Source organism: Oryctolagus cuniculus, chromosome 12 (genome assembly GCF_051225735.1).
Source record: "Oryctolagus cuniculus isolate XC-2025 breed Fujian yellow rabbit chromosome 12, ASM5122573v1, whole genome shotgun sequence".
Lineage (NCBI taxonomy): Eukaryota > Metazoa > Chordata > Mammalia > Lagomorpha > Leporidae > Oryctolagus > Oryctolagus cuniculus.
In genome coordinates, this window is record NC_142878.1 from 96,959,598 (window position 1) to 97,374,861 (window position 415,264).

The window sequence follows — 415,264 nt, forward strand, 5'->3', positions numbered from 1 at the left end:
ATGAAGCCAGGAGCCAGGAACTCCATCCAGGTCTCCCACATGTGTGTCTAAGCACTTGGGCCCTCTTCTGCTTTCCTAGCAGAGAGCTGGAGAGGAAGAGGAGCAGCTGGGACTTGAATTGGCACTGCATTCTGGGAAGACAGTGTCACCAACGGTGGCTTAACCCGCTGCGCCACAGCACCACTGCACATCTCCACAGTTGGCGCAGTGACTGAGAGCGTGAGCTCTGGAGCCAGGCTGTCTGGACCCGATTCCTTTTTTTAGCTGTGTCACCTTCAGCAAGTCCCTTCACAGCTCTGTGCCTCGATCTCTTCATCTGTAAAATAGGGGTGGTCATAGTAAAAATACTTGGCTTATACAGATGACCTGAAGACTGAGTAATTAATACATGCAAACCACTAAGAATGGTGCCTTGCAGTGTTAACTGTTGCTGTCATCACCACCACCACCAATATCGCCATCAACATCATTTTCATCATCATCACCATTGCCAACACAACCACCATCATCATCTCCGTTACCAGCATCATCTTCATTATCATCACCCTCACCTCATCACCTCCCCCACCACCGTCATTATCACCAACATCACCCTCATCACCTCCCCCACCACCGTCATTATCACCATCACCCTCATCACCACCCCCACCACCATCATTATCACCAACATCATCATCATCATCACCACTGTCAGCATCATTACTGCTGCCACAGAGAAGTCTGAAAATTTCTCTGGGCCTCCAGGATAGAACACAGAATAACAGTCGCCCTGACTTTGTGCAGGAAGCCACAAGCTAGAGGCCAGGGCCCCAGCTCAGGAGAGGATGGGAAAGGAAGGCGCAGGGTGACCTGTGAAAGATACTCTCCCCCAGAGCCTGTATCTGAAGCCAACTCTGCAGGCTGAAAGGTGACCTAGGCAGGAAGGGCTGTTTCCTCTGTTGCACCTGTCACGCCTTCAAGGAATTTGGAAATAATTGAGCTGCCAACCAGTTGAGCCGGGGCTGTTTTGACACACTCAAGGAATGACAGAGAGACCAGGACAAATGCCAGCGATGAAAGGACAGAGCCTCTTCCAGACAGGGAGGTGTCGGGAGCGGGACTGCAGAAGTGTCCGGGCTGGCCCCGGCTTCCTTTAATATTGTTTTAAAAGAGCTGCAGAAGGTGGGGGTGGGGGGAGCACAGCAAGCCCTGGGTTTCCAGATGAAAAGGACAAGAAAAGGGAAATTGATGACATGAAAACAGGAAGATCTTAAGACCCTGTGCAGGTGAGCTGGAAGGAGGGAGATGCATCGAAGGTGAGCAGGTTCAAGGTGACACACTTTACAAAATGAGAGCTTTTAGAGAGCGCCCCTGAGCACACCACCGGCTTCACACATCACCAAGAAGAACAGTAAAAACAAAATTAGACATTAACCTCCTTAGTGTCTTTTCCCCCAAACTCCCTGTGTTTGGGGGCTGCTCTGAGCCCCAGCTCAGTGAGGCGCAGTAGCGTCAAGCCTGGGAACAGATGAACCGGGGGGAGGATGGTTCCAGGGGGAGCCTGTCTCAGCTGAGTGGGCCATCTGGCTTGTTCAAGTGCTGATGGCCTTGTTACCTTTCAGAGGATGACCTACAGAGAGGATAAAAGCCATAATGCTGCTATCCATTCCCAAGAGGCCCTATCAACTCAAGTGGTAGATGACTGTGTTTTTCTCTCCAGAAAGCTTGTGTGCCATCAGGGTCCCCCATGGCCAGTGGCAATATTTGTGAGCCACGAATGCTTGGGGTGAGCTGGTTATAAGGCCACTTCCTATTTCTTATGCCCCACAGTTCAGCGTCCACGATCGATGTCCCTGTGTGAGCTCATTGCCTGGATGGCCTGAAAGGACTCTCTGGCCAGATGGCTCTCCCAAATGAGCTCATTCTGTCTTTTCCACTCCTCCATTTTCTTCCATGAGGCTGAGTTTAAGAGCCAAGCTGATTTGGCTTTTAAACAGTATTATGTGTCATCTAAATACATACATTTCACTGGGGGAAACGTGCTAAATATGATATTCCCGTGAGTCACCCAACAGCTGTGCTGGCCCTGCAGTGCAAACCTGCATCCCCGTCGTCACAGCGCTGGCAGAAGCGTAGAGCAAGGTCACGTTTCAGGATGGGTGAACCCAAGAGGAACAGGGGGAGGCCACCTCCTGGCCTTCCAAGGGGACCTTCAGGATTGCGAAGAAAGAACATCAGCCAAAAAGAGCAGCACCCACAGAAAATTTGGCCAAGGTCCAAGGAGCTCATGATGGATTTGGAATTAATAGAGAGAGGGGAAGACAAGCAAGGTGGAGCTATTCCGTCTCTCTTTGCTTTGATTCCCTACTCTGAGTGTGAAAGCAAACCCGACACCCTTCCCAGCCACCACCGTCGCCAAGTGCTAGGGATCTTGGGTTCACACACAAGTGAGCTAATATTTGCAAAGCCACGCGGTAAAATCAAGAGTGCCATGGGAAGCGCTCCGTTGTCATTATTATCACATAAATGACCGCTTAGGACGGTGGCTGTCTCTCTCCCTGATGTGACGGTGTCGGGGGGGACTGGGAAGAAGGAGGAAAGGGCCTGGGAAGAAAGAAGGTCGCATTGCAGATTTTTGACTTTCAAATGTCAGAGGGTCTTAGAGGAATGCCTTTGCTATAGCCTGCCGTATTCAATGAATTCAAAATTCAGGAGGCAGAAAGATAAAAAAGAGTCCATTTCATTTTACTTTCCCCGGATGACAATTTAGCTCTGCATTTCCATAACCTAATTAATGGGAGGCCACCCATGTCACTGTGGAGGAAGGCGCACTGTACATTACCATATTTCCCTGCTGAGCCCTACTGAGAGGAGAATTTGGGAAGGAATCCTTAAATCACGCTAATAGATTGCCTATTTTCTGGAATCACATCTTGAGACCACCCCCAAGGGACAGCCAACAATCAAAAGGTGTAAGGATAATATTCTCCATTGTTTAGAGGGTTTTTGTGGGAGATTATCCTAACAGAGCTGTCACCTTTAAATCTTAATCCTTTTTTTTTTTTTTTACATGAGTTTCACATTTTCAGAAGTCCAAGAATGCCTCTGGCCAAGGTGGCCTAAGGACATTTCCAAAGGAACAGGCAATCAAGAGAATGAGTCTCAGAGCAAAGGATGCCCTTTGTGGTGCAACTGTCCCCATAGCCCCAGCTTTGATGTTTGCCCTCCTTGCCAGGCGTGCACACACCTCTGAAGCAGGCAGCCGTGGGTCCTGTGCCAAGGATCCCAAGTGGAACGTGCTGTCTTCTAATAAAAATCCGAAATTAAATCCTCATGTCCTTTGATAACATCTTTCAAAAGCAAAATTGCCTGCTCAATTATCCAGACAGCACTTTTTGACTATACAGAGAAAAATGGCACGCAACAGAGTTAATACACTTAATATTAGATTTTCAGAGGCATGTACCATACAATATTTGTGTTAGTGGAATTAATTCAATTGAGTTGTGCTTACCAAGAAATTATTTAATTATTATATTGCTGGTTGAACAGGTGACATAATAAAATAACATTCTCTTCTTTTTTTAAAAAAAAAGTCATATTCATTGCCGGGTGATAGGAAGAAATCAAGAGAGCAGTGGAAACCATTACTGAGAAGGCTTGAACAACCACAATTTACTACAAAGAGATAAAAACCAAACACCTCAGCCATATTATGGCCATAATTGTCTGCAGTTTACCCATCTTGTAAAATAAACGGATCATGAAATGTGAGAGCACGTTTCAAAACATACATAGAAGGTGTTAGAGTGATTACGCGTGGGCTTGCCTGGCTTCCCTGTAAATTGTTTGTCTTTCAGTGGGAAGTGGAAAGGTATTAATTAGCAGTGATTTTGACAAGATGGGAGTCCGCGGGCTTTGGCTGGGAGAGAACTCGTCCAAGGGGCCTGCATGCTTTCAGGGGGATTGGATCTCTTGCGTCTCAGCTTTTAATGGCATTTTGTTGTGTGCTAATCCCTCCTACGGCCACACATTCGCAGATCTGAGATCTGATGCATGTGTGCGTGGCTCCAGTTGCAACACGGAGCTTTCCTCTCCCAGCTCCAGGTGGCAAAGACAAAAGCTGGGCTGTGGAGCTGGCCCCAGGGAGCTGCAGACCGAGGCTCAGGGCAGCGGCCACCGTGCCAGCTGTCTTTTACCGCGTTCGAGGCGCTGGCGCTGAGACAAAATCCGGCTCCACGCTCTCTTCCCTTCCTTCCCGGCTCTCCTCGCTGAGCGCTTGCCACCAGCAGGTCCTGCAGCCACGGGAATTTATCGCTTTCCACTGTTCCCCTTGGCTGCATCCCCAAGCCCAGCGACTCCCCCTCTCTGGAAGACTCCATAACTCAGCCGGCATCTAATCAGCGTCTTGCTGCCTTCCCATCCTTCCCTGCGCCGGAGCCGTGATTCTTTCTCCTTCCCCAGTGGAAGGCGGCTCACAGCACAGGCGATCCTGGAGTGAACCCCACCGCATCTCAGCAGAGGCTGAGATGAGCTCCATGACACCCCCACACAGACAGCGAGCCAGCTTCGCCCCAGCCGCAGACCTGGCCGGCGTCTCTCGCTCAATGTGTGAGCCCGTGGGTCCCACTCACAGACACAACCGTTGTGCTCTTTCCTGAGACATTTCGGGGGTTCTGGAGGATTTGTGATGTCCTCTTGTCCAGGCACAAAGAGGGCCATAGGGAAGAGCTTCCTTGGCCAAGCCGGGAACAGGCTGGCAGTGTGTGGGCAAAGGGGTCTGGCGCCAAAGGCCGACAGTCATTCTTGGTCATCTGTCTTGCCCACCACTGATGGAGTCCCTGGCACTGGGGAACGCCCCCACCACTGCGGCTACAGCAGCAGGACAACGTGGAAATGAAAGATGGGTCTTTTGAAGTGGAATTCACCGGGCTCCGTGCTGTGTGTGTGTGTGTGTGTGTGTGTTCTTCACACCAGCTCACTTTTTTTTTTCTTTTGGCAGTATGGATCAGCATTCATCAGTCCCTTCATTTTGCAAAGGGAGTGCAAGAAACTGTGAGCTTTTGGCCAGAAGATGACCGGTCGCCTGTCATGCACCACTCACGGGACAGGTAGTTGGGGCATAGCCACCATCCCTCTGCACACAAGAAACAGATCACATGTCCAGAAATAAAGTTTTTAAAAATGTATTTATTTTTATTCCTTTGAAAGGCAAAGCATAGGGGGTAGGAAGGAGAAAGAGGGAGAGAGAGAGAGGGATTCCATCTGCTAATTTACTCCCTGGAGATGAACCAGGCCAAAGCCAGGAGCCAGGAACTCTATCTGCGTCTCCCAAGTGGGTGGCAGGGCCAGAGTACTCGAGCCGTCACCCACTGCTTTCCCAGGTGCCCAGGAAGCTGACCTGAAGTGGAAGTGGAACTCAATCCCAGGCGCTCCAGCATGTGTAGGGACATCCCAAGTGCAGCTTAACCCACTGCACCACAATGCCCACCCCGTTGGGATATTTTCAAACGTCTGCATCCTCCAGTGCAGCTCAGAGACCTCACCAAGCTGTGGCTGTCGTCTTCACCGCGTGCAATCATGTATCTCACAATTTGGTGATAACAGTAGTAAAGCACCGTTATAGGAGCCATGGAGGATTTTAGGGCAATGAAGCCACTTTGTGTGATCCAGCAATGGTGGCTCCCTTGTGTTAAAACACGTGTGCAGAACACACCACACCAGCAGGGGATCCTAACTCACAGCATGGACTTGGGTCATGATCACGTGTCAATAGAAGTCCATCGGTTGTCACAAATGCCCCTTTCTGATGGGGCGAGAGTGTTGACAACGTGGACTGTGGGCGGCCAGGGGATACCTGGGAAATCTCGGTATCTTCTGCACCCGTTCGCTGTGAACGGAAAACTGTTCTTCATTCAAAAGCAGTCTGTTAAAACAAACAAGCAAGCAAACATTGGGTCATCCCACCAAAAAGCCTTTATGGAATGAGACCAACTTAAAAATACTTTTTAATTAGCTGTGTCATACAATTGAAGGGTATCTTTGTTCTTTTTCAGGGGGAGAAAGACAGCGGCAGCGAACGAGGGACAGAAACAAAGGGCACCTGCTACAGGCGAACCTGGGACACGTGTCTAAAAATAACACCTGCAGCTTCCTCTTTGGCTTTAATTATTTTAACACCCCTGGTGAGCTGTCTGCGAGCGCGGATGGGAGCATCTCCAGAGCCTCTCCGGCAGCCCCTGACGCTTGGTTTGTTACTTTATTTAAAGCTGACACCCAGCGAGGGAGGGAAGCAAGAAGCTGAGGTCCAGGAGGGACATGGGGAACAACGGCACATCCACCTACGGCTGTCGGCAGGACGCCAGCTCCCCAGACAGCACGGCTACAGAGGAGTCTGAAAAGCGCCCCACGCTCAGACCTCCCGCCCTGCCTTCTCTGCAGGACCCAGCTCTTCTGAGCGTGAAGGCGGAGCTCGTGTCTTTTCTGCGGCACCAGGAACACAGACTCCATCGGTGGCGACAGCAGTCGCAATAGCGGGTATCTCTGCTGGGCCTCTCCCGGAGAGGAAGTTTCTGGGATGCTGGATTCCGTACCCTGCGGTGGATGTAGTCGCTTTCCGAATGGTCACCGAGCTGCACCCTTGAGATCCGGTGACTCCCTCTATGTGAGCTACACCTCACGAAGTTGTGCCTTCCCACGATCTTTAGCTCACAGGCTATGAAAGATGTCAGGTGGAGTGGGTGTTTGGCACCATGGTGAAGATGCCACTTGGGATGCCTCCTCCTATATCAAGGTGCCTGTGTTCAAGTCCCCAGTCTCTTTCCCACCCAGCTTCCTGCTTACGCGCACCCTGGGAGGCAGCAGATCAAGGATGTGGGTCCCTGTCAACCCCGTTGGAGACCTGGATGGAGTTCTGGGCTCCTGGCTTTGACTGGGCCAGCCCCAGCTGTTGTGGGCATTTAAAGACTGGAGCAGTGGTTGGAAGATCTCTCTGCCTTTTTTTTAAAGATTTTTTTAATTTGAAAATCAAAGTTAGAGAGAGAGAGAGATCTTCCATTCACTGGTTCACACCCCAGAAAGTCACAACATCCAGGGCTGGGCCGTGCTGAAGCCAGGAGCTTCTTCCAGGTCTCCCACGTGGGTGGCAAGAGCCCAAACAGTTGGGCTATTTCCGCTGCTTTTCCCAGGCTGTTAGCAGGCAGCTGGATCAGAAGTGGAGCAGCCGGGACTCAAACCAGCACCCACAGCTGGGATGCCTGCATCGCAAGTGGTGGCTTTGCCCACTATGCTACAATGATGGCCCCCTCTCTGCTTTTTAAATGGAAATAAATAGCTGTGGAAGACGAAAGATGCTAAGCACACAGAAGTGTGTGGAGAACAAGGAGTTGCGAAGCGTATACGCACAGTGTCACCTTACCACGGCTCAGTACTTTTCCATTTCCTCCAAATCTCCTTCTTTCCTTTGTGAAGAAACCTCTGTGGGTCTCTCTGATCCCATCTTACCTGCCTTCCTGGAGGTGACACCATCCTGCTCTTAGTGTTTCTGGTCTCCCCAACATATACAGTTTATGTAGCCATAAGAGATCCGTTCTATTGTTCTACAGGATTTTACACAAATGAGATGGCTTAGTTCAAGCCATTCTGCAACTTGCTTTTTCAGGCAAGAGATTTTGTTCGGAGGATGCTGCGTGTGGATTTATGTGGCTCCATTCCTCTCATGTTAACCACCACGCAGCACTCCATTGAGCAGATGGAAACACTGCCATCTATTCAGCCTTCTCCTAAACACAGACCTTTAAGTGGAAACACAAAGGATTCTTTTTTTTTTTTTTTTTTTTTTTTTTTTTTTTTTTTTTTGCAGGCAGAGTGGACAGTGAGAGAGAGAGAGACAGAGAGAAAGGTCTTCCTTTGCCCTTGGTTCACCCTCCAATGGCCGCCGCGGTTGGCGCGCTGCGGCCGTTGCACCGCGCTGATCCGATGGCAGGAGCCAGGAGCCAGGTGCTTTTCCTGGTCTCCCATGGGGTGCAGGGCCCAAGCACCTGGGCCATCCTCCACTGCACTCCCTGGCCACAGCAGAGGGCTGGCCTGGAAGAGGGGCAACCGGGACAGAATCCGGAGCCCCTACCGGGACTAGAACCCGGTGTGCCGGCACCGCTAGGCGGAGGATTAGCCTAGTGAGCCGCGGCGCCGGCCGACACAAAGGATTCTTGCTGCATCCTGAACACCCTCTCCCTTCCTTATCCAGAGTGGCATGTGCACTTACAAGGCTACCATTTCTACTTTTCTCGCTCCGGGTGTGGCCATGTCTATACTCTGACCGTTACTGCATAAGCAGGAGCTTCCTACACAAGAAGATTCCCTTAAAAGGGGACAGACGAGACTGTGCCCTCTGCTTCTCCTCCGTTCCCCTCTTCTTGTCGCTTGGAAGGCGGATTCGAGAGCTGAAGCTCCAGAACCATGTGAAACCAGGCGGTGATACCGAGGATGCGCGCTGCCTGCTCAGCGTGGCCGAGCCTGAAGGAGACAACTTGTGATCCAGTGAGACTCTGAATCTGCTCTTCACCTCGGTTCCCGACTCGCAGCCTGAACACCCTTGCAATTGCCTGAGGGACGAAGTCCAGAGGAACACCTTTCACCATCAGCAGCAAGCCCCTTGCAACCATAGCTCAGTTTACACTGAGTAGCTCTCCACTGACCCCAGAGAGCTTGATGAGTAGGAGGGTCCAAACTGGCAGCCTCCTCTGCCATCGGCCTCCAAGGAGGGGAGAGGAGCAGGAACAGAAGTCCATCATGTGGTCCGTGATGTAATCTTTCACCCCTGCCTGTGCAGCAGGACCTCCTTAGAAACCCTAAGGGAGGCCGGCGCCGCGGCTCACTAGGCTAATCCTCCGCCTTGCGGCGCTGGCACACCGGGTTCTAGTCCCAGTCGGGGCGCCGGATTCTGTCCCGGTTGCCCCTCTTCCAGGCCAGCTCTCTGCTGTGGCCAGGGAGTGCAGTGGAGGATGGCCCAAATGCTTGGGCCCTGCACCCCATGGGAGACCAGGAGAAGCACCTGGCTCCTGCCTTTGGATCAGCACAGCGTGCCAGCCGCAGCAGCCATTGGAGGGTGAACCAACGACAAAGGAAGACCTTTCTCTCTGTCTCTCTCACACTGTCCACTCTGCCTATCAAAAAAAAAAAAAAAAGAAAGAAAGAAAAGAAAGAAACCCTAAGGGAAAGGGTTCCGACAGCCTCTGAGATGACGGATACACTGAGATGCTGGGAACCCATGGGGCAGCAGGAGAGGACCAGCTGCTCGGCGCCCACCCCACTCCTTGCCCTCCACCTCGGGGGCTGTGCTCCCTCCAGTACCTGTCAGACTCAAGCTGAGCACTGGGCCATGCAGCGGGGGTCTGGAGAGATGGAGAACTGGCCGGTGTGAGGGAAAGCGCCATGATGTGGGGAAAGCGCTGGAAGCACAGCTGGGAGGAGGGGCCGGAGCTCCTGCTCATACCCAGCTTCACGGGACCCTGCCGGGCGTCCAGCCGGGCGTCCAGCTTCACCGACCCTGCAGGGCGTCCAGCTTCACCGACCCTGCCAGGCGCCCGGCAGCTCGGGACCCTGATAGGCGTCCAGCTTCACCGGACACTGCAGGGCGTGGGAGGTTTGACCATGCCTGCCTCTCTCCTCTCCTGCTGCTCTTTCTCGGGCTTCTGCATTTTGGGTCTGAGAGGACAGGCGGGACACAGCGTCTGGTTGCTTTGATCTGCCTTTGCCTCATTCCTCATGGGCTTGGGCAGTCTTTCTTTTTCATTTAAAAAAAAATCTATCTATTTGAAAGGCAGAATTAGAGGCAGAGACAGAGACAGAGATCTTCCACCTGCTGGTTCACGCCCCTAATGACTGCAGCAGCCAAGGCTGGGCCAAGCTGAAGCCAGGAGCCCAGAACTCCATATGGTCTCCCACATGGGTAGCAGGGGCCCGAGCGCTTGCGCCCTCTCCCACTGTCTTCCCAGGCCTGTCAGCAGGGAGCTGGATGGGAAGCAGAGCAGCCAGGAAGACATCAGCGCTCCCATATGGTCTGCTGGCATCACCAGCCCCGGCTTAGTCTGCGGCACTACCATGCTGGCCCCAGCTTGGACACTTTTTCCATGTATTCATTTGCTGAACAGATTGCCCTATCCACAAATTATCTGTTCATTTTTGGCTATTTTCCTATTGGGTTCTTTTCATGTTTCTTCTAATCAATTTTACTAAGGCATGTTTTCACTTTGTCTTTTGTTGTACAGAGGTTTTTGTTGTTCTAGCCAAATTTATCCATTTTTTCCTTTGAATTTTTAAAAAGTTTCAAGTATCTATGTTTATTTATTCCTTTCTGTTCCTATGATTCTTCATTTGTACCTTTTCTAGCCCCTTTAAAAGTCCATCTCCTAGGGGCCAGCGTTGTGGTGCGGTGGGTTAAGCTGCAGCCTGCAATGCCAGCATCCCATATGGGCACCAGCTTGAATCCCAGCTGCTCCACTTCCAATCCAACTCCCTGCTAATGTGCCTGAAAAAGCAGCAGCTAACGGACCAAGTGCTTGGGCCCTTTCCACCTACACGGGAGACCTGCATGAAGTTCCACACTCCTGACTGCGGCCTGGCCTGGCTCCAGCTATTAGCAAGCGTCTGAGGAAGTGAACAGCAGATGGGCAATCTCTCTATGTATGTCTTCCTTTCTCCCTGCCTTTCAAATAAATAAATACATCTTTTTAAAAGTCCATCTCATTTGCTTTGTTTACTCATTTACTGTGATGAAAAAGATATTTAAAAATGTTTTCTCCTTGGTTTTCAATTTAACCATTTTTGTTGATTTTAGGTTGTTTTCACTGTTAAAACACAAAGGTCATTTTTTTTTGACAGGCAGAGTGGACAGTGAGAGAGAGAGAGACAGAGAGAAAGGTCTCCCTTTTGCCGTTGGTTCACCCTCCAATGGCCGCTGCGGCCGGCACACCGCACTGATCCGAAGGCAGGAGCCAGGCGCTTCTACTGGTCTCCCATGCGGGTGCAGAGCCCAAGCACTTGGGCCATCCTCCACTGCACTCCCGGGCCACAGCAGAGAGCTGGCCTGGAAGAGGGGCAACCGGGACAGAATCCAGCGCCCCGACTGGGACTAGAACCCGGTGTGCCAGCGCCACAAGGCGGAGGATTAGCCTATTGAGCCGCGGCGCCGGCCCACAAAGGTCATTTTTTTTATAAATATTTTTATTTATTTATTTGAAAGGCAGAGTTACAGACAAAGAGAAGGAGAGACAGAGAAAAAGGTCTTCTCTTTGCTTGTTCACTCCCCAAATGGCCACAATGGCCAGAGCTGGGCTGATCCAAAGCCGGGAACCAGGGTCTCCCATGTAGGTGTAGGGGCCCAAGCACTTGGGCCATCCTCCACTACTCTCCCAATCCATAAGTGGAGAGCTAGATTGGAAGAGAAGCAGCTGGGACACAAACCAGCGCTCACATGGGATGCTGGCACTGCAGGCAGAGGCTTAGCCAACAATGCCATAGCACCAGCACCCCCCCAAAAGTCATTTTTTCAAATATAATTTTAAAATTCCAGTGCCATAGTTCATTGCACTTGTCCACGTATTTTGTGGTTTTTATGCTGTCCCTTGTTCTCATCTTTTACACCTTTGTTCTTTGTTGACTCTATCATGAGCATCCATCAGTAGTATACCCCCATGGGTGGCACATATAATAATGTCTCTATTTTGTCTTTACAACTGCTGGACAGTTTAGCTGGATATAGAACCCCAGAAAGACTGTACAGAAAGCTCTCTGCACTGTACATGTCACATTTTATAATCACAGATGGTTTGATGACTGTGTGTCTCCCACCGGAATGACTTTTGCTTGTGTGTTCCCTGTGTAGCCACCCTAGAACAATGCCAGGCACTGGTAGGCCTTGAATAAACAGATACTGAATGAGTGAGTGTGTGAACGAGTGAATCCTTCACAAGGCTCTGTGTCCTCGAGGGCCAGGTGGGCATCTTCCCGCACGGGGCTGAGCTGCAGGGTCCTGCCCAGTGCCCAGGAGGAACCAAACTTCAGAGCAGGAACACAAAAATGCAGCCGATGTCCAAAACAAAACAGGGAGTGCTATTCTGAGACATGAGTGCCTTTTGAAGAAGCCAACTTCGATTCTCTAGCTTCACATTTTCTCCCCTGGCGCTGGCTGCGATGGAGCTGGGAGATTGTACGGAAGCAGAGCCTCCTGTTGAAGCGATCCACATTCTGCACAAACTTTCGAAGACCCGCTCACGGGGCCGATTTCGGTCGAGTCGTCATCCTTAAGTGGCGTGTGATAGGTCATTGCTGGAGGCGCCTTTAAGGGAGAGGGTGTCACAGCGTTCAGGGGCAGGCTGCAGCAGAGGCAGAGCCACGGAGGAAATACTCAGCAGTCACGGCTGTGGGCGCAGGCAGGGGCAGCCAGCTGGTGCCCCCGCGAGAGGAAGTGCATTAAGGTTGTGCAGGAAGGCCCATTGTACAGAAAGAGTTAGCCCCCGGAGAGCACTAATGTGCTTCGATTTGGTCATTTATAAAATGGCAGGAACTATTAGGACTTGGGAAAGATGACTGGTCTTTACCGGTTGGAGGACACAGGGGTCACCCATATGTTGACAAAGTGAAAGGGACGTTCAGAAAGGCCTCGGTCCACTTGGCCACCCTAAAGCAGCCCATCATGTCTGGGTGGGCTGCTGTGTGTCCTCAGCCCCCATCTGTGTCAAAACAGCAATGCTATTCTGTCCCCTTCCAAGAGCCCCTGGTAGCCTGTGAGGGAAATTCTCAGACACCATTTGTCAGCAGGTGGAGCGGCTGTCATCACGCCCAATGCCACAAAGTTCGCTGACAGTGAAGTTGGAGAGGGACCACACCCTGGAGGGAAATGGGTTTTAATGCAGTCGAAGCAGGAGTGGGCATGTGACCTAGCAGCCAAGAAACCCACATCCATGTTGGAGACACAGGGATCCGTGCCCCGCTCCAGCTCCTTATCCCAGCTTCCTGTTTAAGGCACAGCCATGGGGGGAGGCAATGCTGTTGGCTCAAGTAACTGAGTCCCTGCCACCCACGTAGGAAGCCTGGATCGAGCTCCTGGCTTCTGGCTTCAACCTGGACAAGCCCCAGAGGTTGTGGCGCATTTGGGGAGCGAACCAGCAGAGCGAAAGCTCTGCGTGTCTGTCTCTGTCTCTGTCTCTGTCTCTGTCTCTGTCTCTGCCTCTTAAAAGAAAGCAATTGCCAGATTCCAAAGCAAATGCACGCGAAGGAGTTTAAAACCTTGGTTTCCTTGGCTCCTGCAAAACAGGACTTTTCCCAGATTGCATCTCCTTCAGCCATGACATCCGCTTGGGAACGTGGAAGGATCAACAAAGAGAAACCTGCCTTCCAAATATTGGCTCAGGAGCTGGCAGAACGCAGTTGCTGGAGGAAAAGAACAAATTCGGAATCAGAAAAGTAAATTATTTTCTGAGGCATCAAAGCGGGCTTTCCAAACAAAAGCAAGTGCTGTTTCTTTGTTCGGAGGAAATAAAGCCATTACGGAGCACACTTTAATGTCAATACAGGACAGAGACGCCTTTGCTGCCTGGCGTGTGCCTGGGCCTCTGGTCTGCGGCCACTCTTCAGACACGCCCAGCTGCTGTGTCCTCAGGAAAGGGACTTGCCAAGTGGCTCCGTGCATCTTTCCAGTAAAGATGATCAACAACAATAATAATAAGGTAATAAACTGGCCTTCCAGCTTGGCAAAACTTGAAACCATATGTTCTGAGAGTTGCTTCATTCACTGCTAATTAAGTTTTTTTTTTTGCCCCCACGAAATGAGACTTTTTGGGACCAACCAGCTTTAGGCATGTGAGCATCTCGACGGGGCCTGCTCTACGCTTTTGAGGATCTGATCTTGGCCAGCTTTGAAGTTCAGCGCCCTGTTTGGGATCTGAAGCTTGTTAATAAAATAAAACAGGAGTGCACACTTGGAGTCCTCCCACAGCCAGCAGGGAGGGTGACGGATGACTCCCTAACTCCAATAAAAAGAAAAAACAGGACGGCGTCCAAGTGACACTGACACTACTGAGCCACACATATGTCTTCCTGCCCTGGCCACCCAAGGGCCTCGTCGTGGGGACATCAGGGTCTGCTCCCCAAGGCCCAGCCCAGATGGCCGTCAAGCACGTCTGCAGCAAAAGTCAGCAAGCATTTGGAGCCACGCACAGCTTGCTTGTCTCGCGTTCGTGCAGCCTCGCGAAGCGCAGATGCTCTCCCTTCAATCTTGTTGATGCTCTGCCGTGGTCACACTCAGTGTCATTGGGCTGCAGAAAACCCCTCCAGGAACAACCCTGCGAGAGAAACAGCGCGTGCGGGCGCCGACTGACTCGGGGTAGCTCCCAGCCTCTCTGCGTAGCTAAGCACAGTTAATTTATCTGAACGAAATGGGTTATGAGAGTGGCGGTGAACATATAAATACCTCTTTTTTTTTTTTTTTTTTTTTTTTTTGGATGCTAACTCTATCGAATCTAATCATCTGGCTCTTCAAGGTTGAGTTTATGGCTGTGCGTAATGTGCTTCGATATTCACTTCCCAGGCGGGATGTGCAGAGCGTCCCAGAGCAGCGCGTCTTACAGTCTAAAAGTTCAGCATGGGTTCCAGCCCGGGATCCGCCGTTCCTAGCTGTGGGACTCTGGGCAATTCACCACATGGATAAAAAGGAGAGAATCCAAGTACGCACATGATAAGCTATGGTGAAGATCGGTGCAGGGCACACAGAGTAAATACGCAGGCATCCACTCTGAAACATGAAGGATAAACAAAGAGATGGCCGGTGCCGCGGCTCACTAGGCTAATCCTCCACCTGCGGCGCAAGCACACCAGGTTCTAGTCCCAGTCGGGGCACCGGATTCTGTCCCGGTTGCCCCTCTTCCAGGCCAGCTCTCTGCTGTGGCCAGGGAGTGCAGTGGAGGATGGCCCAAGTGCTTGGGCCCTGCACCCCATGGGAGACCAGGAGAAGCACCTGGCTCCTGCCATCGGATCAGCGCGGTGCGCCGGCCGCAGCATGCCAGCCACGGCAGCCATTGGAGGGTGAACCAGCGGCAAAGGAAGACCTTTCTCTCTGTCTCTCTCTCTCACTGTCCACTCTGCCTGTCAAAAAAAAAAAAAAAGAGGGAGAGAGAGAGAGAGGCCTGCCTTCCAAACACTGGCTCATTTTATGCCCTTGTGGCAGAGCCTCCTACCCAAACAGGCCGTGCCTTACCCACACGGCTCACACCCTTGTGGTGCTGGGGTGCAAAGCCAGGCTCTGGAGAAAGGCCCAGCCCCAGAGGAAGGGCACGTGGAGATGGGCTTGGCAGGAAAAGGAAGTTCCCGACTCCGAAAGCGTCACTGTAGGGCCGGGGACTGGTTAGGTCTCTTCCCATGTGTGATTTTCAGCGAGTTTCATTTTTTCTAAAGCTCAGGGGAAGTGGAATTAGAAGATGTCTATTTGGGTGCGAAAGCATTTTGAAGTCCATGCTGAGTTTGTTTCAAAACACTCATTTTCCATGAACCTTTTGAAGACCCCTTGCATGCAAGGATCTCATTTTTTTTTTTTTTTTTTGGGTGCCAAAATAAAGTTACCTTTTAACTCTCCTGTCCTTGAACTTTTAAAGTGCCCCTGATGTGGTACCCATAACAAAACTATAGGACAGGTAAAATTATGATCTTTACTTCATTTGAGAGTATCCTGAAAGTCTGTGCATAAAGAATTGAAAGGTAGGTTTATTCTGCTCCTAAAATCTCTGGAATCCATGCATTTATCAAAGAGGCTTAGGGAGACTAATTTTTCCAAAATTCAAGCGATCTACCTGCCTACAGGACAGACCCGAGAGATTGTCCACGATGTGATCTTCCGTCTGCCCAGCGGCCTCCTGCCGCCTGTCCCCTGCCTGTACCTCAATGTAGCCCAGATGAAGCCGGGGCATCCAGCCTCCAACAGCCAACAGTACAAGCAGCCAAGACCCAAGCCCTGAACTCCAGCGAGCGTCGGGGCTGACAACTGTGTGAAGGCCTTCCCCGGGGCCGGACTGTTCCAAAAACCTGCCTTGCATGCCTCGCTCCTCGAGCCCCCCCTCCTGGGAGCTGTTCATCTCACTCCCTCCCGTCCCCTCCTTACCTGGTCTGCCCCACCCTGGGGTCCCCGGCCGCTCCCTGCAGCCCACCTCCCCTCCTTGCACGAATGCAGAGACGCGGCAGCCCTGGCCTCTGCCCTCACCTCTTGGACCGGAGTGAACCTGGTGTGGCAGAGGTCAGCAGAGAGGGCCGTCGGAAGGCTGTAGATGTGGAGGTAAGCAGGTTTTACATCACCCCCATTGCACTACAGCAAAGCTGGAACGGTTGCAAGTGTCTTGCACGGGTGACGGGGTTCCCTCCGGGTGACGGGGTTCCTGCACAGGTGACACGGCTCCTGCAGAGGCTACCTCGAGCCCCCCCTCCACGCCTTTCTCTTGCTGCCCTCTGTCCGCCTTACCCCGCCTCACTCCTCCCCCTGCCTAAGCCCTCCCCAGGCACTGCGAGCCAGCCCCCCCTGATTGTAAGACCCCTTCTCCTGGTGCGGGTCAGGTGTCCCTTCTGGGGGCGCGCAGGCTCCCAGGCTAGTGCCCTACCTGCTGTCCTGACCGTGTGGAACTGCTGTGATGATTTCTGGCTCCACCCCCACCATACTGCAAGTCTCTCAGGGCTCATGCACACTCTGCCGCCAACTGCTTCTCTGGGCTTGTTTCACAGTGGCTTACACAAATCCGAATTTCTTCTTCTCAGTAACAAACACTCGAGAGGCGACCGGCACCGGCACGGACGCAGCACGCCTCAGAGGAGGCGGGGCCCCGCTCCATGTCCTGGTCTTTCTCTCAGTCCCAGACAGAGGGCTCCTGGACACTTGGCCAAGCCTCTGCACTCAGGGAGGCAGGCGCGGGGGCAGGTGGTGGACGCAGCTGTGAGCGGACTTCCCAGGAGCACAGGCCTTGCCCATTACCAGCCTGCCCTAGGGGGCGCTGGCCGCTCCCCGGTCTAATGCATGCCCCAAGATGTGCATGTAACAGCGCGGTGACTCGGTTTTGCTTTTCTTCCTTTTTTATTACTGGGGTGAACTCATACAACATAAAACTCCCCATTTTCAAGTGCTGTTTGGTGGCATTTAGTCCTTTTGCAAAGCCAGCCCCACCTCTGTCCAGTTGCCAAGCATTCTCATCTCCCCAGAGGGAGACCCCTCACCCTGCAGCAGCTGCTCCTCGGTGCCCCAGCAACCACCAGTCTGGCCCTGTCTCTGTGCTCCTGCCTGTCCCAGACCTCTCTCATGCCGGAGTGCGGCCTGGTGTGCGCCTGCTTCATGTGCCGAGAGTGTTCCCAGGGTTTCCTCCTTGTAATGTGCTTCACTTCTTCTCATGGGTGAGTAATATTCCATTCCGCTTCTCCATTCAGCACTTGGTAGGCTTTCAGGGACTGTTTGTATTGTGATTTGAACCCAGGCACCCTGGCTTCCGGTCCCCCCGGCAGAACACACAGGAGGTGCAGGGAGGGGAGCCCTTCGCTGGAGGATGCTCGTGGCCACATAATCCTTGCCCGTGTACGGTGAGCCCACGAAGGCTGCCTCGAAGGAGCGGAGCTCCCGCCTGCGGTGATCCAAGTGAACCCGGGCCTGTCTGGCCACAGGTCTGCCTTGGCCAGAGCCCAGCCAGACGCATTCCTCAGCAAGGTGTCATTTTATGTCTTTCTTATTGGTAATCATGCAGGATTCATGACCAGTGGACTCTTTCTTCTTGCCAGAGGCTGATAAATTGGCCAGACGCAAGAACCATTCTTCAATAATTAAAGCGTTTATGACTCGCAGGAGGAAGCAGATTTGGGCACACCCCCTGGGGGCCTCGACAAGGCTTCCCCCAGCTGATGTCCTCATCTTCCATCAGCTGGGTGACTGCCTACCCTCTTCTTGGCCTCCAGGGACCTCGGCTCGCCATCCAAATGGCTACTCTCAGCTGAGGTTGGGCACTTTCAGAAATCCCCTGGGAGACTGAGTAGCAGCCAAAGGGCCCAGCGAAACAACAGTGGCCCCCAGTGGGCTCAGCACCCAGGAGGCACCCTCTGGGCCCCTTTCAGTTTCCCACTCCTGAGGGGGCTCCTGGGCTGCCCCAGAGCAGGTAGGAAACCCTGCTGCACTGCCACCTGTCTCCCGGAGAGACCATGTGCCTAGGAAAGGGCTGGGGTAGAAGTGCCCAGCCATTGGCTCACGGCAGGTGGAGGGAGGAGCTGAGCGATGTCACTCAAAGGCCCAGGGTGGGACAAGCAGAGCCCAGGCCTGCTGCCCCTCCCGGGAACACGGAGTGAACTTGGAACTCTCAGAGCAGCAGGCATAAAGGCTCTGGCTTCTGAGTCTAAAAGACCTGGCTTTGGTCCAGGCTCTGCCACTGGCTGGTTGGGCGACCCCAGGTGAGTCGCCTGACCTCTCCGAGCCCCAGTTCCATCATGCATGAGCTCAGGTGACTTCCACCTGCCAAGGGCTACGAGGGTAATCCGTGTGCAGCACAGTGCCGGGCCCCCGCTGAGAGCTCACTGCAACGCAGCGAGGCTGTTGATGGAACCTGGGCCTCGTCCATCCCATTTGCTCCTGGGGACCCAGGCGGAGCTGCCAGGACCCCTGCAGGCCCACCTGCCCCCTTACACCACCAGTCCAGCACTTTGCATTCAAGGTCTTAGCGACACTGACCGGGGCCAGGACGTTTTTCCTAGAGGGCCCTCTTCGCCAGGACAGGCTGAGGATTATAAAGCGTGCTCCGAGTTTCAAGGTCAAACCTAGTACTTCCTATGAAAGTAAAAGATAGCAGTACATTAGGTTGTCAAGTTAATACAGTGTGATGGAGCAACTCCAGGCTGCAGATCCTGGAAGACTGTAAAAGTCTAATAGATTTAGGGAAACGGTACCTCGGGGAGCAGATTAGACAGCGCTCATCAATGGATCAAAACTGCCTTGGAGGCTCCTTGCTCAGGCAAGAGCAGAGCCTTGCTAAATGACTGCCTCCCTCCACGACCTGCAGACAAACCTCACTTCACACGGGATGCTCACGGACGGGGCGCTGATTCGGAGGGGAGTCTGCACCTCACTTGGCCCCGAATGAGAGAGGATAGCCCTGAAAAGCCAGATTCCGTTTTCTTTTGTAGATGTGACATAAACCGTCCTAATTCCCTTAGCTCCATCTGCTGATTTTGGATAAATTCAGACACATTTAGCTTTGTTTCCCTCTTGGTGAAATGCTTTTAATTATGTCAAGGCATGTTCTTGATGCATTTATGCTTTAATCCAGTATAAAATTGGCAGAGGGTAAGGTCTGTGCATATGCTCCCACGAAGCCATCGTTTCAATGAGCTTTTATCCCAGGAAGAAATACCATTCGACAACAGACACGTTAACCAGAAAAGCGTAGCTGGACCACACAGACTTTTGAAGAGTTACCAGGTGCAGTCATCAATTTGCTTCCCTCGTTGCGGACACCCCAGCAGTCACGCAGGCTCCATCTCTCTCCAAGCAGCCGCCAAGAAGCGATGGCTCTGCTGAACCGAGGTCTGATGAGAGATGGCACTGTTGACAGGTGTCCCCCGCCACCCCACCCCCCACGTTTCATGCATCTTTCCGTTAGCTGGGATTTAATCTTTTCTATGGGGAGGACTGTTCAAATTGAGTAATTTAAATACCCTCCGTGACTGGGCCATGCATCATTCCAGCCCTGGGGGACCCGACTGCCGGCAGCAGCATCCATTACACAAGTCCTGACTCCCCAGGCTCAGGGACCAGATGCTATGGATGGGAAGGAAGCCTCATCATGGGGCTGGGTGTGTCTGTCTGCACCACCCAGGAGCTGACACGCTCTGTGTCACAAGGCAGAACACACCCTTGTGTTGGAAGTGTCTTCCTCAGGTGGTGATGCCAAGAGGTGGTGGGACCTTTCAGAGGTGGGAAGGTTGTTACCACCCTCCTTCTCTCTCTCTGACTTCCTGTCTCTCCCAGGGATTTCTCTGTCTCACAGGTACTCCCCTATCATGCCATCCACTGAGGTGTGATGCAGCCAAGGGCACCCTCACTGGAGACTGAATTGACGAGCCACCTGATCTTGGACTTCCAGCCCCCAAAACTGAGAGCTAAGCAACCTCTCTTCTTTAGAAAGCACCCAGCCTTGGGTATTTTGTTATAGCAATGGCAAATGGACTAATACAGTGAAGAGGATTATTTCTGGAAAATCAGGCATTCCAGTCATTGCCGCCTAACAGAGTACCCTCAAACTTAACAACCTTATACAGCAACTTTTACTCTGTGTTGTGGGGGCTGGTGTTTAGGCAGGGCTCAGCTGAGTGATTCCTCTGCCGGCATGGTCATACAGTGTTTCTCAGCTCACAGATGAACGGAGCTGGGGGGTCTAAGAAGTCTTCTCCAGAAGTCTGGGGCTTTGGTGGGTGCAGCTGGAAGGTGAGGACTAGTGACCAGAGCGTCTACATGTGGCGCCTAAAACGTGTTCACAAACAACTTGGATTCTGTCGTGGTGGCTCAGAGCTGCCAGAGAGAGTGCTCTGTGAAACCTAGGCAGACGCTGCAAGGCTTCTGACCCCGCTTCACAAGAGATGCACAGCATTCCCCCCATGAGTTATTAGCCAAAGCAGTCATAGACCAGCCCAGGTTAGCAGGCAAAATGGCATAGACCCTCATCCCTTGGTAACAGAACTAGCAAAGACTGTGCAGTTTTTAACCCACCATAGCAATCAAGAACATCGCAAGATGGTTGTTGTCACCATGGAGGGCTGAACGTTAATATTTGAGGCACGTTGTTAAACTGTAGTATAGAGAAAGGTTAGCAGATGCACCCATGACACTCAACCAAGAGCAAGCTGAGATGGTTCCTAGACTTTCTGCAAAATAAGCTTGAAGCATCCTTGTTCCACATACTTCATTTTTAAGAATAACTAAATCTTGTTCATTTTGCTTCCTAAATAATGGGTAGGTTTCCATTTGCTTCTGTCACCAACAATTCTATTATCACCACCACCTCCACCATCACCACCACCATCACCACCACCTCCACCATCACCATCACCTCCACCTCCACCTCCACCATCACCTCCACCATCACCATCACCATCACCTCCACCATCACCTCCACCATCACCTCCAACTCCACCACACCATCACCTCCACCATCACATCACCACCACCACCACCTCCACCATCACCATCACCTCCACCATCACTACCACCTCCACCATCACCATCACCTCCACCTCCACCATCACCACCACCTCCACCATCACCACCACCTCCACCATCACCATCACCTCCACCATCACCACCACCTCCACCATCACCATCACCTCCACCATCACCATCACCTCCACCTCCACCATCACCATCACCATCACCATCACCTCCACTGTCACCATCACCACCACCATCACCACCACCTCCACCATCACCATCACATCACCTCCACCATCACATCACCTCCACCATCACCATCACCTCCACCATCACCATCACCTCCACCTCCACCATCACCATCACCTCCACCTCCATCATCACCATCATCTCCACCATCACCATCACCTCCACCATCACCATCACCTCCACCTCCAACATCACCACCACCTCCACCATCACCATCACCATCACCATCACCTCCACCATCACCATCACCTCCACCTCCACCATCACCACCACCTCCACCATCACTTCCACCTCCACCATCACCATCACCACCACCTCCACCATCACCATCACCATCACCTCCACCATCACCACCACCTCCACCATCACCATCACCATCACCTCCACCATCACATCACCATCACCTCCACCATCAGCATCACCATCACCTCCACCATCACCTCCACCTCCACCATCACCATCACCTCCACCATCACATCACCATCACCTCCACCTCCACCATCACCATCACCATCACCTCCACCATCACCTCCACCTCCACCATCACCATCACCTCCACCATCACATCACCATCACCTCCACCTCCACCTCCACCATCACCATCACCATCACCTCCACTGTCACCATCACCACCACCATCACCACCACCTCCACCGTCACCACCAACTCAACCATCACATCACCTCCACCATCACATCACCATCACCATCACCTCCACCTCCACCATCACCATCACCATCACCTCCACTGTCACCATCACCACCACCATCACCACCACCTCCACCATCACCTCCACCATCACCATCACCTCCACCATCACCACCACCTCCACCATCACATCACCATCACCATCACCACCACCACCACCATCACATCACCATCACCATCACCACCACCTCCACCATCACCATCACCATCACCTCCACCTCCATCATCACCATCACCTCTACCATCACCACCACCTCCACCATCACCACCACCTCCACCATCACCATCACCATCACCTCCACCATCACCATCACCTCCACCTCCACCATCACCACCACCTCCACCATCACATCACCATCACCATCACCACCACCACCATCACATCACCATCAACATCACCACCACCTCCACCATCACATCACCATCACCTCCACCATCACATGACCATCACCATCACGTCACCATCACCTCCACCATCATATCACCATCACATCACCATCACCATCACATCACCATCACCTCCACCATCACATCACCATCACCACCACCTCCACCATCACATCACCATCACCATCACCATCACCACCACCTCCATCATCACCATCACCATCACCTCCACCATCACCTCCACCTCCACCATCACCATCACCTCCACCATCACATCACCATCACCATCACCTCCACCATCACATCACCATGACCATCACCATCACCTCCACTGTCACCATCACCACCACCACCACCACCATCACCTCCACCATCACCATCATCACCACCTCCACCATCACCATCACCTCCACCATCACATGACCATCACCATCACCATCACATCACCATCACCATCACCGCCACCTCCATCATCACCATCACCATCACCTCCACGATCACATCACCATCACATCACCATCACCTCCACCATCATATCACCATCACATCACCATCACCTCCACCATCACATCACCATCACCACCATCACCTCCACCTCCACCATCACCATCACCTCCACCATCACATCACCATCACCATCACCTCCACCTCCACCATCACCATCACCTCCACCATCACCATCACCTCCACCATCACACCACCTCCACCATCACCATCACCTCCACCATCACCACCACCTCCACCATCACCTCCACCTCCACCATCACCTCCACCTCCACCATTACCATCACCTCCACCATCACCATCACATCACCATCATCTCCACCATCATATCACCATCACATCACCATCACCTCCACCATCACATCACCATCACCACCACCTCCATCATCACATCACCATCACCTCCACCATCACATCACCATCACCACCACCTCCACCATCACATCACCATCACCTCCACCATCACATCACCATCACCATCACCACCACCTCCATCATCACCATCACCATCACCTCCACGATCACATCACCATCATCTCCACCATCATATCACCATCACATCACCATCACCTCCACCATCACATCACCATCACCACCACCTCCACTATCACATCACCATCACCACCACCACCACCATCACCTCCACCATCACCATCACCACCACCTCCATCATCACCATCACCATCACCTCCACCATCACATCACCATCACCATCACCTCCATCATCACCATCACCTCCACCATCACATCACCATCACCATCACCACCACCTCCACCATCACCATCACCATCACCACCACCTCCATCATCACCATCACCATCACCTCCACCTCCACCATCACCATCACCATCACCTCCACCATCACATCACCATCACCATCACCTCCACCTCCACCATCACCATCACCTCCACCATCACACCACCTCCACCATCACATCACCATTACCACCACCACCTCCACCATCACCATCACCACCACCACCACCTCCACCACCACCATCAGCACATTAGTCCAAGCTACCTCCATTCACCCAAAGTAGCCTCCTGATGGTTCTAGCTGCACCTGCGCTGACCCCTTCCAGTCCAGTTGCTCCACTTCAGGTGGAATCATCACTCCAAAGGCCAACCAGTCCAACCACTTAGAACCGTTCGATGGCTTCCCCATGCTCTTAAAATGAAAGCCAAGCCCATTGTAATGGCACGGGGGGCCCAACCTTCCTTTCTGGCCCATTTCAGGTTCTCATTTCTTTCCTTTAATCCATCCCAATCCTTTCGGGTTTTTCTTCTTGTCACATTTCCTTGACCCCCAGGCTGAGCCCCCGCCCCACCAGAAGGACTTTTCTTCTCTCTCGGACTAGAAAACTCTTTTCTCCACTCATGTCATGAAGCTGAACAAAGCACCCTCATTTATTTTGTTGTTCATGTGTGCATGTTCAGCTTTGCTGTGTGACTATTTGGTCGCTAGGAATTCTCCACTCCACACAGTGAGCTCCGCGGCTCAGGGAAGTTGCCAACAGTGGCCCCAGAGCCTGGGGAATAGGAAATAGTCGCCCTGAGGAGTTACTCATTTAGCATTTCTTGAATGGAGGAAGGAATAATCATTAGGTCCACCATGAAGAGTTTTGATTACGAAGTAGTGACCCTACACTTCATTTCAGCCTATGTCTCAATCCCAGTCTGATCTCAGGCTTGTTTCCTGAAAACTTCATTGGCAGTTTGGTGGTATGTTAATACTCGGCTGGTTTAACAATGGAACATGTTATTTAAAATCATGATGCACTAGGAAAAACAACTCATGAGAAAAGACTGTTTGTATCAGCTGAGAAACTGATGAATGTTTCCATGATTCTTTTGTACTTGTTGATTACAAAGATTAAGGAACAACTCATTCATAGAGTTTTTCTGTCCTCAGAAATCTGATAAACAAATAAAGTAATACAAGTGAAAATGAAGTTAGCTTTACTCCCTGTACTGATGCCATCATTTCTCTGCCTTCCTGGGAGAGAGATACCACCATAAATTTGCTGTAAATTCATTAAATTCTTGGTTTTATATTTTTCTACATGTATGTACAATCATAAATAATGTATGGAATTATTTTATGTATTTTAAAATTTTTGCACAAATAGCATCATATTTTTCATATTATTCTAAAACTTGCTTTATAAGAGCTATTCATTTTGATAAATAAGGATCTAGACTATTTTAAATTTTTATTTATTTATTCATTTAAGAGGCAGAGAAAAACAGCTCCTATCCACTGGCTCCTCCCAAATGTCTGCAATGGCAGCGGCTGAGCTAGGCCAAATCTGGAAGCCAGGAACTCAATCCAGGCCTCCCACATGGGTGCTAGGATTGGCCAAGCTGGGCCATGGTGGCCATTTGGGGAGTGAACCAGTGGATGGAAGACCGCCCCCGCCCTCGTAATTCTGCCTCTCAAATAAATAAATAAATCTAAGAAAGAAAGAAAGAAAGAAAGAAAGAAAGAAAGAAAGAAGAGGAGAGGAGAGGAGAGGAGAGGAGAGGAGAGGAGAGGAGAGGAGAGGAGAGGAGAGGAGCCGGTGCTGTGGCATAGCTGGTAAAGCCGCTCTCTGCAGTGCTAGCATCCCATATGGGCACTGGTTCAAGACCCAGCGGCTCCACTTCTGATCCAGCTCTCTGATATGGCCTGGGAAAGCAGTAGAAGATGGCCCAAGTGTTTGGGCCCCTGCATTGGCATGGGAGACCTGGAAGAAGCTCCTGGCTTCAGATCAGCACAGCTCCAGCCATTGTAGCCATCTGGGTAGTGAACCAGCAGATGGAAGACCTCTCTCTCTCTCCTCTCTCTGTGTAACTCTGACTTTCAAATAAATAAATAAATAAATCTTTAAAAAAAAAAAAGGAAAAGAAGAAGGAAAAGAAACAGACAGAACATTTACCAAGGAAGAAAATACCCTGGACCACCCAATGCATTGAAAAGAACTGAAATCAGGCATCATTGGTTCTCTGATCACAATGGAATCAAACTGGAAATCAATAACAGAAAGTCATAGAAAAATCTATAAGCACTTAAAAATTAAGCAATACATTTGTAAATGATCCGTGGGTCAAAGAGGAAGATTTAAAAATACACTGAACCAATAAAACTTACAATACATCAAAATGTATTGAGCACACCTAAAGCAGGTCTGAGAGGGAAATTTATAGCATTAAAGACTTACTTCAGCAAAGAAAGTCTCATGTGAGTAATCTCAGTTCCTACCCCAAGAACCTGAAAAAAGAAGAACAAAGGGAACTCAAAGCAATGGAAGGAAGGAAATAGTAAAGACAAAGGCAGAGATAAATAAAATTGAATAATGAAATACAAGAGAAAACGATCAATGAGACGAAAAGCTGCTTCTTTGAAAAGATCAATAAAATTGACAAACCTGTAGCCAGCACGAAAGGAAAAGTCAGAAGACATAAATCCTTAACATCAGGGATGAACTAGAAGGTACCACTACAGACCCTGTAGAACTCCAAAGGATAATAGAAATACCGCAAGCAGCTCCACACCCTAAATTTGGCCATACCTTGAAAAGAATAAACTACAGCATGAGATAAATAATTAGGGCAACCTTAAAACTGCTAATATTATTGATTTTTTCATTTAAGAACTCTCAGAAACAAAACTAGGGGCCCCAGACAGTTTCACCAGAGTCACACAAACTTTGAAAGAGTTGACATCAATTGTACCAAATTTTCTGTAAAAACAGAAGAGGAAGGAAAGCTTCTCAAAATGTTTTATGAATCCAGTATTACCATGTCACCAAAATCAGACACAATAGTGCAGAAAGAAAGCTACAGATCAGTGTCTCTCATGAATAAAGATACAAAGCCCTTCACAAAATAGAATTCAGCAGTGTAAGAAAAAGAAGTGTGTGCCATGATTAAATGGTTTATTCCAGGTAGGGATGCAAGACTAGTACACTATCCAAAAACCCACCATTACAATTCACTGTGTTAACAGACTAAAAAGACAAATCACATGATCACGTCAACAGAAACAGCCTGTGACCAAAGCAACACCAGTTCATGCTAAAACCTCCAACCAGAGGGCAGCATCCTCAACCCGATCAAGATCGTCTACAGAAACCTTACAGTTAACATTTTAGTTAGCAAACGAAGATTGAATGCATCCCCTAAGACCGGGAACAAAGCAAGAATGCTTGCTCTCACCACTGCTACTCAGCATACTGGTGCATGTTCTAAGGAAAAAGAAAAAAATGTAGATAAAGAAGATAGAAAAGACATACTTGTCTATGTAGAAAACGCCAAGGAATTTACAAAAACCAATGCTCTGAACTAATTAGAACAGATAACAGTTTAGCAAGATCTTGAGATAAGAAATTAACATGCAGAGCACTCTGACATTAGAATTACAGTATTACTTAAAACTTCCCCCCAAAAAATATGTTCTTGGGTTTATAGGCCGCAAAAACGTAAAACACTGATGAAAGAAAATGAAAGAAGATACAAATAAAGAGACATACCATGTTCATGGATTTGAAGACCTACATAGTAAATATGTTAATTCTCCTCAAACTGATATACTCATATAGGCTTAAACACAATTAAACTCATCAAAATCCTGGCAAATTTTCAAATAAATAGATTGGATTGTTTTAAAGTTAATTTGAGGTTGAAAGGAATGAGTTCACCTAAAAACAATTTTTTTAAAAAGAGAAATAAATTTGGGGAAATCACTTTATCCAATCTTAAGATTTTATAGTGGGGCTGCCACTGTGGCAGAGTGGGTAAAGCCACCATCTGCAGCTCCAGTATCCCATATGGGCACCAGTTTGAGTTCCAGCTGCCCAACTTCTGATCCATATCCTTGCTAATGCACCTTGGAAAGCAACAGAAGATGTCCCAAGTCCTTGGGCCCCTGCACCCGTGTGGGAGACGTGGAAAAAGCTCCTGGCTTTGGATCAGCTCTGCTCTGGCCCTTGCAGATCTCTCTGTTTCTCCATCTCTCTCTCTCTCTCTCTCTCTCTCTCTATCTCTCTAATTCTGCCTTTCAAATAAATAAATACATCTTTTAAAAACCTCTATAGTTACAGTAATCAAGATGTGTGGAACAGTGGCTGGTGTTGTGACACAGTGGGTTAAGCTGCTGCTTTCAACATTGGCATCCCATATCAGAGTGCCAGTTCAAGTCCTGGCTGCTCTGCTTCTGATTCAGCTCCCTGCTAGTGCACCTGGGAAAGAAGCAGAGGATGGGCCCTGCCACCCACATGGGAGACCCAGATGGAGCTCCTGGCTCCTGACTTCAGCCTGTCCTAGCCTTGACTATTGCAGCCATTTGGGGAGTGAACCAGTGCATGGAAGACTTCTCTCTCTCTCTCCCTCTCCCTCTCTCTCTCTCTCCCTCTCCCTCTCCCTCTCCCTCTCCCTCTCCCTCTCCCTGTCACTCTGCCTTTCAAATAAATTTTTTTTAAGATATGTGGTTTGGCAGAAGGATCGACCAATAGGAGACAAGAGAGAAGGCAGGTTGATCCACATATCATTTGTCCCAGTAGTTGGGTCATTTTTGTTTGACCTCTTTCTAGAGACCATGTACACTTCATATAACTAAAGATAGTTTGGTTTAGGCCTGGTGTTTCATGGTTTGTGTTTAGTTTACTCCTAGTTCTATAGGAGTCATCAGTGTGACGCGGTGAACAAACTCTTGCTGACCAGAAGACTACTCAACAATACACAGAAGTGAGATACTGACATACGCCGTGCTGCTGTGTGCCGCAGAAAGAGTGACCCTCACATGTCCGGTGTGTGAAAGATTGCTGCAGGGTCATTTTTTTTTAAAGATTTATTTATTTGAAAGACGAGAGTTACAGAAAGAGAGAGAGGTATTCTATCCGCTGGCTCACTCCCCAAATGATTACAAGAGCCAGAGCTGAGCTGATCCGAAGCCAGGAGCCAGGAGCTTCTTCTAGGTCTCCCACATGGGTGCAGGGGCCCAAGGACTTTAGCCATCTTCTGCTGCTTTCCCAGGCCACAGCAGAGAGCTGGATTGGAAGAGGAGCAGCCGGGACTGGAACCGGCGCCCATATGGGATGCCTGCACTGCAGGCTGGAGCTTTAACCCACTGTGCCACAGCACCAGCCCCTGGAGGGTTCATTCTGTATAATTCCGTTCTTATGAAATTACAGAACAAGCAGAAAGAATCAGTACAGTTGTTCCCTCTAAAAGGTTACAGAGGCAAGCATCTGGCAGGAGCATAAGAGAAGTTTGGGAAGTTAGAGTATTTTTCTAAATTTTGATAGGCGTTTGAAGTGTGCATTTGTCAAAGCTTAGGCAATGTACACTTAAGATTTATGTGCTTCATTGCATATGAACTTTATCTCCAAATTAGAAAAAGCAGAACTCTTGACAATGCTACGCTTGTTGGGGTAATGGCAAGTGTGTGTGTGTGTGTATGACATTATGCTTCCAACTTCCTTTGCAGGGCTTCAGTGGTAGGCATGGATAAATGGATACATAATAAAACAAGTATAACAAAATGTAAACAGAATCTAGCATGTAGATGGATGTCCACTATATAATTCTCTTTTTGTAATTTATTTGTTTGTTTGAAAGGTAGAGTGGATGAGAGAGAGAGAGAGAGAGAGAGAAGGAGAGAGAATATCTTCAATTTGTTGGTTTACTCCCCATATACCTGTAAACAGCCAGGACTGGGCCAGGCTGAAGCCAGGAGCCCAGAACTTCATCTGGGTTCCCCGCAGATTTGGCCCAAGTACTTGATCCATCACCTGCTTCCTCCAAGGGTGCCCACATCAGGAAGCTGGACCAGAGGCAGAGCAGGGGCCAGCGCTCAGGCACTCAGATATGGGATGCAGCTGTCCCTGGCAGTGGCTTAACCACTGCCCCACAACACCCACCCCTCCAGTTCTTCAAACGAATGCATCCTTGAAGATTTGCTGAATAAAATGTTGAAAAATACACATAATGCAGCACAGCCCTGGGAGAGCCTCAGGGAGGCTGTAGGGTAGGAGCCGTATCCTGTGGGGGACGGCTGCTGGGAGAAAGGTGGCATGCTTCCGCCCCAGGGAGGAAACAGCGTGAATGGAAGTTAGAAGTCAACCCAGTTCCACTCAGTGGAGACTTTCCAGCCACGAGAACTATCCACACGTGAGAAGATTCCACACGCGTGAGTACTATCCACACAGTAAGATTTCCCACGCCTGAGCAGAAGTTGACCCACAACTTACCAGAGACAGCGTAGAGACAGTTCCTACAGAGAATGGATGGATGGCTGGGCTCGAGTGGTTCCTCCTGCTTCTGGTTCCTGTGTGTTACGGTATTGAGATGCGATCATTTGGAACAGCCGTTGGCAGACTACAGCTGGCAGGCAAAATGCAGCCTGCTGCCCGGTTTTGTAAATAAAGTTTTATAGGAACTCTGCCACGCTCGCTCTTTCCGGACTGCGCATGGTTGCTTTCACGCTGCACGATGGAGCTCGGCAGTTGCAAATCCTAGCCTGTTTGTCAAGTACTGGGGGATTTGGTCTTCACATCGCATCCAGCCCGCCTCCACCAAGTCGGCCAGCTTCTCTGATTTGGTAGCACGCTCCAGTCTCAGAACTCAGCTCCGTGCCGGGAACACAGCCGGTGCTCAGGAAGCACGGGACTGGCTGAGCCGGAGGGAGAACGGATGCCCGGCAAGCCAGCATCCTGCAGCCAGGACTTTGAAACTGCCTGCAGGCTCGCTGGGCAGGGTTGGAGCCGGCTGTCCCTGCTGCCGGCCTGGCACAGGCAGACCCTCCTCCGGCATGGGCTGGACTGAGCCGAGTGGGCACACACGCTCGGCGTTGGACTTGTCAGACACCAAGCGTCCTTTGCTCCGGCTGCGTCTTGCCAAGGGCGAGGGGCGGCTGCTGTCTTGTCTTCAGACAAGCATCCTTGTTCTTGCGGTTTGAACACCCTGGGCCGGCCCAGAGCCGGAAGAGCAGCAAGGAGGACAAACTTCTCCATCCGCCGAGCCTTCCTCTCTCTGTCAGAAGCCAGCACACGCTGCTCTTGAACTTCACAAACCCAAAACACTCCAGTCCCATCTAACAGTCACCCAAGGTCCCAGATGGCTTAAATTTGTCTCAGTCGAGAGATCATTCACACATGGAAATCTACATCCAGGTTTCTGCCAGAACTGGGTAGCATGGATCTGCCCGAGTCTCCTTCTGCCTCTTTATTTGTAGAGGACCAATACTTGGGTCACCACCTCCAGGAAGTCTTCCTTGAATTCATTTGTGAAACTTCCATCCTTCCAAATCTGTGATGAAGTTGTAGGGGACTTCTGAGCAGCAGCCAGAAAGTTCCGAGCCATCCTCCACGCCTGCTGAGACTCTAACGTGAAATAAGAAGGAAGACAGAGCTTCCCAAAGACGAAAAATCTAACCTCTGGGCTAGCGCCGTGGCAAAAGAGGTTAAGCCTCCACCTGTGGCACCAGCAGTCCATATGGATGCCGGTGTGAGACCAGGCTGCTCCATTTCTGATCCAGGTCTCTGCTGTGACCTGGGAAAGCAGTGGAAGATGGCCCAAGTCCTTGGGCTCCAGTACCCACGTGGGAGACCCAGAAGCAGCTCCTGGCTCCTGGCTTCAGATTGGCCCAGCTCCGGCCATTGTGACCATCTGGGGAGTGAACCAGCGGATGGAAGATCTTTCTGTCTCTCTCCCCCTCTTGTCTGTAACTCTGCCTCTCCAACAAATACATAAATCTTTTTTAAAAAAACCAAATCTCAAAAAAAAAAAAAATCTCAGCTCCTTAAAAAAGCAAAAAACAAAGCGGAACCCTCAGGGCCTCTCTTGGAGAAGGGGCAGAGCTGTGCCCCACCCCCACAGGCAGGTACTTCTAGTGTCCCGCCCCGGCCGGTCTTCCTGCAGGTGCCCTGGGCCCTGCCTTCTCCCCTGAGACACAGTGTTGAGCGCGCAGGCCCTGCCGACCGCTCACTCCTGACTTCGTATCTTGTGGATGTCTTGCCCCAGGGGTACTCAAGCTTCATGAGACCAAAGGCTGCTCTCTTGGTCAAACGGCCGGCTCCAGGCTCGTGCCTCTGACACAGGAAGCATTCAGGGATGAGATTAAGTGAAGGTTAGCAGAGGAATGCGGTTATTATTAGCAAAATGAAACCACAGACTGGAGAGGCAGGAGTTATAGGCCCCGATAGAGAGAGCTGCACACGAGCTCTGGGGATTCCTTCCCAGTGAGCTCAAGAGAGAGAAGGAGCCGGCGCCGCGGCTCACTAGGCTAATACTCCACCTTGCGGCGCCAGCACACCGGGTTCTAGTCCCGGTCGGGGTGCCGGATTCTGTCCCGGTTGCCCCTCTTCCAGCCCAGCTCTCTGCTGTGGCCCGGGAGTGCAGTGGAGGATGGCCCAAGTCCTTGGGCCCTGCACCCCATGGGAGACCAGGAGAAGCACCTGGCTCCTGCCATCGGATCAGCGCGGTGCGCCGGCCGTGGCGGCCATTGGAGGGTGAACCAACAGCAAAAGGAAGACCTTTCTCTCTGTCTCTCTCTCTCTCACTGTCCATTCTGCCTGTCAAAAAAAAAATAAATAAATAAAGTAAAAAAAAAATAAATAAAAAGAGAGAGAGAGAAGGAGTAGAAGATTCGCAGGAGGCGGGGCTCGAATGCTTCCCAGTTTTTACCTTTTGGGTGTCAGGTGCATGCTGGGAGTAGGAGTGTCAGCCATGGAGATGTTATTATAATTAGCTATGGGTCACCTCAGGGACATGGTCAGCAGCCATGTTGGACATTTTCAGCCAGTGCTGGTATGGGTGGTGGTTTTGTAGAAATAATGGTTTGGGGTTACCTTAGTCACTGCCAAAAACAGGGAAGGGTTTGCGTGGAGTTGGCGGGGTCATGGGGAGGGCTGGTGACCTCAGCTGTCTCCTTGCTGGCTACCTCGTTGCCTGTCATTATGATGCCCGGAGCCTTCTGTAAACACTCGAGACAACAGTAATCTTGGGCGGCTGATGAAATGCACACCACGTGCCAGGCACCAGGCCAGAGGCCTTCTGGACAGTGCTTTTATTCTCACCACAACTAAGTGTGGTTGGTATCCTTGTGCCCAGCGAACAGACGAAAAACTGAGGCTCCAAGAGATGGGTTCATTTGTCAGCCAGTTCTGGGGCAGGACCCAGGCAGATCTACCTGGGAGTCTTCACATTCTTCTTAACTGAACATAGCAGGCCTCAGGGGAACAGAAACACATGCACACACGTATACACGAATGTGCCTGAGTACATACACGCATGCACATAGCTATGTGGACAGACACAAACACACACTTACTCAAGATGAGCTTTCAAACTAAAACCCCAAAGCATTGCTCGCAGGAGGTGACCACAAGACTCTTCCCGGCCAAGGAAAGGCAGAGACCAGAGCAATCGAGGACTTGCCGGGCAGCTGGTACAACGGTGCCTCCCGAACTCCCACAGGCCCCAGTCACCCGTTACACCCAGAGTCCGACTCAGGATGCCTGGGCAAGCCCTGCGGCCTGAGTCTCTCCCCAGCCCAGGCGACACCGTTGCTACCAGCCTGTGCTGCACACTTTGCACAGTCAGTCATGCGTCCTGCAACGCAGGTGAGATCGGCCAACGTGTTAGTGAAATAAACAATTGCCGGGAAAATGACAGTGGCTTCTGCAAGTGGTAATGATCAGCACGGAAGCCGGTCAGCTTAGAAACTTAATTTTCATCCAAAATGATGCATTTCTGAGGGGCACTGGTCTTGGAGTCACCTTGCTCCCAGGGGTCATGGTCACCTCCAGCCCTGTGCACCCTGGCCCTCGGCAAGGCTGGAGGGGAGTCTTGTCCGCTCTATGGAAAAGGGGCTCTGTGTTCACAGTTCCCTCCATGGCTATCACACCTGTGGCTCAGGTACAATACTGCAGTGGTAACCGACCCTGCGACAGCGTTTGAAGATGAGCAGGATTGCTTGTCCCTGCCACCATCGTCTCAGCTTGCACAGCCCCAGGCCTAAATTCCCACAGAACGTGACATTCCACTGCGGGATTATGCGCAGTGGCTGTCTTGCTATGAGCAGCAAGTCGACACAGCTGCAGGTGGGGAGACCCTGACCTGAGGTGCAGGCGCCCCGCAGGCCCCCACAAAGGCAGCTTCCCCTCCAGCCAGCGCCCGTTCCCTGAACAACACATTTGCTCCCCAAAAATCACACAGTGGCTCGGCACAAATAAAGAGGGAAAGATACATGTGCATAAAGGTGTCTGGATTCCCGGAGCTGCCGCGTAACAGCCAGCAACCGCAAGACCTCAGGAGAATGCTGTCCCCTGATCATGACCGCGATGTGGGGCAATCCACACAGAGGGCTTTTGTTGTGTGTTTTCTCTCCATGCGTGAATTTTTCTGTGTCCCAGACAGGCCACGAGAGAATGACAGTGCTAAGGCTGAGCGTCTGGGAGGAACGCAGGAGAAACACGGGCCGCTGTGCCTCGGTGCAGACCCGCAGCGGCCGTAATCGGCTGCAAGTTTGATTTGGAGCTGCCAAGAATCGTTCCCCCCGAAAGCTGTCTCTTTTGTGAGATGCTGCTACACAGGGTCTTACGGCATTGCCAGCGGCTTTGCGGACAACCCTGTTAGAAGCCCTGCACCAAGATCCAGTTATCGGGCTGTTGTTATGGGAACGGTACAATTACGGGCAAACTGAAGCGGTGGTGGGGGACCTAAAAGGAAGAGGATTGGGGGTGGGCAAAATCGCTATTTTTGTCCACACACATTCTGGCTGATCACCCACGCTGAAAGTGAACACCAATCACAACAGGTAGCAGTTACCCTGCCTGGCTCTGGAGTCGAAGCCAGGGGAAGGATTGCCGTGAAGAGGGGAAATATCACAGCCTCTTCTTTTTTGTGATTTTTCGAAAACACTATAATTGTGCATAGGAGCAGGAAGTTCATCGATGTTCAGAGATTCTGTGTTGCCTCTTCACTTTTGTTGCCCGAGTTAAAACACACCCGAAATATGTAATTTTGCAATTTAAGTTTTTTGATTGAAACACCTAAAGTATTGGTAAGTAAGCTTCCAAAGGGTTGTTATTATGATCCAGGCTTAATACAGTTATCAAGCAAACGCCTGGTGAGGAGTTAATTAAGATAACTGGAATGCCACGGCATCTGTGCGCTGTGGAGCTGCACTTGCCCTTCCGAGCTCTGGGCAGGCAGGAGGCCACTTCCCGTAACAGCGTCCTGAGTCCACACTCGCTCTCCTCCTTCCGCCCCGGAACCGCGGAGGAAAGGGTAAAAGTATTTCTGAAGACTTCACTGCCTTTGGGAAGCATGTCGAGGCCTGGGGCGTGAAATCCTGCATGACAGGGGTCACGGAGCCCCCCGCCCCACGCCATGCGTTCCAGCACTGAGCGTGGCCTGGGGAGGGCTTTCCCCGTCACGAGAAGAGACCGAAACACGGCAACAGCGGCCCAGGGCAATCTGCTGAGTGGCAGCACGGAACGGGGGCATCCGTGGAGCTGAGCTGGTGTCAGATCACATCCCACCATGGCCCTGTGGGCCCCCAGTACGAGGCACGGCCACTCTGTGACTCGGTGGGCTCCATGGAGGCGGCTGCAGGACTGCTGGTCAGACGGCGGTGACTCCAGAGAGAGGGAACACACACACACACACACACACACACATACACACATATGCATACACACACATGTATCACACACATACACATACATATACACTCTCACGTATACACACTGCACACACAAACATACACACATACACATACTCACATATATACATCCACACACTCTCACATATACACACTGCACACACAAACATATACACACATCCACACACTCACATACATACACACATACACACTCTCACATATACACACTGCACACACAAACATATACACACATCCACACACATACACATATTATACACACATACACATACTATACACATAAACATGTACAGACACATCCACACACATACACATGTATCACACACATACACACACATATACATCCACACACTCTCACATATATACACTGCTCACACAAACATATACACACATACACACTCTCACATATACACACTGCACACACAAACATATACACACATCCACACACATACACATATTATACACATAAACATGTACAGACACATCCACACACATACACATGCACACATATACACATACATCCACACACTCTCACATATACACACTGCTCACACATATACACACATCCACACACTCACACACATATGCATCCACACACTCTCACATATACACACTGCACACACAAACATACACACATCCACATAGTCACACACATATACATCCACACACTCTCACATATACACACTGCACACACAAACATATACACACATCCACACACTCACATACATATACATCCACACACTCTCACATATACACACTGCTCACACAAACATATACACACATCCACACACTCACATACATATACATCCACACACTCTCACATATATACACTGCACACACAAACATATACACACATCCACACACTCACATACATATACATCCACACACTCTCACATATACACACTGCACACACAAACATATACACACATCCACACTCTCACATATACACACTGCACACATAAACATATACACACATACACATACTATACACATAAACATATACAGACACATCCACACACATACACATGTATCACACACATACACACACATATACATCCACACACTCTCACATATACACACTGCACACACAAACATATACACACATCCACACACTCACATACATACACACATACACATACTATACACATAAACATATACAGACATCCACACACATACACATGCACACATATACATACACACACATACACACACCATGCACATAAACATATCCACACACATACCACATACCCACATATTCCCCACATGCGCATACACACACCTACACACATAAACATAGACACATACCACACACACATGCATACACATGCACAAACATCACACACACACACACACACACACACACACCCCTTCTATTCAAGATGAGTTTCCAGACTGGAATTCCAAAGCACATGCTGCAGAAGATGGTAGCAAACTTCCCTGCATTGGAAATGCAAATGTGCCCGCACTCTGAGGGGGACCTGACCTGAGCATAATCCTAATCCTCGGAGATCAAGGCGCAAACGCTGGTACCCAGAGCAAGACAAAATCACGGACAAACCCTTGGCAGATAAGGATGAAGAAAAAAGCTTTTAAAAATGAAAAACCCAACCAATAAGAAAGAGGAAAAAAGAATTTTTTTAAAAAAATTGAAAAACCCTTGGAATAGACAGCTCCGCTTACAGGAATACAGCTGCCCATGGCAACCAGAGGCCAACAGGAAAGAGCAGGGCAGCTGCTCCCGCGGTAGCCTCCAGAAGGAACCAGCTCCACAGAGGTCTTGATCTCACACTTCTAGCCTCCAGAGCACACAGGGATTCAGTCTCTGTTGTCCCAAGTCACCTAGTTTCTGGTCATTGGTCACGGCAGTCCTGGCAAACTGAGACAGATGCAAACTGAGGTGACATGGATGTTGGGATTATCTGACAAAGACTTTTTGAAACATTTATTTATCTGGGGGCCAGCACTATGGCGCAGCAGGTTAATGCCTTGGCCTGAAGCACCAGCATCCCATATGGGCGCTGGATTGAGTCCCGGCTGCTCCTCTTCCAATCCAGCTCTCTGCTGTGGCCTGGGAAAGCAGTAGAAGATGGCCCAAGTCCTTGGGCCCTGCACCCGTGTGGGAGACCCCGAAGAAGCTCCTGGCTCCTGCCTTTGGATCGGAACAGTTCCTGCCATTGCAGCCATCTGGGGAGTGAACCAATGGACAGAAGACTTCTCTCTCTGTCTCTACCTCTCTCTGTAACTCTGCCTTTCAAATAAATAAAATAAATCTTTAAAAAAAAGATTTATTTATCTGTTTGTAAGGTAGAGTTACATAGAGAGGGAGAGACAAAGAGAGAGGGAGAGTTCTCCCAAATGCTGGTTCACTCACCAAATAGCCACAAAAGCTATGGCAGGGCCAGGCTGAAGCCAAGAGCCTAGAATTCCATTCCGGTCTCCCGCGTGGGTGGCACTCCTGAAGGACTTGGGCCAGCATCTGCTGCTTTCCCAGGCACATTAGCAGGGAGCTGGATTGGAAGTAGAAATGCCCAGTGCTCATATGGGATGCCAGCGTCACAGCCTATGGCTTGGCCTGCTGCACCACAATGCCAACCCCTAACTGACAAAGATTTTAAAAAACTCCATTACAGGATGCTTCAACATGCAATTCTGAACACTCTTTTTTTTTTTTTTTTTTTTGACAGGCAGAGTGGACAGAGAGAGAGACAGAGAGAAAGGTCTTCCTTTGCCCTTGGTTCACCCTCCAATGGCCGCCGCAGCCGGGCGGCCGGCACACTGCACTGATCCAATGGCAGGAGCCAGGTGCTTCTCCTAGTCTCCCATGGGGTGCAGGGCCCAAGCACTTGGGCCATCCTTCACTGCACTCCCGGGCCACAGCAGAGAGCTGGCCTGGAAGAGGAGCAACCGGGACAGAATCCGGTGCCCCGACTGGGACTAGAACCCGCTGTGCCGGCACCGCAAGGCGGAGGATTAGCCTAGTGAGCTGCGGCGCCAGCCTCTGAACACTCTTGAAATGAATGAAAATATAGAAAGTTTCAGGACAAAGACAGAAGATATTTTTTAAAAAGGAAAATTTAAAAAACTTTTTGCCTAACCTTGAGCTGTCTGCAGAGTTTATGGTCCACTCGGTCTCCTATGGCAACTGCCCCCTCTGTCGCGAGCTCCACCTCCTCCCAACTTTGCAACAATCCATCTAAATGGCATCTCCTCTTACAAAGTCCAGACTGGGCTTTTTGCTGGGCAGGGAAGCCTTGTGCAGGAGTTCCCAAGAGTTGTCGCCCTCCAAAAGGTTTGGTTTTTTTCCCTGGTGACCTCCTGGATTCACAAGAAGCAGAGCCCCCCGCCCCGATCTGGCTCGGGGAAGGGGACTCCGCAGTCAGCACACGCTCTAGGGGCTATGAACACGGACGCCCTCCCCGGGGCAGCTCCGCTTTCCCTGGAGGGCCCTCCGTCCCCCACGTCCTACCTAAGTTTTGCTGCTCCAGGACTTCAGCTTGAACGTGGCCCGATAGGCCCACATCCGACGGCCTTGCAGCCTCACAGCCAAACAGAGCTGGCCACCTCCCCCCGCGAGACGGAATTTCGAACTGGCTCCTTGCATTGCCCTAGGTGCAGATGGCCAGTCCCCTTCTGGACAGGCTGTCCACGGCCACCTCTCACCTCTGGCCCCATCTGCTGGCCCGGGGAAAGGCCAGGTGGTGGGACCCACGGCTGCTTCGAGTCCGTGTCTCTTCCAAGGGGCGCTGCTGAGACAAGCCGTGATGATGCTCACTAGGGTTCTCCAGGACAGCTCCAGGGAGCCCGGGGTGCAACTGAACGGGGGCTGTTTGGAAGTCGGCGCAAACCCACCCCCTACAACCGAGTGTGTCCTCTGCTCACTGCTGGAGGTGGCATCTCCCGCTGGGGTCACCAGGCCCTCGCACACAGGCGGAGGTGCCCCGCCAGGAGCCCCCTTCCCGCCCCAGGATCCGAAACTGCAGCACAACCCCCAACAAGAGCAAGTTCTGTGTCTACTGCCTGGCTCCGGCTAGCGTAATTATTTGTTTTGTGTAAAGGGAAAGCCTTTATTTATTTATTTATTTATTTATTCATTCATTCATTCATTTTGCTGGTGCGGCAGCAGACAGAGCCCCGTTTTTTCTTTCCTGAGTTGAGGCGGCTGCGCTGACTCCCTCGGACGGCGTTGCCTGTGTTGAATAATTTAAGGGCAGCGGCCACAACAAAATAATGAGGAGGTGCGCATGTGCGTGCAGTGGCCGCGGCTAAGCCGGATCAGGGATTCCCAATCAGGGCTCAGGAGCGACGCGAGATGGCGAGTGTAGCATTGACTGCCGATAAGGACGTCACCGCTAATTAAAGTGTCCTGCTTTCCTGGTGCCCGCGATTTATCATGCGTCGGGGGCTGGAGGGAGGCGCTTGTTCGCTGGTCAGTTCCTGCTCTGAGAAGGAGTTCTCCTTGATAGCTACTGAGGCCTCCAATAAATAAAATATAGGGACACAGATGAATTACTACTTAATGAATGCAGTGTTCGGGCGCTTTCTGGAGTGCAGAAATGCCTGCCAATGCCTGCCCTTCTGCTTGGCGTGCTCGGGATCCTTGGTCTTGTTTTCCTTAGTTGGAGCCGACATACAAAGAAAGGAGCTACTTCACACATACCTGCACGCGAAGCCCCCACGTCCACCTGTGGCCTCTCCTGAAGACGGCCACCCCGGCTGTGTGTTGGGGGCAGCGGTACCGGCTGCCATGGATGGGCCCCCTGGTGCCACCCCCCTCCCCACCTTCTGCTGAGTCCCAGAAGGTTCGAGTCCCAGCTGCTCCACTTCTAATTCAGTTCCCCACTAATGCACCTGGGAAGGCAGTGGGAGATGGCCCCTGCACCCAAGAGGGAGACCTGGATAAAACTCCTGGCTCCAGGCTTCAGTCTGGTGCAGCTACAACCGTTGCAGCCATTTGGGGAGTGAACAGCAGATGGAAAATCTCTCTCCTCTCTCTCTTTCTCTCTCTCTAACTGCCTTTCAAATAAATAAATCGAAAGAAAGAAAGAAAGAAAGAAAGAAAGAAAGAAAGAAAGAAAGAGCTGCAGCTGTTGATTTGATGCTAAGAGCAGTCACACAGGAACTTCGGGACTAGCCAGAGATTTCAGAAGGAAAACTTGGGAGGCACAAGGCCCTGCCAGGGAGTGGCTCTGAGAGCTGTGGTCCTGTGCCCTGTGCTGGTGCAGAATTCCAGAGAAACAGCTTAGGGAGCTGGCACCCTGCCCGCCTTGCTCACAGTCTTAGCTGGGTCTCTTGGTTTCATCTGCACATCCCAGGGAGCTGGCCCCAGAGGGAGCAGTGTTGGAGTAGGGGTGGCACTTTTGACCATGAAGAAAGCTGGAAGGTTGGGTAGAGGGCTCACTTACCAGAGTAGAGCTACACACACCCTCATCCCCTCCCCACCTTGTCCCCAGTCACTCCTCCCAGAACTCGGACTCCTACCACCTTACCACTCCAGGTCAGCAAATACCTACCGAGCCCGTGCCATTAGCAAGTCATCACAGTGGGCAGCAGAGCACCCAACCCACGGAGGGGAGCCCTCCATGAACCGACTTGGAGCGACGAGCCTGCACCATGCAGAGGTCGAAGACAGAGGCTGCGTTAGAGCCATGGCTGGGAAGGGGCCTGCCTTCTTCAGGGCAGAGACCTGAATGGTGCGTGGCGGCAGCCACATGAAGACCAGGGGGCCAGCACTCCAGCTAGGGGTTGTGGTGAGTTTGAGGATCACCTGACCCTGACCCTGGCACATTGGTCAGTGTGGCTGGCCCCTTTGAGCCGCACCCACCTCACCTGGGAGCTCACTGACTCAGAGCACGTGTCCCAGGCTTGCGGCTCAGGCAGCTCTGGGCAGGGAGCAAAGGAGGCAGGGAGCAAGGCTGAGGAGGGAGACGGGTCCCCCCACCAAGAGCGGTTGTACTGCCATGTGTGCCAACAGGTAAGACGAGATTAAAACACAGGGTGCGACTGGAACGCCACTCCTTGCGCTGAATCTGATACGACGCACCAGAAGAATACGTCTTTACTTCTCCGTGTAGTTTATCATTTAACAACAGCACACTTTCAAATTTAGTCTACTCTGTTAGCATCTTCTTTATCCCTATCTCAGATCGATCTTGGACAATCAATGAAATGAGAAAGCAAGCCCTGATTTGTAGGGTTGTTTGCTGATGCCTGTGGTGTGAATTCTCCCACCATCTCCAAGGTCAAACTGTCACTGTGCCATCACCACTCAGACGTGGGAAGAGGCGTGCAGAAGCTCATCCCCGAACTGAGTGTCCGCCCCTCAGTGTCACTGGTGCTGAGCAGAGAGAACATGCAAATGCTTAGGAACTGATGAATGTCAGATATTCTGCATCTTTGTTACAACAGAGTTTACTTCATTATGAAATTGTTTTTCAAGATTTATTTATTGACAGAGGCGGGTGGAAGAGACATCCTCCCTCTGCAGATTCAGAACCCAAATGGCCACAATGGGCAGTGCTGGGCCAGGCCAAAGTCAGGAGCTCGGAACTCCATGAGGTCTCCCATGTGGACTCAAGGACTTGGGCCATCTTCCACTGCTTTCCCAGGCACTTTAGCAAGGAGCTGGATCAGAAGTGGAGCAGCCGGGACTCGAACCGGCACCCCCACAAGAAGCCGGCATTCCAGACAGCATCGTAACCTGGGGCGCCACAATGCTGACCCATAGTTATAACACTTTATAAGCTAATTGTTATTTTGTTTTAAAATTCACTTTGACAGGCACAGAGACAGAGAGAGACAGAGATCTCTCACCTGCTGGTTCACTCCCCAGATGCTCACAACAGCCAGAGTTGAGCCAGGCTGAAGTCCGAGGAACTCAGGCTGGGTCTTCCACATGATTGGCAGGGACCCAAGTACTGGGGGCATCGCTTGGTGCCTCCCAGGCTGTACATGAGCAGGAAGCAGGAGTCAGGTGTGGAGCAGGACTCAAACCCCGGCAGTGCGACATGGGACAAAAGCATCCCAAGTGGCGTCGTACCCGGTGTGCCAAATAACCCCTCTCAGTGTGGACCGTCAGCTGGTAAGCCCCTGGGACTCACGGGGGTGCAAGGCTTCCCCGGTCTGACTCCAGACTCGCTTGCCTGCCTGGAATGGGGACCAGTGTCCCACAAGACTCCTCTCATCCTGATGGAAACACGGGAGTCACTCCAGTCCATGGCCCTGTCTGGCCATCTGTGGGGCCATCCCTGCCAGCTCTGGGTTCCCTCTGCAGCTTGTGCCTCCCCTCCGTGGCTGGTGTGGCCCCCCTTCTGTGACCGCTTCCCTAGAAGTGGGCTGCAGACACTGCCCTTGTCCAGCTACAGCCCTTGCTACATTCAATTACCCCGGTTTATGGGGCTCTTTAAAGCTGCTTTATTGCTCTCTCCTTTCCATGACCCTAGTCTCTGACTTTCCTTAGTTTGCTCCAGGGTTATTGCTCATCAAGGGATAGGTCACCACAGGCTCAAAGGCAACAGTGAAACCAGCGAGGGAAGGCCGCCTCCTGGCCGCCAGCTCTGCTCCCACCAGCATTAAAGTGATGGATGAAGATGGAGGGGTCCCTCCGCTCACTCCGTTCTCCTCACATTGTAACTTGCCAGACCCTAGACGGAGACGTCATCAGCATTATCCACTTGCCAAACGTTCTCCAGGCCACATTCCTAGACACAGACATCGCAGTTCCCAAGCAGTTCTGTGGCATAGGTGGAATAGGTGCTACTAGAGCTACATCACAGATGAAGAAACTGAGGGGTAGAAGGGTCACACCTGAACCTCCGGCTCCGGACAGGATGGAGCAGGACCTATCTTCCTAGGTCCTCCCTCTTACAGCCAAAAAAAAAAAAAATTCTCTGGACATGATAGTGAAGAAGCCACAAGGGTTTCCCTCTCCCCTTCCACAGGGTCAGCAGGTCCCACTCTCCAACATCCGGACCGCAGGGGACGGCTCCCGCTGTCTCCCACACCTGTGTCTGCAGAGCCTGGCAGGGCAGCTCAGACGCACCAAGGTGGTGCAAGCCAATGGGCCCCGCTCCTGCCTTCGCCGAGAAGGACTCAGAGAGCCAACAAGGGGCTGACCGCCCCCCCCAGCTGCAGTGGACCCAGTGGAGTTGGTGCCTCCCCCCCCCCCGTTGCCAGGGTGGTGTCATTGCTGGGGCCCAGTGGGAAGCTGGACACTTGACGCCTTCCCAGGGAGATGCCTGCTGTAGAAGACAAGTGGGACAGGGGCCTCCAGGCAGAATGGAAAGTCACCTGCCACGTCCAGGGCGGGAAACAACAGCCCCAGAGAGGGAGAGGGAGAGAGGGAGAAGTAGAGGGAGAGAGGGAGGGGGAGAGAGAGAGAGAGAGAGACAGGGAGGGGGGAGAAAGAGAGGGAGAGGGAGGGAGAGAGAGACGGAGGGAGAGAGAGAGAGAAAAACAGGGAGAGGGAGGGAGGGGGGAGAAAGAGAGGGAGAAGGAGGGAGAGAGAGATGGAGGGAGAGGGAGAGGGAGGGAGAGAGAGAGAGGGAGAGAGAGAGAGAGAGGGAGAGGCAGTTGGAATTATCAGGATTTAGAAGCAATCACCATGCACGTACTTAATAAGCCATCATGGATACTTGTGAAACAAATGAAAAATAAAAACTCCAATAACAAAAGAAGTTTCCTTAAAAAGTCAGATGGAAATCAAAGAACTGAAGATTACAATCGCCGGGAAAAGGAATGGGCTTGACGGCACTGTACGGGAAACAGAAGACTAAATCACGGAGTTGAGCTCAGAGCGGTAGAAGTCGGTCAGCATGAACAACAGAGAGGAGATAGCCTGGAAAACAGGCTCAGGGATCTGTGAGACAGTAAGAGAGCTGACAGTCTCATTCTCTGAACCCCAAGAGGAGCAGAAACAGCAGGACAGGGAAGTTAAATATGGCTGAAGACGTCCAATGGAGACAGACAGAAACCTACGGATTTCAGAAGCTGAGTGATTCCCCAAACACCTAAAAAAACTTCTGAGAATGAAAGACAAGGGCAAATATTGAAAGAGCCACAGAGAAATAGCACATGAAGGACTTGGGGCCATCAGGTTGATCGATAACAGAGTTCTCATCTGAACAGAAGTGGTGCAACATTTTTCAAGTATTGAAAGCAAAGAACCAGCTCCAGTGAACTCTGTATCTTAGACAAGAGGCCCCAGAAATGAAAGGGAAAGAAAAATGCCTTCAACCACGAGAAGTTACTGTGGCAACTGTTCCCTTAAATACAAAGGAAATTAACCAAACAGAAACCCTTTGAAGAATACAACTTCTTTCTTTACTGTGGTTGTGTGTATGTTTGTTTGTTTCAAGAAATCCCAGAACTTCCAAAAGGAAAAGACAAAATCCACAATGTGTAAAAATGAGGATAAATAAAATAGACTGCACCTCTCATGTGCATCTTGAATCGTATTTGGTGATGGGAGCAAAAACTGGGACAGCATCTGAGGATGTGCTTGGCATGTACAGAGAATCCACGGAAGACACCTGTGTTTTCTAAATGGAAGACTAGGAACTAAATGGAAGTAAGCATCCACCTATACTCAAGGTAGCACGTATGAGAGTTGTGTTACAATCCCTGCAGCAACCAATAATTTCCACAACCTGTCCCAGAATATAGGTGAAATAGCTCACTTATTTTTTTGAAGCTAATGTTATGCTGATTCCAAAAAGAAACACAGGGGAAAAAAGATATGGATCAATAACTCTCATGAATTTAGGTGCAAAATCTTCCACAACAGTATTAGCAAATTGAATCTAGTACCATATAAAAAGAATGAATACAATGTCCAAATGAGATTTATTCCAGGGATGAAAGGCTGGTTCAATATTCAAAAGTCAGTGTAATTCACTGTACTAATAGGCTTAGGAAAGATAATCATGATCTTATCCATATCTTCAGAAATAAAAATTTGGTAGAATCCAACACCATTCATGATTCTCTCAGGGAAGCAAAAAGAGAGGAGAATGTCCTCAACTGGACAAAGGCAGCTCCTGCTAGCATCATACTCAGTGGTGGGACACCAGTACTGCCTCTGACCCTGGAACGAGGAGCATCTTCTCACCCCGCTCTTACTCAGCGTGGCACCAACACTTCAAGTCAACACGATAAGGCAAGAAAATCAAGGAGAGTGGCTAGGTGTGGGGAGCAATCCGGACTAGACTAAGTTACTCGAATTAGGACTTATTCTATGCATCTGCTCTCCCACAATATGGCGCTGGGAGAGAAGTAAACAGCTTCCGCACAGCTGCCTCCAGTTCAACCAATTAACTGTAGGACTTGCTCCTGATTGGAGAGCAGCGTACTCGGCGTGTGGGCAGCCGAGTTGGGATTGGCGGAGGAGGACTATAAAGGAGGAGAGAGACGGCATGCACCAGGAACATCTATGGAGAACATCTAAGGGAACCCGTGCAGCCCCCGAGAAAGCCGGCCGGCGGTGTGCCGCTCCCCTGCGGAAGTGGGGAATGTGGCCAGGGGGAACTGCCCTTCCACGGAGGTGGAAGGGATAGTAGCCAACCCGGGAAGAACCAGCAGCAAACCCGGGGAGGGCCGAGCAGACGAAAGAACAGCGCAGGGTCCTGTGTTGCTCCTCCACGAAGAGGGGGAGCGACAGCTAGGGCCATGGCTCACTAGGCTAATCCTCCACTTGTGGCACTGGCACCCCGGGGTTCTAGTCCCGGTTGGGGTGCTGGTTCTGTCCCGGTTGCTCCTCTTCCAGTCCAGCTCTCTGCTGTGGCCCGGGAAGGCAGTGGAGGATGGCTCAAGTGCTTGGGCCCCTGCACCTGCGTGGGAGACTGGGAGGAAGTGCCCAGCTCCTGGTTTCATATCGGATCGGTGCAGCACCGGCCATAGCAACCATTAGGGGAGTGAACCAATGGAAGGAAGACCTTTCTCTCTGTCTCTCTCTCACTCTCTATAACTATACCTGTCAAATAAAAAAGAAAGAAAGAAAGAAAGAAAAGCAAGAAGGGAAGAAATGAAACTTTCCGTATTTTCAGAGGATGTGACAGTTCACGCAGAAAATCCCAGGGTGTCTACAGAAAAACTCCCAGAGTGAACACACAAGTTCAATAAGATCAGGGGCTACAAGAGCAACACTCTGAGATCAACTGTAGATTTTTTTTAAAGATTTATTTATTTATTTGGAAGGTAGAGTTACAGAGAGACAGAGAGAGAGAGAGAGAGAGAGAGAGAGAGAGAGAGAGAGATAGGTCTTCCATCTGCTGATTCACTCCCCAAATGGCCATGTGGCTGATCTGAAGCCAGGCACCAGGAGCTTCCTCCAGGTCTCCCACAAGGTGCAGGGGCCCAAAGACTTGGGCCATCTTCTACTGCTTTCCCAGGCCATAGCAGAGAGCTGGATCGGAAGTGGAGCAGCCAGGACTCTGCCGGCACTGCAAGTGGTGGCTTAGCCTACTACACCATGGCCTCTGCCCCTTAACTGTGTATTAAATATGAACATGTGAGGGGCCGGCACTGTGTGTCAGTCTGCAGCACTGATGTTCCCTATCACAGCACCAGTTCAAGCCTCCGCTACCGTGCCTCTGATCCAGTTCCCTGCTAATGCGCCTGGGACAGCCATGGAGGACAGCCCTGAGTGTGGGCCCCTGCCACCCAAGTGGCAGACCCACATGGACTTCCTGGCTCCTGGCTTCAGCCCGAGGCGGCCCTGGCCATTGCATTTGGAGAAGGACCCAGTAAATGGACGACCTCCTTCTGCCTCTCATTCTCTTGCTCTCTTGCTACCACTCTGACTTTGAAATAAATTTTTAAAAATCCTAAAAATAAATAAATAAAAATGAACTCATGGGAAGTACAACTAAAACCACATTTACGGTGCCGGTACCGCGGCTCACTAGGCTAATCCTCTGCCTAGCGGCGCCGGCACACCGGGTTCTAGTCCCGGCCGGGGCGCCGGATTCTGTCCCGGTTGCCCCTCTTCCAGGCCAGCTCTCTGCTGTGGCCAGGGAGTGCAGTGGAGGATGGCCCAAGTGCTTGGGCCCTGCACCCATGGGAAACCAGGAAAAGCACCTGGCTCCTGGCTCCTGCCATCCGATCAGCGCGGTGCGCCGGCCGCAGTGCGCCGGCCGCGGCGGCCATTGGAGGGTGAACCAAGGGCAAAGGAAGACCTTTCTCTCTGTCTCTCTCTATCTCACTGTCCACTTTGCCTGTCAAAAAAAAAAAACATTTACAATTACTTCAAAGAACATGAAATACTTACGCATACATCTCACCAAACGTGTAGGATCTGTATTTTGAAAATCACAACATGTTGCCAGAACAAATAGAATAAGTCTTAAAGAACCAGAGATGCACCATGTTCACAAAGTAGCAGCTTAAACACAAAGATGTTTATTCTCCCCAACTTACCATGGGTTTAACGTAATTACTGAAAAAAATCTCAGCAAGAGTTTTCACAGAGACGAGCTTAGTCTACAGTCTTCACAGAAAAGCGCAGGATCTAGAATAGCTTGGATATTCTTGAAGAAGACGATTAAACTGGGAGCGATGACTCAATATTTAAGCTTACTGTCTAGCTGCACTAATCGACACAGTCTGGTCTCAGCAGAGACACAGAGGTAAGGATCAGTAGAACAGAGCAGAGGACCTGGAGGGGAGCCACGCAGACGCCCCCACGGATTCTGGAAACAGGAAAAGCAGCTCCATGGAGGTCGGAAGGCTTCTTCCACTAATGGTGCTGGAGCAACTGACAGTCATGAGCAGAAGTGTGACCTCTGTCCAAGCCTCACACTTGAAACATACACAGATCATGGACTTGAGGTGTGAAAATGCAATGATGCAATTTTTAGAAAAAAAAAGTATAGGAGAAAATCTTTGGCACCTGAGCTACATGAGGAGAAAATGGTTAACTAGACCTCATCAAAGTAAAAAAAAAATTGCCCTGTAAAAGACCATGTTAAGAGGATTTAACAGGAAGAAACTATTAGTGGCCACATAATTCACACACAATTGCAAAATCGTATAGATCCAAATTACACATTGATACAGGCATGCAAATGAATATATGTGAAGCTGGTCAGATTTGAATAATGATGGACTATACCCATGTGAATTTTCTAGTTATGATATTATAACTTAGCTTTTTTAAAAAAATTTGTTTACTTGAGAGGCAGAAAGACAGAAAGAAAGATCTTCCATCTGCCAGTTCACTCTCCAAATGGCTGCAATGGCCAGAGCTGGAGTCAGGAGCCAGGAGCTTCTTCTGAGTCTCCCACATGGGTGCAGGGGCCCAAGCACTTGGGGCATCTCCCACTGCTTTCCCAAACCACAGCAGAGAGCTGGATTGGAAATGGAGCAGCCGGGACTTGAACCGGTGCCCATAGAGGGTGCCAGTGCCGCCGGTGGATGCTCAGCCTACTGTGCCACAGTGCTGGCCCCTGTAACTTGGTTTTGCAAGTCATTAACATCGTGGAAACTTAGTGAAGGGCATACGGGATCTTGCATTGTTTCTCAGTCACCCCCGTGTAATATATAGAGCAGGACTCCAAGTTACATCACCCAGAAGTCCCTGCTCAGTGGGAGGTAGGACTGGGACAGGTGAGGGTGGAAAGCAGGACTGGAAGCTCATCGCCTCGCGTCTTTCATGGGGAGCAAGGGTCTGGTTCATGGGTGAGAAAAATGATGCAAGGAAAAAAGGAGGTCACCAGGACCGGTGCTGATGCTGGGCCGTGCAAACACACATCAGGGCGAGAGGTGCCAGGTGGTGGCCCAAGCACGAGTGCTGTGGCTCCCCACTGCTGCAGAGAGGACGCGGCTCTGAGCTGTGCCGAGTGTGGGTCTGACCTGTGACTCACTCCCAGTGCAAAGAACAGAGAAGAAGCTGGGGTGGTGGCGCTAACATCACTTTCAGATTGGGTTTTCAAAGACTGACTTCCACCTCGATGGTTCCTTCTTGTTCTGACAGAGCCAGCTGCCATGCTGTGTAACGCCCTGCAGGGCAATTATCTGGCACACAGCCGGGGCCACCTCTGGCTGAATCCTGCCAGCAGCCGCTGATTGCGCCTGGAAGTGGGCCCTGCCCAGCTGAACTTGTTTCTGACCAGGGCTCCAGCTGACCCATGATTGCAGCGAGTGAGGGCCCCTGAGCCCTAGCGCTGGCTGAGCTGTGCCTGGATTCCTGGTCCGCAGAGGCAGGCAGATAATGGATGCCTGTTTTTATGCTGCTTAACTTTGGGATAACTTGTAATGCAGCAAGAGATAATGAATGCAGAGGGGGCGTCTCTCATTATCCCACAGGGTAGCCTGTCCTTGCTCGTGTGAGGCCGGCAGAGGTCCCAGCCGGTGGAAACCTGCCGATCCTCAGAGCTGGTGTGGCGGCACTTCCACCGCTTTCTATGGGCCAGCACCGGCCACTGATTCAGGGAGTGCAGAAACGGGTTTGGCCTGTTGCTCGAAGTCGTGCTGCAAAGAAGCATGGATACAATCCTACAAACATGACCAGGGCCATGTTTCCCGAGACGCCCTGGGTTCAACCACCCCCGAGCTGCCAGGAGCGGCCCAGGGGAGTAGCCCGGGGCCACCCAGGCTCAGACCCGATGCAGAGCCACAGTAGACATGGTGGGTAGGAGTTGTCTGCACGTATCTCCCCCAGGCAGCTGCAAAGACCGCTCCCCAAACCCTCCAGTTCCTTCCGGGCAAGGGTGAATTTCACCCCCTGCATGGCTCTCTGGGGGAACAGGACAAAAACCTCCAGCCTGGCCTGCGGCTGAGGTCCTTGTGGTCTGGCCCCCGCTGGCCTCTCCAGCCTCCTCCCAAAACCTTCCCACTGTACCTCCACCATCCTGGGCCCCCTGCAAAGCTTTGGGTCCCTGCCTGTGTTCCCTGTCGCACCCAAATCCTCTCATTTGTCCCAGGCACACCTGCCTGGTTTCCAAGACAGGAAAATGCCCGACCAGAATGATCAGGGAACCTGCATCCCCCAGAGGCAAACTTCTCCTTGCAGGTGCTTTTTCTAAAGAGGGTGGCCCAGGAGACCACCCTTCAAATGCAAACACATCAAGCCAGAGCCCACTACCAACCACCTCCCTCAGGAGGCTCCCATCCTCTGGGCCCTCTGTCCACCTGCCCTGTCCACCCAGGGCCACATGCTGGAGGACCGGGGGCTGCTGGGATTCTTCAAACCAGCCAATCCAAAGGATGCTTAGCTTCTCGTTCCTTCCCATGGGGACCACAGTGGTGGCTCTAGCCCTCAGCTCCCCCTCTCCCCTGCCTCCCAACAGACCTTGTGCTTCCCTGGGTGGCCCTGTGAGGGGAAGAAGCCCCCCTCCCCTTGGGAGCTCTGAGTAGCAGGCAACAGCAATCATCTTATGTGCTGGCCTCTGTGTCCCTCTGAGTTGCTATTGATTTCTATTAACACCTGCCATTTAAAACCGTCTTCCTCACGTGGGTGCAACAGTTTGAGTCACCCCAACACTCTGCGGGGAGCACAAGCCCCGAGCTGCTCAGCAGCGCCCCCCCGACTCCAGCCCCTGCCCTCAGCCGGCCCATTCACCTCGCCAGGGCAGCCCAGGCCCCCCCCCCACAGGCTTGCTGTGTTCCAGGGCAGGGACTGCATGCTTCTGGCTGAGACCTGGCCTACAACAGGCACAGCTCACGCAGAAAAGCCGAGTACCAGGAAAAAGACAAGGGGTCATAAAGGTCATAGCAGATGTGCATTATAAAACAAAAACTTCGTGTGGATTTTAAAGTTGCTGCGTCGAATAAACTTATCTTTTAAGTCCTTTTTTTACATAAAATATTTGAAGTTCCCTTGTGTGAACACACTTACTGCAGAAAAAGGATTTCTCTGGATGACGTCTGCAAGTGCAAAAAGAATAGGGGACAACCCAGAGGGAACCGGCCCTGGCCCTGGGGGGCAGGGGTGACTTCCTCCCCTCCCCAAGACAGCCCAGGCTCCCTCAAACACCTGCCACAGTGGGGAAGGCCCTGCCCAGACCTGGGCCACTGTGAGCCCAGGGGATGCAGGCAGGCTGGGTGGCCAGCAGGTGATGCTGTCCAGCCCTCTGCTGGGCAGGGTGGGGGTAGCAGCAAGGGGCTTCCACAGCAGTCCTCCCCTCCAGGCCCAGAGCCGCTCAGGGTCAGCCAGGGGCAGCAGGTTAAGTACCTTTCCTGTTCAGGACTGAACACAATTCCACACTCTGGATGGAACAGTTTATCTGTGCACCTGCCGACGCACACCTTCTGGCTGTTGGGAACCGTGCTGCCATGGACCCAGGCCTCCAAACATCTCTCAGAGTCCAAGTTCAGAGGCAGGGTTGCTGGATGGCACAGCAACGCTGCTTTTAATGTTTTGAGGATTTGCTGTACTGCTTTCCACAGTGCCTGCACCGCGTTCCAGCCCTCACCTATACTTCTTTTAATATAAGAAGAAGATAAACAGCTTATTGTCAAAGCCAGGTGCATAGGGTTTCTTCTCCTTGCTCCCTGAAACACTGTAATCAATGGAGAGCTGAACAGACACTTTCAGAGATAATGGATGATTGGCCAATAAACACCTGAAAATGTGCTCACCCCAGGGAGTTAGGTCGGGAGATACAAGTCACAATGAGGCTGATAAAACTTGTGCCTCTTAGCTTGGGAGAGAATACACAGGCTGAGGATGTGCCTGGAGGCGAGGTCATGGGTCTGCCCTGCTGGAACCCTCTCGCTGTGAACGGGCAACTTGACAGCACCCAAAAATATTTAAAGGCACCCGCCCTTAACCTCGGGGGCCTAGTCAGCCTGTTCTGTAGAAACGCCAGCACATAGACACAAAGGTGTAAATAGAAAGGAGAGAAAAGTCAATTTGGAGCAATAGCAACAGCCAAAAACTGGAACCCGTCCAAACTGATTCCAAGAAGGGCTTGGCCATATAAACCACGACATCATCACGCCATGGAAACTACACAGCTCTACAAAGAGTGGGCTTCGTAGCTTTGTGTGGAAACAGAAAAAGGCCCAGGACAACAAATAAAAGTTGAGGGGACAGAAGCAAGCACCAGATACAGATGGTGTAATCGCACTCACATAAAGCCCTACTCTAGAACGCCACACGCACACACACACACACACACACATACACACATGTGCGCGCACGCGAGATTCACTGAACCCAGACCAGAAGGTGCAGGCCCAAGGCTCAGTGGCCCTGGCCTCCGTGCAGAGAGCGTGAGGGGCTGAGGATAACTTTGCATTCCTTGCTACAGTGAGTTACTGTATGGGAACACCCTTTAAAAATACAAGCCACTGGTTGTGGGGAGCAACTCGGACTAGACTAAGTTACTGGAATTAAGACTTATTCTATGCATCTGCTCTCCCACAATATGGCGCTGGGAGAGGAGGAAACAGCTTCTACGCAGCTGCCTCTTGCCAGCTTGAGTGATGACCTCCAGGAGCTGATCCTGCTCCTGATTGGAGGAGAGCAGCGTACTCGGCGTGTGGGCAGCCGAGTTGGGATTGGCAGAAGAGGACTATAAAGGAGGAGAGAGACAACATGCACCAGGAACATCTATCTGAAGGAACACCTGTGCAGCCCCCGAGAGAGCCGGCCGGTGGTGTGCCGCTCCCCTGTGGAAGTGGGGAAAGTGGCCAGGGGGAACCGCCCTTCCACGGAGGTGGAAGGGACGGCAGCCAACCCGGGAAGAACCAGCAGCAAACCCGGGGAGGGCCGAGCAGACAAAAGAACAGCGCAGGGTCCTGTGTCGTTCCTCCATGAAGAGGGGGAGTGACATAATGGTGCCGTGACTCAGATGTGAAGCCTAGGCAGGGTTTAGTGTCGTTCCTCCACGAAGAGGGGGAGCGACATAATGGTGCCATGACTCGGATAGGAAACCTAGGAGGGAAGAAACGGGAAGAAGTGGGAAAATACCGGAGAGAGAGACTAGCAAAGAGCCTACGGAAAAGCCGGACGGAAAAGGTGCCGGAAGAAGCTATCAAAAGCCTAGGCATAGACTCAAATACAGACTACGGGGGGAAGCTGGGAGAAATCTCTAAGGTCGAAAGCGAAAGTGAAAGCTAGAACAAACAGACTCGGATGCGGACTGTGGGGAGAAGCCAGGAGAAATGAGGGAGGAATATTGTTGGAAGAAAACTTAGGGAAACATACCGGGTAGAGAAAAATATGTTAGGGAGGATGAAGCCGCGGGGGCAGGCTGAGGCGGAGACGGAAGCCAGCTTGGGATTCGTCAAGTCAGCCCGGGGAGCAAAAGGCGAAAATCTGGAACCAGAGGCAGAGACATGGGCTGCCAGGTTGGAATCCGTCAGATTAGCCCGGGGAGCAAAGGACGGGAAGCCAAGCCGAAGGGCGCAGACGTGAGCTGGGTTGAATTCGCCAGGTTAGCCCGGGGAACTTGGACTGAATACCGGTGGCGGAAACGTGAGCTGTGCTGTGTGACTCATGGAAGCCGCCACGCAGAGAGAGCGCGTGGGGCACAAGTAGATAGGGAACCCGGGGCTAGTGCGAGGCTGTGGTGCGGACGCAAAGGGCGCAGAGACCGCGGAGCGCGCGGAGCCGAGAAGCAGCCTCGGGGCGGGCGCTGGGAAGCCGCGGAGATAAGAGAAATAGAAGTTTAGAAGTAAAATGAGAGAAATAGGAATGCTGGTAGATAGAAGTAAAATAGGAGAAATAGGAATGCCCGGAGATAGAGAAACAGAAAAATAAGGCCTCCCCACAATATGGCAATGAGAGAGCTTGGATTCGGTCTGCCTGATTAGTAAAACGATAAGCACCTGTGGGCGGCTGCAGGTCACCGAAGACAGGCACGTTATCAACACCAATAAGTCTCCCCACAAGACGGCAATGAGAGGGATTGGATTTGGTTTGCCTGATTGATAGGGCTTGTAAGCACCTGCAGGCAGTTCTAGCAAGCAGAGCAGAGTGTGTGCCACGGGGCACCGAAGACAGGCGCATATCAACGCCAAAAATAAAAAGAAAGGGGGATCTGTGGGGAGCAACTCGGACTAGACTAAGTTACTGGAATTAAGACTTATTCTATGCATCTGCTCTCCCACAATATGGCGCTGGGAGAGGAGGAAACAGCTTCTACGCAGCTGCCTCTTGCCAACTTGAGTGATGACCTCCAGGAGCTGATCCTGCTCCTGATTGGAGGAGAGCAGCGTACTCGGCGTGTGGGCAGCCGAGTTGGGATTGGCAGAAGAGGACTATAAAGGAGGAGAGAGACAACATGCACCAGGAACATCTATCTGAAGGAACACCTGTGTAGCCCCCGAGAGAGCCGGCCGGTGGTGTGCCGCTCCCCTGTGGAAGTGGGGAAAGTGGCCAGGGGGAACCGCCCTTCCACAGAGGTGGAAGGGATGGCAGCCAACCCGGGAAGAACCAGCAGCAAACCCGGGGAGGGCCGAGCAGACAAAAGAACAGCGCAGGGTCCTGTGTCGTTCCTCCATGAAGACGGGAAGCGACATAATGGTGCCGTGACTCAGATGTGAAGCCTAGGCAGGGTTTAGTGTCGTTCCTCCATGAAGAGGGGGAGCGACATAATGGTGCCGTGACTCGGATATGAAGCCTAGGCAGGGTTTAGTTTCGTTCCTCCACGAAGAGGGGGAGCGACAACTGGTTATGTTCAAAGTCGACAAACAAAAGGGATGTGTTGGGGAGAGAAAGGGTTCCTTGTGTGAGGGGTGGTCCAGCCCGCCCCACCCCAGGCACCGCCCACTCACAGCCTTTCCCTGCCAGTGGTGAACCTGCAGCAGCTCTGACAGCGGCTGCCTGAGCAAGGCCAGCGCTTCCAGGGCTCAGGTGACATCCAGGGCCTCCCAAAAGCAGAGAGGACTGCATGGGGGTGGGGGGAGACACAGGCCTGGGCTGCTGCACACCCCAAGCCTTGTAGGGTGCAGGGATCGCTGCGTGCCTCCTCTCAACTCTCAGCCGTGGAGCTCTGACCTCAGCCTGGAGAGCCCAGAAGCTTCCAGACAAAGCCTGGGCCAGGTCCGAGCCGCATTCCTGCTCTGCTGCTGCTCGGCTAGGAGGCGGCCTTGCTGCCACGCGGTCCAATCCTGGAAGTCCTTGACGCCCCACCTACGTCTCCCTGCATCTCACCGGCACCTCCCACCATGGGTTGGGGGGCATAGGCTCACAGGAGGGCTGATAACTGGGGGACCAGTTACCAGCAGGCTTCGAGCACCCGTCAGGGTCCTACCCAGGGCTCCGCAGGCACGAGACAAATGGGACCGGGTCATTTCACGTGTCTCACTTTGCCCCAATCTCATTTCTCACTGTCACTGCAACTGTGAGGCGCTAGGAGCATCCTGGCCATCTGGGCTTGGCTCCTTCCTCTGTGTAGCGCCTGGGGCAGGGACCACAGCCTGGGGTTGAGGGGCAGCAAGGCCGCAGGAAAGGGGTATTGTGACATGAGGCACCAGGACAGGCTTCTGGAAGGAGGAAGCCATGGCGACAGCTGTCCCAGTCACTCTTGCCATGCGGTTAAACACATCCCAGACTCTGCAGATCTGTGGGCCAGGAATCAGGACAAAGCACAGCGGGGTGGCCTTGTCTCTCTCCACAATGTCTGGGACCTCACTCACCGTAGCCTTGATGGACAGGTGAGATGCCAGGGCTAGGGGCCGGGGAGGGGGGGCTGGACTGTCTGCTGGAACACCCACCATGGCCCCTGCACATGTGCACATGTGCACACACATACACACATCTCATGCTGGCACCCTCAAAGCTGATGTACTCCAGGCTCACAGAGGAGGCCCAGGGTCAGTGCGAGGGTCTCCCCATACTCACAGGGTGCCAGTTATCCACTCAGCCACAGTCTGGAAACATTAAGTGGAGACTTCCAGATGTACACAACTCACAAGTTTTAAGTTGTGCGCCCCTCGGAGCAGGTAAAGAAATCTTAAGCCATCCCACTCCTGGAACCAAGATGCCCTCCCTGTGTGTGCCGCCTGCCCACTTGGTCACCTGGCAGCCACCTAGGCTTCCAGATCGACTCTCCCAGCGTCACAGGGCTTGTGTTCAAGTCACTTCTATTTTACTTACTATTGGCCCCAAGGCACAAAACTAGGGAGGCTGGCAATTTGTTCTCATCCTTCTTAAATGAGATATTGGCAATTGTATGACAGCGTCGGGTTATAACTGCTCCATCTCATTATTAGTCCTTGTTGTCCATCTCCTGTGGAATCTCATTCACGAATGAACTCCCATCGTGAGTCTGTACGCATAGGGAAAATGCACGGTGTTTGGAGGTTCCGCAGTGTGGGGAGCAACTTGGACTAGACTAAGTTACTGGAATTAAGACTTATTCTATGCATCTGCTCTCCCACAATATGGCGCTGGGAGAGGAGTAAAAACAACTTTTACACAGCTGCCTCCAGTTCAACCAGTAACCTGCAGGAGCTGATCCCACTCCTGATTGGAGGAGGGCAGCGTACTCGGCGTGTGGGTAGCAGAGTTGGGATTGGTGGAAGAGGACTATAAAGGAGGAGAGAGACAACATGCACCAGAACACATGAGGAACATCTGAGCAGCCCCCGAGAGAGCCGGCCAGTGGTGTGCCGCTCCCCCACGGAAGTGGGGAAAGTGGCAGGTGGAAACACCCTTCCACGGAGGTGGAAGGGACGGTAGCCAACCCGGGAAGGACCAGAAGCAAACCCAGGGAGGGCCGAGCAGACAAAAGAACAGCGCAGGGTCCTGTGTTGTTCCTCCATGAAGAGGGGGAGCGACATAATGGTGCCGTGACTCGGATAGGAAACCTAGGCAGGGTTTAGTGTCGTTCCTCCGCGAAGAGGGGGAGCGACACCGCAGCATCTTCTCTGGGTCAGGGGAGGAATGTGGAGGAAACCCAGCCCAGCGGAAAAAGAGGTGGGCTCAGAGGAGAAATCCAGGCTTCAGTGGAGACACGGCTTCTCCTAAGAAGACAGTGCAGGCACCAAAGAAGTCACTCCCGGAAGACCTGGAGACGTCACTCAAGAAGACCCTGGATGTGGCTTCTACAAGATCTGCAGCTGGCACTCTCTCTAGGAAACCCAGAAGAGCGGCCCCCAGAGGCCTGAGGTGCCTCCCGTTCAAACAAGAGGATTCCTCCGCAGGCTCCAGAGAAATCCCTGTGCTCAGCATTGAATTGCGCCCCGCTAACTTCTCGTGATGGAGAGAGGGCCATGTTGAAAAGTGCTCACTGCTACAGATGTAGCTGCAATCCAGTTACCTGGGCGTCCATGGTGCCCGCACTGGAAAATGTAGAACACAGAAGCTATTTATACAGATAGGGTGCATTTCAGCAAGGAACGTGCAACTGGCATTTAGAATTAATTTAGCACCTTGTCTGCTCCGAGGACATATGCTATGTGTCTGGAATTCTGACACTGGCAACATCATGGGTACGAGTTCCACGTGGCCAGGAAGGACCGAAGTTACCCTTGGCACAGACACAGGTGCGCTATGGGTGTCAGCAACAGTCACACCTCCCAGGGTGTGCAGACACTAGAGTCTTCAGACCTAAGTGGCCATATGGCACCTGTCTTGCTTTTTAGCACTGAATGTAAAAGGTGGTGTGCAAGCTGGAGGCAGGGCACGACCGGCACCGCCTCTGCCATCTCCACTTGGCTCTACGTGGAGGGTTCCCAGCGAGGGACAGGCCACCACGTGTCCCCTGGGCTTGCATCTGAAAGTCCCAGAGCCTGCAGGGGGTGTTGGAATCACACCCTGGAGCAGGCACCCACCTGTGCGGTAACTGGCAACGCCCAGCAGTGTGCACCTTAGAAGCCCTTAATGAGTAACTGGTTTCACTTGGCGACACAGACCTACAAAATCCCAGTCTTGCAGACTCAGAGACCGACTGCTGGGGATGGAAGCAAGGGGGCAAATCATCCCAACAACTGCAGGGGTGCAGGCCAGGTCCTGGAAAAGCAGGAACTGCCCCCAACCTGCTTCTGACTCTCTGTGCCCACGGTGTCACACGCCCACGTGTGTCCCGAGCACTCTCACTGCAGTCTGTTATGCAGAAGAAAACGCCACACCCCACCCCAGTCTCCAGGGCACGGCTTGCCGGTGGGGTGAGGGGCCAGAGACAAACAGCCAGCTCAGCCCTCTGGGCCACTGATTAGGACTGATTAGGGGGAGGGGAGTGCAGGTGAGCCTGAAAATTCTGGGAGGCTCACACAGTACACAGGGCTCCAGGGACGGAACCAAGAGTGCAGGGACCCAGCAGGTGGTGGGGCTACTGGGAGAGCAGCTGGCAGCCGAGGCAGGAGTGACAGGACAATGAGTTAGACAGCAGCCAGGGTCAGGACAGCGCTGCAGGGATGGTGCCAGGTGCTGGGACGAGCAGGCTCAGGACCTGGCTTTGGCCTTCAGTGAGATGAGGACCCCTGGGGTCACAGCAGCTGGTGCTCTGCTCTGCATTGAGTCAGGGTAAAGGTCAAACGTCCAGCTCCTCGAGTTCTCGCTCTGGTCTCTGACACTACGGGTCCACTTAGGGCCCCACGGGAAAATCCCAAAAGCATGGTCGGGAGCAAGAGCCCCGTGGACAGCCGCAGGCACGGCGTTGCCTCTGTCTTCCCCGTGTCTCAGACACAGGCAGGCTCAGCAGCCCTCCCTCCCTGGTGTCCATGAATGGATGGAAATGCAAAGCTTGCAAGGGCAAGATGCTTCAGGCCCAAGGTGGAGCCGGCACCGCCCACACCCTGTGTCAGCAGCACAGACCCTAGGTCCCCTGACTGCATCTGAGCCTGGTGGGGCTGTGGTTGTCATGGTAAAGAGGGTGGTGTCTCCAGCTGGACAGCTGGGGTTGGCCCTCTCCGAGGGGCACCCCCTGGAGCAGCCCCTAAGCCCACCGCTCCCGGCAGCCGGCAAACTGCAGGAAACTGGTCATTTAACACTCACCAAATTCATCTTCACATTGTGCAAACCAGTTCATGAACCAAGACCCCAAGACCAATATTAGCAACTCTAGAACACAGGATTCTAAAACTTTAAATTTAAAAATTTTATTCACACAAAACAAAAACTCCAGACAGCACTGAGGTGGGGCACAGTGGAAGGTAAGCCCCTGCCTCGGCCGACCCAAAGGACCAGACACTGCCAGCAACGCTTGTGCAACCTTCCAGGAGCCAGGTCCCTGCCTGCTCTGTGCAAGGACTCTGTGTGCTTTTTATACACACGTGCATGGAAAGTTCGCTCCCTCTCTTCCCAGATTCTGCTCTCCGGAATGCACCTGCTCACTGACACATCCTCACAATTAACAGTCGCGGGACTTTCTAGGTCAGATGGACACGCACAGAGCGGTCACAGATCCGAGCCGCCCGGCCGTCAAGGTCCCAGCTGTGGTCAAACATGTGAGTGTCTGCCTTCTTAGTTCAGCTCCCACGCGCTGCACCAGTGTCTTTTCACGTCTACCCGTGCGTGCGCCCTCTGCAGCGGCCACCAAGTGCTGACCTGCCACCCGGAGCCCTGAGCACAAGGCGGCTTCGATGGCCTACGGGAGCACCCTGTGCTCATGCGCTTCACCCAGAGAGCTGTCAGGTGCCGCTGGCCCTGAGCCCAGCATGAATCAAAGGCCTGAGAGAAACACAGAAAACAAGGTTGTGCGTGGGTCAGCTACTGGAAGGTTGTGACCCCCCACACAGAGGAATCCACCCTGGATTGCCCTTGGAGCAATGGTTCTGGAGTTGCCAACTCAGTGCTGGGTGGTGACTTTCTAGAATGCAACCACCATGATTAACAAGGGTCAACTGAATTTAATTCTTCCGAAGTGGCTATCATACCCCATTTGGTACATGGATGTGTTTTGTTTTTTGCTTAGCAAGCTGTCTTGGATACTGCCCCACATTGGCCCAAAAAGAATGTCCTTGTTCTTTTTCCTGACTGTGTAATACTCCATGGCATGAGCATACGATCACTATCTAAGCGCCCTGCCACTGATTTGGGGCATTTTCCATCTCTGGTCAGTATCTGCAATGCTGAGTACCTGTGCAGGTCCGTCTGTAGGACACGCTCTAGCAGCAGCGGGGTGACGTCGGACAGGTCTCCCCAGGCCCCCTCCCCAAGAGCTGGTGTCTACATACATCCGACACCCCCAGGCTGTGGGAGTCCTGACTCCCCAGTCCCCCTCCCCAAGACCTCGTGTCTACACGCTCTCTGACCCCGAGGCTGTGGGAGTCCTGACTCCCCAGGGCCCCTCCCCAAGAGCTCGTGTCTACACACACACCCTGACCCCCAGGCTGTGGGAGTCCTGACTCCCCAGGCCCCCTCCCCAAAACCTCGTGTCTACACTCTCTCCGACCCCGAGGCTGTGGGAGTCCTGACTCCCCGTGGGAGGTGGTTTCAGCCTCTTGGGCTGCTGCAGCTGTGTCCAACAACCACAAGCTGATTCTCTCACCATTGCGGAGGCCGGCAGCCCAAGCGCAAGGCATGAACAGGCCCAGTTCCTTCCAGGACTGTCAGGGAGAAGCTGTCCCAGGTCTCTGTCCCAGCTCCCAGCAGCTGCCCACAGGGTTCCTCCCCGTCTCCACTTCCTCCATCACTCGGTGTGTGTCCGATCGCCCTCTTCTCCTATGGATGCCACTCCAGGGCCCACCCTAACCCAGGGTCACCTGCTGACCTCTGATTTCCACATAATGTCTCCTTCCCAGGTACCGAGGGCTAGGGCTGCCTTGGCGTTTGTGGGAACCAGTGCAGCCACAGCAGAGGCAATCTCGGGTGCTTTCCTCTTTGCTGCTCTGAGGTACCCCAGGCTCTGTTGCTGGCAGGTAGAGTCTGGCTAACAGTGGAAATCCCAGGGAGCTGGCTGCTCCCGGCAGACCCTTCAGCTGCTCGTTACCTACTGCCCATACCACAGTGCCATGCGGGCCCCACCTGGAGGCCTCTGACCCTCGCCCATTGATGTGGGTCGGGGGTCAAGGAGGCAGGAGGGGCGGAGGATGGGGGGAGGGGCATTGCCCCACGTGTGCCTGAGCAGGTGCCGCTGGAACAGACTTTGCCACTGCCCGTGACAGGTGTGGTGGGGTGGGGGTGGGGGGCTCTGTCACCAGCGCTGAGCAGGTGAAAATCGCAGGAAGTCGGTGTCCTGCCTGACGTTCAGGAGTCAACGGATTGCTCTGTTTGTCTTTGCCTTGGAGACAAGGTGTCCCGGCCTGCCAGCGCGCAGGTCTCTGCATCTCACACGTCTGTGCGTGTGCCATGGCCTCAGGTACATTTCCCTGCAGTGCGGGGCAGGGGCTCTCCCGTCTGGGAAAAGCCCTGAAGAGCCTGCCCTCTGCCTCTCGCGGACATTCCTCTGCTGGAAGTCGGCCCGCAGGGCGCTCACCTGCGGGCGGCCGCACCTGCGCAGCTGCTTCTCCACAGCCTTGTAGAAGTTGGCAAGGGGCACACAGAACTCCGTCTCCCACTGCTGGAGGCACAGGACCCCGCCTCTTTCCCAGACCAGATTCCCAGCTGTGCCACAATTCCCTGGGCACCCAGAGCCTCAGCCAGCACTGGGCCCCGGCCGTGTTGTTAGCAAGATGGACGGCCCGGAGCCCCTGTGTCCCCTGACAGTCTCTCCAGCGCCCTCTCTGTGTCAATGAGGGCGAAGAATTCCTCTGTGGGATCAGCCACCATCACTTTGCCCAGCCTTCCCAGCCAGAGAAAGGAAGGGGACACGGGCAGGTTCCGCCCTGCCCTGCTCACCACTGCAGCAGCCTGAGGCTAGGTCTAGAGAAAGGCCCCAAGCAGGAAGCAGGAGTGGACTAGATGAAATGCTTGAAGGACTAGAGAAGTTTGCCTGGGGAAGTTCCCCATCTGCCCCATCCAGTTACCCTGTCTCCTGGTGAGGAGCTAAAACCTCAGGCCCTGTGTAAGTGACATGCACAGATCCAACTTTCTGTGGTAGGGGGAGTAGCCCCCAGGAAACACCAGCGTGGCTGCAGTGAGCAGAAACGGGGGTGCACAATGCTTGGCTGATGACTGCCTCCCTCCAGTCCATGTCCCGCTGGGCAGCAAGAGGTGAGCAGATTGGAGCCACGGGAGAACCTTCCAGACGATGCTGAGTGAGCGGGGACGCCTCCCTGGTAAAGATCCCAGAGCAGGATTTGCTGCTCGGGGTCCGGGTTAATCCAAAGCACCGAACGCAATCAGGACTCACGATCAACACCTGATGGATGTGCTGGGGCGGCATTTTGTTTTCCAGGAGTTCTCCATTAGGATTTCGGAGTGGTGGGGTAGGGAGGGTAAGGTGGTCAGAGACAGAACAGTGCTTCCCAGAAGGACTCCCAGGGACGTGGGGGAGGGGTGAAGGAGAGAGAGAGAGAGAGACCTCCAGGCTTCCTAGAGAGGTCCAGCCCCGGTCTCAGGGAAAGGAAGAATGATGGCCAGGTACCCAGGGAGTCTGGGGAAGGAGGCTGGGATTGTTGGGATTGGGGACCAGAGAGCAGGAGATTCCTTGTCAGATCGAAAAGGAAAATGATGGATTTTGTTGGTTTTGTTTTGAATGTATTTATGCATTAGAGAGAGCACCCTCCCTTCCCAAGTGCCCACAACACCCTGGCCGGGCCCGGGCAGAGCCAGGAACTGGGAGTTTGACCCAGGTCTCCCACGTGGGTGGCAGGGGGCTGGTTACTTGAGCCACCGCCACTGCCTCCAGGGTGCACACTGGCAGGAAGCTGGAGTCCGGAGCCGGGGCTGGGAGTGGACGTTAGGCACACTGATTGGGGACCAGGCCATCTTGACTACCAGGCCAAATGCCGCTCCCTATTGATTTTTTCATTGCCTTTTTCTTTTTAAGAAGGGTTGTTAATTGCTTTCAATTTCATCTCCCGTAATAAATCCAGAGGAAAAAAAATCGAACATTAAAATTATTTTTCGTTAGTGTTATTTACTGGATTGCTTCTGAAAGTGCGATGTGCACTGAGCAGAGGCAGGTGGGGAATGGGGTGCTACCTGGCGTGCATTTGGGGGGATGCACAGGGTTCTGCTGTGCTCTGCTTGAGGCTGGGCAGACTTGGGAGGTCAGGGGCTGCAGGCTCCTCTGATCTGAGCCATTGTGGTTTGATAGCATTTGTTAACATATTAATGGCAGGGAAAGGCTTTCTGGCAGAAAAATACCTCATCTTTCCTCCCTGAAACAAAGAGACGGGGCTGGGTGAGGCAGACACAAAGGGGCCAGGTGCTCCCCTCCCCACCCCAAGAAGATCCACAGCCCCAGCTCTGTCTTGGGGCGCAGGCTCTTGGGGGCTGACACTCTCGGTGTCTGTGGAGGCCCCAAAGGCACACAAGGAACAAGGACACACAGCCTGGCTCAAGGCAGAGGGACGGCTTGGAAAGCCCCATCAGGGTGAGAGAACATTCGGGATCAGATGAGAGGGGCTGGGGTAGTGGTGCAGTGCATCAACCTACTGCTTGAGACACGAGCATCCCACGTGGACGCCGGTTCAGGTCCTGGTTGCTCTGCTTCTGATCCAGCTCCCTGCTAATGCTCCTGGGGAAGCAGCAGATCATGACCCTCGTCAGGGCATTGGGGAACTCACAGCCACGCAGCACGGCCCCTGCCACCCACGTGGGAGACCTAAATGGAGTTCCTGGCTCCTGGCTTTGGCTGGGCCCAACCTGGTGGTTTCTGGTATTTCAGAAATGAACTGCTGTGGCTCAGGCTGGTGCTGTGGCTCACTAGGCTAATCCTCTGCCTTCGGTGCCGGCACACTGGGTTCTAGTCCCAGTTGGGGCACCAGTTCTGTCCCGGTTGCTCCTCTTCCAGTCCAGCTCTCTGCTGTGGCCCTGGAGGGCAGTGGAGGATGGCCTGGGTGATTGGGCCCTGCACCCGCGTGGGAGACCAGGAGGAAGCACCTGACTCCTGGCTTCAGATCGGCGCAGCGCACTGGCCACCATAGCGGCCATTTGGGGGGTGAACCAACGGAAGGAAGACCTTTCTCTTTGTCTCTCTCTCTCTCACTGTCTAACTCTGCCTGTCAAAAAAAAAATAAACTGGCAGGTAGAAAGTCTATCTTCCTCTCTCACTATAACTCTGCCTTTCAAATAAATAAGTTTTTAAAAATATTTACTTGCAGAGTTATAGAAAGAGAGCGAGAAAGATCTTCCATCCACTGGTTCACTCCCCAGATGGCTGCAGTGGCCAGTGCTGGGCCAAGCTGAACACCATTCAGGTCTCCCACATGGGTGCAGGGCCCAAGCACTTGGACCATCCCCCGCTGCTTTCCCAGGCATTAGCAGGGAGCTGGATTGGAAGTGGAGCAGCTGAGACTCAAACTGGAGCCCATTTGGGATGCCGGATGCAGTGGTTTAACCTGCTGTGCCACAATGCCCCAATTAATTAAGATCAGGTGAGAAGGGCTGAAGGGGAAACTACATGGGAAGGGGTGAACAGGCTGCCAGGAAACCACCAGGGGAGGTGCAGCCCCTTGGGGCTGCCCCCCACTCCAAGCTCAAAGGGCAAGGCGGGATTTGATTGGGAGCCGCGTGGAGGCTGCCACCGAGAGATGACCTGCACAGGGAGGAGGATCCTGCTGATCCCACCCGAAGAAGCTGGAGAGACCAGTGCCCGGCATCACCTGCTTGAGCTGCCCTGGGCCCTCCTGGGTGTCTCTGCTGGATGCACCCAAGAGGAAGCCAGAGACAGGGTGTCCAGTTTGTCCATGCAGGTTGGCCTCTGGAGCTGAGTGCACAGGAGACTGGGTGGGGCATGGACCTGGGTATTAGCAGCTCCTAAGGCCCCCCAGGGCAGCTGTCCAGGGCTGGGACTCCCAGAGTCTGATGCCCAGGCCTTAGTGGAGACCCTGCCCTCAACTCAACATAGCCGTTCTCCATGGCTTTGCTTGGTTCCAAAGGAAGAGAGACCCTGACTGACCGAGTTGCAGGTTTAGAATCGAATTACCAAGTACAAAGGACACTGCAGCCCAGTCTAGGGAGCGGGCTCCTTCCTGCCAAGGGGAGGCGGTGGGGTCGGGACCTGAGAATGATGCTCAGTCCTTCCTTCCCTCCTTCCTTCCTTCCTTCCTTCCTTCCTTCCTCCCTCCTTCCCCTCCTTCCTCCCTCCCCCCTTCCTTCCTTCCCTCCTCCCTCCCTCCCCTCCTTCCTTCCTTCCTCCCTTCCTCCCCTCCTTCCTTCCTTCCTTCCTTCCTCCCTTCCTCCCTCCCCCCTTCCTTCCTTCCCTCCTTCCTTCCTTCCTCCCCTCCTTCCTTCCTTCCTTCCTTCCTTCCTCCCTTCCTCCCTCCCCCCTTCCTTCCTTCCTTCCTTTCTCCCTTCCTCCCTCCCCCCTTCCTTCCTTCCCTCCTTCCTTCCTTCCTCCCTCCTCCCCCTCCTTCCTTCCTTCCTTCCTTCTTTTCTCCCTTCCTCCCTCCCCCCTTCCTTCCTTCCCTCCTTCCTTCCTTCCTCCCTCCTCCCCCTCCTTCCTTCCTCCCTCCCTCCCTTCCTCCCTCCTTCCCCCTTCCTTCCTTCCTTCCTTCCTTCCTTCCTCCCTCCCTTCCTCCCTCCTTCCCCCTTCCTTCCTTCCTTCCTTCCTCCCTCCTTCCCCTCCTTCCTCCTTCCCCCCTTCCTTCCTTCCTCCCTTCCTCCCTCCCCCTTCCTGCCCTCTTTCCTTCCTTCCTCCCTCCTTCCCCTCCTTCCTTCCTTCCCTCCTCCCTCCCCCCTTCCTTCCTCCCTTCCTCCCTCCCTCCCTCTTCCTTCCTTCCTTCCTTCCTTCCTTCCTTCCTTCCTTCCTTCCTTCCTTCCTTCCTTCACCCTGTCTCCATCTGAGCTTCCCCAGGAGCTGCCCCCTGAGACCAGCATGCAGGTAGAGGGCAGGTGCCCAGAAGGTGGTCCCAGGAAGCACAGGGAAAGGGTGGGGACGTGAGATGGGGAGGGAGCAGCAGAGGATGCGCCCACACAGCGGCCATCCTGTGGGCATCGGGGGTCGATCCTGCTGGGTCTGTGTGGAGCCGTTCCCTCTGCACGAGGGGTTTCTATAAACGCGTGATGTGCTGTGTTGTATTACGTTCAGTGCATTGTGATAACTCTGCCTCTCTCTGCCTGTGTCAGTCACTGGCTGAGGCTGCAGATGGCGCAAGGCCATTGATTGCCAGCTACTCTGGCTCCAGGGGCCAGGGGGTAGGGGCAGTGCAGGACAAGTGGGTTCTGAGGATGCTTTGAGGCTCTGTTTCGATCGGGGGTCGTGAAGCCACACAGAGGAGAGGCTCTCACACTCACAGATCCCTAGAAACAGGGGTAGAGTTGCCACACAGTGCCTCACAGGCCACAGGACGAAGCACTGGGGGGGCAGCAGCAGTGAGAGAGAGATGCGGGCTGTGTCCGTGGGAACGGGCAGGGGAGGCATAGGTGCAGGCGTAGGGCTGGCTGAGCCATCGCAGGGGCTCTGGGACCAGGGCTCTCCCTCCTTCTCTGGGACTGGCCCTGTCAAGAGTAAGGTGTGTGGCCGGTGGCCACAGGGTGAGGACCCAGTGGAGGAGGTGGGTGGTGGGCTTTGGCCGGGAAGGTGGCCTGGGACAGGCAGCTGAGAGACAAGTCATTCACAGTCCCTGCGGATGGACCTGCCCTGGGAGCAGCTGTCCTTTTGGGGTCAGCAAGACCCCAGACGCCAAAGCATCAGAACCCAGCAGTGGAAGCCCTGCCTGGTGCAAAGAGCAAGGCCAGAGAGAGAAAGGAGCTGTGGGAGAGGGGCGGGGCTCCTGACAGCACGTGCTTCACAGCAGGCCAGCCAGTGCCCAGGGACCTGTGAGCAGACCCCTGAGCCTGACGCACGGACTGCTCCAGTGAGTGCTGGGGCCCCCACCCTTGTCACCACGGAATGTGGACCAGGCACTTCAGCTCGGGGCAGTGGGCCGGAGCTGCCTGGGCATGCAGCCTGAGTCCATGCAAGGGGGGATGGGCGCGGGCTCTGGGCCCGGGTCCAGCGGGTGCCAGGAATGGGCACGGTGGGCTCTGCTCCTGGAGCCAGACCTCCAGGCAGTTGGGCACACTCCACGGCTCCCCGTGCCAGAACTGGCCAGGGAGATGTCGCCGCTGGCTTTTTAGGACAGGATGTTCTCTGTCCAACCAACGCCACACACTCTCCGGCCGGGGGAAAAACCTGTGGCTCTGCGTGGGAGGTGCGGTGGGCAGGTCCTCTGCTGGGGGCTCTCACTGCCAGCTTCCAAGGGCAGGTGCTTGTGGGGGCTCCCAGCGTCCAAACTGACCAAACAAGCAAGCCCCATCCTCTCTGAAACCACCAAAGATCCCTTCTAGGAAACTCAGAACATTCACCTGGCTGCAGATCCATCAGTTGCCCACAAGGAAGATCACAGCTGTGCACCGAAAGGAAAACGGGGAGAAGTCAGAGATGTGAGAAAAGCCAGCCAACTTTGAGAGTATTCCAGGGAATATTCTAGAGGACTCTCTTCAGGCCCTGCCACTTGATTCCCAGGACACCTGCTCCATCACCCCAGGGCAGCCCGGCTCCCCCCGCCCTCCCTCTTGGGGGGGCAGGCCAGGGTCTCACTCCCCAGCACGTGGCAGAGGCTCCGTCAGGCGCAGCCCCCTGTGATTCAGTTGCAGCAGAGACGCACAAAGCCCAGGACGGTTGCAAATGTCTTTCTTCATTATGATTTTTTCTTCCTAGAGCTTGCTAATTAAATCATTGAAATTTTATCTTCACTTAACCATGGATAAGAAGCATTTGAAACATTTAATTACTATGCTGCAAGACATTCAGAGCAGCCAGGAATCTCGGCAAGTCGGCTCCATCAGGAAGGGGAACAGATGGGGAGGGCAGGAGACGGTGAAAGGGAGAGGGCAAAGCAGAGGGCGCGCGTGGTTTATCTACAGAGGAACCTGCACCTATCGCTCTCCTGCCTGGTCCCACCCTGTGCCTCTGCTGAGCGTTGGGTGGCAGCCATGGAAAGAGTTCTTGAGAGAGGGAGTTTTCAGGGCTGCTTGGCTCATCACTCGGAATTGCATTTCAAATTCTGCCTACATTGAAACGCAGGGTCTCTGAGTTCCCTGGCCTTCTCCCACTCCTGCCCAGCAAAATAAAATATCGTGAAATAAAATTGAAGTAGGTCAACTCCAAGGTGAAGCTCGTATTCAGCAGGTTGGGAACAGGGCCCCAGGGCCCTGTTAGTGTCAGAGCCTGTCCCCGATGCCCAGAGCTGGCTAAGCGCTTTCTTTGATCACACGTAATCTGCCCAGAACCTCGAGTGGGCCATGTCTCCTCAGCCCCCAGGGGCCTGCAGCTGTGCTTGTGCCCAGGGCAGTGCACACGGGGGCTTACGGCAGCACGCCTGTACTTCCTGCAGGTTTGGGAGCCGGGCCCTGGCTCTCTGCGGTCTTTGGTAGCACCCCTCTGCCCTCACATGGCCTTCTCCTCGGCGTGTTCCCCGCGTCCCAGTCCCGCTTCCATGAGGATGCCACCACGCTGGGTAGGAGCCACACAGGTGGCCTTACTTCTATAAACCCGGTCTCCAAATAAGGCCACAGTCACAGGCACTGGGGTCCGGGTGACTGACTCACCTATAACACAGACGCTGGGAGACAGTAGCCCAGGGTCACAGGCTGGGAAGAGTGGGAGGGGGGTTCCAGCCCAGGTCTGGGGTCTGCACCAGGCTCCTGACTGCTGTGCTGGCCCTTGGGTAGGGCCTAGACCTTGACTCCCAGGTGCTTCTGCCACCTCCCAGGGGTGTCCCTGTCCTGGAAGCAGCTGAGACCGGCCCAGAGTCCCCGGGGCTTCCTGGATTCCCGGGAGCTGCTCTCTCTCACTGCCGTTCTTAGGACTCTGGGCTCGTTCCAACAGGAATAAACAGTCGTGAGCAAGGCTTTCAGGGGCTCCTCCTGGAAAACCACCCCCTCCCCATGGGGCCCTGGCCCCGAGGCCGGCAGCGGAGCAGCCCACATCCAGGGTGGGGTAAAGCGATGCCTCTGCTGACTGTGGCCCAGGGATGCTGAACTCAGAGGGGCTTCCTCAGTCCCCACTCCGCGTCCTGAGTGCCGGGCACCCTGCGGCCTGGGCTGACTGGAAAGGACACCTCCTTGGAGCTGCGTGGCCAGTCCCTGCCCCGCAGCGCCTTCTCCGTCCCATATTTCCCCACGCTGCACCCCATCCCACTTTGGCTAGGTTCCAGGATGCCAGTCAGAGAGAGCGGGCTGGGGCAGGGCAGAGCAGGGGGACCTACCCTCACCCCTGTCCATTCAGGGCCGGCAGGCGGCGTCCTGGGCCGGCTCCATGGCCAACCCTATGATAAAGACAGGAGTCGGGGCTGCTGCACTGAGCCGCACCAGGCCCCAGGCGCCCCAGGCACACTGGCTGGCTTTCCTGCAGGAGATTAGCAAGCGGAAGGATTTCCCATTAAACACAGTAATTATGAAAATCCTTTGTGGCAACACGCAGGAAACAGCATGCAAAACATTGAAGGAAACTTCTGGAACTGAACCACTATTATACTGTCGAGTTGCAGATACGGTGGGAAAAAAAACCCAAGCGGGTGCCAGTGCTAGCTACACACACCCGTGCGGGCTGTACTTAAAGCGCCAGCTATTAACTTGATCCGTTTGTTATGAGATAATGAGATGCGCAGGCCTTTAATTTCCACTAACCACCTCGGGAGTTCAACCCTTCATTTTGGAACAGGCTGCGGGCTGCAAGGTGCTCTCTGATTGGATGCTTACCTGGCAGGTGAGGGAAGCCAGATTTCTGATGCTGGGGCAACAGTCTCGTCTCAGGGCCTGGCCCCTCAGCCATTGTAATCACCTGTCCCCTACCGGCTGGGGAGGCAGGGCTGGCAAGAAACACAGGCCCACAGGACCCCCAAAACAGGGACACCATGGCCCTTGGCCATGGCAGGTAAGTGTGTACCTTGTGCCTCCAAGCACCAGGCCACCTGTGCATGCCGGGAACGTTCTAGACAGATTCTGGGGCTGGCCAGAGGGAGGGCAGCCTGTGTTTCTTCCTTGTTAGGAAGGAACACTCTAGGGATGGATCTTTGAGAGTCCAGAGCACTCCTGGGGCCTTCAGATGCCCCAGGTAATTGGCTGGAGTGACCTGGAACCTGCTCAGGGCTCCCGATGGCTCCTGCATGGCCCCCAGCACCCCACACTCTCCTCCTTGGTGACTGTCACCCAAACCTGTGGTTCTTGTAGCCTCAGGGGGGGTCTGCGTGGACCAGCAGCTGTGGCGGGGCTGGGAGCCCTCAGCGTCAGACCCATAGATGATGTCTTTTCTCCACCATGTGGGGCCCCCTGGCTATGGCCAGCATCATGGCTGATGCCCGGGCTCACCACTTGGGGTGTGGTCCGAGCACAGCAGCATCGGCGGCCCCTGGAGCTCTGTAGAAACCCACCCCCAAAGAGCCGGAATGTGCATGTCCTGGGGAACCTGGGACACCTCGCAGTGCCTGGACCGAGGACAGCAGGAGAGGAGAGGGCCCAGCAGGGTGACTCCGTCTGAAGAAGCAGTCAGAGAGGAAGAACCCAGCACCTGGAAAATACAAATCGCTGCTTCCAGCACCAGGTGCACGAGGGCTGTGGCCACAGCTTGGGAGGGGTGGCCTCCACAGGACAGGCCAGGGGCAGGAGACACAAGGCCACCCATGCTCCCCTGTTCCTGCACCTGCCCCACCTCCACCTGTGCCCAGCTTGAGTTACTGCCCTCTGCTGGGCTCCGGGGGAAATACAACTGGTGAGGGGTGCAGAGGCTGGGGTGAGGTGGTGGCGTGGAATCAGACCCCGATGCTTCAAGAACAACAGCAAAGACAACAGTAACAATAGCCCACATTTTCTGCAGACGATTCCATAGTAACCCCACCCCACCCCACAGCAAGCAGCACCCCCAGGTTTGCTCTGCATTCTCCCTCCCACTGAAGGCACCTGGAGTCACCGACGGCCGGACTCTGCCCCCTCCACCCAGAGCCCTGCGGGCAGGGTCTGACTTTGTCTGGTGAGTGCCTATAGCCCTGAGGGGTCCATAGGGAGGTGAGGGGGACAGGAAGGGACAGGGACAGCAGGACGGGGTGGCTGTTTGTGATGCGCATTTATAGCTGTTTCCAAAACCGGGCTCCCAGGAGAGAGGACCCAGGGCCGCCCATGTGAACCTCGCGGCTCGTGATGGGTCAGCCACAGAGAGAGTCCCCTGTTCCAGGACTGGCGTTCGAGACCCCAGCCGGCCCTCAGCCTTAAAGAAGAGGACAGCCATCAGGGAAAGCGAGGCACAGCTGTGCAACAACACCTCGGCGCGAATTTTACCATCTCGGCCATCTGCGAGTGTCCAGCTCGGGGGCCTTAAGCGCACAGAGGTTGTGAGCTCTGCCCCTTCCCCAGCCCCTGGGGACCTGAGAAGAAAAGTGGGGTCCCCACACAGGCTTATTTTTCTGGAAATTGACCTCAAACAACTTAAAAGTTTAAAAAAAAAACTCTAAAAGCAACAGGAAAGCTCCAGAGGGTGGGAGGTGAGCCGCTCCCTGTTGGCACCTGACTGGGGAGCGTGAGGGCGGCCCGCCTCCCCCTCGACCGTTCTCCCTGTGGTTCCATCGCCACAGTGTGTGGGTCACAGCCCCACTGGTGTGGGAGTCGAGGGCAGCAGGCAGCCAGGCGAGGCCCTCCTGATGACATTTACCACCCACCCCCACGGGGGCAGCCACGGCCAGGCCCTGCCCCTCCAGTTTCCTGGCTTCGTCCAGCAAGGACACAAATGTCCAGAAAGGCCCTGGCCTAGAGTCCCCTCAACCCCGTCCATCCAGAACTTGCAACTTCCCTCCCCTACAGGGGCTCCCCTGGGATTCATCTGTTACCACTCAGGCTGAGGATCCCCAAGCAGAATACTTGGGACCAGCAGTATTTCGGAGTTTGGGTGGTTTTTTTCCAGATTTTGGAATATTTGCATCTACTTGATGAGATACGGTGGGAACGGGACCCCGTATGCACATGTGTGTGTCACCTTCCACAAACAGCCTGCAGGAGATGTTTGACAATATTTTTAGTGCACCTGCCTTGTGACTGTGTCTGATCCTAGCGCTCAAAAGCGTTTGGATTTTGGAGCATTCCAGATTTCGGGTTTTCAGATTAGGGAAGCTCAACTTGTCGCCGTGGCTGTCGGCCAGGGCCTTGCCTCTAGGGCTCTGGCACAAACATTTCCGGCCCCAGGTATGCGACCACACCTCTCACTGGGCACTCTGTGGAGTTTCGGCAATTTCTCCCTAACAACGTGGGTGGATATGAGTGACATCCGGTGCTCCCTTCCTTTTAAAAAATGAAACATGTCAGGGTTGGCATTGTGGTGCAGTGGGTGAAGCCACCGTCTGCAGCACCAGCATCCCATACAGGCGCCAGTTTGAGTCCCAGCTGTTCCACTTCAGATCCAGTTCCCTGCTGATGTGCCTGGGAAAGCAGTGGAAGATGGTCCAGGTAATTAGGCCCCTGCATCCACGTGGGAGACCTGGATGAAGCTCCTAGATCCTGGTTTCAGCCTAGCCTAGCCCTGGCCATTTTGGCTATTTGAGGGGTGAACCAGTGGATGGAGGATCTGTTTCTGCTTCTTTCTCTCTCCCTTTCAAATAATTAAATAAATATTTAAAAATGAAACATTTCCAGCACAGGATACAGATGGCCTGGGTTGGCTCCCACAGACCTGGTAACTTCCATTTAACACCCCCCACCCCAACTCCTGACGTCCTGACCTGGGAAGAAGTCCTGTGCTTGGAGCTGTGGGGACACTTCTCAGCCCTGACCCCAGCCTAGGGCAGAGAAGCATTAGCAACCCCTGCAGCTCAGGGACGTGCGAAAGTTTCAGGCCAGGGATCTCTCCAGTCCACGCCGGCTCTCCAGCCCAGTGCTCTGGGTCCCCACGGTACCCACCGTCCCCACCATGGGTAAGCGAGGTCAACACACAAGGTCCCCCAGCTCCTGGGTGCTAGGACGTTTGCCAAGGGCTGCACTCGGGCTGTTTCCTGCAAGCCGGGGGGCAGCCCCTGGGTAAATGGGAGAGGGCTTGGGGTGCTGCCCCCACCAGAGCAACGTGGAAGCAGAGGTATATTCAGGCTGGTGTGTTGGGGCCAGACCTGGCCTCGCTGCTCCCGGATCGGGGGTTCAGGCTGCTTCCGGGCACAGGAAACACACCGCTTGGGTCACGTTTCCAGGGAGGAATCTTGGCTCCTCTGTGGTGAGGCGGTTTTCCCTTTCAGCTCCAGGTCCCTGGCTTTCTGCCTGTCCTCCGTCTTTACCACTCCCACCCCCACCCCGCCCCTTGCCTGCTCTCGCTGCTGAAAGGTGGTTCCTGAGCCCCACTCCAGGATCCCAGGCTCAGGATCAGATCCCTACCGACCTGCTTTCTCTCTCAGTCCTAACGGATCAACATCACAGGACCCTCCGGGAATTGAGAACCCAAGGATAATCGCAGCAAACCATCGATCTCTGCTCCAAGCACCCAACTAGCAGAACCGTTCTTATCAACCCATTTTACAGATGGGTACGCTCAGATCTCTCTGAAGCCAGTAGCCCTCTTCCATCTGCTGTACTGTGCTGTCTCCCGGGGGGGTCCAAAGAGGCAGCTGCTTCACTGGGAAACATTCAAAACTTCTACAAAGCAGAGAAGGCACCCACCCCTAGGTGACACTGCTCCAGCACCAACAATTTTCTGTTCCCAGCTGATCCCATTTGGTCCATTTGTCCACTCACTCTGGGTGAGCCCTCAGTTCTTTTGAAGCCAATTTCAGGCAACCTGTTATTGAATCTGTTACTATCCCGGTGTGCGTCCCAGGAACTCAAAACACAACTGAAGATGCTCTCAACCACTCCTTACTGCCACCGAGCACCTGGCAGGAGTTCAAAGTTCCCTAATTGTCTCACAGAGATTTTTTCTCTCGTCATTTTAAAATGCGAGTTGGGAAATAAATAAGATCCACATGTGGCAGCCGGCCAGCCTGTGGGACCCTCTTCCCCTTGTCCTGTATGTGATGAAGGAAGAGGGTACCCTGTTGAGGCTGCCACCGTCGGGGGCTGGCAGGGGATGTGCGTGGGTCATCTGGTGTTGTGGTATAGCCGGTAAAGCCACCACTGCAACACCGGCATCCCATGTGGACACCAGTTCCTGTCCAGGCTGCTCCACTTCTGATCCAGCTCTCTGCTATGGCCTGGGAGAGCAATAGAAGATGGCCCAAGTCCTTAGGCCCCTGTACCCATGTGGGAGACCCGGAAGAAGCTCCTGGCTCCTGGCATCGGATCAGCCCAGCTCCAACCACTGCGGCTATTTGGGGAGTGAACCAGTGAATGGACACCTTTCTCTCTGTCTCTCCCCTTCTCTGTAACTCTGCCTCCCAAATAAATTAATTAATTTAAAAAAATAAAGAACCCAGCCAGGCAGTGGGAGGAGACGCCCGGTCCAGAGTGGACACTCCGACTATTTCCCATGGTGGAGATGCACCTTGTTGGGCTTGGTTAACACAGGCACTGACTCAGTGTTAAAATGCACACAACATGTGCACACATGTGCACACCCACACGCGCACAGCTGCTGTTACTAGGATTCCGTACTTCTGGGCTCCTGTTCCCATTCACTGAAAACACAGATGCTCTGGTATCTCGCAGTTGGCCCACGCACCTGGTCTGATGAAGTAGCAGTCTGCTTTCCCAGGAGGCAGCTGCCTCGGTCTCCACCCACGAGTCCCCTTTGCCCTCGTGTCTCGGGACCTCCAGGCTGAGCCGAGCCGGGAGGCCTTGGACTAGCACGTGGAGGCCTAGCCTAGAAGGGGTTTCTCGTGCGTTTGCAAAGCCTGCAGATATCCCCCAAATTCAGTGTCTACTCAGGACAGGACACTGGAGGCGAATTATTTATTCCCCCAAGAAACCTAAAGAAGGAGGGAGAAAAAAAGAAAAGAGCAAGGACTCAGTACTTTCCGTGCTGCAACTTTTCAGGTTTCTGCCGATCTCACTGAAGATATTTTATTCTTATTCGGGTTTTGTATGACAAATTTCATTTGTGTTCTGCCACTGGAGGACAACGGCATTGATTTACTTAAAATATTTATACCGAATTCTATCATTAAGACAGACACGTGCGTAGCAGGAATGAATCAGAACAATGTGCCCACTGAGTTTGTATTTTTGACTGGAAAGTCGAGAAGGCTGTGTGTCTGCAAACATCAAATGACTCGTTTTTCACTAATTATTGGCACCTGCAGCTGAACTGCTCCCTGTAAAACTCAGCATTTCCATTAATTTCTGCTCTAGTGTGCTAACAACGCACCTCCTGCTTGAGACAGCAGTGAGGCCAGGGCTTTCCGAGTCTTCTGAAACTTCTAGCGCAGAAATCCGGAAATGGCAACGTTTGAGCTCACGCCTGAGCTGGCAGGCGGGGACCCTAACCCAAGGGCAAGGTCCCTCGGAACCCAGTCTGTTCAGTCTTGTCAGACAGGGAAGCCTTTGGGGTGGGATCACCTTTCTGCCCTGCCACTCACATGCTGTGTGACCTGGGATTCGTCACCTAACGCCTCTGGGCTTGCGACAGAGAAGAGCCATCGGGCCCATCTCCCGGCGACGTCGTGCAGCCCACGTCCGTGGCGCATACAAGATGCCTGATCCGCAGTGCTCTGGAGGTGACGGCTCAGGATGAGCCCCTAAAACCCCACCCTGCTGATCTGGCTCCCAGCTGCTGTTCCGCCTGCACTCCCTGCTGTGCCCCACGACTGCCGGCATCCGCCTTCAGCCAGCCCGTGACGTGGTCTTTCTCCTATCCTGGCCTCTGTCCTTCCTAAGCCCAACCATCTGGAATGAAAGCCCCAAAAACGAACAAGGTGACAGCAAGTGATGGGCACAGCCGCCCTGTGTTCGGCGTGCACCTGTGTGGGCAACAGTGCACGGTCTCTGCCCCAGGTGCCCGGAGAAATGCCTGCTCATGCGCTGAGCCCTTCAGCCTCCAGGGCTCCCATGAAACACACACCATGACTTCCCCTTCGGGCGAGAAGATCGAGACTCTCAGAGAAAAACATCCGGAAAAGATACAATCAGACAAGTCCCAAAAGAGGAAATCAAGAGTTGTGGTCAAGCTTACAACAATTGCACAGCCCCACACACAGGCAAGCAAATGCAAATTGAATTCCTCAGGGGTACAACTTTTCATCTATTAGATTAGCAAGTGATTAAAAGGGCAGTAATTGCTGGCGAGAACATGCGAAACCAGCCACTTGCATACCTTCTTCCCGAGGGCGAGTCGCTGTGACCTTAACACAAATTAACCGAACATGGCAAATACATGGCCTTGGAGCACGCACCTGCCTTGGGGCAATCTATCCAACACCAGTAAAATCAGTGATGCACGCAAGACGTGGACAAGGATGTTCAGTGTCGTGTTGTTTGGCTTAGGGAAGATAAATGTTTCTTACAGCCTCCTTAGAACTGGGAGAAAGGCCGGTGCCGCGGCTCACTAGGCTAATCCTCCGCCTGTGGCGCCCGGCACACCGAGTTCTAGACCTAGTTGGGGCACCAGGTTCTGTCCTGGTTGCTCCTCTTCTAGTCCAGCTCTCTGCTGTGGCCCGGGAGTGCAGTGGAGGATGGCCCAGGTCCTTGGGCCCTGCACCTGCATGGGAGAGCAGGAGGAAGCACCTGTCTCCTGGCTTTGGATTGGCGCAGCGCCGGCCAGAGTGGCCATTTTGGGGGGTGAACCAACGGAAGGAAGATCTTAAAAAAAAAAAAAAACTGGGAGAAAAAAGAAAACAGAAACAACTCCAGGGTGTTACAGTGTCCTCTGCAATGGAGGGGAATGGAAACAGTCTCATCATGAAGTAGCTGGACATGTTTCCACACACCCAGCTCCCAGAAGGCTACATAACTATTTAAAAGAGTGAATTAACATTCTATAGCTGAGAGAAAACCCAACAGGATCCTCTCCTTTGAGTGCCCCACTGAGCATTGTGGGAGACTGCACTCCATTCATCCATTCATTTCTTTAAGAGTCAAAGGCAAGACCGCACTAGTTCCCTGCCCAAATGCCCCTTGGCTGCAGCTGGGCCAAGACCAAAGCCAGGAACTGGGATCTCAAGCCAGGTGGCCAACCTGTGTGGCAGGGCCCCAGTCACGTGAGCAGTGGCCACGGCCTCGCAAAGTCTGCTTTGGTGGGAAACCGGACTTGGAAGCAGAGAATGGAGCCCAGCCAGGCCGTTGGACGTGAGAGGCAGGCGTCCGACCACTGAGCCACATGCCCGCCCTTGCATTATTTGAAGTGGGAAAACACCATATTGCATCTGTAGCCTGTGCAAAAATCCTAAACAGCTTCCAACAATGGCTAAAACTCTCTCCAACACTCTAGTAACAATCAGATATGTTTGCATAGCATTGAGCACTTAAAACACCAATAGCCTAATTATTTAACACCTAAAGGACCTGCTAGAGAGTGTGTGTACACACTCAGCAGTAACGGCTTCCTTCTCTCCGGCAATTAACGAACCCCGTGCTACAAGCACACAGGGACGTAATAAGCTGAAGATACTGAATGAATGCAAATACGACTTAGCAAATAAAATGAACGGGGAGCGTTTTAATAAAGTCGGTTTACTGAGTCTGGCTGGGAGGCCCCACGGGCCCTCCTGGGGACCTTGTCACTGTGGCTGCCATCTGTGCTGCAGGCAGACGTGTTGGCCCACCTGCCGCTCAGACCCTGAGCCTCTGCGAGAGCTTCCCGGGGCAGACCTCATCTAAGGCCCAACGGATATGGGTCCCTGGCTTCCTGGTCTTGTGGGCAGAGTCCAAGCTTCCTGGCAGTCCTGTTAGGCTCTCCTTTTCTGAGGCTCTGCTCATCTTAACGGCCTCCAGTCCCAGAGCGGGTCACGGTCTCCCAGCCTCTGTGCCTCCACCTGTGCCACACTCTCCCCTGTGCATGCCCCTCTCAGCAGCCCTCCTCTGAGGACCCCTCCTGTCTCTCTGACCTGTGGCCTGGGTGACCTTGCCTGCCGTAGACTCCCAGGGCTCCTGATGTGGCAGCAAAGCCCCACCATCTTATCCCAGCTCCCAGCACAGTGTTCCTCGGAGGGGCTGTTCTGCCCCAGAGCTCCCCCTGGGACTGGAAGGAGCTTTGGTGGAGACCACGTCACGGCTCAATTTCACCCTCTGTCCACTTGGTTTCCTCCCTCCATTCCACTGTGGTGTCCCAGGGCTCCTAGGAGACATCCTGTGTGCAGGCTAGCTCAGGGATCCCAACCCGGGACAGAGCCTTGCTCAGGAGGGAATGGGCAGGCGAGGGGCAGCAAGTATGGGCTGGGAAAGGGGCGAGGGAATCAGTTCCAGGGAGCTAGTCCTTGTCCACACCCGAGCCCCTGGTGCACAGTCTCCTCTGTCCCCTCAGAAGGCCAGGAGCTGTCCTCTGCAGCCACAGACGAGGCCACGCCATGTGTCTGCCTTCCCCATGCTCACGACTGTACGACTCCTGCAGCCATGATTCTCCATCGCCCCCCACCAAGGGCAGGTGCGCTACGCCACGTCCCGTGTCTACATTCTGCTGGCCTTAAGGGTGCTGGGGGGCCTGTCCTCCCCAGGGGTGACTGATTCTTGCCCTTGGAGCACTCCTTCCAAATAAATCCAAGCCCATCAATCCAGGGCCCACACCCCCACCACCTCCCCAGTGGAGCTCACACTCCAGCCACCATTCAACTGTCCTAATCACCCTGAGCCAGCCAGGTACCAGACAGCTAGGGGCAGAACCACTGAGATGGCTCAAACAGCTGACCTAAGCCTGACCACCCCAACATGCCCCTTCCTCCCACAGCAGCTGCAACAAAGGCTCTCGCTCTCGCTCTCTCTGCCTCCCCACCCACCCAGCACTTCCTGTGTGGCCCTGTGTGCCTGTCTCCCATCTCTAAGGGCCCACGAGCATGAAGCTCTTGTTTCCTACCAGCCATCTCCACGTCTATGCATCTCGCCATCTCCGCTGAAGACCAGTCTCAGGCTCGGTCACAACACGGGGCTGGCCTGCCCAGGGCAGAGTTGGGCCCTGGGTGGGCAGTAGACGCGTGTCTTCCTCCCCGAGCTCAGGACTTAGGAAGGAGGGAGTAGGAGGCTGCAAGTGGGGACCGTGAAGGCGGAGGAGGCACAGCCACCCCAGGGGGCATCTCCGTGTTGAGGGCAGAGCAGGTGCACACACAGGAGGAGGCAGGGAGCCCCGCCGCCTGCTGGGGACCAGCGAGGTGGGTGCAAAGGGCCATTACGGGGAGCTCTGGCGGCAGAGATCCTGATGCGAGCAGCAGGGAGGCCTGGGCTCTGCCTGCCTGGCAAAGGGGGCCGCTAACGAGGGCTAAGCGAGCCCGGGGCGAGTTTCGGATGAACCTGCTCTGTGGCTGCAGGTAGCAATCGATTCCTTGCTCAGTTTTTGTGGAATAAGTCGATGAACAGAAGCAGCGCGCAGCCGGTGCAGCCAGGGATCAGGTGACAGACAAGGTGTGCAGACCTTTGGCAGGCAGTGTGGAGTGTGCTGACTGACAGGTGGGAGGCCCACCAGGAAGCCCCTGGCTCTCACTGGGAAGTTGGGGTGGGGGCTTTTAACTGAGCAGGACCACAAAGGCGGCGTTGGGCAGGAGGATCAGCTTCAGGTAGAAAGGCAACCAGTGTCCGGTCCAGGGGAGCTTCACGGTCCAGTCTGCCCATCCACCTGGGGTGGCCAGGTCAGCCGGCTGCCTCCCTGCTGCTCCACTTCCTCCTCCCCTCCAGCCTCCCCACAATGTGGGTTTTATTTTGTTTTTTTTTTTTGTTTGTTTTTTTTTTTTTTTGTTTTGTTTTTTTTTTTGACAGGCAGAGTGGACAGTGAGAGAGAGAGACAGAGAGAGAAAGGTCTTCCTTTTGCCGTTGGTTCACCCTCCAATGGCCGCCGCTGCAGCCGGCGCACCGCGCTGATCCGATGGCAGGAGCCAGGATCCAGGTGCTTTTCCTGGTCTCCCATGGGGTGCAGGGCCCAAGCACCTGGGCCATCCTCCACTGCACTCCCTGGCCATAGCAGAGAGCTGGCCTGGAAGAGGGGCAACCGGGACAGAATCCGGCGCCCCGACCGGGACTAGAACCCGGTGTGCCGGCGCCGCAAGGTGGAGGATTAGCCTATTGAGCCACGGCGCCGGCCCCACAATGTGGGTTTTATAAAGACTAATTTTATTTATCTGAAAGGCAGAGTGAGAGAGAGAAGTCAAAGGAGATTTTCTATCTGCTGGTTCACTCCCCAAGTGGTTGCAATGGTCAGGGATGGTCCAAACCAAAGCCTGGAGCCCAGGACTGCATCTGGGTCTCCCACATGGGTGGTAGGGACCCAAGCACTTGGGCCACCACCCACTGCTTTCCCAGGTGCACTGGTGGGAATTCTATGGGGCACGGAGCAGCAAGGGCTCTAAGTGGGGCAGCGGTATGGCTGCCAGCATCGCTTACCTGGCCGCAGCACAGGCAGGACCCCAGAACGAGTTTTCAGCCCCAGGTGTCAGTTACCCGCACGCAGCGTTAAGGAAACCCAGGCAGTAATTCTATCTGATCTAGAATCCACCCAGGAGAAACCTGCTTCTCCCTTTTCTCAGAGCATGTGACCTTCCCAGGCTATAGAGGTGATCCAGGAAGCCAGGAAGCCACAGACCAGGCAAGGCTGACGCCCCGGCAACTCAGAGTGTGGAACCTGGACCAGCCACCCGGTGTCACCTGGGAGCTTCAGTGCAGACTTCAGCTCAGCCCAGGCCTGTGGCTGCAGAAGCTGCCGTGTGCTGAGGCGCACGGGAAAACCATGTGCACACCAAAGTTTGAGAGGCTGGCAACCAGGAAACAGCTTCTCCCAGGCACCGGGAGGGGCAGGGCAGGTGTGGGAAAGGCAGCTGGGCTGGAGGCCAGAAGCCGTCCTGCCCGTGTTGGCAAACGGCATCTGTGAAGACCTCGTTTCCAACAGGGTCACCCACTAAAGATGGATGGCAAGAAGGCTGGGATTCCCCTCTCCTGGAGTGTTCAGGCTTTGGGGCCAAGATCCAAAGGGGGAAGTGGATACAGGATAAGCAGGCAGCTAGATTAGGATCTCCAAGCCAGAGGCACCTGCAAGCTACCAGCCCCGCCCCATGAGTAATTCCATTCTCCCACTTGTCAATCAAAACACCCCCTTTCCCCGGATACCAGGACCTGAGGGGAAGAACCCCATAGAGCTGTGGGTATGGAGCTCCACGTGGCATTTATGGAGTTACCAGAAAATTCCCAGGTGGCTTCACACATGTGAGGGCACTGGCCCCTGCTTCATAGAAGAGGCAAAAGCTAGGGAAAGCCTCTCTCTCTCTCTCTCTCTCTCTCTCTCTCTCTCTCTCTCTCTTTCTTTCTCTTGCCACAGACCAGGACTGGAGGAGGTGCTGGGTGCTCTCTGCTTCCCTTCCCCTCCCCTTTCTCCTTTTGGGTCCACTGCCCACTCATGACAGGTATCTACGTATGGGGCAGCTCACGCTCACATGTATGTGTGCATGCGTGTGTGTGAACTCATCTCATTTATGTCAGCACTAAGAACGCTCATCTCTGTGCCTGGCAGGAGCCTGGGATAGAAACACACACATCGCATTCGCCCACAGCAGAACCTCGGAGTCGGCACCCTAGACGCCATGCACGGGGCCCCTACCTTGCAACTTCCACCCACTCCGTTTAGAGCTAAGCTAGGAACTTGGAGATCCATGGCAGGGATGCTGTCAAGAGCCGGTGAGATCTCAGGGACGCTGCAAACACTGGATGCTGGGGGAGTGCTGAGTGGAGGGGACCGATCAGTGCTCCTCGGATTCTAAATCTGGCCAGGGGGAGGTGGGGAGGGGAGACCAAGCTATTTTTAACTCCAGGCCAAGAAGTGATTTTTTTTTAAACCCACACTAATATTATGAGCTCAGCCTGTTGCAACAATGAATTCTGTTTCCATAATTGTCCTGAGCACAGCTCCGCTGGCGGAGGGAACAGGAGCCGCGGTGATTCTAATCTGGATCCGTCTGGTTTCTGAGTCTCTGAGAGGGTGTGGGGAGCTACCGGAGCCCTGGGAGAACCTCGAGGGAACCCGGGATGAGGTGGCGGCCCCTCCTGGGGTCAGGCCATGTGACTCATAATTCATATTTAATGCTGGCTTTGGACATCAGCCACCAGGCCCTCCATCAGCACGCACTATCTGAGGCCGGGAGCAGAGAAGCAGGTTTGTTGATTGATTCGCCTTTTGCCCCTTGTCCCCTTCTGGACTCCTACGCGTGCAAAAATCAAAATCGCCCACACTTTCCCTCTCAGGAGAGCCTGTTGGTGAGAGATGCGCCGTGGAAGGGGATGGTTGGGCCTCCTCCGGCCGCCAGGCCCACAAGGAGAGAGCCACGTGTGCTCAGCAAGGACACAGAGAGGGGCAGACAGGTGCACGGCGGCCCCAGCATCCCTGGATACTGCCGCGCTGCCCAGCAGAAAACCCGGATCATCAGCAGGGGTGGGATGCCTTCTCTCTCCTACACCGACTACTGCTCAGCTCTTCTTCCTGGCTGCACCAGGCCAGTGAGCGGGGGTCATCTCCACGTCCTCACTCCTCGGCTCTCCCCATCGGGGTTACTAAAATGCAGCCAAGGGAACAGGTGCAAACCTGCAAGTGGAGACCCCTCCCAGCTCAGAGAGTGCCCCCGCCCCAGGCCCGGGGCATTCCCACACAGCAGGGGGACACGGGGACAAGTGTCTGGAGAACAAGCTGTGGGCAGGGAGGACCCAGGGCCACATGTTTGCTCTAAGACTTGCTTTGGACCTCAGTTTGCTCCAGCATCCAAGCTGAACAGCAATCTCCTTCCTGCAGGTCCCAGGGGAGAAAGAGAAGCAACACCCGCAGGGGCTCACAGTGCTCAGCCCAGGCTGCTGCTGGGCGTGGTAAGCAGGGTGTTGAGATGCAGAATATCTGGGCTCTGGATTCAGCCTGGGGTTCCTTCCCAGCTTGGCTGCGTGCTTGCCGTGTGCCTCGGTTTCTCTCCTCTCCCTCCAGCAGGGACACCCTCCGTACCAGTGGCTGTGAAGACAGCACCACCGTGCGAGGGAAGGACTGAAACAGAGCACGGCACACAGTAAGTGCTCAACAAATCACGGCCAATCACTGAGCACCGGGCACCATCTGTGCAGGAGCCTGGGCCTGGATGCTCGCCACCTTGCCAGCATTCCACAGCACCGCACCTGTGGTGCCCGGTTCTCCTGATGGCTCCCTTTGGCAGCTGGGCAGGGGCTGGGTGCCCAGCTCTCCTTGCCCTGGGGTCCTAGCTCTATGCCCAGAGGGAGGTCGGGCCTCAGGTGGAAGGAAGAAAGGGGGTGAAAGACAGAAAGGGAGAGGCAGGGTGCCCCACGCATGGGCCCAGGAGGAAAGCAAGCTGACCTGGCCGCGTGCTGGGGGTGCCTGCAGGAGGCAACAGCAGTTCTCGCCCCGAGCCGCCCCTGCCAGCGTCTGGGTGATGATCCATCACTCATTTCTGACATGCTTTATTTTTCAAAGCATTTTTGTAAGAAGCATGCCGCCATCTCATTTCAAACATAAGTTCAGCCTCACACTGTTGATCACTTCTGAGTTAGGACCCTAGGACCAAACGGGCAGAAATGGGCAGCGGGCAGTGGGAGTCGCCCCAAATATTTCACCCGCAGACTGCCAGACCTTTCTGGAAAAGGCTTCCAGATAAGGCTCCCCTTGTCATAAATCCAGATATCTGTTCGTGCCCATATGCATTTTGATGCCGGAATTATATGCTCCCTGCGTGCTGATGTTGGAATATTTATTGACAGTTAAAATTTCATGTTCCCTGGATTGATGTTTGTGCAGAGGACAAATGACTGGCGTCTTGCAGGTAGCATGAACAGGTGTCGAGTGAAGATTATTTAACACTGAATTCCACTTCTGTCTTGAGATTCTCCAGGAAACGAGGAACCGGATTTCCAGGGACGATCCAGGTGGGAAATGGAAATAAATGATAAACATATAAATAAGTCAGTTATGCTTCCCATTGGTGGGAGCATACTTTTTCTTTTATGATCTTGTTACAGTTCCAAATTTATGAATTCTAAAAAATTTAGAGACTATTTGAAATATTTAAATACATTTTAAAGACTCAGCATAGGCAACGGGGCTGAAACCTGACAGCTTCCATAGCGTCTTTTGAAAGCCACACTCTGCTCCAGCAGGGCCTTGGCAGTTGGCGCCCCAGCTCCATCAGCAGGAGTCATGGGCCATGGAAGAGGCTGTAGCCAGGCCTGCGGATGGACAGGCACATACGACTGGGCTGTCCCTGGGGACCAGGGCCTGCAGGAAGTGCTGCACCATCCACAGGGACTTTCAAGACAGACATAAAACCGATGCAAAGTCCATCTGTCTTGCTTCTCACCAGTTTTTGGTGCTGAGTGAGTTTGGGGAGGTCCCAGTTATATGTCAGCTCCCACGTTCAGGGTCTCAGCAGCACATGTTTATGTTAAGAAGAAGTTCCGAGGCCGGCATTATGGCACAACGTGTTAAGCCACAGCCTGCAATGCTGATATCTCTGGTTCAAGTCCCGGCTGCTCCACTTCTGATCCAGCTCCCTGCTAACAGCCTGGGAAAGCAGTGGAAGACAGCTCCCAACCTTGGGTCCTTGCACCTACTTGGGAGACTTGGATGGAGCTCCAGGCTCCTGGCTTCCGCATGGCCCAGCCCTGGCTGTTGCAGCCATTCGGGGAATGGATGAGCAGATGGAAGAAATCTCCGTCTGTCTCTGTTACTCTGCCATTGATTGAAAGAAGTCCAGCTGGGGGTGGGTGCTGTGGCGTAGTGGTTAAAGCCACCACCTGCAGTGCTGGCATCCCATATGGGCACTGGTTCGAGTCCCAGCTGCTCCACTTCTGATCCAGCTCTCTGCTATGGCCTGGGAAAGCAGTAGAAGATGGCCCCAGTTGTCGGGCCCCTGCACCCAAGTGGAAGACCTGGAAGGAGCTCCTGGCTCCTGGCTTTGGATCAGCGCAGCTCCGGCCATTGTAGCCAACTGGGGAGTGAACCAGTGGATGGAAGACTCTCTCTTTCTGCCTCTCCTTCTCTCTCTCTGTATAACTCTTTCAAATAATAAGTCTTAAAAAAAAAAAAAACTTAAAGGAAAACTAAGTGTGTCTTTAAAAAACAAAGAAGTCCAGCTGTTGGGGCTCCTTTTGGGGCAGAGTCCCGGTGTCACTCCGCTGTGCGTGAGGATAACTGTGTTTAACCACAGAGTCCAAACAAACACAGCCATGGGAAAGACACAGGAACAGAACCTGAGTTCTTGGATCTGGTCACTCATTGCGAGCGTCAGAGTTGCCATTTAACTCTGAAAATGGTGCACTGGAAAGAGAGCTGAAAGGTGCCCCATTTTCATTTGAGAAATGCACGTTTTAGTGAGCATAAGAGATACTGTACCAGATTCCAACAATTCCAGAGGGCTTCCAGAAGTTCATGGAAAATGGGTTTAAAAGAAGTTGACTGTGATGTAAAACAAAAGTGCAATCCGCACTGTTATTTCATAAAATGAATTTCCTGTGAACTCTTGGAAGACCCCTCATATGCACAGATTTCAGATTTCAAATTTTTTGTAAACACCTTCCACTTCCATTTTCCATGAACTTTTAAAGCACCTTCGTACCTGGGGTGACTGTTGTAGAAAACGGCCTTGTCTCACAGAGGAGGGGGAACTTGGAAGGGATGGGCACCAGGCGACCTCGGGGCCAGCACACACCTGACCCACTGCCCACCGTGTGCATGCACAGAAACACTCGGCCTGGTCAGAGCCCCAGGCCACAGAAGGCCTGCCACAGACATCAGTGAACACTGGATTCCACTAGCAACTATTACCCGCAAATGCCATCAGTACCACGAGAGACCAGTGTAGGAGCTCACCGTGTAAGTGTCACACATTAGTTCAAACTCAGAGGTTGAAAGCTACAATGAACATCTATTATTGCCCGGTTTCTCGGGGCCAGGAATCCGTGGGTGGCTTAGCTGGGTGGTTGCTGCCCAGGTCACCCATGCGTTGCAGGTACACCTGGGCTGCAGTCTCCACCTCCACACTCACTCGTGGGGTGGGGTCTGCTTGAGCTTCTCCCGAGCAGGTGATCCAAGAGAGCAAGCTGGGAGGATGCCATAACACTTTCCACCGTCTCCTTCCAGAAGTCACACGTGGTCACTTCCCCCGTGTCCTATCTACCGGAGATGAACGGAAGTGACCCCCAGACAGTAGGGGCTCCATTTTAGAGGCAGACGAGCCCCCATCTTGAAGCACCCCCACCGTGAGACCTGGTCTAAAAATAAAACCAAGACAGTAGCAGCCCAACTGCATGCTGCCTGCAGAACACAGAAATCCCCTAGATGAGCTTCAAACAGAGAGGCTGCCCCTGGGCCAGTGTCAGGATTGTCACTGACCCTAGCTCCACTGGCGCCCTAGGGCAGCTTGAGCCCAGCTCCCAGGAGCAGCCCCTCCCCTCCTCGTGGTTTTTCCTTTATAGACCCTGTTGCTGGAGCTGGTGCTGTGGTGTAGCGGGTAAAGCCACCCTTGCAGTGCCAGCATCCCAAAGGGCGCCGGTTCAAGTCGTGGCTGCTCCTCTTGCTATCCAGCTCTCTGCTATGACCTGGGAAAGCAGTAGAGGGCAGCCCAAGTCCTTGGGCCCCTGCACTCGTGTGGTAGACCCAGAAGAAGCTCCTGGCTCCTGGCTTCAGATCAATGCAGCTCTGGCCATTGAGGCCAACTGGGGAGTGAACCTTCGGAAGGAAGACCTCTCTCTCCCTCTCTCTGCCTCTCCTTTCCCTGTGTAACTCTGACTTTCAGATAAATAAATAAATCTTTTTAAAAAGAAAAAAAAAACCCTGTTGCTTTGAGCCTCAGGGTCAAAGGGCATGAGCCCACTCTCCACCGTGGGCTAAAATAAAGGACTCGCTCCAAATTCTCAGTGTGCGGCGTTTGTGCCGCGCGCCGGGTACAACAGAATCACAGGCTGAGTCTGGCCCCCACCCACAGGCAGGCAGGACATGTGCTCGCTAGAGGCGGCAAAGTCGGCAGAGGCAGGGAAGCCTCTCAGAATCCACAGTAGCTCTGCAGTGTGAAGTGGGGAAAGGAGGGAAGACCCTTCGGGGCACCGGAAGCCAGAAGCAGACTCTGAGGAGGCTGCGGGGCGGGGCGGGGACAGCAAGGAGGAAGGAAAAGGGCCGGGGGCATCTCCCGGGGTCCAGTCTGCAGGGGTGCCGGCTTCCCTGGGGCGTGGCTGGGGAGGTTCCCCGGCTTGTGGCGTGTAGGGGTCAGGGGTGTTGCTTGGGATCCCGTGCACCTGACGACAGGTGGTGGGCGGATCCTTGGCCTATCACAGGCAAACCAGGAGAAGGGCAGGCTGGGAGTGCAGGCCCGGGAAGACAGGTCTTCCCCGCACTTGGAGGCCATGCTATAGCTCCGTGGTGTGGGGACCCCAGCAGGTCAGTTGGCATTTCCGTCTCCTTGGATAATTAGAAGCATTTTTGATTAACACTCACTAAAGGAGCATGTTCACTGGGCACAGGGTGATGGTTCCGTGATGCAGACGATGCGATCAGGGACGAGCAGGTCTCCTTCCTTGCTGTCGCTTGGCTTGGAAACTTCAGGTTCCTCCTCTCCTCCATTGTCCATAAAATAAATAATGGGTCCTCGCACACCAACAGTCACCCCACTGGAAGCCAGGCCTGCTATCTGACCACCTCTGTAGCCCTCTCCCACCCTTGCCAGCTCAGACCCGGACAGACAGATACTGCGTGGTCTCTCTTCTGTGTGGAAGCTGAAAAAGCGGATCTGAACGAACTGAGTTTTAACACCCCTGGCTCCACCAGGGATCCGTGCAGCCATGTCAAGTGGGTTTGGAGATGCCCTTTTGGCCACAGGGTTAGTCTTACGGGAAGAAAACTGAGGGGATTAGCTGAGCGATGAGAAGAGATAAAACACAAGGTAGCATTGCCTCCCCTCTCCCACTGAAGTCTTGCCCACTCCTGTGGTTTGGTTAGATAGATAAGAAAGGCACCTGTTTTGCTTAAACAAGTTAGGGTTGGATTGGGTTTCTGCCATTTGCAACCAGAAGTTCTGATAAATACACAGGGCAGTGTGGGATGAGTTTCTTGCTTTTTTGGAACAACTTTTAGTCTTCTTTAACAATGTTTCAACATTTATTTGAGTGAGAGAGAGAGAGGTCTCCCAGCCAGTGGATCATTTTTCCCAACAACGCCCACACAGCCAGGTTTGGCTGGAGCTACAGCTGAACTGGTTCCAGGTCTCCCGCATGGGTGCATGAACCCAACCAGCGGAGCCTTCGCTGCTGCCTCCCAGGGCCTGCACGAAGCCGGAGACTGGACCCAGGCACTGGGACGTGCGATGCAGGTGTCTAAACCCTTCGGCTAAATGCCAGTCCCTAGAACCCGTTCCACAAGGACACTGCCTCCTGCTCAGAAGACAGACAGGATGTAATTTGTATTCAAATGGAGTGACCTCCTGCTCTTGTCTTCTTTTCGGAAAAGAGAAACTTCCATCCCTCTTGGTACAGACGAGAGGCAGGATGGCAGCCCGAGGCAAGTCGTTGTCCTATTCCCCCAATTGCTAAGCGAGACGTCGCTTGCAGTGTAAATGCTTCTACAACCTTTGACACGGCTGCTTCAGCTCTTTCCTCCTGGGTGCAACGCGGAGCAGAAGGGGCTGGGCAGGGAACTCTAATTGGAAAGCAGATCACCCACCCACACGTGATCAAAATGCAGAGTGTGCCAGTCCCTCCTGTTTACAGCCAGGAAGAGCAGCTGAGGGAGCTCCTGGGTCAACCACAGGTACCTGGTCAGACCGGGAGAGCACGACCCCAGGTTCCTTTCTCAGAACCCAGATTATCAAAGACCTGGTGCCCTGGGACAGAGAGCAGGATCCTAGACAAGGTGGCGCGGAGCGTGAGCGTGGAGGTGACTGCCACCAAAACCCACAGAGGCAGCGCCATCACCCATCCTCAGAGAGGAGCTCTTCCCACCCGCACGGGACCCCTTTCCAAAGAGTCCCCAAGTCCAGAGCTACTTGTCCCTTGGCCCCATCAATCAGTGCTGAAGGTGGCGACGACTCTTGTATCTGCAACACTGCTGATGATTCGCTCCAATGCAGAGAGGTTTAAAACAAGAATTGTTTATCACCGCATGGTTTGCCCGGGTCGGGACTCCAGGAGCTGCTTAGCTGGGTGTTCTGGCTGGGAGCTGCAAGGGTCTGGGCTCAGCTGTTGCAGGCATTGTGGTCCGAAGGCCGAGGACTCCCTTCCAGACAGCTGACCTCGCTGGCCTCTGCGGAGCTGCCTGGGCGCCCGGGGACAGAGCCAGGCGGGAGCTGTGACGGGCACAGTGATCCAGCCCGGAATCTACACCTTCACTTCTGCTCATCAGAGGCAGCCACCATGTGCAGAGGGGGTCGGATCAGGCTCCGCTGTCAGAGAACAGAGGATCAAATTATTCATGGCCAAATTTGAAAACCGAATCTCTTGAAATCAGAAATCTGGGAGCACTGGCTCTGAGTCAGCACAATCCTGCATTGGGCGGGGATTCTAGGGATCCCAGCTCCCTCATACATCTGGCACCTGCTGTGAGCGCTTTCCTAGCAATGTCCAGTTCTCAGAGGAGACAGGTGGCGATGCCAACTGGGGAGTCCGCCTAATAGCTCAACAGATGTGCACAGGGCCATGGACTGAAGCCAGCATCCATTGATGAAAAGGGTCCTCCACACACTAGGAAGGCAAGGTACATCAGAAAAACCTACCACTGGCCTCCAGCTTGATGGGGAAAGACTGCGGCCGGCATCCATTCTCACCACTCCTCTCTGGCAACACCGTGCAGGTGCAGTGAAGCCACAGAAATGAGTAAGTAAATGGACAGCCCAGTCAGAAAGGGAGTAAAACCTGCTGTTCACAGACAGCATCGTCCTCTGGTAGGAAATCCACAAACATTCTTCCCCAGACAGGTAGAGTTAGACAATGAGAAGGAGAGACAGAGAGAAAGGTCTTCCTTCCGTTGGTTCACCCTCCAAATGGCCGCTACAGCCGAAGCTACGCTGATCCGAAGCCAGGAGCCAGGTGTTTCTTCCAGGTCTCCCACACGGGCGCAGGCGCCCAAGCACTTGGGCCATCCTCCACTGCCTTCCCAGGCCATGGCAGAGAGCTGGACTGGAAGAGGAGCAGCCAGGACTAGAACCCGGCGCCCATATGGGATGCCGGCGCCGCAGGCGGAGGATTAACCTAGTGAGCCGCAGCACCGGCCCTCTTTAGCAGGTTTTTCAGCTGAGTTTTTCTGGACTAGTGATGCACAATGGGAGAATAAATTTTTTTAAAAGTTTGCTCACAACATCATTGGGAAGAAGAAAACAAACCTGGAATGAATCTAACACTAGGAAGGCACAATTTGCACACTGGGAACTAAAACATCATTGAGAGAAATAAACAAAGTGAATAAAGGGGGGATATTTCATATTATTGGACTGGAAGATTCCATGTTAGTAAGGTGTCAATGTCCTTAGATTGATCTATAGATTCGGTATAATCTCTGTTAAAATCTCAGTAGGATTTTTTGCAGAAAGCGACAAGCCAGTCCTAAAATATATAAGGAAATGCAAAAAATACAAAATCATTTGGAAGAAGAAAAGCAAAGGTGGAAAACTTACGCTACTCAACTTTAAAACTTACTGTAAAGCTACAGTAACAAGACCGTGTAAACCTGGCATAAGGACAGGCATATTGATAATGATATTGATAACAGAATGGAGAGTTCAGGGGCATGGGCCGCCATTGCTGCCCTCCCCCCCCAAGGAGCACCAGCAGAAAGCTGGATCGGAAGCGGAGATGCCAGGACTGCTGCAGGCGTCCCCTGCGTCACAGCGCCCGCCCCCTCCTTGCGTCTAAGTCACCTCCTCCACCTCTTCTCTTCCTCTGCAGCCTTCTCTCCCCTTCTCATTCTCACCACCCAACGCGAGGCCTCCAGGAACCGTGGGTACAAGGATGCCAGCCCTGCACCACCTGCCGCTTCCCGACTGTGTGGACTTGTTGAATAAGTGACTTCGTTCTCCGGCCCCCGACAAGATGGGAGGAGCCAGGGGAGCCACTGACTGCAGCTGGACACGATGGGGCCCAGAGTTCCTGGTTTTCCAGAGAAAACCCCGGGGTGTCTGCAGGCGCCTGCTCTCACAGCGTGCCCAGGGCTGTGGCAAAGAACGCTGCCCAACAGGAGACAAGGGGCCGGCTGCTGCTCCACTTCTGATCCAGCTCCCTGCCAGTGTGCCTGGGAGAGCAGCAGCAGATGGTCCAAGAGCCTGGAGATCTGGGTGGAGTTCTTGGCGCTGCAGCCATTTGGGGAGTGAACCAGCAGATTGACGATCTCTCTGTTTCTCTCCACCTTGAAAAGAAATAAAATAACGGGGCTGGCACTGTGGCATCGCGAGTAAAGCCTCTGCCCGCGATGCTGGCATCCCACATGGGTGCAGCGGCCGAGAGGATTCACTGCACCTCAAGTCCCCTTGGCCCCCAGACCTCAACGATGCCCCCTCCACCTTCTCCTTCACAAGAAACCGCGCAGGCAGTTACTGCTGGCAGCAAAGCCAGCTCTGCTCAGCCCAGCTGCGGGATAGGCTGGGGACAAGGAGGGCTGGTACCCACCCCCGCCCTCTGCCTGGGTGATGCTGGCGGCATGGCCAGGGACAGACGCTGGGAGGGGGCACTGGAGAGCCCCGGGGTCTGAGAGGACACTGAAGCAGGGGAGCAGACCTGGGGCAGATTCTGAACCCTCCCCTAGCTCTGTGCTTTAAACCCGGGCAGCACACTCTGTTAAAGCCCCCAGGAATCATGGTTTTGTCTCTGAATGGGTGCGCTGAGGTTGGGACACTAACATCACTGGGGATTCTCCATCTTCTCGTTCCTCGCTGGTCTGACAGGTGACACGTGCCTGTCGTGTCGCTTCATGTCGATTTAATGATCACCGAGCACGCTGACATGCTGGTCTGCATCCCTTAGTCATGCTCCTGCTGGGTTGGATCCTGGTTCTGAGGCCGGCACGCAGGCGCTCTCCGTGCACCAAACACGGCCACCCTCACTCCCACATATGGCTGCTTCTCACCAGGCCTCCAACACTCAGCATTTGGACCTCCCGAACCCCAGGGTGTTGGCTTCTGCCTCTCACTGGCTCGGCTCGTTCAGGCCTCCTGGAGACCAGGGAACAGACTCCTGCTCACACACTGTCCTGGGGTCTGCACTATGTTCAGATGCCTGCCCCCAAAATAACCACATCTGAATAAAACTGAAAAGCAGAAGCCCCAGGTGCGGTCGCACACCATGGTCCAAGCGGCCTGATGGGCGGTGTGTTTACACCCACTTGACACAGGGGACTTGACACAGGCAGTTCGTGGTGGGGTCGGGATGGACTCTGCCTGGCTCCAGGCCCACGGAGCCACCCTGGAGAGCACCCTGCCTCCTCCCAGAGGAGACCAGGACCAGGGCGTGGTGCAAAGTTCTGTCCTGGGGGCCGGCACTGCGGGGCAGCTGGTTAAGCCGCCAGAGATGCCTGCAGCCCACTGAGGGCACCATCTCGCATCCCAGCTGTTCTGCTTCCAACCCAGCTCTCTGCGAACGCAGCTGGGAAAGCAGCCGAAGATGGTCCTAGCACTTGAGCCCCTGCACCCACATGGAGAACAGATGGAGTTCCAGGCTCCCCGCTTCACCCAAGCCCAGAACTGGCTGTTGTGGCCATTTGGGGGAGTGGAACCAGCAGGTGGAAAATCTCTTATCTCAAGAGTCGGTGAACTCAAAAGGCTTCCATAGCCTTGGAAACTCATGACCGGAGCATAGGGAGATTACTGATGCCATAAACAGGAGTGTCAATTTGTAAAGTCAACAACAGGAATCACTGTGCACTTACTCCTCATGTAGGATCTCTGTCCTTAATGTGCTGTAAATTGTGATTTAATGCTACAATGAGTACTCAAACAGTATTTTTCACTTTGTGTTTCTGTGTGGGTGCAAACTGTTGAAATCTTTACTTAATATATGCTAAACTGATCTTCTGTATATAAAGAGAATTGAAAATGAATCTTGATATGAATGGAAGGGGAGAGAGAGTGGGAAAGGGGAGGGTTGCGGGTGGGAGGGAAGTCATGGAGGGGGGAAGCCATTGTAATCCATAAGCTGTACTTTGGAAATTTATATTCATTAAATAAAAAAAAAAGAAAATCTCTTATCTCTCTCCCTCTTTCCCTCTCCCTCTTTCTGTCTCTAACTCTGCCTTTTAAATAAAAACAAAAATGAATCTTTAGGGGCTGGCGCCGAGGCTCACTTGGTTAATCCTCTGCCTGTGGTGCCGGAGTCCCATATAGGTGCCGGGTTCTAGTTCCGGTTGCTCCTCTTCCAGTCCAGCTCTCTGCTGTGGCCCAGGAGGGCAGTGGAGGATGGCCCAGGTGTTTGGGCTCTGTACCTGCATGGGAGGCCAGGAAGAAGCACCTGGATCCTGGCTTCGGATTGGCGCAGTGCTGGCCGTAGCAGCCATTTGGGGAGTGAACCAACAGAAGGAGGACCTTTCTCTCTGTCTCTCTCTCTCTCACTGTCTGACTCTGCTTGTCAAAAAAAAAAAAAATCTTAAAAAAAAAAAAGGCATGGTCCTGGCAGGTGTTGCCCTGACATCAACGGGGTCTGCGAGGTTGGGGCTAGAGCGCGGGAGACCCCCCGCCGCACCAGCACACAGAGTCTGAAGGCTGCTCATTCCCAGGTCTGGGAGGGGCAGGAAGGAAGTGCTGAATTAATGCAGAAACCACACGGTGGGCGAGGGGCCCTGGGGCAGGGATTTTGCACAGCTCCCACCCCAGAGAGGAGCAGGGCCCATGGGAGGACCTTTTGGGGCAGCCGTGCCTTGGGGAGAAGCGGGCCACTGCTGGGCAGCAGGCTTGGGGCACCTCCCTGAGCCCTGGCGCTGGGCCACACACACCCATTACACAGATTTGATGGCCACCATGAGGAACTCAGAGCCCTTGAACAAATCACAGCCCCGAAGCTTACCCTCCCAACAACCATCACCTCATCAAAGCAACCAAGCCAGGAGAGCCTGGGGATGGCGCGGGGCTCCTGGAAATCCTGTTCTGTCTCATGTCTCCGCGGCAGAGCAGCGTGTTTAAGGCGCAGCCTCAAAGGCTGTCTCTCTCTTTTTGTTTTCTGGTCCTGCTCAGGTATTTCTATCGACCCACACACATTCGAGAGAGGCTGCACACGGGAGCCACAGAGGGGAGAGGGGCTTGTGTCAGGGTCGATTTATCCTTCAGGGGGTCCTTCACTGCTCACAGTCCCCGTAAGACAGGTTCACCCCCAGCCCTGGCTGCTCTGTGTGTGGGGAGGTGGGCAGTGCAGCTCCAGGTCCCGGGTCCTGGTCTGTTCCGACCTCGGGGACAGCAGCACACAGAGATGGCCATAAGGTGTTGCATCTCAGTTTCGCATTCTCACGATGCAGCTGCCGACACTGAAAATACTGTTAATACCGTGGCTTCCTAAGAAACATGACCTCTGAGGGCTTCAGGCAGTGATGTCCCAAACCCACATCTTCACAGCCTTGGCCTCCAAAGACTGGACACTGCCCGCTACTACCTTCATCCCTGGTTGTATCTAAACACACACATGCACACACATACACACACACACACAGACACATGTGTCGCGGGTCTGGTTCTGTCAAACAGCTATGCCCTGAGTCTTTGGCGTTTGCCTGGGAATTTTTGGGAAATGCTGCCCGGGTGAGTGGACAAAGACGGGTGCATGCCGCCTCCCAGCACAGACTCACCCTGGACCCAGCCTCTGTGTCCCACCCTCCCCAAGACAGGGAGCCCAGTGTCCGACATTCCTCTGTCCCCCACGGCGCATCAGTCATAGCCACCCCAACGGTGGCACCAATGGACGGAAGAGTTCGGTTCCGGCACCCTTTTTAAACATCCCGTGAAGAATGAGTGGACCAAAGCCACCATGCCGGATCCAGGGAACCAAATGCACTGAGGCCTTAAAAAGCGCCGACATGGGGGAACCTGCAGGCACCACGTACAGTGAGATGGGCCCCAAAGCACAGACGCGAGTGATTCGCTTCTGTGAGGTCCCTGGAGGGGAACCAGGCTGCCAGGAGCCGGGGGAGGGGCAGTTCCAGGACGGAATGCCCTGAGCATGTTCCTGATGCCCAGAACTGGAGGCCCCACAAGCAGTTACAATGGTACATTCCACAGCACCCGTATTTAAACACAATGTTTCTCTTTTAACCAGACTCACAAAGGACCACGCCCACACTCAGCCTGCATGCCTAGCTGAACCTGCCCCAATGAAACAGACACAGGTGCAGGTCTTGGGCCCAACCGGCTGCTGCGGCCCATGTGGAGCCATCACCTGGGAGCCTGGTAGGGGCGGGGAGAGGCCGGGTTACAGGAAGGGCTCAGGAGTGGAGAATGCACAGGGCTGCCTGCACCAGCACCGGTCTGCCCAGAGGGCACTCAGGAACTCTTCTGATCCGTGCCGGGTGGGCTCTGTTCTTCTGGTAGGCTGCGGACCTCACACCTTCAGAACTTCCCAACTACAAATGAGGCTGTGCCCGGGAGGTGCCGGGCTCAGCTCTGCCCAAGACCACCTGGCCAGGTGGCCGCCTGCAGGCTACTGAGCCCAGCTGTGGGAAGGCAACCGTCCTCAGCACCCCAGGGGGCAGTGCACCTGTCGGGGTGCGGGACAGCAGGGACCACAGCACAGCTCCCGGGGGCGGTGGCTTCAGGCCTGAGGCTGGCGGCGGGGTGGGGGGCATCCTCACCCCTGCGGACCCGCCTTCTCAGCCGCCTCTGCGTCAGGCCCCAAGTGTGGTCTGCGAACTTCCGGGCTCTTCTGGTGTCAGAGAAGGGTCTCTTCCTCCCTGCTGGCAGGTGACCCCCCATTCATCCTCTTTTAGCGACTTCAGAGACAGGGAGGCAGGGCGACAGGTGTCGGAAGGGATGGCGGGGAGCGGAGTGGGGGCTGGGGGAGAGGGGAGGTGGAAGAGGACCGGCCCGGGGTTCAGTCCTGGCGCCCGCGCCCGCGAGCCCCCAGAGCGCCTGCAGCAGCGCGCCCACGTGTCCGCCCCCTCCCCAGCCCAGCCCCGCCGCTCCTACCTGGGGCGCTCCTGCTCCGCCGACTGCGCGGGACGTCTCCTCCACGCACGCCGCCGGCTTCCTCTTGGCGAGCAGGGGGTCCCGGGTTCCACAGCGGCCCGGATGGTCTGAGGGCCGCCGCCCCGCCCAGTGGCTGCAGGACCGGGAGCGGGCTGCGCGCGGCCTGGGCAAGAGTCCGGAGGCTAGAGGAGGCAAAAAGAGAAAAAAAGCAGAGAAAGTGTGTCTTAGGCTGGGAGGGGCGGGGGAGGGAAATGCAAACCCGGCAGGAAGTGAGCGAAAAAAAAAAAAAAACGCAAAAGGTTCAAACCAGAGGTGAGGCTGAGGGGGCGGGAGCCAGGTCACCCTGCACCTGCTGAGAACCACGGTGGTGGTGGGGGATGAGCAGGCGTCCCTGGACTGGAGGGTGGCCTCTTTCCTGGTTCTCCAGAGGGCCAGGCGCCTTCGGGGGAGGGGGCTCCCCAGGAAAAGAGTGGGCAGGCCCAGGTCTGCCCAGCCCCTTCCCTCCCTCTGCCCTTGTTCTGGAAACTTCCCCAGCTTGCCCAGTGTCAGGGCATCCCTTGCGGACCCTCCCTGCACCCCATACACCTGCCCCAGCTTTCTTGTAAGAGAAATTGTGATTTCTGGATGTCATCCTTTTCATAATTTTTTAAGACGACTAACTTGTTTTGAAAGTTTCAAAGACAGAAGGGGAGAGGGAGGGAGGGAGGAAGAGAGAGAGAGATCTTGTAACCACTGGCTCACACCCCAGATGTTCGCAATGGCCAGTGGGCCAGGAGCTTCATCTTGGTCTCACGTGAGTGGCAGGAGCACAACCTCTTGGGCCAGCTTGCACTGCCTTCCCAGGAGCATTAGCAGGGAGTGGGATGGGAACTACAGTAGCTGGGACTCGAACCCGCACCCATGTGGAATGCTGATGCTCCAGCAGCTTAACCAGCTGTGCCACAGGCCCCAGCCTTTTAATAATTTACCCCAAATGGCCTCCTTGTGGTTTGCTCTTTGCCGATCACTGTGTGGGTGGGGCAGCCCCCAGGTAGCTGAATGGTGGTGGCAACACCTGGCCGCGCCAGGTGTGTCCAAGAATCTTGGGTTCTGGTGCTCGGCTCCTGGCCCCCTTGCCTGGCCCCTACACCCCTCTTTCTGCTCTGCCTGGGTTTGCACCCTTTGACTAGAGGTTGGGTTTTTGAGATGGATCGGTGGGGTTGCATGGCAGTACAGCCCCTTGGGTGCGTTCCCCCAGACCTTGTTAAAAGCAGTGAACATTCAGAAATGCTAGGATTGCCGAGTGAGCACTGATACACCCCACCAACCGCGCGAGTGACGTTTGCCGGGCTTGCTTTCTCACACACTTGTCCGTCAGCCTGCATTGTTTTGTTCTCCTGCTTCATTTCCTAGCACATTGCCGACGTTGGTACACATCTCCCTTCATCCCTCCGTCACCCGTATCCTCAACTACAGAGGATTTTGGGGGCTGCACAGCCGACTGAGCCTCGGCCTATGAGGCCAGCGTCACATATCAGAGTCCTGGTTTGAGTCCCGCAGCTCCACTTCTGATCCAGCTCCTTGCTAATGGCCTGGGAAAGCAGCAGAAGATGGCCCAAGTGCTTGGGCCCCTGCACCCACGTGGGAGACCTGGAAGAAGCTCCTGGCTCTCCTGTCTGGCCCAGCTCTGGCCATTGTGGCCATTTGGGGAGTGAGCCAGCAGATGGAAGATTTCTATCCTCTCTCTCTCTCTCTCTTTCTCTCTGTAACTCTGCCTTTCAGATAAATAATTCTTGAACAGAAACAGGAGGATTTCCGAGGCGACTGGATCATGGGGTGGTTGACGGTTGTGCGCACCGCATAGCTCGGACCCTCGTACAGGCATGCGACTGCGGGAGCCGAGAGGGCGGCCGCTGGGCATGTTCGAACGGCCAGTGCTTGAGAGGCCTCACTGTGCAGGGCCGGCTTCTCCCTCACGCCAAGCCAGAGAAATATTTCTAAGGAAACCTGGTCAGAACAGGGGCCATGGCCCACGGGGACCTCTCTCCGTGGGACTGACCTTGGGTGCAGGGCTGGCCCGCGAGGGCCCCGCCCTGAGTGAGCTTCCAGTCTGCAGAGCCTCACCCCCTGCCCTCAACATGTTTAATCTATTACGATGGACACTTTTGCAAAGTATAATAAAAATTAACTACTGGAAAATGGACCCTAAAGACACGGGGATGCACGCCAGCCGATCCCGCCTGGCTACCACAGCAATGTCCGAAGTGCCGGGAGAGCTGCCACGGGCTTGGTCGCAACGGCTGTCCTTAACGCATCTAGGACCGGTGCCAGGGGGACACAGGGCCCACGGACCAGGCCCTGTGGAGCTGGGGCCTGGAGGAGCGGCAGCGGCGAGGGGAACCTGGACCTGCCCAGACATGGGATGGGAGCCAGAAGGTTCCCTGCCAGGGTGGGAAGGGACCAGATAATGCTGGGAAGGGGATGGAGTGAAACGAGCCAGAGAGCCCTCTGCGGGTGTGCCCCAAGTCGAGTGGTGACCACATCCACACGAGAAGGCCCCGGCCTGGATGAAGGAACGGTGTGTGGCGGTCAGACACGATTGCTGGAGGAGGCCTGAGTGTGCGGCCTGGCCTGGGCAGCCAAGACAACCCGAAGAGAGATGAGAAGCGAGGAGAAGGGCTGAGAGGTACGTGACCCACTCTGCCAGGCCAGGCCGGCGTCCAGCAGGAGAGGCACCGCGTGGGCCCCAGCCCAGCAGATTGGTCAGTTGGGGTACACGGATGGCTCCGGAGCTGCAGGCAGAGGAGTGAGTGGCAGGCGTGCACCTGTGACTGCGGCAATTTATAAAGGACAGAGACGTGTTGTCTGCAGTTCAGGAGGCTGAGAGCCGGACAAGGGGCCCGTGCCTGGCGGGGGTCTTCTTGTGGAGTTATCATCCCACGCAGCAGGTGGGGACACGGGGAGGGGAGAGACAGGGGAGGGGCTGAGCCCCTTCTCTCATCAATGCCCTTCTGTGGGACGTGAACCAGTGACAGCAGCGCCCCCTGGGGACTGAGTTCCCAACACCTTCAGGACTGGACCATGTCTTGCATCTAAATGTACCCCCGTAAACCTCAGGAGAGAAAGCAAAGGACGGGTGATGGGGAAAACGGTCCCAGCTCTCGCCAGCCCCGCAGGCGAGGCTACTGTGACCGCACAGCTCACGCCCGGCCAGCTGGTCCCTCGAGTGCGGAAGCTAAACAGGTACATTCCCAGCCACGAGGCAGCTCCGGAGAGCCCCTCCCAGGCACCCCTAAAGAGCACGTTCCAGGGGTACGCCGCCGCCTGTGACGGCAGCACCCCACGTCACAGCAGCACTCTGAGTCCCGGCTGCTCCACTTCCAGTCCAGCCCCCTGCTGTGGCCTGGGAAAGCAGTGGAGGACGGCCCACGTGCCTGGGCCCCTGCACCCGCGTGGGAGATGGAGATGGAGTTCCTGCTCCTGGCTTCAGTGTGGCCCAGCCTGGGCTGCTGTGGCCAATTAGGGAGTGAACCAACAGATGCAATCTCTCTTTCTGTCGCTCTGCCTCTCAAATAAATAAAAGGTCAATCTTTTTATTTTTTTTTTTAAGAAAGCAAATAAAATAAACCCAGGAAAGAGGCCGGCACAGCACCTCAGGAAGACTGAAATAAACCCAGGAGGAGGAGCACAAGGGCCACGATAAAATAGCCACACAGAAGGCCTCTGCAAAAGCCAGACCCCACCCACACTCTCTCCGAGGACCCTCGCTGGCACATGAAGGCCCAAGCCACGGGAAGAACTGGAAGGACCAGTCATGGATCTGCGTGGGGCTGAGTTGTCACCTGGATCCAAGAAGCAGGGAGTGGCGGGGACAATGGGCGTGTCTCCTCATCAAGGCCCTCTGTCCACACCCATGACTCTGTAAGAAAGCAATCATTTCTGTAAGAAGCATGTGGATATGTGCACGCATACGTGTGCGTGTGTCACGGAGCCATAAAACCTGGACAGGGAGCCGGTCATTTCATTCCCTGCTCTCCCCATGCTCCGCTTCTCATTCTCTGGATGTGAGCGCGGTCACAGGTCGCTCTCAGCCAAATGTGTGTTTATGGAAAGCCTCTATTTTATCTGGAATTGATCTGTTGCTCCTCTGGGTCCTCCTCCGTGCAACCCAGTAATTTACGTTTTTGCAGGCAGGGCTCTGTCTTTGCCACAGCTGCCTCTCCCTCTGCCTTCCCACGGGGTTGGCATCTGAGGGCACAGGAGAAGCAGAGCCCACAGGGCTGGGCTGGGGGCTGAGAGGAAGACCAGGGTTCTGTGGCTCTGTCTGTGCCGCGACTCCCACCCTGTACTGGTGTTCACGGCTGCCAGGCAGCTCCTGCGGGACCCACAGTCTGCTGTCTAGGCATGGCTGAGTCTCCGCTGTGTTCTTATCCAGCCCCGAGGCCCACCTGCAGCCCTTGCCGAGGGCCTGGAGTGCCACAGTAGCTGTCACCCAGGTCCAGAGCAGGTGGGAAAGCCCTGCCACCCCTCTCTGCAGGGAGCCATGTCGTGCTCAGATTTCCCACGGCCAGCCAGACAGGCACAGCCGGCCCTTGACTGGCCCCTCTCCATCTGCATCGAACACGTGTGGACCACATCTCCTCGGGGGCAGCTGGGAACAAGAGCTGCACCCATGATGCATGCACGCAGCGTGTTCCTTTCCTTGGCCCCACCCCTTGGGAGTGGGGGTGTGAGCTGCCCACAAGAGGGATGAGGTATGTGGGGACATCTTCCCTGAGCGGAGATCATCGGAGGATTGGGGTGCACCTCCTGAATGCTCAGGTCCCCTTGCAGCACCCCGTTTTCCCACCATCGCCCCCTGCATTGTCTCAGCTGGTCTGGTGATGGTCCCAGCCTTTCAATCCTCTCTCCTGGACAAAAAAAAAAAAAAAATGTATCTACTCGACGGGACTTCAAAACGTTTGCGGAAAGTGGAATTAAAAGGTAAGTTTATTTTCATGCCAACAAAATTGAAATCTGTGCATACAAGGGGTCTCCAAAAAGCTGGTGAAGCTGTGTATCCCGAGAATTTCAAACACCCTCACCTGGACACCCTCACATGTCTGTGTATGACACACGGACATGACATACAGCCGCTCGGGCAGGTCCCAAGCCCAGCCTCGGCCACGGTGCTGTTTGGAGCCATTTACCTGTGTGTGCAGAGCAAGTTGCAATGAGTGTGGGAGCCCAGGAGCGCCCTTGCCAGGGCCTCCCTCCCGCCCACCAGCTCCAGACAGCAATGTCACACGGCGCCAAGAAAATCTTTCCTTATCAGGGCGTCAGCCACTCGTCTGGGGCAGAAGGAGGCATTCCACAAACTATTGATCTGGGAATGAATAGACTGCTTCCTTCCTGGATGCTGCACCTCACTGCCCTGGTGCCTGCCACAGCCCCTCCCCCCCAATAGCATCACGGCTGAACAGAGCATCCTACACCTTTCATTGTGTTCTGCATTCTTTTCAATGCCATTGTTGCTCCCTGACCTTGCAAGCAAGTGCATGCCTCTTCATTTCACACACCTTCGCGCCCACTCCCCTCACAGAGAAGATTCCAGAAAGGCACGATGTCTGTGTCACCCTACACTGACTTGCCTGGAGCCACACAGCTTCAATGACCCTTGACTTTGATGTGTTTTAAAATTCTTGCAGAGGGGCGGGCACTGTGGCGTAGTGGGTAAAGCTGCCACTTGCAGTGCCAGCATCCTACATGGGCACCGGTTTGAGTCCCAGCTGTTCCACTTCTGATCCAGCTCTCTGCTATGACCTGGGAAAGCAGTAGAGGATGGCCCAAGTCCTTGGGCCACTGCACCCGTGTGGGAGACCCGGCTCATGGCTCCTGGCTCCTGGCTTTGGATCATCCCAGCTCTGGTTGTTGTGGCCATCTGGGAAGTGAACCATCTCTCTCTCTCTCTCTCTGCCTTTCAAATTAATAAATAAATCTTTTGAAAAATTCTTGCAAAAGGCACAGCTTAAGCCAGGGAGAGGGAGGAGAAGAGTCATATCTGCATGCACGCAGCATCCATCTGACAGCTTCTGATTGCCTGGGCTGTGAGATACAGTGACAGGCACCTCCTGTGGAACCAGCACCCAGCTTTCTTTCTGCATGAAACACAGCCCCCCTAACAGCAGCCTGTTGGTCTCAGCCCCGGCCATCTCATGCCACGGAGGTGTCCAGAGCCGCCATCCTTCGCACGAGGCAGATGTAGGAAATGCAGCATCACCCAGCTCCCTGCAGACTGCTGAGCTCCGGCCGTTCTCCGCTTCCAAGGAAGTGGACAGAGGACAGTTCCCGGAACCTGACACCTCGTCTCTTCTCAGTGACAGACCCATGGCTGCCACGTCACCCTGTGGTGTCTGGGCCCATGGCTCCTGATATGCAGGGACTGACCACTGTAATGACCAGGACTGGGCACGAGTGGCCGACACAAAACGGACACTGTGTTTGTCTCTGGGGACTGCGTTAGCAGCACCTAACAGAATAGCCTTAAATGCCCTGGGCTACCCGAGACCTCCAGGTGCTGCGGGTTGTGCCAGTCTGTTCCCCTCTGTGTGGATCAGACAGGCAGCCCAGGACTTGCTGTTGGTCCACTTGCTTAAAGACAGAAGCCATCAGCCCTGTTTGTGGTCACCATGCCTGCTGGCTGCTCTTAGAGAAAGCAACTGGACGCACCCGAGCCGTGGGAATGCCCCTGCTTGGCATTGTGAGGGTGAGCCCCCCTCCCCGGCACAGTCAGAGACCCCTGTCCCCAGCACTGCCAACAGCAGAGGCCCACAGAGAGAAACCAAACCAAATCCAAACCCCAACAGCCAGCTGGCCAGACACACTCTCACACACACACATTCACATATACACACTCACACACATACTCATATGCACATTCACATACTCACATACACAATCACACATAGTCACACACACACACTCACCCTCACACAGTCTCATCTCACTTATATACACATTCACAAACACAGCCACACATAAACATACACATTCACATACTCTCACACACAATCACACATACACACATTCACACACACACTCCACTCACAGTAACACACAATCACACATACAGTCTCACACACACATTCACATATACACACTCACACATGTAATCTACTCATATGCACATTCACATACTCACATACACAATCACACACACTCAGTCTCACACACACAGTCACACACAATCACACTTCACTGAAACAGTCACACACACAGTCTCACAACACTCACACACACAATCTGACACATACATACGCAGTCACACAGTCTCACAACACATAGACACACACACATTCACACATACACATGTTCACAGTCACACACTCCATTCACACACTCACACACAGTCTCATACAGTGATACACAGTCTCACAACACTCACACTGACAGTCACACAATCACACACTTCACTGAAACAGTGTCATACACTTACACAAACTCACACACAGTCTCACAACAACCACACAGTCTCACAAAGTCCACACTTACACAGCCACACACACAGTCTCACAACACTCACACAGTCTCATAACACACATAGCCACACACACACACACTCACAGCCTCACAACACTCACACACAGACACACACACACACTCACAGCTTCACAACACTCACAGTCACACACACACTCATAGAGTCTTACAACACACAGCCACACGTGCGCACACACACACTCAGTCTCACAACACTCACACATACTCACACTCACACAGCCTCGCACCACTCACACTTACACAGCCACACGCACTCACACACACAGCATTGCTCTCCCTGCGGCTTTTGTCTCGGTGGATGCCAAGGCTGCAGGACCACCAGAAAGGGCACCACGGGACTGGAAACCATGAACGGCGTCAGCGCCGCATCCCTGAGGGTGGGGGCCGCCCGGTCCTTGCCCGTGGCTCTGGTTCAGCCCTTCCTCCTCCTGGCGGCCCCTGCCCCTGGAGCCCCTGACTGGTGTTTGCAAATGGAGCCCACATCCCCCAGCCCCACGAAACCCCGCCCATCCTTCAGCTTTGCCAGGCTCCGAGCTCCCCAAGGTCTCCTGGATCCCAGCCCCCTGGGGTCCTTCATTTCCTTTTCTTTCCTGACCTCCCTCAGAGAGGCTGGGAATAGAGTCCTATGTGTGTGGGGGGGCAGACACAGAGCTGGCAGCTCTCTGGATTAACTCCCACGTGGAACACAGTGCTCACTCAAGTTCGCTCCATAGAAACTGCAGCTCTGGCTCATATCTGCACTCCACAAGCCCAGCAGCAACCCCAGCAGGTGCCCGGAGCCCCGACCGGGCCAGGACCCTTCAGGGACGAGTCGCCGGCCACTGGCTTTGCCTGCGATGGCTGGTGCCTGCTGGTGACAGAAATGGATCGACTTCTAGCTGCTTTATCATTTCAGTTAAATTTTACAGCTGCTTTTAGATTCTCTACACTCTACCCCTTTATCCCTGCACTCACTGTCCATCCTTGGGGCACCTCTGCCCCCTAAAATGGATGCAAATCTCTCTCTCTGCCGTGCATGGGTCCCACACCTGCCTGCCTCCCTGAAGGCCTGCTGAGCCACACTGGGACAGTCTGGGGACCCTTTGCACAGCTCTCAGCTGGCCCTGGAGCCTGTGCCTGGAGGACAGCAGTCCTGGCTGCAGCTAAAGCTGGGAATCCCCGCCCCAACCTGGGGGCAGCAAATGCCTGTGAGGCTGGTGTGGCCCGGGGCTCTTGGTTCTGCTGGTCACACCTGCTATGTGCCTTTCAGCTTCTCTTCTGTGACGTGGGCACAGCGGTGCCGGCCCCACCTGCCCCCCTCTTCTTCTCCACCTCTCCCTGCACACCTCAGGACGGAATGGGAGGGACGTCCTGTTTGTGTCACTCCCGCCCTCCCTTGGGCTCCCATTCTTGAGCTTGTCAATCACAGACGTGGCTGGTGAGGTGGGCAGGGGGGACAAGGGTCTGGGACCATTTCTAGGGGAGATAGAGATGGAGACTTATTTCCAGTAAGGAAGCACTGGCTCCTGAAGAAGCCGTCAAGGGTAGGGGACCCACCCACGGCCCCTGGGGCTCACCCCTCTGAGAGGGAAGGGCCCACCTCACCACCACCTTCCTGGAAGATTTCTTGGAGCTGTTGGAGGATAAATGCTGCAATTTCTCACCTTCCAGCAGGGGGCGCTCTGCTGTGTGTCTAGGAGGTTCCCAGCAAGCCAGGGGCTCTGGTAGCCTCCCTTCTCCCGCCCCATACCCTCCCACTTCTCGCAGGAGTTTGGGGACCCCCATAAATGACCTACCCACAAATCTTTCAGAGTCTGCATCTGGCTCCCCCCATCCCCAAAGCAGCCAGATAATTTAAAAACTGCGGGAAATGGAATGAAAAGATCAGTTTATTTGGCTGCAAAAAATTTTAAAGTTCATGCATACCAGGGGTCTTCAAAAGTTTCTAGAAAAATGCACATGATGGGAATGGTGCTGTGGTATCCCATGTGGGCACTGGTTTGATTCCTGGCTGCTCCACTCCCAACCCAGCTCTCTGCTAATGTGCCTGGGGAAGCAGCAGAAGATGGCCCAAGTGTCGGGCCCCTGTGCCCGCATGGGAGACCTGGCTAAGCTCCTGTCTCCTGGCACTGGCTGTTGAAGCCATTTGGGGACTGAACCAGCAATGGGAGATCTCCCTGTCTCTTCCTCTGCCTTTCAAGTGGATAAAATAAATCTTAATAAAATGCATATTAGCAGCAAAAGATACTTGGATTTTAAATTCTTTTTGCACCAAAATTAACTTATCTTTTCATTCTGCATTCCATGAACCTTGAAGCACCTCAGTAAAAGACAAGGGAGAGATCTGCCAGGGGCTGTCTTTGCGGTCAGTGGAGGCCGCGGTCAGTGGAGGCCATGACCATCTTCCTTTTCCAAGGGTCTCACAATTCTCAACCAAGGACAGCGTGCCAAAGTGGCTACAGAGTCGCACGTATTTAAAATAAAGAGATGTTGCTGAAATAACTTTTCACATGCAACGCAATATAATAGTGCTGACTTGGAGAATTTATTTAAAAATTATTTGAAAGGTAGAGAGAGAGGATGGAGGGAGGGGGACGGGAGGAGGAGGGGGAGAGGAGGGAGAGCTGGCATCCACTGATTCTCTCCCCTAATGCCTCAGCCCAGCACCAGGGGGCGCTCTTTCCTCCTTCCTGCCCACCCCGTCTGGGTGACTTTGTCCACCGCCAGGTCTGACCCCTCTTCCTCACCTGGCTGTGCATTTGAATCCAGTCTCAATTCAGTCTCTTCCAGGAAGCCTTCCGAACCCCACCCACCCAAGGGCGTGGTTGCACAGTCGCACACCTGCTGTTGACCGAGGCCCCTGGGTGAGCATCTCCCAGGAGGTGCTCCCAGGAAACGCTGGTGGGGGGAGCGAAGGGGAGGCAGCCCTGACACGGGGCACTGCTGAGTGAATGAGTGATGAGATTCATGCTCGGAGGGCCGGCTTCGGAATGAGCTCCTTTGGCTCTCCCCCCACTACAGACTCGTGCCGTGAATCGCTTCTCCCAGCATGGACTTGCTCCACCCCCCACCCCCACCCCCGTGGGATTTTACTGATGAGCAAGCAAGGAAGGGGCTTCAAAACATTCGTGGAAAATGGGATTAAAAGATAAGTTTATCTTGGCGCAGAAACATTCGAAATCCATGCCTAGTTTTTCATGGTCGGCATCGCACAGTTTGTGAAGACCCCGCGCAGGCTGGCATTTCCAACGCTTTCGGAGCGCGGAACTAAACTCGCCTGTGATTCCTGTCTGCACAAGCGTTTCGAAGCCCCCGCCCGCTGTGTAGCGGCTCCTTGGGTGCCTGCAAGTGTTCCCAGGGTGCTCCTAAGAGGCCAAGGCTCCTCCCCAGGGAGGCCGAGTCCCCAGGCCAGGAAACGGACGCTAACCAGGGCCTCTGGCAGTCTGAACTGCCCCCGCTGTCCCACTGCACGCCCCAGGTCCAGCACCACAAGGCACCCAGCTGTGGAGGAGTGGGCGCAGGGTCACCCGGTCACCCACCTGCAATCCGCCAGCCGAGTCCAGGGCCGGCTTCTCCCCTTCCGGCTCCTTCCTGGAGGCCTGCTGCATGGCCTCCTCGTTCCAGCAGGAACTGGCGCCCACCTGGAAGGCGAGCATGTGTAGAAGAGGGAGCTGCAGCCTCAGAAATTGTTGCTCACGAGGGCCAGGTGCTGCAGCACAGCCCCAGCTACTCCACACTTGTTTCCCGCTAAGGCACCTGGGAAAGCAGCAGGTGGTGGCCCAAGCACTTGCGGCCCCTGCCACTCATGCGGGGGACCTGGATGGAGTTCCTGGCTCCTGGCTCTTGGTTTTGGCCAGGCCCAGCCCTGGCTGTTGTGGGCATTTGGGGAGTGAACCTGCAGATGGAAAATCTCTCCTTCTCTCCCTCTCTTTCCCACTCTGCCTTTTAAGTAAATAAACAAATCTTTGAAAAAAAAATGAAACACTCATGGATGTCTTTGAGCTGCCACTGTCCTGGCCACACCCCAGCAGCTCCCCAGGCCCTCAGGTGTCAGCTCCCTGTCCCTGGCAAGCAAGGACACCTTCCTTTTAGAAGCTGGAAAACTGGCCCAGGGACTGAGAGGGGACACTGCATTCCACACCGTGTGTTTGTAACCGGGGGTGGGGAGGAGGCTCCTAGACCCTTAAACTTCCCAGGCCGTGGTGTGGTCTTCCAAATTCACAGCATCCCCCTCAAACCATGCCCAATCTGGCCAGCCGCTCCAGAGAGACCCACATGTGATTAGAGCATTGAGACTTAAAAAAATATATATTTATTTGACAGAGAGAGTTCTGGAGAGAGAGGGAGAGAGAGAGAGAGAGATCTCCCATCCACTGGTTCACTTCCTAAATGGCCCAGGCCAAGCCAGAGCCAGGAGCCAGGATTCAAAAACCGGGTCTCCCACGTGGGTAGCAGGGACACAAGCACTTGGGCCATCTCCCGCTGCTTTCTCAGGCACGTTAGCAGGGAGCTGGATCAAAAGTGGAGCAGCCAGGGCTTGAAGGAGCGCTCATATGGGCTGCCGCCATCACAGGTAGTGGCTTAGCCTGCTGCGCCATGACACTGCTCCCCAGTGCCAAGACTGGGTCAGGTGACAGCAGCCTAACTTTTGGGTGGGCAAGTGGGTGGGCTGCAGCCCAAGTTCATTCCTGTGGCCTGCATGGCAACAGCACCGCTCAGAGCTCAGCAGGGCCTGGCTGGTAGGCAGTGGGGGGTCCTCCCTGCACCCCCCACCCCCCCATATCACCCCTTGTGCTGTCTCTTCTGTGGGCTGGACCTGATTTGCATCGTGCACAACAAACCACGGCAGAGAGCAGGGCCTTCCCTGAGCTCCGGGAGCTGTCCGTGGCGGCTGACCCCGAGGAGCAGTGGGAACCCCAGATTTATAGCCAGTTGGTTGGGAGCCCCGGAGCCTGGGGCTGGTGTCAGCCAGCAGTGGGGCCAGCCCAGTGGGGGACTTCAATCCCCCCAGGGGCAGCTGGTGTCAGATCTGCCTCGCACCCTGTTCCCGCCTTGTCCCGTGGCTGCAATGGAAGGAGGGAGGTGAGCCTGTGCTCCCTGCTCGGAGAGGTCACCTGTTAGGGGCAGCCATTCTTTCTGAGGGCCCCGGCCACCCCCCTTTCCTCCCCACATGGCTTGGAGTTCAGAGCTCTCTGCCCCGTGTTTCATTTTCTGCTTCCAAAAGCAGGCCACCAGCAAAGCAGAAGCCCCCGCCCCCACAGTCCTTTAGGATTTTCCATCTTGAGAGGAGGCCGGCAGAGGGGATCAGACGACAGACTCGGTCTGCACCTTCAAGGTCTGCGTAAACACATCCACCGGAGCAGACACACGCATGGCTCCCGAGACCCCCTCAGAATCCCGTGAGCGGCCACAGAACGCGAGGGATGACTCGGCGTGTTAGCTGTGGGGTTACGGGGCTCAAGCTGGATTTGTTTTGTTGGCTGGTTTGTTCTGGTTTGTTTTCAGAAATCAACCAGGGAAAACAGAAAAGATGCTAGGAACAGGTTAAAGGGAGGGCAAGCAGGCAGTGGGTGAGCGGGGGCTGTTGCTGTGCCAGGATGGCCAAGGCACGGGCCACACTGCTTCCCCTGGCCAGCCTGGCCCCTCCTTCTCATCTCCCAGGGAAAACCCACTCCGTGGTAAAGACGAGAGAGATGCGTGTTGTGTGTTCTGAGAGTCTGTAGCCTGGAACGTCAGGTCCTTTGAGAACATTCGCCTGGGGAAGCGCTGGGTAGCTTGGTTGCACCCGGCCCGCCCTGAGCTCCTCTCTCCAGCTACGCCCAGCTGCCCAGCCTGTGGATCAAGGCTGACGCCACCCCCTCCCGACCACCTCAGGGTCCTGGTTTGTGAAACTGGGTTAGAGGGGGCTAAACAGGATCCTTACTTGGAAGTAGGGTCTCTGCAGATAGAACCATTTAAGGATCTTGAAATGAAATCATGCTGGCCTTGGCGGGGGTGGCAAACCCAATGCCAAGGGTGCACAGAGACAGCCAGGAAGGAAAAATGGGGGTGCAGGCAGAGGCTCGCAAGCCGAGGGTCACTCAGTGTATTTGATTGGTTTGAAAGGCAGAGTTGCAGAGGGAGAGAGAGAGAGGAGAGAGAGAGAGAGAGAGAGAGAGAGAGAGTGAGTGAGCCAGGCCAGGAGCAGGGAGCTGGATGGCAAGTGGAGCATCCCGGTCTCCAACCTGCTGCTCCCGCATGGCTCGCTTCTGCACGTGCCAGCTCGCCAGGGGCTTGGCTCTGCAGCTGCCACCCTCTGAGAGCTCGCTCTGGCTGCTGGCTCCTGCGTGGCATGGCTCACACACGAGGCAGGAAGGGGAGCACCCTCAGGAACCTCCTTCACTGGTGGCTGTGGGGGTCTGTGTCTCTTGCTAGCTCCCTCGCCAGGGCTGGGCTCCCTGGTGGTGCACCTCGGCAAGTTAGGCAGTGGCGAGGGTCAGAGTCAGGGTTAGAGAAAGGGACCATAACCGTTGACTTCTTACTTCTTGGTGTTGCTTGGTTGCGGCCGCTCCTCTCCAGGCTCTGCCCCTGCCTTCCCATGGCCTCCATTCTGTGGCCAAAGCTGCCTCCCTCTCTGGAGGGTGTGTGTGATGGCAGGAGCCCCTTAACGACAACGTCAATGCCCCCTTTGCCCTAGAGGGGCATGGGGACAGGTGTCAGAGCTCAGGACGTGGTTGTCTCCCAGGGCACGGCAAGGTCTGACCCTCCAGGCTGCCTCTTCTCTACTTCCATCCCCCGCAGCCTTCGATCCATCTCCCTGTGACCCCTGGCGGCAGCTCTAAGGGTGGGGTCCTCCCCCTGGCATTCTCACTTCATGGGGAGTGAGCTTCGATCTTCCGTGAAATCATTTATTAGCTTGTTGTACTCTCGTCTCACTAACGATTGTACTTGCCAGAGACTGCGTGGTGTGCGGTCGTTCTGTGGGGCGTCATCCTGTCACCCAGTGTGGCCGGGGCGGTGGGCTTTCGTACGATGATGACCCAAGGGAAAGAGACCAGAAGTTTGCTGGGGACTCTCACGGATGCTGGGAGCACCCCTCAGCTTCTGTTTCAGGGTCTCCCAATTGGCTGTGTCTGGCAGGAGAGAAGTGAGGGGCAGGTCACAGCCCAGGGGGGACCCCGGCATTGTGGGGCACAGGTGCGCTCTTCTGGTCCTCCATCCACTGGCTCACTCCCCAAATGGCTTCAATGGCCAGAGCTGAGCCAGTCTGAAGCCAGGAGCCTGGAGCTTTTTCCAGGTCTCCCATGTGGGTACACGGACCCAAACAGTGGAGCCATCTTCTACTGCTTTCCCAGGCCATGGCTGGGTCAGAAGGGGAGCATCTGGGACACGGACCTTCGCCCATATGGGATGCCAGTACCACAGGCAGAGGCTTAGCCAACTGCACCACAGCGCTGGCCCCTCAAGCATCTGTTGGGTACCTGCATTGTTGGAGCAGGAGGGAGAATCCTGGAGGGCTTTCCTGAGGAAGTGATACTTCAGTAGGGACGGAGTTGGCAAGACAATAGGGGAGGGAGCCAGAGAGCATCTCCCAGCAGAAGGAAGGGTCCAGGAACCCCCTGCGGCTGAAGAGAAAGACCTGGGCAGGTTGAGGGCCAGGGCCTGAGTGAGCTGACCTGTCCGAGCCGGGAGCTGGGCAGGGCTGCTCTGGTGCCTGCTGGGGCATTTGCACCTGCTCAGATCCCAGTGGGAAACCACCAGGGCCCTGGGGGGATGACGTGGCCAAGTAGACATGTTAGGCAGTCACTCAGTCTGTCCGCTATGTGCAGAAAGGTCCCTAAAGGGGTGGGGTGGGGACAGGGAGGCCGGGCAGAGCTGGGCAGATGGGGGCAGGTGTGACGCGGGGCGGTTGGCTGGTGGCACGGTGGCTGCTACCGCACTGGGACCCCAAGCTCACACTCTGGGGTCTCGCTCTCTGAGCCTCAGACTGGACGCTTTTAGGGGCTGGGGTCACCAAGGAGGCAATTTTGGGTGAAACAAGGTTGAGCCCCAATGCCCCTGAATTGGGGGGATATCAGAGGAGATGAGTGCGGAGACACATGGAGGAGCGGTCTTTGGAGGGACCACCAGGTGACTGGTCCCCTGGGCTCAGGCTTCCAGCCTCCAGTACTGGGACATGGGATTCTGTGGCCTGGTGCCTCCCCTGGCTCTGTTGGGCTGTGTCATTGAGACCAAGTGCATGGACGCGCACCCTGTGGGCTCAGACCGGGCAGCCCATGGACCATGGTCTCTCCTCCTGCTATCCCAGGGCTTTGCCTCCTCTCCGATGCTCATGGCCAGCTTTGAGCTCCAAGGGCTATGTCTGCTGTGGACTCTCTCACTGGGGTGTCCGACCCCTGGATGCCCACTGGCCTTCTGTCCCCTGCTGCCTGTGCACTCCTCAGAAGCCCCCTTTTGCTGCGCCATGTGCCTACCCACTTACAGCAGTCCCCCAACCAAATGAGCGCACCTCCTGCATTATGGAGACCAAATTAGCATTTAGCAGAGAAAGAGGCTTCTTCTCCTTCTTTTTTTTTTTTTTTTTTTTTGCAAATCATACAACTCTAAATTACCTTCAATTTCCTAAATGGAATCTGGCACGAGCTCTACTCTGGTACGGAGTAGACTGTAATAAGATTATATTCTGTTTTGGGGAAAACATTCAAATGACCCAGATAATTAATTTTGCATAACAGCCGACATACAGCAAGACCCAGAGCCTTTATTCAAAGCCTGCAACCTGCAGGAGCCCCTGGGGCTGCTCGCACTTCTTGAAAAGACGGTTGTGGGACCAGGCAGTGCAGAGGCTGGGAGTTGGAAATGCTGCTTCCTCTGCCCCACCCCATGCCCATGCACATCTCTCTGCAGCTGGCATGTACCCACCGGAGGAGCTAAGACGCCCTCAGGCCTGAAAAGTGTCCTGTGATCCTCCGAGATCCAGCCCCAAGTGTTCAGAATGCACGGTTAACTGTGGCATGCTGTGTGTATCAGTGTGTGCACCTGTGTGTGTCCCTGTGTGTGTGCATGCACGTGGGCAGGACAGAACAGGGTCCAATGCCCCCTGGGTTCCTCGAATCCTCACTGGCAGGTGGCTTTGTTGGTCTGGCATCTGGCTCATCTGAACATCTGGGCAGGGTTTGATGCCGCAGCAAATTTCTGTTCTGACTCATTGTTAAAATCACCTTAGAAACAGCGGCGCTTGGCCCACTGCCCACCCCCACGTCTTGGTCTCTTGCTTGCATCTGATTCTGAGACATCTAGGGATGTGCAGGAGTGTGGGAATAGAGAACCCGCATCTGCCTTTGAGGTCTGCCTCTAACTGCCTGCCGGGTCTCAAATCAAGTTCTGGTACTCACAGCAGTCGCCGTGTGGGCATGGCAGAGCCTAACCGCTCACAATAGCCAGTAAGTGGGAACAGCCCAGTGCCCACGGATGGCGGATGGGATGAAAAACTGGGGACGTCCACATGGCAGAGCACTACTCAGCCACAAGGAGGAAGGAGGCACTGCCACCCGCGCAACATAGATCTCCCTCCCTCCCTCCCTCCCGCTCTCCCTCTCCCTCTCTCTCTCTCTCTCCTCTCTGCCCTTCAAGTACAAAATAAATAAACTTGAAAAAGAGATGCTTATTTTGAAGTGCATGCACTACTTTTCATAGTACTCATGTCTGTGAGTTTTTGAATTTTGAATCATATGCATAGATTGGAAAATTTTGAGCCAAAATAGACTAATATGATTCTGTTCTTCCCTGAAAATTTTGTAGTACGCTTGTATAGACATGTGCATATACAGATGCCTGTGTGTGTGCAGGTGTGTGTGCAGGTGTGTGCATGTGTGCAGATGTGTGCGTGCAGGTGTGTGTGCAGGTGTGTGTGCAGGTGTGTGCATGTGTATGTGCAGGTGTGTGTGCAGATGTGTGTGCAGGTGTGTGTGCAGATGTGTGTGTGCAGGTGAGTGTGCAGGTGTGTGTGCAGGTGTGCGTGTGCAGGTGAGTACATGTGTGTGTGCATGTGTGTGTGCAGGTGTGTGTGCAGATGTGTGTGCAGGTGTATGTGCAGATGTGTGTGTGCAGGTGAGTGTGCAGGTGTGTGTGCAGGTGTGCGTGTGCAGGTGAGTACATGTGTGTGTGCATGTGTGTGTGCATGTGTGTGTGCAGGTGTGTGTGCAGGTGTGTGTGCAGGTGTGTGCAGATGCATGTGTGTGCAGATGTGTGTGTGCGCAGGTGTGTGTGTATGGGCAGGTGAGTGCAGGTGTGTGTGCAGGTGTGTGTATGTGCAGATGAGTGCAGGTGTGTGTGCAGATGTGTGTGCAAGTGTGTGCACAGGTGTGTGCATGTGTGTGCACAGGCGTGTGTGTGTGTGCAGGTGTGTGTGTGAGAGAGATTGGGATTTAAGAAGTCAGTACACAAGAGTGTGGGGACTGGCGAGCCCAGAGTCTGCAGTGCAGGCCCCAAGCTTGAGAGCTAGAGAAGTGTTCACCCCACAGCAACAGCTCACACGGCCTCAGCCCTCCCTCCTCTGTGGCCGGAGCTGCTGTGTGGGACACAGACTGCGGTAGCACTGGGGGCTGGGGGAGTGGGGGGCCTGGGTGGGAGGTCAGCTCCCTGGCCTTGTGTGAGGACTGCCCGGAGCCCCGAGCCACCCTCCAGTGTTGCTGCCGGGCTCTGGCTGAAGCCAAGCTTGCAGCTGCCCCTGCTTGCTCCCCACTCACCTACAGCTTATCTCAGAACGCCCAGGCCTCGCCTCTGGACCTGAGTCTGAAGGGCCCCGGCTAAAATACCCCGGTGACCAGAAGGACAGCGGTGTCACCTGTGCTCATTCAAAGAGGGCCGTTAGTTCCTTGTCATTCCTGGGCTCTGGAGAGCTGAGCCAAACAGCCCAGGAGCTGACAGCCCCTGGGGGCTCGGGACAAGATCTGCAGGGCTGTGCTGAGAGTGCTGGCCCCTGGTGGACACGGAAAAAGGTGACTCGGTGTCAGTTTGATAGGCGCATCTTGCATCTCCCTGTCGCCCTTTCAGCATCGTGTTCCTGCAAACAGAGAGAGAGCAGCGGCCCTGGAATGGCAGCTGGGGTGCAGTGGGGGCCAGGATGGCCTGGTGCTGGCTCCTGCCCACTCAGCTCGGCGCCCCTCTCCCTGGGGACCTCAGCACCGGTTCCAGCATCACAGGACCCGACCAGCTCCTCCCGTGATTGCAGGCCCACGTGTCCCTGAGCACCCCACGTGGCACGCTGGCTGACTTCCTAGGTGCACATCGGGGTGCGTTGTGTTTGGTGAGAAACATGGAAACCTGATGAAAGGTGCGCTCATTAGCACAGAGCAAGCTGCTGCCTGCGGTGGTACAGCGAAGCTGCTCACTCTGACTGAGACGGAGCTGTGGGGGGCCTCGGATTCCCTCCCTCCCTCCCTCTCTCCCTCTGTGTCTTTGGGTCTGCGTGTCTGGCGTTGGGGGGCAAGAAGGGGTAGTTCCAGTCTGAGACTCATGTGTTATGTGTGCACATGCATGTTGTGCGGACGTGTACAGATGTCCCTGGGGCCGGGGTTACATGTGAAGAAGGAACCCCAGGCGTGTGCACCGGCAAGCCTGGAGCCCTGGTTTGCCATCCTGGAGCAGACGACGCGGTGCCTTGTGCTGACTTATTACCACGGTAACCCTGCAAGCGACGCCCTGGTAGCTGCTGAACTGCGTCCTCAGAATGCCACTGCGTCTGTGGACGAGGCCTCTCCATGAGTGATTGAGGGTAAAGGAGGCCCCCCTGCCCCAGTGTGACTTCCTGGGATAAGGTCGGGAGGCAGACGGCACAGAAGGACGGCCCTGTGAGGACACGGGGAGCAGCAAGCCCAGGAGAGGCCGGCCGCAGGAGAACCCAGCCCCACCGTCACTGGCATCCTGGACCTCCAGCCTTACGCAGTGGCTGCCGTGAACACACAGCCGACCACTCATCACTCAGGGGTCGGCAGGAGGTTGGGCTTGTTGTCATGGCGACCGCGGAGCTGCAGCACAGAGCTCTGGATGCAGGGACTTCTCGAGGTTAGGCACCTAGGCACTTCCGCTGCGTGCTATTGGCCAGAGCAGATCATGTGACCAGTCTGACCTTAAGGGATGACCACGTGACCAGCCGGGGTTCAAGGTGCGGGAAGCTGACTCTGTGCCCTGGCAGGAAACGCCAGGGTCACGGGAGAAGGGCGTGGAGTTGGACGAGGGGCGGAAAGGGTTCACCGTCAGAATCCAGAATACGGCGCGTTTTAGTTTTCAGTGTGAAAACAGACTCCAAGCCTGACTCACTTGGAAGTCGACTGATTCACCACAGGCCCTCCCGATTCCAGGGCCGTCCTGGCATATCTCAGGGATCCCTGGCAGGCTGCCCACCCCTGGCTGGGAGAGGGGAGGGAGGAGGGATCTAGGAGGGAGACACCAAGAAATAGAGGCAGGAGCCCTGCCAAGCAGCCGTCAATCAGAGGCCAGGAGAAGCCTCCCTGGAACAAAGTGCAAAGGAAAATGTGGACTGGAAGAAGAATCCTGGTGTGGGACTGGCAAGGTCATGGCTGGCAAACCCCACCTTAGGCCACAGAAAATGCCTCGCTTGCTGGAGTCAGGCTCGCCCACCTCAGGCCCTCAGCCCAGCCTACACGGGCATCGCTGTCCTTGTTTGCCAGGGCCTCCCGGACTCATCCTGCACCTGACTGTGTGTGCCTCTGTGGGCTCCCTTGTCTGCTGGGTGGCAGACCGCGCAAGGGCAGGCAGCGTGCCCATTTGTTTTCCCAGCGTGGGGCCAGCCTGCAGTCAGGATCTGCTGGTGGACGTCCCCCGGCCCCAGCCTGAGCACAGAGCCCTCCCCGGCAAGCCGTTCCCTTTGGGCAGCCTTGGAGAGAGGCAGAGATTTATTTACAAGGAAATAAAAAGGTTTGCATTTCTAATGGACTGAGACCCATTAAGGTGACGCCATCCTCAGCCCGCCTGCCAGGGATGCCAGAGGCAGATGGTAAAACGGTGACCCTCTTGGGAGGCTCAAACAGACGCGCCAGCCACCCAAGCCCTGTGGTGGCTCCAGGGGACTCCCTCCCTCCCTCCCTCTCTCCCTCTGGAGGGCCCTAAACCCAACAGTAGGGCTGGTTTATGGCTGCGTTTGAGCCCAGCTCTGTCCAGCAAGATGCTCCTCCACAGCCCTGAAGGGTGCCAGCACATGCCTGGAGCAGTCGTAATTTAGTTGCAATTGGTGCTTGCTGGTGGAACTGCGAGTGAAAACGCACAAGATTCATACTGATTTGGAAGCTCGTTGCAATAGGGGCAAAATTAACTTTGGTAAATAAGACCCGCCTGCAAAAAGATGGAGTTGCTGGAGACCGCTCTGCTGGTCAGAGCCCGGCCAAAGGTGGCAGCACCCATGCTGCCCCAGCAGCTAATTACCGACTTCCTATGCAAATCAGGCAGTGTATTGATCGCCACTCACCAGCGGGGTGAACGTTTGTTGACATCTGGGACAATCACAGACACAGGGAGCGGGCAGTCTCCATAGCTGGAGACGAGGCCACCTCGGGGGTGGGAGGACCTGGGGGCCATGGGCTCCGGGTGTTACGGGGGAGCTGAATTCGACAGACCAAGGTACCCTGGAGAGAGCCAGGAATTGGGCAGGGAGCACACACGGGGCATTGATCCAGAGATGGGGAGGCACCTGCTGGGGAGGAGAAGGAAGCAGGGGGTGGGCCACTCTGGCTAACAGCCCCCTCCTAGGGACCCCTGGGGGTGACGTTGGCTGGGTTCTGAAGTCACCCAGTGGTAGGTGGGGGCAGGACATGCGGTCTCTGGGAGGCTGGTAGGTACCAAGTGCCATCCCCAGTCTCCAGATGAGCAAACCAAGGCTCGGTTTAGGGGAACCTGTCAGAGAGATGGTTACGGGCAGGCCTGAGGATCCAAAATCCAGGTTCTGGTGACAAAGACAACTTCCAGCTTCAGCCTGATCCTCAGCCCCAACACGCACCTGCTGAACGCAAAAGCAGAGAGCAATGTAGAAAAGCGCGCATGAGTCCACAACGCTGCACATTCGGGAAGGGATGAGGGGATCAGTCAGATTGGCTGCTGGCATCCTAGAGGGAAAGGAAGGAGGGAGGGAAGGAGGGAACCAACCCAAACAGTATCCTGGTGAAGAACTGGTTTTCCGCTTTGCAGCTGCCAAGCTGTCTGGAGCCCCTGCTCCGGAGCTCCAGGTTCCCACGAATGCTAAGTCGCACCCCTCTGCTTTTCAGATACCAAGAGGATCCAGGGGCGGCCGACATGGGCCCAGGGGTGCTGTGCTCCCCCCCTGCAGCGCCGCGAAGGGCGGTCCTGGCTGCCCACTCCTCCGCAGTGGCTGGGAGTCAAGGTCAGACGTGGAGAGCGCCCTCGGAGGCGAGCCTTCCACCTCCACAAACAGAAGAATTACCAGGCTCTTCCCCCTCGTGCCTTCTGCTGTCGGCGGGGCAGAGGAAGATAATATTTACTATTTTGTCCTCACAGAGCACGGGCCGAGGTGCCAGCCATATATTTAAGCAGAAGGGACTTAGTATTTTTGAGATGGGGTGTTGGGCCAGAAAACACCGCACGGTGTCATCGTGTTAATTTATCTAAGTGTGTCAGTGGGACCTTCTCCTGGGGAACTCAATGTCACACCTGCAAAACGCCCAGGCAGGAAACAAGGCCAAGGAAGACTGCGGGATTAGTTATGATGTATTTACATAAGGGCAGCAAAGCTGGGCAGGGCTGGCCGGAGAGAGCTGTGCCGTGAGGCGGCAGGGGAGTGGTCTTTCCAGCCAGGAGGAGTTGAGAGTGGTCTTTCTTAGGCGCCGAGCTGACATGTATCATTTCTGGGAAGCTCACGTCCACTCCCTCCCATTAGCTGTGGCTGTCTCACTCTCCTAGAAAAATCGCAGCTTCCTAGATGGCCTGGGATGGGTGATGCCCGCCCGGCAGCCAGGGAGCGAGACACGTGGGCTTCCTCTTCGTCCCTTGCGGAAGAGTGGCTCCTTCTGCCATGGAGGCTGCCTCCTCCTGCCCCGGCAGAGCCATCCTGGAACAGGTGTAGGCCTGCAGCCACCGCGCCCCACCAGCAGCTCGGGAGCCCTGCACCTGCCTTTGCTGGCAGCGACTGATGAGCCTGCTGGCTGGTCACGCGCTGCCGATGTGTCAAGACAGAGTAAGGCTTCCCATGTACTTCCCGGTGCGGGGCTGGGGACAGCCGGCCACAGGAGGCTGGCCACGGAGCTCCCGCCTGTCAGGCGCTGGTGGCTCCACCTGCCATGGAGGGCTCGGTTGCAGGGCAGCGTCCAGGGCTCCGGAGCTGAGGCCAGTAGCGGGTGAGCACCAGAAAAGAAGGGGAGTCGGCAGCTGCCCCAGCAGGGGCGAGGCCAGCCGTGGGCCTGAGTCACCTGCGCCTGGAGGTGTGGCCTAGGACAAAGGCTGGCGTGGGAGTCACCCGGCCACAGGAGCAGCAGGCAGAGGGGGCAGGCATGAGGCACTGAGGCCCATGGGACCACCTGCCCTCTCCTTCTCACAGGATAGGGCCCATGTCGGTGGCTAGTGCCCACAGGAGCCTTCCAAGAGGCCCACGGACCATGCAGGATTCAAGGCATGGCCAGTGCCTCGGCCTCTCCCTGCGTGCAAATGGGCTCGCTTTGTGCCAGCACCATGCAGACGGGCGTGTCCACAGCAAGGGCGGGGACCCAAGGAAGCAGGGACCCAGGGTCAGCCGAAAGGAGGGAAGCTGGATCGAACCTCCTGGGCAGCCTGGCCGAGATCACGGACCACTCCGATGGAGCCGCAGCAATGGACTCCTGGGGGCGCTGGCCATTTGGTACTCTAAGGCTACAGCAGCTGTCCAGACCCCTGTGTTCCCCACCCCACCAGAAGGCCCTACACACCAGGAGGCTGTGCCTGCAGGAGGAGGCCCCACCCCACGGGGAGGCCCCACCTCTGGGAGGAGGCTCTACCCCACCAGGAAGCCTTTTCCTGAGTTCTGTGATGCCCCCCACACCTAGGCCTGCAGAAGTGAGGGCCTCCCCCCCACCCCTGCATGCTGGGAGCGCAGCTGCAGGAAGCCCTTGGCTTCCAGGCCCTCAGGGACTGGCTCTGCAGGGGCGGGTGGCCCAAGCCCCACCCCTTCCCCAGAAAGCCAGCATCAGGTGCATGGCCCATGGGGATAGGAAGGCCCAGACGCTCTCCCACTGAGGGCTGGTCTTAGGGTCCCCCAGAGTTCTCCACAAGGCTGGCCCAGGCCGTCACCCCCACCCCCCACCCCCGCCGGCCCATGCCCTTCCACAGGGGAGCATCCTAACAGCACCACCAGCACATCCCCCACAGTCGCCTTCCCCCTGACCTCCGGGGGAGAGGGGGCCAGAGAGGGTGCGGAGTTGGTGGATTCTGTAAGGTGGGCCAGGGGCCGGTGACCTGCACTGGGGCTCGGGAGGAATGAAGAGACCTGATGGGGTTAAGTCGAGCCCCACACCCCCCAGAATGCTGACATCACCACACCAGTGACTTTGCAAGTGACCTGATCCAGAAACAGGGTCTTTGCCGGTGACCCCCAGGGTGGGCCTAATCTAGCAGCGGCAAAACACGCCCTCAGGGAGGGGGCAGGCAGGGGTGCGGAGAGGCCTGGAGCAGATTCTAGGTTCTGCCTTGCAGCCCCCAGACACCCACGAGACCTCCCATCTCTGCTGCTGCTGTCGCCGGGTCAGCTGAGCTGACTCATGACTTGGTGAGCTGCGTGCATGGCGACATGACTCAGCTCCAAGTTCACCAGGAAGCCCAGACTGAAAACACTGGCGGGTAGGAAAAACAGAAACCAAAAACCCAAACACGATGCTTTACAAAACTCCGTGGCTGCTGAAGCAGAGGGCAGAGCACCCCACCTCGGCCTGCCTGCCAGCCGAGGCCCCGTGGGGTTCCCCTGACAGCCTGATCGCCCAGAAGCACTGGGAGGCTGCGCAGGCCCTCGGAGTCTGGCCACTGTCCTGTGCCTGGCCTGCAGCGTGCACCTGCTCCCCAGCACCTGCCACGGGCCCGATTCCCAGTGGGCAGGCCCTTGGCCCCCAGAAGCCCCAGGAATGGCTTGTAGAGGCCATGGGCTGCACTTGTAGATCGATTGTTTCAGTCACACTCACCGTCTGTGCGAACCACGGAGATTCTCACAACTGAAACACGGAAGCTTTCCCAAGCAGAGTGCCTGCACAGGCACTTAGGTAGCAGGGAGTCTGTGGCGGAATCGGGTATGCTGTGTGAAGCACCATTCAACACACAGTTTCTTGGGGCTGATGTTGTGGCGCAGCAGGTACAGCTGCTGCGTGTAACACCCGCATCCCTTATGGGCGCTGGTTCAAGTCCCGGCTGCTCCACTTCCAACCTAGCTCCCTGCTATGGCCTAGGAAAAGCAGTGGAAGACGGCCCAAATGTTTGGGCCCCTGCCACTCACATGGGAGACCTGGATGAAGCTCTTGGCTCCTGGTTTTGGCCTGACCCAATGCTGCTATCTTGGGAGTGAACCAGTGGATGGAAGATCTCTCTCTATCTGTAATTCTGACTTTCAAATAAATAAATAATCTTTAATTTGAAAAAAAGGGTAGAATTTGGAATGTCACCAGAGCATGCCAAAGATAAAAGCCAGAAAGAAAAAAAAAACACAAAAACCTCACAACAAAACACGACCAACCCTTATCTTTGGAACAGAATGAAGTTGAAAAAAAAAAAAAAAGAGATTAAAATAATCAGTAAGGTGAGATTCAATCCTTACAATGTGATAAATATTAATATGAAAAGGACTTTATCTTGGGAAATTTATTCCACAGTGCAATGTTAATTTTATGAAAATCAATTCATTTAGCACTCACGCATTTTCCACTTCTCTCCTTGGCTTTGGGTGATGATTTAAGTCATGGGGGCCGGAGGAACATTCCCGCTTCCACAGCTGCCACCTTGTTCGGGGCCTAGAGCAGGATGCCTACATCACAGTCGCCACTTTCCTACAGACAGCGAGAGGAGGCAGCTAAGGGTGGCCGAGCCCCAGGTGGGGATGTCCTTCCTGTCAGAGCCGGGTTGGATGCACACCGGCTCCCTCAGGAATGCCACACCCTAAGGAGCGGTCCCTCAAGCACCAGGGGTGGGGTGGGGGTAGGACACTGTCACCATCCATTCTTGGCAGGCCCCAGGAGGCGGATTTGGGAATATCCCCATTCCACAGCCCAGGAGACTGAGGCACAAGTAGCAACATCACCCATGTGCACAGTGCTAGGAGCAGCTGGCTGGGGTTGGAAAGCCAAGTCCACTTAGACCCCTGGGCTGGCTGCATGTGGATCAAGGCACCAGGGTTGGAACTGGCAGGTTTGGGGGTGGACACTGAGAAGGGACCCCCGTGGGGCCCCCAGGTGGAGACGTCCTCCCCTAAGTGGATCATTTGCATAAGCTCTGTGGCCAGACATGCATTCAGAGATGGCAACATTAATGGCCACTCAACACCTGTTCTGACACGCGGGAGGTGAGGGACAAGACAAGTGCTCTTCAAGATCTGGTGACAGCTACCTGTGCTAAAGGAATGACAACCAGAGTGGGGCTCCAGGTGCTGAGGAGCCCACGGCAGGGACAGAGCCCACAGCTCCTGAGCCCCAGTCTGCGGGAGGAGGGAGCTGGATTCGTTCCCCAGACCCTGAAACAGGTTTGTGATTGTTCACCCTAGTTGGGGAGGCCTCGGTTTCCTTTTTGTTTAATGTTGGAAGGGGCTGTGGCCAGCACCCACAGCAGGACCTCGTCGGGTTCAAAACGCGGCTGGCGGCTGCTTCCATGCTCCCTCCAAAGAGTCGTGGAGCGTGCGTCTCCGCCAGAGCTGGAAGAGAGAATGCTACCATGAGAAGAAGACAAAGGGGGGTCAGCCCATCCCCGGAACCCCCAGAGCCTTAGACCGGGACAACCTGGCCCAGGGAGGGGGAATGGGAAGGTACCACCTCAGGCCAGGTAAGCTGGCCGGCAGGACCCGGGACCCAGGGCGCACCCATCCTGGAGCTTTTCCCAAAGCCATCAGCGCCCTTGGCTGAAAGGCCCAGAGACAGAGCTGGCCATCGAGGGAGCCCAGGTTCTCAAGGCCGGCTCAGTGCCCAGCAGGGGAAGGGATGCCGCACAGGCAGGGCTGGGGCCAGCAGAGGCGGGGAAGACACCCGGGGGTCCCTTCCAGGTACAGAGCTGGGGGAATATAACCCGGGGCCCAGAGGGTGGAGGGACAAGCCCACAGGCCAGGCCTGGGGGCTGTAACGCAGGACAAGCAGAGCTGGACCCCAGGGAGAGCGCGCCGGCTGTCAGCACCAGGCAGAGACCAGTCGGGAGTCCTGACCCGCCAAACAAGGTCTGCAGAGTCAGGACCACAGTGGACAAGGCCCTCGCATGTCTGGCACCAGGAACGCATGCAGCTGTCCCCCAGGGTCCCCCCTTCCTCACTGGACAGGCCCACGGCACGCGCCGGAAGGTTCTGTATTCACAGCTCGGTTTCTTTCAGAGAAAGCGGGCAGAGGCATCAACTTGAATCAGCTGAGGAAGGGGCGCACAGGGCAGAGTCCAGCGAGGCCCCAGATGCAGTTTTGCGTCGTCCCCGTGGGGGTGGACAGCGAGGAGGACCCGCGCGTGGGAGCTCTTCCACCAGGGAAGCCGGCGAGGCCCCGGTCCCAGTCCCTCCTGGGCTCCAGCACCAGGAGTGTTGCTGTCCCTGTGGCCGACCTCAGCCCTGGCCCCGCTGGAGAACACGCATGCGCGAGCAGATACCCCTCAGCCCCCACGTGCCCAGCTGTCACCTTTTAGAGTTCCTGGTGTGGAACAAGCAGCTGAGGCCACCCATGGTCAGACTCCCCTTTGTCATGGTGAGGGTCTTCCTCACAGAGGGGCACAGGCAGGTGACTCCAGCTTCCACATGGGGTGCAGCGAGGGGACTGGGTCCAGGATGGCTTCTCTGGGGATGGGAGGTGGGGTGCTGACTCCAGGACACAGGCCAAGGTGCGCATCCTCCACATGTCAGGTGAGGACAGGTGTGCAGGAGCTGAGGGCCGGAGGGGCTTCCCCTGGACCAGGCAGAGTGGGGAAGTCCCAGGGAGGGCTGGACGGTGAGCAGGTGAGCCACGTCCCACCTGCAGAGCGTTGGGGGTTTGGATTCCTCACCCCCGGGCCCAGCGAGTTCGCATCTGGTGGTGGTGGTGGTAGCGGTGGGGAGGCCGAGTGGACCCAGAAATCTGCATTTAACCTCGGGGCCGGTCTCAGGGACATTGGCTGGAGCGATCGAGGCTGCCTCCTGCCTCAACTTGCTCAGCTGGGCAGTGGGGTCTTAAGCCGTGGCTCAAGGGGCCTGCGGGGGGACTCAGATGCTGTTCTGGGGCCATGAAGAAGCGCTGGTGTGGGACGGAAGTGGCGGCTGCAGAGTGACACTTGGCAGTGGTTAACCATGGTCCTGTGGATTTCAGCTTGGTGATAACAATTCACCAGACACCCAGGAAATGGAGCAGCTAGGACCTGAACCATTGCCCATGTGGGATGCTGGCGCTGCGGGCTGGGCTTTAACCCACTGAGACACGGCGCCGGCCCCTGTGGCTGTCTTTCAGGGTAAGGGGACTGGCAGGGCCTCCCTCCTAGCTCCGCACATGCTCCCCAAAAGGCTGCAAGTGAACCCGACCAGCAGGACCTGGCCTCTGCCCACCACATCCTGACACAGGCTCAGGGTCCCCGTGCAGTGATGGATCTGAAAGGCCTGGAGGTTCCCGCCGAGCGTGACTGCAGCCGAGGGCCAGGGCCCCAGGTCACGTGAGATTTTTCATGGGAAGCCGAGGGTAGACACCCTTGTTGCGACACTTGAGCAGCGGCAACTGTGCTCGCTTGGGGCTTTGCATTCAGCAGGGGCCAAAAATATAAAATAAACCAGGGCGGAGGTCCTTATTGGGTCTCCTGGTGTCTCGCTGGGATTAAACAGTCAAAGACGCAGCCTGGTCCAGGCAGGGGGCTGCCTCCGCTTGGGGCAGGGGCACCGGACACCGTGAGGGCCAGCAGATGTGCGGCCCCTGGCACTGCAAAGTCCTCCAGCACTCCCACCCCTCGCCCGGAAGATGGTCGTTCAGTGTGCTGAGAATGGGGGAAAAGCAGGGATTTTCGCCCAGTGCAGCATTGGGCAGCAGGGAGGGGAGTCACTGAGCTCACAGGGACACGACTCGGGGTGCGGCAGGCATCCATCGCACCCCAGTGGGGACAGGCTCAGCCTCCCTGACCACACCACACCTGGGTTTATGCCAAGGGCACGTCCTTAGGCTGGCCTGGGCTGGGCAGATGTCTGTCCCCAGATGGGGAGACGGAGGCCAGTGATCCAGGGGCACATTGGGTGCTGGGATCTCTGTCCTTAACTGGCCTCAGAGTGAAGAGTTAAAATTGTCTATGTGCGGGTGTAAAAAGTTATTCTTAAGCTTACAGGTTTAAACCTTCCTGGTGCAGCTGTAAAAATAAGAGTAAAGTAGCACCTTGACAGTAGGGACTCCATTTTGGAGCACTTGAGACTGCATTCTGGGAAAGCAACCCCCCCCCCACACACACACTGTGAGACTCTGGTCTGAAACTATGATCTCAAATAGTCGGACAATAGCAGTGCACTACATCACCCTTGACAACGCACAAAAAACCCCTATCATGATTGCTCAAGCTTAAAAATAAAAAGGTTACACCTGGGTTACCTGAGCTAATAATGAAAATGTAATTTGTCTATGTTTTAAGATCATAATTGCTGATTGTAAGATATTAGCAACCGCTTAGCAACTGTGTATTCTCTCCCCCTCCCAATTTTTGCGGTTTTTGCCTTTATAAACCCTAACCTTTGGTTATTTGGGGCTGCTCTGCTCATGTATGATCAGACAGCCCCAGCATGCTGGATAATCAATAAAGCTTCCCCTTGCTGTTTGCATAAGAGACATGTCTCTTGGTGACGTTTTTCGGGCGGTCGACTCTAACAAGAGCACCTGGAGGAAGAGGTCCAGGAGAGTGACCCCCAAGAGGGTGGCCGCCGGCAGGTGGGGGACTCTGGAAAGTGGCTGTCCCTCCACTCGGCCTGCAGCTGTTTCTTCTCCTTCAGAACCCCATGGTGGGGCCGGCGCTGTGGCACAGTGGGTTAAAGCCCCGGTCTGCGGTGTCGGCATCCCATATGGGCACCAGTTCAAGTCCCAGCTGCTCCACTTCCGATCCAGCTCTCTGCTATGGCCTGGGAGAGCAGTGGAAGATGGCCCAAGTGCTTGGGCCCCTGCACCCATGTGGGAGACCCAGAAGAAGCTCCTGGCTCCTGGCTTCAGATCGGCACAGCTCTGGCCATTGCAGCCATCTGAGGAGTGAACCAGCGGATGGAAGACCTTGAGAGACTCTCTCTCTGTCAGTCTTCTGTAACTCTGCCTTTCAAATAAATAAATAAATCTTCAAACAAATAAACAAACAAACCACCATGGTTTGGTTTTCCAGCCAGAAACAGAGCGAGTGTGCTTAGAAGGCCCTGGCCTGGCTCCGTAAGCGCTGACTGCCCAGTTCAGCCAATGTCTGCAGAGTGACCAACCACGTGTGAGCCCCAGGGCCAGGGTGGATGACAGAGGCAACAGCTTCTGCCCCGAGGCCCTCCAGGGTCCTCTAAGAGCCAGGGGACCCAAGTCCACAGCCAGTGCCAAGCCACGCCTGGCCTTTCTTGGGGATCAGAGTGGGTGGAAAGCACCCACAGATGCCCAGCAGGACGGGCTTCTCCTGAGACACTGGGCCGGGCCCTGCAGGGGAGGCAGAGGCGGGGCCAGCTGAGGGGAGGCCAGGGTGGGCGGGTGATCCCAGGGGCACCTTGCGAGCTGAGGGCCAGCAGCCAGAGGAGCCGTGCAGAGTGAGCCTCTCCCGTGGCTATTTGCTAGGGGACTTGGGCCTGGTGAGGAGGGTACTGTCCCTCTGGCAGCCAACGGGGACCACAGAATGCCCTCAGTGCCCATGTGCATGAGGAAGTACAGGAAAAGGGACTCCGTGGGGAGACTCCTGCCACGGAGAGGGGAGGGTTCCGTGCCTGAAGGAAGGCATTTGGGGAGCTCTGGGGACAAGGGCGGGAGGAGAGGGCACAGGGAGCCGACACACAGCGTGCTCCAGGAGAACGGAGCCGGGATCGGGCGCTCTTGCCTCTCCCTGCTATAAATACTCACGCCCTGGCTGACCCCCAGGCGCCCAGGCGAACCCGAGGCCGGTCGTGGTCATGGTCACGCCGGCTCCTGCAGGCCGGAGCATGGAGTCGCAGGCCAGCGCTTCAGGGGCAAAGGCAAGGAGGCTGCAGGGGGTATGAGAGCCGCTAGACTGGGGCTGCCAGGGACGGAGCCGTCACCGTGGCAGGCGGAAGACCTGAACGGTCAAGGCCAGAGCCCCTCAGGCCGGGCGAAGCCCCTTTCTCCCCAAGGGGGCAGTCACCCAGTCCGCTCAATGAGCCAGACACCGGGGGCTGCCAACAACAGGTGACGCCCTGGCCTTCCTGCTGCGTAGGCTGGGGACCGTGGTGACCTGTGTCACTGTGAGAACTCCAGGGTTCCTTGAATATGCTTTTCCGTGAGTAATAAGAGCACGGCAGAAGTGGAGCCATCTGTCATGTGGACGCCGGCACAGGAGAGAGCTGGCCTGGGGGGTGGGGCTCAGGGCCACCAGGACACCTGTGCAAATGAAAATTGATTTTCTTGTGAATTCTTTGCCTGGTGAAATAAATTAAATCTGCATTTACTTCTATTTGTTTAAAAACCTCTTTGTTAAAATGAGTACAGCAGTCTAAACACGTAATCTAATAGAGGAGGATAAATCACGCCCAGGGGCGCTGGCAGAGCAGATCTGTGAGGAAGCACACAGCAGGAGCTGGGGAGCCACTTAAGGACCTGGATTAATTCTGGTTGTGATGGGAAAACTGGAATGCCACGGCTCCCTTTGGGCCTCCTCCAGCTCCTCTTATTTTTTCCAAATCAGTTTTATTATCTTTTAGTGTGGGAAAGATAATCGATCGAATCTCCATCTTTTAAAAGTTGACGCCTCTTGGGGTCTCCTTTCCTCCCGGGAAAGGACACGGGAGCAGCAGGAAGTGCAAGTGGGGGTCCAGGGCGTGGCTGGCAGGTGTAGTTCATGGGAATCTCAGGACTGCAAAGCAGATGGGTTTGTTAGTGGCCACGCCTACTTTTATTTTATTTACTTGAAAGAGTGGCAGATGGATGGGAGCCAGCAAGTGAGAGAGAAAGAGAGAGGGAGAGGGAGAGAGAGAGAGAGAGAGGGAGAGAGGGGGAGAGAGAGAGAGGGAGAGAGAGAGAGAGGGAGAGAGGGGGAGAGAGAGAGAGGGAGAGGGAGAGAGAGAGAGGGAGAGGGAGAGAGGGGAGCGAGAGAGAGGGAGAAAGGGAGAGGGAGGGAGAGGGAGAGAGGGAGAGAGAGAGGGAGAAAGGGGGAGAGAGAGGGAGAGAGGGGAGGGGGAGAGGGGAGAGGGAGGGGGGAGATGGAGGGAGGGGGGGAGAGAGATGGAGAGAGAGAGGGAAAGAGAGAGGGAGAGAGGGGGAGAGAGAGAGGGAGAGAGGGGGAGAGAGAGAGGGAGAGGGAGAGAGGAAGAGGGGGGAGAGGGAGAGAGAGAGGAAGAGGGAGAGAAGAAGAGAGGGGGAGAGAGAGAGGGAGAGAGGGAGAGAGAGAGGGAGACAGGGGGAGAGAGAGAGGGAGAGAGAGAGAGGGAGAGAGAGAGGGAGACAGGGGGAGAGAGAGAGGGAGAGGGGGAGAGAGAGAGGGAGAGAGGGGGAGAGAGAGAGGGAGAGGGAGAGAGGGACAGAGGGGGAGAGAGAGGGAGAGAGGGGGAGAGAGACAGGGAGAGAGGGGGAGAGAGAGAGGGAGAGGGAGAGAGGGACAGAGGGGGAGAGAGAGGGAGAGAGGGGGAGATTGAGGGAGAGAGGGGGAGAGAGACAGGGAGAGAGGGAGAGAGGGGAGAGGGAGGGAGATAGGGGGAGAGAGGGGGGGAGAGAGATGGAGAGAGAGAGAGGGAAAGAGAGAGGGAGAGAGGGAGAGGGAGAGAGAGGGAGAGAGGGAGAGGGAGAGAGGGGGAGAGAGAGAGAGGGAGAGGGAGAGAGAGGGAGAGAGGGAGAGGGAGAGAGGGGGAGAGAGAGGGAGAGGGGGAGAGAGAAGGAGAGGGGGAGAGAGAGGGCTCCATGTTGGAGCCGAGATACTTTGCACCGTCTCTCCAGAAGCGACCTGCATCTAGGCACCATCAGCCCGCTCCGTGCTCGGGAATAAAAACGCTCAGGCCACGGCAGGCGGCAGATGTGGAAACAATTTCTCCAAACAGAGCTCCCGGGCCCCAGCAGCCACGGGCACCCACAGGGTGAACGAGGTTGACCTCGGTCATCTTTAGCCCCTGGTTTATGAGGCAGGGTGCACAGAGGTGGCGGGGGGGGGGGGTGGAGGTGGGGGGGGTGGAGCCCAGTCTGCAGGGCTGTCCTTTCCGGCTGCAAGGAGACAGCTCTCTGGCTCCCTGGAGTGGGGCCTCCTGGGGACACTGGAGGGCAGCCAAGGAGGCTGTGGGACAGGCCGAGGGGCGCGGCTCCCTCAGGCCACCACAGCCACCTGTGCATCCTGGACAATCCCTGCACCATCAAAGGAAACCCTGGAGGGCGGGGGTGGCATTGTGGTGCAGCCAGTGAAGCCGCTGCCTTCCACGCCCACATCCCCTGCGGGCGCTGGTTCCAGCCCCAGCTGCTCCTCTTCCAAACCAGCTCCCTGCTGTGGCCTGGGAAAGCAGCAGAACATGGCCCAAGTGCTTGGGCCCCTGCACCCACGTGGGAGACCCAGATGGAGCTCCTGGCTCCCAGCTCCCGCCTGGCTCGGCCTGGGCTGTGGCTACTGGGGGGTGAACCAGTGGATGAAAGATCTCTTTCTCTATAAATCTTTCAAATCAATAAAGTAAATGTTGAATGTTACTGTTAACCCTGGGCGTGCGCCTGCTCCCGCCCTGCAGCTCTGCCCCACGGGCCTCGCCCTGCTGGGCATCCCAGCCCATTGAGCATCCGTGGTCATTTCCCGATCCGGCCTCATCTCCCGCTTTGGGCCTCACGCCTTCGCAGGGCTCCGTCAGGATCAGATCCGCTTCCCGCTGATGGCTGCGCCCCGCGTCTTCCGTGCACCGCAGTGGGGTGCAATCAGGCGCGGTGAGAACCGCCTGCAGCCTCTCCTGCAGGGGGCGCCCTCCTCAGCGGCCCCTCCGCCATCCACGCCCGCAACCGGTGCTCCTGCGCAGGCCGGCCTTTCTCCACACCTCCCTCAGCGGGGAGCTGGGGCCTTCCTCCTCCTCATGCTGTACCCTCCGCTACAACTCCTCACAGGGGAGCTGGCTTCTCCTACCTCCTCCTCACGTTCTTCCCTTGGGTTTTACCCAGATGCGCAGCGCGGGGTACTGCCGGGCGTGCCCCTAGGGACAGCAGGAAACGCTGGCGGCCACGCCGGGGTCCTGTGGGTCCTCGCGGGCCAGCTCCTGGTGTCCCAGAGCAGATTCTAACTCAGGTGCCTGGAAGCCCCCGCCCCAGCTCCCGTGGGGTGCGGTGTGGTCAGCAGTGGCCAAGGCTGCACAGGTCCCATCAGGCTGAGCGGTTTAGCCTTAGGGCTGGCTGTGAGGTCATCCCCAAGGTGAGCCTGGCTGAAGACCAGGAGACTCGTGGGGGGAGTCACGGGGGTTCAGGTTCAGGACCGGGTATGCAGGTGTTAGCTGGGCAGTGGCGGTTATCGCCATCCCAAAGAAATAGAGCTGAGCAGCTGTCCTAGGAGACTTTGTCCTGAAAACGGGCATGTGTGCAGCCTTTGTCCTCATCACCGTCCTTGGCACCAGCGCTGGCCAGGTGCTGGCTCCGCATCACAGGCGCCTGTAGTCCCTGAAAGCCCATCCCTGGGGATCTGCCCCAAGTGCTAGGGACCTCCCCAAGTGCTAGGGACCTGCCCCAAATGTGGCCTCTCCCTCGCTCCCTGCTGAACAGAAGCCTGAGGTCTTGTTAACCATGGCACAGGATTAGATGTTTAACACTTAAAAAACCAACTCTATTTTTTTCCTAAATGTGGAAAACTGTTGGAATCCAAATAAGCTGTCCTATGAAATAAGATTGATGGATAACACACGTGCATCGCCAGCCTCCTGTGCAGCTAGGTCATGTGACACATTCGAGCCAATGCGATGAGAGGAATGCCAGGGACTTCTGGGAAAAGTTTGCCTCCATGATGCAGGCTCCATCCCTTGCTCCTTGATTGTGCTGGCCTCTTCTTCCTGCCTGGAGCATGGGCCAGGGGCTGTGGAAGAGTAAATCTCTCATACCACCTACTAAGCAGGATGGAGCCTGGAGCAGGAGGCTTGGGCGTGGAGGATATCATGGGAGAATTTGCCAGCCCTGGGCTGTGGACCCTGGACACTGCGCTGTGTCAGGAGTGAGAGAAGCGCCCTACGGCTGAAGTCACTGAAGTGGATCCAGGTGAATCTAGTGCTCCGCAGATGGCCAGACGATAGGACCCTTCCAGAGATGGGAGACATCCGGGCCAGGGAAGTGGCGCACTTTACCCCAGGGTGGAAACCAAACAGGCTCCCAACCCGTGCCCTGCCTAAAAGGGAGGGGAATTCCGACACCTGCCACAACACGGACAAAGGCCGGTCAGGGCAGGACCCACGGCACAGGCTTCTCCTTCTGTGGGGTCCCCAGAGGAGTTGCATCCACAGAGACAGAGAGGAGCGGTGGGTGGCAGGGGCTGGGCAGGGCAGCGGGCGGGGAGAGAGTGTTCACTGGTTTCGGTGGGATGATGGACAGTGGTGATGGTCCCACAGTGCCCGAGTTGCTCACTGCTCCTGCGCTGGGCGCCTAAGGCTGGTGCTGCAGGCTCAGCACGGGTTGTGTAGCTTTTACTTGAGTGTGGGAAATTTTACCAAACCTTGAAGCATAAAGCCCAGCGCCTCTGGTTCTCCAGCTTGCGAAGGGTTTGGAGTTCTGGTTGCTCTCAGCCCCGTGCTCTGGGCTCCAGAGGGTGTTGCTGGGTTGGGTGTTGCTGAAGGGCTCCTGCCACCAGGGCTGGCAGCCTGTGCCACAGTAAGGACTGGGGACAAATGGGCTTCTGCTCACCCGAGCACCCGAGACCAAACTTGAGCTCCTGGTGTATGGGACATCGGGGCTGCAGGTGCGACCCAGACCCTCCCAACTGGTGCTGAGTGGCAACCCTGAGGCAAGAGCAGTGGGCGTGTCAGACCGTCTCCAGAGTGTACCCATTAGCATTCAATACTCCCCTAGAATATTCCAGTGTCCCCAAGGTTGTGATTGCTGGAGACACTCCCCCTGCCCCCAATGAAAATGTCACTGCTCCATGGCCGAGTGCAGTTCCTGGCAGCTCCTGTCTCCTCGGCCCCGGTGTCTGGTCAAGGGCTTGCGCATGGTTTGTCCTCTCCTTCCATTCATCTTCTCTGTTGACATCCCAGGGCACGGGATACAAGCTCCAGGGAGGTGGGGTTCCCGACAGAACCTTCTTTCCGATATTTCAGGCAGTTCTCTCTGGTTTGAGGATCTGCAGGGAAAGAGGCCAGGCAGGAGGTATGACAAATGCCGATACCCAGGCTGCCCCCCCCACCAACACAATGACCCCCTCCAGGGGCGGAACCCAGGAATCAGTATTTTTTACCAATATCAAATTAATTTTCAAACAATCCAATCTATTTATTTGAAAATTTTCCAGGATTTTGATGAGTTTAATTATGTTTAAGCCTATATGAGTATATCAGTTTGAGGAGAATTAACATATTTACTATGTAAGTCTTCAAATCCATGAACATGGTATGTCTCTTTATTCGTATCTTCTTTCATTTTCTTTCATCAGTGTTTTACGTTTTTGCAGCCTATAAACCCAAGGACATATTTTTTGGGGGGGGGGAGTTTCAAGTAATACTGTAATTCTAATGTCAGAGTGCTCTGCATATTAATTTCTTATCTCAAGATCTTGCTAAACTGTTATTTGTTCTAATTAGTTCAGAGCATTGGTTTTTGTAAATTCCTTGGCATTTTCTACATAGACAAATATGTCTTCTATATCTTCTTTATCTACATTTTTTTTCTTTTTCCTTAGAACATGCACCAGTATGCTGAGTAGCAGTGGTGAGAGCAAGCATTCTTGCTTTGTTCCCGGTCTTAGGGGATGCATTCAATCTTCGTTTGCTAACTAAAATGTTAGCTGTAAGGTTTCTGTAGACGATCTTGATCGGGTTGAGGATGTTGCCCTCTGGTTGAAGGTTTTAGCATGAACTGGTGTTGCTTTGGTCACAGGCTGTTTCTGTTGAAGTGATCATGTGATTTGTCTTTTTAGTCTGTTAATACAGTGAATTGTAATGGTAGATTTTTGGGTAGTGTACTAGTCTTGCATCCCTACCTGGAATAAACCATTTAATCATGGCACGCACTTCTTTTTCTTACACTGCTGAATTCTATTTTGTGATATTTTGTGAAGGGCCTTGCATCTTTATTCATGAGAGATACTGATCTGTAGCTTTCTTTTTGCACTATTGTGTCTGATTTTGGTGACATGGTAATACTGGATTCATAAAACATTTTGAGAAGCTTTCCTTCCTCTTCTGTTTTTACAGAAAATTTGGAACAATTGATGTCAACTCTTTCAAAGTTTGTATGACTCTGGTGAAACTGTCTGGGGCTCATAGTTTCATTTCTGAGAGTTCTTAAATGAAAAAATCAATAATATTAACGATTTTAAGGTTGCTCTAATTATTTGTCTCATGCTATATGAGTAGTAGCTTATTCTTTTCAAGGTATGGCCAAATTTAGAGTGTAGAGCTGCTTGCGGTATTTCTATTATCCTTTTGAGTTCTGCAGGGTCTGTAGTGGTACCTTTTATTTCATCCCTGATATTAAGGATTTATGGCTTCTGACTTTTCCTTTCATGCTGGCTACAGGTTTGTCAATTTTATTGATCTTTTCAAAGAAGCAGCTTTTTGTCTCATTGGTTGTTTTCTCTTGTATTTCATTATTCAATTTTATTTATCTCTGCCTTTGTCTTTACTATTTCCTTCCTTCCATTGCTTTGTGTTCCCTTTGTTCTTCTTTTTTCAGGTTCTTGGGGTGGGAACTGAGATTACTCACATGAGGCTTTCTTTCCTGAAGTAAGTCTTTAATGCTATAAATTTCCCTCTCAGACCTGCTTTAGGTGTGTTCAATAGATGTTGATGTATTGTATTGTAAGTTTTATTAGTTCAGTGTATTTTTAAATCTTCCTCTTTGACCCATGGATTATTTACAAATGTATTGCTTAATTTTCAAGTGCTCATAGATTTTTCTATGACTTTCTGTTATTGATTTCCAGTTTGATTCCATTGTGGTCAGAGAACCAACAACGCATGATTTCAGTTCTTTTCAGTGCATTGGGTGAGCCAGGGTATTTTCTTCCTTGGTAAATGTTCTGTCTGTTTCTTTTCCTTCTTTTCTTCTTTTTAAGATTTATTTATTTATTAATTTGAAAGAGTTACACAGAGAGAGGAGATAGAGAGAGGTCTTCCATCCTCTGGTTCACTATCCAGATGGCCACAATGGCTGGAGCTGTGCTGATCTGAAGCCAGGAGCTTCTTCCAGGTCTCCCATGCCAATGCAGGGGCCCAAACACTTGGGTCATCTTCTACTGATTTCCCAGGCCACAGCAGAGAGCTGGGTCAGAAATGGAGCCGCTGGGTCTTGAACCGGTGCCCATATGGGATGCCGGCACTGCAGACAGCGGCTTTACCAGCTCTGCCACAGTGCTGGCCTCTTCTCTCCTCTCTCCTCTCCTCTCCTCTCCTCTCCTCTCCTCTCCTCTCCTCTCCTCTCCTTTCTTTCTTTCTTTCTAAGATTTATTTATTTATTTGAGAGGCAAAATTATGAGGGTGGGGGCAGTCTTCCATCCACTGGTTCACTCCCCAAATGGCCACCACGGCCCCAGCTTGGCTAATCCTAGCATCCATGCGGGAAGCCTGGATTGAGTTCCTGGCTTCCAGATTTGGCCTAGCTCAGGTGCTGCCATTGCAGACATTTGGGAGGAGCCAGTGGATAGAAGCTCACTGTTTTTCTCTGCCTCTTAAATGAATAAATAAATAAAAATTTAAAATAGTCTAGATCCTTGTTTATCAAAATGAACAGCTCTTATAAAGCAAGTTTTAGAATAATATGAAAAATATGATGCTATTTGTGCAAAATTTTTAAAATACATAAAACAATGCCATACATTATTTATGATTGTACATACATGTAGAAAAATATAAAACCAAGAATTTAATGAATTTACAGCAAATCTATGGTGGTATCTCTCTCCCAGGAAGGCAGAGAAATGATGGCATCAGTACAGGGAGTAAAGCTAACTTCATTTTCACTTGTATTACTTTATTTGTTTATCAGATTTCTGAGGACAGAAAAACTCCATGAATGAGTTGGTCCTTAATCTTTGTAATCAACAAGTACAAAAGAATCATGAAAACATTCGATCAGTTTCTCAGCTGATACAAACATTCTTTTCTCATGAGTTGTTTTTCCTAGTGCATCATGATTTTAAATAAAATGTTCCATTGTTAAACTAGCTGAGTATTAACATAACCAAACTGCCAATGAAGTTTTCAGGAAACAAGCATGAGATCAACACTGTGATTGATTCATAGACTGAAATGAAGTTTAGGGTCACTACTTCTTAATCAAAACTCTTCACGGTGGACCTAATGATTATTTCTTCCTCCATTCAAGAAATGCTAAATGAGTAACTCCTCAGGGCGACTATTTCCTATTCCCCAGGCTCTGGGGCCACTGTTGGCAACTTCCCTGAGCCACGGAGCTCTGGGGCCACTGTTGGCAACTTCCCTGAGCCATGGAGCTCACTGTGTGGAGTGGAGAATTCCTAGCAACCAAATAGTCACACAGCAAAGCTGAACATGCACACATGAACAACAAAATAAATGGGGGTGTTTTGTTCAGCTTCATGACATGAGTGGAGAAAAGAGTTGTCTAGTCCCAGAGAGAAGCAAAGTCCTTCTGGTGGGGCGGGGGGTCAGCCTGGGGGTCAAGGAAATGTGACAAGAAGAAAAACCCGAAAGCATTGGGATGGATTAAAGGAAAGAAATGAGAACCTGAAATGGGCCAGAAAGGAAGGTTGGGCCCCACGTGCCATTACAATGGGCTTGGCTTTCATTTTAAGAGCATGGGGAAGCCATCAAACGGTTCTAAGTGGTTGGACTGGTCAGCCTCTGGAGTGATGATTCCACCTGAAGTGGAGCAACTGGACTGGAAGGGGTCAGCGCAGGTACAGCTAGAACAATCAGGAAGCTACTTTAGGTGAATGGAGGTAGCTTGGACTAATGTGGTGATGGTGATGGTGGAGGTGATGGTGATGGTGGAGGTGGTGGTGATGGTGATGGTGATGGTGGAGGTGATGGTGATGTTGGAGGTGGTGGTGATGGTGATGGTGGAGGTGGTAGTGATGGAGATGGTGATGGTGGAGGTGATGGTGATGGTAGAGGTGATGGTGATGGTGATGGGGGAGGTGGTAGTGATGGTGATGGTGGAGGTGGTGGTGATGGTGATGGTGGAGGTGATGGTGATGTTGGAGGAGGAGGTGATGGTGATGTTGGAGGTGGTGGTGATGGTGATGGGGGAGGTGGTAGTGATGGTGATGGTGGTGGTGATGGTGATGGTGGAGGTGATGGTGATGGTGATGGTAGAGGTGGTGGTGATGGTGATGGTGGAGGTGGTGGTGATGGTGGAGGTGATGGTGATGGTGATGGTGGAGGTGGTGGTGATGGTGATGGTGGAGGTGATGGTGATGGTGGAGGTGGTGGTGATGGTGGTGGTGATGGTGATGGTGGAGGTGATGGTGATGGTGGAGGTGCTGGTGGAGGTGGTGGTGATGGTGATGGTGGAGGTGGTGGTAATGGTGGAGGTGGTGGTGATGGTGATGGTGATGGTGGAGGTGATGGTGATGGTGGAGGTGGTGGTGATGGTGGAGGTGCTGGTGGAGGTGGTGGTGATGGTGATGGTGGAGGTGGTGGTAATGGTGGAGGTGGTGGTGATGGTGATGGTGGAGGTGGTGCTGATAATAGAATTGTTGGTGATAGAAGCAAATGGAAACCTACCCATTATTTAGGAAGCAAAATGAACAATATTTAGTTATTCTTAAAAATGAAGTATGTGCGGCCGGCACTGCGGCTCAATAGGCTAATCCTCCACCTGCGGCGCCAGCACACTGGGTTCTAGTCCTGGTTGGGGCACCAGATTCTGTCCCAGTTGCCCTTCTTCCAGGCCAGCTCTCTGCTGTGGCCAGGGAGTGCAGTGGAGCTTGGCCCAAGTGCTTGGACCCTGCACCCACATGGCAGACCAGGAGAAACACCTGGCTCCTGCCTTCGGATCAGCGCAGTGCGCTGGCCGCAGCGCCGGCCGCAGTGGCCATTGGAGGGTGAACCAACGGCAAAGGAAGACCTTTCTCTCTGTCTCTCTCTCTCTCCCTGTCCACTCCGCCTGTAAAAAAAAAAATGAAGTATGTGGAACAAGGATACTTCAAGCTTATTTTGCAGAAAGTCTAGGAACCATCTCAGCTTGCTCTTGGTTGAGTGTCATGGGTGCATCTGCTAACCTTTTTCTATACTACAGTTTAACAACATGCCTCAAATGTTAGCGTTCAGCCCTCCATGGTGACAACAACCATTTTGCGATGTTCTTGATTGCTATGGTGGGTTAAAAACTGCACACTCTTTGCTAGTTCTGTTACCAAGGGATGAGGGTCTATGTCATTTTGCCTGTTAACCTGGGCTGGTCTATGACTGCTTTGGCAAATAACTCATGGGGGGAATGCTGTGCATCTCTTGTGAAGCTGGGTCAGAAGCCTTGCAGCGTCTGCCTAGGTTTCATTGAGCACTCTCTCTGGCAGCTCTGAGCCACCATGACGGAATCCAAGTTGTTTGTGAACACATGTTTTAGGCGTCACATGTAGACTCTCTGGTCACTAGTCCTCACCTTCCAGCTGCACCCACCAAAGCCCCAGACTTTTGGAGAAGACTTCTTAGACCCCCCAGCTCCGTTCATCCGTGAGCTGAGAAACACTGTATGACCATGCTGGCTGAGCCCTGCCTCAACACCAGTCCCCACAACACAGAGTAAAAGTTGCTGTATAAGGTTGTTAAGTTTGAGGGTACTCTGTTAGGCGGTAATGACTGGAATGCCTGATTTTCCAGAAATAATGCTCTTCACTGTATTAGTCCATTTGCCATTGCTATAACAAAATACCCAAGGCTGGGTGCTTTCTAAAGAGAGGTTGCTTAGCTCTCAGTTTTGGGGGCTGGAAGTCCAAGATCAGGTGGCTCAACAATTCAGTCTCCAGTGAGGGTGCCCTTGGCTGCATCACACCGCAGTGGATGGCATGATTAGGGGAGTACCTGTGAGACAGAGAAATCCCTGGGAGAGACAGGAAGTCAGAGAGAGAGAAGGAAGGTGGTAACAACCTTCCCACCTCTGAAAGGTCCCACCACCTCTTGGCATCCCCACCTGAGGTAAGCAAGGGTGTGTTCTGCCTTGTGACACAGAACGTGTCAGCTCCTTGGTGGTGCAGACAGACACACCCAGCCCCATGATGAGACTTCCTTTCCATCCATAGCATCTGGTCCCTGAGCCTGGGGAGTCAGGACTTGTGCAATGGATGCTGCTGCCAGCAGTTGGGTCCCCCAGGGCTGGAATGATGCATGGCCCAGTCACAGAGGGTATTTAAATTACTCAATTTGAACAGTCCTCCCCATGGAAAAGATTAAATCCCAGCTAACGGAAAGATGCATGAAACGCGGGGGGTGGGGGTGGCAGGGGACACCTGTCAACAGTGCCATCTCTCATCAGACCTCGGTTCAGCAGAACCATCACTTCTTGGCGGCTGCTTGGAGAGAGATGGAGCCTGCGTGACTGCTGGGGTGTCTGCAACGAGGGAAGCAAATTGATGACTGCACCTGGTAACTCTTAAAAAGTCTGTGTGGTCCAGTTACGCTTTTCTGGTTAACCTGTCTGTTGTCGAATGGCATTTCTTCCTGGGATAAAAGCTCATTGAGGCCGGCGCCGTGGCTCACTAGGCTAATCCTCTGCCTTGTGGTGCTGGCACAGTGGGTTCTAGTCCCGGTCGGGGCGCCAGATTCTGTCCCGGTTGCCCCTCTTCCAGGGCAGCTCTCTGCTGTTGCCAGGGAGTGAGGTGGAGGATGGCCCAAGTGCTTGGGCCCTGCACCCTATGGGAGACCAGGGTAAGCACCTGGCTCCTTCCATCGGATCAGCGCGGTGCGCCGGCCACAGCGCGCCGGCCGTGGCGGCCATTGGAGGGTGAGCCAACAGCAAAGGAAGACCTTTCTCTCCTTTCTCTCTGTCTCTCCTTCACTGTCCACTCTGCCTGTCAAAAAAAAAAAAAAAAAAAAAGCTCATTGAAATGATGCCTTCGTGGGAGCATATGCACAAACCTTACACTCTGCCAATTTTATACCTGATTAAAGCATAAATGCATCAAGAACATGCCTTAACATAATTAAAAGCATTTCACCAAGAGGGAAACAAAGCTAAATGTGTCTGAATTTATCCAAAATCAGCAGATGGAGCTAAGGGAATTAGGACGGTTTATGTCACATCTACAAAAGAAAACGGAATTTGGCTTGTCAGGGCTATCTTCTCTCATTCGGGGCCAAGTGAGGTGCAGACTCCCCTCCGGATCAGTGCCCCATCCGTGAGCATCCCCGTGTGAAGTGAGGTTTGTCTGCAGGTCGTGGAGGGAAGGCAGTCATTTAGCAAGGCTCTGCTCTTGCCTGAGCAAGGAGCCTCCAAGGCAGTTTTGATCCATTGATGAGCGCTGTCCAATCTGCTCCCCAAGGTACCGTTTCCCTAAATCTATTAGACTTTTACAGTCTTGTAGGATCTTCAGCCTGGAGTTGCTCCATCACACTGTATTAACTTGACAACCTAATGTACTGATGTACTGCTATCTTTTACTTTCATAGGAAGTACTAGGTTTGACCTTGAAACTCGGAGCATGCTTTGTAATCCTCAGCCTGTCCTGGTGAAGAGGGCCCTCTAGGAAAAACATCCTGGCCCGGTCGGAGTCGCTAAGACCTTGAATGCAAAATGCTAGACTGGTGGTGTAAGGGGGTAGGTGGGCCTGCAGGGGTCCTGGCAGCTCTGCCTGGGTCCCCAGGAGCAAATGGGATGGACGAGTCCCAGGTTCCATCAACAGCTTCGCTGCCATTGCAGTGACCTCTCAGTGGGGCCCCGGCACTGTGCTGCACACGGATTACCCTCGTAGTCCCTGGCAGGTGGAAGTCACCTGAGCTCATGCATGATGAAACTGGGGCTCGGAGAGGTCAGGCGACTCACCCGGGGTCGCCCAACCAGCAAATGGCAGAGCCTGGACCAAAGCCAGGTCTTTTAGACTCAGAAGCCAGAGCCTTTATGCATGCTGCTCTGAGAGTTCCAAGTTCACTCTGTGTTCCCGAGAGGGGCAGCAGGCCTGGGCTCTGCTTGTCCCACCCTGGGCCTTTGAGTGACATCGCTCAGCTCCTCCCTCCACCTGCCGTGAGCCAATGGCTGGGCACTTCCCCCCCAGCCCTTTCCTAGGCACATGGTCCCTCCGGGAGGCAGGTGACAGTGCAGCAGGGTTTCCTTCCTGCTCTGGGACAGTCCAGGAGCCCCCTCAGGAGCGGGAAACTGAAAGGGGCCCAGAGGGTCCCTCCGGGATGCTGAGCCCACTGGGGGCCATTGTTGTTTCGCTGGGCCCTTTGGTTGCTACTCAGTCTCCCAGGGGATTTTTGAAAGTGCCCAACCTCAGCTGAGAGTAGCCATTTGGATGGCGAGCCGAGGTCCCTGGAGGCCAAGAAGAGGGTAGGCAGTCACCCAGCTGATGGAAGATGAGGACATCAGCTGGGGGAAGCCTTGTCAAGGTCCCCAGGGGGTGTGCCCAAATCTGCTTCCTCCTGTGAATCATAAATGCTTTAATTATTGAAGAACGGTTCTTGCGTCTGGCCAATTTATCAGCCTCTGGCAAGAAGAAAGAGTCCACCGGCCATGAATCCTGCATGATTACCAATAAGAAAGACATAAAATGACACCTTGCTGAGGAATGCGCCTGGCTGGGCTCTGGACAAGGCAGACCTGTGGCCGGACAGGCCCGGGTTCACTCGGATCACCGCAGGCAGGAGCTCCACTCCTTAGAGGCAGCCTTCGTGGGCTCACCATACACAGGCAAGGATTATGTGGCCACGAGCATCCTCCAGTGAAGGGCTCCCCTCCCTGCACCTCCTGTGTGTTCTGCCGGGGGGACTTGAAGCCAGGGTACCTGGGTTCAAATCACAACACAAACAGTCCCTGAAAGCCTACCAAGTGCTGAATGGAGAAGCAGAATGGAATATTACTCACCCATGAGAAGGAGCGAAGCACATTACAAGGAGGAAACCCTGGAAACACTCTCGGCACATGAAGCAGGCGCACACCAGGCCGCACTGCGGGTGACCCCTGGCACGAGAAAGGTCTGGGACAGGCAGGAGTACAGAGGCAGGGCCAGACTGGTGGTTGCTGGGGCACCGAGGAGCAGCTACTGCAGGGTGAGGGTCACCCTCTGGGGAGATGAGAATGTTTGGCAGCTGGACAGAGGTGGGGCTGGCTCAACATTTGCAAAAGGACTAAATGCCACCAAATGGCCACTTTAAAATGGGGAGTTTTATGTTGTATGAGTTCACCCCAGTAATAAAAAAGGAAGAAAAGCAAAACCGAGTCACCGCGCTCTGTTACATGCATATCTTGGGGCATGCATTAGACCGGGGAACGGCCAGCGCCCCCTAGGGCAGGCTGGTAATGGGCAAGGTCTGTGCTCCTGGGAAGTCCGCACACAGCTGGGTCCACCACCTGCCCCTGCGCCTTCCTCCCTGAATGCAGAGGCTTGGCCAAGGGTCCAGGAGCCCTCTGTCCGGGACTGAGAGAAAGAGCAGGACATGGAGCAGGGCCCCGCCTCCCCTGAGGCGTGCTGCGTCCGTGCCAGTGCCGGTCGCCTCTCGAGTGTTTGTTACTGAGAAGAAGAAATTCGGATTTGTGTAAGCCACTCTGAAACAAGCCCAGAGAAGCAATTGGCGGCAGAGTGTGCATGAGCCCTGAGAGACTTGTAGTATGGTGGGGATGGAGCCAGAAATCATCACAGCAGTTCCACACGGTCAGGACAGCAGGTAGGGCACTAGCCGGGGAGCCTGCACGTCCTGAGAAGGGACACCTGACCCGCACCAGGAGAAAGGGCCTTACAATCAGGGGAGGCTGGCTCGGAGTGCCTGAGGAGGGCTTAGGCAGGGGGAGGAGTGAGGTGGGGTAAGGCAGACAGAGGGCAGCAAGAGAAAGGCGTGGAGTGGGGGCTTGAAGTAGCCTCTGCAGGAGCTGTGTCACCTGTGCAGGAACCCCATCACCGGGAGGAACCCTGTCACCCGTGCAAGACACCTGCAACCATTTCAGCTTTGCTGTAGTGCAATGGGGGTGATGTAAAACCTGCTCACCTCCACATCTGCAGCCTTCTGACGGCCCTCTCTGCTGACCTCTGCCACACCAAGTTGCACTCTGGTCCAAGAGGTGAGGGCAGAGGCCAGGGCTGCCGCGTCTCTGCATTCGTGCAAGCAGAGGAGGTGGGCTGCAGGGAGAGGCAGGGGACCACAGGGTGGGGCAGACCAGGTAAGGAGGGGATGGGAGGGAGTGAGATGAACAGCTCCCAGGAGGGTGGGCTCGAGGAGCAAGGCGTGCAAGGCAGGTTTTTGGAACAGTCCTGCCCCGGGGAAGGCCTTCACACAGTTGTCAGCCCCAACGCTCGCTGGAGTTCAGGGCTTGGGTCTTGGCTGCTTGTAGCTGGATGCCCCTGGCTTCGTCTGGGCTACAGTGAGGCACAGGCAAGGGACAGGCGGCAGGAGGCCATTGGGCAGATGGAAGATCACATAGTGGACAATCTCTCGGGTCTGGGACTTTATCCTGTAGGCAATTAGACCTCTTGAATTTTGGAAAAATTAGTCTCCCTAAGCCTCTTTGATAAATGCATGGATTCCAGAGATTTTAGGAGCAGAATAAACCGACCTTTCAATTCTTTTTGCACAGACTTTCAGGATACTCTCAAATGAAGTAGAGATCATAATTTTACCTGTCCTATAGTTTTGTTATGGGTACCACATCAGGGGCACTTTAAAAAGTTCAAGGACAGGAGAGTTAAAAGGTAACTTTATTTTGGCACCAAAAGAAAAAAAGATACTGAGATCCTTGCAATCAAGGGGTCTTCAAAAAGTTCATGGAAAATGAGTGTTTTGAAACAAACTCAGCATGGACTTCAAAATGCTTTTGAACCCAAATAGACATCTTCTAATTCCACTTCCCCTGAGCTTTAGAAAAAATGAAACTCACTGAGAATCGCACGTGGGAAGAGACCTAACCGAGTCCCCGGCCCTTCGGTGACGCTTGCAGAGTCAGGAACTTCCTTTTCCTGCCAAGCCCATCTCCACGTGCCCTGTTCCTCTGGGGCTGGGTCTTTCTCCAGAGCCTGGGCTTTGCACCACAGCACCACAAAGGTTGAGCCGTGTGGGTAAGGCACAGCCTGTTTGGGTAGGAGGCTCTGCCACAAGGGCCTAAAATGAGCCAGTGTATGGAAGGCAAGCTTCTCTTTGTGTTTTTTTTTTCCTTTTTTTGTTGTTTGTTTGTTTTTGACAGGTAGAGTGGACAGTGAGAGAGAGGGAGACAGAGAGAAAGAAAGGTCTTCCTTTTCCGTTGGTTCACCCCCCAAATGGCCACTGCGGCTGGCGCACCGCGCTGATCCGATGGCAGGAGCCAGGTACTTATCCTGGTCTCCCATGGAGTACAGGGCCCAAGCACTTGGGCCATCCTTCACTGCCTTCCCGGGCCACAGCAGAGAGCTGGCCTGGAAGAGGAGCAACCGGGACAGAATCCGGTGCCCCAACCGGGACTAGAACCCGGTATGCCGGCGCCGCAGGTGGAGGATTAGCCAAGTTAGCCGCAGCGCTGGCCATCTCTTTGTTTATCCTTGCATGTTTTGAGCAGATGCCTGCGTATTTACTCTGTGTGCCCTGCACCGATCTTCACCATAGCCTATCATGTGCGTACTTGGATTCTCTCCTTTTTACCCATGTGGTGAATTGCCCAAAGTCCCACAGCTAGGAATGGTGGATCCCAGGCTGGAATCCATGCTGAACTTTTAGACTGTAAGACGTGCTGCTCTGGGACGCTCTGCACATCCCTCCTGGGAAGTGAATATTGAAGCACATTATGCACAGCCCTAAACTCAACCTTGAAGAGCCAGATGATTAGATTCGATAGAGTTAGCAACCAAAAAAAAAAAAAGAGGTATTTGTATGTTCACCGCCACTCTCATAACCCATTTCGTTCAGATAAATTAACTGTGCTTAGCTACGCAGAGAGGCTGGGAGCTACCCCGAGTCAGTCGGTGCCCACACGCACTGTTTCTCTCGCAGGGTCGTTCCTGGAGGGGTTTTCTGCAGCCAAATGACACTGAGTGTGACCGCGGCAGAGCATCAACAAGATTAAAGGGAGAGCATCTGCGCTTCGCGAGGCTGCACGAACTCGAGACAGACAAGCTGTGCGTGGCTCCAAATGCTCGCTGACCTTTGCTGCGGACGTGCTTGACAGCCATCTGGGCTGGGCCTTGGGTAGCAGACCCTGATGTCCCCACGACGAGACCTTTGGGTGGCCAGGGCAGGAAGACATATGTGTGGCTCAGTAGTGTCAATGTCACTTGGACGCCGTCTGTTTTTTCTTTTTATTGGAGTTAGGGAGTCATCCGTCACCCTCCCTGCTGGCTGTGGGAGGACTCCAAGTGTGCACTCCTGTTTTATTTTATTAACGAGCTTCAGATCCCAAATAGGGCGCTGAACTTCAAAGCTGGCCAAGATCAGATCCTCAAAAGCGTAGAGCAGGCCCCATCGAGATGCTCACATGCCTAATGCTGTTTGGTCCCAAAAAGTCTCATTTTGTGGGGGCAAAAAAAACTTAATTAGCAGTGAACGAAGCAACTCTCAGAACATATGGTTTCAAGTTTTGCCAAGCTGGAAGGCCAGTTTATTACCTTATTATTGTTATTGTTGATCATCTTTACTGGAAAGGTGCACAAAGCCACTTGGCAAGTCCCTTTCCTGAGGACACAGCAGCTGGGAGTGTCTGAAGAGTGGCCGCAGACCAGAGGCCCAGGCGCACGCCAGGCAGCAAAGGAGTCTCTGTCCTGTATTGACTTTGAAGTGTGCTCCATAATGGCTTTATTTCCTCCGAACAAAGAAACAGCACTTGCTTTTGTTTGGAAAGCCCGTTTTGATGCCTCAAAAAATAATTTACTTTTCTGATTCCGAATTTGTTCTTTTCCTCCAGCAACTGCGTTCTGCCAGCTCCTGAGCCAATATTTGGAAGGCAGTTTTCTCTTTGTTGAGCCTTCCATCTTCCCAAGCGGATGTCATGGCTGAAGGAGATGCAATCTGGGAAAAGTCCTGTTTTGCAGGAGCCAAGGAAAACAAGGTTTTAAACTCTTTTGAGTGCATTTGCTTTGGAATTGGCAATTGCTTTCTTTTGAGAGGCAGAGAGACAGAGAAAGAGACAGACACGCAGAGCTTTCACTCTGCTGGTTCACTCCCCAAATGCACCACAACCTCTGGGGCCTGTCCAGGTTGAAGCCAGGAGCCAGGAGCTTGATCCAGGCTTCCTACATGGGTGGCAAGGACTCAGTTACTTGAGTCAACAGCATTGCCTCCCCTGATGGCTGTGCATTAAACAGGAAGCTGGGATAAGGAGCTGGAGCAGGGCACTGATCCCTGGGTCTCCAACATGGATGTGGGTTTCTTCGCTGCTAGGTCAAATACCCATTCCTGCTTCGACTGCATTAAAACCCATTTCCCTCCAGGGTGTGGTGCCTCCCCAACTTCACTGTCAGTGAACTTTGTGGTATTGGGCGTGACGACAGCCGACAGCTGCTCCACCTGCTGACAAAGGGTGTCTGAGAATTTCCCTCACAGGCGACCAAGGGCTTTTAGAAGGGGACGGAATAGCATCGCGGTTTTTACACAGATGGGGGCTGGGAACACACAGCAGCCCACCCAGACGTGATGGGCTGCTTTAGGGTGGACAAGTGGACTGAGGCCTTTCTGCACGTCCCTTTCACTTTGTCAACATATGGGTGACCCCTGTGTCCTCCAACTGGTAAAGACCAGTCATCTTTTCCGAGTCCTAATAGTTCCTGTCATTTTTAAATGACCAAATCAAAGCACATTAGTGCTCTCCGGGGGCTAACTCTTTCAATGCCTCCTGTACAATAGGCCTTCCTGCACAACCTTAATGCACTTCCTCTTGCGGGGGCACCAGCTGGCTGTCCCTGCCTGCACCCACAGCCGTGACTGCTGAGTATTTCCTCCGTGGCTCTGCCTCTGCTGCAACCTGTCCCTGAACGCCGTGACACACTCTCCTTTAAAGGCGCCTCCAGCAATGACCTATCACACGCCACTTAAGGATGACGTCTCGGCCGAAATCTGTCCTGTGAGCAGGTCTTCGAAAGTTTGTGCAGAATGTGGATCACTTCAACAGGAGGCTCTGCTTCCATAAAATCTCCCAGCTCTATCACAGCCAGCACCAGGGGAGAAAATGTGAAGCTAGAGAATCAAAGTTGGCTTCTTCAAAAGGCACTCATGTCTCAGAATAGCGCTCCCTGTTTTGTTTTGGACATCGGCTGCATTCGTGTGTTCCTGCACTGAAGTATGGTTCCTCCTGGGCACTGGGCAGCTCAGCCCCATGCAGGAAGATGCCCACCTGGCCCTTGAGGACACAGAACCTTGTGAAGGATTCACTCATGCACACACTCATTCATTCAGTATCTGTTTCTACAGGGCCCTCCATGTGCCTGGCATTGTTCTAGGGTGGCTACACAGGGAACACACAAGCAAAATCATTCCGGTGAGAGATACACATTCATCAAACCATCACAGAATCTGTGGTTATAAAATGTGACATGTACAGTGCAGAGAGCTTTCTGTACAGTCTTTCCTGGGGTTCTATATCCAGCTAAACTGTCCAGCAGTTGTAAAGACAAAATAGAGACATTTTCAGATGTGCCACCCATGGGGGTTTACTTCTGATGGATGCTCACGATAGGAAGAAAGTCAACAAAGAACAAAGGTGTAAAAGATGAGAACAAGGGACAGCATAAAAACCACAAAATATGTGGACAAGCACAATGAACTATGGCAGTGGAATTTTAAAATTATATTTGAAAAAATGACTTTTAGGGGGGCTGATGCTATGACATTGTTGACTAAGCCTCTGCCTGCAGTGCCAGCATCCCATGTGGGTGCTGGTTTGTGTCCCAGCTATTCCTCTTCCAATCCAGCTCTCCGGTTTTGGACTGGAAGAGTACTGGAGGATGGCTCAAGTGCTTGGGCTCATACTCCCACATGGGAGACCCAGAGGGAACTCCTGGTTCCTGGCTTTGGATCAGCCCAGCTCTGGCCATTGCAGCCATTTGGGGAGTGAATCAGCAGATGGAAGACCTTTTTCTCTGTCTCTCCTTCTCTTTGTCTGTAACTCTGCCTTTCAAATAAATAAATAAAAATATTTATAAAAAATGACCTTTGTGTTTTAACAGTGAAAACAACCTAAAATCAACAAAAATGGTTAAATTGAAAACCAAGGAGAAAACATTTTTAAACATCTTTTTCATCACAGTAAATGAGTAAACAAAGCAAATGAGATGGGCTTTTAAAAAAGATTTATTTATTTATTTGAAAGGCAGGGAGAAAGGAAGACATACATAGAGAGATTGCCCATCTGCTGGTTCACTTCCCCAGATGCTCGCTAATAGCTGGAACCAGGCCAGGCTGAAGCCAGGAGCATGGAACTACATGCAGGTCTCCCGTGTGGGTGGCAAGGGCCCAAGTACTTGGTCCGTTAGCTGCTGCTTTTTCAGGCCCATTAGCAGGGAGTTGGATTGGAAGTGGAGCAGCTGGGATTCAAGCTAGTGCTCTTATGGGATGCTGGCATTGCAGGCTACAGCTTAACCCACTGCACCACAATGCTGGTCCCTAGGAGATGGACTTTTAAAAGGGGCTAGAAAACGGTACAAATAAAGAATCATAGGAACAGAAAGGAATAAACAAACATAGATACTTGAGACTTTTTAAAAATTCAAAGGAAAAAATGGATAAATTTGGCTAGAACAAAAACCTCTGTACAACAAAAGACAAAGTGAAAACATGCCTTAGTAAAATTGATAAGAAGAAACAAGAAAAGAACCCAATAGGAAAATAGCCAAAAATGAACAGATAATTCATGGATAGGGCAATCTGTTCAGCAAATGAATACATGGAAAAAGTGCCCGAGCTGGGCCAGCGTGGCAGTGCAGCAGACTAAGCCGGGGCTGGTGATGCCAGCAGACCATATGGGAACGTTGATGTCTTCCTGACTGCTCTGCTTCCCATCCAGCTCCCTGCTGATGAGCCTGGGAAGACAGTGGGAGAGGGCCCAAGCGCTCGGGCCCCTGCTACCTACGTGGGAGACCCAGATGGAGTTCTGGGCTCCTGGCTTCATCTTGGCCCAGCCTTGGCTGCTACAGTCATTAGGGGAGTGAACCAGCAGGTGGAAGATCTCTGTCTCTGTCTCTGCCTCTAATTCTGCCTTTCAAATAAATATATATATATTTTTTAATGAAAAAGACAGACTGCCCAAGCCCATGAGGAATGAGGCAAAGACAGATCAAAGCAACCAGATTCTGTGTCCTCCTGTCCTCTCAGACCCAAAATGCAGAAGGCCGAGAAAGAGCAGCAGGAGACGGGAGAGGCAGGCGCGGTCAAACCTCCCATGCGGCAACTTCAGTGCAGGTTCTGAAAGACGCCCTGCAGGGTCCATGAAGCTGGACGCCTATCAGGGTCCCGTGAAGCCGGGCGCCTGGCAGGGTCAGTGAAGCTGGACGTCTGGCAGGGTCCCGTGAAGCTGGCTATGAGCAGGAGCTCCGGTCTCTCCCCCTAGCTGTGCTTCCAGCGCTTTCCCCACAGCATGGCGCTTTCCCTCACACCGGCCAGTTCTCCATCTCTCCAGATCCCCACTGCGTGGCCCAGTGCTCAGCTTGATTCTGACAGGTACTGGAGGGAGCACAGCCCCCGAGGTGGAGGGCGAGGAGTGGGGTGGGTGCCGAGCAGCTGGTCCTCTCCTGCTGCCCCCCAGGTTCCCAGCATCTCGGTGTATCCATCATCTCAGAGGCTGTCGGAACCCTTTCCCTTAGGGTTTCTAAGGAGGTCCTGCTGCCAGGCAGTATGACACATTACATCATGGGTGATGGACTTCTGTTCCAGCTCCTCTCCCCTCCTTGGAGGCCGATGGCAGAGGAGGCTGCCAGTTCCGACCCTCCTCATCCTCAAGCTCTCTGGGGTCGGTGGAGAGCTACTCAGTGTAAACTGAGCTATGGTTGCCAGGGGCTTGCTGCTGATCGCGAAAGGTGTTCCTCTCGACCTCATCCTCAGGCAATTGCAAGGGTGTTCAGGCTGTGAGTCAGGAACTGAGATGAAGAGCAGATACAGAATCTCACTGGATCCCAAATTGTCTTCTTTAGGCTCGGCCACGCTGAGCAGGCAGTGCGCATCCTCGGTATCACCGCATGGTTTCACGTGGTTCTGGAGCTTCAGCTCTCAAATCCGCCTTCCAAGTGACAAGAAGAGGGAAACGGAGGACAAGCAGAGGGGCACAGTCTCGTCTTTCCCCTTTTAAGGGAATCTTCTTGAGGTACCTTTCTCTGAAGGGAGGAGAGAACTTCCACTTTGACTATGACCTTGTCTAAATAAGATAAGAGTCGGTGAACTCAAAAGGCTTCCATAGCCTTGAAAACTCATGACTGGAGCATAGGGAGATTACTGATGCCATAAACAGGAGTGTCAATTTGTAAAGTCAACAACAGGAGTCACTGTGCACTTACTCCTCATGTAGGATCTCTGTCCTTAATGTGCTATACATTGAGATTTAATGCTATAACGAGTACTCAAACAGTATTTTTCACTTTGTGTTTCTATATGGGTGCAAACTGTGGAAATCTTTACTTAATATATGCTAAACTGATCTTCTGTATATAAAGAGAATTGAAAATGAATCTTGATGTGAATGGAAGGGGAGAGAGAGCGGGAAAGGGGAGGGTTGTGGGTGGGAGGGAAGTCATTGGGGTGGGGAAGCCAATGTAATGCATAAGCTGTACTTTGGAAATCTTTATTCATTAAATAAAAGTTAAAAAAAAAAGGAATCTTCTTGTGTAGGAAGCTCCTGCTTGTGCAGTAACGGTCAGAGTATAGACATGGCCACCCCTGAGAGCGAGAAAAGTAGAAATGGTAGCCTTGTAAGTGCACATGCTGCTCTGAATAAGGATGGGAGAGGGTGTTCAGGATGCAGCAAGAATCCTTTGTGTCTCCACTTAAAGGTTTGTGTTTAGGAGAAGGCTAAATAAATGGCAGTGTTTCCATCTGCTCAATGGAGTGCTGTGTGGTGGTTAAAATGAGAGGAATGGAGCCACATAAATCCACACGCAGCACCCTCAAAACAAAGTCTCTTGCCTGAAAAAGCAAGTTGCAGAATGGCTTCAACTAAGCCATCTCATTTGTGTAAAATCCTGTAGAACAATACAACATATCTTTTATGGCTACATAAACTATATATGTTGGGGAGAATAGAAACACTAAGAGCAGGATGGTGTCACCTCCAGGAAGGCAGGGGAAGGTGGGATCAGACAGACCCACAGAGGTTTCTTCACAGAGAAAAGAATGAGATTTGGAGGAAATGGAAAAGTGCTGAGACATGGTAAGGTGACACTGTGCATATGGTATGCAATTCCTTGTTCTCTACACACTTCTGTGTGCTTAGCATCTTTCTTCTCCAACAGCTATTTATTTCCATTTAAAAAGCAGAGAGGGGGCCATCATTGTAGCATAGTGGGCAAAGCCACCACCTGCAATGCAGGCATCCCAGCCGTGGGTGCTGGTTTGGGTCCCGGCTGCTCTACTTCCAGCTGCCTGGGAAAAGCAGCAGAAATAGCCCAACTGTTTGGGCTCTTGCCACCCACGTGGGAGACCTGGAAGAAGCTCCTGGCTTCAGCATGGCCCAGCCCTGGATGTTGTGGCTTTCTGGGGTGTGAACCAGTGAATGGAAGATCTCTCTCTCTCTCTCTCTCTCTCTCTCTCTCTCTCTCTCTGTAACTTTGATTTTCAAATAAAAAAAAATCTTAAAAAAAAGGCAGAGAGATCTTCCAACCACTGCTTCAGTCTTCAAATGCCCACAACAGGATGGCCTGTGCTGTGAGTCGCCTTCCACTGGGGAAGGAGAAAGAATCACGGCTCCGGCGCAGGGAAGGATGGGAAGGCAGCACGATGCTGATTAGATGCCGGCTGAGTTATGGAGTCTTCCAGAAGAGGGGGAGTCGCTGGGCTTGGGGATGCAGCCAAGGGGAACGGTGGAAAGCGATAAATTCCCGTGGCTGCAGGACCTGCTGGTGGCAAATGCTCGGCGAGGAGAGCCGGGAAGGAAGGGAAGAGAGCATGGAGTCGGATTTTGTCTCAGCGCCAGTGCCTGGAATGCGGTAAAAGACAGCTGGCACGGTGGCCGCTGTCCCAGTCCTCGGTCTGCAGCTCCCTGGGCCAGCTCTGCAGCCCAGCTTCTGTCTGCCACCTGGAGTTAGGAGAGGAAAGCTCCGTGTTACAACTGGAGCCACGCACACATGGATCAGATCTCAGATCTGCGAATGTGTGGCCGTAGGAGGGATTAGCAGACAACAAAATGCCATTAAAAGCTGAGACGCAAGAGATCCACTCCCCCTGAAAACATGCAGGCCCCTTCGACGAGTTCTCTCCCAGCCAAAGCCCGCGGACTCCCATCTTGTCAAAATCACTGCTAATTAATAGCTTTCCACTTCCCACTGAAAGACAAACAACTTACAGGGAAGTCAGGCAAGCCCACGCATAATCACTCTAACACCTTCCATGTATGTTTTGAAACGTGCTCTCACATTTCATGATCCTTTTATTTTACAAGATGGGTAAACTGCAGACAATTATGGCCATAATATGGCTGAGGTGTTTGGCTTTTATCTCTTTGTAGTAAATTGTGGTTGTTCAAGCCTTCTCAGTAATGGTTTCCACTGCTCTCTTGATTTCTTCCTATCACCCGGCAATAAATATGACTTTTTTTAAAAAAGAGAATGTTATTTTATTATGTCACCTGTTCAACCTGCAATATAATAATTAAATAATTTCTTGGTAAGCACAACTCAATTGAATTCCACTAACACAAATATTATATGGGGTGGGAGCCAAGACGGCGGAATAGTGAGGGCGCGCACCGATAGTCCGGGAAAATTTAGTTTAATAAAAGGGGAGTTACGGTAGCCTCAGAAAAATGAACCAGGAAAATATTGCAGAGGAAACCCTTCTGGATTGAGTGGTCATGAATCGGAGGACCTACTGGGAGAACAAGGTTGCCCACCACGTGGAAGCCGAGCCGCGGAACCGAGCCGCGGAAGCCGAGCCGTGGGACCGAGCTGCGCAAGCCGAGCCACGGGACCGAGCCACTGGAACGCGAGGTGAGCCGAACCTCAATAGCCCGAGACACCGGCAGGCAAGCGGAGAGAGGAGACTAGAGGGAACGACCCCCGGGGTGGGGGGGACTTCACCAGGCTAACTGGAAGAGAGAGAGAGGAAAAAAAAAAAGGTGACTGGTAAGGACACGGGTTTCTCTCTCTCCGCTCACCTCTCAAGGGCGAGCAAGACAAAGAGCAGGCGCCATCTTGGACATACGTCATAAGCAGAGCGACCTCAGGTCTGCACTGGCCCTGAGCCTAGCAGAAAAACCTGACTCTGGGCAGGGCAAATTAACAGGAGATTAGGACCTAGTAAATTTGTGGTGCTACTGAACTGAGACTGTGAAAAAAGAGACGGTGGGGGAGAGAACTCATGGAATTCACGTGAGCACTCTCCAGAGACGCTACAATTCCGTAACTTTGGCAACCCAGTGGGAGACTGAAGGAGAATTTGAGCCCACTCTGAGGGCCGAACAGATTCCCTGTGTGGTCCTTGGGAAAGAGCTTCTGATCTCTGGCTCCTGTGGGTATATCATTTGCCTGCTAACTACCTCCAACTTCGTTCAGCTGTGCAGAATAACTTCCCTTTTGAATCAAAAAAAAAAAGAAAGAGAGAGAGAGAGATCTATCACACCTAACCTGGGAGTGTCACCTTTGGCACACCAAACAGAGCTCTCAGGCCACACCCATCTCAAGCCCTAAGGCTCCATCAAAAACAGACAGTCCACTTAATCTAGAGTCATAGTATAACAAGAAAAAGCACCACAGTGAAGAAACCAAATATCTCCAATATGCCAAATAACAAACGCAAAAACCAAGGTAATAAAAACAAGGAAGTCACCATGAAGCCCTCAAATGAAAAAGACACCCCAATTCAAGATTATGAGGATGATGATATAGAAGAAATGCAAGAAGCAGATCTCAAAAATTTGATAAGAACATCAAGAAGTTCTCAAAAACAAATTCTTGAACTACAGAAATCCTTAATGGGCAAGATAGAAAATCTCTCTCGTGAAAATGAAATATTAAGGAGGAATCAAAATGAAACGAAACAACTAGTACAACAGGAAACTGTGATAGTGACTGAAGTGAAGAATTCAATAGATCAAATGAAAAACACAATAGAGAGCCTTACAAACAGAATGGGTGAAGCAGAAGAGAGAATATCGGACTTAGGAGACAGAGAACAGGAAAGGATACAGTCAGACCAAAGAAAAGAAGAGGAAATTAGGAATCTAAAAGATATTGTCGGGAATCTTCAGGATACTATTAAAAAACCCAACATTCGGGTTCTAGGAGTTCCTGAAGGCATGGAGAGGGAGAAAGGATTAGAAGGCCTTTTTAGTGAGATATTAGCAGAAAATGTCCCAGGTTTGGAGAAGGACAGAGAAATCCTAGTACAGGAAGCCCACAGAACCCCTAATAAACACGACCAAAAGAGATCCTCACCACGACACGTTGTAATTAAACTCTCCACAGTGAAACATAAAGAAAAGATCCTAAAATGTGCAAGAGAGAAATGTCAGATTACTCTCAGAGGATCTCCAATCAGACTCACAGCTGACTTCTCATCAGAAACTCTACAAGCTAGGAGGGAATGGCAAGATATAGCCCAAGTACTAAGAGAGAACAACTGCCAGCCCAGAATATTATATCCTGCAAAGCTATCATTTGTGAATGAAGGTGAAATAAAGACTTTTCATAGCAAACAGAAATTGAAAGAATTTGTTGCCACTCGTCCAGCCCTGCAAAAGATGCTTAAAGATGTGTTACACACAGTGTCGCTCCCCCTCTTCGTGGAGGAGCAACACAGGACCCTGCGCTGTTCTTTCTGTCTGCTCGGCCCTCCCCGGGTTTGCTGCTGGTTCTTCCCGGGTTGGCTACTATCCCTTCCACCTCCGTGGAAGGGCAGTTCCCCCTGGCCGCATTCCCCACTTCCGCAGGGGAGCGGCACACCGCCGGCCGGCTCTCTCGGGGGCTGCACGGGTTCCCTTAGATGTTCCCCATAGATGTTCCTGGTGCATGCCGTCTCTCTCCTCCTTTATAGTCCTCCTCCGCCAATCCCAACTCGGCTGCCCATACGCCGAGCACGCTGCTCTCCAATCAGGAGCAAGTCCTACAGTTAATTGGTTGAACTGGAGGCAGCTGTGCGGAAGCTGTTTACTTCTCTCCCAGCGCCATGTTGTGGGAGAGCAGATGCATAGAATAAGTCTTAATTTCAGTAACTTAGTCCAGTCCGAGCTGCTCCCCACAGATCCCCCTTTCTTTTTATTTTTTTGGCGTTGATACGCGCCTGTCTTCGGTGTCCCGCAGCACACACTCTGCTCTACTTGCTAGAGTTGCCACAGGCTCTTACAAGTCCTATCAATCAGGAAAACCGAATCCGGGTCCTCTCTTCGCCATGTTGTGAGGAGGTTTTTAGGCGCTGATGCGTGCCTGTGTTCGGTGCCCTGCAGCGCATGCTCTGCTCTGCCTGCAGGGGACTTACAAGACCTATCAGGCAAACCGAATCCAAGCCTTCTCATTGCTTTATTGTGGGGGAGACTTATTAGTGTTGGTTTGTGCCTATCTTCGGTGACCTGCAGCTCATGCTTTGGTCGAGCTGTTTGCTGGCGCTTACCGCCTTAATCAGGCAGACCGAATCCAAGCCTCCTAATTGTTGCATTGTGGGGAAGCTTTACTGATGTTAATTCGTGCCTGTCTTCGGTGACCTGCAGCTAGCCGCCCAGGTGCTCATCGCCTCACTAATCGGGCAGACCGAATCCAAGCCTTCTAATTGGCATGTTGAGGGGAGGCCTTATTTTTCTCTATTTCTCTATCTCCGGGCATTCCTACCTCTCCCATTTCACTTCTATCTTCCAGCATTCCCATTTCTCTTTTACTTCACTTCCAAACTTCTGTTTCTCTTATCCCCGCAGCTTTCCGGCACCTCGCCCCGCCGGCGGGTTCCCGGCTCTGCGCCGCTTCAGCCCGCGCGCCTCTCTCATCTGCGCAGCTTCCCGGCTTTGCGCGGCTCGGCTTCGCGCGCTCCGCGGTCTCCACGCTTAACCCTTTCGCGTCTGAACCACAGCCTCGCGCCAGCGTTCCCTATCTATTCACGCCCCGTGCTCTCTCTGCACGCGGCGGCTTCCGCGAGTAACACAGCGTAGCTCACGTGTCCGCCACTAGCATTCAATCTAAGTTCCCTGGGCTAGCCTGGCGAATTCAACCCAGCGTACGTCTCCGCCCCACGGTTTGGCTTCCCGTCCTTTGCTCCCCGGGCTAATCAGACGGATCCCAATCTGGCTTGCGTCTCAGCTTCTGGTTTCAACTTTTCGCCCCCTATTCCCGGGCTAACTTGAGAACCCCAAAGTGGCTTTCGTGTCCGCCTTGGCCTGCCCCCCACGGCTTCAATTTCCCTAACATTTTTCTCTACCCGGTATGTTTCCCCAAGCTTTCCTCCAACGATATTCCTCCCTCATTTCTCCTGGCCTCTCCCCACAGTCCGCATCCGAGTCTGTTTGTTCTAGCTTTCACTTTCGCTTTCGACCTTAGAGATTTCTCCCAGCTTCCCCCCGTAGTCCGTATCCGAGTCTATGCCTAGGCTTTCAATAGCTTCTTCCGGCACCCTTTTCGTCCGGCTTTTCCCTAGGCTGTTTGCTAGTCTCTCTCTCCGGTAATTTTCCCAGTTCTTCCCGTTTCTTCCCTCCTAAGTTTGATATCCGTCCTAGGTTTCCTATCCGAGCTAGGTTTCCTATCCGAGTCATTTCTTCCCTCCTAAGTTTCCTATCCGTCCTAGGTTTCCTATCCGAGTCACGGCACCATTATGTCGCTCCCCCTCTTCGTGGAGGAACGACACTAAACCCTGCCTAGGCTTCATATCCGAGTCACGGCACCATTATGTCGCTCCCCCTCTTCGTGGAGGAGCAACACAGAGTCCTGCCTAGGCTTCATATCCGAGTCACGGCACCATTATGTCGCTCCCCCTCTTCGTGGAGGAGCAACACAGGACCCTGCGCTGTTCTTTCTGTCTGCTCGGCCCTCCCCGGGTTTGCTGCTGGTTCTTCCCGGGTTGGCTACTATCCCTTCCACCTCCGTGGAAGGGCAGTTCCCCCTGGCCGCATTCCCCACTTCCGCAGGGGAGCGGCACACCGCCGGCCGGCTCTCTCGGGGGCTGCACGGGTTCCCTTAGATGTTCCCCATAGATGTTCCTGGTGCATGCCGTCTCTCTCCTCCTTTATAGTCCTCCTCCGCCAATCCCAACTCGGCTGCCCATATGCCGAGCACGCTGCTCTCCAATCAGGAGCAAGTCCTACAGTTAATTGGTTGAACTGGAGGCAGCTGTGCGGAAGCTGTTTACTTCTCTCCCAGCGCCATGTTGTGGGAGAGCAGATGCATAGAATAAGTCTTAATTTCAGTAACTTAGTCCAGTCCGAGCTGCTCCCCACACACAGAAACAAAGAAACACGGTCATCAATATGAAAGAAGGTAAAGGAAGGAAACCAAGGAAGGAAAGCTCACAGCAAAAGATCACAGGGAATTCAAAACATATATTAGAACTTATCTTTGGCAAATGGCAGGGCAAAGTTACCACTTATCATTAGTCACATTGAACGTGAATGGCCTGAACTGTCCAGTTAAAAGACACCGATTGGCTGATTGGGTTAAGGAACAAAACCCATCTATTTGCTGCTTACAAGAAACTCATCTTTCCAACAAAGATGCATACAGACTGAAAGTGAAAGGCTGGAAAAAGATATACCATGCCAACAGAAATGAAAAAAGAGCAGGCGTAGCCATCTTAATATTGGACAACATAAACTTTACCACAAAAACTGTTAAGAGTGACAAAGAGGGACACTACATAATGATTAAGGGATCAATTCAACAGGAAGATATAACAATTATCAATGTATATGCACCTAACTACAGGGCACCGGTTTATCTAAAAGATTTGTTAACGGACTTAAAGGGAGACTTAGACCCCAATACAATAGTACTGGGGGACTTCAATACTCCACTCTCAGAAATAGACAGATCAACAGGACAGAAGATCAACAAGGATACAGTAGATTTAAATGACACTATAGCCCAAATGGATCTAACAGTTATATACAGAACTTTCAATCCTACAGCTAAAGATTTTACATTCTTCTCAGCAGTACATGGAACCTTCTCTAGGATTGACCACATACTAGGCCATAAAGCAAGTCTCAGCAAATTCAAAAGAATTAGAATCATACCATGCAGCTTCTCAGACCATAAAGGAATGAAGTTGGAAATTAGCAATTCAGGAATCCCTAGAGCATATGCAAACACATGGAGATTGAACAACATGCTCCTGAATGAACAATGGGTCATAGAAGAAATCAAAAGAGAAATCAAAAACTTTCTGGAAGTAAATGAGGATAACAGCACAACATACCAAAACTTATGGGACACAGCAAAAGCAGTGTTAAGAGGAAAGTTTATATCAATAGGTGCCTACATCAAGAAATTGGAAAGGCACCAAATAGATGAGCTTTCAATTCACCTCAAGGATCTAGAAAACCTACAGCAAGCCAGACCCAAATCTAGTAGGAGAAGAGAAATAATTAAAATCAGAGAAGAAATCAACAGGATTGAATCCAAAAAACATTACAAAAAATCAGCCAAACGAGGAGCTGGTTTTTTGAAAAAATAAACAAAATTGACACCCCATTGGCCCAACTAACTAAAAAAAGAAGAGAAAAGACCCAAATCAATAAAATCAGAGATGAAAAAGGAAACATAACAACAGACACCACAGAAATAAAAAGAATCATCAGAAATTACTACAAGGACTTGTATGCCAGCAAACAGGGAAACCTATCAGAAATGGATAGATTCCTGGACACATGCAACCTACCTAAATTGAACCAGGAAGACATCGAAAACCTAAACAGACCCATAACTGAGACAGAAATTGAAACAGTAATAAAGGCCCTCCCAACAAAGAAAAGCCCAGGACCAGATGGATTCACTGCTGAATTCTACCAGACATTTAAAGAAGAACTAACTCCAATTCTTCTCAAACTATTCAGAACAATCGAAGAAGAGGGAATCCTCCCAAATTCTTTCTCTGAAGCCAGCATCACCTTAATTGCTAAGCCGGAAAAAGATGCAGCACTGAAAGAGAATTACAGACCAATATCCCTGATGAACATAGATGCAAAAATCCTCAATAAAATTCTCGCCAATAGAATGCAACAACACATCAGAAAGATCATCCACCCAGACCAAGTGGGATTTATCCCTGGTATGCAGGGATGGTTTAATGTGCGCAAGACAATCAATGTGATACACCACATTAACAGACTGCAGAAGAAAAACCATATGATTATCTCAATAGATGCCGAGAAAGCATTTATAAAATACAACACCCGTTCATGATGAAAACTCTAAGCAAACTGGGTTTGGAAGGAACATTCCTCAATACAATCAAAGCAATCTATGAAAAACCCACAGCCAACATCCTATTGAATGGGGAAAAGTTGGAAGCATTTCCACTGAGATCTGGAACCAGACAGGGATGTCCACTCTCACCACTACTATTCAATATAGTTCTGGAGGTTCTAGCCAGAGCTATTAGGCAAGAAAAAGAAATTAAAGGGATACAAATTGGGAAGGAAGAACTCAAACTATCCCTCTTTGCAGATGACATGATTCTTTATTTAGGGGACCCAAAGAACTCTACTAAGAGACTATTGGAACTCATAGAAGATTTTGGCAAAGTAGCAGGGTATAAAATCAATGCACAAAAATCAACAGCCTTTGTATACACAGACAATGCCATGGCTGAGGAAGAACTTCTAAGATCAATCCCATTCACAATAGCTACAAAAACAATCAAATACCTTGGAATAAACTTAACCAAGGACGTTAAAGATCTCTACGATGAAAATTACAAAACCTTAAAGAAAGAAATAGAAGAGGATACCAAGAAATGGAAAAATCTTCCATGCTCATGGATTGGAAGAATCAATATCATCAAAATGTCCATTCTCCCAAAAGCAATTTATAAATTCAATGCAATACCAATCAAGATACTGAAGACCTTCTTCTCAGATCTGGAAAAATTGGTGCTGAAATTCATATGGAGGCACAAGAGACCTCGAATAGCTAAAGCAATCTTGTACAACAAAAACAAAGCCGGAGGCATCACAATACCAGATTTCAGGACATACTACAGGGCAGTTGTAATCAAAACAGCATGGTACTGGTACAGAAACAGATGGATAGACCAATGGAACAGAATTGAAACACCAGAAATCAACCCAAACATCTACAGCCAACTTATATTTGATCAAGGATCTAAAACCAATTCCTGGAGCAAGGACAGTCTACTCAATAAATGGTGCTGGGAAAACTGGATTTCCACGTGCAGAAGCATGAAGCAAGACCCCTACCTTATGCCTTACACAAAAATCCACTCAACATGGATTAAAGACCTAAATCTACGACCTGACACCATCAAGTTACTAGAGAACATTGGAGAAACCCTTCAAGATATTGGCACAGGCAAAGAGTTTCTGGAAAAGACCCGGGAGGCACAGGCAGTCAAAGCCAAAATTAACTATTGGGATTGCATCAAATTGAGAAGTTTCTGTACTGCAAAAGAAACAGTCAGGAGAGTGAAGAGACAACCGACAGAATGGGAAAAAATATTTGCAAACTATGCAACAGATAAAGGGTTAATAACCAGAATCTACAAAGAGATCAAGAAACTCCACAAAAACAAAACCAACAACCCAATTAAGAGATGGGTCAAGGACCTCAATAGACATTTTTCAAAAGAGGAAATCCAAATGGCCAACAGGCACATGAAAAAATGTTCAAGGTCATTAGTAATCAGGGAAATGCAAATCAAAACCACAATGAGGTTTCACCTCACCCCGGTTAGAATGGCTCACATTCAGAAATCTACCAACAACAGATGCTGGCGAGGATGTGGGAAAAAGGGACACTAACCCACTGTTGGTGGGAATGCAAACTGGTCAAGCCACTATGGAAGTCAGTTTGGAGATTCCTCAGAAACCTGAAGATAACCCTACCGTTCGACCCAGCCATCCCACTCCTTGGAATTTACCCAAAGGAATTTAAATTGGCAAACAAAAAAGCGGTCTGCACCCTAATGTTTATTGCAGCTCAATTCACAATAGCTAAGACCTGGAACCAACCTAAATGCCCATCAACGGTAGACTGGATAAAGAAATTATGGGATATGTACTCTTTAGAATACTATACCGCAGTAAGAAACAACGAAATCCAGTTATTTGCAACAAAATGGAGGAATCTGGAACACATCATGCTGAGTGAAATAAGCCAGTCCCAAAGGGACAAATACCATATGTTCTCCCTGATCGGTGACAACTGACTGAACACCAAAAAGGAAACCTCCTGAAGTGAAACGGACACTATGGGAAACGGTGACTTGATCAGCATAGCCCTGACTGTTAATGAACAGCTTAATACATTATCCCTCTTAGTAGTTTTTTTGTCTGTTCTACTTAATATGACTGGTTTAATTCTGTAATTAATACACAGTTATTCTTAAGTGTTGAAATTTAACTGAAATGTGATCCCTGTTAAACATAAGAGTGGGAATAAGAGAGGGAAGAGATGTATAATTTGGCACATGCTCAAGCTGACTTGCCCCAAATGGTAGAGTTAAAAACATACCAGGGGATTACAATTCAATCCCATCAAGGTGGCATGTACCAATGCCATCTCACTATTCCAAGTGATCAATTTCAGTTCACAATTGATCATAATGAAAGGACTAAGAGTCAAAGGGAGCACATAAACAAGTATAGTACCTGCTAACACTAACCGATGGAATAAATAAAGGGGAGAGTGATCCAACATGGGAAGCGAGATACTCAGCAGACTCATAGAATGGCAGATGTCCTAAACAGCACTCTGGCCTCAGAATCAGCCCTAAAGGCATTCGGATCTGGCTGAAAAGCCCATGAGAGTATTTCAGGCATGGAAAGCCAAGACACTCTGGCAAAAGATCTCTGCGAGTGAGATCCCAGTGGAAAGAACAGGTCTTCAAAGAAGGAGGTACCTTTCTCTGAAGGGAGGAGAGAACCTCCACTTTGACTATGACCTTGTCTAAACAAGATAAGAATCGGAGAACTCAGAGGGCTTCCATAGCCTTGGAAACTCATGACCGGAGCATAGGGAGACTACTGATGCCATAGACAGGAGTGTCAATTGGTAAAGTCAACAACAGGAGTCACTGTGCACTTACTCCTCATGTAGGATCTCTGTCCTTAATGTGCTGTGTATTGAGATTTAATGCTATAATGAGTACTCAAACAATATATTTCACTTTGTGTTTTTATGGGGGTGCAAACTGTTGAAATCTTTACTTAATGTATACTAAACTGATCCTCTGTAAAAAAAAAAAAAAAAAAAAAAAGAAATTATCAACTCCCAAGTTGACTCTCACTGGGATTAAACATGACAATAGGTCTGATCTGATTTCATCATCATTTAAAAAAATCATCTATTATTTTTCACTTTATGTTTCTATGTGAGAGCAAACTGTTGAAATCTTTACTTAATGTATACTAAGCTGATCTTCTGTATATTAAGATAATCGAAAATGAATCTTGATGTGAATGGAAGGGGAGAGGGAGTGGGAAAGGGGAGGGTAGTGGGTGGGAGGGACGGTATGTGGGGGAAGCCATTGTAATCTATAAATCGTACTTTGGAAATTTATATTCATTAAATAAAAGTTAAAAAAAACAAAAAAAAACAAATATTATATGGTACATGCCTCTGAAAATCTAATATTAAGTGTATTAACTCTGTTGCGTGCCATTTTTCTCTGTATAGGCAAAAAGTACTGTCTGGATAATTGAGCAGGCAATTTGCTTTTGAAAGATGTTATCAAAGGACACGAGGATTTAATTTCAGATTTTTATTAGAAGACAACACGTTCCACTTGGGATCCTCGGCACAAGACCCACGGCTGCCATGCTTCAGAGGTGTGTGCACGCCTGCCAAGGAGGGCAAACATCAAAGCTAGGGCTATGGGGACAGTTGCACCACAAAGGGCATCCTTTGCTTCTGAGACTCATTCTCTTGATTGCCTGTTCCTTTGAAAATGTCCTTAGGCCACCTTGGCCAGAGGCATTCTTGGACTTCTGAAAATGTGAAACTCGTGAAAAAAAAAAAAAAGGATTAAGATTTAAAGGTGACAGCTCTGTTAGGATAATCTCCCACAGAAACCCTCTAAACAATGGAGAATATTATCCTTACACCTTTTGACTGTTGGCTGTCCTTTGGGGGTGGTCTCAAGATGTGATTCCAGAAAATAGGCAATCTATTAGTGTGATTTAAGGATTCCTTCCCAAATTCTCTCTTCAGTAGGGCTCAGCAGGGAAATATGGTATATACAGTGCGCCTTCCTCCACAGTGACATGGGTGGCCTCCCATTAATTAGGTTATGGAAATGCAGAGCTAAATTGTCATCTGTGGAAAGTAAAATGAAATGGACTCTTTTTATCTTTCTGCCTCCTGAATTTTGAATTCATTGAATACGGCAGGCTATAGCAAAAGCATTCCTCTAAGACCCTCTGACATTTGAAAGTCAAAAATCTGCAGTGCGACCTTCTTTCTTCCCAGGCCCTTTCCTCCTTCTTCCTAGTCCACCGACACCATCACATCAGGGAGAGAGACAGTCACAGTCCTAAGCGGTCATTTATGTGATAATAATGATGACGGAGTGCTTCCCATGGCTCTCTTGATTTTACCGAGTGGCTTTGCAAATATTAGCTCACTTGTGTGCAAACCCAAGATCCCTAGCAATTGGCGACGGTGGTGGCTGGGAAGGGTGTAGGGTTTGATTTCCCTTTCACACTCAGAGTAGGGAATCAAAGCAAAGAGAGATGGAATAGCTCCACTTTGCTTGTCTTCCCCTCTCTCTATTAATTCCAAATCCATCATGAGCTCCTTGGACCTTGGCCAAATTTTATGTGGGTGCTGCTCTTGTTGGCTGATGTTCTTTCTTCACGATCCTGAAGGTCCCCTTGGAAGGCCAGAAGGTGGCCTCCCCCTGCTTCTCTTGGGTTCACCCATCCTGAAACATGACCTTGCTCTACTCTTCTGCAAGCGTTGTGATGACGGGGATGCAGGTTTGCACTGCAGGGCCAGCACAGCTGTTGGGTGACTCACGGGAATATCATATTTAGCACGTTTCCCCCAGTGAAATGTATGTATTTAGATGACACATAATACTGTTTAAAAGCCAAATCAGCTTGTCTCTTAAACTCAGCCTCATGGAAGAAAATGGAGGAGTGGAAAAGACAGAATGAGCTCACTTGGGAGAGCCAGCTGGCCAGAGAGTCCTTTCAGGCCATCCAGGCAATGAGCTCACACAGGGACATCGATCGTGGACGCTGAACTGTGGGGCATAAGAAATAGGAAGTGGCCTTATAACCAGCTCACCCCAAGCATTTGTGGCTCACAAATATTGCCACTGGCCATGGGGGACCCTGATGGTACACAAGCTTTCTGGAGAGAAAAACACAGTCATCTACCACTTGAGTTGATAGGGCCTCTTGGGAATTGATAGCAGCGTTATGGCTTTTATCCTCTCTGTAGGTCATCCTCTGAAAGATAACAAGGCCATCAGCACTTGAACAAGCCAGATGGCCCACTCAGCTGAGACAGGCTCCCCCTGGAACCATCCTCCCCCCGGTTCATCTGTTCCCAGGCTTGACGCTACTGCGCTTCACTGAGCTGGGGCTCAGAGCAGCCCCCAAACACAGGGAGTTGGGGGGAAAAAGACACTAAGGAGGTTAATGTCTAATTTTGTTTTTACTGTTCTTCTTGGTGATGTGTGAAGCCGGTGGTGTGCTCAGGGGCGCTCTCCAAAAGCTCTCATTTTGTAAAGTGTGTCACCATGAACCTGCTCACCTTCAATGCATCTCCCTCCTTTCAGCTCACCTGCACAGGGTCTTAAGATCTTCCTGTTTTCGTGTCATCAATTTCCCTTTTCTTGTCCTTTTCATCTGGAAACCCAGGGCTTGCTGTGCTCCTCACACCCCCACCTCCTGCAGCTCTTTTAAAACAATATTAAAGGAAGCTGGGGCCGGCCCAGACACTTCTGCAGTCCCGCTTCCGACACCTCCCTGTCTGGAAGAGGCTCTGTCCTTTCATCGCTGGCATTTGTCCTGGTCTCTCTGTCATTCCTTGAGTGTGTCAAAACAGCCCCAGCTCAACTGGTTGGCAGCTCAATTATTTCCAAATTCCTTGAAGGCGTGACAGGTGCAACAGAGGAAACAGCCCTTCCTGCCTAGGTCACCTTTCAGTCTGCAGATACAGGCTCTTGGGGAGAGTATCTTTCACAGGTCACCCTGCGCCTTCCTTTCCCATCCTCTCCTGAGCCAGGGCCCTGGCCTCTAGCTTGTGGTTTCCTGCACAAAGTCAGGGCGACTGTTATTCTGTGTTCTATCCTGGAGGCCCAGAGAAATTTTCAGACTTCTCTGTGGCAGCAGTAATGATTCTGACGGTGGTGATGATGATGATGTTGGTGATAAAGACGGTGGTGGTGGTGATGCTGATGTTGGTGATACTGACAGTGGTGGGGGTGGTGATGAGGGTGATGTTGGTGATAATGACGGTGGTGGTGGTGATGATGATGTTGGTGATACTGACAGTGGTGGGGGTGGTGATGATGATGATGTTGGTGATAATGACGGTGGTGGGGGAGGTGATGAGGGTGATGATAATGAAGATGATGCTGGTGACGATAACGTTGGAAGTAGTGGTAACGAAGATGATGATGGTGGTTGTGTTGGCAATGGTGATGATGATGAAAATGATGTTGATGGCAATATTGGTGGTGGTGGTGATGACAGCAACAGTTAACACTGCAAGGCACCATTCTTAGTGGTTTGCATGTATTAATTACTCAGTCTTCAGGTCATCTGTATAAGCCAAGTATTATTGCTATGACCACCCCTATTTTACAGATGAAGAGATCGAGGCACAGAGCTGTGAAGGGACTTGCTGAAGGTGACATGGCTAAAAAAAGGAATCGGGTCCAGACAGCCTGGCTCTAGTGCTCACGCTCTCAGTCACTGCGCTAACTGTGGAGATGTGCAGTGGTGCTGTGGAGCAGCGGGTTAAGTCGCCGTTGGTGACACTGTCTTCCCCGATTGCAGTGCCAATTCAAGTCCCAGCTGCTCCCCTTCCTCTCCAGCTCTCTGCTAGGAAAGCAGAAGAGGGCCCAAGTGCTTAGACACACGTGTGGGAGACGTGGATGGAGTTCCTGGCTCCTGGCTTCATCTTGGCACAGATCTGGCTGTTGTGGCCATGTGGGAACTGAATAAGCAGGTAGATCTCTCGATCTCTCTCTTTCTCTCTCCCTCCCCCAACCCCTCCTCTCTCCCTCTGTCTGTCGTTCTGCCTTTCAAATAAACAAATCAATAAAAGGTCCAGATGCTTCATAGTCCTCAGGGCAACAGAACTAGAAGCAAATGAAATTGTGCTAATTTTAAGCAGAATGATCATTAACTATGTTAATGACCCCCACAAGCAGAGAGGGTGGGATGGAAGGTGAGTGGACAGATGAGACCCACCAGGCTACATCTTTCATCCAAAAGAGTCTTTTGAAGAAAATAATTACAAACAGGGGAAAACAGAGCAGGGAGCCTGGCACCTGGTTACCTGACCTCCACAATGGCCCCAAGGGATCTGACCCTGGAGGCCTATGGGTTCTTTAGAAGACAACTGGGGAATGTACTGGGTCCAGGTGTGGTCAACAATACCGACCACCACTTACTACCTACCTGCTACCCCCAGCTACTTTTCTTATCACTTCTAAGGCTCAAAGCAGTGTTTGAAGTGAGCTGTCAGCAGCCTCATTTCATAGGGGAGGACTGGAAGCTCAGGATGCTTCATGACCAACTCAGCTTCACACAGTCTAAGTTGGTGGCCAAGCCAGGATTTGAGCCAAGACTCAGAGAGCCGACTCCTTTGCAATATATCGGCTGCTTGCTGTACATTACCCCCATGGAAATTGGAGCCATCGGTTTCCTCTCGTACATACATGACTCCCCGCCTTGGGCCACAGAAGACTCTAGCACAGCTGTCAAGTGTGATCTCTCTGGGCAGCACCTGTGTGGCTGCTCTCGCTCCCACACCCATTCATTCCCTGCCCAGTGGATTATTTTTTATGTCCGCAGCCACCCGCTGGATGCAGATGGAGGCTGAGAGCTGGCTCAGCTGAGCTGTAATTCCCCAGTCCCCTCTGTGGTGCTCACACGGCCGGGGTCACATCTGTGAGCCGACATCCACTCCAGTGCTGTGGCTGTTCGCGCTGACAGGTCCCACACTCCTGCCAAGCAACCATCCACATTTCATCCATGAGCTCCTGCCACTCTCTCAGGTGGACACCATCTGCTCGCAGAGATTGATCTGCACTTACTTTTTTCCAATCTGGCCTAGAACACCCTGCTATTGAACAAGGCTTGATCTAGTACCTGTCTGCCAGAGAAGCTACTCCAATAATCTCTGTGGACCAAGGCGAGGCAGCCATTCGATCCATTAGTTCTTCACTGCTGGTCCTTGCCTCTGCAGGGCACATCTGCTAGCCAGGCCATCCTTTTCAAAAACAAAGTGAGCCCCCGAGGAGGAGCTGGGCTTTGCTCTTGCGGTAGGATGCTGACTCTCTCTGCTTTGTGGTCAGGGTATCAGCTTCAGGGCCAGGTGATGTGGCTGAAGTCCTGGCTCTACCACACCCACCTGGAGAGCTTGCCTGTCCAGTGCTACTTTCTCCCTCTTTGGGCAAGGCAAGCAGACCGCCCATCATGGAGATCAGGTCACAGCAATTGGCATGAGTGTTTTTCAAGCGGAGCCTGGAGGGGAGACCCTGTCATCTTACAGACCATCCCAGGTCCTTTCTGGTCTTTTCTCGCTTCTGCAATAGAGACGGCATGTTTGGAGCAGGTAAGACTGACGCACAGAGAATGAGAATCGGCAGCTGTCACCCCTGCAGCTCCACCCCTGGCCTTTCTGGTTACATGAGCCAATGCATCCTCTCTGTTGGCTTGGCTAGTGTGAGTTGAGATCCTATCGACTACAACCAGTCCAGTTCAACCCAGCCCCCAGTTGAGTTTCCTGCTGAGTCTCTCCTCTGTGATATCATGAAAGGGTCTCTTCTCATGAAATTGGCTTGAGAGGCTCTTGAAGGCTACACAGCAAAGTGTTGGCAGCCCAGTTACGTCTGGCTGTGCCTCAGAGGATTCTCTGCTTCTGTTTGGACAATGCTTTTCCTTTCTTTCAGTGATTCAAACTGTTCACAAAGCACTTTCCCATCCTGTGCCTGCTTCTCTAAGTGCTGTCAGCCACCCTTTAAGACAGGATTCTGTTCGTTAAGTGAACAGCCCCACTGTGTGCCAGTTACTGGTTTTGGTGCTGGGAACACGCCAGTGATAAGGCAGAGCTTGTGCTACATGAGCTCATCTTCCAGTGGGGGATGTGGAGTGGATAAGTCCCTGCTGTAAGTGTGGGCAGCGGCAAGGCTTAGGAAAGGCAAATGGAATGTCCAGGGGCTCAGGAACCATTTTCGACAGGTGACAGGTGCGTGTGGAAGTCTTTTCTGAAGGGTTGACATTCAACCAGAGAGCTGAATGAAGTCAGGGAGTAAGGCGATGGGAAGAGTATTCCAGGGAGATGCTGCAAGTCCAGAGATCCTGAGCAGGAAACACCTTGGCATAAGCTAAGGAAGCGAGGCCAATTGGATTGTGAGACATGAAGGGCGAGTCTGGGTAGCCACCAGCCCGTTCAGGGCCTTCAAGTTAATTAGAAGAAGACGCACCTCTGGCAGACTAATTACCATGGAACATCACTGTTTGGGAAACACCTGGACAGCTGTACAGGTAATCATTAGCCATGCCTTAGCAGACACAGTTAGAAAGAAGAATCAGTTCCTAAAGGGGAACATTGGATGGAACTCTAAGTCAGTGATGCCTATGAGAAACAGAACATGGGCCATGTTTGTAATTAAAAATTTTCTAATGGCTACTTTTAAAAAACAGTAAAAGTGAGTGGATGTCTTAAATTATTTTTTTTTAGCCAGTATGTCCAGAACGTCAACATTTCAACATACAATCAATGTAAAATATTTGAGATGTTTTAAATTCTTCTTTTGGGGTACTATTTTTTCTTTTCTTTTCAGAATTATTTGTTTATTTGAAAGTTAGAGAGAAGGTGGGGGAGGGAGAGAGGGAGAGGGAGAGGGAGAGGGAGAGGGAGAGGGAGAGGGGGAGGGTGAGGGAGAGGGAGAGGGAGAGGGGGAGGGTGAGGGAGAGAGAGAGAGAGGGAGAGAGGGAGGGAGAGAGAGAGAGAGAGAGAGAGAGAGAGAATCTACTATCCAGTGGCTCACTCTCCAGATGGCTGTAATAGCCAGAGCTGTACAAAGCTGAAGCCAGGATCCAGGAGCTTCATCCAGGTCTCCCACGTGGGTGCAAAGGCCCAAGCATTTGGGCCATCTTCCGCTGCTTTTCCCAGGTCATTAGCAGGGAGCTAGATTGGAAGTGGAGCAGCTGGGACTCGAACTGGCACCCATATGGGATGCCAGTGTCCAAGGCAGCAGCTTTTTTTTTAAGATTTATTTTTATTTATTTGAAAGACAGAGTTACAGAGAGAGGTAGAAACAGAGAGAGAAGTCTTTCATCTGCTGGTTCACTCCCCAGATGGCTGCAACGGCCAGAGTTGAGTCAGTCCGAAGCCAGGAGCCAGGAGCTTCTTCTGGATCTCATACTCGGGTTCAGGGGCCCAAGGACTTGGGTCATCTTCTGCTTTTCCAGGCCACATCAGAGAGCTGGATTAGAAGAGGAGCAGCCGGGACTAGAACCGGCACCCATATGGAATGCTGGCACTTCAGGCCAGGGCTTTAACTCGCTGTGCCACAGTGCTGGCCCCAAAGGCAGCAGCTTTACCCACTGTGCCATAGTGCTGGCCCCTGGGTATTATTTCTTCACAATCTGGTGCATATTTTACACTTACAGATTTTTCAACTCAAGTACTAAGATTTTATCAGAAATACCCGAGCAGTATTTAGATTTCTTCAATGTGTGGTGAAACCATAGGTTTACATAACCAGGTTGTTCCAAACATACTTAAAAGTTTGCCAGTAACAAACTTAGTCATCAGTATTTGAATTAATGAAAATTAAGTTAAAAGTGCTTTCCTTCGGTGCATGAGACATCTTTCAAGTGCTCAGCAGTCATGTGCAGCCAGTGGCTTCTGGAGTGAATAGAGGAGGTCAGAGAGACGCTGGATGGCTGAGAACAGGGAATGGCATAATCTCGTTACCTCCTTTATTAGGAAGATCTTTATGGAACCTGTGTGAAGAACAGACTTGTGAAGGGGCCAGGAGGGAAGCAAGGAGGCCAGCTGCAACTGGCCGGGTAGGAGACCATGGCCCCTTGTAGGTGGTGGGATGGCTGATAAGGAGGGTGGTCCGGTGCACAGACTTTGTTGCTGGAATGGGTACCTCACCTGAGAGGGAGATCACAAGCTGGACTCTTGGCTGTCGGTGGGCTTCCTGAGAGGCTAACAGAGATGAGGCCTCAAGATCCCTTACTTGGGGCCGATGCTGTGGCACTGTGGGTTAAAGCCACGGCCTGCAGTGCCAGTACCCTGTGTGGTGCTGGTTCGAGTCCCAGCTGCTCCAGTTCTGATCCACTCCCTGCTGATGTGCATGGGAAAGCAGCAGAGGATGGTTCTAAGTGCTTGGGCCCCTGTGCCCATGTGAGAAAACCAGAGGCAGCTTCTGACTTTGGCCTGGCTGTTGTGGCCATTTGGGTGGTGAACCAGCAGACAGCAGATCTCTCTTTCTTTGTCTCTGTCTCTCCCTCTCTCTATCTGTAACTAAGACTTTCACATAAATAAACAAATATTACAAAAGAAAAAAATCCTTTACTTGCATGGACGGCTCCCCCTGGCTTGGATTTTGTGATGAATCAATTTTTAAAATGCTATTTATGGTGGGTTTTTCTCATTCTAAATAAATATTCACTTTTGTATCTGATTGTATTAATAATGCTCCCCCAACAGAGGCCACCAGATTGAATAAGCTTCAAGTCCCATAAGACCCTGGATTAGCATCTGCCCTGAGGTTCGATAAGCCATATGGAAAATGAGAAACTGAGGCTCCAGGTTAAAAATGACTTGACTAAAGCAAATCAATAAGTTCCGCACGTTTTTCTGTAATGAGGCACTGTTCATCCAGTAAGTTGTCTTCAGATAATCCTCTTTCTCCTGTGGTGATCCACTCTTTTTCACGCCTTCTTCACGTATTTCTAAAGCCAGCCTTGAACTGTATTATCCTTCTAAACGCAGCAGGGTAACTAGGAGAGCTGCACCCTGGGTGTGCTTTCCTCTGAGACACTGCACTTGTTCTGTGGTTAGGAGGGGTGTAACCTGATGCTAAAAAAGTCAAATATCTGGGCTTGGGATGCTGGCTGTGCCACCAACTCACCACGTGACCCTGATCAGTAAAACATGGAGAATAGCACCCACGAACAGGGTAGCTGTCTGGATTAAGGGAGATACTCTATGCAATAATGAACCAAATTCCTTGCAGACAGTGGGCACTCACCTCTTCTTGTTATTGTTACCTTGTTGGCTTTTTGGTGCCTTTTCTTTCAAGGCTCCCTGGTCTGCTCATCAATCCTTCATCAAGGCCAGGGTCTTGGCCCATCTACCAGAGAATCAGCCCAGCATGACCTTTATGCCACCTTACCCAAGTGATCAAATTCCTTCTCCCAGGGGTGAGAAAACTGGACACTGTGTGTCCCCTCCCTCATCAATACGATACACCGAGAAGGTTGAATCCACCTTGTTCTTAACAAGTATGAAACCTGAACCAATCAGCCAATCCAGAGAATGGGACATTCTGCAGGTACCTGGCCACAGACTCTTAAAGAACAATGTCATGAAAACAAACAAGCAAAAAGAGGTGGGGAACTATTCTAGAATAAAGGGGTCTAACAAGCTCGGAAACCTAACACTACAAGGAAACCTTGGTTGTAGCTGGGTTCAAGTGAAACAAAACATTTGGGAGGCTATATTAGAGGACTGGGTTAATGTTCATGCTAATAGGTGTGATACTGACATCACAGCTATTATCAGTCAGATGTGAACAGCAACGCCCTGTATAGCATAAAAGAGAAGAAGGTCCCTAGTTTTAGGGGATGCCTGGTGAAGTAGTTAACGGTGATGGAGTCATTAAGAAGCAAGAGAGGGAGAGGGAAAATGGTGAGCTGTCAACACTGTTCACCACAGAGTCGATGCCAGTGCTGCTACACTGCTTACACTGGGGGAAAGGTAGAAGAGGGCTTTGAGAAATTCATAGAAAAACTGAATTAAAAGATAATGAATATTTTGCAATGAACGCTTAGAAGCTCACGTGTGTGTGTGTGTGGTACCTTTCTCTCAACTGCTCTGTAAATTTGAAAATTAAATTTAAAAAGCCATTGTTCTTCACAGCCACTGGGCCTTTCTGCTCAGTGAACTGTTGGTCCTGCCGTGGGCAGGTAGTGGGTAATGGATGGCTTCCATCAACAGCAATGCCAGGACTCATTTGATCACTTCACTGGTGCCATTATCAATGTTTCTCTGCACTCTGTCATCTCCCTGTGGGTCACGGCAGCTCGGGGAGAGGCACGGGTGGTGAATGCAACAAAGGTTTTTATTACATGAGATGGAGTTTCCAATCCTGGGATTCTCAGATCACCCTGTTGAGGGGTAAAGCCAGGTACCCCACTGCTATTTTCTCCATCCCTCTCCAGGCAGGTTCCTCCCTCCATGACCCTGGCCTCCTTGTGTAGCTCTTGTCCTAGGAGCCCATCACACTGTTACCTGGCCACCAGGTCTCTGAGATGCCAACTATATTAGGCTTCTACATGTTACCCCAGGCTCCTGGCATTGGGGTATATTCGGGTAATCCAGCTTTTTCCGATTTGTCTGTTCTCTGCCCACCTAATGTCTCATTGGATGGAGGAGATTCTGTTATTCCAATTGTTTTCTTAAACAAAACTGCAAGACTTTCTTCCTGGCCTCTGTAACAGAAGACTCATCAATCTTCATCACATACTCAGCCCACACCAGCTGGCTTTCTCCCGTTTTACGTTTAGAAAATCTACTGTAATAAATGGTTCCTTTTAAACTCTTCTAGTGTAACCTTTATTGGTTGAGTGGTGATAGCAGAAAGATCATCCGTATTATAATCCATTGTTTCTCTGTGTGTCTTCTCGTTTCACCTCCCAATTCTCTGAGAAAAGGGACTTACCCTCTGACACTCAAACTCTCTCTGATACACACAATAGTAGGAACTCAATAAATGTTCACTGAGCAAAAGACTCATCCATTGCTGTAACAACAGCCCCTTGCTAACTGGACAGTGGTGCAGAAGGAACAAGCATTTCCTCTGACATATCACATGGCTGACATTTCATAGGGACCTGCCTGGCGTCTTGAGCCTTCCATATCAATGTGATGCAAAAGAAGTGTTGGGAGGGGACCTCCTTTGCTCAAGGCACAATGCAGCCTGTATTTCTTGAGCTTCTACAGGTCAAACCTGCATGCCCTCATGTAACAATTATCCCTGGGAGCCAGCGAGCCAGGAACCCTATTGGTGCCAAGGTTGAAAGCTGAAGGCTTACAGATTGCTTGTAAGCAACTCCCCACGTCTTAGGGAAAGCTGACCCAGGTACTCAAGTCACAACCAGGTGAGGCAAGAAAACTAAGTGCTCCAAGAAAAAAGGCGAAAACATTGTCCCGAGTCCTGCATCTGGAATGAAATGGACAAGCTCTCAGGTTAAGAAATCTGCAACAGATCACGAGCAACAAGAAGATATATAGAGCTTGTTCCCATCACAAAACATTCTGGCCAGTGTTGAGCTCTGCACCCTTGAAGCATACAGCATATCCCTCAGCTCCTCATTCGTAGAGGAGGAACCAACAAGGGGACTTGAAATTTGTGGGAAAATAGAATTACAAGGTAAGCTTGTGTTGGTACAAAACTTTTTTGAAATTCACGCATAGCTTTTTTCATGACTCACATTTTCCGTGGACTTTTTCAAGACCCCTTATTAAGAATCGTGGTGGGGAAGTGACTGGCCATGGTCCCACAGCAGGAGGTAGCTGAGCCAGGACCCCCTTCGTCAGTTCCTTACTGCTGGGTTTGTCTGTGGAGCTGGTGTGAGGCACGACTCTCGGTACTAAATATCAGACTCCCAACTGCTGACTCAACTGGCCGAGGGTCCCTGCTTCTAAAGCTCCCCGTGTGATACTAAGGAGAACCACACGTCTTTCCATCCTGTGTTTTTGATTATTTGACATTGGCAGGTTTTGTGCAAGACCGGGCTCTGTAGACCATCAGGAGTCTGGATCACAACACTGATGGTACCCCCTTCCTCTTCCCTTCAAACAGTGGGCTTCCCTGTCATCTGGTAGACACAGTGGATGATTTAATGCATCATTTGGCTCCTGGCACTCTCTCACTCAAATCACCACCATGTTCTGCTGAGGCCAAAGTCCTTATTGTGGCCTGGAAAGCATTCCTCCCGGGGACTTGTGGTCTTCAACCTCTTGCTTGCTCTCTCCTACCACCTCCTGCTGCTCCTGGAACCTTCTAGAAAAGGCTCAATTTTCAGTGCTATTTCCTCTGCCTGGAACAACCCCACCTGCCACTGATCTGCCCTGTGGCTCAACCCCATGCCTCACCCAGTGCAGATAACCTGCCTGCCTTGTTCAAGCGTTTTCCCCCATCACCCATACCTCCCTTGACTGTCATGTATTTATTAGGTGTACTTCTTTGTCTCTCCCCAGCCTGGGAGCTTTGTTTGCTTCATTGATAGAGTCTAAGGAGCTGAAAAAGCCTGGTAAGAGTAGGTATTATAATAAATATTTGTGGGGGCTGGCACTGGGGCACAGTGGGTTAAGCTGCCTTCCACTTACAACATCTGTCTTCCCTATCCCCCTTTCAGAGTGCCAGCAGCTCTGCTTATGATCTGGCTCCCTGCTAATGTGCCTGGGAAGGCAGTGGGTGATGGCCCAAGTGCTTGAGTCCTTGCCACCCACATGGAAGACTCTGAAGGAGTCCTGGGCTCCTGGCTTCAGCCTGGCCCAGATTTGACCGTTGCAGTCATTGGGCAAGTAAACCAGCAGGTGGAATCAATTTCTCTCTGCGTGTCTCTCCAATTTTAAAATAAATAAATACTTGTGGAATTAATTTGCAAGAAAGGGTTTGTTGATCAAAATACCCTCAATCAAAAGGGAGTTTGTGAGCAACTTGGCTGGACCTATGTGGTCCTTGTCATGCTGCAGATATTCAGCGCCTGCAGAGATCCATGGTGAGGACAAAGGGCATTGGTAACTGTGGGCCCCCTGCACCAGAGGATGGTTAAGGGGAGGTCTTCCAGCAGGAACCCTGGGAACAGCCAAGTGAAGGTTGCTTCTGCCCTTGGCGAGGTGGTGACGGACAAATACACACAGAGGCCATGCGGCACCCAGGGATGTGAAGGATTCTGGGAGAAAGGCATCATTATTTTGGTAAGGGTGGATGACAGGTCTTTTAGGGAGTAAACCATGGTCCAGAGGAAACATACAGAAATCATATTTTAGATGTTCAAAGAGCCCTGCCAAATTCTTGCACCCGGACCCATTTTTAAAGCTTTAGTTGGCATGGTGTGGGGCAGACATCATGGGCTGATGAAGTGGATGAGAAAATGCCACAGATGCAGGGAGAACAGGAAGAAAGGGGCAGCTCTGGAAGGAGCGGCCTCGGCTTGGGGACCCCGGCCAGGAACCCCAGAAATGGTCCCTCATAAGAATTTTGCAAATGATCCAGAAGAAAGTATATCCAGCAGAGTCTGCAACTGAACACGTGACCTTGCACCTTCCTGGCTGGTGGGACGCCAGGGCAGTGGAGACAGATGGTGGAGGTCATCAGGGCTGAGCATGTGGTGGGGAAGCAGCCAACGAGCTTCACTGGGGAAACTCTGGACATACATACATACAAAGAAAAATGGGCTGGAGACGTCAGCATGACCCAAGGGAAGGTCAGAAGAGGCACGGGCACTCCCACTGGACCACCTCAGCCAGGTTAACAGTGGATGCCGGACCCTTCCGGAAATGGGCATTGGTCATTAAGGGATGGAGTTCATTTTCCCACTGCTTTTTGAAGTTGGGAAATGGCTGCCATTCTCTCCCTATCTCCTGTCCTGAGGGTGCGTCTTAACTTCCCCCATCCCACTTCACAACTTTGGGCTTTCAATTGTGTCTTCCCCACCACCTTGTGAGCCCCCAGCACCCCTTCTTCTCTATCTTCCCCAACCACACTCACCCCTCACTGCCCTGAGCTCCCTGCTCAGATCTCTGTGGAATGCTTTAATATTTGCAAGAGGTGTCTTTCATGCGGGCACTCACGATTAATGGGATGCATGATTGGATCAAGTCTGTGTGTTTCAAGACAGACACAGGGAGATGGAAAGATGCCAAGTCAGCCAGGGGAGGGAGGCACCATGGCCAGAAAGCTGGGCTCCTCAGTCTGGAATGAGGACCAGTGAAACAGGCAAAGGAGCACATGGAAATCCTTGAAAGTGGAGAGGTGAACAGGACCTGGCTCACCGAATCAGAACACTGGAAAGACGAAGGTGCCAATGGTGTTTAAAAAATCCTTTCAAGCGAATGGAAGCCTCCTTGAATCTTTCTGAGTATGAAGCATGATATTCTTAAAAATCAGCTGTTTGGGTAAGATTTACATACTGTTAAATACACCTGTGGGGAGTACAGTTCCATGAGCCTTGACAAATGTATACATCCGTGTAGCCAACATCATTATTAAGATGTAGACCATGTCCATCAACCCATGAAAGTTCCTTCATGCCCCTCTAAAGTTAATCACTCTGACCCAATTCCTTGAGGAGCCACTGACTTGCATTTAAACGAATTTTTTTTTGTGAAGCACACATACACACACACAGATGCACACACACACACAGACAATAGATAAATATAGAGAGAGTTCCTATCTGTTTTTCGCTGTTGAAGTGCCCACATGGACAGACTGGGCCAAGCCAAAGCCAGGAACTGGGAGTGCAATCCAGGCCTCTCAAGGGAGAGGCAGGAGCCCAATTACTTGAGCCACCACTGCTGCCAAAGTCTCCATTAGTAGCAAGCTGGAGTCAGGAGTTAGAACCCAGAATCCAGCAGTCACTCCAATCTGGGATTCAGGCATCCCAACCACAGGCCAACAGCTGCTACGCAGTGGTCTGCTTTTCATCACTACGGATTAACTTGCTCCTCCAGCACTGGTACCCAATTTTCATATCTGGCTTTTTTGTTTGTTTGGTTTTTGAGGTTCATTCCTGGTGCTGTACATATCAGTAGCTACATCTATTTCATTACTGTATATTACCTCATTTTGGACCATGGTACAATTTGTTTATTCATTTATCTATTATTATCTACTATTCCAGTTGTTTCAAGTTTGGGTCTATTATGAATAAAACTACTGTGGACATTTGTGTACAAGTCTTTTTCATGGATAAGACACAGTACTGATAAGTAAAATTAAAAAATCTCAGAGCTAGACAGAACAGAAAAGAGGGATCCTAATGTGCTGAGTTCAGTCTTCTGCCTCCAGCCCTCTGCTTTCTCCCCTCCACCACAGTCCTGAGAACTGGATGTTTGGTCTCTGTTTGCCCCCTGCTAGGGAACTCACTGCCTTTTTTTTTTTTTTTTTTGACAGGCAGAGTGGACAGTGAGAGAAAGAGAAACAGATAGAAAGGTCTTCCTTCTGTTGGTTCACCCTGCAATGGCCGCTGTGGCCAGCATGCTGTGCTGATCCGAAGCCAGGAGCCAGGTGCTTCTCCTGGTCTCCCATGTGGGTGTAGGGCCCAAGCACTTGGGCCATCCTCCACTGCCCTCCCTGGCCACAGCAGAGAGCTGGACTGGAAGAGCAGCAACCGGGACATAATCCGGTGCCCCAACCGGGACTAGAACCCGGTGTGCCGGCACCACAGGTGGAGGATTAGCCTATTGAGCCTCGGCACCGGCCTAAGCCATGGCACCAGTTTCACTGCCTTTCAGAGCTGCTTATCAGAGAATCCTTCAATTGCTAGAAAGTTCTCCCTGACACTGAATTGCAAATGGCTGCTGGATAGGGCCCTGGTGTGGTGCTGCAGTGAAGCCTGGTAACAGCCACACAGCCGGGTATTTTACAAAGGCCCCCAGAGTGACTTCCGGTCTTCCCTGTTTCAGTCACCATACCCTTTGTTCTGCCATCCATTCCACTTGAGACTTGCTTGAGCTTGTGGTCAATGCCTCTTCAGCTGCTTCATAACAAACTGAACGCATTGCTCCAGCAACTGAACACCTGCCCAGCACTGGCCAGCAAAGCCCACGTCTGCACACAGCATTGCCTGATATTAGCCAGGGCTCTCCATCACCCATTGCTAACCCCACAGAGCTCACAGGCAGCCAGGGAGCCGCCCGCAGGCTCTGCTCACATGTGCTGCTGCTAAACCCTATCCCCCCATCCTGTGCTTCATGCAGTGGGCAGATTTATGGAAATGGCACAGGCCTGAAAATACAAATTGCTTCAGAAATGAATCAGACAACTTCATGGTTGAAAGACCCATAATGGCTTATTACGGCAAACTGGCATGTGTTGTGCTGTCCGTGCCTTACTTTTCTAGCTGACAGCGGGATCAACAGCTATGTTGAACTAGAAGGTTCTGGAAGCCCCTAATAGCTCCTAAAGTTTGTGATGCCTTCTCCCACCAAATGTTCTTTGGTGCCACTGTCAGCAGCATACAAAGCCAGCTGGGCCAGGGGCTGCCTCAGCTGCAATGTCATCTTGGAGGAGAAGTAGTAGAAGAAAGAGAAAGGGAAGGAAGGCTAGGGAGAGGCCGGCATTCCTGAAAATCCCAAATGTCACTCAGCAGGAGACGGGCAAGGTGTGTCACCCACACCTGGGGGAAGACAACTGCTAGTTCCACCCACACGTTAAGATGTTACTTTTTATAGTTTACTTTTTATTTTTGATAATGTGAAATGCATTCATCTTTGAATTCTTAGAAGTGCAGAAAAATTTTAAAGAAAAAATTCACCTACAATTCTGTACAGCAACAACTACCATTAATATTAGGAAGTGTTTCCTTTTAGTCACTTTTTATTTCTTTGCTCCTTAAAAAAGAGTCTTGAGAGACACATAATTGTTTTCATCTCTCCTTTGACCCATCCCTCCTTCCAATGTATGCCCACATACTCCATGTTTTGTAAGACAAAGGGGCATAAACACGTTCCCCTACTTTAACACTCTCTTGTCCATTTTCCCATGCAACTAAGAATCCTTTAAAAACACAAATTTAATGATAGTGTAGCATTCCGTGATACACATAAACTGTGAAGCGTAATCATTCCTAATCTTACATATTTAGCTTGCTTCTAGTATTTTCCCATTATTGCCACTCAGAGACAACTGTTCCTATACTCAGAACTTTCACATTTTCAGTTATTTTTCAGTTATTTTAAGGATATACTCTTACCACTGAAATATAATTTGAAGTGTACTTTCTTGAGACTTTTCATTCATATGAAAAGTACATATGTATACATATGTATACATAAGTATGTGTAGATAGATCGATCGATCGATCTACAAATCCCACCCCACAGTCCCGATGTGGTCCTGCCATCCTACTTCAATCAGAAATTTCCAAAACCAATGGCATGGATCAGCTGTCAGCATCACTTCCTAACTGAATATGACACAGAAGAGAAAAAGTAGAAAAACCCTAAATTTCTCTCCAAGGATCCTAAGCCCCAGAGGTGAGTGGAACATGAACTATTAGACAGAAAATGGGTGGTTAATTGCTAGAAAGTAAACAGCCACACAACCCTGGAAAGCCAGAGGCACGGGGATGTCACTCAGCCAGAATGGCAGGTGCTGCACCCTTCACCCTGGCAGTAGCTGGGATTGTGCCTGTGTGATGAGTGGGCTCCCCGCTGCCAGTCTGCTAGGCCTGCCATGACTAAACACCACAGACTGGGTGACATAAACATCAACCGTGGACTTTCTCAGCAATCTGGAAGGTGAGCAGGGCTGGTCTCCACTGATGCCTCTTTCCTGGGCTTGGGGATGGCGTCTTCTCCCTGTGTCCTTACATGGTCATCTCTCTGGGTCATCTGTGTTCTGATCTCTTCTGATAAGAACACAGATTGCGTGAGGACCCAACCCAGTGGCATTATTTGGATGTGATCATCTTTATAAAGGCCCCATCTCCAAATGCAGTTGTATATTGAGACTTAGGACTTCAACATGTGAGTTTTGGGGGGACACAGTTCAGCCCGTAGCCCTGACCTAATGGAAGTACTGGTGTATGAGGCGGGCTTTGGTTTGTAATCTGGACTCATCAGCCTCCAATGCAGGGATCCGGGGCTCTGCAGGAGTCCCTTCCTCCGAGTGGTTCTCCAGGTCCTCAGGGAATTCCTCGTTCCTCATCATGTTGTATGGAAGCTCAAGCCACTCGGAGAAGCCACATAAATGAACTCTGGTCAACAGTCCCCGCTGAGCCCCGTCTGAAGTCATCCCAGCCCAGCTACCTGACACGTGAGTGAAGAAGTTCCAGATGAGTCCAGCCTTCAACCCTTTCGCAGCTGTGTTCTGGTTGCATTTCTGATTCCTGGAACCTGTGAGTATAGTAAGACGATGTTTTATGTCACGTTTTGGATGGGATTCTGGTTTATTCAATGTTATTCCACTGGGTAACGAAGGAGCTGGATGATCACCCAGACCGCACACGTTTTCATCTATACTTCCAACAACTGTTTGTTCTGAACAGCATCCTACATGCTCTTTGGGGCACTGGGGAATTGGGGTGGCATTTGCATGTGACTCACAGTGCAGTCTAAGTGATGAGTGCTTTGCCAAGGAAATGACCTGGAGCGATGGCACAGAAGCACCAGATTCTCACACAGGTGACAGTGCGGAGTCAGATGGGTTAACAAGCACGTTGGTCCCTATGGAAAATGGGGAAAGCAGAGTCCCTCTAAGAGGGTGCACAATGCTTGCTTCCCTCACAAGTTACCTTCAGCAGGATCAAGGTGCTAAATCCTGCTGCACGTTTTCCCCCAAAAGCTGCCTTTACCAAAAACCAAGGTGTCTGCCCACTCCTTGGGAGCTTCCAATCCTATCATGAGAATAGCAAGGGAGTGGTGATTCCACTCTTCTGAGCCCCCAGGTTACTGTAGAAACAAGTTGCCCACCCCACACTTCTGATGGCTCTTCCACGTGAGACAATTCTTTCCTGTGAGACAAAGGACCGAGATCATCTTTCTCTGTTACCTTTTCACCCATAACAATAGCAGGAACAGTGTGCTGAGGTCAACCCCAGCCCTCCTCTCTAGCCGTGGGCATCCCTATGTCCACGGTCTGTTCCCAAAGGAATTGAAGGCAGTTTTGTTTTATTTTACATCAACTTCCTCTTTAAAACAAGATGTTCTTTAAGATCCCCTCTAGTAAGTTTTCGTGATGCAGGATGGACAATCTTTGTCTCATTTACCCCTAAAGCAGAAGCAACGCTTTGCATCAGGAGATGCAGGTTCAAACCCCAGTCCCGCCGCTCACTGGCCAGGCAGCCTGGGCAAATCATTTAAATCATCTGAGCCTAGCCTCAGTCAAATGGAAAAACATGTGCTTTACCACATGGGGATTGTTGTGGAGATTAAAGGCTTATGTGAAAGTCAGGTGGAGAGATGTCTGCTGAATCCCTTGTTAAAGTCTCTCTTTCTCCAAACATCTCAAGCCATCTGCATTTTCTCTGCCCTAAAGGCTGCCAAATCTCCCCTCAGTTGAGGTCTCCTCTCTCCCTCCCTCCTTCCCTGGCCACCCCTGAGCTGCATGCTGTCCTCCCTGACCAAGGCTAAAGCCCATGCACAAATGCAGGAGACATGCCCAGAGGCCGGCCTCCTGAGCTGTTACTCACCCCCTGATTCCTGTCAGCAGGAAACAACCTCCTCTCAGTTCTGTCACCACTTTATCGTTTTCTGTAGCACCTTCATGCTCAACTGCTTGGAAACATCCTCTCTCCTTGCCACCAATTTCTCTACCAAGGCTGTCACAGGGCCTGTGAGGATATCTTCATTGCAGAATCTAGAGGTCACTTAGCCCTGATGTCTTGACACTGGGTCAGATGCCTTGAAGTCATTTCCTCTGCTTCTGCCATTTGGCATCCACGTCTTATCTGCAAGTGATGCCCCAGCGATGCGTCACAGTTAAGAAGTTCAAATCCGAACCTCCCACCAACTCTGCGTCTCCACCTATGTTCCCTCTCTTTGGAAACCAGATGGACATTCCCCCAACCTCCCAAGCCAGAAAACAGGCTGCCATCCCGGATGCCCCCTTAGCTCACAGCTCCTTAGCCTGTCGCCTCTCCCCCATCCCAGCCACTGTTATTTCCTGTTAAAATTGCTCCCATGGTCTCCTAGCAGGTCTCCTGGCTTCCAGTCTTGCCCCATCTCGATCCACGGCATAGCCTGAATGATTATGTCTAAAAGCATTTTTCATTGCACAATCCCTGTATTGAAAACCCTCTTGGTTCTCCACTGTTCTCAAGCTGAGTTTCAAACTTGGCTTTGCACGTGCTGTTCCCTCTGCCTGGAACAGCCTCTCTCCACCCTTGTGTATCCACGGGTCTCTGTTTAGATGTTACTTCTGGAATACTACCTCCCTTATGTAGTATTCCCTTTGGAGCCTTTGCTTATCACACAATTGCTGTTTCTCTATTGCCTAGCACTGGGGCTGGCGCTAATTGAGTGTTCGGGTAAACACTGGCTGAAAAGCAGGGATGGGAGGGATGACTACCTGCCAATGGCTTTTGAACTTGCCACAGAATCACCTGGGGGCCTTGTGAAACCGCAGGCTGGGCTCCCACCTGACTTCCTGATTCATGCCGCCTAGGGGAGGCAGCTGAGGCTGCTTGTCAGGGGTTAGGAACCCCGGCTTCCTGCAACGTCAAGGCGCCTGAGGGTGAGGGATACTTTCAAAGAAAACTGGAGGTTCGCTAAAGTTCTGTACCTTTCTTCTCCATAGCTTCCTTAACGGTATTTTATGAGATTTTAGCTTCTGAAAATGTTTTCAGGAAACTAGTTGGGCTCTAAGGTAACCAGAGCACATGCCCCATTAGGGCTCAAAGGCAGCACCTGGAGGCTCATTGATGGATTGCCAGGCAATGGAACAAAGGTGAGGCTGAGGCTGGGCTTAGCAGTTGGCAGGGATCTGAGTGAAGGGCTGAGGCCTCCAGTCGGGAGAGTTCTCAGGGAACAGGCCCCAGGGACCGCTCTCAGGCATGCCCTGGATGTGCAGTGGTGGGGCATGATTTGCACACGGAAGGGCACAGCATCCCTGGTGGACAAGTTCTTGTTGTAACTTGGCCTCTGAGGGTTGGGGATTATTTTTCTCAAAAGCACTGAGAACCCATTGGGGATGTTTCTTAATGAGGTATAGGTAAGAAAGGACTTCTTTCTGCTCAACATCTTCTTTTTAAAAATAAGCTTTATTAGTTTATCTTCATTGTAAAAAACAAACTTGGAAATTTAAAAAGCAAAAAAAAAAAAAAAAGCATGTAATTCTATGTCCCCTGAAGGAAATCCTGTTTTGAATTTGACATCTATGCTCTAAGAAAAAAAAAAGGATTATTCCACATTATAGACATGCTCTTTTATAAGACAATACTTACCTGTTTAACTTGTTGATTTTATAATAAAATACCTCCATAGAGCAAGTATTTATCAATGTTTCTAACTATTCTTTTAATACTCATTAAATCTGCTCTATGTACTGTACTGTCTTTATGCCTTTGTGAGAATCAAAGACAATTCCTATTTAAAATTTAGCAACTCGAGCATGGCTGTTTAATTTATATATTCACCAAGAATACATGAGTGCATCTCCAGAAACCCTCTGCAGCTCTGGCCATTGTCTGTTCACATTTTTTATTGGCCCTATTGCTTGGGTCTTTTCATGTTTGGGATCCATTTGTGTCTCTTCAAATGTTTATTTTCCTTTGTATTTCTCTGAGATGTGCCTGTTCCTGTACTCTGTTTCTCATTCCATGGGCCTTGCTGTGTTTTTCCCATTGATGTATAAAAGCTACCTATATGGCAAAATATTACTGCTTTCTCTAGTTGTTTCTTCCACACGGACACAAAGATGCCTCTGAACTGTAATATATACACAGTTGAACTGTTGATGTTCTAGGAAGTTGCGAGCTTTCCTTATAAAATTGAAAAATAACATTAAAATCCTATCATTTTTGGAAGTTTCCTTTTTATCTCCTGGTCCATAAGAGGGAGAAGAGAACACAGAAGGAAGTGAAAGAGAAATGAGTGCAGAGAGGAAGAGAACACAAGCGAGGGTTCCAGTCATCACATTACATTCCTAGGAGACTGGACTTACAGAAGAATCAGCTGGAGACTTGCTAAACGCAGGTGATGATGTGGGAGGTCCAGGCTGCCTTTCTCACGGGCTCCCAGGTGAGGCTGATTGTCAGGCCAGCACCCATGAGCTCAGGGACCACTCTGATTCCCCTGAAATTATCATATGTTTTGAAAACTCTCTCTGTCGCTCCCCCTCTTCATGGAGGAACGACACAGGACCCTGCGCTGTTCTTTTGTCTGCTCGGCCCTCCCCGGGTTTGCTGCTGGTTCTTCCCGGGTTGGCTACCAACCCTTCTACCTCCGTGGAAGGGCGGTTCCCCCTAGCCACTTTCCCCACTTCTGCAGGGGAGTGGCACACAGCCGGCCGGCTCTCGGGGGCTGCACAGGTGTTCCTTCAGATAGATGTTCCCCTTAGATGTTCCTGGTGCATGTTGTCTCTCTCCTCCTTTATAGTCCTCTTCCACCAATCCCAACTCTGCTACCCACACGCCGAGTACGCTGCCCTCCTCCAATCAGGAGCAGGTCCTGCTGTTTATTGGTTGAACTGGAGGCAGCTGTGTAGAAGCTGTTTCTCCCTTCTCCGCGCCATATTGTGGGAGAGCAGATGCATAGAATAAGTCTTAATTCCAGTAACTTAGTCTAGTCCGAGTTGCTCCCCACATCTCTCCTTTCTCTTTTTAAAGCAGAGAGAATCCTAACTGCTTGCTGTGGACAGCCACAGGTCTTTTTTTTTTTTTTTCTTTCGAAAAGAAAAATATATCCACCTTCCTGGAGTGACATCCCTGTGCCTCCTAGCCTTGCAGAACATCCCACTAAAGACTTTCCAAGGCCAACGTGCAAGCATAACACGTCCTCTTCTTGGGTCTTCTTGTTGGGCTGGGTAGAATTAAGTTGAGGGGCCAATATGGTGGTGCAGAGAGTTAAGCTGCCACTTTTGATGTTCGCCTCCCCTATCTGACTGCTGGTTTGATTCCCTGCTGCTCTGCTTCCAGTCCAGTGTGCTGGCTGAGAGTGGGAATGAGGGGACAAGGATGCAAAGAATGGAGCCAAGACAAATCCCAATCAAGGCTCCTTTATTCAACAAATCCAGTAGTATTTAAAGGTGACCAGTTGAATACAAGAAGGCACACAAAAGATTTACATATCCAAAAGACTTTTGGGGTTACAAAGAGTTCCTGACAAGGCTCTTCCTGCCATTCTTCCTGCCTCTCCCTGAAATCTCCTTAGCCTAATTGTCTGAGCCAGGATGTCTCCATTCATATGTTTAAGTGTAAACAAAAGGGGCGACTGCCTGTGGCTGCCCACAGTCCAGCTCCCTGGGGATGCAGAGACAGCCACAGAAAAGGAACCAGGTTCTTGGGTCCCTGCTGCCAGGATGGAGTTCCTGGCTCTTGGCTTTAGCCTGGCCCAGCCCTGGCTATTGCAGCCACTGGGAGAGTGACCCAATGGATGCAGGTGCTTGCTCTCTCTCTCTCTGTCCTTCTGCATTTCCAATAAATCTTTTTTTAAAAAAAATTGAGTTAGAGATTAATTGGCCTTTTGGACAGAAGTAGTCTCTTTTTTTTTAAAAGAAGGAACAGCTGTCATGTAAGCTGCCCCTCCCCCTATAATGACCTAATGAATCTGGAAGCAGCAACACAGTCTGAGGACGGGGCTCAGGAGAGGTGGATTCTGGTCCTGGCTCTAACACAGTTGTTTTGCATCTATTAAACTTTCTCGGCTCAACTTCTTCAACTGCAGAACGGAGATGATAATAGAGCCTTGCCTCCGCAGGAAGATTTCGAATTAGAATTTCCCAGAGGGGTCTCTGGACTTTCTCTAGGAGCAGTGACGTCATCCATCTCTTACAACCGCCCCTGCACCGCCTGGGCTTTCCAATCTCCAAGCAAGTTTCCACAAAGCTTTCGGCGAACTGCAGAATACATCACAGCAAACAAGGCTCCGGGCAATTCTGCAGGGTCCTGAAGCCAAGAAGTAGCCCGAGCTCTGCTCATGCAGGCACTGTACGGCTGGGGATATGGGCTCCAGCTCTGATTCGAAAGCACACTCAAGGACATAGGGCTGCTGACCAAACACAACCAGTGGCTCTAGCAAGGCCACACCGGCACGAGGGAGGGGATGGAAAAGCAGCATTTATGGAGTGTGTTAGCTCACTTTCCTGCAACAACCCCGGGAGATGGGGAGTGTCCTTCACTCTGGGCAGCAATGGAGTCAACAACTGTCCGAAGGTCACAAGTAGGAAGACCTCAAAGCCCGATCTGCTCCAGGGGTGTAGCCCAAACCTCAGTCTCACAGCAAAGCAGAGGTGCTCAGAGCAATGGAGACTGGGCAGTGGGGGAAGGGGACCTGCTGACTTTGCGCAGGTCATGTCACTTGGTTAAGGCTGAGGTTTCTCCTGCCAGCACTTCTCACATACAGGCAGTGAGAAGGCGCCACTGCCCAGGGCTGGCCCAGAGAGCCCACTGAGAGCCTCCCTAGGCTCTCAGCCAACCTAGCAAGTTTGCAGCAGCTCAGGGCTGCCTGCAATACCGACAAACAAACGACAGCCCACCCGTGCCCCTGTCTCATCTGAGGACAGCAAGGCGGGAAGACAGCCCATTTCGAAGCTCCACGATGTTGTCAGAGAACAGAGCATCCATCTCTGCCTGCCTTTTTTGGTGTGTGTGTGTGTCCCTTCTAGCGGCTGCCTCCTCCACATGGCAGCTGCCCCGGGTCTCGGTTGCCCCATGCTGGCCAGCACTCACAGGTGCTCTGCAGGCTCCGACTCCTTGGCCTGCTGCTCCCCACTCTCCCGCCTGGGGTCCAGATGCGGACCCCAGCAGACGCGGCTGTCTCTCGGGGCGCACACCCGGGCCCCTGGCCCTTCCCCACTGGGTGATCTCACCCGATCACCATCACGTGCCCCTGGGCTCCTCCTGGCTGACTCCCAGCAGCAGCAGGCTGGGTGTCACCTTCCAGCCCTCCTCCCGCCACGCGCGGGCCTCTAAGCTCCGGAGCGCTTACTTCATCCCATAAACTCAGCTAATGCTTACCACATACTCCCCGGGCGGCCGGGAGAAACCCCTCCCTTGACAGACCCTTACTCCAGACCCGGGAGCGGCGGAGGCGGCCTGTGCTGCCGGCCCCCAGGACAAACATGACCTTGGACGCCTCTACGAAGCCATGTCCACTCCTCTGAGCAGGCGGCGGCTTTGAACCAAATGGTGCCTTTTGTCCCTAGCGTTTAGGAAACCGATGGCGCCCGTTTCTCGTTCGCAATTATGGCAACTTGGCGCGGAACCCCCACGCCCCCTTCCACTGCGCCCCAAGCGCAGAGCCCCGGGCGGGGAGCAGGGCGGCTCCCAGGGCACTTGGAGCGGCGCTGCCGGCGCGGGAAGTTGCCCGAGTCCAGCGCCGCTGCCGGCGCGAAATTGCAGGCGGGCGGGCGCGTCGAGTTTGAAAACGAGCGAGGGCCGTGGGGGCGGGCCCCGGGAGCGCAGCCGCCTCCCTCGGCCAATCAGCGGGGGCGGCGCGTGCGGCCGGGCTGTGAATGGGGAGCGGCGGCCGCGGCGGAGGGCGAGAGCCGGCGCGCGGGCGGGCGCACTTTCTCCTCAGCGCCGGTTGACAGCGCGGCGGGAGCCCGGAAGGGCTCCGGGCGTCGCGACGAGAACTGCCCCCGCTGACGACTTCTCCTCCGCCTCGCTCGACCCCTGCCGCGCACCTCACGCGGGCATCCGGGACGCCGCCCCTCAGCGCCGGGTACCGCGTCCACCCGGGGCCGTCCCAGCCGTCCGGTGCGGCGTGGCGCTCCGGATGGCAGCTCCTCGGTATGGTCCGCGGTGCCCGGCCCTCGGTGACCGCCGGCGGCCCGCCGCTCCCTGAGTGCGCTGGGTCCTTGCCGGGCCCCTGCCTCGACCGCGAGCGCCCGGGACCCCGCGCGGCGCCAGGCATTGCCGGCGAGGACGCGGAGTGCGCAGGGCAGCGCGGCGGACGGCAGGCGGCAAAGTTCAGCCCGGGCCGCGGGCGGTGGGCGCTGCTGCTGCTCCAGCTGCACTTGCTGCGGGCGCTGGCTCAAGGTAGGCGCGGGCCGGGGCCGGGAGTGGGCTCTGGGGAGATGGGCGCCAGTCGGGGTCCTGGGCGCCGCCCCGGGGGCGGGCTCCGGAGGTCGGGCGCCGCTTCGGGGTGCAGCGCGGCGAACTTTGCGAGCGCGGGTGCGCGGTGTCCCCTGCCCCCCGAGCCGCCGGGCCAGGACTGCGGCGCGCGGGGTGCCCGCTAGACCCACCCGGGGCGGGGGAGGGGCAGGTGAGCTCCTCGAAGCCCACCCTGCGAACGAAAGCCTTTGAAGGGGAGCCCCAGGCACCCGCTCCTGGAGAGGCTGCCCGAGTCCGACCCAGCGCGCCGAGCTGGAGCCGCTGGACGGGTGTCGCTCTTTGCCCCGCGGAGTCTGGGCGGCGGTGCGGGGCTCGCCCCCGCAGACCCCCAGCGTCAGATGCAGCCGCGCCAGCTGCTGGGCGCCCCCCTCCCGGGCAACCCCGGCCTCCCGCTGCTGCGGTTGCCCCGAGCCCGACCCCTAGGTGGGAGTGTGCGGTCGGTAGAGCAAAACTTTCCGTGCCCACAGCTGTGCGGCTTGGCTTTGTTTCCCTCGCTCTGTGGGCCTCGGTTTGGAACATTCCAGTGGTGATCGCTGAAATAGGAAGCGGCGATCTGCCGATTCCAGACGACCTCTGGCACGGCGAGGGGGAATCTCCGTGAAAGGAGCTGTCCCCGGCCGGCCGGAGCCCTTCGCCTGCCCCTCAGCACCCTTTCCGCTGCAGTTCGCTGGTCTTAAAAGAGGGGGTGGGGGAGAAACAGCCGCTTACATACCACCCTTTTCGGATGAGGTCTGTAGGTTAGCCAGGCTCTTCTGCTGTTGGCAGCGCTAGTCAAATTAACTTTGGGCTGTGTTCATTAGCTGTATCCTGGAAAACCATCTCGGTGAGGAACTGGGTACTCGGAGGTTGACTGACGTGGGACAGCCTTGAACTCCAGTTAGCTGTGTTCTGCGTCACGTGCAGATGATTTAGCTTACTGCACAGGAAAGGATTCAAACGCACCAGCATGTTGACGGTCTGAATTGAAAGCCGGCATGCCACAGTTTAGAAACTAACTCAAAATTTTTAAACTGCTTATCTAATAGTATCTGAATGGTGCCTCCCCCAGGGGTTCATAAATGGGTTCCGTGAGGTCTTACTGCGTGAAAACAAATCGTCCTGCTTATGCTCAATTTAACTCCAGCATTAGTTGTACAGTTTTCATTTTTATTTGTGCTTCTTGCTTAATATCTTAGTCTGGAAGCAAGGCGTCTGTTAAGTCATTTTGTAAAATGGGATCTGGATTGCCAGAGAAGCCAGGTTTAACTGAAGAAATTGAAATCACTTGATTTGACCTTTAGAATAGAAATGGTGTTTTATTATTGAGTTTCTTTTTTTTAACTTTTATTTAATGAATATAAATTTCCAAAGGAGAATATGGATTACAATGGCTTCCCCCCCATAATGTCCCTCCAACCCGCAACCCTCCCCTTATCCACTCCCTCTCCCCTTCCATTCACATCAAGATTCATTTTCAATTCTCTTTATATACAGAAGATCAGTTTAGCATACATTAAGATTTCAACAGTTTGCTCCCACACAGAAACATAAAGTGAAAAATACTGTTTGAGTGCTAGTTATAGCATTAAATCTCAATGTACAGCACACTAAGGACAAAGATCCTACATGAGGAGTAAGTGCACAGTGACTCCTGTTGTTGACTTAACCAATTGACACTCTTGTTTATGGCATCAGTAATCTCCCTATGCTCCAGTCATGAGTTTCCAAAGCTATGGAAGCCTTTTGAGTTTTTTTAAACTCAAAAAAAAAAACTTAAAAAAAAAGTGACTTGCGCTTTACAGTAAGATATTTGCATTTACGTGTTTGAAGATGTGCACAGATTGAAACAGTGGGGAAAATCAGTGGCTTTGTTTTGAAGTTTATTACATGGATGTAAAGTTTTGGTCATTGGCACTCTGAAGGCTGTTTGAAGTATTTTTACAGATGAAAAATGAATGAAAATACATTAATTAAAATACTAAGGCAACTGCCAAACTTTCTTAGGGAGGAATATTTTATTCCTTGTCGGTAAAAACATTGGTATCTGTTTTACATTTATATGGTTTGTAAAAGTGTACAGATCTTTTAGTGTAGAATTTCAAATAGATTGTCACAAATTTTAAATTCATTGACAGGTTTCTGTTCTCTGTGAAATGTGTAATATATCCATCATTTTTTATATCATTGAAAATTCATATTACAGAGGAGATGTCACCGTTTGACAAAAGCTCATGTATCTTGAAAATGAAAATTCTGGTGCTGCTATAGCGATTTCTGATGGGATGATGAGCTGGTCATATGCAAGGAGTGTGATCTCTTGAATCTTATCAGATACAATGTAATATTCTAAATGGGGTAGTTACCAGTAAGTTGCAACTGGTCATAAGCACCATGTTGTTACTATGTAGCGAGGTGAAGCTATTGGGTAGGCTTGGTCATATCATCCTGGAAGAGAATAAATGCATCATTTATCAGTATAAGTTACAAATAATCAGCAGAAGTTACAAAAGAAGATATTGTTGACCCTGGAGGCAGTTCAGATCTTACAGAAAAAAAAAAAAAAAAAGAAAAAAAAAAACCTTTTTAATGTTCTGGAGTAACTCTGTTCTACATGGTAACAAAGAGTTGCACACTGATTATTGGTGATTATTTAATTGCTTTTGACTTTTCTAGATACCTAAAAAGCCAAATCTTTAATTCTGAAAGGCAGGTGGCAATACACACTTTCTTTATACTTTCTGCTGAGAAGCCAGATAGGAGTGGCTTGGGAGAAGGATGGATCCTAAGTATCACATGTGGTCAGTGGTGCCTTTAGCTTGACTGCTGATGTATTGGTTCTGGTGGTTTTCAGGACACATCATAGATGGAGTTTGTACTCATCAGTCCCAGAGGGATAGGAGTGCTCTTGTCAGTTACCGTCCCTGGTTGTTCATAGCATGCAGTTTCTCCCTGCAGTTGTTTCCAGTCTCTTAGGCCAGTGGCTCTCAAACTTTGAGCACACACTCTCCCCCACCCACCGGCTCCCTGGAGGATTGTTAAAACTTTAAGGGACCACCTCCTTCTGTGCTAACTTGAGCTGCAGCTTGCTTTCTGTGGGATTGTGACATACACTTGAGTTTCAGAACCACTGATGTATACTGCTTTGTTTTTCCTCACTCTAGTCTGCTGATTTCCCCAGAACTCTCTAAGCTGGTGTTTCTCAAACGTGGGTGCACATTGGAAGCACTTGGGAGCTTTCAGTGTTGCGCCTCCATCTCTCTTCCAGACTTTGTTGAATGGATTTGAGGTTTGACCTGGGTGGAGAGAGCCAGGCTCTCCAGCTGATTAGAATGTGTAGCCAAGTTTAAGAACCGCAGCGCTTAGCCTTTAAGTGAGATCACAGGATTCAGTTTTCCTTCAGACATTGTCCTAGGTGTCCAGTCATCCCCCAAGTCATTCCGGCAGCTTATGGACCTTAAACCTGTCTTGACTAACGCCTGTCCCAGGTTCATGATCTCTCTGAGCTACTTGCTTTTAAGCTGTGAGTTCTGTTTATTCCTGTGCAGACTGCTGAGCTCCTACTTGGGTGCTCATCTGGAGCATGCATCATAATCACCGGTGAAATCTTAAAAATAATTGAAAATTTGAGCTCCACTTGAGGTCTGTTGACTCTCAGAATTGGGCATTGTTTAGAAGTTTGACAAGTGATTCTTGTCTCTCTTGTTACATTTTTATTCTTGTGATGGTTGATCTCATAATCTCTGGGTTCTCTGCCACCCTAGCATGCTTTCCTGTGGCCTGGCTCACTTGTGTTAAGTCAGTTGCCAGTCCTGGGTGGTCTCCTAATTAGGCTTTTCTGTCAGTTGTTTGCTGGGGAAATTACAGCACAGTGTTGATCGAGGTCACTGCAAGTCTGGTTTCCTTTGAGCCCGCACTGCCTTCTGTGAATCGATAAGTGATTCATTGCCCCTCTTCCTCTTATCCCTGGCCCCTTCCCCTCACAACTTTAACTTGAGTTTCTAGGAGTCCCAGGCTACCTTGCTTGGGCTGTTGCATATTTAACAGGTGGTTATTGGCTACTTTGTTGGCCTTGCAAATCCAGTAATAGCCATTATCACCCTGTACATCCAGGAAGCTTCCTGTGCTCTCAAATATTTAGGTGAAACAAAGTGGAAAGACTGCAAGTTAAATGGGTAATTAAGTGATGAATGATAAGTCTTTCTAGTTAAATGTACCACTTCAAAAAATTCCTGGAAAAAATGGAAGTATGTTGGCCAAAAAAGTTGTGAAATTCATGCATTTTTTTTCACCATACCCATAGCCATGGGCTTTTTGAGGAGCCCTTGGGTGGTTTTTGGTGCATAGGATGGGGTGTGTGAAATGGCGTTGGTCTGTGGCAGGCAGTGTCATTCTGCTTGCTCTCTGGCCTTCCTCAAGGTGTCCAGGAGCCGGGAGGCTAGGGATATTGCCTGACTACACATAGAGAAGGGAATGCACATAGCAGCAGGAGGAAACACAAACTGCATTGTGATGGCTCATGCTTCAGTTTCTCTAAGCAACTTAGAAAATGGTAGTTCTGAAAGTAGGCCCTTGAAGTCCAATTCATGAAAGCAGAGGGTGGGAATGAAAATCTGGGTGAAAGGGATAGTATGAAGAAGAGGGACACTTAAGTTAGAAAAGCAAAGCTGTTGATTTCAGTTGGTTTAAATACTCTTGGTATACAATGATATATTGTGTGTAATGTAGGTGAGTATCTTAGTTCATGTAGTCCTTTTATTCTGATTTGACTTCAGTCGTTCTGTAACACATTTTCTTAAAGTTTCCCCTGAATTTGTACACTTCCCAATTAAAAAGTCATGAACAACTGTACCCATAATCCTGAGGGAGAATATATGGTTAGTTGAGCCTGCAAGTGGCACCTTCTGCCATCCTCTGGTAGCACATAGAAATTACAGTTAAAATTTTTAGTGAATTCCTGAAATGCAAAACTGTCATAGTTTGACCATACCTGAGACCTGTTGTGAAGAAGTTTATTGCAATTAATCTTGGAACTTCATTATATTAACACTAGTTTTACTATATCCAAGCATACACGCCCACAAATATTTGGGATCATTGCTTCAGGAATCTCTGTTGATGCATTTGCTGTGTTGGTATTTAGGTGATCTGGCTTCCTGACAGCTCTAAAGCCAGAGAATCATTGCATTAGGCTGGCCCCATTCCCCTGTGGTTCTTGTGGGAATGAGAATATTTTTAATAAAGCTTTCCTAGGAACACGATGTAGTGAATGGAGAAGGCATTGGGCTAAGCGTCGGTAGCTCTGGTTTTATTTCGTCTGTGACTGCCTTGCAGTGTGAGCAAGTCGGGTAGCCTCTCTTGCTCTGTTTGCTCATCTATACAGAGGGAGGCGGTTAGACTCACTGTTCAAATCTGTTCTGCTCTGATTCTCTGATCTTCTGTATGTTGTCACATCTTTTCTGCCCTTACCAGACTCTCTAAGTGTGTCTCCTCTTTGGGGATTCTGTAATTCCATATGTCTTAGTCCCTAGAATTTAACTCTCTTCATTTTAGTTTGCCAGGTATGTTCAGTGTTGAAGACAGCATTTCTCCTGAGATGCTGCTAACACATGATGCATTTACTCTAGCCTTACAATGGTTCATGCTCAAAGTTTTAGGTTCTCTAAAGCAAATTAGTGGCATAATTTATCAATGTAAGCTGTAAATTTGGAGAATTAAATAAGCATCTTATTTTAAGAAAATTTATCTAAGTGGTCAGAAGAAGAAAGAGTAATGAGATTAATAGAAATCTGCCAAAGGTAATTGATGCTCTGAGAGATATAACAAGATGTGGGATAGGAATTGGTTGTAAGAATGTTGCTGTTTACTGGACAGTGACCATAAGTAATGAAAGAGATTAGTAGTTGGTGTTTTGAGTTTTCTGTGCTCAACCTCATGTTATTTTGGCTTAATTGTCTTCATTAAGGACTTTTAGTAAAGCAGAGAGTCCTTAAAATTAACACAAGAATTATTTTTCACTGTAATAGACTTAGTTGACACTAATGCTCAGGCAATATCTAGTGAAGATACAGCTATCAATCCAGTTTGTTGACAACTGATAAATTTATTTACTGATCTTTGGAGATTAACTTGTGGAATGGGGCTAAGAAGGTACTTCTTGATGTTTTTGGCTTTGCTGTATTTTAAAAAATATTATGATTTTTAATTGAGTAGTGTTTGCAGATGTGAACTTTAGAAAATGGGCTAGACCCTGGAACTCGTATTATGATGCAGAAAAAAATCAGGTTTTCGTGCAGTGGTGTGCTGCTTTTTCTGAACTCTGTATTCTGGATTTGATTCTTTAGCATGTGAGATTTGCAGTACTCTGTAAGTTTGATTCTTTAGCTTGTGAGATTTGCAGTACTCTAAGTTTGATTTAACACAGGTGATGTTTTCAAGAAAAGAATATGGGGAAGTAACCAAAGAGTGACTGTGGTGGCCAGGGGAGAAATATGACTCCTACTATTGTCTCTGTGACTATTGATAATAATTGGGGGTGGGAACTTAAGTACCCCAAGAAATCTGAGTATTTCAGACGTGAAATAAGGAGGAATTTTTTTTATGTCATTGTTGTAACCTAGTCACATTTACACAAGGTGGTCACTTCCAGGGGTGGTAGTGTCTGTGGGTTTTTTTTTTTTTTTAATGTAGTCCTAAATTTATTTGTGGTATGTTTCTGATTGTCAGAGAGGGGTTTTTTTCAGAGTGAGGTTCAGTTCTGCCTTGACTTCTCCCTAGATGTTGGAGATGATGCAGAAAGAACAAGATAGTGTGTGACCAAGCCCCTCTGTATGATGGAAGTCAGTGTTGATTTTATATACAAACCACCAGATGACAACAGAAAAAGTCTTCGCATAGAATATAATCTGTGGTTTCCACAACTCCTTTGTTTCTTCTGTGACACACTACAACGTATTTATGCAATAGGTAAAATTTTGGTTAAGAGCAAGGTGAGTTTATAATACTTGACGATGCAATATCACAAGTAGGAAAGAGAATGGTGGGGAAAGTTCAGTCACCTAGATAGAGTTGGCATTTATGCTGTATTGTGTGGGCTGTACCCAAAGAAACAGGGACATAACATGATTTTGTATTTGTTTAAATGATTATTTATTTGAAAGTCAGTTAAACAGAGAGAGGCAGAGAGGCAGAGAGGCAGAGAGGCAGAGAGGCAGAGAGAGAGAGAGAGAGAGAGAGAGAGATACCTACCTGCCATTCGCTGCTGGTTTACTCCCCAACTGGCTGCAACAGATGGAGCTGTGCTGATCTGAAGCCAGGAGCCAGGATCTTTGTCCAGGTCTCCCACATGGGTGCGGGGGCCCAAGGACTTGGGCCATCCTCCACTGCCTTCTGAGGTCTGCCATCCTCCACAGCAGAGAACTGGATCAGAAGTGGAGCAGCTTTGACTTGAACTAGCACCCATATGGAATGCCGGCACTGCAGGCAGTGGCATTACCGCTACGCCACAGTGCAGGCCCTGATTTATATTGTATAGTTACGCTTTTACTTCTGATGTAAATTGTTAGTACTCTTAAATTTGAGAGGCAGGGAGAGACAGCTTGTGCTCCAATCTACTGGTTCAGTCTTTGGATACCTGCTGTGGTTGGACCAAGACTGAAACCAGCCACCAGGAACTTGATCTGGGTCTCGTATGTGAGTGGCAGGGACCCAATTGAGGCATCATTGCTACTTCTAAGATTTGGATTAGCAGAAGCTGGACTCCAGAGCCAGAGCTGAGCATTGAGCCCCAGTACTCTAATAGGGACACAGGTGTCTTAACTGGAAGGGCAAATGCCTGCCCCTGATTTTTTTTTTTTTTTCCGCTTTCATCAAGCCCTTACTGTGATGGTTTGGAGAACATAAAGGAAAGCATGGGCTTGACCTAAAGCATTTTATGTAACATCTTTAAATGGAAGAGGTGCATGAGTTTACAAACATAGACTGTATGTATATATATGCTAGGCAAAGGTATTTTTTACTTTATGTGGAATTTCAGTTTTTGCTTTGTAGGTATACTATAAGTGTGTTACCATAGTTCTTTCAAAGCCTTTTTCTTAGCAAAGAATCTTGGTTGCAAGCTAGAAACTTAGTCTGAACTACTTTAGAGAAAAAGGGTTTTTCTGGAAGGGTCCTGGGGTATCACAGTGTAATGAGAAAAATACCTTGAAATGTGGGCAGGTTTAGGTTTCTGCTCTGCTTCAGGAGTCACTGGAGCCAAGTGCTGAAAACCTCAGGTGCTGTCCTCTTAGTCATCATTTCTCAGTTTGCTCCTCTTTCTGTCCTGGCATCATTTTTGGCTCACTGCAAATTGCTTTGTTACTGAAACCCAGATGTCACCAATACTTGCATTCCTATAGTTTCAGACTCTGGAATAAAGATGGACTTAAAGCTATGATTTTGAGTCTCAAATTGATGAAAAAATAAGATTTGTATTTTAAAATCATCTTTTGGGGAGGATGTGCTTTTTTGGTTTGTTTTGCACAGTGGAGAATGGGTTGAAAGAAATGAGAATGTAGATGAGTTAGGCTGTAGCAGCTGGGCAAGGGTGGTGTGGTTCTTGGGCTGGAGGAAGATGGATGCCGTAGAGGTTAGAGAGGAAGAAGATGGTCAGAATTTGGTCATAGGTTGCAGATGTAGGTGAGTGAGAAAATAAGGGTGATTTCTGGTTTCTGACTTGCATGACTGGTTGGGTAGTAAGTTTTTCACTGTGATTGGACCACCACAGCGTGGGCAGTGTGATCCTGATTTTGGTTTTGAGTGCATTAGTGTGAGGTCCCTATAGAAGCAACCAGGCAGAGCTTTTAAGAGGCTGTTTGGATGGATGTTTTTTACAGTCACAGGAAGGGTAGGGGCTTTGGGTACAAGTGCTTGTGGATAATATACACTGTTTAAGAGGCTGGACTTGGTATAAAATAAAACTGACTCAGCCTCTTGCTAGCTGTGTTTTCTTGAGTTGGCTACTTAATCTTCGAGCTTTATTTTCCTCATCCCTGAAGAATTGTGTAGTAGTTGAACCTTCTTCATACAGGTATTGTGAGGATCAATTGATAACAGGTGAGGTATTTTGCGCCTTATCAAGTACATAGTATGCAGTTAGCACTTGTGAGGTGGTGTTACTGTTTACACGTTGGTGGCTAGAAATCCACAAAATGTCTTCTCAGTATTAGGGAATAATGAGTCACTGTATTGGAGATGGAGAATGTGAATGCTTCATATAAGGAGAGAACTATTATAGGAATATTAATCTGATTATGGTTTACTGGAAGAATTCTAGAGGGGAGAGTTAAGGGCATATATTAGGAAATGATTGATAACATAGCGATAACAAATGTATGACCGGGGCTGGTGCTGTGGTGGAGTGGGCTAAGCCTCCGCCTTCAGTGCTGGTATGCCACATGGGCGACAGTTGAGTCCCAGCTGCTCCACTTCCAATCCAGCTCTCTGCTGTGTCCTGGGAAAGCAGTAGAAGATGGCCCCAGTGCTTGGGCCCCTGCACCCACGTAGGAGATTTGGCAGAAGCTCCTGGCTTCTGCTGTTGCTACCATCTGGGGAGTGAACAAGCAGATGGAAGACCTCTCTCTCTCTCTCTCTCTCTCCCCCTCCTTTTTCCCCTCCCTCCCTCCCTCCCTCCCTCTGTAACTCTGCCTTTCACATAAATAAATAAATAAATCTTAAAAAAATAAATTGAACAGTAAAGAAAAAAATGACCTGAGGTAGTGTTGGAATAGAAAAACTGGAATGATCAAAAAATATTGCTGCAGAGAGGTGAATGAGATGAGTACTAAAAAGACCATTGGATTCATTGATTAGATGGGAAGTGGTGATCTTTTCCAGTCTTCTGATTTCACTAAAATTCTAGGAGTGAGATACAAGATGAATTAGAATTATTAAATGAGTAGACAGGCGTTTGAAATAGTGACAAAATGATTTTAGTATGTCTTGAATTTTTTTACCCCAAATTTGAAAGTTGTTGTCAAGGCTGAAAAAAATGTAGGCCATTGTCATTGGCAAAATGGAAGTAATCATCACAATTTTCTGAAGTTAATGTTCCAGCTTTGTATGTTCTAACTACTGGAGGCTTCCAGCGACATTGCCAACACAGCTCATATGGAGACTGCCCATCTTACTCTCCTATAAGCACAGAAATTGCTGACAAAATATAGCAACAATAGCCCAAAACATTTGCGAGCTTGAAAGACCATGAAATGCCTTGTGCCAGAGGTGAAAACTGACAGCTGGGAGGGTACAAGTGCCACAGGCTTGGTCTGGAGGATCTCTTGAAGGAGCAGAGGTGGTGTGAGGCCTGCATACAGTAGGAGGGTGGAGTGGAGGTCCTCCAGCACAAAATCATGATGGGCTGTTACATCTGTGAGAGAAGGCTGAGAACGACTTGACTGCTAGTCTGAGAAAGTGCAGAGAACCTTGTCCTTCATGGCTGGTGATAATTGGGATTAATAATAAACAGTAAACCAACAAGACATCTAAATTCCAAGGCTGCAGCTCACAATGGGAGTGAGTTCAAATCCACAATTTCTTAAAATCTAACCGTCAAGCTGAGAAATTAGCACAGAACCTAGTCCACAACAATGGACACTAATAGAGCCCTTAGAAGGAACTGTGATGCTGTCCTGCAGAGCCAATTCATTGGTGTCTACTAAAGAAACAGCTCGTGCCAAAGATGAGCTTACAATACACAGCTGTCCAGCCACACAATGAAATGAATTACTATGAAAGAGAGCAGATTATCAATAAGATAATTAGTACTTCAGTAGGTAGAGATGATAGGACATATGAAAGAGATTATTTATTTAAAATGATTGGAGATGAGAGGTAAGACCCCAGTGAAAGATTGCAGATTGCAGATGAGAAAAAGAACACAGAAAAGAACCAAATTGAATTCTTAGAAATGGAAATTATAGTCATTAAATTTTAAAAAGTAACCTCAATGGGCAGGTTAAATAGTTGTAGATATAATTGAAGAGAAAGCTATTGATTTTAAAGGAGATTGGATCAAACTGCTTAGAATACAGTACTGAGGAATAAAGAATGGAAAATGAGAAGTTAAAACTCATGAACTTGAGAATGAGAGGTTCAGTATTGCCTTCTGTGAATTTCCAGAAATAGGGAGTAGGGGAGGAACTATTAGAAGATAAATGGGCCGGCGCCGCGGCTCACTAGGCTAATCCCCTGCCTTGCAGCGCCGGTACAGCGGGTTCTAGTCCCGGTCGGGGCGCAGGATTCTGTCCCGGTTGCCCCTCTTCCAGGCCAGCTCTCTGCTGTGGCCCAGGAGTGCAGTGGAGGATGGCCCAAGTGCTTGGGCCCTGCACCCTATGGGAGACCAGGATAAGCACCTGGCTCCTGCCATCAGATCAGCGCGGTACGCCGGCCGCGGCAGCCATTGGAGGGTGAACCAACGGCAAAAGGAAGGCCTTTCTCTTTGTCTCTCTCTCTCACTGTCCACTCTGCCTGTCAAAAAAAAAAAAGAAAAAAAAAAGATAAATGGTTGAGAAATCTTTCATTTTCATTGCAAGGCCCGAGTTCTTAGGGTCCAGAAGCATAGTGAAATCAAGCTGGATTAAAACAAATTCAAGCCTAGACACAGCATAGGTGGAACACTAGGAAACAAGCACCTGAGGACAGTGGATTGTCTGCATTGGCAGGTGACTCTAGGAAATGACAGTGTATTTTATTCTTGTAATTTGCTGATGGTAGATTCTAACTGTTGTTGCTACAAAAAGTTTGTGAACTACTGGGCATTGTAATTGACTTTAGCCATTCTTCAGAGTATATTTATTTCAAAACAACATAGTATACATGATAAGTGTGGTTTTTGTCAATTAAGGAGAGCATAGGTAATTCAGTTTGCTTTAGCGAGTAAGATGTGTAAGGCAGTAAAGGCATAATGCTAAATAAAATTGTTTGTTACTTCATGGAGCTTACATTTGATTAGGGCAGAAGTGCACTGATACTAAGTTACTGCAGTGCAGTTCACCATGGCTGGTGGAGGGGTTGAGGTGAGGCGGAAGCTTTAAGCCACAGAGAGTCTGAGAGGTCAGCTTTTGGGACATGAATAGGGGTAGAAGTAGCAGGCCCTGCTTGAGGTGCGGCGATTCGGAGAACAGAGATGTAAGAGGAAGAAAGACTGAGCCAGAGGACTTGAACTTGGTGCTTATAGAATAATAGGATTCTTGCTGAACAGGTGCCAAACATCAAGACCTCCATGGTTAGGCAGTGAATTTCAAGTTACATTCTGAACTGGGGTTTTGCTGCCATGGATAGGGGAAGACAAAACTTGGGTCTTCTTGGCTTTCAGCTACTTTAAATGCCAAAAGGATAAGGTATTTTTAGCAACAATTCAAAGAAGCATATACATGGAAAAAAGTACATGGTTAAGGTAACCTTAGTGCTTGAGAGTTAAGGACAGTTGAGAATGCAGTCATTTTCGTTGATGAGGTAACTTGATATTTAGTTGGCTGATGGTTGCTCACCAACAACTCCTTAACTTTGAAAGTTACTTATATCTAATGTGGAGGATTACAGTTCGTCAAAAATTGTCTACATTTCTAACTGCTGTTTTCTGTGCAACCAGAAGCATGAAACAAGTTGTAAAATGCCTCTAATGTAGATCAATTCTTCACAGCAAATAAAAAATTTAGCATTTATTAGCTGTGACTAAAACTTAGGAAAAAATTCACAAGTACTTGGCCTTCAAAGTTTTTGTTTCTTGGATGAATAAACTGAGTTTCATTTTAGATACCCTTGGCAACAAAAGAGATTTTTAAAAAACAATGCCAACCTCATTTGGCATGTGAATAAATTATCCCAAATTGTGGGGAGCAACTCGGACTAGACTAAGTTACTGGAATTAAGACTTATTCTATGCATCTGCTCTCCCACAATATGGCACTGGGAGAGGAGGAAACAGCTTCTACACAGCTGCCTCCAGTTCAACCAATAAACAGCAGGACCTGCTCCTGATTGGAGGAGAGCAGCGTACTCGGCATGTGGGTAGCAGAGTTGGGATTGGCGGAAGAGGACTATAAAGGAGGAGAGAGACAACATGCACCAGGAACATCTGAAGGAACACCTGTGCAGCCCCCGAGAGAGCCGGCCGGCGGTGTGCCGCTCCCCCGCGGAAGTGGGGAAAAGTGGCAGGGGGAACCGCCCTTCCACAGAGGTGGAAGGGACGGTAGCCAACGCGGGAAGAACCAGCAGCAAACCCGGGGAGGGCCGAGCAGACGAAAGAACAGCGCAGGGTCCTGTGTCGTTCCTCCACGAAGAGGGGGAGTGACACAAATCAGTTAGTGAGGACACATTGGGCGACCTAACCTGCTCTGTGATTTTGCTTTTATGGTATAGGCAGGGTTGGCTTGAGTCCTCTGTCTCTTGTGTTCCAGTCAACACCAGGTGATCCTGGCCAAAATGAAGAGGATCTGAATCTTTCTGGCTGCTTTTTTAGTGGATCATATAGCATGTATGAGGACTACAGTACTGTGTAGGTTTTAGGAAGGGTGCTGTAGAGTGGCTCCAGTTGACATGAAAAGTGTTCAGCATATATGAGAGGTCTTGGAGATGTTCATGGAAAATGTATATTATGAAAAAACTGCATGGATTTCTCATTTTCTTTGTATGAAAGAGCTCATCTTTTTTTTTTTTTTTTTTTTTTATTATTGACAGGCAGAGTGGACAGTGAGAGAGAGAGACAGAGAGAAAGGTCTTCCTTTACCGTTGGTTCACCCCCCCAAATGGCCGCTGCGGCCAGTGCACCGCGCTGATCCGATGGCAGGAGCCAGGTGCTTTTCCTGGTCTCCCATGTGGGTGCAGGGCCCAAGCACTTGGGCCATCCTTCACTGCACTCCCGGGCCACAGCAGAGAGCTGGCCTGGAAGAGGGGCAACCGGGACAGAATCCGGCACCCCGACTGGGACTAGAACCCGGGGTGCCAGCGCTGCAAGGCGGAGGATTAGCCTTGTGAGCCACGGCACCGGCCAAGAGCTCATCTTTTAAACTTGATTTTTCATGAACTTTTGAAGTGCCCTCTGTACAAGTGGAAAAGGATCTGGAGCCAGAACACTGAGATGGCAATTGCCTCTTGGTGAGTAGGATTGTGGGTCTTTCCTTTTATTTGTCTCTGTTTTCTGATCTTCTTTGAGCATCTGTTGCTTTATACAGAAGAAATGATGTAAAATCTCAGAAAAACAAAGTAATGGGGATGTAACTTTAGGTAAATAGCAAGTAAGAAATTACTTGGCTTTTTATAGTGTAATGAGTATGGTTGAAGGAGTAGGGCAGCCTGCTTGACACAGTTATCTCTGTGTTGTAGAGGGGGAGGAATATTTTCTTTTTCAATAGTCTGCTTCAAACGGCAAGCATTTGTAACCTTTTTAAATTATGAAAGCAATTAAAATTGAGTGCAATGTGGTGTTAGTGGATTTCAGGAGGAATGGGGAATTAAAGAGTTAATTGGTTCATCCTGATCGCATGTGAGTGGACATTGGATTTCAGTGCCTGTTTTCTACTTGAGCTTAAATTAAATTCTGTTTGAACTTAAATTATTGTTTGGGGCCTTATTTTGTTCATGTATTTGAAAAAGGCATGGCATGCCGTTTCTTAAGTTACAGGCTCATTGTAAGAACAAAAAATTCCTTTGAAAGATGAATTGATAAACATATTTGTACCATTGATTTCTGGTTAGTGCTGTTTAATCTTTATGATTCTACTGTAAGATTCTTCCAATAACAACTCTGATATGGAATCTATGTAGCACATTGACTTTTTTTATGGTGGTATGCACAATAATATTTGAAGCATGTGGTTGTAAGTGAAAATTTGTGAATTTAAATGTCCATGAATTTAGTATGTAGAGTATTTGAGTTTTTTAAATGTACAAATGTAAATTAGAGCATTTTTTGTGAATGCTGTAGTGTAGTAGGCAACTACTGGGTGGCACCTGACTCGCTACAATATACCAGTTTCGGGGACCCACTGGCCATCTCTCTGCCCATCATGACCTGCCTTGTTTCTGTGGAGCTCTACAAATCCCTATAGCCTGGAGCTGGTCTGGTTCATGTCTATACTGAGGTTTGGATGTTAGGTTTTTACTCCAGTTTGTTTTCCAGTGAATTCCCTCTTTATGCTTAAACTGTCCAGAGTTTCTGCTCTTTAAGCAAATAGTATTCAGACCTTTTGAAAATGGGTGGGGAGGGCACTAATAAGCATTGCCAACAATTTTGAATGACCATAAAATTACAGCAGTTCTAAAAGTAAAGGTAAGTAGAAAAATGCTGATTTGTTTTCACAGCAACTTCTTTCTTTAACATATGTAAACTTCATGCATTTCATAAGTACAAATTTAGTAACATAATGATTCTTCCCTCCACCCTCCCTCCCTCCCAAATTCCCACCCCTCTTCAAGAGTATTATTCATTTCAACAGATGAAATTAGTTTTCAAGTGTTAGGGGTTTTGTTTGCATCTGGAAAATTCCATGTCCTAACCTTGCTTAGATGGTTCCATGCTTCATCTTTTTAGCTTTGTTCAGTGACCATATTCCCCTGGGTCTGTCCTCTGCCCATTCTTCTCTGCTTTGTTGACTATGTTAGAGTGGCCTTTCTTCTTTCCACGCCTCTGTCTAGGTTTCTGCAATGTCTTCTCTGGGGTCATAGGAACAGCCTTTTCCTTTCCATGGGTAGAAGCTGGTTTGGTCCATACTTAGGATGTGAGCAATGTTGATGATGAAGACGTCTAAAAAGGATGCTGGATTAAAATGGGCATTCCTTTGTTCTTTAGATTGTTCAGATTTTGTGAGCAGAGGCTGCCAAAGTATCTTTTCATTACAGGATCTTGGTTTTAGCAGTTATTTTATTATGTATTTATTTATGAAAAATGACATGAGTTGGTTAAATTCTTACCATAGCAAAAGGCAGTAGTAAAAGTGTGTACTTTCCGGATTCTCAAATCCACAGTTGCCTTTATTTAAGGCTGCCACTGTTCCAGTCTCGGAAATGTTGGTGATTCTATGTGTATTCCCTCCAGTCCTTTGTCTTATACACCTGGTAGTGTACTAGAGGGGCTGACTGGAGCACACTTAACCTGTTTTGACTTACTGTATCTTAGACGTTACTTCATATTAGCACATACTGATACCTTGTTAACCTATGTACAGGGGCTGGCACTGTAGCATAGTGGGAAAAGCTGCTGCCTGCAGTGCCGGCAACCCATATGGGTGTCGTTTCGAGTCCCGGCTGCTCCACTTCTGATCCAGCTCTCTGCTATGGCCTGGAAAAGCAGAAGATGGTCCAGTGCTTGGATCCCTGCACCTGCGTGCGAGATCCAGAAGAAGCTGCCGGCTTCTGCCGTTGCTACCATCTGGGGAGTGAATGAGCAGATGGAAGACTTATTCTCTCTTTCTCTCTCTGCCTCTGCCTCTGCCTCTGCCTCTCTCTGCCTTTCAAGTAAATAAATAAATCTTAAAAACCCTATGCACATAGAAACTGTGGTTTAAGTCAGGTTTTAAGTCATGTACTGTAGTGTGGTGTCATGAGTCTTAGAGCTGAATTCAGATTCTGACTCTGCCATTCATGAACTGTGTGACCTTGAGCAAGTTATGTAATCTGTGTGTGTTTCAGGTGCTCATTTATAAGACAAAGTTACTCTCTTTCACAAGGTTTTTCTAAGGATTAGAAGACATAATGTATGTAGAACACTTAGCACTGTGTCTTGCTTAATAAATCATAACCATTATTGTAGTCATTAATTTATCAGATCAGATGAACCCCTAATATATTTCTCCTTCCTCATCTAAAATAGAATACACAGGAGTCATTCTTTGTTACTTGTTTCATGACCTTTTAACTGTGTTGGTTGTCCTTTTCTTCTAGTCTTTTGTTGATAGTCTCTTCCTCTAGCCTTCTGGCACTTTCTCCAACAAATGTTGGATATTTCTTTGACTTTTTGGAGTGTTTTGGGCTTGTTGGTGACTTTACTGACCTACTGTTTCAGCCCTGCCATTGCATTAGGTGGTTTAGTTAAAAAACAAAGCAGAGAAGGAATAGTTCTGTTGATGAGGCTCTAGAGTAAATTTAGTATTGGCATTCAAATTTATTCAAGTCACTAGACAGTATGATTCTTTCTGTGATTGGGAGTTCAGCTGGGATAGAATAGAGATTTTGACATAGATGCCATCTAGCACCAAGTGAAAAATGTGGGGCTGAGATGCCACAGAAGCCCTTCGACAGTGTAGGCCTGTTTGGGGTAGCCCCTGAGACAGATCCACAGGGGCCAGTCATGAAGTCGGGTGGAGAATCAGCAGCCCATTGTTGAATACAAATTGGTGTGATAAGTCAGGCTTTGGGGCCTCCCAGGAACTGGTAAGCATAGTATAGTACGTGTGTGTATGTGTGAAAAACAGAAATTTGTGGTGTATGAAACACAAGAGCTACCTCCCTAGCTGCTTGGGTGTTGTTAATCAGAGTGCAAGCAGTCTAGCCATGGGCAGCCCCCCACCTTTCTTCAGAGAAGGGTCTTCACAGGGGAGGGATGGGTCTTTCTTGACAGGGGTCTGCCAGGTGTTGTGCTTGAAGGAGATGAGACCGCTGCTCCCAGAATGGTTTGTGGAGGACCCTGTAGTGGCTGAGTGCCTGTGAGAATGTCTGGATTTGATTGTCATCAGTGTGATCTATCCACACCCACCAGCTGGTGGCTTAGATTTTAGAGGTGATTTTGAATCCTGTGGAGTGTGTTCTCTGGCATCTTGGCCTGATGGGTTTTCACTACTTGGATGACCTATCTTTGTGTGTTTGATAGTATTTTTGTCCATTTTGAGTTTCTGTCATTGTCTGCTGCAGTGATGGAGAAGGGTCTGTTACCCACTCCCAAAGGCATCTAGTGTTAGTCTGTTAGTCTGTTGACTGCTGATTCTAATGCCCTTTCTGCCATTCAGTTGCAGTCAGTGGAGGAAATGTAGCACTTGAAACACATTTGCAGTGTCCTGTTGGAGGATTTCAATTTGATTGTCAATATGAACAAAAAACCAGAACAATCTGTTTTCTTCTTCTGTTTGTTCAAGGTTAGCCCACTCTTGATCCTTTGTTTTTGCCTATGCGTTTCTTAAAATTTGAACATTTAAAGAGATGCCCTGGTACCAAGACAAGCTGTCTTTTCTGAGCGAGAAAGAACAAGTTCGATTTTGCCTAATAGAATTGCCCAGAAGTGGTGGAAGATGCCCACAGATGCCCACATGGGCTTCAGAAACTCCAGCCTCGTGCTCACAGCCACTCTTCTCCCTCCCAACACAGGCACTCCAGTAATTAGGCCTATGAGAGACTCCAGTTTCCAGACATCTTTGCTCTTCTCTGAAGTTAGAGTTTTTTGCTATTTCTCCTGTCCTTTGTTTACAAGTTCTCTTTTTATACACACCTTGGACTCTGGAGAAAGCTACAAGTAGAGTGCATTTATTTTTTGAATGAGAACTCATGTTATTATAAATTGCTATTTAGCATTAGCCTTATTTTACATTGATTTCAACCCCTCCAAATCCCTAAAAATAGGGCTAACATCCCTAAAAATAGATGAAACATTCAGACTGATTTTTGTTCTTTACAAATAAGTAAAGATTTCTGAATCAAAGTATGATCTTTGAGATTTTAGCCAAAGAACTTCTGTATTTTAAGCAGTTGTTCTTGTTCTGTTTTAGTAATATTAAATATGGCCAGAAAAAGTCCCACTTGAGGTATGGGGCTTGTCATTTTTCTTAAAAAACAAAAACAAAAACAAAAACAAACAAAAACTGTCATCTGTCTTACACTGCTTCTAGAATGAAAGCAAATTGAGGCCAGCATTGTGGCATAGCAGGTAAAAAGTACTACCTATGGTTCCAGTCCTGGCTGCTCCACTTCCCATCCAGCTCCCTGCTAACTGAGAAAGCAGCAGAAGATGGCTCAAGTACTTGGACCCCTGTACCCATGTAGGAGACCCAGAAGAAGCTCCTGGCTCCAGGATTTTTATCAGAAAGCAAGCAAGCCTTATACTGTTTATCCAAAAAAGTTGAAGGTAGTTATTTTTGTTGGAACTTAAGAATTAGAGAAGCTAGTACATTGATATTGTCAGGGAAAGTGTGTTTTTTTTAAAAAAAAGGAAGACCAAGCAGTCTTAATTTAAACTTTGTACTCTATAAAAATTGAATGTTGCCCATAGACTTTGACAGAGACAAGCACAAAGCTCTTGAAGTTGGTGTATTTTTTTCCGAAATTTAACTCTTCATAATATAGCATAGTATTTCATGATATCTCTTAGTTCTAAAATTTTAAGATATTTCAGAGCTTATCTACTGAAGGCTCTTGAAATGAAAACTAATAAGTGTATTAATTGTATGTGAAAGAAAATATCTTTCTAGAACCCCCAAAGACTTTAAAAAACTTGGAGGCAAGATGGTACTATGGAATTTTTTGTCAAATTGTTTTGAAGCCTCAAAATCAAAGTAAAAGGAATTAGAAAGTCATCTTTGATTTTCTTGGGTCATTTAATTTGAGCTGATTTCTTCAGAGCATGTATGTTTCTTCCAGTGCAGTACTAAGGACACAGTTGTGGGTGGTCAGCCTTTGAGCCGTGTTCTTTGGCCTGTCCTGCTACCGCTGGCTGTGGGGGCTGAGCCGAGGAACATGAGAAGGTATCAGAACCTGTCTTGACGTCCTGAGAGTAACTCAAGGCACATAACTGATTGATGCTGAATCAGTGTGATGATAGACTGGCAGGCTACATGAATGACAAACCATGCTTCTTTTCTAAATAGTTAAAGATGTTGTAAGGATCTTAAAATAACTGGGGTTACTTTCCAAAGAAACATTCTTCATAAGAGAAAGGGAAAGTTACTTAAAAAACTACATTCCCACTAATAAATTTATTTTTTTAATTCTTTGAGTATTTTATACACACATTTGCAGAACTCAAAGGCTGAACTGTGTAGGAAAATGTGCTCGGAAGTCTTGCATACATCCTTGCCCCTCCAGCCCACTTGTCTCTTCCCCTTACAGGTTACCATTTTTATTAGCTTGCTTCTTTTAAGAATTGTTTTGTTGGGGTACAATTCATATAGCATAGAATTATCCGTCCTGAGGTGAATAATGAAGTGACATTTGATATGGTCACAATGTTGTGCTCTCACTACCTCTGTCTAGTTCCAGAATACACTCATCACCCCCATAGGAAACCCCATACCCATTAAGTAGTCATTCCTCATTCTTCCCTCCCTTCAGTCCTTGAGAACCCTTAATCTATTGTGTTTGTATAGCTTTGCCTATTCTGAGATTGCACAGAAATGGAACAATACAGGACCTTTGGTGTCTAGCTTCTTCGTCCTGGCGTCTTGATTCGTGTTGTAGCATGTGTCAGTACTTCCTCATTTTTGTGGTTGAGTAGTATTCCATTATGGTGAGTTTGCCACAGTTTATCTCTTGAGTCCTACATTGATGGGCATTTGCATTGTTTCCACCCTTTGGTGGTTTTGAGTCGTGCTTCCATGAACGTTCATGTTAATGTATTTGAGTTTCTGATTCAAATGCTTTTGGGTAAATACTTAAGAGCAAAATTGTTGGATTTTATAGTACTTTTTAGTTTAAATTTTGGAGTAATGGCCAAACTGCTTTCCAGAGTGGCCGAACCATTTTATATTCCCATTGTCAATATGTGAGAATTCCAGTGTCTTTGTATTGTTGCAAACATTGATGTTATTTCTTCTTTTATTGTAGTTAACCTAATAGATGTGAAATGTAATATCATTCTGGTTTTGATTTTTACCTAATTCAAAAAATATTTGAGAGAAAGATACCAATCTGCTAATTCATTTCCCCAAATGCCTGGAAACTAGGAACTCAATCCAGGTCTCCTACATAGGTGGCAGGTACCCAACTATTTAAGCCATCTCCTGCCTCCCAGGATGCACGATAGCAGGAAGCTAAAATGAGGGAGCATAGCTGGTACTGAAACCCATCACTGGCTGGGTCGTGGCTCACTTGGCTAATCCTCCGACTGCGGTGCTGGCACCCCGGGTTCTAGTCCTGGTTGGGGCGCTGGGTACTAGTCCTGGTTGCTCCTCTTCCAGTCCAGCTCTCTGCTGTGGCCCAGGAGGGCAGCAGAGGATGGCCCAAGTGCTTGGGTCCCTGCAGCCACATGGGAGACCAGGAAGAAGTACCCGGCTCCTGGCTCCGGATCAGCGTAGCACCGGCCGTAGCGGCCATTAGGGGAGTGAACCAATGGAAGGAAGACCTTTCTGTCTCTCTCACCGTCTATAACTCTGTCTCTCTCTTTCACTGTCTAACTCTGCCTGGCAAAAACAAAAAACAAAAAAACCATCACTCCCATATGGGATGAGGGTATAATGAGTGGCTTCTCAACTGATATTCCAAATGTATGCCCCATCTTTCCCTCTAATATTTAGTGATGATAATCTTTCCATATGGTTGCTGGCCATTTGAATATCATCTTTAAAGAAATGCCTGTTCAAGTCATTTGCCTATTTGTATTGCGTTGTCTTTGTTGTGGAGTTGTAGCAGTTTTTTATACAGTCTGGGCACTAAACCATTATCAGGTGCATGATTTTAAAAATAGTTTCTCCCATTCTGTTTCTTGTTTATTCATGTATTCTTTTTGTCAATACACATATTTTAATTTTCCCTAGTCTTATATAAATGGTAGCATTTCAAGCACAAAGTTTTCTGTGCCTGTCCCCCCCCCCTTAACAATATAGTATGGAAATCTCTCCAATTTGTACATAGGGAATGCCTCCCCCCCACCCCGGTCATATCCTGTTGTATGGATATACCATGGTTTATTGAGCCCAGTTGCATGGGTTATGTCCAGTATTTTGCTATTCCAGCAGCTGGTGCTGCTGTATATGTGCTACAGATTTCTAAATGTGGGATTGCTATAGCAAAGCTGTGTATGTAGCCCATTAAACAGTGTCCTTAAGAAAGCCTCATTCCTACCTGACTTTTATTCTATACTTCTTCCATTACATTTTTTTTAAAGATTTATTTATTTGAAAGGCAGAGTTACGAGAGGTCTTCTACCCACTGGTTCACTCCCCAGATGGCCGCAATGGATGTAGCTTGTGCCGATCCAGAGCCATGAGCTTCTTCCGGGTCTCCCATGTGGGTTCAGGGGCCCGAGGACTTGGGCCATCTTCTGCTGCTTTCTCAGGCCATAGCAGAGAGCTGGATTGGAAGTAGAGCAGCCAGAATTCGAACTGGCACCCACATGGGATTCCAGCACTGCAGGCAGTGGCTTTACCTGATACACCACAGTGCTGGCCCCAAGATGGCTTCTTGTTAGTAGCACCTGTGGTGCATTTAAAGCACGAGTACGTACACAAAACTTCACGCGTATTTTCAGAACTGTATATTTCTGGTCAAATGAAAAAAATAAGAAACTGGCTTTTGCTCTGCTGGATGACCTTGAACAAATTGTTTACTTGTTCTGTCACGTACTTCTGGCTATAAAACTGAGATGAGGGTGATAGTCCTGATACAACCAAATCATTTTGATATTGTAGGGAATTAATGAACTGGTTGTAAAATATTTTGTTCTGCTTAGATTACCTAAATAGATGATGTTACCATTAATATTATATATTATCTTCAACACAGTGGACTAGCTAATGATGCCATTGTATTATCTAATATTTGATTTCTTTTAATTAAAATTACATGTGTTATTGGTATGCATGTTGCAATCTTGTCCTCCTGCAAATGGCAACTGAGTATTAACACAAAATTTCAAATTATGCATAATTACAAAATTTGCAAGAATTTATCAGCACCAGGGAAAAAGAAGGAATAAGAAAATGTTCATTAAGACTCAGGAATTTCAGGGACTGGTGCTGTCCATAGAAAGTTAAGCCTTCACTTGTAGTACTGGCATCCCATATGGGTGCTGGTTTGAGACCTGGCTGCTCTACTTCAGATCCAGTTCCCTGCTAATGCATCTAGATTAGCAGCAGAAGATGGTCCCAAGTCTTGGGCCTCTGCACCCATGTGGGAGACTCAGAAAAAGCTCCTGACTTCTGCCTTCTGCCTGGCCCAGCTCCTTCTATCACTGCCATTTGTGGAGTGAACCGGTGGATGGAAGATATCTCTCTTTCTCTCTCTCCTTAAAAAAAAAAGACTCAGGAATTCCAGTCACAGTATTTCAGAAAAAAATTAGATTATTTGATTTATGATATCTGTAATCTTTACATATTCATTTTCATCCAAGGATGGTTGAGTCTTCTCAAGTGTAGTTTGTAGTGGCAAGAAGTCCAGAAATTAATAAAACAACCTCAGAGACCGGGTTTATGGTACAGAGGATTAAAGTGCTGCCTACGTTGCTGGTACCACATATCATGGCATCCGTTCAAGTTCTGGCTGCTCCACTTCTGATGCAGCTATCTGCTAATGTGCCTGGGAAAACAGCGAAAGATGACCCAAGTGCTTAGGTTCCTGCCACTCACATGGGAGACTGATTGAATTCCAGGCTCCTAGCTTTGACCTGCCCATCCCTGGCCATAGTGGTCATTCGAGGAGTGGACCAGCATATGGAAGATTCTTCTCTGTCTCTCTGTCTTTCTCTAACTCTGACTCTGATTCTACTTTTCAAATAAATAAATCTTTTTAAAAAATCAGCTGTATTCACAATAGCATTAAAACATACTTTAAAACAATTTTTTAAATAAAGCGCACAAGAGTAGTATTGAAAACAACAATGTTTTTTGAAAAAATGAGAGATCTAAATCCATGGAAAGATGTGACATGTTTATAGATCAGAAGGTTTCATATTGTTAAAACTGTATTAAGCCCCACATTAATCTACAGATTAAGCACACTTTATCAAAGATCTTGCTGGATTTTTGTTGTTGTCATTGTAGATTTTCACAAGCTGATCCTAAAATCACACAGTAGTATTAGGGAGCCAGAGTTACCAAACTACAATGAAAAAGAAGGTCAGAATGGGAGGACTGACACTTAGCAATTTTAATGATACTCCAGAACTACAGTGATGGAGACAACAGGCGTTAGCATAAAGGTCTACACATCAGTGGAATAGAATTGAGAGTCCAGAAATGTACTTTCACAGTCAACAGATTTTCAACAAGTGTACTAGGACTGTGAAATCAGGAAATAAAAGACATGTTAATGTTTTTTTGTTTGAGCAACTATATATTCAAAGAATGTTTAGACCTCTGCCTCGCACCAAGCACAAAAATTAACTCAAATCACATTATAGCTAGAGCTATAAACTCTTAGAGGCAAGTAGCAAAGTAAGTTTTCCTGATCCTTGGTTAGGTAATGGTTTCTTAGATATTACATTAAAAACATAGTCAACAAAGAAATTAAAAAAAAAAACTCAAGCTTTGCTTATGGGAATTAAGTACAAGTACTTTGGAAAACAGTTTGGTAGTTCCTTTAAATATTAAAGATACAGTTACCATATGTCCCAAGAAATATGAAAGCATTGCTATGTAAAAGCTGGTACACAGATGTTTCTAGCAGTATTATTCATCAAAAAGTACAAGTAACCCAAATGTCTATTGATGAATGGATAAATAAAATATGATATATCCATATACTTGAATACTGCTTGGCAACAAAAGTGGACAAAATACTTATACATGCTATCACATGGGAGAATGTTGAACACATTATGCCAATTAAAAGAGGCCAGACACAAAAATCATATATTGTATGATTCCTTGTATAAGAAAAATTCTTCAAATTTATATGAAGAGAAAGATGAATAGTTGCATAGGACTGGAGCTGGGGTTGGAAATGGGGATTAACTGGTAATGGATATGAAGTTTTTCTTTGGGTTGGTGTAATTTTCTAAAATTGTGTTAGTGACAGCTTTTGAATTTGACAGTCTGTTGATTTGAACACTTCAATGGGTAAATGTCATGGTATGTGACAACTTAATGGAACTGTTTTTAAAACCAAGGTATTTCATAGTGGTCAGTAAAATGACAGAAAGCAAGAGTTTTTGAATTGAGCTTTGTATTTCATAGAGATATCTTCAGGGCTGCCTTGGGTATTCAGGGGCCTTCTTTGAACTTCTATATAGATTCCATTTCCAGATAGGATTTTGATTGGGAAGTGGATTGTACTGCCTTTAAAAAATAAAATGGGAGGCCGACGCCACGGCTCAATAGGCTAATCGGTCCTTCTGTGGCGTTGGCACCCGGGTTCTAGTCCCGATCGGGGCGCTGGATTCTGTCCTGGTTGCCCCTCTTCCAGTCCAGCTCTCTGCTGTGGCCTGGGAAGGCAGTGGAGGATGGCCCAAGTGCTTGGGCCCTGCACCTGCATGGGAGACCAGGAGGAAGCACCTGGCTCCTTGCTTCAGATCAGCGCAGCATGCCAGCCATAGCAGCCACTTCGGGGGTGAACCAATGGAAAAGGAAGACCTTTCTCTCTCTCTCTCTCTGTCTAACTCTGCCTGTCAAAAAAATAAATAAATAAAATTGAAGCAGTTACTTAACATTCATCTGTTCTCAAGGATTAGTCTTAGCAAAAAACATTTTTTAAAAAAGATCAGTTTATTCATTTAATTTATTTCTATGTGCCTTGTATTTTTCTAGGCATTAGGAGTTACAGTAATAAACATAGAATAAAATTTTACAAGAAAAGTTTTTTTCTCATGCAACGTTTGTTGTGATGGGACACACAATCAGTGAACAACCAAAATAAATAAAATTTCAAGCAATGATAAAGCCCATTTTTGTCTTTATACATGGTAAGTCCATGTAACTATTAAAATAATTTTCCTTTAAAAATGTAGGTTGTATGTACCTGATCACAATGAAGTAGAAATTATTTTTCTTTTGCATTTTGAGTTTTTCGTATAATCTGCTATATCGTTTTCACTTATTAACCACATCTTTTTAATTTTTTGCTGGTTGCTCTAGAGTTTAGAATTTTTATCTGTAATTTACTGTTATGTAGCTTTTAAATCTTTTTGTAAAAGATGCTTTAAGCAGTGTATATTCATTTCAGTCTTTCTCCTCATTCTATTACTGTCTTATGTTTTATAGTTATATGGATATAGTAATCTCTACATTTTTTAAAAAGGCTTATTTATTTATTTGCAAGACAGAGCTACAGAGAGGCAGAGGCAGAGAGAGAGAGGTCTTCCATCAGCTAGTTCACTCCCCAAATGGCTGCAGTGGCTGGAGCTGTGCTGATCCGAAGCCAGGAGCCAGGAGCTTCTTCTGGGTCTCCCACGTGGGCGCAGAGGCCCACAGACTTGGGCCATCCTCTACTGCTTTCCCATGCCATAGCAGAGAGCTGGATCAGAAGTGGAACAGCTGGGATTTGAACCAGCACACATATGAGATGCTGGCACTGCAGACTGGGGTCTTAACCTGCTATGCTACAGCACTGTCCCAATCTCTACATTTTTAATTTTGCTTTTAGCTTTCAGTTATCTTTTAAAAAGCTTAAAAGCACAAATCCAGTTAAATTTATATATTTTCCTAAATTCACGATGTACAGTGCTCTTTAATCTTTTTCACCATGTTTTCACCTGATAACATTTTCCATTTTTCTCTTTCTAGCTTTTTTCTTTGTGAAGTTGAAGTCTTCTGAACACAAACTCTCTTTTGTTTGGTTTTAAAAATTTTGGTTCCATTTTGAATGACTTTTTCATTGCATGTAGACTACCAGAAAAACAGTTTAGTTTTTATTCTGAATGTGAAGATGTTCTTCCACCAGCTTCTGGTTTGTATTCTTTCTCATGAAAAGTTAACAGTAACTCTTGTGTCTTCCCTGTGTATATTTTTTTTCTTCCCCCTGGCTCCTACCCACTGCTCTGTAAGAATTTCTATTTATCACTGGTTTTCAGGTATTTCATTATTGTGTGTCTTTTTTAAAAATTCTGTTTGAAATTTGTTGATTTTCTCTCTACCCACCCTCCCTCATTTATATTCGAGTTGTTATTTTTTAAGTAATTTGGCAAATTTTAAATAGTGTATCTTCAATACCTCCTTCTGTGCCTTTGATGACTTGTGTGTTGTGTTGCTTGTTGTTGGCCTTGTTTACTGAGACTGTTTCAGCTCCTCCCCACCAACTGCAGCCATGGTTCAGTTGGTATCGTTTCTATTCCCCTGACTTCAAACTCACCAATCTTTTATTTCATTTCAGGTGCTTTTAACTCTAGGTGTTTGTTCTATTTTGTATGTTTTCATGTAGATCCACTGTCCTTGAGGCTCTTCAAATCCTCTAATGTCTATCTGTGCGCATAGTTAATATGTGAAAGTTCACTGGAAGCCCTGAGTATTCCATTTTCTCTTTGATTGCTGCATCTCTTTACATGGTTTGCTTTTTCTCCTGGTTGAGCATGCATTTTCCTTTAAAAAGTATATTCTTGCAGCAAACTACATTACACATCAACCTGCAATGATCAAGCCTGGCTTTGAGGTTTTTTGTTCTTGTGTTGTGAATAGTAGTCTTCCTTGCTGGGTTTATTTAACTCTAATGCCAGCATGTGGGCTTCCATGGTTTCTGCTGAATGCACAGGCATGGACTGAACTGTCCATGGGGCTCTGATGCCTTCCAGCCCTGTGTGCTCTAGCAGTTGCTCATGCAGTGTCATGGCAGTCATATACAGCTTGGCATTTAGAGTCCAGGAGGTGCATATGCAGATTTCTGAACTTCAGCCTTAAAAGCCTTTCCTTTTTGCGTTTTTCGTGCAAATTCCCCTGACTTCTCCTCATCTGACAAAATTATGTAGCCTGTCTTCCATGGTATGCTTGGTGCTTAGGGATGCCAGTGTAGTGACAGAAAACACTTGTTTCTCCTGTTTTCTTTTGTTTTTCCTTTGTTTACTGCAGGAAGGCTGGTCTAGTGCTAGTTACTCCACACTGACTGGCCACGCCTTCTTTGTTGCTATTGTTTGTTGTTTCCTTTGTTAATGCAATGACTTCCCCCTGCCATGCCATATTCCCATATCTCTCCCTACCTTGTCATATTTCCATATCTAGAACAAATTCTGATGCATAGTAAGTACTTAGTGCTGGCTGAATACGTTAGCCTGCAGTTAATCTTTGTTCAGTCGCTCCTTCGCTGTCTCCAGTGTGCATTTCAGTGTGCCTTAATCTCCCCTAGTCTTAAACAGCCACCTCTAGACCTGCTGATGCTTAATCTTCACCCTGCTTCAGTCTTGACTTCACCCAGCAGCAGCTCCCTTGCATTTGTCCTCACCAGCCTTACTTAAGGGTCACTGTTGCTGCGATCAGTGAACCTGTCTCAGCCCTAATCCCCCTTGATTCCTAATGGCATTAGACACTCTTGACACTCGTGGAAATCTCTCTACCCTTGACTTTCTTGATGCAATAGGTTTCTACTTCCTTTCTTTCAGGGTGTCCCCTACTCATCTGGCTTCTTTTTCTCTTACCAGGCACTCTTGGGGTACTGTCTATGGTCTTTGTCTAATTCCTCACATTGTTATGTAGCACTCTCAGATGCGTCCATCACATAAATTGCCATCTGGAAGCTGGTGTTTTTAAAATGCATATTTTCATGGCCACACACTCTTAGGAGTTTCAGATTGAGGTAGAGGTCTGGCTGTTGACTTCCTTGTCCCTCAGGCTCGCAATCTCAGTGTGCTCCGTATTGAAATAACCATTGCTCTTATCCCTCTGACCTTCTCGTTTCTCGAGATTGCAGCTTACTTAGCTCTCTCTGATTCTGACGGTCTTCTCCTGATTCTTCAGCACATTCTGTGCTTTATCTTTCTTAACACCTAGAGTCTTGGTTTTGAAAGAGCCTTGGAATGTGCTGGCAGGGCCCCACGTCTGTTTCCCTCACTGAAGGAAGTTCTTTTTAAAATTTGTACTTGAGAAGCAGAGAGGGACACAAAGCGAACACGCTCCCATTCACTGGTTCCCTCCCCAAATGCTTGCAAGAGCCAGTTGTGAAGCTGGGAGCTGAGAACTGTACCCGGGTCTCCTGTGTGAGGAGCAGGCACCTATCACTTGAGCCAAACTGTTGCCTTCTCGGGAAGTCACTAGTGTTGGCAGAAAGCTGGAGTGGCGCATCCAGCACATGGGACACAGGCATCCCAACCAGCACCCTACCTGCTAGGCTGCATGTCAGACTTGAATTTCTTTGATGGCAGGAATAGTTGTTCTCAGTAAGTGCTTAGCATATATTTATGGATGGGCACAGGAAGTGAATACTTCTTTCATTGAATGTGAGATGTAGTTTATTCTTCTGCTTTTGAGCAATACATACATGTACTGCGTTTTAGTAATTTCTGGGAATAGCTGCGGTACTGAATGCAGGTCATGGCAGCCCGGAAGCAGTAACAAACTCGATGTTTCACGGCAACCTCAGGAATGAGGTGTGTCTGTGCCTGTGGGCTGTAGATGCATTCACCCCTCTGCCTTAAAAAGTAACCAGGATTTAGGAGCACACAGTTTCAGACAGTGGTATTTGCAGATTGACTTGAACCCCAGGATACAGGTAGCGTAAATGCAGGAGAGTGTTTGGGCTTTTTGTGTTGTTTTTCTCATATTAATGATGAGTGTCTGGGCTAACCCTGGAGCCAGAGCTCCTTGGTTTTAAATTCCAGTTCTGCCAAGTTTTACCTTTCTATGTTTCAATTCCCTTGCCTGTGAATTGGGGGTAGTGATAAAACATGCCTTCTGAGAGGGAATGTTTCAAAGCACTGAAAGTGGGACTGGTACACAATAATGGTTGTTTAGGGGGTTGGGGAATACTTAAACCACGCTGAGGCTTTTTTGACACCTCCGTCTTACAGACTCAAAGCTGAGATGTGAACAGCTGGGTGTTCTTCAGGGCCTCTCAAGTAACAACAGTGGTCTCTTGGTCTCACCCATGCCCAACTGCTTGCTCTCTGACCACCAGTTCTCCCTAACATCACAGGGCAGACCCCACTTTGGGGCTTTCCTGCCGTGGGTCCTTGGGAGGACTTCTGTAAGAAAAGCAACATGACAGGAAGAGAGAGCCCTCTAGACACATAGAAAATGAATGTTTGGAATCTACATTTTAGAGAAGAGAATGTTTAGAATTCAATTCAGGCTGCACATCACCTGGTGGGCTTTAAAAATTATAGATGACGGCCGGCGCCGTGGCTCAATAGGCTAATCCTCCACCTAGCGGTGCCGGCACACCGGGTTCTAATCCCGGTCGGGGCACCGGATTCTGTCCCGGTTGCCCCTCTTCCAGGCTAGCTCTCTGCTATGGCCCGGGAGTGCAGTGGAGGATGGCCCAAGTGCTTGGGCCCCCGCACCCGCATGGGAGACCAGGAGAAGCACCTGGCTCCTGGCTTCAGATCGGCGCCGTGCGCTGGCCGCAGCGGCCATTGGGGGGTGAACCAACCACAAACGGAAGACCTTTCTCTCTGTCTCTCTCTCTCTCGCTGTCCACTCTGCCTGTCAAAAATAATAAAATAAAAAATTTTAGATGTCTGGGTCTTACCTCAGACTAATTAAATCAGAATCCCTGTTGGTTAAGGGTCAGGTACTTAGCAAAGCTCTCTGGTGGTTCAAACATATCTGTGGTAGACAACCATGGACATAGAGCTGGAATTGGGCTCATTTATTATCTTGTTCCTCCAGATTTTCTTAAGGGATTGCCTTATCCAGAGTAGATCTCATAGTGTTTTCCATGTGCTTGGACCAGAGGATTTTTTTGCTCTGTAGCTTTGCAAACCACTGTTTGCTGGCAAGGGATGAACACTATGCAAGGTGAGGCAGGAGCCAGCATGTCTCAAAGAGTTTAAAATTTTATAGAAAAGCATATCCGAATATTCATTATGGTTGGTTTGAACAGAAATTCTGCCACAGTAGATACTACCAATAGTATCTTGACTTCTTGAATTTTTATTTTATCTATTTTCACTACCCACTATTTAGTTGTTAATGTCATATTTACTATTGTTAATGTCATATTTACTATTGTTAATGTCATATTTACTATTGATATTCTGATTTTTAATGCATATGCATAGTGAATGGAAGAGGAATTGAAGGGTATTGAGAGTTTGGTTTTGGAGAAGGAATGTCTTTCTCTTTTTTTCAGACATCCTTTTTAGCTATACCAGGGCATGTTATTCTTAACAAGGAAGGTAGATTTCTGGTATCTAATCATCATAATCACTTGTAGCAGTACAGCCATTAAGTGTCACTCGTCTTGAGAGAGAAGCATAACACTTAATTTTAGGCAGAGTTACCGTAATGTGCTTCTGTGTTAGTTTTGTGATCTATGAATGGGCCTTTTGTAAAAATTCATTCAACACATGTTCATGGATCTTGTTCATTGTGCCAGTTAAATTCTAAATGCTTGGGAAACATCAGTGAGCCAAACAAATTCCTGTTCTCATTGAGCTTTTACTTAGTGGCAGGGCATGGGGGCAGAGAATAAATACTAAACAGACTAGTTTGTTGTCTGGTGCTAAATGCACTGGGACAACAACAGGAGCAAGCGCAGGGGTGGGGTTGCATGAGCTGCAGTTTAACCTGGGTGACCCAGAGATGCCTCTTAGAGGTGCTGCTGTTTCAGGATGAGTAGGGATGGGGGAGCTTCACCTTGGCCTAGAGTGGAGCCAAAGGAAAGCTGCATAGATGACAGGAACTGTGCCTTGGATCCTTTCATGAGGATCTCCTTTTTACTTGAGTAAGAAGGGTACCTTCAGAACAGGAACTGGAAAGATGACTGACTGCTCCACTGGTGTGTGTGGGAATTCAGAATGGAAGCAGGGGACTAGGACAGGAGATGGAATTAAATTAGGGGTCAGCACAGGGGTGTTGATGGTGCAGGAGATGGGATTAAATTAGGGGTCAGCACAGGGGTGTTGATGGTGAAAGCAGAGGAACAGTGAGTGGCTATGCAGTAACCCAGAAAGAGAAGGGGACAGTGCCAAGGGCTGGTTTGGTAGGGATGTATTTGGTGACCCAGCTGGCAGCATTGTGCAGTAAACTTGGGGTCTGAAGAGTAGTCCCAGGTACCTCCAAGCTGTGGCCATTAGTTCAGGTCATGTGGAATTTTACTTCTTTCTTGATGAGCAGTTACAACATAATTTGGTAGCTTTTGAAAACTATCCTATATTTAGATCATTCTTTATTTTTAAATGCTTAGTGACAATATCTATAGCTATTTACATTTTCTTAAGATTTCAAGGGTAAGGATTTTAAATAAAGCTCTAGTTCAAAAATAGCCTCAATTTTTTGAAGCTTTAATTATTTAAAGCTCAATGAGTAGATCATTTAGGCCATTTTCCTTACTTTAGTACTGTACATAAAATATTCCTATTTAATGAACATTTAACTTACTGGTAAAATTTGCTAATCAAATTGTCAGACTCTGTTAAATGGCTTGTCAAAATGTCTTTTTTTAGCAGTTATTCCTGTCTATGTATTGCTGTGGATTCCTCTAACTCATTTTTCCTGATAATTTTGTTAAGTGACTGTATTCAGCAAGCAGTTATTAAAAAAACTTTATTATAAAAATAAACTCATTGTAGAAAATTAGTAAAGCATTAGAAGCTTTGTATGGCAAAAAATAAAAATAAGCCCAGCCACAATTTTACCTCTTTTTAAAATAGACTTTTTAATTTATGTTTATATTTTATTGTTTGAGAGCCAGAGGGACCACATGAGACAGACAGGGCTCCTGTCCTCTGCTTCTTTCTCTACGTGCCCAGAACAGCCATGGCAAGACCGGAACCAGGAGCCAGGAACTGAATCCAGGTCTTCGATGTGAGTTGCAGTGATGAAACCCAATCTGGGTGTACATTAGCAGAAAGCTGGAATCTGGAATCTGGACTGCAGCTAGGGCTTAACCCAGGTTGTGGGATGTGGATTTTGTAGCTATTAGGCCAAATGCTGCCCCTAGGCTTTACTTTATAGAGCAGTTTTTGGTTCCCAGCAAAATTGTGGGGAAGGTACAATGAATTCTCATCTACCCTGTACTCCTGCACACACATAACCTACCATGTTATCAGTATCCCCCACACATGGAGTGGACCTGCATCAACGTATCATTACCACAGAAAGTCCATAGTGCCCATTAGAATTCACTATTGCTGTTGTACTTTCTGTTGGTTTGGACAAACTTCAGGAGCACTTATCTACTGTGACAGTAGTTTCTTGTCTTAAAAATCCTCCATATTCTGCTTATTCATCCCTTCTGCCCTCCAATGCCTGGCAACCACCAATCTCTTAACTCTGATTTTTTTTCCCTAGACTTATATAATTGGAGTCACACAGTGGGTAAACTTTTTACACTACCTTCTTTCACTTTGTACTATGCATTTAAGTTCCTCAATGTGTTTTCATGACTTGATAATCCAGTATTTTTTGTGCCAAATAGGATTCCTTTGGCTGAATGTACCAAAGTTTCACCTACTGCAGGACCTCTTGGTTGCTTCCAAGATTTGGCGATTAGGAATAAGGCTGCCATAAACATTTGTGGGCAGCTTTCTGTATGGGCCTGTTTGCACCTCCTCTGTGTAATCATCAAGGAATTTGATTGCTGGGTGGAAGTGTATGAAGTGGTTTAGCTTTCAAGAAACCACAAAACCTCCTTCTAAAGTGGCTGCACATTTCTCATTCCTGCGAGCAATACGTGAGCCTTTGAGTTGCTTCACTTCCTCCCTAGCACTTGGTGAGGTCAGAGTTCTGGGTCTTTCCTGTTCAAATAGTTGTGTAGTGAGTGATATGTTGTTTTAAACCTCACTGATGACAAATGATTTATAACATCTTTATAATATGTTATATATCTTTATAATATATATAATATGTCTTTATAATATAATATATGCTTATTTTTCTATCTATAGACTTAAAGTGTCTGTTAAATCTTTGACCTGTTTTGCAGTTAATTAAGGTTCCAGCAAAATTAGTTAATTGTTTGAGGCAACCACTGTTAACAGGTATTATTTCGTTCCTTTATATTTCTCTGCTTTTTGGTATGGATGGTTGAGATTTGGGGTAAATATCATTTTGTGGCCATGTTCCCCTCTTAAAATCACAATGAAATCTTTTCCTGTTTTGTTAACCATGCTTTTGGCCCTTGTAAGAGCTTTTAAATGTAATGAGATTTGGCAGTCACCTATTAGAAAATGTTCTTGTATTGTGTGTAAAATGGTGCATTAGTATTTTAGAAGTTGAATCTGAAGCAGAGTTGCAGGGACTCGAACCAGGCACGCTAATATGGGATGTGGGTCTCAAATGTTCACCCTTGTGCTATTTTTAAGAGTACATCCTATGGCCCAAGTGCTTGGGCCCTGCACCCCATGGGAGACCAGGATAAGCACCTGGCTCCTGGCTTCGGATCAGCGCAGTGTGCCGGCCACAGTGCACGGGCCGCAGCGGCCATTGCGGGGTGAACCAACGGAAAAGAAAGACCTTTCTCTTTTCTCTCTTTCTCTCTCTCACTGTCCACTCTGCCTGTCAAAAATAAATAAATAAAACATTCTCCTGATTCCTAAGTGAAGTAGTTTTCCAGCATCCATGATCTCTTAATGAATTTGTTTCTAATTTTCTACTAGAGATATTTTTGTAAATAGTTCTATAAATACAAGTACTAGGTCTGCCTTTGTACAGTGTATTATGAGTTTGTGCAAATGATAATTTGGAAAAGTCGTTGAATGTCTAGTGTGAAGAACTCTGGTGTTGTCTGACAATGGATTTGAAAGGTGTCCAATATCAGACGTTCTGACTTCAAAAGAGATGGATACAAAATCACTCAGAAAAGCACTCCCTTTCCTAAGAACTCACTTACTGTAATGGACTTCACTACTGTAACCTGGGGACCAGAGAAAGCACTCACTCGAGGAGCAGTGATGTGCCATGAGGGTCAGATCAGCCTACTGTTAGCATCCACTGTCCACAACCAGGTTGTTTTTGGTGAGTGGGGGTGAGGGAGGATGAAGTATGGAGGGGTGTGTGTTTGCCTTTCTTAGAGAATTAGAGTTTTAAGGAAACAGATTCGTTTTTTTTCTCTATAACTTATGCTGCATACATCTTTCATAAATATATAAACCCTTATTGGCCAGCACTGTGGCGCAGTGGGTTAATGCCCTGGCCTGAAGCACCAGCATCCCATATGGGCGCTGGTTCTAGTCCCGGCTGCTCCACTTCCGATCCAGCTCTCTGCTATGGCCTGGGAAAGCAGTGGAAGATGCCCAAGTCCTTGGGCTCCTGCACCCACGTGGGAGCCCCCGAGGAGGCTCCTGGCTTCAGATCAGCTCAGCTCTCTCTCAAAACACAAAACACACAACCCTTATCAAGCCCATTTACACTTTTAATCTGAACCATTTCTAGTTTGAACTCATTCCCTCTGAAAGAGTGATAGTACTTGCCCTGATAGGAAGCTGCCAGTATCTTCAGTGTTTGTAGGAGTGCTCAATTCAGGCATATTCATCATTGTGTACAAATTGGTTGAGCTGGCATTGTGGCATATCTAGTGAAGCCACTGCCTGCAACGCTGGCATCCCCTATGGTCTGAGTTCCATCTGTTAAACTTCCTATCCAGCTCCTAGCTAATGGCCTGGGGAAAAGCAGATGACCCAGGTGTTGGCCCATGCCACCCACATAGGAGACCTGGATTAATCTCCTGGCTTTGGCTTGTGCCAGGGCTGGCCATTTTGGCCATCTGTGAAGTGAACCAATAGATCAAAGATCTGTCTCCATCTCTCCCTCTCTAACTTTTTCAAAATAATTAAGTAAATACAAAACAACCTTGAATTATACCCAGTTTACTCTTCCATTTTCTAGAGCAATAATATTTCTAGTCTTTGTGTTGAACTCTTTTTCAAAATTTATTTATATGTTTTAATATTAATTTGAAAGGCAGAGTTAGAGAGAGAGAACGCCAAGAGCGAGCACTTTCATCCATTGGTTCACTCCCCAAATGGCTGCAGTGGCCAGAGCTGGGCCAATCAGAAGCCAGGAGCTTCTTCTGGGTCTCCCACGCAGGTGCAGGGGCCAAGGTACTTGGTCCATCTTCCACTGCTTTCCCAGGTGCATTAGCAGGGAGCTGGATCAAAAGTAGAGCAGCCAGACTTGAACTGGCACCCATATGGGATGCTGGTGCTATAGACAGCAGCTCAACCCAGTACATAACAGACTGGCCCCTGTGTGGAACTCTTAATTCCTCTTTTTTTATTTTTATTTATTTTTTTAAGATTGATTGATTTCTCTGACAGGCCGAGTTAGAGAAAGAGAGACAGAGATCTTCCATCCTCTGATTCACTCCCCAAATGGCTGCAATGGCTGGGGCTGGGCCAGGCCCAATCCAGATCCCAGGAGCTTCATCTGTGTCTCCCCCGTGGGTGCGGGGACACAAGTACTTTGCTATCTTTCATTGCTTTCCCAGGTGCATTAGTAAGGAGCTGGATGAGAAGTGGAGCATCCAGGATTCAAACCGGTACCCATATGGGATGCTGGCATCGCAGTCAGTGGCTTTACCCATGATGCTGCAATGCTGGTCACCTATTTCCTGTTAATTATGTTGGCTTGTTTTTATTGGGTGCATTCCATTACTGCTTGAGTTGTACCTGAGTGAATTCTGTATGGCATTAGAGACAGAAACATATTGTGATATATAGAAGAAGAACTGAAGTTGTGCTTTGTTTCCCATGTTGTCCTGATGATACTTGATACTTCTGCTTGCTTTCTGCAGGAACTTATAGTGTGTTTGATTAGGAAGTAGTGTGTACTGCTTAGGAATGCAGGTGTACCTCTCATTGTGACTCAGGGCTCAAAGCCTGTTACTCCTATGGTTGGGGTGAATTATCTTTAATGTATTGCATGCAAATTGTCCCTGTTGACATCACCAACTCTTCTGATAAGGGTCTCAACTCTTCTATGTTGCGTGATCTGTAAGCCTTGAAGTTTATGCCAATAAATGTTTGCTTGACTCAGCACGTTCAGAGAATTCACTGTGCATTTCTTTGCTAGGTCATCATTAAGTAAGACCATGGCAGCACCTGACAATACATAAGTTGCTGTTAATCACAAATGTGTTCCTTGTTGTTATACCAACTGTAGCCAATACTCAATGCATAAATATTTTTCTTAGTTAATAGTAATTTATTTTGTTGTTTTGTTGGTTATTTCTATTTTTTGAATGGCAGAGAGACAGAAATCATCCATATATGAAAGGCAGAGGCCAGGAAAGAAGGAGGTTGGGAGACAGATGGACAGACATACTTAGCTTTCTTATGCTGATTGACTCTCCAATCTGCAACAACTGGGACTGTCAGAGTAGGATGAAGCCAGGAGCCCAGAACTCAGTGCAGTCTCCCACATGTGTGGCAGGGACACAACTACTTGAACCATCACTGGCTGCCTCCCAGGAAATGCATTAACAGGAAGCTGGATCAGAAGTAGATTGGGTACTTAGACCCACACACTCATAGATGGGTTATTGGTGTTCCAAGGTATAACTTAACCCATTGTGTCAAACACTAACCCCTTCTTTGCTAGTTTGTTTCTGTGCCCGTTCTCTTTGAAGAAGCCACCTAGGGATCCTTAAATAGCCAAAATATATAACAGTTTTAGGCTCTTTGAATCAAAACAAAATTTATCTTTGAGAATGTTTGAATAAGGTATTAATTTTATAGTTCCATTTTTTCCCATGTGGAGGATAGTATGTGCTTCTTTAGTATATCCAGTATTGCTATGAGGCAGTAAAATGAATTTCTTAAAGGTGAATAATTTATTTTGTACCATTCTTTCTTGAGAAAATAATACTAATGCATCCTAAAAATTCTTAAGAGGTAAGCCTTTCTTCTCATCAGTTAGACTTTTGGAGATTGGTTGTAGGAAATGATAGTGATAGGATCTAACATTTTTATACTAGCTTATTATGTTTTGGGCAATATTTTATGCATACCTAATTGTATTGCTGTGAAACAGGTACTATTATATTCATTTTTATATGTAGAAATGTTGAAGCCAAGATGAAGTGACTTTTCTAATGCCAAGTAGCCAGTGAATTGGTAAAGTCGGAAGTTCATTTTGCCTCTGTTGAGGCCAGAGATGTGCATGAAAATAGATGTAAAAGATTAATGCTGAATTTTATAATAGTATGACATTTCTAAGTATTCTCTTACATACATATTCAAATACAAACATGTATATAAATCAGAAAACCAACTAACAACATACTGATAGCAGGAGTTACCTCCGGATGTTGGGATTATGAGTGATTGTGTTTGTATGTGTTTTTCTTGGGCACGTTACTGTACATTTGGGGGAAATTGTCTGAAGTTATTTTAATTTGATTAAAAGTTAGTACCTTTAGATGGACTGTTCTCACTGTGTAAGGCAATTAAAAATGCTGGTTGTCACATTACCAGGATCTTCTCTGGGGACCCTCTTGTTGGGGTCACATTTCCCTCTCGCCCATCTGTTGGCTCAGTGGTTTTGTAAATGGATTCAAGATTTCCACCAACAAGTTGATGTTTCACCCTGCTCTCCTCAAAAGCTTCCGGATAAATCCCCTGCTTGTATTGGTTTAGCTATAAGCAGATATTCAGGTTAGTGAAGAACATCCTCTGCAGTTATCTGTTTACTCCATTGAGCTCTTCGTTAGTGTAATGTTAATAACAAGGCTGGGCGTACAGTCAGGATGCAGCTGTTCGACTTTGCTGCGTCTTGTGCAAACGTCCTGTCAAAAAAAAAAAAACCTTACATTTGGTCATAAAGGGATGTATTGCTTGAGAGTCTGGAAGTTAAATGCAGATCTCTTATACTATGTCAAGAATAGTTGAAACAAATTGTCTTATATGCTGTAATTCTAATATATTTGACCTGATTACTTTAAAATTCAGTTTGGTTAGAGGAATCTCTCCAAGTTTTCCCTAATAAAAAGTGAGTCATGAAGTCCACCTGTTCACTTGATTCCTGTTCCAGTGGGCGTGTTGATCTTTATCTGACCAGCCTCAGTACCAGCACTTTAGAGGTGCTTGGATGGCATGTCTGAACTTGTGTTTTGGCCTGCCTGCTTTCTTGCTTGACCCTGCACAGCCATATGTGTGTGTGGATTAGTTTCCTGTTGCTACTGTAATAAAGAACCCCAGATTTTGCAGCTTAAAACAATGTTCCTATCTTATTTCACAGTTCTGCAGCTCAGTATGGTGTGTGTGACAGTGTCCTCCTCTTAGAGTGTCATGAGGCAAAAATCGAGTTGTCAGTAGGGCTGTCCGTGTTCCTTTCTGGGAGCTCTGAGGATGGAGCGACATCCCAGCTCATTGCAGTTGCCTGGATTCAATTCCCGCTGTCCTGGGATGGAAGCCCCTTTGCTGCGGGCTGCTCACACCCCTTCTCATGTATCCATGCAGCCCTCTCCAGCAACAGCAGCCTGAGTTCCAGTCAGCAGTCTTCTTCCCTGCTCTCACCTCTGTTTTAAGAGCTTATGCTTAAATGCAGAATATTATTTCATTCTCAGAAGAAGAACATCTTCATAGGATCCAGGAATTAGAGACATGGACAATTTTTGGGGGCTGCATGGATACAGCATATGATGCATATGAATGTTTCCCTACTCTCTGTTTATCTTGACAGTGATAAATTTGTGGTAAACATTCTTTTAGAGTGAAGCCAACTTAGTGAAGGTGGAAAATAGAAAAAGGCCATAAATAGAGGAGGCAGTCTTGAGTGGGATGTTGGAGGCTACTTTGGGTTTGATATTCTCAAAATTGAAGAGTCACAGAAGATGGGGAAACCATGATCAACCTAAATATGACATGGGACTGGACATAAGGTTTTTATGGGACGGCCAAGAGGTATATTCACAAAGTAAAAATAAGTAGTAAAAATACATACAATTGTAGGAGAATCATGTAATGGAATTTAGATAGTGATTTCCTGGTTCAGGAAATCCTAAGTTTTCGAGTTAGAAAATAATAAAAGGAAGTGAACATTTCATAAGGATTAGTCTGGAAGTGATAAGCTATTGGATCGAAGGTGTGGAGAGTCTTGACAGGTGAATATGAGATAAAGGGTCTGAGCCATCATCAGGAAGCACCTTCTTTATCCAGTACTCTTAACTATAGGCTTTGTAAGATTTTTAGTATTTCAAGACATAGGGGCCAGCGCTGTGGCGTAGCAGGTAAAGCCGTAGCCTGCAGTACCGGCACCCATGTGGGTGCCGGTTCAAGTGCTGGCTGCTCCACTTCCGATCTAGCTCTCTGCTGTGGCCTGGGAAAGCAGTGGAGGATGGCCCAAGTCCTTGGGCCCCTGCACCGTGTGGGAGACGTGGAAGGAGCTCCTGGCTCCTGGCTTTGGATCGGTGCAGCTCCGGACATTGTGGCCAATCAGGAAGTGAACCAGCAGATGAAGACCTGTCTCTCTGGCTTTCCTTCTCTCTCTGTGTAACTCAGACTTTCAAATAAATAAATAAATCTAAAAAAAAAGCCTTCAGTTATGACTGCATTAATTTCTTCTTTAGCTCTGCTATCTTTTCAGTTTTGTTGTTTATGCTGTCTCTTTTTTTGAGGATCTAATTCAGTAGGAGTGATACATCTTTCTCCTTGTTTCTGACTGTTTCATGTACTTCTCAGATAATCTGTGCTCATCCAGCTTTTTAAGGGTTGCTTCATCTGTTGAATGTGAAGAGCTAAAATTGAGAAATTAGAAGTTATTTTATCAAATCCAGCCAGTGTGTCAATATAATAAGTAGAAGCAAAATTCTGGCTCTTAATTCTGATTCAGTGCCCTGTCCCTCTGGCTGTTGAGAGGTAATTGGAGAGGATGTTTGACACTCAGGTTACACTGAGATGAATAATGTTCCTGCTAAATGCATATGAATTTAGCTTTCTTAAGGGAGATTTATTTATTTGAGAGAGTTACAGAGAGAGGGGGGGAGAGAGAGAGAGACAAGAGAGAGAAAAAGTGTCTTCCATCCACTGGTTTGCTCACCAAATGTCTGTAATGACTGGAGCTGAGGTGATCTGAAGTCAGAAGCCAGGAGCTTCTTCCAGGTCTCCCATGTGGGTGCAGGGGTCCAAGGACTTGGGCCATCCTCTGCTGCTTTTCCAGTTGGATTAGCTGGGAGCTGGATCACAAGTAGGGCAGCTGGGGCTCAAACCAGTGCCCATATGGGATGCTGGTGCTGCTGAGCCATTGTGCTGGCCCCATGAATTTAGCTAATTTTAAAGAGATAATGTATGCATGCTGTGTGAAATAGATACTTGGGGCCCCTGTGTGCAGGAATTGTATCTTTTTCTTAAAAGACTTATTTTTTATTTATTTGAAAGGCAGAATACAGAGAGAGAGGGAGAAACAGAGAGAATCTTCCACTTGCTGGTTTACTCCCTCAATGGCACAACGGTCTGGGCTGTGCCAGACCGAAGCCAGGAGGCCATAACTAACTCCTTCTGGGTCTCCAATGTGGATGCAAGGGCCCTAGCAATTCTGCCATCCTCTGCTGCTTTCCCAGGCTGTTATCGGGGAGCTGGATCAGAAGGGGAGCAGCTGGGACTCAAACCTGTGCCCATAGAGGATGCCATCATCGTAGGCAGCAGCTTAACACACTGTACTGTGGCACCAGCCCCAGGAACTGTCTTTGGATCTACTTGGTGGGTCTTGCATCATAAAGGAGCTTTGAGATGTTTATTAAATTAGTGGTTGGTGATTGGCACCACCTAGGTTCCCTTATGAAATATTTTTTTATTTCCTTATCTATAGAACTGCTAGAGGTTGGAGGGACAGCGAACAAGCAAGCAGCACTACTGTCTCTAACCTTGAGTGATAGGGAAACTCCTAGCTTTGAGTACCCTTGGAACAGTCTGGTCTTGTTTTCCATATTGATCTTTCTGGTGGGGGTGAAATTCACACGTATGCATGTCGGTGAGTGTGACCAGCCTTTTCTACGGAGATCTGATTAGTTTAAGTTTAAAGCCACATTTTAGACATGACTTCAGTAAAGGTTACAGGCACTCTTTGGCTCTTAAATTTCATTTCAGAGCAAGAGGTCCCTAAGGGTTGGTTTGACTTATTTAATTACACCGTATAGAACTTGGGTAATAGTTTTATAAAAATCTTCAAGGCAAATTGTGTGATTTAATACAAAGTGGTAAATTGGTAAACCTTTAACATTTGTGTCATGAGACAAGTGATTGAGATCATGATTAAATAAAGGGGAAAATGTAGGTGTATCATATTTGATGAGGAATGACAATATTTGTGTTTTTGATAAATCTAGAAGGAGTGAAATCTCCCAAGAAACATGATGTACCACTGATCCGAATGATACAACTGTTACGGACTCAACAATGAAAAAGCTTGTTGTCTTCGCAACTAACAATTACTAATGTATTCTAGCTGTAGGAGTGTGCTAGGTGCTGAATCCTAGAGGTGTAATCTGCGCTGGTATAGACCTCTTGTAGTGGGGAGGCAGAACCACATGTACTGATGTAGGTTGTGTGCTTCCATGGTAGCTTACCATGGGCCAGTGAGAGCTTGCAGATATACCTAGCATGTAGAAGGTTATCATTGAGTGCTGCACTAGTCAATCAAAGTGACTTGTCCCCACCCTCTTGGTGAATGGTTAGAAGTCTTGCAAGGTTTAGCTGAGACCCACAGTACTCCTGCAGAGTCACTTAGGACGTTTTGCTACCTTTATCCTGCACAGCATGCAGCGTGTGCTTCTGCCCCCAGCATTTTCAGTCCCTCAATGGTTGTGGAGCACCAGAGGGAGTGCAGGACAGGGAGGTCTGGGACACCCAGCCTCTCAGAGTAGAAAAAAAACTGTGACTTGCAGAATTGATATCATATATGGGGGTCTTCAAATTTATGGAAAATGTGTATTATGAAATAGATTTCATTTTTTGCATGAGAATAAATTTAATTTTTAATTCCAGTTTTCCCTGAACTTTTTGAAGTCTCCTCATAGTAACTAAGTAATATGGATCACCTGTCAGTAGACTTTTGATCTGTAACAGTTTAAACTTTTTTTCCTCTTCTGGTCAAGCCAGAGAAAAGGCAGAAACAAGCCAAAATCAAGTCTTTGGCTGAGACAAGAATCAGTTCTGTTCAGGGACAGTAATGTATTTGCTTCCACACTCCTGACTCTCCTCCCCACCTTGAGGTATCCACCTTGCATGCACATATATGTTATGGAAAACATTCCAGTTCAAAGGAAACTTTTTGTTTTGCCTCTGTTCTTGCAAACGATTTAATATTAGTTTACTTTTTTACATTCATGTGCAAAAGTCTAAGTTCATTTCACTGTTTTTTTCTAATCACAGGCATATGAATATGCACTAAAGCTCATTCACTTCCATAATACTGAGAGCTACACCATTGTCTTGTATCTTCTTGTTTAGGAAGTGGACACTATGTTCCCTTTGGCCAGTTGAAGAGGCCACATTTTATTGTCACCTTCAGTTTTCTTTCCTGTGTAAGATGAATTCATGATAAAAGTATGCTGAATCCCTAGTGTGAGCCAGGAACTACTTTCAGTATTGTGATAAGCCCGTATAGACATGGTGCCTTTCCCTACAGTGGTGTAGTCCGGTAGAAGATGGATAGTTATATGGTAATGTTGGAATGTGATGAGAACTATCAAGAGGGCATTCAGAGGACTGAGTGGTTTAGGAGAGGACATTATTGCATAATGTTGTATTGGAAAGTTTTTTTTTAAACTTTTATTTAATGAATATAAATTTCCAAAGTACAGCTTATGGATTACAATGGCTTCCCCCCCATAACGTCCCTCCCACCCGCAACCCTCCCCTTTCCCACTCCCTCTCCCCTTCCATTCACATCAAGATTCATTTCCGTTTCTCTTTATATACAGAAGATCAGTTTAGCATACATTAAGTAAAGATTTCAACAGTTTGCTCCCACACAGAAACATAAAGTGAAAAATACTGTTTGAGTACTAGTTATAGCATTAAATCTCAATGTACAGCACACTAAGGACAAAGATCCTACATGAGGAGTAAGTGCACAGTGACTCCTGTTGTTGACTTAACCAATTGACACTCTTGTTTATGGCATCAGTAATCACCATAGGCTCTTGTCATGAGCTGCCAAGGCTATGGAAGCCCCCTGAGTTCACCGACTCTGATCATATTTAGACAAGGTTGTAGTCAAAGTGGAAGTTCTGTCCTCTCTTCAGAGAAAGGTACCTCCTTCTTTGATGACCTGTTCTTTCCACTGGGATCTCACTCGCGGAGATCTTTCATTTAGGTTTTTTTTTCCCCAGAGTGTCTTGGCTTTCTATGCCGGAAATACTCTCATGGGCTTTTCAGCCGGATCCACATGCCTTAAGGGCTGATTTTGAGGCCAGAGTGCTGTTTAGGACATCTGCCATTCTATGGGTCTGCTGTGTATCTCACTTCCCATGTTGGATCATTCTCTCCCTTTTTGATTCTATCAGCTAGTATTTGCAGACACTAGTCTTGTTTATGTGATCCCTTTGGTTCTTAGTCCTATCATTATGATCAATTGTGAACAGAGCTTGATCACTGGGACTAGTGAGATGGCATTGGACCATGCCACCTTGATGGGATTGAATTGGAATCCCCTGGTATGTTTCTAATTCTACCGTTTGAGGTAAGTCAGCTTGAGCATGTCCGGAAATGCACATCTCTTCCCTCTCTTATTCCCACTCTTATATTTAACAGTGATCACTTTTCAGTTAAGTTTCAGCACGTAGGAAGAATTGTGTATTGATTACAGTATTCAACCAAAAGTATTAAGTAGAACAAACAAAAAAAATACTAAGAGGGATAACATATCAAGTTGCTCATCAACAGTCAGGGTGAGGGCTGATCAAGTCACCGTTTCTCATAGTGTTCATTTCACTTTAACTGGTTTCCTTTTTGGTGCTCAGTTAGTTGTCACCTATCAAGGAAAACAAGTGGTATTTGTCCCTTTGGGATTGGCTTATTTCACTCAGCATAATGTTTTCCAAATTCCTAACAGGGATCACTTTTCAGTTAAAATGTAAACACCTAAGAATAATTGTGTGTTAATTACAGAGTTCAACCAATGGTACTAGAACAAAAAAAATACTAAAACCGATAAAGTATTACATTGTACATCAACCGTCAGGACAAGAGCTGATCAAGTCACTGTTTCTCATAGTGTCCATTTCATTTCAACAAGTTTCCCCTTTTGTGCTCAGTTAGTTGTCGCCAATCAGGGAGAACATGTGATATTTGTCCCTTTGGGACTGGCTTAATTCACTCAGCATGATGTTTTCCAAATTCCTCCATCTTGTTGCAAATGACCGGGTTTCATTGTTTTTTGACTGCTGTATAGTATTCTATAGAGTACATGTCCCATACTTTCTTTATCCAGTCTACTGTTGATGGGCATTTGGGTTGGTTCCAGGTCTTAGCTATTGTGAATTGAGCTGCAATAAACATTAATGTGCAGACAGCTTGTTTGTTTGCCAATTTCATTTCCTTTGGGTAAATTCCAAGGAGTGTTATGGCTGGGTTGAATGGTAGGGTTATATTCAGGTTTCTGAGGAATCTCCAAACTGACTTCCATAGTGGCTTAACCAATTTGCATTCCCACCAACAGTGGGTTAGTGTCCCTTTTTCCCCACATCCTCTCCAGCATCTATTGTTGGTAGATTTTGACTACAAGAAGTTCCGTGAAAAAGTTATTATAATCTACGTGTCAAATACAGTGTTGTTAATCTCCAGGAAGATCCTGGGAAGTGGTCACCTGCTAGTATACCTATCAGTGTTGACAGTTAACACACACACACATATACACACACACACACACACACTTTCCAAATTGTTATGTGTTATTTGTATATGTTGTAGAAAGAAAATTGGATGCACATTTGAATTATGAGAACAAGTGTCAAAACCAAAAATTAGTAGTTTTCTGTATATTTAAAAGAACAAAGGTCATTTGGTAGGTATTCAGGCAGATGCTTGTATTTTGTCCTCTGTAAAGATGTACTTTTTAATAATGCACTTAATATTGCCTGTGGTGAGGACTGTTTTTTTTTTCTTTTTTAAACAAATGCAGAACCTGTGTAGATTAGTGATCTGCCTGCACATGACTGTATGCAGTACAATCCCATGTGAGACCCATTCACTGATGTGCCATAGCACTGTCCAATTGCTGTGAGGTTTCTAAATGCTTGTTCTTAATTACAATATCAATATGAGTGTGGAAATGGTATCAATTTATGGTCATACTTTGACCGGCAATGTTAATTTTATCCTCACAAAAAGTCCTGTATTTGTACACTTAGTTCTGTGTTTGTACATACAGACTTGCCATCAACTTATATAGCAAAAATATTACTCTGATTGTGGGCACAGCCTCAGCTGCCTGCTAATGCCTTGGTGGCTGTGAACACAGTATCCTTCAAGTATGGGTTCCAGTCCTTGGTTCCTGACTACATCATGGGGATTAGAAGCCTGCAGGGCCTGGCCTGAGTGAGTATAGCAGCTTTATTGACAACATTGACTCCTTCATTCATTCAACAAATAGTGCCTGAGAGGATGACATTTCAAGAGGGAAAGGAGTGAACTACACAGCTCTGCAGAGAAAGAACTTTCCAGAAAGAATAAATAGCAGAATGAATTGCTTGAGATCTGAGAGATGCGGTCAGGGGCACCACATCATTCAGAGCCTTTTGGGGTGCATTGTGTGGAGCAGGATGACAAACAGTTGGAAGACACTGAGTCAGGGTAGAAACAACATGATTGTACTTAAGCACTAAGGTCACGAGTAGCATGACGTGATTGTGTGTTGAGAACAGCACGCAGGGGACAGAGATGAAATCACAAAGATCAGTTAGGAGGCCACTTAAATGATCCAATGAAAGGGAATGAAGTTGATGGCTCAGATGGCAGCCATAGAGATGGTGGAAGCGTTGAATTAGGGATATATTTTATTTGCCTTTTATCTTCTAGTGTTTCTTTACAGAGAACTATATGGTATGTAATGATCTGTAGTCACCCTACTGTACAATAGAACCCCAGAACTCATTCCAATCTAGCTGGAACCTAGTACTCATCCATCTACCTTTCCCCATCACTCCCACCTCACTTTGCTCCCCATCCTCTGGTAACCACTATTATATACACAATTTCTATGAGATTACCTGTTTTTTTTTTTTTTTTAAGACTCCACAAAGACTTTTTTTAGAGTGAGATCAAGTCATAGTTCTCTCTGTTTGATTTATTTCACTTACACAATGACCTCCAGTTCATGTTGTTGCAAATGAAAAGATTTCGATTTTTATAGCTAAGTAATATTCCATTATTTATAGGTATCATATTTTCCTTATATATTTATCAGTATTCCAGTACTTAGATTTTGTCTTATGTCTTGGCTATTGTGAATAATGCTTCAATAAACATGGCAGTGCAGATGCCTTTTCAATGGACATATTTCATTTCCCCTGGATATATATACCGAGGGGTAGAACTGCTGGATCATATGGTAGTTCTACTTTTTGGTTTTTTGAGGAACTTCCATACTGTTTTCCAAGATGGCTGTAGTAATCTGCATTCCTACCAGCAGTGTGCAGAGCTTCTCTTTTCTCCACATTCTTGCCAAACCCTTTAATATTTTGCCATTTTTGGAAGGTTTGTTTGAAAGACAGAGTTGCAGAAAGAGGGCGAGGGGGAGAAGGTGGGGAGTAGAGAGAGAGAGAGAGAGAGATCAATCTTCCATCCACTGATTCACTCCCCAGAAGAACGCAATGGCTGGAGCTGGGCCAATCCAAAGCCAAGAGGCAGGAGCTTCTTCCTGGTCTCCCAAGAAGGTGCAGAGGCCCAAGCACTTGAGCCATCTGCTGCTGCCTTCCCAGGAACATTAGCAGGAAGCTGGATCAGAAGTAGAGCATCCAGGACTTGAACTGGTGCCCAGAAGGGATGCTGGAGATGCAGGTGCAGGCTTAACATATTATGCCACATTGCCATCATGCTGGGGAAAAATTTTAAAGGTAGTTTTTTAACATATAATATGACCTAACATGCATTTAATAATCATTGTTTTTGAAAGTTTATCAGCCTCCCCTTTTTGTATGAGTATTTGTTTTACACGTGCTTGTGCACGTATCTATACCTTTGTCTATGAGTTTTCTCATTGCGGACAGCTATTTGGAGTTATTTTTATTTTTAGTTACATGTTCTTCCATCACTGTTCTGGGGAATGCTGGATGGAATGGTTACTTTCATTTCTCTTTTTCTCCATCATGATTGTTTCCTGCAGTCCCATTTATTCTTGTCAAGTTTTCCTTCATGCCATCAATCTGCCTCATTTGTGTATCCATCCTGTTTCTTTTTCTTTCTTTCAGGGCTGCGAAGAGCCATAGATGGTCTTTTATTTGGTTGGTTTTCATTCTTGATGCATGTACAAACCACTGGAGTATGCATTTTTGAATCTTATAGATGTCTTCCAGATAGAGCTTTATATTATTATGAAGATATTTGTCATTTGGGCAGCTCAGAAAGACTTTCTCCATGCGGCTCTCTGCTCACCTTTTATATTTTGCAGACAGCAGCTTGTCAGTTGACTTGGTATTCATGTCTCTTTAGTTGCCGCATTCTGTAATCACAGAAATTCTGCTGTTAATGGCACATCTCTGGTTTGAGGGTATGCTCTAGAAATTGCTGGTGGTTGCTGACCCTATTATTTTGGAATGTATACTGAGTCTGTAGCTTCAAGTGATTGTATTTCATGTAGTATTCCATACACAGTTCTGTAAATGTGTCAGCTTAGCAAACATTTATTCAGTGTTCATGAGGTGTTATAAGTAATACTGTGTGGTCAATATGCTGTCTCTATAAGAATAACGATTTATAATGGAAGACAGACATTAAACTACTGAATAAAACTCATTATAGCGCTACAGATAGTGTTAAGTGCTGTGAAAACAAAAAAGCAGTGTATGAAGATGGAGCTAGAGGTACTGAATGCAGGTCAGAAAAGGCTCTTGGGGAGGTGACATTCTAGCACAGCTGTTCGATGTGAGGGACTACACCCAGTTTATGGAAGAGAGCAGCAAGCGCAGAGTGCATGAAGCAGAGCCTGGTGACTGAGGGTCACAGAAAGATCTGAGTGGCAGATGCTAGTTAGCTGGTGGGTGAGGTTGGAGAAGTAGCAGGGGTACTTCAAGAAGCTGATACGATACGGTGAAGGGTTTGGATTTTATTTTACGTCTAAGTCCATGGAGAATTTTCAGTAGAGTAGGCTGTGCGTTGGTTTGTGTTTGTCTTAAAAAAAAGTCATCCTGGTTGCTCTCTGGGGAATAGATTGTAGGCTTGCAAGGCAGAGAATTTGAGACTCTTAAAGCAGTCTTTGTGAGCAGCATAAGTAGACTTGGGCTGTAAAAGTTGGCCTGAAGCTGGAGAGAAGTAGCAATGCTTGGATTAAGTCTTGAAGGTAGAGCAAATAAGCGTGTTATTAGATGGATACTGAGAAAAAGAAGCAAACCCAATTTTGGCCAGACAATGAAGTGAATTACATTGGATTACTGACAAGTGGAAGACTCAGAGAAAAGCAGGTTTGCAGGGAGAAAATATGGAGTTCCATTTTGGGATTGTTATGGACTCTTCATGGATTTCCCTACCTTCCCTTTCTTTGGAGGCAGTGACAGGTACAGGAGCTGAAGAGTGGGCAACCAGACTAGAGGTGAAGGAGGCAGTGGGACTGAGAGCTGCATAGGCAGCCAATGAAGTTGGTTATATATTCAGGAGATTGAGCAACCAAGTAAATATATTGAGGTTACAACAAACTATGTTTATTATTGACAGATAAGGAATTTATAAATATAGAATGAGGAAGATTAAAAAGAATTTGAAGATGTCAGACAGGAATTGGAAATTTAAAGTAAATTCATGGTTTTTAAAACATGAATATAAATGTAGATACTGAAAATCTATGCATATGACACCACTTTAAAAGTTTGTAGAAAATGGAATTAAGAGATAAGTTTATTTTGATGCGAAAAGTTTGAAATCCATGCATATGGGAAGTCCTCAGAATGGTCATGGAAGATGTCTACAATCAAAAATAGCTAGATGAATTTGTAAATTCTGTCATCTCCTAAGAGGGAAATCAAAGTTCCTTGAAGGAACAGTTGATTGCAGGGTATGTGTAATGAGCCTGGGAAATATATTTCTCTAAGGAATTGAAGAACTCTTCAGGGGCCGGTGCTGTGGCTTAGTAGGTAAAGCTACCACCTGTGGCGCCAGTATCCCATATGGGTGCCGGTTTGGGTCCCAGCTGCTAGATTCAGTTCTCTGCTAATGTGCCTGGGAAAGCAGTGAAAGATGGCTCAAGTCCTTGGACCCCTTTATCCATGTGAGAGACCTGGAAGAAGCTCCTGGCTTTGGATTGGCAAAATTCTGGTCATTGTGGCCATTTCTGGAGTGAACCAGTGGATGGAAGATTCTCATTCTCTCTCTCTCTCTCTCTCTCTCTCTCTCTCTCTCTCTCTCTCTCTCATCTCTCTCTCATCTCTCTCTTGTCTCTCTCTCTCTGTCTCTCTTCTCTCTCTTTCTTTCTCTGGCTCTCTAACTCTACCTTTCAAATAAATAAATAAATCTTAAAAAAAATTCTTTCAGAGTGATAGGGTGTGTCATGAAGATGCAGAAGTTAGCTTGAAGGAGCGCACACTGGCCAGATACTGGATAATTTCAGCACTAAAGTAAATGTTGATGTTGTATACGAATAAGTGAGAGATAAGAAAAATTTCTTCTTTACAGCGGGGCGTTTTGTTAATGATGAAGAAGTGGGTAGTTCAAAAAAAAAAGTCATTATTTGGCATCTACCATAATGATACTTGATTCAGATGAAAGTTACAAATGGATCCTGATGTTGGTGGGAAGAAGTTAGATGAGACATTGAATGCTGTGTAGTATTGGGTTATCTCCCCGTAAAATGGGTAGTTAAAAAAACAAGTCATTATTTGGCGTCTACCATAATGATAGTTGATTCATATGGAAGTTACAAATGGATCTTGATGTTGGTGGGAAGAAGTTTGATGAGACATTGAATGCTGTGTAGTATTGGGTTATCTCCCCACAAAATGCTTATGATTTACAGAGGAAAATCTGGTGACCAGATGATCTAGGTTAACCTCACCAGTCGTGACATACGTTGACATCATGTGATTCTTGATGAGAAAAGCTGAGAAAAGGTTAGTGTGATTTCTGAGGTTTTTCTGATAAAATGCCAACATGAGTTTGACTTTGAGGACACCTTTACAGTTTTTGCTTGAGGGACATCCTAAAGAGTGAAAGATTGGAACTCTTGAGAATTGTCAATATCACAAAGGTGGGGAAACACTGAGCAGCTATTTGAGAATAAAAGAGGTACAGCAAGGGAATGCCACATTTGATGCTGGGCAGCAAGTGCAAGGGCTGCTGTTGACAGGCACAGCGTGTGCAGAGGACCTCTAGATTGGACTGACAGTGTGGTATCAGTTTCCTTATTCAGCTAGTGATCTGAGGTTCCAGAGGTGAATATTCTCTTGTGGAACGTTTACTCTGGTGAACATAGGGCAGATCAGCCCTTATGTCAGAAACTTGCTCTCTAAGAGTAATGAGAATGGGTGCAGTTAGATAAAGAAGGTGATTGGAACAGATGTGGTAAAACGTTAATGATGGAGACATTACAGTTCAGGGGATGCAGTTCCTTGTAGCATCCTTGAACCATGGCCAGCTATTTGTGTGGAGGTGAGGTGATGGCGGAGAGTTGGGTTTAGTACATATCAAGGTCTTTAAGGTTCCTGTGATAGAGAAACAGAGGAGGAGAGGATGAGTACTGGGCACCTGGTGGGGGGCCTGATAGTGCCAGACAGTAGAATCTATACTGAGTAGGGATTGAGAGAGGACACGCATGAGGAGGGAACTGTGGAGATGTTACGAGAGTGATTGGAGGGGCCAGTACCGTGGCTCACTTGGTTAACCCTCTGCCTGCATTACCAGCATCCTGTATGGACGCCGGGTTATAGTCCTGGTTGCTCCTGGATCATGTAAGAACCCTTGGTTTAAGACTCAAGTATGGCCGGCGCCGTGGCTCAATAGGCTAATCCTCCGCCTTGCAGCGCCGGCACATCGGGTTCTAGTCCCGGTCGGGGCGCCAGATTCTGTCCCGGTTGCTCCTCTTCAAGGCCAGCTCTCTGCTGTGGCCCGGGAGTGCAGTGGAGGATGGCCCAAGTGCTTGGGCCCTGCACCCCATGGGAGACCAGGAGAAGCACCTGGCTCCTGCCAGCGGATCAGCGCAATGCGCCGGCCGTGGCAGCCATTGGAGGGTGAACCAACGGCAAAAGGAAGAGCTTTCTCTCTGTCTCTCTCTCTCTCTCTCTCACTGTCCACTCTGCCTGTAAAAAATTTTAAAAAAAAAAGACTCAAGTGTGCTGTCTTGAAGCACACTGCTTCTCTATTCTGTAGTGTGAACTCCAGGTCATTATTATGTAATTGTTAGCAGTCTTAATAGGTAAAAAAAGGCTGTGTTCTCTTTGATGGGTGCTCTTGTTACTCACGCCTCCTACCTAGGCTAGAAAGCAGAGTACCTTTAGATGTTTCTACATGCATGTGGAGCGACTCAGCTTTTTCTCTTTATAGCTTTGGTATAACTAGAATCTTCCCTCTCTGCCACCTTTGTTCCATGGCCCTGCTGCAGATTATTGTCATCCTTTGCCTCTTATTCTTGTTCTGCTCATCCTCCTCAAAAGCACCAGTCGTTTGACCAATACATGCACTCAGTAAATGGAGAGAATACAGGGAGGCACTTTGAACACGTAGGGGCATTTCTCTTATCAAATGCCTGACACGGGAATGTTACTGCTGATCTTGCTCTGATTAGATTTCTTTCTTCTTTCTTTCTTTTTTAATGATTTATTTTCTTAAAAGTCAGAGTTACACAGAGAGAGAAGGAGAGGACGAGAGAGAGGCAGAGGGAGAGGTCTTCCGTCTGCTGGTTCATTCCCCAGATGGCTGCAATGGCTGGAGCTGCTGCAATCTGAAGCCAGGAGCCAGGAGTTTCTTCCAGGTCTCTCACATGGGTGCAGGGGCCCAAGGACTTGAGCCATCTTCTACTGCTTTCCCAGGCCACAGCAGAGAGCTGGATTGGAAGTGGAGCAGCTGAGGCTCATGCCTGCACTGCAGGCAGTGGCTTTACCTGCTACACCACAGCGCTTACCTGCTAGATTTCCTCTTTCTAACATAGGCAGTACAGTACTGTCCTTTTGAGAGGAACAAAGGTTGTAAACCTCACATGTGAAATGAGAAGTTGTGTAAGAAGACCTTCAGGGGCAGGTATTTGATGTTGGATGGCATTAAGAAGCTGCTTGGAACACCTGCATCCCATATGGTATTCCCTGTTTCAAGTCCTGGTGTTGCTACTTTACTCAAAAAAAAAAAAAGAGATAAGGTTTTTCATTTGAAAGGCAGAGAGACAGAGAGGGAGAGAGATAGATCGATCTTCCATCCACTGGTTCACTCCCCAAATGGCCTCAGTGGTGGCTGGGACTGGGCCAGGCCAAAGTCAAGAGCCAGGAGCTTCATCTGGGTATCCCACAAGAGTGGTAGGGCCCAAGCACTTGGGCCATCTGTATTGCCTTCCCAGGCAATTAGGAGGGAGCTGGTCCAGAAATGGAGCATCTGGGACTGGAAGTGGTACCCATATGGGATGCTGGCGTTGCAGGGGGCAGCTTTACCCACAACACCACAGTGCCAACACCTAGTGCTGCTTATGATGCAGCTCCTAGCTGATGTATCTAACATTGAGAAATGAGAGAAAAAGTACCAACATGATAACGTGCACGTAGAAAATGTCAACAGTGACCTCAGATGCTGCCTTTCTGTATTCTGTCTTGCTTTGTGGAAGATAGGATTTGTCACATTTCAAACACATTCCATAGGTTAAATGCAGGGCTAGACTGTGAAGGGTGGTGACTTGCAAGCAGACCTGTGTTCTGTGGAGAACTGTGTAGATCACAGGTGTTCCGTGTCCTTGTGCAAGTGGATACGTAAGAGTCTGAATAAATAAATTGCAAAGATTTCCTGATGCGTGAGTCAGAGAATACGCCAGACAGAATGTTTGTAAGGAAGAAGAGAAGGAATGTGTACCAGAATCTTTTCTAAGTTAAACTCTTTTTCAAATTCTGTGTTAATAGGGTATGTAGTGCATATAATATCAAATTCTACACAAACTCTAGTAGTTGGTCTTGATGCAGTATTTTATTTACAGCTATGTCTTCCTTTTTTAAATTTTTTACTTTTTTCGATCTTTCTTATTTTTCATTGAGAGTTACACATGGAGAGGATGAGAGGCAGAGTGAGAGGAGAGAGAGGGAGGTCTCCCATCTGCTGGTCCACTACCCTGTTGGCTGCAAAGGGCGGAGCTGAGCGGATCTGAAGCCAGGAACCAGGAGCCAGGAGCCTCCCCGGGGTCTCCTGCATGGGTGCAGGGGCCCAAGGAGTTGGGCCATCTTCTGCTGCATTCCCAGACCGCAGCAGAGAGCTGCTTCGGAAGTACAGCAGCCGGGACTCGAACCGGAGCCCATATGGGATGCCGGCACTGTGGGCGGTGGCTTTACCCGCTACCGCACAGCGCTGGTCCCTCCCGGAAGCTGTTCCCCGTGGGATCCAGCTGTCTGCTGACGTACCTGGGAAAGCAGAGGGAGATGGCCCAAGGACGTAGGCCCCTGAACCCAGAAGGGAGCACCGGATAAAGTCCCTGGCATCTGCTTTGGCCTGGCCCAGCCCCGGCCTTTGTAGTCACCTGGGGGGTTGATCCCCCAGATGGACGCTCTGGCGAGAAAGAGCGCTCGTGATGCCGCTTGCATTGCTTCTCTCCCCATGCGGCTTCAACAGCATGCGCTGTGCCAAACAGAAGCCAGGGGGCAGGAGCTCCATTGAGGACTCCCAGGAGGCAGGGAAGTGGGGTGCAGAGTACCTGGGCCACCAGCGGCTGCCCCGCCTGGGTAAAGCCTGGAGGGGCGGGACTGGAAGTGACCCTGGGGGCGCTGGACGCGGGATGTCGCAGTGCGCAGATGCGTCCCGTTGCGCCATGGCGACGGCCAGTGAGGAGTGCGCCTGCGCCTGGCGCTGTGACCTGGAAGTGCACCCGCAGGCGCATCTGCAGCTGTGCTGGTGCTCAGGTAGGAGTCAGCGTCGTGTCCGCTCCTGCCCAGCGCTGGCACAAGCCTTGAGGAGCCATCCTCGACGCTGGTGGCCCACCCTGAGGAGACACAGTGAGTGCCCCCCCCCAGGTTCAGGCCGGGTTCAGATGAGGCTGCAGTCTGAGGCGGCCGCATCAGTTATCTTGGGCTTCGGGAAATTTCTAGGTGCAGTCTTTTGCTTCGGCCCCTTCTGGAAGACTACACCTCAAGACTGCGTTCATGTTCCAGAGACACAGAAACGGCCTTCCTGCGGAGAGTTTGGCGTGGTGGCCTTCCTGTCACTGGGTAGGCGGGGCCCAGGGTGCAGAGCGGGGGTGGGGTGTGTGTGTGAAGGGTAGCTGGGATAGAAGGTGGAGGAGAGGGTGTAGGGGGGAGGTGGGAGGAGGGAGCGAGGGGGAAGGATGAAAAAGTGGCGTGCAGGTGTGGAGGCGAGGAAGGTAGGGGCAGAAACCCTCTTGGGGCAGAGGGAAGGGAGGGGGAGAGTGACAGGCATCCCGGTGAGTGTGTGGTTGAGCGTGGGGTGGGGAGAGGAAGAACTTTTCCCACGGCCCCGGTTTTCTGCCCCTGGCGGGAAATAGCCTTGGCCGCATCCGTGAGAAGAGGCCTTGATCACGGCCTTTCTTCTCCGGGTTGTTCGGCAGTGTAAGGTGTGTGTGCGCAGGAAAACGGGCATGGGGCGCTCGAATTAATTTGCACCTAATCCGGTGACTTTCCACAGACAGCACACAGGGAGGAGAAAGCAGAAGCTTAGAGAAACCCCAAGAATCCCTCTTTGCTCTGTTCCAGCCTGCCCCAAGATTCTGACACCTCATAGTAAGTACGCGACTTTTTTCTATTTAAAGACTGGTTTGAAGGGCAGAGTTATAGATGAGGCGGTGAGGGAGAGATCTTCAGTGTGTGGGCTCACCCCGCCCAGGTGCCAGGTGGCTACAATGGCCGGTGCTTGACCAGGCCGGAGCCCAAGCCAGGTACTGTATCCAGTACTCCGGTGTGGGTTCGGGGGCCCAAGTCCTTGGGCCACTTCCTTTGCTTTCCTAGGCGTTTGAGGAGACAGCGGGATCACAAGTGGGAAAAGCCTGGGTGGGGCGGCGGTCGGAGCCATGGCTTGGCGGGTGAAGCAGCCTGCAGTACCAGCATTCCATATGTGTGTTGGTTCGAGTCCCAGCAGCTCCACTTCCGTTCCAGCTCTCTGCTGTGGCCAGGCAAAGCAGTTGAAGACCTGTGTGGGAGTCCTGGAGGAAGCTCCTGGCTCCTGGCTTCATATCCACTCAGCTCTTTCTGTGGATGGTTGGCCGTGGTGGCCTTCCTGTCACTGGGTGCGTGGGGCCCGAGGTGCAGAGAGCAGGGAGGGTGTGTGTGTTTGAGGGGTAGTTGGGATAGAAAGTGGAGGAGGGAGGGGCTCAAGGGGGACGCGGGAGGAGAGAGGAAGGGAGGAGAATGAAAAGGTGATGTGTAGGTGTGGAGGTGAGGAAGGGAGGGGCAGAAACCCGCGTGGAGGAGAGGAAAGGGAGGTGGAGAGTGACAGGAGTCCTGGTGGGTGTGGGTGGTGGCGGGGTTTGGGAGAGGAAGAACTTTTCCCATGGCCTCGGTTGCGTCTTGGGTGTTTTCTGTCCCTGGCCAGCAGTAGCCTTGGTCGCGTCCTTGAGAAGAGGACCTTGACTCACGGCCTCTCTTCTCCAGGTTGTTCGGAAGTGTAAGGTGTGTGTGCAGGAAAACGGGCATGGGGCGCTCGAATTAATTTGCACAGAATCTGGTGAATTTTCACAGACTGCACACAGACAGCTTGATCACAAGTGGGAACAGCCTGGGTTGTTGGGGGTTTGGGGGTGTGGGGCGGGCAGAGCCATGGCATAGTCAGTGAAGCCACCGCCAGCTGTACCAGCATTCCGTATAGGTGTCTTCCTTTTCTGTGATACTTTTCTCTCCTTCCCCTGACAGAGGTAAGTATCCAGAGCTTTTGGATGTATTTCATTACAGAAATATTTCTGTTACACACTCTTTATATATGTAAAGTACTTACCCATTTAATCACCATTTATTTGCTGTGTACCTATTTCATGCAAGACTGTGAGCTTGTCCAGGGCAGGACTTTATCTCTCTGCTTTCATTCCTGTAGTCTCTGGTCACAGTTGGTATTTGATATATGCAGAACTAACAGTGCCCTCACTGCTGCGTCTTGGGACAGGAAGTGATGGTTAATGAAGGCTCTGGTCACAAGAATAAAGGTCGGAGGGACAAGAAAGGATGTTTAACAGAATCAGCATTAATGAAGCACTTTCAGTTGTCAGGCTTCTTAAGGTACCATTGTCTCATTTCTAAATAACAACACAAGGAGGGGAAGCAAGAGGTTTTTTTGTTTGTTTGTTTTTGTTTTTTTGAATTATACCACATTGTCCTGTCTAATTCTCTTCAAAGGTCTGTGAGGGAGGCACTTCTGATAGCCTTATAAATATTAGTTAAAGGAAGTGGGAACCTGCCCTAGGCCATATATCAAGATCAGTGAAGTTCCAGTTTAAATCCTGCTTTGCTTGCCCCAGAGCTGTGTCCCTCCTGGGGTTGGAACCTCAGCTTCCATCGGTTCCAGAGTTGGGGTATCAGAGAGGTGGTAGCTGGAGAAAACCAGTGGTCCTAGTCTTTGGGCTTGTCTGTGTGTGGAGCATAAATAACTACAGGGACTTGAGCTGTGTCACTAAGGACCCTTCTTGCTAATGCTGTGGCCTCATGCTGTGATTTGTTAACATAGGTCTTGTGTCCTGGTTCACACCAGTGGGGAGTCTTGAGCTGTTGGCGGGGGGCGGGGGGGTCTGAGGGGAGGGTACCTTGCCACCCTGGGACTGGAACTGACTTTTAAGAGGGACCTTGAGGTATGAAAGGAGATTTGCTGGTAGGGTTAGGACCAGAGGGTTTGAGGAGTCCTCAAGGTCCCTGGTGATTAGTCTTTTTAAAATTTATTTATTATTTATTTCAAAGGAAGAAAGAAATATTTCATGCGTTAGTTTACTTCCCTAATGCCCTCAACAGCTGGAAAGGTATGTGAAGCCAGGGTCTGGGAACTCAATCCAAGTCTCCCATGTGAGTGGCAGGGATGTAAGTACTTGAGCCATCACCTGCTGCCTCCCAGGTTGGAATAGTAGGAAGCTGGAATCAGGACTTCAGCCAGGACTTGATCCTGGGCACTCTAACATGAGCTGTGGGGATTGCAGTAGAGGCTTAGTCGCCATACCAAAAGCCCATCCCTGATTAGTCTTCAGTTCCCTCCTTCAAAGTGTGGCTGGCTAGTTGGGAGGGGTTTACCTCACCACTGCTAACTGGGCCTGCTGCACAATTTTGTGAGGACCTTGTTCCAAAGGCAGGGATAAAGGGCCACTAAAGATACTAAAACATAAAGCTCTTTCCTTTCTTCCACCTACCTCCTTGGCTCAGACTCATGCTCTTTTGATTGGCTTACAAAACACAAGTTCAAAGACAGAGTTTTGAGGATTTTTAAGACACCACCAGCAGAGGTTTAAACCCAGTGCAGGCCCTTCAGAGAGCGAGCCGTGTGACTGTTTCTGTGTGACCATGTAGGCTGCACGCCCATGAGGTTGGCCCTGGCTGCTGAATATAACCCATTGGCTTTAACCAGTCCAGGTATAATCCTGTGACACTCCAGGGCACCTGGGCAGACTTATGTCTTATTAAATCAGCTCCCTGAGGATTGTGTGGACTAGTTAGTCATACTGTCTCGTGATCACGCTCCTCGATTTTCTTAGAGACCTCTTGTCTTGCCTAGCTAGGACTGGTATCTTTTTTCTAGAGTAAGGCTCCTCACCCCTGACCTAGAGCACTGAGAGGAACTGGAATGCTGCTGTGTGGCAGAGACCTCCTGCAAGTTCTCTGAGCAGTACTGGGTCCCCACAGCTCCGCTTAGTGTTTCTATGGTACCACACTTTGAGAACTGTGCTCGCAAATGACTCATGGGACAGTCTGTCCCTGCTCTATTCCTGCTCTGAGCCTGGCAATCAAGGTCCAGACAAGGCCCCTGATAGAAATGTTGCATCCAAGCAGCCCCCTTATAACTAAGGTCACCTCAAGATCCCCACAAATGGATCTTGGACCAGAGGTCAGGTCTTTATGTGCAACTTGAACACTTCCTGCCTTGGGAAGTTCACTGCCCCCACCCCAGGACATGTTCTGAGCTGCTTGGTCCTAGGTGTAGAGGCTCTGGCCTCTGGAAATGTACTGAGTTGACTTCTGAGTTTCCAGATGCCAGAAAACATGTAACAGAGTTCCTCGGATCTGTGTGACCACTTGGATATCCAACTGTGATTGCAGACACCCATGGTGAAGACTTTTGAGTGCCGCCTCATGGTGGAGCTGAGTGCTTCCTGCTGGGACTGTGGGATCTTCCTGGGATGCCAGGGTGGCACAGCAAGCCATGGTGCTCTGGAGGCTGTCACTAAATCTGTGTGTAGCTTAGAAGGTAAAACTGTGTCTTTCCAGTAGTATGGAGCAGAGCCTCAGGACGAGGAGATGGTCCTATCAGAACTTGATGCTGGGGCCGGCGCTGTGGCACAGCAGGATAAAGTGTTGGCCTGCAGTACTGGCATCCCATATGGGTGCTGGTTCATGTCCCGGCTGCTCCACTTCTGAGCCAGCTCTCTGCTAAGCCCTGGGAAAGCAGTAGAAGATGACCTGAGTCTTTGGGGTCCTGCACCCGTGTGGGAGACCTAGAAGAAAATTCTGGCTCCTGGCTTTGGATCAGCTCAGCACTGGCCATTGGCAGTCATTTGGGGAGTGAACAAGCTGTTGGAAGACCTCTCTGTCTCTGTCTCTGTCTCTCTAACTCTTTCAAATAAGTAAAATAAATCTTTTTTAAAAAAGAACTTAATGCTAATGTGTGCATTTGTTCTAACTTGGAAAGGAAATCTCATTCCTCTGCTTCAAGTCACCTTGCAATTCAGGAAGGGCAGCATTTTTTTTCGTTGGGCTTCTTGCGTCTTCTCTGCTGGCTTCTCCCTTGTAAATTACCATGTAGCATCATCCTTTGCTCTGGTAGGATTCATTTTTAAAACCGTGCTTTTTCTTTTCTTCATCAGAATAGTTCAGAAAGTTAATGGGAAATGGAATCAAAAGATACCTTTATTTTAGTGTAAAAATTTTTTAAGCCCATGCATATTTTTTGTAATACGTATGTTTTATATAATGTTTGAAGATCCCTCATGTATCATAACAAGTCTTTACAAATTTTGGTCATTGTCTTGGTCCTTTAGTTATTAGGAATAAATTATTTTGTTAGGTTGAAATTAGCCTATTTGAATTAGTGCCGGATCTCATTTGCTGTGACATAAAGAATTGCTTTATGGATAATGAAAGCACCTTAATGATGTGGTCTAAAGGAGAAAACAATATTACTCAAGCTATTAACACCAGGGGACTTCTCCCTGACCTCTTAACAGTGCCCTGCAAACTGTACATTATTGTACTCTTGAGGATCCAGGGGCTGAAGTCTGGCCTGAAGGTATTTTAGAGAATGCTCCATGTGGGAAAGTCATAAGAAAACCAGTAGCAGTTAATGAGAAGGCAGAAGAGACTTCTAGAATTGAACTGACCACAAGGTTTGCTGGGATTTTTTGAGCAGCACAGCAAGCACTAGGTTGTCTGTGTTGGGCACCAGATACAATCACTACAGCCTTGTGAAATTAGAAACTATGCCTTTCTGGCCGGCGCCGCGGCTCACTAGGCTAATCCTCCGCCTAGCGGTGCCGGCACACCGGGTTCTAGTCCCGGTTGGGGCGCCGGATTCTGTCCCGGTTGCCCCTCTTCCAGGCCAGCTGTCTGCTGTGGCCAGGGAGTGCAGTGGAGGATGGCCCAGGTGCTTGGGCCCTGCACCTCATGGGAGACCAGGAGAAGCACCTGGCTCCTGGCTCCTGCCATCGGATCAGCGCGGTGCGCCGGCCACAGCGCGCCAGCCGCGGCGGCCATTGGAGGGTGAACCAACGGCAAAAGGAAGACCTTTCTCTCTGTCTCTCTGTCTCTCTCTCACTATCCACTCTGCCTGTCAAAAAAAAAAAAAAAAAGAAAAAGAAACTATGCCGTTCTGCAGAATTGTGTTTGAGAGACTCAGCCTACAAGGAATGAAGGTGAGACAGAGCATCTCTGACCTTAACAGAGGCAGTGTGATTGGTCATTCTTTACTTTCCCTTTATATTGCTATAGCAACTTTAAAATGCCTTTTGTTTAAAAACCTGAGGGAATGTATGTGAAAAGTCATTTTGGCAATCTTTGGTCATCAGTAAATTCACCATCTTACGTGTGTTATAACTTACTGAACCCGTGGTACTAGGAACTTGATAGACTTGCAGCATTAGACTACAATTTTCTGCTTGCTCAAAACTGAGGGAGTTGGAGCTTACCCAGCATAATTAGAAATGTACCCTCTATTTGAAGCCTTGGCAAGAACAATAATTTAGTATCGTGGCTGTGTGGCACTGGTAGAATGTGTTGTTCAGTCCTGAGTTTGGGCACCTTGTTTGTTTATGACAGAAAACAGCTTTCAGAAACTTCCTGGTGGATAAAATACTCTTTTCACAATCTGGTGGTTTCACTGCTTTTTTTCTAAAGGTTTAATTTTCCCTTCGAGTGCAGGCATGTTCATTTTATCAAAGCTGGCATTTTCTCTTCTTTAAAAATTAAAGTCTTGAGTATTCTGAAGAAAATTTCGCAACCATTAGGGTATATAAGTGTGTGTCGTGTGAGCATAATTACAAGGATGAAATGCTTTGCTTTTGAGTAGTAGTGGACCAACACTTGGTGTGCTAAGCAACATAGTTTTTATTCTATTTTGTGGTTCAAAGGCTGCTTACTACTGCTCCTGATCTTAGATTATCTTAGTCCTTTTTGTCAAATGGATTTAGAGCGCACAGCACCTTTTTATCCACCTTCTCTCTGAAAAGCAGTGGGAGATAGAGCAACTTTTTTAAAGATTTATTTATTTATTTGCGAGGTAGAGTTACAGAGAGAGAGGTTTTCCGTCCAATGGTTCACTCCCCAAATGGTTGCAATGGCCAGAGGCGAACCGATTCAAAAGCTGGAGCCAGGAGCTTCTTTGAGGTCCCCTACATGGTTTCAGGGGCCCAAGAAGTGAGGCTATCTTCTGCTGCTTTTCCAGGCTATAAGCAGAAAGCTAGATTGGAAGAGTAGCATCGGGGGCACGAACCGCACCCATGAGGGATGTTGGCGCTGCCGGAGGGATGCTTTACCTACTTTACCACGGCGTTGGCCCACAGAGCAAATTTTTAAGCCAAGAGCCAGGAGCCCAAGAGCTGGGCCATCCTCCGCTGCTTTCCCAGGCACATTAGCAGGGAGCTGGATTGGAATCCGAGTACCAGAACTCGAACTGCTGCCTATATGGGATGCTGGCACCGCAGGAGTCACCACTACACCACAGTGTTGTGGTGCAGTGGGTTAAGCCATCACCTGTAATGCCAGCATCCCACCCTTGTTTTCTTTCTGTAATCTAGTAGTTGAAAAACAGCCACCACTCCCAATGCATGAGTCCTATAAAAGCAATTTCACTTTATTTGAACACTCTAAGGAGAAAAAGCAGAAGAGTATGTATTGTACCTAAAGAGAAAAACTCTGTCAAATTTTAAATCGAATGGTGGAATAAATTCCATGACAAAAGTGAAGCAAACAATTGACCTGTGGCCCCACTGCGCTGGCGCCTGGCTTCACTGCCTACTGGGGACAGACAGCAGGAGCCCAGGAGAAGCCTGGAGCCACACCCCTGCGTGGGCTTGGTCTTTGTTTTTTGATTGGTTGGAGCCTGCAGGTAATCTGACCAGAAATGATGTATGCTATTAAATACCAAGTTTATAAAAGGGGTGCTCAGTGCTGCTGTTTCTCGTTTCTCTTCTTGGTGTCCAGCGCCGTGGAGTTCTTCATTGGAGCATGTGCTAAGCCCTGGCCCTAAGAACAAGGAGGTGAGCAGCCGAGAGCAACACCTACAGGAAGGGCCGGGCTGCCGGTGTCGGAGGAGTGGCAGTGGATTCAACAGGACCCTCAGGTTTGTCCATTCTCGCCTGGTGAGTCTTCTTGAAATGTTTGTGCGTATCATATGCCGGTCCTGGACACAGGCAGGGGACACGTGGGCCTTCAGGAGCCAGGGGGAGGGAAGAATAAATTGTATGTTATAAATTGAATACTGTATTTTATATGATAACCTTTTATTATATATTATAAATTTCATATCATATGTTCTAAATAGATTTTAAATTGTATATTGTAAACCGTATATGTGCTCGGAGGTATCACAGACAGTTCCAGGAGGTGTGAGCCTACCTGGCTGAATTCTGATGCCAGGATGGGTGAACCAGCAGGTGCCCGCAGGTGAGTCATCTTCTTATAGGTGGGCAATTAAGATGCCCAGCAACTGTGTTGATTTCCAGGTCTCTTGTTTTATTTTCTGGATTTATAGTTCTACTTAGTGGATAGGAGCTGAGAAAGTGGATCTGGTCATCCAGGAAGGAAGTTCCTGCTCACAGGCTTTGCTTCCTGTTTTTCCTAATTTGCTAAGATAGTTTCTCTCAGTTTGCATTGAAGGTTCTCCAACACAGCAGTAATAACTTTGACTGCTAAACCCAAAAAGATGGTTGTACATTGTTGTCATCGCCCCACTGAATTCTAATTCTGCCTCTGTGATATCCAGTGTTTCCCTAATTTTATGAAAAAGTTCCTGAGGAATACATTGTTGTATTGTGTTAATGAGTGTGGTTATCTGGGAAGACATATCATGTAAAATTTACATATCCCAGTCATACTATTGCATTAACTAGGAATATGGGGACTCCGTTTATCATCAGAGGATGGCACCGAAATTTTGAGAGGGTAGCATTACTTCCTAAGTATATTTGTTTCAGGTATAAAACTATAAGGTTCTGAATAACTCAATACAGGTTCTTTTTACTTCTAAATTCGATTTTGAAATTCTGAAATCATTCGGATTATGATATTTGTAGACCATTTTTAGGTCTGAGAAGGCAGGGGCATTGTTTCTGGGCAGTATCCACTCTGGTTGCCGTGTAATTGGTTCTAAACCATCGGTTGGTGAATTGAAATCCCTGTTTGTCCTGTGTTTTAAACAACACAAAATTTCAAAATCCGTAGGTATTGTGTTTTGTGGTTTGGTTCTTACAGTATGTGGTGAATTAAGTCTCCCTTCCTTCTGGTTAGCAGATACTTGTGTTGATATCCCAGGATCATTCCTTGATCCTCATCTTATGAGATGCTGACCAGTGACTACTCCGAAACAGCTCCTTGGTGCACGTCCTCGTGGATGTTCCAGTTTCCTCATTATCCACTCTTGGTGTTCCTGTTAGTGCTGATTGTTCAAATCCAGAAGTTGAAATGACCCCATGTTCAGTCTATGTGTTTGTTCTCACTGGTCTTCTCATCCTAGGCAGCCTTATCTCTGTACCGTGTTTCAGGAAGGTCTTGGCTCTTTCTCTCATTGTTAGCTTGACCTATTTATATTGCCCATGGTTTTCTCGTGTTGGCTATTTTCAAACTTGATTCCTTGATTCCATAATTTGCCCTCACACACAACAAACCAAGAAAAATCTGTTCTTTTGTTTTCTCATGCTCCCAGTCCACAGATGTTCTCTGACAACAATCACCAGGCATCTCAAAGGCTGTCTGGTCCCTACACCCTTCTCAAAGCCACATGAATATGTGATTCTTTTGCTTTTCACTTTTGCGTCTCAGTTCTGTCACCTTTTCCACAAACCTCTGTTCCTGTGACTACCATGAAACTTTAGCATCTCCCACAAAAAGCCTAGGCTAGCAACTACTAGTGCACTACTAATAAGAAGTTAAAATATAGAAACTTTGTGAGGAAATTCCAAAATTAGAGTGGTTTATGCCAAACATCTTAAGATGCTTTTCCTCTGCTTAACTAAAGTCATATCTATGGGGGAAAACTAGGTGAAGAGTTTTCTACAAACAATGCCTTTGTTACCTCTATACAATTGTGTTTGTGAGTTATGTAGGCCTCTATAATTACGTATGGGGAAACTAAAACTGTGACTTGCAGTTCAGTATTGCAAATATTATAAAGCTTTCTACTGAAGTGCTGTAGTGAGAGAACAGGCATGGAGTCCAGGAAATCCTTCAATGAATTGGTATATGTGTAGTTTTCAGAGTGCTGCTTTCAAAGACATTTAAACCTTGTAAACATTTTCATACATATGATGTTAAATTTAAAAGTACTGCCTCAGCAAACACTGAGCTCTATGTGATTGATAACTCCTCCTACACTAATGGATCACCTTGCTTGATTTCCCCACCTGATTACTATGGAAGATGACATGTGAGTGTCAAATGGGGAAAGAAAGGTTTTTCTTAAAGATTTATTTATTTGAAAGGCAGAGCTACAGAGAGGCAGGGGCAGAGAGAGAAAAAGAGAGAGGTCTTCGATCTGCTGGTTCACTCCCCATAGGGCCGCAATGGCTGGAGCTGAGCTGATATGTAGCCAGGAGCCCGGAGCTGCTTCTGGGTCTCTCTGTGGGTGCAGGAGCCCAAGCACTTTGGCCATCTTCCACTTTCCTAGGCTATATCACAGAGCTGGATCAGAAGTGGAGCAGTGGGGACTCAAACCAGTGCTCTTATGAGATGCCGGCACTACAGGCAGAAGCTTTTCCTGCTATGCCGCAGTGCCGTCCCCAAGAGATATTCTTGTAGTAGACTAATGTTCATGGTGTATAGCCCTCTGCTCTGTGCAGGTAGAATTTGAGTAATTCTTGGCAGACCCTAAATTTTTGAGGTACATAGAGATAATATGATAAATGTAATGGGACCCACAGTTTTCTGGTAAAATACTTCATGATATCTACTGGGGTCCTGCCATTTATGAAAATAGGTTCTAAAGCAACCTGATCAGTGAAGACGTTGCCACCTATTGATCCAGTGAAGCAAGTGCAGCGTGAGCACCTCTGACCCTGGCAGAGGCTGCAGCCCCTGGTGACTAAGATGCCGTAGGCCTGTACTGCTACTCATTCCACGGGGAAGGCCCTGCCATACTGCTGTGAGCATCCTGGTTTAATATTTTGGTATTGCCATGTTTTGCTTTGTTCTTCAACTTAAATACATGATATCTCCATTTGGTTCGTTTATTTCCTCTTGCAGTTTTCACAGCTAAATTTCTTTTTTTAATAATTTTTATTTATACAGAGGTGAACAGATATCATGTGTTTCATAGACACAGATTGAGGAGTATAGTGATACTTCACCTTTCCCTCCTCTCCCCAGCATGCTGCCCTCCTCCCTCCTTCCTTTCCTGTGATTACAAAATAAGCTGAAAGAATGTCATTGTGAAAACTATAGGAAAGTGTAAATTCTAAAACTTGACAGAACTAACTCCATAAGGTGTAGCTCCTGGTAGGAACTGAAAAATGCAGATTGGGCTGTTTAAAAATTGTCATGCATTTAAATATGGAAACCCTAGGAATTTAGATTGAGTTTAGGTGAAAAACTACCATGGTGCCTCCCCAAAGGTGTGTTCTCAAAACATAATGTGCCCACAACCAACTATTGCTTTGAACCAAGGGCCATTGTGGTCACCAGTGATGGGAAATGGAAGGCATTTTAGGGCAGTGAGCCTGAGGACTGTGACCAAGACCTGTCCCGGTGAGTCAGTGAGAGATCAAACTATGCATGAGCCCCCTGGCTCCAAGCCCCAGCACTTGCCCCATCTTCCTATCAGCCTTCATTTACAAAGTACAGATTCAAGTGAAATCCAGCAAGAATTTGGACAGCAGAGAGCGTACTCTTTTTCGTTGGGTCCAGTTGCCGTGTCACTGGTGACATGCTGATGAAGCAGGCCCTGCCTTTTCAGTTCCATGGTTTAATTGGGCGAATTCTCAACCTGCTTGTAATATGTAACTGTGTTACATGCATATAGGAATGTACACCCATCGGTGGGAGAATACCATATGGTAATTTATAATTCTAATTTCACTTCTCACTTTCCTGGTTTCCTTCAGATATACTAACTTTTATTTTCTATTTCTGAGTTTTCAGTCTGAGGGAGGTGAGGTGACAGTGTAATGTGTTACTTGGATATTGTCTTAAATATTCTCTTGATAGAAATCCTGAATCTTTATTTTCAAGATATAAACCGCCTGAAATTTAGTTTAGTCAAGTTCATGAATGTTTTTCTTAAGATTTATTTATTTGAAAGTCAGAGTTACACAGAGAGAGAAGGAGAGGCGGAGGGAGAGAGAGAGGTCTTTCATCTGCTGGATCACTCCCCAGTTGGCCGCAATGGCCAGAACTCTGCTGATCCGCAGCCAGGAGCCAAGAGGTTCTTCCAAGTCTCCCACGTGGGTGCGAGGGCCCAAGGACTTGGGCCATCCTTTACTGCTTTCCCAGTCCATAGCAGAAAGCTGGATTGGAAGTGGAGCAGCCGGGACTTGAACCGATGCCCATATGGGATACCGGCACTGCATTTGGTGGCCTCACCTACTACGCCACAGTGCCAGCCAGCCCCAATCATGAATGTTTTAAAACTCATTTCTTTCCCATGAAGCCTACCAAAACCCCACAATATTAACCTAAGTTCCTTAATTTTTATTTGCATTTTAAGTATAGGAACCTATTTTTGCATGTTTTATTTTTCCAGCCTTATTACAATACAACCGAGAAACAAAAATTGTATATATTCAAGGCATGCAATGTGTGTTTCGATATGAGTCTGATCTTTACATTGCATTTTCACACAAACTTTTCGACTCTCCTGGTACTTACCATACACTATGAAAGGGGTAGTGCAATGAAGCTACTTAACAAAGTTATCACTCCTATAGTGTTTTTAAAATTTTTAAATTTTATTTATGTATGTATTTTCCCAGAAGATTTATTTGAAAGGCAGGGTTCAGTGCCATGGCTCACTTGGTTAATCCTCTGCCTGCAGTGCCGGCATCCCATATGGGTGCCGGGTTCGAGTCCCGGTTGCTCCTCTTCCAGTCCAGCTCTCTGCTGTGGCCCGGGATGGTGGAGGATGGCCCAAGTGCCTGGGCACCTGAACCCACGTGGGAGACCAGGAGGAAGGACCTGACTCCTGGCTTTGGCTCAGTGCAGCGCCAGCTCTAGGGGCCATTTGGGGAGTGAACCAACAGAAGAAAGACCTTTCTCTCTGTCTCTCTCTCACTGTATAACTCTACCTGTCAAAAAAAAAAAAAAAAGAAAGGCAGGCAGCAGGGAAAGAGAGTAAGATAGAGTGAGAGAGAGGATGAGGGATATCTCATCTCATGCATTATTTCACTCCTCAAATGTCTTCAGTGGCAGGGCTGGACCCCAGGTCTCCCACTTTGGCACAGTGGCCCAAGCCGTTGGGACATCTTCTAGTGCTTCGCCAGGCACATTAGCAGGGAGGTGAATGGGAAGTGGAGCAGCTGGGACTCGGTCTGGTGCCCATAGGGGATGCTGGCCGTCTAGGTGGAGGCTCAAGCTTTTACACCCCAGCTCCAGCACCATAACCATATATTTGTATCTTGTGACTAACATCTCTTCATTTTTCCTGCTCTCTGACTGTGTTAGTTTGACTTTTGTGTATTCCACATGTAAGTGTGCTCATGTAGTATTTCTTATTTCTGTGTCTTGTTTCACTCATTGTAATGTCCTGTAGTTCCATACTTTTGGATCCATCTCGTGACAAGCAGTAGTATTTCCTTTGTTTTTAAGGTTTGGCGAGGATTCCACTGTGTGTGTATCCCAGTTTTCCTTATGGGTCCATCAACAAAGATTTGGGTTATTTCCATATCGTGGAATTGTGAATGATGCTGAAGTGAATGTGGGGGTGCAGACAGTTCTCTGAGATGGTGGTTTTCTTTTGGATTCATGGCTAATAAAGGTTGTTCCTTTTTTAATTTCATTTGAGGAACTTCCATATTGCTTTTCATAATGGCTGGCACAATTTACATTCCCTCCACTAGTGTGTGTTCTGTTTACTCTACATTGTGCCCGATACTTGTTATCTTTTAACTTTTTAATAGTAGCCATTTAACAGATATAATAACCATTGTCATCTTGATTTGCATTTTGCTGATGATAGCAATGTTCAGAACTTTTTCACATACCCTCAGGGTACATTGTATGTCTTTGTTGGAAAACATTGATTCAGTCCTTTGTCCTTTTTAAATTGTATTCTTTGCTGCTTAGTGGTATGCCTTCCTTGTATTATTCCCTTGATCACACATCCAGTTTGCTAATATTTCCTCCTATCCATTGGTGTGCCTTTTCATTTCACTGATCTTTGCTTTACTAGTTTGTTGGGGTTTCATTTCCTTACATTTGCTTTTGCTCTCTGTGCTTTAGTTGTTAGCACATAAGCAACCACTCTTGAGGCTGATGTCAAGGACTTTTCTACTTTATAAGTTGTAAGTGTTCAGATCTTCTGTATGGACTTTCAGTTCATTTTGAGCTGATTTTAATATGTGGTGTAACAGTGATACAGTTTCAGTTTTGGACATGTGGTTATCCAGGTTGCTTCTGCCTCAGATGTGGGCCTTTACGTCCAGTGACTGCATGTTTGGTAACCCTGGTGGGCCAGGGTCCCCAGTGTCTTCAGTTGGATCCATTAAACCAGATGCTGTGGCTGGAGTTGGGCAGGAGCTTGGCATGTGTAGTGATTTGGGAGTAGGAGACCATGCAGTGATGGGGTCAAGACAGGGGACTGTGGCCTCTTCCTCTGGAAGCCAGGGCTATATGAGGGTGTGTCAGACAGTTTTTTGAAGGGTAGACATTTGGCATGGTGGGAAAGACAATGCTCAGGATACCAGTGGCAGCCAGTGATGGCTTAAGTAGTTGGATTCTTGCTACCACATTGGAGACCATCTTCCAGCTTCAGCCTGGGTCAGATCAGCCCTGAGTATTTTGGACATTTGGGTAATGAACTACTAGATGGGTGGTATCTTCTCTCTCTCTCTCTCTCTCTCTCTCTCTCTCTCCTCCCCCCTCCCCCTTATTGTTTCTCCGTGTTTTGCTTTTGAAACCAATTGCAATATTAAAACTAGGTGGAAAAAATGGTTTACGGATGATTATCCCAGTAGCCTTAGATTACTGAGTCATTTCCTAGGATCATGCACGGGGATGTGTGTAGCTCACAGTAATCTGTTATCTTTTATTAGAAAATGAAATAAAGGAGCCCAAGGCTCTGTCCATAAAATAATGCCAAAGATTAATGTAGATTTGATCAGTACAAATTTTATATGAGTATTGAAATGTCACACTAGCCCATAAATATGTACAACTCTTGTGGATGAAATTTAAGGAAAAATACCAACATGTTACTTGGTGTATAAAGTTAAGGGGTTTTAAATGATTAATGTCACAACTAATATTATGGTATTTGAAAATGGTTAATTAATACAAGCAAAAACATAACCTGTAAATAACTGAACTGTTCTTTTCTTGTCATGCTCAGTCGAAGGGCTACCTGGCTGTGTTTTAAGTTGGTGATGGATATTTATTTTAGATTATTTCCTTTAATAAACTAAAATGGTAGTATGTTTTCATGTGTGTATGTGAAATTGAACAGCATCAGAGCAATACAATGAATATGAGATAAGCTTTTTCATATTTGGGATTTTATTGGTTTTTGAGAATCACTACAGAGACATTTTAATTTGTACACTATTCTTAACAAACCAGAAATTAAAAAAGTGAGGGCTTGTCATTCTTTTAAAATCTTTTATTTTTGAAATAGTGTATTTTTAAATTTACCTCATAAGAGCTTTATATTCCATTCAATAAAGAGTTCATCTATTAAGGAAGAATATAGGCAAGGGCAATAAAAGTAATCAAACAAAAAAAGTCCTATCTTTATGATCAGTTATGAACTTAAACTGATCACTTTAACTAGTAAGATGGCATTAAGTGTCAAAGAGATCACAGCACTCTGGCCTCAGAATCAGCCCTTAAGGCATTCGGATTAGGCTGAAGAGCCCATGAGAGTGTTTTTAGGCATGGAAAGCCAAGATACCCTGGCAAAAACAAACAAACAAACAAAATAAACAAACAAAGAAAAAACAACCAAAAACAAAAAACCTAAGCGAAAGATCTCTGGGAGTGAGATCCCAGTGGAAAGAATGGGCCATCAAAGAAGGAGGTACCTTTCTCTGAAGTGAGGAGAGGACTTCCACTTTGACTATGACCTTGTCTAAATAAGATCAGAGTTGGCGAACTCAAAAGGCTTCCATAGCCTTGGCAACTCATGAGAAGAGCCTGGGGTGATTACTGACACCATAAACAAGAGTGTGAATCGTTAAGTCAACAACAGGATTCACTGTGCACTTACTCCCCACGTAGGATCTGTGTCCTTAATGTGTTGTCCAATGTGAATTAATGCTATAACTAGTACTCAAACAGTATTTCACACTTTGTGTTTCTGTGTGGGTGCAAACTGATGAAATCTTTACTTAATATATACTAAATCGATCTCCTGTATATAAAGACAATTGAAAATGAATCTTGATGTGAATGGAATGGAAGAAGGAACGGGAGATGGAAGGGTTGTGGGTGGGAGGGAAGTTATGGGGAGGAAAAAGCCACTGTAATCCAAAAGCTGTACTTTGGAAATTTATATTTATTAAATAAAAGTTACCAAAAAAAGGATCACCTAAATAAGACCAAGCATCTGCTGATAGTAATAGATAGGAAAAAAAAAAAAAAAAGCCGGCTAATCCTCCGCCTAGCGGCGCTGGCACACCGGGTTCTAATCCCGGTCGGGGCGCCGGATTCTGTCCCGGGTGTCCCTCTTCCAGGCCGGCTCTCTGCTGTGGCCAGGGAGTGCAGTGGAGGATGGCCCAGGTGCTTGGGCCCTGCACCCCATGGGAGACCAGGAGCACCTGGCTCCTGCCTTCAGATCAGCGCAGTGCGCCGGCCACAGTGCACCGGCCACGGCGGCCATTGGAAGGTGAACCAATGGCAAAGGAAGACCTTTCTCTCTGTCTTTCTCTCTCTCTCTCACTGTCCACTCTGCCTGTCAAAAAAAAAAAAGTAATAGAATTAAAAAGGAGACAATGATCCAACATGGGAAGCAAGCCACACAGCAGACTCCTAGAATGACAACTACCCTAAACAGTGCTCTGGCCTCAGAATCAGCCCTTAAGGCATTCGAATCTGGCTAAAAAGCCCATGAGAGCATTTCAAGCATGGAAAGACAAGAAAGACACTGTGGCAAAAAATCACCCACATGAAAGGTCTCTAAGAGTGAGATCCCAGGGAAAGAAAGGGCCGCCAAAGAGGTCAGTACCTTTCTCTGAAGGGAGGAGGGAACTTCCACTTTGATTATGGCCTTGTCTAAATAATGTTGGAATTTGTGGACTCGAGGCTTCCATAGCCTTGGCAGCTCATGACCAGGAGCCTAGGGTGATCACTGATGTCAAATAGAAGAGTGTCAATTGTTAAATCAACAACAGGTATCACGGTGCACTTGCTCCCCATGTAGGACCTCTGTCCTTAATGTGTTGTACTAGGAGAATTAATGGTAAAACTAGTCTTCAAACAGTACTTTAAAGTTTGTGTGTCTGTGTGGGTGCAGTCTGTTGAAATCTTTACTTAGTATAGAATTGATCTTCTGTATATAAAGATCATTAAAAATGAATCTCAATGGAGAATGGGATGGAAGAGGGGGTAGGAGTTGGGATGGTTTGCGGGTTGGAGGGTGGGTATGGGGGGAAGAACTGCTGTAATCCAAAAGTTGTACTTATGAGATTTATGTTTATTAAATCAAAGGTTTCTATAAAAATGACTACTACACTAATGTCGCTCCCCGTCTTCGTGGAGGAATGACACAGGACCCTGCGCTGTTCTTTTGTCTGCTCGGCCCTCCCCGGGTTTGCTGCTGGTTCTTCCCAGGTTGGCTACGTCCCTCCACCTCCGTGGAGGGGCGGGCCCCCTGCCACTTTCCCCACTTCCGCAGGGGAGCGGCACACCACCGGCCGGCTCTCTCGGGGGCTGCACAGGTGTTCCTTCAGATAGATGTTCCCGGTGCATGTTGTCTCTCTCCTCCTTTTTTTTCCTCTTCCACCAATCCCAACTCTGCTACCCACACGCCGAGTACACTGCTCTCCTCCAATCAGGAGCAGGTCCTACAGTTTATTGGTTGAACTGGAGGCAGCTGTGTAGAAGCTGTTTCCTCCTCTCCCAGCGCCATATTGTGGGAGAGCAGATGCATAGAATAAGTCTTAATTCCAGTAACTTAGTCTAGTCCGAGTTGCTCCCAGTTGCTCCCCACACACTAATACACAGTAAATTTTAAAATGATCATGAATTATTAAAATTATAGTAGTATATCATCCTTAAGAATTTGTTTGATAAAGATATAAAAGAAAGTTGAACAAAACTATATTTGCAGCAGTACTGATATACACAGGCATTAACTTTTTTTTCTGTTTTTCTTTTGTTGTTGCCTGATTTCTTTTTTCGTAAAAGAAAATTTTAGCTCTCATATATAAAGGAGAACATCTAATATTTGTCTTTCTGTATCAGAATAATTTCACTGAGCATGAAGTCCTCCAGTTGCAATGATTTTGATACTAATAACAGGCTTTCAGTTTTTATAGTACTGTAATATTCAGTTCTACATAGATGCATCCAGTTTTGCCAGCACCACTTACTGAATAGATGATACTTTTTTCCATTGTATAGTCTGGGCACTTCCATGAAAAATCAATTGTCTCTACCTGTTTGGATTGATGAATTAATTAATTAAATTCCACTATCATGCTGCCTTGATTGCTATAGCTTTGTAGTAAGCTTTGAAGGCAGGCATTCTGATGCCTCCAAGTTGATTGTTTTTTAAATTTTGCTCAGGATAATTTTGGCTATTCTTGATATTTTGTGATTTCTTAGGGAATTTAGGATTATTTTCTCATTCTGTAAAAAATGTCATTGGTGTCTGATAGGAATTTCATTTATTTTGTAGGTTGCTTTAATTAATACAGGTATTTTAATTATACTAATTCTTCCAATCCGTGAGCAAGTTATATTTTTCCATGTTAGGAGTCCTTGATGATTCATTTCTTCAACATTTTAGAATTATCATTGTAGATATCTTTCACTTAATTGGTTACATTGATTCCTAAGTGCTTTATTTTTGTCTCTATTGTGTATGGGATTACTTTTTAGATTTCATTTTTGGCAAGTTGGTTGCTAGCATATAAAAAGCTACTGCTTTTGTATGTTGATTTTGTAACCTGTAACTTTACTGAATTGGTTTTTCATCTTGAACCATTTTTTTGGTGGAGTGTTTAGATTTTTCCATGCACAACATCATGTATTCTACAATGTTGTTGAATCCAGTTATTGTTAACAGTTGTGTTGAGGAATATTTAATGTGATAAATATAAGAGCATGTCAAAAAGGCTTAAAGTTTATCTGTGGAAAATTTCTCTGTCATTTGCCATATGGGAAATAGTACCTGGTAGACTTGTGGACTGACGTTGTTAATGGAGTGCATGGGTTCACCCATTGGTTTATCGCTGGTTTCTGTGTCCCCCACAGACTCCCAGTGAGACAGTGAGGCTTCTTGAGGTTGTGTGCACAGTGTTGCTGGCAGCCCCGTATAAGTAACATGGTCTCATGAGATCATTTCAAACATTTGTACCTCCACCTGGGTAATGCAGAGTCTTGTGTGCTGCGGGATGGTGAGTCTGCATGCACCAGATGACAGCTGGCTGCTCCTCACATGCTGCCAAGTACCACCCAGGACATGGTTAAGAAAGTAGATGCCTTGTCTGCAACCGTCTCAGGTGGTGAAGTTCTGTATCTCAGACACCAAGGAAGTCCACACAGATGTATATACACCTTGCTGTGGATGGAGATACAAAGCCTGCCCAAAGACTGGACAGGAACAGATTGAGAAGGGCAACCTTGCTGTGTTCCTGACAGGAAGTAGCCTACAAATCACGGGGCAACAGACTTGGCAGCTGGCAGCTGTCACTGAGCCACATCAAGATCCTGTCCAGCTTGTCTGGAAAGCACAAACAGATGGCATCATGTTTGCACAGAGGGTGAACATAAACGTTTTCTACTGCAGTGGGTGTCCAGATCATGTTAAACACCACACTACAGCAGGAGCCTCTGTATTTCAATGGACGTGTACAATTAAGAATAAAAGAGAGCTGTTAGGCATTCTTCAGTGAGTATGTGCAAGCCACCAGCCCTGAATGGCAAAGCTGCCCCTAGGACAGTCCCAACCAAGCTACCTTGGCCCCAGTGGAATTATTTATTCACTTACTTAAGCGTTAGTCATTATGTTCCATTGAAAGACAAGAAAACAGATTTCCCACTGGTTGGATCACTCCACTTGAGTGGCAAGGGCCCAAATATCTGAGCCATCCTGTGTTTCCCAGGGTAAGCAGAAGCAGGAACCTGGATGTGAATGCATGACAGGTATTGATCCTAGATACTTTGCGATGGGATGCTGGCACCAAAAATGATGTCTTTAATTGCCATGCCAAATACAATGTATTGATGCCTTTATATACTAATTATTAGAATGGCAGTGTGAGATAGAGAGAGATGCTTCCATCTGTTGGCCTCACCCCCAAAGCCTGCAGACATTATTGAAAGGGCTAGGCCAAAGTCAGAAGCCAAGAACTCCATCCAGTTCTCTCACATTGGTGGAAGAGACCTAAGTAACTGACCCAATGCCTGCTATCCATCAGAGTGTACATTAGCAGGAAACCTGACTGCAGGAAGATTATACTGAAATCCAGGTGCTCTGATATGGGACGTGGGTAACCCAAATGACATCTTAACAACTCTGTCACAGTTCCTTGGCTATTGTTACATTTTAATGATTTTTTATTTGGAAAAAAAATATTAGTGAGGGAACGACATAGAGATATCATCCCAACCACTACCTCACTCTCCAAATGGCTGCAACAGCTACAGATTAGCCAAGGTGAAGCCAGGAGCAGGAACTCCATCTTCTTTTCCAACATGGGTTGCAGAGTCCTGAGATCTTCAGGCATCACCTACTGTCTATCCATGCACCTTAGGAGGAAGCTGGAGTGGAAGCATAGTAGCTGGGGCATGCCCCAGCACTACAATATAAAACGGAAGCATTGTTAGCTGTGCCACAACATCAGCATTCCCATTGTTACTTGTAAAAGCAGTCCCACCACAGGACCGAGCAAAACTTCTGGCCCTGTTGGCGGCAACTTCAGAAGTTTATCAACCTACGCAAACCCTAAGCACCCTGGGAAATACGAAGGCAGACACGTAGAGTGTTCACAGCCAGAGTTTGCTTCAGCATCTCTCTGCAGTCCAGTGCTGTGTAATCAGATGTGGTGCGCTCTCTGACTTCCTGTGATACATGTTGTGACCTATTCTGAACATCGTCAACAAAGTCAGTGGCTTCGCAGGCTGCACTGCTGCCTACTGGCTCATTTCAGGCAAGTCTCATGAGTTTCTGGACACCACTGAGGCCCTTCTAGACAGAGAGAAGACCACCAGACATTCAACCATGGTGGGATTCTTGTGCACACTAGCGGTAAGCAATCATCACCAGGCATCTTTGTGGATGACAATCACCATGTATTAGGGTCACATTATAGAGCCTTATGGATCATCAGGCACTAACTCCTACGGCATTGTGATCATTCCCAGTAAAGTGCATCAGTCATTATTCATTGACAGACTATGAAGAGGACATGCCCTTGGGTCGACTGCCATGGTCAGCATCAAGACAGGACCCAACCTCTTCCTATGAGTCCTTGTGTTGCTTCTGCCTACCTCTTCTTCTGCCTATCATTTCTGTTCCTTGGCATGGACAGCCTAAGACTTCTGTTCTTCACCTAGATCAATCCCAAGTCTTTTGTACTGATGCGGCATGGACACTTAACACACATCCCTATATTGTCAACACCCTAAAATATAACTCAAGAAGGACAAGTGGGGAATCGACATAGCTGTCCATGATAGAGTATAAGTATTCTTTGAAATACATTGAGTCATCTATTAACTCACCCATCAAGCACCTTCTCCAAGCTGGCGGATAGGAATGGAGGCATCCCGCAAGTTACCACCACCTCAAGAAGGTCATGCTTCGCTTTGAATTTGCCTTACTTGATATTATCAGACTGCCCCTGATAATTTTGCCATTATTGCTGTGGCAAGAACTGTATGTGTCTTGTGGAGATTTGGCACCATTTACTTTATTTTGTAAAGATTTTATTTATTTATATGAAAGTCAGAGTTATAGAGAGAGAGGAGGGGCAGAAAGAGAGAATTGACTGGAATGGCCGGATCTGCACCGATCCGAAGCCAGGAGCCAGGAGGTTCCTTAGGTCTCCTCCTTGGGTGCAGGGGCCCAAGGACTTGGGCCATCTTCTACTGCTTTCCCAGGCCATAGCAGAGAGCTGGTTGGGAATTGGAGCAGGGGATCTCAAACTGACGCCCATATGAGATGCTTACGCTGCAGGCCAAGGCGTTAATCCGCTATACCATAGCACCAGCCCCACCGTTTCCTTTTAATTTGAAGGCCAACAATGCACCTTTATGAGACTTCCAGTCGACTGCCTCTGTGGTCCTCCAGGGCTCGTGGTCTGTGTTAACAGGATCTGGCTGGCCTTCAGTTGTCTCCTAGCATCCACCTGTGACACTATGTTGAGGACATCGTTTCAACTGATAATCAAGAGGAGGAGGAAAAATGGGCCTCAATCATCAGCAACTGACTTCTTGTCCAAGTGGGTGTGGACCTTAGTTCCATATGAGATGAGAGCTTGCAACCTCAAATTTTTGGTCTATATTTTGAACAAGGATTTCAGACAAATTCCTCAACGAATCCACATATATCTGCTTTTCCTCACTGATTCAGTTTCAACCAGGGAAGCCCAGCACATTTTCAGTTTCTGATAACACCAACTTCCTCACCTCTAAAGAACCCTAAGATTCATCTGTCTCACCAGCCACCCACAAGGATGCACCTTGGTCAGGCATACTTCCAAGGAAAAAGCTAAGGATTACTCTATGGCTAGTTTTTGGTTCTGAGGGCCCCATGGGTAAAGGATTTCAAGTTAGCTTTGCGCTTGTAGTGACACTACTGTTTGACTCAGAGAGTTTGGACTACCTCCCTCAGCATCATGAGCTGGGCCCTGGCCTCCAGCCACTGAGAATCTCTTGTTAAATGGGAGTGGTATTTTCAGAGGCCAGACAAACCCACACCCTGAGGAGTCTGTGTCCTTACGAGGATGTCAGCCTCTGACACTTCGTCTATTTGCAGAGCCCCCATCAGTCATCTCACATTAGATACCTCCTTCCAGATACCGGGGTAGTGTCATGTGTCTCAGGGGGCAGAACTTGTGATCATCCTACTTGTCGTCGAGCAGTCCACCCTCACTCAAGGCCATCTTGAAATTCACATGTCCACCAATTCTTGGGACAACACCAATTCCTAATGACTTTGTGTGGCCTCAAACTGGACAGTCCTTACCCTTACTTTGGAGTTCCTCCTTTGGTGGGTCACTGTTGATATCTGTGCTACTGGCCTAACCTCACTGAGCAACTCAGCTATTTTGATTGCCAAAATTCTACTGCCTTTTAATGTAGCAAAACTGCATTTTATATTATCTACCTCCTTGCTTTCATAGGGGAGCCTCCCAGGCATATATGATTTAGGACTTAATAGGCCTATCAACTTGGATTTCAGCTTGTAGCTTTCCTATTGTATCCAAGTCAGTTGTGGAAGTCCCCCAGGAATGCCTGCTGTACAGGCAAAACTGTCATTCCTGCTTCTCGCGTGATTGCATTTGGAGTGGTGGTAACATAATCTGCCCAGAGGTCAGGACCTCGCAGGCCATTGTGCCAGTCCAGGCACTACACCTATGGCAGGCCTTGAGCCTTGCACTCTGAAGACATGACCCCTCCAGGAAGAAGCACCTTAGCAAGGCCAGCCAGAGCCATGAGGACCAACAAGTTATGAAACTGCCTTGATTGCAGCCCAGGGCCCCTTGCAGCCATAAATTCAGTGCACTGGGGAGGTTGGCTGACTGTGAGTCAGGAGATTGCAAAGACCCAGGACTGACTATAGATACACTCAGCTGTTTCCCTCAAGGCAAGGGTTTGGAAGGGAAGGTCTGGGCACTGGGTTTCTTAAGGAGTGAAATTCAGATTCATGGACTCCCTACTAGAGCGGTGATAAATATGGTGAGATCTGCAGGATCCAGACTCAAGTTTCATGATCCTGGCAAAGTCGATTGATATGTCCCTAGCTAGAGGAACATCCTCCAACGCTGCGAAGCCTATGGGGTTGATGCAGGCCCAGGAGGAAGGCACCACTTCTTACAACTTGTGGCCAGGTCCAGGGAGGCCCCTCGCTTGGATCTCCATTCCTTTTATCTCAGTTTTGCATTAGAGAGTACCCCCACCCATGCTTTGATTGCATCTCTGTGACATAAGACCTCCTGACTGGAGTATAGCCTAGGGATCTCATTTGGAACACTTAAGAGTACCATAGGCAGAATACACCAAAATCACAGGAAATGGGACTTGCCTCCTGGGAAAGAGAGTAAAGAGGGTTTTCCCGGTTTGCTGCTGAGGTCTAACAAGCTCTGAGAGCAGCACTGAAGTCCTATTGTGACCATCTGACCATCTGCCAATCAACAGTGAGGCCTTCAGGGAACATAGATGTTTGTTGAGCTTTGGGGTAAAATCTACATAAAATGAAATGAAACTCAGATGTACAGTTGGGTGCATTTTTTGTCTACATGAGCAGTGTGTGGAAAGTACAGATGCAAGGGTTTGAACCCACATGGGTGTCTCCTAACCAGCAATGGTTTGAACCCACATTGAAAGTGTTTCCTAAACACCAGTGGTTTGAACCCACATGGGAGTGTCTCTTAACCACCAGTCCAACAACTGAAGTAGCAGCTCCTTTGCCTTACAAGATCTCTGTGTGGCCCTTTGCAGTCAAACTCTTTGAACTCCAGTGGCCGCTGACAGCCATTCATTCGTGCGTTCTCCATCTCTATTTGGCCTTTTCCCAGAATGTCCTGTGAGTTTAATCTTAGCATGTAGACTTTAGGGTATGGATTCTTTCTCTTAGAAAAATGTACCTGAAATTTAGCCCAGTCAGCACATGACTTCACGGCTTGTTACTCTTTCTCACTGAATCCTGTTCCTCATTATGGATCTGATATAGTTTGCGTATTCATCCCTCATGAAGATCATCCAGTTTACAGTTTTTAGTGATTGTGAATAAGACAGTGAGCATGGCAAGGGGTTTTTATGTGTGCTTGTTTTCCAGGTCAATTGAATACATAGAGATACACATTTGGAGTCTGATGCTGTGTGTGTACTTTTGGAAGAAACTGTCAGATTATCTTACAGGTTCCTGTTCTGCTTTGAATTCCTTTCTTCAGTAAATGCGTGTTCCTGTTACTCCACATTCCTGTCAACATTTCCTATTAGCAGTTCTGTTTGATTTTACGCAAATAGACTTGCAGTGGTATTTCATCATGTTGTTAACACTCAGTATACTATTTTTGTGTGCTTATTGGAGATAGTGTCCTATTATATACGGTGCCAGTTGCGGGGTGGAGGGGTCACCTTTTTGCTCATTAAAAATTTTTAGGTTTCATTTATTTATGTGAGAGGTAGAGTTACAGACAGAGAAGGGGAGAGACAGAGAGAAAGATCTTCCACCCATTGGTTCACTCCACAAATGCCTCAATGGCCAGAACTAAGTCGATCCAAAGCCAGGAGCCAGGAGCTTCTTCCGGGTCTCCCACATGGGTGCAGGGGCTCAAGCACTTGGGCCATCTTCTACTGCTTTCCCAGGCCATAGCAGAGAGCTGGATTGGAAGAGGAGCAGCCAGGACACCACTAGTGCCAATTGGGGATTCTGGCGCTACAGGCAGAGGTTTAGCCTACTGAGCTACAGTGCCGGCCCCTCTGGATTAAATTTTAAGTGTTCAGTGTATAATCAGGAACAAGTCCTTCATTAGCTGTATGTTTTGTAAATATTTTCTCCTGATGCTGGCACTGTAGAGTAGCGAGTAAAGCCGCTGCCTGAAGGACGGGCCTCCCGTATGGGCTCCGGTTCGAGTCCAGGCTGCTTCTTTCCTGAAGCAGTAGAAGATGGCCCAAGTCCTTGGGTCCCTGCACCCACGTGGGAGACCCCGAGGAAGCTCCTGGCTCCTGGCTTCGGATCAGAGCATCTCCAGCCATTGCAGCCATCTGGGGAGTGAACCAGCAGATGGAAGACTTCTGTCTCTCTCTGCCTCTGTCTCCCTGTAACTCCACCTTTCAAATAAATAAATCCTTAAAAAATATACAATTTTCTCCCACTCCCTAATCATAACCCATTCTCTAGCTTTTTACTTCATTCTCTTTACAATATATTGGGCAGAATAAAAGTGTTGAAGTTCCACTGATCAATTTTTTTTCTGTCATTCTTGGAATATGCTTTTGCATTTTGCAAAAACTCAACATGAAATCAAAGTACATATCCTTCTGTATATTTATGGAATATTTATGATTTCATAGTTAATTAGATCTGTGGTCCATTTTAAATCAGTTCTGTAGAGGTATGTATTGAGAACTTTGTGCTTTGCTTTGCATAGGGGTGCCAGATTGTTTCAGTATCATTTGTTAAAATGAGTAACCTGGATCCAGTGAGTTCTGTTGGGCCCTTGGTCAAAGATCACTTAAATTGGAGAACCAGTTTCTCCATTTTCTCCCACAGAGCTATACATCTGTCATTTTTTAACACAGCCATGTCTTCCTTACTGTACTTGTATAGTAGAAGAATCTAAAAAGAATAGTTTGAGTTTCTCAGCATATCTCTTCTGCATAAGCATCGTTTTGGCTGTTCTAGACCCTTTGCTTTCTGTGTCCATTCCAGAATCAGCTTGGCATTGTCTACTGAAAAGCTTGCTGAGACCTGGACTGGTTTTGGGTTGAATCCACTCGACAGAGTGGGCAAAGCTGATAGTAGTACTGGGCCTTCTTAACCATGAAACATAGTCCAACTCTGCATTTATTTATATCTTTTATATCTGTTATGAGTGATTTGTAATTTTCTGCGAACTGATGCCCTAACATTTTGTTGAATTTATAACTCAGTGTGGCCTTTTTAGTGGCACAATGGGAATTGTCATTATTTAAGGCATTTTTGAAAGTTTTTACTTTACGTGTTTAATACTAGCTCCTCTACAGAGAAGCTCCACATTCTGATGGAATGTAGTTAGAGACTGGAAGGCAGTTAGGTAGATATGAATACTGACTGGATATTGTAGACTTCCAGCAATATTTGAAGGGTGATGATGCTCATGTTTAAAAAACAATTCTAAATTACTAATGCACACTGAGATATCTACAAATGCATTTGGCTTTGTTTAAGTTATTTTCCACTGGGGGAGTGGCTGTGTGAGGCGGGACGGGAGACTGCTTCAGATACCTGTAGGAACTATGAGGATGGAATTTTTTGGTTTGGTACACTATTCATTCCTGATTGTTGAGATACATTGGCATAGTCAAAATAAAAAGTAAAAAAGGCAGAAATATGAGATCACAAATAGTAAAATAGGGCATAATTTGGATGGCCCTCACCCTCAACTCATTCCATGCATATCGTAGTCCAACCTGATTTTGCTCCCAGCTAGCTCTTGGTTGGCATTGACCCCTCACTCTGCACTCTAGCCCTTCTCACAACCTCCAGGTGGCTGAGATTTCCCATGACCTCATCTCTCCAAGCTCTGCTCTCCAGGCCACCTGTTAAAGTACAAGGATAGGCCGGCGCTGTGGCTCACTAGGCTAATCCTTCACCTGCGGCGCCGGCACTCCAGGTTCTAGTCCCGGTTGGGGCTCCAGTTCTGTGCCAGTTGCTCCTCTTCCAGTCCAGCTCTCTGCTGTGGCCCCAGGAGTGCAGTGGAGGATGGCCCAAGTGCTTGGACCCTGCACCCGCATGGGAGACCAGGGGGAAGCCCCTGACTCCTATCTTCAGATTGGCACAGCGCGCCGGCCGTAGCAGCCATTTGGGGAGTAGACCAACAGATGGAAGACCTTTCTCTCTGTCTCTCTTTCTCACTAACTTTGCCTGTCAAAAAAAAAATACTACAAGGATAACCCTGTCTCTCTAGGCCTGGCCATCCCTTGGGCTGCACTTTACAACAGGTGGGAGACTTTGGCTGTGATAATGTCTGGCTTGTTAGTGCTACCTGTGTGAGAGCAGGTAGAGGGCTCGTACCTGGTATTTTCCTGGACTCTCGGTCTTTATCTTGTTCATGTCTAGCAGCAGTGTTGACTTCTTCCCCCACACCTGGGCAGTGATCCCCATGTCTGTTTTGTGACACAGCTACAGGAAAGGAGAGGCTTGGGTGAGACAAGACCCCAGGGATGGAACAGGATGGGGTGGAGAACAGCCTGAGGTGCTTGGAACATGGAAGCCCTGGGCTCCATGGTGTCTTGGGAGAGGCTGGCTCTGCCTGGGCTCTGGCCTCATTACCCACAGTTCTCAGGAGGCGTGGGCTTCATTCCCAGTAGATTCACCCTTTTGGAGCACCAAGATGCCTCCCAACCTTGGACCTAGTGGTGACCCAAATAGTGACATCAGTTTCCCTCCCTAGAAGATGACCATGCAATGGATGGACAGGAAGACTTTAGGGTGAGAACACTTACCTCCAGCCATCTGAGAATCAGCAGCGTACTGCCTTGGAAATATGCACTGCTTGTACCAAGCATGCAGGAAGTTGTCATAAAGGGGCCCTCAACCTCCTCCTTACCTTGCTATTACTCTGATATTTCCTCCAGTTCTTCAGCATCTTTAGGCATTTCTAGAGTGTGTGAGTCTCGTGGCTGGGAAAGGAGAGGAGATGGTATGAGTCCAGTTGCTGGCCTTTCTGCAGTGGCCCTTGGAGGCAGCATAGGAGCCCTAACATGACTGAACTTAAAGGAGTCAGACCCTGAGGCCCTAGATCTTCTAATTGGGTGAGTGTCTGTTGCCTCGTCTCCAAGGCAGAAAAGGCCAGCAGGACCCTCCTTGTGTGTGTGTTGGGGGGGCGGGGCTGGACTTGCCATCTGCTGCCTTTCCTGGGCAGAAGTCATCACCCTTTGCTAGAGCTTAGTGAGGACTGTTCTGAGAAGGGCTGTGCTGCCCAGGAGTAGGTGGGCTCTGCCCTCAGCAGCTGTTGCCTGAAGACCTTGACCTGAAGTGACAGGGTCTGGGTGCCTAGCCTGAGAACTGTTTGCTGCTGAGAGCCTTCACCCAGGCGCCCACCCATCCTGGTGCCTCCACATCCCTTAAAGGAAGCCCCCTTGTCTACCTGCTTGTCCTATGTGCTTGAAACGCACCGTGCCCCTTCCTTGTCGGCCCCAGAATCTGTGACAGTGACCACACAGGCTGTGGCCAATCCTTTCCTCTGTGTCCTGTCAGCTGCTCAGGCAAGATACCTCCCCCCTCCCCTACGTGGCTTGCAATACGTAAGTCAACCATCAATAAAGGTGGGTTTTTGATACATTTCCAGAACAATCCCCTGGGGCACTGTTCCAGGTGCTCTGCTGAGCCCACCTCCTAGTCTCTGTGCTTCTGTGCAGTCCTGGGATGATGATGTGAACAGATTCAAGTCCTGCCTCCTCCACCACAAGTCCTCCTCCCAGCACGGAACCAAGGGCAATTAGGTCACTGTGAACTGCAAACCCGCTTGTCCTCCTCTCCCTGGGAGGGGTCCCTGGGTAGCTTCTCAGCCCCTGATGCCCCAGCCATGGCTCCTCCTAGGAGCCTTCTATAAGAGGCCTTTAGCCCAACCATGTGGGACCCAGGGATCTGCTGGACACCTGCCCACAGCCCAGGCAAGGTGCCCCTCACCCCATGGCTACATGCTCTGGAATGTTGCTGAACTGGGCTGGCTCCACCAGCGACAGGGAGGACCTGCAGGCTGCCCCCTGCCCTTGGGAATCCCTGAGCTCTCAGCACCTGCTGTACCTCAACTCTGTCCCTACCAGCCCCCTGAGTTGCTTGTGAGTCACTCAGCTTTGGCCTAATGCCAAATGGGTGGGGGAGGCCTGGTGAGAGGCCATGGACATCAGGGACTGGTGGAACCAGGGCAGCCCCTTGGGGTTCTGTGAAGCAGATCTCCAACTCACCGATATGCAGCCTCCAGTTCTGTAACTGCTCACACTCAGCAGTGATGTGTGCTGCTTCCTGGACCAGCAAGACCTCCAGGTCCCACAGCTCTTTGAAGCTGAAAGGCAAAAATCCCACCATGACACAACCTCAAAGAACCACAGGGAACTGCTCCCCACAGCTCCTGTCCATCAGATCAGAGGAGGTGTCAGCCCCACAGGCAGTGAATGCCTGAAGTCCAGGTCCCAGAATGGTGAACTGTGCAGAGGACAGGGACATGGATAGCCCCACCCCACTTCCCTAGGATGGTCATTCTTCATCCTCCTTTGCCATCCAGCTTTCCTCCCATGACCATCACTGCACCTGTGCAGAAGGCTCCCACCCCACTCCCACCTGTGGGAACCACATGCCCGGTGGGTTCACAGATGGGCTCACCCCACACCCGAATTGAGTGTTCTGCATAGTGCCTGCCCAGACATCCGTGTCCTGACACAGGCTCACACCCAGGGCACACAGGCACCCATGTTCCAGGGTCACTCTGAGGAAGCAGCGACATGACTGTATCCACGCTCAGCACACAATGGGCATCACTGAAGACTCAGCCAGCATCACCCTCAGCAGCAGCCCAGAGAGCCCAGGGCCACACACCTGGAAGCAAATGTCCTCAAGTCAGCAGGACATGCAGAGCTGGATCCATCGAGCTCTGCCAAACATGCCTCCTGTCTAGAAAATGAACCCCAGGTCCGTCAGTTACTGGACACATGGAAAGAGGGGGTTCTGGGTTACTGGAAACACTGGTGGCCTCTAACTGCCACAGAACATGGAAAGAGAGGGTTCTGGGTAATGGTAGCTTTGTGGAGTTCTACCAGTCCTGTCCCAGTGGTGCCCTCCCAGCTCAGGAGGGATGAGTGTCAGCCTCCTCATCCTCAGAATAAGCACAACCCTATACTGGGGGCTTCTGTGGTCTTTGCAGGGCTGAGGAAAGAGGGAAGAACTGTGGCAAATGTGCCATGACCTAGCTCTGCCACCACCTTCTGTCAGCTGCTCGATAAATCCCAGCCTTCTGCAGGGCTCTCTACCTGTAACCTGTCCTCTTCCTCCAATACACCTCTGTTTTGAACCAATGTTTTATTATTATTAATTATTATTATTGTTTTATTTGCAAATAAGTGCAACGAGAAAAAGAAGGAGAGAGATTTTTCTAACCTCTGGTTTACTCCTCAAATGGCTGCAACAGCTAGGTCTCAGCCAGGCGTTCTGTACTCTTACATGGGTGGCAGGGACTCGAGAACGTGGGTCATCCTCTGCTACCTTCCCATCACATTAGCTGGGAGCCGAACTGGAAGAGGAGCAGCCAGGATTCAAACCAGCCCTCCAGTATGGGATGCCCATTTCCCAAGCAGTAGTTTAATCTGCTATGCCGTTGCTACTCCTTGTAACAACTTTCAAAGCCTTGGCATTTTGAATTTTAGTTAGTGCAGTGGGTTCCCCCCCACACACCTCACCCAGCTCCCTGAGTTCAGTCTGTGCCTGCCCCTGCAGTAAGCAGGACTCCCCAGGCTACAAACTTCTGACACAGGACAGGTCTCAGCCCTGCTGATCCATTCTGTGTCCTCCCACTCTGCTCCTGTCCTGTTCCTCTGTGGTGCTGTCAGCACTGATCATCAGAGAGTTTTCCCGGGATGACAGAGAAGGGAGCAGATGGCCGAGCATGGCCTTCCTTCTTTGTGTCCTGTGTCGGCCCCACCTAGTCTGTCTGTGGGAGGAACAAGGCCCCTGCCCTGGGTGCAGGTAAGTGGTTGAGAGATGAAACACTGATTTCAGCACCGATACTGGACACACATGCAAGTAATACTGAAGCCAATGCTGCCAACAAGGAAGTGTGGGGGAGGGGCAGGAGCACCCGGGAGAGCTAGGTACTGGGGAGACTACCAGGGAATGCTAGGTATCCCTGTCACCAGTAGCAGCTCAGGCTCCTCTAATGCCATGCTTCTCCAGATCACCTCTGGCCCCTGCAGAAGTGTGATGGGCCTGGTGGGTTTCGTCCAGCTTTGTGGGCTTGCTCCTGCTGCATTCCAGCAGCCTCTGCTCTTCCCAACAAAGCAGAGCCTGAACTTCACTCCCCTGTGGAGTGAGCATGTGTGTTTGTGTGTCTGTCTGTCTGTGTAAGCATATATGTATGTCCTAGCTGTGTGGGTTCTGCTCCAGCTGGGCCTGGCTGCTCCACACATGAGCATACAAGTCCTTTCACTGTCACCAGTGGCATGAGTCTGGCATCAGAGTTGCTGTGGGAAACCATGAGGGAAATGGCACAAAGCCAATAGAATAAGGAAGCCGGTATAAAGCCAAAATATAAATATAAGTAAAATGAGGACTGTAAATGGTGAGTTGAAGCAGTATAGATAAAAAAAAAAGGGATATCTGGTTACAGTTATTCTTGAATCAAGCATAAAACCAAGAGTGTAACTTGGTAAATGTATACATATACCCAAAAGAAAATGTAACACATAAAATAAAAATTAAAAAACAGAATGGTGGGCTAGTATGGGAAAACAGGTTCCTAGCAACAGAACCAGTTTTATTCAGTTTGTGGCAGCCAAAACCAGCCAGTGAACAGTTGTCTAGCATTTATCTTTTTTTAAAGAAGTACCCCAGGCAAATCCATTCTTAATAACTGAGTTCCCTTTGTACTAAAAAGGCTTAAATTTACTATTCCCTCATCAATATATCATAAGTGGAGGTGTTCTCTACCTTTTTAAGATTAAAATATCAGATGGAAACTTTTTTCTGTATTAAGGTACGTGATGGCAAAAGTTGTTGATGAAAGAGAAATGAGAAGGAAATTGAAAAACTGGGAGTCCATAAGGGAAATGGCATAAAGCTGAAAGGGTAAGGAGCCAGCACAAAGCCAAAACTATAAGTAAAATGAGGACTCTCAATAGTGAGTTGAAGCACTGAAGAATTTTTTTAAAAAAGAAACCCGATATCTGATTACATTTATACATAAATAACCATATAACAAAGATTGTCACTTGGGAAATTTATACATACATCCAAAGCAAAATGTAACACACAGAATAAATAACACAACTAAAATGGTGGACTAGTATGGGAAAAGAGGTTTTTAGCCACAGAACCGGTTTCATCCAGTTTGTTGTAGCCAAAACCTGGCAATGAACTGTCCTCTCGTATTTGTTTTTCTTAAAGAAGTACCTGAGGCAAACCCATTTTCAATAACCCTCTGTACTAAAAAAAGGCTTACATTTACTATGGCCACATGCAAATATCAGAAGTGGAGCTGTTCTCTGCCTTTTTGAGGTTAAAAGGTCAGACGTGGGGAACTTTTTCTATATTAAGGTACACTATGGTAAATGTGTTGTTGCTGATGAAAGAGAAATAAGAAGTAAATTGAAAAAATGGGAATCCATAAGGGAAATGGCACAAGGCTGAAAGGATAAGGAAGCCACATGAATCCAAAAATACAAGTAAAATGAGGACTCTGAATGGTGAGTTGAAACAGTCCAGAAATTTTAAAAAAAGGACCAGATACCAATTACATGAATTCCTAAATAAAGCATAAAGCCAAAAATGGAACTTGATAAATTTATAAAACTATCCACAATAAAATATAACCTCCAGACACACAAAATCCAGAATGGTGGATTTTATGGGAAAATTGGTTCCTAATAGCAGAGGTGGTTTTATCCAGTTTGTGCCAGGCAAAACCAGCTAATGAATAGTCCTCTAGGAATCCTGGTTTGCTTGTTTGTTTGTTTGTTTGCTTTGACAGGCAGAGTGGACAGTGAGAGAGAGACAGAGTGAAAGGTCTTCCTTTTCCGTTGGTTCACCACCCAATGGCCGTTGCGGCCAGTATGCCGTGCTGATCCGAAGCCAGGAGCCAGGTGCTTCTCCTGGTCTCCCATGGGGTGCAGGGGCCTAGGCACTTGGGGCATCCTCCACTGCCTTCCTGGGCCACAGCAGAGAGCTGGACTGGAAGAGGAGCAACTGGGACTAGAACCCGTTGCCCATATAGGATGCTGGTGCTGCAGGTGTGGCGGTCCCTGGACAGCTTTTTTTCTATATTAAGTTTTACTATGGCAGATATGTTGTTGTTGATGAAAAAAAAAACTAAGTAAATTTTAAAAAACCAGAATCCATGAGCAGAATGGCATACAGCCAAAAGAATAAGGGAGCCGTTGTGATGCCAAAAATATAAATAAAATGTGGACTGTAAGTGGTGACTTGAAGCAGTCCTGAATTTTTTTTTTAAAAAAGAGTGAATATCCAGTTACATAAATTCCTCCATTGAGCATAAAACCAAGAATGTCACTTGATAAATTTACCCAATATATAATGTATATTATATTTTATATATGTATATAAATAGATATTCTGTATAATAATATATGAAATATAACATACTAAATAAATTAAAAAGAATAAAACATAATTTTTGTATGGGAACATCAGTACCTAGCAGCAGGTTTTATAAATTTTGTGCCGTTCAAAACCAGCCAATAAACAGTGCTGTAGCATTCCTGGTTTTTAAAAGAAGTACCTGAGGCAAACCCGTTGTCAATAACTGTGAATTCCCTCTACTTAAAAATCTTCAAATTTATTTTTACACATATATTTATCAGAGGTATTATCTGTATTAAGGTATGCTTATTCCTTCTGAACTGAAAAGACTTAGTTTACTTTTCCCAAAAATATATATGAGAAGGGTCGCTGTTCTCTTTCTGGGGACTAAGTGTCATTTGTAGTCAGGATTTTTCTGCATTAAGGTATACAATGGCAAATACATTATATTGATGAAAGAAAACTAAATATGGAAATCTAAAACAACAGAATTTAATTAGGAGAAGCCATACAGTTGAAAGAATAAGGCAGCCAGTGTGAAGCCAAAAATATAAATAAAATGAGGACTCTGAAATGTGAGTTGAAGCAGTCCAGAAATTTTAAATAAAGAGCTGATATCCAATCACATGAATTGTTAAATCAAGCAAAAACCAAGAATGTAACTTGGTAAATTTATAAGAATATCTAAAACAAAATTGAACACAGAAAACAGAAAAAGCAGTGTGAACTAGTATTAGAAAATGGTTCACAGCAACAGAAGTGGATCTATGCAGTTTCTGCCAGCCAAAAACAGCCAATGAACAGTCCTCTAGATTTTCTGATTTTTTTAAAAGTAGTACCTGAGGCAAACCCATTTACAACCCCTAAATACCTCTGTGCTAAAAAGGCTTAAATTTTACTTTTTGCATATATATGTGTGTATATATATATATATATATATATATATATAATGGATATTATATATATGAAGTGTAAGTGCTCTTTGTCTTTTGGGGAATTAATATCAGATATGGGCAGCTTTTTTCTGTATTAAGGTATGCTATGGCAAATGTGTTGTTGTGAAAGAAACAAATAAGAAGTGGTTTTATCCAGTTTGTGCAATCCAAAACCAGCCAACGAACAGTCCTCTAGAATTCCAGTTTTTTAAAAAGAAATGCGTGAGGTAAACCCATTTTCAGTAACTGTGAATTAACTTCTGTGATAAAAAAAGTCTTAAATTTACTTTTCGCACATACTTATATCAGAAGTGGAGGTATTCTTTGGCTATTTGAGAAAGTTTCAGATGTGGAAAACTTTTTTCTGTATTAAGGTACACCATATCAAATATACTGTTGTTGATGAAGGAGATATAAGAAGTAAATTTAAAAAATGAGAATCCATGAGGGAAAGGACACAAACCTGAAAGAATAAGGGAGCAATTGTGAAATCAAAAATATAAATAAAATGAGGACTCTAAATGGTTACTGAAAGCAGTCCAGAAATTATTTTTTAAAAATAGAGCTGATAAATTACATGAATTCCTAAATCAAGCAAAAAATTAAGAATGTTACTCAGTAAATTTATAAAAATATCCAAAACAAAATCTAACACACAAAATAAAAAGAAAACAGATGCGGACTAGTATGGGAAGATCACTTCCTGGCAACAGTACTGGTTTTATCCAGCTTGTGCTGGCAAAGACTAGCCAATGAACAGTCCTCTATCATTCTAGTTCATTTAAAAGAATTATTTGAGGCAAACCCATTTTCAATAACTGTGAATTTCTTCTGAACAAAAAAGGCCTAAACTTACTTTTCCCAAATATGCATATCAGAAGTGGAGATGTTCTCTGTTTTGGGAATAAATGTCCGATGTGGTCAACGTTTTTCCGCATTAAGGTAGACTGTGGCAGTTTTGTTTTGTTAATGAAAGGAAACTAAATAAATAAATTTATAAAACTGTATTCCACAACAGAAATGTCATACAGCCAAAAAATAAGGAAGCCTGCATGAATACAAAATATAAATAAAATGAGTACTCTAAATGGTGACTAGTCCCAATCAGTGAATTTTTAGTAAAAAAGACTGGGTATTCAATTACATGTATTATTTCATCGAGCATAAATCCAAAAATGTAACTCAGAAAATTTATAAAAATATAGAAAATATAATGTAACACACACACACATGCAGACACAGTCACACACAAAAGAATTGTATACTCATATGGGAGAATCGGTTCCTAGCAATAGAACTGGTATTATTCAGTTTGTGATAGCAAAAGCCAGGCAATGAACAGTCCTCTAGCATTCCAGATTTCTTTTAAAAGAATTAACTGAGGAAAACCCGTTTTTAATAACTTTGAATTCCTTCTGAACTAAGAAGGCTTATATTTACTTTTCGCAAATGTATACATTAGAAGAAGAGGTATTCTCTGTCTTTTTTGGGAATAAAAATTGTAGGCTAGAATGGGAAAATCTGTTCCTGGCAGCAGAAGTGGTTTTATCCAATTTGTACCAGAAAAACACCACCCCATGTACAGTCCTCTAGCGCCCCTTTTCTTTTAAAGGAAGTACCTAAGGGACACCCATTTTTAATACTGAAAATTTCTTCTGAATTAAAATGATTTAAATCTACTTTTTCCATATATATTTACACACATACATCAGACATGTAGGTATTCTATGCCATATTGAGAATAAAATCTCAGATGTGGGTGGCTCTTTTTTATATTAATGTATACTACAGTAACTGTGAATTCCTTCTAAACTAGGAAGGCTTGAGTTTTGTTTTCCCCCCAAAAAAAATATATATATATATAAAATATTTCACAATGTATCATAAGATATAGTATATCATACAAGTACATTGAATCATAAGCATGATATAATTATTCCAATGGATGCAAAAAATCATTCAGTGAAATTCAACACCCATTCCTGTTTCATAAAAAAAGATAGTTCAATATAATAAAGGTAATATATGACAACTCTCAGTCACTGTCCTATTGAACGAGGGAAAATCAAATGCATTTCCTCTAAGATCTGGAACCACACTAGGATATATATTTATTGTTGCTGCTCTTCTTCAATATAGTATTGGAAATTTTAGCCAGAGCCATTTGGAAAGAGAAAGAGTACAAGTAGAAAGGAGAAGCTCAAACTATTCCTTCTCAGATGATATGATTCTATATGATGAAAAACCTAAAGACTCCTCAAAAACACATTAGAACTGACAAATTCTGTAAAGTCACAGGATACAATCAACACACAAAACAAGTTACATTTTTATACACCAATAATTAACTCCCTGTGGAAAGAATGAAAAAAGCAATCCCATTCAGGAGAACTACCAAAAAATGCCTGGGAGCAAATTAAACCTGGTAAGTGAACGACCTCTGCAATGCACATTACAAAAAACTGAAGAAAGAAATTGAAAAAGACACAGAAAATGCAAAGACTGCTCATATTCATGGATTGTAAAAAGTAATTTAAAACTTTCCATATTACCCAAAGTAATTTACAGGGTCAGTGCTTCCTCATGAAAATATTTATGACATTTTTCACAATTGTGTTAAAAACAATACTAAAATTCATGTCTAAGCACAATAGATTCAGCAAAGGCAGAACAAACTTGAACAAAAAGAACAAAGCTGGAGGAATCACAAGACAAGATTTCAAGGTGTACTCCAGGACTATTGTAAACAAAACAGCATAGTGCTAGCATAAAAAGAGACACAAAGATGAATAGGATAGAACGGGAGATTCCAGAAACTAATCCATGTATCTACTAATAATTGATCTTTTGACAAAAGTGCTGAAAGTACGTGTACTCTTTCTTCAATAAATGGTGCTGGGGAAACTGAATCCCCTTATACAGAAGATTAAGATTGACCCCTACTTTTTATCCCATACAAAAATCAACTTTTATGATGTGATAAATGTGACCCCCATGGAGTTTATTCAGGCAGCACCTCCAAGGATTCTATCCTCCCCAGGGAGAAAGGAATGCTGATCTACTACAGACTGCTTTCCTGATATGAGTTACCAAATATTTCTATTGTAAATGTATTGTTTAATTTGGAAGCTCATGGAGTTTGAATCCTATTTACTCAGTGTTTCCTGGCTTCCTTCAATTGCAAGCCACTCTATACTTCTCCCACTGTAAAAGCATATCTTTGCTACTTCCTTCCCCAAATATATATTTACTTTTGAACCATATTTTAAGCTTTTATTCCAAGAATTTTGTTACATTAAAATTATATGGCAGAGCCATCCTTTTGGTGCAGCGATTTATACCAAGGCCAGCATCCGATGTCATAGCACTGATTTGAGTTCCAGATGCTCTGCTTCTGACCCACCTCCCTGTACATGTGCCTGGGAAATCAGCAAAAGATGACACAAGTGCTTTGGCCCCTGCGACCAATGTGGGCGACCTGGTTGGACTTCCTTGCTCCCGGCGACAGTCTGTCCCAGTTCATGCTGTTGGAGCCATTTCAGGAGTGAACCGGGGCTGGTGCTGTGGTACAGCAGGTTAAAGCCCTGGCCTGAAACACTAGCATCCCATATGGATTCCGGTTCTAGTCCTGTCTGGTCCACTTCTGATCCAGCTCTCTGCTATTACCTGGGAGAGCAGCAGCAGATGTCCCAAGTCCTTGGGCCTTTGCACCCGCATGGGAGACCCAGAAGAAGTTCCTGGCCCCTAGCTTTGGATCAGCATAGCGCCAGCCATTGCAGCCAACTGGGGAGTGAACCAGCAGATGGAAGACCTCTATCTCTCTCTGTAACTCTGCCTTTCAAATTAATAAAAGAAATCTAAAAAAAAAGAGTGCACCAAAGGATGTTCTCTTCATCGCGGGAATCTTTTTATATTTTTTTATTTAGTAAATATAAATTTCCAAAGTACAGTTAATGGCTTACAATGGCTTCCCCCCCCCAATAATTTCCCTCCCACTCGCACCCCTCCCATCTCCCGCTCCCTCTCCCATTCCATTCACATCAAGATTCATTTTCAATTCTCTTTATATACAGAAGATTGATTTAGTAGATATTAAGTAAAGATTTCATCAGTTTGCACCCACACATAAACACAAAGTGTAAAATACTGTTTGAGTACTAGTTATAGCATTACTTCATATTGGACAACACACTAAGGACAGATCCCACATGAGAAGTAAGTACACAATGACTCCTGTTGTTGACTTACCAATTTGACACTCTTGTTTGTGGCATCAGTAATCTCCCTAGGCTCTAGTCATGAGTTGCCAAGGCTATGGAAGCCTTTTGAGTTCACTGACTTCGATCTTATTCAGACCGGGTCATAGTTAAAGTGGAAGTTCTCTCCTCCCTTCAGAGAAAGGTACCTCCTTCTTTGATGGCCCCGTTCTTCCCACTGGGATCTCACTCACAGAGATCTTTCATTTAGGTCGTCTTTTTTTTTTTTTCAGGGTGTCTTGGCTTTCCATGCCTGAAATACTCTCATGGGCTCTTCAGCCATATCCGCATGCCTTAAGGGCTGATTCTGAGGCCAGAGTGCTATTTAGGACACCTGCTTTCTACTAGTCTGCTGTGTATCCCGCTTCGCATGATGGATCATTCTCCACAAAATAAAGAGAAAATACTAAAATAGATAAAGTATTACATTGTACATCAACAGTCAGGACAAGAGCTGATCAAGTCACTGTTTCTCATAGTGTCCACTTCACTACAACAGGTTTCCCCTTTGGTGCTCAGTTAGTTGTCGCCGATCAGGGAGAACATATGATATTTGTCTCTTTGGGACTGGCTTAATTCACTCAGCACAAATTATTGACAAATGATGTTATCTTTGTTTAAGAAAGAACTCTATAACCACTGGAATCACCTCCTTGAAAATTAGTCCTTTTCATAGGAATGAAGTTTATGTCAGCAAAGGTTGTAAATCATAAATCGATTAACCATTTATTCAGCATGGGATTCCTGATTGGTGAGGAATTGATCTAGAAAAATTCAAAGGTGATTTCCCACTGCAGGATTCATTGGGCTCAGATGTCCATTCAGCGTTCTTGCAGTATCTGGGGCCAATGAAGATACGATGCTATTTGTAGAATTTCACATGATAAAGGCACAGAGTGATGACGATGAGTATCAACTCACATTCTTCCTATTTCCAAGAAGCTGAAACAGAAAAGACCAAATGGACGGGTTTTGCTGAACACATATTTTATGCTGCTAACTATGTGTGTATAGGATACTTCGTGCTTGCTCACACATAAAACTTGTTTGGATGGATAAGACTGTTCAAGGGCTCACAAATATGTTGATTCTCATGTTTCTTCATTTCAGAAAAAGGAATTTCATGTTTAAAAGTAAAAGCATCAGGACATTGTTCTTCTGTAAACAGATATCCATTTTGTAGCTGATTAGGCACATTGCTTAATGAAATCACTTCTAAATCTCATGAGGCAATAGAAACTTTTGAAGCCAATCTGTCAAACAGCTCTTAATCCTACAAACCAGAAATGAAATTCTACACAAAATGCATCAAAGTAAATTATCCATAGGAGGTGTATCTAAGGGAAAATGTAATTTTAAATTATCATGAAAATATCAGTCTATAAATCACAGAGATTTGATTTTACAAAACAAGAACCACTACATTTTCCATTGCAGTAGTCATTAGTCTATCTGAAGTTGTGTGATGAATAAAATTGGATATGCCAAGAAACTTACCCATGGCTTCCAACTAAAAGTGAGAAATTGATGTGAGTTGGGTGAAACTTCACAAAGAAGTAAAGAACATCTGTAAGTTAGTGTTGAAACTTTTCTCTAAGAAAATGCATGGAAGCGTTTTTGATTGATTTTATCCTCTGGTTGGCACAGCTGCCTCTTAGGATGTCCTGAAATCTGGCCGATATAGAAGAGAAAAGTCCATTACACACACTGCTACCTGCCCCTATCTGGAGTAGGGGCTCTCCCTATTCCTGTCTCTGATTTTCCCTGGAGGGATGTTCACAGAAAGAGACCCAAGCTGATGACTCACTCACCACAGGAGCCATGACCACAAATTTAAGAAGCAATAGAATGACTTCTAGAAACCACTTCATGCAGTATAGTTGCCACAAACTCAGATTAATTAGAGTTTTAAGAACTCCAACATTTCTCCACCTATGAATCCTTTGATAGATTAATTGCTATTTAGGGAGGGTGGAGCCCAATCAGTATTTCTATCCTCCTCAGTGTTTACATTTTATGTTATACCTGACCTGAACATTTATCCTATATATATTTTTTAAAAATCAATTCACAAAGAAAGATTAGGTAGCAAGAAGTTACAGGAACAGATTAAGAATTCAGAAAAGTGGATCAGCTGTCCCAAAGGGACTTGTTAAGTTCTATTTGTAGGATTTAACTAGAGTAAAAACAAGGAAGGAATATTCTGATCAGAAAACAATCTCTGTTCTTTAATTTCTAGTGATTTTGTGCCCAAGGGGGCAAAGTGTTCTCAAGATCCCCTAAGGCCTATGACTACAACTATTTTTGATTCCTTCTGAAAATACCTGACACTTTTTTTTGTTGTTGTTGTTGTTTTAAATTTCAGAGACTACAACTGATCTCATCTGATGGTGATTTTGTGTATTGATTTTTCTTTTGTTCTTTTATTTAAAATCATTTTCATATATAAAGGAAGCAGAGTATAATTTCCTAAATTTATCTTAATTTGTGTAACAGCCAGCTGAGAAGTAATAATTGGATTATTTTTTGCCCTTAGAGAGGTCACTGACAGACCATCTGCAATAGGCTTTTGCTTCTCACACCGGTTGAGGAGACCTTGTTGAAGTCCAGACTGTACTCTCAAGTACTGGAGTGATGCTACTCCTTCATACTGATGTCCAAGGGCACGGTGACTTCACAGGAACCATCACTGTTACCTGATGTTCCAACATTAAACATACAAACTCATTGGCTAAACTTTCTTCCGTGTCTCATTTTAACGTATTTAAAGTTCCCATGCGTCTCTTATGCTATTTTACCAGAATTTCTATTTTGTTTGATATTTAAAATGCTACATTTGGTTTATTAAATTATTATTGAAATATTTGTATTTATGTCCACTTTTGAGACTTATACAATGAATTATATTTCTTCTTTCCATTTATGCTTTTGGTATCAGTATTATACAACAAACCAGACTGCTGTCCCTTTTGTTCTCAAAAGGTTTACATAATATGAAAATGAGCAGTTCTTTGAACACTGAGAATGTGTCTTCTAAAAATACATGGTTTTATGTCTTATAGTTATAGGAGAACTATGGTCACCAATGTGGTATTTTTTAATGTTTATTATTTGGATTTTCTATTTTTACAGAAGGAAGTTCAATATGTGCTAGTATTGGCGTTTAACCTAGAAGTTAAGATACCGCTGGGGACCCCCACATCCCATATAAGAGTGCCTGAGTCAAGTGCTGGATCCATTCTCAGTTTCAGTTTCCTAATAATGTGCACTCTGGGTGGCAGCAGATCATAACTAGGTTAGTTATGTCCTTGCCACCTATGTGGGAGAACCACAGACTTCTCAGCTCCTGGATTCAGTTAGTTGTTGCAAACATTTTGTGGAATGAACCAGCAGAAGGCAGCGTACTTGTGCTCGCTTGCTCGCGCTCGCTCGCTCCCTCCCTCCCTCCCCCCTCCCTCCCTGCCTCCCTCTTTGTCTTTACAATAAGTTAAATCAAAAATAGTAAGTTTATATTTTAAGATAAACTTTGTTTATGGTATTCTGTTATTACTTTTAAAGTCCTATGTTTTGGCTACATAACTTTTTGTTACTAGCTTTGTATTTACAGGCCTTTCTCCTATTTTAATGTGATGAATCACCTATTTCACTGCCATCACTGTTCAAAAAATGTTCTTTTATCTGAAAGAGGGCTAAGAGAGAGTGGAGAGAGATACATAGACCCACACACGTAGATACACATCTTTCATGCACTGGGTCACTCCCCAAATACCTGAGCAAAGTTAGTCATGCAAAAGCCAGCAGCTAGGAAGTCCGTTTAGGTCTCCCACATTGGTGGCAGGAGCCCAAGTACTTGGGCAATTATCTGCTGCCTCATAGGAAATTTTGGCAGGAAACTCGATAGGAAGCAGAGAACATTTTTCTAGGTCCCATTGTGAAAGTTGGGTTTGCTGATCTTTTCATTTTAATGCCTTTTTAAAATAAATGAGCATTAAAACTACACTCTTGTGTGTACATATTGATAATTGTTACATCTTCTTGATGGACTATCACCTTTATTTCATATAGTGCCTCTTCATACCAATTAATGCTTTTTGCCTTCTATAAACATAAATGTGACTACTTGCTTTATATTTATATTGGTGCATCAACTTTTCAGTATTTGCATGAGGAGGCAGGTGTTTACGGTAGTGACTGAGCTGTTCAAATGTCAGTGTTCCATATTGGACTACATGGGTTTGACATCCAGCTCCCGACTCCAGCTACTTGCTAAAGGAGACTCTAGGAGGCAGCAGTGATGAATCAAGTAATTGTCTTCTGTGAGAAACTTGGATTGAGTTTCTGGCTCCTGGCTTTGGCTCAGCTCAGTCCTGTCTATTGCAATTTGAAATGTGAACAAGCAGATGGCAGCTCTCTTTTCTGTCTGTCTCAGAAAGACCTGAAATACTTTCTGAAGGTTTTATGTATTTTACTACCAATTTGAGAATAAACTTCAGCAGAATGAAGTGCATTCTAGTGGACATTTGTCAGTGTGTCTGGATCCTTCTACAACTCAAATAAGAACCAGTGATATTTATAGTCTTACAAATATCCTATTCTTGAATAAACTATTATGTGACTAATTTATAAAATACATGCCAATTCACTTCAATAATATCGATAGTTTAAATAGATTTCACTCTAGATAATAATTTTTAAATAAGGTAAAATTATGTTTAATAGTAGAGTCATTCTAAAAATATGACTTTAATGTGACTAGCTTTCTTTTAACTCTCTTTTGGATCTGATGCAAACAAGCAAGATTTTATGACTATTACATGTGGTGCTTTAAAAATGCTGAGACTTTTACTTGATTTTAATTAGTTAATGGTTTTATAGTAGGTAATGTTACCATAAAGATTGTATTTATTTTTTACTTTAAAATAAAGATTATTTATTTGAGAGGCAAAAGGAAAGAAAGAGGGAAAGACAGAGAATGCAGTCTTCCATCTGCTGTTTCACTCCGCATAGGCCCGCAATAGCCAGAGAAGGGCCGATCCAAAGCCAAGAGCGAGGAGCTTCTTCCGGGTCTCCCTCATGGGTTCAGTGGGCTATCTCCCACTGTTTCTCAGGCCATTAGCAGGGCGCTGGATCAGAAGTGCAGCAGCTGGGACTCAGGTGCACAGCAGCTGGCATCTCAGGTGGATGCTTACCCTGCTATGCTGCAGGGTCGGCCACCGGATTACATTTCTAACACAAAGTGATTAGCATGCCGTTAGTGGAGCATGGTTCAGCATCATTTTCAGTGGGTTCTTCTGGAAATATTTAGCAGAACAAATGCTTCTGGTAAATTTAGCAACTATAATCTTAAATTTCAATGACAGAAATTCAAAATATAAAAATCATGAAAATGAGAAAACATTATAAAATTGACTAAATATATATATATATATTTGAAGCAACAGTCTATTAACCAACAGTTCGATGTAGAGCAAAATTTTTGAAAATAAGCTTTTTTTTTTTTGACAGGCAGAGTGGACAGTGAGAGAGAGAGAGAGAAAGGTCTTCCTTTGCCGTTGGTTCACCCTCCAATGGCCGCCGCACTGCGGCTGGCGCACCGCGCTGATCTGATGGCAGGAGCCAGGAGCCAGGTGCTTTTCCTGGTCTCCCATGGGGTGCAGGGCCCAAGCACCTGGGCCATCCTCCACTGCACTCCTTGGCCACAGCAGAGGGCTGGCCTGGAAGAGGGGCAACCAGGACAGAATCTGGCGCCCCGACCGGGACTAGAACCCGGTGTGCCGGCGCCGCAAGGCGGAGGATTAGCCTAGTGAGCCGCGGCGCCGGCGAAAATAAGCTTTTAAACAAATAAAGCATTCACTTAACTATCTACTGATTAAAGACACCATAGCTAAAATGCTGTTGAGTGGGTTTCCCCTTGTGTGCTTCTGCCCCCTCTTCAATCTTTTTCTGCTTCTTTTTCCTCTTCTTTGTCCTCTTCCCTCTTCTTTTGGTTTCTCCTCATTTTTAAAACCAGTTTATTGTATGTCTCCAGTCTCTGAATATAGTTTGTTTTTTCATCACCATCATCATAGGTGATCTGTGTTTTCCTTCACTCCTTCGAAAATTCCCACTTATCTGGTTCCCATTGACTTTATCTGCTGTGGGCTCTGTAGGCTTCAGTGATAATTTTCTTGCTTATCAAACAGCTTCATCAAGTTCAGTATATTCACTTTTAGGATCATGAGTTTCCTTCTGTTTCATTTCCTTTGAAGGTTTATGGTGGCATGAATTGGGTGTTCACTCATTTGCTTTCAGGATTATCAAAGTCAGTATCTTCGGGGCCATTGCCATGGCTCATTTGGTTAATCCTCCACCTGCAGCGCTGGCATCCCATATGGACACCGGGTTCTAGTCCTGGTTGCTCCTCTTCCAGTCTAGCTCTCTGCTGTGGGCAGTGGAGGATGGCCCAAGTGCTTGGGCCCCTGCACCCACATGGGAGACCAGGGAGAAGCTCCTGGATCCTGGCTTTGGTTCGGCATACTCCAGCCGTAGCGGCCATTCGGGGAATGAACCAAAGGAAGGAAGACCTTTGTCTCTCTCTTTCACTGTCTATGATTCTACCTGTCAAATAATAAAAAAAAAGACAATATCTTAAAATAAAAACCAAAACCTGGGGCTGGCGCCGTGGTTCACTTGGGTAATAGCCTGGGGCCGGCACTGGGTTCTAGTCGTGGTTGCTCCTCTTCCAGTCCAGCTCTCTGCAGTGGCCCAGGAGGGCAGTGGAGGATGGGCGAAGTGCTTGGGTCCCTGCACCCGCATGGGATACCAGGAGGAATCACCTGGCTCCTGGTTTCGGATCGGCACAGCGCCAGCCGTAGTGGCCATTTCTGATTATAAAATTATTAATACTCACTGTAACTTCTTTTTATAAGTTGATTTTTAGAAGCAAGGCATTGGTGCAGTGATTAAGTCACTATTTGGGAGTATGCATCCATATCACACCGTCCAGTATGAGTCCTGGGTTTCTGCTTCCAATCAGGGTTCCTGCTGATGTTCACTCTTGGGGTGGCAGGTAATGGCTCAAGCACTTGAGTCCTTGCCAAGCCTATAGAAAAACCAGATTGCATTCTAGGCTCTTGGCTTTGGCCTAGCCCAGCCCTAACTGTTGTCGGCATTTGGGAAATAAACTAATGGAGAAAAGGCGGACTGGGCAGCAGCATGGTGAGCCCCAGGGAGCTGCCCAACAGCCTCGGGCAGACCATGCCACCCAGCAGCAGCAAGACGCTGCTGGCCGCGCAGCCCGGCCAGCCCAAGGACAGCCAGGTCAGCCTGCAGTGGGAGAGCTACGGGAAGCGCTTCCTGGACATCCCCAACTGCCGGCAGCCCTGCCGCCTGCCTTCTGAGCTGGACGCCTGCAGCATCCGCTTCACCGTGAAGAAGCTGGACGAGAACTTCTGTGCCTCCAGACTTAGTGTGCTGGCCCTGCACGAGCACTACGTGCAGCAGGACCTGGAGCTGGGGCTGCTGCTGCCCACCTGCCCCGACCTCCACGCCAGCCACCGTTGATGAGAAGAAGCCGCCGGACGCCAGGAGGGGCCAGCGCTGGAGCTGCTGCGCGAGTGCCTGGGGGTGGCCGTGCCCGTGCGGCTCTGCAAGGTGGCCTTGGCACTGGTGCCCGGCCGCCGGGCACTGCCCATCCCCGTCTACATGCTGGTGCCCACCCGGGCCCAGGACGACGACTCGTGCACCGACTCGGCCGAGGGCACTCCGGTCAGCTTCTCCAGCACCGCGTCCCTCAGCGAGGAGACCCTGCAAGGGCCCACCAGGGAGCAGCCCCGAGGCTGGCTGGACAGGCGGGAGCCCCCCGGCCTCGCGGCCCCAGCCAGCCAGATCTCCAGGAACCGGCTCAAAGCCGGGGGCGCTGGCCAGAGCCCGGAGCAGGGCCGGGGAACAGGCAGGAGCTGGACCGGGCTGGAGCTGCCCTGGGCCGGCCCGCAAGTGCCCACTTGGACCAGGCTGGGGGAAGTGGGGAGGCAGTCCCTGTGCCTCAGGACGCCCACCAAGGAGGCCGTGTACTGCTTCTATCACTCTGAGGAGGCGCCCTCCTCTGCCGGGCCGCACCCATGGCGACTGTCCACGATCCTGCAGGCCCTGAGGCGGGGCGGGAAGGAGGCCCGGGCCCCAGCCAAGGCAGCCTCTCAGGCCCAGCCGCTCCCCTCCTCAGCCCAGCCCTGGCTGATCGCCAAGGAGACCCCCACCTTGCTATTCTCTGAGCTCTTCGGCCAGCTCACTCAGCGAGCCCGAGCCCTGTGAGCAGCCGGCCAGGCCAGCCACCTGGGAGGCCTGGAGCCCACGGTCCCCCAGGCCCTGCGCCAGGGACCACAGCTCCCCCAGCTCGTGCTCAGAGGAGGAGCTCTTGCACCGCTGCATCGGCTCAGCCCTGCCCAGGCGCCGCAAGGCCCGGGCTCTGGGCAGGACGAGTGGCCAGTAGAGGCACCCCAGGACTGCCTCAAGGAGGCGGCCGCCTCAGACCAGGCCTCGGACCTGGACAGCGTCCAGTGGCGCACCATCCAGGAGGGCGCCAACTCCATCATCACGTGGCTGCACCAGGCAGCCTTCTCCGAGTCTGACTCGCTTCTGTCCCTGGGGTCTGCTCTATCCACGGGCCCCTCCCTGCAGCTCTCCATGCACAGGAACAGGTGCCAGCCCAGGGCCAGGCGGGGGAGGGCGGTGCTCTGCGGCCAGGATTTCTCTGTTTTTTGCACCCAAAATTAGCCAAGATGCTTTACCATTCTGAATAATTTTAACCAGAAAACGAGTTAAACTCATTTTGGAGACACTAAAATCCTTCTCTTCTAGAAAAGTCTTAAATTTCACTTTTCCCAGACACATAGAGCATAAGGGTAGCTGTTCCTTATAGTTTTAGAATGATTAAAATCCAAATTATTGTGTTCTTTTGTATTAAGGGATACTATGTCTAATGTGTCTTTGTTTTTGATAGAATAAATAAGCAAATGAATAAACAACTAAATTTACAAACCAGAAAAACATGTGAATAGCCCATAAACAAAGGAAAAAATGGCTGATGGAAGACAAAACAATAAAACTAACCCAGAATTCCAGAAGGTAGAATTCATGTGTCCTGATTCAAATGACCAGTTAATCAAATTACCAGGTTTCCATTATCCAACATGAAGCCAAAATATACCATAATAAAATTATAAACCAAAATGAAATGTAATACATAAAATGTATACCAAAAAAAAAAAAAAAAACCAAAGAGGTTGTCACTGGATCTGATATGGAGATTATGACCAAGAGAAGTAATTATTCTGGTTTGTGCCACTGAAAACCAACCAAGTTGATTTATCATTCCAAAGCATTTTATCAAAAAAAAAAAACAGTCAAACCCATTTTGGAGAAATGTAAAATCCTCCTCTTCTACAAACGGCTTAAATTTCACTTTTCTTAGACATATAAATCATGTGGATAGGTGCTTCCTGTATGCTTCTAATCAAAAATTCCAATTTGTTGTGTGTTTTGTATTCTAAGGGATACTATATCATGTGTGTTGTTGTTTTTGAAAGGATAAATAAACAAATCAGTACACAAATAGATTTAAAACCAGAAAAAATGTGGGTAAGAGCCCATAAACAAAGGACAAATCATCTGCTGGTAGCCAAAACAATAAAAAACCTAGAATTACAAAAGGTAAAATTCCTATTCCCTGATTGAAAAGACAATTTAACCAATCATAAGGATTCAGTTATCCAACATGAAGCCAACATGTAGCAGAATAAAATTTATAAAACAAAATGAAATGCAATACATGAAATAAATGCAAGACAAAGCAGCTATAGCCAGATTGGATATGGAGGTTAGCAACAATAGCAGTGAAATTCCCTCATCTGTGGCACTGAAATCCACTGATGTTGCTTTAGCATTCTGAATGATTTTAACAAGAAAACCACAGTCAAACATGTTTTGGAGAAATTAAAATACTTCTCTTCTAAAAAAGGCTTAGATTTCATTTTTCCCACACACGTAGAGTATAAGGGTAGATGTTACCTGTAATATTCTAATCATAAAACTACAAATTGTGTTTTTTGTAACATAAGTTTATTATGCCAAATGTGTTGTTGTTTTTGTCAGAATGATAAATAGATAGATAAGAATTAAATAGATTTCTTTTTTTTTTTTTGACAGGCAGAGTGGACAGTGAGAGAGACAGAGAGAAAGGTCTTCCTTTGCGTTGGTTCACTCTCCAATGGCTGCCGCGGCTGGCGCACTACAGCCAGCGCACCCCGCTGATCCAAAGGCAGGAGCCAGGTGCTTCTCCTGGTCTCCCATGGGGTGCAGGGCGCAAGCACTTGGGCCATCCTCCACTGCACTCCCGGGCCACTGCAGAGAGCTGGCCTGGAAGAGAGGCAACTGGGACAGAATCCGGTGCCCCAACTGGGACTAGAACCCGGTGTGCCGGCACCACAAGCAGAGGATTAGCCTAGTGAGCCGCGGCGCCTGCCAAAATACAGTTCTTGAAAACTCAGTGAAACTGACAAAACATTTATCCACAGGAAACAGGGGGGAAAAAGAGAACAGACTCAAGTGATTAAACAACAGAAATGACAGCGAGGACATTACTACCAACCTTACCAAAATAATAATCAAAAAGCACTACGGAAAATCCACAGAGCCCTACCATCACACCAAATGCAAGGAACCCAAAACTGTCCTCCTAGACCAGGAAACGGACCAGCATTTTCGCCGTTGTTCCTCCAGTCCAGAGTCTCAGAGGTCTAGAGCAGGGCGGCTGGGCCATCAAAAAGGAAACACACGGGAACGTGTGGGCCATTCCGGGAGGAGACAGAGCCACCTCTGCTCTCGCACAGCATGACCACGAGGCCACTCGCACCGTCGGGACCCAGTGGGAAACCGCAACAGCCACGCGTCACTCACCTCCAAGGGGGTCCGGTCTGCTGGCGGGACAGAGGCCCGCCAAGGCCGCTGCTTCTGGAAGGGGCTGAAGAAGAAAAACGTGCCTGGGAAACAGCGCGGCAGCCTCTCCTGATCCCGGCCTGGCCCTGGGGCCGCTGGGTGTCCCTCAGGCTCGGCCAGCAGCATCGCAGACAGCTACTCACGGCTCGTGCAGGCTCTCGGCAGGAGCGGACACGGTGCTGACTCCCACCTGAGACCACTGGGCTGTAGGCGCCAGGCGTGCGGGTGCACTTCCGGGTCACAGTGCCAGGTGCAGGCACCGGCCTCTCTCTCTCTCTCTCTCTCTATCTCTATCTCTATCTCTATCTCTATCTCTATCTCTATCTGTCTTTCTTGACAGGCAGAGTGGACAGTGAGAGAGAGAGAGAGAAAGGTCCAGAATTAAATAGATTTAAAACCAGAAAAAATGTAAGGAACAGCCTGTAAACAAAAAATCGTTTGCTGGAAGCCAAAACAATAAAACAAACCTAGAATTAAAGAAGGTAAAATATCTGTTTCCTCATTAAAAAATATTAAATCCAATGACCTGAATTCCATTATCTGGAATGAAGGCAAAATGTAATATACTAAAATTTATAACCCAAAATGAAAGAATACATGAAAAATGCAAAAAGAAACAAAGAGGCTGTAGCCAGAGGCTGTAGCTAAATTTGATACAGAGCTTTGCAACAAGCAAACCAGTTTTTTCTGGTTTGTGCCACCCAAAACTGGCCCAGTTGCTTTAGCATTCCAAATTATTTTAACAAGTAAACCACAATCATACTTGTTTTGTAGAAACTTAAAATGCTTCCCTTCTACAAAGGCTTAAATTTCACTTTTCTCAGACTCATGGATCATAAGGGTAGTTGTTCCCTATAGTTTTCAAATCATAAAAAGACAATTTGTTGTGTTTTTGTATCATAAGCAATACAAAAGTCAAATGAGTTGTTTTTTTGACAGAATAAATAAATAAACAAATGAATAAACAAATTTTAAGTTAGAAAAAAGTGCGGAATAGCACATAAAGAAAGAAAAATTGGAACTGGAAGGTAAAATTACTATGTACTGATTAAAAAAGGAAAATTAAGCTAAATACGTGAATTTTGTTATCTAGCATGAAGCCAAATTGTAACATACTAAAATTTATAAACAAAAATCAAATGTGATTCATGAAAATAACGCAAAGTAAACAAACCAACCAGCAAAGAGGTTGTAGCCAGATCTGGTATGGAGCTATGCAAAAAGCACCAGATGTTTCTGGTTTGTGCCACCTAAAACCTGTCACATTGCTTTAGTATTCCAGATGATTTTAGCAGGAAAACTGCAGTCAAACTCATTTTAGAGAAATTTAAATTCCTTCTCTTCAACAAAATGCTTAAATTTCTCTCTTCTCAGACACAAAGTTCAAAAGAGTAGGTGTTCTATGTAGTTTTCTAATCATGAAACTCCTACTAGTTGTGTTTTTGTTGTTTTTGACAGAATAAATGAATTAACAAATAAATATAAAGAAGATATAAGGTGGGGAACAGCCCATAAACAAAGAAAAAACATCTGCTGGAGCCAAAACAATAAGACAAACCTAGAATTCCATAAGATAAAATACGTGTGCCCTGATTTAAAAAAATTATCTGATTACCAGAATTCCCTTATCCTGCATGAAGCCAAAATGTAACATAATAAAATTTGTAATCCAAAATGAAATGTAATACATGAAAAAATACAAAAAAATAAATAAATGAACAGAGGCTGTAGGCAGAACTGATGTGCAGCATAGCAAAAAGAGATTCAGATTTTTCTGCTTTGGGCCACCAAAACCTGGAGAGGCTTCTTTAGCGTTCTGACTGATTTTAATAAGGAAACTGCAGTAAAATTCATTTTGCAGAAATTTAAATCCTTTTCTTCTTCAAAAGCCCTAAATCTCACTTTTCCCAGACACATATCATAAGGGTAGGTGTTCCCTGCAATTTTCAACTCATAAAATCAATAGTTATTGAATTTGATTGTATCACAAGAGATACTATGTCAAATGTATTGTTTTTGACAGAATAAGTAATGAATAAACAAATAAATTTAAAACCAGAAAAAATATGGTTAACAGCCTGTAAACAAAGGAAAAGGCAGCTCCTTGAAGTCAAAACCAACAAACAAACCTAGGATTCCAGAAGGTAAAATACCTGAGTCCTGATAAAATAAAAAATTTAATTTATTTCCTGAATTCCATTATTGGGTATAAAGCCAAAATATAACATAATAATATTTATAAAAAAGTGAAATATAATTCATGAAAAAATACAAAAAAAGAAACAAACAAACTCATTTTGGAGAAGCTTTCAATATTTCTCTTCTACAAAAGGCTTAAATTTCACATTTCCCAGACAGATAGATCATAAGCGTAGGAGTTCCCTGTAGTTGTGTAATGATAAAACTCAATTTTTTTGGTATTTTTTTAATCATAAGGGATACTATATCAAATGTGTTTTGTTTGATAGAATCAATAAAAAAAAAACAAATTAATCAACAAGTAAATAAATTTACAAAGGAGAAAAACGTGGGGAACCTCCCATAAACAAAAAAAAGTGGCTGCTGGATGCCAAAACAAAAACAAAGCTAGTCTTAACAAATATACAGAGAACACCTTAAATTCTGATATATGCATTAGGGAAAACTTAAACTTTTTTCAGCGCAGAACTTTTCGGGGATTAAAATGGGTTTGCCTCACATTTTCCTTTTTTCCTTTTAGGAAAATCAGGAAACCTAAGGGAACATTTCATTGGCTGGTTTTGGGTGATACAAGTGAATACAATGCAGTTCTGTTGCTATTAACACATTTAGAAACCAGGTAAAATTTTCTTTTTTTAAATTTCCTTTTATATTTTTCTTTTATATTTTACATTTTACTTTGTATTTAAGAAATTTAGTTTATTTTTTTGGCCTTCCTGCCAATAATTGAATTAATGTAATTGGATATGGAATTTTTTTTAAATCATAGCTCATGCATTTCACCTCTGGAATTCCTCATTTTTTTATTGTTTTGGCTTTCTGCTGTCTCACTTATCCTTTTGGCTATGTGCCATTCCATTCATGGTTTTCAGTTTATAAAATATATGAATCTATTTTTAACACAATAACAAAACTTTTGACCTGGTATACCATAAGATAAAAACACACCCCATATCTGAGTTGATATTCTTAGAAATGTATAGAGAACACCCACACTTCTGTTATAAGCATTTGGAAAAAGTTAAACTTAAGTCTTTTTCAGTACAGAAGCATTTCCCAGTTTGAAAGTGAGGTAGTCTCATGTTTTCCTTTAAGATACAAAATAGCCAGCATGGCAGCTCAATAGGATAATCCTTCACCTGCCGTGCAGGCACACCGGATTCTAGTCCTGGTCCGGGCACCGGATTCCATCCCAGTTGCCCCTCTTCCAGGCCAAATCTCAGCTGTGGCCTGGGAGTGCAGTGGAGGATGGCCCAAGTGCTTGGGCCCTGCACCCCATGGGAGACCAGGAGAAGCACCTGGCTCCTGGCTTCACATCAGCGTTATGCGCCGGCCATAGGTCGCTGGCCGCGGCGGCCATTGGAGGGTGAACCAATGGCAAAAGGAAGACCTTTCTCTCTCTCTCTCTTTCTCACTATGCACTCTGCCTGTCAAAAAAAATAATAATACAGACAATACCTACATATCTAATATATGTATTTGGGAAATGTTAAATTTAAGTCTTTTTAAGTACAGAAGGATTTCATGCTTATTGAAAATGAGTTCAGCCGGCGCCTCAGCTCACTAGGCTAATCCTCCACCTTGGGGCGCTGGCACACCGGGTTCTAGTCCCGGTCGGGGCGCCGGATTCTGTCCTGGTTGCCCCTCTTCCAGGCCAGCTCTCTGCTGTGGCCCGGGAGTGCAGTGGAGGATGGCCCAAGTGCTTGGGCCCTGCACCCCATGGGAGACCAGGAGAGGCACCTGGCTCCTGGCTTCAGATCAGCGTTATGCGCCGGCCACAGGTCACTGGCCGCGTTGGCCATTGGAGGGTGAACCAATGGCAAAGGAAGACCTTTCTCTCTGTCTCTCTCTCTCTCACTGTCCACTCTGCCTGTCCAAAAAAAAAAGAAAGAAAGAAAGAAAGAAAGAAAATGAGTTCACCTCAGACTTCAGGTTTCCCTTTTAAAATAATCAGGAATTGGCCGGCGCCGCAGCTCACTAGACTAATCCTTTGCCTTGCGGCGCAGCCCCACTGGGTTCTAGTCCCGGTCGGGGCGCTGGATTCTGTCCCAGTTGCCCCTCTTCCAGGCCAGCTCTCTGCTGTGGCCAGGGAGTGCAGTGGAGGATGGCCCAAGTCCTTGGGCCCTGCACCCACATGGGAGACCAGGATAAGTACCTGGCTCCTGCCATCGGATCAGCGTGCTGGCCGCGGCGGCCATTGGAGGATGAACCAACGGCAAAGAAGGCCTTTCTCTCTGTTTCTTTCTATCTCACTGTCCACTCTGCCTGTCAAAAGAAAATAAAAAAAAATATATGAATAAATAAAATTAAAATAATCAGGAATGCTGCAGCAACACTTCATTAGCTAGTTTTGGGTGGTAAAAACAAGAAAAATCCAACTCTGTTGCTACTAATCATGATTAACAGACCAGGCCATATTTTATTTCTTTTCTTCTTTTCAAAAATTTTTGTGTTGTATAAAGGAACGCCTCAGGGAAACTCACTTTCTTTCTTTTTTTTTTTTTAACTTTTATTTAATGAATATACGTTTCCAAAGTACGAATAATGGATTACTATGGCTTCCCCCCCATACCGTCCCTCCCACCCACAACCCTCCCCTTTCCCACTCCCTCTCCCCTTCCATTCACATCAAGATTCATTTTCGATTATCTTAATATACAGAAGATCAGCTTAGTATACATTAAGTAAGGATTTCAACAGTTTGCTCCCACACAGAAACATAAAGTGAAAAATAATAGATGATTTTTTTTTAATGATGATGAAATCAGATCAGACCTATTGTCATGTTTAATCCCAGTGAGAGTCAAGTTGGGAGTTGATAGTTTCTTTTCTTTTCTTTTCTTTTTTTTTTTTACAGAGGATCAGTTTAGTATGCATTAAGTAAAGATTTCAACAGTTTGCACCCCCATAGAAACACAAAGTGAAATATATTATTTGAGTACTCGTTATAGCATTAAATCTCAATGCACAGCACATTAAGGACAGAGATCCTACATGAGGAGTAAGTGCACAGTGACTCCTGTTGTTGACTTTACCAATTGACACTCCTGTCTATGGCATCAGTAATCTCCCTATGCTCCAGTCATGAGTTTCCAAGGCTATGGAAGCCCTCTGAGTTCTCCGACTCTTTTCTTGTTTAGACAAGGTCATAGCCAAAGTGGAGGTTCTCTCCTCCCTTCAGAGAAAGGTACCTCCTTCTTTGAAGACCTGTTCTTTCCACTGGGATCTCACTCACAGAGATCTTTTGCCAGAGTGTCTTGGCTTTCCATGCCTGAAATACTCTCATGGGCTTTTCAGCCAGATCTGAATGCCTTTAGGGCTGATTCTGAGGCCAGAGTGCTATTTAGGACATCTGCCATTCTATGAGTCTGCTGAGTATCTCACTTCCCATGTTGGATCACTCTCCCCTTTATTTATTCTATCGGTTAGTGTTAGCAGGTACTAGACTTGCTTATGTGCTCCCTTTGACTCTTAGTCCTTTCATTATGATCAATTGCGAACTGAAATTGATCACTTGGACTAGTGAGATGGCATTGGTACATGCCACGTTGATGGGATTAAATTGGAGTCCCCTGGTATGTTTCTAACTCTACCATTTGGGGCAAGTCAGCTTGAGCATGTCCCAAATTATATATCTCTTCCCTCTCTTATTCCTACTCTTATGTTTAACAGGGATCACATTTCAGTTAAATTTCAACACTTAAGAATAACTGTGTATTAATTACAGAATTAAACCAGTCATATTAAGTAGAACAGACAAAAAAAACTACTAAGAGGGATAATGTATTAAGTTGTTCATTAACAGTCAGGGCTATGCTGATCAAGTCACCGTTTCCCATAGTGTCCATTCCACTTCAACAGGTTTCCTTTTTGGTGTTCAATCAGTTGTCACCGATCAGGGAGAACATATGGTATTTGTCCCTTTGGGACTGGCTTATTTCACTCAGCATGATGTGTTCCAGATTCCTCCATTTTGTTGCAAATGACTGGATTTCGTTGTTTCTTACTGCGGTATAGTATTCTAAAGAGTACATATCGCATAATTTCTTTATCCAGTCTACCGTTGATGGGCATTTAGGTTGGTTCCAGGTCTTAGCTATTGTGAATTGAGCTGCAATAAACATTAGGCTGCAGACCGCTTTTTTGTTTGCCAATTTAAATTCCTTTGGGTAAATTCCAAGGAGTGGGATGGCTGGGTCGAACGGTAGGGTTATCTTCAGGTTTCTGAGGAATCTCCAGACTGACTTCCATAGTGGCTTGACCAGTTTGCATTCCCACCAACAGTGGGTTAGTGTCCCTTTTTCCCCACATCCTCGCCAGCATCTGTTGTTGGTAGATTTCTGAATGTGAGCCATTCTAACTGGGGTGAGGTGGAACCTCATTGTGGTTTTGATTTGCATTTCTCTGATTGCTAATGACCTTGAACATTTTTTCATGTGCCTGTTGGCCATTTGGATTTCCTCTTTTGAAAAATGTCTATTGAGGTCCTTGGCCCATCTCTTAATTGGGTTGTTGGTTTTGTTTTTGTGGAGTTTCTTGATCTCTTTGTAGATTCTGGTTATTAACCCTTTATCTGTTGCATAGTTTGCAAATATTTTTTCCCATTCTGACGGTTGTCTCTTCACTCTCCTGACTGTTTCTTTTGCAGTACAGAAACTTCTCAATTTGATGCAATCCCAATAGTTAATTTTGGCTTTGACTGCCTGTGCCTCCCGGGTCTTTTCCAGAAACTCTTTGCCTGTGCCAATATCTTGAAGGGTTTCTCCAATGTTCTCTAGTAACTTGATGGTGTCAGGTCGTAGATTTAGGTCTTTAATCCATGTTGAGTGGATTTTTGTGTAAGGTGTAAAGTAGGGGTCTTGCTTCATGATTCTGCACGTGGAAATCCAATTTTCCCAGCACCATTTATTGAATAGACTGTCCTTGCTCAAGGAATTAGTTTTAGATCCTTGATCAAATATAAGTTGGCTGTAGATGTTTGGGTTGATTTCTGGTATTTCAATTCTGTTCCATTGGTCTATCCATCTGTTTCTGTACCAGTCCCATGCTGTTTTGATTACAACTGCCCTGTAGTATGTCCTGAAATCTGGTATTGTGATGCCTCCGGCTTTGTTTTTGTTGTACAAGATTGCTTTAGCTATTCGAGGTCTCTTGTGCCTCCATATAAATTTCAGCACCAATTTTTCCAGATCTGAGAAGAAGGTCTTCGGTATCTTGATTGGTATTGCATTGAATCTATAAATTGCTTTTGGGAGAATGGACATTTTGATGATATTGATTCTTCCAATCCATGAGCATGGAAGATTTTTCCATTTCTTGGTATCCTCTTCTATTTCTTTCTTTAAGGTTTTGTAATTTTCATCGTAGAGATCTTTAACATCCTTGTTTCAGTTTATTCCAAGGTATTTGATTGTTTTTGTAGCTATTGTGAATGGGATTGATCTTAGAAGTTCTTCCTCAGCCATGGCATTGTCTGTGTATACAAAGGCTGTTGATTTTTGTGCATTGATTTTATACCCTGCTACTTTGCCAAAATCTTCTATGAGTTCCAATAGTCTCTTGGTAGAGTTCTTTGGGTCCCCTAAATAAAGAATCATGTCATCTGCAAAGAGGGATAGTTTGAGTTCTTCCTTCCCAATTTGTATCCCTTTAATTTCTTTTTCTTGCCTAATAGCTCTGGCTAGAACCTCCAGAACTATATTGAATAGCAGTGGTGAGAGTGGACATCCCTGTCTGGTACCAGATCTCAGTGGAAATGCTTCCAACTTTTCCCCATTCAATAGGATGTTGGCTGTGGGTTTTTCATAGATTGCTTTGATTGTATTGAGGAATGTTCCTTCCAAACCCAGTTTGCTTAGAGTTTTCATCATGAACGGGTGTTGTATTTTATCAAATGCTTTCTCGGCATCTATTGAGAGAATCATATGGTTTTTCTTCTGCAGTCTGTTAATGTGGTGTATCACATTGATTGTCTTGCGCACATTAAACCATCCCTGCATACCAGGGATAAATCCCACTTGGTCTGGGTGGATGATCTTTCTGATGTGTTGTTGCATTCTATTGGCGAGAATTTTCTTGAGGATTTTCGCATCTATGTTCATCAGGGATATTGGTCTGTAATTCTCTTTCAGTGCTGCATCTTTTTCCGGCTTAGCAATTAAGGTGATGCTGGCTTCAGAGAAAGAATTTGGGAGGATTCCCTCTTCTTCGATTGTTCTGAATAGTTTGAGAAGAATTGGAGTTAGTTCTTCTTTAAATGTCTGGTAGAATTCAGCAGTGAATCCATCTGGTCCTGGGCTTTTCTTTGTTGGGAGGGCCTTTATTACTGTTTCAATTTCTGTCTCAGTTATGGGTCTGTTTAGGTTTTCGATGTCTTCCTGGTTCAATTTAGGTAGGTTGCATGTGTCCAGGAATCTATCCATTTCTGATAGGTTTCCCTGTTTGCTGGCATACAAGTCCTTGTAGTAATTTCTGATGATTCTTTTTATTTCTGTGGTGTCTGTTGTTATGTTTCCTTTTTCATCTCTGATTTTATTGATTTGGGTCTTTTCTCTCTTTTTTTAGTTAGTTGGGCCAATGGGGTGTCAATTTTGTTTATTTTTTCAAAAAACCAGCTCCTCGTTTGGCTGATTTTTTGTAATGTTTTTCTTGATTCAATCCTGTTGATTTCTTCTCTGATTTTAATTATTTCTCTTCTCCTACTAGATTTGGGTCTGGTTTGCTGTAGGTTTTCTAGATCCTTGAGGTGAATAGAAAGCTCATCTATTTGGTGCCTTTCCAATTTCTTGATGTAGGCACCTATTGATATAAACTTTCCTCTTAACACTGCTTTTGCTGCGTCCCATAAGTTTTGGTATGTTGTGCTGTTATCCTCATTTACTTCCAGAAAGTTTTTGATTTCTCTTTTGATTTCTTCTATGACCCATTGTTCATTCAGGAGCATGTTGTTCAATCTCCATGTGTTTGCGTATGCTCTAGGGATTCCTGAGTTGCTAATTTCCAACTTCATTCCTTTATGGTCTGAGAAGCTGCATGGTATGATTCTAATTCTTTTGAATTTGTTGAGACTTGCTTTATGGCCTAGTATGTGGTCAATCCTAGAGAAGGTTCCATGTACTGCTGAGAAGAATGTATAATCTTTAGCTGTAGGATTGAAAGTTCTGTATATATCTGTTAGATCCATTTGGGCTATAGTGTCGTTTAAATCTACTGTATCCTTGTTGATCTTCTGTCCTATTGATCTGTCTATTTCTGAGAGTGGAGTATTGAAGTCCCCCAGTACTATTGTATTGGGGTCTAAGTCTCCCTTTAAGTCCATTAACAAATCTTTTAGATAAACCGGTGCCCTGTAGTTAGGTGCATATACATTGATAATTGTTATATCTTCCTGTTGAATTGATCCCTTAATCATTATGTAGTGTCCCTCTTTGTCTCTCTTAACGGTTTTTGTGGTAAAGTTTATGGTGTCTGATATTAAGATGGCTACGCCTGCTCTTTTTTCATTTCTGTTGGCATGGTATATCTTTTTCCAGCCTTTCACTTTCAGTCTGTATGGATCTTTGTTGGAAAGATGTGTTTCTTGTAAGCAGCAAATAGATGGGTTTGGTTTTTAACCCAATCAGCCAAACGGTGTCTTTTAACTGGACAGTTCAGGCCATTCACGTTCAATGTGACTAATGATAAGTGGTAACTTTGCCCTGCCATTTGCCAAAGATAAGTTCTAATATATGCTTTGAATTTCCTGTGATCTTTTGCTGTGAGCTTTCCTTCCTTGGTTTCCTTCCTTTACCTTCTTTCATATTGATGACCGTGTTTCTTTGTTTCTGTGTGTAACACATCTTTAAGCATCTTTTGCAGGGCTGGACGAGTGGCAACAAATTCTTTCAATTTCTGTTTGTTATGAAAAGTCTTTATTTCACCTTCATTCACAAATGATAGCTTTGCAGGATATAATATTCTGGGCTGGCAGTTGTTCTCTCTTAGTACCTGGGCTATATCTCGCCATTCCCTCCTAGCTTGTAGAGTTTCTGATGAGAAGTCAGCTGTGAGTCTGATTGGAGATCCTCTGAGAGTAATCTGACGTTTCTCTCTTGCACATTTTAGGATCTTTTCTTTATGTTTCACTGTGGAGAGTTTAATTACAACGTGTCGTGGTGAGGGTCTCTTTTGGTCGTGTTTATTAGGGGTTCTGTGAGCTTCCTGTACTAGGATGTCTCTGTCCTTCTCCAAACCTGGGAAATTTTCTGCTAATATCTCACTAAAAAGGCCTTCTAATCCTTTCTCCCTCTCCATGCCTTCAGGAACTCCTAGAACCCGAATGTTGGGTTTTTTAATAGTATCCTGAAGATTCCCGACAATATGTTTTAGATTCCTAATTTCCTCTTCTTTTCTTTGGTCTGACTGTATCCTTTCCTGTTCTCTGTCTTCTAAGTCCGATATTCTCTCTTCTGCTTCTCCCATTCTGTTTGTAAGGCTCTCTATTGTGTTTTTCATTTGATCTATTGAATTCTTCACTTCAGTCACTATCCCAGTTTCCTGTTGTACTAGTTGTTTCGTTTCATTTTGATTCCTCCTTAATATTTCATTTTCACGAGAGAGATTTTCTATCTTGTCCATTAAGGATTTCTGTAGTTCAAGAATTTGTTTTTGAGAACTTCTTAATGTTCTTATCAATTTTTTGAGATCTGCTTCTTGCATTTCTTCTATGTCATCATCCTCATAATCTTGAATTTGGGTGTCTTTTTCATTTGAGGGCTTCATGGTGACTTCCTTGTTTTTATTACCTTGGTTTTTGCGTTTGTTATTTGTCATATTGGAGATATTTGGTTTCTTCACTGTGGTGCTTTTTCTTGTTATACTATGACTCTAGATTAAGTGGACTATCTGTTTTTGATGGAGCCTTAGGGCTTGAGATGGGTGTGGCCTGAGAGCTCTGTTTGGTGTGCCAAAGGTGACACTCCCAGGTTAGGCGTTGTAAACCTCTCTCTCTCTCTCTCTCTCTCTCTCTCTCTCTCTCTCTCTCTCTCTTTGATTCAAAAGGGAAGTTATTCTGCACAGCTGAACGAAGTTGGAGGTAGTTAGCAGGCAAATGATATACCCACAGGAGCCAGAGATCAGAAGCTCTTTCCCAAGGACCACACAGGGAATCTGTTCGGCCCTTAGAGTGGGCTCAAATTCTCCTTCAGTCTCCCACTGGGTTGCCAAAGTTACGGAATTGTAGCGTCTCTGGAGAGTGCTCACGTGAATTCCGTGAGTTCTCTCCCCCACCGTCTCTTTTTTCACAGTCTCAGTTCAGTAGCACCATAAATTTACTAGGTCCTAATCTCCTGTTAATTCGCCCCACCCAGAGTCAGGTTTTACTGCTAGGCTCAGGGCCGGTGCAGAGCTGAGGTCGCTCTGCTTATGACGTATGTCCAAGATGGCGCCTGCTCTTTGTCTTGCTCGCCCTTGAGAGGTGAGCGGAGAGAGAGAAACCCGTGTCCGTACCAGTCACCTTTTTTTTTTTCCCTCTCTCTCTCTTCCAGTTAGCTTGGTGAACTTTCCCCCCGCCCCGGGGGTCGTTCCCTCTAGTCTCCTCTCTCCGCTTGCCTGCCGGTGTCTCGGGTTATTGAGGTTCAGCTCACCTCGCGTTCCAGCGCTGGTGTGTTGAGTCTGCCGCTGGTGTCCCGAACTGTGGGCTCCCACGCTCTCCACGCAGGTCTGCTCCCCTTCCAGCGCTGATGTGTGGACTCGGAGCCCTGGACGTCCCAAGTCTCCCCGCTGTTGCACTCTCCTTCGAGCACTTGCGCGCAGACCCTGCAGCTTGCGCAGCTCAGTCCCGCGGCTCGGCTTCCGTGGCTCAGTCCCGCGGCTCGGTCCTGCGGCTTGGCTTTCGCGCGCGGTGGGCGACCTTGTTCTCCCAGTAGGTCCTCCGATTCACGCCCACTGGATCCAGAAGAGTTTTGTCTGCAATATTTTCCTGGTTCTTTTTTCTGAGGCTACCGTAACTCCCCTTTTATTAAACTAAATTTTCCCGGACTATCGGTGCGCGCCCTCACTATTCCGCCATCTTGGCTCCCGGAAACTCACTTTCAATAACTGTGAAATCCTACTGAACTGAAAAAGGCTTAAATTTAACTTTTCCCAAACACACATATCAGAAGTGACTATATTCTCTGTGTATTTCTTTTTTTTCTTTTTATTTATTTATTTTTTATTTTTTGACAGGCAGAGTGGACAGTGAGAGAGAGAGAGACAGAGAGAAAGGTCTTCCTTTGCCGTTGGTTCACCCTCCAATGGCCACTGTGGACAGCGCACTGCAGCCGGCGCACCACGCTGATCCGATGGCAGGAGCCAGGTACTTATCCTGGTCTCCCATGGGGTGCAGGGCCCAAGCACTTGGGCCATCCTCCACTGCACTCCCTGGCCACAGCAGAGAGTTGGCCTGGAAGAGGAGCAACCGGGACAGAATCCGGCGCCCCGACCGGGACTAGAACCTGGTGTGCTGGTGCCGCAAGGTGGAGGATTAGCCTAGTGAGCCATGGCGCCGGCCCTCTCTGTGTATTTCTAATAATAAAATTCAGATGTGGGATTTTTTTTTATCTTCATTTATACCATGTCAAATATGTTGTTGTTGGTGACAGAAAAAGTAAATAAATATATTTTAAAAAATAGGAATCTCTCAGGGTAAAGGCACATAACCAAAAGGATGAGGAATGGCAGGGAGACAAACATAAAAAAAAAAAAAAGCTGAGGAATCCAAATGGTAAAGTGCATGTGTCATGATATGAAAAATAAGAGTAAAATAAGCTAAAATAATAAAAGACTAAAATGTTTTAAAAATTACACAATAAAGTGTACTACATGAAAGTTAAAACAAATAGAATGAAAATGTGGCCTGTTCTGTTAGTCATGGCCTGTTCTGTTAGTCATGGTTAGTAGCAATAGAACTGAATTTTTCTGGTTTGTACCACCCAAAACCAGCCAATGAAATGTTGCTCCAGCATTCCTGACTTCCTTAAAAGAAAATTTGAGGCAAACTCATTTAATATAACTGTGAAATCAGTCTATATTGAAAAAGGCTTAAATTTAAATTTTCCCAAATACATGAATTAGAAGTTAGGTGTTCTCTGTGTATTTCCAAGAAAAAATCTCAGATTTTTTTTGTTTTTGTTTTTGTATCTTACGCTGTACTATGTCAAATGTGTTGTTGATGGCTTAAAAACCATTATCTAAAAAATTTTAGATAATTACCTAAATTATCTAAAAACAAAACAAAACAACAAAAACAAAACAGGGATCCATGAGGGGATTGGCACATAGCTAAAAGGATAAGACAGCCACCACGAAGACAAAACAATAATAAAACTGAGGAATCCAAAAGATGAAATGTGTGAGCCATGATTTAAAAAAAAGACCACATATTCAATTATATGTGCTCAACCATCACACAGAAAGCCAAAAAATAACACTAAAGTTTAAAAAAAACTTCAAAATAAAATGTACCGTAGAAACAAACAAAAAAATAAAATGTGGCAAGTTTTATTCAATGTGATTAGTAGTAACAGAAATGGAGTTTTCCAGTTTGTACCACCCAAAATTGGCCAATGAAATGTTGCTGTAGCATTCCTCGTTTTTTTTAAATGGCAAACCTGAGGCAATCTCATTTTCAAAAACCATGAAATCCTATTGAATTGAAAAAGGCATATTTTTAACTTTTCCCAAATACATATATAAGAATTGTATGTGTTTTCTGTATATTTCCAAGAATAAACCTGAGTTTTTTATATGTATCTTAAGGTATACCATGCCAAATGTGTTGCTGTTGAACAGAAAAAACAAATAAATGTATTAAAAAACAGATTCCATGAAGAGAAAGGCACATAGCCCAAAGAATAAGGGAGGCAGCACTAAGTAAAAATAATAAAAAACTGAGGAATCCAAAAATGAAATGCATGAGAGATGATTAACAACAACAATAACAACAACAATAACAACAAAACAAGACTACATATCAAATTAACTGAATCCACCATGAGGCAGGAAGACAAATAAATGACAGACTAAAATTAAAATAGTGTAAAATAAAATATACCAAATGATAATTAAAAACTGAAAAGAAAGAAAATGTGACGTGGTCCGTTTAGTGATAACAGAACTGATTTTTTTTGGTTTATACCACCCAAAACCAGCCAATTAAATATTATTCTAGCATTCCTGAATTTTGACTAAAAGTATAACCTGAGGAAAACTCATTTTCACTAGCTGTTAAATCCTTCTGTACTGAAAAGGCTTAAATTTTACTTTTTCCAAATAGACATCAGAAGTGTAGATGTTCCTGATATATTCCTAAGAATAAAATCTCAGATGTGTGAATTTCTTTGCATTTTAATGTTCAGTATTTCAAATGTGTTACTAATGACAGAAAAATAAATAAATATATTTTAAAAATGGGAATCCATGAGGGGAACATCCCATAGCTATAAGGATAACTACAGCTCACCAAAAATTTCACATAAGTGAAAAGATAAGGGAGCTGAAAGGAAGCCAAAACAATAAAACAGAAGAATCCAAAAGACTTGATGACAGAAAAAAATGAGTTAATATGTTAAAAAATGTGAATCCATGAGGGGAATGGAACATAGCCAGAAGGATAAGGGAATTTGCAAGAAGTAAAAACATTTTAAAAAGGAATTCAAAAGTGAAATTAGAGAGTCATGATTAAAAAGTTTTTAAAAAACCCATTATCCAAATATGAATTCCAAAATTGGGCATGAAGCCAAATAACAGATTAAAGTATAAAAACAAAACAAAACAAAATATACCACACACAAAAAAAGATAAAATGAAAGAAAAGTTGGCATGTTTTGTTAATCCTGTTTAATAGTAACACAACTGGACTTTTCCAGTTTGTACCACCCAAAGCCAGCCAGTGAAATGTTGCTCTAGAATTCATGATTTTTTTTAAAAGGAAAGCCTGAGGCAAACAGTTTCAAAAAAGTGAAATCATTCTGTACTGAAAAACACTTAAATTTAACTTTTCCTTAGAAATATATCAGAATTCTAGGTGTTCTCTGTGTATTTCTAAAAATAAAATCTCAGATGAGGGTTGTTATTTGTATCTTAAAGTGTACCATGTCAAATGTGATGTTGATGAAAGAAAAAATAAATAAATATATTACAAAATGGAAATCCATGAGTGGAATGGCACATGGTGCAAAGGATTAAAGAGCCATCAGGAAGCAAAAACAATAAAAAACCTGAGGAATCCAAAAAGTTAAATATGTGAGCAATGATTTTAAAAAAAATACCACATATAGAATTACATGAATTCCACCACTGGGCAAAAAAACAATTAAATAACAAATTAAAATTTTTAAAGAATCCAAAATAAAATACACGACCCAAAAATTCAAAAAAAAAAAAAAGAAAGAAAGAAAGAAAATATGGTCTGTTAATTGTGGTTAGTAACAACAGATTTGGATTTTCTTGGTTTGTACCACAGAAAGGTGGCCAATGAAATATTGTTCGAACATTTCTGATTTTTCTAAAAGTATAACATGAAGCACACTCATTTTCAATACCATTAATATCTTCTTTAGTGGAAAAGTCTTAAATTTAACATTTCCCAAATATGGATACCAGAAGTGTAGGTGTTCTCTCTATATTTTAAGAGTAAAATCTCAGATGTGGGGTGTTTTTTGGTATCCGAAGATATACCATGTCAAATGTGTTGCTGTTGATGACACCAAATTTGAATAAATGCATTTAGAAAATGGGAATCCCTGAGGGGAAAGGCACATACCCAAAAGGATAAAGGAGCCACAGGAAGTGAAAACAATGAAAAAGGAAAAAGAGCAAGAAATTTAAATAGTGAAATGATTAAAGAGAGAGAGAGACTGCATATCAATTACATGAATTTCATCATCAGGCAGGAGGCCAAAATCATAACAGGTGAAGAGTTGAAAAATATTCTGAAATAAAATGTACCACAGAAAAATTTAAAAAGAAAGAAAATGTGGTCTGGTCTGTTAATCATGGTTTTTACAACAGAACTGGGTATTTTCAGTTTTACCAGCTAAAAGCAACCAATGAAATGTCGTTCTAGCATTCCTGATTTGTTTAAACGGAAAACCTGAGGCAAACTCATACATAACCATGAAACCCTTCTGTACTGAAATGGCTTAAATTTAACAGTTCAAAAATATTCCTATCAGAAGTGGAGGAGTTCTTTGTATATTTCTAAGAATAAAATTCAGATATGGGGTGTTTTCTTGTATCTTAATGTATACCATGTCAAATACATTATTGTTGATGATAGAGAAATAAATACATTTAAAAAACAGGAATCTGTGAGGAGAATGGGACGTGGCCAAAACGATAAGGGAGCCAGCAGGAAGCCAAAACATTAAAAAAAAAAAACCTGAGGAATGCAAAAGGTGAAATGCATGAGCCATGATTAACAAAATAAAAAGAAGAAAAAAGAAAAGAACATATATCCAATTACATGAATTCCTCCATCAGTGATGAAACCAAATAAATAACATACTAAAGTATATATAAAAATTCTCCCCCAAAATATACCACACACAAAAGGAGGAAAAAATGAGAGAAAGAAAAGTTGGGTTGGTCTTTTAATTATGTTTAATAGCAACACAACTGATGTTTTCTGATTTGTACCACCCAAAGCCAGCCAATGAAGTGTTGCGTTAACATTCATGATTTTTTTGATAGAAAAATCTAAGGCAAACTCATTTTTAAAAAGATTAAAATCCTTCAGTACTGAAAAAGGCTTAAATTTATCTTTTCCCTTATGCATACATCAGAAATGTAGGTATTCTCTGTATTTCTCTAAGCACAAAATCTCAGATGAAGGTTGCTATTTGTATCTTAATGTATATCATGTCAAATGCAATGTTGTTGATGACAGAAAAAATAAATGAATATATTAAAAATGGGAATCCCTGGGAGCTATGGCACATAGCCAGAAGGAAAAGAGAGCCGGTAAGAAAGCTAAAGCAATAAAAACAAAACAAAACAAACAAACAAAAAAACAACCTCATGAATCCAAATGTTGATAAACATGAGCCATGATAAGAAAACAAAAAGACCACATATCCAATTGCATTAATTCCACCATGTGATATGAAGTCAAATCAATAACAAACTAAAACTAAAAAAGAATCCAAAATAAAATATATAAAACAAAAACTAAGAAAAGAAAATTTCACCTGGTCTATTAATATGGTTAGTAGCAAACGATCTAGATTTTTCCGGTTCGTACCACCCAAAACCAGTCCATAAAAAGTTACTCTAGCATTCCTGATTTTTAAAATGAAAACCTGAGGCAAACTTATTTTGAATAACTCTGAAAGAAATACTTCTGTCCTGATAATAGGCTTAAACTTAACTTTTCCCAAATGCATATTAGAAGTGTAGGTGCTCTCTATATGTTTCTAAGCATAAAATCTCCAACCTTGGGGTGATTTTTATGTCTTAAGTTATTCTATGTTGAATATGTTTTTATTGATAACAAACTAAATAAATAAATACATTTAAAAACAGGAACCACTGAGGAAAACTGTCCATAGCCAAAGAATAAGTGAGCCACTATGAAGCCAAAACAATATAAAAAGAGGAATCTGAAAGTTGAAATGCCTGCATCAAGATAAAAAAGACCACATATCGAATTATATGAATTCAACTATCCATACCCTAGCCAAAATATTAACAGAATAAAGTGTAAAAAATTCTAAATGAAAAATACAGCATGAAATTAATAAGAAAGGAAATCGTAGGCTTATCTGTCATTGCAGTTATTAGCAATAGAACTAGATTTTCCTCACCCAAAACAGGAATAGAAGAGTTGCTCTAGAATTCCTGAATTTTTTAAATGAAAAATGGAGGCCAACTCATTTTCAGTAAACCTAAGATCATTCTATTCTTCAAAAGACTTTAACTTTTCCCAAATATGTATTTCAGAAGTGTTTTTCTAAGAATAAAATCTCAGGTTGATGCTATTTTTTGTATTTAAGGAATACAATGTTACATGTGTCGTTATTGATGACAGAATAAATTAATAAATAAACTTAAAAAACAAGAACTCATGATTGGAATAGCCAAACAAGAAAACAAACCTAGGAATCCAATAAGTGAAATGCCTGAATCAAGATAAAAAAAATCCAAATATCCAATTACATGAATTCAAAATCTGAGTGAAGCCAAAAAGTAACAGACTAAAAGTTTAAAAAGCCAAAATAAAATCTACCACACAAAAAAGAAAAATAAAAAAGAGGAAGTAGCCTGATCTATAATAGTGGTTTGTAGCAACAGACCTTGATTTTTAGTGTGTCTACCATCCAAATTCGGGCCAATGAAAAGTTGATCTAGCATTTCTGATTTTCAGAAAGGAACAATGGACGCAAACTCATTTTCAATAACCGTAAGACCTTCTGTTCTGTAGAAGCCTTAAATTTAACTTTTCCCATATACATATTTCAGAAGTGTAGGTGTGGGGGCCGGCGCTGTGGTGTAGTAGGTAAAGCCAGCGCCTGCAGTGATGGCATCCCATGTGGGCACCAGTTCGAGTCCTGGCTGCTCCACTTCCAATCCAGCTCTCTGCTGTGGCCTGGGAAAACAGTATAAGATGGCCCAAGTCCTTGGGACCCTGTACCCATGAGAGAGACCTGGAAGAAGCTCCTGACTCCTGGCTTCAGATCAGCTCAGCTCTAGCCATTGTGGCCAGGTGGGGAGTGAACTACTGAATGGAAGACCTCCCTCTCTCTTTCTGCCTCTGCTTCTCTCCATGTGTAACTCTAAAGTTTCAAATAAATACATAAATCTTAAAAAAAGAAGTGAGGTGTTCTCTCTATTTTGATTAGAATAAAATGTCAAATATAGGGTGTATTTTTATATTTAAGGTATTCAATGTCACATTATCATGGTTGATGACAGAATAAATAAAGTAATAAAGTTAAAAAATAGGAAGCCATGATTGGAACAGCCCATAGCCAAAGGATAAGGGAGCTGCTATGAAACCAAAACAATAAAACAAATAGGAATCTAAAAGGTAAAATGTCTGACCCATAATAAAAAAAGAACACATATCCAATTACATGAATTTCATCATCCATCATGAAGCAAAAAAAAAAAAAAAAGACTAAATTTAAAATTAAAAAAACTCAAAATAAAGTGTATCAAATGAAGAAAAAGAAAGTTGTTGGGGCCAGCCCTGTGGCGCAGTGGGTAAATCACCCACCTACGGTGCCCGCATCCCATGTGAGCGCTGGTTCTAGTCCCGGCTCTTCCGACCCAGCTCTCTGCTGTGACCTGGGAAAGCAGTGGAGGATGGCCCAAGTCCTTTGGGCCCCTGCACCTACATGGGAGACCAGGAAGAAGTACCTGGCTCCTGGCTTCAGATCGGTGCAGCTCTGGCCATTATGGCCATGGGGGGTGAACCAACAGACAGAAGATCTTTCTCTCTGTTTCGCCCTCTCACTCTCTGTAACTCTACCTCTCAAATAAATCAATAAAAATCTTTTAAAAATAAATAAATAAATGAATAAATAAATAAACGAATAAAAGAAAGTTGTGGCCTGATCTCTAATTCCTGTTTAGTAGCAATAGAACCAGATTTTTTCAGTTTATACCACCCAAAACAGGTGAATCAAAAGTTGCCCTCTTGTTCCTGAATTTTTGCAAATAAAAACGGGTAAACTCATATTCAATAATCATAGGATCCTTCTGTTCTGCAAAATGCTAAAATTTAACTTTTCCCAAATGCATATATGAGAAGTGTATGTGTTATCTATATTTTTCTAAGCATAAAATCTCCAATGTGGGGTGTATTTTTGTGTCTTTAGGTATTGGATGTCAAATACGTTCTTTTTGATGACAGAATAAATAATTTAAAAACAGGAACACTTGAGTGGAAGAGCATATTTCCAAATTATAAGAGAGCCACTATGAAGCCAAAACAATAGAAAAGACCATATATCTAATTATATGAATATCCCCATCCATCTCCTAGCCAAAATATTAACAGACTGAAGTGTAAAATATCCAAAATTTAATGTACCACAAGAAATTAATAAAAAAACACAAAGAAACTGTGGCTTTATCTATCATTTTGGATAGTAGCAGCAGAACTGGATTTTCCTGGTTTGTACCATCCAAAACCAGCCAAAGAAAAGTTGTTCTAGCATTCCTGATTTTTTTAAAAGAAAAATGGAGGCAAACTCATTTTCAATAACATTAAAATCTTTCTGTTCTGCAAAATGCTTAAATTTAACTCTTTCCAAATTTCAGAGGTGTAGGTATTCTCTATTTTTTCTACGTATAAAATATCAGAAGTAGGGTGTTATTTTTTGTATCTAAGGTATATAATGTCACATTGTTGATGACAAGATTAATTAATTAATTAATTAATTTAAAAAACCAGTAAACCAATAGGATAACAACCCATAGCCAAAGGATAAGAGCTTTATTTAAAATATTCATGTCGTACATTTTATCTTGAATTTTTTTATTTTTTCAGTCATTTTTTATTGTGGAATTCATGTAATTTGATATACAGACTTTTTTATCATGGTTCAGGCATTTCACATGTTGGATTCCATTATTATTGTTGTTGTTGTTGTTGTTTTGGCTTCCTAGTGACTCCCATATCCTTTGGCTATGGGCTGTTCCCCTCATGTGTTCTTGTTTCTGAATTCATTTATTTACTTATTCTGTCATCATGTTATATGTATTTGGAAAATTTTAAATTTAAATCTTTTGCAAAACAGAATGATCTTATAGTTATTGAAAATAAGTTAGCCTCCATTTGACATTTTAGTGTAATAAAAATACAGAGAACACCTATACTTCTTTTTTAAGATTTATTTATTTGAAACTTAGAGTTACACACAGCGAGAAGGAGAGGCAGAAAGAGAGGGAGGTCTTCCATTCGGTGGGTCATTCTTTTAAAAGAGTTAGCTCTTTTAAAAGCATCAGGAATGCTAGAGTGTGGGGAGCAACCCGGACTGGACTGAGTTACTGGAATTAAGACTTATTCTATGCATCTGCTCTCCCACAATATGGCGCTGAGAAGGGAGAAACAGCTTCTACACAGCTGCCTCCAGTTCAACCAATAAACTGCAGGACCTGCTCCTGATTGGAGGAGAGCAGCATACTCGGTGTGTGGGTAGCAGAGTTGGGATTGGTGGAAAAGGACTATAAAGGAGGAGAGAGACGGCATGCACCAGGAACATCTAAGGGGAACACCTGTGCAGCCCCCGAGAGAGCCGGCCAGCGGTGTGCCGCTCCCCCGCGGAAGTGGGGAACGTGGCAGGGGGAACCGCCCTTCCATGGAGGTGGAAGGGATGGTAGCCAACCCGGGAAGAACCAGCAGCAAACCCGGGGAGGGCCGAGCAGATGAAAGAACAACGCAGGGTCCTGTGTCGTTCCTCCACGAAGACGAGGAGCGACATAATGGTGCCGTGACTCGGATATGAAGCCTTGGCAGGGTTTAGTGTCGTTCCTCCACGAAGAGGGGGAGTGACATAATGGTGCCGTGACTCGGATAGGAAACTTAGGAGGGAAGAAACGGGAAGAAGTGGAAAATACCAGAGAGAGAAACTAGCAAAGAGCCTAGGGAAAAGCCGGACAGAAAAGGTGCCGGAAGAAGCTGTTGAAAGCCTAGGCATAGACTCGGATACGGACTGTGGGAAAGAAGTTAGGATTTAAAGTGAAAGCAAGAAGAAACTTAGATACGGACTGCAGGTTGAAAGTGAAAGTGAAACCTATAAGAAACTTAGACTTGGATACGGACTGTGGGGAGAGGCCAGGAGAAATGAGGGAGGAATATTGTTGGAAGAAAACTTAGGGAAACATACCGGGTAGAGAAAAATGTTAGGGAAATTGAAGCCGCGGGGGGCAGGCCGAGGCGGAGACGTAAGCCAGTTTGGAATTCTTTAAGTCAGCCCGGGGGGCAAAAGGCGAAGGTCTGGAACCAGAGGCAGAGACGTGGGCCGCCAGGTTGGAATCCGTCAGATTAGCCCGGGGAGCAAAGGACGGGAAGCCAGACCGAAAGGCGCAGACGCGTGAGCTAGGTTGAATTCGCCAGGTTAGCCCAGGGAACTTGGATTGAATACTAGTGGCGGAAACGTGAGCTGGGGCTGTGTGACTCGTGGAGGCCGCCGTGTGCAGAGAGAGCATGGGGGCGTGAATAGATAGGGAACGCGGGGCTGGCGCGAGGCCGTGGTGCGGACGTGAAGGGCGTGGAGACCGCGGAGTGCGCGAAGCCAAGCCGCGCAAAGCCGGGAAGCCGCGCAGATGGGAGAAGCGCGGGCTGAAGCAGCTCAGAGCCGGGAAGCCGCCGAGAAGCAGCCTCGGGGCGGGCGCCGGGAAGCCGCAGGGATAAGAGAAACAGAAGATTAGAAGTAAAATGAGAGAAATAGGAATGCTGGCAGATAGAAGTAAAATAGGAGAGATAGGAATGCCCGGAGATAGAGAAATAGAGAAGAATGAGGCCTCCCCTCAGCATGGCAAAGAGAGAGCTTGGATTCGGTCTGCCTGATTAGGGAGGTGGTGAGCACCTGCGGGCGGCTAGCAGCTTATGCGCCGCAGGTCACCGAAGACAGGCACGAATTAACATCAATAAGTCTCCCCACAATACGGCAATGAGAAGGCTTGGATTCGGTTTGCCTGATAGGGCTTGTAAGCACCTGCAGGCAGTTCTAGCAGAGTAGAGCATGTGCTACAGGGCACCAAACACAGGCACGCATCAGCGCCTAAAAACCTCCTCACAACATGGCGAAGAGAGGACCCGGATTCGGTTTGCCTGATTGATAGGACTTGTAAGCACCTGTGGGCAACTCTAGCAAGTAGAGTAGAGTGTGTGCCGTGGGACACCGAAGACAGGCGCGTATCAACGCCAAAAAATAAAAAGAAAGGGGGATCTGTGGGGAGCAACCCGGACTGGACTGAGTTACTGGAATTAAGACTTATTCTATGCATCTGCTCTCCCACAATATGGCGCTGAGAAGGGAGAAACAGCTTCTACACAGCTGCCTCCAGTTCAACCAATAAACTGCAGGACCTGCTCCTGATTGGAGGAGAGCAGCATACTCGGTGTGTGGGTAGCAGAGTTGGGATTGGTGGAAAAGGACTATAAAGGAGGAGAGAGACGGCATGCACCAGGAACATCTAAGGGGAACACCTGTGCAGCCCCCGAGAGAGCCGGCCGGCGGTGTGCCGCTCCCCCGCGGAAGTGGGGAACGTGGCAGGGGGAACCGCCCTTCCACGGAGGTGGAAGGGATGGTAGCCAACCCGGGAAGAACCAGCAGCAAACCCGGGGAGGGCCGAGCAGATGAAAGAACAACGCAGGGTCCTGTGTCGTTCCTCCACGAAGACGAGGAGCGACACTAGAGCAACTTTTCATTGATGAGTTCTAGGTGGTGCAAGCTGGAAAAATCATGGGAAAATCATGAGCTCCTGTTTTATAAATTTATTTAGTTATTTATTCTGTCATCAATAAAACATACATGACATACTATTCATTATGATACAAAAACTCCACACAGTTTAGATTTTATGCTTAGAAAAATGCAGATAACATCTACACTTCTGATACATGTATCTGGGACAATTAAATTTAAGCCTTTTGCAGAACAGAAGGATCTTATGGTTATACAAAATGAATTTGCCACTGGTTTTCCTTTTTACAAAATTAGGAATGCTAGAGCAAGTTTTCATTGGCTGGTTTTGGGTGGTACAATCCAGAAACTCCAGTTTTGTTGCTACTAACCATGATTACAGATCAGCTGACAGTTATTTTGCTAGTAATCTAGATTACATATCAGGCCATAGTTTGTCTGTTTTCTTTCTTTCTTTCTTTCTTTCTTTCTTTCTTTCTTTCTTTCTTTCTTTCTTTCTTTCTTTCTTTCTTCTTTCTTCTTTCTTCTTTCTTCTTTCTTCTTTCTTCTTTCTTCTTTTCACGTGGTATATTTTATTCTAGGTTTTTAAAAATTCACTCTAATTATTTTGACTACTTCTCAAGTGGTGGAATTTGTTTAATTTGATATACTATTTTTTTTTAAATCATTGCTCAGGCAGTTCAACTTTTGGACTCCTCATTTTTTATTGTTTTGTCTTCCTAGTGACAGCTTTATCATTTGCCTATGGATTGTTCCCCTCACGGTTTTCTGTATAATAAATTTATTTATTTATTTATTTATTTATTATGTCACAAACAGCAACACCTTTGACAGAGTAAGCCTATAGACACCAAAAAAACTCTCACATTGGAGATTTTATGCTTGCAGAAATATAGGGAATACCTATACTTCTGATGTATGTATTTGGGAAAAGTTAAGTTTAAGCCCTGTGAAGAACAAAAGGATCTTATTGAAAATGAGTTTGCCTCCAGTTTTTATTTTAAAAAACTGAGGAATGCTAGAGGAACTTTTCATTGGCTGGTTTTGGGTGGTACAAACCAGAAAAATCCAGTTCTGTTGCTATTTGCCAGGATTACAGCTCAGGCCATAGTTTTTTTTGTTTTTGTTTTTGTTTTTTTTTACCTTTCTGTGGCACATTATATTTTGGCTTTTTTACAATTTTAATTTGTTATTGTTTGGCAATGAACCAGCTGGTGAAATACATGTAACTAGATATATGGTCTTTTATTTTTCTTACCATGTCTCATGCATTTTACCATTTGGAGTCCTAGTTTTGTTGTATTGTTTTGGCTTCCTAGCAGCTCCCTTATGCTTTGCCTATGGGCTGTTTCCTCATGGATTTCTATTTTTTTAAACTTAATTCTTTATTCTGTCATCAACAACAATATATTTGACATAGTATAAATTAAGATTCAAAAATTCATCCCATATCTGAGATTTCATTCTTATAAAAATACAGAGTACACCTACACTTCTGATATGTGTATTTGGGAAAAGTTAAACTAAAGGCATTTGCAGAAGAAATGATTTTATGTTTATTAAATATTAGTTTGGCTGCAGTTTCCATTTAAAAAAAATAAAGAATGCTAGAGTAACTTTCAATGGCTGGTTTTGGGTGGTACCAACTGGATAATGCAAGTTCTGTTGCAACCGACAATGCTTAACAGAGCAAACCCCAGTTTCTTACATTCCTTTCTGTTTTTAAAAAATCTGTGTAGTATAATTCTTGTTTTTGATTTTTTAAAATCTTATTGTTATTTTTTGGCTTTGCACTGGATGGTGGAATTCATGTAATTGGATATATGGTCTATTTTTTTTTTGACAGGCAGAGTGGACAGTGAGAGAGAGAGACAGAGAGAAAGGTCTTCCTTTTGCCGTTGGTTCACCCTCCAATGGCCACCGCAGCCGGCGTGCTGTGGCCGACGCACCACGCTGATCCAATGGCAGGAGCCAGGAGCCAGGTGCTTTTCCTGGTCTCCCATGGGGTGCAGGGCCCAAGCACCTGGGCCATCCTCCACTGCACTCCCTGGCCACAGCAGAGGGCTGGCCTGGAAGAGGGGCAACCGGGACAGAATCCGGCGCCCCGACTGGGACTAGAACCTGGTGTGCCGGTGCCGCTAGGCGGAGGATTAGCCTAGTGAGCTGCGGCGCCAGCCTATATGGTCTATTTTTAATCATGGCTGAGGCATTTCACCTTTTGGATTCCTCCATTTTTTTATTGTTTTTGTTTCTTAGTGGCTCCTTTATCCTTGGCTATTGGCTGTTTGCCTCATGGATTCCTGTTTTTTAAATTTATTTATTTGTTCTCTCATCAAAAACAACACATTTGATGTAGTACACCTTAAAATTCAAAAAATACTCCACATCTGATACTTCATTTTTAAAAAATACAGAGAACATCTATACTTCTGATATGTGCAAAAGTTAAATTTAAGCCTTTTGCAGAACAGAGGATTTTATGGTTATTAAAATTATTTTGCCTCTGGTATTCCTTTTAAAAAAATCAGCAATGCTAGAGGAGCTTTCCATTGGCTGGTTTTGGGTGGTAGAAACTAGTTAAAACCAGTCATATCACCTTTTGGATCTCTCAGGTTTTTTTTTAATTATTTTGGTTTCCTAGTGGCTCCCTTATCCTTCTTCTATGTGCTGTTCATCTCATGGATTTCTGTTTTTTAAATCTATATATTCATTCTGTCACCACTAACAACATATTTAACATAGCATACCTTGGATACAATGTAGTTTTTATGCACAGAGAAGTACAGAGAAGACCTACAATTCTGATATATTGATTTGAGAAAACTTAAATTTAAGCCTTTTGAAGAATAGAAGGATTGGGGTTTGTGCCGTGGTTCCCATGGTTAATCTTCCGCCTGCAGCACTGGCATCTCATATGAGCACTAGGTTCTAGTCCTGGTTGCCCCTCTTCCAGTCCAGCTCTCTACTGTGGTCTGGAAGGGCAGTGGAGGATGGCCCAAGTGCTTGGGCCCTGCACCCACATGGGAGACCAGGAGGAAGCACCTTCCTGGCTTTGGATTCGCATAGCTATGGCTGTGGCGGCCATTTGGGGAGTGAACCAACAGAAGGAAGACCTTTTCTCTCTCTCACTGTCTATAACTCTACCTGTCAAATAAAAAAAAGAATGGGGGCTTCTACAGATATTAAAAATGAGTTTGCCACCAGTTTCCTTTAAAAAAAAAACAGGGAGAGGCTGGCTCTGTGGTGCTGTAGATTAATCCTCTGCCTGTGGCACCAGCATCCCATAAGGGCACTGGTTCTAGTGCTGCCTGCTCCACTTCTGATCCAGTTCTCTGTTGTGTCCCAGGAAAACAGTAGAAGATGACCAAGTCCTTGAGAACCCACGCCTGTGTGGGAGACCCCGAGGAAGCTCCTGGCTCCTAGCTTCACATCAGTTTAGCTCTGGCCATTGCAGCCGTTTGGGGAGTGAACCAGCAGATGGAAGACCTTTCTCTCTCTGTCTCTCCCTCTCATTGTCTGTAACACTACCTCTCAAACAAATAAATAAAATCTTAAAATAAATCAGGGGCCAGCGCCATGGCTCACTAGGCTAATCCTCTGCCTTGCGGCACCAGCACACCGGGTTCTAGTCCTGGTCGGGGCGCCGGATTCTGTCCCAGTTGCCCCTCTTCCAGGCCAGCTCTCTGCTGTGGCCCGGGAGTACAGTGGAGGATGGCCCAAGTGCTTGGGTCCTGCACCCCATGGGAGACCAGGAGAAGCACCTGACTCCTGCCATCAGATCAGCGTGGTGCACCGGCCACAGCGTGCCAGCCCCGGCGGCCATTGGAGGGTGAACCAACGGCAAAAGGAAGACCTTTCTCTCTGTCTCTCTCTCTCACTGTCCACTCTGCCTGTCAAATAATAATAATAATAATAATAATAATAATAATAATAAAAAATTCAGGAATGCTAGAGCAATTTTTCATTGGTTGGTTTTGGGTGGTACAAAATGGATAAAACAGGTTTTGTTGCTACTAACCACAGCTAATAGACCAGGCCTGTTTCTTTCTTTTTTTTTTTTTTTTCAAAAAGCAAGAGGCAGTTTTATTTCATTTGCGCAAATGGGCCCTCTGCTGGCTGCCGCAAGCCGCAAGAAAGAGAGGAGCCCCGAGCACTTATCTCACACAGATTTTAAGGGGCAAAACCACAAAATTAACATACCATAGGGTGGCGTGAGTTCATTGGGCAACTACAAGGAGAGGGGGTCGTTGAGGAGGAGAAACGGGTGGCTACGTGCCCTACGTGCCTTGCGGTTTCTTTGTTAAGCTTGGACAAGGGGAGGGGGTCCTTGAGGAGGAGAAAGTATAGTCAGTGGAAAAGTACTGGGTTGAAGTTCCTGTTTTTCTATCTTATCAAGGCCACCTTTAGGGCGGCTCTTGGCGGCTCTTGGCCACTCCCTTCATTCCCCCATTTTCTCTTTGAACTAATTTTAATCCTAAAATTTGTGCGCCTGCTACTGTTAAAGCTGTGGGCTAGATAGGAGCCCGAGTGCCAGTTTCTTTGCTTCTTTATTTTTTTAAATTTTAATGTAGTGCATTTTATTTTGGATTTTTAAAAATTTCAATCTGTTGACTTTTGTCTTCGCTCTGGATGATGAAATGCATGTAATTGGATATACATATATTTTTAAGATTTATTTATTTGAAAGTTAGAGTTACACAGAGAGAAAAGGAGAGGCACAGAGAGAAAAAAAAAGAGGTCTTCCATCCGCTGGTTCACTGCCCAATTGGCTGCAATGGCTGGAGCTGTGCCAATCTGAAGCCAGGATCCAGGTGTTTCTTCTGGGTCTCCTATGTTGGGCCACATTCTACTGCTCTCCCAGGCCACAGCAGAGAGCTGGATCAGAAGTGGAGCCTATGGACTTTAACTGGCACCCATATGGGATACTGGCACTGCAGATGGCAGCTTTACCAGCTATACCACAGCACTGACCCCTGGATATTTATTTTTTATCATGGCTTAAGCATTTCACCTGTTACATTCCTTGGCTTTTTTTTATTGTTTTGTCTTCCTGATGGGTCCCTTATCATTTGGCTTTTGGCTGTTCACCTCATGGGTTCCTGTATCTAAATTTATTTATTTATTTATTTAATCTTTCACCACCAGCAAAATATGGGGCATATTATAACTTATATTAAAAAAAAACCCTACAACTGAGTTTTTACTCTCAGAAAAGTACAAAGAACACCCACACTTCTGATATATATATCTGGGTAAAGTCAAATTTAAGCCTTTTGAAAAACAGAAGATCACTGAAAATGAGTTTGCTTCTTGTTTTCCTTTTAAAAAGTCAGAAATGGTAGAACAACTTTTCATTGGTCAGTTTTGGGTAGTACAAGCTGGAAAAATCCAGTTCTGTTGCTACTAACTTCAATTATATATCAGGCCACAATTCTTTTTTTTTATTTTCATGTGGTATATTCTATTGTGGCTGCTTTTTAAATTTTGGTCTGTCATTTATTTAGATTCATGCCAGAAGGTGGAATCATATAATTGGATATATGGTCTTTTTTTCTTATCATGGCTCAAGCATTTAATCTTTTGTTTTCCTAGTTTTATTTTATTCTTTGACTTCCTATCAGCCCCCTTAGCCTATGGCTGTGGGGTGGTCCCCTCATGTGTTGCTGTTTTACAACTTATTAATTTATTTAATCTATCATCAGCAACAACACATGTGACATAACATACCTTAAATACAAAAGCCACCCTACATCTGAGATTTTTTTTCCTCAAATACACAGAGAACACCTACAATTCTGGTATATATATCTGTGAAAGTTAAATTTAAGCCTTTTGCATAACAGAAGGATTTTAAATTTATTAAAAATGAGTTTGCCTCTCTTTTTGATTTTAAAAAATATCAGGAATGATAGAGCAACTTTTCCTTAGCCAGTTTTGGGTGGTACAATCTGCATAAAATCAGTTCTGTTGCTACTAACAATGATTGACAGCCCAGGTCAGAGTTTCTTTCATTTTATTTCCTATAGTAAATTTTATTTGGATTTTTAAAAAAATTTCAGTCTGTTATTATCTGGCTTCCTGCCAGATGGTGTGATTCATGTAATTGTATATTTTTTTTATCATATCTCAAGCATTTCAGCTTTTAGATTCCTTGTTTATTGTTTTTTTTTTTTTTTTTTTTTTAGTTATTTTGGCTTCCTAGTGCCTCTCTTATCATTTTATGGGCTGTCTATTGTCCTCATGGGTTCATGTTTTTTTAATAAATTTATTTATTTCATCATTATTAAAATTGCATTTTGGTGCAACAAACTGGGTAAAACTGCTTCTGTTGCTATTAACCATGGTTAACAGAACAGGCCACAGTTCCCTTCCTTTATTTTTGTATTATTTTCCTGTAGTACATTTTATTTTGAATTTTTTAAAAGTTTTAATCTTTTATTTTCTGAGTCTGCACCTGTGGTAGAATTAATGTAATTTGACATATAGTATTTTTTTTCCTGGCTCATGCATTTCACACTTTGGGATCATTTTTTAATGTTATTTTGCTTCCTAGCAACTCCCTTATCCTTTGGCTATATGTTGTTCACCTCATTAGTTCTTGTTTTCTAAATTTACTTATTTATTTATTCTGTCATCAGCAGCAACATATTTGACATATTATAGCTTAGGATTCAAAAACAAAAACAAACACCACTCATCTGAGATTTATTCTTAGAAAAATACAGAGAACAACTATAGTATTTGCGTAAAAGTTAAATTTTTTTTTTAGACGAGAGAGAGAGGTCTTCCTTCCATTGGTTCACCCCCCAAGTGGCCAATACGGCCGGCACACTGCACCAATCTGAAGCCAGGAACCAGGTGCTTCCTCTTGGTCTCCCATGTGGGTGTGGGGCCCAAGGATTGGGCCATCCTCCATTGCCTTCCTGGGCCACGGCAGAGAGCTGGACTGGAAGAGGAGCAACCAGGACAGAATCTGGTGCCCCAACCAGGACTAGAACCTGGGGTGCCAGTGCCGCAGGTGGAGGATTAGCCAAGTGAGCCGTGGCACTGGCCAAAAGTTAAATCTAAGCATTTTTCAGAACATAAGGAATTTATGGTTACTGAAAACTAGTTGCTGTTATTTTCCTTTTTAAAAAATAAAGAATGCCAGAGGAATTTTTCAGTGGCTGGTTTCAAATGGTTTAAACTCAATAAAAATAGTTAATTTACTACTAAACATGATTAACATACCAGGCCAGTTTCTTTTTTCTTCTTCTTATTTTCCTGTAGTACACTTTATTTTGGATTTTTTTATTAAATTTTAGCAATGACTTTGCCTTCAGTTTTCCTTTTCAAAAATCAGGAACGCTAGAGCAGCTTTTCATTGGTCAGCTTTGGGTGGCACACCAGATAAAATCAGTTTCTTTACTACTATACTTGATTAGCAGACCAGGTCACAGTTTCTGTCTTTTTCTGACTTTTTTTCAATAATACATTGTATCATTGTATTTTGGATTCTTTTTTAAAATTTTTAGCTGTTAGTTTTCAGCTTTATGCCAGATAGTGGGATTCATGCAATTGGAGTCAGTCTTTTTTTTTTTTTTAATCATGACTCAGGCATTTCACCTTTTGAATTCCTAGTTTTGGTTCATTGTTTTGGTTTCCTAGCAACTTCCTTATACTTTGGTGATGGGCTGATACTCTCTTTGGTTACTGATTTCTAAATTTCTTTATTTATGTATTCTGTCATCAACCACATATTTGGGATTGTATAGCTTAAGATTCATAAAACACCACACATCTAATATTTTACTCTTAGAAAAATACAGAGAACACCTACACTTCTGATTTATGTTCATGTGAAAATTTAAATTTAAGCCTTTTGAAGAACTGAAGGAATTTACTGTTATTGAAAATGAGTTTGGGCTGGCGCCACGGCTCAATAGGCTAATCCTCCGCCTTGCGGCGCCGGCACACCGAGTTCTAGTCCCGGTTGGGGCACCGGATTCTGTCCCTATCCCGGTTGCCCCTCTTCCAGGCCAGCTCTCTGCTGTGGCCCGGGAGTGCAGTGGAGGATGGTCCAAGTGCTTGGGCCCTGCACTCCATGGGAGACCAGGAGAAGCATCTGGCTCCTGCCTTTGGATCAGCGCAGTGCGCCGGCCGCAGCAGCCATTGGGCTGAAAAGAAAAATTCCAAAGAAATAATTGTGCATAATTTTATTACTTTATTTATGTATTCGTCTGAATTGTTTACTGTAAGAAGAAAAAAAGCTGTGCAGAAATTTGAAATCAAAATAGAAGAGCAAGAAATGTGTAAACTTATATGAATATTAAGTCATGGTGACATTTGAATTGAAGCAAATGAAAGCTATGAGTAGCATCCATTTCAGAGTATTTAGCTATAAGTCAAGTGTAATTCCATACAAGTGAATTAATCAGGTATTAGCCTATTCTACTGGAATGATTTTAATGTGTCCAAAATGTGTACTTTATGACAATCAATTTCAATATTTTCTTTGTTCTTTTATTTATTTTCACTTTATTTGAAAAACAGGGTCAGAGACAGCAAGAGAGGCAGAGGGAGATCATCTGACTGCTGATTCACTTCCCAAATACCTGCAGCAACCAAGGCAGGCCAGGCTGAAGACAGGAAACTAGAAATCCACCCGGCTCTCCCACCTGGGTGACAGGAACCTAAGTGCTTGAGTGAGCATATGCTGCCTGTCAGGGTGTGCATCAGCAGGAGGCTGCATCAGAAGCAGAGGCAGGATTCAAACTAAGGCACTTAGGAAGGGATGTGGGCATTCCAAGGGGTGTCATACCTACTGTGCCACATGCCCACACCAAGACAACCATTTTTGTCACCAAATTATTAAGACTCTAAAGTTTTCCATGGTATATATATATTTTTTTTTTTATTATTTTTGACCGGCAGAGTGGACAGTGAGAGAGAGAGACAGAGAGAGAAAGGTCTTCCTTTGCCGTTGGTTCACCCTCCAATGGCCGCCGCTGCAGCCGGCGCACCGCGCTGATCCGATGGCAGGAGCCAGGATCCAGGTGCTTTTCCTGGTCTCCCATGGGGTGCAGGGCCCAAGCACCTGGGCCATCCTCCACTGCACTCCCTGGCCATAGCAGAGAGCTGGCCTGGAAGACGGGCAACCGGGACAGAATCCGGCGCCCCAACCGGGACTAGAACCCGGTGTGCCGGCGCCGCAAGGTGGAGGATTAGCCTATTGAGCCACGGCGCCAGCTCTCCATGGTATATTTTGCAAAATACTGATTACCTTTTTTTTTTTTTTTTGCAAATCAACTGAAATAATAAATAATAGGCTCTGAACAAGGTGAAGACAATGGCAATAACTACAATACACTTAAACTCCTATCACAAATTAAACTTGCATATTTACAGTGTCTTAATGTATTAAGGTATAAAATATATAAATAGAAAGAGAAGAAATGCATTCAGATTTTTTATAGCACAACATAGTCTTTTTTCAAGAAAATTTGTCATAACTGTTTATGTCAGCCTGACAATAATTCAAAACACAATCACACTTGCATTCCCCATGATTTGGATATGAGGATTGCAGTATTAGAAAAAATATGCAAAAATATGTTTGGTGCTCAAATAATGTTCATTTTTTAATGCACCACGGTGGAAATTTTTAATGAAAAAGCCGATCATGCCATATATAGATAAAGTTTTGACAATGCCTTTATAACAAAACCCCAGTAACCATTATACTAAAAAATGTGTGTGTATTTGTATATGCAATACCTGTTTTAGGAAAAAGATGAGTTGGTAGAAAATATTAATTGTTACATATTATTTACAAACACTTATATATAAAATTAAACTATTTTCAATGAAATCTCATGTTCAGATCTCCCCTGAAAACAAGTACTTGAAAGATACACAGGTCTATTTAATGGTTTCTCTCTGAAATCATGGCTAAGGTAGTTCTCTTTGCAAGGGTTTTGCCCCTTCAATATCACTAACTCTAACCATAGCAACAAATACCACAAAGGTGTAACGTGTCAGTTCCTGGAGCTCTGTTCACTGATAAAAGAGGAAAAAGTTTAGGGGCTGATGTTGTGGTGCAATAGGTTAATCCTCTGCCTGAAGCACTGGCATCCCAATGGGCACCAGTTCTAGTCCAGGCTGTTCCTCTTCCAATCCAGGTCTCTGTGATGGCCTGGGAGAGCAATGGAAGGTGGCCCAAGCACTTGGGCCCCTACACCCATGTGGGAGACCCCAAGGAAACTCCTTGCTCCTGGCTTCTGATTGCACAGGTCTGGCCACAATGGCCATCTGGGGAGTGAACCAGCAGATGGAAGACTTTCTCTGTCTCTCCCTCTCACTATTACACTATATCTAAAACATTTTTTTTGCTGTGCCTCTTTTTTTTTAAACTTTTATTTAATGACTATAAATTTCCAAAGTACGACTTATGGATTACAATGGCTTCCACCCCATACCTTCCCTCCCACCCGCAACCCTCCCCTTTCCTACTCCCTCTCCCCTTCCATTCACATGAGGATTCATTTTTGATTCTCCTAATATACAGAAGATCAGCTTAGTATACATTAAGTAAAGATTTCAACAGTTTGCTCCCACACAGAAACATAAAGTGAAAAATAATAGATGATTTTTTAAATGATGATGAAATCAGATCAGACCTATTGTCATGTTTAATCCCAGAGAGAGTCAAGTTGGGAATTGATAATTTCTTTCTTTCTTTTCTTTTTTTTTTTTACAGAAGATCAGTTTAGTATACCTTAAGATTTCAACAGTTTGCACCCCCATAGAAACACAAAGTGAAATATACTGTTTGAGTACTCGTTATAGCATTAAGCCTCAATGTACAGCACATTAAGGACAGAGATCCTACATGAGGAGTAAGTGCACAGTGACTCCTGTTGTTGACTTTACAAATTGACACTCCTGTCTATGGCATCAGTAATCTCCCTATGCACCAGTCATGAGTTTCCAAGGCTATGGAAGCCCTCTGAGTTCTCTGACTCTTGTTTCGACAAGGTCATAGTCAAAGTGGAGGTTCTCTCCTCCCTTCAGAGAAAGGTACCTCCTTCTTTGAAGACCTGTTCTTTCCACTGGGATCTCACTCACAGAGATCTTTCATTTAGTTGTTGTTGTTGTTGTTGTTGTTGTTGTTTTTGCCAGAGTGTCTTGGCTTTCCATGCCTGAAATACTCTCATGGGCTTTTCAGCCAGATCCGAATGCCTTTAGGGCTGATTCTGAGGCCAGAGTGCTGTTTAGGACATCTGCCATTCTATGAGTCTGCTGAGTATCTCGCTTCCATGTTGGATCACTCTCCCCTTTATTCATTCTATCGGTTAGTATTAGCAGGTACTAGACTTGTTTATCTGCTCCCTTTGACTCTTAGTCCTTTCATTATGATCAATTGTGAACTGAAATTGATCACTTGGAATAGTGAGATGGCATTGGTACATGCCACCTTGATGGGATTGAATTGGAATCCCCTGGTATGTTTCTAACTCTACCATTTGGGGCAAGTCAGCTTGAGCATGTCCCAAATTATACATCTCTTCCCTCTCTTATTCCCACTCTTACGTTTAACAGGGATCACATTTCAGTTAATTTTCAACACTTAAGAATAACTGTGTATTAATTACAGAATTAAACCAGTCATATTAAGTAGAACAGACAAAAAAAAACTACTAAGAGGGATAATGAATTAAGTTGTTCATTAACAGTCAGGGCTATGCTAATCAGGTCACCGTTTCTCATGGTGTCCATTTCACTTCAACAGGTTTCCTTTTTGGTGTTCAGTCAGTTGTCATCGATCAGGGAGAACATATGGTATTTGTCCCTTTGGGACTAGCTAATTTCACTCAGCATGATGTGTTCCAGATTCCTCCATTTTGTTGCAAATGACTGGATTTCGTTGTTTCTTACTGCGGTATAGTATTCTAAAGAGTACATATCCCATAATTTCTTTATCCAGTCTACCGTTGTATATCTAAAATATTTTTTAAAAAGATATAAAATATATAAAAGGAGAGAGTTTATCATTGCTACAAAGAATATTTTTTCTTTATTAAAATGTACTGTTTCTGGGGCTGGCACTGTGGCATAGCAGGCTAAGCCTCTGCCTGCAGCACTGGAATCCCATTTGGGCACCAGTACTAGTCCTGGCTGCTTTTTTGACCCAGCTCTTTGCTGAGTCTGGAAAAGCAGTAGAAGTTGGCCCAAGTGCTTGAGCTTCTGTATCTGCATAGGAGACCAGAAAGAAGCTCCTGGCTCCTAGCTTCAGATTAGCTCTGCTCTGGCTGTTGGGGCCATCTGGAGAGTGAACCAGCAGATGGAAGACCTTTGTCTCCATCTCTCCCTTTCTTTGCAACTCTGCTTCTCAAATAAGAAAATATTTTTAAAAATATATTGTTTGTTTTCCAAATTAAGCACTTATGTAAGACTAAGAGGCTAAGAAGCCACTCTATTGGGTGTCAATATCAATAGCCTTACAACAACAACAAAAACTTTGCATTGAAATATCCAGAAAAATGTTCACTAAAGTAAGACTGCATACTTTACCTAATAGAATCCATTTGGCTTAAGAGATCTTTCCCCCTGGAAGTTTAAATGGAGTTTAAATGCACCATTTAAATGCTTAAGTTTAAATGCTCTCCAGGGGATCCATCTTAGATAAGAAAAAATCTCTCAGATGCAATCTGAGGATATATATGATAATAAAAGTTGGTGAAGTTTGTTTGATGATGGTTTCCATAATTTAAGGGTCTTTTTGAGGGCTAGTGAAAAGTAGTAGAGCACAGATCACAGACATATGTGTAATTATTTCATGAATTTACACCTGTATGACTTTATTAATGGAACTTTTGTATTGTAAGATATGAAACAAGAATATAATAAACATTATTATGTGAAATACTAAGGCAGTGATTTTGCTATTTCTTCTCTAACCCAAAGACACATCTGGCTGTCTCTGATACATGTCTACTGCTGAATGCCAGTGTTCACCTGCAGGAGAGCAGTGCAGGTTTTCAGCGAGGTTCTGAGGGTTTGGAATGGATGCAGTACTGCAGAGACCATTGGTTTCCATGAGTAGAGGTCACCAGATAAAATACAGAATACCCACTAAATGTGAATTTCAGATAATTTTTTTTATCAATTTCATGTTATGGCGAGTAAAGAGATATATACTACACATTTTTTACTCCACAATATTTATTGTTTATCTGGAATTTGAATTTAATTTGTGGCCCTGTACAAGAATTTGCTGAATTTGCAAACCCTCATGGGGAGACAATCTTGGGGTTTGGAGTAACATGGTGACGATAATAGTAGACAGAAAGTAGAAGGTAAATATCAAAGCTACACCCACAGTAACCACATGCAGATTGATCATAGTGTAAAGGAAAGTGGATTCCAACTCATTTATGAAAAGTATACCAATGCAAGTGCATATCTCAGCATTTCCTATGAGAAGCAACCACAAGTCTATGTTGGGGCTGTTTTTGAAGCCTATAAAAACTCTCAGAAGACAGATAATGCAGATCACGTTTATTGGCATTCTACTGATTTTTACTTTGTTCTCAGAATGGTAAGCCTAGAAGTACATACATGTTTGTCAATTATGGTGGGGAAAATAACCTCATTAAATGTGCTAGGAATAAAAGACTTACCACAAAGTCTGTGGTCTTAGGTCAGAGACAAAGAGAAGTGAAATGAAAGGAAGGAGCCTTTTGAAAGAATCCAAGGGCCATTGTAAGGTGTAAACATTTGTCATTTTAGAGAATAATAACTTGTAAGATTCTCATCTTTACACGAACATCTAACTTTTAGAGAATATTTTTGTGCTCTGCCTGGCTTAGCTATGATTATGTAATCTGTATTATAAAATAGCACATTGCTCTTTATTGTTCAATTATACAAATCAAAAGAATTTTTCTCACCAAGAATACCATATTATTTGAGCAGCATTGTGAAACATATCATCCACAGTACAGAGTTTGAGAATTTGACAGAAGATATAAAGTGTTATACTCATTTTTTATAAAAGTTTCAAAGTATTTTTACCATACCTCCCTGTGCACCAAAATCATGAGAGGGTAAGAGTCACATCATGGTGAAAGACAGGGAGTATGGAAGAGAATGGAGAATCTGTTATCTATGCTGAAGATGTCCTAATTGGGACCAATGGAGACCCCTTCTCTCAGTTGTTTCCCTGTTAAAATAAAGCAAATTCATTAGTGTTGCTAAGACTGAGCCATCGCCAGTGTCTACCTACAGAAAAGAGCGCTTTCTACAGATCACATTTCCTGAAGCATTTCTCCTTCAACCGCTAGGAGTAAAAAATAAGCACAATTGTTTTGTTGCATTTTGCTCATTGCTTTTCCATAATAAGAATTACTGATTTTATCTTTACTGTGATTCAATAAATTTTTCATATTTAATTGATAAAAAGAATGCTTATTTGTGAATTACAATGTGATATTAGGAATAATGCATATATCACAGGTCAATTAGCACCTGCCTCACCCCATATACGGATTTATTCTTTGAAGTAAGAATATTTAAATCTACTGTGTTAGCAAGTTTGACATAGACAGCACATTAACACTGACACCCTCACCAAGCTGTACAGACCACCAGAGCATGTTCCTTCTTTCTAACTGAATCTCTGTACACTTTGCTGTCATCCAAAGACAAATAGACAGGAGGTCTGGTGAATTCAGGCATTACCACAAAACTTAGGGTGATTCAACAAGGAAATTGACATTTATCATTTCTGAATGTATTTTAAAGCTCAGGGGCCAGCACTGTGGTGTAGCAAGTGAAGCTGCCACCCAGTGCTGGCATCACATATGGGTGGGTGCAGGGGTCCAAGCACTAGAGGCATCTGCCACTCCTCTCCCAGGTTCATTATCAGTGAGCCTGATTAGAACCAGAGCAGTCGAGGCCAGCACCGTGGCTCAATAGGCTAATCCTCCGCCTTGCGGCGCTGGCACACTGGGTTCTAGTCCCGGTTGGGGCACCCAAGTGCTTGGACCCTGCATCCGCATGGGAGATGCTTCTCCTGAGAAGCACCTGGCTCCTGGCTTCGGATCAGCGCAATGCGCCGGCCACAGCGCGCCAGCCAAGGTGGCCATTGGAGGGTGAACCAACGGCAAAAGGAAGACCTTTCTCTCTGTCTCTCTCTCTCTCTCTCTCACTACCCATTCTGCCTGTCAACAACAACAACAAAAAGAACCAGAGCAGTCGGGACACAAATGGGCCTTTATAGGAGATGCTGCCACTTCAGATGGAGGCTTAACCTGCTAGGTCTTATCTCTGGCCTCAGTTCTGTCTTTTTTAAGCATGTACAAGATAAACTTGACATATAGAATTTGTATGATTTTAAATGTTTCATTCACATTTAGTAGAAAATAATAGCAAGAATTTCTACACACCTTAGGAATTATCTGAGATAATTATGTTAGAAATGGAATTTTTATCCTTAACAAAATAACAATAGCTAAGATATGGAATCAATGCAAATGTCTGTCACCTGATTTCATGACAGAGAAACTAGTCATAAAATCAAGTAGTGCAAGTGTCCCAAAATCTTGTCACAGTGTGGTAGAGAAGGATAAGGCTAGGATCAAAAACTAACACTTATAAAAGAATGAAAATATTGGGGCCAGCGCTGTGGTGCAGTAGGTTAATCTGCCTTTGGCGTCGGCAATCCATATAGGCACCAGTTCTAGTCCCAACTGCTCCTCATCCAATCCAACTCTCTGCTGTGGTCTGGGAAGCCAGTAAAAGATGGCCCAAGTTATTAGGCCCCTGAACCCATATTGGAGACTAGGAAGAAGCACCTGGCTCCTGGCTCCAGCTGTTGCAGCCACTTGGGGAGTGAACCAGTGGACGGAAGACCTTTCTCTCTGTCTCTCCCTCTTATTGTCTGTAACTCTACCTCTCAAATAAATAAATAAAATCTTTTAAAAAAGAATGAAAATGTTAAGAGCTGAAAGCATAGTCAGAAATAATGAGAAACACAAGCTAGCCTATGCTTCTTTGTACTCTCAATGGACCCAAAGTTTTCTTGGGGATTTGAACAGCCAGTAGGGTAGAAGGTTAAAACTGTGGACAATAGAAACATCAGTCCTTCTCATATGATATTGATTGGTAGGTTTGTATTCACTGGGGGAGGCAGGGTGTACAGCTCTAGAGGAGGAAACACAAATGCCTGTGTAGATTATTCACATAATAACAAGTAAAATCGTGTTGCTTTAAGTAATACACAGTGCTGGAGAGTTAGACAAATTTGAAAACTCACGGCATTCTAAAGTCAATAAATTTAAAGCAAAGAAAAACAAATCTGTTCTAGCCAAATAAACATTTACTATAGGTATCTGAGGTCCTGTTTGAAACCACTAGTCTTGAAGTTTCTGTGACTATTCCTCTATTGTCAAAGAGTGCACTTATCACTTTCTGACTTTAAGCAAGGAGTGTGGATAGAAACTCAACAACACTACCCATAAGAGGACTATATTTAGCTGGACATCAATTATCACCTCACATAGGGCAGGCCCATGTTAATGGGACTGAAGAGCAGGTACGTCAAGGTTCTCGGCTGTCCCCTCCATGGAGGCTCCCAGCCTGGCCAGGTGATGATGGTAACTGAGCAAGTCACTTATACCCTAAGTCTAGTTGAAGTGTCTAGGGAGGACTCTCAAAGCCTTTTCAAGGCACAGTTAGGCTGTGGATCTGAGTTTGGTTGGCACTATTTCAGAATTCTTGGAATGAAGAGTCAAGTTCCTATGTAATTCTTCTATGAAAGGCAGTAGAACTGCATAGTAAAAGACAGGTTGCCCAAAAAGCCTGCATTCTTGGGCTGGAGCACCACCCTCACACCCTTCAAAGGCAGAAGCTACCTTTACCAGTGTTCTTTTTTTTAAGATTTATTGATTTATTCAAAAGTCAGAGCTACACAGAGGAGAGACAGAGAGTGAGGGAGAGGGAGATAGAGAGGTCTTCCATCCAATGGTTCACTCCCCAGTTGGCCACAATGGCCAGAGCTGCGCTGATCCAAAGCCAGGAGCAAGGAGCTTCTTCCAGGTCTCCCACGTGGGTGCAGGAGCCCAAGGACTTGGGTCATCTACTGCTTAGATAGCAGAGAGCTGGATTGGAAGTGGAGTAGCCCAGTCTCAAATCAGCACCCATATGGGATGCTGGCACTTCAGTCCAGGGCGTTAACCCTCTGTGCCACAGAGCCGCCCCCCCCCCCAGTGTTCTTTCTGCTGTACAATTCCAGGCAAGAATTTGCCAATCGAGTGGACACATGTGATCTGAGAATATCCAACACTCACAGTCCACAGAGTTCTGACCCATCAGCAACATCTAACAGCATTCACAGAGGACTAGCATCATGGCACTGCTAGCTAAGCTGCTTCCCACAATGCCAGGACTTTTAATCAGAGCAATGGTTTGAGTCCTGGCTGCTCTGCTCAGTGTCAAATCTAGCTCCCTGCTAATGCATCTAGGGAGTCAGTGGAAGATGACCCAAGTACTTGGGTTCCATTGGGAGACCTGGATGGAGATCCAGACTCCTGTCTTTGGCCTGGCCCAACTGCAGCAGTTGCCATTTGGGGAATGAACAACCAGATCAATCTATCTATCTACCTATCTATCTATCTTTCTCTCTCCCATCTCTCCCTCTCCCTGTACACCCCAAACACTCCCCTCTTTATATAAATAAATATTTTTTTAAAAAAATTTAGAACCTGAGAGAGTGGCAAGATGGCGGAATAGGAAGGGAGCACACTGATAGCCCGGGAAGAGACAGTTTAATAAAAGTGGAGATACTGCAGGTTCAAGGAAGAGTAGGGGAGGAAACAGCAGAGGAAACTCTTCCAGAACTAGTGATTAACAGTGGACCTGCGAGAAGGGTGTGGGAACCCACGGCTCGGAACACCAGCGTCAGAATCAAAGCACCAGCACTGGAACGCGAGGTGAGCCGAACCTCAATAGCCTGAGACGCCGGCAGGCAAGCGGAAAGAGGAGACTAGAGGGAACAAGGCTTGAAACCCCGTGGAGAAAACTTCACCAGGCTAACTAGAAGAGAGAGGAAAAAAAAAGTGACCGGTACGGACACAAGTTTCTCTCTCTCCGCTCATCTCTCAAAGGCAAGCAAGACAAAGAGTATGCGCCAATTTGGACATACGTCAAAAGTGCCGCAACCTCAGGGCTGAACCCACCCTCAGCCAAGGAGAAAAACCTGACTCTGGGCGGGGGGGGTGGGGTTGAAATAACAAGAGATTAGGACCTAGTGAATATGTGGTGCCAATGAACTGAGACTGTGAAAAAAGAGAACTCACAGAGTTCATGTGAGTACTCTCCAGAGATGCTACAATTCAATAACCTTGGCAACAAAGTGGTAGACCGCAGGAGAATTTGAGCCCACACTGAGGGCAGAACAGATTCCCGGTGTGGACCTTGGGAAAGAGTTTCTGATCTCTGGCTCCTGTGGGTATATCATTCGCCTGCTAACTACCTCCAGTTCCGTTCAGCTGTGCAGAATTACTTCCCTTCTGAATCAAAAAAAAAAGGAAGGAAGGAAGGAAGGAAGGGAGGGAGGGAGGGAGGGAGGGAGGGAGGGAGGGAGGGATATTTACAAAGCCTGAATTGGGAGTGTCACCCTTAACCCTGAGGAACCAAACAGAGCTCTCAGTCCACACCCATCTCAAGCCTCTAAGGCTCTCGCAAATGTAGACAGTCCACTTAATACAGCCATAGTATAACAAGAAAAGAAAATACCACAGCGAGGGAAGAAGAATCCAAAGAATATCTCCACAATGCCAAGCAACAAACGCAGAAACTGAGGAAACAAGAAAAAGGAAGACATTATGGCACCCCCAAATGAACAAGACACCCCAATCCAAGATTATAAAGATGATGAGATGGAAGAAATGCAAGATACGGATTTCAAAAAATTTATGATAAGAACAATTAGAAGTTTTCAAAAACAAATGCTTGAGCTATGAAAGTCCTTACTGGACATGATAGAAAATCTCCCTTGAGGAAATGAAATCTTAAGGAGGAATCAAAACTAGTAGAACAGGAAAGTGTGATAGTGAACAGAAATCAAAATGAAATGAAGAACACAATAGATCAAATGACAAACACATTAGAGAGCCTTCAAAACAGAGTCAGTGAAACAGAAGAGAGAATACCGGAATTAGAAGACATTCTTAGGTGTTTAAATTTTAACTAAAAAGTGATCCCTGTTAGGAATTTGGAAAACATTATGCTGAGTGAAATAAGCCAGTCCCAAAGGGACAAATACCAGTTGTTCTCCCTGATCGGTGACAACTAACTGAACACCAAAAACGAAACCTGTTAAAGTGAAATGAACACTATGAGAAACGGTGACTTGATCAGCCCTCACCCTGACTGTTGATGAACAACTTAATATGTTATCCCTCAGTATTTTTTTTGTTTGTTCTACTTAATACTTTTGGTTGAATACTGTAATCAACACACAATTATTCTTAACTTAACTGAAAAGTGATCTCTGTTAAATATAAGAGTGGGAATAAGAGCGGGAAGAGATGTGCAATTCGGGACATGCTCAAGCTGACTTACCTCAAACGGTAGAGTTAGAAACATACCAGGGGATTCCAATTCAATCCCATCGAGGTGGCATGTACCAATGCCATCTCACTAGTCCCAGTGATCAATTTCTGTTCACAATTCATCGTAATGATAGGACTAAGAACCAAAGGATCACATAAACAAGACTAGTGTCTGCAAATACTAGCTGATAGAATCAAAAAGGGAGAGAATGATCCAACATGGGAAGTGAGATACACAGCAGACCCATAGAATGGCAAATGTCCTAAAGAGCACTCTGGCCTAATAATCAGCCCTTAAGGCATGCGGATCCGGCTGAAAAGCCCATGAGAGTATTTCAGGCATGGAAAGCCAAGACACCCTGGAGGAAAACAAAAAAAACCTAAATGAAAGATCTCCACGAGTGAGATCCCAGTGGAAAGAATGGGTCATCAAAGAAGGAGGTACCTTTCTCTGAAGGGAGGAGAGAACTTCCATTTTGACCATGGCCTTGTCTAAATATGATCAGAGTCGGTGAACTCAGGGGGCTTCCATAGCCTTGGCAGCTCATGACAAGAGCCTAGGGTGATTACTGACGCCATAAACAAGAGTGTCAATTTGTTAAGTCAACAACAGGAATCACTGTGCACTTACTCCTCATGTAGGATCTTTGTCCTTAGTATGCTGTACATTGAGATTGAATGCTATAACTAGTACTCAAACAGTATTTTTCACTTAATGTTTCTGTGTGGGAGCAAACTGTTGAAATCTTTACTTAATGTATGCTAAACTGATCTTCTGTATATAAAGAGAATCGAAAATGAATCTTGATGTGAAGGGAAGGGGAGAGGGAGTGGATAAGGGGAGAGTTGCGGGTTGGTGGGACGTTATGGTGGGAAAGCCATTGTAATCCATATTCTGTATTTTGGAAATTTATATTCATTAAATAAAAGTTAAAAAAAAGAAGACAGAGAACAGGAAAGTTTACAGTCAAACCAAAAACAGAAGAGGAAATTAGAAATCTAAAAAAATATCCTTGGGAATCTACAGGATGCTATTAAAAAACCCAAAATTCGGGTTCTAGGAGTTTCTGAAGGCATGGAGAGACCAGGAGAAGCACCTGGCTCCTGCCTTCGCATCAGCGCAGTGCACCGGCCGCAGCAGCCATTGGGGGATGAACCAACGGCAAAGGAGGACCTTTCTCTCCGTCTCTTTCTCTCTCACTGTCCACTTTGCCTGTCAAAAAAAAAAAGTTTGGCTATGGTTTCCCTTTTAAAAACATCAGGAATGTAAAAGCAACATTTCATTAACTGGTTTTGTGTGGTACAAACAGGAAAAATCCAGTTCTGTTGCTACTAACCAAATTAAAGATCAGGCCACCATCTTTTTTTTAAAGATTTAATTATTTATTTGAAAGTCAGAGTTATACAGAGAGAGAAGGAGAGGGAGAAAGAGAGAGCAAGAGAGAGCTGAATCAGAAGTAGAGTAGCCGGGACTCGATCCGGTGCCCATATGGAGTGCCGGCACTGCAGGCAGCAGCTTTATCCACTGTGCCACAGCACTGGCCCTGACAGTGTATTTTAGTGTGATAAATTTTATTTTGGCTCTTTTAATATTTTAGTCTGTTATTTTTTGGATTTGTGCCATAATGTGGAATTAATGTAATTGGATATATGCTCTTTTTTGTTTTTAACCCCATTGCTCAGGCACCTCACCTTTTGGATTATTAGTTTTGTTTTGTTTTGTTTCAGCTTCCCAGCAACTCCCTTATATTTCACTATGAGCTGTTCCACTCATGAATTTCTGATTTTAAATATATTTATTTATTTTTGCCATCAACTACAACACATGTGACATAAAATGCTCTAAATACGAAAAACACACTACAAGTGAAATTATATTCTTAGAAAAATACAGAGAACACCTACACTTACAATGTATGTTCAGGGAAATGTTAATTTTAAGCCTTTTGAAGAATGGAAGGATTTTATGGTCCTTGAAAATGAGTTTTTCTTTTAAAAAATTTAGGGATTCTTCAGAAAATTTTCATTGACCAGTTGTAGGTGGTATAAACTGAAAAACTCCAGTCTTTTGCTACTAACAGCAATTACAGTTCAAGCCACAGTCTTTTTTTTCATGTGGTAAATTTTATTTTGACTCTTTTAATATTTTAGTCTGTTATTTTTGGCTTTGTACCATAATGGGAAATTAATGTAATTGGATATATGGTCTTTTTGTTTTTTTGTCATGGCTCAGGCATTTCACTTTTTGGAATCTTAGGTTTTTTTTTTTTATCATTTTGGCTCCCAGGATGCCCCATCATTCTTTGGCTCTAGCTATTCTCTTGGGTTCCTATTTTTAAATAAATTATTTATTTATTTATTATTTATTATTTATTTTGTCAATAATAACAGCACATTTGACCTAGAATGCCTTAAGATACAAAAAATGTTGGAGACTTTATGCTCACAAATATACAGAGAAGGCCTACATTTCTGATATAGGCATTTGTGAAAAGTTAAATTTAAGCCCTTTACAAAACAGAGGGATGTTATGGTTACTGAAAATGTGCTTGCTTCTGGTTTTACTTTTAAAAACACCATGATTGCTAGATCAACTTTTCATTCGTTGTGATTGGGTGGTACAAACCACAAAAAAATGAAGTTTTGATGTTACTAAGCATGAATACAGATCAGGTCAGTTTCTTTTTATTTATTTTAATGGTATGCATATGATTTTGGTTGTTTTTATTTTAGTCCATTATTTATTGGGCTTCACACCAGAATGTGGAATTCATGCAATTGTTTATATGGCATTTTTTAAAATCTGGCTCAGGAATTTCATGTTTTGAAAGCTTAGTTTCATTTTACCATTTTCTTTCTTGCAGCTGCTTTATCCTTTGGCTATAGGCTGTTCCCCTCACGGGTTCCTGTTTTTTGAGTTTGTTTATTTGTTTATTCTGTCAATAACAACACATTTGACATAATAAAATACAAAAAAATTGATATTTTTAAGCTCAGAAATATACAGAGAACACCTACTCTTGTAATATATGTATTTGTGAAAAACCAGCCAATGAAAAGTTGCTCTGGCATTCCTGATTAATTTGAAATGGAAACCAAAGGGAAAACCAGTTCCATTAATGGTGAATTCCTTCTCTACAGAAAAAGATTAAATTTTGTTTTCCCAAATAAATGTATCAGAAGCATAGGTGCGCTCTGTATTTTACAGAGAAAACAATCTCTGATGTGTGGCACTGTTTTCTATCTTAATTCATACTATGTCAAAAGGCTTGTTGTGAATGAAAGGAAAACAAATAAATGATTTAAAAAATGGGTATCGATGAGGGAAGTAGTGCATAGCCAAAAAGAAGCCAGATAGAGCAAGAGCCACAAAAATAAATAAACTGAGGAATCTATACTGTGACATGAGGAAAAATGAATTAAAAACAAAGAACAGATATCCAGATTCAAGAATTCTTCCATCAGGCACTAAGCCAAGTATCAGAGCAAACATAAGAAATATTCCAAAATAAAATATACCAAACAAAAATTTAAAAAATAAAATGTTTCCTGGTCATGGAAGCTAGGTCAGTAGCAACAGAACTGTTTTTTTCCAGTTTGTACCAGTCAAAGCTGGTCAATAAGTTACTCTAGCATTCCTGATTAATTTATAATGAAAACCAGAGGCAAAAACCAGTTTCATAAAGGTGAATTCTATTTCTACAAAAAGCTTTAAATTTACCTTGTCCCAAATACATGTATCAGAACTGTAGGTGTTCTCTCTATGTTACAGAGAAAAAAAACTCAGGCCTGGGTTACTTTTTTCTATCTTAGTTTATACTACATCAAATGTGGTGTTGTTGACGAAACAAAAACAAGTAAATAACTTTAAGAAATGGAAAGCAATGAGGGGAATAGTGCATGTCAAAAGGATACCAGATAGAGCGAGGGCCACAAAAATAAACAAATGAACAATCTAAATTATTACATGAGGGAAATGAATTAAAAGCAAAAACTAGATATCCAGATTCATAAATTCCCCAAAAAGGTTCAAAGCCAAGTAAGTAACAGAAAACAAAAGAATCAAAAATAAAAAATACATATAAAAAAATAAAACGTTTCCTGGTCAGAAAGATCAGTGAGTAGCACAAATCTGTTTTTTTTTTCCAGTCTTTACCAGCCAAATCTGGCCAATGAAAAGTTGGTGTAGGATTCCAGATTAATATATAATGAACACCAGAGGCAAAACCAGTTTCAATAATGGTCAATTCCTTCTCTACAGAAAAGGCTTAAATTTTTCTAGTCCCAACTATTTGTATCAGAAGTGTAGGTCTTCTCTGTATTTTTCAAAAAAAAAAAAATCTGATGTGTTTTGCTTTATTCTATATTGGTTTATACTATGTCAAATCTGTTATTGATGAAAGAAAAGCAAGTAAATAAATTTTAAAAAGGGGAATCAATAAAGGGAGTAGCTCGTAGCCAAAAGGATACCACATATAACGAGTGCCACAAAAATGGAGAAATTGAAGAATCTAAATTGTCACATGAGAAAAAATTAACTAAAAACAAAGACCAGATATACAGTTCATGAATTCCTCTATAAGTCACAAAACCAAGCAAGTAACAGTGGAAATTTAAAATAAGTACAAAATAAAATATACCAAACTAAATTTAAAATATAAAATGTTCCGATCTGGCTGAAAAGCCCATGAAAGTATTTCAGGCATGGAAAGCCAAGACACTCTGGCAAAAAAAAAAAAAAAAAAAAACTAAATGAAAGATCTCTGTGAGTGAGATCCCAGTGGAAAGAACAGGTCTTCAAAGAAGGAGGTACCTTTCTCTGAAGGGAGGAGAGAACCTCCACTTTGACTATGACCTTGTCGAAACAAGATAAGGGTCGGAGAACTCAAGGGGCTTCCATAGCCTTGGAAACTCATGACTGGTGCATAGGGAGATTACTGATGCCATAAACAGGAGTGTCAATTTGTAAAGTCAACAGGAGTCACTGTGCACTTACTCCTCATGTAGGATCTCTGTCCTTAATGTGCTGTACATTGAGGCTTAATGCTATAACGAGTACTCAAACAGTATATTTCACTTTGTGTTTCTATGGGGGTGCAAACTGTTGAAATCTTTACTTAGTGTATGCTAAACTGATCTTCTGTATATAAAGAGAATTGAAAATGAATCCTCATGTGAATGGATGGGGAGAGGGAATGGGAAAGGGGAGGATTGCGGGTGGGAGGGACGTTATGGGGGGGAAGCCATTGTAATCCAAAAGCCGTACTTTGGAAATTTATATTCATTAAATAAAAGTTAAAACAAATATAAAATGTTTCCTGGCCATGAAAGCTCAGTCATTAGCAACAGTATTATTTTTTTCCAGATTTTACCACCAAAAACCGGCCCATGAAAAGTTGTTCTGGAATTCCTGATTAATTTAAAATAAAAACGAGTTAAAACTGGGTTCAATAATGGTGTATTTCTTCTCTACAGAAATGGCTTAATATTTCTTTGTCCCAAATACATGTATCGGGAGTTTAGGTGTTCTCTGCATTTTACAGAGAAAAATATCTCAGATGTGGGATTTTTTTTCTGTCTTAGTTTATACTACGGCAAATGTGTTGTTGATGAAAAAGAAGCAAATGAATAGCTTTAAGAAACAGGAATCAATGAGGGGAATAGCCCAATAGCCAAAAGAATACCAGATATAGTGAGAACCAGACAAATAAACAAACTAAGGAATCTAAATTGTGACATGAGAAAAAATGAATTAAAAACAAAGACAGGATATCCAGAATCCTAAATTCCTTGATCATATTCAAAGCCAAGTAGGTAACAGAGAAAAGTGGAAGGAAAAAAAAAACAACTAAAATATACCAAACAAAAATTTAAAAAAAGTTGTTTCCAGATGGGGGAAACTCAGTCATTAGCAACAGAACTGGTTAGTTTCCAGATCATACCAGCCAATACTGGCCTATGAAAGTTTGCTTTAGAATTCCTGATTAATTTGAAACAAAAACCAGAGGCAAAGCCAATTTTAGTAATGGTGACTTTTTTCTACAGAAAAGGGTTAAATTTTCCTTGTCCCAAGTACATGCATCAAAAGGGTAGGTGTACCCTGTATTTTACAGAGAAAAAAATCTCAGACACAGAGTACCTTTTTCAATCTTAGTTTATACTTGTAAAACGTGTTGTTGTTGAGGAGGAAAAACAGGTAAACAACTTTAAAAAGTGGGAATCAATGAGGGGATAGCCTATAGGCAAAAGGATAGCAGATAGAGGGAGAGCCATTAAAAATAAACAAACAGAGGAATCTAAAATGCGACATGAGGAAAAAAAATTAATAACAAAGACCAGATATCCAGATTAATGAATTCCTCCAAAAGCTTCAAATGCAATAAGTAACAGAGAAAACTTTTTAGAAAATCCAAAAAAAAATGCCAAGTAAAATTAAAAAATAAAATGTTTTGTGGTCAAGGAAACTCATTCAGTAGCAAAGGAACTGTTTTATCTCAGGTTTTACCTGCCAAAACTGGACAGTGAAAAATTGCTCTAGAATTCCTTATTAATTCAAAATGAAAATACTAGGAATACCAGTTTCAAAAATGGTTAATTCTACTCTACAAAAAGGCTTACATTATCCTTGTCCCAAGTACATGTATCAGAAGTGTAAACCTCTTCTGTATTTTTCAAAGAAAAAAAATCAGATGTATGTTGCTTTTTTTCTATCTTACTATATACTATTTCAAATATGTCAAATACGTTGTTGATGAGAGACAAACAAGCAAATAACTTTAAAACAGGGAATTGATGAGGGAGCAGCACATACCCAAAAGGATACCAAATATAGCAAGGGGCCACCAAAACAAACTGAGGAATCAAAATTGTGACATGAGAGGAAAAGAATTAAAAACAAAGACCTGATATCTAGATTTATGAATGCCTCGATCTGGTTCAAAGCACAGTAAGTAACATAGAAAACTTTAAAAAAATCTGTAAAATAAAGTATACCAAACAAACAAACGAAATGTTCCCTGGTCAAGTAAGCTTGGTTAGAATCAACAAAACTTTTTTTTTTCAGTTTGTAACAGCCAAAACTGGAAAATGAAAAGTTGCTCTAGCATTCCTGATTAATTTTTAAAGAAAAATCAGAGGTAAAAACCATTTTCAATAATGGTGTGTTCCTTCTCTACAGAAGAGGCTTAAATTCTTTTTCTCAAATACATGCATCAAAATTGTAAGTCTTATCTGTATGTTTCAAGGAAAAACTATCAGATGCAGGTTGATTCTTTCTATTTTAGTTTATAATATGTCAAATGTGCTGTTGTGTATGAAAGAAAAATGAAAAATTAAGGGAACTATAGAAATGATTCCTGAAAGTATAGTCTTGAATAAATAAGTTTAAAAAGGGGACTCGATGAGAGAAGTAGTGCATAGACGAAAGAATACCAGATAAAGGAAGAGTCACAAAACAAATTGTAGAATCCAAATTTTGACAGGTGAAAAAAATAATTAAAAAATAAACCTGACATCCAGATTCATGGATTCTTTCATCAGGCACAAAGCCAAGTTAGTATCAGACAAAATGTAAAAAAAAATCCAAAATAAAATATACCAAACACAAATAAAAAAACATTATTCCTGGTCAGGAAGCTTGATCAGTAGCAACAAAAACAGATGTTTTCAGTGTGTAACAGCCAAAATCGGATAATGAAAAGTTGCTCAAGCATTTCTGATTAATTTTTACAGAAAACCAGAGGTGAAACCACTTTCAATAATGGTGAGTTCCTTCTCTACAGAAAAGGTTTAAATTTTCCTTTTCCCAAATACATGTATCAGAACTGTAGGTCTTCTCTGTATTTTTTCAAATAAAAAATATCAGACACAGGTTGCTTTTTTTTCTACATTAGTTTATATTATGTCAAATATGTTGTTGTTGATGAAAGAAAATGAAATAAGTAACTTTAGAAAGTGGAATCAGTGTGAAGAGTAGCCCATAGCAAAAAGGATATAAAATAGAGCAAGAGCAACACAAATTAAGAAACTGAGGAACTGAAATTGTGACATGAGGGAAAAAGAATTAAAAATAAAGACCAGATATCCAGATTCAGGAATTCCTCAATCAAGTTTAAAGCTAAGTATGTAACAGAGAAAACTTAGAAAAAAATCCAAAATATATATACAAAAATAAAATATTTCCTGGTCATGGAAGACTTGTCAGTAGCTACAGAACTATTTTTTTTCCAGAATGTACCACCAAAATTGTCCAATGAATAGTTGCTGTAGAATTCTTGATAAATTTAAAACCAAAACTAGAGATAAAACTATGTTTCTACAGAAAAGGCATAAATTTTCCTTGTCCCATGTATATGTATCAAAAGTATAGGTCTCCTCTGTATTTTTTCAAAGAAAAACATATCAGATGTGGGTTGCTTTCTTCTCTCTTAGTTTATACTATCAAATGTATTGTTGATGATGAAGAAAAAACAAAGAATTTTAAAATGGGGAATTGATGAGGAAGGTAGCACACAGCAAAAAGGATACCAGAAAGTGGAAGAGTCACGAAAGTAAACAAACTGTTGAATCCAAATGTTGACAAGAGGAAAAATGAATTTAAAAAAGACCAGATTTCCAGATTCATGAATTGCTTGATCAGGCTCAATATTAAGAATTAGGCAAAACTTAAAAAAGTAAAATAAAATAAAATATACCAAACCGAAACAAAAAAATAATATGTGTCCTGCTCACTGAAGCATGGTCAGTAGCAACAGAATTGGTTTTCTCCAGTTTGTACCACAAAACTGGCCAATGAAAAGTTGCTAGAGATTTTCTGATTAATTTATTATGAAAACCAGAGGCAACACCATATTCAATAATGGTGAATTCCTTCTCTATAAAAAAGGCTTAAATGTTACTTTTCTTAAATATATGTACCAGAAGTATAGGTGTTCTCTGCATTCTTCAGAGAAAAAAATCTCAGATGTGAGGTGCTTTTTTCTATCTTAGTTTAAACTATGTCAAACATTGAAGGGCGGGAGTAACTGCATTTTGAAAAAGTGCCTCCATTTGGGGAGGTAGGCCTGACTCACCGTAAAAGCAGCGTCACTCAGGGGAAACCGAAACTTACAACAGAACAGCTCCTTAGCCTTCACCATATAAGGAAACTCCCTGGGTCTGAATCAATCAGAAACAACCACATTCGAACAGGAAATACCAGAGGTGACCCTAGCCAATCCACTGTTCCCCTGCACCCCTTGATGACATAACCCTGCTTTAAAAGAGACTCCCCAGCACAGCTCGGGGCCTTCCTCTACCCTCCGTTGTGCGGTTGGTTAGACGGGGTCCCTGCCACAGCTTGTACTTCTGAAATAAAACTTGCTCTTGCATTTCGGCGTGTTCGAGTCTTTGGTGGCGTTTGGGGAATCCAATGATCTGGACACAACAATGTGATGTTGTTGATGAAAGAAAAACAAATAAATATCTTTGAAAAATAAGAATTCATGAAGGGAGTGGCACATAGCCAAAAGGATACCAAATATAGGAAGAGCCACAAAAATAAATTAACTGAGGTATCCAAATTGTGAAAAGAGAAAAATGAATTTTAAAAAGATCAGATATTCAGATTCATGAATTAATCAATTAGGCTCAAATCCAATTATGAATCAGGCAAAACTTAAAAAGAAATCCAAAAATATACCCAACAAAAATAAAAAATAAAATGTTTATTGTTCAGGAAAGCTCAGTCAGTAGCAACAAACCAGTTTTGCCAGTTTGTGCCAGCCAAAACCCACCAATGAAAAGTTTCTCTAGCATCCCTGATTAATTTAAATAGAAAACCAGAGGCAAAAACACTTTCAATAATGGAGAATTCCTTCTCTACAAGAAAGACTTAAACTTTACTTTTCAAATACATGTATCAGAAGATGTTTTATTTTTTTGTTCACAGAAAAAATATCAGATGTGAGTTGTTTTTCTTTGTTAAGTAGTGCTATATCAAATGTGTTGTTGTTGAGAAATAAAAACAAAGAAATACCTTTAAAAATGAGAATCCATGATGGGAATAGCACAGAGTCAAAGGATACCAGATATAGTGAGAGCCACAATAATGAACAAAATAGGGAATCCAATTGTAAAATGAGGAAAAATGAATTTGAGTAAGACCAGATATCCAGATTCATGAATTCCTCAAACAGCCTCAAAGCAAATTAATATCAGAAAAAACCTAAAGAAAAATCCAAAATATAATGTGGGAAACAAAAAAATAAATATTTCCTGTTAAGAAAATCTCAGTCACTCACGATTCTATCTCTCCACTCACCTTATAAAGGCGAGCAAGGCAAAGAGCAGGCACCATTTTGGACATACGTAACAGGTGCGTCACCTTAGGGCTGCGTCCACCCTCAGCTAAGTGGAAAAACCTGACTCTGGGGGAAGAACTAACAGGAGGTTAAGATGTAGTGAATGTGTGGCGCTTATGAAGTGAGGCTGTGAAAAAAAAAAAAAAAACTGAGGGCATATGAGAGAACTCACAGAGCACGTGAGACATGAGTACTCGGTGGGAGACGCCAAAAACTCAGTAACATTGGCAACCCGGCGGGAGATTGCAGGGGAATCTGAGCTTACACCGAAGACTGCATAGATCCTTTGTGTGATCCTTGGGGCAGAACAGATGAATATTACACCCACAGGGGCCAGCACTCAGACACTAATTGCCTTCAAGGAGAATAGCTCAGCTGTACAGAATGACTTCCCTTCTGAATAAAAAGAGGGAGAGTGAGAGAGAGAGATTTACCATGCCAAACCTGGGTGTGTCACCTTTGACACACACTTTACTCTGAAGAACTGAACAGAACTCTCTGGCCACACCCATCACAGCCTCTTAAAGATCCACCAAAAGCAGACAGTCCACTTAATCTAGAGTCATAGTATAACGAGAAAAGGCACCACAGCGAGGAAAAAAAAAAAGAAACCAAAGAATATCTCCACAATGCCAAGCAACAACGGAGAAACTGAGGAAACAAGAACAAGGAAGACATTATGACACCCCCAAATGAACATGATACTCCAATTCAAGGTTATGAAGATGATGAAACAGAAGAAATGCAAGATAGGATTTCAAAAAATTTATGATAAGAACATTTAGAAGTTCTCAAAAACAAATTCTTGAACTACAGAAATCCTTACTGGACAGGATAGAAAATCTCTCTCACGAAAATGAAACCTTAAGGAGCAATCAAAATGAAATGAAGAATCTAGTAGAACATGGAATTGTGATATTGAAGAGAAATCATAATGAAATGAAGAACTCAATAGATCAAATGACAAACACATTAGAGAGCCTTAAAAACAGAAGCAAAAGAGAATATCGGACTTAGAAGACAGAGCACAGGAAAGTTTACAGTCAAACCAAAGAACAGAAGAGGAAATTAGAAATCTAAAAAATATTCTTGGGAATCTACAGGATACTATTAAAAAACCCAACATCCGGGGTCTAGGAGTTCCTAAAGGCATGGAGAGAGAGAAAGGATTAGAAGGCCTTTTTAGTGAGATACTTGCAGAGAACTTCCTGGGTTTGAAGAAGGACAGAGAGAGACATCCTAGTACAGGAAGCTCATAGAACTCCTAGTAAACATGACCAAAAGAGATCCTCACCACAACATGTTATTTTCAAACTCACCCCAGTGAAACATAAAGAAAGATTCTAAAATGTGCAAGAGAGAAACGTCAGATTACTCTCAGAGGATCTCCGATTAGATTCACAGCAGACTTCTCATCAGAAACACTACAGGCTAGGAGGGAATGGCGAGACATAGCACAGGTGCTAAGAGAGAAAAATTACCAGCCCAGAATATTATATCCTGCAAAGCTCTCATTTGTGAATGAAGGTGAAATAAAGACCTTTCACAGCAAACAGAAATTGAATTTGTTGCCACTCGTGCAGCCCTGCAAAAGATGCTTAAAGATGTTTTACACACCGAAACACAGAAACACGGTCATCATTACGAAAGAAGGTAAAGGAAGGAAACCTCACAGCAAAAGATCACAGGAAGTTCAAAGCATATATTAGAAATATCAATATCTTTGGGAAATGGCAGGGCAAAGGTACTACTTATCAGTAGTCACATTGAATGTTAATGGCCTCAACTCTCCAGTTAAAAGGCACAGACTGGATTAAGGAACAAAACCCATCATTTTGCTGCTTACAAGAAACACATCTTTCCAACAAAGATGCATGCAGCCTGAAAGTGAAAAGTTGAAAAAAGACATTCCATGCCAACAGAAATGAAAAAAGAGTGGGCGTAGCCATCTTAATATCAGATAAAAACAACTTTAACACAAAAACTGTTAAGAGAGACAAAGAGGGGCACTATATAATGATTAAGGGATCAATTCCACAGGAAGATGTAACTGTTATAAATGTACATGCACCTAGATACAGGACACTGGTTTACTTAAAAGATAGGTTAAGGGATTTAAAGGAGGACTTAGACTCCAATATAATAGTATTGGGGGACTTCAATATTCCACTTTCAGAAATAGATCAACTGGACAAAAGATCAACAAGGAAACAGCAGATTTAATCAACAATGTAGTCCAATGCATCTGCAAAACTTTTAATGCTACACTTGAAGAATTTACATTCTTCTCAGCAGTACATGGAACCTTCTCTAGGATTTACCACATACTAGGCCATAAAGGAAGTCTCAGCAAATTCAAAAGAATTAGAATCATATGATGCAGCTTATCAGACCACAGTGGAATGAAGCTGGAAATTAGCAACTCAGGAATCCCCAGAGCATATGCAAACGCATAGAGACTGAACAACAACATGAATGAACACCGGGTCATAGAAGAAATCAAAAGAGAAATCTGCTGGAAGGCAGCAGATGATGGCCCAAGTAGTGGGTTCCATGACAGATATGTATGGAGCTACAACTCCAGGGCTCTGGCATGGCACAACACAAGGTGTTGTGAGTAATTAGGTCATAAATTAGTAGCTGAAAGACATTCTCTCTCTCTCTCTCTCTCTCTCTCCTGTCATTCTACCTTTCAAATACATAAATAAATCTATTTGAAAAAAGATGAAAGCATTCAAGATAGCAGCAAAATTAAAATGAATCTCGAGAAATTTTTAAGAGACTCCAATTAAATAATGAACTCTACCAAAAATTTAAAGCTCAGGACATTTGAAAACAGTAATAATTTGAATTGACATATGGCCAAATAATACACACATTTTCAACAACTGTGTCAAGTATCCTAACAGCACTGGCTATTTGAGACTAGTAAATAAAAATTCCAAAAATGAACCACTCACCCACTGAACAATGGCTACTAACTCAACAGTTAAAAGCAAGTGTTATCAGGGATATGGAGAAAGTGGAAGCCTCAGATTTGGTGCTGGGAACATAAAACAGTGCAACCACTCTTAAAACAACCTGGGAGCTTTCACAGATTTTATAAGGGAATTATCATATGGGGGCTGGAATTCTGTGCAGCAGTTAATGTGCTGCTTTGAGACACCTGCACCCCATATTGAAGCACCTGTGTTATAGTCCTATCTCCCAACTTAGACTTCCTGCTAGTGAGCTCCTGAGAGGCAGCAGATGCTTGATTAGTTATTTGGTTCCCTGCCACCTAGATGAGGCACCTGAATTGAGTTCCCAGGTGCTGGCTGCAATCTGGCCCAGTCATAGCTATTGTTGCCATTTGAGAAATAAACCATGTGATGGTAGCTCTCCCTTTCTCTCCCTCTACCTCTCCCTTTCCCTCTCCCTCTCCCTCTCTCCCCCTTCTTCCATCCCTCCCTCTTTCTCACTTGTTTGTTTCTCTCTTCTCTGCCTTTGAAATTAATAAATAAAAATTTAAAATGGAATTATCATATGACACAGCAAGGATTAAAGAAAATACAGCCTTAACTTAAAATAGGCCTAAGGGTGTCTTCAGACCTTCAGTAAACACGTAAGGGACTTCAAAATAATTTAGTCTATGAACAAACTGAATCTAATTTAGGAAGTCATTCTTGGCTTCAGCTAATCACTTTAGTTACACTTTAATCACCATCAGGCTTTGAAATCGAGGTGGATGCTTACCTTAGCCTAATGAACTGTGCTTCCAGGTTCCATCTGTAAACATGCACTGCCCACCTGGCAGAGCCCAGCTTGGTAAACTTCCAGGGATCTGAAAATTACTGAAGTCATGAGTCATTATTCATTGAAAAACACAGTTAATTTTATTACTCAAAAATCTTTCTTCTGTGACTGGCATTGTAGCATAGTGGCTTAAGCCACCATCTGTGAAGCCAGCCTCACATATGGATGCTGATCTATGTCTTGGCTGCTCTAAATCAGCTTCCTGTTAGTGGCTTGGGAAAGCAGCAAAAGTAATTGTGCCCCATTCTCTATATGGAAGATCAGGAAGAAGCTCCTGGCTACTGGCTTTTTTTAGAAGATTTTTAAAATTTATTTGAAAGTCAGAGTCACACAGAGAGAAAAGAGGCAGAGAGGGGGAGAGAGGGAGAGAGAGATAGAGAGAGAGAGAGAGATCTTCCATCTGCTGGTTCACTCCCCAATTGGCTGCAAGGGCCAGAGCTGCGCCAATCTGAAGCGAAGAGCCAGGAGTTTCTTCTGGTCTCCCACGTGGGTGTAGGTGCCCAAGGACCTTGGCCATCCTCCACTGCTTTCCCAGGCTATAGCAGAGAGCTGGATCAGAAGTGGAGAAGCTGGGTCTTGAACTGGTGCCCATATGGGATGGCAATGCTTCAGGCCAGGGCATTAACCTGCAGCACCACAGCCCCAGCCCCTGGCTGGCTATTGGCTTTGACCTGGCTCAGCCCTTGCCCTTTCAGCCATCTGGGGAGTGAACCAGTGCATGAAATGTCTCTTTGTCTGTTCTCTACCTCTGTAACTCTGCCATTCAAATAAATAAAAACACACTTAAAATATTTCTCTTCTAATACTGCTTAAGTTGGACTGTGGTTATATAACCCATTAATATGAAAATGCATAGTACGAAAATACATGAAATGTCCACATACAATGTGGGACCACTGTTATATAAATTCAGTTAAGATTTTTTGAATGAAAATATCAAAATATTAAAGTGAGTTAAGGACTTCAACGCTCAAGTTTCAGAACAAGAAAATTCACTCATTTTACAGGTATAATTATATGTATATGTTTATATATATATATATATATATATTAGTTTGAGAATCAGAGACAGAGATAGAGATCTCCCAATCACTGGTTCATTCTGCAAATTCCTGCTACAGCCAAGGTTTGGCTAGACCAAAGCCAGAAACCAGGAACTCAATCGAAGTTTACCACGTGGGTGGCCAGACTCAAGTACTTAAGTCACTGCCTCTCCTGATGCATATTAACAGGAAGATGGAATCAGGAGCACAACTGGGACTCAAGATCAGGCATTTAGAAAGTGGAGTGACCCAAGTGACATCTGAACTACTGCACAAAATGCCTATTTTCAATATTTTTCTTCTTTATGTATGAGAAGAGGAGGCAGGGAAGGAGGAGAAGGAGGGAGAGAGAGAAAGAGAGCATGCGTGCACACCAGAGAGAGAGAGAGAGAGAGAGAGAGAGATTCATGATTCATGTCTAGTATTAAAGGAATATAACAGGAAAGAGAAGAGTAATGGAACAGGCACAGACATGACATGAGTGATGTGTGAATTGTTCAGTGTGCAATTACAGCAGAAGACTTGCAGGAGTATGAGTACACATGAATTATGGGGTAGTTTGACTTGACAAAAAAGAAGTAAGTGATATTAGCATATAAAAGTATACACTGCTGTAACTTAAAGACAGGTGGAAGAAACATGTAAAGATAATATCAAGGCAAGAACTTCCTTTCTCAAATGAAGTTCACAGAAACAATGTTGCATAGAGGTTTTTGACAGTACCTGTATCCACAAATTCAAGGACTTTTGCAGTGCTCTCTTCCCAGTGCTAATGCTGCACTTTCATATACTCATTCACCAGCAATTGTGCCACCTAGAACTGATAATAAATACCCAATTCCATTACTGCAACATGAAATAATATATTTTCAAGTTTTCATTATAGAGTTGGCTACTGTGCTATACACTACAAATTTTGATACAAATGTGTATTTATTTAATATAATTAGGACAATAAAATCATAACAGCATGGATAATCAAATAATAAAATATGACTAATACTCAACAAAAGGCTTAAGTAACTTTATTTTGCCTAATTTTCTTTTTTTTTTTTTTCTGGACAGAAGTGTCGCTCCGCCTCTTCGTGGAGGAGCGACACAGGACCCTGCGCTATTCTTTTGTCTGCTCGGCCCTCCCCGGGTTTGCTGCTGGTTCTTCCCGGGTTGGCTACCAACCCTTCCACCTCCATGGAAGGGTGGTTCCCCCTAGCCACTTTCCCCACTTCCGCGGGGGAGCGGCACACTGCCGGCCGGCTCTCTCGGGGGCTGCACAGGTGTTCCTTCAGATAGATGTACCTGGTGCATGTTGTCTCTCTCCTCCTTTATAGTCCTCTTCCACCAATCCCAACTCTGCTAACCACACGCATTTAGGTTGGTTCCAGGTCTTGGCTATTGTGAATTGTGCTGCAATAAACATTAGGGTGCAGACCGCTTTTTTGTTTGCCAATTTAAATTCCTTTGGGTAAATTCTAAGGAGTGGGATGGCTGGGTCGAACGGTAGGGTTATCTTCAGGTTTCTGAGGAATCTCCAGACTGACTTCCATAGTGGCTTGACCAGTTTGCATTCCCACCAACAGTGGGTTAGTGTCCCTTTTTCCCCACATCCTCACCAGCATCTGTTGTTGGTAGATTTCTGTATGTGAGCCATTCTAACCGGGGTGAGGTGAAACCTCATTGTGGTTTTGATTTGCATTTCCCTGATTGCTAATGACCTTGAACATTTTTTCATGTGCCTGTTGGCCATTTGGATTTCCTCTTTTGAAAAAAGTCTATTGAGGTCCTTGGCCCATCTCTTAAGTGGGTTGTTGGTTTTGTTTTTGTGGAGTTTCTTGATCTCTTTGTAGATTCTGGTTATGAACCCTTTATCTGTTGCATAGTTTGCAAATATTTTTTCCCATTCTGTCGGTTGTCTCTTCACTCTCCTGACTGTTTCTTTTGCAGTACAGAAACTTCTCAATTTGATGCAATCCCAATAGTTGATTTTGGCTTTGACTGCCTGTGCCTCCCGGGTCTTTTCCAGAAATTCTTTGCCTGTGCCAATATCTTGAAGGGTTTCTCCAATGTTCTCTAGTAACTTGATGGTGTCAGGTCATAGATTTAGTTTTTCAGTCCATGTTGAGTGGATTTTTGTGTAAGGTGTAAGGTAGGGGTCTTGCTTCATGATTCTGCACGTGGAAATCCAATTTTCCCAGCACCATTTATTGAATAGGCTGTCCTTGCTCCAGGAATTAGTTTTAGATCCTTGATCAAATATAAGTTGGCTGTAGATGTTTGGGTTGATTTCTGGTGCTTCAATTCTGTTCCATTGGTCTATCCATCTGTTTCTGTACCAGTACCATGCTGTTTTGATTACAACTGACTGAACACCAAAAAGGAAACCTGTTGAAGTGAAATCGACACTATGGGAAATGGTGACTTGAGCAGCATAGCCCTGACTGTTAATGAACAACTTAATACATTATCCCTCTTAGTAGTTTTTTTTATCTGTTCTACTTAATATGACTGGTTTAATTCTGTAATTAATACACAGTTATTCTTAAGTGTTGAAATTTAACTGAAATGTGATCCCTGTTAAACATAAGAGTGGGAATAAGAGAGGGAAGAGATGTACAATTTGGGACATGCTCAAGCTGACTTGCCCCAAATGGTAGAGTTAGAAACATACCAGGGGATTCCAATTCAATCCCATCAAGGTGGCATGTACCAATGCCATCTCACTAGTCCAAGTGATCAATTTCAGTTCACAATTGATCATAATGAAAGGACTAAGAGTCAAAGGGAGCACATAAACAAGTCTAGTACCTGCTAACACTAACCGATAGAATAAATAAAGGGGAGAGTGATCCAACATGGGAAGCGAGATACTCAGCAGACTCATAGAATGGCAGATGTCCTAAACAGCACTCTGGCCTCAGAATCAGCCCTAAAGGCATTCGGATCTGGCTGAAAAGCCCATGAGAGTATTTCAGGCATGGAAAGCCAAGACACTCTGGCAAAAGATCTCTGTGAGTGAGATCCCAGTGGAAAGAACAGGTCTTCAAAGAAGGAGGTACCTTTCTCTGAAGGGAGGAGAGAACCTCCACTTTGACTATGACCTTGTCGAAACAAGATAAGAGTCGGAGAACTCAGAGGGCTTCCATAGCCTTGGAAACTCATGACTGGAGCATAGGGAGATTACTGATGCCATAGACAGGAGTGTTAATAGGTAAAGTCAACAACAGGAGTCACTGTGCACTTACTCCTCATGTAGGATCTCTGTCCTTAATGTGCTGTGCATTGAGATTTAATGCTATAACAAGTACTCAAACAATATATTTCTCTTTGTGTTTCTATGGGGGTGCAAACTGTTGAAATCTTTACTTAATGCATACTAAACTGATCTTCTGTAAAAAAAAAAAAAGAAATTATCAATTCCCAACTTGACTCTCACTGGGATTAACACGACAAAAGTCTGATCTGATTTCATCATCATTTAAAAAAAAACCATCTATTATTCTTCACTTTATTTTTCTGTGTGGGAGCAAACTGTTGAAATCCTTACTTAATGTATACTAAGCTGATCTTCTGTATATTAAGATAATCGAAAATGAATCTTGATGTGAATGGAAGGGGAGAGGGAGTGGGAAAGGGGAGGGTTGCGGGTGGGAGGGACGTTATGGGGGGGAAGCCATTGTAATCCATAAGCTGTACTTTGGAAATTTATATTCATTAAATAAAAGTAAAAAAAAATATACTATTTGAGTACTCGTTATAGCATTAAATCTCAATGCACAGCACATTAAGGACAGAGATCCTACATGAGGAGTAAGTGCACAGTGACTCCTGTTGTTGACTTTACCTATTGACACTCCTGTCTATGGCATCAGTAATCTCCCTATGCACCAGTCATGAGTTTCCAAGGCTATGGAAGCCCCTTGAGTTCTCCGACTCTTATCTTGTTTCGACAAGGTCATAGTCAAAGTGGAGGTTCTCTCCTCCCTTCAGAGAAAGGTACCTCCTTCTTTGAAGACCTGTTCTTTCCACTGGGATCTCACTCACAGAGATCTTTCATTTAGGTTTTTTTTTTTTTGCCAGAGTGTCTTGGCTTTCCATGCCTGAAATACTCTCATGGGCTTTTCAGCCAGATCCGAATGCCTTTAGGGCTGATTCTGAGGCCAGAGTGCTGTTTAGGACATCTGCCATTCTATGAGTCTGCTGAGTATCTCGCTTCCCATGTTGGATCACTCTCCCCTTTATTTATTCTATCGGTTAGTGTTAGCAGGTACTAGACTTGTTTATGTGCTCCCTTTGACTCTTAGTCCTTTCATTATGATCAATTGTGAACTGAAATTGATCACTTGGACTAGTGAGATGGCATTGGTACATGCCACCTTGATGGGATTGAATTGGAGTCCCCTGGTATGTTTCTAACTCTACCATTTGGGGCAAGTCAGCTTGAGCATGTCCCAAATTGTACATCTCTTCCCTCTCTTATTCCCACTCTTATGTTTAACAGGGATCACATTTCAGTTAAATTTCAACACTTAAGAATAACTGTGTATTAATTACAGAATTAAACCAGTCATATTAAGTAGAACAGACAAAAAAAGAAACTACTTAGAAGGATAATGTATTAAGTTGTTCATTAACAGTCAGGGCTATGCTGATCAAGTCGCCATTTCTCATGGTGTCCATTTCACTTCAACAGGTTTCCTTTTTGGTGTTCAGTCAGTTGTCACCGATCAGGGTGAACATATGGTATTTGTCCCTTTGGGACTGGCTTATCTCACTCAGCATGATGTGTTCTAGATTCCTCCATTTTGTTGCAAATGACTGGATTTCGTTGTTTCTTACTGCAGTATAGTATTCTAAAGAGTACATATCCCATATTTTCTTTATCCAATCTACCGTTGATGGGCATTTAGGTTGGTTCCAGGTCTTGGCTATTGTGAATTGTGCTGCAATAAACATTAGGGTGCAGACCGCTTTTTTGTTTGCCAATTTAAATTCCTTTGGGTAAATTCTAAGGAGTGGGATGGCTGGGTCGAACGGTAGGGTTATCTTCAGGTTTCTGAGGAATCTCCAAACTGACTTCCATAGTGGCTTGACCAGTTTGCATTCCCACCAACAGTGGGTTAGAGTCCCTTTTTCCCCACATCCTCGCCAGCATCTGTTGTTGGTAGATTTCTGTATGTGAGCCATTCTAACCGGGGTGAGGTGAAACCTCATTGTGGTTTTGATTTGCATTTCCCTGATTGCTAATGACCTTGAACATTTTTTCATGTGCCTGTTGGCCATTTGGATTTCCTCTTTTGAAAAAAGTCTATTGAGGTCCTTGGCCCATCTCTTAAGTGGGTTGTTGGTTTTGTTTTTGTGGAGTTTCTTGATCTCTTTGTAGATTCTGGTTATGAACCCTTTATCTGTTGCATAGTTTGCAAATATTTTTTCCCATTCTGTCGGTTGTCTCTTCACTCTCCTGACTGTTTCTTTTGCAGTACAGAAACTTCTCAATTTGATGCAATCCCAATAGTTGATTTTGGTTTTGACTGCCTGTGCCTCCCGGGTCTTTTCCAGAAATTCTTTGCCTGTGCCAATATCTTGAAGGGTTTCTCCAATGTTCTCTAGTAACTTGATGGTGTCAGGTCATAGATTTAGTTCTTCAGTCCATGTTGAGTGGATTTTTGTGTAAGGTGTAAGGTAGGGGTCTTGCTTCATGTTTCTGCATGTGGAAAAACGATTTTCCCAGCACCATTTATTGAATAGACTGTCCTAGTTCCAGCAATTGGTTTTAGATCCTTGATCAAATATAAGTTGGCTGTAGATGTTTGGGTTGATTTCTGGTGTTTCAATTCTGTTTCATTGGTCTATCCATCTGTTTCTGTACCAGTACCATGCTGTTTTGATTACAACTGCCCTGTAGTATGTCCTGAAATCTGGTATTGTGATGCCTCCGGCTTTGTTTTTGCTGTACAAGATTGCTTTAGCTATTCGAAGTCTTCTGTGCCTCCATATAAATTTCAGCACTCTTTTTCCAGATCTGAGAAGAAGGTCTTCAGTATCTTGATTGGTATTACATTGAATCTATAAATTGCTTTTGGGAGAATGGACATTTTGATGATATTGATTCTTCCAATCCATGAGCATGGAAGATTTTTCCATTTCTTGGTATCCTCTTCTATTTCTTTCTTTAAGGTTTTGTAATTTTCATCGTAGAGATTTTTAACGTCCTTGGTTAAGTTTATTTCAAGGTATTTGTTTTTGTATCTATTGTGATTGGGATTGATCTTAGCAGTTCTTCCTCAGCCATGGCATTGTCTGTGTATACAAAGGCTGTTGATTTTTGTGCATTGATTTTATACCCTGCTACTTTGCCAAACTCTTCTATGAGTTCCAATAGTCTCTTAGTAGAGTTCTTTGGGTCCCTTAAATAAAGAATCATATCATCTGCAAAGAGGGATAGTTTGAGTTCTTCCTTCCCAATTTGTATCCCTTTAATTTCTTTTTCTTGCCTAATAGCTCTGGCTAAAACTTCCAGAACTATATTGAATAGCAGTGGTGAGAGTGGGCATCCCTGTCTGGTACCAGACCTCAGTAGAAATGCTTCCAACTTTTCCCCATTCAATAGGATGTTGGCTGTGGGTTTTTCATAGATTGCTTTGATTGTATTGAAGAATGTTCCTTCCAAACCCAGTTTGCTTAGAGTTTTCATCATGAAATGGTGTTGTATTTTATAAATGCTTTCTCGGCGTCTATTGAGATAATCATATGGTTTTTCTTCTGCAGTCTATTAATGTGGTGTATTCCATTGATTGTTTTGCACACATTAAACCATCCCTGCATACCAGGAATAAATCCCACTTGGACTGGGTGGATGATCTTTCTGATGTGTTGTTGCATTCTACTGGTGAGAATTTTATTGATGACTTTTGCATCTATGTTCATCAGGGATATTGGTCTGTAATTCTCTTTCAATGCTGCATCTTTTTCCGGCTTAGGAATTAAGGTGATGCTGGCTTCATAGAAAGAATTTGGGAGGACTCCCTCTTTTTCGATTGTTCTGAATAGTTTGAGACGAATTGGAGTCAGTTCTTCTTTAAATGTCTGGTAGAATTCAGTAGTGAATCCATCTGGTCCTGGACTTTTCTTTGTTGGGAGGGCCTTTATTACTGTTTCAATTTCTGTCTCAGTTATGGGTCTGTTTAGGTTTTCGATGTCTTCATGGTTCAATTTAGGTAGGTTGCATGTGTCCAGGAATCTATCCATTTCTGATAGGTTTCCCTGTTTGCTGGCATACAAGTCCTTGTAGTAATTTCTGATGATTCTTTTTATTTCTGTGGTGTCTGTTGTTACATTTCCTTTTTCATTTCTGACTTTATTGATTTGGGTCTTTCTCTTCTTTTTTTAGTTAGTTGGGCCAAAGGGGTGTCAATTTTGTTTATTTTTTCAAAAAACCAGCTCCTCGTTTGGCTGATTTTTTGTAATTTTTTTTGGATTCAATCCTGTTGATTTCTTCTCTGATTTTAATTATTTCTCTTCTCCTACTAGATTTGGGTCTGGTTTGCTGTAGGTTTTCTAGATCCTTGAGGTGAATTGAAAGCTCATCTATTTGGTGCCTTTCCAATTTCGTGATGTAGGCACCTAGTGATATAAACTTTCCTCTTAGCACTGCTTTTGCTGCATCCCATAAGTTTTGGTATGTTGTGCTGTTATCCTCATTTACTTCCAGAAAGTTTTTGATTTCTCTTTTGATTTCTTCTATGACCCATTGTTCATTCAGGAGCATGTTGTTCAATCTCCATGTGTTTGCGTATGCTCTAGGGATTCCTGAGTTGCTAATTTCCAACTTCATTCCACTGTGGTCTGATAAGCTGCATCATATGATTCTAATTCTTTTGAATTTGCTGAGACTTGCTTTATGGCCTAGTATGTGGTCAATCCTAGAGAAGGTTCCATGTACTGCTGAGAAGAATGTAAACTTTTAGCTGTAGGACTGAAAGTTCTGTATATATCTGTTAGATCCATTTGGGCTATAGTGTCGTTTAAATCTACTGTATCCTTGTTGATCTTCTGTCCTGTTGATCTGTCTATTTCTGAGAGTGGAGTATTGAAGTCCCCCAGTACTATTGTATTGGAGTCTAAGTCTCCCTTTAAGTCTGTTAACAAATCTTTTAGATAAACCGGTGCCCTGTAGTTAGGTGCATATACATTGATAATTGTTATATCTTCTTGTTATATTGATCCCTTAATCATTATATAGTGTTCCTCTTTGTCACTCTTTACAGTTTTTGTGGTAAAGTTTATGTTGTCCGATATTAAGATGGCTAGGCCCGCTCTTTTTTCATTTCTGTTGGCATGGTATATCTTTTTCCAGCCTTTCACTTTCAGTCTGTATGGATCTTTGTTGGAAAGATGCGTTTCTTGTAAGCAGCAAATAGATGGGTTTTGTTCCTTAACCCAATCAGACAATCAGTGTCTTTTAACTGGAGAGTTGAGGCATTAACGTTCAATGTGACTAATGATAAGTGGTAACTTTGCCCTGCCATTTGCCAAAGATAAGTTCTAATATATGCTTTGAATTTCCTGTGATCTTTTGCTGTGAGGTTTCCTTCCTTTACCTTCTTTCATATTGATGACCGTGCTTCTGTGTTTCTGTGTGTAACACATCTTTAAGCATCTTTTGCAGGGCTGGACGAGTGGCAACAAATACTTTCAATTTCTGTTTGCTATGAAAAGTCCTTATTTCACCTTCATTCACAAATGATAGCTTTGCAGGATATAATATTCTGGGCTGGCAGTTGTTCTCTCTTAGTACCTGTGCTATATCTCGCCATTCCCTCCTAGCTTGTGGGGTTTCTGATGAGAAGTCAGCTGTGAGTCTGATTGGAGATCCTCTGAGAGTAATCTGACGTTTCTCTCTTGCACATTTTAGGATCTTTTCTTTATGTTTCACTGTGGTAAGTTTAATTACAACGTGTCGTGGTGAGGATCTCTTTTGGTCGTGTTTATTAGGGGTTCTGTGAGCTTCCTGTACTAGGATGTCTCTGTCCTTCTCCAAACCTGGGAAATTTTCTGCTAATATCTCACTAAAAAGGCCTTCTAATCCTTTCTCCCTCTCCATGCCTTCAGGAACTCCTAGAACCCGAATGTTGGGTTTTTTAATAGTATCCTGAAGATTCCTGACAATATGTTTTAGATTTCTAATTTCCTCTTCTTTTCTTTGGTCTGACTGTATCCTTTCCTGTTCTCTGTCTTCTAAGTCCGATATTCTCTCTTCTGCTTCACCCATTCTGTTTGTATGGCTCTCTATTGTGTTTTTCATTTGATCTATTGAATTCTTCACTTCATTATGATTTCTCGTCACTATCACAGTTTCCTGTTGTACTAGTTGTTTTGTTTCATTTTGATTCCTCCTTAATATTTCATTTTCACGAGAGAGATTTTCTACCTTGTCCATTAAGGATTTCTGTAGTTCAAGAATTTGTTTTTGAGAACTTCTTAATGTTCTTATCATTTTTTGAGATCTGCTTCTTGCATTTCTTCTATCTCATCATCTTCATAATCTTGAATTGGGGTGTCTTTTTCATTTGGGGGCGTCATGGTGACTTGTTTCTATTATCTCGGTTTTTGCGTTTGTTATTTGGCATATTGGAGATATTTGGTTTCTTCACTGTGGTGCTTTTTCTTGTTATGCTATGACTCTAGATTAAGTGGACTGTCTGTTTTTGATGGAGCCTTAGAGGCTTGAGATGGGTGTGGCCTGAGAGCTCTGTTTGGTGTGCCAAAGGTGACACTCCCAGGTTAGGCGTGATAGATCTCTCTCTCTCTCTTTCTTTCTTTTTTTGATTCAAAAGGGAAGTAATTCCGCACAGCTGAACGAAGTTGGAGGTAGTTGGCAGGCAAATGATATACCCACAGGAGCCAGAGTTTGGAAGCTCTTTCCCAAGGACCACACAGGGAATCTGTTCTGCCCTCAGGGTGGGCTCAAATTCTCCTTCAGTCTCCCACTGGGTTGCCAAAGTTACGGAATTGTAGCATCTCTGGAGAGTACTCACGTGAATTCTGTGAGTTCTCTCCCCCACCGTCTCTTTTTTCACAGTCTCAGTTCAGTAGCACCACAAATTTACTAGGTCCTAATCTCCTGTTAATTCGCCCCGCCCAGAGTCAGGTTTTTCTGCTAGGCTCAGGGCCAGTGCAGACCTGAGGTCACTCTGCTTATGATGTATGTCCAAGATGGCGCCTGCTCTTTGTCTTGCTCGCCCCGGGGGTCGTTCCCTCTAGTCTCCTCTCTCCACTTGCCTGCCGGTGTCTCGGGCTATTGAGGTTCAGCTCACCTCGCATTCCAGCGCTGGTGTGTTGAGTCTGCTGCTGGTGTCCCGAACTGTGGGCTCCCATGCTCTCCACGCAGGTCCGCTGTGAATCACGCGTTCCGGAAGAGTTTCTTCTGCTGTTTCCTCCCCTACTCTTCCTTGAACCATTTTGCCTTAATTTGCAGCTACCAATTCCAGTTCGCTGGAGATATTTTAATGCAAACATGACATACTATATCATTTAATTTATAGATATTTTAGTACTTACTTCTAAAGGCTGTACAAACCTAATAAAATATAATAATCACACTTAAAAGACAATTGCCTAATATTCTATAGTAACTGAGTCCCAGAGGCAAATGTTTGATCTACCTGATAAAACCAACTTTGACTCTGCATCCCATAGCAGAGTGCCTAGACATGTATCCCAGCTTCATTCCTGATATAAGCTTCCTGTTAATGAACAGGCTGAGAGGAAGCCAGTGATGGCACAAGTTCTTGGCTCCTTATCACTCATGTTATAGATCTAGACTGATTTTCCAGCTCCTGAATCCAGTCCTGTTCCAGCCCCAGTCATTGCGGGCATTTGAATAGTAGACCAGTCAATGGAAGCTTGCTCGCTCTCTCACTCTCCCTCTCTCTCTCAATTCAATAAAATAATGTTTTTAAAAATTCAGTTTCAGGCCAGTGCCATGGCTCAACAGGCTAATCTTCCACCTGCGGCACCGGCACCCCAGGGTTCTAGTCCTGGCTGGGGCACCGGATTCTGCCCGGTTCCTCCTCTTCCAGTCCAGCTCTCTGCTGTGGCCCGGGAGTGCAGTGGAGGATGGCCCATATGCCTGGGCCCTGCACCCACATGGGAGACCAGAGGAAACACCTGGCTCCTGCTTCGGATCAGCACAGTGCACCGGCCACAGCGCGCCAGCCGCAGCAGCCACTGGGGAGTGACCCAACGGCAAAGGAAGAGCTTTCTCTCTGTCTCTCTCTCACTGTCCACTCTGCCTGTCAAAAAAAAAAAAACACTTCAGTTTCAGTCATTTTTATCATTAATATTGTGAAACACCAAACTTTCAGATATTTGGAGAGATACATATTAAGATTTTATATGACATACTTTAGTTTAGTTTTCTTTTTTTTTTAGAATGGAAAAGCACTTTTATTAAGAATGATTTCTAAAAGAATGCAGATAGAACAAGGCATGATTTTAGGAATGACAGTGATACTGAAACAAAGATATCTCTTAAAAACTTGATAAGAGATTTACATTAATGTCATGTACTATGGACTTATAATGAGTACACTTAGTAAAAACTTTCCACATAAATTTATAAGCATGTGATAGGTAAATTAGCATGTCATACTGACAAAATTTTTATAAATGTTTCGTAAATTATGGTTTCATAAAAGGATGATTGATTTTTATGAGATAGTCACTTAATTTTCTAATTAAAATGTCTATAAATACAGTTTGGATTCTCATGTGAGCTCCTAGTATTCATAGATTTCATAACAAATGCCTGAAACTCACTTAAAAGTTCTGGAACTCAAAAATTCAAGAAAAATAGCTTAAATTGAAATTTCTCAACTAATACAAAAAGACCTTAACAAGACATGTTTCTATGATCTCAGAATGTTATTTCTTGTTTTATACCATATCATTTCCTTTAAAAAAAAAGTACAGTAAAAAGCCATGGCTTGAATATTAGGTTATGCAATTAAACCAGAGCCTGGACCGAATTCAGTGCTTCAACTACAAATTACACAAATTTATGTTATCAACTAATTCTATACATTTGTCACACAAACAATATGTTCAATCTCTACCACTTATTCATCATTTTAATCTAACAGCAAATTGCTTTTACATGAATCATATAATTCATTTCTGGGAAACCAAGATATGAGGCTACTTCTCTTTCAATAAAAAGATACAGTCCAGGGTGAGTTACAAGTGCTACAAAACCACACACCTCAATATAATTATGCCGACTAGGAAAACCATGCACATTCATCAGTTTAAACACAGGTGACCTAGCATGCCAGGCCATCTATCTGCTCCGAGCTGCCATCCTGCTGAGGCTGGCCCGGCTCCCTGACAGTAAATCTTTACCCCATTATTTTATCCCCTGTGCTGACAAGACATCTCATGCTGTGAGTAGCCAAATTTTTATGTGCAAGGACATTATTGTTATTAGAGTTCTGCCCCCATGCATGAGCGAGGAACATTAAAGGCCAAATGGACAAGAAGAGAGTTCCCCGGGACCCCAGCTTTACCAGCCAAGCCCACTTCCCACAGAACATGTGAGGGGATCTGTCTTTTTTCAAATACACCTGGGACTGCTCTGAGTCTCTAATTTCTTAACAAGTAGTCAATGAAAACAAAACAAACTCATAAGAGTGCAGCAATGGAGGGTCTAGACAACATCAAATTTCTATTTCTGCCGATTGCCAGTTACGCGATTTAGCAAACCCTTTTCCTTGGTGCTTCTTTTCTTCTGTATTTTTCTGTTTTAATGAAAAACAGATGAACTCTCAGCCAAAAACTTCCACAATGATTGTGGAAAAATGGAAACAGAAGATATGTTTATTTTGGTGCCAAAAAACTTGAAATGCACACAAAATTTTTTATAATATATTTTTCATGAGATTTGTGAAGATGCTCTGTATGTAGTATGCATTTCAAACTTTTCGGTGCTAAGTTAACTTTTTTTTAACTTTTATTTAATGAATATAAATTTCCAAAGTACAGAATATGGATACAATGGCTTCCCCCCATAATGTCCCTCCAACCCGCAACCCACCCCTATCCACTCCCTCTCCCCTTCCATTCATATCAAGATTCATTTTCGATTCTCTTTATATACAGAAGATCAGTTTAGCATACATTAAGTAAAGATTTCAACAGTTTGCTCCCACACAGAAATATAAAGTGAAAAATACTGTTTGAGTACTAGTTATAGCATTCAATCTCAATGTACAGCACACTAAGGACAAAGATCCTACATGAGGAGTAAATGCACAGTGACTCCTGTTGTTGACTTAACCAATTGACACTCTTGTTTATGGCATCACTAATCACCCTAGGCTCTTGTCACGAGCTGCCAAGGCTATGGAAGCCCCCTGAGTTCACTGACTCTGATCATATTTAGACAAGGCCATGGTCAAAGTGGAAGTTCTCTCCTCCCTTCAGAGAAAGGTACCTCCTTCTTTGATGACCCATTCTTTCCACTGGGATCTCACTCGTGGAGATCTTTCATTTAGTTTTTTTTTTTTTCCCGAGAGGGTCTTGGCTTTCCATGCCTGAAATACTCTCATGGGCATTTCAGCCGGATCCGCATGCCTTAAGGGCTGATTATTAGGCCAGAGTGCTGTTAGGACATTTGCCATTCCATGGGTCTGCTGTGTATCTCACTTCCCATGTTGGATCATTCTCTCCCTTTTTGATTCTATCAGCTAGTATTTGCAGACACTATTCTTGTTTATGTGATCCCTTTGGTTCTTAGTCCTATCATTACGATGAATTGTGAACAGAAATTGATCACTGGGACTAGTGAGATGGCATTGGTACATGCCACCTCGATGGGATTGAATTGGAATCCCCTGGTATGTTTCTAACTCTACCGTTTGAGGTAAGTCAGCTTGAGCATGTCCCGAATTGCACATCTCTTCCCTCTCTTATTCCCACTCTTATATTTAACAGCGATCACTTTTCAGTTAAGTTTCAGCAATTAAGAATAATTGTGTGTTGATTACAGTATTCAACCAAAAGTATTAAGTAGAACAAACAAAAAAATACCACTTGTTCTCCTTGATAGGTGACAACTAACTGAGCACCAAAAAGGAAACCTGTTAAAGTGAAATGAACACTATGAGAAACGGTGACTTGATCAGCCCTCACCCTGACTGTTGATGAGCAGCTTAATATGTTATCCTTCTTAGTATTTTTTTTGTTTGTTCTAGTTTAGTTTTCATTGTTTATTTACATAAGAGGAACACATTTCATATGTTTCATATAAACAGATTTGAGCATAGTGATATTTCCTACTTCTTCTTCACCCTTCCTCCATCCTTTATTACTTTATTCTTATTACTTATTACTTTATTACTTTTTCTTTTAATATTTACAATGACATACTTCCAGTTGATTTTATAATATCAAGTTTAACCCTCTACTAAATAAAGAATTCAACATGTAATAAGTGGAAAAATCACTATTCCCCAAGAGTATAGCCAAAGGCAGTAAAAAATAATCAGATCTCAAAATGCCAATTTAACCCAGTACCAGGCTGTGATGTTTTTTACTTCCATGTAGTATGCCTTGTAACCATATATTGCGATGCTGCATGCTTTGTTTTTGTTGTTTAATTGCTGTACCTATTTATAGTCTCTTGTATTTCATTATAAATTTTAACAACATTTTTCTCAATCTGAAAAGAATGTTGTCGTGAGTACAATGAAACTGTGACTTGATTTTGGTATTATGGATATTTTAATGATATTGATTCTTCCAATCCATGAACATGGAAGATTCTTTCCATTTTTACATCTTCTATTTCTTCCTTCATGCTTTGTAAATTTCATCATAGAGATTTATCACGTGCTTGGTTAAATTTATTTCATGGTATTTATTTATTTTTATTATTAACTGTAGTCATAATTTTTTTCCTTTTTTATTTAGTAAATGTAAATTTCCAAGTACAGTTAATGGATTACAATGGCTTCCCCCCATAATTTCCCTCCCACTTGCACCCCTCCCATCTCCCACTCCCTCTCCCATTCCATTCACATCAAGATTCATTTTCAATTATCTTTATATACAGAAGATCAATTTAGTATATATTAAGTAAAGATTTCAACCTTTTGCACCCACACAGAAACACAAAGTGTAAAATACTGTTTCAGTACTAGTTATAGCATTACTTCACATTGTACAACACACTAAGGACAGATCCTACATGAGAAGTAAGTTCACAGTGACTCCTGTTGTTGACTTAACAAATTGACATTCTTGTTTATGGTGTCAGTAACCTCCCTAGGCTCTAGTCATGAGTTGCCTAGGCTATGGAAGCCTTTTGAGTTTGCCGATTTCTATCTTATTCAGACAGGGTCATAGTCAAAGTGGAAGTTCTCTCCTCCCTTCAGAGAAAGGTACCTCCTTCTTTGATGGAGCCCCGTTCTTTCCACTGGGATCTCACTTGCAGAGATCTTTTATTTAGGTCTTCTTTTTTTTTCCAGAGTGTCTTGGCTTTCCATGCCCAAAATACTGTCATGGGCTCTTCAGCCATATCCGAATGCCTTAAGGGCTGATTCTGAGGCCAGAGTGCTATTTAGGACATCTGCCATTCTATAAGTCTGCTGTGTAATCCACTTCCCATGATGGATCGTTCTCTCCCTTTTTGAATCTATCAGTTAGTATTTGCAGACTAACTAGTCTTCTCTGTGTGATCCCTTTTACCCTTAGACCTATCAGTGTGATCAATTGTGAACTGAAATTGATCACTTGGACTAGTGAGATGGTATTGGTACATGCCACCTTGATGGGATTTTATTGGAATCCTCTGGCACGTTTCTAACTCCACCATTTGGGGCAAGTCCAATTGAGCATGTCCCAAATTGTACATCTCCTCCCTCTCTATTCCCACTCTTATATTTAACAGGGATCACTTCTCAGTTAAAATTTAAACACCTAAGAATAACTGTGTGTTAATTACAGAGTTAAACCAATAGTACTAGAACAAAAAAAAAACTAAAATGGTTAAAGTATTACATTGTACATCAACAGTCAGGACAAGAGTTGATCAAGTCACTGTTTCTCATAGTGTCCATTTCACTTCGACAGGTTTCCCCTTTGGTGCTCAGTTAGTTGTCACCGATCAGGGAGAGCATGTGATATTTGTCTAGTTGGGACTGGCTTATTTCTCTCAGCATAATGTTTTCCAGATTCCTCCATCTGTTGCAAATGACTGGGTTTCATTGTTTTTGACTGATGTATAGCATTCTATAGAGTACATGTCCCATAATTTCTTTATCCAGTCTACTGTTGATGGGCATTTGGGTTGGTTCTAGGTCTTAGCTATTGTGAATTGAGCTGCAATGAACATTGAGGTGCAGACAGCCTTTTTGTTTGCCAATTTGATTTCCTTTGGGTAAATTTCAAGGAGTGGTATGGCTGGGTCGAACGGTAGGGTTATATTCAGGTTTCTGAGGAATCTCCAAACTGACTTCCATAGTGGCTTAACCAGTTTGCATTCCCACCAACAGTGGGTTAGTGTACCTTTTTCCCCACATCCTCTCCAGCATCTGTTGTTGGTAGATTTGTGAATGTGAGCCATTCTCACCGGGGTGAGGTGAAACCTCATTGTGGTTTTGATTTGCATTTCCCTGATTGCTAATGACCTTGAACATTTTTTCATGTGCCTGTTGGCCATTTGGATTTCCTCTTTTGAAAAATGTCTATTGAGGTCCTTGGCCCATCTCTTAAGTGGGTTGTTGGTTTTGTTTTTGTGGAGTTTCTTGATTTCTTTGTAGATTCTGGTTATCAACCCTTTATCTGTTGCATAGTTGTAAATATTTTTTCCCAATCTGTCAGTTGCCTCTTCACTTTCCTGACGGTTTCTTTTGCAGTACAGAAACTTCTCAACTTGATGCAATCCCAAATGTTAATTTTGGCTTTGACTGCCTGTGCTTCCGGGGTCATTTCCAAGAAGTCTTTGCCAGTACCTAAATCTTGCATGGTTTTTCCAATGTTCTCTAATAACTTGATGGTGTCGGGTCGTAGATTTAAGTCTTTAATCCATGTTGAGTGGATTTTTGCTTAATGTGAAAGGAAGAGGTCTTGCTTCATGTTTCTGCATGTGGAAATCCGATTTTCCCAGCACCATTTATTGAATAGACTGTCCTTACTCCAGGGATTGGTTTTGTATCCTTGATCAAATATAAGATGGCTGTAGATGTTCGGATTGATTTCGGGTGTTTCTATTCTGTTCCATTGGTCTATCCATCTGTTTCTGTACCAGTACCATGCTGTTTTGATTACAACTGCCCTGTAGTATGTCCTGAAATCTGGTATTGTGATGCCTCCGGCTTTGTTTTTGCTGTACAAGATTGCTTTAGCTATTCGAAGTCTTCTGTGCCTCCATATAAATTTCAGCACCCTTTTTCCAGATCTGAGAAGAAGGTCTTCAGTATCTTGATTGGTATTACATTGAATCTATAAATTGCTTTTGGGAGAATGGACATTTTGATGATATTGATTCTTCCAATCCATGAACATGGAACATTTTTCCATATTTTGGTATCCTCTTCTATTTTTTCTTTAAGGTTTTGTAATTCTCATCGTGGAGATCTTTAACATCCTTGTTTCAGTTTATTCCAAGGTATTTGATTGTTTTTGTAGCTATTGTGAATGGGATTGATCTTAGAAGCTCTTTCTCAGCTGTGACATTGCCTGTGTATACAAAGGCTGTTGATTTTTGTGCATTGATTTTATATCCTGCTACTTTTCCAAACTCTTCTCTGAGTTCCAATAGTCTCTTAGTAGAGTTCTTTGGATCCGCTAAATAAAGAATCATATCATCTGCAAAGAGGGATAGTTTGAGTTCTTCATTCCCAATTTGTATCCTTTTAATTTCTTTTTCTTCCTAATAGCTCTGGCTAAAACCTGCAGAACTATATTGAATAGCAGTGGTGAGAGTGGGCATCCCTGTCTGGTACCAGACCTCAGTAGAAATGCTTCCAACTTTACCCCATTGAATAGGATGCTGGCTGTGGGTTTTTCATAAATTGCTTTGGTTTTATTGAGGAATGTTCCTTCCATACCCAGTTTGCTTAGAGTTTTCATCATGAAAGGGTGTTGAATTTTATCAAATGCTTTCTCTTTTTCTGTTGAGATAATCATATGGTTTTTTCTTCTGCAGTCTGTTTTGTGGTGTATTCCATTGATTGTTTTGCGAACAATGAACCATCACTGCAAACCAGGGATACATACCACTTGGTCTGGGTGGATGATCTTTCTGATGTGTTGTTGCATTCTGTTGGTGAGAATTTTATTAAGGATTTTTGCATCTGTGTTCATCAGGGATATTGTTCTGTATTTCTCTTTCAATGCTGCATCTTTTTCTGGTTTAGGAATTAAGGTGATGCTGGCTTCAGAGAAAGAATTTGGGAGGATTCCCTCTTTTTTGATTGTTCTGAATAGTTTGAGAAGAATTGGAGTTAGTTCTTCTGGTAGAATTCAGCAGTGAATCCATCTGGTCCTGGGCTTTTCTATGTTGGGAGGGCCTTTATTAATTACTTCATTACTTTATTACCATTTCAATTTCTGTCTCAGTTATGGGTCTGTTAAGTTTTCTATGCCTTCCTGGTTCAATTTAGGTAGGTTGCATGTGTCCAGGAATCTATCCATTTCTGATAGATTTCCCTGTTTGCTGGCATACAAGTCCTTGTAGTAATTTCTGATTATTCTTTTTATTTTGTGGTGTCTGTTGTTATGTTTCCTTTTTCATCTCTGACTTTATTGATTTGGGTGTTTTCTTTTTTTAGTTAGTTGGGCCAATGGGGTGCCAATTTTGTTTATTTTTTCAAATAAATGCACCTTGTTTGGCTGATTTTTTGTAATTTTTTTTATTCAATCCTGTTGATTTCTTCTCTGATTTTATTTTTTTATTTTATTTTTATTATTTTTATTTTTTTTTTTTGACAGGCAGAGTGGATTGTGAGAGAGAGAGACAGAGAGAAAGGTCTTCCTTTGCCGTTGGTTCACCCTCCACCGCGCTGATCCGATGGCAGGAGCCAGGAGCCAGGTGCTTTTCCTGGTCTCCCATGGGGTGCAGGGCCCAAGCACTTAGGCTATCCTCCACTGCACTCCCTGGCCACAGTAGAGAGCTGGCCTGGAAGAGGGGCAACCGGGACAGAATCCGGCGCCCCAACCGGGACTAGAACCCGGTGTGCCGGCGCCGCAAGGCGGAGGATTAGCCTAGTGAGCCGCGGCGCCGGCCTCTTCTCTGATTTTAATTATTTCTCTTCTGCTACTGGATTTGGGTGTGGCTTGCAGCAGATTTTCTAGGTCCTTGAGATGATTTGAAAGCTCATTTATTTGGTGCCATTCCAATTTCTTGATGTAGGCACCTGTTGATATAAACTATCCTCTTTACACGGCTTTTCTGTATTCCATATGTTTTGGTATGTTGTGCTGTTATCTTCATTTACTTCCAGAAAATTTTTGATTTCTCTTTTAATTTCTTCTATGACCCATTGTTCATTCAGGAGCATGTTGTTCAATCTCCATGTGTTCGTGTATGCTCTAGGGATTCCTTAGTTGCTAATTTCCAACTTCATTCCACTGTGGTCTGAGAAGCTGCATGATATGATTCTAATTCTTTTGAATTTGCTGAGACTTGCTTTATGGCCTAGTATGTGGTCAATCCTAGAGAAGGTTCCATGTACTGCTGAGAAGAATGTAAGTGCTTTATGTGCAGAATGAAAAGTTCTGTAGATATCTGTTAGATCCATTTGGGCTATAGTGTCATTTAAATCTACTGTCTCCTTGTTGATCTTCTGTCCTGTTAATCTGTCTATTTCTGAGAGTGGAGTATTGAAGTCCCCCAGTACTATTGTATTGGAGTCTAAGTCTCCCTTTAAGTCTGTTAACAAATCTTTTAAATAAACTGGTGCCTGTTATTAGGTGCATATACATTGATAATCGTTATATCTTCCTGTTGAATTGATCTCTTAATCATTATATAGGGCCCCTCTTTTTCTCTCCTAACAGTTTTTTTGTTAAAGTTCATTTTGTCCTATATTAAGATGGCTACGCCCGCTCTTTTTTCATTTCTGTTGGCATGGAATGTCTTTTTTCAACTTTTCACTTTCAGTCTGTATGCATCTTTGTTGGAAAGATGTGTTTCTTGTAAGCAGCAAAATGATGGGTTTTGTTCCTTAATCCAGTCTGTGCCTTTTAACTGGAGAGTTGAGGCCATTAACGTTCAATGTGACTACTGATAAGTAGTACCTTTGCCCTGCCATTTCCCAAAGATATTGATATTTCTAATATATGCTTTGAACTTCCTGTGATCTTTTGCTGTGAGGTTTCCTTCCTTTACCTTCTTTCGTAATGATGACCGTGTTTCTGTGTTTCGGTGTGTAAAACATCTTTAAGCATCTTTTGCAGGGCTGCACGAGTGGCAACAAATTCAATTTCTGTTTGCTGTGAAAGGTCTTTATTTCACCTTCATTCACAAATGAGAGCTTTGCAGGATATAATATTCTGGGCTGGTAATTTTTCTCTCTTAGCACCTGTGCTATGTCTCGCCATTCCCTCCTAGCCTGTAGTGTTTCTGATGAGAAGTCTGCTGTGAATCTAATCGGAGATCCTCTGAGAGTAATCTGACGTTTCTCTCTTGCACATTTTAGAATCTTTCTTTATGTTTCACTGGGGTGAGTTTGAAAATAACATGTTGTGGTGAGGATCTCTTTTGGTCATGTTTACTAGGAGTTCTATGAGCTTCCTGTACTAGGATGTCTCTCTCTGTCCTTCTTCAAACCCAGGAAGTTCTCTGCAAGTATCTCACTAAAAAGGCCTTCTAATCCTTTCTCTCTCTCCATGCCTTTAGGAACTCCTAGACCCCGGATGTTGGGTTTTTTAATAGTATCCTGTAGATTCCCAAGAATATTTTTTAGATTTCTAATTTCCTCTTCTGTTCTTTGGTTTGACTGTAAACTTTCCTGTGCTCTGTCTTCTAAGTCCGATATTCTCTTTTGCTTCACTGATTCTGTTTTTAAGGCTCTCTAATGTGTTTGTCATTTGATCTATTGAGTTCTTCATTTCATTATGATTTCTCTTCAATATCACAATTCCATGTTCTACTAGATTCTTCATTTCATTTTGATTGCTCCTTAAGGTTTCATTTTCGTGAGAGAGATTTTCTATCCTGTCCAGTAAGGATTTCTGTAGTTCAAGAATTTGTTTTTGAGAACTTCTAAATGTTCTTATCATAAATTTTTTGAAATCCTATCTTGCATTTCTTCTGTTTCATCATCTTCATAACCTTGAATTGGAGTATCATGTTCATTTGGGGGTGTCATAATGTCTTCCTTGTTCTTGTTTCCTCAGTTTCTCCGTTGTTGCTTGGCATTGTGGAGATATTCTTTGGTTTCTTTTTTTTTTTCCTCGCTGTGGTGCCTTTTCTCGTTATACTATGACTCTAGATTAAGTGGACTGTCTGCTTTTGGTGGATCTTTAAGAGGCTGTGATGGGTGTGGCCAGAGAGTTCTGTTCAGTTCTTCAGAGTAAAGTGTGTGTCAAAGGTGACACACCCAGGTTTGGCATGGTAAATCTCTCTCTCTCACTCTCCCTCTTTTTATTCAGAAGGGAAGTCATTCTGTACAGCTGAGCTATTCTCCTTGAAGGCAATTAGTGTCTGAGTGCTGGCCCCTGTGGGTGTAATATTCATCTGTTCTGCCCCAAGGATCACACAAAGGATCTATGCAGTCTTCGGTGTAAGCTCAGATTCCCCTGCAATCTCCCGCCGGGTTGCCAATGTTACTGAGTTTTTGGCGTCTCCCACCGAGTACTCATGTCTCACGTGCTCTGTGAGTTCTCTCATATGCCCTCAGTTTTTTTTTTTTTTTTCACAGCCTCACTTCATAAGCGCCACACATTCACTACATCTTAACCTCCTGTTAGTTCTTCCCCCAGAGTCAGGTTTTTCCACTTAGCTGAGGGTGGACGCAGCCCTAAGGTGACGCACCTGTTACGTATGTCCAAAATGGTGCCTGCTCTTTGCCTTGCTCGCCTTTATAAGGTGAGTGGAGAGATAGAATCGTGAGTGACTGAGATTTTCTTAACAGGAAATATTTATTTTTTTGTTTCCCACATTATATTTTGGATTTTTCTTTAGGTTTTTTCTGATATTAATTTGCTTTGAGGCTGTTTGAGGAATTCATGAATCTGGATATCTGGTCTTACTCAAATTCATTTTTCCTCATTTTACAATTGGATTCCCTATTTTGTTCATTATTGTGGCTCTCACTATATCTGGTATCCTTTGACTCTGTGCTATTCCCATCATGGATTCTCATTTTTAAAGGTATTTCTTTGTTTTTATTTCTCAACAACAACACATTTGATATAGCACTACTTAACAAAGAAAAACAACTCACATCTGATATTTTTTCTGTGAACAAAAAAATAAAACATCTTCTGATACATGTATTTGAAAAGTAAAGTTTAAGTCTTTCTTGTAGAGAAGGAATTCTCCATTATTGAAAGTGTTTTTGCCTCTGGTTTTCTATTTAAATTAATCAGGGATGCTAGAGAAACTTTTCATTGGTGGGTTTTGGCTGGCACAAACTGGCAAAACTGGTTTGTTGCTACTGACTGAGCTTTCCTGAACAATAAACATTTTATTTTTTATTTTTGTTGGGTATATTTTTGGATTTCTTTTTAAGTTTTGCCTGATTCATAATTGGATTTGAGCCTAATTGATTAATTCATGAATCTGAATATCTGATCTTTTTAAAATTCATTTTTCTCTTTTCACAATTTGGATACCTCAGTTAATTTATTTTTGTGGCTCTTCCTATATTTGGTATCCTTTTGGCTATGTGCCACTCCCTTCATGAATTCTTATTTTTCAAAGATATTTATTTGTTTTTCTTTCATCAACAACATCACATTGTTGTGTCCAGATCATTGGATTCCCCAAACGCCACCAAAGACTCGAACACGCCGAAATGCAAGAGCAAGTTTTATTTCAGAAGTACAAGCTGTGGCAGGGACCCCGTCTAACCAACCGCACAGCGGAGGGTAGAGGAAGGCCCCGAGCTGTGCTGGGGAGTCTCTTTTAAAGCAGGGTTATGTCATCAAGGGGTGCAGGGGAACAGTGGATTGGCTAGGGTCACCTCTGGTATTTCCTGTTCGAATGTGGTTGTTTCTGATTGATTCAGACCCAGGGAGTTTCCTTATATGGTGAAGGCTAAGGAGCTGTTCTGTTGTAAGTTTCGGTTTCCCCTGAGTGACGCTGCTTTTACGGTGAGTCAGGCCTACCTCCCCAAATGGAGGCACTTTTTCAAAATGCAGTTACTCCCGCCCTTCAATGTTTGACATAGTTTAAACTAAGATAGAAAAAAGCACCTCACATCTGAGATTTTTTTCTCTGAAGAATGCAGAGAACACCTATACTTCTGGTACATATATTTAAGAAAAGTAACATTTAAGCCTTTTTTATAGAGAAGGAATTCACCATTATTGAATATGGTGTTGCCTCTGGTTTTCATAATAAATTAATCAGAAAATCTCTAGCAACTTTTCATTGGCCAGTTTTGTGGTACAAACTGGAGAAAACCAATTCTGTTGCTACTGACCATGCTTCAGTGAGCAGGACACATATTATTTTTTTGTTTCGGTTTGGTATATTTTATTTTATTTTACTTTTTTAAGTTTTGCCTAATTCTTAATATTGAGCCTGATCAAGCAATTCATGAATCTGGAAATCTGGTCTTTTTTAAATTCATTTTTCCTCTTGTCAACATTTGGATTCAACAGTTTGTTTACTTTCGTGACTCTTCCACTTTCTGGTATCCTTTTTGCTGTGTGCTACCTTCCTCATCAATTCCCCATTTTAAAATTCTTTGTTTTTTCTTCATCATCAACAATACATTTGATAGTATAAACTAAGAGAGAAGAAAGCAACCCACATCTGATATGTTTTTCTTTGAAAAAATACAGAGGAGACCTATACTTTTGATACATATACATGGGACAAGGAAAATTTATGCCTTTTCTGTAGAAACATAGTTTTATCTCTAGTTTTGGTTTTAAATTTATCAAGAATTCTACAGCAACTATTCATTGGACAATTTTGGTGGTACATTCTGGAAAAAAAATAGTTCTGTAGCTACTGACAAGTCTTCCATGACCAGGAAATATTTTATTTTTGTATATATATTTTGGATTTTTTTCTAAGTTTTCTCTGTTACATACTTAGCTTTAAACTTGATTGAGGAATTCCTGAATCTGGATATCTGGTCTTTATTTTTAATTCTTTTTCCCTCATGTCACAATTTCAGTTCCTCAGTTTCTTAATTTGTGTTGCTCTTGCTCTATTTTATATCCTTTTTGCTATGGGCTACTCTTCACACTGATTCCACTTTCTAAAGTTACTTATTTCATTTTCTTTCATCAACAACAACATATTTGACATAATATAAACTAATGTAGAAAAAAAAGCAACCTGTGTCTGATATTTTTTATTTGAAAAAATACAGAGAAGACCTACAGTTCTGATACATGTATTTGGGAAAAGGAAAATTTAAACCTTTTCTGTAGAGAAGGAACTCACCATTATTGAAAGTGGTTTCACCTCTGGTTTTCTGTAAAAATTAATCAGAAATGCTTGAGCAACTTTTCATTATCCGATTTTGGCTGTTACACACTGAAAACATCTGTTTTTGTTGCTACTGATCAAGCTTCCTGACCAGGAATAATGTTTTTTTATTTGTGTTTGGTATATTTTATTTTGGATTTTTTTTTTTTTTACATTTTGTCTGATACTAACTTGGCTTTGTGCCTGATGAAAGAATCCATGAATCTGGATGTCAAGTTTATTTTTTAATTATTTTTTTCACCTGTCAAAATCTGGATTCTACAATTTGTTTTGTGACTCTTCCTTTATCTGGTATTCTTTCGTCTATGCACTACTTCTCTCATCGAGTCCCCTTTTTAAACTTATTTGTTCAAGACTATACTTTCAGGAATCATTTCTATAGTTCACTTAATTTTTCATTTTTCTTTCATACACAACAGCACATTTGACATAGTATAAACTAAAATAGAAAGAATCAACCTGCATCTGATAGTTTTTCCTTGAAACATACAGATAAGACTTACAATTTTGATGCATGTATTTGAGAAAAAGAATTTAAGCCTCTTCTGTAGAGAAGGAACACACCATTATTGAAAATGGTTTTTACCTCTGATTTTTCTTTAAAAATTAATCAGGAATGCTAGAGCAACTTTTCATTTTCCAGTTTTGGCTGTTACAAACTGAAAAAAAAAAGTTTTGTTGATTCTAACCAAGCTTACCTGACCAGGGAACATTTCGTTTGTTTGTTTGGTATACTTTATTTTATAGATTTTTTTTTTAAGTTTTCTATGTTACTTACTGTGCTTTGAACCAGATCGAGGCATTCATAAATCTAGATATCAGGTCTTTGTTTTTAATTCTTTTCCTCTCATGTCACAATTTTGATTCCTCAGTTTGTTTTGGTGGCCCCTTGCTATATTTGGTATCCTTTTGGGTATGTGCTGCTCCCTCATCAATTCCCTGTTTTAAAGTTATTTGCTTGTTTGTCTCTCATCAACAACGTATTTGACATATTTGAAATAGTATATAGTAAGATAGAAAAAAAGCAACATACATCTGATTTTTTTTCTTTGAAAAATACAGAAGAGGTTTACACTTCTGATACATGTACTTGGGACAAGGATAATGTAAGCCTTTTTGTAGAGTAGAATTAACCATTTTTGAAACTGGTATTCCTAGTATTTTCATTTTGAATTAATAAGGAATTCTAGAGCAATTTTTCACTGTCCAGTTTTGGCAGGTAAAACCTGAGATAAAACAGTTCCTTTGCTACTGAATGAGTTTCCTTGACCACAAAACATTTTATTTTTTAATTTTACTTGGCATTTTTTTTTTGGATTTTCTAAAAAGTTTTCTCTGTTACTTATTGCATTTGAAGCTTTTGGAGGAATTCATTAATCTGGATATCTGGTCTTTGTTATTAATTTTTTTTCCTCATGTCGCATTTTAGATTCCTCTGTTTATTTTTAATGGCTCTCCCTCTATCTGCTATCCTTTTGCCTATAGGCTATCTCCTCATTGATTCCCACTTTTTAAAGTTGTTTACCTGTTTTTCCTCCTCAACAACAACACGTTTTACATAGTATAAACTAAGATTGAAAAAGGTACTCTGTGTCTGAGATTTTTTTCTCTGTAAAATACAGGGTACACCTACCCTTTTGATGCGTGTACTTGGGACAAGGAAAATTTAACCCTTTTCTGTAGAGAAAAAAGTCACCATTACTAAAATTGGCTTTGCCTCTGGTTTTTGTTTCAAATTAATCAGGAATTCTAAAGCAAACTTTCATAGGCCAGTATTGGCTGGTATGATCTGGAAACTAACCAGTTCTGTTGCTAATGACTGAGTTTCCCCCATCTGGAAACAACTTTTTTTTTTTAATTTTTGTTTGGTATATTTTAGTTGTTTTTTTTTTTTCCTTCCACTTTTCTCTGTTACCTACTTGGCTTTGAATATGATCAAGGAATTTAGGATTCTGGATATCCTGTCTTTGTTTTTAATTCATTTTTTCTCATGTCACAATTTAGATTCCTTAGTTTGTTTATTTGTCTGGTTCTCACTATATCTGGTATTCTTTTGGCTATTGGGCTATTCCCCTCATTGATTCCTGTTTCTTAAAGCTATTCATTTGCTTTTTTTTCATCAACAACACATTTGCCGTAGTATAAACTAAGACAGAAAAAAAAATCCCACATCTGAGATATTTTTCTCTGTAAAATGCAGAGAACACCTAAACTTCCGATACATGTATTTGGGACAAAGAAATATTAAGCCATTTCTGTAGAGAAGAAATACACCATTATTGAACCCAGTTTTAACTCGTTTTTATTTTAAATTAATCAGGAATTCCAGAACAACTTTTCATGGGCCGGTTTTTGGTGGTAAAATCTGGAAAAAAATAATACTGTTGCTAATGACTGAGCTTTCATGGCCAGGAAACATTTTATATTTGTTTTAACTTTTATTTAATGAATATAAATTTCCAAAGTACGGCTTTTGGATTACAATGGCTTCCCCCCCATAACGTCCCTCCCACCCGCAATCCTCCCCTTTCCCATTCCCTCTCCCCTTCCATTCACATGAGGATTCATTTTCAATTCTCTTTATATACAGAAGATCAGTTTAGCATACATTAAGTAAAGATTTCAACAGCTTGCTCCCACACAGGAACATAAAGTGAAAAATAATAGATGATTTTTTAAATGATGATGAAATCAGATCAGACCTATTGTCATGTTTAATCCCAGCGAGAGTCAAGTTGGGAATTGAGTTGAGAATTTTTTTAAAAAAAAAGAAGATCAGTTTAGTATACATTAAGTAAAGATTTCAACAGTTTGCACCCCCATAGAAACACAAAGTGAAATATACTGTTTGAGTACTCGTTATAGCATTAAGCCTCAATGTACAGCACATTAAGGACAGAGATCCTACATGAGGAGTAAGTGCACAGTGACTCCTGTTGTTGACTTTACAAACTGACACTCCTGTTTATGGCATCAGTAATCTCCCTATGCACCAGTCATGAGTTTCCAAGGCTATGGAAGCCCCTTGAGTTCTCCGACTCTTATCTTGTTTCGACAAGGTCATAGTCAAAGTGGAGGTTCTCTCCTCCCTTCAGAGAAAGGTACCTCCTTCTTTGAAGACCTGTTCTTTCCACTGGGATCTCACTCACAGAGATCTTTCATTTAGGTGTTTTTTTTTGTTTGTTTGTTTGTTTGTTTTTTTGGCCAGAGTGTCTTGGCTTTCCATGCCTAAAACACTTTCATCGGCTTTTCAGCCAGATCGGAACATTTTATATTTTAAATTTAGTTTGGTATATTTTATTTTGTACTTATTTTAAATTTCCACTGTTACTTGCTTGGTTTTGTGACTTATAGAGGAATTCATGAACTGTATATCTGGTCTTTGTTTTTAGTTAATTTTTTCTCATGTGACAATTTAGATTCTTCAGTTTCTCCATTTTTGTGGCACTCGTTCTATGTGGTATCCTTTTGGCTACGAGCTGCTCCCCTTATTGATTCCCCTTTTTTAAATTTATTTACTTGCTTTTCTTTCATCAATAGCAGATTTGACATAGTATAAACCAATATAGAATAAAGCAAAACATATCAGATTTTTTTTTTGAAAAATACAGAGAAGACCTACACTTCTGATACAAATAGTTGGGACTGGAAAAATTTAAGCCTTTTCTGTAGAGAAGGAATTGACCATTATTGAAACTGGTTTTGCCTCTGGTGTTCATTATATATTAATCTGGAATCCTACACCAACTTTTCATTGGCCAGATTTGGCTGGTAAAGACTGGAAAAAAAAAAACAGATTTGTGCTACTCACTGATCTTTCTGACCAGGAAACGTTTTATTTTTTTATATGTATTTCTTATTTTTGATTCTTTTGTTTTCTGTTACTTACTTGGCTTTGAACCTTTTTGGGGAATTCATGAATCTGGATATCTAGTTTTTGCTTTTAATTCATTTTCCCTCATGTAATAATTTAGATTGTTCATTTGTTTATTTTTGTGGCCCTTGCTCTATCTGGTATCCTTTTGACATGCACTATTCCCCTCATTGCTTTCAATTTCTTAAAGTTATTTACTTGTTTTTGTTTCGTCAACAACACCACATTTGATGTAGTATAAACTAAGATAGAAAAAAGTAACCCAGGCCTGAGTTTTTTTTCTCTGTAACATAGAGAGAACACCTACAGTTCTGATACATGTATTTGGGACAAGGTAAATTTAAAGCTTTTTGTAGAAATAGAATTCACCTTTATGAAACTGGTTTTTGCCTCTGGTTTTCATTATAAATTAATCAGGAATGCTAGAGTAACTTATTGACCAGCTTTGACTGGTACAAACTGGAAAAAAACAGTTCTGTTGCTACTGACCTAGCTTCCATGACCAGGAAACATTTTATTTTTTAAATTTTTGTTTGGTATATTTTATTTTGGAATATTTCTTATGTTTGCTCTGATACTTGGCTTAGTGCCTGATGGAAGAATTCTTGAATCTGGATATCTGTTCTTTGTTTTTAATTCATTTTTCCTCATGTCACAGTATAGATTCCTCAGTTTATTTATTTTTGTGGCTCTTGCTCTATCTGGCTTCTTTTTGGCTATGCACTACTTCCCTCATCGATACCCATTTTTTAAATCATTTATTTGTTTTCCTTTCATTCACAACAAGCCTTTTGACATAGTATGAATTAAGATAGAAAACAGTGCCACACATCAGAGATTGTTTTCTCTGTAAAATACAGAGCGCACCTACGCTTCTGATACATTTATTTGGGAAAACAAAATTTAATCTTTTTCTGTAGAGAAGGAATTCACCATTAATGGAACTGGTTTTCCCTTTGGTTTCCATTTCAAATTAATCAGGAATGCCAGAGCAACTTTTCATTGGCTGGTTTTTCACAAATACATATATTACAAGAGTAGGTGTTCTCTGTATATTTCTGAGCTTAAAAATATCAATTTTTTTGTATTTTATTATGTCAAATGTGTTGTTATTGACAGAATAAACAAATAAACAAACTCAAAAAACAGGAACCCGTGAGGGGAACAGCCTATAGCCAAAGGATAAAGCAGCTGCAAGAAAGAAAATGGTAAAATGAAACTAAGCTTTCAAAACATGAAATTCCTGAGCCAGATTTTAAAAAATGCCATATAAACAATTGCATGAATTCCACATTCTGGTGTGAAGCCCAATAAATAATGGACTAAAATAAAAACAACCAAAATCATATGCATACCATTAAAATAAATAAAAAGAAACTGACCTGATCTGTATTCATGCTTAGTAACATCAAAACTTCATTTTTTTGTGGTTTGTACCACCCAATCACAACGAATGAAAAGTTGATCTAGCAATCATGGTGTTTTTAAAAGTAAAACCAGAAGCAAGCACATTTTCAGTAACCATAACATCCCTCTGTTTTGTAAAGGGCTTAAATTTAACTTTTCACAAATGCCTATATCAGAAATGTAGGCCTTCTCTGTATATTTGTGAGCATAAAGTCTCCAACATTTTTTGTATCTTAAGGCATTCTAGGTCAAATGTGCTGTTATTATTGACAAAATAAATAATAAATAATAAATAAATAAATAATTTATTTAAAAATAGGAACCCAAGAGAATAGCTAGAGCCAAAGAATGATGGGGCATCCTGGGAGCCAAAATGATAAAAAAAAAAAAACCTAAGATTCCAAAAAGTGAAATGCCTGAGCCATGACAAAAAAACAAAAAGACCATATATCCAATTACATTAATTTCCCATTATGGTACAAAGCCAAAAATAACAGACTAAAATATTAAAAGAGTCAAAATAAAATTTACCACATGAAAAAAAAGACTGTGGCTTGAACTGTAATTGCTGTTAGTAGCAAAAGACTGGAGTTTTTCAGTTTATACCACCTACAACTGGTCAATGAAAATTTTCTGAAGAATCCCTAAATTTTTTAAAAGAAAAACTCATTTTCAAGGACCATAAAATCCTTCCATTCTTCAAAAGGCTTAAAATTAACATTTCCCTGAACATACATTGTAAGTGTAGGTGTTCTCTGTATTTTTCTAAGAATATAATTTCACTTGTAGTGTGTTTTTCGTATTTAGAGCATTTTATGTCACATGTGTTGTAGTTGATGGCAAAAATAAATAAATATATTTAAAATCAGAAATTCATGAGTGGAACAGCTCATAGTGAAATATAAGGGAGTTGCTGGGAAGCTGAAACAAAACAAAACAAAACTAATAATCCAAAAGGTGAGGTGCCTGAGCAATGGGGTTAAAAACAAAAAAGAGCATATATCCAATTACATTAATTCCACATTATGGCACAAATCCAAAAAATAACAGACTAAAATATTAAAAGAGCCAAAATAAAATTTATCACACTAAAATACACTGTCAGGGCCAGTGCTGTGGCACAGTGGATAAAGCTGCTGCCTGCAGTGCCGGCACTCCATATGGGCACCGGATCGAGTCCCGGCTACTCTACTTCTGATTCAGCTCTCTCTTGCTCTCTCTTTCTCCCTCTCCTTCTCTCTCTGTATAACTCTGACTTTCAAATAAATAATTAAATCTTTAAAAAAAAGATGGTGGCCTGATCTTTAATTTGGTTAGTAGCAACAGAACTGGATTTTTCCTGTTTGTACCACACAAAACCAGTTAATGAAATGTTGCTTTTACATTCCTGATGTTTTTAAAAGGGAAACCATAGCCAAACTTTTTTTTTTTGACAGGCAAAGTGGACAGTGAGAGAGAAAGAGACGGAGAGAAAGGTCCTCCTTTGCCGTTGGTTCATCCCCCAATGGCTGCTGCGGCCGGTGCACTGCGCTGATGCGAAGGCAGGAGCCAGGTGCTTCTCCTGGTCTCTCCATGCCTTCAGAAACTCCTAGAACCCGAATTTTGGGTTTTTTAATAGCATCCTGTAGATTCCCAAGGATATTTTTTTAGATTTCTAATTTCCTCTTCTGTTTTTGGTTTGACTGTAAACTTTCCTGTTCTCTGTCTTCTTTTTTTTAACTTTTATTTAATGAATATAAATTTCCAAAATACAGAATATGGATTACAATGGCTTTCCCACCATAACGTCCCACCAACCCGCAACTCTCCCCTTATCCACTCCCTCTCCCCTTCCCTTCACATCAAGATTCATTTTCGATTCTCTTTATATACAGAAGATCAGTTTAGCATACATTAAGTAAAGATTTCAACAGTTTGCTCCCACACAGAAACATTAAGTGAAAAATACTGTTTGAGTACTAGTTATAGCATTCAATCTCAATGTACAGCATACTAAGGACAAAGATCCTACATGAGGAGTAAGTGCACAGTGATTCCTGTTGTTGACTTAACAAATTGACACTCTTGTTTATGGCGTCAGTAATCACCCTAGGCTCTTGTCATGAGCTGCCAAGGCTATGGAAGCCCCCTGAGTTCACCGACTCTGATCATATTTAGACAAGGCCATGGTCAAAATGGAAGTTCTCTCTTCCCTTCAGAGAAAGGTACCTCCTTCTTTGATGACCCATTCTTTCCACTGGGATCTCACTCGTGGAGATCTTTCATTTAGGTTTTTTTTGTTTTCCTCCAGGGTGTCTTGGCTTTCCATGCCTGAAATACTCTCATGGGCTTTTCAGCCGGATCCGCATGCCTTAAGGGCTGATTATTAGGCCAGAGTGCTCTTTAGGACATTTGCCATTCTATGGGTCTGCTGTGTATCTCACTTCCCATGTTGGATCATTCTCTCCCTTTTTGATTCTATCAGCTAGTATTTGCAGACACTAGTCTTGTTTATGTGATCCTTTGGTTCTTAGTCCTATCATTACGATGAATTGTGAACAGAAATTGATCACTGGGACTAGTGAGATGGCATTGGTACATGCCACCTCGATGGGATTGAATTGGAATCCCCTGGTATGTTTCTAACTCTACCGTTTGAGGTAAGTCAGCTTGAGCATGTCCCGAATTGCACATCTCTTCCCGCTCTTATTCCCACTCTTATATTTAACAGAGATCACTTTTCAGTTAAGTTTCAGCACTTAAGAATAATTGTGTGTTGATTACAGTATTCAACCAAAAGTATTAAGTAGAACAAACAAAAAAAATACTGAGGGATAACATATTAAGTTGTTCATCAACAGTCAGGGTGAGGGCTGATCAAGTCACCGTTTCTCATAGTGTTCATTTCACTTTAACAGGTTTCGTTTTTGGTGTTCAGTTAGTTGTCACCGATCAGGGAGAACAACTGGTATTTGTCCCTTTGGGACTGGCTTATTTCACTCAGCATAATGTTTTCCAAATTCCTAACAGGGATCACTTTTTAGTTAAAATTTAAACACCTAAGAATGTCTTCTAATTCCGGTATTCTCTCTTCTGTTTCACTGACTCTGTTTTGAAGGCTCTCTAATGTGTTTGTCATTTGATCTATTGTGTTCTTCATTTCATTTTGATTTCTGTTCACTATCACACTTTCCTGTTCTACTAGTTTTGATTCCTCCTTAAGATTTCATTTCCTCAAGGGAGATTTTCTATCATGTCCAGTAAGGACTTTCATAGCTCAAGCATTTGTTTTTGAAAACTTCTAATTGTTCTTATCATAAATTTTTTGAAATCCGTATCTTGCATTTCTTCCATCTCATCATCTTTATAATCTTGGATTGGGGTGTCTTGTTCATTTGGGGGTGCCATAATGTCTTCCTTTTTCTTGTTTCCTCAGTTTCTGCGTTTGTTGCTTGGCATTGTGGAGATATTCTTTGGATTCTTCTTCCCTCGCTGTGGTATTTTCTTTTCTTGTTATACTATGGCTGTATTAAGTGGACTGTCTACATTTGCGAGAGCCTTAGAGGCTTGAGATGGGTGTGGACTGAGAGCTCTGTTTGGTTCCTCAGGGTTAAGGGTGACACTCCCAATTCAGGCTTTGTAAATATCCCTCCCTCCCTCCCTCCCTCCCTCCCTCCCTCCCTTCCTTCCTTCCTTCCTTCCTTTTTTTTTTGATTCAGAAGGGAAGTAATTCTGCACAGCTGAACGGAACTGGAGGTAGTTAGCAGGCGAATGATATACCCACAGGAGCCAGAGATCAGAAACTCTTTCCCAAGGTCCACACCGGGAATCTGTTCTGCCCTCAGTGTGGGCTCAAATTCTCCTGCGGTCTACCACTTTGTTGCCAAGGTTATTGAATTGTAGCATCTCTGGAGAGTACTCACATGAACTCTGTGAGTTCTCTTTTTTCACAGTCTCAGTTCATTGGCACCACATATTCACTAGGTCCTAATCTCTTGTTATTTCAACCCCACCCCCCCCGCCCAGAGTCAGGTTTTTCTCCTTGGCTGAGGGTGGGTTCAGCCCTGAGGTTGCGGCACTTTTGACGTATGTCCAAATTGGCGCATACTCTTTGTCTTGCTTGCCTTTGAGAGATGAGCGGAGAGAGAGAAACTTGTGTCCGTACCGGTCACTTTTTTTTTCCTCTCTCTTCTAGTTAGCCTGGTGAAGTTTTCTCCACGGGGTTTCAAGCCTTGTTCCCTCTAGTCTCCTCTTTCCGCTTGCCTGCCGGCGTCTCAGGCTATTGAGGTTCGGCTCACCTCGCGTTCCAGTGCTGGTGCTTTGATTCTGACGCTGGTGTCCCGAGCCGTGGGTTCCCACACCCTCCTCGCAGGTCCACTGTTAATCACTAGTTCTGGAAGAGTTTCCTCTGCTGTTTCCTCCCCTACTCTTCCTTGAACCTGCAGTATCTCCACTTTTATTAAACTGTCTCTTCCCGGGCTATCAGTGTGCTCCCTTCCTATTCCGCCATCTTGCCGCTCTCTCAGGTTCTAAATTTTTTTAAAAAAATATTTATTTATATAAAGAGGGGAGTGTTTGGGGTGTACAGGGAGAGGGAGAGATGGGAGAGAGAAAGATAGATAGATAGGTAGATAGATAGATTGATCTGGTTGTTCATTCCCCAAATGGCAACTGCTGCAGTTGGGCCAGGCCAAAGACAGGAGTCTGGATCTCCATCCAGGTCTCCCAATGGAACCCAAGTACTTGGGTCATCTTCCACTGACTCCCTAGATGCATTAGCAGGGAGCTAGATTTGACACTGAGCAGAGCAGCCAGGACTCAAACCATTGCTCTGATTAAAAGTCCTGGCATTGTGGGAAGCAGCTTAGCTAGCAGTGCCATGATGCTAGTCCTCTGTGAATGCTGTTAGATGTTGCTGATGGGTCAGAACTCTGTGGACTGTGAGTGTTGGATATTCTCAGATCACATGTGTCCACTCGATTGGCAAATTCTTGCCTGGAATTGTACAGCAGAAAGAACACTGGGGGGGGGCGGCTCTGTGGCACAGAGGGTTAACGCCCTGGACTGAAGTGCCAGCATCCCATATGGGTGCTGATTTGAGACTGGGCTACTCCACTTCCAATCCAGCTCTCTGCTATCTAAGCAGTAGATGACCCAAGTCCTTGGGCTCCTGCACCCACGTGGGAGACCTGGAAGAAGCTCCTTGCTCCTGGCTTTGGATCAGCGCAGCTCTGGCCATTGTGGCCAACTGGGGAGTGAACCATTGGATGGAAGACCTCTCTATCTCCCTCTCCCTCACTCTCTGTCTCTCCTCTGTGTAGCTCTGACTTTTGAATAAATCAATAAATCTTAAAAAAAAGAACACTGGTAAAGGTAGCTTCTGCCTTTGAAGGGTGTGAGGGTGGTGCTCCAGCCCAAGAATGCAGGCTTTTTGGGCAACCTGTCTTTTACTATGCAGTTCTACTGCCTTTCATAGAAGAATTACATAGGAACTTGACTCTTCATTCCAAGAATTCTGAAATAGTGCCAACCAAACTCAGATCCACAGCCTAACTGTGCCTTGAAAAGGCTTTGAGAGTCCTCCCTAGACACTTCAACTAGACTTAGGGTATAAGTGACTTGCTCAGTTACCATCATCACCTGGCCAGGCTGGGAGCCTCCATGGAGGGGACAGCCGAGAACCTTGACGTACCTGCTCTTCAGTCCCATTAACATGGGCCTGCCCTATGTGAGGTGATAATTGATGTCCAGCTAAATATAGTCCTCTTATGGGTAGTGTTGTTGAGTTTCTATCCACACTCCTTGCTTAAAGTCAGAAAGTGATAAGTGCACTCTTTGACAATAGAGGAATAGTCACAGAAACTTCAAGACTAGTGGTTTCAAACAGGACCTCAGATACCTATAGTAAATGTTTATTTGGCTAGAACAGATTTGTTTTTCTTTGCTTTAAATTTATTGACTTTAGAATGCCGTGAGTTTTCAAATTTGTCTAACTCTCCAGCACTGTGTATTACTTAAAGCAACACGATTTTACTTGTTATTATGTGAATAATCTACACAGGCATTTGTGTTTCCTCCTCTAGAGCTGTACACCCTGCCTCCCCCAGTGAATACAAACCTACCAATCAATATCATATGAGAAGGACTGATGTTTCTATTGTCCACAGTTTTAACCTTCTACCCTACTGGCTGTTCAAATCCCCAAGAAAACTTTGGGTCCATTGAGAGTACAAAGAAGCATAGGCTAGCTTGTGTTTCTCATTATTTCTGACTATGCTTTCAGCTCTTAACATTTTCATTCTTTTTTAAAAGATTTTATTTATTTATTTGAGAGGTAGAGTTACAGACAATAAGAGGGAGAGACAGAGAGAAAGGTCTTCCGTCCACTGGTTCACTCCCCAAGTGGCTGCAACAGCTGGAGCCAGGAGCCAGGTGCTTCTTCCTAGTCTCCAATATGGGTTCAGGGGCCTAATAACTTGGGCCATCTTTTACTGGCTTCCCAGACCACAGCAGAGAGTTGGATTGGATGAGGAGCAGTTGGGACTAGAACTGGTGCCTATATGGATTGCCGACGCCAAAGGCAGATTAACCTACTGCACCACAGCGCTGGCCCCAATATTTTCATTCTTTTATAAGTGTTAGTTTTTGATCCTAGCCTTATCCTTCTCTACCACACTGTGACAAGATTTTGGGACACTTGCACTACTTGATTTTATGACTAGTTTCTCTGTCATGAAATCAGGTGACAGACATTTGCATTGATTCCATATCTTAGCTATTGTTATTTTGTTAAGGATAAAAATTCCATTTCTAACATAATTATCTCAGATAATTCCTAAGGTGTGTAGAAATTCTTGCTATTATTTTCTACTAAATGTGAATGAAACATTTAAAATCATACAAATTCTATATGTCAAGTTTATCTTGTACATGCTTAAAAAAGACAGAACTGAGGCCAGAGATAAGACCTAGCAGGTTAAGCCTCCATCTGAAGTGGCAGCATCTCCTATAAAGGCCCATTTGTGTCCCGACTGCTCTGGTTCTTTTTGTTGTTGTTGTTGACAGGCAGAATGGGTAGTGAGAGAGAGAGAGAGAGAGACAGAGAGAAAGGTCTTCCTTTTGCCGTTGGTTCACCCTCCAATGGCCACCTTGGCTGGCGCGCTGTGGCCGGCGCATTGCGCTGATCCGAAGCCAGGAGCCAGGTGCTTCTCAGGAGAAGCATCTCCCATGCGGATGCAGGGTCCAAGCACTTGGGTGCCCCAACCGGGACTAGAACCCAGTGTGCCAGCGCCGCAAGGCGGAGGATTAGCCTATTGAGCCACGGTGCTGGCCTCGACTGCTCTGGTTCTAATCAGGCTCACTGATAATGAACCTGGGAGAGGAGTGGCAGATGCCTCTAGTGCTTGGACCCCTGCACCCACCCATATGTGATGCCAGCACTGGGTGGCAGCTTCACTTGCTACACCACAGTGCTGGCCCCTGAGCTTTAAAATACATTCAGAAATGATAAATGTCAATTTCCTTGTTGAATCACCCTAAGTTTTGTGGTAATGCCTGAATTCACCAGACCTCCTGTCTATTTGTCTTTGGATGACAGCAAAGTGTACAGAGATTCAGTTAGAAAGAAGGAACATGCTCTGGTGGTCTGTACAGCTTGGTGAGGGTGTCAGTGTTAATGTGCTGTCTATGTCAAACTTGCTAACACAGTAGATTTAAATATTCTTACTTCAAAGAATAAATCCGTATATGGGGTGAGGCAGGTGCTAATTGACCTGTGATATATGCATTATTCCTAATATCACATTGTAATTCACAAATAAGCATTCTTTTTATCAATTAAATATGAAAAATTTATTGAATCACAGTAAAGATAAAATCAGTAATTCTTATTATGGAAAAGCAATGAGCAAAATGCAACAAAACAATTGTGCTTATTTTTTACTCCTAGCGGTTGAAGGAGAAATGCTTCAGGAAATGTGATCTGTAGAAAGCGCTCTTTTCTGTAGGTAGACACTGGCGATGGCTCAGTCTTAGCAACACTAATGAATTTGCTTTATTTTAACAGGGAAACAACTGAGAGAAGGGGTCTCCATTGGTCCCAATTAGGACATCTTCAGCATAGATAACAGATTCTCCATTCTCTTCCATACTCCCTGTCTTTCACCATGATGTGACTCTTACCCTCTCATGATTTTGGTGCACAGGGAGGTATGGTAAAAATACTTTGAAACTTTTATAAAAAATGAGTATAACACTTTATATCTTCTGTCAAATTCTCAAACTCTGTACTGTGGATGATATGTTTCACAATGCTGCTCAAATAATATGGTATTCTTGGTGAGAAAAATTCTTTTGATTTGTATAATTGAACAATAAAGAGCAATGTGCTATTTTATAATACAGATTACATAATCATAGCTAAGCCAGGCAGAGCACAAAAATATTCTCTAAAAGTTAGATGTTCGTGTAAAGATGAGAATCTTACAAGTTATTATTCTCTAAAATGACAAATGTTTACACCTTACAATGGCCCTTGGATTCTTTCAAAAGGCTCCTTCCTTTCATTTCACTTCTCTTTGTCTCTGACCTAAGACCACAGACTTTGTGGTAAGTCTTTTATTCCTAGCACATTTAATGAGGTTATTTTCCCCACCATAATTGACAAACATGTATGTACTTCTAGGCTTACCATTCTGAGAACAAAGTAAAAATCAGTAGAATGCCAATAAACGTGATCTGCATTATCTGTCTTCTGAGAGTTTTTATAGGCTTCAAAAACAGCCCCAACATAGACTTGTGGTTGCTTCTCATAGGAAATGCTGAGATATGCACTTGCATTGGTATACTTTTCATAAATGAGTTGGAATCCACTTTCCTTTACACTATGATCAATCTGCATGTGGTTACTGTGGGTGTAGCTTTGATATTTACCTTCTACTTTCTGTCTACTATTATCGTCACCATGTTACTCCAAACCCCAAGATTGTCTCCCCATGAGGGTTTGCAAATTCAGCAAATTCTTGTACAGGGCCACAAATTAAATTCAAATTCCAGATAAACAATAAATATTGTGGAGTAAAAAATGTGTAGTATATATCTCTTTACTCGCCATAACATGAAATTGATAAAAAAATTATCTGAAATTCACATTTAGTGGGTATTCTGTATTTTATCTGGTGACCTCTACTCATGGAAACCAATGGTCTCTGCAGTACTGCATCCATTCCAAACCCTCAGAACCTCGCTGAAAACCTGCACTGCTCTCCTGCAGGTGAACACTGGCATTCAGCAGTAGACATGTATCAGAGACAGCCAGATGTGTCTTTGGGTTAGAGAAGAAATAGCAAAATCACTGCCTTAGTATTTCACATAATAATGTTTATTATATTCTTGTTTCATATCTTACAATACAAAAGTTCCATTAATAAAGTCATACAGGTGTAAATTCATGAAATAATTACACATATGTCTGTGATCTGTGCTCTACTACTTTTCACTAGCCCTCAAAAAGACCCTTAAATTATGGAAACCATCATCAAACAAACTTCACCAACTTTTATTATCATATATATCCTCAGATTGCATCTGAGAGATTTTTTCTTATCTAAGATGGATCCCCTGGAGAGCATTTAAACTTAAGCATTTAAATGGTGCATTTAAACTCCATTTAAACTTCCAGGGGGAAAGATCTCTTAAGCCAAATGGATTCTATTAGGTAAAGTATGCAGTCTTACTTTAGTGAACATTTTTCTGGATATTTCAATGCAAAGTTTTTGTTGTTGTTGTAAGGCTATTGATATTGACACCCAATAGAGTGGCTTCTTAGCCTCTTAGTCTTACATAAGTGCTTAATTTGGAAAACAAACAATATATTTTTAAAAATATTTTCTTATTTGAGAAGCAGAGTTGCAAAGAAAGGGAGAGATGGAGACAAAGGTCTTCCATCTGCTGGTTCACTCTCCAGATGGCCCCAACAGCCAGAGCAGAGCTAATCTGAAGCTAGGAGCCAGGAGCTTCTTTCTGGTCTCCTATGCAGATACAGAAGCTCAAGCACTTGGGCCAACTTCTACTGCTTTTCCAGACCCAGCAAAGAGCTGGGTCAAAAAAGCAGCCAGGACTAGTACTGGTGCCCAAATGGGATTCCAGTGCTGCAGGCAGAGGCTTAGCCCGCTATGCCACAGTGCCAGCCCCAGAAACAGTACATTTTAATAAAGAAAAAATATTCTTTGTAGCAATGATAAACTCTCTCCTTTTATATATTTTATATCTTTTTAAAAAATATTTTAGATATACAACGGTAGACTGGATAAAGAAATTATGGGATATGTACTCTTTAGAATACTATACCGCAGTAAGAAACAACGAAATCCAGTCATTTGCAACAAAATGGAGGAATCTGGAACACATCATGCTGAGTGAAATTAGCTAGTCCCAAAGGGACAAATACCATATGTTCTCCCTGATCGATGACAACTGACTGAACACCAAAAAGGAAACCTGTTGAAGTGAAATGGACACCATGAGAAACGGTGACCTGATTAGCATAGCCCTGACTGTTAATGAACAACTTAATTCATTATCCCTCTTAGTAGTTTTTTTTGTCTGTTCTACTTAATATGACTGGTTTAATTCTGTAATTAATACACAGTTATTCTTAAGTGTTGAAAATTAACTGAAATGTGATCCCTGTTAAACGTAAGAGTGGGAATAAGAGAGGGAAGAGATGTATAATTTGGGACATGCTCAAGCTGACTTGCCCCAAATGGTAGAGTTAGAAACATACCAGGGGATTCCAATTCAATCCCATCAAGGTGGCATGTACCAATGCCATCTCACTATTCCAAGTGATCAATTTCAGTTCACAATTGATCATAATGAAAGGACTAAGAGTCAAAGGGAGCAGATAAACAAGTCTAGTACCTGCTAATACTAACCGATAGAATGAATAAAGGGGAGAGTGATCCAACATGGAAGTGAGATACTCAGCAGACTCATAGAATGGCAGATGTCCTAAACAGCACTCTGGCCTCAGAATCAGCCCTAAAGGCATTCGGATCTGGCTGAAAAGCCCATGAGAGTATTTCAGGCATGGAAAGCCAAGACACTCTGGCAAAAACAACAACAACAACAACAACAACAACAACAACAACTAAATGAAAGATCTCTGTGAGTGAGATCCCAGTGGAAAGAACAGGTCTTCAAAGAAGGAGGTACCTTTCTCTGAAGGGAGGAGAGAACCTCCGCTTTGACTATGACCTTGTCGAAACAAGAGTCAGAGAACTCAGAGGGCTTCCATAGCCTTGGAAACTCATTACTGGAGCATAGGGAGATTACTGATGCCATAGACAGGAGTGTCAATTTGTAAAGTCAACAACAGGAGTCACTGTGCACTTACTCCTCATGTAGGATCTCTGTCCTTAATGTGCTGTACATTGAGGCTTAATGCTATAACGAGTACTCAAACAGTATATTTCACTTTTTGTTTCTATGGGGGTGCAAACTGTTGAAATCTTAAGGTATACTAAACTGATCTTCTGTAAAAAAAAAGAAAGAAAGAAATTATCAATTCCCAACTTGACTCTCACTGGGATTAAACATGACAATAGGTCTGATCTGATTTCATCATCATTTAAAAAATCATCTATTATTTTTCACTTTATGTTTCTGTGTGGGAGCAAACTGTTGAAATCTTTACTTAATGTATACTAAGCTGATCTTCTGTATATTAGGAGAATCAAAAATGAATCCTCATGTGAATGGAAGGGGAGAGGGAGTAGGAAAGGGGAGGGTTGCGGGTGGGAGGGAAGGTATGGGGTGGAAGCCATTGTAATCCATAAGTCGTACTTTGGAAATTTATAGTCATTAAATAAAAGTTTAAAAAAAAGAGGCACAGCAAAAAAAAAAATGTTTTAGATATAGTGTAATAGTGAGAGGGAGAGACAGAGAAAGTCTTCCATCTGCTGGTTCACTCCCCAGATGGCCATTGTGGCCAGACCTGTGCAATCAGAAGCCAGGAGCAAGGAGTTTCCTTGGGGTCTCCCACATGGGTGTAGGGGCCCAAGTGCTTGGGCCACCTTCCATTGCTCTCCCAGGCCATCACAGAGACCTGGATTGGAAGAGGAACAGCCTGGACTAGAACTGGTGCCCATTGGGATGCCAGTGCTTCAGGCAGAGGATTAACCTATTGCACCACAACATCAGCCCCTAAACTTTTTCCTCTTTTATCAGTGAACAGAGCTCCAGGAACTGACACGTTACACCTTTGTGGTATTTGTTGCTATGGTTAGAGTTAGTGATATTGAAGGGGCAAAACCCTTGCAAAGAGAACTACCTTAGCCATGATTTCAGAGAGAAACCATTAAATAGACCTGTGTATCTTTCAAGTACTTGTTTTCAGGGGAGATCTGAACATGAGATTTCATTGAAAATAGTTTAATTTTATATATAAGTGTTTGTAAATAATATGTAACAATTAATATTTTCTACCAACTCATCTTTTTCCTAAAATAGGTATTGCATATACAAATACACACACATTTTTTAGTATAATGGTTACTGGGGTTTTGTTATAAAGGCATTGTCAAAACTTTATCTATATATGGCATGATCGGCTTTTTCATTAAAAATTTCCACCGTGGTGCATTAAAAAATGAACATTATTTGAGCACCAAACATATTTTTGCATATTTTTTCTAATACTGCAATCCTCATATCCAAATCATGGGGAATGCAAGTGTGATTGTGTTTTGAATTATTGTCAGGCTGACATAAACAGTTATGACAAATTTTCTTGAAAAAAGACTATGTTGTGCTATAAAAAATCTGAATGCATTTCTTCTCTTTCTATTTATATATTTTATACCTTAATACATTAAGACACTGTAAATATGCAAGTTTAATTTGTGATAGGAGTTTAAGTGTATTGTAGTTATTGCCATTGTCTTCACCTTGTTCAGAGCCTATTATTTATTATTTCAGTTGATTTGCAAAAAAAAAAAAAGGTAATCAGTATTTTGCAAAATATACCATGGAAAACTTTAGAGTCTTAATAATTTGGTGACAAAAATGGTTGTCTTGGTGTGGGCATGTGGCACAGTAGGTATGACACCCCTTGGAATGCCCACATCCCTTCCTAAGTGCCTTAGTTTGAATCCTGCCTCTGCTTCTGATGCAGCCTCCTGCTGATGCACACCCTGACAGGCAGCATATGCTCACTCAAGCACTTAGGTTCCTGTCACCCAGGTGGGAGAGCCGGGTGGATTTCTAGTTTCCTGTCTTCAGCCTGGCCTGCCTTGGTTGCTGCAGGTATTTGGGAAGTGAATCAGCAGTCAGATGATCTCCCTCTGCCTCTCTTGCTGTCTCTGACCCTGTTTTTCAAATAAAGTGAAAATAAATAAAAGAACAAAGAAAATATTGAAATTGATTGTCATAAAGTACACATTTTGGACACATTAAAATCATTCCAGTAGAATAGGCTAATACCTGATTAATTCACTTGTATGGAATTACACTTGACTTATAGCTAAATACTCTGAAATGGATGCTACTCATAGCTTTCATTTGCTTCAATTCAAATGTCACCATGACTTAATATTCATATAAGTTTACACATTTCTTGCTCTTCTATTTTGATTTCAAATTTCTGCACAGCTTTTTTTCTTCTTAGAGTAAACAATTCAGACGAATACATAAATAAAGTAATAAAATTATGCACAATTATTTCTTTGGAATTTTTCTTAGAATTCAAGTAGTATTTAAGCCTAGCATAGATGTCAGTTTCCATCAATAATTTCAGTTCTTCTACTCTTCTCTTTTTTTTTATATAAATACTGATGAGATTCTGCTGTCATTGTTTTTAGGTTAAATTTAATTTCCTCTCTGTGTTCTCAAAGTTTATTTCTGCTGAGCTTCATTCACTTTGACTTTAATTTGTTTCCCTTCACTTCACTTATGTTAATACAATGCAATGCTGAATTCACCATCTTATCTCTAGTATATTATGGCAGATATTTATAAATCATTTTGGTGGATTACTATCCTTCACAGCTTTATAAAGTTTTTACATCTAATGATCCAAGTAAATGTGTTTTATTCCTTGTCATGTCAGCTGTAATATGACTGCATTCGTATTTTCTGTTTCTTTATCAGCCTGTAATGAATGCAGTTTGGCAACCAAGTCTTCCAGTCTCTTAATAGTCTCATCACTTGAGTTTAAGGCAATATGTAAGTTGTGAATTTTATATTTACTCATTTTTCTATTTTAAATGCATACTTTTTATTTGATTCTTCTCCAAACATGGCTGATTAAATTTGCTGTTTCCTTGTTGTCATAATTTCTCATTCTCATTTTTATTTCAGTTGCTTTCATTTTCCTGGAGATTTATTTAAATGTTTAAAATATAAAAATATAATTCCAATTTCTAAGTTTCTGTGAACTATCATTCTGGTGGCTGATATTGGCCTATACTTCTTTTTTTATTCAATTTCATTCTCATATTTGGTATGTCTCAATCCTTGGAAAGTCTCTAGTTTGTACATTTTCTTGTTTATTACAGTTTCCCAGAGGGCAAGATGGATGATCCACATAGATATGAGGCTCCAACGGTCAGCTAGCGTCCTGAGGGTAGCATTTGTCTCTCTGATTTTTTCTTTCAATCATTCTGGTGATTTACTGCTGAGGAACTGTTTAATTTTCCTTTTGAATCTATTGGACATATTAATTATTTTCTTGCTTCCTGCGTATATTAGAGTTAGAGTTTTAGAAAAATGTTTTTTTTGGCTTACACTGGCAATCAGAACAGACCCCTAGCAGCCCACAGCAGAGGAAAATCCATTTAAAAATTAAACCAAGCAGAAATGCCAAAGAACAAAGGAAAAATCCTAAATAAGAATATAGAAGAACCTATGAAATCCCACTGGAGCAGGCTAAACCATCCATAAGAGAGGCTGAAGAAGAATTTGAAGTCATGCCAGAAAAAGAATTCAGAAAATTAATAATCAGATTACTTAGAAGCAATGAGAAACAGATTCAAGATCTGAATGAAAAGCACATCCAAGGAATAGAGATCCTAAAGAGAAGCCAGAATGAAATACTGGAAATGAAAAACTCAATTGACTAAACAAGAAACACCATGGAATCCCTCAGAAATCAAACAGATGAAACAGAAGAGCAAATATCAGAACTCGAAGACAAACTTTCAAAAATAATACAGTCAGATCGAACACAAGAAGAAATTAGAAAATGAAAAACCATGACTGAAGACTTACAAGATTCAATCAAGCATTGTAACATCCAGATAATAGGAGTGCCTGAGGGTGTGGAGAGAGAGAACATATTAGAAGGCATTTTAATGAAATAATATCAGAAAACTTCCAACATAGGCAGGTTGAAAGAAACAACCAAATTCAACAAATACACAGGAGTCCGAAAAAATGTGACCAGAAAAGGTATTCACCACAACACATTGTGGCAACACTCAGCTCAGTGAAACACAAAGAACAAATCCCAAAATGTGGGCAGAGTGAAATGACAAATCACATTCAGAGGTAATCAGTCAGACTCACCCCAGACTTCTCATCGCAAACCCTACAGGCAAGGAGACAATGGCGTGATATATTCCAAGTTTTAAAAGATAAAGGCTGCAAACCGAGAACAATGTACCCTGCAAAGCTATCCTTTACGAATGAAGGGGCCACCCCATTGCCACCACATCATTGGGTCCCCTGCGGACCTCAGCAGCCGCCACCTCCTTCCTTGGTCACCCCCTTTGCCTCTGTGTTATTGGGTGGTCTCCGCCGCCTCCTTCCTGGGGTTCCCCACTGCCGAGTCTTTTTGCACCCCACGCAGTACCCAGCAACCGCCACATCATTGCCGCCCCAAAACCCCGCAGCTGCTTCCTTCTCCTTTTTAGGACACCCCGTTGCCGCAGTGATATCGGGAACCCTGCGCTGTCCCAAGCTACAGCCACCCCCTTCCACGGACACCTGCACTACCGCAGAACCTTTGGGCACCCCGTGCGGTTCCCGGCTTCCGCCTCGTCATTGTACCCCCACACCCATCAAGCGCCTGCTCCTCCTTCCTGGGGCACTCCCGCTGCCACCGTGCCCTGGAGCCCCCCGCGAGGTTCCCAGCTGCTGCTGCCTGCTGCTTTATGCATCCCCACTACCACTCTGCCTTTGGGCCCTCCGCTCAGTCCTCAAAAGCCGCCGCCTTCCTCAGACACCCCTGCTGCCACCAAGTCTTTGGGCATCTCGCTTCCTCAGCACCCCTACAGCCTCCACATCTTTGAGGCCTCCCCCACGGTGTGGTTTCCAGCTGCCACAGCCTGCTTCCTGGAACACGCTTGCTGCAGCCGCATCATTGTATCCTCGCGCGGATTCCAGCAGCCGCCACCTGTTCTTTGGGCACCCCTTCGCCACTGTGTCATTAGGCCCTGCGCTCTGCATCCTCCTTCCTTGGCACCCCCACTGCCGCTGAGTCTAACAGCACCCTGTGCAGTCCCCAGCAGTTGCCACATCATTGCCCCCCACACTCACCTGGCAAGCCACTTCCTCCTTCTTAGGGCACCTGTCTGGCACAGCTTCTTTGGGCCCCAGGAGCACCCCAGCAGCTGCCGCCTCCTTATTCTGGCACCCCGTTGCCACCACGTCATTGAGTCCAGCTGTGGACTCCAACAGCTGCAATCTCCTCTGTTGGGTACCCCCTTTGAAGCTGCATTATTAGGCTTCCCGAGGCCCCCAGCCTCTGCCGCCCCCTTCTTTGAGTACTGCCACCGAATCTTTGGGCACCCTGTGAGGTCCCCAACAGCTGCTGCGCCATTGCCCCTTCCCAACCGCTTTCGCCTCCTCCTCCTTCCTAGGGCACCCCTGCCGCCACAGAGTCTTTGGGTACCCGCGTTGTATCCAGCTGTGGCTCCCTGCTTCCTCAGGCATCCAAGCTTCTCCTTGTGCCCCCGGGGGACCCCAGCAGCCAATGCCTCCTTCCCCAGGCACCCCGCCCCCCAAGCCTCTGTGTAATGGAGCTCCCGTGTGGCTGCCAGCAGCTGCCCAGTCTTTTCCTGACCACCGCCTGTTCCCGTTGCCGACTCATTCTTGCCTGGGCACCTCCGCTGCTGCCATGTCTTTATGCACCTACACGGACCCCCGCGGGCACCTCCTCCTTGGTCTGGGACTCCCGCTTTTGCCGAGTCTTTGGGCACACCGTCAGGTCCCCAGCAGCTGCCATGGATTGTTCCCCACACTCCCACCTCGCCGCTGCTGCACCCTCTTCTTCCTAGGGCATCCCACTTCTATTTCTGTGGCCTGTATTTCTATATTTATACCACTATCAGGATGTTTTAATTATAATTGTTTTGAATATGTGTTGAAATCTGGTATTGTGATGTCTCTAGCATTGTTTTTGTTGTTCAGATTGCTTTATTCGGCTTCTCTTATGATTCCCTTTGATTTTTGGTATCATTTTTTCTAGATTTGAGAAGAATGGCATTGGTGTTTTGATTGGGATCACACTGAATGTATAAATTGCTTTTGGTACTGAGGACGTTTTGACGATATTAATAACTCCAATCCTGAACATGGAAGATTCTTCCTTTTCAGTGTCGTCTTTCTTCAATATTTTGTAGTTTTCAATGTAGAGATCTTTCACATTCTAGGTTAAATTTCTCCCAAAGTACTTAATTTTTTTGCAGCTATGTAAATGGTATCGATATTTCAAGGTCTGTCTCAGCATAGCATTGCTTGTTTACACAAAGACTAATGATAATATGTGCTGATTTTATATCCTGCATCATAACCACACTCTCTTCTGAGTGCCAAATATCTCTTAGTGGAGTCTTTAGGATATTCATGTCATCTGCAGGTAAGGGTAATTTGGATTCCTCCTTTCCAATTTCTATCCATTTGGTTTCTTTTTCTTCTAAATATTCTAGCTAAAACTTCCAGAACTTTATTGAATTGCCATAGTGTAAGTAGGTTTCTTTGTGTGATTCTGGATCTTAGTGGAAATGCTTCCAATTTTTCCTCATTCAATATGATTCTGGTTGTGTGTTTGCTATATATTACCTTGATCATGTTGAGAAATGTGCCTTCTAGACCCAATTTCCCTGTTTTAAGGTTTATTTATTTATTCAAAAGGTAGAGTTACAAATAGAGATCACCAATTTGCTTGTTCACTCCCCAAATGACTACAATGGATGGAGTAGGGGCAGGTCCAAAGCCAGGAGCTAGGAACTTCTGGGTCTCCCAAGTGGGTACAGGGAACCATGTACTTTTGCCATCCTCTGCTGCTTCCATTGGTGCATTATCAGGGATAGGGATACGTAGTGGAGCAGCCAGGATTTGAACCAGCACTTATAGGGGATGTTGGCATAGCACCCAGCGACTTCACCTGCTTTGGCACATCACTGGCCCCGTGCTTAAGGCTTTTTTTAATCATGAAAGGATATTGTATTTTATCAAAAACTATCTCTGCAACTACTGAGATAATTATCTGATTATTGTTCTCCAATTTGTTAATTTGATGTATTGCATTTATTTATTTGCATATTTTGAAACTACCCTGCATACTAGGGATACTAAACTCTTGATCTGAGTCAATGATTTTTTGATTTGTTATTGAATTTGATTAGCAAGTATTTTTTTTAACTTTTATTTAATGAATATAAATTTCCAAAGTACAGCTTATGGATTACAATGGCTCCCCCCCCCCATAACTTCCCTCCCACCCACAACCTTCCACTATCCCTCTCCCTCTCCCCTTCCATTCACATCAAGATTCATTTTCAATTCTCTTTATATACAGATCAGTTTAGCATACATTAAGTAAAGATTTCAACAGTTTGCACCCCCGTAGAAACACAAAGTGAAAAATACTGTTTGAGTACTAGTTATAGCATTAAATCACAATGTACAGCACATTAAGGACAGAGATCCTACATGAGGAGTAAGTGCACAGTGACTCCTGTTGTTGACTTAACCAACTGACACTCTTGTTTGTGGCATCAGTAATCACCCTAGGCTCTTGTCATGAGGTGCCTTGGCTACGGAACCCTTTTGAGTTCACCAACTCTGATCATATTTAGACAAGGTCGTAGTCAAAGTGGAAGTTCTCTCCTCCCTTTAGAGAAAGGTACCTCCTTTGATGACTTGTTCTTTGCACTGGGATCTCACTTGCAGAGATCTTTCATTTAGGTCTTTTTTTTTTTTTTGCCAGAGTGTCTTGGCTTTCCATTCCTGAAATACTCTCATGGGCTTTTCAGCCGGATCCGCATGCCTTAAGGGCTGATTCTGAGGCCAGAGTGCTATTTAGGACATTTGCCATTCCATGGGTCTGCTGTGTATCTCACTTCCCATGTTGGATCATTCTCTCCCTTTTTGATTCTATCAGCTAGTATTTGCAGACACTAGTCTTGTTTATGTGCTCCCTTTGGCTCTTAGTCCTATCATTATGATCAATTGTGAACAGAAATTGATCACTGGGACTAGTGAGATGGCATTGGTACATGCCAGCTTGATGGGATTGAATTGGAATCCCCTGGTATGTTTCTAACTCTATCGTTTAAGGTAAGTCAGCTTGAGCGTGTCCCGAATTGCACATCTCTTCCCTCTCTAATTCCCATTCTTATATTTAACAGAGATCACTTTTCAGTTAAGTTTCAGCACTTAAGAATAACTGTGTATTGATTATAGTATTCAACCAAAAGTATTAAGTAGAACAAACAAAAAAATACAAATTGGGATAACGTATTAAGTTGTTCATCAACAGTCAGGGCAAGGGCTGATCAAGTCACTGTTTCTCATATTGTTCATTTCACTTCAACAGGTTTCCTTTTTGGTGCTCAGTTAGTTGTCACCGATCAGGGAGAACAACTGGTATTTGTCCCTTTGGGACTGGCTTATTTCACTCAGCATATTGTTTTCCAAATTCCTAACAGGGATCACTTTTCAGTTAAAATTTAAACACCTAAGAATAACCGTGTGTTAATTACAGAGTTCAACCAATAGTACTACAACAACAAAAAAACACCAAAATGGATAAAGTATTACATTGTACATCAACAGTCAGGACAAGAGTTGATCAAGTCACTGTTTCTCATAGCGTCCTCTTCACTTCAACAAGTTTCCCCTTTGGTGCTCAGTTAGTTGTTGCCTATCAGGGAGAACAAATGATATTTGTCCCTTTGGGACTGGCTTATTTCACTCATCATGGTGTTTTCCAGATTCCTCCATCTTGTTGCAAATGACCGGGTTTCATTGTTTTTGATTAGCCAGTATTTGATTAAGGATTTTTGTTTGTGTGTTCATCAAGGATATTCGTCCTTTTTCTTTTTCTTTTTTTTCTTCTGGTTTTGAAATTAAGGTGATGCAAGGAGTTTGGGAGGATTCCTTCTCATTCAATTGTTTGAAATAGTCTGCGAAGAATTAGAATTAGTTCCTTAAAAGTTTAGTAGAATTCAGCAATAAAGCCATCAATCTTGAGCTTTTCTTTGGGATGGTCTTTATTATCCAGATCTTCTAGATTTTCTAATCTGTTGGTATACAGCTATTTGTAGTAATTCCTGATGATTCTTTTTATTTCTGTGGTATCCTTTGATAGATCTCCCTTTTCATCTCTGATTATGTTAATTTGGGTCTCCTTCCCTTTTTCTGGTTAGTTGGACTTATGGAGCATCAATTTTGTTTATTTTTTTAAAAGATAGCTCTTAATTTCACTGATCTTTTTTATTTTTTGTCTGTTCAGGTTTATTTATTTTCTAATATTACTTTTTTCTCTTCTCCAACTAATTTGGGCTTTGGCTTGTGCTGTGCTTAAATTTCTAGGTCCTTGAAATGCATTATTAGATCATTTATTTAATACATTTCCAATTTCTTGATGTAGGCAAAAATTGATATGCACTTTCCTCTTAACACTACTATTGAAGTATCTGTTAAGTTCTGATATGTTGTTTTGTCATCTTCATTCATTTTTAGAAATTTTTTTATTTCCCTTTTGATTTCAACTACAAACCACTGTTCATTCCAGAGCATGTTCTTCAGTCTGTATGCATTTGTGTATTTTCTAGAATCTCTAAAGTTATTCATTTTTGGCTTCATTCCATTGTGGTCAGAAAATATACATGGTATGGTTTCAATTGTTTGAATTTCCTCTGTGGACAAGCATATAGTCTATCTTAGAGTCCCATGTAGTGATGAAAACAATGTTCATTCTGTAGCTGTGGGATGAAATGTTTTCTAGATAGCAATTTCTCCATTAGGTCCATAATGTAGATGAGCTCTTTTGTGTCTTTGTTGACTTTTGTCCAATTGTTCTGTCCATTGATGCAAGTGGGTTGCTGACGTTCCCATTGTATTGTATTATTGTATTGTGCTATGTCTCCATTTAGATTCATTAACATTGCTTTATATGGCTAGGCACTCTGGGTGCAATGTTTACTACTGTCCCATCTTCCTATTGAAACAATACCTTAATCATTATATTATGCCTTTCTCTGTCCCCATCTCTCTCCAAATCAGGGAAATTTTCAGTTATCATTTCACTGAATTGGACTTCTAATACATTCTGTTTCTACACCTTCAGAAATTCCCATGACACTTATGTTTATCATTTGATAGGACCCCATATATCTCGAATATTGTTTCCAGTTCTTTCTAATTTTCTCTTCCTTTTTTTGTCTGACTGAGATGTTTCCAGAAAGCTGTCTTCCAGTGTGGATTTTCTTTCTTCTGCCTTATGAAGTCTTTTGCTATGGCTTTCGACTGTAGTTTCTGTTTGACATACTGAATTCTTCAATTCTAATAGTTCCCTTTGGTTTCTCTTCAATATCTCTCTCTCCTGGCAGAATTTTTCAATCTTTTATATAGGTTTTTTTTTATTTTATATATTTGCTTCTCTGTGTTTTTGAGATATTCTACCATAATTCTTTCGAAATCCTTTTCAGGCATTTCATCAATCTGTTCACATTCACACTCTAATATTTAAGTATTGTAGTGTTCCTTTGGGGGAGTCATATTGTCTTTCTTGTTCATGTTCCTGATATTCTATGTTTATTTCTCATCATTTCTTGAAACACTTGTTAATTTTCTCCTTTGACACCTTTTATCTTTGAAATATTCCTCTGTGGCTTAATGTAGTATTTGTTCCTTCCATAGATATCGAGATATATGCTGTTTGGGGGCAGGGAGGTCTGGCCAGTGCTGGATGGTGGGCCAACAGCCCAGGATGAGTCCCAAGTTGGGTTTGGTAGATCTCTGTCATCAGCACTGGGTGGAAAGATTGCTTTGCCTGAATTATCACAGCATCATCTCCCTTCTGCCACAATGAAGCAGCCATCAGAGTAGATACACAGTGCCCAGGGACCTCACCCAAGTAGGCATCTGAACCACAGAAGGGCCCACACACTCCTCTGTGTGAACACAGAACCCTGAGCCTCTGAAGCTAGACACAGTGGCTGCCCAACGACCCAGCCATGCACTATCGCTCACACAATCACAGTCAGAATTCCCACAGTGACAGGGTAGAGGGCTCTCATAGTCACAGGAATCAAGGGATCTACTCAGCCCCACAATCCTCACCTGTCCATGGAAAGAGCCAGGAGTGCTTAAAATCAGCCACCTATCAGGGGTTGGTCAGTGTTCTCCCTTGTCAAGTCAAGTGTGGGTGCTATGATAGAGTGAAAGGAAGTGAGAATTAGTTGGGAGCACCCTGTCCCCGCTCCACCAACTCTAAAGGACAGACTAAAAGTGGGGATCACAGATCAGATTTATTCCTCCAATGAAATCCCCCAGTCATGTGTGGGCTGCAGCAGCCTCAAATCACCTTACTAAGATGATGTTTCCACCCTGATGGCTGCCTGGCACCCTGCTATAAGAACAGAACAACCCCTGAGGCCATAGGCTGTGAGAGTCACCAGCTGTTTTCATTCACTGCTGTGTGATTGTAATTTCCTCGCTACTCCATGGCACATTTCTTCTTTCTGTACAGTTTCCACTGTAAACTTCTCATCAAGTTTCCCCTAGGAAGGCAGTTCACCCCTCGTATTTTTTTGCTATCTTCCTGTGGTCAGATCAAGATCTTTTCCCTGTTCAACCATCTTAGATCTCTAATGAAGTGTTTTAAACCCTGTGATATTTTTGAAAAAAAGTTTTGAAAATTTCAAATTCTAATTTAAGTCCATTTTGAACTTGATGTACTTTGGGAGTCCCAATGACCACTGAAATACCTCAAAATGATCTCTCTCTCTGTCTCTTCAGACTATCACAATGGGTCCCTCATCCATGAGATAAACACATACATCAGCTTTCTAAGGGAGAATTTATGTATGTATGTATTATTTGTGTAAACAGGCAAAGGAATCAAAGACTCACTCAAAATTAGCTCTACCTCTGGTTGAAAGTGGGAGTTCCATAGACAAAGAAGTGGAAATGGGGGGCTGGTGCCGTGGCTCAATAGGCTAATCCTCTGCCTTGCGGCACTGGCATACCGGGTTCTAGTCCCATTCAGGGCACTGGATTCTGTCCCGGTTGCCCCTCTTCCAGGCCAGCTCTCTGCTGTGGCCCGGGAGTGCAGTGGAGGATGGCCCAAGTACTTGGGCCCTGCACCCCACGGGAGACCAGGATAAGCACCTGGCTCCTGCCTTCGGATCAGCACGGTGCGCCGGCCGCAGCGCGCCAGCCGCGGCGGCCATTTGAGGGTGAACCAACAGTAAAGGAAGGCCTTTCTCTCTGTCTCACTGTCCACTCTGCCTGTCAAAAAAAAGAGTGGAAATAGGGAAATTCAGGAGGATGCGTGGGCTTTAGGTAACTTACTTGGATGATGTTCAGGTGTTCCTGCAAATTCCAAAGTATCCTTAGAGGAGGAAAAACTGGCTTATGTTTTAAATGCAAAAGGTGTAGATTGAATGCACCTAATTCCCACTAGTAAACATTGCAAAGATGCCACAGGTGGGAATGCATTGGTTGAGTTCAGGTATACCTTGGGGATATCACAGAAGCTATTAAACATAACTGTGTCCTGGGAGGAACTGCAGAGTTCAGTTTGTGCTTTGCTTCCCAGGAACAGGGAGTAGCACAGAGAACATGTGTAGCCTCTAGTCAGCAAAGGATCCTTGGCCCCCACTTGAAATTTAGGTCTAATTGGTTCTTCAGGATGCATCTTGAAGTGTCATTTGCTCAAAGGGTTCAATAGAAATCTGTTCCCTTTATAAGGAAAGAATTACTAGAATAGAAACATTTGATTTTACTACCAATACTTTGGCTAGAATGGTATTTGAGAATGTTAAGGAGTTAAACTCCTGGAGGGTATAAGTCTCCTTAGGAAGAAACTTGCCTGGTGCATGTTTTCCTTGGGTTCTCAGTATTAGGGATTGATAGGATTGATAGAGGAAGGAGTAGGAGCTTTCACGGTATTTTAACATCCCAAGAGGAAAGCAATTCAGTGAAAACTTTGGTATTGCAGTGAAAGGCTGATGCCCAGTCCTTGACTGAACTTTCTGCCATGGGTTATCATTAATTATTTTTAAGGACCATATTCCAAAGGGGACTTATGTCACACTCAGTGACTTGGATGTCAGAACATCACCATATAAATGCAGGGTAGAGGGCCTAATTCCTCCCATAATCAAAGTAATCCCCATATAGAGTCCTAGGAAAGCACAGGTTGGGTGAGAGTATCTGCATATATAACATTTTTAAAAAGATTCATTTATTTATCTGAATGGCAGAGTGACAGAAAGGCAGAGACAAAGAGAGAAAGAGATGCTACATCCACTCTTTCACTCCCAAAACAGCCACATTGGCCAGGCTGAATCCAAGATCCTGAAACTCCACATGGGTGTCACACATGGGTGACAGAGGTCCAGGGATCTGGAGCATCTTCCACAAACAATGCATGATCATTAGCAGGGAGCTAAACTGATATAGAGAAGCTGGTGGGGCTGGTGATGTAGTGCAGTGGGTTAAAGCCCCAGCATGCATTACTCGTGTCCCATATAGACTCCTGTTCAAATCCTGGCTGCTTCACTTCTGATCCAGCTCCCTGATAAAGTGCCCAGGAACGCAGCAGAACATAGCCCCAGTCCTTGGGCCTCTGCACCTATGTGGGAGACCTGGAAGAAGTTCCTGGTTCCTAGGTTCTGATTGTCTCACCTGCAGCCATTGTGGCCATTTTGGGAATGAACCAGCAGATGGGAGATTCTATCTCTATCTCTATCTCTATCTCTATCTCTATCTCTATCTCTATCTCTATCTCTCAACTCTGCCTTTCAAAAAATAATATAAATCTTGAAAAAAGTGAAACAGCTGGAATTCAAATTTGTACTCCTATATGGCTGCTGGTGTTGTAAGTTGTGTCATACTCCACTGTGCTACAGTGCCAGTCACTGTATATATACCATTTTAATAGGCAGTCAGATTGCTTCCAAAAGAGCTGGAACAATTAAGTGATGACCAGCAGTTTCCAAATGCAGCCGCTTTGCTGATCTATCTTCCCTTCATGTTAGTATCCTTTCTTTTTTTGCCAATCTGTTATCTTTGTGGTAAATAAAAATCCATTGTTTTTCATTTTTCAAGTAATGCACTGAGTCACCTTCAGTTGTTTGGCACCGTCAAGGAATTTCTCCTTCACAAGTCACCTGCTCATATTCTTGGCACAGTGGTCAGTTGGCTCCCACCCTAGAAATCCAATTATCTGGTGGTTACTTGTGCTTACACTGATTTATCTTCCTCCTGGACCCACCTAGAGGGAAAATGAGTCCAATCTGTACTTGGAGATCTATAAGGTGTGGACTCCAGCCAGGCATGTGGGAGAAGCTTGTATAGTCCCCAGTTACATCCTCCAAAGTAGAACCATCCTGTATTTCTCTACTGTCCTTTATTCCTAGTGAGAATTCTGAATTAGTCTTTTAGTAGATGGGTATGCATCCACTTCAGAGAATGTGGTGACTGCCACTCTCTTTCCATGTCTCAGGAATGTCACTATAGCCCTCTGAAAATTGTTGTCACCCTCTGAACATCAGGGTGATGCAATGATTAAATTTCCATAATTCTCTAGAAACTAAGTCACATAAGACATGACAGGAATGTACCTGGTACTTTGTGTCTAAGGCTGCTGGCTATTTCTGTTTGTGATTTTCTCTTTGTTTCCCTAAAGAAATTCTCCTCATGCCTCAGTAGCCCACATCCCCTGTGTTTGGAAAAGCTCGCAGAATTCCAACTTGTTTCTCCATTTATACAGCAGATTTCACATTCATCCCAGGAGGTTCTTGTCATGATATAAAAAGAAAGTGGTCTGTATGTGCTGGAGTAGGGAAATAGCCTCTTCAGGTATCTGAGAAAATTCTCTGTGTGGTTCATTCCTTCAACACATACATGTTAAGCCTTTTTGTACAGGCAGTTTGAGTCAGTTGGCAAAAATCAATGAACAACAGACATGGGTCTTTACCCACTGGGGGATAGTCTCTCACAACTAAACTATGCTGATCATGTCCACTGTGTCAGATGTGAGGCCCTTGTAGCCTCCTCTACATTTGCATGCAGCCTCCCATATGATGGCCATCATGACAAATCCAAGGAACAAAATAAGCTCGAATGCACTTTTGGTCTAGAAAATGTTTCTTTTGTTCCCATGAGACTGTGTGAGATATATGTAGGCTATGTTGGAGAAGGGACTGACAGAACCTGGATCTCACACATCCTATTTCCTATGAGAGCAATGAGGTTTGATGCTCCTTCTGCAAAGTAGAAAGGTCAATGAGAGTTGTGGATGAGGGCCCATTCCACTAGCAAAGCAGAGAAGAGTCTGGGAATCAGTGACAACATATGGAGATCATCCCTCATGCAGGTGATTCCCACGTGTGCCCATCCTCATTCATCTGATACCCACATTTACCAACCCATACCACCAGAATACTCAGAATTGGAGCACTGTATTCCCAAAGATGCCTGGAGCCTCAGTATTTGGGTAAAGTCTATTGGGAAGGCCGGTGCCACGGCTCACTAGGCTAATCCTCTGCCTAGCGGCGTCGGCACACCGAGTTCTAGTCCCGGTTGGGGCACTGGATTCTGTCCCGGTTGCCCCTCTTCCAGGCCAGCTCTCTGCTGTGGCCACGGAGTGCAGTGGAGGATGGCCCAGGTGCTTGGGCCCTGCACCCCATGGGAGACCAGGAAAAGCACCTGGCTCCTGGCTCCTGCCATCGGATCAGCGCGGTGCGCCGGCCGCAGCGTGCTGGCCGCGGCGGCCATTGGAGGGTGAACCAACGGCAAAAGGAAGACCTTTCTCTCTGTCTCTCTCTCTCTCTCTCTCTCACTGTCCACTCTGCCTGTCAAAAAAAAAAGTCTATTGGGAAAATAATATCAGGGGATGCTACAACCAAATCAACCTTGCTGGAACAGGTCTGTCACTGGCAAGATGGCCAGAGAGTTTGAGAGAGGGATTCTTCTGCCATCTAGAAAGAAGGCAGATCAAGGGGCCCAGACCACTTTGGGAGGGAAATAAGGAAAGAAAGACAAGGCCTTTAATTTGCTGCCCACTTACCTTCCAAAAGCACCATATCTGCCATTTGGTTCACATAGCCACCCTGGAACCACCTAGGCACCTTGGAACCTGACGGATGTCCCTCACTGCCCACACTTGGTGTAATTCTAGCTTAATATGGCATATTCTGGGTCTTTTCATGTTATGCACACGCATGCTGACCTTCATTCTCATGCCCCAGTGGTTGGTGCTACCTTCCAACTTAGGATCATTTGTTTGGTTAAAGCCTATTTGTGATTGTGTTGCTTACGGGTCCCATCTGTGCCCTCCTACAACGATCTCAGCATCTGTATGATGCAATAGAATGATGTCAATGTAATGGGCTAAGCCTGATGTAGGCAGGAATGTATTCTCACTTCATGTTCCATTCCTTGTCCTCAGTAGGAATACCTGATCCTTGGGAATATGTCATTGTTTCACAACATCCTCTCTGATCTGTAGAATACCAAATTACTCTTCTGAAGAACAGATGTGAGAAGATTTCAGATGGATGTTCTGCTACCCATAGGAGCATTGGTGTAGACCTGAGACCTTCTACAGTCCTGAGTACCACCCCCAAGTGATCCTGGGAAGTGCTAGAATACCAGGACTGAACAGGGACTAGGAATAAGTTAGTGAGTGTGTTCTGTGACTTTGTAGAATCCTACACTGAGATTTTTGCCTCAGGACTAACTTTTCTTATCCAGGAGACAGGGTTCTCTCTCTCTCTCTCTTTCTTTTCTTTCTTTCTTTCTTTCTTTCTTTCTTTCTTTCTTTCTTTCTTCCTTTCTTCCTTTCTTCCTTTCTTCCTTTCTTCCTTTCTTCCTTTCTTCCTTTCTTCCTTTCTTCCTTTCTTCCTTTCTTCCTTTCTTTCCTTTCTTTCCTTTCTTTCCTTTCTTTCCTCTCTCTCTTTCTCTCTCTTTCTCTCTTTCTTTCTTTCTCTCTCTCTCTCTCTCTCTCTCACGCTCTCACGCTCTCACGCTCTCACGCTCTCTTGCTTGCTCTCTTCCTTTCTTTTGCCAAATCAGGAAATTGTAAGTGCTCATGTTGTGGAAGTAGAACTCCCTGTAGACTTGAAGTAAAAATGGTTCAGTTAAAGTTGGGATGGACTAAGGTGACCAAACTGAGAGCTCCCTTCTGTAGACTTTCTGGTCACTGAGAACATAAAGCAATGTAGTTGTAAACTCATCTGTGTAATTCGGATCCATGGGTCCACAAATAAAAATAATTTGAACTCACACAATTACCTATTGCCCTCATTTCTATTTTCCCCTCTCAACAGAAACAGCTTCCAAAAATTTCAGAACCTATCTGTGATAGACAATGCCCTTAGCAGAAATCTGTGTTAAGGTGAAGAAGAAGTTGGGGGATGGGCAAATGGTTTGGAAAGAATAGGAAGGAATGAAGCTGGAAGGGGCACTGGGTTGGATACAATTTTTTAAAAAAGATTTATTTATTTGAGAGACAGAGAGGGAGGGAGGGGGAGGGAGGGAGGGAGAGAGAGAGAGAGAGAGAGAGAGAGAGGTCTTCCATCTGCTGGTTCACTCCCCAATTTGCTGCAATAGCCTGAGCTGCGCCAATCCAAAGCCAAGAGCCACAAGCTTCTTTTGGGTCTCCTATGTGGGTGCAGGGCCCAAGGACTTGGGCCCTCTTCTACTACTTTCCCAGGCCATAGCAGAGAGCTGGATTGGAAGTGGAGCAGCCAGGACTCGAACTGGTGCCCATATGGGATGCCGGCACTGCAGGCGGTGGCTTTACGTGCTACACCACAGCGGCAGACCATAAGTATAATTTTTAAGGCTGGTTGGGTGATGACAAATTCTTTCAAATTCTAGTTTTTTTGAGAGGTTCTTTATTTCACCATTTTTAAACTTTTATTTAAGAAATATAAATTTCCAAAGTACAACTTTTGGATTACTGAGGCTTCCCCCCCCCCATAACCATGCTCCCACCCACAACCATCCCTCTCCCACTCCCTCTTCCATCCCATTCATCATCAAGATTCATTTTCAATTATATTTATATGCAGAAGATCAGTTTAGTATATACTAAGTAAAGATTTCAACAGTTTGCACCCACACAGAAACACAAAGTATAAAGTACTGTTTGAGTACTGTTTGAGTACTAGTTATACCCTTAATTCACATAGTACAACACATTCAGGTGGATAGAGATCCTACATGGGGAGTAAGTTCACAGGGACTCCTGTTGTTGATTTAAGAATTGACAGTCTTAGTTATGACTTCAGTAATCACCCAAGGCTCTTGTCATGAGCTGCCAAGGCCTTGGAAGCCTCTTGAGTTTGCCAACTCCGATCTTATTTGCACAAGGCCATAGTCAAAGTGGAAGTTCTCTCCTTCCTTCAGAGAAAGGTACCTCCTTCTATATGGCCCAGTCTTTCCGCTGGGATCTCACTCACAGGGATCTTTCATTTAGGTCATTTTTTGCCACAGTTTCACCATTAACAAGTGAGAGCTTCACCTGGTACAGTATCTGGCCTGACAGGTTTTTTTTTTTTTCTTTAAGGACTTTGCCTATATCTCTCCATTCTCTCCTCTTCTCTCTGATTTTTGATGAGAAATCTGTTTTTAATCTAATTGGAGATCCTTTGAAGGTAATCTACTGTTCTTCCTTTGCACAATTTTGGATCTCTTTCTTGTTTTATTTTTGAAAGTTTTAAAGTTCTGTGATTCAGATCTTCTCTAATCATGCCCATTTTGGGTTCTATGTGCTTCCTTTACTTAGATGTTCACATCTTTGAAAAACTGGGGAAAATCTCTGCTTCCTTTCACTGAATATGTTTTATAAGACACTCTGCCTTTTCACTACTTCAGGAATGTGTAAAACATGCACATTTTGTCATTTGATGGTATGCTATCTAACATGAACATTTTTCAATTTTTTCTAATTCTTCTTTTTCTTTCTCTTCTCCTTCTCCTCCTCCTCCTTCTTCTTGTCTGTCTGAGATACTTAAAAATTTTTGTTTTCCAGCTTGAATATTCTTCTTTGGTTTCACTGAGTCTGTTATTTAGCTTACATTGTATTTTTTACTTGACACATTGGATCCTTCATTTCTAATATTTCCATTTGATTTTCATATACATTTGTTCACAGAATAACTTAATTTCTCATCCATATAATTCACAGGATTCTTTAATTCATGTAACTGATTCTTTGTGTTTTGAGTTGTCTTACAATTAATCTTTTGAATTCCTTTTCAGGCATTTCATCAATCTCCTCATCTTCACAGTCTAATACTAAAGTACTATTGTGTTCTTTTTGGGGGGTCATATTGTCTTGTGCATGTTTCCTGTGTTTCAGTGCTTATTTTACACAACAGGAGAAACACGTGTTGATATTTGTTCTGAAGTCTTTGTTCTTGGGAATGTGCCTCAAGGCATAAGGGGATGCTTGTACCATCTTCAGAGTATATCTAGAGATGTTGCTGGGTGGGGTCAGGGAGCTCTGTTCAGAATTGTAGGTGGGTCAGAAGTTCAGAGTAACACCAAAATTATGCACAGTAGCTCTCCTCTTAGTGGGGGTGGTTCAGATCACCTTGGCTGGTGTGACCACTGCCTCTGTTCTTCTCTGTATGAAGATGAGCTTCTCTGTGCCAGGACCTCTCCCTAACTCAGCCACATGAGCAGAACAAAGAATCTGTGTGTTCAGTAGTTAGAGCATGGAGCCCTCTGCAATTTCTATTGCCAGCACTCAGGTAATTCTGAGTTTCTGAAGCCAGGTTCAGTAATTACCTGAAGACACAGTCACACCCTATGCCTTTATCAGTTTCCTGGCCTATTCAGTCACAAAATTCTCACTATCACAGAGTACAGGGTTCACAGAGTCACATGCTGAAAGGGATCCATTCTCTGCCCTCCGAACTCCATGTACAAAGAGAGAGCTGCCCTTCCTGAGCTAGGCACTTTGTTGAGGGGAGCAGAAGGAAAGAAATGTGACCTCCTTACACAGAGTTAAGGGGAAACCCTGCCTCCACCAGCTCCTCTGCTCAGACTCAAAGTCGGCATGTAGGTCACTACTGCCTCCACAACCCCTTATTCCAGAAAGGTGGTGCTGGAGGGGAAGGAAGCATTGCCCCTAGAAACTGCCTACTTGCTTGCCTGATTTCAGGGTAAAGGGGAGGGTCAGGAGTCTCTTCCCCAGATAAGATCATAAGTGGAGCACAAGCTTCTATAGATTCCTTTCACCTAGCTCTTGGAAGATGGCCTCCCCACCAGACACAGGCTGCAAGAATCCCGAGTGTTTTCCCATAAGCTTCCGTGTGTCTGTATAATACTTGGTGTTTCATGGAGTCTGTCTTCTATTTGCAGACTTTTCAGTGAAACTTCTCTTCAACTATTTTCCTGGAATGGAACTCCATCTTGTTTTTCTGGCATTTTTCCAAGATCAAAATCAGAGTGTCTTTTCACTTTCAGCTAAATTATAATCCCCCTCTCCTTTGTTCTCGTGCCATGGAACCATGTGATTTTAGAGCATTCTTATTTCTTCAAACAGACATTATGCTCTTCCATTTGACATATTGGTTGAAAAAATGGACATATGTAACATTTTCACTATTGTTCTTCTCAAACTGGGTCTTACAAGACACAGTCTCTTTAAATATGTTTTCTGTACTCTTAAATTCATTATCATTGATTTTACTTTGTGTCATAGGTCAGTTTTTTTCCTCATATCTTGTAGAAATATATAACATTGTTTAATTCTCTTGTGGTGTTTTCAATTTTTTGCCATTTTATTTTCTCTTTTACTTGATCAATTCATGGTTTAGAGATTTATTGATTTATTTGAAAGGCACAGTTACAAAGAGGCAGAGGTATAGAAAGAAGTCTTCCATCCTATGGTTCACTCCTCAGATGGCCACAATGGCTGAAGCTGAGGCAATCAGAAGCCAGGAGCCAGGAGCTTCCCCTGGGGTCTCCACTCGGGTGCAGGGCCCCAAGAACTTGGGCCATCTTCTACTGCTTTCCCAGGCCATAGCAGAGAGCTGGATCAGAAGTGGAGCAGCCAGGACTCTAACTGGTGCCCATGTAGGATGCAGACACTACAGGCAGCGGCTTTACCTGCTAAGCCACAGTGCTGGCCCCAGATTTATTCATTTTCATTTGAAACAAATATCCCATTCCTAAATGCAAGTCATTAATGAAATCTTCCC

The 415,264-nt window shown here is 46.3% G+C and overlaps 1 protein-coding gene and 3 long non-coding RNA genes across 17 annotated transcripts; 1 reads left to right on the forward strand and 3 right to left on the reverse strand.

Moving 5' to 3' along the window:
• Window positions 1–88,748: 88,748 nt before the first annotated feature.
• LOC149123178 (uncharacterized) lies at window positions 88,749–97,056 on the reverse strand. The gene is made up of 2 exons (XR_016218584.1): window positions 96,763–97,056; window positions 88,749–90,057 (listed from the first exon to the last, which is right to left on the reverse strand). It is a non-coding gene; the product is annotated as an uncharacterized LOC149123178 (long non-coding RNA).
• Window positions 97,057–179,638: 82,582 nt separating this feature from the next.
• Window positions 179,639–181,627, reverse strand: LOC149123179 (uncharacterized). Of its 2 annotated transcripts, none has more exons than XR_016218585.1 (3): window positions 181,310–181,627; window positions 180,865–180,984; window positions 179,639–180,654 (listed from the first exon to the last, which is right to left on the reverse strand). It is a non-coding gene; the product is annotated as an uncharacterized LOC149123179 (long non-coding RNA). The 2 variants fall into 2 exon arrangements; XR_016218586.1 differs by having other exon boundaries at window positions 181,527–181,626.
• A 151-nt stretch (window positions 181,628–181,778) lies between these two features.
• Window positions 181,779–183,124, reverse strand: LOC138848074 (uncharacterized). The gene is made up of 2 exons (XR_016218587.1): window positions 182,690–183,124; window positions 181,779–182,207 (listed from the first exon to the last, which is right to left on the reverse strand). It is a non-coding gene; the product is annotated as an uncharacterized LOC138848074 (long non-coding RNA).
• Window positions 183,125–185,197: 2,073 nt separating this feature from the next.
• Window positions 185,198–398,279, forward strand: LOC138848073 (uncharacterized). 13 transcript variants are annotated; one of them, XR_016218309.1, is made up of 6 exons: window positions 187,926–188,456; window positions 243,828–243,947; window positions 244,381–244,475; window positions 251,571–251,728; window positions 396,738–396,812; window positions 397,145–398,279. XR_016218309.1 is itself a non-coding variant. In XM_089310655.1 (5 exons), the coding sequence occupies exon 1, from the start codon at window positions 187,636–187,638 to the stop codon at window positions 188,260–188,262; it is 627 nt and encodes a 208-aa protein (XP_089166781.1). In that variant the 5' UTR covers window positions 185,198–187,635; the 3' UTR covers window positions 188,263–188,456; window positions 243,828–243,947; window positions 244,381–244,475; window positions 251,571–251,728; window positions 285,858–286,057. The 13 variants fall into 13 exon arrangements, 9 of the variants coding, with proteins under 9 accessions (XP_089166781.1, XP_089166787.1, XP_089166784.1 ...); XR_016218310.1 differs by having other exon boundaries at window positions 251,571–251,709; XM_089310655.1 differs by lacking the exons at window positions 396,738–396,812; window positions 397,145–398,279 and adding an exon at window positions 285,858–286,057 and having other exon boundaries at window positions 185,198–188,456.
• The last annotated feature ends 16,985 nt before the right edge of the window (window positions 398,280–415,264 follow it).

What these genes read in the sequence shown, in the direction of transcription:
- LOC138848073 (XM_089310655.1), top strand. Translation starts at nt 187,636, where the DNA reads ATGGCGCCCGTTTCTCGTTCGCAATTATGGCAACTTGGCGCGGAACCC.